Below are 538,402 nucleotides of genomic sequence, written 5' to 3' on the forward strand. Positions count from 1 at the left end.
GTCTTAAGAGCGCCATCTGCGAACTCGAGCAATGTCTTGAAACTGTGTTGGCTTTTTCAGCGGACTTCACGGCAACGCTCGTGTACTGCTGTAAAGCGCGACTAAGTTGTAGTGGCGTCGCACACTGTGTCTCAATTTCGCGCATTCAGGCGCGTGCTTTTGTGCGAAGCAGCAACGCATGCTTTCACTCACTCCAAGTCTTAAGAGCGCCGTCTGCGATCTCGTGCAATGTCTTGAAACTGTGTTGGCTCCTCCAGTGGACTTTACGGCAACGCTCGTGTACTGCTGTAAAACGCAACTAAGTTGTAGTGGCGTCGCACAGCGTGTCCCAATTTCGCGCATTCAAGCGCGTGCTTTTGTGCGAAGCAGCAGCGCATGCTTTCACTCACGTTAAGTCTTAAGAGCGCCGTCTGAGCACTCGCGCAATGTATTGAAACCGTATTGGCTTCTCCAGCGGGCTTCAGGGCAACGCTTGTGTACTGCTGTAAAACCCGAATAAGTTGTAGTGGCGTCGCACTGTGTGTCTCAATTTCGCGCATTCAGGCGTGTTCTTCTGTGCGAATACGCAGCGCATGTTTCCACACGCGTTATGTCTTAAGAGCGCCGTCTGCGAACTCGTGCAATGTCTTGAAACCGTATTGGCTTCTCCAGCGGACTTCACGGCAACGCTTGTGTACTGCTGTAAAACGCGACTAAGTTGTAGTGGCGTCGCACAGCCTGTCCCAATTTCGCGCATTCAGGCGCGTGCTTTTGTGCGAAGCAGCAGCGCATGCTTTCACTCACGTTAAGTCAGAATTGCGTCGTCTGCGCACTCGCGCAATGTCTTGAAACCGCATTGGCTTCTCCAGCGGGCTTCACGGCAACGCTTGTGCACTGCTGGGAGACTCGACTAAGGTCGAACGGCGTCGCACATTGCTTTTGAATTTCGCGCATTTAGGCGCGTGCTTTTGTGCGAAGCAGCAGCGTATGCTTTCTCTCACGTTAAGTATGAAATGCGTCATCTGCCCACACGCGCAATGTCTTGAAACGGTATTGGCTTATCCAGCGGACTTCACGGAAACGCTTGTGCACTGCTGTGAAACTCCACTAAGGTTGAATGGCGTCACAAAGTGTGTCTCAATTTCGCGCATTCAGGCGCGTGCTTTTGTGCGAAGCAGCAACGCATGCTTTCGCTCACGTTAAGTCTTAAGAGCACCGTTTGCGAACTGATGCAAAGTCTTGAAACTGTGTTGGCTTCTCTAGCGGGCTTCACGGCAATGCTCGTTTACTGCTGTAAAGCGTGAATAAGGTGTAGTGGCTTCGCACAGCGTCTCCCAATTTCGCGCATTCAGGCGCGTGCTCTTGTGCGAAGCAGCAGCGCATGCTTTCACTCACGTTAAGTCTTAAGAACGCCGTCTGTGCACTGGCGCAATGTCTTGAAACCGTATTGGCTTCCCCAGCGTTCTTAACGGCGACACTCGTGTACTGCTGTGAAACTCGACTAAGGTCGCATGGCGTCGCACAGCGTCTCCCAATTTCGCGCATTCAGGCGCGCGCTTTTGTGCGAAGCAGCAACGCTTGCTTTCAGTCACGTTAAATCTTAAGAGCGCCGTCTGCGAACTCGTGCAATGTCTTGAAACCGTACTGGCTTCTCCAGGGGCTTCACGGCAGCACTCGTGCACTGTTGTGAAACTCGACAAAGATCGAATGGCGTCGCACAGCGTGTCCCAATTTCGCGCATTCAGGCGCGTGCTTTTGTGCGAAGCTGCAACGAATGCTTTCGTTCAAGTTAAGTCTTAAGAGCGCCGTCTGCGCACTCGTGCAATGGCTTGAAACCGTATTGGCTTCTCCAGCGGGCTTCACGGCAATGCACGTATACTGCTGTAAAGCGCGACTAAGTTGTAGTGGCGTCGCACACCGTGTCCCGATTTCGCGCATTCAGGCGCGTGCTTTTGTGCGAAACAGCAGCGCAAGCTTTCACTCACGTAAAGTCTCAAGAGCGCCGTCTGCGAACTCGTGCAATGTCTTGAAACCGTATTGGCTTCCCCAGCGTTCTTAACGGCAACACTCGTGTACTGCTGTGAAACTCGACTAAAGTCGCATGGCGTCGCACAGCGTCTCCCAATTTCGCGCATTCAGGCGCGCGCTTTCGTGCGAAGCAGCAACGCTTGCTTTCAGTCACGTTAAATCTTAAGAGCGCCATCTGCGAATTCGTGCAATGTTTTGAAACCGTATTGGCTTCTCCAGCGGGCTTCACGGCAGCACTCGTGCACTGTTGTGAAACTCGACAAAGATCGAATGGCGTCGCACAGCGTCTCCCAATTTCGCGCATTCAGGCGCGTGCTTTTGTGCGAAGCTGCAACGAATGTTTCGTTCAAGTTAAGTCTTAAGAGCGCCGTCTGCGCACTCGTGCAATGGCTTGAAACCGCATTGGCTTCTCCAGCGTGCTTCACGGCAACACTCGTGTACTCCTGTGAAACTCGACTAAGGTCGAATGGCGTCGCACAGTGTTTCTCAATTTCGCATATTCAGGCGCGTGCTTTCTTGCGAAGCAGCAACGCATGCTTTCGCTCACGTTAAGTCTTAAATGCGTCGTCTGTGCACCCGTGCAATGTCTTGAAACCGTATTGGCTTCCCCAGTGGGCTTCACGGCAACGCATGTGTACTGCTGTAAAGCGCGACTAAGTTGTAGTGGCGATGCACACCGTGTCCCGATTTCGCGCATTCAGGCGCGTGCTTTCGTGCGAAGCTGCAGCGCATGCTTTCATTCACGTTAAATCTTAAGAGCGCCGTCTGCGAACTCGTGCAATGTCTTGAAACCGTATTGGCTACCCCAGCCGGCTTCACGGCAACGCTCGTCTACTGCTGTAAAGCGCGACTAAGTTGTAGTGGCGTCGCAAAGCGAGTCCCGATTTCGAGCATTCAGGTGCGTGTTTTTGTGCAAAACAGCAGCGCATACTTTCACTCACGTTAATTATTAAGAGCGCCGTCTGCGCACTCGTGCAATGTCTTGAAACCGTATTGGCTTCTGCAGCGGGCTTCACGCCAACACTCGTGTACTGCTGTGAAACTCGACTAAGATCGAATGGCGTCGCACAGCGTGTCCCAATTTCGCGCATTCAGACGCGTGCTTTTGTGCGAAGCAGCAACGCTTGCTTTCAGTCACGTTAAGTCTTAAGAGCGCCGTCGTCGCACTCGTGCAATATCTTGAAACCGTATTGGCTCCTCCAGCGGGCTTCACGGCAACACTCGTGTACTGCTGTGAAACTCGACTAAGGTCGAATGGCGTCGCACAGTGTGAATCAATTTTCCGTATTCAGGCGCGTGCTTTTGTGCGAAGCAGCAGCGCAAGCTTTCACTCACGTTAAGTCTTAAGAGCGCCGTCTGCGAACTCGTGCAATGTCTTGAAACCGTATTGGCTTCTCCAGCGGGCTTCGCGGCAACGCTCTTGTACTGCTGTGTAACTCGTCTAAGGTCGAATGGCGTCGCACGGCTTGCCCTAATTTTGCAGATTCAGATTCGTGCTTTTATGCGAAGGAGGAACGAATGCTTTCGTTCAAGTTAAGTCTTAAGAGCGCCGTTTCCGCACTTCTGCAATGTCTTGAAACCGTATTGGCTTCCCCAGTGGGCTTCACGGCAACGCACGTATACTGCTGTAAAGTGCGACTAAGTTGTAGTGCGGTCGCACACCGAGTCCCGATTTCGCGCATTCAGGCGCGTGCGTTCGTGCGAAGCTGCAGCGCATGCTTTCACTCACGTTAAGTCATAAGAGCGCCGTCTGCGCACTCGTGCAATGTCTTGAAACCGTATTGGCTTCTCCAGCGAGCTTCACGGCAACACTCGTGTACTTCTGTGAAACTCGATTAAGGTCGAATGGCTTCGCACAGCGTGTCCCAATTTCGTGTATTCAGGCGCGTGCGTTTGTGCGAAGCAGCAGCACAAGCTTTCACTCACATTAAGTCTTAATAGCGCCGTCTGCGATCTCGTGCAATGTCTGGAAACCGTATTGGCTTCCCCAGCGGGCTTAACGGCAACGCTCGTGTACTGCTGTGAAACTCGACTAAGGTCGAATGGCGTCGCACAGCGTGTCCCAATTTCGAGCATTCAGGTGCGTGCTTTTGTACGAAGCTGCAATGCATGCTTTCACTCACGTTAATTCTTAAGAGCGCCGTCTGCAAACTCGTGTAATGTCTTGAAACCGTATTGGCTTCTCCAGCGGGCTTCACGGCAACGCTCGTGTACTGCAGTGAAACTCGACTAAGGTCAAATGGCGTCGCACCGCTTGCCCTAATTTTGCAGATTCAGATGCGTGCTTTTGTACGAAGCAGGAACGAATGTTTTCACTCACGTTAAGTCTTAAGAGCGCCGTCGTCGCACTCGTGCAATGTCTTGAAACCGTATTGGCTTCTCCAGTGGGCTTCACGGCAACACTCGTGTACTGCTGTGAAACTCGACTAAGGTCGAATGGCGTAGCACAGTGTGAATCAATTTTGCGTATTCAGGCGCGTGCTTTTGTACGAAGCAGCAGCGCATGCTTTCGCTCACGTTAAGTGTTAAATGCGTCGTCTGTGCACCCGTGCAATGTCTTGAAACCGTATTAGCTTCTCCAGTGGGCTTCACGGCAGCACTCGTGCACTGTTGTGAAACTCGACAAAGATCGAATGGCGTCGCACAGCGTGTCCCAATTTCGCGCATTCAGGCGTGTGCTTTTGTGCGAAGCTGAAACGCATGCTTTCACTCACGTTAAGTCTTAAATGCGTCGTCCGCGCACCCGTGCAATGTTTTGAAACCGTATTCGCTTCTCCAGCGGGCTTCACGGCAACGGTCATGTACTGCTGTAAAGCGTGAATAAGCTTTAGTGGCGTCGCACAGGGTGACCCAATTTCGCGCATTCAGGCGCGTGCTTTTGTGCGAAGCAGTAGCGCATGCTTTCACTCACGTTAAGTCAAGAGCGCCGTCTGCGCACTCGTGCAATGTCTTGAAACTGTGTTGGCTTCTCCAGCGGGCTTCACGGCAACGCTCGTGTACTGCTGTGAAACTCGACTAAGGTCGAATGGCGTCGCACGGCTGCCCTAATTTCGCGCATTCAGACGAGTGCTTTTTTGCGAAGAACAGCGCATGCTTTCACTCACGTTAAGTCATAAGAGCGCCGTCTGCGCACTAGCGCAATGTCTTGAATTCGTATTGGCTTCTTCAGCGGGCTTCACGGGAACCCTTGTGTGCTGGTGTAAAACGCGACTACGTTGTAGTGGCGTCGCACAGCGTGTCCCAATTTCGCGCATTCAGGCGCGTGCTTTTGTGCGAAGCAGCAGCGCATGCTTTCACTCACGATAAGTCAAGAGCGCCGTCTGCGCACTCGTGCAATGCCTTGAAGCCGTATTGGCTTCTCCAGCGGGCTTCACGGAAACACTCATGTACTGCTCTAAAGCGTGAGTAAGGTGTAGTAGCGTCGCACAGCGTGTCCAAATTTCGCGCCTTCAAACGCGTGCTTTTGTGGGAAGCAGCAACGCATACTTTCACTCCCGTTAAATCTTAAGAGCGCCGTCAGCGGACTCGTGCAATGTCTTGAAACCGTATTGGCTGCTATAGCGGACTTCACGGCAACGCTTATGTACTGCAGTAAAACACGACTAAGTTGCAGTGGCGTCGCACAGCGTGTCCCAATTTCGCGCATTCAGGCGCGTTCTTTTCTGCGAAGCAGCAGCGAATGCTTTCACTCACGTGAAGTCTTAAGAGCCCTGTCTGCGCACTCGCGCAATGTCTTAATACCGTATTGGCTTCTCCAGCGGGCTTCACGGCAACGCTTGTGTACTGCTGTAAAACCCAACTAAGTTGTAGTGGCGTCGCACTGTGTGTCTCAATTTCGCGCATTCAGGCGTGTGCTTCTGTGCGAATACACAGCGCATGCTTTCACTCGCGTTACGTCTTAAGAGCGCTGTCTGCGAACTCGTGCAATGTCTTGAAACCGTATTGGCTTCTCCAGCGGGCTTCACGGAGACGCTTGTGCACTGCTGTGAAACTCGACTAAGGTCGAATGGCGTCGCACAGTGTGTCTCACTTTCGCGCATTTAGGCGCGTGCTTTTGTACTAAGCAGCAACGCATGCTTTCACTCACGTTAAATCTTAAGCGCGCCGTCTGTGAACTCGTGCGATGTCTTGAAACTGTGTTGGCTTCTCCAGCGGGCTTCACGGCAACACTCGTGTACTGCTGTAAAGCGTGAATAAGGCGTACTGGCGAAGCACAGCGTGTCCCAATTTCGTGCATTCAGGCGCGTGCTTTTGTACGAAGCAGCAACGCATGCTTTCACTCACGTCAAGTCTTAAGAGAGCCGTCTGCGAACTCGTGCAATGTCTTGAAACCGTATTGGCTTCTCCAGCGGGCTTCACGGCAACGCTTGTGCACTCCTGTAAAACGCGACTAAGTTGTAATGGCGTCGCACTGTGTGTCTCAATTTCGCGCATTTAGGCGCGTACTTTTGTGCGAAGCAGCAGCGCATGCTTTCACTGATGTTAAGTCGCAAGAGTGCCGTCTGCGTACTCGCGCAGTGTCTTGAAACCGTATTGGCTTCTCCAGCGTGCTTCACGGCAACGCTCGTGTACTGCTGTGAAACTCGACTAAGGTCGAATGGCGTCGCACGGCTTGCCCTAATTTCGCGCATTCAGACGCGTGCTTTTGTGCGAATAAGCAGCGCATGTTTTCACTCACGTTATGTCTTAAGAGCGCCGTCTGCGAACTCGTGCAATGTCTTGAAACCGTATTGGCTTCTCCAGCTGACTTCACGGCAACGCTTGTGTACTGCTGTAAAACGCGACTAAGTTGTAGTGGCTTCGCACAGCCTGTCCCAATTTCGCGCATTCAGGCGCGTGCTTTTGTGCGAAGCAGCAGCGCATGCTTTCACTCACGTTAAGTCAGAATTGCGTCGTCTGCGCACTCGCGCAATGTCTTGAAACCGCATTGGCTTCTCCAGCGGGCTTCACGGCAACGCTTGTGCACTGCTGGGAAACTCGACTAAGGTCGAACGGCGTCGCACATTGCTTTTGAATTTCGCGCATTTAGGCGCGTGCTTTTGTGCGAAGCAGCAGCGCATGCTTTCTCTCACGTTAAGTATGAAATGCGTCATCTGCCCACACGCGCAATGTCTTGAAACGGTATTGGCTTATCCAGCGGACTTCACGGAAACGCTTGTGCACTGCTGTGAAACTCCACTAAGGTTGAATGGCGTCACAAAGTGTGTCTCAATTTCGCGCATTCAGGCGCGTGCTTTTGTGCGAAGCAGCAACGCATGCTTTCGCTCACGTTAAGTCTTAAGAGCACCGTTTGCGAACTGATGCAAAGTCTTGAAACTGTGTTGGCTTCTCTAGCGGGCTTCACGGCAATGCTCGTTTACTGCTGTAAAGCGTGAATAAGGTGTAGTGGCTTCGCACAGCGTGTCCCAATTTCGCGCATTCAGGCGCGTGCTTTTGTGCGAAGCAGCAGCGCATGCTTTCACTCACGTTAAGTCTTAAGAACGCCGTCTGTGCACTGGCGCAATGTCTTGAAACCGTATTGGCTTCCCCAGCGTTCTTAACGGCGACACTCGTGTACTGCTGTGAAACTCGACTAAGGTCGCATGGCGTCGCACAGCGTCTCCCAATTTCGCGCATTCAGGCGCGCGCTTTTGTGCGAAGCAGCAACGCTTGCTTTCAGTCACGTTAAATCTTAAGAGCGCCGTCTGCGAACTCGTGCAATGTCTTGAAACCGTACTGGCTTCTCCAGGGGCTTCACGGCAGCACTCGTGCACTGTTGTGAAACTCGACAAAGATCGAATGGCGTCGCACAGCGTGTCCCAATTTCGCGCATTCAGGCGCGTGCTTTTGTGCGAAGCTGCAACGAATGCTTTCGTTCAAGTTAAGTCTTAAGAGCGCCGTCTGCGCACTCGTGCAATGGCTTGAAACCGTATTGGCTTCTCCAGCGGGCTTCACGGCAACGCACGTATACTGTGTAAAGCGCGACTAAGTTGTAGTGGCGTCGCACACCGTGTCCCGATTTCACGCATTCAGGCGCGTGCTTTTGTGCGAAACAGCAGCGCAAGCTTTCACTCACGTAAAGTCTCAAGAGCGCCGTCTGCGAACTCGTGCAATGTCTTGAAACCGTATTGGCTTCCCCAGCGTTCTTAACGGCAACACTCGTGTACTGCTGTGAAACTCGACTAAAGTCGCATGGCGTCGCACAGCGTCTCCCAATTTCGCGCATTCAGGCGCGCGCTTTCGTGCGAAGCAGCAACGCTTGCTTTCAGTCACGTTAAATCTTAAGAGCGCCATCTGCGAATTCGTGCAATGTTTTGAAACCGTATTGGCTTCTCCAGCGGGCTTCACGGCAGCACTCGTGCACTGTTGTGAAACTCGACAAAGATCGAATGGCGTCGCACAGCGTCTCCCAATTTCGCGCATTCAGGCGCGTGCTTTTGTGCGAAGCTGCAACGAATGCTTTCGTTCAAGTTAAGTCTTAAGAGCGCCGTCTGCGCACTCGTGCAATGGCTTGAAACCGCATTGGCTTCTCCAGCGGGCTTCACGGCAACACTCGTGTACTCCTGTGAAACTCGACTAAGGTCGAATGGCGTCGCACAGTGTTTCTCAATTTCGCATATTCAGGCGCGTGCTTTCTTGCGAAGCAGCAACGCATGCTTTCGCTCACGTTAAGTCTTAAATGCGTCGTCTGTGCACCCGTGCAATGTCTTGAAACCGTATTGGCTTCCCCAGTGGGCTTCACGGCAACGCATGTGTACTGCTGTAAAGCGCGACTAAGTTGTAGTGGCGTCGCACGGCTTGCCCTAATTTTGCAGATTCAGATTCGTGCTTTTATGCGAAGGAGGAACGAATGCTTTCGTTCAAGTTAAGTCTTAAGAGCGCCGTCTGCGCACTCGTGCAATGTCTTGAAACCGTATTGGCTTCTCCAGCGGGCTTCACGGCAACGCTCGTGTAGTGCTGCGAAACTCGACTAAGGTCTAATGGCGTCGCACGGCTTGCCCTAATTTTGCAGATTCAGATGGGTGCCTTTGTGCGAAGCAGGAACGAATGCTTTCACTCACGTTGTCCTAAGAGCGCCGTCTGTGCACTCGTGCAATGTCTTGAAACCGTATTGGCTTCTCGAGCGGCTTCACGGCAACACTCGTGTACTGCTGTGAAACTCGACTAAGGTCGAATGGCGTCCCACAGTGTGAATCAATTTTCCGTATTCAGTCGCGTGCTTTTGAACGAAGCAGCAGCGCATGCTTTCGCTCACGTTAAGTCTTAAATGCGTCGTCTGTGCACCCGTGCAATGTCTTGAAACCGTATTGGCTTCTCCAGTGGGCTTCACGGCAGCACTCGTGCACTGTTGTGAAACTCGACTAAGATCGAATGGCGTCGCAGATCGTGTCCCAATTTCGCGCATTCAGGCGCGTGCTTTTGTGCAAAGCAGGAACGAATGCTTTCACTCACATTAGGTCTTAAGAGCGCCGTCTGCGCACTCGTGCAATGTCTTGAAACCGTATTGGCTTCTCCAGCGAGCTACACGGCAACACTCGTGTACTTCTGTGAAACTCGATTAAGGTCGAATGGCTTCGCACAGCGTGTCCCAATTTCGCGTATTCAGGCGCGTGCGTTTGTGCGAAGCAGCAGCGCAAGCTTTCACTTACGTTAAGTCTTAAGAGCGCCGTCTGCGATCTCGTGCAATGTCTTGAAACCGTATTGGCTTCCCCAGCGGGCTTAACGGCAACACTCGTGTACTGCTGCGAAACTCAACTAAGGTCGAATGGCGTCGCACAGCGTGTCCCAATTTCGCGCATTCAGGCGTGTGCTTTTGTGCGAAGCTGCAACGCATGCTTTCACTCACGTTAATTCTTAAGAGCGCCGTCTGCGAACTCGTGCAATGTCTTGAAACCGTATTGGCTTCTCCAGCGGGCTTCACGGCAACGCTCGTGTACTGCTGTGAAACTCGACTAAGGTCAAATGGCGTCGCACCGCTTGCCCTAATTTTGCAGATTCAGATGGGTGCCTTTGTGCGAAGCAGGAACGAATACTTTCACTCACGTTATGTCTTAAGAGCGCCGTCTGTGCACTCGTGCAATGTCTTGAAACCGTATTGGCTTCTCGAGCGGCTTCACGGCAACACTCGCGTACTGCTGTGAAACTCGACTAAGGTCGAATGGCGTCGCACAGTGTCTCAATTTCGCGTATTCAGGCGCGTGCTTTTGTACGGAGCAGCAGCGCATCCTTTCGCTCACGTTAAGTCTTAAATGCGTCGTCCGCGCACCCGTGCAATGTTTTGAAACCGTATTCGCTTCTCCAGCGGGCTTCACGGCAACGGTCGTGTACTGCTGTAAAGCGTGAATAAGGTGTAGTGGCGTCGCACAGCGTGTCCCAATTTCGCGCATTCAGGCGCGTGCTTTTGTACGAAGCAGCAGCGCATGCTTTCTCTCACGTTAAGTATGAAATGCGTCATCTGCCCACACGCGCAATGTCTTGAAACCGTATTGGCTTATCCAGCGGACTTCACGGAAACGCTTGTGCACTGCTGTGAAACTCCACTAAGGTTGAATAGCGTCACAAAGTGTGTCTCAATTTCGCGCATTCAGGCGCGTGCTTTTGTGCGAAGCAGCAACGCCTGCTTTCGCTCACGTTAAGTCTTAAGAGCACCGTTTGCGAACTAATGCAAAGTCTTGAAACTGTGTTGGCTTCTCTAGCGGGCTTCACGGCAACGCTCGTTTACTGCTGTAAAGCGTTAATAAGGTGTAGTGGCTACGCACAGCGTGTCCCAATTTCGCGCATTCAGGCGCGTGCTTTTGTCCGAAGCAGCAGCGCATGCTTTCACTCACGTTAAGTCTTAAGAACGCCGTCTGCGCACTGGCGCAATGTCTTGAAACCGTATTGGCTTCCCCAGCGTTCTCAACGGCAACACTCGTGTACTGCTGTGAAACTCGACTAAGGTCGCATGGCGTCGCACAGCGTGTCCCAATTTTGCGTATTCAGTCGCGTGCTTTTGAACGAAGCAGCAGCGCATGCTTTCGCTCACGTTAAGTCTTAAATGCGTCGTCTGTGCACCCGTGCAATGTCTTGAAACCGTATTGGCTTCTCCAGTGGGCTTCACAGCAGCACTCGTGCACTGTTGTGAAACTCGACTAAGATCGAATGGCGTTGCACAGCGTGTCCCAATTTCGCGCATTCAGGCGCGTGCTTTTGTGCGAAGCTCCAACTCATGCTTTCATTCACGTTAAGTCTTAAGAGCGCCGTCTGCGAACTCGTGCAATGTCTTGAAACCGTATTGGCTTCTCCAGCGGGCTTCACGCCAACGCTCTTGTACTGCTGTGTAACTCGACTAAGGTCGAATGGCGTCGCACGGCTTGCCCTAATTTTGCAGATTCAAATTCGTGCTTTTATGCGAAGGAGGAACGAATGCTTTCGTTCTAGTAAGGTCTAAAGTGCGCCGTTTGCGCACTTCTGCAATGTCTTGAAACCGTATTGGCTTCTACAGCGGGCTTCACGGTAACACTCGTGTACTCCTGTGAAACTCGACTAAGGTCGAATGGCGTCCCACAGTGTGAATCAATTTTGCGTATTCAGTCGCGTGCTTTTGAACGAAGCAGCAGCGCATGCTTTCGCTCACGTTAAGTCTTAAATGCGTCGTCTGTGCACCCGTGCAATGTTTTGAAACCGTATTGGCTTCTCCAGTGGGCTTCACGGCAGCACTCGTGCACTGTTGTGAAACTCGACAAAGATCGAATGGCGTCGCACAGCGTGTCCCAATTTCGCGCATTCAGGCGCGTGCTTTTGTGCGAAGCTCTAACTCATGCTTTCATTCACGTTAAGTCTTAAGAGCGCCGTCTGCGAACTCGTGCAATGTCTTGAAACCGTATTGGCTTTTCCAGTGGGCTTCACGTCAACGCTCTTGTACTGCTGTGTAACTCGACTAAGGTCGATGGCGTCGCACGGCTTGCCCTAATTTTGCAGATTGAGATTCGTGCTTTTATGCGAAGGAGGAACGAAGGCTTTCGTTCAAGTTAAGTCTAAAGAGCGCCGTTTGCGCACTTCTGCAATGTCTTGAAACCGTATTGGCTTCTACAGCGGGCTTCACGGTAACACTCGTGTACTCCTGTGAAACTTGACTAAGGTCGAATGGCGTCGCACAGTGTGAATCAATTTTGCGTATTCAGGCGCGTGCTTTTGTACGAAGCAGCAGCGCATGCTTTCGCTCACGTTAAGTCTTAAATGCGTCGTCTGTGCACCCGTGCAATGTCTTGAAACCGTATTAGCTTCTCCAGTGGGCTTCACGGCAGCACTCGTGCACTGTTGTGAAACTCGACAAAGATCGAATGGCGTCGCACAGCGTGTCCCAATTTCGCGCATTCAGGCGTGTGCTTTTGTGCGAAGCTGCAACGCATGCTTTCACTCACATTAAGTCTTAAGAGCGCCGTCTGCGAACTCGTGCAATGTCTTGAAACCGTATTGGCTTCTCCAGCGGGCTTCACGGCAACGCTCGTGTACTGCTGTATAACTCGACTAAGGTCGAATGGCGTCGCACGGCTTGCCCTAATTTTGCAGATTCAGATTCGTGCTTTTATGCGAAGGAGGAACGAATGCTTTCGTTCAAGTTGTCTTAAGAGCGCCGTTTGCGCACTTCTCCAATGTCTTGAAACCGTATTGGCTTCTACAGCGGGCTTCACCGTAACACTCGTGTACTCCTGTGAAACTCGACTAAGGTCGAATGGCGTCGCACAGTGTGTCTCAATTTCGCGTATTCAGGCGCGTGCTTTCGTGCGAAGCAGCAGCGCATGCTTTCGCTCACATTAAATGTTATGAGCGCCGTCTGCGAACTCATGTAATGTCTTGAAACCTTATTGGCTTCTCCAGCGGGCTTCACGGCAACACTCGTGTACTGCTGTGAAACTCGACTAAGGTCGAATGGCGTCCCACAGTGTGAATCAATTTTGCGTATTCAGTCGCGTGCTTTTGAACGAAGCAGCAGCGCATGCTTTCGCTCATGTTAAGTCTTGAATGCGTCGTCTGTGCACCCGTGCAATGTCTTGAAAACGTATTGGCTTCTCCAGTGGGCTTCACGGCAGCACTCGTGCACTGTTGTGAAACTCGACTAAGATCGAATGGCGTCGCACACGGTGTCCCAATTTCGCGCATTCAGGCGCGTGCTTTTGTGCGAAGCTCCAACTCATGCTTTCATTCACGTTAAGTCTTAAGAGCGCCGTCTGCAAACTCGTGCAATGTCTTGAAACCGTATTGGCTTCTCCAGCGGGCTTCACGGCATCGTACTTGTACTGCTGTGTAACTCGACTAAGGTCGAATGGCGTCGTACGGCTTGCCCTAATTTTACAGATTCAGATTCGTGCTTTTATGCGAAGGAGGAACGAATGCTTTCGTTCTAGTTAAGTCTAAAGTGCGCCGTTTGTGCACTTCTGCAATGTCTTGAAACCGTATTGGCTTCTACAGCGGGCTTCACGGTAACACTCGTGTACTCCTGTGAAACTCGACTAAGGTCGAATGGCGTCGCACAGTGTGGATCAATTTTGCGTATTCAGGCGCGTGCTTTTGTACGAAGCAGCAGCGCATGCTTTCGCTCACGTTAAGTCTTAAATGCGTCGTCTGTGCACCCGTGCAATGTCTTGAAACCGTATTAGCTTCTCCAGTGGGCTTCACAGCAGCACTCGTGCACTGTTGTGAAACTCGACTAAGATCGAATGGCGTTGCACAGCGTGTCCCAATTTCGCGCATTCAGGCGCGTGCTTTTGTGCGAAGCTCCAACTCATGCTTTCATTCACGTTAAGTCTTAAGAGCGCCGTCTGCGAACTCGTGCAATGTCTTGAAACCGTATTGGCTTCTCCAGCGGGCTTCACGCCAACGCTCTTGTACTGCTGTGTAACTCGACTAAGGTCGAATGGCGTCGCACGGCTTGCCCTAATTTTGCAGATTCAAATTCGTGCTTTTATGCGAAGGAGGAACGAATGCTTTCGTTCTAGTAAGGTCTAAAGTGCGCCGTTTGCGCACTTCTGCAATGTCTTGAAACCGTATTGGCTTCTACAGCGGGCTTCACGGTAACACTCGTGTACTCCTGTGAAACTCGACTAAGGTCGAATGGCGTCGCACAGTGAATCAATTTTGCGTATTCAGGCGCGTGCTTTTGTACAAAGCAGCAGCGCATGCTTTCGCTCACGTTAAGTCTTAAATGCGTCGTCTGTGCACTCGTGTAATGTCTTGAAACCGTATTGGCTTCTCCAGCGGGCTTCACGGCAGCACTCGTGTACTGCTGTGAAACTCGACTAAGGTCGAATGGCGTCCCACAGTGTGAATCAATTTTGCGTATTCAGTCGCGTGCTTTTGAACGAAGCAGCAGCGCATGCTTTCGCTCACGTTAAGTCTTAAATGCGTCGTCTGTGCACCCGTGCAATGTTTTGAAACCGTATTGGCTTCTCCAGTGGACTTCACGGCAGCACTCGTGCACTGTTGTGAAACTCGACAAAGATCGAATGGCGTCGCACAGCGTGTCCCAATTTCGCGCATTCAGGCGCGTGCTTTTGTGCGAAGCTCTAACTCATGCTTTCATTCACGTTAAGTCTTAAGAGCGCCGTCTGCGAACTCGTGCAATGTCTTGAAACCGTATTGGCTTTTCCAGTGGGCTTCACGTCAACGCTCTTGTACTGCTGTGTAACTCGACTAAGGTCGAATGGCGTCGCACGGCTTGCCCTAATTTTGCAGATTGAGATTCGTGCTTTTATGCGAAGGAGGAACGAAGGCTTTCGTTCAAGTTAAGTCTAAAGAGCGCCGTTTGCGCACTTCTGCAATGTCTTGAAACCGTATTAGCTTCTACAGCGGGCTTCACGGTAACACTCGTGTACTCCTGTGAAACTTGACTAAGGTCGAATGGCGTCGCACAGTGTGAATCAATTTTGCGTATTCAGGCGCGTGCTTTTGTACGAAGCAGCAGCGCATGCTTTCGCTCACGTTAAGTCTTAAATGCGTCGTCTGTGCACCCGTGCAATGTCTTGAAACCGTATTAGCTTCTCCAGTGGGCTTCACGGCAGCACTCGTGCACTGTTGTGAAACTCGACTAAGATCGAATGGCGTCGCACAGCGTGTCCCAATTTCGCGCATTCAGGCGTGTGCTTTTGTGCGAAGCTGCAACGCATGCTTTCACTCACCTTAAGTCTTAAGAGCGCCGTCTGCGAACTCGTGCAATGTCTTGAAACCGTATTGGCTTCTCCAGCGGGCTTCACGGCAACGCTCGTGTACTGCTGTATAACTCGACTAAGGTCGAATGGCGTCGCACGGCTTGCCCTAATTTTGCAGATTCAGATTCGTGCTTTTATGCGAAGGAGGAACGAATGCTTTCGTTCAAGTTGTCTTAAGAGCGCCGTTTGCGCACTTCTCCAATGTCTTGAAACCGTATTGGCTTCTACAGCGGGCTTCACCGTAACACTCGTGTACTCCTGTGAAACTCGACTAAGGTCGAATGGCGTCGCACAGTGTGTCTCAATTTCGCGTATTCAGGCGCGTGCTTTCGTGCGAAGCAGCAGCGCATGCTTTCGCTCACATTAAATGTTATGAGCGCCGTCTGCGAACTCATGTAATGTCTTGAAACCTTATTGGCTTCTCCAGCGGGCTTCACGGCAACACTCGTGTACTGCTGTGAAACTCGACTAAGGTCGAATGGCGTCCCACAGTGTGAATCAATTTTGCGTATTCAGTCGCGTGCTTTTGAACGAAGCAGCAGCGCATGCTTTCGCTCACGTTAAGTCTTGAATGCGTCGTCTGTGCACCCGTGCAATGTCTTGAAAACGTATTGGCTTCTCCAGTGGGCTTCACGGCAGCACTCGTGCACTGTTGTGAAACTCGACTAAGATCGAATGGCGTCGCACAGCGTGTCCCAATTTCGCGCATTCAGGCGCGTGCTTTTCTGCGAAGCTCCAACTCATGCTTTCATTCACGTTAAGTCTTAAGAGCGCCGTCTGCAAACTCGTGCAATGTCTTGAAACCGTATTGGCTTCTCCAGCGGGCTTCACGGCATCGTACTTGTACTGCTGTGTAACTCGACTAAGGTCGAATGGCGTCGCACGGCTTGCCCTAATTTTACAGATTCAGATTCGTGCTTTTATGCGAAGGAGGAACGAATGCTTTCGTTCTAGTTAAGTCTAAAGTGCGCCGTTTGTGCACTTCTGCAATGTCTTGAAACCGTATTGGCTTCTACAGCGGGCTTCACGGTAACACTCGTGTACTCCTGTGAAACTCGACTAAGGTCGAAAGGCGTCGCACAGTGTGGATCAATTTTGCGTATTCAGGCGCGTGCTTTTGTACGAAGCAGCAGCGCATGCTTTCGCTCACGTTAAGTCTTAAATGCGTCGTCTGTGCACCCGTGCAATGTCTTGAAACCGTATTAGCTTCTCCAGTGGGCTTCACGGCAGCTCTCGTTCACTGTTGTGAAACTCGACAAAGATCGAATGGCGTAGCACAGCGTGTCCCAATTTCGCGCATTCAGGCGTGTGCTTTTGTGCGAAGCTGCAACGCATGCTTTCACTCCCATTAAGTCTTAAGAGCGCCGTCTGTGCACTCGTGCAATGTCTTGAAACCGTATTGGCTTCTCGAGCGGCTTCACGGCAACACTCGCGTACTGCTGTAAACTCGACTAAGGTCGAATGGCGTGTCACAGTGTCTCAATTTCGCGTATTCAGGCGCGTGCTTTTGTACGAAGCAGCAGCGCATGCTTTCGCTCACGTTAAGTCTTAAAAACCGTTAAGTCTTAAGAGCGCCGTCTGCGCACTGGCGCAATGTCTTGAAACCGTATTGGCTTATCCAGCGGACTTCACGGAAACGCTCGTGTACTGCTGTGAAACGCGACTAAGTTGTAGCGGCGTTGCACAGCGTGTCCCAATTTCGCGCATTCAGGCGCGTGCTTTTGTGCGAAGCAGCAGCGCATGCTTTCACTCACGTTAAGTCTTAAATGCGTCGTCTGCGCACTCCTGCAATGTCTTGAAACTGTGTTGCCTTCTCCAGTGGGCTTCACGGCAACGCTCGTGTACTGCTATAAAGCGTGAATGTGTAGTGGCGTCGCACAGCTTGTTCCATTTTCGCGCATTCAGGCGCTTCTTTTGTGCGAAGCAGCAACGCATGTTTTCACTCACGTTAAGTCTTAAGTGCGCCGTCTGCGAACTCGTGCAATGTCTTGAAACGCTATTGTCTTCTCCAGCGGACTTCACGGCAAAGCGTGTGCACTGCTGTAAGACGCGACTAAGTTGTGGTGGCGTCGCACAGCGTGTCACAATATCGCGCATTCAGGCACGTGCTTTTGTGCGAAGCAGCAGCGCATGCTTTCACTCACGTTAAGTCTGAAATGCGTCGTCTGCGCACTCGCGCAATGTCTTGAAACCGTATTGGCTTCTCCAGCGGGCTTCACGGCAACGCTTGTGCACTGCTGTGAAACTCGACTAAGGTCGAACGGCGTCGTGCATTGCTTCTGAATTTCGCGCATTCAGGTGCGTGCTTTTGTACGAAGCCGTAACGCATGCTTTCACTCACGTCAAGTCTTAAGAGCGCCGTCTGCGAACTCGTGCAATGTCTTGAAACTGTGTTCGCTTCTCTAGTGGACTTCAGGGCAACGCTCGTGTACTGCTGTGAAACGCGACTGAGTTGTAGCGGCGTCGCACAGCGTGTCCCATTTTCGCACATTCAGGCGCGTGCTTTGGTGCGAAGGAGCAACGCATGCTTTCACTCACGTTATGTCTTAAGAGCGCCGTCTCCGAACTAGTGTAATGTCTTGAAACACTATTGTCTTCTCCAGCGCACCTCACGGCAAAGCGTGTGCACTGCTGTAAGACGCGACTAAGTTGTGGTGGCGTCGCACAGTGTGTCCCAATTTCGCGCATTCAGGCGCGTGCTTTTGTGCGAAGCAGCAATGCATGCTTTCATTCACGTCTAGTCTTAAGAGCACCGTTTGCGAACACGTACAATGTCTTGAAACTGTGTTGGCTTCTCCAGCGGACTTCACCGCAACGTTCATATACTGCTGTAAAACGCGCCTAAGTAGTAGTGGCGTCGCACAGTGTGTCCCAATTTCGCGCATTCAGGCGCGTGCTTTTGTGCGAAGCAGCAGCGCATGCTTTCACTCACGTTAAGTCTTAAGAGCGCCGTCTGCGCACTGGCGCAATGTCTTGAAACCGTATTGGCTTATCCAGCGGACTTCACGGAAACGCTCGTGTACTGCTGTGAAACGCGACTAAGTTGTAGCGGCGTTGCACAGCGTGTCCCAATTTCGCGTATTCAGCGCGTGCTTTTGTGCGAAGCAGCAGCGCATGCTTTCTCTCACGTTAAGTCTGAAATGCGTCGTCTGCGCACACGCGCAATGTCTTGAAACCGTATTGGCTTCTCCAGCGAGCTTTACAGCAATGCTTGTGCACTGCTGTGAAACTCCACTACGGTCGAATGGCGTCACAAAGTGTGTCTCAATTTCGCGCATTCAGGTGTGTGCTTTTGATCGAAGCACCAACGCATGCTTTCGCTCATGTTAAGTCTTAAGAGCGCCGTCTGCGCACTCCTGCAATGTCTTGAAACTGTGTTGCCTTCTTCAGTGGGCTTCACGGCAACGCTCGTGTACTGCTATAAAGCGCGACTAAGTTGTAGTGGCGTCGCAAAGCGAGTCCCGATTTCGCGCATTCAGGCGCGTGTTTTTGTGCGAAACAGCAGCGCATGCTTTCACGCACGTTGATTCTTAAGAGCGCCGTCTGCGCACTCGTGCAATGTCTTGAAACCGTATTGGCTTCTCCAGCGGGCTTCACGGCAACACTCGTGTACTGCTGTGAAACTCGACTAAGATCGAATGGCGTCGCACAGTGTGTCCCAATTTCGCGCATTCAGGCGCGTGCATTTGTGCAAAACAGCAGCGCATGCTTTCACTCACGTTAAATCTTAAGGGCGCCGTCTGGGAACTCGTGCAATGTCTTGAAACCGTTTTGGCTTCTCCAGCGGGCTTCATGGCAACGCTCGTGTACTGCTGTGAAACTCGGCTAAGGTCGAATGGCGTTGCACGGCTTGCCCTAATTTTGCAGATTCAGATGCGTGCTTTTGTGCGAAGCAGGAACGAATGCTTTCACTCACGTTAAGTCTTAAGAGCGCCGTCTGTGCACTCGTGCAATGTCTTGAAACCGTATTCGATTCTCCAGCGAGCTTCACGGCAACACTCGTGCACCTCTGCGAAACTCGACTAAAGTCGAATAGCGTCGCACAGCGTGTCCCAATTTCGCGCATTCAGGCGCGTGCTTTTGTGCGAAGCAGCAGCGCATGCTTCGCTCACGTTGTCTTAAAGGCGTCGTCTGCGCACACGTGCCATGTCTTGAAACCGTATTGGCTTTTCCAGCGGGCTTCACGGCAACGCTCGTGTACTGCTGTGAAACTCGACTAAGGTCGAATGGCGTCGCACGGCTTGCCCTAATTTTGCAAATTCAGATGGGTGCCTTTGTGCGAAGCAGGAACGAATGCTTTCACTCACGTTATATCTTAAGAGCGCCGTCTGTGCACTCGTGCAATGTCTTGAAACCGTACTGGCTTCTCGAGCGGCTTCACGGCAACACTCGCGTACTGCTGTGAAACTCGACTAAGGTCGAATGGCGTCGCACAGTGTTTCTCAATTTCGCGTATTCAGGCGCGTGCTTTCGAGCGAAGCAGCAGCGCATGCTTTCGCTCACGTTAAGTCTTAAATGCGTCGTCTGTGCACCCGTGCCATGTCTTGAAACCGTTTTGGCTTCTGCAGCGGGCTTCATGGCCACACTCGTGTACTGCTGTGAAACTCGACTAAGGTCGCATGGCGTCGCACAGCGTCTCCCAATTTCGCGCATTCAGGAGCGCGATTTTGTGCGAAGCAGCAACGCTTGCTTTCAGTCACGTTAAATCTTAAGAGCGCCGTCTGCGAACTCGTGCGATGTCTTGAAACCGTATCGGCTTCTCCAGCGGGCTTCACGGCAACGCTCGCGTACTGCTGTGAAACTCGACTAAGGTCGAATGGCGTCGCACGGCTTGCCCTAATTTTGCCGATTCAAATGCGTGCTTTTGTGCGAAGCAGGAACGACTGCTTTCACTCACGTTAAGTCTTAAGAGCGCCGTCTGCGATCTCGTGCAATGTCTTGAAACCGTATTGGCTTCCCCAGCGGACTTAACGGCAACACTCGTGTACTGCTGTGAAACTCGACTAAGGTCGATTGGCGTCGCACAGCGTGTCCCAATTTCGCGTATTCAGGCGCGTGCTTTTGTGCGAAGCTGCAACGCATGCTTTCACTCACGGTTATGCTTAAGAGCGCTGTCTGCGAACTCCTGCAATGTCTTGAAACCGTGTTGGCTTCTCCAGCGGGCTTCACGGCAACGTTCGTGTACTGCTGTGTAACTCGACTAAGGTCGAATGGCGTCGCACGGCTTGCCCTAATTGTGCAGATTCAGATTCGTGCTTTTATGCGAAGGAGGAACGAATGCTTTCCTTCAAGTTAAGTCTTAAGAGCGCCGTCTGCGCACTCGTGCAATGTCTTGAAACCGTCTTGGCTTCTCCAGCGGGCTTCACGGATACACTCGTGTACTCCTGTGAAACTCGACCAAGGTCAAATGGCGTCGCACAGTGTTTCTCAATTTCGCGTATTCAGGCGCGTGCTTTCGTGCGAAGCAGCAACGCATGCTTTCGCTCACGTTAAGTCTTAAATGCGTCGTCTGTGCACCCGTGCAATGTCTTGAAACCGTATTGGCTTCCCCAGTGGGCTTCACGGCAACGCTCGTGTACTGCTGTAAAGCGCGACTAAGTTGTAGTGGCGTCGCAAAGCGAGTCCCGATTTCGCGCATTCAGGCGCGTGTTTTTGTGCGAAACAGCAGCGCATGCTTTCACTCACGTCAAATCTTAAGAGCACCGTCTGCGAACTCGTGCAATGTCTTGAAACCGTTTTGGCTTCTCCAGCGGGCTTCATGGCTACGCTCGTGTACTTCTGTGAAACTCGGCTAAGGTCGAATGGCGTTGCACGGCTTGCCCTAATTTTGCAGATTCAGATGCGTGCTTTTGTGCGAAGCAGGAACGAATGCTTTCACTCACGTTAAGTCTTAAGAGCGCCGTCTGCGCACTCGTGCAATGTCTTGAAACCGTATTGGCTTCTCCAGCGAGCTTCACGGCAACACTCGTGTACTTCTATGAAACTCGACTAAAGTCGAATAGCGTCGCACAGCGTGTCCCAATTTCGCGCATTCAGGCGCGTGCTTTTGTGCGAAGCAGCAGCGCCTACTTCACTCACGTTAAGTCTTAAACGCGTCGTCTGTGCACCCGTGCCATGTCTTGAAACCGTATTGGCTTCTCCAGCGGGCTTCACGGCAATGCTCGTGTAGTGCTGTGAAACTCGACTAAGGTCGAATGGCGTCGCGCAGTGTTTCTCAATTTCCGTATTCAGGCGCGTGCTTTCGTGCGAAGCAGCAACACATGCTTTCGCTCACGTTAAGTCTTAAATGCGTCGTCTGTGCACCCGTGCAATGTCTTGAAACCGTATTGGCTTCCCCAGTGGGCTTCACGGCAACGCATGTGTACTGGTGTAAAGCGCGACTAAGTTGTAGTGGCGACGCACACCGTGTCCCGATTTCGCGCATTCAGGCGCGTGCTTTTGTGAGAAGCAGCAGCGCATGCTTTCGCTCACGTTAATTCATAAGAGCGCCGTCTGCGCACTCGTTCAATGTCTTGAAACTGTATTGGCTTCTACAGCGAGCTTCACGGTAACACTCGTGCACTGCTGTGAAACTCGACTAAGATCGAATGGCGTTGCACAGCGTGTCCCAATTTCGCGCATTCAGGCGCGTGCTTTTGTGCGAAGCTGCAGCGCAAGCTTTCACTCACGTTAAGTCTCAAGAGCGCCGTCTGCAAACTCGTGCAATGTCTTGAAACCGTATTGGCTTTCCCAGCGTTCTTAACGGCAGCACTCGTGTACTGCTGTGAAACTCGACTAAGGTCGCATGGCGTCGCACAGCGTCTCCCAATTTCGCGCATTCAGGCGCGCGCTTTTGTACGAAGCAGCAACGCTTGCTTTCGGTCACGTTAAATCCTAAGAGCGCCGTCTGCGAACTCGTGCAATGTCTTGAAACCGTGTTGGCTTCTCCAGTGGGCTTCACGACAGCACTCGTGCACTGTTGTGAAACTCGACAAAGATCGAATGGCGTCGCACAGTGTGTCCCAATTTCGCGCATTCAGGCGTGTGCTTTTGTGCAAAGCTGCAACGAATGCTTTCGTTCAAGTTAAGTCTTAAGAGCGCCGTCTGCGCACTCGTGCAATGTCTTGAAACCGTATTGGCTTCTCCAGCGGGTTTCACGGCAACACGCGTGTACTCCTGTGAAACTCGACTAAGGTCGAATGGCGTCGCACAGTGTTTCTCAATTTCGCGTATTCAGGCGCGTGCTTTCGTGCGAAGCAGCAACGCATGCTTTCGCTCACGTTAAGTCTTAAATGCGTCGTCTGTGCACCCGTGCAATGTCTTGACACCGTATTAGCTTCCCCAGTGGGCTTCACGGCAACGCACGTTTACTGCTGTAAAGCGCGAATAAGTTGTAGTGGCGACGCACACCGTGTCCCGATTTCGGGCATTCGGGCGCGTGCTTTCGTGCGAAGCTGCAGCGCATGCTTTCACTCACGTTAAGTCTTAAGAGCGCCATCTGCGAACTCGTGCAATGTCTTGAAACCGTATTGGCTTCCCCAGTGGGCTCAACGGCAACGCATGTTTACTGCTGTAAAGCGCGACTAAGTTGTAGTGGCGACGCACACCGTGTCCCGATTTCGCGCATTCAGGCGCGTGCTTTCGTGCGAAGCTGCAGCGCATGCTTTCACTCACGTTTACTCTTAAGAGCGCCGTCTGCGAACTCCTGCAATGTCTTGAAACCGTATTGGCTACCCGAGCGGGCTTCACGGCAACGCTCGTGTACTGCTGTAAAGCGCGACTAAGTTGTAGTGGCGTCGCAAAGCGAGTCCCGATTTAGCGCATTCAGGCGCGTGCTTTTGTACGAAGCAGCAGCACATGCTTTCGCTCACGTTAAGTCTTAAGAGTGCCGTCTGCGAACCCGTGCAATGTCTTGAAACCGTATTGGCTTCTCCAGTGGGCTTCACGGTAACACTCGTGTACTCCTGTGAAACTCGACTAAGGTCGAATGGCGTCGCACTGTGTGTCTCGATTTTGCGTATTCAGGCGCGTGCTTTCGTGCGAAGCAGCAACGTATGCTTTCGCTCACGTTAAATCTTAAGAGCGCCGTCTGCGAACTCGTGCAATGTCTTGAAACCGTATTGGCTTCCCCAGTGGGCTTCACGGAAACGCACGTATACTGCTGTAAAGCGCGACTTAGTTGTAGTGGCGTCGCACACCGTGTCCCGATTTCGCGCTTTCAGGCGCGTGCGTTCGTGCGAATCTGCAGCGCATGCTTTCACTCACGTTAATTCTTAAGAGCGCCGTCTGCGCACTCGTGCAATGTCTGGAAACCGTATTGCCTTCTCCAGCGCGCTTCACGACAACACTCGTGCACTGCTGTGAAACTTGAATAAGATCGAATGGCGTCGCACAGCGTGTCCCAATTTCGCGCATTCAGGCGCGTGCTTTTGTGCGAAGTAGCAGCGCATGCTTTCACTCACGTTAAGTCTTAAGAGCGCCGTCTGCGAACTCGTGCAATGTCTTGAAACCGTACTGGCTACCCCAGCGGACTTCACGGCAACGCTCGTGTGCTGCTGTAAAGCGCGACTAAGTTGTAGTGGCTTTGCAAAGCGAGTCCCGATTTCGCGCATTCGGGCGCGTGTTTTTGTGCGAAACAGCAGCGCATGCTTTCACGCACGTTGATTCTTAAGAGCGCCGTCTGCGCACTTGTGCAATGTCTTGAAACCGTATTCGCTTCTCCAGCGGGCTTCACGGCAACACTCGTGTACTGCTGTGAAACTCGACTAAGATCGAATGGCGTCGCACAGTGTGTCCCAATTTCGCGCATTCAGGCGCGTGCATTTGTGCAAAACAGCAGCGCATGCTTTCACTCACGTTAAATCTTAAGGGCACCGTCTGGGAACTCGTGCAATGTCTTGAAACCGTTTTGGCTTCTCCAGCGGGCTTCATGGCAACGCTCGTGTACTGCTGTGAAACTCGGCTAAGGTCGAATGGCGTGGCACGGCTTGCCCTAATTTTGCAGATTCAGATGCGTGCTTTTGTGCGAAGCAGGAACGAATGCTTTCACTCACGTTAAGTCTTAAGAGCGCCGTCTGCGCACTCGTGCAATGTCTTGAAACCGTATTGGATTCTCCAGCGAGCTTCACGGCAACACTCGTGTACCTCTGCGAAACTCGACTAAAGTCGAATAGCGTCGCACAGCGTGTCCCAATTTCGCGCATTCAGGCGCGTGCTTTTGTGCGAAGCAGCAGCGCATGCTTCGCTCACGTTGTCTTAAATGCGTCGTCTGCGCACACGTGCCATGTGTTGAAACCGTATTGGCTTTTCCAGCGGGCTTCACGGAAACGCTCGTGTACTGCTGTGAAACTCGACTAAGGTCGAATGGCGTCGCACGGCTTGCCCTAATTTTGCAAATTCAGATGGGTGCCTTTGTGCGAAGCAGGAACGAATGCTTTCACTCACGTTATGTCTTAAGAGCGCCGTCTGTGCACTCGTGCAATGTCTTGAAACCGTACTGACTTCTCGAGCGGCTTCACGGCAACACTCGCGTACTGCTGTGAAACTCGACTAAGGTCGAATGGCGTCGCACAGTGTTTCTCAATTTCGCGTATTCAGGCGCGTGCTTTCGAGCGAAGCAGCAGCGCATGCTTTCGCTCACGTTAAGTCTTAAATGCGTCGTCTGTGCACCCGTGCCATGTCTTGAAACCGTATTGGCTTCTCCAGCGGGCTTCACGGCAACGCATGTGTACTGCTGTAAAGCGCGACTAAGTTGTAGTGGCGACGCACACCGTGTCCCGATTTCGCGCATTCAGGCGCGTGCTTTCGTGCGAAGCTGCAGCGCATGCTTTCACTCACGTTAAGTCTTAAGAGCGCCGTCTGCGAACTCATGCAATGTCTTGAAACCGTATTGGCTACCTCAGCGGGCTTCACGGCAACGCTCGTGTACTGCTGTGAAACTCGACTAAGGTCGAATGGCGTCGCACGCCTTGCCCTAATTTTGCCGATTCAAATGCGTGCTTTTGTGCGAAGCAGGAACGAATGCTTTCACTCACGTTAAGTCTTAAGAGCGCCGTCTACGAACTCGTGCAATGTCTTGAAACCATATTGGCTACCCCAGCGGGCTTCACGGCAACGCTCGTGTACTGCTGTAAAGCGCAACTAAGTTCTAGTGGCGTCACAAAGCCTGTCCCGATTTCGCGCATTCAGGTGCGTGTTTTTGTGCGAAACAGCAGCGCATGCTTTCACTCACGTTAATTCATAAGCTCGCCGTCTGCGTACTCGTGCAATGTCTTGAAACCGTATTGGCTTCTGCAGCGGGCTTCACGGCCACACTCGTGTACTGCTGTGAAACTCGACTAAGGTCGCATGGCGTCGCACAGCGTCTCCCAATTTCGCGCATTCAGGAGCGCGATTTTGTGCGAAGCAGCAACGCTTCCTTTCAGTTACGTTAAATCTTAAGAGCGCCGTCTGCGAACTCGTGCGATGTCTTGAAACCGTATTTGCTTCTCCAGCGGGCTTCACGGCAACGCTCGCGTACTGCTGTGAAACTCGACTAAGGTCGAATGGCGTCGCACGGCTTGCCCTAATTTTGCCGATTCAAATGCGTGCTTTTGTGCGAAGCAGGAACGAATGCTTTCACTCACGTTGTCTTAAGAGCGCCGTCTGCGCACTCGTGCAATGTCTTGAAACCGTATTGGCTTCTCCAGCGGGCTTCACGGCCACACTCGTGTACTTCTGCGAAACTCGATTAAGGTCGAATGGCTTCGCACAGCGTGTCCCAATTTCGTGTATTCAGGCGCGTGCGTTTGTGCGAAGCAGCAGCGCAAGCTTTCACTCACGTTAAGTCTTAAGAGCGCTTTCTGCGATCTCGTGCAATGTCTTGAAACCGTATTGGCTTCCCCAGCGGACTTAACGGCAACACTCGTGTACTGCTGTGAAACTCGACTAAGGTCGAATGGCGTCGCACAGCGTGTCCCAATTTCGCGTATTCAGGCGCGTGCTTTTGTGCGAAGCTGCAACGCATGCTTTCACTCACGGTTATGCTTAAGAGCGCCGTCTGCGAACTCGTGCAATGTCTTGAAACCGTGTTGGCTTCTCCAGCGGGCTTCACGGCAACGCTCGTGTACTGCTGTGTAACTCGACTAAGGTCGAATGGCGTCGCATGGCTTGCCCTAATTTTGCAGATTCAGATTCGTGCTTTTATGCGAAGGAGGAACGAATGCTTTCGTTCAAGTTAAGTCTTAAGAGCGCCGTCTGCGCACTCGTGCAATGTCTTGAAACCGTATTGGCTTCTCCAGCGGGCTTCACGGATACACTCGTGTACTCCTGTGAAACTCGACCAAGGTCGAATGGCGTCGCACAGTGTTTCTCAATTTCGCACATTCAGGCGCGTGCTTTCGTGCGAAGCAGCAACGCATGCTTTCGCTCACGTTAAGTCTTAAATGCGTCGTCTGTGCACCCGTGCAATGTCTTGAAACCGTATTGGCTTCCCCAGTGGGCTTCACGGCAACGCTCGTATACTGCTGTAAAGCGCGACTAAGTTGTAGTGGCGTCGCAAAGCGAGTCCCGATTTCGCGCATTCAGATGCGTGCTTTTGTGCGAAGCAGGAACGAATGCTTTCACTCACGTTAAGTCTTAAGAGCGCCGTCTGCGCACTCGTGCAATGTCTTGAAACCGTATTGGCTTCTCCAGCGAGCTTCACGGCAACACTCGTGTACTTCTATGAAACTCGACTAAAGTCGAATAGCGTCGCACAGCGTGTCCCAATTTCGCGCATTCAGGCGCGTGCTTTTGTGCGAAGCAGCAGCGCATGCTTCACTCACGTTAAGTCTTAAATGCGTCGTCTGCGCACCCGTGCCATGTCTTGAAACCGTATTGGCTTCTCCAGCGGGCTTCACGGCAATGCTCGTGTAGTGCTGTGAAACTCGACTAAGGTCGAATGGCGTCGTACGGCTTGCCCTAATTTTGCAGATTCAGATGGGTGCCTTTGTGCGAAGCAGGAACGAATGCTTTCACTCACGTTAAGTCTTAAGAGCGCCGTCTGCGCACTCGTGCAATGTCTTGAAACCGTATAGGCTTCTCCAGCAGGCTTCACGGATACACTCGTGTACTCCTGTGAAACTCGACTAAGGTCGAATGGCGTCGCACAGTGTTTCTCAATTTCGCGTATTCAGGCGCGTGCTTTCGTGCGGAGCAGCAACGCATGCTTTCGCTCACGTTAAGTCTTAAATGCGTCGTCTGTGCACCTGTGCAATGTCTTGAAACCGTATTGGCTTCCCCAGTGGGCTTCACGGAAACGCACGTATACTGCTGTAAAGCGCGACTTAGTTGTAGTGGCGTCGCACACCGTGTCCCGATTTCGCGCATTCAGGCGCGTGCGTTCGTGCGAATCTGCAGCGCATGCTTTCACTCACGTTAATTCTTAAGAGCGCCGTCTGCGCACTCGTGCTATGTCTGGAAACCGTACTGCCTTCTCCAGCGCGCTTCACGGCAACACTCGTGCACTGCTGTGAAACTCGACTAAGATCGAATGGCGTCGCACAGCATGTCCCAATTTCGCGCATTCTGGCGCGTGCTTTTGTGCGAAGCAGCAGCGCATGCTTTCACTCACGTTAAGTCTTAAGAGCGCCGTCTGCGAACTCGTGCAATGTCTTGAAACCGTATTGGCTTCCCCAGCGGGCTTAACGGCAACACTCGTGTACTGCTGTGAAACTCGACTAAGGTCGAATGGCGTCGCACAGCATGTCCCAATTTCGCGCATTCAGGCGCGTGCTTTTGTGCAAAACAGCAGCGCATGCTTTCACTCACGTTAAATCTTAAGGGCACCGTCTGGGAACTCGTGCAATGTCTTGAAACCGTTTTGGCGTCTCCAGCGGGCTACATGGCAACGCTCGTGTACTGCTGTGAAACTCGGCTAAGGTCGAATGGCGTTGCACGGCTTGCCCTAATTTTGCAGATTTAGATGCGTGCTTTTGTGCGAAGCAGGAACGAATGCTTTCACTCACGTTAAGTCTTAAGAGCGCCGTCTGCGCACTCGTGCAATGTCTTGAAACCGTATTGGATTCTCCAGCGAGCTTCACGGCAACACTCGTGTACCTCTGCGAAACTCGACTAAAGTCGAATAGCGTCGCACAGCGTGTCCCAATTTCGCGCATTCAGGCGCGTGCTTTTGTGCGAAGCAGCAGCGCATGCTTCGCTCACGTTGTCTTAAATGCGTCGTCTGCGCACACGTGCCATGTCTTGAAACCGTATTGGCTTTTCCAGCGGGCTTCACGGCAACGCTCGTGTACTGCTGTGAAACTCGACTAAGGTCGAATGGCGTCGCACGGCTTGCCCTAATTTTGCAAATTGAGATGGGTGCCTTTGTGCGAAGCAGGAACGAATGCTTTCACTCACGTTATGTCTTGAGAGCGCCGTCTGTGCACTCGTGCAATGTCTTGAAACCGTACTGGCTTCTCGAGCGGCTTCACGGCAACACTCGCGTACTGCTGTGAAACTCGACTAAGGTCGAATGGCGTCGCACAGTGTTTCTCAATTTCGCGTATTCAGGCGCGTGCTTTCGAGCGAAGCAGCAGCGCATGCTTTCGCTCACGTTAAGTCTTAAATGCGTCGTCTGTGCACCCGTGCCATGTCTTGAAACCGTATTGGCTTCTCCAGCGGGCTTCACGGCAACGCATGTGTACTGCTGTAAAGAGCGACTAAGTTGTAGTGGCGACGCACACCGTGTCCCGATTTCGCGTATTCAGGCGCGTGCTTTCGTGCGGAGCAGCAACGCATGCTTTCGCTCACGTTAAGTCTTAAATGCGTCGTCTGTGCACCTGTGCAATGTCTTGAAACCGTATTGGCTTCCCCAGTGGGCTTCACGGAAACGCACGTATACTGCTGTAAAGCGCGACTTAGTTGTAGTGGCGTCGCACACCGTGTCCCGATTTCGCGCATTCAGGCGCGTGCGTTCGTGCGAATCTGCAGCGCATGCTTTCACTCACGTTAATTCTTAAGAGCGCCGTCTGCGCACTGGTGCAATGTCTTGAAACCGTATTGGCTTCTCCAGCGAGCTTCATGGCAACACTCGTGTACTTCTGTGAAACTCGACTAAAGTCGAATAGCGTCGCACGGCGTGTCCCAATTTCGCGCATTCAGGCGCGTGCTTTTGTGCGAAGCAGTAGCGCATGCTTTCGCTCACGTTAAGTCTTAAATGCATCGTCTGCGCACCCGTGCCATGTCTTGAAACCGTATTGGCTTCTCCAGCGGGCTTCACGGCAACACTCGTGTACTGCTGTGAAACTCGACTAAGGTCGAATGGCGTCGCACAGCATGTCCCAATTTCGCGCATTCAGGCGCGTGCTTTTGTACAAAGCAGCAACGCTTGCTTTCAGTCACATTAAATCTTAAGAGCGCCGTCTGCAAACTCGTGCAATTTCTTGAAACCGTATTGGCTACCCCAGCGGGCTTCACGGCAACACTCGTGTACTGCTGTAAAGCGCGACTAAGTTGTAGTGGCGTCGCGAAGCGAGTCCCCATTTCTCGAATTCAGGCGCGTGTTTTTGTGCGAAACAGCAGCGCATGCTTTCACTCACGTTAATTCTTAAGAGCGCCGTCTGCGAACTCGTGCAATGTCTTGAAACCGTGTTGGCTTCCCCAGCGGGCTTAACGGCAACAGTCGTGTACTGCTGTGAAACTCGACTAAGGTCGCATGGCGTCGCACAGCGTGTCCCAATTTCGCGCATTCAGGCGCGTCCTTTTCTGCGAAGGAGGAACGAATGCTTTCGCTCACGTGAAGTCTTAAGAGCGCCGTCTGTGCTCTCGTGCAATGTCTTGAAACCGTATTGGCTTCTCCAGCGGGCTTCACGGCAACGCTCGTGTACTGCTGAGAAACTCGACTAAGGTCGAATGGCGTCACACGGCTTGCCCTAATTTTGCAGATTCAGATGCGTGCTTTTGTGTGAAGCAGGAACGAATGCTTTCACTCACGTTATGTCTTAAGAGCGCCATAAGCGCACTCGCGCAATGTCTTGAAACCGTATTGGCTTCTCGAGCGGCTTCATGGCAACACTTGCGTACTGCTGTGAAACACGACTAAGGTCGAATGGCGTCGCACAGCGTGTCCCAATTTCGCGCATTCAGGCGCGTGCTTTTGTTCGAAGCAGCAATGCATGCTTTCGCTCACGTTAAGTCTTAAATGTGTCGTCTGTGCACCCGTGCAATGTCTTGAAACCGTATCGGCTTCCCCAGTGGGCTTCACGGCAACGCTCGTGTACTGCTGTAAAGTGCGACTAAGTTGTAGTGGCGTCGCAAAGCGAGTCCCGATTTCGCGCATTCACGCGCGTGCTTTTGTACGAAGCAGCAGCGCATGCTTTCGCTCACGTTAAGTCTTAAAAGCCTCGTCTGTGCACCCGTGCAATGTCTTGAAACCGTATTGGCTTCTCCAGTGGGCTTCACAGCAACACTCCTGCACGGCTGTGAAACTCGACTAAGATCGAATGGCGTCGCACAGCGTGTCCCAATTTCGCGCATTCAGGCGCGTCCTTTTGTGCGAAGCAGGAACGAATGCTTTCGCTCACGTTAAGCCTTAAATGCGTCGTCTGCGCACCGGTGCAATGTCTTGAAACCGTATTGGCTTCTCCAGCGGGCTTCACGGCAACGCTCGTTTACTGCTGTGAAACTCGACTAAGGTCGAATGGCGTCGCACGGCTTGCCCTAATTTTACAGATTCAGATGCGTGCTTTTTTACGAAGGTGGAACGAATGCTTTCATTCACGTTAAGTCTTAAGAGCGCCGCCTGCGCACTCGTGCAATATCTTGAAACCGTATTGGCTTCTCCAGCGGGCTTCACGGCAACACTCGTGTGCTCCTGTGAAACTCGACTAAGGTCGAATGGCGCCGCATAGTGTGTCTCAATTTCGCGTATTCAGGCGCGTGCTTTCGTGCGAAGCAGCACCGCATGCTTTCACTCACGTTAAGCTTCTAAATGCGTCGTCTGCGCACCCGTGCAAAGTCTTGAAACCGTATCGGCTTCCCCAGTGGGCTTCACGGCAACGCACGTGCACTGCAATAAAGTGCGACTAAGTTGTAGTGGCGTCGCAAAGCGAGTCCCGATTTCGCGCATTCAGCCGCGTGCTTTTGTACGAAGCAGCAGCGCATGCTTTCGCTCACGTTAAGTCTTAAAAGCGTCGTCTGTGCACCCGTGCTATGTCTTGAAACCGTATTGGCTTCTCCAGTGGGCTTCACGGCAACACTCCTGCACTGCTGTGAAACTCGACTAAGATCGAATGGCGTCGCACAGCGTGTCCCAATTTCGCGCATTCAGGCGCGTGCTTTTGTGCGAGGCAGCAATGTATGCTTTCGCTCACGTAAAGTCTTAAATGTGTCGTCTGTGCACCCGTGCAATGTCTTGAAACCGTATCGGTTTCCCCAATGGGCTTCACGCCAACGCTCGTGTACTGCTGTAAAGCGCGACTAAGTTGTTGTGGCGTCGCACTCCGTGTCCCGATTTCCCGCATTCGGGCGCGTGCTTTCGTGCGAAGCAGCACCGCATGTTTTCACTCACGTTAAGTCTTAACAGCGTCGTCTGCGAACTCGTGCAATGTCTTGAAACCGTATTGGCTACCCCAGCGGGCTTCACGGCAACGCTCGTGTACTGCTTTACAGCGCGACTAAGAGTTAGTGGCGTCGCAAAACGAGTCCCGTATTCGCACTTTCAGGCGCGTGCTTTTGTACGAAGCAGCAGCGCATGCTTTCGCTCACGTTAAGTCTTAAAAGCGTCGTCTCTGCACCCGTGCAATGTCTTGAAACCGTATTGGCTTCTCCAGCGGGCTTCACGGCAACACTCGTGTACTCCTGTGAAACTCGACTAAGGTCGAATGACGCGCACAGTGTGTCTCAATTTCGCGTATTCAGGCGCGTGCTTTCGTGCGAAGCAGCAGCGCATGCTTTCGCTAACGTTAAGTTTCTAAATGCGTCGTCTGCGCACCCGTGCAAAGTCTTGAAACCGTATCGGCTTCCCCAGTGGGCTTCACGGCAACGCTCGTGTACTGCTTTACAGCGCGACTAAGAGTTAGTGGCGTCGCAAAGCGAGTCTCGTATTCGCGCTTTCAGGCGCGTGCTTTTGTACGAAGCAGCAGCGCATGCTTTCGCTCACGTTAAGTCTTAAAAGCGTCGTCTCTGCACCCGTGCAATGTCTTGAAACCGTATTGCCTTCTCCAGCGGGCTTCACGGCAACGCTCGTGTACTGCTGTGAAACTCGTCTAACGTAAATGGCGTCGCACGGCTTGCCCTAATTTTGCAGATTCAGATGCGTGCTTTTATGCGAAGCAGGAACGAATGCTTTCGCTCACGCTAAGTCTTAAATGCGTCGTCTCCGCACCCGTGCAATGTCTTAAAACCGTATTGGCTACCCCAGCGGCCTTCACGGCAACGCTCGTGTACTTCTTTACAGCGCGACTAAAAGTTAGTGGCGTCGCAAAACGAGTCCCGTATTCGCGCTTTCAGGCGCGTGCTTTTGTACGAAGCAGCAGCGCATGCTTTCGCTCACGTTAAGTCTTAAGGCTGTTTCACATGCTGCGATTGCAACGACGAAAATCGGTGCTGTCGCACGCGTCGCAATGCGATTTTTAGAGGGCTCATTTCACATGATTGCGATTTCAACAATGCGACTGGTGCGACGCCCAGGGTTGCTTACTGCCAGGTTTCGTGGCACACGCTGCATAATTATTTTATTGTAGTGAATAAAACATTTACGCTATAATACTATTGACTTATCTTGATTATAAGCAAATAATATGTACGCTCACTAATTTAAAAACGTTAGATAAGATTTGTCTTGGAATTCGCGACGGCGGTTTCTGTAGTTCAGTGCTACATCGCGCACGTAAACAGCTGTTCGCAGGTGGTTCAGCGATTCTTTATTCTATAGTCAGCGCTGTGTGTTGTCTTATCTACCTTCTATGACCGTTTCGTTCTGCCTGCGCTACAACAATCTACAAGATGACCTATCGACAAGTTCATATAGCTACCCTCACCGCATATGCAGTATTCGGAATTCAGCTGCCACGAAGTTGTCGTGTCAGGCCAACAAGATCCTCGCGCTACCCGTGCTCGGCGTTAGCTTCTGGAGAAATGATGCGTGTATATTGCCCGTCATTGCGCATATGTGGTGCCTGCTCCTAGCCATATTCTTACGCCAAACGCAACAAGAAGAACCAACCCGAACGACCGCGTGTGCCCCTGAACGAAGCCTCAAACGATCTGTGTGATTACGACGTGGAATGAAAATTGTGTTGTGAAATTCAACCTTAGCGCTAGCCTGGTTCGTCCATCGCCGTGCTTGCGCTACGAATATATATATCGGAGCCCTCTCTAAATATTTCTAAAGGCGCAAAAGCCGACGCATCAAATGTTTCGAGCAGTTACCGTCACTTTTGTAGAAACCTGTACGTTCTAACATAGCATTCTAAAAGACACGCTTCTCGTCCACTTTGTTGTCCCGTGTCTCGCGCCGGTAGTATACTCGGAACTTTTAACAAGAAGACCATATTAATACGCGCTATTCATAATGCAGAATCGTAGAATTTTGCAGCTTTCTGCTCAGCCTCGCACGCCTCTCACGGTTAGCCTGTTTTGTGGAAATAAATATTATTATATTATTAATGTTATTAGATATTATAGTTTCTTCACTGTAATTTATAGCAATCATCCAGATTTCTTAAGCTAGTCATGCATTTAACCTGTATTAGATCAACATTGTTACGACATGCTTATGGGAGTCATTTCAAACTAGATTGCTCAGCCAGAGAAAGTACAAATGCAAGCCTCAATGTTTATTCCAATTTGGTATTCCTAAACAGGTTATGTCGGCAGAATTTTATGCCTGCTTGCATTTCCTGCAATTCAATGTTCAGAGCTGGAAAAACTGATTCCTTTTCTTGCTGTCGAATGGCTGCTTGAATGTCGATAGCAAGCTATAATTATTCATTTCGAAAGTGCTAAGCAATGACTATATGTCTAAGCTTATCAGTGCGTTTTCGTTCCACGAACACAATTAAGTTTTCTCTCTCCCTCTCATTGACAGCCATGGAATGAAACCGTTCACTTTCATAAGTATCAGGATACAAACATTCTGGAGTTTGTCCTGAGCATTTGTCTGCATCCTATAGTGGGCATGTTTGTATCAAGTTCTGGTGTTACAATCGCAGTGATCTACACATATTGTTATATTGCAACAAACAAATTTATTTCACTTTATTTCACTTTGTTTTCAAATCTACAATGTGGCCATGCAGTAACGAATGCATTAATAAGCAAAAAAGCAAACTGCAGATTCAGTGTACGTGTTGGAATCTATGCAAAGTGAAGTTTTTGTCAAGAGGTCAAGTAAATGCTGTTAAACTAACTGCAACATATACAATTTGTCTTATTTTCAACAATCCAACATCTCATCTTTTCCAAGGTTTGCTTATGCACCGCATAGGTCACAACCTTAATGTCATGTAATCTTTATGCATTACACTGTTCACAAGCCATACCGAAACGCAAACATCAGTTAATGTAGATGCACGCTGCGAGATGTCAACGCAGTGACGTTTGTTGAGCAAGGAATGGTGCAAGGTGTATGCAGATGAATGAATGACGTGCTTATGTACTTATTTATTTATATACCTCGCAGGCTGCAAGGTTGAAGTATTATGCAAGGGGGAATAAAAAAGTTGTTACAAAAGGAAGAAGGGCACAACATTAAGAAAAAAACCAGCAAGAAAAGCAATACCAATACATTGCACCAACTAGCCCAATGTGTTTTACTGGCACAACATTATACAATACCTAACAAACAATAACAGAAAAAGTTACTGCCCATGCACCCTGTACAGATGGTAAACCAGCGAAGCTGAAATGTGCAGCCCCGGTGTTTATCACTGGGTTAATTCCAATGGTTTATTCAAGTCTTTCTATATTAGTGGTTATGTCTCTGTTTCTTAATGAGGTTATGCACATGTTTGGCTTGGGTTTATCACATTGTTTATTTGGAATGCCACGCATTGCACTTTGCAAGATCACCATCATGGAAAGTGCAATGAGTGGTTCATCGTGTTAATCCAGCGAGTCCATTAAAGCCTTTCTGAATTATGTTACGCGCTTGTGTTTTGTAATGCGTTAATCATAACGTTTATGACTCAGTTATGCACTGTAGTTACGAAGTGGCACACTGGGGCTGCACATTTCATTTAATTAAATACAGGGACACATTTTGAACCTATTGGGAAGTCGGAGAGAGACTGCTGCACGCACGCTCTGCTGCTAGAGAGAAACGACGTCACTATCGGTCTAGCCAATGGCCTACCACACCTTTGCTGTGAGATAATAATGACATCATGATCTTGTCTTAACCCCATCCCCCTCTGTGTCCCTTCCCTGCAATAATACGCAAATAAATGTATGTTTGAAATGCATAAGCATTTCTATATCTACCCAACAAGAAATGTCTCCGACCATCATGCAAGACGAATGCAATGGCTCACACCCCCTTAAACAATGGCTCATACCCCTACACTAGGGTTTTTGGGATCGGACCATGAGTGTTTCGCCTAGGCATATACAGCTTCACTGTAAAAAGAATGAACACCTTTCTGCTAGAGACCAAGACAATCATGAGGTGTATTAACAAATGAAAGTTTATTGAACATGCCGAGTAAATGCTGGTCGACAAGCAATAAATCGAATTTACACAAGAAGCAGAAGCAAGATCTGATGCGTGTCCATACAGATCCCAACAGGAAACGCATCCATCTCTGAAAGTGTAACAGTGGCCATGCTGACACAAGATTCTCCCAGTGTATTTGCATCTACAGCATCCATAATTTCTCTAGGCAGCCGATCTCCACAGAATGCTAGCTTCTTCCTCTACAATGCACTCTCCACATCTGAGCGTGCATTGTAGAGGAAGAAGCTGGCATTCTGTGCAGATCGGCTGCCTAGAGAAATTACGGAAGCTGTATATCTAAAAAATGCTGGGTTAATCTTGTCAGCACGGCCTCCATTAGAAAGGGAGACAATACATATATATATATATATTATAATACCGAGACAGATCGAGTTGTCCAGCGCTGTTTATTCCACCAAAGGCAACGCCCCCAGCTCACGCGCGAAGAAGTCGAAGAACTAAGAAGATGATGATGGCTATGTACAAATGAAAACGACGAAGTACGTTAATAGTGCTTACACTAACTTCCCCCCGTCATGGAAGCGGCCAGCCTGGCCGCAGATTAGAGATTATCTAAACGGGGAGTGAAGGGCTTCATCCGCGAGACGTGAACAATTTCGGCATTCCGGCGGCGCCGGTCAGTGACGGAGTGTACTGGGCGGACGAGATAGTTCACTGCAGATGTTTGCTGCACAACGGTGTATGGGCCAATGTAGCGTGGAAGGAACTTCTCACAGAGGCCTGGGGTGCGGACTGGAGTCCAAAGCAGGACTTGGTCTCCAGGGTGAAAACGTAGGTCACGGCGTTTGTTGTCGCAGTAACGCTTGCGCTCAGCTTGGATAGCTTCTGTGCTTTGCCGGGCGATTTGACGGCAATGTGCAACTCGGGCAGCAAAATCTTCTGGAAGCGACGCGTTGGGCGAAGAAGGTGCGAAAAATAGTTCTCTGTCGAATATGGTGGAAGGAGATCGTCCATACACAAGGAAGAAAGGGCTGTAGCCGGTAGTCCGTTGAATAGAAGTATTATATGCGAATGTCACAAAAGGAAGAATTTTATCCCAGTCAGTGTGGTCAGGACGGATGTACATGGAAATCATGTCAGACAGCGTACGGTGGAAGCGCTCAGTAAGGCCATTGGTTTGCGGATGATAAGTAGAAGTAGATTTGTGGACGGTATTAGTGGCTCGAAGAACTTCCTCGAGAACTTGTGAAATGAACGCCTTGCCACGGTCACTGAGAAGAACGCGAGGAGCCCCATGGCGCAAGACGATGGCGCGCAAGAAAAAGTCGGCGACCTCAGAAGCGGTGCCGGATCGCAGAGGGGCAGTCTCGGCATATCTTGTTAAATGGTCGACCGAAGTGACAATCCAACGGTGACCGGAGGGTGTCAACGGCAAGGGACCATATAAATCAATGCCAACAAATTCAAAAGGTGCCTCCGGGCAAGGGAGAGGTTGTAGTAAACCGGCAGGAGGGGATGTCGAGCGTTTGCGGTGCTGACATGACGCACAAGAGGCAATGTATTTGGCCACCGTTGAGGATAGGCCAGGCCAGAAGCAGCGGGTCTTTATGCGGTCGTAAGTCTTGTGGAAGCCTAAGTGGCCAGCCGATACATCGTCGTGAAGTGCCTCTAATACCCGCAAACGAAGGCAGCGAGGTAGAACTGGGACCCACCGGTGACCTGTTGGGTGGTACACGTAGCGGTGTAGCACGCCACCTTGAAGGCGGAATTGTCGAAGTTGGCGTCGCAAGCGGCTGTTGGGTGGTTCGGCGAACCCACTAAGGCGATCCATGAGAGCTCGACAGTAGGAGTCGGCCCGCTGAAGCGAGACGAAATCAGAGCGTGATGAAAGCGTTACTTGGTCCAGGGGCGTTATCGAGAGTTGGTGAGAGGCAGGCGTAGCATCGGAACGACGTGGTTGGGAAGGCGACTGCGCGTTACCTGGAGAGAGTGAGAGTGGGCAGCGAGACAATGCGTCTGCATCATGATGGTGTTTTCCAGACTTGTATGTTATAGTGAAGTCATATTCCTGCAAGCGGAGTATCCAGCGTCCTAAGCGTCCTGACATGTTTTTCATTGATGACAGCCAACACAGAGCATGATGGTCGGTGACGATGGTGAAGTGGCGGCCGTAAAGGTATGGGCGAAATTTCTGAATCGACCAAACGATAGCCAGGCATTCTTGCTCTGTTATGGTGTAGTTCCGCTCAGCTGGAGAAAGTGTTCGGCTGGCATATGCTATGACTTGCTCTTTAGATGCTGTATTACGTTGCAGAAGTACTGCGCCAATACCTTGTGCGCTTGCGTCAGTATGGAGTATGGTGGGGGCACGATTATCGAAGTGGCGAAGCACTGGTCCGGAAGTAAGATGCCGCTTAAGAGCTTGAAAAGCCGACTCGCAGTCGCTAGTCCACGTGAAAGAGGCACCGGTAACCAGTAGCTTGTGTAGAGGTGCTGCTATTGCTGCGAAGTTGCGTATAAACCTACGGAAATATGACGCCAAGCCGAGGAAACTACGTAGATCTTTCTGTTGCTGGGGGCGAGGAAACTGAAGAACGGCACTAATCTTTTCGGGGTCAGGCTGGATGCCATCTTTTGAGACGACGTGACCCAATACTTTTATTGTTTTGCTTGCAAATTTACATTTTTTTGTATTGATCTGGAGACCAGCATTCGCAAGGCACTTGAGAACTTCGTCTAATCGATGAAGATGTTGGCTGAAGTCAGACGAAAAGATGACAATATCGTCCAGATAACAGAAGCATGTCTTCCATTTTAGACCACGAAGTACGTTGTCTATCATGCGCTCAAATGTGGCAGGAGCATTACAAAGCCCAAAAGGCATCACGTTAAATTCATAAAGGCCATCCGGTGTAGCGAATGCGGTCTTTTCTTTGTCAGTCTCGTTCATCGGAATTTGCCAGTACCCTGATCGAAGATCAAGGCTGGAGAAATACTCCGCCCCTTGTAGCGTGTCCAAAGCGTCGTCAATTCGAGGTATTGGATATACGTCCTTGCGTGTGATCTTATTGAGCGCTCGATAATCCACGCAAAAGCGAACTGAGCCATCTTTTTTCTTTACCAGGACCACGGGAGACGCCCATGGGCTAGATGAAGGTCGTATTATCTTCCGCGCAAGCATGTCAGCCACCTGTTGTTCAATGACCTTTCGTTCGGACGGCGATACACGATAGGGGCGTCGTCGTATGATAGCGGAACCATCGGTTTCGATGCGGTGTGTAGCCGCAGGAGTTTGGCTCAACACAGGGGAACAGCTATCGAAACAGGCTTTGTGTTTTGCCAAGACCACCATTAAGGCTTCGGATTGCGCGGCTGTTAGGTCAGAACCAAGAACGGCTGGAGGAGGGAAAGAATCATCCAAACCTGAGGTTGGTGCTGGCGATGAAGAAGGGCAAAGCGTGACTAGAGAGATAGGTTGAGTGTCGGCGAGGGTTGCCACAGTCATCCCTTTGGGCAGCATCACAGGATCTGGGGTCGTGTTGCAAGCAGACAGAAGGGCGCGGCCGCGTGAAAACCGGACGAGACAGGTGGCAATGAGAATTCCGCGAGAAGTACAGCGGGAAGAAGGGGCGACTAGGGCGTCTCCGTCGGCGATCTGACTGGATGTCACGGCTACAACGTCTTCGTGACCAGGACGCAGGACGTAGTCTGCAGCGATGGCCAAGTTCGCGCATGAAAGTGAAGAGTCCGCAACAGGAGCAAGCTCTGTATCCGTGATGTGGACAACTTCCTCTCTACATGAAATGACGGCTGAAGCAGAATGTAGGAAGTCCCAACCAAGTATAAGTTCATGGATGCACGTTGGAAGGATGATAAACTCGATGTGGTGGCGTATGCCGTCGATGAGAACACGAGCAGTACACTGTCCGTCAGGGTGAATGAATGCATTATTAGCACCACGCAAAATAGGTCCAAGATAAGGCGTTTTTACTTTACGGAGCCGGGAACACAGATCACTCCGAAGAACAGAAACGGCGGCACCGGTATCGATGAGAGCTGACGCGGGAACACCTTCGACAGTCACAGAAAGCATGTTGGCCGGGCGAACAGGAGGAATTTTTGAAGACCGATAAGAAGCAGTTTCCCCTCCAAAAACTGCAACAGTTAGTTTTCCGAGTGCTGGTCGACAAAATGGGAAGTGGGACGAAGCGGTGATGTAGAGCGCCGGTAAGGGGATGGAGAACGACGTCTGGCCGAACGGGAACTATGAGGCAGATTGGGAGCAGCTGGTGGAGACGGAGAACGATGTTGAGGGAACGAGTGCGGTCCGGGATAGTAGTCGTCTGATCGGCGACTGCGGTCTCTTTCGTGCTCAGCATAGCCTCGCCTTTCATCCTGCTGGCGCCGGCGGCAGAAGCGAGATATATGGCCGCGTATGCCACAGTAAAAACAAACCGGACGAGGTGGACGCCACTGAGGGTACGATGGCGCAGCAAGTGCTCTGGTGCCCATCGAAGCTAAATGGTCATAGGAAACGCCAGTAGGCACGGAAGTCACGGTAGGGGTGGGTATCGAAACAACATCCGCGTAGGTAGGTGTGGAGCGCGCTACCGGAGCAAGATGCGTCGTGGGTGTAGTCATCGCTGTCAACTCCTGCTTTACGACCTCGCGCAAGTCGAAGGTGGGGGTTGTTGCGCAGGCAGCAGGGGGACGCTTTAGGTCTTGTAGTTGAAGCTCCTCGCGGATGATGGTGCGGATAAGAGCACGTAAATCTGGAGAATGAGGAACCTGAGGATCGCTGCTCTCATGTGGAAGACGAATAGACTGCAGCTCGTCGAGGCGTTGACACGTTGAAGTGATGTCTTGGACAGAAGCCGGATTTTGAACGATTAAGGCGTTGAACGCGACAGGCCCAATGCCTTTTAAGATGTGGCGAACGCGTTCGGCTTCCGTCATGCTAGGATTCGCACGGCGGCACAGAGCCAAGACATCCTCTATGTATGAGGTGTAAGACTCTTCGGGAAGTTGGCGGCGCGTTCCCAGCTTCTGTTTGGCGACTTCTGCACGGCCAGACGAGGAAGCAAAGATTTGCCGCAGCTTCGAGGTAAACGTGGACCAATCCGCGATGTCGGATTCGTGGTTGAAATACCACGTCTTAGCAACACCGGTCAAGTAGAAGGCGACGTGCCTCAATTTCTGGGTGTCGTTCCACTTGTTGCAAGAACTCACGCGGTCGTAGTGGTCGATCCAATCGTCTACGTCATCACCGCGGAGTCCCGCAAAGACAGGGGGATCGCGCTGAGGGCTCGTCACAGTCCAAGAGGGCGCCGCAGGTGGGGCCGTCTGTGTGGTAGGGTTTGAGGCGCCGGAAGGGCCGGGGTTGGAAGTGTCCATTGTTGTAGGGGTAGCTGGGTGCAGGCGGCGACCGGAACGGAGCTCCAGGGAGGACGGGAACGCGAGAGGACGTCGGGATCTTGACGTACCTCCACCACTTTATAATACCGAGACAGATCGAGTTGTCCAGCGCTGTTTATTCCACCAAAGGCAACGCCCCCAGCTCACGCGCGAAGAAGTCGAAGAACTAAGAAGATGATGATGGCTATGTACAAATGAAAACGACGAAGTACGTTAATAGTGCTTACAATATGTACAAGTCCAGGAAAAAAAAACATCGCAATCACCAAGTGTGCATGTGGCTACCTTCCAGGAAACTCATTTTTTTCCCAATGGCATGGAACTGGAAGAATGTGCTTGTATAAGCAAGCTGTCAGTCTGTCTACTGGAATAACAACAGTGTTTCTTGAAAGGTGCTGGCATGCAGGATTGGCAATTGTAATGATTTTTTCCTGCACTTGGAATTTTTCTGTATTTTCTTTCTGTAGCATATTTATTTATGTTTGGCTGCATCAAGTACCAATTTTTACCTATCCTTCAAAAATGTCTTTCTTTTTCTGGGGAAAACTCGGGGAAGGCAGGAGATCGAAATTCAAGACGATGAGCAACATGAGAACAAGGTGAAAGTAGGAGCCAACGTTTCCACACGTGGACCTTGAAGACAAGTCCACTTGTAGAAACGTTGGCTCCTGCTTTCACCTTGTTCTCGTTTTGCTCATCGTCCTTTTTTTTTCTGGTAACTTATATAACTCGCCACATTTTTACAAATGAACCTGAGTTGAAAGTTAGTCCTCATCCATATCTAGTGTCATCCTGTTGACACTGCTTCATGCTATGCACTCTTGCAACATGTGTGTGTGTGTGTTTGTGTGTGTGTGTGTGTGTGTGTGTGTGTTTGTGTGTGTGTGTGTGCACACATGGATTTGGATGTGAGATCGGGCCCTTGGGCAGAGGTATCATTCTTCTCCTGTGCAGCCTTATGAATTCATTAACTATAGTGCAACAGAAATGCGATGGAAGTGAACACACAGAGTGCTTCGTTCTTGTCTGTTGTCTATCTGTTGCACTTTAGTTAATAATGAATACACACAAACTCATCTAGTTTTCAGTTATTATGTCAGGCTTATAATAAGCCTGACAGTGTTTCTTGAAAGGTGCTGGCATGCAGGATTGGCAATTGTAATGATTTTTTCCTGCACTTGGAATTTTTCTGTATTTTCTTTCTGTAGCATATTTATTTATGTTTGGCTGCATCAAGTACCAATTTTTACCTATCCTTCAAAAATGTCTTTCTTTTTCTGGGGAAAACTCGGGGAAGGCAGGAGATCGAAATTCAAGACGATGAGCAACATGAGAACAAGGTGAAAGTAGGAGCCAACGTTTCCACACGTGGACCTTGAAGACAAGTCCACTTGTAGAAACGTTGGCTCCTGCTTTCACCTTGTTCTCGTTTTGCTCATCGTCCTTTTTTTTCTGGTAACTTATATAACTCGCCACATTTGTACAAATGAACCTGAGTTGAAAGTTAGTCCTCATCCATATCTAGTGTCATCCTGTTGACACTGCTTCATGCTATGCACTCTTGCAACATGTGTGTGTGTGTGTGTGTGTGTGTGTGTGTGTGTGTGTGTGTGTGTGTGTTGTGTGTGTGTGTGTGTGTGTTTGTGTGTGTGTGTGCACACATGGATTTGGATGTGAGATCGGGCCCTTGGGCAGAGGTATCATTCTTCTCCTGTGCAGCCTTATGAATTCATTAACTATAGTGCAACAGAAATGCGATGGAAGTGAACACACAGAGTGCTTCGTTCTTGTCTGCTGTCTATCTGTTGCACTTTAGTTAATAATGAATACACACAAACTCATCTAGTTTTCAGTTATTATGTCAGGCTTATAATAAGCCCGCTTGTGTCCTGGAATATCTGCATGGCTATGCATCCTGTAATTTAATTTCTGGCCATGTGCTTGCAAGTCGCGTGTCAATCTCCTGATTTTCCTGACAATCTTGTGTGATGTGCAGGCCCAGACAGTTTCTGGTGAATCCATGCAGGGTGTTGTGCAGGGTGTAATCTGCACTACAAGTGCTGCTTTGATTGCTTTCAGTTCAGCTTTTCTAGGTGTAGGATGACCTGGAATGGTACTCACTTATATGGGGTTTAGTTTTATGTAGTTTCATACTACTGTTACACTGCTATTGCCAGATCAGTGTACTATATATGCCTTATGTTTGCTTGCATCTTCATGATTAGCAACCTCCTCTGTGCGTTTGGCAGTTGCATATAGTCTCCTGGCCTAATTGTTTGCCCCCGTATTCCATGGTATGGGCCTGTTGTGTTTCAAGTTCAGGTACTCCCGAGGTTGTGTTTTGAAGGGAGGGGTAGTCGTCTTTGCATCTCACATGCTAGCTGGCATAGTATCTTGGGACGAGGTTCTGAGCTCTTGAGACAAAGAATTTGTGCTGCAGGCTGCAACTCTACTCTGTCTAGGTGCTTGTTTGTTAGCTTTTTCTCATAGAGGCCTTCAAGCATGGTACAGTTGGAAAGACCTGTTATTACTACCCGATGCCTGTATTCGATGAGTTGTCTTTTTTGTGTGCTGCTGGTACGGTATGTAACATACCTTGGACACAAGCACAGCATCTGCAATTTTCTATAGTATCCACTCGTCCACCCCCATTATTTCGAGATTATTCTTTTCACCAGGTATGGAAGTTGTGTCCAGGCATTGCATAATTGTTTCACCCAAGTGCTGGCTCTGCCGCCATGGGCTTACACTAGCTGAGGATTTGTGGATGTTGACTTGCGGGCATATTTGCCCAGCTATGTGGATCACAATGTGCAATCTGGGGTAGTCCTTGATTCTAGTCTTTCTTTTTTTTTCCGACGTCGATATGAGCTGACTTATCAGAAAGCGAGAGGCCAGACTGGCCAAGAAAGTCTGCAGTGTTGTCGAGGGCTTGTTGCATCATTCTTGATTTCTGTATAAGATAGCTTTCCCATCGACTGTAATACACCATAGACTGTAGTGTTTCTTGTAGTACGCTCGTGTTGTTGGTGTGTGTGGGCCAAATGTACCTCCAACTCTCACCTGGAATTTCCTGTCTTTCAGAAAGTTACTGTTTAAGTGCTCTACCAGAAATGTTTTTGCTCATCGCTCCTCTTATTAGAGCAGCATTAGGTACTGCTGTTAAAAGCCTCTTCACTCTCTTCATTCTTTCATAAGCGGTATTACACAATGTCCTGCAATAAAGTTTCTGCTGCTTATGGCCCACTCATATCTGCCAGAAGGGACAACTCTTGAAAAAGGTTTTCTTTGTGCCATGTGTGCGACGTGTGAGCATTCATGCCTTGACATTTATACATCTGTAGAACCAGCTTCCTGACAGAGTACTTGCTATACCTGATCATGCTTATTTGTGCAGTGCTGTTGAACAATACATATTGATGCAATGAATATTTACACACTCGAATTATCCCGAAAGATGGTTGTTTTACAATTCTGCCCTTTGCTTTCTATTGGTGTTAGATTTCGCATAAGCATGCCCACCCTATGCAATAGTATTTTGAAGTGTAAGGATTCAATAAAAGGTGATGAACTAAATCTAAGTGCAAGAGCTTTTTTTCTCACCTATGACTCCCATCGAAATGAGACTTCCATGGCTGGCAAATCAATCCCTCGCCTTGTGTTAGCAGCAGAATGCTATAGCCACAGTGGGGCAGGTGAACAAATTGAACAATATTTCTGTCTATAATATTTTTTATTGCCTGTATGTAAGTGAAGTTTGGAATAAGTTTGTCATTGCAAGAAAGCCCAGTTTGTGGTCTTTTATTGAATAAACCAAATATTGTGTATAGTTGAAATGTAGAAATTTGATCTAAAATCCTCAGGTGATATATGTTCTTGCAAGTAGCATGGTATTTCATTACTTATAAAGATAGTAATCGCAGTGGATATTGTTATATGGGTTTACACACTAACATATGTGATCACAAACTTATTAGAAACTTACTAGAAACATGTAGGGCATGAATGTTTCTGCACACTTGATCAGCTGTGAACGTGCAAGAACTGCTTGTACTGGCTGACTTCACTGCACAATTTTGATTTACTTTTCTTCAGCGTGTCGTTTTATACTGTTTTATCCCCACAAGAACAGGCCGTTTGCCTGCTTTTCGCATTGTTGCACGAGTTCTACATTATTGTGCAGGAGGGTACGTTGTCACTGTGCCACTATAGCAAGCAATTTACTTAATCTACTAGCTGTACAGTTAATTACCTTGCAGAGCAAGTGTTCATACAGATGCAGTAAGGATGCAAAGTCCGCAACATAGTCAATGTTTATTGGTTTCCGTGCAAGAAAAAAAATTCTCCAGAGAAGAGGTGCAACTTAACGTGCATGTAATATTTTATTCAAGCCACGGATTTAATGCTATCGTAGGAAATTCATTACGATAGCCTACACTTTTGCTCTATCAAATTTCATAAGAGGCAAGATAAGCTTTCAAGATGCATCGGGAAATTCGTGCTTGAAAACCGACAAGAAAATGCAACTGAACGGTACCGCGTTCAGCGCAACGTTGAAACTTCGGGTACTTTGCTGTCTTGTCATTTGCCCTTGCCGAGGTTAAAATAATTCAAGCTGCTCCGTAAGCGCGATTTTTGCATGCTACTCAACAAAAGAAAATTGTAACGACCTCGTCGTCTGCTGGGGATCAAACACCTCCTAGCACTGACAACTCGCAAAGGCGTACGAAGCAAACGTGAAAATGCGCTACATTTGCTGTGTAGCGTGTCAACAAACGCATAGCAATCGGAGAATGCAATCTGCGGTACAAGTTTTTATTCTCCCTTCGCGTACGTACCGAATTCGACGATCCACGTCTCCGCGCATTGCACTTGTCGTGCGAGACGCCATTTTCCAAAACAAACTGGCGAAATAGCTCCGTTGACAGCTCTCCGCGCAATTTCGACGGAAAATCGCAGCGATCGGTGCGACGGTGCGACTGTGCGACCAACCGGTTGGTCGCAGCCGAAAATCGGGGGGTTGGCACTGCGACTGCGATTTTCATCGCAAACGACGGAAATCGCACTTCCGGTGCGACGAAAATCGCATCATGTGAAACAGGCTTTAAAAGCGTCGTCTCTGCACCCGTGCAATGTCTTCAAACCGTATTGGCTTCTCCAGCGGGCTTCACGGCAACACTCGTGTACTCCTGTGAAACTCGACTAAGGTCGAATGGCGCCGCACAGTGTGTCTCAATTTCGCGTATTCAGGCGCGTGCTTTCGTGCAAAGCAGCAGCGCACGCTTTCACTCACGTTAAGTCTTAAATGCGTCGTCTGCGCACCCGTGCAATGTCTTGAAACCGTATTGCTTTCTCCAGCGGGCTTCACTGCAACACTCGTGTACTGCTGTGAAACACGACTAAGGACGAATGGCGTCGCACAGTGTGTCTGAATTTTGCGTATTCAGGCGCGTGCTTTTGTACGAAGCAGCAGCGCATGCTTTCACTCACGTTAAGTCTTAAATGCGTCGTCTGCGCACCCGTGCAATGTCTTGAAACCATATTGGCGTCTCAGGCGGGCTTCACGGCAACGTTCATGTACTGCTGTGAAACTCGACTAAGGTCGAATGGCGTCGCACGGCTTGCCCTAGTTTTGCAGATTCAGATGCGTGCTTTTGTGCGAAGCAGGTACGAATGCTTTCACTTAGGTTAAGTCTTAAGAGCGCCGTCTGCGAACTCGTGCAATGTCTTGAAACCGCATTGCCTTCTTCAGCGGGCTTCACGGCAACGCTCGTGTACTGCTGTGAAACTCGACTAAGGTCGAATGGCGTCGCACGGCTTGCCCTAATTTTGCAGATTCAGATGCGTGCTTTTGTGCGAAGCAGGAACGAATGCTTTCACTCACGTTTAGTCTTAAGAGCGCCGTCTGCGAACTCGTGCAATGTCTTGAAAGCGTATTGGCTTCCCCAGCGGGCTTAACAGCAACACTCGTGTACTGCTGTGAAACTCGACTAAGGTCGCATGGCGTCGCAAAGCGTGTCCCAATTTCGCGCATTCAGGCGCGTGCTTTTGTGCGAAGCACCAACGCTTGCATTCAGTCACGTTAAATCTTAAGAGCGCCGTCTGCGAACTCGTATAACGTCTTGAATTCGTATTGGCTCCTCCAGCAAGCTTCACGGCAACGCTCGTGTACTGCTGTGAAACTCGACTAAGGTCGAATGGCGTCGCACGGCTTGCCCTAATTTTGCAGATTCAGATCCGTGCTTTTGTTCGAAGCAGGAACGAATGCTTTCACTCACGTTAAGTCTTAAGAGCGCCGTCTGCACACTCGTGCAATGTCTTGAAACCGTATTAGCTTCTCCAGCGGGCTTCATGGCAACACTCGTGTACTGCTGTAAAACTCCACTAAGGTCGAATGGCTTCGCACAGCGTGTCCCAATTTCGTGCATTCAGACGCGTGCTTTTGTGCGAAGCAGCAGGGCAAGCTTTCACTCACGTTAAGTCTTAATAGCGCCGTCTGCGAACTCGTTCAATGTCTTGAAACTGTATTGGCTTCCCCAGCGGGCTTAACGGCAACACTCGTGTACTGCTGTGAAACTCGACTAAGGTCGAATGGCGTCGCACAGCGTGTCCCAATTTCGCGCATTTATGCGCGTGCTTTTGTGCGAAGCAGCAATGCATGCTTTCGCTCACGTTAAGTCTTAAATGCGTCGTCTGTGCACCCGTGCAATGTCTTGAAACCGTATTGGTTTCCCCAGTGGGCTTCACGGCAACGCTCGTGTACTGCTGTAGAGCGCGACTAAGTTGTTGTGGCGTCGCACTCCGTGTTCCGATTTCCCGCATTCAGGCGCGTGCTTTCGTGCGAAGCAGCAGCGCAAGCTTTCACCCACGTTAAGTCTTAAGAGCATCGTCTGCGAACTCGTGCAATGTCTTGAAACCGTATTGGCTACCCCAGCGGGCTTCACGGCAACGCTCGTGTACTGCTGTAAAGCGCGACTAAGTTGTAGTGGCGTCGCAAAGCGAGTCCCGATTTCGCGCATTCAGGCGCGTGCTTTTGTACTAAGCAGCAGCGCATGCTTTCGCTCACGTTAAGTCTTAAAAGTGTCGTCTGTGCACCCGTGCAATGTCTTGAAAAAGTATTGGCTTCTCCAGTGGGCTTCACGGCTACACTCGTGCACTGATGTGAAACTCGACTAAGATCGAATGGCGTCGCACAGCGCGTCCCAATTTCGCGCATTCAGGCGCGTGCTTTTGTGCGAAGCTGCAACGCATGCTTTCACTCACGTTAAGTCTCAATAGCGCCGTCTGCGAACTTGTGCAATGTCTTGAAACCGTATTGGCTTCTCCAGCGGAATTCACGGCAACGCTCGTGTACTGCTGTGAAACTCGACTAACGTCGAATGGCGTCGCACGGCTTGCCCTAATTTTGCAGATTCAGGCGCGTGCTTTTGTACGAAGCAGGAGCGGAAGCTTTCACTCACGTTAAGTCTTAAGAGCGCCGTCTGCGAACTCGTGCAATGTCTTGAAAGCGTATTGGCTTCCCCAGCGGGCTTAACGGTAACACTCGTGTACTGCTGTGAAACTCGACTAAGGTCGCATGGCGTCGCAAAGCGTGTCCCAATTTCGCGCATTCAGGCGCGTGCTTTCGTGCGAAGCAGCAACGCTTGCATTCAGTCACGTTAAATCTTAGGAGCGCCGTCTGCGAACTCGCGTAACGTCTTGAATCCGTATTGGCTCCTCCAGCGGGCTTCACGGCAACGCTCGTGTACTGCTGTGAAACTCGACTAAGGTCGAATGGCGTCGCACGGCTTGCCCTAATTTTGCAGATTCAGATGCGTGCTTTTGTTCGAAGCAGGAACGAATGCTTTCACTCACGTTAAGTCTTAAGAGCGCCGTCTGCACACTCGTGCAATGTCTTGAAACCGTATTAGCTTCTCCAGCGGGCTTCATGGCAACACTCGTGTACTGCTGTGAAACTCGACTAAGGTCGAATGGCTTCGCACAGCGTGTCCCAATTTCGTGCATTCAGGCGCGTGCTTTTGTGCGAAGCAGCAGGGCAAGCTTTCGCTCACTTTAAGTCTCAAGAGCGTCGCCTGCGAACTCGTGCAATGTCTTGAAACCGTATTGGCTACCCCAGCGGGCTTCACGGAAACACTCGTGTACTGCTGTGAAACTCGACTAAGTTGTAGTGGCGTCGCAAAGCGAGTCCCGATTTCGCGCATTCAGGCGCGTGCTTTTGTACGAAGCAGCAGCGCATGCTTTCGCTCACGTTAAGTCTTAAAAGCGTCGTCTGTGCACCCGTGCAATGTCTTGAAACCGTATTGGCTTCTCCAGTGGGCTTCACGGCAACACTCGTGCACTGCTGTAACACTCGACTAAGATCGAATGGCGTCGCACAGCGCGTCCCAATTTCGCGTATTCAGGCGCGTGCTTTTGTACGAAGCTGCAACGCATGCTTTCACTCACGTTAAGTCTTAAGAGCGCCGTCTGCGAACTTGTGCAATGTCTTGAAACCGTATTGGCTTCTCCAGCGGACTTCACGGCAACGCTCGTGTACTGCTGTGAAACTCGACTAACGTCGAATGGCGTCTCACGGCTTGCCCTAATTTTGCAGATTCAGGCGCGTGCTTTTGTACGAAGCAGGAGCGCAAGCTTTCACTCACGTTAAGTCTTAAGAGCGCCGTCTGCGAACTCGTGCAATGTCTTGAAAGCGTATTGGCTTCCCCAGCGGGCTTAACGGAAACACTCGTGTACTGCTGTGAAACTCGACTAAGGTCGCATGGCGTCGCAAAGCGACCCAATTTCGCGCATTCAGGCGCGTGCTTTTGTGCAAAGCAGCAACGCTTGCTTTCACTCACGTTAAGTCTTAATAGCGCCGTCTGCGAACTCGTGCAATGTCTTGAAACTGTATTGGCTTAACCAGCGGGTTTAACGGCAACACTTGTGTACTGCTGTGAAACTCGACTAAGGTCGAATGGCGTCGCACAGCGTGTCCCAATTTCGCGCATTCAGGCGCGTGTTTTCGTTCGAAGCAGCAGCGCATGCTTTCACTCACGTTAAGACTTAAGAGCGTCGTCTGCGAACTCGTGCAATGTCTTGAAACCGTATTGGCTACCCCAGCAGGCTTCACGGCAACGCTCGTGTACTGCTGAAAAGCGCGACTAAGTTGTAGTGGCGTCGCCAAGCGAGTCCCGATTTCGCGCATTCAGGCGCGTGCTATTATACGAAGCAGCAGCGCATGTTTTCGCTCACGTTAAGCCTTAAAAGCGTCGTCTGCGCACCCGTGCAATGTCTTGAAACCGTATTGGCTTCTCCAGTGGGCTTCACGGCAACACTCGTGCACTGCTGTGAAACTCGACTAAGATCGAATGGCGTCGCACAGCGTGTCCCAATTTCGCGCATTCAGGCGCGTGCTTTTGTGCGAAGCTGCAACGCATGCTTTCACTCACGTTAAGTCTTAAGAGCACCGTCTGCCAACTTGTGCAATGTCTTGAAACCGTATTGGCTTCTCCAGCGGACTTCACGGCAACGCTCGTGTACTGCTGTGAAACTCGACTAACGTCGAATGGCGTCGCACGGCTTGCCCTAATTTTGCAGATTCAGATGCGTGCTTTTATGCGAAGCAGGAACGAATGCTTTCGCTCACACTAAGTCTTAAGAGCGCCTTCTGCGCACTCGTGCAATGTCTTGAAACCGTATTGGCTTCTCCAGCGGGCTTCACGGCAACACTCGTGTACTCCTTTGAAACTCGACTAAGGTCGAATGGCGCCGCACAGTGTGTCTCAATTTCGCGTATTCAGGCGCGTGCTTTCGTGCGAAGCAGCAGCGCATGCTTTCACTCACATTAAGTCCTAAATGCGTCGTCTGCGCACCCGTGCAATGTCTTGAAACCGTATTGGCGTCTCATGCGGGATTCACGGCAACGCTCCTGTACTGCTGTGAAACTCGACTAACGTCGAATGGCGTCGCACGGCTTGCCCTAATTTTGCAGATTCAGATGCGTGCTTTTATGCGAAGCAGCAGCGCATGCTTTCGCTCACGTTAAGTCTTAATAGCGCCGTCTGCGAACTCGTGCAATGTCTTGAAACTGTATTGGCTTCCCCAGCAGGCTTAACGGCAACACTCGTGTACTGCTGTGAAACTCGACTAAGGTCGAATGGCGTCGCACAGCGTGTCCCAATTTCGCGCATTTAGGCGCGTGCTTTTGTGCGAAGCAGCAATGCATGCTTTCGCTCACGTTAAGTCTTAAATGCGTCGTCTGCGAACTCGTGCAATGTCTTGAAACCGTATTGGCTACCCCAGCGGGCTTCACAGCAACGCTCGAATACTGCTTTAAAGCGCGACTAAGCGTGGCGTCGCAAAGCGTGTCCCAATTTCGCGCATTCAGGCGCGTGCTTTTGTGCGAAGCACCAACGCTTGCATTCAGTCACGTTAAATCTTAAGAGCGCCGTCTGCGAACTCGTATAACGTCTTGAATTCGTATTGGCTCCTCCAGCAAGCTTCACGGCAACGCTCGTGTGCTGCTGTGAAACTCGACTAAGGTCGAATGGCGTCGCACGGCTTGCCCTAATTTTGCACATTCAGATCCGTGCTTTTGTTCGAATCAGGAACGAACGCTTTCACTCACGTTAAGTCTTAAGAGCGCCGTCTGCACACTCGTGCAATGTCTTGAAACCGTATTAGCTTCTCCAGCGGGCTTCATGGCAACACTCGTGTACTGCTGTAAAACTCCACTAAGCTCGAATGGCTTCGCACAGCGTGTCCCAATTTCGTGCATTCAGGCGCGTGCTTTTGTGCGAAGCAGCAGGGCAAGCTTTCACTCACGTTAAGTCTTAATAGCGCCGTCTGCGAACTCGTGCAATGTCTTGAAACTGTATTGGCTTCCCCAGCAGGCTTAACGGCAACACTCGTGTACTGCTGTGAAACTCGACTAAGGTCGAATGGCGTCGCACAGCGTGTCCCAATTTCGCGCATTTAGGCGCGTGCTTTTGTACGAAGCAGCAGCGCATGCTTTCGCTCACGTTAAGTCTTAAAAGTGTCGTCTGTGCACCCGTGCAATGTCTTGAAACCGTATTGGCTTCTCCAGTGGGCTTCACGGCTACACTCGTGCACTGATGTGAAACTCGACTAAGATCGAATGGCGTCGCACAGCGCGTCCCAATTTCGCGCATTCAGGCGCGTGCTTTTGTGCGAAGCTGCAACGCATGCTTTCACTCACGTTAAGTCTCAATAGCGCCGTCTGCGAACTTGTGCAATGTCTTGAAACCGTATTGGCTTCTCCAGCGGAATTCACGGCAACGCTCATGTACTGCTGTGAAACTCGACTAACGTCGAATGGCGTCGCACGGCTTGCCCTAATTTTGCAGATTCAGGCGCGTGCTTTTGTACGAAGCAGGAGCGGAAGCTTTCACTCACGTTAAGTCTTAAGAGCGCCGTCTGCGAACTCGTGCAATGTCTTGAAAGCGTATTGGCTTCCCCAGCGGGCTTAACAGCAACACTCGTGTACTGCTGTGAAACTCGACTAAGGTCGCATGGCGTCGCAAAGCGTGTCCCAATTTCGCGCATTCAGGCGCGTGCTTTCGTGCGAAGCAGCAACGCTTGCATTCAGTCACGTTAAATCTTAGGAGCGCCGTCTGCGAACTCGTGTAACGTCTTGAATCCGTATTGGCTCCTCCAGCGGGCTTCACGGCAACGCTCGTGTACTGCTGTGAAACTCGACTAAGGTCGAATGGCATCGCACGGCTTGCCCTAATTTTGCAGATTCAGATGCGTGCTTTTGTTCGAAGCAGGAACGAATGCTTTCACTCACGTTAAGTCTTAAGAGCGCCGTCTGCACACTCGTGCAATGTCTTGAAACCGTATTAGCTTCTCCAGCGGGCTTCATGGCAACACTCGTGTACTGCTGTGAAACTCGACTAAGGTCGAATGGCTTCGCACAGCGTGTCCCAATTTCGTGCATTCAGGCGCGTGCTTTTGTGCGAAGCAGCAGGGCAAGCTTTTCTTCACGTTAAGTCTTAAGAGCGTCGCCTGCGAACTCGTGCAATGTCTTGAAACCGTATTGGCTACCCCAGCGGGCTTAACGGAAACACTCGTGTACTGCTGTGAAACTCGACTAAGGTCGCATGGCGTCGCAAAGCGTCCCAATTTCGCGCATTCAGGCGCGTGCTTTTGTGCAAAGCAGCAACGCTTGCTTTCACTCACGTTAAGTCTTAATAGCGCCCTCTGCGGACTCGTGCAATGTCTTGAAACTGTATTGGCTTCCCCAGCGGGTTTAACGGCAACACTCGTGTACTGCTGTGAAACTCGACTAAGGTCGAATGGCGTCGCACAGCGTGTCCCAATTTCGCGCATTCAGGCGCTTGTTTTCGTTCGAAGCAGCAGCGCATGCTTTCACTCACGTTAAGACTTAAGAGCGTCGTCTGCGAACTCGTGCAATGTCTTGAAACCGTATTGGCTACCCCAGCAGGCTTCACGGCAACGCTCGTGTACTGCTGTAAAGCGCGACTAAGTTGTAGTGGCGTCGCCAAGCGAGTCCCGATTTCGCGCATTCAGGCGCGTGCTATTATACGAAGCAGCTGCGCATGCTTTCGCTCACGTTAAGCCTTAAAAGCGTCGTCTGCGCACCCGTGCAATGTCTTGAAACCGTATTGGCTTCCCCAGTGGGCTTCACGGCAACACTCGTGCACTGCTGTGAAACTCGACTAAGATCGAATGGCGTCGCACAGCGTGTCCCAATTTCGCGCATTCAGGCGCGTGCTTTTGTGCGAAGCTGCAACGCATGCTTTCACTCACGTTAAGTCTTAAGAGCACCGTCTGCCAACTTGTGCAATGTCTTGAAACCGTATTGGCTTCTCCAGCGGACTTCACGGCAACGCTCGTGTACTGCTGTGAAACTCGACTAACGTCGAATGGCGTCGCAAGGCTTGCCCTAATTTTGCAGATTCAGATGCGTGCTTTTATGCGAAGCAGGAACGAATGCTTTCGCTCACACTAAGTCTTAAGAGCGCCTTCTGCGCACTCGTGCAATGTCTTGAAACGGTATTGGCTTCTCCAGCGGGCTTCACGGCAACACTCGTGTACTCCTTTGAAACTCGACTAAGGTCGAATGGCGCCGCACAGTGTGTCTCAATTTCGCGTATTCAGGCGCGTGCTTTCGTGCGAAGCAGCAGCGCATGCTTTCACTCACATTAAGTCCTAAATGCGTCGTCTGCGCACCCGTGCAATGTCTTGAAACCGTATTGGCGTCTCATGCGGGATTCACGGCAACACTCCTGTACTGCTGTGAAACTCGACTAACGTCGAATGGCGTCGCACGGCTTCCCCTAATTTTGCAGATTCAGATGCGTGCTTTTATGCGAAGCAGCAGCGCATGCTTTCGCTCACGTTAAGTCTTAAAAGCGTCGTCTGTGCACCCGTGCAATGTCTTGAAACCGTATTGGCTTCTCCAGTGGCCTTCACGGCAACACTCGTGTACTCCTGTGAAACTCGACTAAGGTCGAATGGCGCCGCACAGTGTGTCTCAATTTCGCGTATTCAGGCGCGTGCTTTCGTGCGAAGCAGCAGCGCATGCTTTCACTCACGTTAAGTCTTAAATGCGTCGTCTGCGCAACCTTGCAATGTCTTGAAACCGTATTGCCTTCTCCAGCGAGCTTCACAGCAACACTCGTGTACTGCTGTGAAACACAGCTAAGGACGAATGGCGTCGCACAGTGTGTCTGAATTTTGTGTATTCAGGCGCGTGCTTTTGTACGAAGCACCAGCGCATGCTTTCACTCATGTTAAGTCCTAAATGCGTCGTCTGCGCACCCGTGCAATGTCTTGAAACCGTATTGGCGTCTCAGGCGGGCTTCACGGCAACGCTCGTGTACTGCTGTGAAACTCGACTAAGGTCTAATGGCGTCGCACGGCTTGCCCTAATTTTGCAGATTCAGATGCGTGCTTTTGTGCGAAGCAGCAATACATGCTTTCGCTCACGTTAAGTCTTAAATGCGTCGTCTGTGCACCCGTGCAATGTCTTGAAACCGTATCGGTTTCCCCAGTGGGCTTCACGGCAACGCTCGTGTACTGCTGTAAAGCGCGACTAAGTTGTTGTGGCGTCGCACTCCGTGTCCCGATTTCCCGCATTCAGGCGCGTCCTTTCGTGCGAAGCAGCAGCGCATGCTTTCACTCACGTTAAGTCTGAAGAGCGTCGTCTGCGAACTCGTGCAATGTCTTGAAACCGTATTGGCTACCCCAGCGGGCTTCACAGCAACGCTCGTATACTGCTTTAAAGCGCGACTAAGAGTGGCGTCGCAAAGCGAGTCCCGATTTCGCGCATTCAGGCGCGTGCTTTTGAACGAAGCAGCAGCGCATGCTTTCGCTCACGTTAAGTCTTAAAAGCGTCGTCTGTGCACCCGTGCAATGTCTCTAAACCGTATTGGCTTCTCCAGTGGGCTTCACGGCAACACTCGTGCACTGCTGTGAAACTCGACTAAAATCGAATGGCGTCGCACAGCTTGTCCCAATTTCGCGCATTCAGGCGCGTGCTTTTGTGCGAAGCAGGAACGAATGCTTTCGCTCACGCTAAGTCTTAAAGCGCCGTCTGCGCACTCGTGCAATGTCTTGAAGCCGTATTGGCTTCTCCAGCGGGCTTCACGGCAACACTCGTGTACTCCTGTGAAACTCGACTACGGTCCAATGGCGCCGCACTGTGTGTCTCAATTTCGCGTATTCAGGCGCGTGCTTTCGTGCGAAGCAGCAGCGCATGTTTTCACTCACGTTAAGTCTTAAATGCGTCGTCTCCGCACCCGTGCAATGTCTTGAAACCGTATTGCTTTCTCCATCGGGCTTCACCGCAACACTCGTGTACTGCTGTGAAACACGACTAAAGACGAATGGCGTCGCACAGTGTGTCTGAATTTTGTGTATTCAGGCGCGTGCTTTTGTACGAAGCACCAGCGCATGCTTTCACTCACGTTAAGTCCTAAATGCGTCGTCTGCGCACCCGTGCAATGTCTTGAAACCGTATTGGCTTCTCAGGCGGGCTTCACGGCTACGCTCGTGTACTGCTGTGAAACTCGACTAAGGTCTAATGGCGTCGCACGGCTTGCCCTAATTTTGCAGATTCAGATGCGTGCTTTTGTGCGAAGCAGCAATACATGCTTTCGCTCACGTTAAGTCTTAAATGCGTCGTCTGTACACCCGTGCAATGTCTTGAAACCGTATCGGTTTACCCAGTGGGCTTCACGGCAACGCTCGTGTACTGCTGTAAAGCGCGACTAAGTTGTTGTGGCGTCGCACTCCGTGTCCCGATTTCCCGCATTCAGGCGCGTGCTTTCGTGCGAAGCAGCAGCGCATGCTTTCACTCACGTTAAGTCTGAAGAGCGTCGTCTGCGAACTCGTGCAATGTCTTGAAACCGTATTGGCTACCCCAGCGGGCTTCACAGCAACGCTCGTATACTGCTTTAAAGCGCGACTAAGAGTGGCGTCGCAAAGCGAGTCCCGATTTCGCGCATTCAGGCGCGTGCTTTTGAACGAAGCAGCAGCGCATGCTTTCGCTCACGTTAAGTCTTAAAAGCGTCGTCTGTGCACCCGTGCAATGTCTTGAAACCGTATTGGCTGCTCCAGTGGGCTTCACGGCAACACTCGTGCACTGCTGTGAAACTCGACTAAAATCGAATGGCGTCGCACAGCTTGTCCCAATTTCGCGCATTCAGGCGCGTGCTTTTGTGCGAAGCAGGAACGAATGCTTTCGCTTACGCTAAGTCTTAAAGCGCCGTCTTCGCACTCGTGCAATGTCTTGAAGCCGTATTGGCTTCTCCAGCGGGCTTCACGGCAACACTCGTGTACTCCTGTGAAACTCGACTACGGTCCAATGGCGCCGCACTGTGTGTCTCAATTTCGCGTATTCAGGCGCGTGCTTTCGTGCGAAGCAGCAGCGCATGTTTTCACTCAGGTTAAGTCTTAAATGCGTCGTCTCCGCACCCGTGCAATGTCTTGAAACCGTATTGCTTTCTCCAGCGGGCTTCACCGCAACACTCGTGTACTGCTGTGAAACACGACTAAAGACGAATGGCGTCGCACAGTGTGTCTGAATTTTGTGTATTCAGGCGCGTGCTTTTGTACGAAGCACCAGCGCATGCTTTCACTCACGTTAAGTCCTAAATGCGTCGTCTGCGCACCCGTGCAATGTCTTGAAACCATATTGGCGTCTCAGGCGGGCTTCACGGCAACGTTCATGTACTGCTGTGAAACTCGACTAAGTTCGAATGGCGTCGCACGGCTTGCCCTAGTTTTGCAGATTCAGATGCGTGCTTTTGTGTGAAACAGGTACGAATGCTTTCACTTAGGTTAAGTCTTAAGAGCGCCATCTGCGAACTCGTGCAATGTCTTGAAACCGCATTGCCTTCTTCAGCTGGCTTCACAGCAACGCTCGTGTACTGCTGTGAAACTCGACTAAGGTCGAATGGCGTCGCACAGTGTGTCTGAATTTTGCGTATTCAGGCGCGTGCTTTTGTACGAAGCAGGAACGAATGCTTTCGCTCACGTTAAGTCTTAAATGCGTCGTCTGTGCACCCGTGCAATGTCTTGAAACCGTATTGGCTACCCCAGCGGGCTTCACGGCAACGCTCGTGTACTGCTGTAAAGCGCGACTAAGTTGTAATGGCGTCGCAAAGTGAGTCCCGATTTCGCGCATTCAGGCGCGTGCTTTTGTACGAAGCAGCAGCGCATGCTTTCGCTCACGTTAAGTCTTAAAAGTGTCGTCTGTGCACCCATGCAATGTCTTGAAACCGTATTGGCTTCTCCAGCGGACTTCACGGCAACGCTCGTGTACTGCTATGAAACTCGACTAACGTCGAATGGCGTCGCACGGCTTGCCCTAATTTTGCAGATTCAGGCGCGTGCTTTTGTACGAAGCAGGAGCGCAAGCTTTCACTCACGTTAAGTCTTAAGAGCGCCGTCTGCGAACTCGTGCAATGTCTTGAAAGCATATTGGCTTCCCCAGCGGGCTTAACAGCAACACTCGTGTACTGCTGTGAAACTCGACTAAGGTCGAATGGCTTCGCACAGCGTGTCCCAATTTCGTGCATTCAGGCGCGTGCTTTTGTGCGAAGCAGCAGGGCAAGCTTTCACTCACGTTAAGTCTTAGTAGCGCCGTCTGCGAACTCGTGCAATCTCTTGAAACTGTATTGGCTTCCCCAGCGGGCTTAGCGGCAACACTCGTGTACTGCTGTGAAACTCGACTAAGGTCGAATGGCGTCGCACAGCGTGTCCCAATTTCGCACATTCAGGCGCGTGCTTTTGTGCGAAGCAGCAATGCATGCTTTCGCTCACGTTAAGTCTTAAATGCGTCGTCTGTGCACCCGTGCAATGTCTTGAAACCGTATCGGTTTCCCCAGTGGGCTTCACGGCAACGCTCGTGTACTGCTGTAGAGCGCGACTAAGTTGTTGTGGCGTCGCACTCCGTGTTCCGATTTCCCGCATTCAGGCGCGTGCTTTCGTGCGAAGCAGCAGCGCAACACTCACGTTAAGTCTTAAGAGCATCGTCTGCGAACTCGTGCAATGTCTTGAAACCGTATTGGCTACCCCAGCGGGCTCCACGGCAACGCTCGTGTACTGCTGTAAAGCGCGACTAAGTTGTAGTGGCGTCGCAAAGCGAGTCCCGATTTCGCGCATTCAGGCGCGTGCTTTTGTACGAAGCAGCAGCGCATGCTTTCGCTCACATTAAGTCTTAAAAGTGTCGTCTGTGCACCCGTGCAATGTCTTGAAACCGTATTGGCTTCTCCAGTGGGCTTCACGGCTACACTCGTGCACTGATGTGAAACTCGTCTAAGATCGAATGGCTTCGCACAGCGCGTCCAAATTTCGCGCATTCAGGCGCGTGCTTTTGTGCGAAGCTGCAACGCATGCTTTCACTCACGTTAAGTCTCAATAGCGCCGTCTACGAACTTGTGCAATGTCTTGAAACGGTATTGGCTTCTCCAGCGGAATTCACGGCAACGCTCGTGTACTGCTGTGAAACTCGACTAACGTCGAATGGCGTCGCACGGCTTGCCCTAATTTTGCAGATTCAGGCGCGTGCTTTTGTACGAAGCAGGAGCGCAAGCTTTCACTCACGTTAAGTCTTAAGAGCGCCGTCTGCGAACTCGTGCAATGTCTTGAAAGCGTATTGGCTTCCCCAGCGGGCTTAACAGCAACACTCGTGTACTGCTGTGAAACTCGACTAAGGTCGCATGGCGTCGCAAAGCGTGTCCCAATTTCGCGCATTAAGGCGCGTGCTTTTGTGCGAAGCAGGAACGCTTGCATTCAGTCACGTTAAATCTTAGGAGCGCCGTCTGCGAACTCGTGTAACGTCTTGAATCCGTATTGGCTCCTCCAGCGGGCTTCACGGCAACGCTCGTGTACTGCTGTGAAACTCGACTAAGGTCGAATGGCTTCGCACAGCGTGTCCCAATTTCGTGCATTCAGGCGCGTGCTTTTGTGCGAAGCAGCAGGGCAAGCTTTCACTCACGTTAAGTATTAATAGTGCCGTCTGCGAACTCGTGCAATGTCTTGAAACTGTATTGGCTTCCCCAGCGGGCTTAACGGCAACACTCGTGTACTGCTGTGAAACTCGACTAAGGTCGAATGGCGTCGCACAGCGTGTCCCAATTTCGCGCATTCAGGCGCGTGCTTTTGTGCGAAGCAGCAATGCATGCTTTCGCTCACGTTAAGTCTTAAATGCGTCGTCTGTGCACCCGTGCAATGTCTTGAAACCGTATCGGTTTCCCCAGTGGGCTTCACGGAAACACTCGTGTACTGCTGTAGAGCGCGACTAAGTTGTTGTGGCGTCGCACTCCGTGTCCCGATTTCTAGCATTCAGGCGCGTGCTTTCGTGCGAAGCAGCAGCGCATGCTTTCACTCACGTTAAGTCTTAAGAGCGTCGTCTGCGAACTCGTGCAATGTCTTGAAACCGTATTGGCTACCCCAGCGGGCTTCACGGCAACGCTCGTGTACTGCTGTAAAGCGCGACTAAGTTGTAGTGGCGTCGCAAAGCGAGTCCCGATTTCGCGCATTCAGGCGCGTGCTTTTGTACGAAGCAGCAGCGCATGCTTTCGCTCACGGTAAGTCTTAAAAGCGTCGTCTGTGCACCCGTGCAATGTCTTGAAACCGTATTGGCTTCTCCAGTGGGCTTCACGGCAAAACCCGTGCACTGCTGTAACACTCGACTAAGATCGAATGGCGTCGCACAGCGCGTCCCAATTTCGCGCATTCAGGCGCGTGCTTTTGTGCAAAGCAGCAACGCATGCTTTCACTCACGTTAAGTCTTAAGAGCGCCGTCTGCGAACTTGTGCAATGTCTTGAAACCGTATTGGCTTCTCCAGCGGACTTCACGGCAACGCTCGTGTACTGCTGTGAAACTCGACTAACGTCGAATGGCGTCTCACGGCTTGCCCTAATTTGGCAGATTCAGGCGCGTGCTTTTGTACGAAGCAGGAGCGCAAGCTTTCACTCACGTTAAGTCTTAAGAGCGCCGTCTGCGAACTCGTGCAATGTCTTGAAAGCGTATTGGCTTCCCCAGCGGGCTTAACGGCAACACTCGTGTACTGCTGTGAAACTCGACTAAGGTCGAATGGCGTCGCACAGCGTGTCCCAATTTCGCGCATTCAGGCGCGTGTTTTCGTTCGAAGCAGCAGCGCATGCTTTCACTCACGTTAAGACTTAAGAGCGTCGTCTGCGAACTCGTGCAATGTCTTGAAACCGTATTGGCTACCCAAGCAGGCTTCACGGCAACGCTCGTGTACTGCTGTAAAGCGCGACTAAGTTGTAGTGGCGTCGCCAAGCGAGTCCCGATTTCGCGCATTCAGGCGCGTGCTATTATACGAAGCAGCAGCGCATGCTTTCGCTCACGTTAAGCCTTAAAAGCATCGTCTGCGCACCCGTGCAATGTCTTGAAACCGTATTGGCTTCCCCAGTGGGCTTCACGGCAACACTCGTGCACTGCTGTGAAACTCGACTAAGATCGAATGGCGTCGCACAGCGTGTCCCAATTTCGCGCATTCAGGCGCGTGCTTTTGTGCGAAGCTGCAACGCATGCTTTCAGTCACGTTAAGTCTTAAGAGCACCGTCTGCCAACTTGTGCAATGTCTTGAAACCGTATTGGCTTCTCCAGCGGACTTCACGGCAACGCTCGTGTACTGCTGTGAAACTCGACTAACGTCGAATGGCGTCGCACGGCTTGCCCTAATTTTGCAGATTCAGATGCGTGCTTTTATGCGAAGCAGGAACGAATGCTTACGCTCACACTAAGTCTTAAGAGCGCCTTCTGCGCACTCGTGCAATGTCTTGAAACCGTATTGGCTTCTCCAGCGGGCTTCACGGCAACACTCGTGTACTCCTTTGAAACTCGACTAAGGTCGAATGGCGCCGCACAGTGTGTCTCAATTTCGCGTATTCAGGCGCGTGCTTTCGTGCGAAGCAGCAGCGCATGCTTTCACTCACATTAAGTCCTAAATGCGTCGTCTGCGCACCCGTGCAATGTCTTGAAACCGTATTGGCGTCTCATGCGGGATTCACGGCAACGCTCCTGTACTGCTGTGAAACTCGACTAACGTCGAATGGCGTCGCACGGCTTGCCCTAATTTTGCAGATTCAGATGCGTGCTTTTATGCGAAGCAGCAGCGCATGCTTTCGCTCACGTTAAGTCTTAAAAGCGTCGTCTGTGCACCCGTGCAATGTCTTGAAACCGTATTGGCTACTCCAGTGGCCTTCACGGCAACACTCGTGAACTCCTGTGAAACTCGACTAAGGTCGAATGGCGCCGCACAGTGTGTCTCAATTTCGCGTATTCAGGCGCGTGCTTTCGTGCGAAGCAGCAGCGCATGCTTTCACTCACGTTAAGTCTTGTATGCGTCGTCTGCGCAACCTTGCAATGTCTTGAAACCGTATTGCCTTCTCCAGCGAGCTTCACAGCAACACTCGTGTACTGCTGTGAAACACAGCTAAGGACGAATGGCGTCGCACAGTGTGTCTGAATTTTGTGTATTCAGGCGCGTGCTTTTGTACGAAGCACCAGCGCATGCTTTCACTCACGTTAAGTCCTAAATGCGTCGTCTGCGCACCCGTGCATTGTCTTGAAACCGTATTGGCGTCTCAGGCGGGCTTCACGGCAACGCTCGTGTACTGCTGTGAAACTCGACTAAGGTCTAATGGCGTCGCACGGTTTGCCCTAATTTTGCAGATTCAGATGCGTGCTTTTGTGCGAAGCAGCAATACATGCTTTCGCTCACGTTAAGTCTTAAATGCGTCGTCTGTGCACCCGTGCAATGTCTTGAAACCGTATCGGTTTCCCCAGTGGGCTTCACGGCAACGTTCGTGTACGGCTGTAAAGCGCGACTAAGTTGTTGTGGCGTCGCACTCCGTGTCCCGATTTCCCGCATTCAGGCGCTTGCTTTCGTGCGAAGCAGCAGCGCATGCTTCCACTCACGTTAAGTCTGAAGAGCGTTGTCTGTGCACTCATGCAATGTCTTGAAACCGTATTGGCTACCCCAGCGGGCTTCACAGCAACGCTCGTATACTGCTTTAAAGCGCGACTAAGAGTGGCGTCGCAAAGCGAGTCCCGATTTCGTGCATTCAGGCGCGTGCATTTGTACGAAGCAGCAGCGCATGCTTTCGCTCACGTTAAGTCTTAAAAGCGTCGTCTGTGCACCCGTGCAATGTCTTGAAACCGTATTGGCTTCTCCAGTGGGCTTCACGGCAACACTCGTGCACTGCTGTGAAACTCGACTAAAATCGAATGGCGTCGCACAGCTTGTCCCAATTTCGCGCATTCAGGCGCGTGCTTTTGTGCGGAGCAGGAACGAATGCTTTCGCTCACGCTAAGTCTTAAAGCGCCGTCTGCGCACTCGTGCAATGTCTTGAAGCCGTATTGGCTTCTCCAGAGGGCTTCACGGCAACACTCGTGTACTCCTGTGAAACTCGACTACGGTCCAATGGCGCCGCACTGTGTGTCTCAATTTCGTGTATTCAGGCGCGTGCTTTCGTGCGAAGCAGCAGCGCATGCTTTCACTCACGTTAAGTCTTGTATGCGTCGTCTGCGCAACCTTGCACTGTCTTGAAACCGTATTGCCTTCTCCAGCGAGCTTCACAGCAACACTCGTGTACTGCTGTGAAACACAGCTAAGGACGAATGGCGTCGCACAGTGTGTCTGAATTTTGTGTATTCAGGCGCGTGCTTTTGTACGAAGCACCAGCGCATGCTTTCACTCACGTTAAGTCCTAAATGCGTCGTCTGCGCACCCGTGCATTGTCTTGAAACCGTATTGGCGTCTCAGGCGGGCTTCACGGCAACGCTCGTGTACTGCTGTGAAACTCGACTAAGGTCTAATGGCGTCGCACGGTTTGCCCTAATTTTGCAGATTCAGATGCGTGCTTTTGTGCGAAGCAGCAATACATGCTTTCGCTCACGTTAAGTCTTAAATGCGTCGTCTGTGCACCCGTGCAATGTCTTGAAACCGTATCGGTTTCCCCAGTGGGCTTCACGGCAACGTTCGTGTACGGCTGTAAAGCGCGACTAAGTTGTTGTGGCGTCGCACTCCGTGTCCCGATTTCCCGCATTCAGGCGCTTGCTTTCGTGCGAAGCAGCAGCGCATGCTTTCACTCACGTTAAGTCTGAAGAGCGTTGTCTGTGAACTCATGCAATGTCTTGAAACCGTATTGGCTACCCCAGCGGGCTTCACAGCAACGCTCGTATACTGCTTTAAAGCGCGACTAAGAGTGGCGTCGCAAAGCGAGTCCCGATTTCGTGCATTCAGGCGCGTGCATTTGTACGAAGCAGCAGCGCATGCTTTCGCTCACGTTAAGTCTTAAAAGCGTCGTCTGTGCACCCGTGCAATGTCTTGAAACCGTATTGGCTTCTCCAGTGGGCTTCACGGCAACACTCGTGCACTGCTGTGAAACTCGACTAAAATCGAATGGCGTCGCACAGCTTGTCCCAATTTCGCGCATTCAGGCGCGTGCTTTTGTGCGAAGCAGGAACGAATGCTTTCGCTCACGCTAAGTCTTAAAGCGCCGTCTGCGCACTCGTGCAATGTCTTGAAGCCGTATTGGCTTCTCCAGAGGGCTTCACGGCAACACTCGTGTACTCCTGTGAAACTCGACTACGGTCCAATGGCGCCGCACTGTGTGTCTCAATTTCGCGTATTCAGGCGCGTGCTTTCGTGCGAAGCAGCAGCGCATGTTTTCACTAACGTTAAGTCTTAAATGCGTCGTCTCCGCACCCGTGCAATGTCTTGAAACCGTATTGCTTTCTCCAGCGGGCTTCACCGCAACACTCGTGTACTGCTGTGAAACACGACTAAAGACGAATGGCGTCGCACAGTGTGTCTGAATTTTGTGTATTCAGGCGCGTGCTTTTGTACGAAGCACCAGCGCATGCTTTCACTCACGTTAAGTCCTAAATGCCTCGTCTGTGCACCCGTGCAATGTCTTGAAACCGTATTGGCGTCTCAGGCGGGCTTCACGGCAACGCTCGTGTACTGCTGTGAAACTCGACTAAGGTCTAATGGCGTCGCACGGCTTGCCCTAATTTTGCAGATTCAGATGCGTGCTTTTGTGCGAAGCAGCAATACATGCTTTCGCTCACGTTAAGTCTTAAATGCGTCGTTTGTGCACCCGTGCAATGTCTTGAAACCGTATCGGTTTCCCCAGTGGGCTTCACGGCAACGCTCGTGTACTGCTGTAAAGCGCGACTAGGTTGTGGCGTCGCACTCCGTGTCCCGATTTCCCGCATTCAGGCGCGTGCTTTCGTGCGAAGCAGCAGCGCATGCTTTCACTCACGTTAAGTCTGAAGAGCGTCGTCTGCGAACTCATGCAATGTCTTGAAACCGTATTGGCTACCCCAGCGGGCTTCACAGCAACGCTCGTATACTGCTTTAAAGCTCGACAAGAGTGGCGTCGCAAAGCGAGTCCCGATTTCGCGCATTCAGGCGCGTGCTTTTGAACGAAGCAGCAGCGCATGCTTTCGCTCACGTTAAGTCTTAAAAGCGTCGTCTGTGCACCCGTGCAATGTCTTGAAACCGTATTGGCTTCTCCAGTGGTCTTCACGGAAACACTCGTGCACTGCTGTGAAACTCGACTAAAATCGAATGGCGTCGCACAGCTTGTCCCAATTTCGCGCATTCAGGCGCGTGCTTTTGTGCGAAGCAGGAACGAATGCTTTCGCTCACGCTAAGTCTTAAAGCGCCGTCTGCGCACTCGTGCAATGTCTTGAAGCCGTATTGGCTTCTCCAGCGGGCTTCACGGCAACACTCGTGTACTCCTGTGAAACTCGACTACGGTCCAATGGCGCCGCACTGTGTGTCTCAATTTCGCGTATTCAGGCGCGTGCTTTCGTGCGAAGCAGCAGCGCATGTTTTCACTCACGTTAAGTCTTATATGCGTCGTGTCCGCACCCGTGCAATGTCTTGAAACCGTATTGCTTTCTCCAGCGGGCTTCACCGCAACACTCGTGTACTGCTGTGAAACACGACTAAAGACGAATGGCGTCGCACAGTGTGTCTGCATTTTGCGTATTCAGGCGCGTGCTTTTATGCGAAGGTGGAACGAATGCTTTTATTCACGTTAAGTCTTAAGAGCGCCGCCTGCGCACTCGTGCAATATCTTGAAACCGTATTGGCTTCTCCAGCGAGCTTCACGGCAACACTCGTGTACTTCTCTGAAACTCGACTAAAGTCGAATAGCGTCGCACAGCGTGTCCCAATTTCGCGCATTCAGGCGCGTGCTTTTGTGCGAAGCAGCAGCGCATGCTTTCGCTCACGTTAAGTCTTAAATGCGTCGTCTGCGCACCCGTGCCATGTCTTGAAACCGTATTGGCTTCTCCAGCGGGCTTCACGGCAACGCTCGTGTACTGCTGTGAAACTCGACTAAGGTCGAATGGCGTCGCACTGCTTGCCCTAATTTTGCAGATTCAGGTGGGTGCCTTTGTGCGAAGCAGGAACGAATGCTTTCACTCACGTTATGTCTTAAGAGCGCCGTCAGCGCACTCGTGCAATGTCTTGAAACCGTATTGGCTTTTGAGCGGCTTCCTGGCAACACTCGTGTACTGCTGTGAAACTCGACTAAGGTCGCATGGCGTCGCACAGCGTGTCCCAATTGCGCGCATTCAGGCGCGTGATTTTCTGCGAAGGAGGAACGAATGCTTTCACTCACGTTAAGTCTTAAGAGCGCCGCCTGCGCACTCGTGCAATGTCTTGAAACCGTATTGGCTTCTCCAGCGAGCTTCACGGCAACACTCGTGTACTTCTGTGAAACTCGACTAAAGTCGAATAACGTCGCACAGCATGTCCCAATTTCGCGCATTCAGGCGCGTGCTTTTGTGCGAAGCACCAACGCATGCTTTTGCTCACGTTAAGTCTTAAATGTGTCGTCTGTGCACCCGTGCAATGTCTTGAAACCGTATCGGCTTCCCCAGTGGGCTTCACGGCAACGCTCGTGTACTGCTGTAAAGTGCGACTAAGTTGTAGTGGCGTCGCAAAGCGAGCGCCGATTTCGTGCATTCAGGCGCGTGCTTTTGTACGAAGCAGCAGCACATGCTTTCGCTCACGTTAAGTCTTAAAAGCGTCGTCTGTGCTCCCGTGCAATGTCTTGAAACCGTATTGGCTTCTCCAGTGGACTTCACGGCAACACTCCTGCACTGCTGTAAAACTCGACTAAGATCGAATGGCGTCGCACAGCGTGTCCCAATTTCGCGCATTCAGGCGCGTGCTTTTGTTCGTAGCTGCAACGCATGCTTTCACTCACGTTAAGTCTTAAGAGTGCCGTCTGGGAACTTGTGCAATGTCTTGAAACCGTATTGGCTTCTCCAGCGGGCTTCACGGCAACGCTCGTGTACTGGTGTGAAACTCGACAAAGGTCGAATGGCGCCCCACAGTGTGTCTCAATTTCGCGTATTAAGGCGGGTGCTTTCGTGCGAAGCAGCAGCGCATGCTTTCACTCACGTTAAGTCTTAAATACGTCGTCTGCGCACCCGTGCAATGTCTTGAAACCGTATTGCCTTCTCCAGCGAGCTTCACAGCAACACTCGTGTACTGCTGTGAAATACAGCTAAGGACGAATGGTGTCGCACAGTGTGTCTGAATTTTGTGTATTCAGGCGCGTGCTTTTGTACGAAGCACCAGCGCATACTTTCACTCACGTTAAGTCTTAAATGCGTCGTCTGCGCACCCGTGCAATGTCTTGAAACCGTATTGGCGTCTCAGGCGGGCTTCACGGCAACGCTCGTGTACTGCTATGAAACTCGACTAAAGTCGAATGGCGTCGCACGGCTTGCCCTAATTTTGCAGATTCAGATGCGTGCTTTTGTGCGAAGCTGGAACGGATGCTTGCACTCAGGTTAAGTCTTAAATGCGTCGTCTGCGCACCCGTGCCATGTCTTCAAACCGTATTGGCTTCTCCAGCAGGCTTCACGGCAACGCTCGTGTACTGCTGTGAAACTAGACTAAGGTCGAATGGCGTCGCACGGCTTGCCCTAATTTTGCAGATTCAGGTTGGTGCCTTTGTGCCAAGCAGGAACGAATGCTTTCACTCACGTTATGTTTAAAGAGCGCCGTCAGCACACTCGTGCAATGTCTTGAAACCGTATTGGCTTCTCGAGCGGCTTCATGGCAACACTCGCGTACTGCTGTGAAACTCGACTAAGGTCGAATGGCGTCGCACAGCGTGTCCCAATTTCGCGCATTCAGGCGCGTGCTTTTGTGCGAAGTAGCAATGCATGCTTTCGCTCACGTTAAGTCTTAAATGCGTCGTCTGTGCACCCGTGCAATGTCTTGAAACCGTATCAGGTTTCCCCAGTGGGCTTCACGCCAACGCTCGTGTACTGCTGTAAAGCGCGACTAAGTTGTTGTGGCGTCGCACTCCGTGTCCCGATTTCCCGCATTCAGGCGCGTGCTTTCGTGCGAAGCAGCAGCGCATGCTTTCACTCACGTTAAGTCTTAAGAGCATCGTCTGCGAACTCGTGCAATGTCTTGAAACCGTATTGGCTTCTCCAGTGGGCTTCTCAGCAACACTCGTGCACTGCTGTGAAGCTCGACTAATATCGAATGGCGTCGCACAGCGTGTCCCAATTTCGCGTATTCAGGCGCGTGCTTTTGTGCGAAGCTGCAACGCATGCTTTCACTCACGTTAAATCCTAAGAGTGCCGTCTGCGAACTTGTGCAATGTCTTGAAACCGTATTGGCTTCTCCAGCGGGCTTCATGGCAACGCTCGTGTACTGCTGTGAAACTCGACTAACGTCGAATGGCGTCGCACGGCTTGCCCTAATTTTGTAGATTCAGATGCGTACTTTTATGCGAAGCAGGAACGAATGCTTTCGCTCAGGCTATGTCTTAAGAGCGCCGTCTGCGCACTCGTGCAATGTCTTGAAACCGTATTGGCTTCTCCAGTGGGCTTCACGGCAACACTCGTGTACTCCTGTGAAACTCGACTAAGGTCGAATAGCGCCGCACAGTGTGTCTCAATTTCGCGTATTCAGGCGCGTGCTTTCGTGCGAAGCAGCAGCGCATGCTTTCACTCACGTTAAGTCCTAAATGCGTCGTCTGCGCACCCGTGCAATGTCTTGAAACCGTATTGCCTTCTCCAGCGAGCTTCACAGCAACACTCGTGTACTGCTGTAAAGCGCGACTAAGTTGTAGTGGCGTCGCAAAGCGAGTCCCGATTTCGCGCATTCAGGCGCGTGCTTTTGTACGAATCAGCAGCGCATGCTTTCGCTCACGTTAAGTCTTAAAAGCGTCGTCTGTGCACCCGTGCAATGTCTTGAAACCGTATTGGCTTCCCCAACGGGATTAACGGCAACACTCGTGTACTGCTGTGAAACTCGACTAAGGTCGCATGGCGTCGCACAGCGTGTCCCAATTTCGCGCATTCAGGCGCGTGCTTTTGTGCGAAGCATCAACGCTTGCTTTCAGTGACGTTAAATCTTAAGAGCGCTGTCTGCGAACTCGTGTAACGTCTTGAATCCGTATTGGCTTCTCCAGCGGGCTTCACGGCAACGCTCGTGTACTGCTGTGAAACTCGACTAAGGTCGAATGGCGTCGCACGGCTTGCCCTAATTTTGCAGATTCAGATGCGTGCTTTTGTGCGAAGCAGGAACGAATGCTTTCACTCACCATTAAGTCTTAAGAGCGCCGTCTGCGCTCTCGTGCAATGTTTTGAAACCGTATTGGCTTCTCCAGCGGGCTTCACGGCAACACTCGTGTACTGCTGTGAAACACGACTAAAGACGAATGGCCTCGCACAGCGTGTCTGAATTTTGCGTATTCAGGCGCGTGCTTTTGTACGAAGCAGCAGCGCATGCTTTCACTCACGGTAAGTCTTAAATGCGTCGTCTGCGCACCCGTGTAATGTCTTGAAACCGTAGTGGCGTCTCAGGCGGGCTTCACGGCAACGCTCGTGCACTGCTGTCAAACTCGACTAAGGTCGAATCTCGTCGCACAGCGTGTCCCAATTTCGCGCATTCAGGCGCGTGCTTTTGTGTGAAGCTGCAACGCATGCTTTCACTCACGTTAATTCTTAAGAGCGCCGTCTGCGAGCTCGTGCAATGTCTTGAAACCGTATTGGCTGTGGAGTGATCTGCGGAGGCGCCTGCATCTGAGATATAGATTGCGCTGCAACATATGTGCCTGTAGAACAGGCTTGATGCTGAGGGTTCCAGTGCTTTGCAGAGGTGCTTTTAAAATTTTGTCCTAACTGCCATTTTACCTGTGCTGTTTTTATCACCTATTTCAATAATATCATTGGAGGTGTTATCAGAATTTATCAATCTATTTGCCCTGGCCCATTAGCCTGCCACATTTGCGTTTTCACAAGGTGGGCAATTATTCTGCATGGACCATTACTTGAATACACCTTTTTCTGTGCAGTGGCTTCTCAGTTGTAAGTCAGCATAGATGCTCAGAATTACCTGAGGCTATAGATGCACTGATGAATTTGCCACCTATACGAATCACTTTGCACTTTCTCACGGAAACAGCATGTTAACACTTCCAAGTCAGTGGGCAATGTTATCGTTTGATCACATCATGAGATACTTTCAACTTTGTATGACGCATCATCCAAGTTGTTGCGTCATTTCTGTGAGGTATTGCCCTAAGTCAATCAGGGTCACATGAAAATATATCTACAAAACTGATTGATCCAGCTGGGAGTGTTGCTTTGGAACACTACTTTATCACCAGTCCTCCTTTGCATGCTACCTGCTTACTCTGTACTGTGTCATGTTTAAGTTTAAAAGAAAGGCAGCAGCTAGGCAGCGCGAAATGCCAAACTTGCTTTTAGTTCAACAATATAAAACGCTATTTAACTTTTTAATTAAGTTAGTACACCATTTACCTGCAGAGTGAATTACTGCTTTAAACTGATTTTATTTTGCAGGAAGCTTTTCAGATTTGTTTGACAAGTTGATAAGTGGCTTTTTAGCCACAAAACACCATACAATAATTTAAAGGCTGACTTTGACTCTGCTGTGCAACTTAATGACTATATGCCAGGAACAAGGTCTCTCAGTTGTGGCGCTGGCTAACACTCCCAGGGTTCTACTAGGACACATATATACCCAAGAAAGTGGATGGCAAAACGACGCCGCTGTAGCTCAATTGGTAGAGCATAGCACGCGAAATGCGAAGGTTGTGGGTTCGGTTCCCACCTGCGGCAAGGTGTGTTTTCATCCACTTTATTTTCCATTAGTTTATCGTTTCTTTATTTTATTTATTAAGCACAAGTAATTTCCCCTATGTTGTCCTTGGTGTCAGTGCTTTTGGCTTCTTATGATAGGAAATGTACTAGTCATTTTAAACATCATCGCATACATACCTTAAGATACCCGTAAATTAAGAGAAAGGAGTGCTTAGTTTTATTTTTAATGTGAGCCAAACTTCTTAGCACATATTGCTAATTGAAGTTCCAATTTCAACATTCCCATTTCCTCCCTTGCCCTTTTTTTCCTGTTCTGTGCAGGTATTGCTTTCCTATGTCTACAAGAACCGTCACGCGTGGCCTGTGACAGCAAGCTTTTGTGGGCAGCCAGTGCTCGCCTACGAAGGCTGGCCTGCTCTGGCAGCGGCGGCAATCATCTTCAAGATTTATCCATGATCACCTTTGCTGCTATTTGTCACTCTTCTTAATTACACTTTCTGCATCTTTTCTAATTTATTAGTTAATAAAGTATGAGTATGTGACATGGTGTGATGTTGATGTCTTGTTGAATTTCCGCTTGCAATCACCTTTTATGCATGAAAAGCTCATCATACAGTTTATGAAAAAATAACAGCTTATTATGATTTATCTTTCAGTTCATTTAACATGCAACTTACAAGGAGTTCACTAATGGATGGTATGCCGAAGAACTGACCATTATTTCTGCGTGATGCTGTGCAAGCAAGTGGCGTTACCTTACAAGAGGCACCCAGAAAGTAAGTTACAATTTACTTTTAAATGAAGCATGGACATCAGAAAAAAATATATTTATATTGCTAGTTAGAGTGGTTCGCAGAGTGTTTTCCAGATGTGTACTATCCTTTATTTCTTAACTCATTGCAGCACAGTGTTCTGTTTCGTATACTGGTGTAAGGCTATTGTGCCCTCTGTAGCTGAAACCAGGATATAATTTTGCCTGAACTGCAGCATCACTAACAAAATTTTTCTTTGCTAGAAACTATTTCAATTTGGTGGAGGCCCAGCAGGGCGAAGTTTTGTCAATAATGACGTGTTTCACGCAGTGGTGTTCTTGTTTAGGTCAATGAGTGAACATTGGAATTATATCAGCATACAATACATATCTTGTTTTATTTGCAAAATAATTCTGACAGGTGACATTAAATTGATTGGTCTAATTAAAAAGCACAAATTGACCAATGAGGCTGTACACACTATTCCCATGGTTCACATTTGGAAAAACTACCTCTGCATAACTCTATCCGACCATATAAACTTTTTTTCTGATGTCCATGCCTCGTTTAAACTAAATTGTAACTGTGGGCAAACGTCGTGTTACTGTAACAGCTGCCGCAAAAATTTGAGGGAATGTCTAATAAAAGTCTTCACTTGTTCTTGTCAAGCTGTCCATTAGCCAACTTTTAGCATAACGTTAGCAGGGCTTACTGAAGTACTTCTAGACGTCCATGGCTACAAAATGTCTTGATCAAGACAGCTACTAGGCTTTTGAATTAGCCGTTCAAGACATCTTTTAGACATTAAATGGCTGCTTGCGTGTTTCGTGGGTATGGGGGTTGAACACGATGAATCAAACGGATACGATTAAAGGAATGTTTTAGGTTAAGACAATGAGCTGGAAGTGATTTTTCTCGACAATCATTCACTACATCAGACAGATCCTGCCCGATGGCGGGGAATTGAACACGTCACGCTCGGAACTTCAGTTAGTATCTCCTCATGTCCCCAGCGGCAGCAATGACAGCACTCATCCTGGAAGGCAGGGAAGTGTAGAATGACTTGATCAGGGATGTGTTCATTCGCAGCACGTCTCAGTCGCTGACGATGGTGGATCGAAGCCTATCCCCGGATGACTGATAGAGGGTATGGTGCGGCAGTGATACTTTCAACGAGCCCCAGACATCTTAAATGATGTTGGCGCCCAGGGATTAAGGCGGCCACTACAAGAGTGTGACTGCGCGCTCTTCCAGCAGTTCTTGCACAACACGAGCAGTGTGGATCGGCGACCTATCGCGTTAGAATATATAGTCGCCTTCAAGAAACGGGCCGTCAAGAATGTATGGAATAAGTACGTCGTCTATGACTGCCCTGCAGCGATTACCTTACCTTCGAGGCGTACCAGTGGGCGTCGCACATCGCTTAGTAAAGAATACCTGCTCATTTCACGCAGTAACGATTAGATCGGCGCCCTGCAACTGACAGTAGAACGTTTCCCCGAACGTTTCCCCGACGCCGTTCAAGATCCCGCCCCTCGAGCTCCTGCGCGAGCTGCTGCCGCCGCCTGACTCAAGCGCTCGCCGCATCGCGATGCAATGCGCTCCGAGTTTTCCCTTAAATCTAAGACAGACTGTACATCGCCCTTCGAATGAAATGTCCACGCGCACACACGTAGGCACGCACCGCGCGCGGCACGAAACGTGCCCAAATACGCGCAGTGCAGGAGGAAATCAAGGCGGTGCGAACGAGAGGTTGGAGAGGGGTACCCCCCGCTAATAGAATTTTGCTTCGCATGCGACGCTCTCAACACCGGCGCAGCAGCGCCGCTCTCAGTGCCGTTCTTGTCCATTGGCGAATGCTTAGAAGCTTTAAGTTGTGGACACTGCGGTGGGCCAGGGCTTGATGACATTTGTTGCCCAGCTGTCGGTGCTACCGCGACGCACTTCGAGCAACGGTAAGTGTTGTGCGATTACCCGTTCTCTTGCTCACACGTAAAAAACCGGTTGCGAATTCGAGTTGTGGTCGATGTGATCTCGAAATTCGAAGGAACACGAAACGGTTGTCGCAAGTCCCGCAGTGATCGCAGGATAATTGATTCGTTCGTGCCTTCAACAATTACTACTGCAGTTCCTACGCGTTGCACCGACAAAAATAATAATAAAAAACGCCGACAGCTTTCACGCGCCAGCAAATCATGCAAACTAGTGTGGATGTCGTCCTGTGATATTTATCGCGTTCTTAAGTATATTTGTCTCCATCTCTATAGGATGACTACGCTATGCGTCTCTTATTTACCCATGCAGCGCATGGCTGCATTTGATTACCTTCCTCACTGCTTGCACTGACCGCGGTAGGGGCGTCAGAGGCTTTCATTCGTTGCAGTGAGATAACGAAAGCGTATTTCCTTTCTTTCTTTCTTTCTTTCTTTATTTATTGTTTCCTCAGACACAGTCTAAGAGGGGGCCGAGGCTAAAGGCGACAGAGCGCCTGACAAGGGCCCCGGCCCCCTTGCACAATATACACAGACAAAATACATCAACAAAGTTCAGTCAGACAGACATCATAGGTTCAGACAGTGGGCAATATTAAAAAGGGAGACTAGTCACTGCTCGAATATGAAGTCAGCAAATAAGTGGTAGAAAATATTTACATACGCAACGTAATGTCTGCAACATAAACACAGAACACAGCAATTCAGTTATCCGTCAGCACGTTCAAGAACATCATTCATAGCCATGGCACTCAGCACAAAAACCAAGACACAGAAACCAAGCACAATTTCAACCGTGTATAAAAATTGCAGTAGCTGAGAGGAGCATGGCAAGGGAGAACAAAGCGCACTTTTGAGGTAATTTACAATAATGAAAACATGTCACTGTTCACAAGAAACTTCCTATAGTATTTCTTAAATGTATGTACACCTTTATTAAAGTCGACTTGCATATCTCTTCTGTTTAGAGCATTGGTTATTTGAAAAGATAATGCTTGCCTTCCATAGTTGGTTCTAACTTGCGGCATTTTTCGTTTTGGGTTTCGGGCACTGTATGAACTTGAGCTGGGCACTGCGGAAGTATGTAACTTGTATTTATTGATCCATTGCAATAGCTTAAAGTAGTACACCTGGTCAGCCTTCAACATGTTATTATTGGTAAATAACGGCTGTGTTCTCAATAACTGCTTGTTGCCTTTAAAATTTTCCAGTATGCGCAAAATTTTCTTTTGTAATACATTAAGTTTGTAGTAGTTAGTAGCTGTTGTTGTTCCCCAAGTCAAGATTCCATAACTCATTCTAGAGTAAACCAGTGAATTGTATAGTGCCTGCTTTAAACGTTTGGGTATTAGGTGTTGTACTTCGTAAATGCACCCAATGGTGCGAGAAAGGCTTGATTTTAGTTGAATAACGTGAGTATTCCATGAGAGGTTGTGGTTAAATCAGACACCTAAAAACTTTTGTTCAGTAACCTGTTCCAGCAAGCGTCTTTGAAATCTAATGTTAACCGGGTGGCAGTCATGTTTATTAATTGGCTTAAAAATGACGTACTTTGTTTTATTTATATTTAGACTCAAGCGATTTTTTGAAGCCATGCAGATAGCTGTAATAAGTAGTCATTAACAGACGTCTCTAAACATTGCATGGTTTCTCCGGTGAAAAAAGCATTAGTATCGTCTGCATACATTATTAATTGCGGGGATCCATGTATTGCTATACTATCATTTATATCGATAAGAAAAAGTAGGGGTCCCAGAATAGAGCCCTGGGGAACGCCCTGCTGTACTTCGAGTTTGCTGGAGGACCAATTGTTAACACATACATATTGATAACGTTTCTCTAGATAACTCCGGATTAGTTTTATTGCTACTCCTCTAATACCATATTTTTCTAATTTTCTTAACAATATATTATGTTGAACAGTGTCGAAGGCTTTGCTGAAATTTTCATATAAGCCAAGAGTAAGCAATTTTTTCTCTATATTTTCAATTATCTTATCCTTTATGTCAACGAGAGCAATTTCTGCTGATTTGTTTGCTTGAAAGCCGTACTGAGCTTCTGTTATTACTCGGTGTTTATTAAAGAAACCGCTTAGCCTGTGATTGATGACGTATTGAAATACCTTTGAAAACACTGTCAGAACTGAAATGGGCCTATAATTATTAATGTTGGTCTCACCACCGCCTTTGTAGACAGGTGTAACTTTTGCGATCTTTAAATCGTCTGGAAAATCTCCGCTAAGAAGCATCTGATTTATTATATGCAATAATATGGGGCTTATCAAGCATACCACATGCTTAATAGGCAAAAATTTTATCCCGTCGTCTCCACAAGCGACTTGGTTTTTTAGATTTCCTATTATTGTTTCAATTTCATGAGACGTTGTAGGGGCAAGCATGGTTGACTCCATCAAGCTGGAGTCAACCACGCAGTCACTGGAAGTGTCATGCCGTCCTGAATAAACACCTACTTTGACGAAATGCCGATTCATTGCTTCTGCTAAATTGTGCCCAGTTAGAAGCACATTGTCAATGCAGATTTCCTTCACACCACAGTCAGCTTGATTTCTTGCTAATATGTTGTTTAGTAGCTCCCATGTCTTTTTGCTGTCATTTTGAACGTCCTCGAATTTAGTTTGGAAATAATTGGACTTTGCGTATTTTAGATCCGAGTTCAATTTGTTTCTCAGTTGTTTGAATTCATTCAGTACGCATGAATCTCGGGTTTTAAGAAACTGTTGAAATTTTCGGTTTTTCTCTTTTATTCTTCTGTACAGCTCCCTAGTAACCCATGGTTTTCTAATCCGTTTACTTTTCTGGGCACTTTCTCGAAGTGGAAAGGCCAAATCGTAGCAATGCTGAAATTTCATCAAAAATACCTGGTAAGCCAGTGTGGCGTTGCGTTGCTTGAACACATCATCCCAGTTCTCTTCTGCTATATAGTTATGAAACGTCATCAAGGTTTCATTAGTTATTGCTCGATACAAAACTTTTTCTTGAGGAAAAACATAATTTTTCTAGGAAGGAAAGCCCAAGCAGAACACTGGCAAATGATCGCTGATGTCATATCTGAGAACACCAGCCGTAACATTTGCATCATCTATGTTGGTAACACACACATCAAGAGACGTGGCAATATCTACTGTGACCCTAGTTGGCAGTGATATCAGATTAGAACAGGCATAGGAATTTAGTTTGTCATGAAAGTCTCTTGCGCATGGACTATCTGATATGGTGTCTATATTGACGTCACCAAGAAGCCTAAATGATTTTGTTATAGTCTGTAAAGTGCGAAGAGAATTGTCGATGAAGTCGATAAATTCCATCGATTTGCCTGCTGGCGGTCTGTAGATCGCGCCAACAGTGACGTTCGACAATTTGACAAACAAGCTTTCAATAACTTCATCGCATCTAGTCAGGTCGCTCAGCACTTCATACTGTACACTCTCCTTTATAAAAATTGCTATACCACCGCCCCTTTTTCTATCCCTACTAAGGCTTACGCACTTGTAACCAGGAAGGTGCGGTGCCGTGTCTGTGTGTGTTAGCCAAGTTTCTGTTAATACTATTGAAGAAAACTTAATGGTGTAGGGACTGAAGAAGTATTTCAAGACTATCCACTTTGTTTCTTATGCATCGCATGTTTATATGTATAACTGAAAATTGTCTTTTGTTTGACCTGTGCTTTTGATTAAAAGTTTGGCAATCGTAGTACTGGCAATCATTTTGTCCTGCCATCATTTTTCTGAAGTGTGTCGAACAGGTGGGTGCACATTATCCTTAGTTTATGTTCTCCAGATCAGACTGTTTAGTAATTCTGATAGCAACCGAGCCCTCGTCTTTTCGAGCAAGAATTTTCCCTCCAGAGCACCACACGAACTTCCATCCTGCAGACTTTTTCTTCGCGATCGCAGCCCCCAGAAGCCTTTTGTTTAAGACGGTCAAATGTTCATTCACATATACCGGAGAAGCTTCTCCTCCGTAGTCAAGGTCTTTCGTAGTTGTCCTTTGTTTTTTGCTTTTTTGCAGGATTACATTTCGCTTGGTACGCTGTACAAAACGAACCACTATGTTTTTCTCCTCCGAGTTGTGTACAGGGACGCGATGACAAACGTCAATACCTGTGTCAACGATTGACTCCCAAAGAAAACGCCAATTTTCTTAACGACCTCTGTAGCATCTCCTTCTGTTGGCACACCCTTGATTTTCAGATTGTTAGATCTCTGATGCTGTTCCAGCTCTTCGACGCTGTTGTTCAATTTGCGGTTCTCAGCTGCAAGTTCTTCATTTCTTTTCACTAACCTTTGAAATTCTTTTCGCAATTCCTTCAACTCTTGCTTGATATCATTTACACCATCACATGTGTCACTGCAGAATTTCACACTTTCTTTCAAAGCCCTTAGGTCAGCCCGAAGTTCGCACTTCAAGTCATTAAGGGCCTTAAAAAAATATTTGGCGTCCTTAGTCATAACTAGGTCGAAAGCGGGCAGCTAAGAGAAGTAGGGTAAGGATACAAGGACAGTGCACAGTAGGCTCTCGATCAACGAGAAACAATACGACACTCGTGGCGCACGTTGTGTTCGGCAACAGTGCAAGGATAGTAAGGATTTGTTTGAGGATAGCAAGTAGCCTCACCTGCAGTATAACAGGAAAAAATTAAGTCCGTGTTCCCTGTGCACTGTCGCCGAACTGTAGTCGCAGCTGGCTGTCGTCTTCCTTAAGTACGCTGGTGGGGCGCCGCCGTCGTAGCCAACTTTTCTATGGAGCACGCATGCGCCAGGTAGCCACCCGAACGACAACGAAAGATGATGAGATAGCAGCCGTCTTTGCTGGACGAATCGGCCCTTCACAGCAGTTGATCCGTGGCAGGGACTGCAGTATAACAGGAAAAAATTAAGTCCGTGTTCCCTGTGTACTGTCGCCGAACTCGTTCACTTAAAGCTTCACTTAAAGCTTCTTAGTAGCTCCTTTGTGAGTCTTCCAGTTAAATCATACAATGCCTACGTTGTGAGCGATCTGGTAAACGAACCCACTTTACTGCTACCATACCTGGCCCTTGCGCCATTAAACAACACACATCCATCCATCCACTTTACTGCTGCTGCTGCTCTCGCTTATACGGCAACTTTCAAAATTAAACATATATGAGCAGGAATCGGCTCACCAAGCTTTACATGCACGTCCGTTGCTTTCGTTCATAGATCAGGTGCGTAGCTTTGCAACCGTGACCGATATTGTAAAAACACCAAGAAGACAGATGACACAAGTAGTGTGCCTGCTTTAATTGTTGTCTGTGCTGTTTTTAGAATATCAACCAACTCCGCGCAGTGCTGTTTACAGCTAAAACGTGTTTTTTTCTTGTTGCATGAGGAGCATTCGCTTCCAATTGTGACAGTAACGTTGTGAATTGTGCAAATTTGTCTAATTTGTTTCACTTTGCTGCTGTCTTTACAGCTACTGCTTATTTCCTCTGCCTGCCCCTCATATTTGTTGTTTTTATCGAGACCTGGCCTGTTGCTGCCTCGTTGAAGACAAATGGACACAAGTACTGGTCGCTGTTGGTTTGTTTGGTTTGCTCAGTCTGAGCATGGTATGTACATTCGTTTGCTAAAAGGGTATGCTGCTGCGTCTAATGCAGGTACTGCTCCTCTAAAGGTAGATTTAATAGTAGTGGTCTGAGTGATGTATGACACCACAGAGGTATTCTAGAAAGGTGACAAAGCTGGTCCACAAATTTAAGGTATGGAGATGCTTAACCATTTAAGTGTTCTATGTTGCCATGAAGTATTACACACATTTAAAATTTCAGTTCCAAAAGACATAGTAGAAGAAAAATCCAGAAGATTTGTTGCCAGATGTCTTGAGACAATAAATTGTAGAGCTGTCAATGATTGTCGCCAGCTCTAACCCATTTTTCTATATAGTCACCGTCGCTTCATTGTCTGTTGCCATCACATGCTTCTTATAAACAAAAAATTTAGCCGAGTGATTCCCCTGATTTTTCTCATTCATAAGATACAAATCTCTTGATTTTAGCTGCCTTAGTGCCTCATGGTAGAAAACAAGTGTTTATTAGCCAGTTGCCAGCTTCTAAAATCATATGCTTTGTAATGTGGGTGTTTTAACGGATACTTCACATCTGCCATCATGACTGTGAGTGCTGCTGCCTAGCACTCCCAGGGCTATATTTAGTACACATGCGAAACTATCCAAAAAAATGGACATTGGGACAACTGCCGTTGAAGCTCACTTGGTAGAGCATTGCAAGCACAAGGCAGAAAACGTGTGTTCAGCTTCGTTGTCTCTTGTGCAAAGCATTATCATGACCTGTCTCCGGGCTTCTTCATACATCCGGTCAGATAGGCTCAATAATAGTTAGTAACATGCCTGATGGTGGGTCATTAATCTGGGTCCTTAGTGCAGTAACCCAGTTCTTTACCCATTAGGCTACAGATGCATGCATAGCGCGCCAGATTAATCTCACTGGTTCTCTCATAGCAGCTAATTCTTTCAGGTGTTACGTGACACAGAGTTTGGGATTCACCCGTTTCAGCTCAGATGCAATATAAAGAAGGTGTGTCTATTTCGGTGAGACGTCGAGCATGCAGCGTGCAGTTGTTTTGGTTTTTGTGTGTTGACGTATTGTGCTTTGTATTTCATGTGGTGTAGGCATTACCTCAATCGCAGCTTCAATGTTGCGCCCATAAAAACAGTTGTAGGTAGGTGCTCAGGAGTAACGGGAAGCTCATTCTCCCTCATTCTCTCTTGCATACAGCAGGTAGTGCGTCCAGTTTAGTGACACGCACCTGTGTGGGACATTTCCTTGTTCTTATTCTGCTGATATGTTGTACATAGGGGGAAAGTCAATCCTCTACGTCATGGTTGTCAGTGCCACTGAATACAGTGCAGTCTCAGTCTCGCTGCCTTGAAATGTCATAAGAGGCGACATCTCGGTGTAAAGTAGCATCTTGCGGTCGTTTGTCATCGGGCATAGCCAAGGTTGTGCTACCCAAGGATCCTGGAACTTTGTGCGGGACCGATGTTGAAAAGATGGTGGCTATGTACGAACGCGTGAGCGGAATCAACAGATGGGACCTTACGCTTATGCTAGTTAACCTGTTGTTCTACCTAAGAGGCACGGCAAAGGTGTAGTACGAAAACCACGAAGAGGAGCTAACCAGCTGGGACCAATGCAAAGAGAAGTTGACAGAGCTGTTGGGCAAACCATCCGGTCGTAAAATTGACGCAAAACAGGAACTGGCATCCTGTGTCCAATTCCCCACGGAGTCCTATGTCTTGTACATCCAGGACGTGCTAGCACTTTGTCGTAAAGCGAAGCTGATCACGACATGACAGAAGCTGAGAAGGTCGGGCATGTGCTCAAGGGCATTGCAGACGACGCCTTTAATCTGCTCATGTGCAAAAGCTGCTCTACAGTTGATGCTATCCTTAAATAGTGCCGACAATTCGAGCAGGCCAAAAGCCGATGCGTCTTGCAACCATTCACCAGACTTCCCAATACTGCTGCAAAGTCGCCGTCGGAGGACGTGGTGCGAATAATTCGACGTGAACTGGATGCGATGGCGCCTGCATTTCTGTTCGCGTATCCCTGATGCTACAACATTTTCAGTCCCCCTCTTACAAGCCATCGTTCACCAGTAACTTGAAAACATTGGTTTATGTTCTGTCTGTGCTGTTGCCAATCCCAGAGCTAACAAACGCCCTTCTACTATTTTTGCTCCACCCCGACGCTTCTCTCTGCGTTATCGCAACCCGACTGAGTGGAGAACTGCGGACGACCAGCCGATATGTTTCACCTGCCGCAGCATTGGTCATGTCGCCTGATACTGTCACAACTTGTGGCCCTTAACACTTCGCACGCCGACCAACCTGAGTCGTTTTGATGAAAATGCCCGCAATTTTTCGCCCACCGCCGAATCTAACAGCGCCAACTCTGCTAGGACCATGTGGTACAGTTGCTCACCATCGCCGCACAGACACCAGTCTCGCTCACCGCAAACACGTCGCCCATCTTCCCGTTTGCCGCAGCCACGTCGCCTTTCGTCCCTTGTGGCGTTAGGCCGCACCCGTTCGTAATACTAAGAAATGCAGCCCTCGGAGGTGGTGCTGCATTGCCTAATGCTGCAGCAAATCCTCTGTCTATGCCCACAAGGAGAAGTGTAATTGACGTTAATATAGACAGCATACTTGTCCAAGCACTCGTCGACACTGGAGCTTACACACCTGTGGTGAGTGCTAGCCTGCGTAGACGTTTAAAGAAGGTCCTCACCCCAGCAGCTGCCCAAGTGCTTCATATGGCTGACTGTGACATGCTGGTTGTTCTTGGAATGTGTACTGCAAGTATAGCTGGCCGCCCTACTTCTGTTCTCTTTGCTGTGATCAACATCTGCCCTCATGACGTAATCCTTAGATTGGACATTTTATCCACTCATTCTGCTCTCATCGACTGCACGACCGGTGTTCTTCAGTTAGAACTGCCTCAACTCGCCGATGCTCCGAGCACTGCCCCACCGCACTTGAGCTCATTTCGCGATGTGCGTCTGTCACCCGAGGAAGTTACTTACGTCACTTTGACCGCCCAGCTACAGGTTCCTGATGGTGAATATGTGCTTCGCCCCATCATCGACATGCTTTTGAACTGGTCACGGTTACTAATAGCGACGTCGTTTAACCGCTTCTGAATTTCAGCCTGCGCCCTCAAGTGATTCCGGCCAGAATGCTTTTGGACAGCGTTTCCAGTGGTTCCGAATTTGATATTGAGAGCGAATTGTTAGACTGGTTTATTAGTGCCAATTGCAGCTCCCAGCTCTGGTTCCTTAACGGATGACTTTGCGAAAATGATTGCACTTGACCTCACCTCTGCACAGGCCAGGGCCATACGTCTCCTGCTTGAATTGTACAGTGGCATCTTTGATTTCGGCGACAGGCCTTTAGGCCGAACATCTGTTGTTCTCTACCGTATAAACACTAGAGACACAAATCATATTTGTCGGCGTCCCTATTGTGTATCGCATGCTGAACATCGAGTCATCCAGTCAGAAGGGGACAAAATGCTCTGCAAAGGGTCATTGAGCCATCAGCCAGCCCTTGGGCTTCGCCTGTGGTGCATGTGAAAAAGAAAGATGGTGCCTGGCATTTTTGCGTCGATTACCGCCACCTAAATGAGATCGCGCGAGAAGACGTCTACCCACTACCATGTATTGATGACGCCTTGGACTGCTTGCACATAGCTAAATACTTATCGTCCATCGATCTTCGATCCAGCTACCGGCAGATTTCAGTTGATCAAATGGACTGCGAGAAAACGGCCTTCACCACGCCAGATGGCTTATATCAGTTCAAAGTCATGCCCTTTGACCTGTCCAATGCTCCTGCGACATTTGAACGTGTGATGAACTCTCTTCTTCGAGGCTACAAATGGACTACCTGTCTTCGTTACCTTGATGAAGCTGTTGTTTTCTCTATGTTCGGCAGCCGCCTTACCCGACTCGATGCCGTTATTGCGGTCTTCTGAAAAGCCGGCCTGCAACTGAACTCCACGAAGTGTCAAGTCGGGCGCCGTCAGATTACCGTGTTGGGACACCTCATTGACGCATCCGGTGTCAATCAGATTCGGAAAAGGTTTGTGCCGTGCGCAGGTTACCTGTGCCACATTCTGCTTCTGACTAGCGCTGCTTCATCGGCCTGTGTTCTTAGTTTCGCCGTTTCGTCAAAAACTTTGCCAATATTGCTCGGCCTTTGACAGATCTTCTAAAGAAAAACACGCCATTCTCATGGGACCTGGAGCAGGCTCACGTGTTTGCCGCTCTCATCGGGTTTCTGATCACCCCTCCCATACTTGCCCACTTTGATCCATCTGCACCAACCGAAGTCCACACTGGCGCAAGCAGCCATCGCCTCGGCGCTGTTCTCGATCAACAACAGAATGGTACCGAGTCCGTGATAGCTTACATCAGCCGCCTGGTGGCACCTGCCGAGAGAAATTACTCCATCACTGAGTGGGAGTGCTTCGCTTTAGTTTGGGCTGTCGCCAAGTTCCGGCCATTGCTGTACAGCCGCACGTTTTCGGTCGTTGCAGACCACCACGTACTCTGCCGACTGTCTTCCCTCCGGGACCCGACAGGACGGCTTGGTCACTGGGCTTTGTGGCTCCAGGAATTTTCATTTATTGTCAATTACAACACTGGATTCCTCCACATGGACACTGACTGCCTCTCTCTTCACCCCGCGGATCCACCTGATCCTTCTGCGCATGATCCGGTGACCTGTGTGATGGCTTTCACTTACATAACTAACATGCGCGCTGAACAACAACGTGACGGGTCCTTACAGTCCATCATTGCCTGAGTGCAATCACTCCGGCAGCACTGACGGCACATCTCGCATGTTCGTGCTGCACAACGGCATGCTCTACCACTGCAATATCAACGCTGATGGCCCTGAGTTGCTCCTTGTCCTTCCTCGTCTTCTGCAATCCGTTGCTCTCGAACAACTTCAGGATGCACCGACGGCGGGACACCTTGGAGTTTTGTGTATGTGCGATCACATATGACGACGGTTCTCTGTTGCTTTGTGCGCTGTTATGTCGCAACTTGCTAATTGTGTCAGCGCCGGAAGAAACCTCCCCTACCACCTATCAGACGACTCCATCCAATTGAAGTTCCCTCTGAAACGTTCTTTCGCTTAGGCCTTGACCTGCCTGGCACTTTTCCGACGACGACTAGAGTTAACGAGTCGATTGCCGTCACTATGATTACACGACATGCTACGCGATAACAAAGGCGTTGCTGACTAGTTGTGCAACAGACGTCGCCGATTTTCTCCTCCACGACGTCCTTCTCCACCACGGTGAACCTCGACAGTTATTAGAAACCGCGGCTGCTCATTCTTGTCTCGAGTTGTCGACGACCTCCTCTGCTCTTGTGTCACTGAGCACAAGCTGTCCATCGCCTAACATCCACAAACAGATGTTATTATGGAATGTCTCAACCGAACAATCACAGAGATGCTGTCGATGTAGGTCTCCAACGATCACCGTGACTGGGATGTCATGCTGGTCTACGTGACGTTCGCGTATAACTCGTCCCGACATGACACCGCAGGATATTCACCCTTTTATCTTTTGTATAGTCACGACCTCACTTTGCCCTTTGACACCTTCTGTGCCACGTGTTGCAACTGAGTATTCTCGTGAAGTCATCGATCGCGCTAACATGGCACTTCAAGTCGCCCGATCTCGTTTATTAACCTCGCAGCATATACAAAAAGAGTTATGACCGGTGCCGTCACGATGTTAAGTTCGCGCCAGGTGCTTGGGTGCTCCTTTGGTCACCATGTAATCGGGTTGGCCTCTCCAAGAAGCTTCTCTCTCGCGACACAGGGCCTTATGAAGTCCTAAGTCAAGTTAACAACGTAAATTACAAGATTTCGCCGCTTCAATTTGATGCATCCTCAAGTCCGACGCCTGTTGACGTCGTGCATGTTTCGTGGCTGAAGCCATAAAAAGCTACTTATTTGCCCTAGTATAATGTAGAAATGGGCATTCTGCAGTCTGAAAAGTGAAAACAAAAACATTACCGTTGCGACATTCACAAGCACTTCAGCTGCTCATAAAATCATTGAAGTGTATGTAAGTAGCCTCTTTGTTGTGTCTGTTCAAAACATGCTCCATCATGCTGCAGCATTATGCAAATTAGCTTTGTGTGGAAGCCACAGCTGTTGCAATGTGCTGCACCGCAATGCACATTGTTTATGTGGAAAAGCTACCATTGTTGCTGCGGACTTTACTGTTATACACGCCAACCTTGTGGCAAAGCCACTGCAGTTGCAATGTGCTGCACTTCAAAACATTTCAGGTATGTGGGAATGCACACTTGCATGTGCTAGATTTGGGAATTTTTAATGCAGAGAATTCTTTCTTCATGCCAAGCACTTTGCAGTAGGCAATTTTACGTCCTGGCTCGTTTCGGTCTTCTGCATTAAAAACAAAAATGTTACAGTGAGCCCGAACCTGTCTCCCAGCATAGCAACTTGACGCTCTAACCATTTGACCACGGTTGTGCAGATACTTCTTGCTCGCCAATGCATAGCTGTGTGTATGGGACAGTGGCATGTGTATTACAGTGCATAGTACGTGTCAGAGCATGTGTGCATATACAAGTTGCTTATCAAACTCAGAGCATGTCAGTCTCTCCCATTCTTCCATTGTGGCTGGACTTCGAGGTGCTTTGCTAGAATGCACCACCTTTGGGATTCGCTCACATTTCTAAGTCCCCCTCACTGTAGCAGCTAGCACAACATGGACACTGTGCAACATAGTACTAACTTTATGCTGTAATGTTTCTTCACTGAAGTACAAAAAGGAATCACGTAGATCCAACGTACATGTTAAAAAATATGTAAAGTGGTTAATCAGAATCTATGAAACATTCATATTTAATGCATTGTTGCAATCCAAATGATGGAAAGCGTATTTGCCTTGGCAAGCAAGCAGTAGCAGATGTCACAAGCATGTTATGCAGCGAAGCCACCTTATCACCTGTAGCTGTTCCCTGTGCAGTGAGGATGAAGGTGACATGTGCTTGTTTAGTGAAGAATGTTGACAAGAGGTGTATGCACAGAGACATATGACACTTATCTTAATACTATATTCATTCATTCATTCATTCATTCATTCTTTATTTACATCATATTTTACAAAATACAAAAGCCTTATTGGACCCATAGCCATTGGCTAGTCCCGGGTCCGTAGTGAACTTAGGCTATAAAACGCAACAGGCGAGCACACAAAAGCAGGCTTTTGTGTGCTCTGTAAGGCTTGTATACTTGTGTCGCAGCGACACATACCCGTTCTACGAGATGGGCCTAGAATAGGCACGTGCCAATTTGCGCATACTGCAAAGCCAAGTTTTCCACTCGTCAAAACAGCAGCCACCACAAAGGTTTAATGCAGAGGCAAAGAAACCATGCCTTTGCATTCGTACTATCCTCGCAAAGCTTGTGTCATATATACAATCACTCGTCATACACAAACACATTGGTCAACACTGCAATGTTTGGAAAAACCCGAACCAATGCTACGTAGCCATTTACCTGCAATATGCTTCCTGTAACATAAATCCCCACTGTGTTTGGAATCTGCATATTTTTTTAATTTCTCAGGCATTTGGTGGTAGAGGCCAGTGCATTAGACAGAAATCCTGCTAGACTGCAGAAATTTTCAGAATGTAGTATGAGGTACTCTTGTCTGGCTGGAAGTTGAACATAGAAATTACATTAGTAGTTAAAATATAGTATTCAGTATTGAAGCTACACATGCACTCAAGGCTGAGCCACATCATAAGAATACAGAAGAGCAGACACACACATGGTGGTCACATGAGAGGCATTGTGTAGCTTTACCAACAAGCCCAGCTGTACACTGAAGTAATTAAGGCATGTTGTTCAGCTATTCAGCTCATAGCTTTAGCAAAATTTTAAACTGTGTGAGGAAGACGGGACATGAACAGAAACATAGATGCATGCACAAAGTGTATACTTCCGACTGGTTTTATTTGGTGAAGGCAGAGAGTTTATAAGGTTCTTCAAATGGCAAAACAAAGAACATTCGCAAAGAAATCGTGCACGAGGCAGCGCCGAAAACTAGGAAGGCCACCTGTGCATTAGGAGCACAGTAGAGTCCCAATGTGCTCATCCATTCTATTTCCACTCCATTCCTTCAGAGTTGTGGTTTATGTGATTCCAGTCCTTTTAACTCGTCGGAATTCTGACAGTTGGACCATTCCCTTTCTTTGAGTGGTCGAACTAATCTACTCCAATCCTCCAAAACAGTAAATAAAACGCTTCCTGTATAATTACTTACTACTTGCGCCCCGATGCAGCGATAGCGCAGAAGTAGGGCATCCGCCTCAGGAGCAAAAGGACAGTGGTTCTAATCCCGCTGACATGAAATTTTCCACCGGATAAAAAAAATCCGCATGTTGACACAGTTGTATAAACAGGCCTGGTGACAAGAACTGGTGACGCACTTCCTTACCAGAGCAGGATTGGCCACCTTGGTGCAGAACTTGGCCACAACCTCCTATATAAATACAACAATCAAACTCCGGCCCTCAGTCCCCAGTAGCTGCGAAGCAACTGACCACGGTGGTGGTCAGACCTGTGATGCCACAGAGGGTGCTAAGAATCTCTGGATCCGGACAGGCCGCCATTGGAATCTGAACCTCGCAACGTTTAATGCTAGAACGTTAACTAGTGAGGCGAGTCTAGCAGTGCTATTCGTGGAATTAGCGGGCATTAAATCGGATATAATAGGGCTCAGTGAGGTTCGCAGGAGAAACGAATGCTTATACAGTGCTAAAAAGCGGGAACATCCTGTGCCACAAGGGCTTAGCGGAGAGACGAGAACTAGGAGCCAGATTCCTGATTAATAAGGATAGAGCTGGTAACACAGGAATTGTATAGCATTAACGAGAGGGTGCAGGTCTTGTTGTAAAACTTAAGAGGTACAAATTGAAGGCCGTATAGGTCTAGGCGCCTACATCCGGTTATGATGACCAGCAAGTCGAAGTTCAGCGCTAAATCTGCCTTTTCGTACTCTTCCTTCCCAAGTCTTTATTTTCCTTTTTTGGCGCAACAATGTAGTCTTTATTTCTACTCAAGTCGAAAGCTTCTATGAAGACGTGGAATCGGCAATGGGTAAAGTCAAAACAAAGTACACTATACTGATGGGCGACTGCAATGCCAGGGTAGGCAAGAAGCAGGCTGGAGTAAAGTCAGTGGGGGATTATGGCATAGGTTCTAGGAATAGTAGGGGGAGAGTTATTAGTAGAGTTTGCAGAAAGGAATAGTTTGCGGATAATGAATACCTTCTTCCGCAAGCGGGATAACCAAAAGTGGACATGGAGGAGCCCGAATGGTTAGACTAGAAATGAAATAGACCTCATAACCTGCGCTAACCCTGGCATCATACAAGATGTGGACGTACTCGGCAAAGTGTGCTGCAGTGACCATAGGATTGTAAGCTCTCGAATTAGCCTAGACTTGAGGAGAGAACGGAAAAAGCTGGTGCATAAGAAGCTGATGAATGAGTTAGCTGTAAGAGGTAAAATAGAGGAATTTCGGATCAAGCTGCGGAAGAGGTATTCGGCTTTAACTCAGGAAGAGAACCTTAGTGTTGAAGCAGTGAACAAAAATCTTAAGGGCATCATTAAGGAGTGTGCCATAGAAGCCGGTGGTAACTTCGTTAGACAGGATACCGCTAAGCTACCGCAGGAGACGAAAGATCTGAATAAGAAACCAACCCTTATACAGAGCTTTCTTTGATTACGAGAAAGCGTTTGATTCAGTCAAAACCTCAGCAATCATGCAGATATTACCTAATCAGGATGTGGACGACCCGTACGTAAAAATACTGAAAGATATCTATAGCGGCTCCACAGTCACCGTAGTTCTCCATAAAGAAAGCAACAAAATCCCAATACAGAAAGGCGGAAGGCAGAGAGATACGATCTCTCCCATGCTATTCACAGCGTGTTTACAGGAGATATTCAGAGACCTGGATTGGGAAGAATTGGGGATAAAAGTTAATGGAGAATACCTTAGTAACTTGCGATTCGCTGATGATATTGCCTTACTTAGTAACTCAGGGGACCAATTGCAATGCATGCTCACTGACTTGGACAGGCAAAGCAGAAGGGTGGGTCTAAAATTTAATCTGCAGAAAACTAAAATAATGTTTAACAGTCTCGGAAGAGAACAGCAGTTTACGATAGGTAGCGAGGCACTGGAAGTGGCAAGGGAATACATCTACTTGGGGCAGATAGTGACCGCGGATCCGGATCATGAGTCTGAAATAATCGGAAGTATAAGAATGGGAGGGGGTGCGTATGGCAGGAATTCTCAGGTCATGAACAGCACGTTGCCATTATCCCTCAAGAGAAAAGTGCATAACGGCGGTGTCTTACCAGTACTCGGCTACGGGGCAGAAACCTGGAGGCTTACGAAAAGGGTTCTGCTTAAATTGAGGACGACACAACGAGCAATGGAAAGAAGAATGATGGGTGTAATGTTAAGGGGACGAGATGAGGGCAGATTGGGTGAGGGAACAAACGCGAATTAATGATATCTTAGTTGAAATCAAGAAAAATAAATGGGCATGGGCAGGGCGTGTAATGAGTAGGGAAGATAACCGATGGTCATTAAGGGTTATGGACTGGATTCCAAGACAAGGGAAGCGTAGCAGGGGGCGGCAGGAAGTTAGGTGGGCGAATGAGATTAAGAAGTTTGCAGGGACAACATGGCCACAATTAGCACATGACCGAGGTAATTGTTGTTTATGCAAGCATTCTGCAAACGCAGCTCGCTTTTAAGAACCCCTTCTTATGTCTAAAAAACAGATATAAACATCCAGTATTCTTTTTTTAAATTTCAGTAAGCTTATCATATAGCTCAGTGTTAATACAGTATTTACAGGTGAGGTTACAGAAAGCAGTAATAATTCACAGTAAACACTGCTTGGTTGGTGAAAAATGTGGGGTTTTGACAACCTTTTTTGGCATAGGAGGCTAAGCAAATGGTGATGTAACAACACTGTAAAGACTGAATAAGATGGATGTGGAATGCCTTGATGACTTCTCTTTTCCAGATAAGAAAGGCAGCTTTTGCATCTGCAACAGAACATTGGTGGATGTTGTGTGAAGCACGTTTTTCATGCTTATTCACTACCTGAGCAAGGTAACTTTCCTGGTGCTTCATCATGCGATTTCTACAGTCAACTTCCATTAGTTCTACCCTCACGAGACCGACGGGTCGAATTAAAAGGCAAAAACCTGCTGAAACACCATTGGTTCATTTGGCAGTATGTGGTTGAGTAACACGCCTCTGAAACAAACGCGCATCAACTTTGTATTTGTACAATGTATAAAACTAAAGTAGAAATTACTTAAAACTGCAAACCAATGTAGAAACCTACGCGTACCCGATTTTTTAGAATGGCAGCCGATTTTTTAAAGTCAGCTTCGCCGTATTACAGCCCTGATATGCGGTACAGCATATGAATGCTAGAACCATGGTTTTAGTATCGCAATCGTTGCACAGCTAGGCAATTTTCTTCTCAATGTCCTTTGAAAACAAAAAGTGTTCGTTAGAATCAGATACGTACCACAATCGGACATTGTCAGCTACCGTTACTGCTTGAAAATCTTTCTCGGGTGGGTCAAAAATAAGCATTTCAGACAGGAGATGGCGTTTGTTTAACGCATTCACTGTCCCCTAAGCTCTGCTGAGACAGACGCTGCCACTAAAAGGGGTCGTTATTGGGGGTCTGGTCAAGTTCGCATTATCCGGCTAATGCCAGTTTTAGGATCGAAATAATTAATGTTTAGGCCCATAGAAATGCATGGGCGCCGACCAGGACCTTCGGCCACGATCGAATTAGCTGAAAATTTAAATTAAACGGAGTCAGATTATTGGAAGTTTACTGTACACCTTTTTCTGTTCTACAAGGACTTGTCATTTTGATATGTAGTTTTCTTCTATAAGTGTGGCAGTGGTGCTAAATTTACCTTTTTTTTCGAATCATCCATTGTTCCAAGGACAAGTTACAAAGTAGGGGCACACTTTGAGACTTGAAACATTTGTACATATAAAGGCAGGACACGTTAACAGCTGTCCAATTAACGTAAGTTGGCTGTATTGTCTCCATAGCATGTGGTTGCTTTTTTGAAATGTGGTCATTCTGTAAAACAGTTTCATTTGTTGCAAACATACTGATTAACTATTGCTTGTGTGTTTTCCTATGCTCTCTGTGCTGATTACGCTTTTGAAAGTGCAGTGAGCGACTGCAGGTTGAAATGCACAAGGCTTCACTTTATCATGCCAGGAAGCGTTTTGGCTTTACAAAGGAGCCTTAACCCCTTCCATGCATACACACTTTTTTGTATAAACACATCAGATGAAACAGAGTGACCTCACGTATTTTAAAGCCTGGCAGTGTTAGACAGAGTGAAGTACAAGTACAATTTGCTGTTAAGTATTGCTGCTAAAATGTCATGTTTGTGTATAGTATGCACATACAGTGCTGGCTATGCCGTGGTAGAGCCCTGAAACAGCTTTCACCACGCTGCTTGCTATAGCATTGCTGTGTTCTGCAACCTGAGGGCAAAATTACAGATATCTAGAAGTTCAGCAGCGCAATTGACAGCTATTTCCGTATGTTTGATGCACTCCTGGCCAGGGACTCTTCGTCCTGTAGGCAAAATAGATGGCCGCCTAGGACGCTGTTTTGGAAAGAGTGCAGCATACCTCGAAAGCTTCCTCACAATGCTTCACCAGCAGGTTTTGCCAGCGATAGTGGAGGGGGGCACAATAATTTGACTTTACGTGGTGCGGCACAATACCTTAAAATGCTGCTGCTTCTGGCTTCTATATACTATGACATGCTGGTGCACCTCAACATTGAGCAACCCCATTTTACTAAAATTCTTAATTATTCTACCGACATGGTGTGGTGTGGCTATCTATGATCACTGTATAAAACCGGGGCAAACAGCATATCTAAAAAGTACAAAAGCTAGTATAACTGCAATGAATGACCTGCAGTCTTCCGAAATGTGCAAAATCGCAAGAATTCGTCAAGTTCAAACGCTGCAGAGTTTAAGTAGTTCTAGCAGAATTTTTTTCTTATGCGTGTGTAGCTGTCATTCAGTATTTACACTACGAAACTTCAAATTCCTTCTATGCGCAACAAATATATCCTTAACGCAAACAGTTAAACATGTGCCAAAGGCAGTGTGGTCCTATAATCTGGTGACGACATTGCATGGTAGGTCACAAAGAAATGATGCATACTGCAGTTGTTCATGAGTAAGCCATGCCATTATTAGGTCATTGAAAACAGAGCATGTTAGGACCACTATGCAGCACAACATTGGTCTTTCCTTTCTGTCTTGGTGCGCACTGTGGAGTGGGTGCATGTTGATAACATCAGGCGATTAAAGTTAGGCTGGAGTCCGCAACTATGGCATGCTTCGTAATCGTATCGTGGTTGTGACTTATAGAATACTAGAATTAAATAAGTTAAATTTAGATGTTTGAGAAGAGTCATAAGAAAATTTATTTAGTGAAGCAAGTCTTAGCACACATTAAGAATCGCTCAAAGCACACCTAGCTTTCAGTGGCATAGTGTGGTCATAAAAGCTGCCATGTGGAACCAGATTAATATAAAAATTTCAGTTCAAAAGTTTGGTTTCAGTGCTCCTTTACATGTAAGCATGAGGGACACATATTTAAAGGCATCATCTAAATCCTGTGTAAGTATTTATTGGTGAATATCAAATGGCCCTACATCTAAGGAAGTTATAGGGTGTTATGACAACAGGAAGCCACAAGATTTTTGTTGTGCGCTCTTCCTATAGAAACAATATAGGGCAGCAACAAAATAGTTGGGATTAGTGAAGAATTCATTCAAGACTCTTGCGAATTTGGCAGGTTCACTATTACTAGAGATAATGAAGGCCAAGCACCTTGAAATGCATGCCCTAACCTCATCAGCATTGCATCAGTTATTTCAAGTAACCTTTATTTTGTCATTTTGCCAGAAAAGTTCTCGAAAACCTGCTTGGCTGGTTTCAAGAACATTTTGAGAACGGTTTGGTTCCATTGGAATGCAGCATTGTCTGTCTTTAGTGAACCAGACACATCTTTACTGATATGCAATTAAGTAGATCAAAGCAGATGCTGTCAAAGTGCATGTGACAGAGTGTTCGGAGTGGGCATTCCTGGGTGATGTTGCCAAGAAGGGAGTTGTGAGCTGAATGCACACAGCCGCTATAGCATGTGAAAACCAGCACTTTATTAATTTTTAGATACCGCAGGGCTTGGGCTAATGCTAGTCATAATCTGCTTTAATTTCCACCATATATGGCCCTCGTCATCCCAAGTTTTTTTTATTGTCCTACAATATATTCCCTCTGTGTACAATCAACATCTCTGCCAAGGACAGCAGAAACAGTACGATTGGAAACTGCAAAATTCCCCATCTGCGGAGGTGGCTGGGTGATTGCCGTACAAGATGCTTTGTGAGCTGGCATTGATGTCTGCATCTCAACTGATCTGCAAGCGTGCAAAATAGGCTTTGGGATACTTTTACCACAAGAAGAAAGACTAGAATGACTGTTGCCTGTGACATATGGCACATACTCATGGCGAGGGATTGCCTAGGATTCCCCATGAATACAACATCAAATAGCTGTATATTCCTGCTAACTTGATAGTACATAATACTGATATGTAACAAAAATAAACAAGGTAACTGAAAAACGAATAGGTCTACTACGATTGAGCCACAAGGGGAAAGATGGAAACATTTGTGTTAATTGTATGAAAAAAATTTGCCTAAGATGTCATCTTCCCAGCAGCAACAATATGATCATGTACAAACTAGCATTACTCTTCAGACACACCCCCGGCTGCCCACACCATATTCTACGAGATTTGAAGAAGGCATCAGCAATGTGATGAAGACAATTGAAGAAGCACTCATGTTCTTATTTCCGTTGCAATAAAAACCTACACTTGGTCATATGAAGGTGCATGTACCAAATTCAACATTATAGAATACTAAATGGCACCATGTACTGTTATGAGGCACATGGAACAGACATTCCAAGGAAGTGAAATATTTGTAATGCAGTAAGGCAAGGAGGGATTCACTGTTGGTGTCGAAAGAATTTGGCCAGTCAGATGGGCAATAAGCTAAATACAAAAAGAAACCACTACAGGCCCACTGTGCAATGTTTTTGCCAAACTATCCAAAACTTCAATGTGTGCAAGTCCACAATGACCAGGAAAAGAAGTAAACAAATTTCCTGAAGATGGAATGAAAAAGAAATGTTGCGACAATTGAGAAATGAATTATTTGTACTTTCTAATGGCACACGGATAGAGACAGTCGGTGGGCACAATTTGAACTTGAACTCATGGCAGTGCTGCTGGAGCAAATACCACACTAATACTCCAGAGAAACGTCGCTTACAATGTTGAGTTGGAAGGGAAACTTTGCAAATACTTCTTCAGAAGTTCAAGCATCTGACCAGTAAGTATAGTTGAGTATGACTAGGGGAAATATAATTAAATTCACAAACAGCACCATTCCAAAAGAACTGGCACACTGTATTGTTTTCTCAGGTGACAACTATTTTTCTAAAAGCCTCTGTGAGCGTTAATACAACCTGAGGCAGCTTAAATCTAGGTCACATGGAATCCAATAATGCAGCGGGGAGCGTAACACTCAACAATTTGCTATCTCGCGAACATGAGCGAAAACTTCAATTTGAAAAGGTTTGCTCGAAAGGAAAACTCACGGCCGTAACCCTACTGCCCATCGTAAGTTGTATGAATAGAAAAAACTGCACGATGAATAAACACTTCGTCCATATTTGAAGCAGATCGGTAGTGGATATTAAGAAATGTGCACTGGATAATAGCGAAGCATGTAACCGTCTGACTGACGGAAGTAAGGCTGACAGGATAAGTTTTCTCTATCTACACCGATAATGCAGCACGTATTGTGCTATTAAATCGCCCTGAATTAGCAGCAATTACCGCACTCTATTGAAGTCGCCATCGCAGTGACGCGCCATTTATTTCAAGACCACGAAAAACAAGGTATTCACCTAAGTATAGCGGCGGTTTACCTGTCGGCAACCCCTAACTCGCATATTACGAAAGCAAATGTCACGGAGTCCAAGCCCACGATTGCTCAAGTCAAACTGCACTCGCACGAATATCGCGCACGTTTGAGCCCTTTCGACACGCACAAAAGTGCGCGCAGAATGTCTTGCAGCCGACACGACGGCAATGACTAATCCACGTTCGAGAGTACCTCTTTCAAGAAAGTAAAAACAAGCAACAATGTGACGTCACATCCTGCGTAAAAGGGTTGACCTCCTTTCTCACCTTCTCTCAGCTCACGCATGCGCAGTGGCCACAGAGCCCTCGGGGGCGATGTTCAGGCAACGCTTAGGGCCCGAAAGCGTTACGTTCACCCAAATAGACGCTAAAAATGGTTTGGCTTGGCTCCGTATATTATTTTTAAATAGGTGGCGCTAAAGCGATGAACGCGACGAGAGCCCTGAATCGGTGCGTCCGTTCTGCCCATGCGGTCTTCGCCTGTGCCCGTGACTGTGGAGAAGTGATTGTGGCTGTTTGATGTCGTTAAATGTGAGAGCTTATTGCGAAGTGATTGAGTGTGGCCGTAGTAGTTCTGCCCATGTAGTGTTTTGCGGACTTCACCTGTGCCTGTGACTGATCGTGCTGTCCAATAGCTTTGTGGAAAGCGACGTGGTTGGTGTGGATGTCATCGCAGCGTTTGCCAGCTCCTGGGTGGCCCCTGTGCCAGTTATTGATGGCGTTGCCCAGTAGCTTTGTGGAAGTTGATGTACATTGTGTGGATTTCGTTGCCGCTTATGACTGCCTTAATTATAGGTGGTCACGCTGCCTTTTGAAGCGCGTACGAGCGCGCGAAATTTCAGCGATTTTTGTGTAAACAACGTGGATGTCTCGAAATGTTAGCTAGAAAATCAACCAACAACAAGCCAAGTCTGTGTTTTGTGGTTTTGCGAGCTTATACTCATGCGAGCAGCAGAATGACAAAAAGTCCGTTACATAATGTCAGTTCCATAAAATCAGCTTTGCCGCAATACAGTCATGTTATGCGGTGAAGCATACGTAATGTATTGCAGTAAAGTATATGAAAAAGTAGGCAGGGACCACTGCGTTACTGTGGTGATTTTCTTGTATTATGTTCATGGCCGTGCGCAAACAAGGAAGAGTCACGGTCGAAGCGCATGGCAGAAACCTTGCCAATGCTTCAATTGAAAAAAAGAAAACGAATTGGAGTGGGTGATGCCAAAAACAAAGCCTTGACTTTTATTATCAAAGCAGTTCCGAGAATATTCAATCATATTCCAAGCTCCTGCCTTATTTATGATTGCTTTAAGTATGCATATATTGTGCACCAGCCTTAGCACCAATTCTAATGTACTTTAATGATGTAAGTTTAATAACACGTGGCAAATATATAGTTTGTGATGTATCGTGTTGTGCTGTTTATAAGCTGCTGCTTTCATGTGGTAATGTGTACATTGGCTGGAAGAGTTGATGCATCCTCCTTATAGAACTCTATGAAAGGTGAACCACCTGTAAAGCCATCATTGTTCTTGTGGTTATACACCAGAGTTCACAAACATGGGGAAAGTTATGATGCACAAGGAGTAGCTGAGGCTTAACATATCCAGATGCATGCACAAGAGTGCGGGAGTCTACAATCTATCTCTCTAACTCAGGTTGAATGTGCATACTTGAGTAACATGTAACACTTGTTGGGTGTCTGGTTTCTTTTATTGTTAGCTTAGTTTGTGTTTTTTCTCCAATTTGTAGGTTTTAGTGTGTGTTGCTGTGTATGTATATAATTGCTTCCAGAGTGGCTTTCTTGTTGCTAATAAATTTAGAGAAGGCAGCGTTCTTCATTTTGTGCATCATACAGCAAGTGAGCATGTTTCAAAGGATGTTGGATTTTGTTGCCATAAGCAACAAAAAGGCATAAGAATATAGACCGCTTGCTGGAGGTACTCTTTATAGCATTAAGGATATTATCATGCTGATAACTCCGTGCACAATAATTAAAAAAGATCACATCATGTCTGACATGTCTTCTTGCCACCATGAAATCTTCTCAGATGCATAACACGGGACATACACCACAGATCTTTGCCAGCCATTCTCATTTGTGGTCTCGACCTCCTACCACTGAGCAGACTGGTCCAAGAGACAAAACATGCACCTTTACCTGATTAAATGTAGTGTATGTTGCACAAAATTAGATGTCAGGTATAATTGTTGACAATGATACATATCTGTGAGCCTCATAAACTAATGTCAAAAGAAAGAGAATAATACCCATGCAATGCTTGGTATGATGGCAGGGCCATTCTCTTGCAGAGTTAAATAACAACCATGCAGCTGTATCATGATCTCAAGCTCAACAATAATTTACTCCAAGAATAGTTTTCTTCGTGCAACATTGCACTGATAGTTTTGAAATACAAAGCCCAATGCTAACAGAATGCCTTCCAAATTACCATGACAGAAGGGCATATTTTAGGAAGCAAGAATGAAAACGGAACCGGTTAACTGTGAAATTTGTGAATGCAACACTGCAGAAATCAGAAAAATGATCCGAATGGAATAGTTTAAAAGGAAGTTGTTTAGAGACAAAATGCTGTTTTATCCCATGCCAGAAAAGCAAGCAGAGGTTAAAATGCTTTCCACATACATACCTTCAAGGTACATGTACAGGGTCTGTCCTGAAACTAATGTAAGTAAGGCGATTAAAAATCATTTATTGAATTTTTTGTTACAAAAAGTTTAAAAATCTTCAAAATACTCCCCTTTTGCGTCAATACATCGGCTCCAGCGAGACTTCCAGCTCTCGAATGCGTCGCGGTAGTCCTCCTCCGGAATGGCCTATAATGCTGGGGTGCTAGCTGCTTTGATCACGTCCACTGTCCCAAAATGATTGCCTTTCAGGGGTGTTTTGAGGCGTGGAAACAGAAAAAAGTCGGGGGGAGCTAAGCCCGGGCTGTACGGGGGCTGGGGGATTGTTGGCACTCCTGCTTTAACTAGTCGGTGACGAAGGCACTGTGGGCCAGCACATTATCGCGGTGCAACTTCCAGTTGTTTGCAATGTCCGGCCGGATGTGTTGAACCTGCGTTTCCGTCTTTCGAGGACATCCACATAAAATTTGGAGTTCACAGTGGTTCCAGGTGCTTCAAACTCATGCTGAACCAGTCCGTGGATGTAAAAAAAACCATGAGCATGATCTTGATCTTTGATTTGCTCATCCTGGCTTTCTTCTGGGGAGGGGACGAGTTCGTGTGCCACTCAAATGATTGCCTTTTGGTCTCCGGGTCATATTCAAATTCAAATATTCAAATATTCATTGATATATATGTGTGTGCGTGCGTGCGTGTGTGTTCTGAGGCTGCCTTTTACAGGAATAGTAAAGATTGGTTTGGCAAGTTGGCACCTGTACCTCGAGGTTGTGGTTCATTCCCAATGAGATACAAGGAGGTAATAACATATTGACACAACTATATTTGGCAGAACCATAATTCAGCGGGTATGCGCCAGTGGGGACGACGCTGAAGTAGCGCGGGTTTTTAGGTGAAGCAGGGAAAACGAAGAAGACGTTGTTGTTGTTCCCTTGGACGACTGATAAAGTGCGTTTCTTGGCGGTGCTGCTACGCATACTCGGCGATCCCACGTCGTTACACTGGTAGAGGTGCTGGGTATTCTTCATGCTTGGCACCCCTTCGCGGAGCCGACGATCGAGCCCGGAATCACCATCGCGCATCGAAACACCGGTCCACCGGTTCAGTCGTCGCCTGCTAGGCTTAGCACCCGAGTCCAGTCCCCTGCAAGAAACTTCGAGAAATCATTTGCCTCCTACAAATAACATGGCCACCACAGCTCCATCGCAAGTAACACTACAGAATCCTATGGTCCCGGAGAGCTTTCATGGTGATGCCTTTGAAGACGTCCAAGATTGGCTATACCAGTTCGAGCGCGTCGCCCAGTATAACCATAAGACCAGCTCGGCGGACAAACTCTCGAGTGTCTTTATTTGAAGGACAATGCTCGTACGTGGTACGTAAACCGGGAGAGGAGCTTTGCCACGTGGTACGACTTCCGCGCACAGCTGCTGGATACTTTTTCAAGCATCGACAGGAGGGAAAACGCGCAGCGTCTCCTTGAAATCCGCGTTCAAAAGCCCAATGAGAGCGTTACTATGTTCTCGGAAGACATGGCCCGTCTTTTCTGTAGGGCAGACCCAGACATGCCAGAGGAAAGAAAGCTGCGATATCTCTTGCGAGGAGTGAAGGAGCAACTGTTTGCCGGCCTTGTGAGAAATCCACCGACAACAGTGGCACAGTTCACAAAAGAGGCTACAGCCATTGAACGGGCCCTGCATCAACGATACCGCCAGCATGACATGAGCAACTCGGCGGCGAACACTTCCGTACTGGCTGCGAGTAACGACATGTCTCTGCGTGAAGTTGTCCGAGAAGTGGTGCGAGAAGAGCTTCGGCAGCTCGGCTTTGTGGATGCGCCTACGGAACCGAAGCCAGCGTTATGTTTTGTTGCTGATGTAGTCCGGGAGGAAGTCCGGCAAGCTTTTTCAGCGCCAGACTGTGGGAACGTACCGCGGCGCCTCACTTATGCGGAGGCTGTTCGCCGTCCACTAAACGCAACTTCAACGCCGTTGACACCCATAACTACAACACCACCTACGCCACAAACAGAGCCGACATCGTCACCCTCGTCCACTCTACCGACCCCGCCGATCATGCCAGCACAAACAACGCCGTATTTTCGACATGCGCACGCCACTCCTTGGCTCCATGGAGAGTTACCGCCGAACTATCAGCGTCGGAAAACCGATTTGTGGCGCACCGTCGACCGTCGACCAGTGTGCTACCATTGTGGTGAAGCTGGACACGTCTATAGAGTTTGCCACAAATGGAACAACTATCGCGCCGCTCAACACCCATGCTTTCCTGCCAACTATGCTTATTCTCCGTACGACGGTCGACGCGCTTACAACGACGCTCCTGTGAACAGTCAGCCACCAAATACGATGACGCCCCGACCGCGTTCTCCTTCTCCATCTCCGGCGCGCTACAATTCGCCGACTCGTCGCAGTTTTGCCGACGTCACTAGGGGCAGATCGCCTAGCCCCCGACGGGGAAACTAGCCGCAGCGACTTCCGGGGGTGAGGTTGCCAATACTCTAACTGCTCCACATCCCCCGTTATCGACGAACGACGACGTGAAGACTACATTGACGAAAAAGACGCCCAGCACAACGACGAATACGACGGATAGAAGTACGAAAGACGTAACTGACATCGTCAGCGCCGAGCTCATCGTTTGCATTGACGGCCACGAAATAGCCGCTCGGGTTGACACTGGCTCCCATTTTTCAATCCTAAGCTTACAGGTCGCTGACAAATTGAGGAAGGTGAAGACACCATGGCACGGGCCCAACATAAGAACCGCCGGAGGTCAGTTGATGACACCTGTCGGGAAATGCACGGCCCGATTCTTAATCGCCGGTTCAACCTTCGTCGTCACCCTCGTCATCCTTACCGAGTGTTGTAATGAACTTATATTTGGCATGGATTTCCTACGGGAGTACGGCGCCGTGATCAACATCCGTGACAGAAGCGTCACGTTTGCCACGAGTTCGGATAATGTCACTCATGAGAAGCCACAACAACCTCGCTTACGTATTGCCGCGGACGACGTCATACTTTTGCCGCGGAGTTGCTCTCTCGTACAGGTGCGCTGTGACAGCCTGCAAAATGGGACTGGCGTAGCTGAACACATCAGTGCGCTAGCACTGAATTGCGGTGTCTCTATTGCCAGAGCACTTATCAATGTAATCGACGGAAGCGCCGAACTCTTGCTGACGAATTTTAGTAAGGAGCGCCGACATATCGTTAGAGGCACTGCTATCGCCTATTTCGACGACGTGACAGAAATACAAGACTGCCACTTAGCGCAGGAGTCGGCCTCTACAATCCACACAGCTGCGCCTATTGTAGACGTTAAACCGACGTTAACGGCCGTTGAGCGGAACCGTCTTCTTGAGCTCATCAATCAGTACCAGGGCTGTTTCTCCTCTGCATCAAGAGTTGGTCAAACGCCACTTACCAAACACCGCATCATTACTGATGTCGACGCCAGACCCATCCGACAAAACCCTTATCGTGTGGCCCCAAAGGAACGCGAAGCAATACAAAAACAAGTGAAGACGATGCTAGAAGATGGCGTTATTCGACCATCTAATAGTCCTTGGGCATCACCTGTAGTTTTAGTGAAGAAGAAGGACGGTAGCCTGCGCTTCTGCGTCGACTATCGGAAGCTCAATCAGGTCACAAAGAAGGACGTTTATCCACTGCCACGTAATGAGGATTCCTTGGATAGGTTGCGAAACTCGTGCTACTTTTCCTCAATGGACTTGAAAAGCGGTTATTGGCAGATCGAAGTGGATGACAGAGACCGTGAGAAAACAGCCTTTGTGACGCCTGACGGACTTTATGAATTTCAGGTACTTCCTTTCGGTTTGTGTTCGGCGCCAGCAACATTCCAGCGTCTAATGGACACTGTGCTCTCCGGACTCAAATGGCAAACATGCCTGGTGTACTTGGATGACGTGATTGTCTTTTCCGCAACGTTCGACGAACACTTACGAAGGCTGAAAACTGTTTTTGAAGCGATACGCTCTGCCGGTCTCACTTTGAAGCCTGAGAAGTGCCATTTTGGTTTTCATGAGCTCCAGTTCCTCGGTCACGTCGTCAATAGCCAAGGAGTCCGACCTGATCCGGATAATGTTGCCGTCGTCGCTGATTTCCCGATTCCATCAGACAAAACGGCCGTGCGACGTTTTCTGGGACTCTGTGCATATTACCGGCGATTTATTGCGAATTTCTCACGTATCGCATGGCCGTTAATACAGCTCACCCGAGAAGATATGCCTTTTACTTGGGGCGAAGACCAGCAGCGGGCATTCCACGAGCTCCGGCAACGCATGCAATCGCCTCCCGTATTAGCACACTTCGATGATGAAGCCCCGACGATATTGCATACAGACGCTAGTAATGTCGGTCTAGGGGCGGTGCTAGTACAATTGCAGGGCGACAGCGAAAAAGTGATTGCTTACGCCAGTAGGACACTATCCCGAGCCGAAGCTAACTACTCCACCACTGAAAAAGAATGCCTCGCAATGGTATGGGCAGTTCTGAAATTGCGTCCGTATTTGTATGGTCGGTCTTTCACCGTCGTTAGTGATCACCATTCCCTCTGCTGGCTCATTAATTTGAAAGATCATTCCGTCCGGCTCGCACGCTGGAGTCTTCGACTCCAAGAGTTCGACTTTGTTGTTACATACAAGTCGGGAAAACGGCACGCAGACGCCGACTGCCTTTCTCGGTCTCCTGTTGAGCCGGCAGCACAAGACGATGACGACACGGTTTTTCTGGGACTCGTGGATACTGCCAATCTTTCACGCCAGCAACGGGATGACATTGAATTGCTGCCGCTTATTGATTATCTCGAAGGACGAACCAACAGCGTGCCGAGGCTCTTTGCAAGAGGGTTGGCATCATACTGCTTGCGTCGCAACGTCCTCTACAAGAAGAACTTCTCGCCTAGCGGCAGCAACTACTTACTTGTTGTTCCATCACCGCTTCGACGTGAAATCTTACACGCCGGCCACAACGAGCCGACTGCTGGGCACTTGGGCTACACTCGTACATTGGCACGCATTCGGCAGAATTACTACTGGCCGAGACTTACTGCGGTCGTTAAACGTTACGTTCAGACATGTCTGGATTGCCAACGTCGTAAACCACCATCCGTCAAACCAGCCGGCTTACTGCACCCTGTTGACGTACCGGCCACACCATTTGCACAAGTAGGCATGGACTTTCTGGGCCCCTTCCCAACGTCTACTACTGGTAATAGGTGAATAATCGTTGCCACGGATTATCTCACTAGATATGCCGAGACAAGTGCCCTGCAACGGGCAACAGCAGATGAAGCGGCACGACTTTTTCTGGAATCCATCGTTTTAAGGCATGGCGCTCCCGCAGTCACGGACAGAGATACTACGTTCATGGCCCAGTTTTTAGATATCGTTCTACGTCTAAGTGGTACCGCCCACCGGAAGACAACAGCGTATCACCCTCAAACGAACGGACTGACAGAACGACTCAATAGGACATTGGCTGACATGATAAGCATGTATGTAGATGTAGAGCATAGGAACTGGGACGAGGTTTTACCTTATGTCACCTTCGCGTACAATACGGCTCGTCAAGAGACCACTCGCAAGACGCCCTTCAGTCTCGTATACGGCTGTGAGGTTACAACAACATTAGATGCAATGCTCCCTCTTGAATTTGACGACAATGAGACGGGTGCTGAAGAGATAACACACCGAGCAGAGGCAGCTAGGCAGCTTGCGCGTCTGCGAATCCACGAACAACAGGACTGTGACGCCAGACGCTACAATCTTCGGCACAAAGCCGTAACATACAACATCGGCGAGAAAGTGTGGCTCTGGACACCTATTCGACAGCGTGGGCTCTCTGAAAAGCTCCTACGCAAATACTTTGGGCCTTACATAGTTCTCCGACGCATCAGTGACGTCAACTACGAAGTCGTTCCAGACAGCTCGCACTGTTCAAAGCGCCGACGGCATTTACCCGAGGTCGTTCACGTGCTTCGTATGAAGCCGTACTATGAGGACTGCCAAGAATGCGCAGTTCTTTACCGCTGCTTTCCAAGCCTCTATCATCGGGACGATGATCTTTTCTAAAGGGGGAGCAAATGACACAACTATATTTGGCAGAACCATAATTCAGCGGGTATGCGCCAGTGGGGACGACGCTGAAGTAGCGCGGGTTTTGAGGTGAAGCGGGGAAAACGAAGAAGACGTTGTTGTTGTTCCCTTGGACGACTGATAAAAGTGCGTTTCTTGGCGGTGCTGCTATGCATATTCGTCGATCCCACGTCGTTACAATATGTTTCAATTGAGAATTTGTGAAATAAATGGGTAAGTTTTTTTTTGTTGACAAGCCTGGCCAATCAAGGCAAGTTTTAATTGTTGATATGCTTGCGGTATGAGAATAAGCAGCTACAATGCAATTTACAGGTTGGTTTTGTATGGCTTCAACTAAATATGAGAGTTGTGTTTTTGTAGGTGTATCCCGGATTGATGAAGCATACTCCAGTTTTGATCTTGCAAGCATATTATACAGTATAAGTTTAAGGGAAGCAGGAGTCCAAGAAAACTTGCAGCACAAAAAGCCATGTGTTCAGTTATTAGCATTAGTCATAAGGTTGATATGCATTTGCACTGAAAGATCCCTAGCAAAAAATCTGATAGGGCAACCTAATAAAAATTCTATCAGTTTTTTTTCTATTGCATTATGAAACGATAGAACTGATACACTGATAAAATTTCGTTTAGTTATATTCTGGACGTATCTGTGCTATTCTGCTTGTACAAGTCTACTAGTGTATTCTTTTTATTAGTGTAATAGTCTATTCGTATTAGTTTGCCAGATGTATAGTCTATCAGTATCTATGTGTGTTGTATAGGTGTAATGTGCTTCAAGGAGAAGCAAGCTTCCTCATTCGCTCAAAAAATGAGTCGGAAATCATGCATTTACATTATCACAAAATACAATACATATAAATCAAATATGAAGCCCAGGATTGGGAAAGAAAAGATTGTTGGAACAAATATACACCATACAACAGCTTAAAAAGAATAAAAATGTGATCACATTTAAAAGAGAAAAGATGTTTACATTGGTTCACAACAAAGCTTAGCCTCTTTAAACAGGAGGTTATTGGCAATCAAGGCACCGAATTGGTTCACACGTACACCACGAAGATTATCAAACTTCACAATCTGGAAAGCTAGTGAATGGAAGTGGTGGGTTCTTCATTATTCATTACCATGCCTTCATGGCTTTTTGCCGGATACATATGTCAGACATTCTAGTTTGCTTGTGGAGGGTGTCTTTATACTTCTACGGTCTCTTTAGATGACATAATGAGATCATCTAATCTTCCCTAAGAGTTTGTTGTGAGTACACAGTCTTTGTACGGATTGGGTGCCATGACATACAATGTACGTCAAATTCTGCGTCTTCCTAAAAGTGCATGTGGCTGAACTAGGACATCTTTGATCGCATTCTTCATTTGTATTTAAAGGTGAAAATGGACTTCTTGTGAAACTGGTCATTGGAGCTAATGGTATTTCTTTACAAATATTACAACATGCTTTACAAGCAACATGCTCAATTCTAACTAAGGGCTTCTAAAAAGGACATTTCACTTTTATACAGAATTTTCGATGGTTCGGTGACGCATTCCAGGCCCTTCCTTTTAATGTGGAAGGCTTCCTTCAGCTCACGGACAATGCTGTTCCGGCTTCTGTCCAGAACAAGTGATGTACCCTAGAGCTATATTGGGCCCGAGCTAGCAAGCAGCAGCAGCCTGCGGTGCCAACACCGCATGCCACTGACGTGCTGCACGACCAGAGACCAGCAGTGGCCGCCAAGGCCGGCAGACATTTCATTATGTCATCTGAAGAGACCGTAGAAGTATAAAGACACCCTCCACAAGCAAACTAGAATGTCTGACATATGTATCCGGCAAAAAGCCATGAAGGCATGGTAATGAATAATGAAGAACCCACCACTTCCATTCACTAGCTTTCCAGATTGTGAAGTTTGATAATCTTCGTGGTGTACGTGTGAACCAATTCGGTGCCTTGATTGCCAATAACCTCCTGTTTAAAGAGGCTAAGCTTTGTTGTGAACCAATGTAAACATCTTTTCTCTTCTAAATGTGATCACATTTTTATTCTTTTTAAGCTGTTGTATGGTGTATATTTGTTCCAACAATCTTTTCTTTCTGAATCCTGGGCTTCATATTTGATTTATATGTATTGCCTTTTGTGATAATATAAATGCATTATTTCTGACTCCTTTTTGGGCGAATGAGGAAGCTTGCTTCTCCTTGAAGCCCATTACACCTATACAACACGCATAGATACTGATAGACTATACATCTGGCAAACTAATACGAATAGACTATTACACTAATAGAAAGAATACACTAGTAGACTTGTTCAAGCATAATAGCACAGATACGTCCAGAATAGAACTAAACGAAATTTTATCAGTGTATCAGTTGTATCGTTTCATAATGCAATAGAAAAAAAACTGATAGAATTTTTATTAGGTTGCCCTATCAGATTTTTTGCTAGGGATCTTTCAGTGCAAATGCATATCAACCTTATGACTAATGCTAATAACTGAACACATGGCTTTTTGTGCTCCATGTTTTCTTGGACTCCTGCTTCCCTTAAACTTATACTGTATAATATGCTTGCAAGATCAAAACTGGAGTATGCTTCATCAATCCGGGATACACCTACAAAAAACACAACTCTCATATTTAGTTGAAGCTAAGCCCAGTGGAAAGGGGAGATACGGACCGGGCGGCGGCTTGCGAGAGCAAGGATGACGTGGCGTCGCGGCGACGCCCTCTCCCCTCACGCAACACCTGGAGCGGTACAGCGACAGCAGATGTGCCTTTTCACCCGCTCTGCTCCGTCGAGGCGCGCTCGGGACGTGGTCGCAGCCAATGGGATTTGAGGTGCCGTTTCGCTGAGACGACAGACGCCGGATTTTTCGCTCAAATGGGCCATTTGACGCTTTCACATAAGTAATCGCTACAGAAGAATGACAACGTGGTTATGTTGAGCTCACGTTCACGCTTCGTCTGGACGGACCGCCCTACCTGTGTATTTGTGGTACTGGGGCAACTTCTGTATCATGCAATACACTCAGCCATGGAGCACCCGCAACGATCAGGCGATAGGCAAGAAACGCTGTGCTTTAAATGCACCCATAGAGTGCCCCAATATTGCAACCAGCCGATCTGCGCATAGTGAAGCGTCCGCACGGCCGCGTTTGCCACGTGGCCGTGCTATGCGAGCGTGTGACTGATATATTAATTGAGTAATCGAAAGACGGTTCCGAATGCATTGAATAACAAATTTGAGTCCGCGGCACTTTTATGTGCTGCTTTGAATAACTGCGTATGGTACCGCGGTTCCCGCAGATTTTTTCTTGCTCAATGCATGTGGCGCGTACTTTAGCAGCAGCGCTCGGCGTGTTTCGACTAAAGCAATGTCATTTCGATTCTGCTCGCCACTCGTGGCGGCTGTAGCTGCCTATAGTTATACAGTACTTTGGTTCTAGAGTACAGTAAGTCTAGTTAATAAATTTTATTGGGATGTGAGGTTTTATTTTGCTAAATCGAGAACTTCGTCAAATTGAAACCACTTGATTAGATCATGCAACATGCGATAACATTGATGCAAGAGCCAAAAATGTCGTTTTTGCCTACGTTCACACTTACTGTAGCAGTTGAGCATGTACTCTGCCTTAACGGAAGAAACGATTAAACATTCTTAAAAGCTATATGTCAGTGATACTAAAATCACGAGAACTCAATTAGACCTACTATACCCACATTTTTCTTTTTAATTATGGCAAATCAGGCAAGATATTAGCTGATTCTAGGTTCTCGGTGCTCATGAATGTAACAGTGGAAGTATTGAATGTCATGTAGTGTAATGCAACGAAAACAAGGACACAAGAAAAAGCAAAACACAGACATAATTAGGCGCTTGTGTCTGTGTTTCATTTCTTCTTATGTTCTTGTTTTTGCTGCGCTACACTACATGCTGTTCCATGATGATCAACGAACAAGCCCACACTGCCACCCCCGTGTAGAGAACAGAAAATTTCGTTACACACTTAAACCTTGATATAACAAAGTAGGTAAAATCGGCAATCCGCTTCGTTATATAGAAATTTTGTTGTATTGAAATTCGATCTGTTACGCAAATGAGTACAGACGCCGATCGATTTTTGTTGCACGGAAAAGGGCCATGCAATTTTCCGAATTATTGGGCAATAAAAGAAGCAAGTTTGAATGAGAAACAATTTATTTAGACGAATATAGGAGTCAGCGATGAATGATACGGTTTCATGCCACGTTAATATCTTCACGTCAGCGGTACGGATTAAGTGACGCCATGCTTTCGCGTGCACTCCGCCCTCAAAGCGTCGCCCGGTCGCACTGCGATGACGCTATCATGAAAAGCGCCGGCAGCTGGGAGCGAATGATTCGTCTGCTTCTCGTTCCAACGGGTCATCAAAACTCGAGATTGCGCAACCTTCAATACTAAACGTGCGGGAAAACAGCTTACATGATGCCACGCCATCTTGGCATGCCCGCTCTTTCCACACGCAGCAGATTACCTCTAGAGCAGGGTTCGCGGCTCCGTATGCGCTCAGCCACACATACAGCCATGCGCAGTCATGGCCGAGACGCGCGCCAACTTACCCCCCGCCCCACTCCGCCCCCTCGCGCGCTTGATCGCGTTACCGCGAGCTCGTTTTCCTCCCCCACTTTGCCATTGCTCGCGTGGGAAGGCGGCACTTATAAGCCACCATCTTTCTTGTCTCACCCTCGCACACTTTCACTCACACCTAAAGCACTTAAGTGCGCGGAGCGCGATAGGATCTGATCGCACTTGGACTTAATTTATACGGAACATGATGCGGCTCCAAGCTGTTGTTCTTGTCGCGCTGCACGCAATTTGAGAGGTACGTTTGCAAGCACCCGCTTGTATTCAATCATTTGACTATCTGCGTCCACGGAAGTTACCATTGATTGTCTTGGCACTCCTCTGCGGCAGAAGCGTAATTTTGCTATATTGAAATTGCAAACAAACACACTTCGTTATAATGGGGCTCTAAATGCATGGTGTTATAAAAAGTTAAATACTTAGGTATATCGAGAATTTCGTTATACTGAGGTTAACTGTATAGAGATTTGAATGTACCTTGTTGTGCAGCTCCTTGACTATGACTCATATTACTATGACTCATATGACTCTGTATCTGTTGCGTAGAAAATCTCTCTTGCCCCGTTTCCCTCCCGTTCTCCTTTTGGAGGAGGCCCCCTCTTGATGCTATCTTTGTTCCACTCTTGGCCCACATCATTTCATAATCGAGACATGTAAGGCCACAGTTCCTTATGCGATGCAGCTCTGACATCATGCGTACCATACAGAATTGCACATGAGCCTGAGCCCATGCATAACCATTCTTCTGATCAAATGTTAATTTTTAGACTAACGTCCTTTCCTCTTGCATGACAGTTATCTCTGCTGTATTGTTGCTGCTCTCTCATGTATGTATACCAATAAATTATCTTAGTCAATTTCTTCTTCAACATTGAGTCCCATCTTTGCCAACTTAAGTGTGTGTTGAATGTTAATTTTTTAAGACCTGTCTTCACAGTCTGCCTCCACCTCATCCATTTTAGCATCCTCAATTCAGTCACTTCTCCATCCTGACTTCCAGGTGACATTATCAAAATTGTTTAGGTTCCATACAGTATTGCTGGTCATGTATTCTCTTATAAGTTTATTAGACAGTGAAAATCTTCAACTTGACTGGAACCTGTGTAACATAAATATCATAATGCATCTTTTCAGTTTTCCCAAACTATGTCAATTCTGCTGCTTCTGTGGGCTGCCCAATTTTGCCATGTTGGTTTTTTCAGTTATCATTGAACCAAGGTATCTGTCTTCTCTATGGTTTACCCTCAAGGCTTCCCTTTCATCTACTCTGAGAAATTTGCATGTGGCTACCAGATGTGGGCAGCTTGCCTCACAACACATACACATGCTCAGCTACTTTTGCCTAACCTTTGTGCTAGATGTCAATCAGCATGAGCAAAGCAGCGAGAATGGGGAATTATGAAATTAAGGCAGAGGTTTGAGCATTAAGGGAAGTCATACTTATGAGGTGAGTACATGTGAAGAAAAGTATTCAGAAATGTTGGGAATTTGCAGTTTCCTGTTTATTGGTCTATTAAACTCTCCCTAGCTATTTCAGTTATTTCATCATGTGTTGCAATCTTTAGTTGCAATATGTTTTTCTTAAGTGCTGCCACACTTACTACTAGAAGTTTGAGATCCTATATCTCTTATTCACTTGGTTCATTCATACCTACAAGCAGCGGTATTCTCACTCTACATCAGCTATTGAATGCAATGCCTAGATATGTTCTCAGTCTACTTCAGTGGGAGTCACTAACACAGTGAATGATCATGAAGCATGTGTGTTCTTAGAAAGTGCCTTCATGTGATGCAGTTGTAAGTTGAGGTAGGGGATGCTTTGGAAAGCATGGTACGTGGCTTACATGAGAATTATTTTATGCCAGAAAGCACACAAATATTTGTGTTTATTTCTGGTGTTCTTCTTCCTTAATTACTTTCTTGATTCAGTGCATATGTATGAAGTAAGATATCCTGGTTTGTTCTTTCTTTACTTTAGCAAATTACATTAATCATATAATAGCACACTTTACATAATTGAGCACACTAAAAGTCACTTGGCGAGCAAAACATGTACTTGTCTTTTTGAATATCCCAGCTTAATGTTTTAGTGTGTGCAATTTGGACGTGATTCTTGAGAACCACTACATCTGCTGCAAGTATGTGAGGTATAATTACTTTTGTTTAAAAAAAAACCCAATCTTCCTTGATAGCTGTCTTTTTTTTTACTAGACAATACAAGCATGGTGCTTAATTCCAAGATAAATATCCCTGCTGTAACTGTATGCATCAGTGTTTGACTGTTCGATACCATGTATTTGCCAACCTCCAATTATTTGCATTGAAGTAGTGAAGAATTTGACGGTAGCCTGTCTAGCTTGGTGAAAAGAGGCACGGTAAGTAGTTTAAAATTAGATGCCCAACCATAAAAATGAAAAATAAGAGCTAGTTCAACTGAAGCTTTGTTCACAATCTTTATGAACAAGGCTTTCATGTGGGTGCCGAAACATCTTTTATGCCCGATCTTCATTTGCTTAGTATTATTATTTGAATACACTAAGCCCTAAAGAGGTGGCAATATATTTTGATTACTACTCTTTGCATTTTGTTTCCATTGCTGCGTTTTTCTTTAAAGTAACTTCATGCACCACACAAGTACAGCTCAAACATTCTCATTCTTTCAAGGACGTCACAACTAGTGGAAGGTATTCTGCACTAACATAATTATTTTGAGATTTCCAGTAAATACGTAGTCCTCATAAAAAGTATCTAAATAATTTTGGCCTAAGCGGTTATACATTAACCATGTAGGCCTCATCAAATTCTTACATCACTTGGTCTTGGCAAACTTGTGAGCTGACAAGTTTGAGCATGCAGTCACTTCCCTCCATATTTGTTTCGATGAAGGCTTGCCCTTTGGTGCTACTCTGGATCCACCCCCGTTTCCTGTGATTACCACTACGGGTTTCAAGGCACACACCCTCAGGAAAACTTTTCATGCACAAACCTGGTTCTTTCACACTTTTACTAAGACAGACATTGAAAGCAAGGATGGCATAGCAGGCATGTTGGTTACAGAAGTACTTTATTAAATAGCTTTGTAAGTATTCATCTAGTGGACATGTCCATATCCTCTTCTGCTGAAGTGCAAATTAGCTGGGGGAGCATGTCTCCTTTTCATGCATACCCCAGCCCAGCCAATCAGAACTTCAGCAGCGGATGAAATGGACATTTCCTCTAGGTGGACACGGAATACATCCCTTGTGCTCTGTCCTATCTTTCCACCCTTCTCTATGTATTTTACTCAGTAAACTACTGGTTCAGCATGTTGGTCACCTTAATCAATCTTCCAATAGCTCAGCACTTAAAAGGTATACAATACAAATAAGGCATTCTAAACCCAAGCAGTTAGGCTGGCGATTGCTGCTGTTATGCACCATACGCTGAAGCAATCGCTTCACCGTAGCTTTCTAAGTTAACTTTACTGAACTTTGAATTTAGAGAACACAGAATATAAAAACAGACTAGCATTTTTCTTATGTGCTTCACCCCTCTGCTTTTTTGTGTTACTAAAATCAGTATATTGAACCTAAATGAAGTAAAAAGGAAAGGAAATTGTGACACTACTTTCATTTCACTGTCTTTTTAAAGGTATAGCAAGATTTTTTAATTGCATTACTAGTTGTTAGGTTTCAATCTTAATGTTCATTTGTCATGCTCCAAATATGGCTACAACTTTTCCCTCATCCACAGCTATCAAGGCCTTATGGCAACTTTGGAAGCTCTCTGAACTGAGTAAATGCTATGCATTGCATAATTTCTTAATACATTTTCATGGCTGCCTTTAACCTCTATAGTTCCTCATTAAAGCCTGCATCTCTCTTGTGACCGCCTTTAAAGAGCTTGCAGTAATGTATGCCTAACAAGAGAGATGGGTGCTTTGTAGTGCTAGTATGCTCTAAGTAAATCGTTTTATGAAAAAATTGCTGACATAATTGTCTGACAAATACCGCATCATGTTTGCAATTTTGTCTTCTGTTTCAATTTCACTGCATCTATACATTTTAACAGTGCACGAGTAGGGTTCAAGGCTATTCTTTAAAATGCTCATGAGCACTTATCATGATCATTGCCCCATATAAGTGGTTTTGCCGAAGAGAATACAGGAATACAAGCAAAATTGACATGGAACCAACATATAGATAACGTCTGCATGACTGCCTATCAAAAGTTCTATTTTCTGAGAAAAAAACTGGAACGTCCATCGCGTAATGTAAAGCTTATTGCATACACCGTCTTCATTAGGACGATACTAGAATATTCAGCCGTTGTTTGGAGTCCCCATCAAGTCACGCTTAAGAAGTTGGAAAGGATACAGAGTCTGGCTGCGCATTGGATCTTCTTGGATCTTCTTGAGGTACGTAGGAAAAAATATAGGCTGAAGGTGCTTTTTCAAATAATGCAGGATCAACTTAAGATTGGTAAGCTGAAATATCTACACGCTCCAGGTAAAAGAAACCCGCGAACTAACCACGACTCCGTCATAAAGCCGTACCGTACCAACAGTGATACATATCGATACTCATTTTTCCTGGATGCGATAGAAATGTGGAACCATTGCCAAACGCTATTGTTAGCCTAAATGATTTCACCGACCTTGAAAATGCTGCTGAGGCATATTCATGGGAGTTTTCAATTTAGTTTTGATGTGCCAAGTGATATGTTTGACTTGATATTCATTATACGTATTTTGATAAATGTCAGAAGTGTGCTGAACTGCATTCAAGTGAACATCTTATTCACTGTGAATTGACAAGTGTTAAGCAACTTTATGTACACTGACATTGTCCATATTTGATTTATGTAATTGTATTGTCCTCTCTGTTATGACCCTCTATGAGGGTTCACAGTGTAAATAAATAAATAAATAGACAACGAGGAATGTGGGTAGGAACACTTTATTTTCAGCACACTTTTAATTAACTGCTGTTATACTGCTAAAACCTGCACATTTAATAAAAGTACACTGCTCTGGTTCATCACTCCATGCTAATTGCAAGTATCCTGTGCTAGGAAGTCAAACGAAGACGTGGGATGTTCAGTCTGTCAAAATAAAAACGAGTTTGAAACATTAACGTTCAAAAACTAAAGCGCACTCAAGAAAATAAACACAGCACAGAAACATATCCAATGAATCAGAATTACCTTTGAGAGCAAACATATAGTTTCTATGGCACAGTGAAGAAACCTTATTCCTCCGGATTTTTTTGTGCGCGAGAAAATATGAAAGTGCATGTGTTCTCCCCATTTTGTGTATCTGTAACCTTTTCACACACAACAAAGATGTTGTCTCAATGCGCCCAACTGTCTTTGCATATCCATTTCTCTGCTCTCATAACATGATACCTACAGTTAAAGGCTGCAGTAATGCTTAGCTTGAATGAACCAACACCAGCTACATGCAGTGTGCTGTTGAACATGGCATTGTAAGTTAGGTTTATGCAAAGCACATTCATATGCTATAAACATTTTATCTTGATTGTAGGCGAGATAAATAAAAAGATGGTATGTAGATAAGAATCTTCCCTAATAAGCTATGCAGAAGTGGTCTCCCGTTTGGACAGAAGCCGAGCAAAACTGCAGTGAACAAGAAGCCAACTTATACAGCATTTAAAATCTAGGTTCTAAATGTGCTACATATTTTCTGAATTCATGGTCAAAAATCTAGGTGTTAAAGGTGACAAACATTTAAAACAGGTCTCTGTTCGGGCTGGTAATGCTATGTGTCGCCTAGTTTGATAAAATATGCCATATCACTGGTCTCCCAAGCTAAGGCTGCTGTCTAGTTGCAAGTGCAAATCACTCAATTATGTATAGGCACTGAGGTCTATTTCCTGACATCTGATTTCTTCTCAGAAAGCTACCTCTCTAAAAAAACCTTCACAACAGAATAATCCAAACCTTTCTTGAGAAAAGCCATCACCCTGGTCCTTGAACACTAATTACACAGTGGCTCCTTGTGATGTAATGTTATGTACGTCAGCACCTTACAAAGTACAGGAAAATTTAATAATGGCAGCATGACAGGTACGCAATAAAGTAAAGGGATAGAACATCACACAGGCTGCCATCAGTGTTCATATGTCCATTTCAATGTGGAAGTTTTTATCAGTGAATGCATGTTGTCATTAAACTGAGTCATAATATCACAATAGCGAAGGGCAAGGGTCTTTACCGTCTAAACTGAAAAATGTGCTTTATTACGATTCACCACAATACAGGATGTGTTTTGCAGTGAACGGTCACGTAAGGTTTTGGCTAACTACGGCGGGCGTATCCTGCAGCGAGGCCTCTTGCGTATTGCGGTAAAGCATATTATTGTGACAAGAGCTAACCTGGCATGTATGGCTTTAGACAACAAAAGTTCTCAAGACATCATGCATCCTGCCACGAAAATCTGCTTTGTTGAAAGTAGAACATTCGGTTCGTCGCTGACTGAAACCACACATTCCAGATCACGTAAATCTTTCCCAATGTTGGCATGCTTCACCACAACACACAAATATGTTGCAGTGATAACGGTGGTCGAGCAGGCTGGTGCAAATGTTTCGACAGGGGAGCGTGCCTGCATCAGGGCAACTGCTTTCCTTGGCAGTTTTCATATACGTGAGTCTCCCCCTACTCCCAAAGGGGAGATTTAGCTGGACCATTGTGAAGAGGTGTACCGACAATCGTTCGGTAGTGGCTGGTAGAGATGCAGGAGTCTAAAAAGCGTTGCGAAATTCAGTTTCCTAAGGTTAGCTTCACCGCAATACAAATATGTTAAGTGGTTAGACATACAAAATGTTTTGCGGTGAAGCATAGCAAGGGTACCTGGCCTTTGATGCAAAGCAGCTTCCCAAGAGGCTCGCTAATCCCATGGCTAGTTATGCAGTTCCCCGCGTTCGCTTGAGCTCCCTGCGTTCGGCGGTTTCCCAGTGACATACAAAATGACATTGATTGACTGTGTTGTAAATGGCCGACGGCATTATATGCTGATGCAAAAGCGTCGTTTCGCTTTCGAAAACAGCGCTTGGCTACAGAGAACACCTTGACTCGCATATGAACAAAGCAGTTGGACAGGGACTACGAAATTGCGTAGCTATTATGCAAGAAATCAACAGTTCAGAAAAAAATGGCCGTGTATACATTAACTGGCTTACGAGGTCGACAAACCAACGGTTCAAAGCATCACAGCCACGTCCGAAAGAGCGCTGAAGGCCGGCCAGTACACTTATTAGGCGCCTCGGCGCGCGTAATGTAACAGGAGACAGCAGGTGCACGCGTACATCATTAAGGAACACATATTATATATGTCGGTGAAAACGGTCACTCTTCACTTCTGACATGCTTCACCGCGTAACACTAGTCTACTGCGGCAAAGCTGATTTGAGGACGCCGATTTATTCAACTCATCTAGCGAGGCAGGTCCGTTTATCACGCTTGGCAACGTTTGACATTTTCTGCATTCATTTCGTTTGTTTTTAATTTTCTTATCATAGTGACACTGTATCACGCAGTAGCAGAGCTGGTGCCGCATCTTAACTGCGTTATGAAAGGTAAGCATGTATGCAGCAGACATGGCGGCTATGGCTCTTCCTTGGAAACCTCAAGAGACGCTCTTCTGCGCAGTGATGCCATTTGTATTATTAAAAGAATGCCGGTGATGAATAAATGAGCCGCAGCAAAGCTGTAAAAAAGCAGTAGTAATGCTGTTCTAAGATACTCTCGCTCGAGCGAGATGCATGGTCTTAGAAAAAAAGCGCGATGTGATGACACGATCTCATGGAACAGCTAGTCATGCCAGCGTTTTCTTACGCCCTCGTTCTATCGCGCATCCTCCCCTGAACCAGACTACTGAATGGTTCTGTGCACGAACTGACGATCCTGACGGAGGCAATACCACTCACATGAGGAGCTCTATATAAGATTCCACGGCCCATTCCACATGCCGGCTGCAATTTGACGCGGCCAGGAGGCAAAACATGCGCACAAGGTACCCAATGGTAACGCATGAAACAGCTCACAGCCCCAAGCTTTTATTACAGCTTGGAAAGATGAATTACTCACGCTCTAAGTGGGCACGGAATACGGACCGCTTCGCAGCGCAACCGGCTCCGTCATGGGCTCTATAGACAGATGCCATGGAAATGAACCGGTGTGACATCATGGGTTATAGTGGACGTGACGTCATGGGTGAATGTAGACATTTTGGGCACCTTTCGTCTGCTGTGCCCCGGTCACACCAGACACAGTCTTTTTTGTTTGTTTCTTCCTATTAGTTCATTATGTTTAAAAAACGAATTGGAAATCCCAATGGTTTTGTTTTTCTTTACTGGGGGAACACAGAGTTGAGCCACTGGTTTGAAACAAACTTTTATTTAAAGGTGGTTACATAGTAACACCGACACCCTAGAGCTCGCTCGTGACAATACAACTTTCACTCACTATGTCCAGACACTTGGTTCAGGTTGCGTGCAATGCTTCATCTCCAAGCTTTGCACGGTTTCTTAAAAGCATTGTGAACTCTACTGTTTTTGTTTTACACCTCCTCATCCCATAGCACAAGATCTGAAACGCGTGAACAAGAAGAATCAGGCCAGCACATATTCACAGAAGCGAACTCTTCACAGTGCAGTTGACAATTGCAACAATTACAGCAGAAACTGTCAGTCACATGATATGAGCAAAACATAACTGTTCTTTTCGCGGGGACGCCTCAGTGCCATGCCAACGTTAACCCATATGGTGGTCGTCAAGGCAGTGGTCATCGCTGGCAATGTTTGAAAGATTTTCATAAAATAGAAACTGACTGGAGTATTTATCATAAGGGAAGTAGAAACACGCAGATCTTCTAAATGGCACATTGCAGTGCTAAATGTGTGCTGGCTATTGATAGTAATAAATAATATGACTGTTATAACTCTTAAACAAGACAAAAGCTATCAGGAATATGAAGGCTTGAAGTGATAAACAGTGTTTGGAGGAGGAATGTAGCTGGAGTAAATCTTGCGACAACGATTTGTCTTCGTCAGTGCGGCAACTAAGTTCTCCACAGCAATCTTTATGCACGCTTAGCTGACTTTCCCACACCATCAATGTAGGATGAAGAGAATAAGATAATGTATATAATGAAGTTGAAGCGTAGAAAAGAAATGGGGAGACAGTGAAAGAGAAGGTAGGAGCACTGTTGTAGGTTATTCTTCCAAGGTTACTCTTCCAAAATAAAAAAATAAAAATATTAAATGTGTAAGGAAGCATTGCCAATTGTTATTACGCTTACTCAAGTAAGAAATACACCATAAGGGATGATATATAAAACTGATCTGACATGTAGAGTGGCCTAAAGCTTTCTGAATACTCTTTACAATCATTATGACACTGTCTGCTGCAGCCAAATATGCAGAAGCTTTAAGTGTGTGCTCATGGCCAGAGCAACTTATCCACAGACTGCACACAACACCACTGCATATGCCCTCTATTTTGGTAATCTGAAAAGTAAAAGTTTATTCAAATGGGCAATAAAGAACATCACATTGAACACAAAATCTAGATCGAATTATGAGGCATGTCACAGTGCGGAACTCAGTATTATTTTTGACTACCTTGGGTTCTGTGATGTGCACTTAAATTCAACTACACGCTTATTTTTTCATTTCACCACCACTGAACTACAGCCCCCTTTGCTGGGATTGAACCCGCAAGCTCGAGCTCAGCAGTGCAACATTATAAGTACTGGGCTACTGAGTGTTTACACAAATTTATAAGTAGCAAAACACATTGGAGGCTTTTGCACACTGAAACACTACACACCATCCGATGCACTTTCTTACATCTATGTACAGACATACTTACCAGCGGCTCATATGACAAGCATGGAGGCACATCTCGTGTTCTAACACACATACCATCCGGCAGCTGCCACATAGCCACATACCAGAGATGACCTCTGAGTCTGTACCTATTTTCACAGACACTTACCAGCAGCTCATACAAGCATGGAGGCATCTCTCGTACTCTAACACATATACCATCCAGCTGTGACATATGGCTGCACACCACAGACAAAAACAGATGGGCTAATCATCAGAGACCACACGTCACAATTTGTTAACATGTGAGCCCTCAACCTGCTTCAATAAGGCATGACAGCACAACCCTACTGCACCACTTCTCTCTTCCTAACTGCACTGGAGGCTTGTTACCAGTAATCTTGCCTTGCTGGCGTGGTTATCTCTTCAGTTTCTATGTTGCTGTAAATAAGCTGTTGTTTAAGGACTACCTTTTAAGCTTAATTGGGCCTTGAAAGGCTAGATGATGGCTGCGACAATCTAGGGTTTTTCGTAGAGTGAAATCTTAACAGGTGCAGAACTTTTTTTGTTGTTGGCGACGTAGCGTCGCGAAGGCATCATCGCAAGTCGGGGACCACGCGGAAAGATTGGGGTCTCCCCGAAGAAGCTCTGTCAGAGGTGCCATAATCGAAGCGAAATTGCGAATAAAGCGGCGGAAGTACGAGCAGAGGCCAATGAAACTGCGCAAGTCTTTTAGAGACGTTGGCTTCGGGAATTCTTTAACAGCACGGAGCTTAGCGGCATCAGGGAGAACGCCGTCCTTCGACACGACATGTCCGAGAATTGTCAGCTTGCGTGCCCCAAAGTGACATTTTTTCAGATTTAGTTGGAGGCCAGCGTCACTGAGGCAGCGTAAAACCTGTTCCAAGCGATGAAGGTGAGTAGAAAAATCTGGCGCGAACACTACTACATCATCCAAATAACACAAGCACGTGTTCCATTTGAGACCTCGAAGAATAGTGTCCATCATGCGCTCAAAAGTCGCGGGCGCGTTGCAAAGTCCGAATGGCATCACACGAAATTCGTATAAGCCATCTGGTGTGATGAAAGCAGTTTTAGGCTTATCTTCTGCAGCCATAGGCACCTGCCAATAACCAGAGCGGAGATCGAGGGAGGAAAAGAACTCTGCACCTTGTAAGCTGTCGAGGGCGTCGTCGATCCGCGGCAATGGATAAACATCCTTTCTGGTTATTTTGTTTAGGCGACGGTAATCCACGCAAAAGCGGATCGAGCCATCCTTCTTTTTAACTAAAACAACTGGCGATGCCCATGGGCTGTCGGACGGTTCAATGACACCACGCTTTAGCATGTCACCTACTTGCTCATCAATGACGCGTCGTTCTGTCGACGAGACGCGGTAGGGTCGCTGCCGTAGCGGTGGGTGAGAACCGGTGTCAATACGGTGACATACAGTCGTCGTTCGGCCCAGAGAAGTGCTATGGCTGTCAAAAGCAGGGCGAAATTTCTCGAGGAGACGGAGAAGGTGATGGCGTTGCGTGGGGCTTAAGGCGTTGTCGATGACGTGGCTGAAAACGTCGTCAGGCGATGTGGCAGGAACGGGACTACAGTAGAGGGTGTTGACCTCTGACGATCCAACAGAAAGGTCCGACGTGGTAATGGTGTCGTAAGGCTCCACAGAGGCGAGAGATTCGCCGCGAAGCAACGCAATCGGGAATGGGAAGTGGTTGTGTATAGGAACGTGAGTAGCACCAGCTTGAAGGCTAAGCAACGCAGTTGGGAGTGGTGAGAGGTGGCGGTGAACAAAAGCAGTGGAAGGCGTGAAGAGTACGGTAGAGTTGGAGGCAACGGAACAGGATACAGGTGCCAGAACGGATGCATGCGGAGGTATATGGATGTCGTCAGTGAGGGACAACTTGGTGCCGGAAAGCGAAACGTCATCAGATATGGCATTGCCAAGCGAAGAGAAGGCGACTTCTGCACGGGAGCAATCAATAATAGCTTGGTGACGGGAGAGAAAGTCCCAACCTAAAATAATATCGTGGGAACAGTGGGGAAAAACGACGAACTCGACTGTGTAGAGCACTCCTTGAATTTGAAGTCTGGCGGTGCACGCAGCCACCGGCTGGACGTGCTGTGCTGTGGCCGTGCGGAGTAAAGGACCGAAGAAAGGCGTCATGACTTTTCGTAATGAGCGGCATAGTTTTTCGGCAATTACAGATATGGCGGCACCTGTGTCAATGAGGGCAAGCACAGAGACTCCTTCAAAAGCGACATCAATAACGTTCGGCGGCGAAAGAAGAGGGCTTGAGCGTTGTGACGATGACGCAGTTCTTGCCTCGGGAACTGCGCTACTTAGTTTTCCGTGTCAGCGGTAGAGGGACGTCGACGCATCGGGGAGAGCGAGCGACGACGAGGAGAAGGAGAACGGCGGTCGGAAACTGGGCGAAGGCTTGGGCGGGGAAGGGGTAAATCGGGGTCTGGAGCGTAAGGCAACGGATGGTCGTACGCGGCTGTGCGTGGGTCGGCACGTGGATGAAGTGGACGGCGGCGGCACAGGCGTGCGACGTGTCCGGGAATACCGCACGAATAGCAGATGGGCCGATTGTCCGGTGTGCGCCAGGGATTAATTACTCGATGGGCTGGAGGTCGTGGTGGCGTGGGGGTAAAAACAGGGCTAGGCATCGGAGGCGAAGCCCGGAAGGTCGGTGGTCGTGGTCGTGCGACGGCGTCGGCGTAAGTCAATGGGGCGGTGAGTTGAGGCGCCCGTTCCAGAGGAAGGACCTCGGACACTTGTTCTTCTATAACGTGTCGTAGGGTCGGACTAAGAGACGAACTGGACTCCGGTGGGTTGGAGATCAGGGAGAGCTGGCGAGCAACTTCTTCCCGGACGAAAGCCTTGATTTGCGAGAGGAGGGTGGCATCTGGAAAAGGAGAGGTCAAGCCGGACAACGATTCCTGATGGGGAACAGGACGGCGAGTGAGGAGGCGTTGACGGCGGAGCTCGTCATAGCTTTGGCACAGTTCAATAACGTGGGCAACAGTAGAGGGGCTCTTGGAAATGAGCATCTGAAACGCGTCCTCGTCGATACCCTTCATGATATGCTTGATTTTATTGCCCTCAGTCATGGATGCATCGACGCGTTTACAGAGATCGATGACATCTTCGATGTAGCTGGTAAAGTTCTCACCAGGCTGCTGAGAGCGCGACTGCAGACGCTGCTCGGCACGAAGCTTTTGAACAGCAGGGCGGCCGAAGACCTCGCTGAACTTTGTCTTGAACACCGTCCAGCTTGGGACTTCGCTTTCGTGGTTCCGAAACCACAAGTGGGCAATTCCGGTGAGGTAGAAAGGGACGGTGGTCAATTTCGTGATGTCATCCCACTTGTTGTTCCGACTGACGCGTTCGTATGAGGAGAGCCAGTCATCAACGTCGTGGTCGTCAGTGCCGCTAAAGATAGGAGGGTCCCGCTGGCGGAATGTGCCGGGGCAGACGGTAGACTGGGGAGCAGGTGGTGGGAAGCTCGTGGCGCTTTCGGTGGTCATGATGGCAGGGAGAGTCCGGCTGCGCAATTCCAGGATTGCAGGAGACCCAGCAAACCTCCACCAATTATGGTAAAGAAGTCCGACACGGTTGTGGACGACACGAAGGACGCGGACACGGACACGGAAGACGCAACAGCGTAGGCTTAGCCAGTCAAAACCAGGAACAGCGTCTAGCCCGAGCCCCACTTCAGTAGCGCTGGCGATCCGGCTGCGGAGCTCGGCACGGCGCACTTCTTCCTTACAGCTGGTTCATTTGAATGGTCTGGCATTTTTCTTTATGGGTCACTTTCAACAAGCATGAAAACTGGCTCAAACAAATTGTTTGCCTTCTCAGCCACACCCTCAGAGACTTCACCATCTGATATTGCCTATCTGACTGAGTCCATTTTTGCTCTTAAGAGTGCTGAGCTTGAAACTGCTTTGGCTGCTTCCAGCTTTGTTATACTCTGCACAATGTGCAATGCCCGAATTGCCTGACATGCTTCTTCGGGTGAGCTCTCGTGGTCCTTGTCGCTGCTAGTTGGATTAGCGATGACCACACAGTGAATGTGCTTGCACACTGCAAAGTGTGTAAAATGGTTATAGCAAGTGCACATGTAAGTATGCACACAGACTGTGCATTCCTTGCACCTCAAAGGACAGCAAGCACCATTTCCCACTTCTGACACTTTGTATAAGAGCCCTTCAATAGACTGAGAAGGCAGTCCATGTGCCATCTTCAGTTAATTTGTCACAAGTTGCCATTTCACTGCCAGACCTGTGGTTCTTCTGAATTGTGCTCAGCTTCTTACCATTTGCCCCTTTCATCATCTGGATAACCCTGATTAAAAAATGATATGTCAAGTCCGTGAGGGCAGAAATTAGTTTGTCACCACGCTTATTCTGTTTTCCCTCCAGCATAGTATGCTTTAACGTCCTGTGCTTGCTCTCAAGGTGCATGTTAGTGTTGACAGCTGCTCTAGTCCTAAAGCAATAGGCCCACTCTTGTGGTCTAACTGCACAGTGGTCTTTGAAGTACTCAGGAAGTCCCTCAGTTTTTCTTCCTCACTAGAAAGGAATTGCTTAAGATAATCTTCAAATGTCTTTTCCTCAAGGAACTCTAAGAGTAGCCGCACACTATGGTAGACATGTGGCCTTAGCTGTCTCTCTAAACACTCGAGTATCTTCTTACACCAATTCTTATCCACATGCCAGGCACAGAGAAGTTTCTGTTTTGGGACATCCATGACCGTGGATCATGCTTTGTAGAATTACAAGGCATCATCAGATATAAATGTCTTAGCGGCCACTTTTTTGGCCATGGCCGACTCCAAATATTTGAAGAAGGCTGTCAAAGTTTGCTCGTTCATCCAGTTGCAGATGACATAAGCTATAGCTACAACTGATCCTACTTTATCTAGCACCAGAGGAGTGAGTCGTCAGGTGAAACTGATACTCTGTAGTTCCATGTGTGGAGTCAAGACCTACAGTCCCTGCAGGGCCCAATTTTTCTAGTAGCTCCTTCTGAGGCTCTGTCATCAGAACAAGAGCAAAGTCTGCTGAAGAAAATGTACCACTTGGGTCCACTGCACCTCGTGCCTTGTACAGGCGGACAGGTGTTTCACCTTTTTTTCATCACAAGCACCCACGTGTCTACAATGATAGCGTCATTAGTGTGAAAACGTTCAGAAGCAGCCATGCTGCAGGGTTGAGCACTCTGCCAAGTGCACTGGCCTCAGCTTGGATGCCACAGATGGTCTTATTCGTTTTAGGATGGTTTTCATGGGCACACCCCTTTCAACGTTCTCTGCTATGCTGGCCTTTTCCTTGTCACTCATTCTCAAGTGCTGAATTACTGGTTTATGACCATAATGGTTTCTTTGATACCTGACTTTTATGGTGGTGCCTTCAGGTGTCGGACTCTGAGTGTTGTCCTTTGTGACAGTAATAAATGAAAGACATATCTTGCCAGACCTACAGCTCTCTTGACTTTTCTCCCGATGGTCACTATGACCTTCCTTTTTCCTTGCCTCGCCTGATCTATTACAGTAATAGTGGATCCTGCTCTCTCCACTGGCCAGTTTTTTGGGATCCGTGGGCAAAATGAACCAGCAGTTTTGGCTACCCTCTTCTTCAGCTTTAATTTCATTAAATTCTGTAATAAAAGCACACAATAGCATTAGATAGTGACAAGTACATTTGGGAGAGAGATGCAAACAAAAATAATCACTTTGAAGGCCTTGGACACGGTGTTAATGTAGCATTTTACTCCCTCACTTTCAACTCGACCGTGTCATGAGGTCACCCTTGATATTGCTCAAATTTCTGTTAAAATTGAATTTCAAATGCGATGCACCCTAACTTCAAAAAATTACCACGTTAGTTTTTTTTTAATAAGAAACAAATCTGAAACTTAAGCATGATCTATCCTCACTCCTTCAATATTGAATCGGACTGTACGTTCACCGCAATGCTGTTACGATAAGACAAAGACGAACTGACAGCACGTGGTGCAAGCTACGCACCAGAACAGTGCGAATCCCTTCTCTCAGTTTCTTCTTGAAAAGCTTTTCTTTTCAAGAGCTTGATTTTTTCACTGTAGATAGGGTCTTGGCGAGGGAGTGTTCCATGGTCACGCGGTTATGATCTGGCTTGCGCATGCGCGTGTTTCGAAGAGGCTGCATTGTGTGTGATTTCAATAAACCAGTTGCTAGTCTGTGTTCGTCCTGTCTTCTTCTACCTTGGTGTCTCGTCCCAAACGCAGTTTAAGTTCACAAAAAGATGTCTTACCAAGTAGCCTCCTAACACTCTCCTTAAACAAAAAAGGGTTGCGCGTGCGTCAAATTTCGCTCCATTTTATGAAATCTACAACCAGAGTCCTTCAATTGAAGAACTGTGGTACTACCAAAGAATTTTCCCAAGGTACGCCGGGAGACCAAGCCGCTGACAGCTGTAATTTCAAGTGTGGTCCTGGACCTACGTCGGCCTTCATTCGGACCTATTGCGGCCTGCACTGAAGCGAAGACTACGCCATGCACGCAAGTAGCGCAGAGCAACGTCAGAACCCTGAGCAAATCCCTCCCCTCGTTTAAGAAAAAAAGGGGGGTTGCGCGAGCGTCAAATTTCGCTCTATTCTATGAAATGTACTACTAAAGAGTTTTCCCACGACACGCTGGGAGACCATCCCGGCGACTTCCGCAAATTCAAGTATGGTCCTGGATCTGCGTCTCTGCCGCATTGCAACGTGCAATGAGGCGAAGACTAGGCCACGCACGCACGTGGCACAGATCAACATCAGAACGCAGAACAGCTTACTCCTGCCGCTTAAAAAAAGATGTACAAACGTCAAATTTTACTCCACTTGCTGTGCAGGAAAGCAGACTATGCCAAACGCATGTCATGTAGCGTATCGCCGAGAGCGCGCACACATTACTATACTATAGATGGATAAACAAATTATATTTAACGAGGATACAAACTTCAAAATACCCCAAGGAAATAAATTGGGCACCTGCTCAAAAGCTGCTCTTCGCGAAACAGATGGAGAAAAAGAAAACAATCTCATTGTACCACATATCTCCAGTGAATGTACAAAGGACGTCCTACAAAAGATATTTTGATGTCCGTCGGACATCCCTAGAAGTCCCGATGATGTACTACAGATGTCCATGGGATGGTCCGACGCAAGAGAATTGCACATCCAACGAACGTTCATCGTACATCAAAATCAAGCATTCGTACGTCCACAGGACCTTTGAAGACAACCCATTGGAGCAGCAACGTCCTACAGATGTCCAACAGAGATCCAAAACGGGACATTCAAACCTCCCTGGGATATTCGGACGTCCAAGAGATGTTTAAATACGGATTATTCTTATTGCACAATCCCAAGTACATCCTGTCTTTTTTGTCAGGATATAGGACACTTCTAGGACATTTTACCAATCGTCCAAAGGACGTTTGTGGGACATTTGGTTGTGGATTTAGTATTTCCACAGGGCGTCCATATTCATTATAATTTACCATAAATGGGACGTTCCTCAGAATGGGCCCTAGCAGTGCAGCAAGCCTGCTGCAATTTACATACCATTAACAAAGTAAGCTTGGCCTGGTTTTGTGATAGCTTGTGGGCAATGATGACAAGGAACTGCATGGCTCTTGAAGATCCATCCCAGCAGTCCAACAAGGCAACCAAATACTTTTTGTCATGCAAAAGGTGAAGTAGGAGGCAGGCCAGGAATATAGCCCACCGCATCTCTAAGGACGTTAAATGAAGGCTGTAGTGCAGCTAAGTATTGCGCACATGGTTCCCTGCTACGCTAAGCAAATACATTACATACAACTCGATAAAAATGCATTAATTCAAAACATATAGACATGCAAGTTATACTTTTCTGTGCTAACTGGAACGAAGCTACAGAACTAAGTTCTGCAGGCTGCTGAATCATTTGACAATCTCATTAAAAACACGGCATTTATTTCAATAAAACAATTGCAGGACGATCAGTGGTTCAACTCTGAAATGCACTCAGCAGTTTTCAGTAAAGCCCATCAATGCAAATAAAACTCAATAATTTCATCATACAAGCGCAGCCATTAGGAGTTATTTATACCGTACCATGGGTTGTAAAAGTGCACATGAATGAAACTGTTTACAAATGCACTTTGGGTAGCAAGAAAATTTAAGAATTCACAGTGGGGCCACCACGGAACTTATCACGAGGCTTGCTGTGGGCTCACTCCGTGGTCGCGGGCACATCAATGCAAAATTTGCTGGACAGTTCAGATATGCTAGCCACTTCAGGTTGTCACAGCCTTTCCCTAAGCCATGTGCAGTAGTTACAAACACCAACACGAGTTATGCTAAAGATGTCACAACTACATTAGGCGTTATTACAATTACTTTAGACTAGTGGTCATATATAGACACAGACAGTTGCATGACCACCCATTTATAGAGCAAATGCGCTATGCATCTATAAAAGGTTCTGGTAAAGGTCACCAGAAACATTGACACTTTCATGCAGTGACGAGACCATTTCAGTTGGGCTAATTTGCAGATGCACGTCGGCCAGTGAAAGAACTTTAAAAGCCCTCTGCAAAGGGGGGGGAGGTACAAATAACCTAGTAGGAGGGCTACTGGGGCTGGCTCACTTCAACGGTCGCAGGCACATAAATTCAATATTTGCTGGAAAGTTCACAGGTGTCTTAGCCATGAAGGAAGCTACTCCTTTCTGCAGACCTGCTTCAGTGGCTGCACACAGTAAAAGTACTGAATATTTTAGACACACGGAGCATTAAAAAAATTACTGAAGGATCACGTAGCAGTTGCAAACACGAACATTACTGAAGAGTTAAGAGATACAAAAGGAGTTACAAGACAGTTGCTTCAACACAATACCAAACTGATTTCACAGGTACTAGAAGTTACAAGACGCTTGCTGTACTTGAGTGGTCACAAGTACAAATTCACCATGAGTGATCATAGGCTTGAAGGCCTCTAAGCAAGTAAACAGAAGCTGAATGCGACCTTTGCGTGGTCACAGCCAAATATTACTGAACCGTCACAGGTACCTTGGCCACTACACAATTAACTAAAAGCTTGCAGCATGCTCGCTTAAGCAGTCATAGACAGAAAAATGCACTATATGAGTTCACCCATAAGAAAAGCTAATAGAGGATTCGTGTGAGCTTGTTTCAGCGGCCACACATAAACACAATTTCATCCTAAAAATTCACGGATATCAGACAGCCTCGATGGAAGTTACCAGAGGCAGAGCATGACTGTTTTTCAATGGCAGCAGTTACAAATACTTCTGAAAAGATGGAAGGTATCTTGGCGACTAAACATTTTACTAAGGCTCACTGCAGGCTGGCTCCGCGGTCGAAGACAACTACATTGCAGTTCACGTGTACTAAAAAATTTAGTGGGGCATTTCTGTGGGCTTGCTTGAACAGTCCCAGAGACAGAAATTAACCGAGTTCACAGGTACATCGGCCCACAAGGAAGTCGCCACACGCTGGGTGGTCGTTTGTCCATAGTTTCAGATGCAGAACAGAAGAGATCCGGGATACGGTACACAATTTACTAGTAATCCTGAAGGATCGGTTCCAGTGGTTGCAGACACGAAAATACACTGTTGAGATCAGAGGTACTAAGAAGGTTAGCAGAATTCCGTGGGCTTGTTTCTGTGTTGATCATCAACGAAGAATGATATCGACCCAAAATGACACCAGGCTCATGGCAGGAACACAGCATGGCTGTAAAGTATGCAATAAAAACGTGTAAGAAGTGTGTACAAAAATTGCTATCCACCATGTGCATGTTAACAACCTGCACGTTTAACAGCAATCTGCAGGTTCATACAGCAACTTTGCTTCCTTGTGGCCTAATACAAACTCGTTGAGCTAACAGTTATCAGAAAACAAGTAATGATTTCAACTCTGTACTAAGATAAAAGGAATTCTCCTGGTCTCTACGTCAGCATAGCTATGTCAAGCGACCTGATAACAGTAAATAATGTCGCAATATCGTCCGAAAAGCGAAGCAGCGATTGGGACACCAAATTAATAGACGCCTATAATTAAGTAGCTGTACGTGTTATCGCCAGAGTAACTTACAGTAAACCTTTGCGTCCTTGTTAAATTAACAAACGGTGTCGTGCGCAAAGCTAAACATGAACACATCTCCCTGACGGTAAACACGCTGTATGAACGCTGGCGTGATGAAGCGGGGCAGCAGCGACAAGCGATCGCGTCTTGCTGCTTTCAGCCACAATGCGTTTCCAGAGCCAAGTTTACGCCACCTTCGACACTAAGCTGCGTGGGAACAGCGCCCACGAAGCCACTACCCACCGCGGCGCACGTCCGCGTCAGCGGAATTTCGTCAGGAGTGTCCCTACAATTTCTATCGCAATAATAAACAAAAATTAGGTGAATGTCAACTATATAACTCCAGTAAATATACAATGACACTATGGGGATGCAAGTCTCGTAATCTTATCCAGCGCGTCGCGCACACATGTAAGCACATACGCTGGCCCAAATGATAGCAAATGCGAGAAGAAAGCTAAAGCAGCACGGTTGGTCAACAGCCCTGTGGGCGAGGTGCTGCCATTGAAATACAAATGCCTACAATGTAGTTCCGTTATTCGGAACTTCCGCGATTGCAAACGCGATTAAGCAAAGAAGACTCAAACGGTAGACGAAACCTAAGCGACACGGCAAATCACCTGACAGAAATTTAATGAACAGTCGAAGAGACAAACGTTCAGCATTACTAAAAAATAAATTACTGGGTTTTACGTGCCAAATCCACGATCTGATTATGAAGCGTGCCATAGTGAGGGACTCCGGAATAATTTGGACTACCTAGGGTTCTTAACGTGCACTCAAACCCAAATCTAAGTACACGGGTGTTTTCGCATTTAGCAGTTCACAATATGTCGCCCAAGATTTCGTTATTCTCAGAAACAAACATGTACGGCATTGTATGACAGAAACGCATGGGAAAATTCAGCAACGCGGCCTGCCAACAATCACGTGCAACAAGTGTTGCTATCGTGATACAAATGCCCACAAATTTTGTTAGTTCAACCGCACAGCCGTTTTACGATCACTCTCGCAGTCGCAGTTAGGAAAAAAAAACTCGAACGGCAGACGAAGCTCAAGCGACACGGCTAATCAGTGAGGGCGGGCGCGTGACGCAAATTTGGCCGTCATCGAAGATCTAGAAACGTTCCCCATTACTGATACGAAACAATACGACCACGTGCGAACGAGTTATAGTATAAGTAGCGTAAATGTGTCGATCGTTACAGGAAGCTGAGACCTAAGCTTGATCTTATTACCCTCATAATAGCATGCATCCGACCTCACACGCAAATAGGCAGCAGCCTAACAAGTCGCCCAAAAGTTTCGTTATTTCGAAAAATGTGCATGATATATATATATATATATATATATGTGTGTGTGTGTGTGTGTGTGTGTGTGTGTGTGCTGTACGTAATGGTTAATTGGCCGGCCGCACTGAACTTTACCACCCTTGTCTTTACGACTGGTATACCAGCCGTAAAGACAAGCGTGGTAAAGTTCAGCAGTGCGGTCGGCCAATTAGCCATCACGTACATGCAGCAAGTGCTCCAATCATGGTACAGATGCTTACATCTGTATTTCACGTACCAAGTTCACGTACGTGATCCACGGTTATTCCTTCATTCTAAGGTCAGCGACAAGCTGTCCCATCATCCTTCAGTACCGCGATTTCCAATTATTGTATAGAATCCCACCCCTCTTTGTAATGCCCTGCGAGACATTCAGACTATTGAAATAAGAAAATTCAGTTAATCTATCCTTACGCAGTTTTTACGATTGCTATCGCGATCTCTAAGCAAACAAAACAGCAATGGCAGATGAAGCTTAAGCGACACGGTTACTCACTATGAGCGTGTGATGGAGTCAACTCTCACAAACTTTTATAATAAATCAATTGCGACCACGTGCGAACGTGCTCATCAGCGCGCACATTTTGTCCTTACAGAGCTGAGATGTGAAGTTGACCTTAACACCATACTAGCATGCATCCGTTCACGTGTAAATAAGCAGAAACTTAACAAGTCGCCCAGATGTTTCGTTATTACGATAACGTGCACGACACTATTAGCCAAAAACAATATCAGCTGTAAATACACGCGTTGTTAAAGTCAGCAGCGTGACCGGCCGTCATGGGCAGCAAATTCTCATATCGCGATACAAACGCCAACAAAGTTCTATTATTCCGAACGTACGCAGTTTTACGACTACTTTAGCAATCGCTGTTACGCAAAGAAAACGCCAACAGCACACGCACCTAAGTTTACGTGACACGGTTATCACTACTAGCACGCAAAATAACCAGTCAAGCGAGGAAAAAGTTTCACTGATAAGTATTAAAGAATACGACCACGTTCGAACGAGCCATTAAGTAGGCGCAAACGTTTCGTTCGTCACAGACAGCCGAGGAGTAAGCTTGTCTTGATGTCGCCACCATCCGATCACGTGTAAGTGAGCAGAAATCTAACAAGTCGCCCTAAAGTTTCGTTATTCCAGGAAAAGTGCATGCTCTGTTAGTAGGTACAATATAGCAGCCCTAAAGACAGGCGTATTAAAATTCAGCAGCGTTGCCGGCCATAACGTGCAGCAAGTGCACCGACCGTGGTACAAATGCTTACAAAATTTCAGCTATTTCAACCGTACGCAGTTGTACGATTGATTGCTCTCGAAATCACGGTTACGCAAAGAAAACGCAAACAAAGCTCAAGCAACGCTATTCTGGACAGTGTGTGTCGGGAAGTTATTATAATTAATATTCATTTTCTTATTATTCGCCACTGTTCAGAAAAGACACAACGCTAAATCTCGCGGACCCATCCTGTGGGCTCCATGGCAGGAGTTAGCGGTTCTAAAGTTCAGAATTCAAAATTTCTTTTTTGGCGGACCTCAGCGCTGCGCTGAGATCCGCCAAAAGATCCGCAGAATAAGCTCGGAAGTTTGCAGTAAAGTAATACGATGCGTCCAAACGCAGCACAACGAATGGTCAATCGCCGATTGATGTTACCGTCGCTGCAAATGATGGGGATGTACTACAATGCCCGCCATTCGATTACGCGCGGATACATTAGTCGAAAAATTGCAGGACTGCTAATAGAAAAAACGTTGACTTCATGAACTGTCACTTACCTCTTGATAGGCGTAAGACATGCAGGCGCCGCAGAAATGGAGCTCCAATGGGCATGACAAAAACGTTCACCTGGAACTGATACACGCTCATGCTGGAACTCATGAGCACATGACAAAACGACACAACCACCACGTTCAGAGAAAGCGCGCGAACTGAGTGTGCGAGTGCGGCGCACCAACCCAGCAACCTTCAGGCATTCCGAGCTTACACAGAAGGGCAAAGAGATCCAATAAGACGGCGGCGTTAAGTCATGTGACCGACTACGCGCAAATCAGTGCAAAGTGTGCGTGTGCATGCAACAGACAGTGGTGACTCGACTGGGTAAAGGCAGTCACTGCTCTGTACAACGGCAGGGGTTGCAGGCGTTGCAGAAGTTGCCGTGCTCATCTTTCTTTGCATGTTAGGAGAGCGTAGGAGTACAGTGTAGTAGGGGCATACGTTGGTTCTTTATTTATGAGCATACATAGGTGTTCTGTGAGCATACGACCGCAGAACGCCTGGTTAGGACACGATTGATTCGGTTACGCCTTGCGGTAGGTGGTAATGCGTAGCTGTTCCGGCGTTCTGCCAGTCGCTTTGTGACGTTTCCTCCCGATATGCTTGTGCAGTTTCGGTCGTTAATTTCAACTTCTCCATTTATCGTCTGCATTGGAAGTTTGATTCTGAGTGCAGCAACTTCACATTGCTGGCTGACATGTCTTTTCGGAAGAGCGTGCACTGAAGGCAGCCGTGGACTTAATATTCCGCGATATAATCACGTGGCACGTGTTGGACAGTGTGTGTTGGTCCCACATATGGCCGGTATGGGGCATCCCATTGAAAACATCCTTCGGACATCCATAGGATTAAAGTTTTGGGATTTTGTTTAGATCCCAGAAGTTCAATCGTGTGGATGTCTGAAGGATGTCTTAAATATGACATCCCGAAATGAATGTCCTCATGTTTTCCACTGGACATCCCGACCGGGGCTTGGACGTTCGGATCTAATCGGGATGACCAGAGGATATTCGTGGTCCAATGAGAAAGGCCCGCAAGGCATAAACAACTGCCTTTTTGGAGGCGTACTGCGCAACAAGAAATTTTAAAAAGTCCGAGATATAATATTGTGTTTAAACGTCATTTGCTCACGATCAATGAGAATGAACTTAATAAAACTGTTCATCACTCTTATTGTTTCGGAACACCACGTGCACGTACTCAGCCTCGAAGCTGTGCGCAGCAATCTGGTTCCCCGAATACTTCTCCATTGTAGGGAGGGAAGTGCCACATATGCCGCATTTCATCAATTTCTTGACATCCACGGCCATTTTGTGAACGTTCCTGATGTGTTGCAGCATGTTCTTCCTCTGGATGAATAGTTTGCTGCAAAATTCGCAGCGACGATCGTCATCGCCGATGGCAGCTCGATCACAGACGTGCGCCATTCCGAAGCGGAGTAGGCGGCGTTTGGAAGCAGGTGGTTTCCGTGTCATGGCACGCACGTGGGTAGTTGTATAATCCGGCGGCAATGCATGGAAGAAACTTCCCTAATCACATGATACACTAGGTATTCAGTGGCACCATAGCGACATTTGGAAACCAACTTAGGGAGGCAACATCCGGGAACGTAGGGCCACGTGATGCTGCCTTCTATTGTTTACCGGCCTCAGCAAGCCTGCGGGGACACGCTAGTAACGGGAGAGGTTCTCCGCAGTACGTGCCATAGAGTTTTCTACAATTTTTGTAGGAAACTCTATGGTACTTGCCACATGGCTCTACACTGCGCATGCCCGGCCGTCGCCTAGCAACGGAGACACGTGCTTCGCGATCACGGCCGGAAGCAGCCGTAGAGACGTGAGCGACTACACATTCGTGTTTAATGCGGCGCGCTAGCATACGCCTAGCGCAGACGACTCAGAGGACCCAATAAAATATGTCGCTTTACAGTAGCCGAAATCAAGCTTCGAAGAACTTGAAAGATACGAAGACTCTCAGGCGGGCATATCTGAAAGAAATGTTGCACCTACAGCTGCTGCAACAGGCATTTATGTGCTGCATGCAGGCAGCCGCAGCCACCCACGGCTGTGTCTTTGATGAAGATATGATGAAGATATTAAAGGTTAGCGCGAGTGTTGCTCTACTCTATCCGAACGTTTCTGCTGTACAGATCATTCGTTTGAGTGTTTTAGCACCGCCCTATGGTAAACGCGGCAAATGCTGCAATTGCTACCATAGGCAAACTTGGCGTGGCAAACAATTCGCGACGGTAGCAACGGCGGCGCGCTTGGTTATTTACCGTACGGCTGTTCCGGCTGCGCTAAAGCTCTCCATTAATTGGGTCTCAGGAGGGTGCTCTGCTGTGGCGGCTGCGGGTATCTCCAAATAAGGCACGTATTGCATGGAATATGGGGCATATGGCTTTGGGGGCCAGTATACTGGCCCCCAAAGCCATGCAAACCAGACATCCATGCATGTACAAGCAAAATATCTTGAACAACAACAACAAAAACCAACACTGGCAGCCACACTGATCACTTCATAAATGGCTGTTGCGCGCGCGCGCATTATGTTTACCGCACTAATGGGCACGCAAGAAGAGAAAATGCGAACTGCTGGCCACGATGCATGAAGAATCAGAATATAGTTAATATGTGCTAACACTTAGTTACTATAAACACAAAGCACAGAATTCGGAAGGTCTCGTATGCGAGGACTTGCCGTGGCAAGTAAGACGACTGTTGCTGCAAGAAAGCTACATCACAGGCATACATTTATTATACACTGTTACAAAGGAATACAACGAATTATTAAATCAGCATAAAACTTAAATTTGAAAGTAATGAGTAATATATATGAGGTACGTACACATTGGCAGCACAGAAATAAATATGTCATAATAATACTACAAAAACATTGCAGCAACCCACAAGGACACATAAATGACTGGTACATCTGTATAATTTCTTGGAATTGCTAAATCAGCTTAAAAATTACATTTGAAAGTTATGAGTAATATATATATGAGGTAAGTACACATTTGCGGCACAGAAATAAATATGTCATAAAAAGTACTACAAAAGCATTGCAGCAGCCCACAAGGACACATAAAAGACTGGTATATATTTAGCATTTCTTCATCTAGCACACAAGACACACTAGGGTGGGGTGAAAACACAGACACGTGCTAACTTCCAACAGATTGATTTTCAGAAGCGTCCCACACATATATGTGGCGATGAACAAGAGCATGCGCAACTGCGTTTGTAACGTTTGACGTGTACACGCACGAAGAATACGCCAATACAACAATCAAGCAAAAGTTTACTTTCCAAACACATGATGGATAGTTCAGATGTAAATTGCAATAAATAAATTAAATTTTGTCGGGTAGTTTTTTGTTGCGCTTCTCGCCAAGTCTTTCACTCCTTATGGTTGAGATAAATTTTTGTATTAGATGAATCAATGGTGCGCACTCACACACAAGTCCCCAAAAATTTTTCAACCAAGATTCTCAAAAGCCATAGCAGGCTACCGTGACTAATATTTCCAGCTAAGTATAAGATAAATGAAATACCAACATATTTCATGTGTAGCAGATTCCAGTGCAGAAGAGCAAAATCCCGGAAAGTCATTAATGGAGTGTGAAGGAAAGAAACAAATGAAGGTGTCACGCAAAATGTCTCTGTCATCATGCCAAAGATTACAGTCTACCTCTCACTAACTCTAGCAGTACGAACCAACAAAGAATATAACACGACATAATTGGAGCATCGAATACGAGACAGTCACAGCTAAAAAAACTTTGGCATACAAGCTACGAAGGATACAAATGAAAAAAATGGCTTTATTTATTTTAGTATTTTTACTTCCAAGCACCCAACATATATGTAGGCTTACAATTATCACAATGGTGATTTGTAACATTCACGATTTCAGCCTTTCTGCCCACCCTTCCCCGTGAATCCCAGGGCTCCTCTGGCGCAGATGGTCCTTGTGCAACTGCAATTTCTTCATTGCAACTCCAGTTGCTGGTGATGTCAATGCTATTTTTTTGCTTTCACACCTGAGCACCCTTTTGTCGGTGAACCTCTAACAGCAATTCCATTTCTCGTGGTCACATTTTTTTCAGTAAGCATTCTTAGCTCATGTAACGAGCCAAACAACTGCTGCCATTTTGGCAGCACTGGCTGCCAACTGCTGCCAGTGCTGCCAAACACTGTCACCATTTTAGTGTTCGCGTAGACCTGGATGCAGTCTGATTGATTTAGATTGGAGTGACACGGTGATACGCACTCATTGCTCAAGCTCCCATGCTTTATTCCAGTTTGCCGACCGAGTACTCACATTTGGCTAAATGCTGTTAATAGACACTACATTACCCTCCTTGGGGAAAATGAAATGAATGCAGACACAATGTGATTAGGGAAACCATAAACGGAAAACAGTTCACTGTTGAAAAGTCGTGAATGTCTCCTACGAATAAACAGGCACAATGTCAGGTTGCGAAATCAGAAAGATGGTGTGGAGGCTTTCTGTTTCTCTTTGGGTAGCGCTCTCTTGGAGAACTCTGGTGCAATGCAGGTGGTGCAGGATCTGGCACTGAGGTGGGTAGAGGATATATGATGTCATCACAGTCAAATGATGTTTTGGCTGGTGCTTGTTTAAGGCCAGAGGCATCTTTGAAAAAACTTGAGTTGCGAGTTATTACTCTATTTCCTCTCGATGCCTTGATTTGTGATCCATGAACGCTGACAATGGTATAAGGGTCTGGATCATAGTACGAAGTAAACTTGTCGTGTCTGTCTTGCTTGCACAAGACTTGTTGACCGACACACAAGCGATGTGGTTGAGCGTGCCTTCGTGCATCAGCATGTTGTTTGTTGTATGCACTTTTCTCGAGCACTGTTGTTTTCAACTTTGTTACGTCTTCTGTTTCCGAAGCAGCTTCAACATAGCAAGGCAGAAGATTTCTCATCGGTCTGCTAAACAGCAGTTCATACAGTGATCTTCCTATACTCAAGAGTTTTGAAGACCTGTATGACATCAGGAAAGTGTCGAGCTCTACTTTCCAATTTGTGTTCTCAAGCCGACTAGTGTGAACATGCTTTTTCAATGTTCTCATAAACCGCTCAGCTTCGTCATTAGCTTGAGGCCACAAAGGTGTGATCCGATGATGCCGAAATCCTAATTCTTTTGCGAATGCAGCAAACTCTTTGCCTTGGAATGGTGGCCCATTGTCACTTTTTACCTGTGCAGGGATTCCAAACTGGCAAAACACTTGTCGTAGGGAGGGAAGCACATTGTTTGCACTTGTGGAGTGTATGACTTGTACCACTGGGTATCGTGAGAAGTCATCTAACACCACCATAGCGTACTTTCCATCTGGGAAGGGACCACAAAAGTCGACTGATACTTCTTCCCAGGGACCAGTGGGTAGTTCCGTCATGGCAAGTGGTTCTTGCTTTGCTTGGGGAACAGCTGCTTGACATGGTAGACAGCTTTTAGTCAAAGTGTGCACGAGCTTATCCATGCCTGGGAACCACACTTTTTCTCTTAACACTTGTTTTGTTTTCACAATCCCTTGATGGCCCTTGTGGGCAAGCAGCACTGCTTGTTTCTGCAGGGTAGTAGGAAGAACTAGGCGCGTTCCTCGAAGGACGATGCCCTCGGGCGTTGTTGTTAGTTCTGTTTTTATAGATGCAAATGGCTTCAGTTCAGCTGAGACCCAGCTGGTGAGTGCGGGGTGATGGATAGCACTGATAAGTGACTGTAGCTGCTGGTCTGCTTTCGTTGCATCAGCGACTTCTTGAACCGAGAAGGCCTTTGGGATGTTGTGGCGCTGGATAAAGTTGACATACTCATTAGGTACTTTGTCGATGCGGGCACACATTTTCGGTTCAGGAGCTGGATGCCTGGAAAGGTAATCGGAAGGGTTATTACTTCCTGCAGTAGTAACTGCAGGAACTATCTGCTTGTACAACAAGCTTGTACTGTTGAATGCGTAGACCAAGGCGCTCAATGCGGGCAGATGGTGATGATCTTGGGTTTCCCAGTATGCTCACTAAAGGCTTGTGATCAGTCAGCAAAAGGAAGTTGACTCCACAAAGGTAAAGACGGAAGTGCTCCATGGCCCATACAGCTGCGAGCATCTCACGTTCAATTTGGGAGTAGCGACTTTCAACTGGTGTAAGCGCTCTACTTGCATAAGCTATCACTACAATGTCTTCACTGTCACGCTGTGTGAGGACAGCACCCAGTACATGTGGAATTTGCATCTACCACCAATTCTGTCGGTTTGGGTGGGTTAAAGTAAGCAAGGTTGGAGGCATCGGACATGGCTTGCTTTAGGCAATCAAGAGCATTTTGATGGCGTTCTGTCCACTCCCAGACAACATCCTTCAGTGTCAGTTCACGTAAAGGCTGTGTGAGGTCAGCAAGATTTCTCAGAAATCTGCCTGAATAGTTTATCATTCCTAGCAGGCTCTTCACTTCTTGTGGTGATTCCGGTGTTTTAATCTGTAGGAAGGCTGCTATCTTCTTAGGATCAGGACGAACGCCATCAGCTGCAAAATTAAGTTCAAAGAAGTTCAGTTCACATTGATGAAAGTGACACTTCTTTCCATTCAGTGTCAATCCAGCTTCTTGGAGTCGCTGCAGAACGGCTTCCAAGGATAGATAGATAGATAGATAGATAGATAGATAGATAGATAGATAGATAGATAGATAGATAGATAGATAGATAGATAGATAGATAGATAGATAGATAGATAGATAGATAGATAGATAGATAGATAGATAGATAGATAGATAGATAGATAGATAGATAGATAGATAGATAGATAGATAGATAGATAAACTTTATTAAAAGAATAATCAGAAAAACCGCTAATGGTCGGGGCCCTTAGTCCAGGGCTCCGCTGGCTCTTGCCATCTTCTCAGCTCTCTTAATCAGCTTGAGCTGGTCGTCGAGGGCCGAGCTGGACAGCAGTGCCTCCCATTGCTCACTCGTTGTGTTCGTGTTTGGGTGTTCTATGTTGTGTAGTGTGCACTCCCACGTAATGTGGTATAGGGTTGGTGTGGCCCCACACCATGGGCATTCGTCCCTGTAGGCTGTGGGGTGTATCCGATGTAAAGTGTAGGTTCGTGTAAGTGCCTGTCTGGAGCCTACGCCAGGCAGCGGCATCTTCTGTCTTTAGGTTTCGATCGGGTGGTGGATATCGCAAGCGACGCCCTCTGTGGTAGTTCACGATGGCTGAATACTCGAGGTCGACAGGGTCCAGGTCTTCTGCAACCGGCGTGATGAGTGCTCGGTTATGTACGAATCCTCGAGCTGCTCTGTCGGCTTGCAGGTTGCCCGTGATGCCAGTGTGGCCCGGTATCCAGATGATAGTTTGGGTGGCGAAGTCCTCAGCGTCCTCCTTGAGTATTCCGGCTAGGACTTGTGCAGCAGGTCTTCCAATTCTACCCTGTAGGAAGTTGCGGCAGGCTTGCTGGGAATCCGTGAGGATCGTCAATGGTTGATTTGCGTGTAGGCCCTCGCGGATGGCTAACGCGATGGCCAGCTCTTCGGCTTCCGTAATCGTGCAGGGGCGGGTCGATGCCGCGGAGGTAACGTGGCCTCGGTGGTCGCATGCCACTGCAACTGCGCCCTTGTTGTCCGTCCCATACATGGCGGCGTCCGTAAACCGGGCCGTTGTACTGAACCTGAACGCTTTCTCCATGTACTGGGCCCTTGCTCTCCTCATGCCGGAGTGTAGGTTAGGGTCCATGTTGCGTGGTATCGGGGCAATGTGAAACCTGTCCTGGACGTGACGAGGTATCAAGCAGGTTTCTTGGGTTCGTGTTGTTATTGCTGGGAACCCCAAGGTTCGTAGGACCTGCCGGCCCGTGCGAGTCCGCGCAAGTCTCTGTTGTGGCGAGACGTAATGGGCTTCTGTCAGTTCGCTGAGGGTGTTGTGCAACCCTAGCGCCAATAATTGCTCAGTCGATGTACTCATCGGCAGGACAAGTCGTGCTCCTGTTTTGTTTGCCCAAAAACAAGAATAACGTCACTAACATTCAGGACATTGGGGATGCCGTTGAGCACTTGGCGTATGGTGCTCTGAAAGATTTCCGCTGCGCTGCTGATGCCGAAGTTCAGTCGTTTGTAGCGAAACAACCCAACATGTTTTGAGAACGTGGTGAATTGCCTTGAGGAAGGGTCAAGTTCCAACTGATGATATCCATTCCTTAAGTTAAGATTGGAGAACATTGTTGCTTCATTTAAGGCAACAATGATGTCATCCACTGTTGGGCACAAATGTCGTTTACGTTGAATGGCAGTGTTCACAACACGCATGTCAATGCAGATTCGAATTTCATCAGGCTGATGCGGTTTAGGCACAATAACCACAGGGGACACCCACGGTGTAGGTGCTATGGCTGGCTCAATGATGTCTTTTGACAGGAGGCGTTCAAGTTCTTTCTCTGTGGCGTCACGTAAGGCAAACGGAATACGCCTGTGCGGTTGTGCAACAGGTGGGACAGTGTCGTCCACAAAAAGATGAATGTGGTAATTTTTGAGTTTTCCAACTCCACTAAACAACTTGGGGGAATGCTTCCACTATTGACTTGTCCCCTTGATGCTCATTAACTTGGTATGTGATCTGGACAAGCCCCAGGTTGGATGCTGCTGTGAAGCTTAAGAGTGGTGCACAGTTTCCTCGCATGAAAGAGATGTCTTCTTCAATGCAGTTATTGTAACAGAGACTTTGCCTAGAAGTTCAAGCGGAGATGTTGCTTTGTATGAGAACACTCTGACCGATGTTTCCTGGAGTTTCACCTTTAGGCGATAGCTCTCAAAGTCATTTTCGCCAACAGTTGACAACGTTGCACCTGTGTCGATTATGCAAGTGACCGGCACATTGCTGACAGTGACAATAACTTTTGGAGATGGGCCTGTCTGAGGTGAGGTCATGGCAACGAAAACATACTCGTCACTGCTTGAACTGGTGTCACGGGTGGCAGCACATTCTTTGGTGCAAACTGTCTGTAAATTCCTGCTTGGACCATTGTCACAGTCCACTGCTTGTACCATTTGTCTCGTTGAACGACAGAATCGTGAAAAGTGACCAACCTTGTTACATCCCTTGCATGTCTTGCCCCATGCAGCACAACTTGATCGTCCGCCTTGGTGAGGCCACTTGTCACCGCAGTTGCGACAATCTGCTGATGAGACACGATGTCGTTGCGATGCATAGGTCTGTCGTGGCATCTGTCGGCTGTTTCTTTGGTGTTGGCCATGGTGCTGTCCTTCCTTGTGCACTACGAGCACCGCCGCATTGCTATCGACGTTCTTTTCGATTTTGGATACATACCTTTCGACATTCTCGAGCATTTTTCCCTGTATTGTTGGCGTCTGTGGCGCGAAGGTCGGAACTTGGGAAGGGAGGGAGCGAGTGTGCCATGGCTGCGATTGCCGGTTGCCGCTGAGGGATGATACGACGGAATGACTGTTGGTCTGGCACTCACATGAGACCAAGTAACACTTCTGACACCATTTCCAAGCATGTACAGCTTGGAGTGCTGAAGTTAACTTTATGAAAGCCCCTACCCTCATTGACAGAACGAATACGGAATGTTCCTTTTTCACTGCCACATTCCACGTGCTCGGACCTGTAATCACACACTCGTGCAAGCCGCTCCATAATGTGTGTGTCTGCTAAAGTGAGGGAATGAAGCACTGCGTATTTGCGAAGGCGAGACGACGTTGTGGCGAGGATTATTTGGTTCTGGACTTCAGCGTCGACGTTCTCGAAGTTACAGTGGCGAGAGAGCTGCCGGAGGCGCGCGTAGAAGGCGTCCAGTGGCTCACCAACGTTTTGCTGGGCTTGGCGAAATTTGTAGATCGCAAATGTCGAGTTCACTCGCGGGGCGAAGTATGCACTCAATTTCGCTCGTGCGGCATCGTATTCTGGCGTCGATGGGCTCTGCGTGGTCTGGGTCGCGCTTGTAGCTGTTGCAGCTTGTGTAGGACTGTCGGGGAGGGAGCGAAATATATCGTAGACTTACTCGCCGACGTAGTGCAGGAGGAGCGCTTTCTTGCGTGCATCTGCCGTGATATCACACGCTAAAAGAAAGTTCTCGAACATTTCTATCCACTTGGTCCATTCGTGACCAGTATTGTTGGCGTCTGTGGCGCGAAGGTCGGAACTTGGGAAGGGAGGGAGCGAGTGTGCCATGGCTGCGATTGCCAGTTGCCGCTGAGGGATGATACGACGGAATGACTGCTGGTCTGGCACTCACATGAGACCAAGTAACACTTCTGACACCATTTTAGTGTTCGCGTAGACCGGTATGCGGTGTGATCGATTTAGATTGGAGTTGCACGGTGATACGCACTCATTGCTCAAGCTCCCATGCTTTATTCCAGGTTGCCAACCGAGTACTCACATTTGGCTAAATGCTGTTAATAGACTCTACAACCATGAATGTAGTGCAGGTACAGTGTACTAGATAGTAGTGCAGAGAAGACAGTATGCGCTCGGTTTAGGTACTTGTCTTCGATTTGAGATGGTGCCTGCTCTGTCCAGATGTTTTCTGCAAATCACACTCAAGATGTTCAGTGACTACATCACCTAGGTCTTCAGTGTATCGTGCATCAGAAGATGTGCAGCCTGTAACAGAATGGGCAGTCATATTCGGCCCTTCCCTGTATTCTGCAGGCAGACGTGAAAAGCCCCACCCATCAACAAGCAAAAAAACTGCAGCAAAGTGCCTGCATGGCAATTTTGGCCTGTTAAAGTCGAAGCATGTGCAGCTTGGAGTGCTGAAGTTAACTTTATGAAAGCCCCTACCCTCATTGACCGAACAAATACGGAATGTTCCTTTTTCGCTGCCACCTTCCACGTGCTCGGACCTGTAATCACACACTCGTGCAAGCCGCTCCATAATATGTGTTGCTACAACAGGAGGCCTCCCATGGAGGAACTCAGGCGCAGCATGGTGCTAAAGACGGTATGAAGGTGAAAAACTCAGATTCGCCAGCAAGAATTACACCTCTTTCTCTGGAAAAAAAATTTCAACCAAGACTTCTAAAAGCCCCTGCAGACTACGGCGACCGCTATTTCCAGCTAAGTATGTCTTGAGCTCCTTGTTTTTTTATTCAATTTCATTATTGGTGCCAAAAGGGAGGTGCAACCTATACATCTTCACCCACATTTCCTTTACTGAGAGCCATTTACTGCTTACATAGGCTTGCAACTACTCATTTTCCCTCCACTGGGGTGACTGCTTCACAGCTTCAGTAGTGTTTGTTAGATCATCCTCATTCGCACTGGATGCTACTTGCCTGAGCATTTTCTTCACAATGTCGACATCTTCTACTTCATTTTCCTTTTTCGAAATCCACCTGTGCCAAGGCTGTTCTCTGTGAAAATCACACAGGACTGGCGGACTGTTCGGGAAGGCAGCAGAAAGTGCGCTGATTTCCGCCTGGCTGTAGTCCACCATCCAAAACTTAGGACTCAGAGTTGGCTTCCAGGCCTTAAAGTTGCTTAGCGCCTCTTCGACGCAATCAGCCGTTTCAAATTGCACCATGAAGGCACCATCAATAGTATAGGTACTTGCGGTCTTCACTATAATAAGGGATAGCGGTAGGGCATAATCTGTTGTTTTACATGTGGCGTCAAAACATACCACATCATCACTATACTTGAGAATCAGTTCCTTCATAAACTCAGTCTGAATACAAAGCAGCAGTGTCTGCTCGCATTCCTGTGCCACAGTTTCTAAAGCATCACAGTAAGGTAACTCATCCTGTGACTCCTCTTGCCCTTCTGAATGATTTTTCATTGACTTCACATGATAGGGTCGAAAAAAACATCTTGTTCCAGATGCTTTATCATTTGTTCAACATACATTGCTACATTTTCTTGATCAACTGAACTAAATCTATCCTTACGGAGTGCCTTCTGGATATGATTTCTTATGTCTGTCTTTGTAGAGTAGAAATCTCTGCATGTGGTCGGGGGGCACTGCTTGTTTGAGAACAGTACATCTCGGACAAAAACGTCAGACAGCTCTCAACTGGTTTTATAGATGTCACACCTTGTTGTACAAGCTCGCAAATTTTTTGACACTTCTGAATTTATTGGCTGCGCGTAGCCTGCACACCGGGCATCAATGTCGTGGTTGCAGTGACTTTCCCGGTCGGACATGCAGACATAGATGCGACGCTGGCGCAGAACAGGTTTACCACTAGCTTCTTGCAATGCCAACCTCAGCCGGGACATCACTTCCTTCGAAGCTGTCTCGTGCTGCAATTTGGTACATTGTTCTGAGATGTGAATCTAAAGAGAAAAGAGCAGATGGTAGACAGAGTAAACAAAATTAAGTGGTTCTGAATTTTGTCGGAATGAAATGATAACCTCTTTCAGTCATAGAGAATAGAGATAAATTTAACATACGAAAGCAAAGGCATGACAGCTCAAATGCATAGGCATAAGAAGCTGATGTCATTATATTGGTGACATTACAGAACAATAACATCAATACAATACCACCACAATAATTCTAAACAACATTTTTACGCCTTTATCAGCATACGCCAGGGAGTCTATGCATGGCCAAGCATCCTTTATCGACATATACTGCAATTCGGTGCTGTAAAGCACTTTTTTAATGCTTCTCGACCGACAGTTTCACCTGTGGCATCAAATGCTTAGACCTTGCATCAAGAATTGCAGTATGAATAAGTGAAAAGATCCAAACAAAAGGCAAGAAATAATAATGACAACAAACAAGAAAAATCTTGTACATTTATGCAACAGTCAAATGTATTACAAAATTGAGACTGCCCATGTTTGTCAAGAAGCATTTCAAGATGTCTGTACAACACTCTTGGTTTCTTGGGCATTGTAACATGCGCTAGCTATTTTATTGCGAAATCAAACTGATGCGCTGACCCAGCGTTCCAAAAGAACTGTAGAGAGGGTTATCTAATCTCAACAAGCATACTCGAATTATAAGGTTATTGTCATGACATAGAAAGAAATTAATAAAACAAGTAGTCACCTTCACAAGCTGAATAACATTTCATTCATTGATTCCAAAAACAGTCATAAATAAAGCTGCAAATCTTGTAGGTTGAATAATTGTCCATACTTCTCCAAAAAAAACTGATTATTAAAACAAGGGTTCAAAGGTGGAGGCGGGTACTTAAAATTTAAAATTGCTCATACTCATAGACATTACCCCGTCAGTACAGCCACTTTCAACCAAAGACACATTTCTGCATTCGAAGAGGAGCAAAGAATGTCATTCAGTACTGATTGCACAATCCACATGCCTTCACAAAAACATGTCTTTCATAGCGCATATTTCAAAGCACAAGTTTCTTTCACAAAATAAGTGCCAACTAGTTTCGCTTAGTGGATGCCCCCAATATTAACACTCCAAAATGTCCTAAAATAATTATTTAGATCAATGCGTGGAGAGAGTAAGCGCCTTTTATTGGGAAAAAATGAGAATTTAGGCACCATTTGAAATTCGCTCCATGTCAGCTCATTACTTATTCGACTGCAAAAATCTACATTTTATTCATAACCGCTAAGCTGATGAAGTGAATGTCTAAGCTGAAATGGTCTAATTTCAAGTCCCCTAATGTGAAAATAAACATGCAGCTGAAAAAGGCTCTCTACCTTATCATCAATATTGATCTTCCTGGGCTTCCAGCGAGTAAATCAATCCCAAAGTCAGAAAGTTAATATAGGTTATATGTGTTTTTGCTTACCCTGAATTCCGGGAACAACTCCACTTGTTTTACGTGCATCATTGCAGTGCAGCCCTTCTTCTTCGTTCCTAGTAAATTCACCTTTTTTCGTTGGAAGGTAGCTGCTGACTATTCTGCGTCTTTCTCCTATTGAATGAAGTGAGATATCGAACATCAGTACGCTATAAATAATGACAATTACATTTGGATGAGTGCATGCAGTTAGTGCATTCATTATGAGTGCAGTATTGGTTCGTCCTTTATGGAACAATAAGTTCCATGGCCGCTTTGGCTCCTGCCATTTGTCAATATTATAATTTAGCTTCGGAGAAGCACTCCGCATCTTCCCTTGGGCACAGGCACAACAGCATTTGGCTCACATTTAAACTAGCATTATAGATCAACCCTCCCTCCCGAACTCCTCCCCTCTTCACTCCCCCCCCCACTGATTTTCCGTGGATTTTAGAACAAATTTTATAATGTATAGTGATAGAAATGCTAATAGGGCTGGGTGCTTAAACACTTTAATCTGATTATTACCTAATGTTTGAATAACTAATAATCTTTTAAATATCACTTTACTGATTTACAAGCATATACTACCTAAATAGGAAGAAAACTGCATTTTAAGGAGACAGCTAGGTCATTTTTAATGATGTCCACTTTCACATAATTTGGTTGTCCCTGTGCTACTCATTTATGGATTTGCCTGACCTCTGCTGTGTTAATTTTGCAGCATGCCATTGGTAACAGATAAACCCTGCAACCAACAAGCTGGTTCCAATGTGTCTTACAAAATACTGGGGAGTTCATGTCATAAGAAGCCAACAAACACTGACACCAAGGACAACATGGGGGAAATTACTTGTGCTTAATAAATGAAATCAAGAAACGATAAATTAATGGAAATTAAATTTGATGAACGAACAACTTGCCGCAGGTGGGAACCGAACCCACAGCCTTCGCATTTCGAGTTCATGGTCACTCCTGCTTTTTAAGCATTTTATAAGGCACCAAAATAATGACGTGTGGAGCGTGTTTTGCAATATCTTCAGCAGTTTTCTTCTGGTTAATGTCGACTGTTAAGTCACCTTCGTATTTCTCCGTGCTACTAATAGCAGGCTTACAAATTTCGCTTATTATATTTTTCCGTGAATTCTCCCATGACACACAGCACTGGAAGTCCTGCTACTAGAGTACGGTTTACTTCAGTCTAACCTCCCACAAGTGCGTGTCACATTTTTAGATGGTATTTTTGACTAGTATCAAGGTTAAGACCTCCATCGTCATTACGGCTATATTAAATTGATCAACAGGTGAATCGGTAAATTTCCACACCCTAAATATTAACTAATTACAGAAATATGAAAGCATAATGAATAAATTGTAAACGTTAACGATGTCGACAAGCATAGACTTGAATGGATGCACTGTCCACTTCTGTTTCTTCACAAGCATCGCCATTGCTCAGTTCTAACGGTATTTTATCATTACAGAAATTATATAAATTCTCACTTGAAATACATGTCCATAAATCTGTTAACGGTAAGCTCCTGTTCTCGATAATTAATTACTCACGACCAGTTTCCTCACTCCACATGCACCCGCTTCACTCCTACCACATTCATTATTCATTACCACAACCTAGAACTAATCACGGTAAATTCACTACTAATTTTTCCGCCACACAACTCAGGAACTCATTAACTTGTCGCATTAAGATACACTCGCATTTATACACATTTAAATCGACCCTCCGTGAATTTTTTTTCACTCAGTATGTTCATTTCATCATCACCATTTTATTATAAATTATTTTGTGTTATTAAAATACTGTCACGTGGTGGTGACGTTGAAGAACACAGTAGCAAATACTGTGAAAGACAAAACTAACTTTTATTGGGCGAACCTGTGCCCACAAAAACAGGCTACACTTATAGCACAACGATAGCGGCGAACACGGTCGGCGATCATCGAAAATCTGGTCAACTTGTCAAGCGCGTCGGCTTTTATACATCTGTCGTCGAATGCTCCAGACTAATCGCTGGGACCCGCGTGTCTTCCACAATGTTCTACACCATTCGCGTCACGCGATGAAATCAGATAACACAAGGTTCGGCGACAACAGACAGCAGATAGAAACATCGATAACTTTCCAGAAACTTCGGATACATGCAGACGCGTCCCGCGCTGTGCGATAACATTTGTTAGGCGGCGAAACGTAGTCGCCCGATAAATATAAGTACACGTGTCAATACCTTACAGTGTTAGCTATAGTATCTCATTTTGAAAAGTGTCTTGTGTGGCGTATAGGTGCCTTCGATTTACTTATTCTACTCATCTCTAGCGGAAGGTTCCTTGTAAAGTCTGTTGACTATGGGATATCCCTATATGCATGTATTATTCCCCATTTAAAACCTAAAAAAATTATAACCTTTCACTGCAGTGATGCGGATAGCAGATATGCTATCGTGAACGCGCATAAGCAGAATTTCGTGTGACGTACCGATGCTTGCACGCTTCAGTGCGTAAGATATATGAGCGCGTTCTACCCATATCGGATCCACGTAGTCTCCGCGCAATTGTCACGTACCTGTCGAGCACTTCTTGAATCTTGCACCTTGTGAAGGTCTCGCTCAAAGAAGCAGCCCCTGTCCACGGTTTCTACAACCACATGTCCGCGCTGAGTGCTGAACATCAGCCTGCCTGATATAAAATAAATATTTATATCATCGTACCATCGATCCTGACGCGGTACGTAAGTACTACACGCTTCCGATGAACACACCTTTTGGCTTCACAGAGTGCTCAGTATGGAAGCACACACTGACAGCGGCGAGGTCCCTCAGAAGCTCTTCGTATACTTCTTTCAAGTCTGCATAACCGGTTCAGGTGTTTCCACACTTTTTCAAGTCCCGCAGGTGCCTCTTTAAAACTTCTTCTTCAGCTGCTGTCGGCACGGCAGGATCCATCGTTACTCCCGCCATAGAAAAAGTGGTGCGAAAATCTGGGCACGCCTGGTGGTGTAGTCGTATATTATAGTTTGTGATTCTCCAATCACTTTCGCGCGCTCATTCGATTCTCGTCTGCTGCACGCGCCGGCGCAAGCGGTGGTACCATTGCTAGGCGACGGCCGGGCATGCGCAGTGTAGAGCCATGTGGTACGTACTGCGGAGAACGTCTCCCCCAATAAACACCGACGAGCACAGCTTCTCGGGGTCAGTTCATATGGTCAGTCATCGTTCATCACCACCATGCTGCGGAGCGTCCGTCTAACGGAGGGTGCCTCGAGCCCTCCCTTGTTCACGAACCCGGGCAGATCGGCGACGAATACCCACGGATCGTCCCACGCCGCCGTGAGCGGCGAAACACCGCCCCACGTTGCTGCCGCCATGCCGCTGCACGGAAGGCTCGAGCCCTTCGAGGGAGATAGGTCCGCCTGGCCAGTTTACGAGGAACAAATCCACGTGTACTTCCGGGCAAACTACACACCCGAGGCCGAACAGCGGGAAATTTTCCTGGCCAGCTGCAGGACCCGCGTCTTCAGTCTCCTGCTCGACCTTCTTAAGCCAGCCACGCCTGCGAGCTACTCGCCATACTGCGCTTCAACCCGGCACCGTCCACACTAATGGAGCGTTTCCGATTCTACAACCGGAGCCGCCGCGAAGGAGAGATCCTCGGGCAGTTCGTTGCTGCGCTACGAGGGTTAGCGAGTGCCTGCGTTTTCGGGAACCAGCTGGACTCGCTGCTCCGGGACCGTTTCATCTGCGTCATCAACAATCCCGCCATGCAGACGCGAATCCTGGAGTTTCCCGACCCCTATCTGCACAACGTCGTGAAGGCAGCGCTGGCAATGGAAGCTGCAGGCGAGGAAGCCGGCGAGATTGCCCGTGCGACTGGCTCACCATCGGCGGAAGCGGCGGTCAACAAGTTGGCGACAAAGGGCAGCACCTGCGGCCGCTGTGGTGGTGCCCACTCCCCCTCACAGTGCCAGTTCTCTCAATGACAATGCTTCACGTGCGAGAAAGCTGGACACCTGGCACGTATATGCCGAATCGGGAGGACGAACAGCAGCAGCACCAGCCTGGTTCAGGCCCAGGTACCACACAAGCCCGCGGCCAGGGTACGCGGCGGGGGCGTGCGGCAGCAGGCCCGAGTTCTTCCGCGACCAGGCTCCACGCCGTGGCCGAGGACCCGCCGATTTTCGACATGTGGCACACAGGCCTTGCACCGTCGTCTGTGCCGCTGTACATGCTGACCGTCGAAATCTGCGAGCACCCCATTTCCATAGAGCTGGACACAGGGTCCAGCGTGTCAATTGGTCATAGCCGGGAAACTCTTCAGGCGTACTTTCCCCGGTGTGTCCGTCGAGGCTTTGGGCGTGATGCTGCGCAACTACTCCGGGCATCTCTCCCGGATCCATGGTCAGGCACAGGTCAGCGTTCGCTTTGGCGACAGGGGGGCAACCCTTCCCCTTTACTTAACCAAAGGGTCGTCGCCGACGCTGCTGGGCCAAAACTGGATTCATGCACTGGGCGTTAGTCTGGCAGAGTACCAGGAAGCCAGCTTGCATGTGATGAAAGACGTCCCCAGCCTCCTGACCGAGTTCAAGTCCCTGTTCCAGCCAGCGGTGGGCACATTTGCCGGCACAACGGCTGGCAACTATGTACCCGAGGGAGTCCAGCCTCGTTTTTCCAAACCTCGCCCACTGCCGTTCGCCCTGAAGGACGGAGTCACCCAGGAGCTGAAACGGTTACAGCGAGAGGGCATCCTGGTGCCCGTCAAGACGTCTGAATGGGCCGCTCCCATCGTACCAGTCCTCAAACGAGACGGCAGTGTCAGAATCTGCGGGGATTACAAGGTTACAATCAACCCCGTCGCTACCATCGAGAAGTACCCGTTGCCCCGGATTGAAGATCTCTGGTCAGCGTTGTCCGGTGGACAGAAGTTTACCAAGCTCGACCTCAGAGATTCTTACCAACAGTTGGTGCTCCAGGATGCCTCCCGGAAGTATGTCACAATATCGTCAACTTTGGCGCTCTTCCAGTGCCATATTCCTCAGCCATATTTCAGAGGGAGATGGACAACCTCTTCAGGGGCATGAGGCACGTGGCGGTGTACTTGGATGACATCCTGGTTACTGGCAGCAACGACGGGGACCACCTGCCGAACCTGCACAACGTCCTGGCACGACTGCAGAACGGCGGTCTCAAGCTTAAGCTGGAAAAGTGCATTTTCCTCGCCCCCAGTGTTGAGTATTTGTGACATAAATCTGAGGCTGGCCTAGCCCCTGCTCCCCGCAAAGTTGATGCTGTGCTCAAGGCGCCTAAGCCCCAGAACAAGAAGGCGGTGAAGAGCTACCTCGGCCTCATCAACTTCTACAGGAGTTTTGTGCCGAACCTGTCGGAGCATCTACAGCTGCTCCATCTTCTGCTTCGAGATGGTCAGCAATGGGTCTAGAAGAAGGGGTAGGACCAGGTGTTCGAGTGCAGCAAGGAGCTAATCAATGCTCCAGTGCTGACGCACTTCGATCCTGCCAAGCCTGTCGTCCTGACCGTAGATGCGTCGCCATACGGCGTGGGAGCCGTCCTGGCGCACCGGGACAAGCATAGCCAGGAACGCCCTGTGTCGTTTGCTTCTCGTTGGCTTCACACTACAAAGCAACAAGGAAGGCCTGGTCCTCATGTTCGGTGTCGAACGCTTCCACCAGTATCTGTGGGGCCGGAAGTTCGAGGCGGTCATGGACCACAAGCCGCTGTTCGGGCTGCTGGGGCCTGACAAGGCAGTTCCTGTGCAGACATCACCTCGAGTGGTACGCTGGGCCTTGAGGCTGGCAGCTTACAGTCAACAGCTGGTTTACCGTCCGGGAAAGGACCTGGGACGTGCTGATACCCTGAGCCGCCTGCCCCTGCCTGAGGTGCCTGATGCTGTTCCCGAACCTACTGAAGTGTTCATGCTGGAGCCAGTGGCGTAGCAACAGGGGGGCCGGGGGGCCGTGGGCCCCGGGTGCAAGAGGCCAATGGGGGGGGGGGTGTCATATACGTCTGAACATACCCCTCTTTCCGCCGGATACACCCGGGGCGGGGGAGGGGGTTGACAGAAGACCTATGGGCCCCGGGTACCAGACGACCTAGCTACGCCACTGGCTGGAGCCCACGTACCCGGAGGTGCTCTCCAGATCTGAGGTATCGCAAGCGACATGCCAGGACCCAGTCCTGTCTCAGGTGGTCAAGGCGGTGTCCCGTGGGGAGGAATTTGTTTTGCAGGCCTATAGCCATAAGGCCACTGAGCTGAGCCTGCAGCAGGGCTGCCCACTGTGGGGTTCCAGGGTGGTGATCCCACAGTTTCCGGTCCAGGGTCCTGCAGTTGCAGCTCGCGGGCCATCCTGGCGTTGAAAAGACCAAGATGGTGGCCTGGACCAGGACATCACTCACATGGTGCAGAGCTGCCAAATCGGCCAGGAGCGAGCCTCACGTCATGTGGAAATCACCCCCTGGCCGTTCGAACGGAGAACCTGGTCCCGCCTACATGTGGATTTTGGGCGACCTTTCAAGGGCCACTACTTCCTGGTGGTGGTGGACGCCTTTCCGAATTGGGTGAAGGTTCTACCTGTCACCACTCCATCAGCAGGCGCAACTATTGCAGCGCTACGACAGGTCTTCACCGCCCAGGGGTTGCCGGACGTCATCGTATCCGACAATGGTCCTGCTTTCGCCAGCACTAAGTACCTGGCCTGGCTGACGAAGAACGGAATCCGCCGGATGATGGTTCCACCGTACCACCCTGCTTCAAATAGCGCAGCCGAGCGGGTGGTGCAAGCCATCAAGGACAAGCTCAAGAAGAGCCAGACTTGGGATTTCCGGACGCAGATTGCCCGGTTACTGTTTCAGTACCGGACCACGCCCCACAATGTCACTTGCTGTGCCCCCTGTGAGCTCCTGCTATGTTGTATGGTCAAGACACCCTTGGGCGTCTTGCATCCGGACCTCCGATCCACAGTTATCCTGAAGCAGCTGAAGCAGGAGCTGGCTGCTGACCAAGGGTGCCGTCCTGCCCTTTGCCGGAGTCGGCAGCTCCAGTTTTCGCCAGGAACTTCCGTCCTGGCCCACCGGACAGGTGGTGTCCTGCCAGCGCCTCGTCGCTGCTCGTCCGCATGCCAGACGAGGCTACGTGGCACAGACACGCCGACCACGTTAGGCCTCGCCTTGGGACCTGGCCAGCACCCTCGACTGCCACTTCCGAGTTACAGCCCGCAGGAGGACTAGCGGCAGCACCAGTCTCTTCCAGCGGAGCACCGCCAACCTCGGAGGCGAGAAGCGTTGCCAGTGGTGTGGCGCCCGTTGGGGCCGGTGTCGAGCCCGGCACCACTCACAAGGCCGACCACTGCGGACCCTCCGGATGGAACGAGGCTGTCTCAGGCAGCACCCGGCGTCGCCACACCCGGCCCGTCAACACCGGTGCCCAGGCGGAGTACTCGACGGCGGAGGCCACCGGACCGTTACTCGCCTGGGTGGCAGGCGCCATCGACCCGGCTAGAACGGAGGCAGAGCCTCGCACATTGAACTTGGGAGTTTTTTTGTTGTCGACAAACAAACTGGGGGTAAGGGGGTGTGACAAGCATGTGACGCCCCCTCGGGCATCATCTTCGTTGGCCCGCCAGGCTCGGTAGGCAACATTGGCCACCGCACCCAATAAACACCGACGAGCTAGCACAGCTGCTCGATCGGCGTCAGTCATCGTTCATCACCACCACGCTGCGGAGCGTCCGCCTAACGGAGGGTGCCTCGAGGCCTCCCTTGTTCGCTAATTCGGGCGGATCGTGACAATGTTGTATGATGATCTCTATCTGGGTTTAAAAGACTGATACATCATGGTATTTGGTCTTGTAGGCAGCACAGTGCGAGATCTATATCATGCTGTCTACCAGTCTGGTAAAGAGTTCTATGGGTCAGGTAGGAATATATATCGGACTCATACAAGGACCCGTACAAACCATACATATTCCTAAGAGACTTGTAAGACGATGAGCAAAACGTGAACAAGGTGAATGCAGGAGCCAACGTTTCGACAAGTGGACTTGTCTTCTTCAAGGCCACGTTTCGACAAGTCCACTTGTCGAAACGTTGGCTCCTGCATTCACCTTGTTCACGCTTTGCTCATCGTCTTGAATTGCCATCTCCCGCATTCCCCGTCTTTTCTCAAGAGACTTGTAGAAATTTATATCAGCTTTTTTTCTTTTTTTGCTAGGGATGGCGTCTGACTTTAAAACTGTAGGATCACACGTATTTTTGTTGGCATAAAGTTACGACTGAAGCGCTTTCTATGGGATAACTTGCTCGTCTGTAAATTAATCAAAGGGCAGCTCTACGTGGCCTTCGCTCACGGAACCGTACGAATAAACATGGATCGTTTTCCTCATCACGACTGCGCATTGCTCACTCGTGGAGGCCAGAGGTCAACCGCTCAGTTCAAATATGCGCGGTGAAGCGCGCGCCGGGCAATTAGAGAGAGGATGAAAGCGTCCTCGGCAGTTTCGTTTTCTTATTCGTTTGGCGCTCAACCGCGTTTCCTCAAGGGGTGCTGAAGATAGCGCCAACCTTTCCTTTCTCGTTACGAACCACTTCTCTCTTTTATTCATCGCAACAGGTATAGTCTCGACTCGAAGAAACAGCCAAGTCGGCGACGCTTTGCGAGTGTACAGAATCTGCCTTCCACCTTCGCCACGGGGAGTAGGGTGCACTTCACAAGCCCCCACATACTCGATCAGAACTGCTTGCGGCTGGTTCACAAGTCGCCACTGCAGCTCCAAATATCTTCTTCGGCGCTTATCCGTCCCACTGTACACTACAATAGCGTGCGAACGTTCTTGTACAGGTTCATATTCCCAAAAGCTTCGCCGCAACCTGCACCACCAGCGGTTGCGACTAATTAGATCATCGCTGCGACCTTGCAAACCCCACCCTCTAACGACATAAGCCCTGAGGAATCGGACCGTTGCGGTTGAGAAAGTGGATGCGGCGAGCGTGACGTGCGAGCAGTACAAGCAAGGGACCAGCAGCTGCGCACCTGCGGAGAACGCGCTCCCGGGCGCCATCAGCCCCATCGTCATTTCACGCGCGGCGGCGGCGACGCTCCCTTCGGCACTGCGGCAAAGACGGCCCGAGCCAGCGGCAGCGACCTGCCAAGCAGGTGAGTGCGACGCCTTTGCAGTGTGTATTTCTCGCATTCTAACCAGCGCCCCTCGCTGCGCCCGTCCGGCCGCGATCGGAGTGGCCGAACGGGTTTTTTTGCATCCCTCGGAACAGCGCCGCTCAGGTCCTCCCCGCGGGAAGATGTGTTCCCTTCCCTTCGCTCCTTTCGGGCTGTGGGCCGACCATTCCCCCCACCCCTTGAGGTGCGCGCTGCCTCTCCGCTGTCGTAGTGCACAAGCAGCGCGGCCGAAAATCGGCGACGATGTCCGCGCGCAGCCTGCTTGCCATGCGCGGCAACCGCCGTTTGTTTACGTCCCTTGCCGGATGATTGATTCACGGGCGCACCCAGCTGCGTCCGAGCCAAGTGATGTGCGTTCTTGTTTTGCAGTCCGCCCGGACGAAATTTTCCGCCGCCGAAGGACGTAATGCGCGCATTCTCTGATACGGATCCCAGTAAAGAGTCTCCCACGGTCCCTGACCGTGAGTCGGGACACGCTGTCCTGCGGTTTTGAACATGTCGTTGCACCTCTAATCCGCGCTCGTTGTCGGATGCCCGCGGCGCAGTTGCCCCGCGCGCATTCTTGGCGGCCACAAATATTTTTGTTTGAGAAGGCGGCAGTTAGAGGCTTTGCTCAGAACATACCACGTACGGCTTCGTTTCGTTTGATTCCTCTCGTCCTTGTCGCGCTGGAAGGGAGCCGTGCTATCTAGCGATATGCCGCTGCTCTGTAATTAGCGACGATGACGCCGAAGGATTCTCGAGAAGGAACTAGCGCACGCGGCTTGCAGCGGTTTCGGTCCATGCGGAACCGTCGTGTGTGTTCCGGTAACATATCGACGGGGCGCGCGGCTTGTAATGTTGGAAACATCGCGTGCCGCGAGGGAGTGCCAGGTACACCGTCGTACTGTCACGTCATGTGTGGCGCCGCGCGTCCGTCTCACCTCTTGACCGTTTGGCATCATATCGCGCCGCGTGCTGAGCGTCATCCGCCGCGTTCCGTCTGTCGTCGCCCGTATCGATCACGACTAGCGCGTGTTTGCGGCCCGTGTAGGACGTACCACGTACGCTTTGAACAACTTTCCAGAAATGAGCGAGAAGGAAGGGGGTTAACCGAGGGGCCCGATTTTTATTAGTCATATCATAAGAAGCCAACAAACACTGACACCAAGGATAACATAGGAGAAATTACTTGTGCCTAATAAATGAAATAAAGACACTATAAATTAATGGAAATTGAAGTGGATGGAAATTTAAACAACTTGCCGCAGGTGGGAACCAAACCCACAACCTTCGCATGTGTTTGTTGGCTTCTTATGATATTTCTATAAATGAGGGGTTTAGTATTTGTAGAGCAGACGAGGCATTTTCGCCGCCCAGACACAATTCCGTTGAACCGTTAGGGCAGCTGCCTTCTTGCCTGATATTTATTTTCCAGGGGATCTAGCTACGCCTGTTTAAGCGTGTACGCAGACGTCTCAGACAGTGTCGGGTATACTTTTGTATTGGGTCCAGTATTCCTTAGATATTGAGAACGTGCATTTGGTGCTGGATCGAAGCTCATTCACCACTATGCTGTAGAATATAAAGTAACCTCCTGTGCTGTGCTGGCACAGCTTTTAACAGAAATTTTATTCATAAAAGGCTCAAGCTGGAGTGCTAGAGGGTAGGCTAGGTGGACACCAGCTTCTAAAATTTTCAGTGCCGCTAAAGTCCCTGTGAGTCGAATGTTACTCCTAATAATGTTAACCCTTCATATATAAATTATGAAAATAGATTCGTTCTCCTTAAAGTGCTGTGTGGTGAAGTGTTGTGCTGGACATTGCAAGATACAAACTGGGCCATTAAAAAGCTGTTGGCCCAAGTGCGAGTACGCTGTCGCAGAGACTGGTCTTATGAATTTGTAGATGGCATGTAAAATGATGAGCTCTTTGGTGGCAAAAATATAATGTTCAAATTGTTTGCAACACCAAAAAAATTTGTTGATTCCACACAGCTCTCCATTATTGCTGGAATATAGTGCAGCAGCTAATGTCACTTGTGTTTTCATGATGACTGTGTCACTAATGCTTGAACACTATGCCTGCCTGAAAATTTCTAGTGCCTATTTATTGTTTCACCATACAGAAATGTAGGCATCATCCGCATTATAAGTTCCCCTCAAAGAACAAGGTGTTAGTCCATGTGTCATATTGATGTGTAAAGATTAAGTGCCATGAATTGTCTTTGCCACACTGCAGGGGAGGGTATTCTGTAAAGGCTCACTCACACTAGGCCGATTCGACACCGATTTCGGTCTGCTGACTCTCCGCAACGTTTTTTTCCTTTGGGTCGGTGCCGACAATGTGCCAACGGTTGGCGGAGAGCTCCGAGTCGGTACAGTGTGACAGAGGCGCTGAGACGAAGGTAAAAAACACTGTCACCGGCAGTCGGCAGGCGTGTTGGATCAGCCTAGTGTGAGTGAGCCTTAAGTCTCAGACTAGTGAATGTGCCCATTTCGCCTGCTGTTGAAGTGTTGATTGGTTGGGCTGGGGTACCAGCAAGAAAGAAACAGGCACTCCTAGCCAGTTTCCTTCTCGCTGGTTCAGCTCCAGCCAGTCAGCGGCAGTTGAAAGGGACAGTTCAATAGGTGGCTAATTACACAACACCCCTCTGTAGTCTAACCCTCATGGCGTGCATGTGCTAGCACATTATGCTGTAATACACAATATAAACAACTGATAATTAGGTTAATTCGTAATGGTTGGCAGTGCAACAGAAGCAAGGACAAGCAGGGACATCTCATGGTCAGCTGTGCAGCTCTACAAACAATGTCTCTGTTAAATGACATTGCATGTATGTACTGGACAGAATGAAAAAAAGGCAACAAAAAAAACCTGGGGTAATCACAACCGAAAGCTTTTACTTGCTACATGCCGATCCAGCAGAGCCTAATCTCTCACACTGCAGCAAATACATTTGAATATTCAATTTGGGAAGGGTATCACCTCTGCCACACAGATGAAAGGTACTTGTTGTGAAAGCACATAAACCCACAAATGTAACACGCAACAAACAAAAATTAAGTGATTTTTCTTTCTTTCTTTGTATTTCCTTTTTTTCTCTCTCAGTCTTTTTCACTTGCCAGAACGACTGCTGTACTTCCGGCTGTCTCTTATGCCCAGTTCCATAACCAGAAAGAATTCCTGATCACTTAGGTTCACAGGTGGTTGACTGAAGCTGAACAGTGTGCCCTCATTTGGGTTTGTCTTCCTTATGTCTACCAGCACAGTAGCATTGCTGCTAAGCAGGATTGTGCCCGTCCTGCTTCATTACTTGCCCTTGCTTATATTACACTTCCATTGTTATCACAAACATACAGTAAATGCAAAATAAAACATGCTGATCAAATTTGTGTCAAGTGAAAACTAGGCTTCACGTTGATGCATCATCGGCATAAGTGGTCATCACGATATCAGCACTACTTTTCTAATTTTAGCAGGCACAGAGCTTTCTGTAGGCATCAGAGTACTCTTGCATTGTACAACATATGTTATGATTTCAAGTATTGTTATATATAGTGAGCTCTTTCTTTTTCAGATTTTTTTCTTTCAGTGGTTTCCAATTTTATATGTCATAGACCTTCTTACTCATATATAGGTTGTGGACCCTTGTGAAATTTTTTCTTTTACATTTCACCCAGAAACATGCAAAGAAGAAATGAACAGTTGGGCATGGTTCTACTGTCAGGAGTAAGGCAGTATATGTAATTTTCAGTCTGCAGCCAGTTAGGTGGCTGCAAAAATTTATTTTATTTTATTCTCATTTTAAACCACCTGCACACTGCTCCGACTTCTGTCATAAACAGCTCATTAGAATGGGGAAGTGGGCAGTAGGGGTTGTTGGGTTACAAGTGCCCCATGACTTGATCACTTAGCAGAAACAAAGTTACAAGTCTATTCCATGTGTAGTAATAAAAAGCCACTGATGTGGTTGACACACAGGTCAAGCTATAAGTCTTCTTGAATGCCAATCCTGTTTCTATTTTTTTTTGTTTTTCACATGAGAGAATGCTGCTTCACTACCTCATCATCATCAGCCTGTTTTGCAATGTCCACCTCCATACTCTGCTTCTGATTTCTTATAGACTCATCAGTGTGAGCACGTAGTCATCAGCATACAAGCATGCTTTGTAAGTCAATCCTTCAACTATATGATTTATAAAAATTAGCAAGAACATCAGAATCACAAGATCTATATTTTGGCAAGCTGCTGCTGTTGGTCATTAAAGAAAAACAGGTGTAATAAGGATAAAATTCCTACTGCAGGCTGGAAAACAAACAAACGAATGAGTCACTGCTGTTTTTTCTGGTCTACACAGCAACAAGTGCTGATGGTAACTGGCACTGTGTGCACTTAAGGAGACTAATTTTATCAGCTGAAAGATGCATTGTATTTAACTACAAAGCAGGTCAAGGAAAACGCACTTGTGGGCTGACAGGATTTTCTATATTATTTTATTTTATTCTTCAAAAATTGGTACCTGAATCACTGTGACCTAGCTACAGGAGCTGCATTTTGGTGGAGGTAGCAGTGCAAATGTGCTTGTGTGTAGATTTAAGGGTACATTGATGAACACCAGATGGGCAGGACTAATTTGTAATCTTCCACTACGACCTCTCTCTTTTCAGATGTTTAGCTTTTGAATGTTGGACAGACACTAAAGGGAAAAATTATTTGAGTGGTATCTGTAAATGACCCTTCTACAATTAAAAAAAAAAAACCACTCTTGCTATCGGAAGTTCAGTGAGGCAGAAATTATGCAAAAAGGAAAGACAGCAGATGGTGCAACGGCCTTGAAGTTCTCATACGAGCTTGCCCTAATGTCGTGGATATCAATGTCATCTGCTCAAACCTCATTAATTTTTTATCAGTATAGTAGGACTACATTTTATTTCAGCAGATCTCATGATTGAACTGAGCAAGCTTGGAATAATTCTTGCTGAGTCACAATGGTCAAAATAGAAAAAAAAATATTTCAAAATATGTGATGCCCTAGCATGTTGGCACTGAGGTTTTAATATCAAATTAAAAAAAAATGGAAGTTGGACTTTCATTGTCTCTTCTGATAATCAACCAATCACTGCAGAACCATGTGTCTTTAGTGTCCGTTCAGAGCCTCGTCAATCATTTTATAAATGTATTTGGCTTCAGTTACAGTTCAACTTCAGTTGGTCTTTCTGCTGTGAATACACAAATGGAGCAAAGAAAAGTTGTAGTTTCAGATAGATCAGGTACTAGAAGCCAATTCAATTTGATGTAGTTGCATTGTGTTTTAAGTGTATGCAATGCTGACAATGCCAAGGACTGCATTGGGGTTTCTTTACTAGGCAATGCTGCTGCTCTAATATCTTGACATGTACAAGGTTGAAGCACTGCATAAACATTCACAAGAAGGAAACTAGGGCAAACTCAGCATCTGCGAAGCAGTCCACTGTAGCTGTTGGGGCTGAAGGCAGTTGGGCAGGTGAGGAGACCTCGTACTAGGAAGATGCCCTCTCGTAATATTGTTACAGTAATATTCCTCTAGAGGAGCATCGACGAAGAAGACACTTTTGATCTGGCGTGTAGATTCGCCCATATGGTTCAGTGCTTGCTCTCCTTGTAAATATATTGTAAATGCATTTCCCTGTTGTGTCTGGGTCTACGTAATATCTTGGCGAAGATGCAGGGGGTCTGACGCAAGATGGAGCTCTGCAGCAGTTGCCACTATAGGCATGTCTTCCGGCAGTGAAACTGCATCAGCAGCCATGCCAGCCATCATCCTGGCTCTATGTCGTGATCCTGGGACATTTTCTGGCGCTGGTGGTGATGATGTTGACAACTGGATTCGACTTGTGAGTGCGTAAGCGCACTTTAGAGGTAGGACCCGACCTTGATGCTGGTGAACATATTTTATCTAAAGGGAACTGCGAAGGCCTGGTTCGATAACAACGAAGAGGAGTTCACAAGCCGGAGCGTATTTAAGACAAAACTTCGGGAGTTGTTTGGCCAACCTGCAGGCTGCCAGCGTTCCACCAAGAAAGAGCTTGCCATGCATGTGCATCTACCGAGTCTACTGGTTGTACTGGGACACTGACTGTTTGTCTCGCAATCCTGTGGTTCCATCTGAAGCCTCCGATGGTGCGCTTGCATGTCTACTCGTGCTCTCCACTTTTGAGCCACGTCCGTGATCAACAGCGCCATGATCCCATCTTAGGCGAGCTTATTCAGAAGCTGGATTCTCCAGCATCCAATCCGTTCCTTCGCCTCTTCGTGCTTAAAGATGGCGCATTATATAGCCACAATGTCCACCCGGATGGACACGAACTGCTGCTTGTCCTTCCTACACATCTGCGCTTGAGCGTTCTCGGCCAGCTCCATGACACCTCACCCGCTGGTCATCTTGGAGTTTCCCGGACCTACGATCGCATTCGGTATCGCTTCTTTTGGCCCTGTCTTTACCGCTTCGTTCGTCGCTGCGTTGCTGCATGTGACCCGTGCCAATGTCAAAAGAAACCACTTATGCCTCCTGCTGGCCTCCTTCAGCCCCGCGACATCCCATCTGAACCCTTCTTCTGAGTTGGTCTTGATCTCTTCGGTTCTCTCCCTGCCTCTACTGCTGGCAACAAATGGATTGCCATTGCTACAGAGACCACACCACCCGATACGCAATTACACACGCTCTCCCTACCAGTTGTGCAGTGGACGTCACTGATTTCCTGCTACGTGATGTCATCTTGCATCATGGAGCCCCTTGTGAGCTCCTCACTGACTGTGGCGCTGATTTTTCTCGTGCATGACAAAACACAAATTTACTATGGCTTACCACCCACAAACGAACGGCTTGACTGAACGATTCAGCGGGATGCTAACTGACATGCTTTCTATGCATGTTTCTTCTGACCATCAAGACTGGGACACTGCATTGCCCTTCGTTACATTTGCCTACAATTCCTCCCGTCATGATACCGCTGGTTTTTCACCCTTTTATCTTCTGTTTGGCCACCACCCAACACTACCTTTTGACACTATCATTCCCGCTGCTGACTATTTGTGCCCTGATTACACCCGAAATGCAATTTCCAAAGCTTACAAGGCACACCATATTGCTCGCCATTGCCTTACAGCATTGCAAGACCACCAGAGGCACCACTATGACTCCCGTCATCGCAATGTTATCTATACCCCGGGCGCCTTTGTGCTTCTGTGGACTCTGACTCGGCATATCAGACTCTCTGAAAAATTGCTTTCTTGGTACTCCAAACCCTACCGTGTCTTAAGATGTGTAACAGATGTCACTTATGCGATTGGCCCACCTCAAGTCTACCTCTTCCTTCATTTTGCCGCCTACAGACGTTTTTCACATATCCCGCCTTTAACTTTACCGCTCTCATACACCATAGCAAGCACCGTGACGGCGATTCAACAACTGGAGGTCATGTTACGGTGATATTCCTCTAGAAGTGCATGGACAAAGATGATGCTTTTGAGCTGGCACGCGCATAAGGCTCAGTGCTTGCTCTCCTTGTAAATATATTGCAAATACGTTTCCCTGTTGTGTCAGCCTCCATGTAACAATATTGTAAAAGTTATTTGCAATACTTCAAGTCTCAATGTTGCCGATGCAGGCAACATTGAAAACAACTGTAGAACAACACTGAGAACTACTCTACGTACAGTGGTGCCTAAAGATAATAAACAGCACATACTCATGGCATAGATGGAAATCCTACATTAAGTGCAGCAAGAATTACAGTGGCAATTTATAGTTCAACATTTCGGCTTGGTAGATAACAAGAATCATGGTACTGTAAATTGTCATTGCAATTCTTGCCATATTGATATTAACAAATCTGAACCCCTCTGCTTTGTGTGCAGGAAGTGCAGGCACATTGATAGGCCAGTGCTACCAACAGAGACCATTTATCTAGAGTTCGAATATTAATGAATTACTTGGAAAGCTAGAAGCCTTTGTGCATCTTAGCAGTGTCCTAGGCACATAAGGAACATGACATAAAGGCAGAAGAACGGCACCAGGCTTCACTGCGAAATCTAGGTCAGGTGCAGGGTGAAGACATAACAGCAGAAGAATAGACAGTGGGTCGAGTGTGGGGCTTCCCTGCTTGGGGATTCGGGAAAGGAAACCCTTCTGCTGACTCACTCAGTGGAACGACTAAAACTGGATCGCATCCAAAGGTTGCACCAAACAGGATGACACAGCACCTACAAGGATTTACTAGACATGTTGTTGGTGTGAAGTATGGTGTATGAAGCAAGCCAACCGGAAAGACATACAGAAGCTGTCAGGCAAGAGCAGTGACCAAAGTGTGAGGGAGTTATTGGAAACTTTTCACATAAGAAAGAAAGGGTCTGCTTGTATTATGGACACATATATACGTTGCTTTCTTCAAAAGGCAGCTTGTGGCAATGTGTTTCTTTGTTACACATTCTCTGTACTGTGTGCTATGTGTGCATGAGCGTCTTAGTTTTGTATCTGGGTCCGCTGCTAAAAAGTTGGTAGTTGGCACTTCTTTGGGTCTTTCCGGTTATCTGGCTTCATGTCCTGTACTTTGTGCTAAGAACAACACTTATAGTAAACCTAAACACCAATTTGCCCTAGAACAAGTTCACATGGAAGGGTGGCGGGTGATATTCTTACAGGGCAGTATCTTAGGATATTACCTAGAGGGAGATCTGGTGGTAATGTCAATGTGAATTTTGTAGTCTTCCATCATGGGAATATGGGTTTGGCTTGTATTAAACATCGTTTGGCCTTAGACAGGGTCACAGCTGTGCTGATAAAATTTTCTAGGTATAAACTCTTCATAAAAGACCTTGGTTCTCCTGCCTTACACTGTACAGTATTGGTTCCTCACATCTGAGACAAGAATTAGCATTTTCCATTTTGCAGCCCTCACTGCCTAACTGCACTTAATAAATCAATCTAAAACAAAGCATCTCACATTATCCCCTCTCAATACTTAAGTCAGTAGTATTTCATTAAAACAGTCACTTGGCTTGCCTTCAATTGCATTGTGCCATGTCATCTTGCACCTTTGCCAGCTTCATTCTTTTTTCTATTGCCTGAAGTCGCACGATATGCTGTTAAAGCCACAGTTCAGAATATTGCCCAACCTTAATGCTTAGCCAGACAATAATAACATGTGTAAATTGTCACTCATTGCTTCTCGGCCAATCAGCTAAAATCAATTTGTCACACGTCAGCTGTAAACACATACTCTTTGCCCTTTGCAGTAGTGTGGAATGCTCTTCCTGATCACAGTCACGTGCATAGACCACAAAATATTCAGAGGAAAACTATCTACCTGGTGTGCATAGCTTCATACACACACTGCTCCTGAACTGATGCACTGCACAAACTCTAGGAAACATATCACGTAATAGTTCTGCGGGAAACTGCAAGGTGAAGAGAAGTAATTAATTAAGGGAAAATGAAACATCTACTCAATCGTCCCGGACCAGGATGAATTTTTCTTCAACTGCGAATATTTTCTTTTGGGCAACCTGTATGGGTTTCCTTTGTAGCAATTGCTACGATTGGGTAGATTAGTCATTTTCCCTTAATTAATTAATTCTCTCCACCTTGTGGGTTTCCACAGAACTATAACGTGAAACTCTTGCCTTTGCTTCGAGTTGTTGACAAATTCGACTTCGCCCTGCCATCTGCTAGCTGCCTGGTTAGCTCAGACGGTAGAGCGGCTGCCCCAGTAAGGTGGTGGTCCCGGGTTTGAGTCCTGGACCAGGACGAATTTTTTTTCAACTGCAAGGCTTTTCTGTTGAGGAACCTGTATGGGTTTCTTTTGTAGCAATTTCTACGATTGGGTGGATGTCTCATTTTTCCCTTAATTAGCTAGGAAACATACCTACTTGCTAAATTTTTTGTTTTCCAAGTTTGTCTTTACCCTCTGTACTTGTTTTCAGCGTATGGACATTTAGCTTTGACAGTTGTTTGCTTTTACGTTTCTCATAACTATTGCAACTGCATTTCCGTTATATGTTCTCTAAATGCTTGAGAGTATCCTGATGTTACGGGCTTTTTCACATCCCCCTCCTCCCCACCCTTTGATAATGGATTTGGCGCCTAAAGGGAGAAATACGTGAAACAGTATGTCAGGTATAATGCAAAGGACAGAAAGACAGGGCAGACCTAGTTTTGAGCTCGTAACTATTGTCTAGAGCATGTAAGCAGTTGTGTATTATAGTAATGGAATAGGTGCCACATGAAGAGAAACAAGTCAAGTATGGCAGAAAACTAGGTGTCCAGACAAGTGATAAGTTCACAGGAAGACCAGCAGATGTCTCCGAAGTCAACGTTGCCTCCATTGAGGCCTGACAAAGACAAGTCCTCTTTTCAAAACTTTGACTCTAGAGACATTTCTTGTTCAACCACTGTCGATCACAGAGAATTAAACGTTGTGATGAGATTAGGAAAGTTGTGAGCAAAATCTGAATCATTTTATTACACATAGGTAAAGTGATCCACATACACATGTTATATGCAGGAGGAGGAGGGCGATAGTCAGACTGAAGTCCTACAACATCCAATTTAAAGAGAATGGAGTCTACTGTTTGGTTGCTGTAGATAGCTAAGAGAGGCATTTGACCTGCAGTGGACATGAAAAGGGCTGATGATGCGAGGGATGATCTTGTCTGTATCTTTGTTAGCCCATGGGATGGATGGGGGGTTTTGTGTGAGAAGCATGAAAGATGAGTGGAGGCACTGACTGATTAGCTTGGCTTTCACTGGTGCTCTTTCTTGGCAGCAGTGTGCAACCTTGCTATGCTTAGGGGGCAAAGCTTCTTTGGAAACTGTCATTAGAATAATTCTTCTCATGCTTATCAGAAACAAGTCCTCTGTCAGTGCGTTGAATGGGAGCATAACCGCAGCATGTTCAAAACCTACCACTGACTTTCGTGGTTCAGTATGTGGGAGAGTGGAAGTGCAGGCAGAACACATTTGTTAGAAGGACCTCATGAATACATAGGTTGTAAGTGACTGTGAACATACGTAACTACAGTGCCATACACACTATAGTGATGGAAACATAGTTGCACTGAGCAAGCGAAACTGCAGATCACTCAGGATTTAAAATCTAGAGGCAGCCCAGAATTTAACTGCACTTTATAGGCAGCTGTAGGCAAACCTGGGGGAAAATTTGATTGCAGTACAAGGTAAAGACTTGTACTTAGAGGTCCCCATCGTATCCCCAGTGGCCTGGCACCTCTGAATACCATTTGGCCTGCTCTCAAGTCTTGCATTAAAAAAAGAAAGAGAGTCTGTGTGACAAATTCTGACACCAGTATTCCTGCCTCTTCTTGGATGTCTCTGCTTTTTACATATCGATCTCCTTGTGACTGTATTCCTGCCTCTTCTTGGATGTCTCTGCTTTTTACATATCGATCTCCTTGTGACTGCTTTTAAATCCAAATGCTTCATAATTCTTTGGGCTTGTCTCATCTATTGAGAGTGGAAGGAAATTATACTTTTTAAAATATGCTCAGTCCTTTCCCTGGCTTACATGCAACAGTGACAAAGGTAATCTACGTTATCAAACTTGTTACTATACAGCATTTCATTTGCAAGCATCCAGCCCAACCACTGGAAAGCAAGGCACTCTTGTTGGAGTTGTCAAAAATGATTGTTTTTTAACACCTTCAAATTGAATGTCCCCAACTGCAGTAAATTATGGGACCAATATACATTTGTGGATAGCTCCAGATTAATTTTTACCTCCTGGAGTTCTTTAATGTGTACTTACTGAGTGCATGACCATGTTTGCATTTTGCTCCCATCAAAATGCAACAAACCCACAGCTTCCATAACGGTGCGGCAGAGCTATAACCTTCACTTACTTCTGCATCTTGGTTGCTCCCTTGTAAACACTCTCGTAATTTCTTACTTTTTTTAAAATTTTACTTAGCTATCTTAGGCTTGTCATGCTCCACTGTAGCAGCTGTACTCGCCATGCTATTCTTCACACTGCAGTGGTACAGGCACTGAATGCCCACAGCACTCATTGTTCCTCCACTTGTAGGGGTGTTGGAATATTAGAAAATTTTGATTGACAGGTCATATAAGGCCCTATTGGATTCAGTCTTCAAATTGAATAATTGGTGTTTGTAAACGTGAATATTTTTCAAACAATTTTTAAGTAGTTTAAATGCTCTAGTGTGTGCACTCAAATAAAAAATGTGAGCAGAAGTGCCATAAATTTTCATCTTGGCAGCCATAGCAGGCAAAAGAATGCAGGCCCTCCGGTAATCAAGAGTATATAGTTGTAAGCATGAAATGGCTACCAGCAAAGCAGATTGGTTGGAGTAATTAGGACGGTTGCTCACATCCATCTCACGGTCATCCACGGCACACGACGCTGCTGGCCTGGTCACACAGCGTGGCGCCATCTCTCGAGAGAAAGAGGCAGTGCAAAAACCGCACTGCGAGATCTAGGACCGCTGGCATTGAAAAGAGCACAAACAACCCTGTCCCAGTGCCGAAAGATGACAATCAAGTGTGTGGTGCACTGTATCTGCCTTTTGAACATCACTATTGGAAATGACAGATAAAGCTTCAACGTACTAGAAGTTACAGCTTGAGTGATATTGTGAACAAACATTAAAAGGAAGTTGGAAGCAATACTTTTGGTAACTTGTTTGGGCAGTAACTAGTGCATGTAATGCGGGTCTGTGCAAAGGGTTCGAGGCCAGAGACCGCATTTTCTAAAGTTTTGGCTGGTTGCCCAGATGTTCTCGTCAGAGTGCCAAGATAATGGCTCCGGCTTTTGGCTCAAGGTCACTTGAAGGTCACTGACAATGGGAGCTAACAGCATATCATGCTTAAAAAAAGAAACATTAGAAGTTACGTATATAGCAGAGCCACTGTACATTACTCGGGGAGCCAGACCTTTTCTTCTGAATCAGGATTCTCTGAAGAATTCCGGGTATGCAAGCTAAGTGCCTTTTTGTTTTGTATGCTCTATTTCAACCTTTAAGAAACACTGTTTCATAACGTGCAACAGTACAACAGAAATTTGCTAACATTGTGAATACTACGATATGAATATCATTCTATGTTCATGATGAAAATGACTGCTTTTTATTCAAAAAGTAGTCGATGCTTGATTTGGTCTCAAAAATTACTATTCCCACACCCCTGTTTGTCTATACTTTTCTACTATGGCTAAGCTTCGTGCTGAAGCTTAGTCCCAAATGTTGGGTACTTCATGTCTCCTCGGATTGTTTTATTTGTTGTACTGCCAGAAACCCTGTTCTTGACTTCAAGGCTAGAGTTGCTGCCTGATCCCAGCCATACTTCTGCATTCAGCAACCTACCATTGCAGCCTTGCACATTACGCTAATTACTTCGTATTTGTATCACATGCTTTCTGACAGCAACATTGTTGCTTTCTTTACTTCCTTTCTCTACTCTTTTTTGCAGTCTTCCCGTATTCATCCATGCACTGAAAGATTTGCACGCTTTGACTATAGGTAATTGTGAGCGCTACAACATAATTGTGTTGCCATATCATCTTTATACCATTAGCATTTTTTTCTTTGAACAAATGTTTTAAGATAGCGCGGGTGGCAGATTACATGATGTCACCTCCCCAGGTAGCTTGCTTGAAGACTTAGAGTTCACTTGCATGACATATATTGGAATTGTAAATTAGCTAATTAACAATATTGTTACAGTAACTCTGGTGTTATACTAACTAATCAGGTAATTAGTCATTCACTTTGGGGCACGTGTAATTGCAGAATTGAAGCTGGGTGGTGACTAGGTCTATTTAATGGAAGTCATAATACTAACACCAGTTTCAAGATATTTGTTCCTGACATGTTCTACAAAATCTTATTGCCATTACAGTTATTTTCCTCCCAGAGTTCATGGAGGGAGCCCTTTGAGAAACTAGTAACTTATGTATTTCGTAACACGTGTTTAAGATGGATTCTGAACTCCCAAGATTGCTTTTGAAGTCTCGAGACTCGTGCCACTTTCGAGTGATGCGAGGGCCTTGATTTTTGTAAAATTGACATGAATTTATTGGTACTAGGCTTCAATTTGGCTAATTGCAACATGTGCTCTAAAGGTTAATCATTAAAAAGCTTCATAGCTTTTTAACCTTTTTAAAATTTTCTTAAACTTTTTTTGGCTTTAGGTAGTGCAACAAAGACAAAAAAAGAGCGAATTTACAGGACATGCACTTTGCTTTTTTATCTCATGTTTATTTTGATGGTATTGCTTTTAGCGGTTTCTGTTGTACTTAAGCATTTGACTTTCATTAACGAAATTCAGTTGTGAGAAACAACAGTGGCTTTCCAGCTAGTTCACTCTATTGTCTTATCATGCTACCTCAATAAATTATGAATCCACTGCAATATTACCACCTTGCTGTATTGCAAGTAAAAAGTTTATTGATGAAGTTTGTGAACATTGCACATTGTTGGCCTATATTTTCAGTTTTCAACTTAGCCACCTGCAGAGGCAGGGTTGTACTTTCTTGTGCAAATGAGTTTTAAACAATTCCAATTGAGGTTAGAAACAACAAGCCAGTGGCATAGCCAGAAATGTTTTCACCTTCTTCACCATGGAGAGTGGGGGGGGGTGCATGGCCAGTGTAACCCTCCCCCTGGCTACGCCACTACAACAAACACTATCCCATAATGCCCATCTTTTCTTGTGTGTATATGTGTGTAGTAAATTCCAAGCCTCTTGCCTTCGCTGCACAAGTAGTCACCAACTTTTGAAGGCAACTTCAACTATCCATTAGAACAGTCCCATTGGTGAACACAAGGCTTGGTTGGCAATGTGTCAATTTTCCCTATTTGTTGACTTGGCAAATTAATTCATAGTTTGAAGAGTTATACACCTGTGACATAGGTGCATTCAATTGCGATCAAGCTGTTGGGGTTGAGCTGAGTCCACATCGAGTGTTCCTTCACTCATGACTTTGCTCCATCTGGAATCACAAGTTGTGCATTGGCCACTAAAGATTGATTGTAGGCTGACATCTGCACTGTGATTTTTACTGCATATTAGAAAAATTTCTAAGTGCTTTGGATCACATATCAAAAGTTGGTGCACTACAGCTCACCCAACTTGATCCAAGTTTTTGTACTGGGTAGCAGCAATCAATGTTGATTGAAGTTAGAATATTTCATCTCTATTGGGCTCCATAGCAAGCAGAAGTGTCTGTGCAACATTGATATTAGACCTAGAAATTTAAATCGGTCAACAGATAAACCCTATTTAACATCCTATATAATTACCTACCGTCCCTGGCAAAATCATGGAACATATCATATACTTGCATATCACAAAATTCTCGAACTCAATCTGCTCTTTTCGCCCTTGTCGACATGGGTTTTACAAAGGGAATTCTTGCGAAAGGCAGTTGGCCATCTTCCCTCATGACCTGCATTTTAACCTTGACAGTGACCGTCAGACTGATGCTGCATTCCTCGTTTTCGCAAAAGCATTTGACACGATTCCTCATAAGCGTTTGCTTTTAAAGTTGTCTCAATTCAACTTGCACAAACAGGTAGCAAACTGGAGCATTCTTCACTAACTGTTATTAGTTTGTCTTCGTTAATAACCATTATTCTAATAGGCTCCCCATAAAGTCAGGCATCCTGCAGAGGGCCCTCCTAGGACTGCTACCTTAAAAAAAACTATATCGGTGATCAACCAGTGCAGATGATTGTGTAATCTACTGCACAGTTGCCAACAGATTTGACCACACACACATCCAGAACAACCTTAACAATGTACAAGAAAGATGTAATTGCCATCTAATTAACTTGAATCCTAATCAATGTAAACTTGTTTCCTTCTCTTTCTGCCATAACCCCCTCAGTTTTACCTATTCAATTGCTAACTTTCCAATACAATCAGTCCAATCATTCAAATATCTCATTGTCGCTCTGTCTTCTAATCCGTCCTGGTGCTCGCACACTACTAAGGTTATTTTAGCTGCTAATAAATCACCGAGATTTCTTAGGCACCATCTACGTCATACTCCGCAACATGTAAAACCGTTGCCGTACAAATCATATCATCATCATCATGATGATCATCACCATCAGCCTGGTTACACCCACTGCAGGGCAAAGGCCTCTCCCATACTTCTCCAACTCCAAACTAGGAATAGGCGAGAATCAGATGTACGCGTTAAGAGACAAAGCCGGCAATATCACTCCTAATAAGGATAAGATAGGTCAAGTGGCTGAGGTGTTCTATAAAGATTTATACAGTATCGGTAGCACCCACGAAGATAATGGTAGAGGGAATAGGCTAGAGGAATTTGACATCGCACAAGTAACGCCGGAAGAAGTAAAGAAAGCCTAGGGGAGCTATGCAAAGAGGGAAGGCAGCGGGGGAGGATCAGGTTACAGCAGATTTGTTGAAGGATGGTGGGCAGATTGTTCTAGAAAAACTGGCCACCCTTTATACGCAATGCCTCATGACCTCGAGCGTACCGGAATCTTGAAAGAACGCCAACATAATCTTAATCCATAAGAAAGGGGACGCCAAAGTCTTGAAAAATTATAGACCGATCAGCTTACTGTCCGTTGTCTACAAAGTATTTACTAACGTAATTGCAAATACAATCAGGAACACCTTATACTTCTGTCAAGAAAGGACCAGGCAGGATTTTGTAAAGGCTACTCAACAATAGACTATATCCACATTATAAATCAGGTGATAGAGAAATGTAACCAACCCTTATATATAGCTTTCATTGGTTACGAGAAAGCGTTTGATTCAGTCAAAACCTCAGCAGTCATGGAGGCATTACGGAATCAGGGTGTAGACGAGCCATATGTAAAAATACTGAAAGATATCTATTGCGGCTCCACAGCCACTGTAGTCCTCCATAAAGGAAGCAACAAAATCCCAATAAAGATAGGCGTCAGACAGGAAGATACAATCTCTCCAATGCTATTCACAGCCTGTTGACAGGAGGTATTCAGAGACCTGGATTGGTAAGAATTGGGGATAAGAGTTAATGGAGAATACCTTAGTAACTTGCGATTTGCTGATGATATTGCCTTGCTTAGTAACTCAGGGGACCAATTGCAATGCATGCTCACTGACCTGGAGAGGCAAAGCAGAAGAGTGGGTCTAAACATTAATCTGCAGAAAACTAAAGTAATGTTTAACAGTCTCGAATACAGCAAGCTCTCCCATTAATTCAACAAACATGTCAATTCACCAAGCACCAGGAGTCTTGATGTCGATGTTTATGTCCCCTACAACCGAAAATGAAATAATTTCTGTATTCAGAAATCTTAAAAACAGTAGGGCTTTAGATATTAACGGTTTTCAAATAAAACCTCTAAAGTATGTAATTGATTTGTTAGCCGCAATATTACCATACATATTCAACCTTTGTCTCAGTAGTGGAGTATTTCCTAAGCAGATGCAGATAGCAAAAGTTATCGTGATACACAAAAGAGGCGATACCTCTGAATTGTCAAATTATAGGCCAATTTCTATTCTACCGGTAATTTCTAAAGGCATAGAAAAAATTATTCACACGAGAATAACTAATTTTTTATATAAGAATTCCGTTTTGTCGAATGATCAGTTCGGATTCAGACCAAGAAGATCCACTGAGTTGGCACTGCTTAAGCAAAAGGAACTCATCATAAATGCATTTGAAGACAACCTCCTTGTCCTCGGGATTTATATGGACTTTTCCAAAGCCTTTGATTTAATCAATCGTGACTTGTTAGTAAATAAACTAAACCACTATGGTATAAGAGGGATTCCTAATTCCTTTATACGGTCATACCTTCAACATCGTAAACAAATTGTAGCACACAATGATGCTCTGTCTGATAGCCAATACATAAAATCGGGCGTGCCGCAAGGCAGCATCTTAGGCCCTTTGTTGTTTTTAGTTTACTTAAATGATATATTTTACACTAAACTACTGGTGAACCTTACTGCCTACGCTGATGATCTTACGGTTCTCATTACGGGTAGTAGAGAAAATGACATCCTCTAGAGGTAATGAGTTTTTGCAATACATGTGTCAGTGGTCGCAGGAAAATTACCTAAAGGTGAACACAAGCAAAACTAAATTTGCCATAGTATTTCGAGCAAAAAACAAAGTTTTAAAAGATATTATGCTTAGGTTTGGGAACAACTGTATTGAAATCGTGCATACTATCAAATGTCTGGGAGTAACCTTCTCGGAATCGCTTAATTGGGACGCCCAAATTAATAACATACGATCAAAAATGAACAAAATGAATGGGGTGCTATGTCGTCAACGGTATGTGCTATCAACAAGAATTAAACTATTAATCTACAACGCTTTCTTAGTTCCAGTACTTAACTATTGCCGCACTGTCTGGGACACAAGTACGAAGCATAATTTATCCAAGATTATTGTTACTCAGAAACGTGCGATAAGATTAATTGCTAACATACCATGGTATGCCCACACAGAAAGCTATTATTCCGAGCATAACATCATTCAAGTGCCTAATCTTTATGCCTTCAGATTAATTCTTATGTACAAGAATGCTATTAGAACAAACAACGCAGATATGTTGACAGTATTCAACCTTCAAAGCCATGTGCCTATGTACAATGTACGCCGTTGCACCGCTTGGTCTACACCGTTTTGTCGGACTGTGTGCTGATTTCAATCAAGCGCCTATAAACTTCCCTGTTACCTTAACACACTTGAACGTAATAACATCTCACTGGAAGAAATATCGAAAAATAAGTTAGTGTTTTGCCGCTCCTGCACTAATGTATGGTGTTTCATTCTGTTTTTGTATGTTGTGCTATTGTTTCTTACATCACACAATGTTAACAAATGCACTAAGGCTGTTGTCAATTTTGTACGTAAATTTTCTTACTGATCCCTACTGTATTCTTGCCCTTGTACGTTCACAAATTTCGCAATGTATTCCAATGTTTCTAGTATTTCTCTGCGTTTGTCATGACTAAGCTGTTTCCTCGTCATACTGTCATGTGGGGCGTAATGGGGCTTTTTCAAGCCGCTGCATGCGGCTTTTGCCCTTACGTCCACTCTCATTCTGTATTCTGTGGAAAGAGAGAAATAAAGATTATTATTATATTATTATCTATATTATATATAATATATAAACATAGAAAGAGAACAGCAGTTTACGATAGGTAGCGAGGCACTGGAAGTTGTAAGGGAATACGTCTACTTAGGGCAGGTAGTGACCGCGGATCCGGATCATGGGACTGAAATAATCAGAAGAGTAAGAATGGGCGGGGGTGCGTTTGGCAGGCATTCTCAGATCATGAACAGCAGATTGCCACTATCCCTCAAGAGAAAGGTGTATAATAGCTGTGTCTTACTAGTACTCACCTACGGGGCAGCAACCTGGAGGCTTACGAAATGGGTTCTACTTAAATTGAGGACGACACAACGAGCTATGGAAAGACGAATGGTGGGTGCAACGTTAAAGGGATAAGAAGAGAGCAGATTGGGTGAGGGAACAAACGCGAGTTAACAACATCTTAGTTAAAATCAAGAAAAAGAAATGGGTATGGCCAGGGCATGTAATGAGGCGGGAAGATAACCGGTGGTCATTAAGGGTTGCGGACTGGATTCCAAGGGAAGGGAAGCGTAGCAGGGGGCGGGCGGCAGAAAGTTAGGTGGACGGATGAGCTTAAGAAGTTTTCAGGCCACAATTAGCACATGACCGGGACAAATCATTTTCGAGATCAAAACTTGAGTATGCATCTCCAATCTGGAACCAGCATCAAACTTATATCATAGATACACTCATGCTACTAGGTTTATTCCTTCTTCATATTCATGTGATATCAGCATTTCATCATTGAAAGCAAAATCTGGTTTGTCAACACTTGCTTTCCATTGACAGGTTGCCACCCTCTCTCTCTTCCATTAATTTTTTTGCACAGTTCCCTTAATTGCCCACTGTACATCACACGCCCCCTTCATGCACATCTCGCCGCACCAGTCATCATCCCCTTCAGGTTGCATGCGCACGTGCCCAGACCACTACATTTCAAGCATAAATTTTTCATTCAAGCAGCAGGAGACTGGAACAGCTTTCCACACACCATCACAGCCATCGCAAGCCCATCTGCCTTTGCCGAAGCTGTTGTCATCCTCACCCATACTTCAAAATGAACTCCCGTTTCTAGTATTTATTTTGTGATCCACCACTTATGTAATGCCACTTCCAATAGGGTTTTTAAGGAAATAAAGTAAAGTGAAGGAAACATGGATGTAATACGATTGAAGAGGACAATACAAATGCCTTGTTCTTGTCGTGTCAGGGTCTTGTGACTATCTTTTCAAACCATGAATTCTTACCAGTTTGCTTTTCTTTCTGTTGTCCAAACAAATTAGTGCCTGGCTGGCTGATTTGATCTTTGGGTTTATCATAAATAGCAATGGTCATTGTGGCCACCCTTGTGAAGTCCCATTTTTATTTTTACATTAGTTACAATCTTCACTCCTATTCATGAAACTTCCACAGTGTTGTCCCCTTAGACTTCTTGTAAGCACAGTTGGACTACTACTATTCCAAAATGTGCCACAGCAGGCCAAACACTGATATATTCTTTGAGGCTTCCTTTACATGCTGTTGATCATCAAAGGACTGCTGCCTATGTATCCATATATTGCATCTTGATTCTTTAGGCTATTGTGACAGACATTCAGTATTCTCTGTAGGTGCAATAGTTATGGTTAAAATATGATGGTGTACCTAGTATTATTTAGCTTTGTTTATTTTTGTTATATTTCTAACCCTTCACGGAAAGCCTTTCTTTTTAAACATTTGCCTATACTAGAGCGGCAAGTATCGGATTCTTGTGTGATAGCTTGTATTTTACTTCTTCATTTATTATTATACGATTGTTTTTGCATATGTTCAACATCATCTTTTCTATAACACCTTCGTATCCATCTGATTTCTCATTGTTCACGTTCATGTCACCTAAAATGAGTTTCTACTTAGCCTCTTATTGGTTTAGGGCCTTCATTTTGTCAAGTACGTTCTTTATTTCGAGAAATCCTCGGTGCAGGTACACAAACGCAGTCTGCGATCCGTCCCTCCCCGACGCATGCGGCTTCGTTGTCACGCGCTCCCCGCATGCCGACCGCGCACACACCGTTGCCTACTGTCCCGTGCCTGCTCATCATCATCATCATCAGCCTATGTCATGGCCACTGCAAGACGAAAGCCTCTCCCCGCAATCTCCAGTTACCACGGTCCTGTGCCAGCCGATTCCAACTAGCACCCGCAAATTTCCTGATTTCGTCGCACCACCTAGTCCTCTGTTGTCCTCTACAGTGCTTCCCTTCTTTTGGTACCCATTGTGTCAGCCTAACGGTCCAACGGTTATCTAATGTGCGCATTACATGACCTGCCCAGCGCCATTTTTTTCTCTTAATGTCTATTAGAATATCGTCTGCACTTATTAGCTCTCTGATTCAAACCGCTCTCTTTCTGTCTCTTAAAGTTATGCCTAGTATTCTTCATTCCATCGCTCTTTGCACAGTCCTCAATTTGTTCTCAAGTTTCTTTGTCAGTCTCCAAGTCTCTGCCTCATATGTCAGCACCGGTAAAATGCACTGATTGTATACCTTCCTTTTCAATGATAACGGTAAGCTTCCAGTCAGGAGCTCACAATATCTGCCTTATGCGATCCAACCCATTTTTATTCTTCTGTGAATTTCCTTCTCATGGTCAGGGTTCCTTGTGATTAGTTGACCTAGGTGAACATACTTCTTCGCAGACTCTAGAGGCTGACTGGTGATCCTGAATTCTTGTTCCCTTGCCTGGTCGTTCATAACTATCTTTGTCTTCTGCATATTAATCTTCAGCCCCACTCTTACACTCTTTCTGTTAAGGTCCTCAATCATTTGTTGTAACTCGTCTGCAGTGTTGCTGAACAGAACGACGTCATCGGCAAACCGCAGGTTGCTGAGATATTCGCCATCGATCCTTACTCCCAAACCTTCCCAGTTTAATAGCTTGAATATTTCTTCCAAGCACGCAGTGAATAGCATTGGAGAGACTGTGTCTCCTTGTCTGACTCCTTTCTTTATGGGTATCTTCCTACTTTTCTTGTGTAGAATTAAGGTGGCTGTGGAATCTCTGTAGATATTTTCCAAGGTATTTACGTAAACGGTCTGTACTCCTTGATTACGCAATGCCTCTATGATTGCTGGTGCCTCTACTGAATCAACTGCTTTTTCACTATCTATGAAAGCCATATAAAGAGGCTTATTGTACTCTGCTGATTTCTCGATAACCTGATTAATGACATGGATGTGATCCATTGTAGAGAATCCTTTCCTGAAGCCCGCCTGTTCCCTTGATTGACTAAAGTCCAACGTTGCCCTTATCCTGTTGGAGATTATTTTGGTAAATATTTTATATAATACTGGGAATAAGCTAATAGGCCTATAATTTTTCAGTTCTTTAATGTCTCCCTTTTTGTGTATTAGTATAATGTTTGCATTCTTCCAGTTTTCCGGGACCCTTGCAGTTGATAGACATTTCATATAAAGAGCCGCCAGTTTTTCAAGCATTATGTCTCCTCCATGTTTGATTAAATAGACTGTTATTCCACCTTCTCCAGCTGCTTTTCCCCGTTTCATATCTTGCAACGCCCTTCTGACCTCATCTCTAGTTATAGGAGGAGTTTCTGTAACCTGTTCATTGTCGTTTCGAGTGGAGTTCTCCCTAGTCCTTTGGGTACTGTACAGGTCAGTATAGAATTCTTCTGCTTCATTTATTATACCTTCGAGATTGCTGATGTTATTACCCTGCTTATCTTTCATTGCATACATCTTGGTTTGTCCTATGCCAAGTATCCTTCTTACCGATTTCAGGCTACGACCATTTTTTACAGCTTCCTCAGTCTTTCTCACATTATAATTTCAAATATCACTCATTTTCGCCTTGTTGATCAGTTTTGACAGTTACGCAAATTCTATCTGATCTCTTAAATGGGACACTTTCATTCTTTCTCGTTTCTTTATTAGGTCCTTTGTTATTTGGGAGAGCTTGCCTACTGGTTGCCTTGGTGCCTTGCCTCCCACTTCATTTGCTGCCTCTGAAGCCAGCCTCATTACGGTTTCATTCATTAGCTCTATGTCATCATCATCTTTCTGTTCTAAGGCTGCAAATTTATTTGCAAGTACCAGCCTAAATTTGTCTGCTTTTACCCTTACTGCCTCTAAGTTGACCTCTTTCTTCTTGACCAATTTACTCTTTCTCTCTTCAAATTGAGGTGAATCTTAGCCTTCACTAACCTATGATCACTGCACTTTACCCTACCTATCACTTCTACATCCTGCACTAAGCTGGGATCGGCACAAAGTATGAAATCAATTTCATTCCTTGTTTCACCATTAGGGCTTTTCCATTAGGACTTTCTGTGGCTACGCTTCCTGAAAAAGGTGTTCATTATACTCAGCTTACTCCTTTCTGCGAATTCTACCAGCACCTCTTCTCTAGCATTTCTAGAATCGACGCCGTAGTTGCCAATTGCCTGTTCACCGGCCTGCTTTTTCCCCACTTATGCATTGAAGTCACCCATTACTACTGTATATCGAGTTTGCACTTTTCTCATTGCTAATTCAACATCTTCATAAAACTGCTCTACTTCCTCATCATCGTAGCTGGATGTTGGAGCATAGGCTTGTGCTACCTTTAATCTAAACTTCTTATTAAGTTTGATTACGACGATGGCTACTGTCTCATTAATGCTGTAGAATTCGTCAATGTTGCCCGCCATGTCCTTATGGATTAAAAATCCTACTCCGCATTGCTTCTTATCTGGCAGACCTCTATAGCAGAGGACATGGCTGTTATTCAGCAGCGTATAAGCCTCACCAGCTATTCTAACCTCACTAAGGCCGATGATATCCCAAACAATGTCTGATAGTTCCACGAACAGTACTGCTAAGCTAGCCTCACTCAACAGAGTTCGGCAAGTAAAGGTTGACAGGGTCAGTTTCCAATGGCGGCCTGTCCGGACCCAGAGATTCTAGCACCCTCTGCTGCGTTACAGGTCTGACCGCCGCCTTGGACAGGTGCTCCGCAGCCGCTGGGGACTGAGGGCCGTGAGTTAATTGTAGATATCATTGGGTAGGTTGTGGCCAAATGCTGCACCAGGGAGGCCAATTCCTGTTCTGGTGAAGGAGTGTCTTTGTTCAAGCTTAGTGGGCCTTCCTAATTTGGTTGTACCTTGATTAGTATAGCCCCACTCGCTCTCGGCATCTTTCGGTGGTGTCATAGCCTTTCCTTGGGTAGTTTTCACTCATCTTGTCTACACCTCACTTTCTAACCGTGTGATGCTATGCAAAAGCTTTGCCAGTTCCTGTAGTTTCACTTCCACCACACTACCTGCAGCTAAACTCCTCCACACTATCATCCCCTGTTCTCTACTCTCTTTTACTCCAAAATCTGTGCCAAACTGTCTACAGCTTAGTCACCAACCTTAAGCAGCATTTGGCTGTACTTTGAAGGAAAGCGTTCATCATCTCTTTCATGCCTTACTATTAGTGCCTTTTAGACCCAGTTACTTTTATCTGAAATCCTTAATTACAAACAAAATGTCAAAAAGAAAACCTGTGGTAGTATGTGTAGACAAAAGAAGGAAGCTGAGCATTTTCGGCTGAGCATCTTCATTGTGATTGCATTTTTTTTTTCAGTGAAAGGTTGACAGGAAAGTAATAATGCAGCAAAGGGCAGTGAAATGAAAAGGCTGCACCCACAGGCAAAATCTGAATAACTAGAAGCTTTAGGCAATTACAGTTTGCAATGGACTAAAGCGCTGAATGGCTGCTTGACTTTTGGTTCTTTCTGGTAATTGTGATTTCTAGGTTTAATGTGACCTTTAAGTTTTTGCCACACTGCACTACATTTAGTCTAGGGTAAAGCAATATTCTTTGAAAGCAAGCTACGCTAGCCACGTTGCTGTGGGATGCACACAGCTGTCTCTGTCAAATTGACGAGATAACTGGCTCTGCCATAGCCCGGCTTCAAATTTCACATGTGTGCAGCTGCTGCACTGGATAGTTTCTCCATTTGCCAAAAATAACACTCCATCCAGAGATTTTACTTACATCTACTGTCATCTGCACATGTGCAAAGCCCAGACTGTCAGATTGCACTCACACCTGTATAAATATCCCAAGCAGCTGCTGTCAGTATCGTGGATGCACTACAGATACCATTGCATACATAGCAGTACATTTTGGCTGGGACCTGCCACAATGGGCTAGTTGCTATGTCGTTCTGGCGAGCACAAGGTCATGGGTTCGATTCCCGACCGTCCAATGAGGGAGGAATGCAAAAATGTTTGTGTGCCGTTCTTTGCGGGCACATTAAAAAAAACTCCAAGCGGTCATAATTGAGTTTTGGGGTATTAACCCCTTCCCCCTTTTTTATGGACTCTTATTATTTAGCAAATTTGAGGTGGCATAATGCAGTGAACTGAGTTGTGGCCCAGGAATCTCTATCAGGTGATAAAATTTCCATTGTATAATTGTTGTTATGGCATATTGGCTTCATGGAAGTGTGTAGCCAAGAACTTAAAACGCTAGAAATTGTGCTGCCATAATGGGTAGGATATGTAAACTTAGCGCATCTTTGAGGGCAGGTGTAAAGGCATCTTCACTTAGAGCATTCTATCATCTGTCCATGCTTTGCTGCTAGATTGTCGTAGTACTTGAGATATCTGTTACTACAAAGCACTTGCAGCAGTCTCCCTTTAACCATATGTATATGTAGTCTGTAAAAAATGTTGCATTGAATAATGGGAAGGTGACTAAGCATAAACATTTTCCAACAAGAGTTCCTATGTAGTGCCTAGTTCTTTTGCACTAACTTTGCTGTTGTGTTTGCATTCCAGCTTATACACTGGAAAGAATGGCAAGCTCAAAGATGTGCATTAGTCGCTCATCGGCAAGTATTAGCTCATTAAGTTCGAGAGTGTTGGAGAGCTGTCCAGAGCATTTGATCGATGTTGCTGCATTCGCAAAATACTTGTAAGTCTTCAAACATCATGTTAAGGTCACTACTGAAGGAATTCAAATCTATTGGGCAACTTTTTTTTTATCTAGATGCAGAAAATAATTGCAAATTTGGCCCTGAAAAGTGACTAAGAAATAAGAAAGGCTTTACCATACTCAGCTAATTATTTAGTGTTATAATATCTCAGAAAGGAGATTTCGTTCATGCTGAACTCTCACTTGGCAGCATTGATGACATGTCAAAATCAGTCAATTTTACTGCGAGCAGACTCTTGGTAAGCTGAAGAAAAGACACAAAGGAAAGATGGGTCTGAAGTTTCTACTCTGGCTTCTCATGATGTTGCAAGATTAGGGCAGCACCTGCTCAGTAGTACTTGTTAAAAAGCTGCCAATATACTAGAGCAACACTGCATTCTTAAAGAAACAAAGGCTCAACCAAGTGAGCTTGGAAAACTTTTTTCACACAAAAAGACAGCTCGAACATGTCAAAATACTTTCAAATCGGTGATGTCATATCAATGCTCTAGGGTTGCCGTTTGGGTGTTAAAGAAAGGGAAACATAGCTCTTCGTGTTCTGACACATATTTTCATAGTCGTAAGAACTCTACTACATGCTTCTACATAAAAGTGTCACATTTAGCAAGTAAGGTTGGAAAGCATTTATGAATATTTTAATTTGATAGTATTAAAGCTTGTCTCGAAATGCCGAACCTGGAGTCATTGACATTATCACTAAATTGTGACACAGAACAAGATTTGCTGATGTGTAGCTATAAGGCTGGATATGATGACGTTGCTCATGGAGAAAGATGAGCTAAAGTGCTGCACATGTTTTTCCTGGCTGCACTCATGTTTGGCACTCTAGCAATCGTAGGAATAAAATGAGCCATTGGATGTATGGACGGACGGACGGACGGACGGATGGGTAGATGGATGAGTGGGTGGGTGTCAACCGTTTGACAAGTACGTAATGATGTACACAATATTTGCAGTGAAATACAATGGCAGACTGCAGCTGTCTCATGAAAATAAAGTGAACAGTAAAAATACAACATAATGCCATCTTTTGGTTTCTGAAAGGCACAATGAGCACTTAACGCACGAACCAATACAAAAATACCACATATGCGTAACAGCTAAGCATAAACATACTAAAAGATAAATAAAATGAGACATTAAAAGCAACGCTTGCAAAGGAACACTTCTCACAGTGCAGTGTTAGTTGCATTCTCTCCAGTAAAATAAAACACAAATGGCACATTATCAGACTTGATTCTCATTAACAAAAACAAAATTCACATATGGAAACATCTGAGCACTATTTGACTAGCCTTGTATTCAGCAAAAGAAAAATATAAACAACTTCATCATCATCATCATCAGCCTGGTTACGCCCACTGCAGGGCAAAGGCCTCTCCCATACTTCAACAACCCCGGTCATGTACTAATTGTGGCCATGTTTTCCCTGCAAACTTCTTAATCTCATCCGCCCGCCTAACTTTCTGCCGCCCCCTGCTACGGTTCTCTTCCCTTGGAATCCAGTCCATAACCCTTAATGACCATCGGTTATCTTCCCTCCTCATTACATGTCCTGCCCAGGCCCATTTCTTTTTCTTGATTTCAACTTAACGTCATTAACTTGCGTTTGTTCCCTCACCCAATCTGCTCTTTTGTTATCCCTTAACGTTACACACCATTCTTCTTTCCATAGCTCGTTGCGTCATCCTCAATTTAAGTAGAACCCTTTTCGTAAGCTTCCAGGTTTCTTCCCCGTAGGTGAGTACTGGTAAGACACAGCTATTATACACTTTTCTCTTCAGGGATAATGGCAACCTGCTGTTCAGGATCTGAGAATGCCTGCCAAACGCACCCCAGCCCATTCTTATTCTTCTGACTATTTTCGTCTCATTATCCGGATCCGCCGTCACTACCTGCCCTAAGTAGATGTATTCCCTTACCACTTCCAGTGCCCCGCTGCCTATTGTAAATTGCTGTTCTCATCCGAGACTGTTAAACATTACTTTAGTTTCCTGCAGATTAATTTTTAGACCCACTCTTCTGCTTTGCCTCTTCAGGTCATTGAGCATGCATTGCAATTGTTCCCCTGAGTTACTAAGCAAGGCAATATCATCAGCGAATCGCAAGTTACTAAGGTATTCTCCATTAACTTTTATCCCCAATTCTTTCCAGTCCAGGTCTCTGAATACCTCCTGTAAACACGCTGAGAAACAACTTAGCCGAAAAAAAAAAAAAACACTCTTAAAACCACCAAAACGCTAGCGCAATGATAAATTTTGTAAGAGAAGCAGGCAACGCCCTGTAGCAAAAGGGTGCCAAATTAGCTTCTCCATCAAGGAGGAAAATTCGGAACACAGCGGCTGCATAAAAAAATTGTTTTAACATATTGTTCTCACTCGAAGAGGAAGTCATTTTCTTCGAATAAGTAAACATGCAGTATAAGTACAAAAATGGTATGCTCTATAAATAATTCGAGTAGAATAACTATACCATATTTCCATGTGAGTGAGACGACAGCCAATTCGTATGTATATTCATGGATCATAAGGAACGTCAATGTAGTTGCAGTTAGTGGTTACCTAGTACCACAGCACAGTTGGCATGCACTAGTCAACCAAATGCAGTGGTACCAGGCCACACCATGCTGCTGAGAGTGCTGAGCCACTTGTAGCAGTATCAAATCAGCCCTTGCCTTTTAAACTGTCTCACTGCTTTCCGTACACTCGGCCTGACATCACGTAACAGGATTCTATATTTGTCACATTTTTGAAAACATGCAGCAGTACTAAAAATGCAATCAGGTGCCACAACAGGCCAAACCATTGATTCAGCTGATGCTGGAGACTAGCTGCTACATCTACATCTTTGTAGCGTTATCTGGTTGGTGTTCATACAGTGGGCTCAACAGAGCACCAGTGGTTAATTGCATTGGCCCCCCACAGCAGTACTACCAAGGAAACATGTTGCAGTGAGTGCTCATCTTAAGGTTGCCACTTCAAAGGGAACATTATTTTTGGGTTCTGAAGATAGTGAGGTTTAGCCTTGTAGTCATTACCGTGACTACAAGTTAGACCACTACCAGTTTCAAAAGAGGAAGAAAATTTGTCAGCACTCCTAAAGGCACATAGTACAATGCCATGTGGGGCTGGAGTGCGAACCATGCTTGGAAGATCACTCTCTTGCTGGCTGGCTTGAGCATCCTAAACCTGAAAAAGAGGAAAGAATCTTTACAACTAAGCAAACACATCACTTATTACTTACTTCCGCATTCAGATGTTCACCCTTGCTTGAAGCCCATGCTTGACTGTCACTATAACAACAGGTGCGAACGTGCCCAAGACGCTCACTGTCTCTCCTTGGGCGCGTTCGCACCGAGCTTTATCTCGACCAAATCAAGCATGGGCTTCAAGTTAAGGCACGTTTCTGAATGCGTGGGTAAGATGTACAAGGTCGCTTAAGACGCCGAAAGTAACCGGTTTTCAGCTTCTCTAAATACAGTGATTTGGTTAAAATCCCAGAGTATAAATCCACACCTATAGCATCTATATCATAGGGGCAGATCTAAGGCATCTGCTTAGGTAGTGCCACTGACAGTAAGATTTGTCTTTGCAAGCAGTAGAGCACAGCAAAGCTTTATATAATATGCAAAAAGATCGACTGTTCAAGAACATGTGAAAGTACATGGCTTGTGCCTACAAATGGTACAAACACGTAATACTGCACGCTGTACACAGGAGCTATGTAAACGTACAGAGGACAGAGGAGCAACAAAGCATGCAATATATCACGTAGCTCTACAGACAGCCCTTACAAAAGACCTCCATCGGCAGACAGAACAAAAGAAATGCATGAACGGTGACTACCTCACAACATCGAGCACCACTATCGAAAATGTGTGCCAGAACCACTGAAACCATTGTGCCGTTGTGCACAAAACCTGTGGACCATGGGAAGCACGTACAGTATAAGAAACACCAGGACGATTATGAGAAGATGAACTGAAACATGGGACAAAGGGAGACAAACAAGAACGTCACTTCTCTATTGCCATTTCTTTCCGGTTGCAGTTCAGCTGTTCAAACGAGTCTTAGCTATGTACCAATTGGCTGTTTAAAACTATTCTGAGAAGAAACACCACCGACATGCCTTGAAGGGTACTGCTAAAACCGTTGGGCGTTTGCGTTGTGCATCAGCTCTTCCGGCCCATGCTAAGCAATCATTACCAGCATAAAAGGGAAAAAAGTGCAAAACAAACCGACATACCTTGAAAACCTGCTGCGACCGTACACCACTGCAGACATGGCTGGGAATAAGAAATGAAGTGTCACAGCATCTGCACCGCAACCTAAAAGTGGTTCGTTGTGAGAACAGAAAGGTTGGCGCTATCAGAGTCCTTCCATGTTTTTCTGGTCACAAAACTCCGCTGTCATGCCATGGGAGAAATTCATATGCTGCCCAAAGCTGCCGCGACGCAGCGCCACTGTACCACAGAGGGTGTCGTTTGCGTACCGAAATGCTTGCGCAGTGCGAGGCGAGTTGAGTGATTGGGTGCGTTCTGTGCATGTGCTGCGCTATTTTTCGAGTGCTGGGCTGTTTAGTTGAAGTGGCGGGGCGGGACAACGATGCCGAACACGTGTTGCGTGCCGGGGTGCCGTTCCGGCTACAAGGGCACGACTGAAAAATTGTTGTTGTTCTGTTTACCTATTGACAAGGAGCAGTGCGAGAAATGGAAGCGGACCATACCGCGGCAGGAAAGTTGCGGTTTTAACTTCGAATCGATGTGTACGCACATTGTTAAGAACGGCCAGCTGCAGTGCAAGTTTGCCAGCCAGTTACGCCAGCGGTGGTAACCTCATCTTGGAATGCCGCTGCCAACCTCTAGCCTCGTCGCCGTTGCGAGTGAAGGAGTTCGACGAAGCAGGCTTTGTGCTGAAACCGCCAACCTCTAGCCTCATAGCCGTTGCGAATGAAGGAGTTCTACGAAGCCCCTCTGACGTCGGCTCCGGACCTTTACACCTGTGTGTCTGTGCGGCACGTGTATGACAGCCCTCATCCTCCAAAAGGGCGGGTCATCTTGAATGACGTCGAACTATGACATAAAGCAGAGAGCTTATAAGCAGCGTTTAGCGGGCACGCCACCGCATCGCAACTCGTCATGCAGACACCCTTTGTTCATCTGCTGCAGGCAATTTTGATATGGGGCCCCACCACTTCACACTCCAACGCCGAAAACTCGGGCCTTTTTGGGCCGCATGATGTCAACGAAATCGCTTGGCTGCCAGCTGGCGACGACTACATCGACAACGACCACATCGACCTGCATCCGCTGCTTCCAGCGGTGGACCAGTCTGTCATCTGGCAACCTGGCACAAGCGCGGGAATCCGGCACCTACATAAGTTGCTGTACCACTGGAGTCATTTGGGGCACGCCACCGCATCGCAACTCGTCATGCAGACGCCCTTTTTTCATCTGCTGCAGGTTAGTTATCTTCCCTATGCCACGTACTGTCGCTCTAGCAACCCATTTTTGCTAGCGGTGTCGTGCCCCGAAGACGCCATCGAGTGTTGCCAAAGGATGCTGTGTATCGCTTGCTTCTACTGGCTCAACGCCCACCTTATTTCTCTTCTCCTTGTTTTATCTGGTGATGTTGAACTAAACCCAGGCCCGAACGGAAACGATGCTCCGCCCTCTTTGGAAACAATTTACCAAGCCATATCTCGTATTGAATCCGCTCAGAGCACCGTACTTGCCGAGCTTGCCTTGATCCGGTCTGCACAAACGAACATTGAAGACTCGGTGCATCGTCTTTCAGCGCGCGTCGAAATACTCGAAAAAACTATCGAAACATACCCAGAAAAAGCAGCTGTGTTCGTAACAAACACCGACTTGGCCCAGCTTGCTTCAGACGTTAAAGCACTGACAAACAAGTGCGACGACGCTGAAAACCGCTTGCGACGCACAAACATATTGTTCCTCGGACTTCAGGACGAGCTCGGCGAAAGCTGGGACCAGTCTGAGGCCCATATTACTTCCTTCTGTTCCGAACACCTAGGTATTTCAATTGGTAGCCAAGATATTGAACGTGCACACCGCCTAGGTCGTTTCCAATTAGGTAAAAACCGCCCAATAATAGTTCAGCTTGCACACTTCAAAGATAAATCAAGAATTCTTGTTGCAGGACAGAAACTTAGAGAAACCCCATTCTCAGTTCGTGAGGATTACTCGGCTTAAGTTCGGCTAGCCCGGAAAAAGCTTTTTTCTTATGGCCAACAAACTAACGCTTCATTTAAGATCCGCTTTGATAAGTTGGTTATTGACAGAAAACTTTTCACTTACAACGCCGAAACAGATGCCGTTGTAGAACTTCAATCATAGTGATTAACGCGGGTGCCATGCGACACTTCCCTGCCGCAGGTCCTGCTGTCAGAATGCCTGCGCACAGCTAAAGCTAACAAAATTTCTGTCCTACTGACAAATATAAGAAGCTACCTGCCGAAAAAAGAAACAGTTGAGGCCGTCCTCGAAGACCATAGAACTGACATCGCTTTATTTACTGAATCTTGGCTAACACCTGATATTAACTATTCAGAATTGCTCCACAGCAACCGGTCCTTTCATATCTACAGGCGAGATCGAGTAGATCGCCAGGGAGGCGGCATTCTTGCTCTTGTGAATTCAACTTATTCATCCACATTACTCGAGATAAGCAGCCATAGCGAAATAATGTGTCTGAAAATTTGCCTTCCCTGTTGTACCAATATACTAATTGTATGTTATCGAGCACCTGACACGGATCATTCTTTTATTACGGACCTTCACTCTGTAGTTCACGACTTGCAATCCCGATTTCCTCACGCCAATCTAATACTTTGTGGTGATTTTAACTACCCGGACATCGACTGGGAGGCTCTTACTGCGTCATCTCGCCAATCTAAAGATTTCCTTGAAATGGTCCTCACTTCAAACCTTTCCCAAGCAGTAAACAAGCCAACATGAGGCTCGAATATTCTCGACTTCATTCTTGTTTCCAGTCCTGAGCTAATCCAATCCTTTTCATGTTGCAGTGGGCTGAGTGACCGCAATCTCTTGTTCTTTAACCTGATGATTGAAGTCTCCCCCCGTCAACGGTCCATCAAATACATTCGTGATTACTGTAAGGCTGACTTCGTGAGCATAAACTCCGACCTCGAACACTTTTTCACCACCTTTCAAGCGTCCGTGGCTACCAGATCCGTGAACGAAAATTGGTGTCTTTTTAAGCACAAAATCTTATCGCTCATAGACGCCTACGTCCCACTCATCTGCATTGGCGGGGATTCCACAAAGCCATGGTATTCTAACTCGCTGCGTAAGCTATCACGAAAAAAGAAGCGCCTCTTCCGTAATGCCAATAACTCCGGATCACCTGTAAAATGGGTAAAATACTTCGGCATCCTTCGCGAATACACTAGACTATTGCGGTCATCCAAAAGAAAATTCTACAGTCACAATCTTCTAGAAATATTGTGTGTTAACCCCAAGAAATTTTGGAATTTGCTACAGCCCAACAAAAACAGCTCCTATAACATATCTTTAAAAAGACAAGACGGCACAGACGTTCCGCTTTGCGAGCGATCAGACGCGATGAATTCCTACTTCACCTCAGTTTTCACCCACGAGCCAGCGGATAAGAGCATTATTTTACCGAGCCTAAATTTTATTCCAATGCCACCCGTAACCATCACATCTGAGGGAATTTCAAAGCTCATTGATTACCTCAAGCCGTCCACTTCACCTGGACCTGATAACATTCCTGCTAAAATACTTATAGGCACGAAACATCTCACAAGCCAAATCCTGCAACTTATCTTCACCCAGTCCCTCAATACCAATCAAATTCTGGATGACTGGAAATCAAGCAAGGTTGTGCCAATTTTTAAGAGCGGCGACCTTGCTGACCCCTCTAATTATCGTCCCATTTCACTAACATGCATCTCATGTAAACTCTTCGAACATATACTCTACTCCCATATTGCTAATCACCTCGATCACAATTCTTTCTTCTTTCCCAAGCAGCATGGTTTCAGGGCAGGCTTCTCGTGCGAAACCCAACTTTTCGAATTTACAACCGATCTTCACCTCAATTTAGATTCTTCATTTCAAACAGACGTCATCTACTTCGATTTTTCAAAAGCATTTGACCGCATTCCTCACCAACGTCTATTGTGTAAACTTGCATGCTTATCACTCGACCCTCTTATCTTATCCTGGATTCGCTGCTTTTTAACCGCTCACAGTTCACAGTCATCGCCAGCCATGCGTCTAAAACTACTGACGTTATCTCTGGAGTTCCCCAGGGTTCCGTCCTTGCTCCGCTTCTCTTCCTAATTTTCATCCAACGACCTGCCATCTGGGATTTCATCATCCGTCCGTCTTTTTGCGGACGATTGCGTCATTTATCGCCGCATCTCCAATAATACCGATCAGGAATCATTACAAGACGACCTAAACAAAATCTAGAAATGGTGTTCTGACTGGCTTATGCAGCTTAATATTTCAAAACGTAAATGCATGCACATTTCACGTAAACTTTCCACTACCCTTTTCTCGTACTCGCTGAACTCCACGGCGCTATCAGTAACAAACTCATACAGGTACCTAGGAGTCGAAATAACTAACAAGCTAACTTGGGTGGACCATATCACGAAACTCTGTGCTAACACTTCGAGAACACTTGGTTTCATCCGAAGATCTCTGGCTATGTCCCCTCCATCCATCAGGCAACTAGCATACGAAACATATGTCCGCTCTAAAATGGAGTATGCCTCAGCCATATGGAACCCTCACCAGGTTTACTTGATTCAGTCGCTCGAAGCCATTCAGAACCGGGCAGCCCGCTTCATAACTTCCCAGTACTCACCTTGGCACAGCGTTACTGACATGAAATTGACTCTCGGACTCGAACCCCTAGCACTCTGCCGGAAACTGGCAATACTCTATCTTTTTCATAAATTATACTTTAACTTTCCTGCACTGCGCGAGAACTTATTACATGTTCCGATACGCTCATCTCACCGTTTGTTTAACTCCCTTAGTATACAGCGTTTGCATGGTTCTTCCAACGCCTTCAACAAATCCTTCCTCCCCATTGCCATAAAAGAATAGAACAATCTTCCCGAAGCCGTGGTTTTAGAGTCAAATCCCCCCAAATTTAGACAGTTACTATCAGACCATTTCAACCCAAAATAGCCACTTTTCCTCACGTTTCCTCTCCCAGCAATCCGTCTTGCTTGTGTCGTCGCCTATTTTTCCTTTTCTTCTTTTTTGCCACTTATGTTTAGCATGTTTCACATTTACGTGTACACTTTTCTTTTCATTTATTGCTACTCAATTTGAGATATTTTCATTGTTCTGTTTATACCTGATGTTTTCTACAGTTTATTATTTATTTTTCTGTTGCCTTTGTGTTTTTTTCTTTTGAGCTGATGTATGGCACTTTCACATCGCTGTTTCCCCCCCCCCCCTTATGTAATGACCCCGAAGGGACCCTTAAGGGTATAATAAATGATGATGATGATGATGTTTGTCGGCTGCTAGTGTGTGCTCGTCGTCGGGAGCTGAGTGCTCGTTGTCAGGCTCCAAATGTACTCATGAGCTGTGCTCGTAAGCTGTTTGCTGTATCTTAGTCTTGCGGGCTCCATATGGGAGTCACGCTAGACTATCGTTATATGTCTTGTCTAAAATGTAAATAATGTAAATAAATCCTGTTCACCTAGCTCCTGCCAAGGTCCTCCCTACAGCTACTACTGCCAAATCTTACAACTGAATGGTAGCGGTGAGATCGGCCTACGGCTCCTACATCAACCTACGGCTCCTAGATCGGCCTACGACTCGGAGACAGCAACGGCAGCTGACGGATGTTGGCACATGGTGACCGACCGGTATCCTGATCAAGTTGGAGGCGACGTGAGATTGACCACCTCTTGCAACTGACTGGGTACGGCGGAGAAGGACTGGTGGTATGGTGCTGCTTCAGTGGGTGAGCGTTTGGTTTTGGCTGTAAGATTTACCAGGCTTCAATTTCTTTGTGTTTTTGATTTGATTCGCTGGGATCTCTTACTTGTATTTTGATTTGCATAGGTATCCCAACAAGTATTGTGTGACAGCAGAGCCAAAGCTTAAAGTAGCGACCATGGTCCTAATGTGTTTGACGAGAGCTGACCTGTTGTGGTTGTGTGAGGAGATAGAGGTAAACGTAGAGGAGGACTTGACGGAATCAGAAATTCGTAAGACAATTCTAGAAAGTAACAATGATCCGAAATTCATAGAACAAATGAGTAAACGAATTCTAAACAAAAAACGGGAACAGGAAACAATTAGGCAAGAACAGGATGTACTTAGGCAAAAACAGGAAAAAGCTAGGCAGAAACTGAAAGGGGTTTCGCTGGAAGAAGGCCTAACAGAAGTAACGAGGCAGTACGTTGCTGCATTGAACTATGAGATTCAAGGTTTTGAGCAGTTAATCGAGCAAAGTCAACAGCGGCTTGAGAAATCTGTAGGCTGGACGCAGCTAAAGTGGGAGGAAGTAGATAGCAGATTTTGCTCAAAAGCCGAGAGAAGTAGCAGCACCTGCGAGATTAGCAGCACGTTCATATGTGAACTCGAAATGCTAGCAGCTATAACAGTGCCTTAGTGGCAGCAGAGGCCGTTAAAGGCCAGAGTGAGAGCGACGAGGTGCTGTGCCGACAGAGGACTGTAGAGACAGCTAGGCCAGCTGCGAACAAATTGGCACAGTTGCCGCGCGTGTGCGTCGCATCTCATGGTAGCGAGGTCATTAGCGAGGTACAGAATGCTGCGGACTTGACAGACGCGAGCACCCATGTCGAGTCAGATCTGCGTGCCGAAGTGAAATGCAAGCTGGACGATGCAGTTGAGGCTTATTCTCAGGATTGCGAGCTCCGTAGCTCAAGGGAAGACAACTGCATTGTTCAGGGATCGGTGCGGCTCTCCGCCAGTCTAGTTAGCCAAGAGAGGGGTGATCTAGTTAATCACTCAGACTGTGCGGGTAAGAGACCGATCCGGGCCGGTGAGATGTGTAACGGCCAGCACGAGGCGCGAGATGACGGCATAAAAGAGAGTTCGAGGAGAAAGCGCCGCAGAAAGAAGCGCCGAAAAGATCAGAATGCGGTGGCTAATGTAGCGAAGCCAAAGACGGCGACAGGCGCGAAAAGGCAGGGTGCGGAGAAAAGAAAGGTGCGGTCGTCACTGACGATGTGTGCGCATCAAGCACGTTCGAGCCACCGGTCAAAAGGAGACCGAGAAGCATGTTCTGCACGGACGTGGAAAAAGGGCACGGGGCAGTTAAATTCCTCGTCGTTCCGTCGTTCTTTTCGAAGCTCAGCGTGTAGTACAAAGAAGCGCAAGGCGGCAAGACGAGACCAGGTGGGGAGTAGCGACGCGGTCAATCGAGGTCGTGATGAAAACGGGGCGCCAGGACGGAAATTGGCAGGGGACTGTAACGTCTTGGGGGAGCTGATAGTGAGTCAGCCCTTTTGTTGTTCCTCGGTAGCCAAATAGCTTTCAAACCGCGACCACCTCGAGTACGGCTCAAAAGTATGAGTCAAATGGCCTCCCGTTTCAAATGCTTGAAACGGGAGGCCAAGGGAGCTTCCGTAGAAGTGAAAGGTGTCTTTATTTTTTGAGCATTGGATAATTTTCGCGATTTGAGACTAAGAATTTCTTTCAATATGTAAGGTATGAGCTTTGCCTTTTCGTTTGAGAAGCTCCGAGATTGGAAAGATGAGTTTTATGTAAACATGTAGTATCACGAGGTGTTCATTAATAAGTAGGCAGGCTTTTTTTGTGTGTGTGTGTGAGTAACCTGAATGTCAAGGTTATCGGTGAGAGGCCTATTGTAGCGCGCATGTGTTTTAGTTAACCTTATTTTTTTATGTTTTTTTTATTTTCTAAGGTTAAGCGCGTAGATCTTCAGTTAGTGCATCATTTGCAATGAGAAGAGTTTGTAGTTCCATTAGCGTGAGTCCTGTGTGGACGGAAGGAAGCAGATTGATGACTGGGTTGCTCGTATGTGTTAAGGGCAGCCATATTCTGACTACTTTAGTAAGCGTGCGTAGAACGAGTTATTGGCAGACGCATTTTTTAAGGGTTCTGTGGTGTGCGTGAGTTACGCAAGGTAGTTGTTCGCTTAAGGAACGTGTCCTGTGTGGACTAAAGGAACAAATGTGAGTAAGCATAATGAAACGTTTGCGTAAGACGCAAGTACGCATTCGGAATAGGGACCACAAAGTTAGCGCGTTTGGGATGACATACCTGTGGAGTTGGCCAGACGGTTCGGTGGCAACAGTACACGAGATAAGTACGCCACTGTGATAGGGTAAGAACAGGCTGTTCGTGAAGTTAGGCTGCTTACGTTATGTTCGGGTATTGGTGGTTAAGAGCCTTCAGTTTGATTCTGCGTAAACCTTTACTCTTGTGCAGCACGACAGTCAGATCTGGTTAAACTTGGGGGGAACGTGAATGCTCGCTTTGGCGGCACAAAATTTTGGGGCAAAATTTGGGGTTCCCAGTTGAGTGACTTGCATTGAAATTTTGATAGGAAGCCTGGCAGGTTGACAGCTAATTCCGGGCGTTTGAACGCTGAGCGGTATTGTGTTGCCAGGTCGACTCTTCTGTGCCAGTTGTTGTGAGATGGTTGAAGGCATTCCAAGTACGCAGGGGTTGCAGAGAGCAAAACCAACGTCTTGCTCGCCAGCCATTCTCTTCCTGCCCAGCGGTTGCCAGCACTGGACAGTCCAGATTTTCCGGGCCATGGAGGCGCTGTTAAGAACGGCCAGCTGCAGTGCAAGTTTGCCAGCCAGTTACGCCAGCGGTGGTAACCTCATCTTGGAATGCCGCCGCCAACCTCTAGCCTCGTCGCCGTTGTGAGTGAAGGAGTTCGACGAAGCGGGCTTTGTGCTGAAACCGCCAACCTCTAGCCTCGTCGCCATTGCGAATGAAGGAGTTCTACGAAGCCCCTCTGACATCGGCTCCGGACCTTTACACCTGTGTGTGCATGTGGCACGTGTGTGACAGCCCTCATCCTCCAAAAGGGCGGGTCATCTTGAATGACGTCGAACTATTGACGTCGAGCAGAGAGCTTATAAGCAGCGTTTGTCGGCTGCTAGTGTGTTGCGTGCTAGTGTGTTGCGTGCTCGTTGCGTGCTCGTTGCGTGCTCGATGTCATGCTCGTCGTCGGGAGCTGAGTGCTCGTTGTCAGGCTCAAAATGTACTCGTGAGCTGTGTGCTCGTAAGCTGTTTGCTGTATGTTAGTCTTGCGGGCTCCATATGGGAGTCACGCTAGATTGTCGTTATATGTCTTGTCTAAGATGTAAATAATGTAAGTAAATCCTGTCCGCCTAAGTCCCGACGAAGAGTCAAGATGCTCCCTACAGCTACGACCGCCAACTCTGACAGTGTGTGCATTCTGTATTTATTGCCATTTGTTTGCTGGTGTTTGTTTCCTGCCCCCCCCCCCTCCCCCGATGCATATGTCTCGTTTGATATTCTTTCTTTATGCTTGTTATATCAGTGTCATGCTTTTAACAAACTTCTTGCATTGTGAATGGTGGACCATTCGTGACTGGACGCCTCTTTGTGCTGTGTGTATTTCGCTGCGCTTATTTTACATGATAAATAAATGATCGTGCTTGTATGTTGTTTTTGCACCAACACGTTTTATTTCTTAATCGAGGTATAAAGTTTTTTTTTTTTCATTTTTCTACCATGATAAGAATATCAGGACCGGTGATTACAACATTTTAACATCTTATAAGTAGTTGCGCAGTAAGAACCAAAATACCTAGACTCGTCGTTTCTGCGTCGAAACCACGAGCAGCGTGAATAAGTGCTTGGCTTACTGATGCTTCTAAACGGCTGCTTGCTAAGGCAATTGCCTAATTACAATACAGCTAGTTACAACTGTGCAGGTCCTAACACTTCACGTTCGCCTTAATCCGTTGCTAAAATCCGCATCGAAGACACTTAGTTGCGAAGTTTGTTTTGCATTAATCCTACCTAAATCTCATTCAGAAATGGCATCACTTTGCAGAGAAATCTTAAGCGCACGGAGCAGCTCAATTTCCTTTTCTTTGTCATTAAGTATTCTACGGTAGCAGCCCTTTGCAATAAAAATTTCATTCTTTTGATTTCCTGATAAGATACTGCCCGCAGTTTAGCAGAAAGTGAACAGCTGTGCTGGGCGAGCAATTTGGCACTATGCGCAACGGAGAGTTGGCACTTAATTACAACAGAGTCCTTCTTACGGGTAAGCAGGGGTGCCATAGCTCATATGTTTGCATCTGGTGATAAGTGGGACCACTGGTGCTTTGTTGCGAATGCGCGGTGTTTAATTTCAGGCAAATATTAAAAAGCGGAGCCCACCGAAGAGTTGAGGCGAGCGGCGATGATGAAAAAATCTGGACCGAGACCGCCCGGTCGTGTACAGCGGACGCATTTCGATGGGGGCCGAATGCAAAACACTCGTCTATTTAAATTTAGGTGCATTCTAAAGGCTCCCAGGTGGGCAGAATTAATCCTGAGTCCCCCACTAAGGCGTGCCTCATAATCGTATTGCGGTTTTGGCTCTTAAAATCCCAGAATTTTTTTTTTTTTTGGACTGAGACCACCGAAAGCTCCATGTTATGAGCGGCTTTCTTTTTTTCGTCCTGGGCGCTCGTATCATGGCAGAAGACACGCTCAGGCAGTTATTTATGCATGTTGAATGTTACAAATAGTTACGCGAAAGCAAAGCGACAGTTGTGGAAGTTGAGGAAGCTAGAATACCGAGGCTGCTGCATACACAACCACAGCGGTAGCGGCGTTCGCATGCCCTCTCATGCATGGTTGTGCCTCTAGCGGTGGGCGCTGGCTCTATATGAAACTGAGGCAGCAGTTTCGTGACCAGAAAAAAAATGGAAGGACTTTGGCGCTATCTTGTTATCTTCTGCATCCCTTCAGGGAGCACAGCAGAGAGCAACACGGCTCAGCGATAGAGAAAGCTCAGCGCCAGCACATGGCCAGCACTAGAACACAAGCTCACACATGCCCGCATATCCTTGCTTGCTGCGCCATTGCAATGGCTGCACTTATGGGGAGGTGTGACAGGCACGCGACTGTGAGAATAATTGATAATTGGACAATAATGCTGCGAAAATCTCTTTAAATCATTTGACTTTTCTGACGTCCTTAAACACCATTTTTAATTTAGTTCAAAATTTGTGTGTGTTTCCGGCTCCTTGCTTTCGAGCATGCTTTCGACGCACGTGGCCTCCGAGATGCAGTGTCAAGTGTCGGAGGCCACACAATCACTTCCACACAGGAAGTTTGCCACAGTTTAAGAAAGTTTGGTGGTGCTCAACAAAAGTGGAGTGCTTCGATATAATTTTCATGCAGTTTTTTTCTACTATATATATCAGTTCATTCCCAAACATACTCTACCTTGATTTTTCAATTACTTTTCCAAAGTCGGAAATAAAGAAGTTATTAATTGCAAAAAAAAAAAATGAGACATCTATGGACATCCATTACATGATCACTGATGATACTGGGCGATTGTCGCACCAAACTACGGGCTCCAAACTGTGCAGCATCTTCGACGCCAAAATCACAGAAGCGCGCGTAGACAATGCGAAAGCTTTGGGGAGCCTACAATGCACGTCTAAAGTACAAGCTTTATGGATGTTCCATGGACATCCAAAATTTTGTCTGCTGTACGTCTGATGAACGAACTAAATGGATGTTCATTGGACATCCAAAACTTTGATGCCATTGTACGTCCCTTAGATGTATGTGCATGCAAAAGATGTCCATAGGACATCCCATTTTTTGCTGGACGTTTGGAGCAATCCGGTACATCTGTTGGATGTTTATGGCTATCTGGGTACTACTTTTTTTAATCACATCCGTTCCCCTTGAAATAGACTTCTTTAGGCGTTCAGTCACAATGGCCACTGCCACGCTAGGATAACCTTCTTCTAATAGGCGCCGGACCTGTTCATTAAAACTCATTATATGCATGCACGATCTGGTGAGAGAAGACTTAAGGCACGACATGGCAATTCCATTTTTTACTATTTGGAATGCTTGGATTGAAAGTTTAACAATGGCTTCAAAGATCTAGGGGAGTACTGCCAATACATGTGATTTTGTTCGAAGACCAAGAAAATGTCTAGAAACAGTATCACGGGTCTCCGAGGAAATTCCTTGGTAAACTTTAATCCTCCTCCATTAAGTTTAAATTGCTCACTTATTGAGATAGCAGTGGCATCAAATTCGTCCCTATTGCTGAAAATCAGGTAATCATCAGCGTAACGAAAAATCTTAATAACACAATCACCTAAGGCCTTCTCTTAGCAGCTGTCAATCTTGCTCAGGTAAAGGTATTGCTCAGGTAAAGTTAGTGTTGCTCTTTAGTCGCCTTTAAGGCAATGAAGTGATGATGTGATAAAGTGAGGTGGCACATGAGCTCCTGCATGTGATCAAGCAATGGTATAGGACAATCTGTGGGATTGCGATGGCACCTATTGATAGAGTGGGTAGGTTGAGAGATATCCTTTTTTTTTCGTCTCTCTTTGTCTGTCTTCCAGAGGAGGAGCATCCAAACGGGACTCACCTGAGGGTGCGCCCTGGTGACGCCAGCATGCCTTTGCCACGATGAATTAGCCCCCTGCTGCAGTGAGTAACCCACGGCAGACTAGCCCAGCTCTTCCTCAGCATGTGCATCAAAGCATGAAATCACCAGGGGGCAGTGACCAAAACAGCACTTGAACGAGGGATGCCTCAGGGGCTGATGCTTCAAAAGCGTATGCAGTTGGGCTGCCTGGTTCGTGACTGGACCATAAATGGTGCAAAAGAACAGGACATTGCCTTGTCCCTTTCTTATGTCCAGTCTATATATTTATTTATTTAAAAAATACCATACAGGCCCCTAGAGGTCTTTTTGCGCTGTTTCTGGTGAAGCCGATGTCTTGGCAAGGTGGCTGGTTTTTTCTCCATTTCCTTTTCTGTACCTCATTTCCTGCTTAGCTAGCAATGCTGCAGAAGCTACAGAAGTAGTGCAGTGATACAAGTCTCCCTTCACACGTTTTGCAGTGGGGTTGTTCTTGATCTTCGACACTCTTTAAGGAAGAAATCCTTCATATATTGCAACTACATCTTAATTACATTAGGCTACATCAAGTGACATATTATGTGTGCACATCTGTGCTTCCAGTATGTTACATACTACGCATTGGCAACAAGTGCAGTTGTCATGGTGTAGCCACTGGCCACAAAACGTGCCACTCCTCTCATTCAGACATAAATAGGTTCAGATCTGTAATAGCTTCTGTGCAATAAATATATCATATTTTGTAGCATACAAGTATGAGACTTAATATTGCATTGAATTACATGGTGCATATGTAATATTTTTATCTGGTCATGAATGCAAGCAGTGAGAGAAGTCTCCCTAGCATTTGCCAGTTGTCTGTAAAATGGAGTACGGGCTTGATGAACCCCTTCTTGAAGCATTGGCTCCAGTGATGTTTTTCGTTTCACTGCTGTTGATCACATCGAGTCTGTGAACTCTTCTGTCTGGTGCACATACCAATGGGCAGGTAGCAGTGCACAAAAGGCACCCAGTATGCAAATATTGTTATTGGCACTTTAACATTGACCCCCTGCAGAGCATGATTTCATGAAAGTGCGATGGTGCTCATATATTCCTTAAAAAAAAAAAATTCATGAACTCCATTGATGTGAACTTCTTCAGAAGACGAGATTCTTAGATGTTGCCAAGTTTGTAAGAGATACAAATTATAGATTGAGAGTTATAGATTTTAGATTTACAGGCCCAAAGAGCAAATAATTTTATCAGTTACCTTGAAAAGATCATTGTTATTCTTCAAAGTGACAAATATCAACAAAGAAAATGTGTCATTGTAGTCATCTGGTCCTTTTGCCTGCACAGTGCATCCTTGTTTATGAATGTACGGGTTGTCTATAGAGGCATGGAGAATGTAATTGGGCATAATCAAAACTGTAGGAACAGCATGGTTAGATAAGATGCCACCACTGTTACAATCGGCCAGAAGTGATAGTGACCTTCTAGCCTCTCCTAGCTCGCTGCGACATATCTCTTCATGAAGCCAACAATGCATCTCCCTCGAACAGGCTATCGGTGCCACAAGGCGAGGCACGTTTGGTGAACTGAGTATTGTTAGCTGGTTCGCAGTCGCCTTCACAGACCAATTGGAGCAAGAAAACTGGAAAAGGGTGTTCTATGGTGTTCCCCCACAGACTCCGGTAATCATCACAGTCGTTTGACGGACGCGGCAGCTAACTGTGGAGTCAGCCCAGGAACCAAGACGTGCCAGCTTGAATCAAGCATTACAACCCCTGTCTACAAGGCCCCACTCCTTTCGGTGTGTTCAGTGAAACAAAAGTGCAAGAGTGAGTGTATGAACCCTCGCTCTCAAAGGCGGGTCCTTTGGCAACTTTGGACTCCAATTGGATGAAGGTTCAACAGTTCCTAGGTCAGTTTCCTTGGCCCAGGAATCTTGGGAAAACAGAAGTGGTTTTCAGCAGCCGTTTTCGGCTCCTTGGTGTACTTCGTTGCAGTCATGCTAGGCTGATGAAATGTAACATTCACTGCCCTTCATGTAGATACTGTAAATAAATCCTGTACTCCTCGTTTTCGATGAGAACAAGTTCCTCCTTTCATCAACGTCCTGGCATGGATGATCGGACGACGGCATAGGCCAGCTACCCCTTTTGACATACCAGACCCCAACTCTTACAACTGGCTGGTAGCGTTGAGATGGACTTTGCGACGTGTTGCTATGTCTGCGGTGAGTGCTTGGTTTTTACTTTAACTACCTGGGCTTCATTTTGTGGTTGTTTAGAACAGTAGGGAAGCTGTTTTGTTGATTCTTAGCTAAGTTGTGTTTACCTAGTTATGTTTATCGAGCAGGATCAAGGCAGTAAAGCAGTAATCATGGATTTGAGGACACTGCTGAGAGACAAATTGTTGGTTGTCGGGGAGGAACCAGGCCTAGAGGTACACAAGGAAATGATGAAATCGGAACTATTAAAGCTGATTTCCGATCAGGCCAGTGAGGAGGACATTAGAATTGGGTTAGAGCTCTTTAGGAAAAGAAAGAAACGGGACAGAGAGAGAGAACGGGACAGAGAGGAACATGAGTTAAGAAATATGCAACTTGACCTTGAAAGTAAACGTTTGGTGTTGTCTCGAGTGAGTGAAGGGGTTCTGAAACAACCAAGTGAGGCAGAATGATACCACATGGACAGGTTGTTAAAGCCATTTGAGGTTGGGAACAGCCATAAGGTTGTTCCTAAGAAATTTTGAAAGGACTTTTGAAAAGATGTACTTTGCTCCAAGTACATGGCCACAGCTGTTGCTGTTTATGTTGCCGTGCAAGGCTGCTGAAGTAATCGCCAGACTCGGTGCACAAGATGCATATGATTGTGTGAAGGTTAACGCTAGCCTTTTAAAGAAGTACCACCTTTCAGCCGAAGCTTTTCGGCAAAGGTTTTGAAACACTGGCGAGAAGGATAGTGAGGGATATCCGGAGTTTGCATATGGCTCAAAGGCAAACCTAGTCGAGTGGTTGAAAAGTGCATTAGTGTAACGAGAGTAGAGACATGATTATTGAATGCATGTCTCTAGAGCAGTTTTACAAAAGCATCCCACATTCTGTGAAGCTTTGGGTGCAAGACAGAGGAAATGTAATAACTGTGGAAAGGGTAGCCGAACTAGCCAAAGAGTATGCAACATGTAGAAAGCTGAATGCCGAGGACGGAAATTGGGACAGTCAAAACGGGCTGCGGAAACAGTTTCCATTCAAAAAGGGTTTGCAGATGAAACGACCAGAGCATGTAGACGCGGAGGAAAGGACGTCAGGAAAGAGCAAGAAGTCAAATGGCAAAACCATACAAAAAGAGCAGAAAAAGGGAATCTTTTAGGACAATTCGCTGCTATAAGTGCCACAAACTCGGACATATCACTGCGAACTGCGGAAGCCTAGCGTAGTTTTGTCCTACATAGACGAAAGAGATGAGAACATGGAACTTTTAATTAAAAGCCCATATCTTCTCAACATGCATAATAATGGAAAACCATGCTGGGTGCTGCGAGACAGTGCCACCACCATCGTCATTGTCCATCTGTCTTACATGACGGTAGAGGACTTCGCCAGAGAAGTAGCATGGATCAAACAGGTTGTAGAAGAACACAGTGTGTGTCTGCCCATGGGTAAAGTCAAAATCAGTTGACTCTTCGGGGAGCCTGTGACCGAGGCTGCAATTTCCAAATTTTTGTCGCTGCAGTACCCTTACATTTTTTCGAATCTGTCAGATCAGTTACTGTGTGACAAAGGGCTTAAACAAAGAAAGGGCATAGTAAAGGCGTTGGCGCGAGGCCAAGCTCGGAAAATCGCATCGCATTTGGCTGAAAATGCAAAAGCTGCTCCAGTGGAAGTAGCGAAAGTGGTAACTTCAGTAACCGAATCCAAGCTAGGCTCGAGGGACGAAAAAACAGTTGAGGAAAGCCTGCCAGCTGACCAGCTCAGTGGGAGCTTCTCACTGGGGTGTCAAAGTACACACCTGCAGGAAGGGCCAGCTGACACACTCACAAGTGAGACAAGGTCGTTACTATACCCGCCTCAAAGAACTTTGATCAGCTCTTACATGTGGACAGAGAGTCACTGGCAGCCGAGCAAAATAATAATGTCAGCCTAGCTAAATTACATGAAACAGCTAAAGAAGGCATTGCTAGGTGCAATGTGATGATGCACGAGAAAGGTGGCTCATTATATCAGCACTACAGAGACCGAAAGGGCAAGACTCTGGATCAGTTAGTCATACCTACTAAGTACAGGGAGGACCTTTTGGATCCCTGTCATGGAAATGGATGGTCAGGCCATCTAGGCGTAAACAAATTGAAGTAAAGATTGCGATTGCTCATGGAATACTACTGGCCTGGCTGTTTCAAAGACATAGAAAACTGAGATCATGCGACGCCTGCCAATGCTCAGCTGAACCAGGAGAAACATGAAAAGCTCCACTAAAGGTAGTGCCCTTAATATCAGAACCTTTCAGATGACTTGTGATAAACACGGTAAGGCCTCTATCAAAGACAAAGTCGGGTTACCTGTTTATCATGCTGTGTCCGGCTACAAAGTTTCCAGAGGCAATCCCTCTGAAAGAACTCAGCTCCACCGAAGTAGTCGATGCGCTTTTGACAGTATTCGCACGACTCGGGTTTCCAGACGAAATTCAGGCAGATCCCAGGCCAGTATTCGCCAGCTCACTAATTTCCACATTCTTACAAAAGTGCGGGGTAAAGTTGATGCACAGTTCTGTCTATCACCCTCAGTCAAATAGTGTAGAGAGGTGGCATTCAGTGCTTAAGTGAGTTTTGCAGGCGCTCTGTTACAAGTACAAACAGGACTGGGAGAATTGTCTTCCGGCTACTTTCTTTGCTTTGCGAACAGTTCCTCATAAGGCTACATGGTTCTCACCAGCAGAACTAGTGTATGGGAGGACACTCCGTTCCCCACTGAGAATGTTAAGAGAGATGTGGGTGGAAAGAGGAGAGATTCAAAGAGTGGTAGAGTATGTGCTAAATCTGCTGGAATGGCTAAATGCAACACAAGAACTAGTTGAAAAGAACAAAAGCATGGCGCAAAGGAATGCCAAGCTATATTACGACAGGATGTGAGGCTTCGAACGTTTAACAGTGGGGACCAGGTAATTATTCTCAAGTCTTCAAGAAAAGAACAAGCTTAAGTTCACTGGTATAGACCTGTTAAAGTGTTGCAGAAACTTTCAGATACTAACTATGCTCGGAAAATGACCGGTCGCAGGAAGGAGCTGAGGATATATCACTGCAATTTGATGAAGCCGTATATAGAGCGGAGTGGAGTCGTTAACTATACCATCAAAGAACCGGATGACATTAGCACCGAGTTTAATGAGTGCAAGGCTACCTACAACTCTTGAATTCAGCCTGGAAGAAGTTGTAGAACACTCGGTAAGCACAGATGCTCCTAAACTCGAGCAGTTAGATGAGCTAAAGTGGCTGCTAAGGGAATATCACGATAGATTCAGCAAACAGCCAGGTGAAACCAAACTAATAACACATGAAATAGAGCTCGCATCAACCGAACCTGTAAGATCAAAGCCTTACAGGGTGTCTCCAAGACAGAGAGAAATTATGGAGGCAGAGATGCAGTGTATGCTAGAGTTGGGAGTTATTGAGCCCGCTGAGAGTGACTAAACGTCACCACTAATGTTTGTGGAAACCCCTAATAAGGACCCTCATTCGTGCGTCGGCTACAGAATGTTAAATGCCATCACCAGGGATCATTTGTACCCGGCACACAACATTGAGGAACGAATCAAAAGATTCAGCGCTACTGAATACATTTAGACTCTAGATCTTGTGCGGGGATACTGGCAAGTTCCCCTTTTAGAAAGTGCCAGCCCGCTATGCTACATCTATCTCACCTATAGGCACTTTTCGCCCTCTTGTTCTCAGCTTCGGGCTGAAGAACATGCCGTCTAGCTTCTCTAAGTTGATGGATATTGCCCTAAAAGGCTTGCAGGAGTTCGCCTTGCCATATCATGATGATGTCGCAATTTTTTCCAACAGCTGGAAACAGCACGTATCGTACCTGAAGCAGGTCTGGTTGAGGGAAGCGGGCTTAATGATGAAGGCGGAAAAATGTACGTTTGGCTGCTCACAGGTTACTTATTTGGGCCATGTTGCCGGCCAGTGCACGAGATGGCCGGCTGAGCTGAAAACAGCTACGATTGAAGATTTTTCACAGTCGCGCATGAAAGCAGACATTTATTCATTTTTGGGACTTGTTGGGTACTAGCAACGGTACATTCCGAATTACTCGCAAATAGCAAGTGTTTTAACGGATGCACTCCTAAAGGGAGCACCGAGTAGTGTGCACTGGGATAAGGACAAAGAGAACGCATTCCAAGGTTTGAAAATGTTATTAGTTTCTCATCCTGTGCTTCCTGCACCAGACTATACAAAGGAATTCATAGTTCAGTGTGACCCAAGCGACAGGGGAATGAGCGTGGTACTTAGTCAGGTCGGCAATGATAATGAGGAACACCCTATTCTCTATGCCAGCTGTAAACTAGCTGGAAAAGAGGAAGCCTATAGCACTTTAGAGAAGGAATGTGCCTGTTTGGTTTGGGCAGCCCAAACGTTGTCGTGTTACCTGTACGGGGCGAAATTCATCTTCGACACCGACCACTGCTTTCTGACGTTGCTTAATCAGATGTCTCAAAAAATGGCTGCTTGCTCCGATAGAGCCTTACTCTCCAACAATACAACTTCTCTGTTAGATTTAAGAAGGGAAAGTTGCATAGCAATGCAGATTGCTTGAGCAGGCTAATTTGAAACTCGTTCTGCGTTTAGGGATCCCTACTAAATTTTGTTGTTCTATTTTATTAAGACAATCCCCTTTTGTGTAGCAGAACTCCATCCATGATTGCTATGTCGGCACGGAATTCCTTCAAAATTTGGGTAGCGAAAGGCAGTATTTGTTGTTTCTGTACTCATCTTTTCTTTGAAGTCTGGTGGGTTTAAAGCAAGATCCAAGATGCTTCATATCTGCACAGAGCCGTGTTGTGGGGTTTGCTTTGCTGTTGCCTATCATTGTGAGATGTTTTGAGGTGGTATGACAGAATTTTGCAGCTGGTTGCTGCAAGCCAAGTCTTCCCCCTTGCCACCAGCCATTCTCTTCCTGCCCAGCGTTTATCAGCACTGGCCAGTCTAGGTTTTCCGGGCCATGGAGAAGCTGTTGCAATCGGCCAGGGGGTGATAGTGACCTTCTAGCCTTTCCTAGCCCGCTGTGACAAATCGCTTCATGAAGCCAACAATGCATCTCCCTCAGACAGACTACCAGCGTCGCAAGGCGAGGCAAGTTTGGTGGACTGAGTATTGTTAGCTGGTTCGCTGTCACCTTCACAGACCAATTGGAGCAAGAAAACTCCTGGAAAAGGGTGTTCTACAGCATTCCCCCATGGACTTCAGTAATCGTCACAGCCGTTTGACAGACGCGGCAGCTAACTGCGGAGTCAGCTCAGGAGCCAAGGCGTGCTAGCTTGACCTGTCTACGAGGCCCCATTCCTTTCAGTGTGTACAGTGAGACAAAAGTGCGGGAGTGAGTGTATGAACCCTCACCTTCAAAGGCTGGTCCTTCGGCGACACATCGCTCTCAGTCTGTCTTCATTAATAACCAACCCTCGAACCCGCTTCCAGTGACTCCCGGCATTCCGCAGGGTTCTGTCATCGGTCTCTTGTTAATATTCCTAATTTACATTAATGACTTACCCCGGCAAATATCTTTTTGCATCTGCTTCTTCGCCAATGATTGCATTATTTATTGCCAGTGACTAACCCATCTTACCAAGAATCCCTTCAGGCAGACCTAAACCACTTGCTAAATTGGTGTTGGCAGTGGGTGATGACACTCAACCCTAACAAATGTAAGTAGTATGTGTCTTTTCACCACAGTCGCAAATCCTTTGTTTTCGAATATACCATTTCTAGCTCCCCTGTTGACTTTGTCCAGTCTTACAAATACTTAGGTATCACCATTTATGAAGATTTATCCTGGCTAACATGTGACTAACCTGATATCATCAGCTAATAAAACACTAGGTTTCTTAAAACGTCACCTGTGGGAAGCTCCACAACACGTCAGACTACACGCTTACATTTCACTCATCAGCACTAAACTAGAATACGCATTGGCCATCTGGAACCCTCATCAAGCATATTTAACAAATGGCATTGAAGCTGTACAAAACCAGGCTACCAGGTTCATTCACTCTTCATATTCATATGACATTAGCATATCATCTCTTAAATTGCAGTCAGGCTTGTGTAATCTTTCTGCTCGCTGCCACATTGCTAGTCATGTCTTGTATCACAAGTTCTTTTATTCATCACTAAGACAAGAACCACGCACCTGCGTTCCCCCACCACGCAGATCCCATCGCATCGGTCACCCTCTTCAATTTTGTGTCCACGAGCTCGTACCTACCACCTTCATGAATTCATTTTTTTCACGAGCAGCAACTGACTGGAACGGCCTTCCCCATCATGTCGCTGCCATAACGTGCCCATCAACATTTTAGACTGCTGTAAACGCCTGCATTTTGTAAACCCCATCCCTTATGTAACACCCCAGAAGGGGTCTTTAAGGAAAATAAAGTTATGTGATGTAATGTGACTTTAGACGCTCCGATTGGACGAAGGTTGGACAGCAGTTTCCCTGGCCTAGAGATCTAGGGAGGACAGAGGGCGGTTTTAAGCAGCCGTTTCCGTCTCCTCGTTGTGCTTCATTTCAGTCATGCTAGACTGATGAAATGTAACATTCTCCACCCATCATGTAGATATTGTAAATAAATCCCGTACTCCTTGTTCTCGATGAGAACGCGTTCCTCCCTTCAACAACATCCTTAGTGTGGATGAGTTGTATGATGGCATGGGCCAGCTACCCCTTTTTGACATGCGCGGCCCCAAATCTCGCACCGACATCAAGGGAAGTACATCCAGAAAGATTGTGTCATGTTGAGACACTACAATCTGAGAAGTATGCTGAGAAAGCTTTAAAAAAATCGGGGATATTGTCAAATATTGTCCTTTAATGCAAGTAGAATTCACTCTGATGTTGGATGTGCATTCATTATCGGTAAAGTTGTTTGAAAGTGTGTGTTAAAATATATTAGCTTAAACTTCAAAATTTTTTTAATGCACCTTCATTTTACTCATGTTAATTGGAAACATTGAAAGAGCAGATGTTGAGAATCTATGTGTATTGAATGGCTGCAATGCACTGTGGCTACATCTAAAGATGTACAATTTTAAAAAATGATTTGGCTACATGGTGTTTGTGGGTCATGAATATGAATTATTCAGCTTTTATTTCATTAGGAAAAACAAATTTTCAGCGTTCATAAGTTCATGATGTTCAACAAATGAATAAATTTCTCACAAACAATGATTTATGTACACTTGCTGTCACTCCAGGCTGATTATTTAAATTGAATGTTTGGTTTTGTCTGCAATGAGGGGCTCAGTTTCAGATTGTTATTCTTTCAGCGAACATTCAGTACCTTACAAAGAATATACAGACAACTGTCCCAAAGTCAAGGACTGCAACATGACCCTCGGTTAGTAGTAAAAGAGAGATAAGAAGTAAAAAAGCAACAAGAAGAATGCTATGTAGCTCAGTGCTAAAATACATAGGTAACAAATTTATATGTTGAAAAATCAAAGGTTTAGGTCTAAAAGCATTGGCCTGCTGAGCACAAGACCACAAGTACAGTTCACAGATGTTGCATTCTATTCTAGTATGGGTGAAATGAAAATATTCTGGTGCTTTTATATATGCGGATCATAGAACTGAGGTGGTGAAAGTATAATCTGACGTCCACTGTCACATTGTCCTTATCAGTTTATTGTGTAGTTTTGGGATGTCAAGTCAATCAGTCAATCAATATTTTGCTTAGCCTTACACATTCTCGATGTGAAGTTCTTAGCCTAACTACATGTGCCAGCCAAGGTTTCCTTGCGCTTGCATTAACTAGCTTTTTATGATATGTACCATTGGGCCACGATGCAATAAAGCCTGTCAAGTTGAAAGGTAAAGGGTTGGCAATAGGAGGGCAAGACTGGCCCATTACAGAGCATTGCCTGAAAGGCAGCGAGGCACGTCCGTGCAAGTCAGTGATCCAGCCACGTTTTTAAATGCATCTGTTGGGTGCCAGCCTCAGTTGGGGACACCCCCACTGCGAGCATTTTTTGTTCTTGCCTATTGCTGGCTCTTCGTTAATTGAAACAAGGGGCGACCACGTGCTGACATGGCTGTGGCAGCTCTGACAGGTCACGGTTGTGGCCTAGGCCATGAACGGCTCTAATGAGCTTTTGGGCTGCATACGGAAGTGGCTTTTTCAAGGTCTCACTAATGACAGACTGATGAATATTCATGGCTCCTGAGCAAGTTCACTTCTGCTTGTCTCGTGAGAAACAATCTGCTGCTGCCCGGGTTGGGCTGCTCATCGAACTTGTGAGTCTTCTTAGTTTCAGCTTATAAATCCTGCATTGTTGTTCTCTCGGTTCAAAATGGTATTGAGGAATGTGGGTGAGGTAACTGGAATCTTATCTTATTAGCATGAGCCATAGAGCAGAACAAGTCAACATTAAGGTAAGGATGCATTGTGCAATACCTAAGGGCCGGGACACAGTTTCTACTACTATTACCACTGATCCTCTGCAGTAAATCTTCTGCAATAAATGTTGGAAGAATGGCCTGCTGTGTTTGCTGGCAGATGAATGGGCGTTCACGTGATGCCGTTCTTTACCATGATTTTGTGACTCAGTTTGTAGGCACATATATACCCTTTCATTAGAGAAAGACAAGTGCAGTATGGAAGCAAGTGTTGGGGGCTCTACACTGGCATAAACATGTGGAAAGACTTGCCTCCAACTTGCTATGGCTGGAGTTGTTCAGCTGAGCCTTTGTGCATCTCGCAGCCTCTGGCACTGTCATGACGAAAGCGTATGACTTCAACTGGCAACGTCCTGTACCTGAAGCCCTGCTCAAGGGATGCATCTTTGACCGTTGGGAAGAGGTGTGTTTCCTTGCTTTTTCTCTGCTATGCTGCATGTGACACACATGCTGTGTCCAACAAGGACTACTTACAATGAACAGTGTGTGGCATGCTTGCATATTATTGCCATGCATGCATCGTTTTACTTCTGGCTAATGATCACTTTTACTCAGACATCACTGTCATGCTATCCCTTTCACAGAAGACATGTTTACTGTATTAAAAACTGTGAGAATGTTGTTGTCACCTTGATAGAAAGACAGGACCCGTCATGCTACAGTATGTTCTCCAAGAATATTTGACACACTTCAGAGGGCGGATGGGATTGCACAATGCTTGACCATGCTTGCCCTGTTTCTGTCCTCACACAACTGTTCCAGGGTGCCCAATAAACACTCCTGTTCTCCTCATTCACCTTTTGGTTGGTGGCTTTGCACTGTCAGTGCCCTGTGATATTATCACTAACCGAGGAGTAGCTTAGCAGCTTATGCTCTGTTTAACTTGAACTTTGAAACAAGAAGTTGAGATCTGTGTTTTTAGAGGTCTAGCTATCCATTCGTACTTGCAGGATCCCATGATTACCTTGGCCGTTCTTTTGTTTGACATGGTACTCTTTTTAGACGTACTTGAAATGAGCTTGTTGATGTGCTGTCATGTACAAGTGTTGGCTGCAGCACTTGTAGTCGCTATTAGGATGCAGCTGACAGCAGGTGCACATTAAGACAACCAAGAATTGCAGTTCTTATAGTTGAAGTGAGTTAAATTTGAGGGCTCACCAGTTAAAGGAGTACTGTCTTAACATTTTAAACTTTTCATTTATTGCATTAGATGAAGCCCTTTATTTAAAGTGAAGAAAATTATAGTCGAAAACGTTATGTCAGTACTCCTTTAAGAACAGGCCATTTTTATTAGTGTTTACTTATGTGCATGCCTTTCTTGCCCACAGGAAAAAGAACAAGTAGTCTACGAACCTAATGCTTTGTTCCGAGTTGACGAGTATGGATTTTTCATCTATTGGAACAGCGACGGAAGGGTGTGTACATTTATTTACGTTTATTTTTTCTTTCTTTCCTTTTTTTTTACATCCATCAAGTGTGCAGCTTGTAAAATGTGCAGCCTGTAAAGTATTTGCCCTTGTTTAACACATACGCATTGCAGGACTGGGACCTTGATCTTCGAATCTTCCTCTCAGATGTATTTTAACTGTTTTGTTCTCATAGGGTCATCATTGTTGAGGGTTCCTGCATGCACCAGCTTTTGAACAGTCTTTGTCTCTTATCATAGAGTGATTTTGGAGCAGTAAGTAAAAGTTTTGAATGTAGAGCAAGTATCTCAGATAAGCATGGTTTTAAAGGGACACTAAAGTGAAACAACAAATCAGTTTAGGCCAATAAAGCATTGTTTGAGAACACTGCAGGCAGTCATTTCAAAATAATAGTTCGATTATTAGGTGAGGAAATGGAGGTTGAAGTATCTGTATTTGAATTTCACGTCGAAACCCCGGCGCCGGTACGTCAGTGTGACGTCAGGGATTCCAAAGTATGTTTTCGTATTTGGGCCACGCTGGCTAAGTAAAGGTTCCTGAAACTTGCCATGTTTAATATTTGGTTCCTTTAGAACACAATGTAGTCAATCTGTACAGCTATATAATTAAGTAGGCCGTAGAAGATGCCATCAGAATCCATGATGTCACAGAGACCAGGTGCGGCAACTTCAAGGAGGCGTCGCCGCCCGTCTTTCGTTCTTGCGCCTTTTCTGGCTTACCAAGCATGTTATCGTAGTAAGAGTGGTGCTTTTGGTGTCCTAGAGAGGTAATTTACTGATGCAGAAAAAATCATTTTTCTCTTTAGTGTCCCTTTAAGGACACCTGTACAAGACATACAAGTTGCAGCATGAAAGAACAAAGTTAACAAGATTCACTGTTATTAGGGAGTTCTATGTTTTGCACACCCAAAGTTAGGGGATGCGCACCGCCGGGTGTACAAAATAATAAAAAGGTGCGCACAGAAGAAAGCAATGGTGGTACAAAATAGTGTAAGCGGGGCATGGGGCTATGGGTACACAGGGACGCTTGGGTGTGCTATTTATAAAACTTCCTGCAGTCATCAAAAGTCCAGGAATGGATGCATTTTTCACATGGTGGCAGCCTGCATGCATAAATAAGACCCCCTAGATGTTTTGTTGCACACATATCTCACAGCAAATGTTGGAAGATGCCAGTTATAAATTTCTCAGTGGCGGAAGCTGTTGTCAATCAATCAATCAGTTGATTGATTGATTGGGTTTGATGAAATGAAAGGTGGGTTTGAAGATTGAGATGCTGATGGTGAAGCCATGATGACGGAACACTGGCAGCTAGCACGCAGTAAGAACAGGCTGTGCATTATCACGGTTGCTTGGGACCTGATGGAAAGAGCGACTGCGGTGATGCTCAGCCTGTTATTACCGCATGCTTGCCACCAGTCGCAAAGGCACCTCACAGACTATGGAGAGAAAAAAAAACACAGCTCGCTCTCTGCAACAGTTACTTTTCGCAGTTTACGGACTTTACTCTGACATATTAGGAAGGCGCGCATTGCACGGCAACATGGCACAGTGAGCCACGTCGCATGGGAGAGTCCAAGCGAAGAAGGGGTTGCCAACAATCGGTCAGCACAGTGTAAAATTTGCGTGTCTGTTGCTCGCTTTCCTGCCTGTCTTTGGCTTTGCTGTGTGTGGTGTGCCCAAAGTTGAGTTATGCGCCTGCTGTGGGACAGATCAGACATCAATAAACTTTGACATGCCAATGAGCAGGACGGTCAAGGAAAGAGACGCACACAGCATGGTTGTCAAAACAACAGGTGCCAAAAATCAGCACTTCAATGTGATGCTTGCAATAATGGCAGACGGCCAGAAGTGGCTGCGAGGACGAGCTGTTGTGGATCCACAATGTGGATGAAGAGGCCTGGTGGCCTGGTGATGACAAGTCTGGTGGTTTCAATGTGGAGTGAAGTGCAATAAAAATGTTGTTACGGTTTGCAAATACAGTCGAAACCCGCAACAACGAATCCCCGTGTAAATGAAATTCTCGAGACAACGAATTATTTTGTATCCCCGCCGAACGCCCACAGGATTCAATGCATTTTGCACCTCTTGAGAATGTAATGTCACTTTACTGCAATTCCGCATCAATAAAATTTGCCAGAACATAACCCCACATATTATCCACTCGCACAAGGCTAGCAGGCTCCAAAATGTGCTCAAATGCATTTGTTTTACGACGAAATTTCGTAAAATATGACCACATTGCACTTGTGCCGGCGCCGCCATTATTTTTACCAAAACAACTAAGCGCCACAAGCAATCGCGTGTGCTGAAACACATCATGGCCGCCATCTTGTTTATTGATTGCTTGTTTGAAATTCCACACATGTTGCTACAGGCATGTGGCGACTGTTTTTGCATACCTAAGGTCCGCTCGATTCTCCTGCACCATTGTGAACCCGTTCACAATGGTTCACGAGAACTTCAGAAATTCTAGTAGTATATTTCTTCAGTGCAGGCGCAGCACGATGCTCAAAATGAATGCCAAAGTACAAACATGGTGCAGGCATTTAGTTTTTTCCGACTAATGTTCACAGAATGAGTAAGCTTGAAAAGTCAAGAACTGCTGGTATAATTGGGTCCTGAGGCATAAGTACACCTGCGCTTATGTAGACACAGCAGACGCACGTAAGCAGTGTTTCAACAGTGCTTGTGCTTGACATAAAAATTGTAACAGCGCAAACACATGCAACCACAATGTAACAAGGACGTCCTTGATACTTTGTGGTTGCAGGTGTTTGCGCTGTTACAATTTTTATGTAAAGTATGCACCAACTCGCCCAGAAAGAAGCCTTAATGTTGTGCTTGTGCGCTGTGTCGTCTGCACCTCGTGAACTGGTTCAGGTGGTGCAGGCAAATCAAATGTACCCCTAGTACAGTGCGTAATGTGCGCCTCGGTGAGGAAAGGCACCAAAAAGAAGGAAATCCACGACCCACCAATGTGGAATTGTTTATGACGCTTGAGATGGCGGTTGCAGCATGGAGTGCCATGCATCGAGCCGTGGTTGAGCGATCATCCGGGAATACGCATCCCTTGCTTCAAGAACGCTGGTTTCGGTGCCACCCGAGAGGCATCACGTGTGGATTCGGCACCGGATGTAGATTTGTGCAAAGGGGCCGTAATATCAATCAATTACCTTGGGGTATACGAGATACGATCACTTTCGTGCTCGGCACCAGATGCGTCAGCACCTCCGGGCGACAGCGTGCACCGGAGAAATGGTGCTGCATGCGTGGAGCACTGTTTCTCTGCGTCCAATGCTGAGTTATGCAAAGTTTCACAAAAGTGATCGCATCTCTGAATGCAGTTGACCGAGAGTACAGCTCCACGGTAGTGCAGCCACTGTCGGCAGTGCAGTTCTGTGTCCTCGAGCGAGCTTGCCAAAGTAGGCTAACGGAATTTTGACAGTAAAGTTTTTTTCTGTAGCACATTACCTATCTGTGCTGTCTGATTTTGAAACAGTGAAATTCTTGCGAAAGCGAATTTTTTCGCATTCCCAGCCGATTTTGTTATTGCGAGGTTCAACTGTAGTATATGTGTATTTCTACACAAAGATAAGTTACCTAGCACATTTTTGAACTCATTGCTGTCTTACTTTTCAATTTTTGCTGTTTCGAAAAAGTTCCCATGAAATTGATCCTGCATAATAATCGCACCTCCCAACTTTGCTTCGTTTTTCTTTTTGAAGAAAGTATGTTCATTGCTCGAATATATATGGTAATTCGCGGTTGTTCTAAAAGATGCGACAGAACTAAATGAAACAGAGTAATTTAGCTAGAGATTATGGTTTTCAGGAAGAAACAGTTTGCGACCTTGCTTGAAATGTTGTGCTGTTTTAAAACCAAGGGATGACATATTCCAAATTTTTCAGCTGTACAATTTAATTACTCTTTAACCATGTACATTATCACAATTTAGCTAATTAATGTTGCCATTCGAAGCATGTCTAGTATTGTGGGCCGGTGTATAGAACAGGTATTCGAGGTAGTAGAAAACTTGTGCATGCTATGGATTGGAATGGATGTGGCTGCGTAATGTTTTAATCGATTGCACCTGTTGCATTTGAAAAATATAAAGTCGTCACTTGCTTAGTGGGAGCTCAGCACTTGAATCAGAGCTCTTTCAGAATAAGTAGTTGTTACTGTGCAAATGATGACTTTAACAATATTTTTCAAAAGCAATATATGTGCTGTCGGTCATTGCGACTGAAAACAGGGTGGTCATTGTGAATGTGCCGGGAAGTGGACCCGAACGGTCAGCCTGCCCCTTTTGGTCAGTTTGGTTGGAGACCAGGATTTAAATACAGCTGTCTTAAAGTCGTATGCCTTGCACTGAAGCATCCCTTACATCAGTGGTGCCAGGTATTGTCGCACATTTTCCAAGTATGACATTCACATGGCAGATGTCCCTTCCAACAAGCTGTTGATGTAACTCAGCTGCTTTAAAGACCCATTACAGAGAATTCCCTGGCATTATTTAGAATGTACCTTGTGCTGACTGTGACCTATGTGCTTAGAAAGCATCATATTTTTTGTCATTAAGGGGAACCAGACATCTAGTTCACTTGATGGGGACATCACTATTATTGCAAAAAAACACACAATAATTTGGCAACTCATCTTCTTCTTGAGTGATGTTTTGTCATGCCACAAAAATAGGACAGAACAGAATTGTTTGCTGGCAATTCATGCACCACGCCATCTCTTGCACATTTAACCCTTTCGGGGTCAATTGTTTTTCGCCATATGCGACCGCCCAGCGTCGATTTTTTTTATTGCAAATTCCAATTCTTCTTAGGGACTTATTTCGAAAAAAATTTACTGCAATTTTTCTCTGGTGACCGTAAAGTGAGAAAAAGATATCTTGCGTTGAATATCAGTACTCTTCATTCATGAATAACAATAAAAAAGGAAATAAACTTATAAGAATTAAAAATTTGATGCATTGTTATACACATAGTTCATGGCTTTGAATATGTACACACGAGAACATTTTGCGAGTCTCAAGTGTTCCTCCTCTTACACTAATATGTACATCCATAACGTAATCGACTACATATGTGCCGCGCTCAAAAAAACTGTGGTTGTGTACCCGTCAAAAAAGCAATATGTGTGACAAACTGCTGCTAATCTTCATCTTATTTCCAACAAGAGGCAATTAGTTTTCGCGAGTCTCCAAAAAAAAAAAAAAAGAAACGGAAACGCATGCACGTCAGCATCCTTCCTATTCGCAACCCTGTGAGCACTAAACGAGCAAAAAACAAGCAGTTGCCCTTTGAGCAATTAGTAATGAGATAGCCATCAGTAATGCGAGTGCAAGAAGCCAAAACCACCCGCGGAACAAAACCCAAACAGTACCCAAACCGCCACCTGCCCGTGCGCGCGCCAATGCGCGAGCGGTAGTATATAGACGCGCCGGAGCAGACTAACTCTAAAACAAACCATGCAACGAAAACCGAGAGAGGGAGGCGCGCGAAAAAAATTCCCTGTATTCCTACATAGTGGCAGCACGTGACAGAAAAGAAAAAGTTAGGAAATTGGGGCACTTTTTAAATGCACAGACGGCGCTGTAAATATACTGCCTCGACCATTTTGGACTTGTTCGCGGCATTATATATTTACGTCATTGACCCTGAAAGGGCTAGAAGGAGAACTTATGCTTAATCTTTTCACTGTGAACGAGGAACCTGTAATGGTTTTGAAACATCACTCTCCAACATCTTGACCCTCGTGCTTGACTTGGTCTTGCATCATGACACCTGACCAGATGTCAAAATACGTTACTTTCGCTTATATCCTCCCACAGCAACAGAATTTCACAACAGGTCTGCACCCTGTGGATTATTCATTTTGCCGCATTGTGTCTTGATAAGTAGAGCAGTTTATTTTGCATCTCTTACTGCTTCATTTTTCAAGAATGCTACAGTAGGTTTACATAAGTGGTTGCTGTTATGGTGTCACACAGAATGAATGCTGTTATCATAAATGTATCATGAACGAATTTAGGACAACTGGGCTGAGCTTGTTTGACATAGTGTGGGATGGTTTATCTTTGTTCTTGATTTTGCCAGGAAATTGAGCTGATAAGCTTCCTGGCCAGATGCATTGCCAAAGGCATAGCAAAGGACAGGTTAGGAGTGACAAGAAGACAGACAAGGTGACAGACAAACAACTAGCCCCTGTCAAAGCGTTACTTTCTAATTAGCTGATCATTCCTAATCCATTGGCACAGGGGCCCACTGCCATGGTGTTGCTCAAGTACTCAATAGATGCACTGAAGGGGGACAATAAAAAATGATTTATTTTCATAGTGCTCCATAAAGTGCACTGCGAGGAGAGAGTGGCGGCATAAGTGGACAGATAGCTAAAGGTGAGGCTAGGCAAGGTGCGGCTGGCCACACTTGTCGAAGGGGGGGGTGAGGACCAGGTGACGCGGGTGCAGCAGAGAGATAGAGGAAGGAAGTCACGGGTGGCACGTAGCATGCTGTGCCCAGATGGACGGCGTGGCGGGAGAGTTGCGGAGTACGGTAATGAACTGAACGTTTGCAACGGACATGGTGGCCTGTCGTCGTTCGTAACAGCACAACATTTGGGATTGCTTTCTACAGCCCAAAAAGTACGAAAAGTAAGATATTGAAAAGGTGTTCCTTATTTCACGACACTGCCTGAAGCAAATGTCCAAATAACACAGCGCAGTCCTGGCAAATCCACTTCTCTGCTTTCTTCATGCTGTAGTGGCAGCACATATTCGCAAACAAGCAGGCTTGCCGAATATTTCGAATATATAATGCTTCTTTTGTTACTAAGAAAATTCTTCTGAAGCCAAAATAAAAATAAATAAAAATAAATTTGACCAGACTAAGAATAGCCACAAAAAGCAGTAGCAGCTACTGAATCGTCACCTGTTGAACCTACTGAACAAGTCATCTGTTGATACCTCTATAACCAAAATAAATTACAATAGTCTCACTCTTTCTGAGCCCAACGAAATTGCTAATGCTTTCTCGCACTACTTCCGTTTATACTAATAACAACCCACATGCACATTTGCCTAATACTTTAAGCCATACGACACAATCATTCTTCCTGTTTCCAGCTACACCAAATGAAGGGTTTCCCATGATTGCTAGTCTTAAAAATACAAGGCCTGGCATAGATAAAGTTTGTGTAAGGCATTTAAAACTGGTTGCACATTTAGTTTCTGACATGCTCAGTAATATTATTAACCTTACTTTTAACCCGGCTCATTCCTTTCATTTTTAAAATACGCTAAGATTATTCCTGTTTTTAAAAAAGGGTGACAAACAAACAGTTGTCTACTTATTACTGACCAATTGCAATTCTTTCCTGCCTTAGTAAACTCATTTAAAAAATTGATTAATGTCTTAATAACTACATAACAAAGCTTAAGTTGCTAAGAAACAACAAACTTGGTTTCCACCCTTGAAGTTCCACTAATATAGCTGTGCTCTCTAAATAACTACATAAAAAACTGTATCGATTCAGGAAACTTAGCCGGATCTGTTTTTTTAGGCTTCACTAAAGCTTTTGACGCAGTTAAACATCAAGTCCTGTTCAATAAACTTGACTCTTATGGTATAACTGGTCCTGCGCTATCATTCTTAAAAAATTACTTACTTGACCGACAATACACAGCACACGTAGCAAGTACTTTCTTTGTAACAAAATGTATTAACTAGGGTCTACCACAGAGCTCAGTTCAAGTTCCTCTGCTTTTCTTTCCATATATTGGCATATGTACTTGTTTTTATCGGGCAACTACGTTTGACTGCCTAACAAATGTTATCGCACAGCGCAGGACGCGCCTGCATGTATCGGAAGTTTCTGGAGTGTTATCGTTGGTTCCATCCACTGTCTGTCACCGAACCTTGTGTAACCTGATTGCATGTATGCGCAACAATAGTGTTTTACTTTGTGGAAGGCGCGTGGTTCCCAGCGATTACTCTGGAACATTTGATGACTGATGAATAAAAGCCGACGCACTTGACCTGCTGATCAGATTTCTGACGATCGCTGACTGTGTTTGCCACTATCATTGTGCTTTAAGTGTAACTTGCTTTTGAGGGCACAAGTTCGCCCAATAAATATTTAGTTTTGCCATTTACAGTTTTGCAACTGTGTTCATCATAGTCACCACCACATGACAATATTAATGACCTTCCAGATTCTCTTACCTCCTCCTACTACAATCATTGTATTTTGTATTCAGATGACACAACAATATCTTCATCAGATAAATCTATACTGCTCTTACATCAAAGTTAAATATTGCATTGAGTAACACTATGAAATGGTGTTGCAACAATTACTTAGTTCTTAATCCTCTAAAATCTAAATTTAGGTTGTTTAAAAGTGTTTGAGGCCCTTAGCTTTTATTCCTGAACTAAAGCTTTCAAGCTTTAGTTCCATTCAGTTCCCACTTGCAACAATGTTACTTTTCTTGGCATACATCTCCACGCTAACCTTACATTTCGCTGTCACTTCCAACATCTCAAGCAGAAGACTGTTTGGTATCTGCACGTTAATAAAGCTCACCCCTCTTTTTTCTCGTGAGGCTCTGCTAGCCTTGTATGTTGCTTTCATTACTAGTCGCATTAATCACGGGGTCGTTTCATGGGGCAACATGTACGCTTGGCATTTATCATCAGTTCAACATATCCAAAATCAGTTAATACGCATTACATTCGAACCCACTTATAACGATACCGGTTTTAACAATATATCGGTTATAACAATGAGAAGCTGCTGCATCGTCAACTTTTGTATGTTTTCTATAGTGAAATAGCCCCCTTACTACAATGCCCCGATGCCGCATTATCGGTTATAACAATGAACTCTGACTGCTAGATGTCTGAGCCGAAAGGCAGTGAAATGCAAGATCCTTGAAAAGAAAAAAAGAAAACGAAAAATTCGAGCCGCTGCACTTTAGGCCGGCTGCTCCAACAGCCGCCGCGTGCTCATTTTTCAGCCAGCTCTGCGCAGCTCTCTCCCATCGCCCTTCCACCCCTCCAAACACGAATGGGCTGCACCTATAGCTCTACACTGCCCCAAGCTCCGAAGCACGGATGGGCCGCACCAACTACGCCGCTCGCAGATCGCTCGTATGTTGCTCTGTTGTTCGCTGGTCAGCGCAGTTCTGCAAACAGCTTAATAGCTCGCGTTCGTCTTTGTTGGTTGCATCGAAATCGTTCCTGGCCATGCAGTTTCTCAGCCTCGCTTGACTCGCTGCCTAAACGGAAGATGGCTGATCCGCCCACTGATCATCGGCAATGCACGACGTTGCCAGTGAAAAGAAAGCGCATGGCTTTAAACTTGGAAACTAAGTGCTTTTAACCAATGATGCGATCGTTGCAAAGTTGCTTGCATCAGATAGTGACGGCGGTGACGGCAGCGATGACGCAGTAAGGCAGGCTAGACTGCCTCAACGTTGTCCTCACAGGAGGATCGGTAGATAATTCAATCCCTCCAGGGCTTCGTTTTCACGAGGAACCTTCTGCTGCACAACATAGAGCACGTGGATGTGTTGGAGAAGGATGTTGGCAAGCTTCGCCTAAAGCATGCAAGGCTAATGGACATAGGCTTCTCTTGTGCAAGCCAGTGAGAAGTACATGGCGAGATGCTTGTGGCGATCTCTCCTCAGCGTTTCTTCTGGATTTCTCAAGGCTGCCGCAGCAGCCTTCTCGCAGTGTGTAAAAGTTTCCTTTCAGGGCCACCAAAGTGATGCCTTGGCGGTGCTCGCATATCACTTGCCACCCTTGACACCCCTTTGCAGTTGTTACAGCAATGCCATGCTTTAATGCCGACAGCTGTGGCTTGTTTTACGCTCTCAGAGCGCCCAGGAAGCAGTTAAATGAGTGAACACAATCAGAAGCCAGATGGAGGAAGGTGGTCGGGAGGGCCAGTGGCCTCCCCGTCATTATAGTTTTCTCACATCAGCTCTGCTGTCCCCCTATTTTGATTTTTTCATGCAACCTGGCTATAACAATTATTGGTTATAACAATGGAATTTTCGTGGCACTTGAATATTGTTATAAGTGAGTTCGACTGTATTACTTCTAGCTGCATGCAATCCAATGCCTCTGTGTAACTTTGCTTGTACATTATCTTGCCTGTTAATAATTTGTTGCAGTTTAACATAGTCGTCTTATTCCATAAGTTGCTTCATAATAACCTTACATTTCTATTCATTGCAGTTGGCCTTTTGCAGAAGAAAAATGCAAGCAGATTTGCAGCTAATAACGATTCCTTGTTACCCATGGTTCATACCAATTACATGTGCATTTGCTGCAATTTCTCTTAGGAATGAATTACCATTAACAATAAATTTAAGTAGTTCTCCTGAAATCTTTAAAAGTTACCTTAAGTATAATTTCCTGTGATGAGTGTACTATGATCCTGGCGGGGCATCTAGAACTTCTCTCTCACATGCCACTTTTTGTGTTTCGTCCTTGTTGTTTTCATCCATGCCTTTTCCTGGCTTTCTTTTATGCCATGCTGATCATGTTTACTTGATTTGAAATGAAATGTCTAATAATGTATTGAATCTGTCAATTTATTTTGTAATAATGTTCATTTGCTGTATGTAGATATCACCATCAATGTTGTACTATTAACTGAGGGTCCCACTACAGTTCTTGCACTTTGGTACCCTCAGCTGTGTATTTGTGATGTTGTGTAATTACATTTTTGGAACAAATAAACCTGAATATCTGAATCTGAAGCCACAACTCACGTGAAATGATAAAGCAGACAGCATCGCTGAGATCGTCTTAAAGTGTGGAAAACACTGTAGATCGAATTTGCAGCAACAGAGGACACCACTGCATTTAATTTTGCAAAGTTTTAGTAAGATGCCAACACATTCATGGCAGTTAAAATGATGCTTTCCTCGGCCTGCTTACATACATATAACAACTGGAAAGTGTACCTCCACCTGCTAATAGGGCAGAAAGAGGTTTTGCTAGACTGACACTAGCTGCCTTTAATTTTCCAAAGCAGGCAAAGTGCACTTATGTGGCACTTTAAGTTCGCTTTCCTCTATTGTTCTCAAAAATGGCATGTACACATCTCTTTTTCACTTCTAGGATGGTCAGGTGCTCGAATTGTCACAAGTGAATGACATAAGGGCTGGCGGAATACCAAAGGTATGTTTCTACATTTTCATTCAACACCTTTCTTTCGTACATGCGTATTATTTTTTGATCCACCTCCATGTTAAATGTATTAGCACAGCAGACCCCGTCATGTCAAGCCTACTTGCTATGTCTATGTTCAAAAGCGTACTGCATGAAGCAAAGCATGCTGTCATAAATTGTTCCACGTGCTTTGTTTTCCTATCTCTCTTGATTAACCAAGCAAAGGGGGCCTTTGCGGTGATTTCATATGTGTGCAGTGTTTCACACAAACCAAGGAGGCCAGTGTGCAAGTGCTTGCTTTAGTTTTCACCAAGCCATGCAATTTTTGTGCAAGGAGCTTGGGTTGATTGCCGAAAGAGGTGGGTCTCCCACTCTGTAACACACCGTGAACACATCGTGACACACCATATGCGAAACTCCTTTCTTCCAACCATTTTTACATGGGGTGCACAGGTTACTGCATTAATGATTGTTAAGATAGCATGCATGTTTGCCAGAGTCATTTTCATGCAGTAATGTTTCACACATTGCAAATGTTAGGGTTGCTGATCTGACCTAGATGCACAAGCAAAGAACTGAAAGGGCAACTGCAACAAAATTTTTGTCCACATAAAATGGCTAGATTTAGATAGTGTATATATAGATCAGCCTCTGCGCAAAATTTTACATTTGAAGTAGTATGAGTGAATGCATCATGAAAGAATCAGAAAAGTAGATGTTTTTAATACCGAAACGTAAAAAGCACCATCATTACCGCTCACCAGAAGTGATTCATACTCGGAGTTGGCTCATAGTTGGTACGAAACTCTGAATAATACTTGTAGGCAAGCAGCAAGATTACAAACACTTGCGTAAAGAGTAATGTCTGCTAAATGTTTTTGTAGTGTACAATTTTCTTAAGGCTGCGAAAGTCACTGGGCATGGTGTGTTAGAAGGCGCTGCTGACCCTTGGCTGTTTGCTCTTGCCTTGAGCACGTGCTGTGTGGTTGCTTGCATGTCTAACGTGAGGCATTTCTTGGTTCATCCCTCTGTGCATACGGGAGTGTGGGTATACTGGGGCCACAGCTTACCCTATACGTGTGTGCAGGATGTGAGACTACTGGCAGAGCTGAGCAGCAAAAACCGGTACGGCCTAGACGAGGTTTCACTGACCATCTGCTCAGGCACGGACATGGTCAACATCAACTACACACATGTCGTCTGCCCAGATCCTGAAACAGCCAAGGTAGTATGCATGGTGCCCTTGTTTTATAACTATTTAACACTTTACATACACTGCTCATTTATGCAGGTCTTAGACTTTGTACAGTTATGCCACGTCATATCATTGTGATATAAAGCAGTGTCACAGTATTTATTCAGATGACTTGCTACATAATTTATCCCAGGCACACATTAGTCATAACATCAAAGACTTAGGTGCTCACTGTCTGGCATACAATGCATTTTCTCTGCTAAAACATCTTAATCACCATAGTCACTGGATGATTATCTGTGCCTGCAGACAGTGGTGACGACTTCTGCATGAATCCGCTTGATGCATTGCGCATGTTGAGTCACTTCTAGGCTGAAGACGTTAAGGAGTAGATCTTGCTGTGATGTCTCCACCATGCAGACTTGGCTAAATAATGGCTAATGCAGATACACTTTGCAGTCAGATTGTCAGGACTGCTTCCTTTGTGTCACTGGACTACGAGGGGTTACATGTCTCCCTTACCAAGTCGTTTGAGAATTATTGTTCTCCATAGGCAGTATTGTACAGTAGAATGTTGGTGTTATGATTATGGCTCATACAAATTTCGGGGTGATACAAATTTTTTGTTGGCCTCACCCAAGTTCCATTAGAGTACAACATGCTAGAATTCTAATTTAGTGAACTGCTTTTCATTCCTTGCCGTTTGATACTAAAAGACGAGGCCACCGAAAACACTCCACGGTGAGGTGGCACGGCACGGACAGCACGCTGCTGTTGTCAGTCCAGCTAAACGGCCGCACAGCGTTGTGTGGGTTGCCAACCTCGCCTGCTAGCTGCGCCTTCGCTTTGCGAGCACAGATAGCGCAGGCAGCGCAAACATAGATCGCAGGACAGGCTGGGATGGGCTGCACCAGCCATGCCATTTTTTTTTCTTCTCTTTGTGTTCGCATTTGTACACCGTGCCTTGTGATAGCTATGCTGTTTCAGCAAGTGCCTTCAAGCAAAGAAATTTGTCTTGCAAGTGGAAAGACCTCCCCTCTGAAGAGAAGTTGGACATTTTACACAACGTGGATGAGGATCCAAAAAGAAAAGGCATGGAATTTGCAAAAAGGCTAAACCACCATCGACATTGTGCATAATCGTTGGACAACATGATCAAATAATGAAGAATGTGCTCCGCTTCAGCGTAGACACGAAGGAGGCAAGTAACGCCCCCCGCATTAAGAAAAGCCAATGAGATAGCACTTTCTTTGGGCATTGATGGGTTTCAGGCTTCTGGTGGCTGACTCCATCGCTTCAAAGCAAGGCATGGTCTTGCCTGCAAAATCGTCGCCAACGAAGCAAAAAGAGAAGAAAAAAAAGACGACCAGTCAGTCGTGAGCGGTTGGACTACCAAGTTTATTTGATTAATGCTATCGAAGCAGTGCATAATCGTGCTGCTTGCTTCATTCATTCTTATTCATGCGATATCAGCTTGTCATCCCTTAAAAATGAATCTGGTCTGCCCACTCTTTCGTCTCGCCGCAGGATCGCCACACTATCACTTTACCACAAGTTTTATCACAGTTCTTTCAGCCATCCACCTTACGTTGCTCCCGCCGCGCGCACCTCCCCCCCCCCCCCCCCCCCCCCCGCACGGGCCATCCACTTTAAGTCGCCCGACCCCGTTCTGGCGCCACAACTTTTTCTGCATCATTTTTTGGCCGCGCAGCTTCAGAATGCAATGGCCTTCCCCACGACATTGTTTCAATCACCTGTCCATATTCAAAGTGCATCCATACCCATATACCTGTCTTGTTAAAAACATGTGGCATTAGTAACATCTGTGTACCACCCACCCCTTATGTAACACCCCCTTGTGGGGTCTTTAAGGAAATAAAGTGAAATGAAGTGAAGTGAATTGAGACTATGTTGCTGTTGCTCATCTTGATATGAGCCCCAAGACGTGTTTAACGCAGATGAGGCAGACCTGTTTTTTAACCTTCAGCCTGAGAAGAGCCTCTGCTTTAAAAGCCAAGTATGTCGGGATGGGCATAAAAGCAAGGAGAGGATCACCATTCTATTCTGCTGCAATTCTGATGGATCAGAGAATTTTCAGCTCACTATAGTGGGCAAGCGTTAAGCGGGAGAATCGCCTGCCCTGCATTTACTGGGCAAGCAAGAATGCTTGGATGACGGTAGCCCTGTTTGAAGAGTTCTTTTCGCTCCTCGACCGAAGGATGTCAAGTAAGAACAGAAAGATTTTCCCGAATGTTGATCAGTGTGCCGCCCGCCTTAAGAAGACAACGCTTCAAAATGCAAAGGTAGCTTTTTTTACCCCGAATACAACATCTTCTTAAAAAACTTCTTGTGTGGTGCCTACTCGCTAAAATTAGTCGTAGCAGCAAAAACTTGAGAATAAGCCTTCTGGATGCGCTGCACCTCATTGCCATGGCTTGGGACTGGCTCACATCGGTTACCGTAGCCAACTGTTTTGGGAAGTGCGGCTCCTTTAGAAATTCCGATGTAATGAATGCCCCAAGGGCCAAAGGAACCAGCAATCAAGGAGTGGAGTGGTCTTCACGCCGTGTGCTCCGTGCAAGATTTTCTCGCAGCAGATGTGAAGACGATTTCTCACGACTTGCGGTGTGCACACGGTCAAGGATGAAGGTGACGTCCAGCGAGAACAAAGGTGACATTGACAGGAACAATGATGAGGAGCCACCACAAGCAGCTGAAATGCTGTATGTTTTGAGGCATGCCAGGGGCACAAAAGAAGGCAGCGATGGTACTTGCGAGTGTTATTATGCATTTGGGAAAAGTCTGCTGGCTTACTTGATGAAAAAGCAAAAAGACATGAGTGATTTATTTACCTGCAAGTAAACTGTTTGTTTTTTGCTCCACTCAGTGAAAAGCTTGTCAGTTTCTCTAACTTTAACTCCCGTTTTTATTTTTTTTAACTGATACGAATTTCGGGTGGTACGAATATTTTTCACGACTCCTGAAGATTCACACCATTGAGATTCTACTCTATTAGCAGTTCTGTTTTAAACCGGATAGCAAGAAATGCAGTAGAAATTCTTGAGTGTTACTTTGAACAGCGAGGTTGAGCAGAGTTCTTGAGCAGTTGTTGGGCAGACTTACCAGACACTCGTGTGTGTAAGAAGCTGCAAAGCTCAAGCAGAATGCAATTAGGTCCATTTTCTCATTGGAGTAAAACCACAACACTTGGGGCTTTTCAACTGAGATAATATTTCATGATTTTCACATCCTTTACTCTATACAAAACTAGATAACATCGATACCTTTTTCTATATGCTTTTAATTTATGTTTAAATGAATTCTACTTACAAAAGTAGGATAGACAGTTGGCATTGCTGGCACCTTAATGAGGTGGGCGAAAAGTTTGGCTTATATATGAAAAGAAGATTGCAGCAGAATCAAAGAACTAAGCAAAACTGCAATAAATTAAATATGCATTTCAAGCTTTGCAAACACCTGTAGGGACTTTCAGGTGACATGAACAAATTTCTCTTTTTATCAGTTTATAGAGGAACAATATGAAATGAGTTGTTGCTCCATCAAATAGCAGGCAAATTTCTCTAGCTATCTGAAAGAGTTTTGGTGTCAAGATGCAAGGGCACAGGCATTTTGCTCTTTTGTAGTTCAAGGCAGTGTGCAAGCATAATTTTGCAATTAAAAACTTGTAATAAAATGAGACACTAAACATTATACCAGCAAAGAGAGGGTTAGCATGTGTCCTGTCATCCTCACTTTTCTGGTCCTTTTCACTAACGTTTGGTCTATGGCAGAACCAACTTGCCCCACTTCTCACTCTTGCAAAATAAAAATTCATATCTTTCCATCAAGTTGTAAGGGATTTGTTGCATGTAGTAAACCTCCCATGCAGGGTTGAAAAATTTTGGAGGGCTTTTCACGTGCCAATATTTCCAAATATGTATGTGTGCAGTGTACAGCAGCTGCTGTGGCACGGGTGTTCGTTGATGCCATTCGTGCTGAGGCACCAGACTTTGTGGGCATGCTGTGCTCTCTCATGTTCCCTGACATTCAGTCTTTTCCACATGACTATCATGCCTCCTGACATCTGGCTTCCCTGCATCACACATGCTATGGTGAGAGTCGATGTTGTAGTTATGCAGCTTTGATGAGAAATGGCTTCAATATTCCAATGCTAGTGCCACTTGAAAGCGTGAATAGCTCGAGCGGTACAGGAAGTTGCTTTCACTTTTTGAGCTGCAGAATGTTGGCACTTGGAGACTGACCATGTTTTGTTATTGCACCCCACGGGACTGCTCTGAAAAATGCTGCTCATATGGCTTCAGAGCACAGCACTAAAATTGCAGAACACAATCACTCTGACATGGTTCCATTCACGGTACTGAACCTGTAAACAAAGCCTCAGGGTTTGGTATGGATAAACATTTGCTTGGTATCTCTGCATGGCGAGTCTAACTTCCTCGATCCCTCAGGATGTTTCGCCGAAAAACTGTTCGTTCTGCTGTCAGTGTAAGTTGAAACCCTGAAAAGTTGTAAACGACTTGCTTTTCTTTCCAATTTCAGCTGCATCTGTAGCAGGGTCCGAAATGACAATACATACATGTACGATTTTCCCTACTGAGAAACTGGCTACTGAGCAATTGCACAGCGCACTTATACATAATTATGCAGAACAGAGGTTCCGATCACCTATTCTCAGTTTGCATTTCAATTTATGCCAACTCTTCATTTATCGAATAGCTGGCATTTTATAGAAGGAGCAATGAATGCCCCTTTTGTATGTTGGTGCTGCTGTGTTTGTTACTGAGAGACCCCACACATAGTATACAAAGTCTCCAAAGTAGTAGTAGTACTTTTGTTGTAAAAAAGAGGAACAAAGGAGGTAAGAAATAATCCGGTGGCCATGAAGAAGATCCAAGTGAACAGAAAAGATAGGAGAGAGGAAAGTCGTAATAGGTGTAGAGAAAATAAAAGAAAGCTAAATGGAAAAAAACGCACTGGTCAACTTGTTGTACTCTTTTTAGACTCCTGAATTTTTCTCACAATGCCTTCTCTACAGGTGTGGCAAGCTGGCCTGCGCAGCATCACCAACAACATCAAAGCCAACAATGTGTGCCCCGCCACCTGCCTTGAAAAACAGTTGAGTCAGATTTTTTTCATACCATGGGCTCCATACCACTGACTTAACGCACCCACAGGACTAGTAGCACAGTTGGCATCGAAAATTTATGTGAATAGGAGTTTGACAAAGAGAATATTTTCCGAGTGTGCACACTGCCTGTATTTAACATTTGCTACCTGTACATGTGTACGCAAATAACATAGTGTTGTACTGTTGTACAGGTTGCAAGATATACCTGGCCTGACATTGGATTTTTTGTTGAACTTGAAAAATTACAAAGTTTTGAAATTCACTATACATTCTAGTTCAGCAGGTAATTGATTGTTCTGTGCCAAGGAAGCTGGCAGAATGCAAAGCAGCTCAGTATTTTCTGTAATGTCACAGTATGTTTACACAAATGTTGTAAATTACTTCATAATAGTACTAGCTCAATAATGCCAAGTAAATCAGATTTACCGGGATATCATAATTTAACAGATAATAATATGCTGCTAGTACAAAATGAAATATGAACTTTTTTAAATATCCAATAACATTCTGTCATTGTAACAAATGGGGGATTATTGTTTCTGGAACCATAAAGTTATTAAGAAGCTCAAATGACTTTATGCATGAAAGTGACTTTATCCAATGTGAAGTGCATACGCGGAGTCTACATACATCTGTTGCTTTGATAAATGCACTTCTATATGTCCATCATTTGTTTTGCATGGTGCCATGCACGAGTGTGGCTGACATAAGACTGATTCATGAACAAAAGACTCGACGTCTCCCATGTGATGTCCAATGCCATTGTATCATTTGATATGTTGTGGCACACCATGGAATGGATTGACATACCACTATTGATTACACTACAAATTTCATACACACATACATTACTCATGTACTGTATACAGTCGAACCCACTTATAACAATATTGAAGTGCCACGAAAATTTTATTGTTATAACAGATAAGCGTTGTAACCAGGTTGCATGAAAAAAAAATAGGGAAATGGCAGAGCTGTTGTGAGGAAACTATAATGGTGGAGAGGCCAGTACCCCTCCCCACCACCTTCACCATCTGGCTGCTGATTGCGTTACCCGTTTAACTGTTTAACTCTGCTTCCTGCGTGCTTCAATTGCGTGTAACAAGCTGCGGCTGTCGGCGTTCAAGAACGGCACTGCTATAACAACTGCAAAGAGGAGTCACGGGCATCAAGTGACATGCGAGCTCCACCAAGGCATCGCAGCCCCAAAAGGAGCCTTTTAAAAAATGTGAGAAGGTTGCCGCGGCAGCCTGTCAGCTTCAGAAATCCAGAAGAAACGGTGTGGCAAGATCATCATAAGCATCTCACCACATATTTTTCACTGGCTTGCGCAAGAAAACTCTGTCCGTCAGCCTTGCTTGCTTTACACAAAGTGTGCTGACATCCTTCTCCAAGGCATCCAGGTGCTCCATGTATTGCAGCGGAAGGTCCCTCGTGAAAATGAAGCCCCAGAGTGACAGAATCATCTGCAGGGTCTCCTGTGAGGACAATGTTGAGGCAGCCTGCCCTACCGCGTCACCACTGTCATCGCTCTTCGATGCAAGCACGTTCACGATGATTGCCTCATCAGTTAGAAGTTTTGATGTTTCTAATGCATTGTCCACATCTAAAAACGCTTCGAGTCCTGAAACATCCTCATCAACTGCGGACCAAAAGTTCAAGCATCACTTCATCAGTAGGATATTCACAGGCTTTGTATAAGTCACTGCTGCTTGGGACAAGGCATGCTTTCCTAAAGCAGTTCCACACTGTAGAAGCACTTACTTCGGACCATGCACGGAAGATAAACTGCACAGCCATCAATAGATTGATCTTCAATTCTGATTGCTCCCTGCTTGTCCATGTGGCCATGTCCATCAACATGACTAACTTGTTCAAGATGCGGCGACGATGCATGGCCTTAAAATTGGTGATCATGCAGGCGTCCATGGGCTGCAAGCTTGCCGTCATGTTCGGGGGCAGGAAAAAACTTCCACGCTTTATAGCTTGGGCATGGAGTCGGTAGGCACTACAATTACAGTAATCCCTCATTATAACGAAGTCAGTGGGAGGGTAAGAAAATTCGTTATAAGTGGTAATTCGATATAAGTGACCACTCGAGAAAAGCTAAAGCAGTCGAGCTATAATTGCTCCACAACTGCGAGGAAGTCAAAATTTATTGTATTCAGTGAAGCAAAACTTTATTTAGGTGAAAAAAAAAAAGGCAGTGAGCTTTAGCTGTTTCAAGTTCAGGGTGTGAGCAACCCCTGCTCTAACTTTACGAAGCATTGCATGAGGACGTGGTCGCCGCCCATGCATTCAACCTTATTTCGCAGCAGGCATAGGTACTGCCGCATCTGCACCATAGTTGGCACTTCACGTGGCTCTTTGTCCGCTGGCTCTTCGTACTCGTTGGGGCCACCAACAGCGTCATTTACGATCTCAGCATCCGTCACTGGGGCGACCATGGGAGCAGCAGCGTCAGCCAACACGAATGTCTCGAAGTCGCCTTCTACCTCTTGGCCAGCAATTTTATGAACAGTCTCGTACAGATAGCTACAAGTCTGGTCATCTTCAGTCTGGTCATCGTCAGGGTCGCTTACGATGGCGCGAGAGAAGCCGGTGTGGCCAGAGCAGTTGGCGACCTTCGAAGGTGCGAGTTCTTTCCTTGAAAAGTTCAGTAAATGGATCGCACCAAGCAAATCAATGTTGTACCTCTTCACTGGCGTCGTACGCTAAGAGCATGCGCTGCAAAAGAGCCTTGCGGTACAGCTTCCGGGTTGTCTCAATGATGCCTTGATCCATCGGTTGCTGTACCGTGGGGGTGTTTGCAGGATAAAATTTCACAGCAATCGCCTTGAGGTTGTCGATCTTCCCATGGCTCAGACAATCGTCAATTATGAAAAACACTTGCCGATTCTTTGCGTCAAACGGTCTGTCCAGAAGGTGCACATAGCCATCAAATATAGCAGCAGTCATCCATGCTTGCTTGTTACTTATGTACCGTATTTACACGATTGTAAGTCGACTCGAATGTAAGTCGACCCCCCCATATCGCTTGACCGGAAAAAAAAAAAAAAAGAACCCGAGGGCGCATTCGATAACGAAAATTTATTAGTAGCTGACATGGTCACTGGACTACTCGTCTTCACTAGTGCTGTCATCGTCATCGTTGCTGCGGTCCCACAGCGCGTCGTGGTCCAGCGAAATTTCAAATTTGGCAAACGACCGCACCAGGACATCTTGCAGAACAGCAGCCCACGCCAAATGCACCCAACCACACGCAGCCGTCAGGGAGGCTCTCTTGACAGGTCCGGTTGGCGTAATTTCGCAGTCTTCTGCCGCCAGCCACTCGTTGTACTCACGGCGGAGCAGAACCTTAAAATTAAGGCGAAGGTCCGGGCTCGTTTCATGACCACGTCGCACTTCAATGGCAGGGACCGATCACGCATTTCAGCGACGTACGCCGCAAGCTTAGCCTACAGCTCCGGAAAGCGTCCAGACTTCGGCACATGGGAAATTTCTCACTTGCCGCCACAGGGTGAAAATTTCGCTTCGCTGCAGTCGCCACTCTCGCACCACCCGTTTAGAAACATCGAAATTGCGGCCCGCTGCGCAGTGATTTGTTTCTTCGGCGTAAAGGATGGCAGCCCTCTTGAACGCTGCTGTGAACGAGTGCCGAAAGATTAGTGGGCCTGCAGCACTCATGACGACTGGGGAAGCGTAGAAGTAGCACGTAGCCGAAGTGGAGCGCGTCAAGAAGTTAGTCAAACCAATACCAATGCCTTTAAACAGAGAAAGAGAAACCCGCGAGCGGTGTCTGCTCTTCCATGAACTACCGATACTCCCCGCAAGCGCCGCCGTTCTGAGGGTGCCGCCGCAAATGGGAATAGCGGCGCTTTTATCAACTATCGACACCCCCATGAGTGTTGCATACACTGTAAGACTCTCGAAAATGTTGAAAAACCCTTCCGAAAAGCAAACAAACACGCGGGATAGCGAAAAGATACGGGTAGGGCCATAGAGCAAACATAAAATTGTAACTACGTTGTAGCTCTCGTTGGTATGGCTTTTTTTGGCGGGGCCATGTTTTGGTTTCGATTGTAAGTCGACCCTCCAACTTCAGACTTTCAAATTTTAAAAAAGGGGTCGACTTACAATCGTGTAAATACGGTAGATGCATTCCTTGGGAATAGCTGCATTTTGGAAGCACTGCTGCTTCTTCTCCTTCCCCAGTATCGACAACGGAAGCTTGTCCTCGCTTGTTGCATTGGCACCAAACAGCACCGTGACACGCTTCTTGCTGTGTTTTTCTCTGGGTGAGGATCCGCCAGCGGTAGTGAATGTGTGATTCTGTAGCATCTTGTAGAAAAATGCAGCCTCATCTAAGTTATAGGTGTTTTTGTCTTCATACTTTTCCAGTCCAGCTTGGAGCCGATGTTGGCGCCACACGTCTAGAGTGTCACGGTTCATGGCTGCGCTTTTGCCGATTGACTTCAAGGTCACGCCATGTATTTTCTTGAACCACTCAAGCCAGCCATTCCTGCACTTGAAATCTTTATGGCCCATTTGGAGGGCAAGAGCTTTGGCTTTTGCAAGAAGTGCCGGTCCATGTACAGGGAGATTTGCACTCCTGGCATTTTTCAGCCACTGTAGAAGTGCACATTCAACTTTGGGTTATTTCGAATCGCGATTCCTCTTTCTCTTCACCGAGAAGCTCTTTTCAAAGCCATCCAGCACAGCTTCCTTGTTTTTTTAATACAGTTGATAAAGTAGGCGGCGGTATACCGAATTCCTTCGCAATGTCAGTTTTCTGCCAGCCACCTTTTTCCACTTTGTGGGATGTCGTGTCTGCTGAAGGACGAATCACAACATAAAAACGTAACACTTCTTTATTCGACTAACGATGGCAGCGGACGGGCATACCAACGCTACGTTCATCCCAGTAGTGGAAGGTAGAAGGCGGTCTTTCTCAGCCAGGCAGCCTGTTCTTATAGCCACCGTCAGTGACGCATACCTCGGGTGACGTGGCGGTGGTGCTATGTTTTATCGACCATGCTGTCCAGCGTGCAGCTGTGTTATGCTGGGCCAGATGATAAGAAGACGGAAGGTGCGCAGAAATGTGCGCGAGTGTGTCGCCACAACTTCTCTTATCAGCAGAACTTTCTGTTCCAAAGTCAGACACTTTCACCCAGAGACTGACGGAGCCATTCATCACTGTAGACCACAAAAGCACACGCGAGGCATGCCTAACGAAGCACTCCGAATGACACACAATCACATGGCCGTCAGCGCCAAAGTTACTGAATGCGGTGGGCGATGCAGAAAGCAGAATCTTCTAAATTTCGTCAGGGCAGGCACGCACCCGGAAGGGGGGGGGGGGGGGGCAGGCCTCCTTGCCCAAGCCACCACTCCTCACACATTTTTAAAGTGCCGCCAAATCAATGTTGAGACTTGAGAGCTATTCAGTGGTCAACATTTTCCTGCCGTTTTCAGTCCTTTTGGATGGTGGTAGTTATCGGCATCTCTTGGGGTCTAAGGCCAGTTTTCTCATAGATTCGGTGCCTGCGCGATTAACTCAAGATATGTTCAGTTGTCACCATGTATTCAATGGTCACGCGCATTGCTGTTGCTTCGTTAGTTCAACCTTCTTTGTTTAGGCTGATCCAGGAACCAGGAAAGGGATTCGGTTCTTAGTCAGCTGGTCGGCATGCTCGTGGAACGAGTTTCAGCCGGAGAAAATGCCAATTGCGTTGGAACTTTTCCTTTTGCTTCATTATTTCCTTGAGTGATGACTCGCTGCGATGCTGGCAGATCCCTGGAACCACATACCTGCGATATGAGTTAGGTAAGGTGGAAAATAAAATAATGCGAAAAAACATCCATCATCAAACCCTGCAATAACCCTTAAACTCATAAGCAATATAACTGTCACCTGTTACCTCGTCTGGTTTTTTCTTAATTGTACAGCACTTTTCGTGCAAAATTGGTAACAGGAAACAAGAGTCACAAGGAGTTGAGAAATTAAGCGATCTACTAAGGGAGAGAGCCAAGGCAACAGCCAAACAGGAAGGAAAAGCAAAAATTAACAAATTTAACCAATGTTTATGAAAATATTGTTACGGTGAAGGGAAGGAAGAAGTTGGATTGGACTAGACGAAGAAGAAGTCTGGCAGTTGCCTGAACGTCATTAACATCAGTTGTAAATATACATTATTTTACACTCGTGGGCCTGCTTTCTTCCTGCAACATTTTGGTGGAGGTGCGGGGTACAATCACGGAACTTCGCAGCGGACGTCATCTACCTGCCGCCACAATGGCAAATCAACCGACACAAGCGACAACGCCTCAGCAACCCGTGCCAGCGGTCATCCTCACTCATTCGCGGGACCCAGGGACATTTTGGGGCACGGACAACGCCGACGTCGAGGACTGGCTAACGATGTACGAGCGAGTGTGCGACAACAGGTGGGATCCAACAATGATGCTAGCAAACGTGATATTTTATCTAAGAGGAACTGCGAAGCGATGGTACAACACACACGAAGCTGACCTAACGAGCTGGGATGTCTGCAAAGAAAAAATGCGAGACCTGTTTGGCAGACCTGTCGGTCGTCAGCTGGCAGCAAAAAAAGAACTTGTGTGCCGCGCTCAGACGTCCACAGAATCCTATGTCATGTACATACAGGATGTGCTGGCCCTCTGTCACAAGGCTGATGACAAAATGACCGAGGCAGACAAGATTGGTCACATACTGAAAGGTATTGCAGACGATGGCTTCAGTCTCCTGATGTGTAAGGATTGTGCCACTGTGGATGCAATTGTAAAGGAGTGCCGGCGCTTCGAACAAGCGAAGGGCCGCCGCGTCGCACAAACTTTCGACCGATTGCTCAATACCACCGTGACATCTTCTTGCGAAGACCCGCCGCGGTTCGTTCAGCCCGCAGGACCGGAAGATATCACGCGCATCGTTCGCCGTGAGCTTGAGGCCATGGCTCCGGCTCTAGTTCGTCTCGACTGTCGGGAAAGTGTGCCCACTATCTCCCTCATACAAGTGGTCGTTCGGGAGGAAATAATAAGTTTGGGCATTCCATCTCTCTGCTCGGTCCGCCAAACAAACACCTACCAGATTTCTCCGGCCGCTCGCTCCCAGATGCAAAGCTTTCCGCCACCTCATCGCAACCCAGCTGACTGGCGCACAGCGGATGATAAACCCATCTGTTTTAATTGTTCTGGTATTGGACACATCGCCCGTCATTGCCGCAACCACTCGTCATAGCGTCCTCGGTGGTCGTCTCTGAGTCACTACCGCCAAGTACCAGACAATCGTACTTTCTCGCCCTATACACTGACTAGGAACATCAACGCCGACAGTGCTGCACCAAGATCTAGCCGCTCCCCGTCTCTGCAATGTCGTAGGTCCCATTCGCCTCTCGTTCACCGCTCTTCGTCCCCTTCTGCAACCGTTTGCTTCGCTTCGGGAAGCTAGGCGGTACAGCTCCTGGAGGTGAAGCTGCAACTACGACCCGGCCCACAAATCCTCTGTTGACCCTGCCTACATGTAGAAACCTACCGGACATCGAAGTTGATGGCGTTCCTGTTAGATCTCTCGTTGATACAGGAGCGCAGCTTTCAGTTATGAGCGCTGCTCTCTGCCGAAGGCTCTAGAAGGTTCTGACACCTGCCGTAATGGGCACTGTGCGAGTTGCCGATGGGAGTACTTCACCTGTCCTTGGAATGTGCACAGCACGTGTGACCATTGGGGTCCATTATACCGTTGTTCTATTTATCGTCCTTGAACACTGTCTGCACGACCTAATTCTCGGCCTCGACTTCCTTTCGAAACACTCTGCCCAAATGGACTGCTCCACAGGTGTTGTACAGTTGGATCTGCCGCTTCCTGCCAACACAACAACTTGTGCTTCACACCGCTTATGTTCTGCTGAGTTCGCAAGGCTGTCTCCACAAGCGGTTACTAATGTCCTCCTGACGCCCTGTCCTCCCGTACCAGAGGGCGAGTACGCCGTGTCGCCGCTTACTGACGTGGTTTTGTCGCGCAATATTGCCCTGCCGAGCACCTTAGTCCGGATCCGCGAAAACTGCACTCGCATGCCCATCCTCAATTTTGGATTTTCGTCTCATGTGCTGCCACACGGTATCGCCATAGCGCATATCACTCCTTTGGAAGAATTTGAGATTTCTTCTTTGACCTCTGAATCCTTCGTCAGTACCAGCGGACCTTTGTCACCCACTCCTCCGTACTCGACGCCTGCGGACGATGTTTCTAAGATGATCGCCCCTGACCTTCCTTCCGAGCAAACAGCAGCTCTTCGTCACCTCCTGTCATCTTATCGGGACATCTTTGATTTAGACGACTGTCCGCTTGGCCAGACATCTGTTGTCATGCATTGCATCAACACTGGTGACGCCAGCCCCATTCATAGGTGGCCGTATCGTGTCTCCGCAACAGAAAGGGCGATCATACAAAAAGAGGTAGACAGGATGATGGACAAGGACATCATTGAACCTTCAAGTAGCCCGTGGGCATCACCAGTTGTCTTAGTAAAGAAGAAAGACAACTCGTGGCGCTTCTGCGTTGACTACCGTCACCTCAACAGGATAACAAAGAAGGATGTTTATCCCCTGCCTCGCATTGATGACGCTCTTGACTGCCTTCACGGATCCCAATACTTTTCATCAATTGACCTCTGCTCCGGCTATTGGCAGATTAGCGTCAATGAGATGGACCGCGAGAAAACCACCTTCGTCACACCGGACGGTCTGTACCAATTTAAAGTCATGCCCTTTGGTTTATGCAATGCTCCAGCTACATTCGAGCGCATGATGGACTCTCTCTTGCGCGGCTTGAAGTGGTCTACATGCCTCTGTTACCTCTACGATGTGATTGTGTTTTCGCCGAACTTTGAGAGCCATCTGTGGCGCCTCACAACCATACTCTCCGTGTTTCGTAGGGTTGGCCTTCAGCTAAACTCCTCCAAGTGCCATTTCGGTCACCATGAAATTAACATGCTCGGCCATCTCGTAAACGCTGCCGGAATCCAACCTGATCCACAGAAAGTTCACGCCGTGCGAAATTTTCCTGTACCTTGTTCAACAAACAATGTCCGTAGTTTTCTGGGCTTAAGCTCTTATTTCTGGCGATTTGCGAAAAATTTTGCCGACATAGCTCACCCTCTCACTGACCTTCTTAAGAAATACATCTCTTTCTCTTGGGGACCACTGCAGGAGAAAGCGTTCTCTACCCTGATTGAGCGGCTTACAACTTCCCCAGTTCTGTCACACTTTGACCCTTCTGCGCCAACTGAAGTACGAACTGACTCGAGTGGTCATGGCATCGGTACTGTCCTCGCTCAGCGTCAACAGGTCCAAGACCGTGTCATCGCTTAGGCTAGCCGGCTTCTTTCCACGCCCGAGCGAAATTACTCCATTACTGAGAGAGAATGTCTCACGCTCGTATCGGCGGTCGCGAAATTTTGGCCGTACCTTTCCGGTCGGAGCTTCTGCGTCGTAACCGATCATCACACCCTCTGCTGGCTCTCCTCTTTGAAGGACCCAACTGGACGACTTGCACGTTGGGCCTTGCGTCTACAAGAATATACATTTTCTATTATGTATAAATCAGGGCGCCTGCATAAAGACTCTGACTGCCTGTCCCGCAATCCCGTGGATCAACCGGACGATACCGATGCAGACTCGGACATCAGTGTTCTATCCCTCTCCGGCTTCCTCCATATTGGCGACGAGCAGCGCAAAGATCCTGTTCTTCGAACACTTATGGAACGCCTAAGCTCCTCGCCCAATGACCCGTCCCTCCGGATGTTCACCTTGCGCGATAGAACTTTATACCGTCGTAGCGTTCGTCCTGACAGCCCGGAGCTCCTCCTAGTCGTTCCCAAGCACCTTCGACTAGCCGTGCTCCAGCAACTTCACGACGCTCCTACTGCTGGACATCTGGGCATCACTCGTACATACGACCGCCTGCGGCGACGCTCCTTCTGGTTCGGCATTTTTCGCTCTGTGCGCCGTTATGTCGCTTCTTGCGACCTGTGTCAGCGCCGGAAGACGCCTGCTATGCTGCAACCAATTGATATCCCTACAGAGCCCTTCTACCGGGTGGGCCTAGACCTCCTTGGCCCCTTTCCCATTTCCATCAAAGGAAATAAATGGATTGCTGTAGCAACCGATTATGCCACGAGATATGCCATTGCACGAGCGCTACCAACCAGCTGTGCTACAGATGTCGCCGACTTCTTACTATACAACGTCATCCTGCACCACGGCGCCCCTCACCAGTTGCTGACGGATCGCGGCCGCTACTTTCTTTCGAAAGTCGTCGACGATCTGTTCCGCTCCTGTTCTACAGAACACCAGATTGCTACCGCGTACCACCCTCAAACGAACGGCCTCACCGAACGACTCAACCGCACGCTAACTGAAATGCTGGCCATGTACGTTTCCGACGATCACCACGACTGGGACGTCGCTTTACCATACATCACTTTCGCATACAACTCTTCCCGTCACGACATGCCGGATTTTCACCATTTTACCTGTTGTATGGCCGCGACCCCACCTTGCCCTTTGACACGTTGCTATCTTCTGCAGTACAATCACCCAGCACTGGTTACGCTCGCGATGCTATTGACTTTGCCGCCCAGGCCCGAGAAGTCGCCCATCATCGCCTCACAGTCTCGCAAGCTTCTCAAAAGCGACGCTACGACCTTCGGCACCGAGACTCCCATTTTTCACCTGGTTCCCTTGTCCTTCTCTAGACGCCTTCACGTCGCGTCGGCTTGTCGCAAAAACTACTTTGCCGTTATTCTGGTCCGTACCAGATCTTACGCCAACTGTCCGACGTGACATACGAGATTGCCCCAGTCGGTCAGCCTTCAGTGCCTTCCAACATCATCAGCGATGTTGTTCACGTCGCCAGGCTGAAGCCCTATGTCCCCCCATTAAGTGATGCTCTATAACTTGCACCGGGACGGAGCTACCCCGCCGGGAGGGTGATGTTACGGTGCAGGGAAGGAAGAAGTTGGATTGGACTAGACGAAGACGAAGTCTGGCAGTTGCCTGAACGCCATTAACATCAGTTGTAAATATACATTATCTTACACTTGTGGGCCTGCTTTCTTCCTGCAACTATATTTATGGATCAACATCTTATTTAAAGAGGAAGTCGAGAAAACGCCGCCGGAAGTGGAGAACAATTCCGTGTGTATTGAATGGCGCTTCTACAGTTATCAGTCAAACCGTCTGACGTAGCCACTTCTCTGCTGTGCTTATATGGGTGTTTTTCTATGCTTTTGCGGTGGGTGCAGTACATCTAGAACCGCAGTGTCCTGTGCTCTATGTGGTTGTACGGGACTGGTGGCCATGCATCATTATGGAACTTTCCAAATAACATTATGAGTCGGTTTTGCCACTTGGTAGAGCAGTAAACGAAGGATCTGAAAGAAGTGTGATTGTTATGCAAATATGTATTTCTCTATAACTCCTCCAGAGCTAATTCAAAAAACACTACTATAGTCGGATACAACTTAAGTCTGCATGAAGCCCTGCCCACCGCAAGGCTGCAAATAATTTATACTTCAAGCTTTTCCTGTTACCCAAATAAGGCGGTAACCACAAAAATAAAATTATTAACACGTAATTTTATACGTTATACCACGCCTATAATAGTGAAATGGTGAAAGCCTAATTCTTTATTGAATTGAAATAAAATGCTTGTTTCGCTCAACTATTTATTGTCAAGTTTCACTTCAGTTGGCAGTGAAGTTTCACGAGTAAAACGGGCTCAGCAGTGAAATGGATTGTACCGCAGACTTCTGAAGAGTGAAATGCGCAGACTCCATATACCTTGTCCATTTCTGTTGCACACCTAATCGCTTCCGCCGATAAAAAAAAATCTTTAAAAACAGTGGACGCTCTGGAACTATTAAGTAGAACGCCACTTTGAAAAGACCCCATGACGATGATTTTGTTTGCTTCTCTGATTGGCTGGCAGAGTAACACAACCTCATGCAGTTGGTGTGCCTTGGTTGATAACTGCTGGTTTTTTTTTTTTTAAATTGTATTCTACTATAGAAATTTCTATTTTAAACATTTGCTTGTTTACTTATTCTTGGGTCATTCCACGCCAAATCAACCAACGTTTTTCGACCATCACAGATATAGCTGCGAAAATTTCCACGTTTGTTGGAGTTCAAAACTCATCCTCCACATTTATTTTTCCTTGCCAAAAATTTCGTAGAATTTTGACGACAATTTGTTTTTCCTGCCAAGCTGAGCTAGACGGCATCAATCAACATTTTTTCTCAAAGACATACTGTATGATCCATTCCTTCAAATTACGTTTATGGCAACCCAAAGATGCGATGTGACTGGAAAAATTGTCAATTTTATAAATATTTGAATACTTCGATTGGTTCTGGCCCTAGCAAAAGTGTGTAAAATTGCAAAGTTTGAGTCTTTTTCTCGGAACGTAGAAAAACCTGGAAGTCACATATAACATATGTACTGGTAGCCCAGGCCTAAAAATATATGCATTATATCATTAGATAGCCCTATGTGTCTACTGTGCATGTGAGAAGTTATAAAAAGGTATTATTTTTTAAACGCAAGAAATGATTTTTTGAATTTCCGTGTCAGCACCGGCTTTTTTCCGACACGAGTCAAGCTAGGTAGAGCACTGATTCGGGTGCTCCGCGGCCCAGGCTTGCTTGTCTGGGATCCAGACGACAAAGCAAGCATCGTCTGCAACGCAGACGAAAGGGAGACGGTGTGATCATCTGCATTTCATTGCGAACAGACGCACGCTTCAGTGCAATGCAGCTTGTGCTTGGTGTGTGCCAGGTAAACCATCCTCCAATTGCTCATGGAACTTAAAAGCTTGCTAAATACACGTAAAAGGAGAATTCGTCTTTTTCGTGACGAGGTTTGTTGCAGTTAAAAGAAAAACTTGAAATCTAGTGACTGTTGGCTTCGAATTTTCGAGTTAGGTCGTCAATTTTTTATTAAAAATTGTCAAAAATCGTAAATTTTCAAAAAACGAAACTATCAAGTTTACAACTCTGTAACTCAACAACGAAAAACGATAATGCAATTCTGTTAATTGGAACTAATAGTACATCTAAAGCGGACAAAACTGATATGTTACACATCAGTATAAAAAAAATTTAGTAATATGGAAATACAGCTTTTGCAGAACCCTTGTAACCAACGAAACAAATTCACGTAAGATGTAAATTGACATATCAAATTTGTCCGCTTTGAATGATCTAATGGATGCCGTTCACAGAACCGCGATACCTGTTTTTGATGCAGAGCTATGAATTTGTAAACTACGGGCTTCTATTTTTTTCGGAAGATTGAATATTTTAAAATCTTTTTAACAAAATTCAAGCCCTAAATCGAAAATCCCCTTCCAACAGCCATAGAATTTAATTTTTTTCTCTCAAATGCAACAAATTTCATTAAAATCGGTCCAGGGCTTATCTCAGAAAAATATTTTTGCGTTTTACATGTATTTGAATGGGCCGCGTCGAAGTTGAGCCCGACCTAAAGCTTCCTTTTAATTTCCCCAGAGGGTCCTGCACATTTGAAAGGTATGTTTCATACATTCATAAATTGAAATATTTACACATAAGTATAAACTGTACACAGAAAGAGCGCTCGCATCGTTCACGCAAAGCATTATAAATCAAATCTGGCCCTGAAATCGCTGAATTAATTTTCTGTTTTCAGACGAACACCTTTTTCCCTGCTCACTGGGACCCAGAGACTGTCCTAAGACGACACAAGTGAAAAACACCTTCCCGATTAGAACTAACAGCCTAGATGAACGTGAACTTAGTCTTCTGGTATTGCGTGCGAAAAGCAACTAGGACAGTTTAGAAACTGTATGCGCACACCATTATTGCGTCTATATTAAGAAGTTCACGACACTATGTGCGTGAAAGATGTGCTCGGACCCTTTCTCCGTCCATGGGTCAAACCGTCGGGGTACGTGGGTCATATCTCTGAGCCTCGCTACAGCAGTGTCTCTCTTGGGGCTGGTTCCTGTTGAGAGACTCTATCCACAATGTATAGTCAGGTGTTTCCAAATGCGGGTGCAGTTAGACGCAGCCAATAAGAGCTTGGCAGATTGTGAAACGATATGCGAGTCTACATTTGAAGGGTATGCATCCACCTCAACAAACTGTGCTGCACCATGAGATGGGACTGGAAGGACCTCGAGCAGAAAACGGAAGCGCCATGAGGAAGAAGTGGCTGTCGCAGGTGGCACCTTGCCCAATGATAATAGTAAGGATGCTTAAGTGCAAGGCGTAGCCTATAAATAGCACCAACCACCGTACTTGCGGAAGACTATAAAAAGCTTCTTGAAGACGTGAGAGATAGATTCATACGAGAAAGAAAACTGTCGAAAGAAATTTCTCTTCTGGCATTGGCGCCTCGTTCATGGCCCCGAAAAGAAGTTGCTAAGTGCTTTGGTGCATCGGAAAGTCAAGTTAGCATTGCTATAAAAATTACGCAACAGGGAGGAATTTTGGGCTCTCCTACATCAAAGTTAAGTAGACCACTAGACAAGAGAACAACAAGAAGCATAATAAAGTTCTATGAGGATGAACATACATCTGTCTGTCTTCCAGGCAAGAAAGACGTCGTCCGATGTGAAGCAAGAAAGATTGCTGCAAAGGAATCTAAGGAAGCGCACGAGGAATGGAAGAAAAGTAACACAGAGCTGAAGTGCGGCTTTTCTAAGTTCGCCTACCTGAGGCCATGCCACTGTTTACTTGCTGGTGCTCCGGGAACGCACTCCGTTTGCGTTTGCATTTACCACCAAAATGTAAAATTGATGCTGCAGTCCTTGGCCATTTTACAAACAATCGACTCGCTCCTTCAGATGACTGTGTGTGAGATTACGAATGAGTGCTGTATGACTGCTATATGCAGCAATTGCCCAGGAGATTCGTCGCTCAAATCGCTGATATTGAGCTCTCCTCCACTGAACCGAGATTTGGCAGCAAGTATTTCTGTCCGTCAGTGGGCTAGTGGAGTGTGCTGCCAATTGGAAACAATGTTGTTTACCCATAATGACTTCGTAGACCGTCTCCTTGAGATGGTGTAACTTAATATCGCATCACTTTGTCAGCAAGCTCCAAGCTCGGCACCTACACAATTTGAAGACCGCTCTCACGCCTGCAGAAGCCATAGTTGTAATGGATTTCTCTGAAAACTACAGCTTTCTCATTCAGCGCCCTACAGTCAATATACTGCAGGGTGCTCACAGGTCCTTGAAAACCTTGAAAACCTTTGAATTTGAATATTTCGTTTTCAAGGCCCTTGAAAGTCTTGGACTTCTTGCTGCTCCTTAAAAATCCTTGAATTCCTCGTGTAGTACATGCAAATGACTATTAACAAAAGAAACGCAGTTAAAATATTCGTATTTTCAGTACCGTGCTTCAATATATGCGTTTCAGGCGTAAAAAATCAGTTTGTGCTAATATAGCCAATGTTGCGCGATGGTTAGTCACATTGGAGCCACTCGGCTCTGAAGCCAACTTGAGCCGATTCAATCCAATCCAATCTTGGCGCTTTGTTATGGTGATTGACGGCATTGCATTGTGCTGTCGCTTCTGCACCTGACTTGTTGCGGCTGAAACATCTGAATACAAAGGAAATGCCTAGGAAAAGCAAATTTGAAGGCGCGTGGCTTCACAACAAGGCTTACAAATACTGGATTGCACTAGATACGACGAGTGAGCACCATGCAAGATGCAGGCCTTGCGGAAAGACCTTCGATATCGCCAACATGGGCGAGTCAGCATTAAAGAGCCATATGAAGAGTGCTAAGCATGCTGGCGTCATGGAGATTGCAGCCAACAGCTCGGTGCGAAGATACTTAGTTCCAAGCACGGGGCAACAGTCAGCCGTCCCATCTCCTTCGCAATCGGGAAACCTAGACGATGCTTGCAGGGCACACGAGCAGGTGACGAATGCGGAGATTCTGTGGACTTTGAAGGTTGTCACATCGCATTTCTCCTATTTGTCGTCGTCGGAAGCAGGCCAGCTATTCCAGCGTATGTTCCCGGACAGTGTGGCCAAAGCATTTTCTTGCGGAGAGAAAAAATGTGCCGATGTGACGTGCCATGGTCTGAGGCCCTTCTTTTTATCTGCTCTGCAACGGGAAATAAAAGATTGCGATTACTATGTGGTACTCTTCGACGAGTCCACGAACGACTATCTCCAGCGGAAACAATTGGATGTTCACATCCGGTTTCGGAATTCATCTCACAAGGTGGCAATGAGGTACTATACCTTCGTGTTTAAGGGGCACTCGACATCCGAGGACATCCAAGGAACGCTGCTGACTGTGCTCGAGCCTTTCCCTCTTGAGAAAATTCTTCAGATTTCAATGGATGGTCCCACTGCTAACCTGAAGTTACTCAAGAATTTCCAAGAGCACCTGCGTCAAGCATACCAAGTTCAATGTCTGGACATTGGGACTTGTGGCCTCCACACCATGCACAACGCCTACAGGGCAGGTGTTACAGCAAGTAAGTAGGGACTTGACTGTCTGCTCTCCAGTTGAGCGCGCTTTTCCATGGTTCTCCTGCAAGAAGGGAGGACTTCTCAGCAGTTACCGGTCAGGAGACTTTTCCCCTGAACTTTGTTGCCCACCGGTGGTTGGAGAATGTGCATGTGATAGAGCATTGCTGTTGTGGTGTGACATTAAGAAGTTTATTGCAGCTGCAAGGAAGAAGGAAGTAAGCCCCCCAAAGTGTGGATCATTTCACAACTTGTGTGAGTTTGCCAGTGATGGCTTACTGCTAGCAAAGCTTCAATTTGCACTGGGTGTGGCCATGACCCTCAAGCGATTCCTCACTGAGTACCAAACGGATCAGCCCATGGTGTTCTTTCTTGCAAGGGACTTGGAAACTGTGGTCAGGAAGCTACTGACGAAGTTTCTGAAGTGCTCGGTCTTGTCTTCAGCAAAAGAAACCACTGGTCTGCTGATGGTGGACATTGAAAGCACCGAGAACCACACTCCACTTTAAAAGGTGGATGTAGGCCATGCCGCTAAACAGACTGTCTGGAAAACTAAAACAAAGCCAAAAGGACGTGTTCCAGTTCCGCATGGAATGCAAATGCTTCTTGATCAGTGTGACAAAGAAGGTGCTTGAGAGAAGTCCACTGAGATTCCCAATCATTAGGAGTTTGTCCTCTCTGGACCCACAACAAATGTGTGCTAAACTAGATGAGTGCCTGGCTGGCTTCAGAAGAGCGTTGTATGCCCTCATTACAGCGGGCAGAATGTCTGAGCACCAGAGAGACACTGTACTGGGGGAGTACACCGAGTTCCTGCAGGAAGAGATGCATAACCTGCGAATGTTTGAGAAGAATGTAAACAGGTTGGACGAGTTCTTGACTGAGCTGATGAAGTTTAATTCATCATATGGGGAATTGTGGAAGATTGTCAAACTTTTGCTTGTGCTCAGCCACGGACAGGCCACTGTGGAGCGAGGGTTTAGCGTGAACCGCCAGGTTGCTGTAGAAAACCTGAAAGACCTGTCGCACATTTCGCAACCTATTGTGTGCGACGCTGTGGACAAGGCAGAGGGCGTCCTTAATGTCCCTATTACAAAACAGCTGAGGACTGCTGTATCAGCTGCCCGGCAGCAGTATGCTGCATATCTGGAAGCAGAAAAAAAGAAGCAAAGTGATGATGTAAGGGAATCAAAGAGGCGCTGCATCGACGAAGAGATCGACGCAATGGAAAAAAAAAGAAAAAGAAACTCGAGGCAACAATAGCTGACCTCCAGGCTTCAGCGGGTACGTATGCCGAAAAGGCAGAAGCAGCTTATGATCTGAAGTATGTGGTCAGATCAAATAGTCTGAGGAAGCCTGCACGAAGCAAGACTGGGGAACTGTATAGCCTCAACCAGAAGATTCAGGAAAAGCGGCAGGAGCTCCCCTGAAGTTGCCATTAGCACTTTTGCAGAATGGATTGCTGTTCGACATTGGTGCAATGCACTGCAGGGTGTTTTTCAAGATGGAACATATATTACGTTGGTTTAGTGCCATACAATCTGTTGCTTGAAATGTTTTCCTTCGATTTTGTTCAGTAATATTATGCTGGTTTAGTGCAGTACAAGCAGTTCCTTGAAATGTTTTTTTTTTTCCGACTTTATTCAGTAATGTTATGTTGGTTTAGTGCAATACAAGCTGTTCCTTGAAATGTTTTTTTTTTTTCGAATTTGTTCAGTAATATTATGTTGGTTTAGTGCAATATAAGCTGTTTCTTGAAATGCTTTTTTTTTTTCGACTTTGCTCAGTAAAATTTGTACCTGATATTGAAAACTGCTGCATGTAGCATTGTGTTGAGTCCTTGAAAATACTCCAACTGGGCCTTGAAATTCCTTAAATATCCTTGAATTTTCCCTTTTTGAGTCTGTATGAACCCTGATACTGGGACAACTCTCAAGCAACAGTACACCCGATTGTAGTCTACTCTCGCTCGACGGACTCATCTGACGAACGAAATGTTCAGTCGTACGCAGTGATATCCGACTACCTCGACCATATGACTGCCGCTGCTTCAACATTTCAGCAGGTGCTGATGGATCAACTTAAAGTAGACATGCCGCAGGTAGAACATGTGCACTACTTTTTGGATGGGGCTGCTTCCCAGTATAAGAACAGAAAGAATTTTGCAAACCTGTGCTACCACAAGGAAGATTTTACTTTGGATGCTACGTGGCATTTTTTTGCTACATCACACGGAAAAAGTGCCTGTGATGGGGTGGGTGGCACCCTGAAATGGTTGACTACCAAGGCAAGCCTACAAAGGCCTTTCTCAAGGAAGATTTTGACACCGTTTGAGCTGTACGACTGGGCACGTGAAAGCCTTTTACATATAAAACCAATTTGGGTGCCGGAGAGCTGCAATATCTAAATGGGAGGTAGAACTGTCGTCCAGGTTCTCGAATGCTATGCGCATTAGCGGAACCAGGTCATTACATTATTTTCAGCCGACGTCACTTTTTCAACTAAAAGTTGCATTTACATCTTCGTCGAAGACAAGAAGTGTTAAAGCTGTTCGACAGCCGGCACCTGCTCAGCTATAAAAGTGATAGGGGGCTATGTTCAGGCTTGTGTATTCAAACGCGGTTGACATTAAATTTTCGTAGCCATGGGAAAAAAAAAGTCAGGGATACGGCATTGGAAATCGCTTGTCTTGGTGTGCATACAATAAAAAAGCCAAAGCCCCTTGCTGAATAGTTTCTTGGGCTCACTTTGTTGCCAATATGTCTTTGCAGGATGGCTACACTTCATATATGTCTGCTTTTACGTGATCCACGTACTGAAAATAAAAAAAAATCATTTCTTGCGGTTAAAAAAATACCTTTTTATAACTTCTCACATGCATAGTAGACCCATAGGGCTATCTAATGATATAATGCATATATTTTTAGGCCGACCACCAAGGCACCTTTTTTTACCTTGAATATGGAGTTTTTTGCAAAAAAAAAATGGACCTTTACAATTTTTTTCCATGCGAACTGCTAAACCTTCGATACTTTAAATATTTTTCAGCTGTACTATGTTAACTGGGCTACCAGTATATATGCTATATGTGACTTCCAGGTTTTTCTACGATCCGAGAAAAACACTCAAACTTTGCAATTTTACATGCTTTTGCTAGGACCAGAACCAATCGAAGTATTCAAATATTTATAAAATTGGCAATTTTCGCAGTCACATCGCGTCTTTGGGTTGCCATAAACGCAATTTGAAGGAGTGGATCATACAGTGTGTCTTTGACAAAAAATGTTGATTGATGCCGTCTAGCTCAGCTTGGCAGGAAAAACAAATTGTCGTCAAAATTCTACGAAATTTTTGGCAAGGAAAAATAAATGTGGAGGATGAGTTTTGAACTCCAACAAACATGTGGAAATTTTTGCAGCTATATCTGTGATGGTCGAAAAAACGTTGGTTGATTTGGCGTGAGGAACTCTTGGCAGTGTTCCTCCTGCGCTTCTTTCCTGCTCGAGTCCATTTGATGTGGTTCCTTGTTTGCCAAGTAAAGGAGAGGTGTATTTCACAGGCCTACCTGCGAGATACACCTTATTTCATTTTTCTTTTGTGGGTTTACATGTCTTTATGGTGAATGGTGGGCTTTATTCATATTTGTACTAGTAAAGGTACCCCCCTCATTTGCATAGGAAAGTTACCTTGGGTTGGGCCCTCTTCCGAAAAAAAGAATACTGGGTTCATGCCTGCGTCAGGGCATCTCACTTTCCTCGTCAGTGCGCACTGGTGATGGCTACAGTTGCAATGGCGAGTTTGGCATTGGCTTCATGTGTAGAGGAAGAAAAGCGATCAGAGTGGTGGAGACGAAGAAGCAGGAACCGTGGAAGGGCACCTGTTGGTGGAAGATTGTGCTGGGAGGGCAGGCTGGAAGAGGGCAGCTTTGGAGGAGCAGCGGCGTCAAAACTGGCAGCGAGGAGATGAGGAGTTGACATGAAGGAGAGTGAGAGGAGTGACTGGCATCTAAACGGCTTGCAGACTGGAGAGCGAATGAGAAGGGGAAGGCTGTGGGCCGCTTTTATAGGGGGGCAGTGCAGAGTTCATGGAAGGCTACGAGAGCATCATGCTGGAAAGCGCCGCAAATGCCGTGGCTCAAGTCTGAGGTTGTGTTTGTTGTGTTCAAAAATCTATCAGCCGCTCATTGTGGGTACGCAGCGTGATCGTGAAAACTGAACAGTTTTGCAGTAGGGACTTCCCATGATCACTGGGCAATTTTTTCTCGAATTGTGCCGCCGTGAAGTTTGCAAAACAAAAGTTTTTCTTCGCACCATCGTCAACAGCACTGTGCTAATTCTACGGTTGGAGGGTCGGTGTTCGTGTACCGTAGCGTCCGTGCCATTGACACATGTCTGCAAACCAAATTCAATGATCCTACCACACATTTAGACCGTTTGTCTAAAGTCTGATGGCTGGAATCGAGCATAACCTGCTCGAAAAAATCGGCGGAAAACACCAGCTTGCGTTGGGACCCGCCATGTTGACAGCCTTACTGGCGATGCTCAGGTTTTTGATGTTTTCGACAAGTTATCGGTGGATTTGTACCATCGAAAGTGCAATGAAACTAGGGGCAATGTTTTATTGTGATGCAGGCCAATTATAGTGAGCGGCAAGAATATTTCTAGACTTCCCCAACATTGTCCTCCCAATTTGTTAACGTAGCTCCTCGCATCAAACATGGCACTTATAATCCGAGGGACACTTCTTTTGTGCTTTTTGGCACATTTCAGCGTCATAAGTGCTCTTTAAGAGTGGTAAAACTTTGCTCATACAGCGCACTTCATGGAATGCTATGGCACAAGTCTACCTGCAGTCTTTTGTTCACTTTTCGGCATTGAAAAGACCGTGGTTTTCCACCATCGCGAAGTGCCAGGAAAACATTATTTTCGTGCGGATTCCATCACGGGGAACACCAGCGATGCGATTGCAACTGAGATTAACGGTTCAGGCGTGTTGCACCACGGAGTTTGACAGCTTCCGTTTGCTCTGCAGTAAACAGCTAGGAGCACTCAGCACTTGCTTGGTGCCCGTTACCAGGCGGTTATCAGTTGTGGGCTTGGTACTTTTGTGACCTGTTCTGGGCCTGCATGAGTCTAATTTGAGACTAATAATTTGACACTGCATATGCAAAAGAGTCGCCGCCGCTCGGCAGCGGTGATGCCTCCGTTTGCCACTTTGCTGTAAGCCGGTCAAGTTCTTGATGCGCTTGAAGTAATGCAGCTTAAAATGCATGCGTTTGGGCCGGGACCAGAAGAAATTTTGAATAAAGCGATATTTCGAGGGAAACGATTTCGTTATAATGAGGGATTACTGTATCTAGGATGAACACTACCTTTTTCTTTGATCACTCGATACGTTGGTCAAACTCCAAGAGCCACTCACAAAAAGGTTCTCGCAGTTGTGAAAATAGCATGCCGGTATCCTGGGAACACCATGGACGCAGTGGGTATCTTTATTGCGAAAGCAATTATATGGACACTCCAGGACTATATGTACACGTCGTATGCTGTATGTGCGAGTGAAAGCATGCAACGATGAGCTGGTGATCGCGGCTTAATCTAGCGCACGCAATGGATGAAATTGGGCAGAATGCTTGCCGCCTTCCGTCACCCGTGAGGCTTGGGGTGCGAGGGTAGGGAGGAGGGGCACGTTATACTCCGGGCGGTCCGGGCCGCTGTATCTTGAAAGCCATCTGCGACGGGTACAGAGTCCGCACTGCGCTATGTTTTCGCGACTTAGTTTGCGTTGATGTGAGCGGCTGCAGGAATGTATATTCACTTGCTTCTATTACTGTGTTTCCTCACTGCAGTGTTTTGACAGCAAGTTTCCGCGGTCATCGAGTGAGACGTGTTCATGTTTGCCTGTGCATGCTTGGTAATTCAACTCGTTAATACGAAATTTCGGATAATTTGAAGTAGCCACCGTGGTCTGTCTAGCAATGTACTGAAAGCAATATGTAACACATCCCGCTAATTCACAATGAAATCTGCACCACCACCTCTTATTCGAACTCCACGCTATCGTCGATGGGCAGTGTGCTAGTGTGAGGGAGCTCGCTCGCATTGCCACGTGGGTCGCGCAGCTTTGCTTGTTCCATCCGCGGTCTTTTGTTTAGGCCTGTCTGGAGGGAGATGTGTTTGCACCTGGCCAGGCATGGCCAGAGCTTCTGTTGCATGTAACTTCTCTCCACTGAGGTTCCGTATAACGCTCAAGGGCGATAAAATCGTTGCTGTGCACCATATGCTCAATGTGCGAGCGAAAGCATGCGAGGGTGAGCTGGCCAACGCAGCTCAATGTCACGTGCGCGAACGAGGAAGGCGGTGCAGATGCGTTGCCTTTCTTTTCGCGCAAGAGGCACAAGGGTGGAGGTGGGGGAAGGAGGACGTTCTTCTCAGGCAACTGCTGCTTACAGCACGGCCATGCAGGCGCTGTATCTTGAAATCAGTCTGCGACGTGACCAAAGTGCGCGCCCGTGTGGGCCTCATCTTCAAAGCAATCTGCGATGTTTGCAGCATGCGTGTAGTGCTGGTAGCTTCGTATGCAATGTGCTTTCTAGATTACGCTCGTGTTGAAGCGAGAGCTGTACGAAGGTCACTTCGCTCGCTGCTACTGCCACGATTCCTTACTCCAGCATTTTTCAACGAGCTTCAGCTGTCATCAAGCGAGAGGTGTTCATGTTTACCTGTGCGCACATGACACCGTACTTGGTAAATAAATTAGTAAGCGAATGTATACAAATTTATACGGCCGATAAAACTACTATCCTTACTTCGTATCATCATCATTAGCCTGGTTACGCCCACTGCAGGGCAAAGGCCTCTCCCATACTTCTCCAACAAACCCGGTCATGTACTAATTGTGGCCATGCCTTGCCTGCAAACTTCTTAATCTCATCCGCCCACCTAACTTTCTGCCACCCACCTAACTTTCTGCTGCCCCCTGCTGTGCTTCCCTTCCCTTGGAATCCAGTCCGTAACCCTTAATGACCATCGGTTATCTTCCCTCCTGATTACATGTCCTGCCCAGGCCAATTTATTTTTCTTGATTTCAACTTAACGTCATTAACTTGCGTTTGTTCCCTCACCCAATCTTCTCTTTTCTTATCCCTTAACGTTACACACCATTCTTCTTTCCATAGCTCGTTGCGTCGTCCTCAATTTAAGTAGAACCCTTTTCGTAAGCCTCCAGGTTTCTTCCTCGTAGGTGAGTACTGGTAAAACACAGCTATTATATACTTTTCTCTTCAGGGATAATGGCAACCTGCTGTTCAGGATCTGAGAATGCCTGCCAAACGCACCCCAGCCCATTCTTATTCTGCTGATTATTTCCGTCTCATGATCCGGATCCGCCGTCACTACCTGCCCTAAGTAGATGTATTCCCTTACGACTTCCCGTGCCTCGCTGCCTATTGTAAATTGCTGTTCTCTTCCGAGACTGTTAAGCATTACTTTAGTTTTCTGCAGATTAATTTTTAGACCCACTCTTCTGCTTTGCGTCTCCAGGTCAGTGAGCATGCATTGCAATTGGTCCCCTGAGTTACTAAGCAAGGCAATATCATCAGCGAATCGCAAGTTACTAAGGTATTCTCCATTAACTTTTATCCCCAATTTTCTCAATCCAGGTCTCGGAATACCTCCTGCAAACACGCTGTGAATAGCATTAGAGAGATCGTATCTCCCTGCCTGACGCCTTTCTTTATTGGGATTTTGTTGCTTCCTTTATGGAGGACTATACTTTGTATAGCTATCTACTAATTTGCTATCGCAATCGATGCTTCACTTTTCAGGTGAAACAGCGACATTTTTTTTTTCTGCGCACCGGTCAGCGGGACAAACGCGTGGATGGAGCAAGAGCCATCTCGACGTCAGGCACGTCAGATCGCGTTGCCCGCATCCGGTTATGTTGGCTGCGCCAATGCTTGAAAGTATAGACGTTGTTCATGCCAACGTGACGTAGCATGTGTGCACACGTGCTCATGCCATGTCGGACTATATACACGCCTTAACCGTACAATTTTTTTTCTCTGACTTTCATTAGTTAGAATTTTGTATAATTCGAATTTTTGTACCATACCTGTGGAATTCGAATTAACAAGCTTTTACTGTAATTTATTTAGTACGCCTATGTTTACAAGTTCATATTGCTGATAAAACTACTATCTTTACTTCATATAGCTGTCCACTAGTTTGCTATTGCAGTCAATGCTTTGCCTTTTGGGTGAAACTGCAACTTTTTTATTTCCAAATGACAAATGTGGGGCACTTGTCGCTCCCGTCCATATTGGTGGGCAAAAACACAGAGGCACAGCTTTCTGTTTTTGCCGCCTTTACATGTGTCTCCTTTGAGTGCATGCATCTTGGATGACGACATCTGAAAGAACAGTGCTGTTTCATCACAGTTATATATGTCGGTGTAAACATAGTTGCCAAGGAGTCGGGGCAGCATTTCCTCCACCCACTTCTGCTTCGTCTCCATGTCAAGTGAAGCTCCCTCGCCTTTGTAAACAATGCCGTTCCTCTCCTTGAAGAGGTGTACTTAGCTGCCACCTGGCTGGAAGTTCACATTGTTGATGAGTAAGGCAAACTGCTTCACTTTTGTGGCCAGAATTGGCCCGATGATTGGCAAGTTCATGGCATGGGCATCAAGAAATCACTTGTAGAGAGCCTTTCCACCTCCTTATAGAAACTTCGTAGAATGGGTTTGCATCCATTGTCTACCGACCAGCTTTATTTGTTGAACTTCTCTGCAGAGCGAACTACACTGTCAGTTGCGATAATCTGTACTTCTTCACCAAGTCATATTTGTTTACCGTCCTTCACGATACTGCACTTCATTGCCAACCTATATCAGTACACTTTCTTTTCACCGGCAACGGCATTGCTGATGATCAGTGGGCAAATCGGACATCTTCCATTTTGGCGGCAAGTCAAACAAGGCGGAGAAACCATGTGGCCAGGAACGACTTCGATGCAACCAACAAAGATGTACACGAGGGACTTTCAGAGAGTGGCATGGCATAGAGCTATGGCAGCAGCCCATTTGTGTTCGGAGGAGTGGAAAGGCAACGGGAGAGAGGCATACAAGGCGAGTGATGCGGAGAAGGCTGGAAAACAGGTACTATTGTATGAGCGCATGGCTATTGGGGCGGTGGGCAAGAGTGCGGTGGCTCAAATTCCTCTTTTTCTTTTCAAAGATTTCTCATTCCATTACCTTACAGCACAGGCACCCACTAGCCAGACTTATTGTTATAGCTGATAATGCGACATAGGGGCCTTGTAATTTCACCATAAAAAACATGCAAAAGTCTATGGTGCAGCAGCTTCTCATTGTTAGAAGCGATATATTTTTATAAACGGTACCGTTATAAGTTTGTTTGACTGTACTCAGACTGGTTGGTTATTAGCAACTAGAAGTGACACCACTAAAACAGGACAGCAGCTAGAACAACTGGACGATAAACACCATGTTACTCTTGTCATCGTGTCGGCAGCATCCTGTTGGAAGCATGATGTTCCATCAGATTTGCTATTGCCTTGTTCCAGGTTAATTTTCTATTTGCTACTTGTATTATTTACATACGATTTCATTCTTCAGTATAGGTGATAACATCCACTTTCCGTGAAATGAAGTTATACTGTACTGCTGTTTGCCGTGTTTTATAATTCTCCATGAACAAGGTGTCTTTGCTCAAGTGTACTGACTGTTAATTTTGCTGATGATTTATTAATACACATATTTGCATCTCACCTTCAGGGCAGAAAATATAGCCTGATGCTACTTTCTGTTAATGATTTATTTGTTAACTGTGGGGTGGCACACAGCCTCCCTTTTATTCTCTGTTGGGAACTTTACTCAACTGTTCTGTCCATTGGAAAAAGCGCACCAGCAGAGGAAGGAAGGCCAGAAGAAGCTAGTGTGCCACCCTCTGCCTGCTGATGCACTATTTTTACCATGGATTACAAACTAGCCCAGTCACATGCCTTCTTCTATGCAGTTGGATCAAGCTAGGATTCCTGGTGGATCCAGATGGAAAATTACCAGTCCGAAGGTGGGTCCCACTTGTTGAGCTCTCCCATGTCTCGTGTGCATGCTTCTTTGCAAGACCGGCCACGCTTGCAAATGCACCTGTATTATGACAGGTACGTCAGCTAGTGCAAGGTCTTAGTGATCGAAGTAAAGGTCATAGACATTTATTAAACCATGTAGTCGAGGCTGTCTTATGCACCAGAAAGGACGTAAACTGGTATCGAATTGGGACAAGGATATATGAAAACGGGGGGACCAACTGGCCCAGCAAACTACTCTCCTAAATAACAAGTTCACCGCAATTCAGGCGTGTTGTGCGGTGAAGCATACTAAGATTGGAAAGGGGCTAATGTTGCGGAACAGCGTATGCGTTCCTTAACCCCATGAGGGTCAATTTTTTTCAATACATGCAACACTCCAGGGTTCATATCTTTATTTCAGATCTATAGTCCTCAGAGTGGCCTATCTTGAAGAAAATTTACTGTAATTTTTTTAAATGACCGTAAAGGGATAAAAATATATTTTCCGTAGCTAAACAATTCAAGGGGTCTACCAACAGGGAAAACAGGAAAAACCGGGAATTCTCAGGAATTTTGCATAGTCCAGAAATACTTAGAGAAAACTCAGTGAATTTTTGCTTATATCAGGGAGAATTAGCTGTAATTTTATTGAAAGGGAATCAAAGTCGCAATAATGCTGGCTCGAATAACAGAGAGGAATCGCAACCAATCGTCTTTGATGCCATGTCATTGGCTGGAAGAGTTGCCAGTGTAGTCAATGACCAATTTTCCGGAGACCACACTTTTGTTACATGCCCGATAATTCGGACGGCTTCGCGGCACTACCATGTACCCCATGGTATTGAGTCAATGTTTAAAAACCAGGGTGTCTACCAACTGGGAATACTCTGAGATTTTGAATAATCTGGAAATACTCGGGGAAAACTCAGGGAATTTATGCTTCTATCAGGGAAAATTAGCTGTAATTTTATTGAAAGGGAACGAAAGTCGAGGTAATGCTGGCTCGAGTGACAAAAAGGAATCGTAATGAATCTACTTTGATGCCGTGTCGTCGGCTGGAGGAAGTGCCAGTGTACAGTGAACGACCGACTTTCCGGACGCCCGATAATTCTGACAGTTTCGCGGCACCACCCCATAGAGTCAACGTCGGAAATTTAGACACCAGAACTCCACCACCACCATTTTGATTACTTCGCCGCCTTGAACGGCGCTCTCGCACGCAGATCCGCTTGCAGCCGTAGCCACCATCGCGGCAGCGCTAGGCCCAGCTACTTCGACGTTCGCTGTTAAGCTTCTTGCCATTCGGTTCCGTGTTTTTCATTGAAAGAATTTGCCACTGTCAGCAATGCGACTCCGCCTTTGTGGTCCTCGCTATTAGCTTCGAAGCTTGGAAAGCACGACGCGTTGCATAAGACAGGTTCCTGAAAGTTTTCTTCGCCTTAGTAAAGTAGTGTCATGTAGTGAAGCATACGCAAAAGTATTACAGTGAAGCATAACAAGTGTCGGAAGGGGCAATTGTCACGGGGCACAGTATACATTCCTTAATTATACACGCGTACACTCGCCATATCCTTCTCAGTACGAGCATTCATATGCTTAATAAGTGTACTGGCACGCATTCAGAGCTTTTTGGCATGTGCTGGTGATTTGAGCCCTTAAAAGGACCCTGAAACAATATAGTAGGGCCTTCTGATCATTAATTGACTCATCTAAGTGCTCCACATAAAGCATGTAACTTATTATAAGGTTTTAAAAATCTACATTGCTGCCAATCGCAGCACACTGCTCGATGGAATTTTCAGTTGCCCCTACCCATACGACGTAAATCACCTAATTGATGTCAGTAGGGCAAGCTATCCGATTGGCTGCCCAGGGTGCATTGTTGATAATTTATCCATCTTTATTGGGAACAAATGATGTCCATAATAGTTGCAAAGCTAATTTGTTTCTATAAAAAGAAAGTAACAGAGAATGCACAAGAACAATTTCTCACTACACCTAAGTACTTTTGGCACACAGCAAGTGTCGTCTGCTTGTGTTACAACATGCTCCATTTTGTTGAGAGCTCCGCGGTCAGTCAGTCTCAGTCTTTTCGCAATCACTATGATTCGACTTTGTTGCACTGTGGACTGCAAACATAGCAACTGGCAATATGTCAAGTTGGGACATTGTGTCCCTCTGCAAAGCAGCAGACGAGCAGACTGGCTGCAGCGCATCGCACTGCCGCTATCCGATCGGCGCCAGGATTTGCGTGTTTGCGGCCATCACTTAACACCAGAAGATTACCAAGACAATGGTGTTTTGTGAGTTTGGTATTAGGGTAAATGCAAGCACAAGGGGACAGGGCCTGGCCATTTGACCGTGTCGTTTCACGGGATGAACGGAAGCACAAATGTGAATGGTCTGCACAGTGCAGCCACCTGGTGGCAGAGAGCTCAACCACACACAGTAGCAGCAATGAAATGTATTTTTCTTTGCAGCTGGTTCAAATATTTTGCAGGAGCATAATCGAAAAGACGTTTTGTAAATGTTTAAAATGTTTTTCACTTGGTCAGAGCAATATTAGTGCTTTGTTTGGCTGGTTAAGCTCTGCAACAGGTGGCTGGACTGTGCAGACCGATCAGGCCGCTCATGCGCTGTGACATACGCATGCTGCTTCGATAGCTCTCGCTTGGGGTCGACTGCTGAGAGTTTGAAGAGGCTTCGCACGCTTGCTCCTAGAGAACTACAAGTCGACGACACGACGTGACATCATGACGCAGAGCCAGTGAAGGTGGAGCTTAGCCTCGATCACTCAGCAAACGAGTTGAGGAGAAAATGCATGACTATGGAGAAGGGTAACTTGTAATCGTCTGTAGCTCTCTTAATATGAGATGTTTCACACAAATTGTGGTGCTGTACCCCACGCGTCTACAAAATTTGTCCAAACCGTTTCAGGGGCCCTTTAAGGGCAAAAAGACATGCATTTAATTTGTCAAACTGACCGTCTTTTTTTTATGTTTTCGCAGCCCCTAGGGAGTACTAAAAATTGTATGTTCACTGTACAACTGACCATGAGGATGGTTCAAATGGTTCGTGAAGCAAACATGCGTCGGAAGGAGGATGAGAACAGAAAGGACTGGTGCATTGAGAAATGAACGGGAAAGGAGGCATGCCATCGCTTCTTTGAAGAAGCTTGAGATAAAAAAAAAACGAAGTGTGTTGGCTGATGCCAAGATGCAGGTGTCCCTCATTCAAACCAATATAAGCTCTTTCAAGCAACGAAACGCAACGTTGAGGCGTGGTGCGTAGGCTGAGAGTATGTCTGGACAGCTTTTGAGAGAGAATCTCACTTGTGACAAAGTTTGGACATCATACCAGTGAGCTTGTAATCAATTGATAGAAATAGCTCTCATTCGAAAATATTTGCTTCTGTATGAATCTCCTTTTTATTTGTATTTGAGAATGGTTGAATCGATTTGCACTTGGTTTTACCATTGTTTTCGAAGGTATTTTATTGCCTGAGCATTCCACTAGCCACCCCCCGCCTTTCTGTTTTCTTATTAAATAAAATAAGCACTACTCCTCATTACAAAAACTGGGTCGCTTTTTTATTTTTTAACATGCTTATAGAGAGTGACAGCATTGGGCGACATGGTGTCCAGCCCGCCTTGACATAAAACAAAGTTCTGTGTCACTCAGGGAATATTGCAAAGCCACTCAGGGAAAACCTGGAAAACTCATGGAATTTGGAAATGTCAACTTGGTAAACACCCTGAAAAACACTAGGCCAGGTCAGCCTCGACGTTTGCTAACAGGCTTGCCATTCTGTGCCGTGTTTTTCATTGAAAGAGAATTCGCCGCTGTCAGCAAACCGATTCCGCCTTTGTAACCCTCGCAATTGACTTTGAAGCTCGGAAAACAGACCGCGTTGCATAATGCCTCGTCCCGAAAGTCAGCTTCACCTCATGCAAAGTATTGCAGGGAAAGTTAATGAGTGTGGGAAGAACAATTGTCAAGGGACACAGTATGTATTCCTTAAAGATACATGTGTGCACCCACCGTCTCCTGTCACAGTATGAGCACCGATATGCCTAATAAGTGTACTGGCATGCCTTCAAAGCTTTTTCTGATGTGCGTGTGGTGATTTGAGCCCTTATGAGCAGTAAAATACATGTATTCAGTTTTAGGACTGCCCAATTTTTTGGACGTTTTCGCGGCCCCTAGGAAGTCCAAAAAATTGGATGTTGAGTGTACCACTGACCAAGAGGATGCTTCAAATGGTCCATGGGACGAACGCGCAGCGGAGGGGAACGAGAACAGAAAAGGCCTACACATTGAGGAATGAACGGGAAAGAAAGTATGCTACTGCTTCTTTGAAGGAGTTTGAGCTAAAAAAAAAAACAATGTGTTGGCTGATGCCGAGATGCAGGTGTCTCTCATTAAAAGCAAAATAAACTTCTTAAAGCAGTGAAACGCAACACTGAGGCATTATATGTAGGGTGAGAGATGTCAGGGCAGTTGAGATTGACTTTCCAGCTGCTCAGAGAAAATCTCACTAGTGACAAAGTCCAGGCCTCATACCAATGAGCTTGCTATCAGTTGATAGAAATAGCTCATAATCGAAAATACAGTCGATCCCGGATATATCGAACTCGAAGGGGATCACGAAATAGTTTGATATATCGATGATTCGAAATATAAAATATGCATGTCAAAAGCTTCTCTACAACCCCACACATCTCAAGGCAGTTTCCCTAAGTCGTGACTAACGGGAACTTACCGATCTGTACCTCCAAGGCGCGTGAAAAAACAAAAACACAGCGCGACGACCAGAGCACTTTATTTCAGAAGAAAAAAAATCTGTGACCTTTGCTTGCTTTTTCTTCTGCACCATCAAGTTCATTAAGCTGTCCTCAAGCTTGTTGACAGTGTCCAAACGAGAAAGGCCAGCTCCTTCGATTGTGTCACAACAGCGGCGAATAATGCTGAAAGCTGATGCAAGTTCAGCTGCAGTGCATGGTGGTTGGTCCTCTTCGCCAGAACCTTCGCCGTTGCTCGAGTCTGCATCCTCGTCACTCCTGATGTCAGCCACAATCTCCCCATCAGCGCAATCCACTACAGCTTGCACGCCGTCGTCGGCGCTGACAAAATCGCGTGCTGTAACGCCGCCTGGGATGGTGCCTGGGAATGCAGAGAGCTCACAAAATTTGCTTTCCAGGCATCCAGCATCATCGTCTTCACTGTCAAGACATCCATCATCTGCTGCTACCACAAAGCCTGCTTTGCGGAAGCAGTTCACAATTCACAAAGGTTGGGACGCATACATGATACGCTCCAGGGCGACTCGACTGCACTGCCTTCAGCTTAACATCGGCTTTGTTCTTGAGGATTGTACTCAGGGTGTTGCGTGGAATTCCAAACGCCGCCGTGGCCGATGACTTTTTCTCGCCAGCATCCACCGATCGAATGATGTCTGCCTTTGTTGAAAAATCCAAATTCTTGCGTTTTTTTCGCAGCCATGGCTCAGGAACACGTGCCAAAAGCGGAAAGAAAAATGCACTGCACCACATGAGGCTCAAGCCTTCGTGATGGCCTCGTGAATAAAAGGAACAAAGCGAATCGAAAGACGCACCGCTCCGCGTCTCCACACTACCACAAGCCCAAGCTGCACTGACCTCGTTCGTCTCGCTGTGCCAGCGGTGTCAGCCAAGCAAAACACAGGAAACTGGTGCCTGCGGTCAGCATGGTTTCTCCCTCCCGCTTCCCTTTCATACCCAATCGCACTCCAAGTGCTCCATGTTACGTGCCTTTTACCCACACGCCCCTTTCTCAGAGTTCGGGGCGGCGCGCGTGAGATCGCTGGAACATCGCGAGAGCTTCGCGAGGAAAAGCGCGCTTGTGGGAGTGGGATGCAATGGGAGAAGCACACTTGCAGGGGTGCAGTATAGTGGGAGAAGCGCACTTGCCGGGTCGTAGCTCAGCATGGAGTTCGATACATCGATATGCCACGGGAGTTCTATATATGCAAACAATATCGCTATACTTTTGCATGGAATTCCCAAGGGGATTTTTCAACTGTTCGATATAGGCAATAATTCGATATATCCGGGATCACCTGTATTTGTTCAGTATGTATCTCTTTTTTATTCATATTTGAATATGTTTGACTCAGTTTGCAATGAGCTTTACCATTTCTTTTGAAGATATTTTATTCACTGTGCATTTTACTAACGCCCCCCTTCTGTTTTCTTTTTGAATAAAATTAACACTACTCATCACTATTAAACTGGATCAAGTCGTTTTTCTTATTTTTTAATATGCTTACTAGAGAGTGACAGCATCGGGCGACATGGTTTCAGTCCATCTTGACATAAAACAGAGTTCTGTGTCACTCGGGAAATTTTGCAACGGCATTCAGGGACAACCTGGAAAACACAAGGGAATTTGGAAATGTCACCTTGGTAGACACCCTGGAACATGCATTGTTTATTCATGAATACAGATGGGCTTGCGTAAATACTTCATCACCAGCCTGTTTTATGTCCACTGCAGGACGAAAGCCTCACCCTTCAATCTGTCTTGCACCAACCGATTCTAACTTGCACCTGCGAATTTTCTAATTTCGTCATCCTACCTAGCGTTATAATAAGTATAAGAAAGTCGATACACATACTGGAATAGATCTACAGTAGAACCTCGTCCATACATTTTGTAAAAGACCGCAAGAAAAGACAACATACTAACCAAGAAAACATACAATCCGAAGTAAGTAAAAAAATTGACAGACCCAGCTATTGTTGACATCCACATAATGTGAAGCATTGCGCAGATCGTTGCGGCACGAGCTGCCGACATGCATCAAGCTGGTGGTGCTCCAGCGGCCAGAGACGCATTTTGTTGTTTTCTGCTTGCGTGGTGTTTTAAAATGGCCACAGGAAACCAAGACGAAATCGAGCTGGTGGGTGATCCAGATGCCACCGAAGTGAAATGTGATGTCCACATCTCACCGCCTGCAACGAAAAATGGCAGCGTGTTTGGATTATCGCCTACTAAAAGCGTGCAGCGCACTACAAATCGCATTACGCACCACACACTGTAAACCATAGGTGAAGATGCTTATCTTAATAGATCTGGCGGGATAGCTGTGAATGCAGCGTGCGGCAACCCCGCCGTAGATTTGTTGGTATCGAAATAAGAAATTGTCCACGCCGTCATTTTCACGAGACGAGCAGCTATATGCTGTTCTCGATTACGCAGGCCTCGCACCTTTTCCTGTTCGCATGGGATCTATCAGCCGGAAAATGTATGCGATCGTAGTGTGCAGCAGGGAACGGCATCGTGTTTCGGTTATCGTCTATTAAAAAGGTGCGCTACACTTCTGACGGCACTATGTAAGCACTGTGAAACAGATAGGCGAAGATGCTTATCACAATAGGATTGGTGGTGATAGCTGTGAATTCCACGTGTGACAACCCCAGCGATGATTTGCTGGTACCAAAATTAGAAACTGTGGGCACGCCGGCATTTTCATGTGAGACGGGTGGGCAAGTATTGTGATGAAGCTGCTGCACCGGGCAGCTATATACCGTTCTCGATCGTACACGCCTTGCGTCTCTTCTTCACATGGGATCTAGAGGCCGGAAAATATATACGATCACAGTTTCACGATCTACTGAAGGTTGGGGCTGAAAAATCGTCTTCTCTGGCAACGTATAAACTGGCATAAAATGAGTGTAACATTTATTGGGTCACTTTTTATGTTCTCGATTATTGAGTGGTCATTCAACAGGCGAGGCATCTGGTAGAAGCCAATTATCCAGTACACTTGCTTTCTTCGGTGGCTGAAAAGTTGCTCAAGGCCGTGCAATGAGGACATAGGCCAGAGAAATGTGACGTCGCTGAAAAGAGCTGGCCTTTCGTTCTGCCGTATGTGCACAACATTTTGCACAGGTTAAAGGAGATTGGCCAGGGCACTAGAGTGAGTGTAGTTTTCTCGGCTCCAAAGAAACTACAGAAGCTATGCTAGTGAGTTAACGCACCACGTGCTAACTTTGCTTTGTGCTCCATCAAGCACAAGTCAGGTTTCGTCCAGTGGGGTCGTTAACTCAATCCCACTGAAGTGCGGAAGACCTATGTTGGCCAAACTGGCAGACGCCTCAACGACTGCTTGCACAAGCACCGAAAACAAAGTGTGCAACACGGTGCAGGGTCAGCTTGGCATTCATTGCCGGGATTGCAAGTGCACTCCCCTCTTTCAACAGTGCATGGTATTGGCAAGGCATAGGTAGCACTTAACCTGAGAAATAATAGAAGCGAAGTACTTTCACAATCTAGGTGACCGCTGTGTAAGCACCTCTTCCATTGCTCTGTCACGACCTGAGCAAGATAACAAGGCCGAGCGCCGGGCAATCGTGGGCACGTGAAGTGATTTGTGTTGTCAATGATGAGCTGGTTCTCTGTATTCCCCTTTTCTGCTTGCCGCACATATATATTATGCTCATCCGCAAATAAAGATTGGCTTTAAGTTAGCACTCCTTACTTGTCTCTGTCCTTTCCTACTTTTGTGCGCTGTGCAAATGCTGCCGGAAGAAAGTGAGGAGGAAGCAGTGAGGAGGAAGCCGTCTTCCATCATGCGCTAAGCACCGGGGAGAATGGGAGGAAGGGGGCAGAAACTGCTTATGTGCAGCTGCGTGTGGTTGGGCTGGCCATATTGTGAAAGCGATCTGTGTTGGCGCCAGAGTCTAGGTGCGTCAATAACTCATACCTTTGTGTGTGGTGTGTACTCGCCACTCAGTTTGCGTTGAAGTTATAGAGAGCACAAAACTTACTTCGCTTGCTGCTGCTGCCAAGTTTCCTCACGCCAGCGTTTTGACCGTGTGTACATGGTCATAGAGTGGGATGCGTTTATGTTTGCCAGTGCGGTGCTCACAGCATGCTTGTTAATTAAGTTAATAAACAAATGTTTACTAGTTTATATGGACAATAAATCTACTATCCATACTTTGTATAGCTGTCTACTAATTTGCTATTGCAATCGATGTTTCGCCTTTCAGACAAAGCTGCGACTTTTTTCACTGGGACCACAGGTCCTAAATGGCATTGAGGCCACTATGCCCTGCCTCTATTTATCTCGCAACTTCGAAGCAATGCTCTTGCACACCAGTATGCTGGCAGCTGTAGTTGTTTTGTGCTGTCGTTATCCCTAGCTGCTTTGTTTTGCTGCAAGACAGCGGGTTACATGGTCAAGGATTCGCAATGTATTGCGGCGAAGCATATCAAGAGGGCGAAGGGGCAACTGTCACGGGAACGGGACATAAAATGTGTTCATTAATTATACACATGTACATTCGTTATGTCCTCTCAAAGTACTAACGCCAAGGCGCGTGAAGTGTTGCATAATCGTAGTTTCCAAAAGTAAGCTTCGGCGCCATACAATTGTGTTACGCGGTCAAGCAAACACAATGTATCGCGGTGAAGTATACCAAGTGCAATAAGAGGCTACTTTCACGGAAAATTAAATATATTTCTTAATTTCAAACGCGCGCCACCGCCGTCTCCTGTCCCAGTACGGACATCGAGATTCCTAAAGCGTTGCTTAATGCCGGTTCCCGAAAGTTTGCTTTGCCGCAATGCAAAGATGTTATGCGGTCAAGCAAATGCAATATATTGAGGTGAAGCATACCAGGAATGCAAAGGCGTAACTGTGTTCGGACGAGACATGTTCCTTATTTACGCACGCATGGGCCCGTCATCCCCTGCCACAGTACGAGCACCGAGACGCTTAATAATTGTACTGGTAGGTCTTCAAAGCAATTTCGGACATGGCTGTAGCAGTTTGAGTCCTTTTGGGCAGTTAAAAGCCATGCATTCTTTTCTTCAGACAGTTCTGTGGCCCCTTGGGAGTTGGAAAAATCAAACCTTGACTGTAAACCGAGATCGAACTATCGAGGTTTTACTGTTTGCACCTTGAATGATAGTTGTTCTTGAAGTGTACTAGAGACTACAGTACTGGCGTCCTCTGTGACAGAGGTGGTGTGGCAAGTCACATCATGAAATTATTCAGTTGTTGATAATAATATACATGTTGATCCTGCTTTCCAGCCGTTGCTTTTGCTTCACTGTGACTGAGCTGCCAACAGGTTGTTTGTGGACAGTGCTATGACCCATGTTACAGCGGAGTTGGGAGATGTTTCACTTTCTTTGTTTATTGCAAGTCACTAATTAGAGTGCGCAACCTTTTATAGCCATCACTTCTGTGGGAGATGACAAGGTTCTTCAAAAGTTGCAAAGCATCCATAAGGAGGGATTTATGGCTCACTGTGAAATTTTTCCCACTCCCTGCTTGTGGGGCTGCAGGATAGCACAGACATTTGCATCAGGCAAGACTGAGAAGCTGGTGTACCAATGCATTGGCGATGTTGGACTCCCAAGTGGCAAGGTAGGCCTGCCATGTTGTGTTTTGTCAGAAAACTCTAGCCATTTGATCTCAGACTCGGTGCTGCACATGGTTAGGGGTGGTTCTGGGTGGCCACTTCAGGGATACCTTCACAAGGTTTTGCATCACTATATTATATTTCGTGTTTAACCCTTTCAGGGTTGATTTTCTTTTGCCATATGCCACTGCCCAGGGTCGATTTTTTTTATTGCAGATTCCAATTCTTCTGGGAGACCTATTTCGAAAAAAATTTACCGGAATTTTTTTAAGGTGACCGTAAAGTGAGAAAAAAATATTTTGTGTTGGTATATATGTACTACAACCTGGCTACAATTGGTACATGACCGGGGTAGTTGGAGGAGTATGGGAGAGGCCTTTGCCTTGCAGTAGGCGTAATTAGGCTGATGATGATGATATGTACTGTTTATTCATGAATAACAACAATAAAAAATGAAATAAACTTATGAGAATTAAAAATGTGCACATGACAATATTTTGCAAGTCTCAAATGTTCCTGCTCTTAAACTAATATTTATGTCCATAGCATAATTGAACTGCATAGGTGAGCATGTTCAAGAAAACTGTGTGGTTGTGTGCCCATCAAAAAAGCAAAACATGTCATAAACTTCTGCTAATCTTCATCTTATCGCCAACCAGAGGCAATTAGTTATCGCGAGTCTCCAAAAAAAAGAAAAGAAGGAAACGCATGCACAGTGGCATACTTCCTATGTACACCCCTGTGAGCACTAAACGAGTGAGCAATTAGTAGCAAGATTATATTAGAAAGGTTGGAGGTAGCTGTGTAAGCGTGCCTTCTCTAGCGTTATAGCCATTGCATGATGGACTATGATTGTGTTGTGTAGATATCTTTGTGTACGCATGCCTATTCTCAGGTGGATATTAAAGGCTGGTGTTATTCAAATAAAAATAAAGTTCTTCCGTAATTTTTTTATAGCTTCATACAATGGAAGCAATAAAATAAGATATATGTGCTTCTCTCGACTTTTTATTTTATCAATGCAAGGTGGTCTCGCGTCACAGAGATGTCTCCCAGATGGTACCTGGGCTTGAAGCGGTCTACTTAAAAAAGCTTCAACCTCATTAAAACTTTGTTTTGGGCGAGTTTATTCATTTCAAAAGTATAGGCTGAGCAGCACACAAAGAAGCACCAGCAAGGAAGGGACATTTCGCTTGTCCTGTCCTTGTTTGAGTATTTTTGGGGGTTACATCTGGAAGCTGCAACTCTGCATTGGTTTATTATATTCAACCAACATTTTGTACATCTCTTGTGAGGGCTAGTCTAAGTGTCGCCTTCCCAATTGCTATGCAATTTATGACGGCAGACTTTTGGTGACCTATTTGTACCCAACGGTTGCAGAATGATGTCATCGAACCGAAGGAGTTCACCCTCGAGAAGTTTCAAGAGTTGTACCAAAGGGTCTGTCCCCGCAATGACATCGAGGAGCTTTTCAATTCCATGTGAGTTTGAAATTTTGCTGAGACAAGAAATCTTGCAGGAATAGTGAAATCTGCATCATCTAAGAAATGGGCACTGAAAAATTTGCCTTCATTGAGTTGCTCGATTGGTGAGGTCAAGATTATTACACAGTAAAAGTTACTGCACAGGTTCCCAGAACACTCCTGATATGTAGCATCTTGTAAGTAAACATTTACTTACACAATACCCCAAGAAACTGGACAGATTATTACAGTATCAATTGCATGCATCGTTTTCATCATGGCCCGCCAACAGTAGGCTGGCTTTTTAGTAGCAAAGCGAAGATTACCATAATGTAGTTTATGATAGTATTCACAATAATGATGACACAATGTTGTGACACCACCACAACACACATTCCTTTTCTCATTGCTGCGTGCTCGTAGGCTCTGGTTGGTTCTACGGAAACCCACAATGTGGATTACAAGTTTATTTCTGTCACGGCTCTTTCTCCTCCTCCTCCGCCCTGTGGGCTTCCTCTGAACTGATTCAGTGTCTGTGTGCTTCGAGTTTTCAATTGATTCACCCTCACTCTGCTGGCATCCTGGTTAGCTCAGCTGGTAGAGTCACTGGCCCAGAAAGGCGTTGGTACAAGCTTCAATCCTTGGGCCAAGATGAACTCTTATTCCACTGCAAAGCCTTAATTTCTGTGCAACCTGTGTGGGTTTTGGGTTTTCTTTGTTGCTTTGGCTAATGTGGAGTGAATGACAAATTTTACGATTAGCCGCTGGCATGTTTGTCAGCATTGTCACGTGACTGCGAGCACAAATAGGGCTTGTCCAATGTGACTTCCATGACAGATGGTAAAGTGATGCATTCTGTCCCCTGCTTGTTAGTCACTGTTTATCAATACTCAATTGCGGCTCCAGCTGCATGCACGTGATGTTTGTAAACTTCATTCAGTCCTGACTATTGAACAAAATTACTTCACGAAGTTGAAGTAAATGCATGGTGTTGAATGAGACGGAAGACTGGAAAATTGAGAAAAGATTTTTATATAGTAAATTTCAGTAAATTGAGATGTCATTTTGAAAGTTCAGCAGTACTGTAATATCCCGACAAATGCCCCACCCCGAAAGAAAATCCACCCCTCTTTATGGCACAGTGATGCTACCACTGCGCCAATGGCGCCGAACTGTGCTGAGAGGCAAACCCTGCTACATCCTGCTAGATTTCAGCACAATATGAGAAAACTGCCTCCGCCCTGTGCCTAAGGTGTTGCTCAGGCTTTCAAAAGCTGAAGTAAGTCTGCAAGAGCTGTTCCTCCAAACGATCGAAAGCGGCATGGCAGGAATCAGCAACTGCGGTAACTCCTCAGCGAACCGAGTCAATCCTATCCAGTTAAGCCTGGATCGTACCGCTGTTTCTTCCATGGCTATTATCTATGTTCGATACACCCCTCCACCCCGCATGCAGGTTGCTTAGGCAATGCTACAGCGTCTGTTGTTTTCAGGCAGCAGCGAGTGATTGCTATGGTGCCAAGCCGGGCTGCCTCGGTGACCGATGTAAATCAGTGACCGAGGTTTTGGATGCTGCACATATTTTACTCTGAATTTTTTGGACATGTCCCGCACGATGTCATAAACATGGCACCCACAAAGTTGCCGCCATTCAATTTGTTGCCTATTCCCCACTTTTGTTGGCAAGGTCATTTCACTGCCATCCCGCCATTATGATTTTGGTGAACTCAGCACTAAACAGCAACTTTCGCCGCTGGATACTGATGAAACGATGCTCATTAGGCCTAGCTGCATGGTACGGCCATGGCGAAAATTCGCTGTCAATCAGCAGGTCGTTGTATCAGAGCCGCGAAGGACGTGACAACAGCAAGATAGCCAGAACAAGAAGAACGCAGGTTTATTGGGAAGTGTTGCTTTTATAGCCGACCAAGTGATAACAGGCCGACCGCAGCGCGCATGTCAGGAACAGGTGCACGGTCATGCACACGCCTGATACATCCTTTCATGTGAACAAATAAAACAGACTCTTGACAGATTCGTTAAGCAATTTGATTACATACCTTGTCATAGTGAAGGTGTTGCGGGGGTCTAGTGTTCCGGGACGATCTTCTCGGAGCTGGGGTCTGTACAGAAACCGGTGTTGGCCTTCCTTCTGTGTTGTGCACTGTTGTGCCCTATCAGTCATTCGTGGCGATTCCAAGGCCTGCGATGTTGACCCGGCCGAAGAATGCATTGCAGGTACCTGAGGGTTGTCGACAGGCGTGCTTGCTTCGGTTGTGTGGTCCCCATCTTCGCTGCTCGTCTTAGCATACGGCTCATCCGTTTGTATGAGGTGTTTGCGGTTGCGCCGCAGAACTTGCCCATCTTCAGTTACCAGCTGGTAGGACCTTGGAGCTTGCGTGCCTCTTACCCTTGCTTTCCGGGACCACGTTCTTGTTCCTTGCAGCCGTACTCCGTCCCCTCGAGAAAGCCTCGGCAAAAGGTTTGCCTTGTGCATGCTGGCAGTGCCTCTTCACCTCGGTGCAGGATACTTCATGGAAGTCTGGAAGATTGGCTCGCAGGCAAATCTTGCAACAGTTCACCATGGGATCGCCCGTCCTCTAGTGGAGCTGAGTGATAAGCCAGTAGTCCTTGCCAGAAGTCATCCCCGGACTCCTGTTTTTTTTTTTTTTTTTTTTTTTTTTTTTCAAGATGCGTTTGACAATCTGTACACCTTTCTTCGCCAACCCATTTGACTGCGGGTAATGAGGACTAGAAGTTACATGTGAAAAATCATAGTTTCGTGCAAACATGGCGAAGTCATAACTTGAAAACTGAGGTCCATTGTCCATGCAAACTTCTAACGGGATGCCATATCTTGCGAAGGTAGCGCTTAGTGCAGCTATCGCAGTCCTCGAGGTAGTGTCCTGGAGTTGTTGGACCTCTGGTAAGTTCGAGAAAACATCATAAGCGACAAGGTAGGAGTCTCCAGCAAAGAAAAATATGTCCACTCCAACCCTGTACCACGGGCATCTGGGAACTGACCACATCAGTAGAGGTTCTTTTGCTTGTGCATAAGCACATTTCTTACAGGTTGAACAGCTTGCACGTACCGCTACAATTTCACTGTTAAGGCCTGGCCAAAAAACAAGGCGGCATGCCCTCTCTTTGAACTTTTGAACACCAAGATGTCCCGCATGAATTCTGGACAAAATCTTCTTTCGCATGCTCTGGGGTACGATTACTTTGGATCCTTTAAAAAGTATCCCATTCACAACAGATAGTTCTTGTGCAAAAGGCTTGAGTTCACCCTCAACGGGTTGGCTCCTTGACAAACGTTCCACCACTACCTGCAGGTAGCTGTCATGCGCAGTTTCTGTCCGCAATTCGCGCTCTGTCGTTGGCGTCACCATGTAACCTAGGGACTGCACTGTGTGAATTTCCACGTCGTCCATGTTTGTATCTTGTCTGCTGCAGTCATCAGCCGTGGATCGTGATAACATATCAGCCAGAACTAGGTTCTTCCCAAGAATGTAGCATAAAACAAAGTCATACTTAAACAGACGAAGAAAAAAACCTTTGCAGTCGGTGTGGCATGTCATCAATTGCTTTTTCCGCTATCGACACGAGTGGCCTGTGGTCAGTTTCTATGAGTAGCTTTCGCCTGTAGGCAAATTGATGAAATTTTTCGCATCCAAAGCAAATGCCAAGGGCCTCCTTTTCAATCTGAGCGTATCTCTGCTCTGCCGGTGTGAGAACGCGTGATGCGTATGCTACAGGTCGCCATTCATTGCTGTGACGTTGCAGCAGAGCTGCTCCTACACCGTCCCGTGAAGCGTCGCACGAAATCTTGGTTTCTTTTTGAGCATCAACGATAGTGGCCAAATTTTGTGTTATGCTCTTCCACTCCCTAGCGTGGTTTTCAGTCCACTGAAAATCTGAGCGACACTTGATAAGATCTCTCAACAACACTGTTTGTTCAGACAGCCGCGGCGCAAATTTTCCGAAGTAGTTTAGCACTCCCAGCATGCGTTGAACATCGGGCTTGCTTGTTGGTTCTGGCATTTCAATCATGCTTTTAACGAGCTGTGAGTTCGGTAATATACCATTTAAGGTTATTATGTCACCAAGAAACTTGATTTCTGTGACGCCGAACTTGCATTTTTGTGCATTAAAAGTTAAGCCAGCTTTTTCGGCTGCTTTCAGGACAGCTACTAGGCGCTCATCGTGCTCTCGCCGCGTTGGACCCCACACCAAAATGTCATCTATGTATACTAGTACGCCCGGTAGCCTGTCTAGAACTTGAGTCATTGTTTGTTGAAACACTTCTGGTGCAGATGATATTCCAAACGGTAGATGCAAAAATCGGTTTCTCCCAAAAGGCGACGAGAAGGTACATATCTTCGATGTTTACTCATCCAAAGTTATCTGGTGGTAGCCAGAGTTAGCATCCAAACGGCTGAAGTATGTGGTGCCCGCTAACTTAGCTTCCAAGTTTTTGCACATAGGGAGGGGAAAATGCTGCCTTTTCACCTGCTGTTTGGTATTCCTAGGATCCAAATACACTCATAGACTGCCATCTTTTTTCTTCACAAGTACCAGGGGGCTTACCCAGTCAGTAGGCTCCTGTTCTTTCACGATGATTCCAGCCCGCACCATTCTTTCGAGTTCATTTGTTAGAGGCCCCTCCAGTGCCAAAGGAACACGACGAGCTGGCTGGACAACCGGTACTGCTCCAGGTTTCAGGACCATGTGATAGTGCTGCTTCAGGCAACCAAGTCCCTCGAAGACATGTCTGAAATCCTTCAGAGGATCATGTACAGAAGCTGTGTTCACAGCATCCACAGTACGGTGAACCAGTTCCAAGGACTCACTGGCTTCTTGTCCCAGTATGGGCTGGCAACCATTTTTTACAATGAAGAATTTCACTTGGGTGTGGGCATTTCCATCATGCACAATTTTCGACACTGTCCCAAAGCACGTTATGACACCCTTACTAGTAAGTCAAGATGCTTCAAAGTTGCACTGCGAGGCTTGTTTCTTTAAGTCACGTAGAAATTTTTCGATCGGTTCTCCTTCCGCTTGGGTCCTCGTGCAAAACAGGTATCCTTCATGCACCTCGTTGGTCACCTCTGTGCAAAAGGCGTCGAACTTTTGTATTAAGGTCTTGTAGTCATCCTTGCTCTCCTTTGGCTCGAACTTGAAATTGTTGAATACATTGAGCGCCTCGTCACCCACGATGCTCAGCAGGAGTGCAGCTTTCGAAGCCTCACTTTTTAGCTGGTCCTTCACTTCCGTTTCTTGCAGGAAGAGCTCAAACTTTTGCTTGAAACGCTTCCACGATGCCGAGATGTTCCCTGCCAGATGCAGGGGCTCCGGTGCCTGCAGCCGTTCCATGCTTCGTACTCTGCCGCTGCCGAAGCTAGAGCATCATAGCCACTTCTGACACCATGTATCCGAGCCGCGAAGGACGGGACAACAGCAAGATAGCCAGAACAAGAAGAATGCAGGTTTATTGGGAAGTGTTGCTTTTATAGCCGACCAAATGATAACGGGCCGACCGCAGCGCGCATGTCGGGAACAGGTGCATGGTCATGCACGCGCCTGATACAGCCATAACGGCTACGTGGGCAGTCAGTATGTTCGAACTCATAAACCCCCTTGGCGATTGGGAGTGGGATCATGGGCTAGCCTCACAGCCAAAAGCCAAGATTGGGTCCGCGGGCGATATGCTAACAACTATCGGGGACCCTTTTTGTTTGTTTTTTGCACTTAATGGACAGAACAGCAAAATCTCGCGTGTAGGCAGAAAGCTGCGAACTGAATACATACATCAGAGCTTAATCTGAGAGCATTGCACAGCGAAAAGTTGCGCATATATCTGCACTTCGCAGCTGCGCGGTACACACATCGAGCTGCAGCATAGTGAATGAATGAGAAACGCCTTTGTGGTCTCGACCATTGCGATATTTTAAGTAGATCATATATCAGTAAGCACAGCACTAGGGCGGTAAGTAGGTAAATTTTCGTACCGCTGGTGTTAAAAAAAGCAACGAAATTACTTTACTGCTAAAGTTGATGTTTTTGGACTGCCTGATTATTTGGACGTTGCTTGCGAAAATCTTTTAAAATGAGTCAGTGACTTATTTGACACTCGGAACGCTAATTTCACATTCGGAGGCTAAAGTCTCGACACAGCGACTAACCCATCATGCGACATAAGTGATTATCTAGCATGCTAGCCTATAATAAGCCTGGCAGTCTACAGCAGCTGTGCCCTCTCTGGGTGACATTTACCTGCAATAAGGTATATGTGAATTTGGAGGGAGGAGGCCTGTATATAGACACCCACCTATGAATGCAAAATGATCTTATGCTCGTTTAAAATTTGATGATGAATCTTTTGGAATGGAAGCATTCTTGGAGAATCAAACAAAATGAAGTTGTCTTGCAATTAATCACTCGTTTTCAATATAACCATGTTATACCATAAATAGTCAAGTCAAAAGGGACATTTTTGTTTGCCAGCTCTACTTGTTCACAAATACTGTGTCTGTTGCATAAGTCTGAATGACTTATGCAAGCAGCTATTTGTGCAGCTCGCATTCGTCTTATCAGAATTACTGGTACTTGAACTTTAAAGGACTTTATAATATTGAGAGTTTGCAATCGCTTTCATAAACTTGCTCCGAAATTACATTTTACTGCTCCAAAACGCATCTTTGGCTGCTCCAAAAGCTTTTCCGAAGTTGTATGGGCCAATAGCATCACTGATGGCAATATTTGCTTTCGTTTTTTTTTTTTTTCAAAAACACCGAAAGGTAGCCCACAGGATCAGTTAGCTACTGCTGGAAAAAGGAACAATGCTTGCTGGGAAGGGCAGTCTTCTTTAGTTCCAAGCAGTCTTCTTTAGTTCCAAGTCCTAAAGGTGGTCCTAAAAATTCATTGCAAAACTACAGGCCCTTATCTCTGATGTGCGTAAGCTATAAAACAATTGAGCATATTATTCAGACTGCCGTAATGGAACATCTTCATAACAACAATTTCTTTTCGAATTCCCAACATGGGTTTAGGCTGGATTGTCATGTACAATGCAACTAGTAGTAGAATTCTGCCACGGTATGTTTTTCTCTTATGATTCAGGATTTCAAGTTTACTGCATATTTTTGGATTCTAAAAAAGTTTTCGATACCGTTCCTCATGCTTTACTAACAGTAGAACCCCGCTGTTACGTTCCTCACTGCTGCGTTTTCCCGGCTGCTACGTCGTTTTCATCCAGTCCCGGCATAACTTCCGTAGGATCCAATGTATATATAACCCCGCTGTTACGTAGTAGCTGTGAAAACGTTCCCGCATGATGCGTCGCCACCCGAACCCGCCTGGGCCACGGAGCAAGAAACATTTAGGAAAGGAAACTCTGCTGTTTGTGGCGACCAGAAGTCACAAGCCCGCGGAGCCGTTATCGTGCTGGCGGCGCCCAGCGGCGTGGAAAGAAATTACCGCCGTTGAGAGCGCGCCGGAGCAGCCTGCCCGGGCGCTGCATTTTTTTTTTTTTTTTCGCTGCGGCTTCTACGACGCGCCGCATGGCGCCGCACTGTATACGGTCCCGTCGGCGCATACAACAATTGTGACCTTATCTGGTCGCCCGCGCTCGCTCGCGCTGACGGGAGTTTCATCTCCTAAATGTCTTACTCCGTGGCCTGGGCTAAAGTAGGCAACGCGCTCCAACCGCCATTTTGGCTTTTGACAAGTTTTGACCGGGCTTGGCCGGGCTATGAAACTGGCTGCAAGAAGCTGCATGCCAGTTCAAGAGGCCGCTACTAGGTGGCCATTCGTGAAAAATGCTCTCACTATCATCACTGTGATTACGGTCACCGCATGGTTTGTTGGACGGGTCAACTCGCGGAGGAAGGAAACTCAGGAGAGGCCCTGACGTCACTCTTTGTGAAGCTATTGGCCTCGGGCTCCACCACTGGAAAAGCTGGCGCCACCATCGGCGTGACGTGCTAGGAGGGATCACGTGGACATAGTGGCCGCGTCGGCTGCTTCGGGAGCGCCGAAGCGAGCTGAAAACGAGTTTGAATTCCCTCGTATGCTGCGGTCTTCATTTAGTGGCGAAATTTTCCCGCTTCGAGTGTCTCCTTTACAACGCTTGGACGCACTACAATAGGTAACGGCTGCATTTGAAGGCGCACAACATGGTAGGCTACTGCTCAGTGCCGCAGGGCCGGACGCACGTAACGGAGGCCGGTGTCAGCCTTATTCACACGTAGCCGCAGGACAAGAAGCTGCGTGAAGCTTGGCTCGCGAAACGTAAAACCGGCAAACAGTCATCGGCTACAACTCGGGTATGCAGCAAGCACAGACGCGAGGAAGATTTCTGCTACGGCGCCTGGTCTGCGATGTTCTGAAGACGCGCACTGAGACGCTCGCCCGAGTCTGCTGCACGACTATAATGTCATGACGGTTTGGTCTATCAACTTGTCGATATTACAGATGCTGGCAAGTTCAGTGGAGTGGAAAGGCAGCGGTAAGAAGCACATTTAAAAAAATCATGGCATATGGTCATGTTCGTGTTATGAATTAATGCACTGGATTACAAAAAAAGGAGCAGCGGGAAATTGCACGCTGAGAACACTGATAAACATACAGTGCGACACAACTCGAGAAATAATATTGAAAGTTCAAAGAATTTAGAAGAAAAAAAAAGATTGAATCGTCGCGACGGCACATCATAGTCCCTGTAGGCGTCGAAGTCTCTACAATGAAATTATTTTTTTACAGCTCTGATAGCTCCCACGCAACAATGGTTGCTTGTATACTGTCAAATGCTCATATTCTGCGGCATAAAGCTCATGGCACGGTGCGAGAACACGTGCGCGGAGAAAGCAAAACAGTGCGCGGACAAGCATGCAGACGCGCAGTCAGTCGCTGCGAATCTGTGCGATCGCTGCATTGAGGCTTCTTTCTATTACGCTCCATTTAGTTATGCAAACACTATAAGAACATATTTCACATAGTTTGCTCTCAGCGTTTACCTACCTTTCACGCAAGAAGCCGGTTCGGGAGACTCCCTCGCCGCGACCGCGCGCAGTGGCGTTCACTGTACGTATTCGGTAAAGAGATAGCGTCTGTAAACGATTGTGTGCTTTCAGTTTGCCCAATATTATTATTTAGACAGTAAACAACTTCTCTCGTTTCGAAAGTACTTACAGAAATGTCCGGGAGAGCTCGCGTGTGGTGTTTTCAGTGAGCGCTGACAGCAAAACCTATGAAGAGCGCGCCGCGTGATCCCTCATACTACGCCAGCGAAGCGCTTCCGATAGATGGCGACTCCGTAACTCCTTGCCGCCAATAGCTAAAGGGAAGCCGGAAGTTGGCATTGCTCCACCTACCGGGCCAGCTCTCCTCTCTTGTTTACATTTCTCGCGAAACCACGCCGTGCTGCGCGCAACCGGGCTGCTCGGACGCGCGCGCTCCGCAGCAAGACTAAACAATCGTTAGCACGTTAGCATGATTACGCCAAAGAGGGCAAAATTTCCCGTGGATATTCCTTCGTCCGTTGCCATTGCTTGGGCGCGGTGACGACGAGGAGCACGAGCCGCATGATGCCGGGGAGTTGCCAAATCCTAGCTCTGGAGAAGCGGTCGCGGCTCTGGACCCCCTCCGCAGGTACGTCGCACCTCACAGCGACGCTGACAGTAATGCGGCCTTCCAGGCTATTGAGACACGTGTGGTAATTTCTAGCGAGCGAAAGAAACTGCAAGCCACCATTCTACACTTTTTTAAGTCCTAAGCGCACTCTGCGGAAATAAATTGTCTACAGTTGAAGCTGCACTTTTTTTTCATTCATTTTCGGAGCTTTCCTCACTGTTGCGTTTTCCCGGCTGTTACGTTTTTTTTCCTCGGTCCGGTGAAAAACGTATGAACGGGGTTTCACTATACTGCCTCTCGATACACCCTACTATAATTAATCGGATTAGTAGTTACTTAACTGGGTGCACTTAACATGTTCTGGTCAATGGCGTTTCATCAACTCAAGTCACCATGACCTCAGGTGTACCGCAAGGTTTAGTTCTTGGGCTGTTGTTATTCTTAATTTACATAACTGATATTGAGAGGGCCTTGAATGCAAAGTGCGTTTATATGCAGATGATTGTGTTGTTTATAGAAATGTGCAAAACATACAAGATGTCTCCAGCTTATAGAATGACCTCAACAGAACACATGCATGGTGCTGAAAATGATACATGCCTTCAAACAGTTCAAAATGTCAGTTCATGTAATTTACCCGAAAACGTGTGCCAGTGAGATCACTGTATAACTTGGATGGCCTTCCTCTTGAAATAATTAAGCATTATAAACATCTTGGTGTCTTTTTTTTCAGGAAACTTAAAGGGCCCCTGAAACGGTTCGGACAAATTTTGTAGACGCGTAGGGTACAGCTTAAGTAGAACATTCGCACCACAATTTAAGTGAAGCGTTACGTATTAATGGAGCTACAAGCGATTAGAAGTTACCCTCCTCCCCATCCACGCTTTTCCTCCTCAACTCGTTCGCCGAGCGAGTGGGGCTACGCTCCGCCTTCACTGGTCCTGCGTCACGATGCAACGTCACATCGTCCACTTCCGGTTGTTTTGGAGCCCGCCCCCACCTGCGCGAGACCTCTCCGCTAGCCGCTTGGCTGTTGACCCCAAGCGAGAGCTATCGAAGCAGCGTGCGTTGCGAGCATTCTGTCGTAGCGCCGAACGTGTCTGGTATTCCGTTAACCACAGGCAAGCTGGTCATTTCGGTAAATCAATGGAGGCATAAACTCAAGCTTATGAAGGAACTTTGGCATAGACGTACGTGAGCGGCCTGATCGGTCTACACGGTCCAGACACTTGTTGGCGCAGCGCTTAACCAGCCAAAGAAAGCGCTAATATTGCTCTAACCAAGTGTAAAACATTTTAAACATTTATAAAAACAACGTGTCAATGATTACACTCCTGCGAAAAATACGCACCAGCAGCAAAGAAGAATACGCTTCGTTACTGCTACTGTGTATGGTTGCACTCTATGCCACCAGGTGGCTGCACTGTGCAGACCATTCACATTTGCCCTTCTGCTCATCTCGGCTCATCCCGTTACGGCACAGTCAAGCGGCCAGACCCTGTCCACTTGCGCATACGTTTGCCCTAATACGGGACTCGCGAAACGCTGTTGCGTTAGTAATCTTCCGGTGTAAAGTGATGGCCACAAACGCGCAAATCCTGGTGCCGATCGGATAGCGGTAGTCCGATGCGCAGCAGCTAGTTCGCTCGTACGCTGCCTTGCAGAGGGACACGATGTCGCAGCTTGACATATTGCCAGTCGCTACGTTTGCAGTCCACAAGGCAACAAAGTCGCATCATAGTGCTCGCGAAAAGATTGAGACCAACTGTGACCGTGGCGCTCTCGTCAAAATGGAGTACGTTGTAACACAAGCAGACGACACTTGCTGTGTGCCGGAAGTGCTTAAGTGTACTGAAAAATTGTTCTTGTGCATTCTCTTTATGCTACTTTCTTTTCATAAAAACAAATTAACTAACATTCCAACTTTACGAAGATCATTTGTTTACCATAAAGTTGGAAAAATTATCGATCACGCGCCCTGGTCAGCCAATCAGATAGCTCGCCCCACTGACGTCATATGGGTGATTTTGGTCATATGGGTAGGGGCAGCTTAAAATTCCGCCGAGCTGTGCGCTGCGATCGGCAGCGATGTGCATTTTTAAAACCTTATAATAAATTACACGCTTTACGCAGAGCACTTATATGTGTCAATTAATGATCAGAAGGACCTACTCTAACGACTCAGTACGTTTGTAGAAAATCGTCAAAAGCGTTTCAGGGTCCCTTTAAAGTTAAACTTAAATATCTCGCTTTAAAGTCAATTCAGCATTATAAACATCTTGGTGTCTTTTTTTCAGAAAACTTAAAGTTAAACTTAAGTATCTCGCTTTAAAGTCATCCAGAATACTTAATCTGACCAGACGTAATTTTTATCAGGTCCCTGTAATTGTAAAAGAAGAAGTTTATGTTACGAATGTGCGTTCAATTCTTGAATATGCTTGTGCAGCGTGGGACCCTCAAACCTTGTTGAAAACCTCAGAACGAATTCAAAACCGTGCTGCCAGGTTTGTTTCTGGCAGTTATGACTTCCACAGCATTGTCTCAGTAATTAAAAAATATCTTGGCTGGAAATCATTAGTGCATTGTCAAATGACCACAAAACTGCAACTGTTTTTCCAGATATACTTTGGTGTCACCGGAATAGACAAAGATCAGCACATTCTTCCTCCCCACTATGTCCCTCAGCGATATGATCAGGATTATAAAGTTCTCGAAATGCGCTGTCACACTGAAGTTTTCCTTCATTCCTTTTTCCCGTACACTTCAGCTCTGTGGAATAGGCCCCTTATGAGCATTAATCAATGTAAAACCTGTTCCAAGTTTACATCTTTCTCATCGTTAAATTTCTCATAGCTGCAAATTAACCTATTATTATTTCTTCACTTGTATCTTGGTTTATGGTTTGCCTATTGTAACAATTTACCTTTTGCTTTATTGTTTTCTTGGTTTCCCTTGTCTGTGTTCTCCTGCTGGTGTTAGTCTTGCTCTTTCTTCTAAGCTTTCTGTATATGTGTATTTTCTTTCCGGGGCCAGTCCTTTCTGTACTAGTGTATCTCTGAAATATTCCCCCCGCCCTGCTACAATGCCCTTGTGGCGCTGCAGATATCACATAAATAATAAAAAAAAATCTTTGGTTCATTCCCTTTTGCTGCAATGGTGGCCTTCGCAGAAGCTAGGTACCATGGGGGATCAGCAAATAATGCAGGACAATTCCGGAATTTGGCATTTTGTTTGGCAGTGACAGTGACTGTTCTTTTGAAGGTTTCGAGGAAGACTGAACGAGGACATAAACAAACCTTCACTACCTTTGGGTACAACGATCTTTATATTTCAATTTTTTTTTCTCTTTTTGAACTTTCCTTGATTGTATACCGAAAGTTAGCCCACTCCCTCTTTTCACTTTATTTGCTCTAGATTTTAGGTGGGCTATCTCTCGGGATATTGCAGTATGTGTTTTGTTGTGTGTGTGGATTTTATGCTGCAGTGTTTACCTGTTAGTTTTTCCAGCACATGCAGATAGTGGCTTTTTTCCCATCATTATCATGCTGAAATCCACTCTTGTTCCCTGCTCAAGCAAGTTACTCACAACTTGAATTTGTTCTGCGAGTGGATGCTTTGACCCACAGATTGTGCATAGAACGCTATGTGCACGCACCCACAGGCACATAAATAAGACAGAGGAAACAAGCACCTTGCTGTTTATTCCCACACTTGTTTCCATTTGTACTTTGTGTCTGCGTGTAGAGTTTCTTGTCCGGTTTACTATGGTATTTAGTTTTGTTTGCAAAATTTTATTATACTGTTTTGTGATATCCAATGTCTGGAAGGCTGCGAAGTGTCTTTTGCATAATGAATATAAACCTGGCTTGCTTCTTGTTTCAGCATTTCTTTCTGGTGCTTTGTAATAGCAGTTTGCGTCAGCTCACCGGTGTTCAAATCTGTGCTCCTTTCATCTGGAACGCAGGCACCTGCAGTGCACATTAGCTCTGACTTTAAGGAAGAAGTCTCTGAGGCTCTTTATGCCATCAGCAGTGGTGCAGAGGCTCTTTAAAGAGGCACTGAAGAGAAGAATGGTTTCACTGGTACCAGTAAATTACCCTTGCCAAAAAGAAATGCCACTCTTGGCAAGCCAGAAAAGACTGGCACTGATGCCGCCTTGAAGTTCCCGCACCAGCTTACTGTGACATCATGGATTTCGGCCGTGTTAATTGTTTGTTTATAAAAATAAGAACTGTGTTCTAAAAGAGCCAGGAACATTTAGTGTGCCAACATGGCCCAAATATGAAAAAATACTTTGAAATCTGTGATGTCACACTGACATCAGGCTAGCGAGCCTGTCTTCACTCGACATCCTCCCTGTCTCTCTCTCTCTTTCTCCCTCCCTCAAAAAATTAAATTTTGACCTTATTTTATTTTGTATTAATCAACCTATTACCACAAAGTTAACAACAATAGAGTTTGCAAAGAATACTTTATCACTTGTAAACTGACTTAGTGTTTCTCTTTCAAGTCCCGTTAATGACATTGTGGCTATTCCTAGTGAAATTGCTATGTCATGTTTGGGGTCTCCAAGACAACTAATTGTTGTAGAGAAAGAAGTAAGGCATACACCCACCCAAGCAACTTTCCTGTTGCTGTATATGTATTGACATCTTTTTTACATTTGCAGAACTGAAGGCAAGACAGATTACATCAGCCTGAAGCAGTTGATCACATTTCTCAATGAAGTAAGTCATGTTGCTCTGTACATTACTGGATAGTGCCTTATCTATGTCTTTTCTGCATTTGCATAACTGTGAAAATATTCAAAGAGGGTTTGATACTAGTTGGCTAAGTTACCTGTAATTTTGGAGTTTTCAGCATAAAGTTTTCAATTTGCAATCTAGGATTTGTAAACTAAACCTGCCTTATTGTATGTGCATTCAGCAGTTCCTGGATTTCATGCTTCGAATGTGGCAGATACCACCGTGATGGCTACTGTGATCATTTCACTCTTCATGTAATGCCCTACTGGGGCCCTTGAGTTATGGGTATACCAAATAGTAGATATTGAATAGCATATCGAATTGAACCAATAAAAAAAAGCCATATATTGGATCAAATACAGTGCACACTTGTTACAACGGACTCTGATAATCATGCAAAAAGGTCCGTTCCATCCTGTTCTATTCGAAATTACGGTCGTGGTATGTTGTGAAAAGGGGAAACTTTCACATAAACCACAGTTTAACCCGTAAGCGCGTGCAAAAAGGATAAATACATCAAAAATAAAATACCTAACCATAGATAAATTGGTTTGCACGGTAATCACACAACCATGTGGCATGGTGTCTTCCTGTCCGCTGTTTTATGGATGCCGGTTGCTGACAAATGGAGGCACCCTCATACTAGAGCATAGGTGCATCCATGCAACGGCAAGATTAATGGCTGGCACAACAGCAGAGAGTGTGCTGGCCTCTGCTACTGTGCCAGCCAACCAGCTCAAGCGCACCACTGCCACCATCGACAAAAACGATGGCTACAGTTTGTTCTTCACCAAAAACAGTTGCCGGAAGTATAAAGCAATGTCTTAATTTTATCTGTCACGACAAGCAGTGACCACTGTCAAATGTGTAGCATGAACGAGAACCACAGTGTGAGGCAAGTTCAACTTGGAGCCTGGCTGCCACTGCACTGCATGCGAGACAGCTTGACCGCATCATGCGCCTCGCAGTCTGGGCAGCACGAACAGCAGCATATCTTCGTTTCTGTGTAAATTGATGTGATGAGAAATAGAGCATTCTCAAAACGCTGCAGTTTGCGGTGGGTGGCGGTGGTCTTCTTGCATGGTCAGCATGAAAACTCTCCGCCGGCAGGGCGCTGCGCGACACACCGTTGCAGTAAGCTTGCTGCTAGTGTGTTCGTTGCTTAAGAAAAAATGCATTTTCACAACATCCACAAACGACCAGAAATGGTTGCTTCCAGCGCACTGCCACATGCATGTACCGTGGCGGCAAAGTATGTTGCGTTTACACTGTATAGACAAAATTTCCCTTAAATGTAGTATGTTGTAGCCAATAGTCCATTATAGTCAGGCCCGTGTTAAAAGCGAAATTGTTTACATTGATAGTACAGGAGACCAAACTGATTGAGAAAGATAGTCTGTTATATCCGAAAGTATGTTGTATGCAGATCCATTGTAACAGGCGTGAACACTATTGAATGTTAGAAAGCTGTCTGCAAAATCTAATGCTTACAAATTTTGGGCAAGAAAATAAAGCGCTGCACATGTTCGGGAGTCTCGTAGCATTAAATAACGAGAATGTAGCATGCTGTCTGTAACTTAGGTACATAGAAATCGAGATATACAGCACGGTCCACTCTCGTTAAAGGGGACGCCAAATTTATTTATTTGAATACCTGCAGCACCACAAGGGCATTGTAGCAGGGACGGCATTTCAGAGATACACTGGTACAGAAAGGACTGACTCCAAAAGGAAAATATGCACATACGGAAAGCTAAGAAAAAAAGAGCAAGACCAACATTAGCAGAACCACATATGCAAGGGCAACCGAGAAAACAAAGTGAACAATGACACAAGAAAGGTTTACGCACTTTCATTAAGGATTAGAAGTTTCTGGAATTCATTTATGTCGGTGACGGTTGCGATGTGTGATGCCAAGCTATTCCACTCGGTTATAGTGCGCGGTATGAACGATCTGGCATAAGTTAGTGTGCGACACGTGAAGTGTTCGATTTTAAAAGGGTGATCACAGCGGGGAAAGATGGCAGAGGGCGGCTTAAAGAAGTTCTCGCGAAGTGATGCATGATGGTAGAGCTTATGAAGAAGTTGTAAGCGAGCGATTTTGCGGCGACATGATAACACCTGCAGTTCAGCACGATTCTTCAATGAAGTGACGCTGGTGTGACGTGAGTAATCCGAAAAAATAAAACGCACAGCACCGTTCTGCAGGGCTTCAATGTTTTTAATAGTGTAGTCTTGATCGGGATCCCAAATGGCTGAGGCATATTCTATTTTAGGACGGATGAAAGTGATATAAGCCAGTTTACGTAAGTGCGATGGGGTGTGTTCCAAGTTACGTTTAAGAAACCCAAGTGAGCGGTTTGCTGAAGCAAAGGTGACGTTAATATGGTAATGCCAGGTCAGGTCAGACTGAAAGTTAACTCCAAGATATTTGTACGTGGTTGTAAGTTCCACTGAAGTATTATTTAGCAAGTAAGACGTTGCAATGCGAGAAGCTTTTTTAGTGAAAGACATCAACTTAGTTTTTGAAGGATTTAGTGCCATTAGCCAAGTTGTGCACCACGATGTTAAGGATTCAAGGTCAGATTGCAGAGATTGGCGGTCAGCTTCAGAAGAGATGTTGCGGTAAATAACACAATCGTCAGCGAATAGCCTAACTCTAGATTTGAGGGAGGAGGGTAAGTCATTTATATAAATTAGGAAAAGCAATGGACCGAGCACACTTCTTTGAGGAACACCGGATGAGACTGGGACGAAAGGAGAGTCAAAGTTATTGACCGACGTGAACGGTTGTCTGTTAGAGAGGAAGGCTTGGACCCATGCCAGAACAAGTGGGTGAATATTAAGTTATCTAAGTTTAGTAAGAGCCGGTGGTGAGGAACTCGATCGAACACTTTTGAGAAGTCAAGGAATATGGCGTCAATTTGGATGCCGGCGTCCAATGATGAGTGTAAATCCTGAGTAAATCCTGCAAGTTGTGTTTCACATGAGAAGCCCTTGTGAAAACCGTGCTGGTATTTGAAGATGATATTGTGCTCCTCTAAATATGTAATTACTTGTGAGTGTATAATGTGTTCCAAGAGTTTACAGATGGTACTAGTTAAAGATATAGGTCTGTAGTTAAGTGGGGCGAGCGATCCCCTGATTTAAATATGGGCACTACTTTTGCTATTAGCCAGTCCTGAGGAATGGTGCCTGACGATTGTGATAGAGAGAAGATGGCTGCCAAGCAACGATAGATACCAGAAGAAATATGTTTAAGTATTTTGTTGTTGAAGCCATTATGATCAGATGCAGATGAAGTTTTTAATTTTCCAAGTAGAGATAAAATACCTGCTTTGTCAATTATTATTTCAGTCATATTAATACCGGAAACAACATCAATGTTAGGGCATGTAGTAATAACCTCAAGAGTAAAAACTGATGAGAATGAATCCTTTAATAACTTAGCACATTCGAATTCAGTAACAGGAAAACCATTGGTATTAGCAAGAGTTACATCGGGGTGGTTGCTGGGATTTCATCATCATCATCATCAGCCTGGTTACGCCCACTGCAGGGCAAAGGCCTCTCCCATACTTCTCCAACTACCCCGGTTGTGCGCCAAAAGCGCCGAGGGTTATTTATTAGCAAAGATGACAAATCATGACTGAAAAAGCGACGACGAGTAGTTTTTAAAAGCTGTTGATATTCCTTGTCATACTTTTTATAGTGACACCACGAAGCCGATAATCTGTTTTTGTCTGCCATTCTGAAAAGTCGTTTCTTTTTATTATTAAGTCGACGTAATTGCTGATTGAACCATGGAGAAATGTTGCTTGTTTTGATGGTCATAACTGAAATGTATTTCTCAATTAAGTTTGAAAGAGTATTTTTAAAAAGGTTCCAGTTATCTTCAATGGAACGTGACAAGTGGGCATCTAAAAAATGTTTCGTGAAATGGGATAATACGATACATATTGCATCAAAATTGGCTCGCTTATAACACCTTATACACTTTCCAGCAACTCTCTTTTTGTTGAGTGAACAAGTTAAGCTTCCAGTAATTATGTCATGGTCAGAAAGACCATCGAGATGAGCTATGTCAGTAAACAGGTCAGGTCGAGAAGTTAAAATTAGGTCAGTAATGTTTGCGCATGTGCTCGAGCAACGTGTAGGTTTTTCGATAAGCTGGCACAACGAAAAATCAAGGCAAGAATGAAGAAATTCCTGTGCCTGAGTATCGTTGGCTGAAACAGATAGTGTAGACCATTGAATATTGGGATAGTTGAAGTCTCCAAAGATTATAAGAATCGCATTTGGAAACCTCCCGCATATTTCAACAACAATGCAATGAAATTCACTTTCGAAGGTCGCATTCATGTCCGGGGGGCGATAAAAAACACCAACAATGAGATCAGTGGAACCAAGCTTCAGGGACACAAATACGCTTTCAAGAAATGAGTTAACAAAGATAGGTATAGCAATGAAATCTTTAGAAATTCCAATAAGCACACCCCCGCCTCTTCAATCCTTTCTATCGCAGCGAAAAAAGTTAAAATCTACTTGACTGACAAGAATATTATTATCGGAAACAGTATCGTTCAGCCACGTTTCTGTCAGTGCGATGATGGAAGGCGAACTTGAGTCGATAATTGAAGATAGTTCAACACTTTTAGAAAGAACACTTCTGATATTAGTGTAGAATAAAGAGACCTTTCCGTCTGAACGAGATGGGGTGGTTACATGTGCTTGACGCTTAGAAGGGGCACGTCACGTAGGTGGGGTGATTGCTGAGCGTGCGTCGGTGCGTGGTACACACACTGCACAATTAGAAGTTGTGTCCCAAATGCAAGTGTCGTTATTTAGGCACAGCCTGTCAAAAATAAGATGCACACGATCACCTTCCTTCCTTAGTGTTTTCGAAAACTGCAATAACTTCCTGCGTTTGTCCCGCACAGCCTCAGAATAGTCCCGTGCGACACTGAAGGGCGTATTTTGTTGTTTGAAGCCTTTGGTCAGAATGGTTTCGACTTCTATGTCATTAAAAAGTTTAGCAACGATGGGGTGCTTTTTAACTGAGAAGCGACCTATGCAGTGAGCCCTGGCTAGTGACGAAATCGAAAAGTCAAGTCGGTTCATGCAGAAGTCACGCACAAGGTGTTCAGATGATTCCCATGTTTCAAATTGTTCCCCATCATCAATTCTATAGAATATTACTTTTGACTTTCGGGAACGATTTTCCAAGTCGTCAATTTTGGCTTGGAGGTCTGAGAGGTCTGATGAAGGTCTGATATTGTCCCGGCGTGACAGGTTTTCCACCTCAACAGATTTTGAAGTCAGTTTAGTGATAGATTCCCTAAGTGAGACAATTTCGGAGTTAAGCTTGTCATACATTGCACTACAGTCAACAGCTCCTGTAGAAGATTTGAGCGAAGATACACGTGTTTCAAGAGCTTCGAAGCGGGAATTAAAAGATTCCTTGATATCGGCAATGTCACGTGCAATTTGTTTCTGACCAGCCAACAATTGCGCGAGAAGATTAGCCGTCTCTGGAGGGCAACTAGTGGAGCACTGACTGCTACTTGTAGTAGTGTTATTAGCCTCGCTTGACTTTGATGTACTTTCTGAAGGCACACCTCTAGGTCCAGGGTTAAATTCAACATCCCCACTCAAGAGAAGGCTATCAGTAACAGTGCAAAATGTGAAAGCAGCAAGTAACAACACTGTTCGGGCAGAACAGCAGCAGCAAAAAGCAGTCATCAGAACGGTAGCTATAGGCACCTTGAATATAACATACCTGCATGAAAAACAGGCAGTGTTTAAGAAACATTCCGGCGTCGCAGCTGTACTGCCCACTGAAGGAAGGTGCCGTTGCGAAGACTTTTATATCATCCGGTGTAGACGTCGCTGACCGCAGCTTAGTGGTGATTGGTAGAACAACGATGACATCAGCCAGAAGCGAAGCACGTGGGAGGCCGTCAGCAAAGCCAAGGGGCATGCCAAGGCTATCACCAGCAAGAGTGACAGGGCTGTCCATGGGCATACTATCGACTGCATCCATGTGCCAGTGAAAAGGAAGCACAGAATATAAGGCAGCGTTGCCGCAGAAGAATCCATGGAGGCATCCCAAGAACTGCGTGAAAAACAGGCAGTGTTTAAGCAACATTCCGGCGTCGCTGTTGTACTGCCCACTCTATATATACAGTATCTTTCATCAATAGAATTTCTGTTGAATAGAATCAAGTCCTTTTTTTCTGCTGAAACTAAAGAATTAGTTACATTCTGTTGTACTGAATGCCAATGAGGTTCTTAATTTAATAGTGGTCCTGTGTTTTGCTGCAATCTTTTATTTATTGCATAGAAAGTTGGGCTTTCCAGTTTTTCTTTGCACTAAAAAAAGGGCTATCCCAATTTTGCGACAGGTGGATTATCGTAATGCCAATGTGCATACAAACGAAAGGACCCTGCATCACATGACCTATTCACTTCTCCAAGCATATCCAGCCCCAACAGTTACGAGCAGGTGCCATACATCACGTCTCATTGTGAGGTTTGACGGGATTTGGCACCTGTCAAAGATTGTAAAATTTGGAAAGTCACGTCAAGTTCACTTGATGCTCCCCACCTCTTTGTTCATCCGCAGTCCGTGCAAATGCATGCAACCAGCCATGCTGCTCTTGAGCCTGCCATGCACATCGAATGTGAGTATTGTAATGGGTTGCTTGAAGCGACAACAAGAGGCAGATGGGCATCTCTGAACAGTGTAGGGAACGAGAGATCACTGCACGGTGTGCCCCAAAGATGGTGGCCGTGAACAACTCTGTTGCCATCCTGTGCACTCAGCTTCATTTGCAACGCAGTTTGTCGGCTTTCCGAGCATTGCACAGCTGCTGCAAATAGATCTGGATCGATTTGGGACCAAACTGTAAATTATGCCCGATGAGGCATGCGCCAATTAGGCCTAATGGCCTAGGCAGTGTGGCCGTGATGAAAATTCGCCACTGGCTGGTGGTGTAATGGGCCACAAGCCGTAACAGAGTGCTTGCCATTATGTTGTACGGGTGCCTCATCAGGGATCAGTTTTGAGATCACCTGTGCGGGCAAGATTGATGGCTGTTGAAGTGGCATGAAGTTCGGCGCTGCATATCCAACAGAATCTGTGAGCCTATCGGAGACTAATCAGCCTGATCTTTACACATGCTTTTGCACTTAACGAAATATGCGCTGCTTTTGTTGTCGTTCGCTCTGTCCATATCGCATTATCGTTTCGACCAGTCCTGTGCACCCAGACGAACCTTGTACCGGCGGAGGTGGACCTGGCCGATGCGGCAAAGTAGAGTAAAGTGGAAGCAAAAACAAGTATTGTTCTTTGTTCCATTTGGGCAAAAGTTAAGGCCACCCTCAGTAACAGCACGCCTGTCACAAACGAATTAATTTCTTGCCAATGTGTTTAGAGCAGATGTGAAACTGACTGCAGTCCCTCCACGACCATAGAGTAACGCTGGGCCTAGCCATGGGGGTATTGTTCCATCTTTCACACGGTCTCCATGTTCTGACTGTGCTGCCTGTGCCGATTCATAGAGCCCAGCACCTTCGTCCTCAACTTGTCTGTGCAGCCATGCGCCTGAATTTGACAGGCAAATTCTGCATAATTTGTTGACACTCCGTCACTCGCTGTTATGGAAGTGCAAATGGTGCATTGTAAGCCGTTTGTCTACAGACAGCATGGTAACGCACATGTGGATTGGCGATTGAAGATAATGTTTATTTTGTTCTTGTTTTTTAATTTAAAGAAGTATAGGTGGCACAAATAGGAGCTACAAATTTAGATGATCCCTGCACACACATGCCTTTCGCAGAAGAACAGTAACACTCAGTTGAAAGCTGCCCATATCTTGCGCCTCTTGGTTATATCTTCACTGTAGAGTCAGCAGCTGTGTACAGATCAAATGAAAGGATGAAATTTATTTATTTATCGCAGACGTTCTCAATGTCTGAAATGCAAAAAAGTGCAGGAAGTGCAGCCTGCAATGCTCTGGTATGCTTTTTTCTATGCAGAAGCAACGCGACCCACGGCTAAACGAGATCCTGCACCCGTTCTACGATGAGCGGAGGGCACGGGAGATTGTCACTGCCCACGAGGCCAACCCCGACAATGTGCGGGAGGGTCGGCTCAGCCAGGGGGGCCTGGTGCGCTACCTCATGTCGGATCAGAATGCGCCCGTGTTTCTCGATCGGCTCGACATGTACATGGAGATGGACCAGCCGCTGTCCCACTACTACATCAACTCCTCCCACAACACCTACCTCACGGGGAGGCAGTTTGGGGGCAAGTCCTCCGTGGAGATGTACCGGCAGGTGCTCCTAGCAGGATGCAGGTTCGTGCCTCTGAATTCTGCTCATTTTGGGTGAGGAAGGAGGTACGGAAAAGATGTTGCAAAAAAAATAAAACAAATGAATGAGTCCTGTGACTTCCGTGCACAGATAGTATGCCTCATTACAAATGTTGATGGTATATTGAAGCAGCGCGATGGTACGAGCGCAAGAAAACAACTACGATGGGACTAGCACTGACTGCCAACTTTACTCTATTGGAAGAAGCACCAGCCATTTATAGTCAGACGTAAAAACAACAAGGAAAACCATTTAAATTGACAAGCATGCACACAAGTAGCACTACAGGTACAGTTGTTTGTCCAGAATAAATGTATCTTGATTTGATAGGCCAAATGATGCTCCACTGACAAGCTTACCTTTTGCTTTTGCAATGCAGCAAGTGCCTACAAATTCTTTTTTTCTTTCTTTAGTTTTTGCATGTTTCTGGAACCTGGTGCTGCTAAACAGTGGAATGCGTGCACATCTGTTACAATGAACAGCTGCCATACCGTTTTTTTTTTTTTTTGCACTGTTTTTGTACTGTCTTGCTCTGTCGTGAAAAAGTTGCCCGGTTTGTGCAATATGTATCTTTTGAACAGCTTAAAGGTGTATGTGCATTTATGATTTTTTTTACATTGCATAGTTTTAAAAGTTTCCAAGGAGCGGAGAACACTAAGGTGACTTGATGTCGACTGGTGACTTTCTTTAGATTGTGAGAAAGCCTGTGAACACACTGTATAGCATGTACTAGTCTTTTTTTTCCTTGTCGTGCTTTTGCAAAAAGTAAAGAAGTGCACAAGCAAAGAAATAAGCCAGCTGGCAGTTAGGTGACTGCCATAGCAAAAGATGGAGGCTCGATGAGTAGTGGCAGGTTTTTCTAGGCTGGCCTTTGTGGCAAAGGACGGGGCCCAAACTGGCAGGAACCTGCCCAGGTACCACAATGCACCTTCGCAGTACTTTGAGGAAGGAGAGTCAGCGCATTGCCGGTGGGTCCCCTTTTCGGGCCAGGTCTTCCGAGCCACCCGCCACTGTCTCCAGAGCAGCAGTTGGAGATGCATCCGCACTTCTCGAACACCACGTCCATCCCTGACCTGCATCTTGACCACATTCTCTTTCTCTCCTTTTTGTCTCCTGTTGTCTTTTCGTTCTCTTCTTTTTTCTTTCTGCATACAGCAAGACCTCGTTGATTTGAATTCCATGAGACCGAAAAAAATGTAAGAATTAACGGGATGTCGAGTTATAAAGAGTATCAAGAAAACAATAAACAAATGCTTACTAGGTGAGCACGCTTTTATTTACTGAATAAACGAGCAAATCGTGTTTGTTTTTATTTTGAACGAAAGCAGTGTGGAAGCTGCAATTCTTGTCATCTCATGACTGACTGCCTTTAGCAGCAGCGAAGGCCTCGTGACTTCCTTCACAGCACAGCCACGGCGCACGCCTTCATCTGAGGCATGTTTTTTATTACCGCACGCACATCCTGATTATCTTTTCGCCAGGGAGCTAGTTGCCAACAGATCGTCCATCCATTGTGACGTAGCCATTGCTCCTCATTGCTCTTTAACACTGCGCTTTGCACAGAGTTAAAATGAAACAACCGTTTGCCGCAACCACTGGGACAAAACTACAGCTGCTATCGATATGATCATGGACAGCAGTCTTGCAGTTATGAAGGCATGCTGCTGACTCGTGCACCCATTCAAAACGAAACTACTGTTTGCCACAACCGCTGTGGATGAAAGAATGGTGCCTATCGACACGATCCTGGATGGCGACTGCATGTGTTATGTGCAACGGTAAACACAAAAATAAGGGCCTTAAAGGCACGAAGCTGGGCACGAGGCGTTCCGGCATTGTTGTCATTCACATACGACTCGGCTGTTTCGTGTCAATTGGATGCTATTGCCATTGCTGCTCTTTTGTGTCACACATTTGCGGTGCTTCGCGCTCGCCGAGCTCCGAGAGTTGTCCAAATTAACCAGTGTGCCACCAAGTACGTCTGAATTAATTAGGGTTTTATTGCATTAAATAATGTGTACACTTGCCAGGATCAGAGGACGAGCCCGAATTATCCGATTTTCTGAATTAATGTTGTCTAATTAATAAGGTTTTAGTGCATATCCTAGAATATTTTAATCGTTTTTCTTTATATTTTCTTGTTATAATTTCCCAAATCACCTGAATACATGACACTCGCCTTACTCCGAAAGGCCACTGGGGCTGTCCTTTCTTGCAGCACCAAACACTGAATTCCCCCACTGGCACCATAGCAACAATAACCAACTAATTTTCACAAACACATCACCTCTTTCTTTTGTCCTTCCTAAAGCATCCTATTTAATTTTCTTCTTGCTTTTTTCTATAAATGCATGAATTCAAACCATTTCTCTCTGAATTCTTGCCCATGAAGGGGCAAAAAGTAGGTTGCAGTTTTTCTTGCAAACAATTCCGTATTCAAATGTCATTCATCACTTAACTTTTCTCACCATTATTTGACATCTGGTTTGAATTCAACTCAAGCCTAAACAGGGACTGCTGTAAAGACACATGCCTATTTGCATGTATATAAAAAGAACAGTGTGATTTGTGCGCAGTGATGACAACTGTACATTGGTTACCTGAACATTGAGTTCTGCTACTTTCCGCTAACTTTATGCTGAAAGAGCCTTGCCTCGGAGGATTGTGTTCCGTGTTCAGTAACCACAACTTGCTGTGGTGCAGGTGCGTGGAGCTTGACTGCTGGGATGGCAAAGGCGAGGACGAGGAGCCCATCATCACACATGGCAAGGCCATGTGCACTGACATCCTCTTCAAGGTGTGTGCTTAGCTCGAAATTATAAACTGAACGCTGCTTACTCTGGCACAGATTTAACGCACCTGAAAGCAGTTCTGTCCAAATGCTTGACAATGCTGAAGTGGTCTTGTGTTGTATTCAACATGTGAAAACAACTTGCAGTTCCCTGCACTCTTGACACTTCTAAGCGATAATTTTTGCTAACACTAGGAGCATGGTTATAGAATTAACTTTGTTGACAAAGTGGCTACAGAAATATTGAAGTTCGGAATATTGAACACTTGCGGTGTGATATATTTGCAAACAGGGAACTGTACACCAACGCCTTTGGACACTTTCGACAGGCAAAGTTGTCATGTTGCCTTCATCCTTAAGGCTGATACCCTGTTTGCATATGAATATGACTGAAAGCAAATTAACTTGTCATTAACGGAAACATTTATCAATATCACACTAGCTGCTTGACAGGGCTAGTGCTCTGATTTGTTTATTCTTATACTGATGAAACCTGCAATAACAAAATCACCAAGGAACGTGAAAGAATTCACTTTCCTCTTGTGCGCCACATGCTGTAAGTGCAAGGGAAAGCGTGCAAGGGTGAGCCAAGAAGCCTTGTGGCTTGATGCACGATGTCATTCCATGCATTGTGTGCTTGGCTTGGAAGGGGAGGGGATTGGAGAGCTTTGCAGGCTTTGCTTTGTTCCGATAGATATGTACCAAAAATATTGTCAATGTGGCATAAAACAGGAGCTTTGGTCACTGACTCTCAAATTCAACAAAATGAATCTTTCTTGTCATTGAAATTTGTTTAAGAAATATTTATGGCCCGTTTTGGGTAAGAAAAGTTAATTGCAACAATACTTATTTGTTATTATAATGAAATGTTGATGCAGTGGAGTAAAGTGCCGATTTTACCAACTGTTTATTCAGGTCTAGCTGTACAATATTTGATTGTACAGTGGAATGTCGTTAATTTAAACTCATTTAATATGAACTTCCAATTTATTCGAACTGACACTGTGATCCTGTCAAAATTACATATATTTAAATGTGCAAGAACACTTGGTAATTAGAATGCATAAGCATTTGCGACAGTTAGTTCGACGATACTATGCCGCCGATCATGCTCTCAGCAGCGCACCAACTTGCACAGCGGCATTTCTGACCGAGCGACATACCGGCTGCTGCTTCTATCTCCCATTGTAAGTACCATATTTTGGCATGTATAACGCGCCCCGATTTGTTTTTTTAAGTCGGGGTGCAGTTTAAATGTAAATTTTGCCTTACAGTGTGGCTTCACAACAGCTAAAATTTTGCATAGAGGTTGGTTTCACGGCAGCCCGTGCCGCGCTGCAGTGAAGCCACAGTTCTGGAACTTATCACTCATGTGTGAGCTCTTAAGCACTTGTGCCATCTAACACAGCACTGCGCGTAAGTCCTTCATTCTGTAACAAGCATGTGACGCCCCCTCGGGCATAATCTTCGTTGGCCTGCCGGGCTCGGTGGTTTGCCAGGCTCGGTAGGCAACATTGGTCACCGCATCAATAAACACAGACGAGCACAGCTGCTCGGCGGTAAGTCATTGTTCATCACCACCGTGCTGCGGAGCGTCTGTCTAATGGAGAGGGCCTTGAGCCCTCCCTCGTGCACGAACCCGGGTGGATCATGACACTGCCGACGAGGATCCACGGATCATCCCACACCACTGCGAGCGGTGAAACACCGTTGCTGCCGCCTGGCGCTGTACGAAAGGCTCGAGCCGTTCAAGGGGAATGGGTCCACCTGGGCAGTTTACGACGAACAAGTCCACATGTTCTCCTGGGCAAACGACACACCCGAGGCCAAACAGCAAGACATTTTCCTGGCTTGCTGCTGGACCTGCGTCTTCAGTCTCCTGCTCGACCTTCTCAAGCCAGCCACGCTGCACGTTAAGGCGCTGGGTGAGCTGCTCGCCATACTGCGCTCGCATTTCAACCCAGCACCGTCCACACTAATGGAGCGTTTCCAAATCAACAACCGGAGCCGCCGGGAAGGAGGCCCTCGGGCAGTTCGTTGCTGCGTTACAAGGGTTAGCGAATGCCTGCGTTTTCGGGGACCAGCTGGACTCGCTGCTCCAGGACCGTTTCGTCTGTGGCATCAACAACATGGCCACGCGACTCCTGGAGCTTCCCGGCCCTTCGCTGGACGCCGCCGTGAAGGTAGCGCTGGCAATGGAAGCTGCCGCCAAGGACGCCAATAAGATTGCCCGTGCGACTGGCTCACCGTCGGCGGAAGCGGCGGTCAACAAGTTGGCGACAAAGGACAGTACCTGCGGTTGCTGTGGTGGTGCCCACTCCCCCTCACAGTGCCAGTTCTCTCAAGCACAATGCTTCACGTGCGGGAAAACTGGGCACCTGGCACGTGTATGCCGAAGGGGGAGGACGAACAGCAGCAGCAGCCTGGTTCAAGCCCAGGTACCACACAAGCCCGCGGCCAAGGTAGCCTTCGCAAGGGTACGTGGCGGGGGTGTGCAGCAGCAGGCTCAAGTTCTTCCACGGCCAGGCTCCACGTTGTGGCCCAGGACCCGCTGATTTTCGACATGTGGCACACAGGCTTTGTTCCATCGTCTGTGTCGCAGTACATGCTGACCGTCGAAGTCTGCAGGCACCCCATTTCCACGGAACTGGACACAGGGGCCAGCGTGTCAGTAATGGCTGGGAAACTCTTCAAGCGTACCTTCCTCAGCGTGTCCGTTGAGGCTTCAGGCATGTTGCTGCGCAGCTACACCAAGCAGCTCTCCCGGGTCCAGAGTCAGGCACAGGTCAGCATTCACTTTGGCGACAGGGAGGCAACCCTTCCCCTTTACTTAACTAAGGGGTTGTCGCTGACACTGCTGAGCCGAAACTGGATTCATGCACTGGGCGTTCGTCTGGCAGAGTACCAGGAAGCCATCTTGCATGTGGTGAAAGATGTCCCCAGCCTCCTGACTGAGTCCAAGTGCCTGTTCCAGCCAGGGGTAGGCATATTCACTGGCACGACGGCTGGCATCTATGTACCTGAGGGAGCCCAGCCATGTTTTTTCAAGCCTTGCCCTCTGCCGTTCGCCCGGAAAGACGGGGTCACCCAGGAGCTGCAGCGGTTACAGCGAGAGGGCATCCTGGTACCTGTCGAGACATCTGAATGGGCCGCTTCCATTGTACCAGTCCTCAAACGAGACGGCGGTGTCAGGATCTGTGGGGATTTCAAGGTTACCGGAAGCCCCGTCACTACCGTCAAGAATTACCCGCTGCCCCGGATTGAAGATCTCTGGTCAGCATTGTCCGGTAGACAGAAGTTTACCAAGCTCGACCTCAGAGATGCTTACCAGCAGCCAGCAGCTGGTGCTCCAGGATGCCTCCCTGAAGTATGTCACAATATCGACAACTTTGGTGCTCTTCCAGTACACCCACTTGCCATTTGGCGTGGCCTCAGCCTCAGCCATACTTCAGAGGGAGATGGACAACCTCTTCAGGGGCATGAGGTATGTAGCGGTGTACTTGGACGACATCCTGGTTACTGGCAGCAATGACGGGAACCACCTGCAGAACATGCACAATGTCCTGGCACGACTGCAGGACGCCGGTCTCAAGCTCAAGCTGGAAAAGTGCATGCTTCTGTCCCCCAGTGTTGAGTACTTGGAACGTGTCATTTTCCAGGCTGGCCTAGCCCTGGCTCCCCGCAAAGCTGATGCTGTGCTCAAGGCACCTAAGCCCCAGAACAAGAAGGAGCTTCAGAGCTACCTCGGCCTCGTCAGCTTCTACAGGAGTTTCGTGCCGAACCTGTCTGAGCATGTACAGTCGCTTCATCTTCTGCTTCAAGATGGTCAGCAATGACTCTGGAAGAAGGAGCAGCACCAGGCTTTTCAGATCAGCAAGGAGCTAATCAGCAAGGCTCCAGTGCTGGTACACTTCGATCCTGCCAAGCCTGTTGTCCTGATCGTAGATGCGTCGCCGTACGGTGTGGGAGCTGTCCTGGCGCACCGAGACAAGGATGGCCAGGAATGCCTGTGTCATTTGCTGCTTGTTGGCTTCATGCTGCAGAGTAACGCTACAGCCAGCTGGACAAGGAAGGCCTGGCCCTCATGTTCGGTGTCGAACGCTTCCACCAGTATCTGTGGGGCCGAAAGTTCGAGGCAGTCACGGACCACAAGCCGCTGTTTGGGCTGCTAGGGCCTGACAAGGCAGTTCCTGTGCAGACATCACCTCGAGTGGTACACTGGGCCTTGAGGCTGGCAGCTTACAGTTCACAGCTGGTTTACCGTCCGGGAAAGAACCTGGGACCTGCTGATGCCCTGAGCTGCCTGCCCCTGCGAGAGGTGCCTGATGCTGTTCCGGAGCCTGCTGAAGTGTTCATGCTGGAGCACGCATACCCGGAGGTACTCTCCAGATGTGCGGTATCGCGAGCGACCAGCCGGGACCCAGTCCTGTCTCATCATCATCATCATCATCATCATCAGCCTGGTTACGCACACTGCAGAGCAATGGCCTCTCCCATACTTCTCCAACTACCCCGGTCATGTACTAATTGTGGCTATGTTATCCCTGCAAACTTCTTAATCTCATCCGCCCACCTAACTTTTTGTCGCCCCCTGGTACACTTCCCTTACCTTGGAATCCAGTCCGTAACCCTTAATGACCATCGGTTATCTTCCTTCCTCATTACATGTCCTGCCCATGCCCATTTCTTTTTCTTGATTTCAACTAAGATGTCATTAACTCGTGTTTGTTCCCTCACCCAATCTACTCTTTTCTTATTCCTTAACGTTACACCCATCATTCTTCTTTCCATAGCTCGTTACGTCGTCCTCAATTTATGTAGGACCCTTTTCGTAAGTCGTGGGCATCCTTCATTCTTCAGGCGAATGATGGCTTTTTCAGCTGCAGCCGCTATTTTGAGCGTGTCGTCGCCATCATCATGAGCGCCAAAGAAATGGCGTAGCAGGTCTGCCGCATCCAACGCTTGTGCGGGCGTTGGTACGTCGGGTTCGCCAATATTAGGCTCCGGGCTGTCGTCGACACATTCGTCACTGTTGTCATTAGGCACCCCCATCACCGCGCGCACAATTCCCACCTCCGCCACCACGTCAGCATGAGGCAGGCTGGAAACAATTGGCGATCGTGCTTGCCAGTACAGCCGTTCAAGCAGCCTTTAGCATCTCGATCGCTCGGTACAAGTTGATCGTAGACTCGCGCTTCATGTTCCCTATTGAGCGGAATCCGGTCGATCACACGCTTGCGGTAGCCCTACTTAAAGGGACACTAAAGTGAAAAATGATTTCTTCTGCATCAGTAAATTACCGTTCTACAACACCAAAAACAACGATAAGACGTTTGGTAAGCCAGAAAAAGTGCAAGAACGAAATATGGGTGGCGACGCCTACTTAAGTTCCCGCACCTGGGGGCTGTGACGTCTTGGATTTTGATGGCATTTTCTAGGGCCTACTAATTATATATAGCGGTACAGATTGACTACATTGTGTTCTAAAGGCACCAAGTATTAAACATGGCAATTTTCGGGAACCTTTATTCAGCCAACGCGGCCCAAATGCGAAAACATACTTTGGAATCCCAGACGTCACGCTGACATACGGGCGCTGGGGTTTCGGCGCGAAATTCAAATACTGATACTTGGACCTTCATTTTCTCATCTAATAATCAAACTATATTTTTTAAATGACTGCCTGCCGAGTTTTCAAACTATGCTTCATTAGTCTAAACTGATTTATTGTTTCGCTTTAGTGTCCCTTTAAAGTTCATGATAACTCCTTGGTCAAGGGGTTGCACAACTGCAGTGCAGTTTGGTGGCAAGAAGCATAGCTCGATGTTTTTGAGTACAGCAGCACTATGGTAGGCCACGCAGTTGTCCAGTACGAGGCATATCTTCCGGTCCAGCTTGCCCAGCCGCTCGTCCCTCTCTCGCAGCCATTGTGCAAAAATTTCTCTCATCATGCAAGCCTTACAGTTGCACACATAACTCACTTGGAGCTTTCGTTTGCCTTTGAAGCATCGTGGGAACGCACTTTTGCCGACCACGAGTGCCGGCACCTTTTCCGACTCATCCATGTTGGCACAAAGCAACACTGTTACGCGGACCTTACTCTGTTTACCGCCCTCGCAGCGTTCACCTTTGAGGGCCAAGGTTTTTTGCGGTAACATCTGGTAGAACAGGGCTGTCTCATCCACGTTGAATAAATCCTTGGCACTGTATTTTTCTAGCAGCTGTCCGATGTTTGTCTCCACCCACGCCACTGCAGCTTCGCGGTGACAAACTGCGCTTCCTTGCTGACAACCCTGCCAACGATGTGGTGCTCCTTGAAACGCTGCAGCCAGCGGACACTCGCCACAAAATCGTCGTGCCCCATGATGCACGCGAAACCCCTCGCTTTCCACTGCAACAGTGCCCCACTCACAGGAGTGTCGCTTGCTCTTGCGTCCAAAAACCACTTGAAGACCACCTTCTCTACAGCTTCAAAAGGGGGGCTCGCAGCTTCTTTCCGTCGCCTTTTACGCCACGTGTGGCAGCACTGGTGACAGCTTCTTTGCTGCTCAAAATCATTGATAGCAGCTCAACGCTATGCCGAAATAGTTGGCCACTTTTTTCTTCTTCACACCAAACTTGACTTTCAGCATAACCACCTTTTGCTCGATTGATATCGTTTTGCGCTTCCGTTTGCTGTCGTCCATCTCCTTTTTGGCGGCGGGGAACTCGCACGATCGAATAGATAGAAATACTGATATTGTTGATGCGCACGGAGGTAAAGACAAGCAACAACAAAACTGCAGTCAGTGCTGCCCCACACACGCAGTGGAAGAGCGGGCGGGTCCACCAGTAAATGCTCATTGTGGAAAAAAATTGCCGACGATTACGTTACATCCTAATGCGAAATTTTAGCCCAACTCTTCAGCTGTTTCAGCTTTTCTATATACTGAGGCAAATAATTCGAGCAAGACATGTATTGACAGTTATAACTTTTTATTCTTCACTTCAAGAAACACTCCACTCCGAGTTCTTGATTGTCATGAAGGTAGCTTTGTGGTCGGAGAAATAGATGGATATATGCTAGACTTGCTGCACCAATGCTTGGTTCGGCGTAGCGCACCTCTGAATTTTGGCTGCAACAGCGCTGGGCCTCTGCTCGGGCAGCTCGTTTAACTGCAGCGGCAGACGAAGGAATTCCACCGGTTGCCTTGCCCATGGCTCAGAAAGAACTGGCTGAGAATGAACTACTTATATAGGCAGACGCATTATATTCTAGTATAAACTGTTAGTGAGCCTCGGACAATTCATATGGTGCGGAACATTTCGCACTAGCCGCCGCAAACGAAGCGTAGCTTGGCGCAGCTGCCTCGCTTATCGGGAGGTTGCGGGAGGCAGCGCATAGGCGCATTGCGCGATGAAGAGATGGCAGCGACTGACTGACGCTGCTAGCGAGTTAACTGACAGTGGCTTTGCGTTTGGGCTTGGGAAGCACACACCGTGATCCGCTGATACCGAGCTGGTGCTTCGGCAAACGGAGAACACCACGCGCTCTCGCGCAGTCGCCGCCACAGAGGAGAGGAGGGGTGAAGGGGTACACGCAGTGGCGAACGGCGGCGGCTATGCATTTCGGCTTGGGCAGCAGCACATCATCGAGATCAGCCGCCCCCGAGCTGGCGCTCTGATTGCCGCCACACATTGGTGGCATTGGAGGAGGAGCGAACAGAGCAAGGCATGACGGCGCAACGAAACACAGGAATGGGTGCCACAGAGCTGTGCTCTAAAGAATGGTTCGTTAGACCCATTGTGAGGAAACTTTAGCTTCGTTAAAACGAGGTTTTAAATACATGGGCATCTATTAGAACTTCAAGGGGAATCACAATTGCTTCGTTACATCCCGTTTTGTTATAACAATGTTTTACCATATATAAAAATAATAATCTTTATTACATCCAGTCGTGTCGTGGTTACAATATCCAGCCCGCATAAGCAACATTGCTTGTATGCAAGGCTGGGCAGTCAGCTGGTAGTACTGATATGTGTACAAATAAATAAATAATGAAAAAGAAAGAAAAATATAAAGAAAAAAAAATATAGGAATAGAAGTAGTATTGCAAAAGAATGATATTGAAAAAAAAAGATAATAATGCATCAACAGCAAAAAAAAAGAACATTGACATTAAAGATAACTTCACAATCAGGTTCGCATGCTTCAAATCCTGAATAAAAAGTTTAAAAGATATGGGCATTACGTATCGCCCATGACCTTAAATGTGATTTAATTTGTTTGAATGTTCCTGTAATATCATCATCATTCAATTTATTGAAATTAGCCGGCACGTAGAAAGCACGAGTCCTCTTGCTGTAGTTTGTGTGCACACAAGGTACCACATATCTTTCTGTCTGACGTAAGCTGCACGATTTCACATTAAAATTTTTGAAATTAGTAGAAAAACAACTCTTACACATGGCGTCGAACAAAACTTGTTTCTCGACAAACAACATATCTGACTGGTACATGCTTAGCAAGACATCTTCCCTGTGACCAAGTGTGCCATACGAGAGGCTATAGGCAATTTTATTTAAAATGCTGTTAATTATCTTAAATCTACTAGAAGAAGCAAAGCAATAAATTGTTATTCCGTACCTTATGATCGATTCACCAAGTGCTTTGTAAACCATTTTACGAACATTTACATCACAGAAAAATTTTAGGGCATACAAATTAGCGCACACAGCACGTAAACGCCTTGCGAGCTCTTCAATCTGGACATTCCGTGACAATTAACGTGTCGTCGAAGTGTAGCCCCAGGTATGTTGTGTTATTTACCAGAGTTACCGGAGGACATGAGCATGCAAGGCAGTCACTGGTGGAGATAAACAGGGGAAATATCCACGACTACTTTATATGGGCTGTGAAAACATGTCATGTTAGTCTTCGATTTATCAATAAACATTTTGTTATTGATGAACCAGTCAAGTAGTTTACAGACATCATACTGTAATACTCTAGCGGCTTCGTTCGAAAGTTTGTTCGATACAACCAAAGCCGCATCATCAGCGTATAAATAACTTTTTTCTTTTAGTGGTAAGCAAGCAAGATCATTCACGTAAATGTTAAACAAAAGCGGCCCCAATACGGACCCTTACAGTACCCCTGATTTAACACGCAACAAAGAACTATAGGACTCCGCCTAAGGACACACTGCTGTCTGCCTGTTGTTAAATAATTTTTTTTAAATGAGTAATAAGGGCCTCTGAAACCACATCTGTTTAGATTTGATAGTAACCGTTCATGATCTAATGTGTCAAATGCTCGTTGTAAGTCAAAGAAAAGAGTCAAAACAACTTTGTTTTTATCTAGTTCGTTAAAGATACTGTATAGTCATTAAAATCTTCCAACAGGCCCACAGCACTCTGTCCTGAGCGAAAGCCAAACTGCGCTGGGTTAATAAGGCTAAACTTTCCACAGAATGAGGCCATATTAACATAGACTATTTTTTCCAATATGCTTGCCAAAGATGAAAGAATTGAAATTGGTCGGTAATTCTCTTAATGTTTTCAAGGTCCTTTCTTATAAAGAGGTCTCACAATGCTAACTTTCATGTTTTCATGTATCTGACCGCTTTTTAATGTTTCATTTAAGATGTAAAGTAGTGTTGATTTGAGCACATCGAAATTCGCAGCTATATCACTTATCCTAATTTTATCAAAACCTGGAGATTTTGTTAAGCGCATGGATTGTATTATATCCCACAATTCTGCTTCATCAACAGTAGGCAGTAAAGCAGAATGAATGTTAGAGAATGTAACATTGTTTGGAAGATTTGCCGGTATCCACCAACTTGGGATGTTGTTTACTGACTCAATAAAGTGTTTGTTAAAATCATTCGCTATCTAGACAGCAGGTGACTGGACGAAGGCGTCTGCAAGAGTATTATCAATACTCTTTTTCGCCGGTCTCCCTATTAGAGTGTTAACCAAGTTCCACGTTTTACCAGTATTACAACTGCAAGCTGAAAAGTTATCTGTGTGGTAGCGCTTCCTAGCTAGTCTTATTTTAGCATGTGCTTTGTTTTTCATTTGCCTAAATTCTTCTCTTGAAAGAGCATCCTCGAGTTCATCTTGGCATTTTCTAAGGAGTTTACTTTTAACGCTGCAAAGCTCCGTTATTTCGTTATCAATCCACGGGCTCTTTTTATTTCTTCTTTTAAGCTTTATTTTCTTTTCGGAGCAAAGGTAGATCTCTCTAAAGGCCTCTACAAGCAGTTCGTAAGCCTTTAGGCGGCTGTGCCGCATTAAAGAATTCCAGTTAAAGGTTCTCACACGTTTATCTACTTCATTAGAATTCAAAACATATTTTTCTACAGTCTTTGTTTCAGTTAAAGCAACAGCATCTTCTGAAACTGCTATAGCAATAAACTAGTGGTCCGATACTTTTAACGCGATAGCGTTAAGGAGCTCGTGTCGCAGAAAAGCCGGTGTCGTCGGCGTCGGCGTCGGCGTCCGCGGCGTTGGCCGTGAGCGATAAATCACGGCAGGCACTTCATAAATAAAAAGCAACTTCCAAGATGGGCTGGGTGGGAATCGAACCAGGGTCTCCGGAGTGTGAGACGGAGACGTTACCACTGAGCAACGAGTTCGATGCTTCATAGCAGTACAAAATCGCCTCTAGTGAACGCGGTGTTGCCTTAGAAACTAGCTGTTTCAAGGCTCAGGCGTGCGTCGCTTGCTCAGGCGCACATTTCGTTGTCGCGCCGAACGCTGCGTTGCTCGACGCTCACCGCGTCCGATGCGGGGCGCGTAATCGCTGCGCCGTAGCCCATTGTCTTACACCCCTTGGCGGGTCGACGGGAATGCTGTCGCGTTCCACTCTTGAAGGCGAAGCTTAAGCGTCCTCCAATTTTTTTCCTTAATAACACAGCCGAATGAATTATATTTGCACATTTTTGTGCTGATATGATTTATACACGACCTTGTTAAACAATGACCGAGAATTTTCTCTTGTGTATAACTCTGAATTTTGTTTTCGAGTCCGTAGCTTGCCAAAAGTGTTAAGTAAGCAGATGTTGCAGGCTTATTTGTTGCTAAAATTTCTATACTAAAATCACCGGCCCAAATAATGCTGCTTCTGTCTGCGTATTTTAGAGGAAGCTTGCCAAATCGTCTACAAATATATTTATGTTAGTGCTCGGTGGCCTATAAGCTGCACATACTGTAAATTCCAAATCTGCTTTAGTCATTAGCACAGCAACTACTTCAGCATCTTGAAAATCAAAGGACACTCTTTCACAATGCCAATCACTTTTCACATAGACCACTACGCCACCACCTCTTTTGTTATCCCTGCACAAAAAAGAAAGACTGAAAACCATGCAGTGCAAAATGAGCGCATTTGTCTTTTGAAATATCGATTTCTGTTAAAATTAAAACATGTAATGATGGCAATGCTTTTGCTAGGTGAACCTTTAACATGCCCCAGTGTTTGCGCAGGCTTCTTACATTCACATGGATTAGCTCAAGCAATAAGCTACTGGAAAGATCTGACGCCCACTTATCTTTCCTTGATAGCCATTGTTCAGTTGAGTGTACTTGGTCAACCATTTCAAATTATTTTATTTAAGCCTTGTTCATTGTCAATGCGTAACACTGATGTTCCTTCAAGTTTCCTTACAAGTATTCTGCCATTGCGCACTCAGACGAAGTGATATTGCTTATATTTCGCCAGATTTTTTGTCATCCATAGCAGTTTCTTTCCTCGGGAAGTTAGATTATCGTTCAAGTATATCTTTTCACCCTTCAGTCTGTTCCGCTTATCAATCCATCGCTCTTTTATTTCACTCCTTGAAAATCGCACCAGAATAGGTGGGACGGAGTTTGCTTTGCCTTTGATTCTGTGCACAGCTTCAATGTCGTCGTGACTGGGCCTAGAAAGTTCGAGTTTGGTTGCAATAGGTTCCACTACCTTTTGTAGGTCCTCGTTATCAGTCACTTTGACACCATGGATTTCTAAATTGCTTCTTCATGAGTACTGTTCAAGATCATCTGCTGCTTGCTCCATATTCGACAGCCTGTCAGATTTGGCCAAAAGCTCGGCTTCCAGTTCAGTTACTTTTTTGTTTGTTCCCTTAAGTTCCTTTCTATGTTCCTCCAACTTTTGCAGAATTGTGTCATACTTAGATGAAAGCAATCCCAATGCTGTCTCAATACCCTGAATTGCCGTCCTTTGCACCAGCATTTCCTGGTTGGAAGCCTTGAGGTTGGCCAACTGCACGTCTTGCCGCCTTTTTAACACACCTAGTCGACTTAGTACGACATCAAGTTTGGCCAGTACATGTGTCAGTGACAGCTCGACCGGTACATCTGTTGCTCTAGCCTTCTGGGTTACACCATCACCGTCTCCAGTTAGCAATCACGATGCACGATTTACGCAAGTTAGACACACCCACTGTTGTCTTTCCTTAGTATAATAATGATGAAGGACGTGTTTTTGCCACAAATTAAGACACACACAATGGAGGAAACATAGATGACAACATGGGTGGCACTTCCAACTAATTTACTTTGGGTGCTTACCCAGGAACATGCACCATAAGATTCCAATCAAGTGCCCCCCGTGATGAAAAATAATCCAAGAAAGTTTGTGGCGGGGAAGGGGGGCTTCCTCAGTCGCGGGCTGAAATTCCAGGGCTGTTATCCCCGAATCCGGTAGCCAGCGAGCTAGGCCTATACCGCCTCCCAGCGATCGTAGGCTCGCCTGGCTTGCTTGTTCGTTTCCATTGACATGGATCAAATCAAATGTATTGCATTTAAGCCTGACATAATTGTCTACACATTGTGATGACCAGCATAGGCGCTTCATTACGAGCTACATGTGGTCCTGTCAAAAGCGCCACCAGTCTCCGATTCGACAGCCCTGCAAGCTAGGCCTGCCGGCTCGTAGTCATTGACGGCTGTCAAAGGAGCTGACGGTGCAGATGGGGCTTGCGGAAACACATCTATGCTGCTCGCATAGTTGTGTTTGTATTGGCACCTGGTTTACAATGAGAGAGCTGGGCAAACACGTCTGTTTTCACTTTATTCGCTCAGTCATTCTGAGGGTCCATGCACTAGTGCTGGTTCTGGGTGAAGCTACGTGCTGCTCGCTCATTTGTACTATGCATGGAGGAAGGAACACCCATGATACCATGTGTCCCCAATTGTCATATGCGGCAAGTCGGACTCTGATGCGTCGTATGATGGATCGCACGCAAAATTGCACCATGTGTCTCGCACTTAATTCACATGTGACACTTCGCACATTTGACCAAAACAGCGACTGACGAAGGCTTTGCAGATACCTGGCCTTGGGAGAAGTTCGGCTAAACAATAAATTTCTTTCTCACTAAATTGCTTCGTGTTATTTAATTTAATATGCTATTTCTTAAAGAAATGCCAAAAAGACTGTAGCCAAGTGTTCCGGTGAAAATGCATGCAGCAGTGAACAGCGTGAAGAAAGGGAGGGGGGCGCTTGCTAAGTAGTTGGCGCCAATTTCAAATCACTCGAAAATGGAGGGGTGGGGAGGGTTGCTTGCATGGGTAGGGGCACTTGCTCAGAATTTTACAGTACACATACACACATGTGCAGGCTATTCACAAGCTTATGATATTCAGCAGTCGCAGTCGAACAATCCCTCCTCCGATTGGTAAAGGATAACAGATGCAGTGCTAACACGGCTTCAGCTTTTCTTTTTTATATAGTAAACTTGCAGTAGCTCACATGCTGCCTGATTTCTGCTTCTACCGAAAATCTTAGCCTCCTGAAAATGTGGTTGATACGTGCAGGCCTTGCAGTGCACTGCCAAATGTGCCATGCCATCTTTCCTTAGATTTAGGTCATGTTCCCTGACTCGTTCACTTATGCAGCACCCGGTCTGTCCAGTGTAGCACTGTAAGGGGTATCTTCTATTTTGTATTTCATGCACGCACATTTCCCTTGAGTTGTGCCATGTTTCTTGCCAAAGCCTTGCCGACCGGTCTCCTCACGAGCGGTTCTCGAGCAGAGTCGAACCAGTTTTACAGGGGCAGAAAAGGCAATGAGTACCCCATACCATCCTGCCACCTTCTTGAGGTTATGGGAGACCTTATGAACATAACGATTCACTGCATGTTTTACGGTCCTGGCACTTTCTTTCTCCCTTGTGGCACTTGTACCTTTTACCTTTCATAAAAGGGTTTTGGTGACTAATGTCACTAATGAGACGAGGAACCATGCTTTCTTAAGTCGCTGGATCTGACTATCAAAAGGTGCCTGCATCGTGTGCGTACATGATTTCCTGAAAGCAGAGTTCAGGCAGGGCATAGCCATTCCACGCTTGACGATTTTGGAATGGCAAGAATTGCTTGACAGCAACCCTTTCCTGGCACATGGGAAATATTACCGACAAGCTTGCCTGTCATGAAAGCTTAATCTTAAATCTAAAAATTGCAGGATGTTACATCGTGGCGATTCATGTGTAAACGAAAGCCTTTTGCCGTAGTTCTTAAAAATGTTTAAAATATCATCGCAGTGCTTCAAGGACCCTTGTCTGTTAACAAGAATAAAAAAGTTGACCATATATTTGAAAGCCTTAAAGATATTCAAAGTGCTGTCTCATTTAAAAGCTTCAACGAGCAGGCGATCAACACTTGGTAGGTGTGATGTGTGGTGCGCGACACGGTGCGGTGTTCGGGACGGTCAGGAGCAGACAACACTGAGTGCACGCGCGCCGAGGTGGAAGGTGGAAAACAACGACGCCGAAGAGCGTCCGGCATGAGAACGCGCGGCGCATGAAACAACAAAAAGAAGAAAAGCAACCAATCGGAAAAGACCACGGGGAGTCAGGCAGCCAATCCGAGAATGCCGAATCGGCCAGACCAGAAGAAAAAGCGTGGTGCGCTGGCAGAAAGAGCGGACACTCGAGGACACGCAGGGAGACGCCGGGGAGACGCCAGGAGAGTCCCAGGAAGCGACGGCAGGAGGAGGTCAACCACCGGATCGGGCGTTGAAGACGGGCCGTCGGGTTCCGGACCCGAGCCCACCAGAACTTCACCCGACCGGGGCCTCCTGCCAGCCTGTTCCTGTGCGTCGCCCGTCTACCTGAGCGTGCCGCCAGCTCCTCGAGGCCGGCGTTCGAGCTTCTGCGCCAGTGGGCAGGACGAGAACAGTCGGGCTTCGGGCCCGAGTACTAAGCCAGCTGCCCGGCCAGAACGCCGCCCCGTCTGTCGCGCCGCCTGCTGCCCGAGGCCGGCGTTCGAGCTTCTGTGCCCGTGGGCAGGGCAAGAACAGTCGGGCTATGGGCCCGAGCTCTACAACCAGCTGCCCGGCCAGAACGCCGCCGCCGTCTACTCATGCCACCAAGCCGCCCGCTTTACCTCGCCTAGCCAGAGCTGGCACGCTCATGTCGCTCGCCCGGTCGATCAGCTTATACCGCGACCTATGGTGAGACCGGCGCCACTCCTTTCGCTAGCCTGTCGCCGCGTCGCCGCGTCGAGACTGTTACGCGTCCCTGCTCTCGTGGCAAGCCCGGACTCGCGTACTCGTTAACTGCATGCAAGCCCCATGTGTGTTTCTATCTGCGATTATGCCTATTTGAGTGTTTATTTTAGGCTTGCTTTCTATTTTCTTCTATTTGCTTTATGCCTCTTTTTAGTTTGATTAAAAGTCTTTGTGTATGTGTTCAAACCAACGGCTTTGTCCTCAATTGGGTTCTCCCAACCGAACCATTGAGTACACGAACCTTTGCCCCATATTAGGGTCATCACAGTAGGAATATATTGCACAGCAGCTGCACAATACACCAACCAATGCAAATGTCGTGTTCTTGCAAGAAAAGCTGTTTGTCCAAACAAATAAAAGTACTATTAAGATAGGCTTCCAGTAGCGGAAAAAAGTTCTCAAGCATAAGAGCAGCTACGTTTAGTAAAGATATTATGCCACTTCTATGCCCATGTTTACCACAGCAAAAAACACCTCGTGTGGAATAAAACAGATCCTCAACATCTACGGAAAACCATTACGTAGAGATTGATTGCTCCGTTAAACTGCACTATCTCTTGTGAATTACCTGTCAAGAAAGAGTCATTTACTTTTACAGATTTTAGCACCTTCTATAGACGCATACCTGCAGGTCTCAGCTATGCAACAGGCTGCGTTAACCAATAACGCGTATTATTTAGGCTTGTGTGCATATAAATTTTTTGGTTCGAAGTGAAGTCAAAGCAGATAGTAATTATTGTTGAATAATTTCAATGCAAATGGTTCGCAAATAGTTGCTGAATTTGCATAAAACCTTGGCATGGAAGCGAGATGTTGACAATCTAGAAAAGTTGGTTCCTTACTTGCAAAAAAAGAAACAGGTTAAAGTTTGTAATCAGTCCTTTTTTTTTCGAAGTGCTGTTATTCAGGTATTTTCATGCAAAAGTGCAAATGCAGCACTTCTTACAACTCCAGCAGCACAGATTTGTTTGCGAGCCCTTGTTCACTGTTCTGCTTCAGTCTACTCTAATCTTGTGGTGGTCGAGGCCGCAGCAGCGTTTCCTGCTCACCCGTCATATGTCATCACAGTGCTGCGAAGTGCAACCTTGACTGGTCGACGCGAGCACCTTATGCTGGATTGCACAAGTTCAGCTTGATGGTTGCAGTCTACACACAAGCTCAAGCCGTTTTGTTCTACAAGTGCTCGGAGGAATAAATAAGAAAAAATTCGCAGTACCATCGGGGTGCAGCCGTGCATGCCAATTTTTCACAGCAGCGCAGACCACATTGCCCTCCTTTAGGGCAAAGTTCTCCATTGTCAGTTTCACTGAAGAGATGGGAAACAGAGCAGCTGGTCACAGATACGACGTGGATGATGCGTGCATCCATGACTAAAGACTGTTTTTACAAAGATTCGGGTATTGTATGCAGTTATTTTTGTGGGTGATGCTCCTAAATGTTTTTTTCTTTGCAAGGTATTATAATTGGAGGATGCACATGGAAAAATACATGTATTTGTTCATTTCAAATTTTTCGAAAACCTTGAATACTGGAATTCGAGCTGAAGCAAATATTCAATAGTAACATAATATTTGATCAAATATTCAAAATTCTTAAATATTTGCACCAGCCTAGTGTTATTGACTCATGGCTTGCAGCAGTCAACATCAATGCCTGTGGAGTCGCCAGCTGTCTTCTCTCTTTCTGCATTTTATAAATAAATTATAGACTCCAGCAGAATGGTGCATTAGTGGCCTACACATTGGGGTCTGCAGAAGTGTACATTGGAAATTGAAATTCACTTTAGTTCTTCTTTAATTAGAACTAAATCCTCCGACACAGTGTTCTTTGTATGAGGAAATGAATTTCATACTTGTATGGAATCCACTGATGAAATCTTCGCATTTCTTGTGTTTCTCTGTGAATCGTTTCGTTCAATGTTTCATTCTTCCATAATAGTGGGTGGATGTATACCTGGGTGTTTTGGTCTCTTTTCATGCTTCTATGGTCATGCACACTTCTGTGTAGAGCAGGGGTGGGACCAAACTTTCTGTCTTGGGGAACCCCACCTGTCTTTCTAAGGCTTGCAACACAGTCAGTCCTCTCTATTGCAGGATGTCATCTATGCCATCAGGGACTGTGCATTTGTGACTTCCGATTATCCTGTGATTCTTTCATTTGAAAATCACTGCTGGTAAGTGTGCATGCTTGCATAGCGCATTGCATTCCTGCACATTGCGGGTGAACTGCTGGGAACTCAGTTCATGTTCTTTAAAAAGCCTCCCCCCCCCCCCCTCTGGATATGTTAGGGGAAAAAAAGGCAACGCTAAAGAACTAAGAAAAAATATATATATCAATCAGTTGTGCCACAGTGATGTCAATGATTACTATTTAGAGTTTATGTTCCTAAGCTTGTTTGCATATTTGGTTGCACATCACGATGGCAACAAGAAAAGAGAGGCTGCACAAAATGCCAAATAGAGTTATGGGCATTGTAAGGTAAATCGTGTCAAAACAAAGTGTGGCATTACACGGTCATTTCCCATTCTGTCATTGTTTGTTTGTGCTTAGTTGACATATGCCATGCCAAGTGACAAAAAATTTGCTCAGAAATCTGTAGCATTGCTTTAAACAAGCTGTGTCAAGTGACAAAAAATTTGCTCAGAAATCTGTAGCATTGCTTTAAACATGACTTCTGCATGAAACTTTTATGGTGAACTTCTACACATATGCTTATATCTTCTGTAAACCAAATTGAACCAATTGTATCAGAGAATAACTATGTCTCTTTCTCACTTTATTCTTATAAACATCCCTCAGTGCTGTTTAGGCAAAGTGATAATTTGATATGTTTATATCCTCCACTTAAATAAATCTTTGTATCAACAAAGCACTTTTTTCTTTCCATTGTGTAGTTGTGATCTGTTGTAAGTAATATGCTAATTATCAGTGCAAATGTTTAATGATTTAATGTTGGCATTGTGACTTCTATGGGCTAGGGTTATCAACTGTGTATTTCATTATTTACATTTGCTGCACCAATGTCCAGGCTGAATAATGCTTCTTTGTTTCTCTGTAGCAAAAAGCAGCAGTATAAACTTGCCAAGTATTGCCTGGATATTTTTGGTGACCTGCTGATTACTGAACCACTGCCAAGTTATCCGGTATGTTCACCACTTGTTCCTAAATATGCACTCAGCTTTTTCAGTTTAGGCATTCTCCTAGCTCTCTGATGGCAGCCAGCAAGGTAGAGTAAGGGTGCACATTTTCAACTTGTATAGGCTCTACTGCACGCTTCTCGCAAATTGAAGTATATGACATGTTGAACAAATATGAAGGCTCGACACACTTATATACATTAATCCGATACTGAAGTTCGTTTGTAAATGTGCACCATGGTGCCACCAGTGTTGCAGTGATATCACAACACAGCACAAAATTTGCTGACATCACGTAGCAATAAGGCTAGCTAGCTAGCTGCTTATATACAGCAATTTTCCTTGTAAATAATTACGATTATTTGATAAAGATTTCATATTATTCTTTTATTTATTTATTAGTAAACCCTCAAGGCCCAGAGGGCATTACAGAGTGGATGGGTACAATATAAGTACAAAACAAAACAACAACAGGGATTCAAAGGAAAGAAATTAGTTTGCAACTAACACCAGAAAGTGTTCAGTAAGTGCACACTTGAACAATGCTTGGCCCTCAGTGGCAACGATGTAGGAGGGACTCCACTCTCTATTTATCTTCGGGAGAAAAGAATGTAAAAAGGGATTAGTGCGGCACAAAAGGATGGCTACTTTATTTTGAGTGGTCGACGCATGAGCAAAAGTAAGCAAGTTCCGAGATAAATTTCTGTTCAAGTACTTGTTTATGGTTTGACCAGGAACGTGTTGATAATAAAAAAAAAAAAAATGAGCAGGAGTAGTTGTGCTCATGTTCTGCAGACGTGGCAATTGCAGGAATAGACGGAGCCAGTGTATCATGCCATTATGCATGGGTGCAGAAATCGAAAGTAGTTTGTTGACTAGGGTTACGAGTGACGTGTTTGCAACTTTGCAGGGACATATCCGAGTTAAACAAGAACTGGGGCATGTGCCTGGCCTGCTATGTGCCAACATGGAAAATGGTGCAGACAACAGGACAAGAGATGTACAAACTGTAAAGATGCACTGTTCTGGTTGCGTATCTTAAGCCTTTTCATCTGCGCCATTTGCCATGCCAAATGAACGTCAGCTGAGTCAGCTTCAAACTGCTGCTCTGTATCAAATTTCTGACAAACCTTTTTATATGCCCAGAGTTTCACACCAGAATTTTCAGACTGCTGAAGTTTAATTTTTACATTATATGTATGAGGTCAAGATGTGTCACAATATTTGAATGCTAAAAGCTAAAGGAGCAAGAGTCTGCAACGACATGCAACAGGTACAACGAGAGAACCTATGGGACCCACAGCACACCTGTTCCAGCACAAACACAAGGTGTGAATGCGAGAGAGTGCAAAACAGCTGCGTTCTAACAATTGAAACATCTGTAACAGATACCCCGAATGGAGCCAATAGTTACAATGCACACACTTCTGCATTGCGATGTATGGCTGGCTGCATTTGCAAGCAGCTAAACATATGTCTGCAGAGAGACACAGCGGGAAAATTCTGAACACAGTGCACAGATCCTAGTGAAAAGAACTAGGTGATGGGGTAAGTGAGCTGGAATTGTCTTCGTGCTCAACAAAACCATTGAAAGACTACGACAGGGTGTGAATATATTTAACGTGGTGAAAACAAGGTTGAGTAAGAGAGAAAAGAAAGAATAGAACCTAGTTGCCTTTCAGGAGACAACCTTAAACTGTCATTTGTGTGTTGATATGCCAAGGCCTTGGAAGTTGACGAGTAATGGCAAACTGACAGTTGCAGGAAAATTTTCTCCTTTGCCATTTGGTGAATTTTGATGGGGCTGTTTATGGTTGCTTGCGCAAATATTATTAGTGATGGGTAAATTTACCCACTGGTAAAACGCTTCACACAAGCAGCCCTTGGAAACATTTATGTTTTGGAGAGAATGGGGGTCCTCTTGTTCAGAGAATGTTCGAGGTCTGATGAAAACTAGGTGCGAATGCCGAGGGGAATTTCAAGGTGACCTTCTAGTAGTGAGCTTTAATACTTGCAGTTGGAACCAGCAGTACCGCTTCCAAGTCCCAACGACCTCAAGAGGAAGATTCTCATAAAGAACAAGCGACTCAAGCCAGAGGACGAAAAGCGTGAGTATGTTTTTTCCGCAGTTGGAACTTTCAGATAGGATGGCTGCTAAACACCTGGTGATGTGGCCTAGATAAAGCAAAAAATTTCCTTCTTTAAAAGAAGGAGTGATCTACAAAGTGGGAACTTAGTCCACTTAATTTATGTCTGTGCAAGACTTGGCCTTGGTTTAATTTTTGGCAGGCTTTGTTCAGTTGGCAGTGAGCTCAGGCCTTCATTTATTTCTGCAGAACATTTCATTCTTCTTTTTATAAAGCATGGTTCGTTTAGAAGTGCCGTAATAGAGTAGCTAATGCGTGTGTGAGGCTATGGGTCACAAAGGTCACCTGCTGCAATACTACCATCTGCACTCTTGCAAACATTTTTATGAAACAAAATAAGTGAAATGAGGTGGCGAGTAGGACATATTTGTTTCATGAATGGTCTTATATGTCTCACACACTGTCTTAACTCAATATACTTAAGAGTAGTAATTGCTTCAAATTTCTCTCTTGTGCATGCACGAAGTTTCTGCACCTACAGGCATAGTCAAATGTTTATGGGATGTGGGATCTGACATAAAGCAGAATAGTTGCTGAGACAGGCCACTCAGCATGGTACATTTACTAGTGTGTGTGATGACTGGAATAATTTCAATAATTGCGAGCCAAAAACTGGGCTGACGTTCGACTTTCTCATGGCACTCGCTTCCCGGGAACTTTGGACCTTGCCTGTGCAGGTGTTTGGTATGGTGCTTTGTTTGGGGACTGTCAGCGTATTGCATACCTGTGAGCCTTGTTATTATACATGTACCAGTATTCTTGATAACATGTTGAAACTCATTATTAGTGAAAGTATCTAATATTCATGGCTGGGCAATGTGGCTGGGTCTAGGCATTGCCTGTTTATTAGGGATACCTAACTTGTTAAAATTTTGTGACAGGTGCCACTTCAACATCACAGGGCTACAGAAGTAAAGTAAGCATCATATGCAAAGATAAAGACATGCACATTAATGTTTACATGCCTTTACTTTATGCCGAGTGATATTGGATAGCCATGCTAAACCAAGCAGCTGACAGTAAGTCCTTTAGATGCCATAAATCATTTTAAAATGATATGAAAGGCCAAGTTTTATGGGTAAGTTCTGGGGTGGTCAGGATGTTGGGCAGCTCTGGGGGCCAAAAGAAGTTGACGCCTTCAAGAATGTTCGTGATAGCAATACCACATAGATGGGTCTTTCGTTTGAATACCAGTCGTGTGAAGGATGGAACAAATCATGAACCTGTTCTTCAAGTGCATGTGGAGGTTGGCTGAGGTGCACCGTACAGGACAGTCTGTGGTTGTCATTTTAATGACATTATGTGGCGGTGGTGTCGCAGGTGAACTGGAGCTCTGGCGGAAAGGACAGCTTCAGAATGACGACGAGGAGGAAGAGAAGGAAGATGCCTCGGTTACCATCATCGCACCAACCGAGGAAGGGGAGGGAGGTGAGTGCGAGAATGACCTGAAGCTGTTGCATGCTCCACTTGAGGAATGCCGTTAATTAGTTTAGTATGCCGAACTGTTTGCGTGTATCCAGGTTTCTGCACACTCCATGAGATTAACTGTAAAGGTATTGGGTAAATGAGAGTTTTATTGCAATTTACAAGAGCCTGGGATAGGCGCATGTTGTGTAGAAGATAGCTCCAGCAAATGAGTCTGTGAGAACTAGTCTTCATTAACATTGGCCAGGGAACAAATCTGTAGTAATAATAATAATAATAATAATAATAATAAATAATGATAATAATAATATCTATTTCACTCGTGAAGTGAGAGAGTGCGGGAAAAAAAGCTGACAAGTCAGCTTGACTAGTTCCCAGCTCCCTGGATTACAAAATAGAAGAAACAAACACTTTTGGCATTGGCAACGTAAAAACCACAAACAAATAGTAATAGTAATACAGCAATAACTTGTCCACAACAGTGAGAATAACCAACTATAGAAATAAAAAGTTTGTTAACTGCATGATAGACCAATTTAAAGGAAACGTACAAACATGAAAAAACTGCGAGTAAAAAGCGTTACATAATGAAGGAAAAGATGAAAAATAAAATGGCACACATTTGTGTAGTATGAAACAGTACACTCTGTGGGGGTTCCACTCTGCATGCGGCTAGGGCTGAAGGCGAGCTCCAGATCTAGCCCCACGCAGTCGCTTTGTGTTACTCCCCAACCCGTAGCGCGGGAATCGCGGCTATGTCGGGCTCGAACGAATAAGGCAACCAGCGGCATCAACTGTAAGAACGTTTATTGCTACCGGCAATAAAGGATGCTGGCAGAGGGACGTCCACTCTGTAATAGTAATAAATAGGCTGGCCTCGTTGCCCGGGATAGTCAGGCAACGTGGTCACTCTGGTCACTCACGGTTTGCGGCAGGTTAGGGGTCCGGCCTCAGAGAGAGAGGGTCTCCCCCGGTCGTGCTGTTTTGTACCTTTTTACCTGGGCGAGGGGAATGTCCTCCTCGCCCGTCAGCTACCTGCCCGCGAGCCGGGAGGAAGGGCACGCGCGCATCACGAGAGCGAGGGAGAATTGGGAGAGGGCATGATGCGCCTCTTCCTTGTCTATGCTGGCTCTCGACGCGACGGCGCCGGGGAAGATGGGCGCGTGTGCTCCCCACAATTCGTACTTTGCAATGCGTATAGCGTACATGCACAGAGATGAAAAACCATGTGAAACTTGGTCATGAGAAAGGAGTTTTGCCACAGAAGAACAATTTCAGTTTCTGGTTCAATGCTGTTTCAGGAGTGAATCCATTGTTATGACAGAAATTTCGCAAATGCAGTAGCGTTCTGTTTACCATTTGTTGTCTGTATCCGGTTCTGCACATTTTGATCAGTCATGGCTGTGTGTTTCGATTCTCATAAAGTGCGGTCCTTTTAGAAAGCGATGCCAACCGTAGCGGGGAATAGCTGTTATTTTTTACGTCAAGCTTATAACATGAACACAGGCAGCGTAGATATAGCTCGTGTATTTTCATTATGCAGTACTTCAAAAACGGAGGATGAGAACGGTGACTGATGGGGGCGTTTTCAATATTTCGTACCATTTTTTTCTGCAATATCATCATTCTCTGCAAATTACCTTTTGTTGTGTTCCCCCAAACTAATTGACAATATTTCGTATGTGAGTAGAATAGGAACATTGTACAATAGAACCTTTGACAGTAAAATGTATCTGTTGGCGTAGGTCAATCCAACGATGTGAGACAGTTTTGACACAACGTGGTCGACATTGCCAGTTGGAGTGACGTATGAAGAACACAGTAACAAAACTTTGAAAGACAAAACAAATTTTCATTGGGCGAACCTTTGCCCACAAAAACAGGCTACACTTAAAGACTGGCGACAATGGCGAACACAGTCGGCGATCGTCAAAATCTGATCAGCGGGTCAAGCGCGTTGGCTTTTATACATCAGTCGTCGAATGTTCCAGAGTAGTCGCTGAGACCCGCGTGCCTTCCACAAAGTTCTACATTAATCGCGTCGCGCCCACATGCAATCAGATTACACAACGTTCGGTCACAGACAGCGGATGAAACCATTGATAACATTCCACCCAGGTCATATTTTCACTGAAATACACTCCAAGTATTGTAAATGTGCTTACTATTTCTACCTTTGAGTTTTGCAGCTTAATGTCTGAGGTAATGTTAATCTTCTTGTTTTCCGCACGGTATATGACAGCCTTCGTTTTACTAACGTTTATTTTCAATTTGTTAAGTTGCACCCATGTATCTAATTCCACAAGCGTTCTGTTTGCTCTCAGAATCAGCTCATCCGTACTTCCTGCAGAGAATAACAGTGTCACATCATCAGCATAAATGACAAATTTCACCATAGGATCAACGCTAACAATGTCCTTCAAATATAAGTTAAGCTGTGACCATTCCTCACATGTGGGCACATACAAAAAAGGAAACTTGTTTTATATACATCTGGCTGTTGTTAACCCTGTAACAATATCATCAGTGGGAAGGTCATTCCAGTTCCAGACAGTTTGCAAGAAAAATGGAGAGGAAACGTGTAATACTCTTTTCAGGTGGTGGGTAGACGACTTTTTCATGGTTTACAGGGAAGGTTTACAGGAAATGACTGGTGACTCCCACTTCAATTGCTGCTTCTGAAGCCAGCCTAGTTATGGTTTCATTCATTGCCTCTATGTCATCTTCATCTCTCTGTTCTAAGGCTGCAAATTTGTTTGAAAGTGCCAACCTGAATTGGTCTGCTTTTACCCCTACTGCATCTAGGTTAGCCTGTCCCTTCTTGACCAATTTTACCCTTTCTCTCTTCAAATTAAGGTGAATCCTAGCCTGCACTAACCTATGATCACTGCACTTTACCCTACCTAACACTTCTACATCCTGCATTATGCTGGGATCGACAGAAAGTATGAAATCAATTTCATTTCTTGTTTCATCATTAGGGCTTTTCCAGGTCCACTTTTTGTTCCAACGCTTCCTGAAGAAGGTGTTCATTATTCGCAGCTTATTCCTTTCTGTGAATTCTACCAACATATCTCCTCAAGTGTTCCTAGAATCCACACCGTAGTTGCCAATTGCTTGTTCGCCAGCCTGCTTTTTCCCCACTTTTGCATTGAAGTCCCCCATGATTACAGTATACTATATGGCTTTATTTATGTTGTTATACAGTTTAACCTTGATATAACAAAGTAGGTAAAATCGGCAATTTGCTTCGTTGTACCGACATTCGGCCTTTTAAACAAAGAAGTGCAGTCACCTACCGAGTTTTCTTACATGGAAAGGGGCCGCAGAATTTTATTAATTATAGGGCAATCGAAAAAAGTGAATTTGAGTAAGAAAACACTTCATTTTGATGAATTTTGGAGTCGGCGATGAATGATACAGTTTCATGCCACGTTGACGGTATCTTCACATTGGCGGTACAAATTAAGTGAAGCCAGCCACTCGCGTGCACTCCGCCCCCGTGGCTGATAGCATCGCCTGCACTGGGATGACGCACAGTCGAACCCGACTATATCGAACCCATTTACATCGAATTATTCTATATATCGAACAATTTCTGGTCACGGTATAGTTACAATGAGTATATATAGCAAAAATTATGCTTACATCGAACAAATATTGCAGTGATTCCCGATATATCGAACGTCAAGCAGCGGAAAAGTGCCCCAAGAAGTTGGCTTTCCCTCGCGGTAGCGGGGAAACCCGGCGGCGCGGCTCCATCCAACCGCTCTCCCTACCGTGACCGCGCTGCCTCGGGCTGTTCGGGCGAGCCGTCGACACTCCCCCTGTTGCACATAGTGAAGTCTATTATCCTCCCTCTTTCTCTATCATCTTTCACTTCCCACTCCCTCTCCCCTGACGACGCTTCGCCGTGCTCCCTCACGGGTTGCAGAATCAAGCGTCCTTCCTTTCTTTAGATCACTATCTATCGACACTCCCCAGCAAAACATGATCCTGACCCGCCTACAGCGCTTGCTCAGACAGCCAATCAGAGGCTCTTCTGCGCTCTTCGTGCAAGATGGCGAAAGTGCGAGTTGTCTGGCTGCTTCTCTGGTTTATCGTGTTTGCGCCTTGTGGGCCTTCTCCCGCAGTGTTGCCGTGATGAAGCGGCAGAATTCGCCTTTCGTCGTGAAGATCGAAATCATAAATTGCGTCGAACGCGATATCCCCGCAGTGTGCAAGATTCCGAGTAGCACTCTCAGCACGATTAGGGCTAAAGTGGCCAGACTCGCAACCCAGTACCCATGGTGCCCTTCGCGTACGAACGGCCGTGTACGAGGCATTCTTCATACATGCCGGTTTCCACGTGCTCGGTGATGACTGTAAATTCTGATGAATGCGATGAAGCCGTTGCCGGTGTTGCCGAAGTTTGGAGCAAGCTGTCAAAATTTCCGGGACATTCGAATCAACGGTGGATGAGTTTGTGAGTGCAGATGATGGTGTCGCGACGACGGTAGATCCCGAAACGAAGACTACATCGCCGACATCGTACCAAGCACAAATGAAAGTAGGCACGTTGAGGAAAGCAACTACGGTCCTTTGCCCACATCCTCCGAAGTGATTGGTGCACTCGCATTAGTCCGGTGCTTCTGCGCGAATGCGGAAGGTTGCGGCCTCAGCTGCTCGGACTCCTTATAGACAACGTGGGGAAGTGCGTGCGTCGCAGGCAGCGAAATTGCCCAAGCAGAAGAAAATGCAGGACTAATTTATGCGAAACTAAGCTAGTTTCGTCAATAAAGTGATTTTATAAATGGTATGTGCTTTTATGACATCCAATTATTTAGCAGGCTTATATCGAATTATGCTCTATATCGAACTGATAGGCGTTTTTTTGTGAGTTCGATATAGCCGGGTTTGACTGTATCAGGAAAAGTGCCAGCAGTGGGGAGCGAATGCTTCATATGCCTCTCGCTCCAACGAGTCACCAACACTCGAGATTACGCAACCTTCAACACTAAACACGCGTAAAGAGAGCTTACATGATCATGATGCCCCACCGTCTCGGCACACCCACTCTTTTCACACGTCATACGTGGCAGATTACCTCTAAAGCAGGGTGCGTGGCTGCCACGCGCAGCCACGACTGAGACGCACGTCAGAAATTGCAGTGTTAGAATCTAAATGTTGCGAAGCTTGTTTGAGTTAATGAGTTAATGTGATGGATGACACGTGCATCAACCTTGTTGCCTGTAGCTGTTAGCTCTCCGTGTTACGAGGACAAAGGGGATGCTTGTCAAGGGAAGAGGCATACGGGGCATAGACAAATATGATGCTTATGTAAACACATTTAAGGCTTCTATAACCTCTTGTACCTACCAATTTTGAGGGATCGGCCAAGAATTCCAGTGGTGCATACGCAGCTTTACATACGCAGAAGCCTAAGTAGTCTATTCAAGCACACACTGGGTGGCCAATATACTAGGCCAGCCAGCAGCGAGCTAGTGGGCACAGTGGTTGTCTATTCTGCAGACACAGCACTCGTAGAATTGTGCCACACAGGTGCTGTCTGCATCAGGCAGACTATACAAGCTGCAGTAATATAGCAAATACAATTTCTATATGTGTAGTGATTTTGACTTTGGCACACATAGACTTTCGTGATAATGTATGATACTATCTTAGTGTTAATCTAGGGAAAACACGGAGAAGGCGGAAGATGGAAATTCAAGATGATGAGTAAAACGAGAACATGGTGAAAGCAGGAGCCAACATTTTGACAAGTCCACTTGTCTTCTTCAAGGCGACATATGCTTTTCTTGCTGCAGTATATATAGGTGGAGTTCTTCCAAAGGGGAGAGGGCGTAAGGCCGGTGGGCGCGGCAACGAGCGGAGGTGTTTTAGTGACGAGAGTGTTGAATTGAGAATAAAGGAGTGCTGTGCACAAGGCCAGGGACACGGCTGTCTGTCAGTCACGTGTCAATGCCCGTGTGTCAGCCGGCGTGTCAACGGTGTGCACAGCAGCCCTCTATTACTTGTTTCGCTGGTGGTCGTGGCCTACCGTGCCTCTGAAAGCGATAATAGAAGGAGCGGCAGAAACCAGTGCTCATGAAAAAAAGGGGGAAGAAAACAAAGAACAAGAAAAGAAAGTACTGAAGTGAAGTGGTATAAATAAATAAAAAGAAAGAAAAATACGGAAAGAAGAAGAAAAAGAAAGGAAAAAGAAAAAGACGCTAAACAACCAAACCAAGTGTTGTTGCGTATAGCTTGAAATTTAGCATAGCAAATAGATTCTAAAGCTCCCTTTGAAACCTTTATGCCTATTGGTTGTAATGTCTTGAACTCGTGGATAAGGCAAGATTCTCTGTATTTTCTTTCTCGTTCAGAACGGAAGTGTGACTGTAAGATGTAGAGTTTAAGTTCATCAAAGTTACGACCTTGTTGGTTGAAATGCTTGGCAGTGGCTTTGGGAAGCTTTTTAGCTGTGCCCGCACGATGTCCATTTAATTCGACGTTCATTGATTGTCCCGTTTTACCTATACTATATTGTTTCTTACAGAAGGAACATTCAAGCATATAAATCACATCTGAACTTGTGCAAGTGAAGCTAGATTTGACTTAAAGGGTATAACTATTTGCGGTGCTTTTAATTTTAATGTCACTTTGAAGGTGCCTGCAGGTTTTGCACCTGGGGCGACAACATGCTTTTATTATGGGAGAATGCTGTTGGCTGACTTCTGCATGCACTAACATGTCTTTAAAGTTCCTGTCAGCGATAGGTACCCTTGGTACATCTGGGAATGCTTTGCGTATAGAGATGCCCACCATATAAAACAACAGCCTTACTAACATTCAGTAGAAAAATGGAACATGATTCATGCGCAAGTGAAAGAGACAATACGTTTTAAGATTGATGAACACTGTTCTTACTGGTTTTAAGTGGCACATGTCTAGTTTATCTTAATGACATCGTCACCTTTCTTCCAAGCTTTGAAGAAGGTACTTCACTTCGCTAGCATCAAGCTAAAACCAGGACACTGCCACTGGAGTTACAAAAAGCTGAAGTTTCTTGTCCATGTTGCGAGTGTGGATGGCATTAGGTCTCTGCAAGGGGACAAGCCTTTTTGTCCAAACATTGACTTGAGCCTGAGGCATCCCTTGTTTAAGAGCCAATGTTTCAATGAAGGGATCTGCCATTATCAGGGTGCCTCGAACCACTGTTTGGACAAGGTGTCAAATACATCTCAAAAAGACTTGTCGCTGGACAAGTTAGTGCGGTTTTCTATACATCCCTTTTGATGGCACGAGAAGCAGACACCACAATGTCAGGTCAGTGTTTGTCATGTTCTGTGTGTCCTGTTCTGTGGGTCCATGCCCACTTTTCACACCATAAAAAAGAATGTATATTGTCGAACACGACCATCTTCGACAGCCATTTCGACACAGCAATGCCTGAGGTATCCCTCATTCAGTTGCAACCAATGTTTCGCCAAGGGAGCCTGTTTTTATTGGCGCGCCTTGAGCCAGTATTTTGACAAGGAGGCTTCTCGAGGACAAAAGTACCCTTGTCTAAGCATTTTCTTTGGACACATCGATGAAAATATTTCCCCTTAGCAAAACATTGGCTCCGACTTGAAGTGTTCCTTTTTTGACCACTGTTTACTTCTGCTCTGTGACGATTACACAAACACTACATGCATATGCATTTACCTTGCATCTTCCCATGATCAAACTCTTTCATATCGAGAATTTGAAACAAGACCACAAATGTTTGAGCTATGAAGACTGCAGCTGCTGCTGCAGATCCTCTGTAACACAAATGAAATCATGGAAAAGCATGCGTTTTCCTAGCACCCTGCACATTTGTCAATAACGGAAAATAGCAGCTTGCTGCTACTTAATTAAGTGTAATAGTGGCTGTGGGGTACAGCCAGAGAACAAGGTCTCTATCTTCTGATGATTTCATATCTTGCTTGATTTACTTACTCGATTTGAATTCAACATGAGCTGGAGCTTCACATCTTGTGCACCTTTAGAATCCTATATTTATTTATTGTACAATATTAAGTCAGAAGCTACAGAGTATAACGTCACAAAAATACAGCAACATTGCCAAACTTCTCATGCAGGCATGAAAACTCCATTGGCACACACTTTCTCAGGAGATAATTGGAATTCACATGGCCAAGTTTTCAGAAGTCATTTGGCTGACATTATAGTTTGAAGTGGCAAACAATGAAGAAGAACAAAACTTTTCTTTTTTACAAACAGGGAGTGTGTCTGCAGTAGATATTGAGGTTGTTGATACCCTTTTTTTAGTGTGAGTTGTTTAAAGTGTTAGTCCTTGGCAAATTTGTCAGTTAACAGACTCTCAGTGAGTGAATACACACTTGTGATGAGTGCATGCTTTTAGCGGCTACCGCCACCGCGGGCTGACCAGCCTGCCAGTGCCGTTGTTATTGCTGACTAACGTCCCTTTGTGGCCCAACTTTCAGAGGTCGAGCCAAGTTCACCCACACAGAAAAACAACCCTGGATCCAAAAGTGAGATTTCGGCCATCCACGCTTCTCGCCCTGTGCGCTTCTCTCCTTCTCTGCTGTGTGCTGCCTTGCCAGTCCACGGTTCATCGGGTTCACGCACTGCTTGTGCTGACCGCTTCTCTCTGCACTGCGCCGCTTTCCGTGTTGTCATCTCCATGGCTGGACCTGAGCGCCACCTGCTGGCCTGGCCAGGGTGTGGTTTCTGCTTCTGCTGTCCTCCTCTCACGCTTCTTGTCCTCCTCTGCACACAAACTGTCCCCTGATCCCTTCTCGGTGCCACTCCTTGGCTTCACGTGGCACCTGCTGCACTCTCTCGCTCTGCACTTCGTCTCTTCTCTTCCAGAGTCTAGTCGCAGTTGCGGCCGACTGGTGTTCCTTTGAAGCACTTTGCTTTCCTTCTATCTCATCTTCCTTGGCCACCGTAGCAGTAGTACTTTGCTTGCAGTTACAAGGTTTCTCATTTTCCTGTTGATAACAGCTTAGCATTCTGTTGGCAGCACATTTATTGTTTTCTCAAATGTGCAGCTGCCGTAGCTGGGTGGCTGTATTGTCAGGGGGGCTGTACAGGCTTTTGAAATTTTTGGTGCTAGTTTTATAGCCTGCCAGGTAACACCATAGTAGAAAATGTTGCCTGGAGAGTTCTTTTTTTTTTTTTTTTCACTCAGTGTATTTGCTGGAAACTCCTTTATTGGCACCTGCTTTATATTTTCTGATTAAAGTTAAGTTCATATAAAGCAGGCGATCGGTGTTGGACCATAACTTACCGCTAACTTCTTGCCATCCACAGAGCACAATGCTGTCTTCACTTCTGTAGAATGCAGCGAGACACCACCTTTTTTAGAATGATTGGATAGAAGCATGTTTAGTTTTGATCAGATGTATAACCAAAATAACTTTCTAAAGTTTTTACTGCGTTAAAGTTTGGATTGGTCATGTTAGAGCTCTGTAAAAACACTGCAACAATGGACACACAAAAGGCAGATGCAGTTTACCCTGCTGTTGTGACCATGCACACCTTTTAGATAAGCTAAAGCTTTTGTACTAAAAGCACTTGATATTCTTTGCTACACAATATACACCAGTAAAAAAGACAGTTTGCTCTATGGCAGGGTGTGAGACTCATGCTGGTCTACCACTGTTTCAATTATTACAAATAGTGTGCACATCTGTACCATGAACGTTAACTCTCATTTCTACATAGCCTTTCAACAAACCAAGACTGCAGCATCATAAAGAAAATTGAGTTTACTTTTGGTTTAGGGCATTGAAACTGGGAGAGCCATGTCACTCGAAGCAACTTTCACAAAATTTATCCGCATTATCTGTTCTGATGTGTCCTGTAGCAGAGCTTCAGCGCACCTGATTAATGTCCTTCCTGTTGAAAGCACACACTTCTGCTTCCCTGCTTGACACTGCACCACTTGTGCACAAGTGAAAATTGATGTTGACACAGATGTGCTACGTTAGCTTCGTAAAGCATGGCCTGATCCATGTTCTTCACAGCTTTTATACTTTGGTTGCTAGGTATGTTGGAATTTCCAAAAAGAGTGTTGGTTACGATTTGACAACTTTCCTGAGAGCATAAGCTTGCTTCCGAGTCAGGCTGGCACTGCTGTCTGCGTCAAATGGCTTTCATACTTTTCTTTTCAATATGTAGTACTAAAGCAGTTACTGTGAAGTAACAGCACTGAAAGCAGGGCGTGTTGATAAGGATCTGTACTTTAGAACAAAATAGAGCAAAAGACGTTGGCACAAAAGAAAAGTAGACAACTCAACTGCTGGTGTGCTTATGTGTGCTTACACAACACAAGTGCTGATGTACTTGTGTGTGATAACACAAATGCTGTGTTATCAGCACTTGTGTTCTCTACTTTTCTTTATCCCTGCATTTTTCATGCTGTTGGGGTCTTACACATGGATCATTATTAAGTTTCGTTAGCACTAGCTATTTTCATTATCCATTTCGTATATTAACCGTTTTCGTATAACTGTTTTCATTTGTTCTTTTGAGTAAGTCTCTGAAGCGTTAATAGGATTGGTCCAGAGAGGCCACTAAGAAGTTCAAGTGCTGTTGGGAACTCTCGAAACCAGCTTTGCATTCTCTATGCAAAATTGAGAGTAGTCTCTGATGTCGTACGAAAATATGTGTAAAACTGGAATGTTCTCCATGCAAGTACTTATGTCAGTTACTTGATGTACGGAAATGTATGCATGCATGTACACATATGTGCACATTTGTGTTGACCAGTTGTGCAGCCAGGATCAAACAGCAGCCCTCTACATTGTGAACCCGCCTCCTTCGTTTTATTTGTTCTATAGCTGAGCACACATTTTATAGGCAGCCTTGTGCTTTTCATCAACTGCTCATCTCTGTCATCTATGCAGTCAAAAGAAAAAGAACTGATAGACATGCAGCAATTAGCTAAAGGCAGAAGCATTTCAGGTGGTTGCTTGGCAGTATGATTGCAACTTTCACTCGGACCTGAACTCTCAAATGCATCTGCATCTGTTCCTTTCCTTTTTTTTTTATCAGAAAAGTATTTTATTGAAAACATTTCTTTTAGCTTATCACAATGCTCAGGTTGTGGTGTCAAGTGCAATTGCAACAAGCAATTACATTTGCAGTTGTCAAGTGCAACAAATCTGTTGCACCTTGCTATTTGTTGTGCTGCAAATGCCCACTTCTCACCGGCCACTTCTGACAGCGTTAGGCTTCGAGGAACATTGGGTTAATCTCTGCACTAAAGTCATAGAAAAAAATGAGTAAAACATCATATCAGTCAAACATGAGTATTCACGCATGGAAAACAAGCATTTAACCATGGGATAATTATTTGATCGTCGATTATTTCAATGGAGCCCCCACGACATGCCTCATAATCAGAAAGTGGTTTTCACACATTAAACCCCATAATTTAATTTTGTTTTCTTATACAGGATAGCTTAACAAGGCTTGCTGCTAGGCTAGTTGGTTCATGGCATAAAATAAAATTAAAAGAGTGCAAAAAAGGACATGGACAAAGTGGAACAGCACGGAAATTTGACACTGGCAGTGAAGTTGCACGGGGGGGGGGGGGGGGGGGGGCTCTTGCGCAGGTGGGGGCGCTTGCTCGGAGTTTTACGGTAGTTCAAATGGCTGATCTGCCTCAACTGCTCTAAAATTTTGCACAGAGGGGATGTTTCACAGTTAATTTTTATTAGTAAAATGCTTGGATGCAGTGCATTTGCCTGTTTCATTCAAGCTAACCAAGGTATGTCAGGATAAATTGAAATGCAAACAGGAAATAACTGGCCAGAACACTTCTTACACGTAGTTACATCAAAGTTCACTATCCACATCAGTACTCGACAGCCAGTTTCTAAGCATGGAGTAGTCGGAAGTGTTCATTTCTTAGTCTTAATTAAGCCACTGTTACGAATGCAGGGGAACCCGAAAACAAAACAATGCATTGAGTAGTTTTGAAATTGTTTGCATTTGAATTTATGATGACAATACATGTATATAGCAGTGCTGGAAGGAAAATGTGGATTTTCTCAGTGGGAAAGGTGCTGGTGCTACCTGCTGCTTGGAGAAATAAACGGCTTGACATTGTGCCATCTGCACTGTTGGTGTTAATTCCCTTTAGGGCACGGCAGACGATTGCACCATTTCTCTCATTAATAAAATTACTTTTTCAATCTGGCATTGCAGCAGACTTGTATTTATCTCATGTTTTGGTGAAAGAGTCAAGTACAGCATCCAGGCATGGTATTCAATGAGATGCACTGTAAAAAAATTCTCCCTCTAGAAATTTTGAGTGCAAGCAGTGCAGTGATTTAGCCAGACGTATGCTGTGCTCCCTTATTGATGCAGTATACAGTATCCTGCTTTGATCCAGGGCACTGGCACGGTTGTTTGCATCGTAGGAATTTTCTGGTCTGTTGAATTTCTGTGGTGTTATAGTTGCAGTGGTACAACGTCACCACGTTGCCCCTCCCTCTTCTCCTCGTGTGCAGAAAAGAAGGTAAGGTGGGCGCTGCGGCCGGAGCCGCTGGCGTCGTGACCCGCGTTTCGGTCGGTGCTTGCCAGGTGGAGGCCCAGCTGGAGGAGCAGCTGGCCATGGCCCACTACCAGTACACGGGGGCCACGGTGCACGTGCACCCGGTGCTCTCGTCGCTGGTCAACTACGCGCAGCCCGTCAAGTTCCAGGGCTTCGATGTGGCCGAGGAACGGTCCATCCACTTCAACATGTCCTCGTTTGCCGAGACGGCTGCCCTCGGTTGCCTCAAATCACAGGCTATCGAGTTTGTCAAGTATCCTTTCTTGTCGAGATGTGGCTCCGATGGCAAATCGATTGCACCATCCCTGTGACGGAAACCAATGGGACTTAGTTTTTAAAAGCAGGTCAAGTTTTGATATGAATATCCATGGCATGCTTGCGGTAGTAAAATAGGTTAGGAAGTTATATCCCAGCATTATATTTTTGTTAAAATCTGTCAAAGCTTGTAACACTGTGACAAAGTTCAGAGTGTGCACCAACTTTTCCATGGTCTTGCAGATAGTGGTATGATACTGTTTTAACAATGTATTGCATCATAATATTTATAATGAAGCTTTTGACTTAACCCTTTCAGGGTCATTGACGTAAATGTACGGCGCCGCGAACAAGTACGAAAATGGTCGATGCCATATATTTACGCCGCCGTCTGTACGTTTAAAAAGCGCGCCAATTTCCTAACTTTTTCTTTTCTGTCATGTGCTGCCACTATGTGGGAATACAGGAAAATTTTGTCGCGCGCTCCCTCTCTCAGTTTTTGTTGCATGGTTTGTTTTAGCGCTAGTTCGCTTCCGCATGTCTATATAGTACCGCTCGCGCATTGGCACGCGCGCGGGCGGGTGGCGGTTCTGGTTTTCTTTTTGCGGGCGGTTTTGGCGTCTTGCACTTGCAAAACTTATGGCTATCTCGTTACTAATCGCTCAAAAGGTGACCACCTCTTTCTCGCTCGTTCAGTGCTCACAGGGGTGTGCATAGCAAGGATGCCGCCGTGCATGCGCTTCCATTGCTTCTTTTTTTTGACTCTCGCGAAAACTAATTGCCTCTGGTTGGCGATAAGATGAAGATTAGCGGAAATTGTCACACGTTGTGCTTTTTTGACGGGCACACAACCACACAGCTTTCTTGAGTGCAGTTCGATTACGCTATGGATTTACATATTAGTGTAAGAGCAGCAACATTTGAATCTTGCAAAACAATCTTGTGTCCGCATTTTCAAGGCCTTGAACTGTGTGTATAAAAATGCATCAAATTTTTAGTTCTTATAAGTTCATTTCCTTTTTTATTTTTGTTATTCATGAATGAAGAGTACATATATACCAACGCAAAATATTTTTTTCTCACTTTACGGTCACCCTAGAAAAATTGCTGTAAATTTTTTTCGAAATAAGTCCCTAAGAAGAATTGAAATCTGAAATAAAAAAATCGACCCTGGGTGGTCGCATATGGCGAAAAAAATCGACCCTCATAGGGTTAATGTCAAACCACTGTTCACCTAAAAACAAGCAGAATGAACTGCATATAAGCATAGATACACAAAAATTCAGTTTGTTCTACTGAACTGAATTCAAAATATCAAAAGCCTGGATAGTCAGCCACCACCTCCAAGGAGACCTGCTGGTATCAGGATATCAAGGCATTGATGCAAGAGTGTGGTTGCCAGAAACAATGCTTAATGAAATGTCACACCTGTTTTGAAGACCTTCTATTGCTGGTCATAAGACATGGCTTCAACTTGAGTGCTGCCACCTACAAATTGTACAGAGGGTCATGAGAAGGTGACTAACATTCTAAAGGTAGCATGAGGGTGCAGTCAGTTCTCTGAAAAGAAAACTTTGAAGCTGGTTCACCTTCATCTAGGATTTTTACCGAAGACACCATCAGATAACATCACTCATTTTACTGATTTATCTGTGGGCTAGCGTATGATAACGCTAGTCCAATGTGATCAATATTTTGAGGCAGGTAATAAAAGCATGAGTGTATTGACCTAACAGTTTCTGTGGAAGTTTAGACGTTGCAAAGAGTTTTGTGAAAGAACATTGTGTTGCCAGATTCTCTCAATATTTAAGTGTTCTAACTTGTTACTTAGATTAGCCTGGCCCTTCTGTATACCACACTCCTTTCTAGCTCAGTTGATAAGCTGCACAGTTGTTCGATAGCCATCTCAGCTACATACAGTTCCCGCACCAGATCGGTTTTGAAATGTGAAGTGTGGGCAGGTGGCATCAGGCACACTTCAGCCTCAATCAGTCTATCTGTCACGCCATTTCAGAACTCCAACCTATCGCAGTTTCATTTCTCTCACAAATCTTGCATAGTCTCACAGAAAATAATTTGCCACTGCTTTTAAGGTAACAAAACAAACCAAAGAACATTCTATGTGCGCCATCGGTCAAGTGTGGAAACGAACCTTGGTTATTTGGCTTTGGAATCGGGCATTCTGTACATTGAGCCGAGAGTTCATCAGCACACTGGCATCCACCCTGCGGAGGGACAAGAGGCCATAGCACGTTGTGACGATAGAGGGCTCACCCCCCCCCCTCAAACGCTGGAGGGAATCAGTTGCATTGTGAGGTTACACTCAAAGTTAGATCTTGAGGACAGTAGAGAACAAACAAAGCGAAATTATTCCTGACGTGCAGTAAAAGATATACAGAGTGTCCCACATAATTTGAGCCAAGAATTTAAAAATAAAAGGAGTGTCGGAAGCGAATTTAACCGAGCACATACTATTCGCAATAGCCTATAGTAACTCAGACAATTTTTTGTTTTCCGCATAACTCAATAATTAATTAAGCTTAATTATTCAACTTTTTAATTATTGGCTGAGTACCCCAAGTATGATACGCAGATTTGTAGAGCACCTTCAGAAACCACCAATCGAGTTGTTTCCTTTACGATACGTCTCGCGTAGTCCTTTCTTTCTGGGTTGCACAGAAAGCCTGCAAAATAAGAAAAAAGCCACGTGACGGAGTGTTTGTGCAGTGGTATCATGCTGCTCCCAAGCGTGTGCTCGTTGAACAAGGTCGGCTCCTGTCGGATGACAGCGAAAATGCATGCTGCTGGCCAAACGCTGCCGATGAGATAAAGAACGCCCTGCCTCTACGTCGCCAGTCACGATGCAGCCGACCTTGTTCACCAAACGCACGTTTGAAAGCAGCACGATACCACTGCGTTAACACTCCGTCACATGGCTTTTCTCTTATTTTGCAGGCTTTCTTTGCAACCCGGAAAAAAAGGACTACGCGAGACGGATCTCAAAGGAAACAACTTGATTGGTGGTTTCTGAAGGTGCTCTAGAAACCTGCATATCATACTTGGAGTCCTCAGCCAATAATTAAAAAGTTGGGTAATTAAACTTAATTATTTAGTAAGTTATAGCGAAAACAAGCAGTTGTCTGAGTTACTATAGACTATTGCGAATAGTATACATTCGGTTCAATTCGCTTCGGACGCTTCTTTCATTTTAAATTCTTGGCTCAAGCTATGTGAGACACCGTGTATATATTGCTACGAGGTGCTGCAGTAGCAAACGATGATGAGAGGACTGACGAAGACGGCGATTGCCGATAGTTGCGGGCATGGGCTCTGTCTTGTATGCATGTCTTCTGCCCGTTGTATATATATCTTGTAAATATACCGTATTTACTCACATAATGATCACACTTTTTTGTCAAGAAAATTGACGCAAATTCAGGGGTGTGATCATTAAGCGGATTAAATTTCCCGAAAAAAAAAGTATATATATATTTTTTCATTTCGCGTTTGCTGCGGGATGACAGCGGGTCAACAAATAGGCGGCTGCCGCTGTATGTAGTGCGGGACACCAAAGCAAAAATGGCGGCCGGCGGAGCAAGCCGAATGCGCAGAACGCGATATTTTTTTCTTCTCGTGAGTACATTACGTGCATTGAAACAGTTTCTTCCGCATCGGTAATGAATAATATCGTTAATATCAGCAAGTTTGCGGCAATAACATAGCCATGTCCACTTTGAGGGAACATAAACAGATGGGTGCACTTAGCTGCCAGTGACATAGAAACACATGGCAGGCATGCTGCGAAAACTGCGGTATTTGTCTTCACTACTATCCTAATACGGCACGTTTCTGCTAAGGGTGGGCGAATATCTTAGCTGTGTTACTAGCATCGGCGTATGAATAGGGTACACATTTAACGTATCAGTATAAACGTGGCTGCTATAATTGCCGTTCGCGGTTTGTTGCGTGCCCACGAGTGCAGGCGAGAATCAAAAGGCGCTTTTTTTTGTTGTTGTTGTTCACCACAACCATTATAAAGCCTACACATAATAAAGGCAAGTGTGATTGTAGCTTTTTTTTTTTTTTGTCATGGAAGTGCGGAAAGTGATGAAAGGAATCAAATGGGGCATCTGCTTAAGAATGTTTGGTACGTGCAGACCACTTGGTTTGTCTTGAAGAGTCCTTCGCATAGCATTCGACAGATGGTAAGAGCGATAATTATTGGCTAAACTTGGCACACGACATATCGCTGCAGCAAGTTCGGGGTGCGATCATTACACGAAGAATAAAAAAAATAGAATTTTGACGACAAAATTCAGGGGTGCGATCATTACACTAGTAAATATGGTATTGTCAAGCGTCTTTTCTCTCCATAAAATTTTGGTAGAGAGTGCGGGTTTTTCAAGTCTCAAGACAGATTTACGCAGCGGACGCTCCTTGGTGGCATCTACAATGTCAGCGCAAGCGGAGACGAGGATGCTTCAAGCAGCTCGCCAACCGTGCCTCAACCATCAGCCACCAACCACCCCGTCGTCTTCACACAACCGCATGATCCAGGTACCTTTTCCAGCTCTGACAGCACCGACGTCAAAGATTGGCTTCAGCTGTACGAATGGGTGAACACGAGCAACAACTGGGACCCGACTCTGATGCTAGCGAACATCATATTTTACCTGGCGGGCACGGCACAAGTGTGGTTTCTGAACCAGAAACAGGAACGTACCAGCTGGGAGGCATGTAAACAAAAGCTCATCGATCTTTTCGGCAAGCCCATCAGACGCCGTGGTGCTGCGCAGAAAGAACTTGCATGCCTAGCTCAGACTTGCACCAAGTCCTGTGTGGCATACATCCAGGATGTGCTCGCACTTTGTCACAAAGTCAATGAGAAGATGCTGGAAATGGAAAAGGTTGCGCATATCCTCAAAGGTATCGCGGATGACGCGTTTACACTCCTGGTTTTTAAGAACTCATCCACAGTGTAAGACGTCATCAATAAATGCAAATGCTTTGAAGACACAAAAAGTCGCTGCATTGCTCTGAACTTCACACGTCTTCCGAACACGGCTGCGACGTCCACCTGCGAGGACCTCCTTCTCCCACCCGTTCCACCCATTCCTGCTACATCCAACAATATTGTGCGCATCATTCGCCGCAAGATTGAAGCTGCCTCCCCAGTTACCCTTCAGGTGCGTAACCCCGACGAGTCCCATGCAACCATTTCCGTTATCCAAATCGTTGTGCGTCAAGAACTAGCAAACACAGGATTACAGACACTTTGCCCAGGCAACTGACCTGACCACCGTCCACCTGCCACACCTGAGTTATACAGAAGCCCATCTGTTCACCCCCATTATCAGAATTCTGCAGAATGGCGCACATTCAATGACAGGCTTATCTGCTTCTGTTGTGGACACGTTGGACACATTTCCTGCCATTGTCGTAGTGCTTGGAACTCGCAGCCTTGGCCGAACTATTGAAACATCCAACATCCAGGTGGTAGTTCCCGAGTGCCGATACGCAACGACGACAACAACACTCCACCATCATGGCCAGCATGAGCAAACCACTCCCCTTCGCCATCCCGACACCTGCCCCGCTCACCTCTGCATCATCATTCTCCTTCTCCCTCATATTCCCGCCGCTCATCAGAAAACTGATGGGCACAGCTTCGAGAGGTCAGCCTCCCACAACGACCTGACCGGAAATTCCTCTGCTTGCACTACCTGGACATAACAACCTCATCAATGTAGACGTGGACGGTACAACTGTCATCGCACTCATTGACACTGGCGCCCACATATTGGTCATCAACTCAAACCTTTTGTACTCGTTTGAAGAAAGTTGTTACCCCTGCTCTGATTGCTGTAGTCTGCGTAGCCGATGGTACGACAACGGCTGGTTCCGGGTTGTGTACCGCCTGTGTCACTGTTGCCAGACGCCACGTACACTTCAGCTTTGTTTTATGTCCTGGATCAGTGCCCACATGCAATCATATTAGGACTTGACTTTCTCTTGGCGAATTCATCTTTTATTGACTGCTCTGCAGGACTTATCCAGCTTGCCTTACCTCATGCCATTGAGCCTTCTAATCCCGTGCTGCGTCGGCTGTGTTCCGCCGATTACATTCGTCTGCCACATCTAGCCGTGACATACATCTACGTCTCTGCTGGTCCTCCAGTAGGTGACGGTGATTACATCGTGTCGCCCAACGCTACCGTCCTCTGTTCGCGGAATGTCATGTTCCTGCACTTGATCATCAGTATAAAGGGCGATGCCGCATGTCTCCCTATTGTGAATTTTGGACTATGTCCTCAAGTGATACCTTAGGGTATCGCTCTTGCAACTCTAGCTCCAGCCTCCAACTATCATGTTTCTGTCTTCACTGATCCTACTGCACCGCCTCCTGCTGCTATTGATTCGAACCCCACAATGTTAGATAACATAATGAAGATGATCGCAACTGACCTTCTGGCCGAACGCGTACACATGCTTCGGGGCCTGCTCATGTCGTACCAGGACATTTTTTATCTCAGTGACTGACCACTGAGCCAAATAACAGTTTTCAAGCATTGGATTCGCACAGGAGATACCAAACCCATACACCGACGTCCTTATTGTGTCCCTCCATTGAGCGCCAAGTTATACAAAAGGAAGTTGAGAAAATCCTTGCCCGTGATATCACCGAACCTTCTTCAAGCCCATGGGCATCACCTGTCATGCTCGTTACAAAGAAGGACAACTGCTGGCACTTATGTATCGACTACCGGAACCTTACCAAGTACCCAAAAGGATGTGTACCCCCTACCTCGGATAGGTGATGCCCTTGACTGTCTCAGGGGTTTCAACTATTTTTCTTCGATAGACCTTCATTCCAGGTATTGGCAGATTGCAGTTGACAACATGGATCATGAAAAGACGGCATTTATTACACCTGGTAGGCTCTATCAGTTTAAGGTGATGCCGTTCGGGCTATGCAATGCTCCCGCCTCATTCGAACGAATGATGGACACCCTCCTTCACGGCTTAAAGTGGTCATTCTGCTTGTGCTACCTCGATGATGTCATTGTCTTCTTGCCTACTTTCGACACACACCTCAAGCATCTCTTGACAGTTCTTTCAGTGTTCCACATGGTGAGACTGCAGCTCAATTCCACGAAATGTCACTTCTGCCGCTGGCAGCTTACTGTGCTCAGACATCTCGTCGACTATATTCCAGTGTTCGTTCCGATCTGGAGAAAGTTTGTCTGGTCAAGGATTTCCTTGTGCCAACCTGCGTAACTGATGTTCGAAGCTTTGTATGCCTCTCTGCTCCTACTTCCGCAGATTTGTGCGAAATTTTGCTGGCATCGCGCGCCCTCTAACGGAACTTCTTAAGAAAGACGTGACTTTTGTCTGGGGTCCCGACCAAGCTAGTGCATTCGCTGAGCTGAAGACGCGACTCACGTCGCCACTGATTCTCGGCCACTTTGACATCTCCGTCCCAAAAGAGGTTCACACCGACACTAGTGGCCACAGTATCAGCGCTGTTTTGGCACAACGACAGCACATTTGCGACCATGTCATTGCAGACGCCAGCCGTCTTCTGTCACCAGCCGAATGCAATTACTCAACTTCAAGTTCACGTTTTATTCATCAGCGATGTCAGTTTTATAAGGAATTGTATAGAAAATTAGCACTACACAGGGAGCCCCAAAGTTATAAACTGTCAGGGGGACTCCCATACATTAACAAAATGAAAAAAAAAAGCGAGTACAGATCAAGCATTGGTTACAGTGACTTTACAGACAATGTGATAAAATAAGGAAGAGTGCAAAAAAACAAGAAAATATAAAGCTATTTAGTAAGACAAAAATTGCAAAGAATACTTCTGTGGTGAACAAGCAATGCAAATTTACAATACAACAAGAATAGGAGTAATATACCATGTAGTATAATAGCTAAGTCAATTATGATTACAATCACAAAAGTCAGTTGTTAGGATGAAGAGAGTTGCTGCATAAAATATTTCTTAACTTGGTTCTTGAATATATGCTCTGTGGGGGATGATTTAATGGTATGTGAAATAGAATTCCACAGTTTTATTCCCGCAAATGTGGTAGTGAACTTACCATACTTTGTGCGCACTTTACCTGAAAGACGATTATCGAGTTCAGAGAACCTATTAGTGTTAGTATTTACAAAAGTTTCAATAACAAAGCTATCTATATGTGCAATATTACGAAATAACTTATAGCTCATGATTGTTAACTTGAACTGAAAGAGCTTATATAAAGAGGATGTAGGTTTAAGTTGCAATAAAGTGGCATTGCATTGGATAGGAAATGGCTGAAAGTCATGAGACGAAACGCCTGATTCTGCAGGCATTGAGGTTGGCTGAGGTGAGCGAGGGATGTGTTTCCCTAGGCTGGTACGCAGTAAAATAAATGACTGTGAATATGTGCATGATAAAGGGAATGGATAATGTGCGGCTGAAAATATGAGTGGGTTTTGATTATGGTGCTTATTCCCAAAAAGAAAATCTTACGGACAAGTGACTGTGCATGAAGATTGAATTTCGGATGCCTGTGTAAAACTACGCCAAGATACTTTACGCTATCGATATTGGTATTAAGTTGTTTTCAAGACATACAGATATAGATTTTGAAATTAGTGTCGGGAAGGAATGAAAAACAAAAAGAAAGCTGTTTTTAGTGGATTGATGCACAACATATTCTTTCAACGCCAGGAAGTTCTCTTATGCAGATCAACGTTAACATTTCGCTGTAGCTCATCTACATTATTAACGCAAGTAAAAATAGTCGTGCCGTCTGCATATAATATACAGTTCGTAGTGGTCAGAGTATTAGGTAGGTCGTTAATAAATAGTAGAAACAGCAGTGGGCCAAGGATCGAGCCCTGAGAAACACCTTGATATATATTTGTAGCAGGTGAGAGTTTGCCGTCAATCTGAGCAACTTGAGTACGATTAGTTAGGTAGCTAGAAATAAGCTGAAGTGGCAGGCCAGTTATGCCGTAAGATTCAAGTTTATATAATAGAATTTTGTGAATAATAATGTCAAAAGCTTTTGTTAACTCTATAAATACACTTCCAACCAGAAAGCCTTGGTCGATTACCTTCTTGACTTTATCCGTGAAGGTTAGAAGCACAAGCTCAGTTGAGCAACCCCGCCAAAAGCCATACTGTTTAGGTGATAGGAGATTAAATTTTACTAGGTAGGAGGATAAACATGTAATAACTAGTCGTTCAGTTATTTTGAAAAATGAAAGAATACAAATAGGCCTGTAGTTATTCAGAAGTTCACGATTGCCTTTTTGGTAAACAAGTGTTATTTTACCAACTTTCAGAGAATTGGGAAATACGCCTGCTTTGAACATTTTGTTAACAGTATCTGCTATGATAGGAGACAGTTCATTAGAAACTAACTTGATATGAGATGGGGGAACAGAGTCTAGGCCAGGTCCAGTAGACCTAAGTGAAGATATAACATGAAGAACTTCCTTTGCATTTGTAGGTCGCAAGTAGAAAGAGTGAAGATGACGAGGCAATGTCGGTAATGGGGGATCTGTTTGAGAATTGCAAGTACTACTAAAATACTCACTGAAGGCATTCACGGTATCAGCTTGGTAGCAGTATGTTTGTGTCTCAGTTTTTATTTTTGTTAAATGCTCACAACATTTATTATTTAAGAATTCGTTGATGACCTGCCAGTTGCGCTTCGTATTATTGCCATTATTCAAAATCATGTTCTGAAAGTAATCTCGTTTGGCACATTTAAGTGTGGCTGCAAGTGTGTTAGAATATTTTTTGAAACGAGATTTAAGTTCACAGTTAAATGGCTCACAAATTACCCTTTTGTGGAGCCGATTTTTCTTCAAGATACATCGAAGTAGCGCTCTCGTGACCCAAGTTTTTCGAGGGGAACTGAAAAATCGAGTTATGATAGATGTAGTACAGTCGAACCCAGTTATATCGAACTCACAAAAATACGCCTATCAGTTCAATATAGAGCATAATTCGATATAAGCCTGCTAAATAATTGATGTCATAAAAGCACATACCAATTGTAATGTCACTTTATTGATAAAACTAGCTTAGTTTCATATAAGTTAGTCCTGCATTTTCTTCTGCTTGTGCAATTTCACTGCCTGTGACGCGTGCACTTCCCCACATTTTCAAAAGGAGTCTGAGCAGCTGATGCCGCAACCTTCAGCATTCGCTCAGAAGCACCGGACTAGTGTGAGTGTACCAGTCACTTCGGAGGATGTGGGCAAAGGACCGTTGTTGCTTTCCTCATTGTGCCCACTTTTATTTGTGCTCGGTATGATGTTGGCGATGTAGTCTTCATTTTGGGGCTCTCCCGTGGTCGCGACACCATCATCTGCACTCAAACTCGTCCACCATTGATGCGGCAACAGCTTCCGGAAATTCTGACAGCTCGCTCCAAACTTCGACAACACCGGCAACGGCTTCGTTGCATTCATCAGAATTTACAGTCATCACCAAACACATGGAAGCCGGCACATATGAAGAACCACTTCTACATGGCCGTGCCTACGCGTCGGGCGCCACGGGCACCGGGTCCCGAGTTTTGCCGCTTTAGCCCTAATCGTGCCGAGAGTGCTCCTCGGAATCTCGCACGCTGCGGGGACGTCCGACTTCTCATCGTGTGCAACCCGATTTATGATTTCGAGCTTCACGACGAAAGGTGAATTCTGCCGCTTCGTCATGGCAACACTGCGGGAGAAGGCCCACAAGGCACAAACACAATGAACCAGAAAAGCTGCGACACAACTCACACTTTCGCCATCTTTCACGACGAGAGCACAAGGCTGTCTGAGCAAGCGCTGCAGGTGGGCCAGGATAATTTTTTGCAGGGGGGTGTCGACAGCGCGCCCGAGCAGCCCGAGGCAGCGCAGTCACGGTAGGGAGAGTGGTTGCATGAAGCCGCGCCACCGGGTTTCTCCGCTACCGCGAGGGAAAGCCAACTTCTGGGGGCACTTTTCCGCCGCTTGACGTTCGATATATAGGGAGTCGCAGCTATTTTTGTTCGATGTAAGCGTAATTTTTGCTGTATATACTCATTGTAACTATACCGTGACCAGAAATTGTTCTATATATAGAATAATTCTATGTGAACGGGTTCGATATAGTCGGATTCGACTGTAGTGCATTGATAAATTCAGCTTGTAACTTCACCCAAGATCAACTGATAAGCCTCTTCAGCGCAAGATTCACAGAGTACTGCGGTCCAGTCATTTGACTGTATCATAGAGATAAATTTTTGAGAGTCAAAATGTACTTTCTTTTTCTTTTCAGTCGATTTAGAATTTTCTGTACCTAAAGTCAAAAATATAAGGTAGTGGTCGGTTATGCTGTGCTCGATAAATCCTGCTGTATAATCTGTAGTAAAGTTGGTTAATATGTGCTCAATTAACGTATTAGATCCTGCCATGTCACATCTGGTTGGAGAAGTAATTAAAGAAGCAATAGACTGAACAAGACTGTTCATAAACTGGACAACCGCAAGACAGCTTTCACCTTTGGTTGCAGGGACACCTTTTATTTCTACATTATTTAGTCGGGAGTACTGTTCCACTTCAGAAACCCTGCGTGCCAAGTGGCCATTCTTTTTATTTTTTATTTATTCATACTGTCATCACAAGCCAAGACAGGAGTTGCAGTTACATTGCTGTCATCAAACTGGACAAAGTAGATGTTTAAACAATTCAATAGAAAGCAGTCCCAAGGTACATAGTACATGTTTAAACAATTCAATAGAAAGCAATCAGGATAGGAAGGCACAGCAAATAAACAAATATGAAGCAATAAACAACATGAGTTACAATTAACACGTTATAGCACTTTATAGGTCTAACGAAAAAGTAATGTGCTGAAACAACTGCAACTGACAAAGAGCTAACAGTACAACGTATTCTCAACCGTTCACAAATAATTGGTAACAGCCTTTACAAAAGATTGTAAATCAATACATTCTACTATATCATGTGGCAAGTTGTTTTAATCGTCTATGCTTCGAACCAGGAACAAATTTTTGAATGATTCTGTTCTATAATTAAGTGGTTTAATATGTTTTAAATGCTTTGTTCTGGGGTTAGCAGGTCTCTCTAATGTGATGGGTTTTTCTAAGTCTACTTTATAGTCTCCACTTAATACGTGAAAAAAGAATGTCAGCCTGTTAAGCTGCATTTTCTGCTTGACAGTCATGAGGCCAGCTCTTATTTCTAAGTTCGGTGACGGATTGGGTTCTAGCTTATGTGTTAAAAATAAACCTCAAGGCCCTGTCTTGTACGCGCTCACATGTTAGTATGTTTTGTTGAGTGTACGGCGCCCAAACATGACTTGCATAAGTCAGTACAGGAAGTATAGTCATTTTGTAGGCCATTGTTTTTACCTCTGGGGTGGCGTCATGAAGTTTTCACCGTAATGACCAAAGTTTACACGCGGCCTTATTACAGATGTTGTCGACATGTACTGACCTGTTCAAATCATGTGCGAGATGAATTCCTAGGTATTTAAATTCCTTAACCTCAGCTAATTCGGTTCCATTAATGCTGCAGGCAAAAATTAAAGGATCTTTTTTACGCGTCATACGCATACAAACAGTCTTTGATGCATTCAATCCCATTTGCCACTCGTCACACAAGAGAGTGACTTTTTGTAGATGGTTACTAAGCTCCTGTTGATCATTAGGAGTGCATATTTTAGCGTATTTAATGTTATCATCTGCATAATGCTTGATGGCTATTTGTGGTGAAAAACTTGCTCCCGCATCACTAATATAAATGGAAAAAAGTAAAGGGCCTATAGCATATCCTTGTGGCACACCCGATCGAACTGATTTATTGGTACTGCAAACAGAATTTAATGAAACAAATTGTTTCCTTTCTGACAAATATGCCTCAATCCATTTTAATAGCTCAGTATTACCTAAGAAATGAGACAGCTTCATAAGCAGCTTTCTATCGTATATTCTGTCAAATGCTTTGCGGAAATCTATAAAGATAATATCTATTTGACCCCTTCCATCAATACATTGACAGATTTCATGTGTAACTTCAGTGAGAATAGTGACTGTGGAGTACCCTCGGCGAAAGCCATGCTGGTTTTTACCCAAAATGTTGTTTTCTTCCACAAGTTTAGTTAGATGGGTAGTTAAGATGTGCTCTAGCGTTTTGAAACATGTACTTGTCAAAGAAATTGGTCGGTAATTAGTGACATCATGTTTGGAACCTTTTTTGTGAATCGGTACTACCTTAGCCCGCCTGCAGTCTCTCGGAACGTCGCCAGATTCAAGAGATTTAGTGTAGATATCTGAAAGGAAACATGAGCACCACTCGGCATATCTCTGTAAAAAAGCATTGGGAATTTGATCAGGGCCAGGACATTTTTTCTCATCTAGTTTAAGGAGCAGGTTCAAGATGCCGTATTGTCTAATAGTTGTTTCAGATATACAGTGCCTAATGGAATGCAGTCTTTCTGGTGTAGAAGCATCATCCCATGTGAAGACCGATTCAAAATATTCATTGAAGAGGCAAGCCATTTCAGAGCTGTTCGTGATAAACTTATTTTCACTTGTCAGAAATTGAATGCCGGATTTGGGCCCTGAAATGTACCTCCAAAATTTTCCCGGAGAGGATATAATGAAATTGGTAAGTGTTTCATTCATGAAACGATGTTTCGCTTTAATAATTTCCATGTTAAGTTCCTGTGAAATGGAATGAGAACAATGACATGATCTTGTAGACAAAAATTTTCTAGACCTCATTCGTTTCACGAGACGCTTTTTATGAATTATTTTTCGTGTAATCTATGGGTTCTTTCTGTTAACTTTCTTGGGGCGCTTAGGAACAAATAGTTCTATTGATTCCAATGCCACACTTTTAAACTTCTCCCAAGCATTATTTACTGATGTAGTATTTAGCGAAATAAAATGGCTGAAATCATCATAACCTTCCTCTAAATGGTCCAATACTGCAACATCATCTGCTTTGGAGAAATCGGAGATTAGCAAAGTCTTATTCTTTTCTGCTCGGTTATGTTTGGTAGAGACATACGTGATCACCATTTTGTGGTCAGAAATCCCTTCTAAGACTTCAGACCAGTACTTGAACTGTGTGACAGATCTGCTTAAAAACACCAAATCAAGTAGTGATTCTTCTTAATCGCGGGTTCGTGTGGGCATAGTTACTATTTGTGTTAAGTCAAGAGAAAAGTCAGATTCAGAAGAACACGAGACACGGCCTGATCATTTTGATGTTCCTGATTATATACCCAGTCAATATTCGGTAAATTAAAATCTCCGGCCATTATAATCTTACAGTTGCTGTTGCCAAACTTTTCAAGTAAGAAGTCATTGAGCAATAGCATGTATTCTTCGATGGTGCCAGGGGAGCGATATACTGCAACAATTACAAAATGCAGACCACCGATCTCTGTGATACCCACAATACACTCCAGTTCTGGAGGGGATGAAATTTCAACGAAGACCATTGAAGTTTTATAAACAATAGCAACACCTCCTCCTCTGGATCCTCGGTCTTTGCGACAAGCCATATAGTTCGGAGGAAGGAAATCAGCACTGTCGATTGATTTATTTAACCAGGTTTCAGTTACAATTACGACATCCGGTTCATGTTCCAAGAGGACAGCTTCCAAAAGAGAAGATTTGTTGCATATGTCCGTGCATTGGCGTTTAAAACTACTAGTCTGTCAGGGACACTCTTCACTGCTGTCAGAGCTGTTTCCCCTATCGTAGGGCTTTTCTCTGCCGCCTATGTTACTATTTTTGTCATGATGACGCGGCTCCCGACAGGGCCTACATGTGGAAGTGTCATCATCTCAGTAATACGCCTTGCCGTCCACATAAAGCCTGTCATAAGTTACGCGCACTCGCTTTCCACTCGACTTCTCATTTTTAGCGCTTTCCCATAGGCACTTTCTGCTGTTCGCCACGCTCTTTGAGAAGTCATCGCTTATCGAAACGTTCATGCCTTTCAATTTGGGACAATTGTGCATAATTTCCTGTTTTTCCTTGAAGTCATACAGCCGGAAAATAACTGCTCATGCTTTTGGCTGCGTTTTTTCCAAGATGGTGCGTGCGCTCAATACTGCGGGGAGAAGTACCAATCACAGAAAATATTTTGTCCTGCATCAGCTTTGATAAATCTGCCTGTGTTTCATCGTCTTGTTCAGCCAAACCGAAGATGATAAGGTTATTGTGGCGCTGGCGATTTTCCAAATCGTCAACTTTTCTAGTTAGCACTGTGACTGTTTCATTCAGACGAGACATCGTCTGCTGTTTTTCATCAAGTTTAGAAGACTCAAGTTTAGCTAAGTGGTCTTCAATAAGTTTTATGGCGGCACCATTTACTTTCACTTCTTTTTGAACTGCTCTTTGATCATATTTATTGTCACTTAACGTCTTGGTCTGGTCTTTCAATGTTTATAAAATCTGTTCAAGTTTTTCATCTGTGGTCAAACCGGGGCCCGGATTCAACTCGGCATCACCATTTGTGATAAGCTTGAGACAATCACACAAGCAGTGCTACAGTGCAGGGGCACGGCACGATGATCAGTGACAAATGATTACTTCTACGTGAGGAAGTGTCGTGTCTCACCTGCAGACAAGCAAATACAAACACATTGGAAACCATGCTTGCATGCGTGCCTTGCCCGCAACTGAGTCCGTGGGGGTCCGGGAGGCAGTTTATGTAGGGATCGGTCCATGACTTGGTCGTCGATGATTGGTCGATGCTTCCGATATACGTATCGCCGTCACTAGTGCCTAGTAGCTGCATCTGCTGTAGATCCAGATGATTTGGTTACAGCAATTGATGCGCCGGCTTGCAGTGTGTGGTGATTGCACTTGAATTTGTGGCGGTGACAAGAAAAGGGACCTGCAGACAAGCAAATACAAACACATTAGAAACCATGCTTGCATGCGTGCCGTGCCCGCAACTGTTCCTCATCTTACAGAGCCCTGTTTTCAACAGCAAGATCAGTATTCTGCTTCTTAACCATCTCAAAAAGTTAATTAAACATGTTAAAGCTGGCATGCATCACACCAACCTCATCGCGCAAAGCGTCCATATCTTTTGCCAACTCAGCATTGGTCAGCATTGTGTAAACAGCACCCAATTTGGCAGCAGCGGCAGCGATATACACACAGAAAAATATGGTTGGAAAGCAAAGGAAAAAAGAAAAGGCCAACCTGTGACAAAAGTAGGAGTAGATTACCGACTTGCTCGCAACCGCAATCGTTGCTGCCAAATGTGGGAGACAACGCCAACAATGCCTGCTTATATGTTGGAACTTGGCCGGTAGAGGGCAGACACAGCAGACCAGTCACTGTTGTGACGAGGTGGTCAGCTGGGCACCACACGTGCAGAGGTGATAGCCTTTCCTTTCTTCGGCTCATAGATTGTTCCACATATGCTGTCCTGTGGCAAAAGAAGGAGTAGATTAGCGACTTGCTCGCAACCGCAACTGCTGCTGCCGAAAGTCAACCACTTTCGGTCACTGAACGGGAATGCCTCGCCCTCATTTGGGCAGTCAGTAAATTTCACTTCCACCTCTATGGATGACCTTTCACGGTTATCACAGATCACCACGCCCCATGGTGACTTTCATCTTTAATAGATCCAGCTGGACATCTTGGTCGGTGGGCTCTATGGCTCGAAGAGTACTCTTACACAGTGGTGTATAAGAAAGGCCGATTCCATAAGGATGTTAATTGCTTGTGATGTCATCCAGTAGACCCACCAGACCAGTGTGAGACCGGCGAGTCAGCCTGCATCCTCCCGCTTACCGCATTTGGTGACGCTACCCTTGACGCTAACAATGATACCCTTACCTGAGAGACATCATTCTCAGCCTGACGGACCTACCACCTTCACCCAGTTTGCATATGCTCGTGCTGCAAGATGGCATATTGTACCGTTACAACATGCACCCTGATGGCCCTGAAGTGCTACTGGTCGTTCCCAAGCATATGCGTGATACTGTGTTCACACAGTTACATGATGTCCCAACCGCTGGTCATCCGGGAGTCTCAAAGACATATGGCCGTGTTCGACATCGTTTCTTCTAGCCCGATATTTACTGTTCTGTTTCCCATTATGTCACCTCCTATAAATCTTGTCAGCTCCGCAAAAAACCAGCAGCCCTACCAGCTGGTCGTCTTCAGCCCATTGAAATACCATCTTCACCATTCTTTCGAGTTGGTCTTGATCTTCTTGGCCCTTTTCCTCTATCTCTTAGTGGGAACAAGTGGCTAGCAGTTGCTACGGACTGCACCACCAGGTACGCGATCACGCAGGCTCTTCCAACCAGTTTTGCAACTGACGTCGCTGACTTCCTTCTCGACACTGTGATACTTCACCACAGCGCTCCCCGACAACTCCGTACCGATCTCGGCTGCTACTTTCTCTCACAGGTTGTCCAGGACATCTTGCACACCTGCATTACGAAGCACAAGTTTACAACAGCATATTGCCCTCATACCAATGGCTCCACAGAGCAGCTCAATAGAACTATCACAGAAATGCTTGCTATGTACGTCTCTATCGACCACCGTGACTGGGATGCCTCTCTGCCGTTCGTCACATTCGCCTACAGTACGTCCTGCCATGATTCTGCTGGTTTCTCTCCACTTTTTCTCTTGTATGGGCGAGACCCTGTTCTATCATTTGACATGATTTTCCCAGCCGTTCTCGATACAACGTCAGAATATGCCCGAGATGTTATATCTAGAGCAACCGAGGCACATGAGTTTGCACGCCTGAGCCTGCCCACTTCTCAAGAAAAGTAACAACGTATATATATGACGCTCGTCACCACGATACCCACTTTAACCCTGGTGACATTGTGCTTCTTTGGAAACCAGCAAGGCGAGTTGGTCTTTGTGACGAGCTGATTTCGCCCTACTTAGGCCCATACCGTGTCTTGCGTCTAGTGACAGATGGGACCTACGAGTTACAACCTCTCAATACTTCCACACCGCAATCCTCCTCTGATATCGTTCACTTTGCTTGACTCAAGCGATATCACTCAAACCTGCCAAGTGCTGGGACAGCGCCTTCGTCGCTGGGGGTCATGCTACGAGGCACTGCAGTAGCCAACGAGAATGCGAGGACTGACGGAAGATGACGATAACCGATAGTCATGTGTATGGGCTCCATCTTGTATGCCTGTCTTTTGCCCGTTGTATAGGTATCTTGTAAATATATTGTCAAGTGTCTTTTCTCCCCGTAACAATATGTACTTCATTCAAAATACTTAAATCTTGAAATTTTTTCTAATCTCCTTAAGGTCAAAGGTTGAACTAGTTGGAATGGATGCATACTTAAAATCAGCGTGGAAAATGATAGCAACACGAAATGAAGAACACAGGATCATACGTCCGAACTCTCCGAATTTTCATAAAGGTTACGCTGGTGGCTATGGCATTCTGCTTTTGAGTAAAGTCGTGGGTTCAATTCCCAACTGTGCTGGTGGTTGCACTTCGTTAGGGATGATGTGCAAAAAGCGCCTCTGTACTGAGATTTTGGTGCACATTAAAGAACCTCAGGTATTTGGAGTCACCCCGCTACAGCATCACTGTGCAGCTTCAGGGCACTGAACCTTACAATTAAATTTTTGAAGCGTGCATTTTTGACAGCCAATGCAGCAGATATGCACACCCCACTGAAGCCTAATCATAGTTTTCATTCAAGTTACTATGTGTTTGAAGCATATGTTTTGACACGTCAGCAACCTATATCAAAAATGCTTGATGCTATAGGAGAAACGTGCTTGATGCTTGGAGCATCAACTGTCAGAAATGCATGATATAGGCTAAGTATGTGCTTGATATGCAACTTCCTAATTAGGCCTATGCCAGTTGCATGTCTCTGCTGCACTGTTTGTTTGTTTCTTTGTTCGTTCGTTCGTTTTTTATTCTCTTAACCACAACATCATTTAGGCATTACAGTAAAGGGAAGAGGGTGTTGCACACAGTAAGCAAATTATAGCAGTGCATATTCTAAACACTGTTTAGATAAGATAAACAATAAAAAAATTTAATACATAAGAATTCTAATGCATATTTCTTATGTTAAAAGCTGAGGAAGCGCATAGAAGATTTGGTTGTGCTTTCTCTAATTCCAACTGTAGATTAGGTTGCTTGCAGCTAGAGCTTGTCCTGCTGGCTCTTTTTTTCTTCTTTTTTGTGTGTGTTTGTGTGTGTGAGTGCATTTGCTTGGCGCTTAGGGTGAGGATAATGAGAATAAAGATGTTTCTTGGACATTAGTGTTAAAAAATTGAATTTTGTTGCTTTACAGAGAATTCACATGTGCAGACTGTATGTGATTTCATGTTTGAACACAACTTACTAAAGCCGAACAGTTATTATGCCAATGTCAAGAGTGCTCTGTTTTATTATTTGCATGCGTTTAAAATTTACCGCTGTGGCTGATCACATTGGAGTAACTACTGGAGTAACTACCGGAGTAACTGCCACAGTGAACTTGAAGACTGTGAGAATCGAATTACTGTTCATCTCAATGCAGGGGAACATTGTTCACAGTAATGCTAGGAGCTGCTTTTACAGCATCACGCGCAGATCCTTGCTCGTCAGGGGGAGCTGTCTTGTTGGTGCAGCAACGAGCGAGCACCAGCCCCGGCCGAGTGGGCACCGGCCCATTCCCCACTTGTCACCAGTGCTCGGGCGGAGGCTGTGACAGGTCGACAAGTGAAAAGCTGTTGCTTCGGCGCGTTCAGGGCAAACCCCAAAATTCGGCCTAGTCTCTCAACAAGAAGATTCAGTTGCTGTGTCCTGAAACAAAATTTGCTTTGCTCACTGTTGCAGAGATGGCCACATCTATAGCAGTACTGTGGTTCAACAGAAGGCTAGAGGAGGTTCTACGCTAGTGGGACGTCCTTCTGACTCGGGAGTTCATCGCAAGAGCTCTGTAGGTACCACACACACAGCAGGAGGGCTTTCAAGTTTTACACTTCTGGAAAGACTGGACTGCATTCTTGCCAAATTTCATACGAATATGTCATTTGCAATAGTAATAAGGATGTTAAGAAACTTTGAACTTCATTTTCAACTGCTACCTTTGCCTAATGCTTTGGCTCTACATAAGTTTTCAAACTTTTTGTTTTGACAATTGACAACACAGTCTTGAGCATTGTCAGAGCAAAGCTCACAACATTGAAGGCACACTGCATGCAAACTCTCAATTTCTGTTTGCATAACTGTTACACTCCTTACAGATTATTATTCTGTGTTAAGGGGGGACGTGGCAGTGAAAACTTTCTTTTTATATGTGGAAATAAATTAGCGAAATTTGGCATGCAGGTGTGATTTGTTATGCTGATATCGTAACTGAAATTAGTTTTGTGCTATATATTATAGTTTTCAAGTCGCAACAATTGACAGCCTGTAATGATCATCCCTTAATTAATTAATTACACATAAGTTCGCCAAGATTTTCTCATCCCCGTGTTCACAAAGGCCCATTCTGTGCAATAAAGCTATTGGTTTATTTTTTATATGCCAAAACGAGCTTAAAAATATTTTTAGCTCTCCTATGCATATTGTCTTACTAACGACTTTTGCAAAAAACCCATTATAAATTTTTTATGAGGTGCAGTTAAAAATGGACAGCTTTATGGACTCGTCAATGTTTCAGGATCGAAGTGCAAAAGGCAGAATGATTTTGTCTTCATTCGTTGTGAAATGGCACTGGGATAACCGAAAGCAACTGCACGAAAAATGAGAGCTGAGAAAACAGATCTCAAAGTTTCATTTGTTGTAAACCTTTAAATCTTTATTTTGAGCTCCTAAAACCCGCCTGGAATGTAGTCCTTTGCCTGTAAGGACACATTTTCTTTACAATTTGATGTAGTTTTTTTTTTCGTTCTTGCAGCAGTTTCGTGCACCTTAGTTGCCTTTTTGGTCACTGTGCATCCATACGTTGTGCAGAGGCAGGTGACAGTGCATTCAAAACGTCCGCTCTTGTCTCTCGTTGCGCAACTTCTTTATTAGTGGAGATGTAGCTGAAATTCGCAGTTAAATATTTGGCACGAAAACTTCTGCTCCGCCGATGTCACGTTGCCATCACGACTGCATACGGACATAACGCCACTATCGCTCGCAGACGCGCCTTCACCATCGCTCGCAGACGCGCCTTTATCATCGCTCGTGGTCGCGTAGGTGTTCTGTGGTCACGTCGTCAGCAATGCACGCGAGCGCGCTTTCCCAGTCACCCACGTGCACTGGTCGTGCCTCGTCAACAAGCTCGACGGCATCCGCTTCTACGAATAGTTCTCTCCCTCTTTTCCACGCCTTTCGTGGTCTACCATGCACGTGGGCCATTCAGAACGTCATGCATGGATGGATGGAAAGTAGGAGCGTCCCCTTTGAAACGGAGTGATGGCAGTTTCCACCATGCTCAGCTTTTTTTTTTTTTTTTTTTGTTTAACTGTGTTGTAAGTTATTAAAACTCGCCATTTTCTTTAAATACGTCTTCGTAAACTTTTAACCTTATGTCACCTCTCTGCTTTTAAGCTACCAATCCTCCAATCGCTTTTTGCTAATTTCCACTGCATATTTATTTACATGACTATTGTTATCTCTGAACCCTAGGGCCTCAGGAAGCCTGATTGTGCCCGCGTCAACATCGGGATGGCTACCATCACATTTTAGTACGAGGTGTTCTATTGTTTCTACAGATTTACCATACGCACTACATGTGTCTTCTTCTTTGTTAAATTTCTTTTTGTAGCTCCGTGTTCTAAGATATCCTGACCTAGGTTCAAAGAGTAGGGCACTGCCTCTTGAGTTATCATAAAACGCTTCCTTCCTGATCTGCTGTTTCCAGTATTGATGATGTTACGGTGAAGGGAACGAAGAAGTTGGATTGGACTAGACGACGAAGTCTGGCAGTTGCCTGAACGCCATATACGCCAGTTGTAAATATACGTTATTTTACACTCGTGGACCTGCTTTCTTCCTGCAACATTTTGGTGGAAGGTGCGGGGTACAATCACGGAACTTCGCAGCGGACGTCATCTACCTGCCGCCACAATGGCAAATCAACCGACACAAGCAACAACGCCTCAGCAGCCCGTGCCAATGGTCATCCTCACTCATCCGCGGGACCCAGGGACAGTTTGTGGCACGGACAACGCCGACGTCGAGGACTGGCTTACGATGTACGAACGAGTGTGCGACAACAACAGGTGGGATCCAACAATGATGCTAGCAAACGTGATATTTTACCTAAGAGGAAGTGCGAGGCAATGGTACGACACACACGAAGCTGACCTAACGAGCTGGGATGTCTGCAAAGAAAAAATGCGAGACCTGTTTGGCAGACCTGTCGGTTGTCAGCTGGTGGCAAAAAAAGAACTTGCGTGTCGCGCTCAAACGTTCACAGAATCCTATGTCTACATACAGGATGTGCTGGCCCTCTGTCGCAAGGCTGATAACAACATGACCGAGGCAGACAAGATTGGTCACATATTGAAAGGTATTGCAGACGATGCCTTCAATCTCCTGATGTGCAAGGATTGTGCCACTGTGGATGCAATTATAAAGGAGTGCCGCCGCTTCGAACAAGCGAAGGGCCATCGCGTCGCTCAGACTTTCGACCGATTGCCCAATACCGCCGCGACATCTTCTTGCGAAGACCCGCCGCGCTTCGTTCTGCCCACAGGACCGAAAGAAATCACGCGCATCTTTCGCCGTGAGCTTGAGGCCATGGCTTTGGCTCCAGTCCGTTCTGACTGTCGGGAAAGCGTGCCCGCTATCTCCCTTATACAAGCGGTCGTTCGGGAGGAAATAGCAAGTTTGGGCGGAATGTCTCTCTGCTCAATCCGCCATACAAACACCTACCAGATTTCTCCGGCCGCTTGCTCCCAGACGCAAAGCTTTCTGCCACTCCGTCGCAACCCAGCTGACTGGCGCACAGCGGATGATAAACCCATCTGTTTTAATTGTTCTGGTATTGGACACATCGCCCGTCATTGCCGCAACCACTCGTCATAGCGTCCTCGGTGGTCGTCTCTGAGTCACTACCGCCAAGTACCAGACAATCGTACTTTCTCACCCTATATGCCGACTAGGAACATCAACGCTGACAGTGCTCCACCAAGATCCAGCCGCTCCCCGTCTCCGCAAGGTCGTAGGTCCCGTTCGCCTCTCGTTCACCGCTCTTCGTCCCCTTCTGCAACCGGTCGCTTCGCTTCGGGAAACTAGGCGATGCAGCTCCCGGAGGTGAAGCTGCAACTCCGACCCGGCCCACAAATCCTCTGTTGACCCTGCCTATATGTGGAAACCTACTGGACATTGAAGTTGATGGCGTTCCTGTTAGATCTCTTGTTGACACAGGAGCGCAGCTTTCAGTTATGAGCGCTGCTCTCCGCCGAAGGCTCTAGAAGGTTCTGACACCTGCCGTACCATGCACTGTGCGAGTTGCCGATGGGAGTGCTTCACCTGTCCTTGGAATGTGCACAGCACGTGTGACCATTGGGGGCCATTGTGCCATTGTTCTATTTATCGTCCTTGAACACTGTCCACACGACCTAATTCTCGGCCTCGACTTCCTTTCGGAACACTCTGCCCAAATTGACTGCTCTACTTTTCATCAATTGACCTCAGCTCTGGCTATGATGATGAGATGGACCGCGAGAAAATAGCCTTCGTCACACCGGATGGTCTGTACCAATTTAAAGTCATGCCCTTTGGATTATGCAATGCGCCAGCTACATTCGAGCGCATGATGGACTCTCTCTTGCGTGGCTTGAAGGGGTCTACATGCCTCTGTTACCTCAACGATGTGATTGTGTTTTCGCCGAACTTTGAGAGCCACCTGCGGCGCCTCACAACCATACTCTCCGTGTTTCGCAGGGCTGGCCTTCAGCTAAACTCCTCCAAGTGCCATTTTGGTCACCGTGAAATTAACATGCTCGGCCATCTCGTAAACGCCACCGGAATCCAACCTGATCCACAAAAAGTTCACGCCGTGCGAAATTTTCCTGTACCTTGTTCAACAAACGATATCCGTAGTTTTCTGTGCTTATGCTCTTATTTCCGGCGATTTGTGAAAAATTTTGCCGACATCGCTCACTCTCTCACTGACCTTCTTAAGAAAGACGTCTCTTTCTCTTGGGGACCTCTGCAGGAGAAAGCCTTTTCTACCCTGATTGAGCGGCTTACAACTTCCCCAATTCTGTCACACTTTGACCCTTCTGCGCCCACTGAAGTACGAACAGACGCGAGTGGTCATGGCATCGGCGCTGTCCTCGCTCAGTGTCAACAGGGCCAAGACCGTGTCATCGCTTACGCTAGCCGCCTTCTTTCCACGCCCGAGCAAAATTACTCCATTACCGAAAGAGAATGTCTTGCGCTCGTGTGGGCGGTCACGAAATTCCGGCCGTACCTTTTCGGTCGGAGCTTCTGCGTCGTAACCTATCATCATGCCCTCTGCTGGCTCTCCTCTTTGAAGGACCCAACTGGACGACTTGCACGTTGGGCATTGCGTCTACAGGAATATACATTTTCTATTATGTATAAGTCAGGGCGCCTGCATAAAGATGCTGACTGCCTGTCCCGCAATCCCGTGGATCAACCAGACGATACCGATGCAGACTCGAACATCAGTGTTCTATCCATCTCCGACTTCCTCCATATTGGCGACGAGCAGCGCAAAGATCCTGTTGTTCGAACACTTATGGAACGCCTAAGCTCCTTGCCCAATGACCCGTCCCTCCGCATGTTCACCTTGCGCGATGGAACTTTATACCGTCGTAGCGTTCGTCCTGACGGCCCGGAGCTCCTCCTAGTCGTTCCCAAGCACCTTCGACTAGCCGTGCTCCAGCAACTTCACGACGCTCCTACTGCTGGACATCTGGGCGTCACTCGTACATACGACCGCCTGCGGCGCCGCTTCTTCTGACCCGGCATTTATAGCTCTGTGCGCCGTTATGCCACTTCTTGCGACCTGTGTCAGTGCCGGAAGACGCCTGCTATGCCTCTCGCTGGGTTGCTTCAGCCAATCGATATCCCCACAGAGCCTTTCTTTCGTGTGGGCCTAGACCTCCTGGGCCCCTTTCCAATTTCTATCAAAGGCAACAAATGGATTGCTGCAGCAACCGATTATGCCACGAGATATGCCATCACGCGAGCTCTACCAACCAGCTGTGCTACATATGTCGCAGACTTCTTACTATACGACGTCATCCTGCACCACGGCGCCCCTCGCCAGTTGCTGACGGATCGTGGCCGCTACCTTTTATCGAAGGTCGTCAATGACCTGCTCCGCTCCTGTGCAACAGAACACCAGATTGCTACCGCGTAGCACCCTCAAACGAACGGCCTCACTGAGCGACTCAACCGCATGCTAACTGAAATGCTGGCCATGTACGTTTCCGACGATCACCGTGACTGGGACGTCGCTTTACCAACATCACTTTCGCATACAACTCGTCCCGTCACGACACTGCCGGATTTTCACCATTTTACCTTTTGTATGGCCGCGACCCCACCTTGCCCTTTGACACGTTGCTACCTTCCGCAGTACAATCACCCAGCACTGGTTACGCTCGCAATGTTATTGACTTAGCTGCCCAGGCTCGAGATGTCGCCCGTCATCGCCTCACAGTCTCGCAAGCTTCTCAAAAGCGACGCTACGACCTTCGGCACCGGGACTACCATTTTTCACCTGGTTCCCTTGTCCTTCTCTGGACGCCTTCACGTCGCGTCGGCTTGTCGGAAAAACTACTTTCCGGGTATTCTGGTCCGTACCAGATCTTACGCCAACTGTCCGACATGACATACGAGATCGACCCAGTCGGTCAGCCTTCAGTGCATCACCCTATGTCCTATGTCCTATGTCCCCTATGTCCTATGGACAAAGGCCTATGGCCCCCCATTAAGTGAGGCTCTATAATTTGCACGGGGATGGAGCTACTCGACCGGGAGGGTCATGTTACGGTGAAGGGAACGAAGAAGTTGGATTGGACTAGACGAAGACGAAGTCTGGTAGTTGCCTGAACGCCATATACGCCAGTTGTAAATATACATTATTTTACGCTTGTGGGCCTGCTTTCTTCATGCAACAATATAGTCCCATACCATGCTTCTTTTCCATTGAATTTATCCAATTTTTACCTTCCGTGTTTCGAACCTGTTGTTTAATGCTCTTTCTCCATCCTTGTGTCTGGCGTACTTGCTGGTTAGCTTCCTAGTTCTTTTTAGCCATTGTGACTCAACGCTCTTTCTGTATAGGTATTTAAATACCTTAGATGCCCACCTGTTATCGTCCAATTTCCTCAGGCATCTTTCATATAGGATTTTACTCTGAGCTTCCCGTGATTTGAACAATGCCCAGCCCATGTCCCCCTGTTCTGCTTTGTTTGTGGTTACCCTGTGGGCACCTAGTGCAAATGTTCCAACAGCTCTCTGATTTGCTTCTAGTCTCGACTGAACTTCTGCCCTTAAGCACAGGACTGCATTCCCGAAAGTAAGCCCCGGCAACATTACTCCCCTCCAAATACCTCTCAGTGCCTCATACCTGTTGTACCCTATGAAACATAGGGCACAATGCCCTATGTTTCATTATCCCGGTATCTCTTCGCCCTTTTGCTATGAGAGACTGTTCGTGCTTTTCCGTGTACATTTGCCCTTTGTTTATTCATACCCTGAGATATTTGTATTTGGCCACTCTAGGTATTTCATGGCCTTGTATTGTAAGCTCCTGATCAGTTGTATCATTGAAAAACATCCCACCGGACTTAGCTGCACTAAAACTGAAACCTAAACTGTCTCCTTCTCCACAGTAATTAACCGGAGTTTGCAAATCTTCCTGGCTATCTGCTAACAGTACAATATTGTCCGCATACATTAAACCCGGTAGCCATTGCTCAACAACCTTTCCACCTAATCTGTACAACACAGTATACCCTAGATTGCTTCCTTGTAGACTTCTTTCCATACTTATCATATAAAGCATGAACAGCAACGGTGATAGAGGACAACCTTGCCTTATTCCTTTGTGTACCTCGACAGTTGTACTCTTAATTTCGTCCCATGTTATTTCAACAGTATTTTCTCTATATATTTCCTGTAGAATATAAATTACCTCATGACCAATACCTTCATCTTTTAATATGTTCCGCAGGAGTTCCCTGTTCACAATGTCGTATGCAATGCTTATGTCCAGGAAGGCTAAATACAGAGGTCTATTTTCCGCCTTAGCTATTTCTATGCACTGGGTAAGCACGAACATGCTATCATCTAAGCGCCTACCACTTCTGAACTCGTTCTGAAGTTCTCCGAGTATTCTATTACTTTCTACCCATGACTGCATTTTTAATTTGACTGCCTGCATTGCCAGCCTATATATAACTGATGTTATCGTAATTGGTCGGAAGGATATTGTGTTTGTCTTATTGCCTTTCCCTTTATACATCGAATTCATTTTACTCTGTTTCCATCTGTGCAAAATTTGCTTATTTGTTATGACTGCCTCCAATGCTTTTATCAGCGTTTCCTTGCTTCTTGGGCCAAGTTCATTAATTAACTTGATTGGAATTTCGTCTATCCCTGTGGACGTGCATTTTGGAATATTTGCTTCCGCCTTTTTCCAGTTAAGACAGGTCAGTTCTAAGCTGTTTTCTATTGTGCTATTCTGTGTTGCTCCCTCATTTGGGGCGATTACCCTATCGTCTTTCCTAAATGACCTTGCTATAACCGAACCAATGTAGTTCACAGTGTCATCTCCCTCTAAACAATTTGCCTCAGCATCGTGAATCTGTTTTTCTTTCTGTGATTCGCTTTACCCAGCCAGCTTATATGGTTCCAGAATTTTCTTGATCCCCTTTAGTTGCATCACGAACTTCAGCCAGGCATCGATCAGAGGACTGCTTTATTTTAGCCTGGATGAGGACCTGCACTTGTTGTTTCTTTTATTAATACGATTCCCATTTTTGGCCTATTTCCTCTTTAGATAACTGCGCCCTCTTTGCTTCTCTGTGTTCCCGTGATGCCAACCGTCGTTGTTCGATGGCCTTCCTAATTTCCTTATTCCACCAACTTCGTGGCTTCCTCTTTCCTCTCCAGCAGTTTACTCCTTTTACTTCTTTTATTTTTATACTAATGAGTAGTTCTAACTGATTATAATCCCACTTTTCCATGGGATGTTTCTATATTGCTCCCTCTATGCTGGCTGCTATTTGTGCTATTTGTTCATCATTTATTTCGCGTACTGTTTTTTACTTCCCTGCATTTCTCTTTTGAGGAGAGCTCCCAACTGTAGACTAATATGCTTATGATCACTTCCGAGGCTGTACTTCCCCTCTTTGTCTATTTCCATTATTGCGAGCTTGCTATACATCCCCTGCGACATTAAGCAGTAGAGAATGGTCATTTGCCTGTTACAGCATTCTCACGTGATTTGTCCCTCACACTTAATTTCTCTATTTCCTATAACTAGGTTGTCACTGACAGAAGTCTAGCATCAACTTCCCGTTACAATCTGTGTATCCATGCATATCCTCGATGTGGCCATTCATGTCACCCAGCAGACAAATATCGGCACCTTCTCCAAATTGCTTTATATCACACTGCACTTGCTCCCCGTCCCCCGCGGCCTTCCCCTTCTTCGGTTTCATAGCTAGGCCTACGTCCCTAGGCTCAACGAGTAAGTCCGCCAGATCACTTGAACAAAGCCGACCTCGACCGCTATCCCAAACAAAAATAAAAATTTAGCACTCCCTACCCCATGTAAGAATCACTTCGAAGAGCTAGCTGAGATAATTAAATAAGCCTATCAAATAGGTCCCGCCTACCACATAGGCCTAACGGAGGACCTGCCAGACCTAGACAAAGCCGGTATGTTTACTACTCTTACCAAGTATTCAAAATTTGCGCCCCTACTCCATGCAAAAGAGAACACTTCGAAAACACTAGCTAATAAAAAGAAAAGAATACTTAGCTACGAACGACTTCGCTGAAGCCTCGGCACAGGAGCGTCCGCCACATCCACCTAGCAAGCACCCAAAAAAGCCTCCTAGTCATTCCTTTGGTGGGGCTCATCACAGAAAAGGTGTGTAAGCTGCCACGATGGTCAATCACGTTGATTGGTACGCACAGCTCTCTGCTGCGCAAATGCACGCCAGAGAGGTTCGTCAGCAATTCAAATCTACAACAGCCAGTAGGAGCGCGCCCGGTGCCCCACGTGACTGCTACGCCCAATCGCAATGCCGGGTTTGCCGTTTTTTTGCTTGCGTTTGCTGGTTTATTTTTTGGTGGAGAAATGCATCGCTCCGGCTATCTTTAGCTCCGATCTCTTCCATGGATCTCTCCTTTTTACGATGCCAAGATGGCGGCGCTGCATCAATGGATAGCCGGGCGATCCACAGTGCGACGGGGCCTTCCAAAACCCAATTTTTCCGCAATTTTTGATAATAGCACTCTAGGAAAGTGCTGTTTTCTGAATTTCTACTGCATATTTTGTTGTAATATTTCACCACGAGGTAAATAAAGGTCCGTGGACCGCGAAATAAATAAATCAGAAAATCGAAAACTTTGACCACTTCAATTGCCGTGTCATGAGAATAATCATTTTTGGGTGAAATCAATTGAATATACACTATTTTCTCGTGAATCACTGAGCTTGAAATTGTTCAAAAGAGTGACTGGTTTCTGCTGCTGCTGAGTTGTGAGTACAGCAGTGCAACTCAGTTTGGACTAGATGCACAAAGCGCACCACTGAGATGTCATTGCCCAAAGTTTATGGCCAACTGGTGGCACTCATGCTGCAAGTCTTCACTTGAATGGGTGTTTCGCACGAGGCAGTGGTTGCCAAGGCCTGCAGGCCTAGTCTTAGATTGTATAAGTTATTATTGTTTGTGCGTATTGATACTTAGTATAACACACCCCTCACAAGTTCACGAGTTCTTTATTGCAGAAAAGGTCGTGCATTGGGTATTGTATGAAGGTGGGGCTCTTGTAGGAGTTGTGAAAGGGGCCCCCTAGTCTGCAGGCATTACAGGCTAAATGCAATGAATGTGTGAATGAAGAAAAGCAGAAGAAAAATGAAACAGTGTTTGCGACAGTGCAAATCTACTGTATTGTCATTGATTCAGTGATACAAGCACGAAAGGGTCTAGCTTAGTTTTGTAATAGATTTATTTCACGACTGTGCTTATACAAAAAGGAAAATGAGCCATAATTAAAATGAGCATTTGGTGCAACTAGGATGATTAGGTTCGTTGATCATAGTGGGTATGCAACATTCTGATAAGTAATTTCTACTGAATGGCAAAATAATTTGGCCTATGATTTTGTAAAGCAAAACGAGAACATGGTAATTAATGCACTCAGCTTTTTTAATTGTGATAGCAATCATGGGGACTCTCAAGGTGCGATTGCGTTGTTGACGCCAACATTAGTTTTGTTGTGCTGTCACAGTATCGATGCACACGTGCGGCCCTCACATGGAGGGTCAGGTCTCCAGAGACATACAGTACGCTTGACAGCAAAGTGACAAAGCCAAGTGGACACACCATCGTACTCCGCTCAATCGACTCTGCAGGAGCCAGGGTAGCACTCTATAGCTTTCTCTGCTGTCATGAGCATTGTTCACACACACATTAGCATTCAGCAGCTGTGGCGTACCACCACATAGTGGTGCATAAGCTGGTCTGAGCAAAACGGGCATCAAGACAAATCTGCCTAATCTTTTCTTTAGGCGCTGGCAAACATTTTTCACCTTCTCTCTCATGTCATACACCATTGAGGCTCCTCATCACGCCAGCTTTCTTGCACGCCTTCAGTGCAATGCCAAACCTTGCTATAGCTTTCAGTGCTTTTCGTTTGGCCGAAACTGCCAGCTGTTTTAGTGGTATGCGATATTGACAGAAATTTGTATAGCTGAGAGAGTGCAGTTGGTGACTTTCGTGTTGCTGCACACGTCTTTTAAGTGGAGTGCAGTATTTTGAAACAGTCATGCTAATTTCCTTGACTTGTGTGACAGTTACAACAAACGACAGCTGAGTCGCATTTATCCTAAAGGAACAAGGGCTGATTCAAGCAACTTTCTTCCACAGGTAAGACATTCCTCACTGGCAGTTTTATAGTCCTGTGAGTGTCTGTTTGGAGTTGTTGAATTCAGAATTATAGGCCACATTTATAATGCAGCTGCATTGGATGAGCGAGTAGAGACAGAATAGTTTCTTCACATGTTTAAGAAGTGACAAAGGTAAACATTAAGTTTAGCTAAAGTGACTAATTGCATTCCTGGAGATCTCTCAGCATTCCATCTGTTCTAAGGAATGACTTGATCATGAAGAAAGTTGTAGTGGCAGAAAGCATGTCTCTTCCTGACCTAAGTTGTCCACAAGCGGAAAGCAATCTAATAACACATCATTCTCTGGCCTCCCGGCTTCCAAGGGCTCTCTGGCGCTCTGACCATCGCACATTTTGTTGCTCTGTTACTCTCAGCGTGTCAAAGCAGAACACAAAGATGATGCTGTGCACTTGTAAAAAATACAAGGGGAACGAAAAGGCTAACGCGTTAGCTCGAGGGTTCACTAACCGAGCGACGGCGTTCTCTTCTAACCCCAACCACCCGCACTTTCCCTCACAAAATTCCGCCAATTTGAATGCCAAAGACATCCTTGCTCATCAGCATGGAGTCCGCAGAAAATACCCGCCGCCTCAACCACAACTTAACGGGAAAGAGGCCGCCGATTGGCGTAAAATACAGACTGGGGTGTTCCCCCATTTGAAATTGCTAAACGCCATGTATCCCACTCGTTATAGGGCCAACTGTCCTTGGTATGGTGGCATACCTACCCTAATGCACATAACCTGGGAGTGCACTAAGCACCCTCATAGGCCAAATACCAGTAGGACAATGGAGCAGTGGGAGGCACAGCTCGCCCGCTCTGACCTGGCAGAACAAAAGTCCTTAATTAGCCAGGTCAGGCAGGCGGCAGAGGCCAGTGGGGCCCTGGACTGAGAGGCTCCGACCACCCCTCCTTCAAATCTTTACAATTGCAATAAAGTTTCTCTCTCTCTCTCTCTCTCTCTCTCTAGTAAGGCTCATGTCACGGAGTGACATCACCATGTTCCTTGTTCACCATCACCATGTTCCAACAAACGTGTCATTCTGAGGAAAATTTTATTAATTACAGGGTATATTCATGACAAACTACACACAGACATCGCTGCCAACAAAACTGCCAATGGGGCTGTGCTAAAGAAGCACAGACGGGAGTAGTGTTAACATATAAAGACAGCAAAATTGCAAAATTGCTACATTGATACAATTGTGCATATCAAAGCTTTCCCCCAGAATTAGCATTAACAAGCATGGAGAAGAAAGTAAAGTCAATCAAGGTCTTACAAAACATTGCTTAGCAAGTTAAACTTGAGCTTTGTGTGTATTTCATAGATGGAACAAGTAGAGGAAACACATTTTTACACATTGGATGGCTTAATCATGCAGAGAGGCAGATTTATGAGTTGCTTTTTAAAATGTTTCACTTTCTTTCTTAAAACACTTTCAAGCCACGTTCATGGCTTTTAGTTCCAGTTTGTTTACAAGTATTGTCATGCGAATAAATACATTTATTGATTGATTGATTCTTGCTGCTTTGTTACTGGTGTCAAGCACCATGAAAAATTCACTTGTCTCTAACAAATATCACATTAGTACCTGTATTGCCTTTTTTGCTATAAACTTTTTACATTTACAGTCTGGTCCTTTCATTGTTCTTTCAGAAGAGCTCTAGCATTTTTACAGCACTTGATTTGAGGAGCATAAAGCAGGTGGCACAACTGGCTCACCGCCTCCTGTCCCTCCTTATTAACTGGCCTGATTGAATAAATCTCCACAAGAAGTAGGCATAGAAGACAGAAAGCTGAGCATGTTTGTAGGATTCATGGTACAAAGAAATGCTTATGACAGATAACAGTTTAGGCAAGGCACTAATGAGGAACTTCCATGTTTATACTGTTCTTCGCGAACACCCATGTGTAACTGCGAGTCGGCCTAGTTGGAACAGATTCATTATTTAAAAAAACGTTTTGTGCGCAAACAGACAGGGACAAAGAAAAGGGTAACACAAGGACAAGCGCTTTCCTTGTGCTCGTCCTTGTGTTACCCTTTTCTTTGTCCCTGTCTGTTTGCGCACAAAACATTGTGTTTTTTTTAAAATAATGCACCCATGTGTGTCCATGATTAAGCATCCACAAACAGGTAGTGTGTCTTCTTTCTTGTCCACCACTGCACAACCATTTACTTGTCTGAAATGTGGTTTATTATTAGTACTAGTAGGCACATAAGTCCCTGTCATTTTTTTGTTCAGAGCTTCGCATTGCTCTATCTCAGTAACTTCCCCACATTGTTCATCTTTTTCTGTTTTTTTTTTTTTTTTTTTTTGCGAACTTGATTGATTGATCTTGAGGCAGGAATGTGCCAGATTTCTTAGTTATGTGTGTTGTGTGTGATATGAGGTTGCCCAAGACAAGCTATTCTCTCAAGATAGCCAGAGTTTGCCTTTCGCCTTTTTAGGAGCAAATAGTCGCAAAAATCATGCACCTTTTTTATTCCGAGACAGGCAAAGAGAGGCTCAGTGTGAGCATTGAATCTCAAATTAGTTTTTTTTTTTTTGCAACAGAAAAGTTTCATTATATTGGGGGGTCTTAGTTATAGTAGCCCAAACCAGGTGACAGTATGTGATATGTGAAAGAAAAAGGGAGTTGTATATGAGCAATGTTAAATTTTTAGGAAGAAAGAAGCATAATCTGCTATGGATGCCAGCAACACGAGTAAGTTTAGTAGCATTCCTATCTATACGATTATTCCACATTAAATGTTCAGTCGTCTGGTTTTTTATTTCTTCATTTACTTGTTGTTAAATGTGAGTAATCGATAATGAAAGATGTATTATGGATAAACAAAAATCTGTTGTGATGATTTCATTGTAAGGGTAGAAGATTTGTTAATGATTGCACCAAGCCAGCAAACTCAGTTCATAAATGGTAGCACAGCCATTCCACGTCTCAAGTACCAACAGTGACAACACAGTGCTGCTGACAAGTTGCTCATTACTTAGGCTGCATTCAAACGCTCGCCGTAGACAGCAAGGTAGACAAGGAAGCAGACAGCAACTATCTTAAGTCTTGTTCCAGTTCTCTCAAAGACATCAGAGTAGACAGATTTGCAAAGACAGCATCGAAGTCAAAAATGATGCAGGCTAGTTTCCTGTCCAAACAAGATGGCGGCTGAGCAGGGTCATTGGAAACTTGATGGGAAGATCGTCTGCGCACAAGAAAACGTAGACATGCTTTCCTATGCCCTTAACGTAAATCGCATCGGGTTTTTCATGGGTTTGCAGGCAGAAATACTTAAAATAAAGAAATAATGTGTGCTTTTCTCAACTTTTCTTTTTGTCACCACGAGGTGGCGTCACATCGCAGAAGCATCTTCCAGACAGCGCTAAACGTGTTCCATTACTTAGCCTCGAAGCTGTCTCGGCTGTCTCCTTAGCTGTCTACGTAGACTGTCTTAATACGCTTAATAAAGTTTTGATTATAGACAAGTGACTATGTTTTAAGTCGAACCATGTTCAAGATGAGCCTCACACACCCACATCTCAGCATCCCTATGTGGTGGCACAGGTCTGTCGGGAAACTTGCGTGGACAGTGGCCATCTTAAGCCTCGTTTTAATTCTGACAAAGCCAGTAAAGACATTATCAAAGCGAAAAGCAATGCTGGCTACACTGCTGTCCAAACAAGATGGCGGCTGACCAGCCTTCCTGGAAGGTCAAATGAAAGTTCACCTGCGTGCAAGAAAGCATAGTCAGAGATTTGTTTAGAACTTAAAATAAGCCACATTCTGTTTTCCTTAGGTCCGCATCTATTAAGTCTGTGTGCAAAATAGAGTCGTATTTGCTTTTCCTAGCTTTTTTTGAGTGTGTGTGTGTGTAAACGTGAAGTACTGTCAAGTTGTAGAGGCGCATTCCAAATGTGCTCTAAAACTTGGGCTGTCCTCTTAACCATCAAAGCAGACTGACTTCAATGCTGGCTAGAATTATAGCACAGTCCAGGTAATATCTTTTAAAGGTTCCCTGATGGCTGCACCTGCATGTACTACTGATGTGTGCGATGCTGTGTGCAGATCTTCTGGAATGCGGGCTGCCAGATGGTGGCCCTCAACTTCCAGACACCTGACCTTCCCATGCAGCTCAACCAGGGCAAGTTTGAGTACAACGGCGGCTGCGGGTCAGTGTTCATTCTAACATGCCTGTGCACTGTGTCTTGGTGTGACAATGCCCAATGACTGTAAATGTTGGTGCATGATTGATGTGTTATACAAATGTTCCTTTCTCTTAAATTGTATTCTTAGACCAGTTATGGCTGATGCACATCTATTTGATGCACTCTCTTCAACATAATACATTTTTTTATTTTATGTCCTAATTGTCAGTTGTGTAAAGGCCAGTCACGAGATGGCGCCATGTGTCCGTTGGAGCGCCGTCACCGTTTCACCTTTTTCAAAGCCACTCTTGTTTTCTCCCTCTCATTTATTTTTTTTGCCATGTGCTATTAAACAATATGGCAGCTTGACAGTTGTGTTTCGTTTCGTTGGCTTCGTGCCAAATCCACTCAATCCGCGACCCCAAAAGATCTGGTCACCCTGCGTACTCAACAAAACCAAGAGATTATGGGCCCAGGACGACGCACCGACCACTTTTTGGAAGAAATGAGACGGATTGCCTTGGTTGAGTGATAAAAAAGTGCAACCACGTTGAAGCAGAAAACATCAAGCTACACCACCTTCACTATGTTGTGCCGATTGTCTTCAGAAGATTAGACAGGCGTGAGCATCAAGAAACTGTTGGGAAGAAGTGACTGACAAGCGATGTGTGCCCGTGAAGAAAAGTGAGAAGTGTGTATTTTTTTTCGTAAGAAAGACGGATCGTCACGCAACACCGGCGTTGCTGCAGGCTCCATGTTGGATGTGTATGGAAGACGCTTAGACACGTCCGGCGCGAGTACGGCAAAACTGTCAGGAAGAAGTGACTGACAAAATCTTTTGAGTGGATGTTAGTGGCGAAATTTTTCGGGAAGGAGTGACCGACAAATCGTTTTAGCGTACACTAATTGGGAAACAGCTCCGAAAAAGAAGTGCGCTGTCCCTCTTGCGTTCGAGGATCAGTGAACATGTCGGCATTAGACGAGTTTGTACTGCCGAAGTTGTCATCAGATAACTATCACACATGGTCGATAAGGACAAGAGCAGCTCTTGTACAGAAGGGACGCTGGGAAGCAATCAACCCTGGATTCTCAAATAGAGAAATGAACGAGCGAGAAAAGCAGACTGACAACAAGACCCTGACCTCTCTGTTCCTTATCATCGAGGACAACTACCTGGATGACTTTGGGACTTGCAGAACTCCAAAAGAAGCCTGGAATATGCTGCAGGAAATGCACTCAAAGTTTGGACTTTTGCATATACTCCAGCTGGATGCGCGACTTCAACATAAAAATGAAGAGAGACGAGTCAATGCAAGATTACCTAGGAAGATTGATGGTGCTGCATAGAAAGTTGTCAAATGCAGGCTATGCATTTACAGACAGAGACGTTGCATTAGTGATGCTAATTGGGCTTCCTAACACATACAAACCGCTCATTCTGAATTTGGAGCAAGACGAACAAACCCTCACGACCAAAGCAGTGAAGGCAAGTCTGCTGATCAAAGAAAACAGAAAGTTGCGTCGTGACGAAGATCGGTTGAGCGACGAAGAGAGTCAGACAAGGGCCCTGATAACTAACGCTCGATTAAGGACTGAAAGCAAGCAACCCAATGAGAAGGTGCATCATCAACTCACTGTCAAGAAGGATGAGAAGTTTTGTCAATGCACCTCAAGTATGCAAAAGAAGGTGTGATGCTTTGCTTGTAGCAAAATTGGTCATATAGCCAGAGATTGTGACCAGTTTCAAGACGAAGGGGATGACCAGGAGAAGAGAAACTCATCACAGACAAAGATTGCAACACAGATGGCTTTATGTGCCAAAAATGTGATAGCAGCACCTCCTCGTGTGGCATCTTGATAGCAGTGCTACAGATCACATGACATCAATCCATGCGAGTCAGGAGTAGAAACTGCAAACAAAGAATCCATGAGTGTCATGGGGAACGGAAGAGTTCAGATTAAACTATCTGAAAAGTGCAGTGGGTCATTCATCATGCTAGGAGATGTCCTTTATGTGCCTGACTTGAACGGCAACCTACTATCAGTCGGAAGAATTGAAGAACGAGGTTTGCACGTGACGTTCGCCAGGGGCAAAGCCGAAGTTACAAAGGACACCGATGAGCTGATCCTTACTGCAACTCGAGAAGGAAGACTACTTTGTCAAAGAAGAAATAATGTCGACGAAGGTGACAAAGACAAAAGACACAGCTTTGTGTCACAGACGACTAGGCCACCTTCACCAGGATGCTGTTCGACGCCTCTGTGGAGCTAGTGAAGACCCTGTGAAGGACAAGTGTAACACATGTTGTCTGGGAAAGCTAAGGCGAAGCAGTTTCCCAAAGGGTGAGGCAACATGGGCTAAGATACCACTGGAGCTGGTGCATTCAGATGTGGTTGGAAATATCGCACCAACGACCAAAGGAGGCTCCAGTTACTTTGTAACATTCACAAACGACTACTCAAGATATACTGTGGTGTACCCCATGAAGGCCAAAAGCGAAGTGCTTCAGAAGTTTGAAAAGTATAGACACATTGCGGAAAATCTGCTCAACACGAAGCTGAAAACCTTGCGTAGTGACAATGGAGGAGAGTACACAAGCAAAGAGTTCAACGAGTACCTGTACCTGGCCAAGCATGGCATAAGGCACCAGCTGACCATTTCTGGTAAGCCTGAGCAGAATGGAGTCACAGAGAGAATGGACCAAACATTGCTTGACGTGATGAGGTGCCTTCTCATCGAATCAGGTGTCACCAAAAGGCTCTGGGCTGACGCCGTTGTCACTGCAAAACACATCAGAAACAAGTGCCCGTCGAAGGCGGTTGGAGGGGAGTCACCAGAAGCTCTGTGGACAGAGGGAGAAGTGGAACTGGACCACCTAAGAGTGTTTGGGTGCAGAGCATGGAGTGTGCGAAACAGACGGTGCAAGCGGAGCAAGTTGGACCCGAAAGCAGAAGAGTGCATACTGGTCGGCTACCCAGAAGAAGTGAAGGGGTACAAGCTGCGGAACCAGAAGAAAGATCGCTTCTTTGTAAGTCGGGACGTTACCTTTGAAGAAGATTCCTTCTCATGCAAGCTTACCCAAGTTGCAAGTAGAAAGACTGAAGCACATAGCGACACTTATTGCACAATCACGTTACGAGTTGAAGACAGCTTGAGCGAGCCATATGATGTTGGTAGTTCAGATTGCAATGATACTGATTACAACTATGCTGAAGAAGTTGGCTAATCAGCCGATGAAGACAAGGCAACTACACAGGACAAAGGAGCTATGCAGCGACTGTCCAGCATGACATATTGTGGTACACAAGCACCAAGACAGTCGGAAAGACTAGCAAACAAGAAACCACGTCAAAGTGAATGTCACGGCTGCTGCATAGCCAGGCAAAACAGCCAAAGAGCTTCAGAAACTCTACACGAAGCCTTATTGCACCAGACAAGGAGGAATGGAAAGCAGCTATACGGAGTGAACTGAACAGACTCGAAGCTTCCAATACATGGGAGCTAGTGCCACGACTGAAAGACAGACAAGTCGTAAAATGCAAGTTGGTGTTCCGCAAGAAGTACGACGAAAATGGTGACTTAGAGCAATACAAGGCACAGTTGGTTGCATGCAGATACTCACAAGTGAAAGGTACTGATTACAAGGAAACCTCCCCGGTAGTGAAGCTGAAGTCCGTCAGGACACTGCTGGCCATAGCAGTGGTGAGGAATTGGAAGATCCACCAGATGGACATCACGGCAGCATACTTAAATGGTATTCTGAAGGAGACCATCTACACGCAACAACCGCAGCCTTTGCATGACTGTAAGAAGGATGAAGTCTGCCTTCTGAAGAAGAGCCTTTACGGGCTACGACATTCTGGAAGGTAGTGTAACCTTGCCTTGGACAAAATGCTCAAGTGAGAAGGGATGACAAGATCAAAGGCTGTGTTTATGTCAGCAAGAAGAACCTCATCGTAGGAGTCTACGTTGATGACTTGCTCATCATCGCAGAAGATGGGAAACAGACTGCCGACTTCAAGAGCCGCTTGGGTCAACGATTTGATGCAAGACTTGGGTGAAGCTATCCACATTCTTTCCATATGACTAAAGAAATAAAAAGATGGAGAACTAACTTTGGACCAGACGGCCTATGCTAACGACATACTGGAGACATTTGGCATGTCAGATTCCAAGGCAGCATCATCTTCTTTGGATCGTGGAAGCACGTACCAAAGAGGAAACAACAATAACCCATCAAGTGAGAACCTGCCCCACAAGTACAGACAAGCAATTGGTGCGTTGCTTTACCTCGTCGGAGGCACAAGGCCGGACTTGACTTTTGCGACTACTTACATGAGCCAGTTCAATGAACATCCCACAGAAGAACATTGGAATGGCATAAGACACATTCTTCGCGATGTGAAACAGACAAAGAATAATGCGCTAGTCTGCCAGAAAAGTAGGAAGTGCATACAAGCCTTTTGCGACGCAGACTGGGCTAGTGACAAGGCTGACAGGAAGTCATTCAGTGGGTATGTGTTTACACTAGCTGGGGCTGCAATTTCCTGTAGTAAGAAGCAGAAAAGCACTGCATTGTCAACAGTCGAAGTGGGATATGTAGCAATGTGCCACGCTACAAAGGAAGTAATGTGACTCCAAAATTTCATGAAGGAACTTAATGCGCACGAATTCATGCACGAACCACAGATTTTAGAGGCTGACAACCAGGGTGCAATTGCGCTTGCAAAAAGCCAAGTTACTTCAGATAGAAGCAAACACATTGACTTCAAGTATTATTTCATGAGAGAAAAGGTCAAAGTGGGAAAGCTACAACTCCAGTATGCCGAATCGTTGAGCAACTGTGCCGACCTCTTCACTAAGGCCTTAAATGGAAGAATGACTCTTAAGCTCTGTGAATGTTTGGGCATCAAAAGTGTGGGCGCAATGACAGTTCATTAAGGGCGAGTGTCAGTAGTGTAATGGCCAGTCACGAGGTGGCGCCATGTATCCATTGGTGTGCCGTTACTGTTTCACCTTTTTCAAAGCCACTCTTGTTTTCTCCCTCTCGTTTTTTTTTGCCCTGTGCTATTAAACAAAATGGCAGCTTGACAGTTGTGTGTCGTTTCGTTGGCTTCGTGCCAAATCCACTTAATCCGTGACCCCAAAAGATCTGGTCACCCTGCGTACAAACAAAACAACAAAACCAACTCAACAAAACCAACACTAATCCCACTTTTAGCCAAGTTTTGCTGCATGTCTTTATCTGTGTAGTTGTACATTCCATATTTTTGCTTGTATTCACTTTCTAGTTACAAAGTACATGATAAGTTTTTGCACTTTGCCCACCTGCTAGGCTGTCATCTTGAGAGCTGCAGTATTGTAAACAAATATAAGTAAATGAATACTATGGAGGATGTGGCCATGAGCATGTATGCTGAGTGGCTGTTGTGTTACAGCCAAAACACACATGGCAGACTATCAACTAGGATATATTGCATATGATTACATGTTGCTAAGAAGGCAGTGTAAACCAGAATGTTCATTTCAGTAGGCACACATATAACAAACTCATGTACAATAAAGTGGTCGTTATAATAAAGACATTTTTATTTGTCATTTCCTTTTATATATTTGCTGTGCAGCTTTGGTCCAGTTTTAACAAGTCACATAATACAAACTGAGCAGATGAAGTGAAATAGAAAATATTGCCAGAGTCTATAGAGATAAATTTGTCGAATAATGAGCTTTCAAGCTTTTGGCAAATATTCAGCAAAAGAGAGACAGCATCGTCGCAGCAGGCAGTCCTCGCACTGCACCTGCACCACTGTCTCCAGTCGGTTGTCTCTCAGTAGGGCATTCCTTAGGTGCTTCCCAAGAGACAGCCGCCCTGGCGCCGACTGCGGATGGGTGAGCAAAGAAGCTCCCTTCAAGTTGACGACAACCACTGGATTCTGTAGACGCAGTAACCACCGTGAAGGCCAGGCTTCCCAAGTTGCTGCTAGCTGACCATCATGCAGAGCCCACTAATTGATGCAAGGGGCCAACATTACGATCGGATAGCAGGGGCAGTGAGCTTCGAGCCTCCCTTGCTTTCCAGCAATGAATCAGCTTCGTGGAGCTCATAATACGTCCCACCAGCATCACCCAGACAGTGACGAGGTCCGACATAGACTGTGACGGGTCAACAAAGAAGCTCCCTTCAAGCTGACCGTCATGCAGAGTCCACTAATTGATGCAAGGGGCCAACGTCTTCCGCGGGAACAGCGTTGACACCAGGTTCCCAGGTTGCCACTTGGTTGCGCCATCTGCAGAGGCGATTGTGCAACAATGGATGCGGAGTCCAGCAGAACGGCATGATGTCATGGGAGGGATATTGCGAACGATTCAACGATTACGATTGGCAGAGATACAGTAATCAGATTTCCTAGTCTAGTCACCTAGGCAAGACAACTGCTTTAAAAGTGGACACCCTTGATACAGTAAGTGTGTGCCAACGAGTCCCAACGTGCTCTCCCCAAAAGATGTCTGGTCTGACCTGTAGCTCGTGCTATGAGAACGATGTACTGCGCTCCATGCTTCGGCCAGTACGAGTATCTCTTGTTCTGAAAATAACTTTGCCTTTCCAATGTAAATAAACCGCCTGTTCCATTTCTCTAACCTCGCACTCATCACAAAAGAAGCAACCCTCCTCAAGAAAGCTCGGATGACGACGTTGGCCTTAGCCTCCGTGTGATGCCCTGATTGCACAGGCCAGCTACCCGTTACCAAGACACACCGGGCGCATAGGCTAGAGAGCAACCCTCAGTTGACGCCAGACTCTGAGGCCACGACCCCGAGTGCTACGTCTTCCATGGGAATGACTTCGACTTGAGGTTCCCAAATTGTTACGTGGTTGCCTCGTATGCAGGGCAATCCCCAACATTGGGGGTGGAGTCCAGCGGAAAGGTGTAACGTCATGGGTGGGATATTGCAAACAATTCGACGATGATGATTGGCCGTGATGCAGTCATCAAATTCCCTAGTCTAGTCGCCTAGGGACACCTTTGGTGCAGTGGCGTGTCCAGTGATTACTCCTACATAGAGTGCACTTCCACAGCTGCAGCTAGCGTAAATAATGTAAAATAAACCCTTTTCTTTCACTCCTGGTCCCAGACATACTCATCCCTGTGCCTGGAGTATTCCTGGCCTAAACGCTACGCCGAGTCACAACAAGCATAACTCATGAGCTCTACAAGGCATTTGCCATAAGTTCTGTTGAGTCAGTATGCTTTCGAATGCCTCAACTACCGAGAGCATTGAGCACCTCTGCGGAGGAGTCAGAGAACGATCTTGCCATTGGTTCCCAAAGATTTATTCTTACTCAGCCACAACAGGTTTTGAGCCTGTTGTTCTGTGTTATTCTTTGTTTTCTTTCCTTTTTTCTGTTTTCTTGAATTTATATATTGCAGTCACACAGTGGCAGTCACTCCTAACCTACCATATGTGCTGTCTGCTGTTTCATATCCTGTTTTATTGCGCCGTTTTTCTTGCATAAATTTTGCTGGACTTTGTCTCAAACTCGTGTGTCATGCTAGCAACACCTGCTAAGCTTCATTGCAATCAGCTTGCTTCACTTGCTTGGTTACAGGTTGTAGCGTGGAAACTACCTGCATAATTCTTCTGAAATGAAAAGTGTTGCTCGCATCCACTAAATATTGTTGCTTTCAGCCAAAATAAATTTCAGGTTTATTTTCAGCCATGACGGGAGCCACTTGATGTTACTTTTGTTTTGACTGCTGAAAACAATGTCTTGTCTCTTAGTACAATGTAGCAATATTTTTCTCTCCAGCTTTATCAAGTGGCTTGACTTAACTAGAGTGATGTCCTGCTTGCATTTACAACATCCCTGACTAGATCCCAAATTATGTTGCATTTCTTACATAGCAGAAGCGTTTTCATGTACATGGCCTGTATTGTTTCTGGAGGCAGGTACATAACACGTTTTTGGTAGAACTGTCCAGCTGCATGAACCACGTAGTGATGGCAAGATATCAACGCAGGTACCTTCTGAAGCCTGACTTTATGCGACGGGCAGACAAGTCCTTCGACCCATTTGCGGAGTCACCCGTGGACGGTGTGATTGCGGCCCAGTGTTCGGTGCGGGTGCTGTCGGGCCAGTTCCTGTCGGACAAGAAGGTGGGCACATACGTCGAGGTAGACATGTATGGACTTCCCACGGACACCATCCGCAAGGAGTTTCGCACCCGCATGGTTCCTGCCAACGGACTCAACCCTGTCTACAACGAGGAACCCTTCGTCTTCCGAAAGGCACGTGCAGAGCCTCGCAACATGCAACCTCAGGGTGAAGCGTGCAAAACGAGTGGTTTGAGATGTTCTTAAGAATGCCTCACCTTGGCTAGAAGAGTACAGCAAGCAGAAAATAAATCCATTACCATAGTTTCATTTCCAACCTGCTTTATTTTGTGCCCTCAATTCAGAAACCACTTGAAGTTTACAGGGAAAGCATGTACTAAAGCTGTGTTGGTTTTCCAAGATCAACCCATGTGCCTGAATGCGTTGCAGCACATTTTCTTTATCAGGGATTTTAGATAGACTGTGAGATGTGAGACATTCAAGAGTTTGCTGGACAATGCCACATGGATCTAGACTTAGAAATGCATGCAGAACCGCTTCGACACTATCCTCACAAGAACAGTGCGGAACATGCCAAGGCTCTGATTGGTCACCACAAACACTGTTCAGTACAGGATTGAGGGGTTTTATTGCTGAATTATTGTGCCATTGAGGTGTGAAGCAAGAGAACAGACCACCGTTACATGCTACAGCAATTTGCCTATTCGATTGCTGTAGTCTAAAACAGTACAAATTGATCTTGACGTAACATGCAAAAATGTTTTTGTTTCTTAGACCGCTAGATACTCATTGTGCTTCCTGTGCATATTGGGCCACAGGTTACTTGCTGTTGTATATTTTGAAATTTTGTTCCTTTATTGTTGTCATGTGAAATTCACACGCACAGGAAATCGAGTAACACTGAGGCTAAGAGATATAATTTGACACAACTTATGCCAGCTAAAGTAAAGTACAACTTGGTGGCAGCAGTATGTATGACATTTGTAGTTTGAATGGCGAAGCTTACAACTGGCCCCTGTTTATAGGTGTCAATCATGCATTCTGCAGCGTGCAATGGTAGTAATGCACACAGGAAAAGAATAACAAACATGTTGCAAAGTGCCTCATATTGGGCATTTTGATAAAGCGACATTTGTTGTTAAGGCTTGTCTTAAAATTGTGTAGAAAGCATTCTGTGATTTATAAATGCTCCAGTTAGCCATCTACTAGAGAGAAAACTGAGATATAGCTTAAAGAAGAAAAGTTGTGTTCCCACAAATGTTCTAGAAGGAAGCTGCAGTTGAGAGCTCCAGATGAATTTTTTACCACCAAAGCTCCATGTTGGACCCTGTAATCATGACACAAGGGTCCTTCGTAGCATTTACGATTGATTATGATTGTTGTGGGAAGAAATAAATTTACAATTCCTTGCTTGGCAGCAGAATAACCTATTTAACAGTTAAGTAGTGTCAAGTACGTTCTTTATTTCGGGAAATCCTTGGCACATGCACACACACACTGTCTGCGTTCCGTCCCCCCGCATCACACGCGCCTTGCTCCGCCGATTACTTCACTCACTCAGTTGTTGTTGCACGCTCCCCGCATGCCGACCACGCACACGCGCCTTGCATGTTCTCCCTGATCGCCACACACCGTTGCATACCGTCCCATGGCTGCAACTCTACACCACCTGGCGTCGGCCCAGTACCATCACAGATTCCCCCCCCCCCCCTTTATCCTGTGAAGAGGGCTTCCAAAGCACATGATAAGGGTTCAGCTGGTCTGCATTAGCGTGGCCTGTCTGTTTCCCTGCAGCAGGGTCTCTGAGTCTGTAGATATTGCGTCCAATGTGTGCAGTCACTCTAAATGGTCCTGTGTGTCGTGGGGCAAACTTTGCTGTGAATCCAATGGCTGCCTTACTTAGTGGGTGCGTATCCCAGAAAACCAAGTCTCCAACCTGGAAGGTAGCTGGAGTGCTCTTATCTAGCTCTGCTTTTAGTTTAAACTTGTAGTCAACTGTGGTTGACTCCACCGTAAATTCAGACGCAATGGACTGCCAGTTGGGGTGCGCACCTGAGAAGTGCCACCATTGTTTAGCTGAATCTCCAACGCTGCTGGAAGCAACTGAAAACGGCGGTCAGGGAGGATCACTGCAATATCACAGTACTCTGAGTGCTTCTCCAGAAAGTCTTGCAGCGAGTGTTGGTCCTGGTAGCCACTGAATTTCGGCAGTGGGACGGGCGCGCTTTTGATGTTGAGCGCTGGCCCCGCGCCGGTTGTCTCGTCGGGCGTAGCTGTGCCGGTTGTCTCGTCAGGCCTAACCATGTCATTGAGCCGCGTGGTACGCAGAATTTGAGCTATATCAGCCGCGAGTCTCTCCCTTTCCATTGTGGTCCAGGAGCTCGAAGACAACAGTCCTTGGATGATCGAAGAAGGCAGGAGAGGCTGCACAACTGGCTGGGTGGCACTAGACTATTCTTGGTCCTCCATGTTAGGTCTGGTCGGACGAGCCCCCACTTGTCAAGTACATTCTTTATTTCAGGAAATCCTCGGCGCATGCACACACACAGTCTGTGTTTCGTCCCACCGCACCGCACGCGGCTTTCTCCGCCGATTACTTCACTCACTCAGTTCGTTGTAGTGCGCTCCCCGCATGCCGACCGCGCACACGCGCCTTGCATGTTCTCCCTTATCGCCACACACCGTTGCCGACTGTCTTGTGCCTGCGACTCTATGGCACCTGGCGTCGCCCGGTACCCTCACAGTAGCATAACAGCTAAACCATTAGAGTTGTATGAAGCAGTGTGCTGGTATTTTTGCTATAGATAACCTCTTGCATGTTTCTTGCCAGGATTGGCTAAGGAATTGCGCAAGACTTTTTAAGTAAGACAGTAGGCAGTGTACAACTTATTTCTCGGAATTTAGGAATAGGTTGTAGGTACTATTGTGATTTGTCATTGCTGACAATGGAGCTGTCTGCTCATTATCTTGCGATGCCAAAACATCAAGTTAGTGCATTGCACGTTATCATTGCTTGCAGCCTAAAGATATCCATAAGAGTCATTTCAAAATACATCAAAACATTGTCCGTGATGGTAGATGTGCATTTGCGGCTGCTGTGCATGCAGGTAGTTCTTCCCGATCTGGCTGTGATCCGGATAGCTGTCTATGATGAGAATGGCAAAATGCTGGGCCAGCGCATCCTTCCCATGGATGGCCTGCAAGCAGGTGAGCTACCTCCTGCACTTCATTCGGGACCGTTTGTTGTACAAACTTTCGCAGTTGCAAGTCGGCGCTTGTTGAGAAACTACCTGGGTCCTTTGTGCACACTGCGGTTTTTAACATGAATAACTGATCGTTTGCCCAGCTTTCTCATTTCTTTTTCAGTAGAACCTCGTCGATTTGGATTTAGATGGCGCCCAAGCAGTTCTAAACCAGCACGCTGAATTAAAATGAAACCGCAACTGCTGAGGACAAAAGCATAGTCGCTATCAGCGCGAAAATGGATGGCGACTATGCAATCCTGAAGGCACGCAGCCCATGTGGTGTCATGCACAATGATAAACACAAGAACAAAGGCTGAAAAGGGGCAACAGAAGAATGCATGAAACTCTCTGACGTTCCCATACAGTTTCTATGGTTTATGCTGGTGACTAGGCCATTCAGTGCGATTTTATGTTGTTTCATTTTCTTGAAAAGCACGCTTATACTGTATCTGTATCTATGAGGTTCCTAAAGAGAATGCAGGAATAGACAAGTTGACATCCTAGCACTCTAATCAGCAGCCTCATGCAAAGCTTGGCCTCAGCTCGTATAACTGTTGTATTCTTTGGCTGTAGACCCTGAGTGGGGCCTCAGCAGAAACACCACAAAGTGAATGCAGAAACCATCTGACGAGTGCAGGCCAGTGCACATGGGGAGCGTCAATCATTTGCACTTGCATGAGCTTTGTGATGATACTGGCGTGCTGGGAGAACAACTGCTGTCTCCAGTCCTGTGCCCACTTGGGAGACACTTTGTTCACGGAAGGAGTCATGTACTTCGTGTGAAGGTGCACTCGCAGTGGTGGTAGTTGGCAATGCCAGCGTAATGAAACTGAGCCAAGTCAAAGGCACCCCGCTTCCCTAGTAGTGCCTACTTTAAAAGATACTGCAAGCCCCTCGCTCACAATTAGCTTTTATCATTTTATCAATGGGAGCATGGAAAGTTTAGGCGGGAATTTTTCAACCTGCGTTTTTTGAGAATCTCACTTGTTAATTGGACTTCAAGCCCTAAATATATGGTGTAGCGTATGTGGATTCAGTTGTTTAGAAGCAAATAAACAAACTATAAAATATCATTTAGTGACCCTTTTAGCATCAGTTTACTTGGCTTCCTTTTCCTCTCTTTCTTCTTTATGTGTAGTGCATTTTCATCAGCTTCTTAAGAACTGTTTTCTGTAAATGTATTTGGGTGGTATCTACTTCCAAGTATTTTTTAGTGCTGGCACTATTGTTCTTGCTTGCTTTACCTCTTTCCTGGAACATTTGTTGCCGCAGGTAGCACTTGCATTCTGTTTCTTTTCTCTTTTTTTTTCTGCCTGCAAACTTTCAAGGAAGCTGAGGAATCTCTCTTCAGGAAAAAAAATAATAAACGGCATTAGCAGAACACCTTGTAAATAGCTCTTGGCTTTAACTCTTCAATCTGTGCAGGTTTTGAATGTTGATTCATTGTAATCTGCATTTGGTCTGTCATATTGAATCACATTTAATGTGATTACAGGCACCTTATAATTAGTACTCCTTTTTGCTGCTTTTCTTTTTCGTTGTTGATGTGGTGATTGTGCATTGAAAACTTCTCTTTCCTCAGGCTATCGGCATGTCTCTCTACGGACAGAGGGCAACTTCCCCATGTCACTGGCCATGTTGTTTATCTGCATTGAGCTCAAGATCTACGTTCCAGATGGCTTGGGAGGTCAGATAATCATACTGCTGTCATCATAAATGATATAGTTTGCCAAGATCTTAGATCCTGTTGTGTCTTGTTTATAGCCAACATCCAATGCTCTCCTTGGTAGCATTGAAGTTATGCAAATTTAATGCTATCACTCGCATTGTAATGTTACCAAATATGTTAAGAGGTTGAAAAATGCTTTCTTGGCACTGTAGAAACCTGCCATTAAACACTGATGCAGTTCACAGTGTTTCAGTAATACCTTCGATTATTTTTACACTTTTTGTGGCTCAGACACAGAGTCTGTTTTTAGTGTACAGGTCGCCTCTGTGAAGTTCTTGCACAGCAGTTATGGTGCACAGTGCATTCATGGTACACAGTGCAAGTATGGTGGACAGTGAAATCATTGTGCTATTATGATGAAACAGTTAAAGTTTATGAAAATACCAGACAAGAATGGTACTGCCTATGATGACAACACAGTAATGATACTTGTTCTGTGCCTTTCGTCTTGCCATTGTCAAATATTGCGCTGCTGTTTTTTCTGCTGACATGAAAGTGTTACTGATGGATAAAAAGAAGCATCCATATTCTACTTGCATTGGAGGAAACATAATGCGAGATTGGGACATTTTTTAGTTCAATCTTACGTTGTGTGTCATAGCCTATTATCAGTTATTTGTGGTAAATTTCTTGGCAATAGGCATACTCAACATATGCATGCTAGGGGGAACCCGGAAGTAACACGAGCTTTTTTTAATTTGTGTATTTTTTACCATTCCAAAACATTAATCACCTTCAAAGGACTCTCTCTGGGATGTAATAAACTTGTTCCACTGCCTTATTTATTGTTCACAAATGTGCAGCAACTCTTGCAAACTGATGGCCCTCTGTGCCTTTCTTTTTTGTCTCTTCCACATTGTGGACATGCTTGACCTCAAGCTCCCGTTTCAGTTGAAGTGTAGCATTTTCAGGAAGGGCCACATGCTCTGTGCTGTGTGGGTAGGAGTGATGCACAAGCCTAAGTTCCACAGGTTTGCAGCATTTTCTTCAAACTGCATTGTGCAACCGGTTGAGCCATGAAAATGCTGACTGTTTGACCTTGCAGGGAAAATTTGAAAGGAACAAGCTCTTGAACATCAAAAAATTTTCTGAGGGAAGAGAATTTCAGTGTTGGGAGAATTTGATGAACACACATTGTTCTTTGACATCTGCCTTCGCAATACCAACACACATGGCAACAGAGGCTCAAAAGAAAGCAATGCAGTGAGCAGACAAAACTCCACATGCAGACGTTACTTGGTCAACAGATAGGGACGGTAGTATTGACTACCCTTCCTCCTCTAAAAAAAATTCACCGACTATTATAATACTCTGTAATGCAAAATTTGAGCGCAGCTCTATACATGTTTTCATTTCGCGATGCATCGAGTCAAAGAATTTGAGAGAGACATGTAGCAGAGTCGGCAATCGTCTAAAATCTGATCTGCGGGACGGCTTTTATACATGACTAATCAAAGGTTCCAGTGTAATTGCTGGTGCAACTTGCCTTCCAGAAAGTACTACACAATTTGCATCGCGCATACAATCAGATTACGAAACAATCACAAACCATGATAATCAAAACAAGCGCGAGCGAGAGCTGGTGCAAGCAGACGATAGTCCAAAACTAGCGCTCCGGCTGTGACCAGATAAGAGTAAGCATCGAGCAGTCGGGCGGGTCCGCATGAAACCAGCTTCTCGCACGCACGTCGCTGAAGGGCCGCTTTCATTGGTGTCCGCCCTTTGCAGCTTGCATCTTTTTTCATCTGCCGCTCCGCGGTTGCTCTTTCATCCTTCGCTGTTGTGCTCATTCGCTCGGTTATGCCGACGCTGACACTCGCTGCAGGAAGGGGCGCCTAACAGCTGAGCTCTGAAAACTCTTGCTACTTGTAGGTCCTTCCTCGTATAAGTAGTTATTAATTGTTGTATTTTCAGGCACGTACCCGGGGAGAGGGGGGGCTGCCCCCCCCAATTAAGTGGCATACCCCCCCCTCCTCCTCCACGCCGACGCCAACACTCCTCACAGACATCCCTAAGGCGTCGACAAATCAATCTAGTCGGCGGTGAACATTTTGATGCCTTTTACAGCCAAAGCTGTATATGGCTAACCTTCCGTTGTTTTTTCGGCGTCCGTCAACAGAAAAAATAATCATGTGGGCCGATCCTGGTGATAGTGCAGAAAGGGTGCAAGCTCAATGGCACATACCCCTGTGGGCTCGGGAACCTGTAACGTGCCCTGTAACATATGGGGAGTGCTTAACGCCTGCTTCACCAGCGCTGCGGGTCAGCGCGGCATTGCACTACCTTCAGGCCGACCCGCAGCAAAGGTGAAGCACTTTGTTTTCGTTTGAGAGCTTTGACTGTCGTCAGCTCTCACTGCCATTCCATCTTCACAGAGTGGAATGGTTGTCAATTTTTTCGCTCTTTTTGGATGGCGGTAGTTATGGGCATCTCCAGGGGTGTGAAGGCCAGTTTTCTCATCGATTTGGTGCCCGCACGATTATCTCGAGATGAGTTCAGTTGTCAGCATCTATTCAACGATCATGCGCATCACTGTGGCTTTGTTAGTTCAACCGTTAAGCAACAAGGTTGGCATTCAAAAATGCAAAACTAAAGCTTGTTTTCAGTCATACCTTCCCCAGACATCTGTCGAATGGAACCGCCTCCCTCCCGATATTGCAGCCATCGAGGATAACCAACGATTTCGTGATGCACTAACAACCTTTGTTTGTTTTGGAGAATGTTGAAATTATGTCCTAACAAAATTCACTGTATTGTATTTATTGTCTTTGTAACCTATATTACCCACTCCCCTCTGTAATGCCTTTGGCCCTGAGGGTATAATAAATAAAAAATAAATAAAACCGTATTTGTTTAGGCTGATCCAGGAGCCAGGGAAGAGGTTCGGTTCATAGTCAGGTGGTCTGTAAGCTCATGGAACGAGTTGATACCAGAGAAAACGCCAATTGTGTTTAACTTTTCCTTTTGCTTCATTATTTTCTCAAGTGGCGGCTCGTGGCGATGCTGGCAGATCCTCGGAACCACATACCCGCAATATGGGTTAGATAACGTGGAAAATAAATTAATGCGAAACAGCGTCCATAACCAGATTCTGAAATAACCATTAAAGCCACAAGCAATATGACTGTCACCCATTAGCTCGTCTGGCTTTTCCCTAATTTTACAGCAATTTTCGTGCAAAATTGGCAACTGAAAATAAGAATCGCAAGTTGAGAAATTAAGCGATCTACTTAGGGAAAGAGCCAAGGCAACAGCCTAACAGCAAGCAAAAGCGAAGATTAGCAAATTGAACCATTGTTTGATAAAATATTTATGGATCAACATTTCTTTATTTAAAAAGGAAGTATAGAAAAGGGCGCCGGAAGTGCAGAATAATTCTGTGTGTTTTGAATCACGCTTCCACAGTTATCAGTGGAGCCACCTGACGTAGCCAGTTCTCTGCTGTGCTAATGTGAATGTTTTTATAACCTTCCGTAGTGGGCACGGTATGTCTAGAACTGCAGCGTCCTGCGCTCTACGCGGTTGTACGGGGCTGGTGACCACGCATCGTTAAGCAACTTTCTGAAAAGCAACACGAGTCGCTTTTGCCACTTAAATTGGTAGAGCAGTAAACGGGGGACCCAAAAGAACTGTGATTGTTCTGCATGTATATGTATAAGAACGAGAAATAAGAGGGTGGACCGAGGGGCCCGATTTTTATTAATCATATCATGAGAAGCCAACAAAGACCCCAAGGAAAACATAGGGGAAATTACTTGTACTTACTAAATGAATTAAACAAATGATAAATTAATGACAATGAAAGTGAATGGGGAAACGGCACCGCGGTAGCTCAATTGGTTAGAGCATCGCATGCATAATGCCAAGACGTGGGATTGTTCCCCACCTGCGGTAAGTTATTTTTTCATCCACTTTCATTGCCATTAATTTATCATTTCTTTAATTCATTTAGTAAGTACAAGTAATTTCCTCTATGTTTTCCTTGGTGTCATTGTTGGCTTCTCCATGATATGATTATATATATATATATAATGCTTCCATTGCTAATTTAGAAAACGCTACTAAAAATCTTCATTTGACATTTTCACTTGTTTACTTGTTCTTGGCAGTGTTCTTCCTATGCTTCTGTCATGCGCGAGTCCATTTGATGTGGTTCCTTGTTCGCCAAGTGAAGGAGAGTTGTATCTTACAGGCATGCGTACCTGTGAGGTGCACCTTATTTCAATTCTCTTTTGCAGGCTTACGTGTCTTTATGGCGAATGACGGGCATTATTCACATTTGTAATATTAAAGGTATCTCCCCCATCATTTGCATAGAAAAGTTACCTTGGGTTGCCTCCCCCCCCCGCCCCCCCCCCCCGAGAAAGTATCCTTGGTACATGCCTGTGTACCTTACTGAATCATGTTTTGTGACAGCAATTGTACTAGGTGGCTGCAGCCAATAATGATATTGGCAAAAGAATATTTTAACGCTGTCTGATGGTCTGGTCACCTGTGCTCTTCGGTGCAGACCTGATGGACGCCCTGTCGGATCCGCGGGCGTTCTTGTCGGCCCAGGAGAAGCGACTTGTCCAGATGCGTGCCATGGGCATCGAGGAAGCCGACATCCTCGTCAACCGGCCCGAGCTTGGCTCCCAGCAAAAGAAAGACGACGAAAAGCGGGGTGCGCTGCCTATCCTGTTGTGCATTACTCACGTAATGCATGGCAGCATTATGGACGTCTGACATTTCACTCTGTGCGACGCGTGAGGTCTCAGACGTGCTCTTGAGACAAAGAAACGACAATGTAGTAGTGTAAGGAATTACAAGGGCATTTATTGTGCCTTTTGTACAATAAGGCCGCCTAGCAGAAATGCAACCCATGGAATGTGCTGATGGGTGCAGACGAATTGAGGAAGTCGGACTCACAGTGACAGAATATGAGCGAATATGTTCACCCCCATGCTGGACACCAACGCCTAATCGTTCACGCGTACAGTCACGCGAATGGTGGCGCGTTCAAACGATAGGGTTCATTCATCCCAGTGCCCCACTCCGAAGCCTTTCTTGGGACAGTCTTGTGAAGCGCATCGGCACATGTGCGAAACGTCTGATCAGTTAGTCTGACGCCAAGCCAAAGAGGGGGATGCTACACCCTCTTGCACCCGAGTAACTCTGCCGTTAGGTGGCGTTGGCAGTGTAACACTCTCTCTCGCACTATTCTGCAACTACACTGCAACTACACTGACTGGCAGCGGCACTTAGACAAGCAGGATAACAGGAGATGCGAGAGCCATGGAGGGAAAACAACATGAGGGGGAGCAAGAGAGTCGAGCGACTCGCAGACGTCCTCCAATTACCTTGTGCTGTTCGCTCAACCACATGGCCGCAATTTTCTAGCGCCGGCAACAAGCACCAGCTGTTGCCATCGCAGAAAGCAATCTATTCAGCTTGTTGCGTCACCATTTTTTGGCCAGCCAGAAAATTTTGCTATTCACCTAGAAGTCCTCGCGGCCGTTTCTCCCCATTATCGTGTGATTGCACAAAAAACGCAACAGCAACCACTCTGCCCACTTCGATCTGAATTCTCTGTTGCTACTTGCTTTCTGCTGTGATAGCAAAAATGAAATAGTAAAATTAGCCTCTGCTTAGTCTCACTTTATGCCAACAACAAAGCACAGGGGATGTTTTGCCATTATTATTGAGATCAGTTGTTTGTTTTGACTCTGTGATGTGACACTTGGTGATGCCACCAAGAGCTGCAAAGAAAATGTTTTGATTTTTACCTACCAGCTGGTGCCACAGCATTGCGCACTGGCAACATGGAAGTATTCCTTAAGACGTTGGCCTTGCAGCGTGTTTGAAATTTTCTCACAGGCATACAACGGTATTTATTCAGACAACAGTGGAAATTTATGGCTGTTTTTTTTTTTTTTGTATGTCACATCTAAAATGGTTGCTTCATTCCATAGCACGAAGGGGTCCACCTGTCGTGTTGCTTGAAGTCACATGCATGTCGGTGCCTCCTAACTTGAAAAAATACCTCATTATTCCTGGTTATCCGGGACACTTAGCTGCTTTTAATGCTTTTGTGGATTTTCTCAAGACATTTACTGGAATGGAAATTGCAAATTTATGCTTCACACCAAACTGATGCAATGAAATCATAGGCTGTTCACTTTGGCCGTTTGGAGCTGCAGGGATTCCTTTTCCGTCTTTCAAACTCACTGCTGTAATACGAAATTTTAGCACTTGAAGACTTGAGCTGTTAATAAGGTACTTACTTTATCAGGAAAATTTCAAGGAAGTTGTCAGTTCTAAAAAATTCAAGGGGAAAAGCTGGGAATTTTCACTCTCGTTGCTTTGAATAGGGGAAATTCATACTCACATTGGCTATGGCGAGTTTAGTGGGATGCCAGAAGACAGCCAAGTTTCCTACATAATCCATCAATAGTGGTGTCTTCTGCTAGTTTTTACTGTGCAACATAGAATGTTGCTTAGTTATGAGTTCAACACAGGCTTGTCTGGTCAGGTAGCGTGTTATAAAAGTGATAAAAATTAAGGTGGTTGATGAAGTAAAGTCAACGTTCAAGTTTCTCAACACTCAAAAACATCAAATGATAGCTTTTTATTTGGTTGGCTACCCTGATTTTCCACTTTTTGTGATAGAGTGTTGCTTTTCGCACAACTGCAGAGGAGTGGCGTGTGGAGGCCATCACGGTGGACGCACTGCGGGCAGAGAAGGAGTACATCAAGCTGCGGCGCAAGCAGATGAAAGAGCTCGAGGGATTGCGCAAGAGACACCATAAGGATAAGCAGCACGTGAGCATGGCATCTCCTTAGCAGCTTGTCCCCTCTTGCCACCTGTTTGTTTCCTCCTCGACATTTTTTGGCTCTCCTTCCTTCTCGTTACAAGACCACTCGGGTGCTGCTTCCCATTAAGCTTCGCCAGTGGTGTCGACAATTGAGTGCTTAATGCACACAACTGGGGCACCAGAGTCTCAGTTCACATCGCTCGCTCGAGTGGCTCCTTGGCGCACGTGGCGTGTAGCACTGCACAGGTCTCCTCGTCCAATATATCGAATAGCAAATATTCAATTCGCAAATCGCATTATTTGAATGTTCACTATTCGATTCGATTTGATTCAGTTATATTCGCATTTTTGCACGCCACTAAATTTTGCGTCACACTCCTCAAAGTACACACTAGTATCTACAGGGGTGCTAGTCGCTATTTGTTTACACATTTCATTACCCGTTGCACCAACCAGCATTAAAATGGGAGGGACAAGTCATATTCACACTTTGGGTTGTGCACGAAACACACACGGACAAAGGAAAAAACTAGCGCTCGTGTCGTCTAGTCCTTTCCTTTGTGTTTCACGCGCAACTCAAAGTGTGAATATTAATTATTGCTAACCCGCCCCGCTTTCTGTTCCTCTGGTGGGTAACAATACAGGTTCAGTAATATACCATGAGAAGCTAGCATGGAAACTTTAAGCTTCTCTCACTTTTTACATCCTTTTTGGTTTAACAAAAATATGTTCATAGTGACACTTTTACATTCTTTTTTCCTTACCAAGAACCAATTTGTCGGAAGACTTTTACGTCTTTTTCGGCTTACCAAGAATGTAACTATAAAAGCAGCACCTTCCAGTGGTTCAAGTGGTGAGACAGTTGGGTGCCAGAGATTGTGTCCACCGGAAGCAGATAGGTGATCACCATGGTCGCTGGGGGATGTAGCTGCACAATGACTTGCAGTTCAGCTGAGAATTGAATTATTACGACGTTCAGTACTCGATTCGATTCGCTGATAATTGAGTATTCGCACGCCCCTAGTTAAATATAGCTCAAGTGATTGGCTGCTGTAATAGAGGCACAGCGTAAAAGAGACACGGCCCCCGCAGGTGCAGAAGCAGCAGTGCCTGGCTGTGGAGAAGCTTTTGCCGCGGGATGCTGGCGACGACTCGGGCACGGCTGCCAGCGAGGACTGCGCCGTGCGGTCACTCGTGGTCAACCAGATGCACCAGTGGTCGTCCCTGCTGGCCTCGCAGCGCAGCCAGGAGTGGGAGCTGCTGCGCCAGCAGCTCACCCAGCAGGGGGCCCTGCTGCGCACGCTCATGCTCAAGGCACAGGCTGCTCAGATGAAGCAGCTGGACGCAAAGTTCGAGAGGCAAGGCGCATCTCTTTCGCCACTGGGCATCAATCGGTCGGTTTGTTTCGGTTTTTCCAAAAGCTGGGGGTGGCAAGAAAGAAAAGGCAATGTCACAGCGCTGTTTCACTGGCCTCGTCACCCCAGTAAGTCAACAGTATGAGGAATGCATTCATCAAAGCACATGCCTACAGATGCCTCCAGTTTGGCACATAACTTACCATAAAAAGAAAACAAGTGTGCTATACATTATAACAATACTTAACGGTTAAAAATGAGAAAGTGTTAAAATAATTTTTGAATGCAAGGTACTTCTTTGGAAGACAATTGCACGTTAAGGAGATTGGGTCACATGCATTTTAGCGTTGCAGAACCATTGCTACCTACACTGGCTCAATAGGAAATTTTCAACAATTCTAGTTGAATGCAGACTTTTTTCGAGATGCAGGGGTTGTAACAGGATCAGATAGAAAAGGATTGTGGTTTGCAGTAATGTCTGCACAACATGATAAACACAACACAATAAATCCCAGTTTTAGTTGGAAACTTTGTTCACTTCAAAGTTGTGAATAAACAAGCGGATTGATTGATTGCATCAGTGTCGACGAAGCAACAGACAGATTGCGCATTGTAGTGGAGAGCAGAATAATTTTGGTCACCTGGGCTTTAATGTGCACCTAAATACAAGCAAACGAGTGTTCTTGCATTTTGCCATCATTGGAATGCAGTTGTTGTAGTTGGGGTACCAAACATGGGATCACAGAGATTCTTTTCAATTCTGTACCTAAACAACACCTCATGGTTTACAAATATCCGGTTTATCTGTAGGCCTAAGGGAATGCCACAGGTAATGGCATTCCTTGGGCTGATAACAATGCAGTTAATAAGATGCAGTGCAATGAATTGCACTTCTGTACAGCAAAAAAGCTGTAAGGTACAATAATCACAGTTGCCCAGACATTCTGTCAGCGAAAATTGCGCTAACATAATTTAGAACAAATGAACTAAAGAAAGCATAACAATGTTCTGTTAAAAAAGGCAGTAAAAGTATTTTGTGTAAACCTTCAGTTTAGACCACACGGCGTAAGACACTATCATTAGGTGAGGACAGTGGAGCCCTGCCAGTGAGGAGACACAATCGACCAGATGAAGCACTATCACACGCATCCAACTGTGTTCCGCCAACAACGGTAATCTGTCGACAGAGCAGTAGAATTCATGACTGAAAATTTTGTTGCTGCAGCAACCACTGCTGCACAGGCCGTTTGAAATCACATGTGCGAGACGTGTCCCCAAGTCTCTGATTTTGCTGACAGGCGCACTTCGGGGGCATTTTCGGAGCTGTTCTGCACTTGCCTTTGTCCACTTTGATTGATAATTGCAGAATTGGTAAAAACTTGAGTATCAAGTTTACAACTTCGCATTGCACCAGACAAGTCAGTACATCTAAATCGAATATATTTGGCATATGATACACTGCTCTAAAATGTACCAGTAATTTGTGGGTAGGACTTTTGCAAAACCCTCATAAACATTGTACCACTTTCCTAAGCTCTAAATTCATATATCAATATTCTCCACTTTAGGTACTCTAACTGATGCAGTTTACAGGACTGAGATATGTTTTCGCTTTATAGTTTCTGTAATCGGGCTTTCATATTTTTACTTATTAATTTTTTAAATATTTACTGTAGCTTTCAAGCACTAAATCAAAATTTTGCTTCCTACAGTTACTAGAATTTAACTTCCTCCCTAAAATGCAAAAAATTTGAATCAAATCTGTTCAGGTATTGTTCCATAAAAGCATTTCTGCAGTTGACATGTATTTTAATGGGTGGCATCAAAGTTGGTCCCCAGCTATGGCTTTCTCTTAAGCCATAGAGCCACGTTATTAGAATTGTTGAAATAGCTATGCCTAGGGAACATGCCTGCTGCATATACAGACCTCTTAGGTAACTAACTCGGAACCCCCAGCAAACACCTTCAAAAGCCAGGATGTTTTCCATAAAGAAGCCTTTCATCAGAGAGTCGTCTGGCGGCACACCTTGGTGGCAGGGACTTTATTTGGCAGCCATGAAACACATGCTGTTCTCACTTAAAATTGGTCTCTTGCACTGTGCTTTAGAGTTGGAGATTTATTTGAAACAACTAAATCATTGATATTGAACACTTTCCTGCCTGTGGGGAAAACATAAAATTTTTTTAAAAATTTGAGGATATATGTTTTGAATGCAAAGGCCCTGTGCAATGTTCTAGCAAATATGATCTTTCTATGTAAAAAATCTCTTGAGATATAAAAGAAAATGTGAACCCTAGTGATGAGCCCTAGCGGGTTGCCAAGGTCAATTCCCAAACGTCTTTTTGTGCAAAACTTGACTCGCTGCATGGCCACCGGGACGTGACCCCGACCGCAGGTTGTGAACAAACACCCTGCTGCAGGTGAGAGCCGCAACCTGTGGAGCATGCATCATTATATATCGGCGCACGGCAGCTTTGAAGTGGTTCTATGAAAAGAACCGGAACTTCATTTGGAAACCTGACTAACCGAAGTTTTCTTCCATGCCAGTGCTGCTTCAAAAGTATAAAAACTCACATGCAGGTGCATTGGAATCGATAGAAATGCAATGTTTCTGTGAATGAGCGGCGCACAACGCTGACACCATCTTGGAAACAATGAGCACTCATAGGCCGACCACAGGTCTTATGCGAAAGCACTTTAAAAATCTGAGTGTGGCAGATAAAGGAAACCGGAAACTAAAACTCATTTAATAGTTTCTAGATAGCCCAATAACTGCCACTAGCTCTCTGAGAGCGCTCGGAAAGCAGGAAAATACGTATTTGCAACTGTCGATAACGGACTATCGATGGGAATAGGTGCAAACCGAAAAGTGTTAATGTGTGAAATTTAACTGAAAGAATGATCAGCTCAATATGCTCCTATAATTTTGTCACATTTCACCATAGTGAATAAAGTATACAGAACATTGCACTTGAAATAACATAAGAAATGCAAAAGGCACAATTGATAGCATGGATGCTACTAACAACCCTGAAGTTGGTTAGAAAGGTACATGTCACACTGATCTCGGGGCCGTGTGGATGTTGGGAGAGATGGAGTCGGGAGACGCAGGCGAGCACAGCAAACAGATTTTACTAATAACACACTCAAAGATAAACTCCACACTTGAGTAGCCTACGTATGTCTTATTCTTCCCTACGTTCGTCCTTAGAGTGTTCCGCGCGAAAGTCCGGCAACCCTGGCCTATGGCCGCACGCTTACAAAAGGGATGCTTTTGTAAAGTTCAGTCATGGTGCGTGTCTCCAAGTCTGATGTGCGTCGGCTCTTGATCCCAGTCAGTGCTCTCGCTGATTCCGCAAGTTTTGCTTCCTTAGTATCGGCCGGCCAGCTCCTCAGTCTCGGATGCCGGCGCCCCGAACTATGTTGGTGACATGGCACCCAGGCCTGCCTGGCTAGGCCAGCACTGGCCAGCCCCGGCGACTATCGTCCGTGCTGGTCTGCCGAAGAAGGGGGCTCCAATTCCTGGAGTGCCCGGCACTGCCATGGGAGGACTACACCCTGGGTCGCCAGCGTCACGAGCCTGTCCGAACCTCCATGGGTCCCGTCGCCAGTACGAAGCTGGTGCTCCAACCTTCTTGGCCCAGAGCCACGTCGATAATGCCACCTTGGCGCCGCTTCTCCTTCGATCACACCTCGGGTCAGGCGCCTCGAGGGCTCGTGCCGTTCAGAACGGTCGGCGCACATCGCCCTCTTCTTTTCTTTTTGTGTCCCATGCCTCTTACATATGACAGTACACCACCACAAAATAAAGCAGGCCTGAGTGAGAACTTGCTGGTAAACAAAAAATGAAATGTTTCTCCAATATTTTGGTGTCATGTAAACATTGAGCAGGCTGCGTCTCGACTCGTACGTGTTTTCATTTCATGTCAGGAGACTTACAATTATGCATCAAACACAGTCTTTGTAAAATATGAGTGAAAAACTGGAAGTGCAAAATATAAAGCACGTCTTGATAAAGCACAGTGCATGAGTCACGTACTAAATATGCCCAGGGTGTTGGAATAACCCAGTCTCGGTGATACCCTTTTGACGTACCGATGCCTTCCATAAAGAAAGCCTTTTCTAATGGTGCCCTGGAAGCAACACTGGTGCACAATTATTGCCCACTATTCATTGTTACAAACAACACTTGTAAAAATTGCCCCTCAAGTATTGTCATTCCATGCTACTTGAGCATTGTAACTTGAACATCTATAATTGAGACACTGGCCTGTTTAGTTTATGTTAGTGTGGCCTCCAGTCATATTGTATATTTTTATTCTGCTGAATTGTGGTTTGGGATACACCCCAGTGAGCACCAAACTTTGTTGGCCGGTAAAAGCACATGGAGGCCTCATTGCTCCACTTGCCAACAACAATGGCGGTGAAGCTGCTGCTTGTCTGCCACAGGGAGAACAAGGAGATGAAGACCAAGCAGGCCAAGGTGTCGGTGGAGACGGCGCGGGAAGTGTCCAGTGACAAGACATTGCGCAACAAGGCAGAGCGAGAACGGTGATTTCCAGTTGCTTTTTTTTTTGTTGTTGTTGTTCGTTTTTATCACTGCTACCAAGTTGTGTCACTCTGCACATGCACCTATATAGCATCCAAAATTTCTTGAACATTAGTTTCCCATTCCATAGCAAGAAAGGTTGTCTGATAAAATTTTGTCTGTTTTGCGAATGCTGTTGTATATTTTTGAACATGCGCGAGCACCAGCGATTACTCTTGGATATTCGATGATCCCACGAAGTGGATTCGACGACCAGCGACTGAGCTTGTCTTTCTGTGCACAAGTTCGCTCGATGAAGAGTAAAATTGTTAACCCCTACTTTGGCAGTGTTTAATTCTTTGCCGTTGCTACACAACAATATCTGACCTGGGCAAATGATAATTCAGGTTGATTATTGTTGTGTTGAAATCTACGAGATGCTGAGCTGTAGTTGCACCCTTGGCATGCTGCAAGAGTGCATGCATCTTTCGAGCAAGCTAGTTAGCATCAAAAGCACTGCTGGCTCTCATTTCATTGTGCAAACGAATTTTCAATACTTGCACATTTTTGCATTGCATTTTTGTGCTTTTTGTAAATGTAATCGCCAACTTACCCAAATCTCTGCTCTTTCACTTTTTGTGACAGTGTCTGTACTTGTCTTGCCAGTCATGTCAACTAAACCCTATTGATATGTTGCTGCAAAGCTACTCTAAAATTGAACTCGTTGCTCTTTATTTTGTCTTTTGGCACATAGAGCGGTGTGAGAAGTTTACAGGGTGTGTTATAGTTTTCTGTAATGTTGATTTTGGCATGTACAGTTTGCACAATATTGCAACAACTTAGTGCTCTCTGCCCTAGCTCGCTTGTTTCCTTGAGACTTTCCTTGACCAGCTATTTATTTTGTTTCCAGTACCTCAAAGGTCCCCATTTTGGAATTTTACATAAGGGGTCGACAACAGTTTAACATAGCAAAAGACGTACAGTATCTTCTTTGATGTTGATGGAGCTGGAATGGGGCAGGGCATCGGCAGGAAGACCATTCCAGTCTTTCGAGATTCGCATGGAAAGAGAAGATAAATGAGTTGCAGTCCGGGCTTCGGCGAGAGTGTACGGCTCTATCATGGTTGAGTTGGCTAGGATTGCGATCAGCTGCAATGACTGCAAATGGATGAAGAGATAAAATTTATTAAAGGGACAAAGTCTAGTGACTTTGCGTTGAAGACTAATAGGGGCCTTTAGTTCTGTGATGCTTCTGTTGTATGAGTAACCCAAGAGGATAAATGTAGTAGCACGGTTTTGAACAGATTCTAGTGTTTTTATCATGTTAAATTGATTAGGGTCCCATGTGGCGCATGCATATTCTAGTTTTGGTCTGAGTAGAGTATCATAAGCTAATAATTTTACAGACGATGGTGCTAGGCTAAGTTGCACCAAAAGTAACCGAGAACACGGTTAGCTTCGTTGGTTATCCCAGCCGCATGGTATGACCAAGAGAGATTTCCTCGTGTGTCGCCCGCATCGGCCATGCCAGGATTGAACCACACCAACGAGAGCAGGTGACATCCCACAAGTGACACTTTGCCCCACAGTGTGATCACATTCCTTTTTGACTCACTAAGCGCACAAGCCTCGGCGGGTCGTAAGTGCACAACATATCGCAGCTTCCCGTGTAGGGAATGGGGAAGCATGAGGCCTTGACATGTGCCAAAACGTTGGTGATAGTGCAGAAAGCGTATTCTCTGTAAAACATGCACCATGCAGCTGTGTTGTTCGGCAATCGGCAGACTTAATCCGAACAGTGAAGACACATCCGTAATGGCTTAACTTTTAACAAATGCAGGCTATAAAGAGCAAACATCGAATGTGCTGGAAGGAAGGTGCATTAAGGCAGCACATTTAAGGCACCCGAACCAGAAGTCTCCAGCACCACCACAGGAGAAGCAAAAAGACACTTAAGGCTTGTTTGGGTTAAGTATGATGGGGACTGTAAATTGGCAGGGTATGCTGCTATCATCTTGGTGCTTAGGGGCACGTGTTCACGGCGCGCGGCTGGGCCTGCCCATGAAGCTACACTGGCAGCTGGGGCAGTTGATGCCTGGACATTATTCCCTAAACCTTTGAGGGTCGAATTTTTGTCACAAGAACCATGGCCCTGTGGTCAGCCTTTTTTTTTTATTATTGCAGTTTCCAGTAGTAGCAAGTAATTGAAAACTCTTAAATACGGCAAAAATTTATTTCAAGCAATATTTTGTCTCAAGAATGTTTAGTCGCACCAACAGTATATACACAATTAAGCTATATAGTAAGAGGTTAAGAAAAAGATATAGCAAAACTTATGGCTATCAATTTGTTGCCCCAAAAATATATTTCATCAGAAGAAGAAACACATCAGAAACAAGTCTGAAGAAGAAACACTTGAGCAGTTATCCCAAGAAGAGGCAACGTGCACGGCCATGCCGAAATCAGGACTGCACGTGCCCACAGTATACAGGCATACACAGTCGAGAGGAAAATGGAACTGTAGGCAAAGAAAAAAAAAACTGATCTCTGAATTTTGGTCGCACCAGCTACCGGATAGAGGCAGCCGCAAGAGTAGCACCTCCTCTATGCGCGGCTGGGGGATGTAGTTGGACGATGTGCGCACAGCCATGTGATCGAATAGTCGAGTATAGTGTGCACCAGTAAGTGGAAACACAATTTCAGATGACTTTGGGCGACTCCATAGAGATGGCAGCACCTCTCAACAAGCAGTAACATCGAATACACATGAACGTAAGAACACATGAACAAACATAAGAAGGGTACCGTACATGTACGTCAAATACCTTCAAAGGGTTAATGTGTTGCATTCCCTCGTGCAAAATCAAAATTGCCAGCCTCTTGTTGGGACACTCATTTATTTTCCGCTCTAGCAAAACATATTCTAAAAGTAATAAGGAGCAGTGGCAGAAGAAGGCACACTCCCATTCGAGGCTCTCTCTTCCATTCAGAGGCAGTGCGCATTCTCACACGCCCTCTCTTGCCTGTACCCCCGCAGGCGATTGCGTGAGAAGAACAGCAACAACACCAAGAAGTTCATCGAGGAGCGCAAGTCAGCGGCACTGAAGCAGAGCAAGGAACGCGAGCGCCTCAAGAAGGTCCACGAGAAGCAGCTGCACGACCTGCAGCGCGAGATCGACAATGTGAGTGCACTGTACTATTATCCTGGTACCTACATACTTGTACACTTGGTGAATGAATTAAGCAATCAGGCTTATATTGTACATTACAATTAATGTACATTGTAATTTTGGCAGAGGAGATTGGTCTTGGAAATCAAATTTTATTCTTTGTGATATGGTGCTGAGAACTTGTACATATATGTAATGTTTATGTGCATATTTTGAATATGCAATCCATTTTTTTTATCTCCTCAGGTTCTAATTTTATATGAGCATCCTTTAAGTAACTTTTGCAAAAATATTTGCAAAACAGCAGTTCCTAAAGTTTCATTAAACAGGGTACCAATGGCTTCTGTATGATTCAAGGAATGCAATAATACCAGCGTTATTGCTCTGCTTTTACTTAGAACAAGAGTTGCGAGACTTCAAAGTTAGTCACCGGAAAAACGCTTTTTTGAGTTTTAAATTCAATACCTCACAACTCATGTTCTATGTAAAGCAGAGCAGTAAAGTTCACCTTATTTCATTCCTTGAATCATACAGAAGCCATTGGTACCCTGTTTAATGAGACTTCAGGAACTGATATTGTCATATATTAGTGATGGCAAAGAACACAGTAGCAATACAGTAGCCGACTGATTTTTCGGACTCCAAAAATTTGGACATGCTCGATTATTCGGTCTCCTTCGTGGCACCGCCATTCTCCCCATAGACCATAAAGTATAACAACTGCCAAAAGTTCAGACACCTTGCTACCTCTCGTCGGATTTTTCGGACACTCCTTGAGCCAACTCGATCGAGAGCACCATGCACCGACTCTGACCGGTGCATCGTTCGACTTGCTGAATGCCATTTCTGTTTTGAATGGAGCCTCCTTGCTGCCCCACGAAGTCGCGCTACTGCAAATCCCCGCTCATCATCATTGTTTCTGCCTGGTTTGTGGTTACAGCAGTTCCGGTCTCAGCTTAGTAGGCCATGTGAACACAATCCAGCAGCTGATTTAGGTTTTTCTTCATGCATGACGCTGCAAGTAGGCCATGTTTTTCGTTTGTGCGACAGGTGTTGGTGTGACGGCGTGGTGATGTTTGCTTTGTGTGCTGTGTTGAGGTTGCAGTGATCCAACGCGGCATACGGAAACATCGCGTGAAGTGTCTAATGGCGCCGACAGTGCCCGCGCAGACTGCGCTGGGAAATGGCGGCAAGGGGGTGCCAGGAAGCCTAGGATTTGTCGCCTTCTGATGCGCTCCCTACTGCCGCCGAAAATGTTCTGCCGAGACCTGCGCATTGCATTGCGATTCCAGACACCGTCTCATTTGACAGTTTCACAGGTGATGACACTGCTGTACTTAAAGCCCCTGCATTTACGCACCACCGCCGCTTTCTTAAGTAACGACAACCTTTGTTGTGCACCGCCTTTTCCCCTCACACCAAATCCGGTTCCGGCATTTCCTGTTTAAAAATTTCCGGTTCCGGCATTTCCGCGTCCTGGAGTTGCGCTGCGGGAATTTCCGCTTTGACTGCTGTTAGACTATGGTGAGACGCCCGCGCATGCTTAGCAGAGCTGTGGCAGTCGCCATAAGAAGAATGCAAAGGGGACAAGCTGTTGTATTCTGCTGAAGTAGTAGTTCGCGGTCACTGTTGTCCAAATGCACGAAAAACGGCAGTGGTCTCCAAGCACCCAGGCACTACATTCCACTGTACGTTGTCGCTCGTGCCACAAACCGTCGCAGGTTGACGCGAAGCAGCGAACACGAGCAGATCGCTGGTTACAGTAGGCGGTGGTTCTTGGATGGAATCGCATTGACAGTTTCAACCGCAGCTCGTGCAATTAAAGCCTCTCCAGCGGCGCAAAAGTAAACAACGCTAAAAAACAAAGTGTCACTTCCACTCGGAACAGGAAGCTGCAGCTGCGTAAGTTCCACTTGGTGCCGGAAGCTAAGGCGGAAACGTGTATGGAGGGGCTTTAGCTGTACTGACATGCGCAGAACTCGACGACGGTGAGATCATTCGTCAGGTTTCTGCTGGACCGCCGGACGATGACTCCGAGTCGGAAGATGACGCACCATGTGTTACGCTACCATCGCATGCGGAGCATGTACAAGCAGTGACTGCGCTTTCAGCCGCCTATAGTGACCGTACGACCCTCTCCGAGATGCACCTTATCTGATTGCGTGTAAACGGAACAGCGTGCAACGGCGCATTCACGATTTCTGCAAGCCTACTGCAGAGCCCGAATAAGTGCATGGAAATAAAGGAGTTCTTTTTTTTTTTTTTCTTTATCTGCTTTTTCGGACACCTGTTTATTCGGATATTTCTGCAGTCCCTGTGAGGTCTGAATAAACGGTCGGCGACTGTACTGTGAATGACGAAACTTACTTTTATTGGGCAAACCTGTGCCCTTAAAAGCAGGCTACACTTAAAGCACAATGATAGCGGCAAACGCAGTTGGTGATCATCAAAATCTCATCTGTCGGTCAAGCGCGTCGGCTTTTATACACGAGCTATGGAACATTCCAGAGTGATAGCTGGTGCCCGCATGTCCTCCAGAAAGTTCTACAACATTTGCATCATGCATACATGCTATCAGATTACACAAGGTTCGGTGAAACAGACAGCAGATAGAACCATCGATAACATTCCAGAAACTTCCGATACATGCAAGCACGTCCTGCACTGAGCAATAACATTTGTAAGACGGTGAAAAGCACTCACCCGAAAAAGATAAACAAGTCCATGTGTAAGTATTTTACAAATATTTGCAAAAGTTACTTAAAGGATGCTCATATAAAATTAGAACCTGAGAAGACAAACAAAAATGGACTGCATATTCAAAATACGCACATAAACTTAGCATATATGTACTAGTTCTCAGCACTACACCTCGATGAATAAAGATTTTTAAAATTTTTGGTCTAGGACCCACGTCCCCACTTAAGTGCAAATGATTCCCAGACTACTACGCTGCATTGTCCAGTTCACAGATGCACTTGCATTTGTAAAAGTGCCTTAATTCAGACTGAAATACTTACACTTCATACTACTCGAAACTTCATGAATGCTTTGTTTTGCGCTAAACAAAGTATTCATGGATATGCACCAACTAGCCTGCCAACGCATTGTGCTGTACTCCAAACTTAGAAGCCAGCTACAGAGCGATTGCACCTCGCATTTCTATGTAACTACATAAAACAGGCATCCTAATCAGTTGTGTCTTGTCTTTGCTTTGATGGTAGTACATTTCTGACAGTCCCTCTGTTTGGGATTTTTACTGGGCCTTTTTAAAGTGCAGCATATTGAAAGCAAAACTCAACACTAAGGTTAGAAAGTTAGTGCAAAGGCCTTCGAGCAAATCTTATTTCAGAGTGGAAAGTCCTCAACAATGATTCTAGGATTATATACACACATAAACATTTCGTTCGTTCAATTCTGGCACTGTCCCACAGGGGACACCTTTGAATATGGATGATATATATGTACATATTTACATATATTTTTTTCATCCACTTTCATTTCCATTAATTTATCATTTCTTTAATTCAATTAGTAAGCACAAATAATTCCCCTTATGTCGTTCTTGGTGTCATTGTTTGTTGGCTTCCTATGATGTCATTAATAAAAATCGGGCCCTTCGGTTAACCCCTTTTATATATATATATATATATATATATATATATATATATATATATATATATATATATATATGCACACACGTGCACACGTGCACACACAAACACACGTAGTTAACCCTTTAAGGGTCAATGACGTAAATATAAGGTGCCGCGAACAAGTCTAAAATGGTCGATGCCGTATATTTAAGGTGCCGTCTGTACGTTTAAAAAGCGCATCAATTTGCTAACTTTTTCTTTTCTGTCATATGCTGCCACTATGTGGGAATACAGGGAATTTGTTTTAGCGCTAGTTCGTTTCCGCGCGTCTATATAGTACCGCTCACGCATTGGCACGCGCGCGGGCGGGTGGCAGTTCTGGTTCTGTTTTCGCAGGCGGTTTTGGCATCTTGCGCTTGCAAAACTGATGGCTGTCTCGTTACTAATCGCTCAAAAGGCGACCACCTCTTTCTCGCTCGTTCAGTGCTCACAGAGGTGCGCATAACAAGGATGCTGCCGTGCATGTGCTTCTGTTGCTTCTTTTTTTGACACTCGCGAAAACTAATTGCTTCTGGTTGGCGATAAGATGAAGATTAGCGGAAGTTTGTCACACTTTGTGCTTTTTTGACGGGCACACAAGCACACAGTTTTCTTGAGTGCGTGCACCTACGCAGTTCGATTACGCTATGGATGTACATATTAGTGTAAGAGCAGCAACATTTGAGTCTTGCAAAATAATCTCGTGTCCGCATTTTCAAGGCCTTGAACTGTGTGTATAAAAATGCATGAAATTTTTAGTTCTTTTAAGTTTATTTCCTTTTTTATTGTTGTTATTCATGAATGAAGAGTACATATATAACAACGCAAAATATTTTTTTCTCACTTTACGGTCACCCTATAAAAATTGCAGTAAATATTGTTCGAAATAAGTCCCTAAGAAGAATTGAAATCTGCAATAAAAAAATTGACCCTGGGTGGTCAAATATGGCGAAAAAAATCAACCCTCAAAGGGTTAAACCTCAATAAACTTTTCATAACTTCTTGTCCATAGAGTACCATGTATTTAGAACCTCATTATAAAGAAGTGTGTTAATACACGATTTCAATATAACAAAATTTCACTGTTTCCACAGTGGAATATGGAGACAATAAATCAAAACTTCCACTGACACAGATGGTCAGGTGATTGAATTACAAGCTCGCAGCAACACAAGCGGGCGCAAGGGAGCGGGGGGAGTGGGGTGTAAGTTGGCACGCGTCTCGGTCGTGGCTGCACATGGCTGTGAGCGCACCCTGCTTTAGATGTAATCTGCCATGTGTGCAAAAAGTGGGCATGTTGAGACGGCGTTGCGTAATGTAAGCTGTCTTCCCGCACGTTTAGTATTTGAGGTTGCGTAATCTCAAGTTTCAGTGACCCATTGGAGCGAGAGGCCAATGAAGCATTCGCTCCCCGCTGCCAGCACTTTTCACGATAGCATCGTCCCAGTGCAGGCAACACAATCAGCCGCGGCAGCAGAGTGCAGGCGACAGCACAGTTGGCTTCGATTAATTTGTACTGCCGATATGAAGATATCGTCGACATGGCATGAAACCGTATCATTTGTTGCGGACTCCAAAATTCAACATAATGAATTGTTTTCTCATTCAAATGAGCTTTTCTCGATTGCCTGATAATTGTGAAAATTTTGCGAACCATTTCTCTGTGAGAAAAATTGATCGACGATTTTTCAATGTTGGCCTCAAGCTCCACCACTGGAAAAGCTGGCGCCACCGTCGACGTGACGTGCTATGAGGGATCAGGTGGACATAGCGGCCGCGTCGGCTGCTTCGGGAGCGCTAAAGCGAGCTGAACACGAGAGTTTAAATTCCCTTGTACGCTGCGGTCCTCATTTAGTGGCGAGATTTTGCCGCTTCGAGTGTCTCCTTTACAACGCTTGAAAGCACTACAATAGGTAGTGGCTGCCTTTGAAGGCGCGCAACATGGTAGGCTACTGCTCGGTGCGGCAGTGCCGGACATACGCAACGGAGCCCAGTGTCAGCCTTATTCACACGTAGCCGCAGGACAAGAAGCTGCGTGAAGCTTGGCTCGCGAAACATAAAACCGACAAACAGTCATTGGCTACAACTCGGGTATGCAGCAAGCACAGACACGAGGAAGATTTCTGCTACGGCGCCGGGTCTGCGATGTTTGGAAAACGCACACTGAGGCGCTCGCCCGAGTCTGCTGCCCGACGAATGTCATGACAGTTTGGTCTATGAACTTGTCGATGCTATTGATAATGGCAAGCTCACTGGAGTGGAAAGGGAGCGGTAAGAAGTACATTAAAAGAAAGCATGGCATATGGTCGTGTTTGTGTTATGAATTAATACACTGGATTACAAAAAAGAAGCAGCGGGAAATCGCACGCTGAAAACACCAATAAACATACAGTGCGACGCAACTCGAGAAATAATATTGAAAGGTCCAAGCATTTAGATGAAAAAAAAAAAGATTGAATCGTCGCAACGGCACATCACAGTCCCCGTAGGCGTCGAAGTCTCTACAATTAAATTATTTTTGAACAGCTCTGATAGTGCCCACGCAACAATGGTTGCTTGTATACTGTCAAATGCTCATATTCTGCGGCCTAGAGCTCATGGCACAGTGCGAAAACGTGCACGCAGCAAAAGCAAAACAATGCGCAGACAAGCATGCAGACGCGCAGTCGGTCACTGCGAATCTGTGCGATCGCTGCATTGAGGCTTCCTTATATTACGCTCCATTTAATTATGCAAACATTATAAGAACATATTTCATATAGTTTGCTTTCAACGTTTACTGACCTTTCACGCAAGAAGCCCATCCGGGAGACTCCATCGCGGCGACTGCGCGAAGTGGTGTTCACTGTACGTGTTCGGTAAAGAGATAGCATCTGTAAACGATTCTTTGCTTTCAGTTTGCCCAAGATTATTATTTAGACAGTATAAAACTTCTCTCGTTTCGAAAGTACTTACAGAAGTGTCCGGGAGAGCTCGCGCGTGGTGTTTTCAGTGAGCGCTGACAGCAAAACTTAAGAGGAGCGCGCTGCGTGATGCCTCATACTACGCCAGCGAGGCGCTTCTGATAGATGGCGACTCCGTAACTCCTCGCCGCCAATAACAAAGCAAATTGCCGATTGTACCGACTTCATTCAACTAGAAGCTTGCTCCGCTACCCCTCTTTCCCTTTACTCGCATGGAGAGGCGGCACTCATGCCTGAAGCCACATTTCTTTTTCACCCTCGCACACTTTCACTTGCACCTGAAGCCCCAAGTGCGGTGCGATAGCATCTTATCACACTTGGACTCATACGGAACATGATGCGGCTTCACTTAGACTGTCACTCTAGTCGTGCCGCGCTCGATTTGAGAGTCGCGTTTGCAAGCAGCCGCTAGTAATTAAATAATTTAACCATCTGTGTCCGTGGCATTCCTTTGCTGTGAAAGCGAAATTTGGTTTTATTGAAATCGCATACAAACACACTTTGTTATATTGAGCTTCTAATTACATGGTGTTCTGTGGACAAGAGGTGATGAAATGTTAAATGCTTCATTATATCGAGAATTTTGTTATATTAAACTTCGTTATATCGAGGTTTAACTCTGTATGTATATATGTGTGTGTGTGTTCTGTGGCGATGCGCAACTCTCACGCATCCCCTGATATGTTGTTTTTCTGCATAGCTCGCATCTTCTGTAATCCGGCTTTGCCACGTGGCTTGCTGCCTGTGGCAGTTGGTGTGGTTGAAACGCATTGCGAGAGATGGCGCGAGTGTGGCTCTGCTAACACCACCTAACAGCGGGGTTGCTTGGGCCCGGAAAGGAGAAGGCTCTTCCTCTTGGGCTCAGGGTCGGCAAGCAGCGCAGACGTTCTGCGCGTGCACCGAGCCACACTTCTGCGAGACTGTCTCGCGAAGCATACCTCGGAATGGACTGACGAACACGATTGTTTGAACGCGCCACCGTTCGCGTGACTGTAAGCACAAACGACCAGGCGTTGGTGTTCTGCATGGGGCAAACATATTCGTTCGTTATCCAGTCGCGGTGAGTCGGACTTCCGTGATTTGTTGTGCGCCCATCGGCATGTTTTGTGGATAGCAACTCGGCTAGCAGTCAATAGTTGATGAAAGGTGCAATAAATGCCCTTGTGATTGTTTGCACAACTGTGTTGTCGTTCCTTTGTCCCAAGAGCACGGGTGAGAACCCCACATATGGCGCCCAACGTGGGGCTCTTGGGGCATCAGACGATAGTTTTAAGTTTTGCTTCGTTCAAGACCTTTGAACCGAAGCGTAGGGCTAGCGTGAATTTTGATTGATAGCGTCAGCGGCATGCTTTCTTGAGCGAGGCAACGGTGCCTGTAGTGTGTTTTAACTTGTCAACATATGCTAAGCCTTTTCGCAAGTGTATTTCTTTATATAAATGACATTTGTCGGTACGATAGCCACGTCGTGTACATCCTGGGAGATAGGCTTAGCGCCCGCGAATCGTTGGCAAGCCTGAAGCGAGTGAGTATGGAAGCCTTGTGGGTGGTCCAAATTTCTTATGTAAACAGCTTCTTTTACCTCTTTGATTCTGATGAAGTCGCAGCTCTGGGAGCCGGGTGGCCGCGGGCCACAGGGGCCGCTCCTGGCTGACTGGTATTGCGGCCTGGCACCGGGCGCTCCGACACCGTCTGGCACGGTGGGCACCGTCAACTCGGATGCTGTGTGCACCGAGCGGGGTAGGACCACCTAACAGAGCTGACATCTCCTCATGGCTGCCTGTGTTGCGCCCGTTTTGGGTGTTGTTTTTTGGATGCCGGTTGTTGCCAGGGTAGCGACGCTTTAGGCCTAAGGCTTTACGAAGCTGCCTGTCACACGTGGAGGGACACAACCTGGTGGACCGTGGTTTTGGTGTTGCACTTTGCTTCTTTCACTCTAGTTAGCCTCGCGTGAATTGAAATTACTCGTTCGACTCAAGGAAGCGAGCTTCGTTCACGTGAACTTAGCATCTCAGTAGCCACCCAATCTTTTGCTAGCCGAGTTGAACATCATACCACGTGGGCAATGCTCATGCAGAATTCCTCTCCCTTGCACTACTTTAGTGTGTGCCGAGTGCATTGAGTGTATGCGGCGTGAGTGGAGTCACCCCTGGTTAGCTGTCACCTGCACATCGCCTGCGCTGCTGCCCCAGACTACGATCGAGCCACCCCGGGCAATGGTGATGCTGTGGCCATTTCAGTGCAGCGACTTCGGCAGCCACCTGTATCCGGCGGTCACGAACAGCTACTGCGGCTCTCGCCAGCAGGGCACGTCGGCGCGAGCGACACTTGCTCGTGCCGACTACTGCATTGCTGTTTCTGGAGTCCTGGCCTGGAATCGTGCCGTCGAGTCTGCAGAGCTGCTGCTGTGATTAGCGAACACTAGTGGTGTACCCCAAGGACAATGTCGGCTCGCATGTTATGGACAGCGTGTGGACATTTCCTCAGCGCGGCCACTGTTGCATGTACTACCTTGTTCGTAAAGCATGTGTTGATGTTAGACTGTGTGACATGTTTCACCGGAATATGTAGTGATTTAAGGTTGGGGGGATGTGGGGATGCGCAACTCTCACGCGTCCCCTGATATGTTGTTTCCCCGCATAGCTCCCTTCTCCTGTAATCCGGCTTCGCCGCGTGGTTTGCTGCCCGCGGCAGTCGGTGTGGTTGAAGCACATTGCTAGAGGTGGCGTTTATGTGGCTCTGCTAACGCCACCTAACAGCGGGGTTACTTCGTCGCGGAAATGAGAAGGCTCTTCCTCTTGGGCTTGGGGCCGGCAAGCGGCGAGACCGTCTTGTGAAGCCTACCCCGGAATGGATGATACGATTGTTCGAACGCACCACCGTTCGTGTGACTGTACGCGCGATTGACCAGGCGTTGGTGTCCTGCATGGGGCAAACATATTTGCTCATTATCCGGTCGCGGTAAGTCGGACTGCCACGATTTGTCGCGCGCCAATCGGCGTGTTTTGTGGATATTAACTCTGCAAGCAGGCATTAGTCAATGAAAGGTGCAATAAATGCCCTTGTAATTGTTTGGACTACTGTATTGTCATTCCTTTGTCCCAAGAGCATGGGTGAGAACCCCACAGTTCTGAGGAACTACTTTATTCTCAAAGATTCTGCGCCACGACGACAAAGAAGTTGTGGCTCTGATGATGATATGTGCAGATATGATGATGATGTGAGTCGATGATAATATATACAGATGAGGAAGATGAGATGCGAATATTGTGCTCACACTAATTCCCCCTAAAGCGGCCAGCCTGGCCGCAGAAGTGTGCTACAAAAGGCGTTATACATAAGGTTCCAAATGAGACACGTGCAAAATTTCTGTCCTGTGACAATGACAGTCAGAGGAAGTATAAAGAGGCAAAATGCGATAATTAACAGGTTAATTTCGTTCAACAATCTAGCAGGATCCAAGAAAATGACTGTGAAGTTTGTCACATAAGCCACAGTACAGACGTCCAGAGTAATGCTTCGTTGCCAGGGCAGAAAGCCACACTGCGGTGGGTGGTGTCGTAGCAGTGTTTGCAAGCATCCTAGGAGATGTCAGTATTAATGCAGGCAAGGCAGTGGCAGTGGGCGAGGCAGGAAACAAATTGTTCAGAAAAAGGCACTGCCAACGAGACAGGAGCCAAGAAGAAAGATGCATCAAGGCCGAAAGTTGGATAGTGGCTGTAGACAAGGAAGAAGGAGGTAAAGCTGGTGGTATGTTGAGGTGCAGTGTTGTAGGCAAAAGTCACAAATGATAGGATTGCATTCCAGTTTGTGTGATCCGAGCTGATGTACATGGAGATCGTGTCTGAGAGTGTATAATGGAAACGCTCGGTTAAGCCATTGGGTCACTTTATTAGTTGGGAAAAAATAAAGAAAATCGATCAGTGACTGTTTTTACCGTCGAGTTTAACACTCAGTATGCTAGTTTCACATTCAGAGGCAAAAATCTCAACATAAGGGCTAATCCATCATGTGGCATAGGTGGTTATGTAGCATGCTAGCCTAGATGCCTGGCAGAGTTTATAGCAGCTGTGCGACTGCCCTCCCTGGGTGTCATTCCTCTGCAATAGGCGGCATAAATTTGGGGGAGGGGGTGTGTGTATTGACTACCACCTACGAATGCAAAATGATCTTACCGAGTGTCAAATTTGATTATGAATATTTGAGAGTGGAAGCGCTTTTCAAAAACCTAACAAAAGGAAGTTCTCTTAGAATTGATCACTCAAGTTTTCAATATAAACATATATACCATAAATCGTCAAATCAAAAGAAGCAGTTTGTTTGCGAGCTCTACCTGTTCGCAAGAAATGTGTCTGCCAAAGCGTAAAAATGACGTATGCAAGCAGCTGTTTGCATAGCTGGCATTAGTTTCATCAAAATTACTGCTACTTCAACTTCAGAGGACTTTATAATATGAAGAGTTTGCAATCACTTTCATAAACCTGCTCTGAAATTCCATTTTACTGTTTCGGTATGCATTTTTGGTTGCCCTAAAAGCTGCTATGAAATGGCATGGGTCAATGTCATCACTGCGTTCTGTTGCATCCTTCCTGTACAATGTTATCAATAACAAGTGGCTGCTCTGAATCTCGCAGGTGCGTTTTGGTCAAGGCGTACACGCTTATCGCTTCGTCATTCAGACGCGTTTGAATTTCCAGCCATTTTTCCTGCTTGCGACCACCTTGCATGTTTATGTAACACATTTTACCTTCTCTATTCTTATCCTTTGTGCATCTTTTCTTAACTCCTTGTGGTCTAATTCTGTCCTTTACTAGTATGTCGTTACATTCAATACTTAAAGGGTCCCTGAAACGATTCGGACAAATTTTGTAGATGCGCAGGATACAGCTACATTAAGACATTCGCGCCTCTATTTGTGTGAAACATCTCATATTAAGAGAGCTACAGATAATTACAAGTTACCCTCTTCCATAGCCATGCTTTTTCTCCTCAACTCGTTCGCTCAGTGATCAGGGCTAACCTCCGCCTTCACTGGCTCACCATCATGATGGGACGTTGTGCCATCTACTTCCGTTTCCGGTTGTCTTGCAGCGAGCACACAAAGCCTCTCTAACCTCTCCACCAGCCACCTGGCAGTTGATCCCAAGCGAGAGCTATCAAAGCAGCGTGCATTGCGAGCATTCTGTCGCAGCGCCGAGCGTGTCTGGTATCCTGGTAACCACAGGTGAGGTGGGTGTTTTGACGGATGGGTGTAGGCTTTAACTAAAACCCCTCCATTTAACTATTACTAGTTTTCATAAAAAATCGCTATCACAAATCTCGCAACTAATGCTGTGATGAAGGAGCTTTAGTGTAGACACACTAGATGTATGGGTGTAGCCTGATTAATCTGCACGGTCCAGCCACCTGGTTGTGCAGAGCGTAACCAGCTAACTAAAGAGCTAATGTTGCTGTAACCAACTGTAAACATTTTAAGCATTTAGAAAAACAATGTGCTCACGATTACGCTCCTGCCAAAAATTTACACCAGCAGCAAAGTAGAATACACTTGGTTACTGCTGTATTAGTTTTGTGTTTGGTTGAGCTCTGTGCCACTAGGTGGCTGCACCATACAGGCCATTCACGTTTGGGCCTTCGCTCATCCCGTAAAACACCCAGGTCCAGTTCGCTTGCACTTGCATTTACCCGAATACCAGACACACAAAACACTATTGTTGTAGTAATCCTTTGGCGTGAAGTGATGGCCACGAACACGTAGATGCTGGTGCAGATTAAATACCGACAACCAGCACTGCAGCCACTCTGCTGTCATGTTTGCCTCACAAAAGGACACAGTGTCACAGTTTGACATGTCGCTGATCACTATGTTTGCAGCCCACAACGCAAGAGCAAACCATGGTGCTCGCGAAAAGACAGATTGAGACCAACACAGACAGCACAGCTCACGTCAAGGCGGAGCACGTTGTAACACAAGCAGACGACACTTGCTGTGTGCGGGAAGTGCTTGTGTATAGTAGTGATAAGTTGTCCTTGTGCACTCTTTCTGTCACTTTCTTTTTTATAGAAACAAATTAACAAATACACACTTTGTCCGGTGTTCTTCCCAAGTCTCTGTTTTAGCAGCACTTTTCCATCATGAAATTAACAAACATTCCAACTATTGCGAAAAGCATTTGTTCACCATAAACTTGACAAAGTTATCGATAATGTGCCTTAGGCAGCCAATCGGATAGTTCACCTACTGGCGTCATATGGTCACCTCGTGTCACCTGGTCAGGGGTGGCTGAAAACTCAGGCCAATGGCATGCTGCGATTGGTAGCGATGTACATTTTTAAAACCTCATAATAAATTACACACTTCATGCAGAGCATTTAGATGCATCACTTAATGATCTGAAGGGCCAAGCCTAACGACTCAATATGTTTGTACAAAATCGTCAAAAATCGTTTCAGGGTCCCTTTAATCTTCCTTCCTGATTGCCTGGGGCCCGCCTAAAAAAGTTACTGTCCATGCCACAAATCAACGTCCAACTGGTGTTGCTACACTGTCGTTAAAATGTATCCTGTCCATACACAGAAGCGCCTTTGCTGCCTGCCCGGTGCACTTCTTGGTTGATGCCAATGATTGTAAAATTCATTGCCTAAGCTAGGGTCCAAATTTCTCTGTTTACTGCAAGCACTACCCTTTCATTTGCATGCCCCTGCCTTTCAACTTCTGGCACTGTGCACACTACAAGTTGTGCTTCCTTTGAAACGTTCCACAGATCAGTAGCCCCTTTGGCTATTTGTTTCATGACCCTGTCCCCCATCCTTGCAGTATGTCAGCAACTCCACCCATTATCACCACTAGGCCTCTCTCCTCCATTGTTTCCCACATGTGTTGTTTCGCTTTCATTATCACTTACTTAATCAGTTTCCCGGTAATCGCACTAATCTGTACTCGCTCGCCAGCACCTACCCTCTCTATTATCACCGGTTCTACTTTTTGCATGTTTGAATTGCCAAGAAAGACATGTTGATGTTTTGCAGCGAAGCTGTTGAGGGCTACTACCTCCAGGATCGTGTCCATGTGTTAACACAAAACTATCATCATCAGTATTGGCTTCAGCGTCGTCGTCTTCCACAGCAGGCTCGTTGGTGCCCCTCGGCGCTACCGTGCAAATGCACTCCTGCCCCTGCTCCCACGTCCGTCATTGCCATTAATTAATTATATAATTAATTAATTAAGAAACACAGATACATTACTAATTTTACAGCACAGCTGTTAAGGGCTAGTTCCCCCAGGATCGTGTCCATGTGTCGACACAAAACTCCCCGTACGTGGGCCGAATGCGAAGATAGTGCAATGCCGGGCCGACCCGCAGTGGAGGTGCAGTTTGCCATTAAGGGGCCCACATATACTGGTCCTTCCTCACAGAGTGGAAGGACACTGAGCTTTTTTTTCCCTCACTGCCGAAAGGTGCACCTGGGGCCGTGATGCCCTCCCTCCCTGTCTCATCCTCACCCTTCGCTTTGTTGTATTCTGTGGCCGGCACGTCAGTGGTCGCCCCTTTGTGACCATCACTGGCATGTGCGCCACTGCTTTCCATCGTGGTGGTTTTGGCTTCCTTACCTGCTCTTGCTTCATTTCCAGCCCCATTCGTCGTGCTCGCATCAAAGCGTTCACCATTGCTTTGCGGAATGGCACCCCTCAGCTTCATTTTTACATTAGCTAGCCTTTCTTCTACTTCCTTCCTCTGCTTCTGTTCGCTCTTCAGTTTTTTTTTTTTCTAGTTTTCCAACCCACTTAGCTAGCTTACCCTTCAGCTCTCGACAGTCTAGTCCTGACCCTAGTACACACATGCTAAACATAAAGACTGCCCCGTTTGCTTCACGTACCAACTCAAACCATGTTTCTCCCAACACTAGGAACGCTCACACTCAGAACAACGCACATGAGGGTTTCTCCCAGTACTGGCTGTCATCTTGTACTAAGAAGGCGTAGTAAAAGATTTGAGTGCAGCTATATACATGTTTTCATTTCGCATGTCAATATGCTGTACTATGATTATATAAGTACACGTTTTACATTAGGAAGAGAATGGTGTGAGTAGCTTGACTGGCGCAGGCAATCTGTCTCATGCGGCACATTGCCAACAGAGCGAAGTGTTGCACGACTGCATTGCTAATCGAGAGATAGCGAAAGGCAGGGTGTGGGTGACGCGTGGGCGCGATTCACAGCAGCCGCCGCACACAGAATTCCGCTCATGTAGCGCTTTGGTTTCATATATGGTATCGGTGGACAAGCTGCCCGCATGCCTTATCGATGGCGTCATCTGTGAACCGACAACGATGGGTTTCTTGTAGCGGTCATCGCCGCAGAGTCCATCTTGCACAGCACTAGGCTTCTCTTCTCACGGTTTCACCATACCCTCCTCCTCTGCTTTCCTCCTCCCGCTCTCTTCATTATCGCAGCCTTTCATCCCTTGCTGCACTTCTCATTCGCTCTTTCATCGTTCGCTCAGTTGCGCCGAGGAACGCTGATGCTCAATGCAGGAATTGGCATCTAAGAGCTGCACTTTAAAAAGTTCTATTTTTTAGAAGAACTTAATTTTAGTAGAACTTTTTTCTGCAAGTCGACTCTACTTGCAGAAAAAAATAAAATTATTCATTAAATACTTATATCTAACCAACCAGTGCAGAAACCTGGAGGCTTACGAAAAGGGTTCTACTTAAGTTGAGGATGACGCAACAAGCTATGGTAAGAATGATGGGTGTAATGCTAAGGGATAAGAAAAGAGCAGATTGGGTGAGGGAACAAACGCGAGTTAATGACATCTTAGCTGAAATGAAGAAGAAGAAATGGGCATGGGCAGGACATGTAATGGGGAGGGAAGATAACCGATGGTCATTAAGGGTTACGGACTGGATTCTAAGGGAAGGGAAACATAGCAGGGGGCGGCAGAAAGTTAGGTCGGCGGATGAGATTAAGAAGTTTGCAGGGACAACATGGCCACAATTAGTACATGACCAGGGTTGTTGGAGAAGTATGGGAGAGGCCTTTGCCCTGCAGTGGGCGTAACCAGGCTGATGATAAATTAATGATAAATCTAACCAAAAAGATCAAGAAACTTAAAAGCATGAAAACTACCGTATTTACTCGAATCTAGGCTGGCCCTGATTCTGAGCTAACCCATGAAAGTCCGAAGCCAGAAAAAAAAAAAGGAAAAGCTTACCTCGAATGTAGGCTGAACAAAAAAACGAGGATAGCATTCACAAAATGAAAACAGCATTTATTGAATATGAAGATGATGAGCTTATTCTATGTTGCTGTCTTCCTTATTGCTGTCATCTTGTCGCGGCCGGCGCATGCAAAAATCTTCTCCCGTTGCCCTCTCCAATGACGGACGTTTTTCTCACCGATGCTGAAGTCCTGCCTGGCTGGAACGTTTGACGATGCCTCTGCAGCTAGCACAACCTTTTGTTTGAAAGCAGCAGCACAGTGGCATCGCCTGTTTCGTGCCATTACGATAACGCCACGCCGCAAGCTGATATGACACCGGTCAAAATGGCGACATCGCTCGTGTACTTCACTTGGCTACTGGTGTGGCTAGTAGCGGTCACAATACTAACTTTTCTAGATGGCGCTAGCTATGCACATTATTTATCAATTTCAATTAAAAACTGCCATGTTTTTTAAAATCCTTGAATCTAAGCCAGCCCTAGAGTTTGGTATATGAATATTTGAAAAAAAAATCTATTGGCCTAGATACATATAAATATAGTAATATATATAGATTGCTTGGCTAACTTATCATTTTGGTGCACTGCTCCTGCTACGCTGAGTAGGCACTTGCAGTCAGCACATCTGTTCCCTTCGGTATCACTCGAGAGAGTGATGCCCTGTTCTCTTGAATATGTCGGATCCTGCTGACAGTGAATGGCGCCACAGGTAACGGTAACTGCCAAAGGCACTGGCTGTACAGGAGCCTAGTAGGCCATACTGGTAATTTGTGCGGGAACAGAAGGCAACGTCCAGAAGTGGAGTTTCAGGTTTTGTCGTGAATCCCCACACCTCCACCAAATATGTGATGCGGTTGTTATGAACGATGACAGGTCCTTGTGGCTGGAGCAGTATGGCAGTAGGCACTGCTTAATGGTGCCATTGTGGTGCTCAACCATTTGTCCTGCCTTTCGGTATGGGACAGTGTGATGGTCCTTGATGCCCCAGTGTTTTAGGAGACTGCACCATAAAGTGTTCACGAAGGGCTTCCTATTGTCACTTGTAATGGCCACAGGTGCATCATGGCAACACAAAACTGCAACAGTACATAAGATTTTCGCATCTGTTGCTGCTCATAGAGAAAAGAGCTCTGGAAAATTAGTGAATTTGTCGGTAACCACCAGCTAGTATTTGTGACCACGAGGTGTGATGGTGCAAGGGCCTGATAACATTGGCACTAAGCTCTCCCATGGGAGCTGGGCTGACTGTTGATGAGGCCCTCAGGCTTCTGGCATTGAGCTTTTGTGCACTCACGGAGAGCACAGCATTGCACATACTTTGATATTTCAGCTCACGTGCCTAGCTAGGCTAACCGTGCTGAGACAATGTCTCATCATTTTGAAAAATCCAGGACGGGCTGCAGTGTGGTGATCGTGTGCCATCTTCAGTGTCGGGGTTGAACAAGTAGCCATGACACCTTCTTGTTGCCTCTTTGCTGGACCAGCAGCTCGCTTGGCTCCAGTTCTGTCGTCTCTGCCAGATTATGAAGAAGGTGGCGATCAGGTTTCAAGCTTGGGAGCCTAATCTCTTGGACCACAGTCCTCAGTCCTGAGAGACGGCCATCAAGAGCCTGTTCTTGGATGAGCCGTCCTGTGTCACCTAAGAGTGTAGCATCCTCCTCTAAGGCTACTACTACTTGCTCAAATGTAATTTTCACTTCAGGTTCTCGAGCAGCAAGGGGGAACAGTGTCTCATGTAGACTGTCACTAGACTGTCACTTGGGTGGTTTTAACATTAAAGAGGGGTGCTGCTCAAGGCATCTGTGGGTATATTTGCCAGTCCCCACCTGTGCTTTATTCGGCAGTTGAAGCCGGTACAGCTGTGAAGAAAGTGTCAGTGCGATTAAATCATCTCTATAACTCGAACCATTTGTGTTGCTTCGGAAAATTGCAAAACTGTGCCTTTTCCAGTGACTTTATTATAACTTCCCCGAACTGCATGGAAGGCTTCTAATCCCACCAACCCGTACATCTCGTCGCCTTTTTAACTCTTGCGTCATCCAGCGCTTGCATGGTTCAACATTTTCCTGTAATCAATCGTTTTTGCCTAGCCCCATTATAGAGTGGAACAATTTACCAGATAGAGTTGTCAATGAGCGCAACCCCATTATCTTCAAGCAGCTGCTTACTGATCACCTTAAACCCTAACCTTATAGTGACCGTACTGTGCCTTCATTCTTTTGCGATTGCAGTCTCGCATTGTGACTGTTCTGCTGATTTGCTTTTGCATTCTATTCAGTGTGCCTCTTGGCTTTTTTTTTTTGTTTTGTTTTAATACGAATCCACAGGCTGAGTTTTGTAAGCAATTGTAACCATATCTTTGTTTCTATCCTTATCTTCTGTAACCTCCCCCTCCCCCACTTATGTAATCCCCCGACAACGGTCCTTAAGGAAAAATAAATGATGATAAATGATGATGAAACCCTGTAGTCATAGAATACAACACTTGACCCTGGGCAAAGCTTGGTCGGTGCTAAACATCCATGACAAGAACGAGTGGTCACAGTGGATCCCAAATTCAGTAAGTTCGACATAGGCTCTGAACTTTTCCACTGCCCACACTACTGCAAGGCACTCCCACTCCTGGACAGTATTATGGCTTTCGGCCTCTGTATGAACCCGACTAATGAAGTAAACAGGCTGCAGTCGTCCAGCCTGCATTAGCACTGCTTCAATGCCAACACCACTTGCATCAGCTTCAACCACAAAAGGTCGGTTTAGATCTCAAAGGCCCACAACTGCATCCTGAGATAAGGATTACTTGAGTGCAGCGAAAGTCTACACTTGACTCTGTGCCCACTGCCACGGCTCATTCTACTTCGGAAGGACCTTGAGTGGATGTGCTGTCAGTGAGAAGTGAGAGATGAAGAAGTTCCTATAATGACTAGCAAGTCCAGGAAGGTTTGCAGTTGCTTAATTATGCTGGGTCTTGGGTAAACTAGCTTTGTATGCAACTTTTCTTCATCTGAGTCACCTAAGTGCCCACTGGGGTGGCACCTACTGCCTTGCACGTCCCAGACACTGTGATCGGAAATGCCCAATTCCATTGCATTCATAGCAGCGTGGCATACCAGTACACTGACATGTAGGACAATTCGCAATCTAGGTGACCCACACCTCTGCAGTGATGGCAGATAAATCCTCCGAAGTCTCACTGTTGGTATCCCTGTGACGGCACTAAGAGAGTTAGCCTTATAGCACAAGCGGTCAGTCCATGCAGCTGGTTTCAATGGTAGGATGGCTGTATCACTGCGGGATGCAATGACCAGCAAGATGGCACCGGCGGAGACTGAAACAGCGTGGACAGCCGGAGCCATCAGCACTCTGGGCTGCATTCCAGGCAGGCCAGTCACATCCACAGCTGACTGAAATGCAAAGCCCCTTGCCACTTGGTCAGTCGAAGGCAGTCACAGCTTGTACTGCAACCGCCTCCAAGCACGCTCCATTGGGCCTTATTTTAAAAACTTAGCGCTAAAAACACACAGGACATAGAAAAAGAAACACACACTGCACGCATGTAGTGTGTGTTTCTTTTTCTAAGCCCTGTTTGTTTTTAGCGCTCTATGTTTTTATAATACAGTGAAACCTCGTTAAACCATAGTTGGCCGGAGCTAAAAAAAAAAATACGTACTAAATCGTAGTACTGCTTAACCGAAATAGTATGATATCGCCCACTTACCTGTCAAAAACGGAACTCGGAGAGAGTGCGATGAAAGGGAAAAAAACATGCAGTATTTATTTACTTCGCACGACAAACGTGTTATTTTCGTTTGATGCCGCGGCGACCTAGCAGCGACGACAGCGGCCTCAAACTTGAAGCTGTGAGCCAGCTGCTCAGCCAGTCCTCTCTTTTCGGCAAACACTTGCATGGTGGATTCCTCGTTGGCGTTGCATATTCTCCGTGCACAGGTGCAGTAGTGTTGCAGAAGTCGCGGGGCACTTTTTCATTGCGGGGTGCTGTTCTCGTCGCAACGATTGCATTCATGAGGCTGACGTAACGCGCAGCTTCTGCTGCCACTATCGGGCCTAAATCGTGCATGCTGTCGCTTTCCGTGTCGTCCTTATCACTGTCGCTAGGCGACACTTCAGCAACAGAGGCAACGATGGCGAAAAGTCAGACATCGTAGCCGACATTTGTTCGCGGTTTAGGGAGCTGACCTCCAGCGGAGCACAGAGCGGCATCACCTGACGGTTGAGCCCCCACCGCTGCTGCCGCAGAACCTGCCAGCACAGCCTTGGCTGCCAGGAGCCTTTGATGAACTGCTGCCACAATTAGCTCATGTTGCACGGCGGAGCAATTGGTCTGCCCTAGAAGATGCTGCAGCAACTCTTCTGAAATGTTCACCGCCTCCATGTCGATGCCCATGTTGATCTCGGATGAGCTTCCACTTGTTACGAATGAAGACAGGCTGACACGTCCACCGCAAACATTCACTTTATTACCACACTCGGCAACTCTCCCACCACTCCATCCATCCGTGCACACCACACCACACTTTGCACCACCCGCACCTTCCTTCCTCTTTTGCCACTGCACTCGCGCCGCCTGGTCCTTCGCCTGCCAACTACAGTGAACAACGCCTTGCCTTGCTCGAGCTCTCAATCTGCTTACACCGCCACTCTCTCCTCACACGGTTTACTCACACTAAGGCAAATCAGTCTACAGCAAGCGCAAGGCAGTCCGAACCGATGTGAGCATGAGCTTCAGACTCATGGCCAGAGTCTTTTGAGTCTTCTTTCGGTTTTGCCACTAGCACCAGGAGAGTGGCTCATGTCTTCCTGGCTACAATACTAATGGTCAATGACCCACATTTTTACATAATGTTCGTGCTTACCGCTGCTTTGTTTTCACTCCAATTTTGCAACACTATTTCAGTTCTTTGTTCGCATCAATCCATAAAGCAGTTGCCTGGGTCATCCATTATAGTAAACCCCTTTTAACTTGACATTGTAAAAACCAGAAAAAATTTCCAGATAAACAGAGTTTCGAGATGAGCAGAATCACAAAAATAGAGGCCTGCTGGCTGAACAGACAACATGGAAGCTTTCCAAAATGCCGTCAGCAATATTCTCGATCACTTTCGCGTGCATTGCACTGGACATTTCGGCATCTATGGGCAAAGGCACTACTGACGCCGCGCCAAAACGATTGATTCTAATGCAGTATTTGAAGCTGGTCATCGGAGCATAACCTGTTTCAGACAACCAAACAGTTGGCGCTGCTACTTTCTGCATTGTAATGAATTCTGGACAATTTCAGTTTGAAAGGAAAAACTGAACTGCAGAATGGCAGATTTGTCACATCTTTAGCAGATGCCCGCAAATGATGCAACATTTATGCCTCACCATCGTATGAGCATGAAGCAAGCGTCCTTACAAAGCCACAATTTCACTGAAAATTTGTGGGCTCGCGAGATGCTTTTGGGTGCAGCGCATAGGCTGATTACACCTGCTGAAAAGTGCCAGTCGTCTTGCTCAAGGTAATGATTAATACTGTCACCACGTTGATATACCCTTAACAGCGTCCTTAATTAGGAAAAAAGTGCACCGACGATTACGATACTCCCTAATGCAAAATTTTAGCGTAGCTGTATACATATTTTCATTTCACAAAATGTTGGCTGGTGCAGACAATCTGTCTCGTGTGGCACATTGCAAATCAAGCGAAATGTGGCATGTCTGCCTCGCTAATCGGGAGATCGTGAGATACAGCACGTGGGTGATGCGTGGGCATGATTCACAGCAACCTCCATAGATAGCCCTCCACTCATGCTGTGCTTTGTTTCCATACAGACCTTGTTTCCACGCACTGCTCTGGTGTCATCTCGTAGCCATCGTCACCGCAAAGCCCGTCTTGCGCAGCACTACACTTTTCTGCTCATGTTTTCGCCATACCCTCCTCCTTTGCTTTCCTCATTGCGCTCTCTTCTCTATCGCCGTCCTTCATCTCCCACTGCGCTCTGCACTCACTCGGTTACGACAGACAATGCCGACACGCGCCACAGGAGCCTAAGAGCAGCACTCCAAAATGACCTGCCGCTTACTGCTGCTGTGTGTGGCCACAACAAGGTGGCAGTCGAGCAAGTGCGCACGAGCAGGGAAAGGAGGGGGCAGAAGATCTGAGCGAGTAACGCAGTCCGGCGCAACATCTGACTTGGCTAGCGAGCTGCCAGCAGGTGAAAAGCGAGTGCCCCATTGCCTTCTGCCTGGTATTTTTAAAGTCGAGCTTCAGAGATATCCCGAGTCCGATGCGAAAGCTTTTCGAGATAAAAGGTGAAAAGCACATGGGTTTGTACCATGGGTGAAAAAAGAGATTTGACTTAACCAATATTTCGACATATCAGAGTTTGAGTTAACGAGGGTTTACTGTAATTTTTGCTGATCAATGGCTGTGGAACCAACTTGTATCTATCTAGAAGCTCACATCTGCGATGGTGAGGTATGCATGCAATGATGGTTCTTTGTTTTGTTTTTCTGGACACACAGGCAAGCAAAGCTGCCAAGCACCTTATTGAACAATGTGTACCAAAAATGGAATCGTTAATTAACTACTGCATATATCCTCATGATTTTTCAGTATTATAGACATTATTAGGTCTAATTTAAGATCGTAGCATTATTTTGCTGAATTCTTAAGCGGAACACTTATTTTTTAAGGTGAACGGAAAAATTGAAAATGACATTGGGTGACGTTGCTGAGGGCTTCCTATACAATGCGTCGCAACAATAAACAAACCTGGCCGCAAGTTGAGCGTGGTTGTGCCATGGCACAGGGCCTGGAGCTGTACAACACGGCCGAGCTGGAGTACAAGCTGTGTGCCAAGCTGGAGTGCTTCGTGTGACGCCTGCCCAATAAGTGGGGCGCTTCCCTGGCTGCTAACTGCTGCCGCTGCCACGACACGAGGAGGGAGGCCTGCGATTCCGGCGTCGCCCAAGGTCGGCGCTCGGCAACCGGGGCATGGCCCGACCGCACACGTGCAAGCTTCCCTTCACGTTTTCTGTGCCACAAGTGAGCTGTGCACACTGTGGCAGCTTGTCACAATGACACAGCCTGTCGTGGATTCAAATTCAGGGAGCAGGTGACGTTATGCTCTCATTGGTAACCAAGGTTGCCATTACCGAAAGGCATTGATTGGCCTTTTGAGTGCATTTTCATGTTCAATATACTTGCGCATGATTGCATGACTTTCTTGTAACTAAAAGGAATCCCCTGCACAGTGAGCTGAAAAGAAAGTTTAGGCGACATTGTTGTAGCGGTCTCCTTATTTTTTTCTCTCATTATATGATATAAGTTAGGGCTGCTGTGTGGATTTCAGCAGCACATTCGGCTTCCTGCAAAGTCAGTCGGTGGAAAATATGTGCTCTAATCTGAAAATCATGGCTTCAGAATCTTGCGATAACCAAGTGATGTTGTTTTTCCATGGTGAAACAGACCACAATCGTGGGGAAATTTTTCAGTGCAACATTGTCTTTTGCAGGGGGCTGTCTGATCACTCTAGGTCTGAGTGGAAGTGAGACCTTTTACTTTGTTAAATTTCTGGACAGACTGAGGGCTTGTTTCAGTCTGCACGAACTCTGCATTTCACACAAAGGGCAGCACAGGAATGGTTGTTGATTTGATATTGTTGTTACTGAGCACGCTCTTCCTGTAGACAAGCAGTCTAGTTGTTGAAGCATTGCTGAAGTTCAATGTTGATGCGACGACACATGTCAAGACAGAGAAGGTGACACATTTTGGACGCGCATATTGTTTGCCGTCAATGGATGGTTATATAAACCAGAAATTATTTATTTTGAGGCCTGCCCAATTGCTCCATGAAATCTTTGTATGTTTCTAGTGACAGCACAAGACGTGAGGCCATCTTAACGCTATCTTGTTTTCATAATTGTGAGGTTTATAATTTTTTACCTGCTCCCCACCATTGTGTTCCTGCAGTATTTTTGTTTTTGAGGGCACTGTAAGGTGGTCTTGTTTTTCTCCTTTAGTTAATTTTTCTTGACGTAAACCATATTAAACGTACAGCAACCAGTCAGTGACTGCTCATACACATTTAAGCAATTCCATCTCATGGTGTACTGGCACAAAATGTAGTTCAGGGCATCCCTGTTGGAAGACTCGGAACTGCCCGCACTTAAATGCTAAAGCACTAAATTTTAGTCCGAGTTGGCCAGTGTGCTGGAAAAGCATGGTAACTGAGAAAAGTGAGAATACCTAAGACTAGCTCTTTATTCGTCATCTGAATTCAGATAAGTTTTTGTGTACAAGACAGATTGCACTTGCTGCAACAAGCATTGACAGCAGCGTACAAGGAAACATGCACTTGAAAGTGTCCACCAATAATCTAGCCTTGAAGCTCTTTAATGGCACATTTGATTGGTTTCTTTCAAGCACTCTAGAGAGCTTTGGCCATGCACTTTGCGTTCGGCAAGTCGAAATCGAGTGCGTGAAACACGTTTACCTGGTTCATTCAGAGCACTCGTCACCTCTGCACTGGGAGTGCTGCAGAGATCCGACAGGACTCTAGTCACGTGACTTTTCCAATTGCTCTAGGAGTGGCTGCATGGTTAGCTCGGGCATGCCTTTTCTCCACTGTCGAGAGGCCTCCACATTGCTGCAAGTCGAGTCGAAGCGTGGTGGGAACTCCTTTGAGTGTAGAGCAGGGCCTGTCCCAATTCGTGCAACTGCTTGCCACCTCTCCGTCTGCACGGTGCTTTGGTGCCAATTAATGCTGCACTACGTTCTTTTGTCTCTAGCTGAGTTGCAGTGTGTAATGATGCATTATTCCAAGAGGAAAGTGCACAATTATTAACTGTGGACACTCCTTTGTGCCCTTGGTGCCTGTCACCAGTTAGAAACATGATGAAGTTGCTTGACCATGCGCAATTGATCGCTGGTGAGAGCGAGTGATACAACTTTCAGCACACGAGGCGGGCGTGGGACGGGGAATGTGTATCTCACCATCTTGTGTACAGTCCAACACGAAATATCTTTCACTTGTGCAGCGCCTATGACAGAACCCAAGAGAGACCACATCAGGGACGAACCGTGAAATGAGTAAGCCATGCTGTCGCGCATTGGCCTTCGGTGACCTTTTGCTCCTTTTGTATCTGATGTTCGTACCTAACCTGTGTGGAACAGATGGCCAAAGGTGACCGATGTCGTTATGTTTCATTGTGCACTTCTGTGTTGTTTTTGCTCCCCACAAGAAGAAGCCAAAAGGTGTACGAGTTGTTGTTGGATGTGCACCCTGTTGAACGTTGATGTGATGGAAAAAATAGGAGTGCCTCTGTAATACATGAGTATTCAGAAGCTATTTTCTGATGATTTTTAAAGTTGCAGGCCTGATTGTTTACGAGCATGTATTCTAGTCACTGAGTTGTTTCCTTTCCATGTACTTAGTTTGTAAGCAGATGCTGTTTTTGCTGACACGGGTTCACGTGCGCGTGACTTCTATATGGCTGAATGTATTAGTGTCAAATGCACCTCACGTCCACCTCAAGTTTTTCAGTTCAGTTCCTGTATTTCTTTCTTAAATAATGTGCATTTATTTTGAAGCTATGACTTTGTGCACTGTAGTAATGCAGTGTGAATACAGTGGCATTTGCAGAAGCCTATGGAGTGCCTGCACTTAGCTATACCTGTTTTCACTTCCTTCACTTGTTATTGACTGCATTGTTCTAGAAATGCATGTGGCACCGCGGTTGTGCAAAGTGAGCTTGTGTTGAAACCTGCATCTCAAACTGTGCGCAGTGTACCTGTGCGCCCATAGCTCGTTTCCGAGCTCGAGCCTGCACAGATGTCGTTGGTGCCGCCTCGTACCCTAACAAAACAGCGCAACATAAAGCCAGCACAAGCAAGACCAGTGCTCGTCCTCTGTCGTCTTTCTTGTCCTTTGTTTATTTCATACTGTTTTTTAGCTACGCTCTTATTGCAGTAACCTCCATCGAGGTGCAGATCTTTCTATCTTAAGTCTTCAGACTTATCTTCATCAGGTCTAAAGGTTGAGTTAAAATTTGCTAGAGAAATGTATAGGTAACTACAACACTAGGTGCCACGTACCAGTTACCTAAAAATTAAGCATTGCTCTTGTAAATGTCGCTCTGCTTGATGCCATGACCTTCAGACTTGATAAAAAGTTACTAAAACTTTGAATTCTGCACAGATGTCATCATTATTTAAGGTGACGGTATAGCTGTTACCTTTATAAAGGTTACTGTGATATGAGTGTAGCTTTTGCAAAGTATCCGCTTGGATCTGATAGTTGTTCAGTATTGAAAAGCTGGTGTGCTTTGTTTATTGCAGTGTGTGAAAACAGTGTAAAATTGCACAAACATAGGATGCTCGGGATTTGAAAAATCATTTGCATCTGCAGGTTGTTAGCATGCTGCCCATATAATTTCTCTTCTGCTGTACTTGTTTCCGAACTAGTCGGCTTTAGAAGACTGATCAAATGAAGCCAAGAGACAGCCACAAACGTAAATGAAAAAAGTACATGGTCTCAGCAAATATGTGCAAGTTCAACAATGAATAATCTGTGAAGTCCTTGCACAACTTGTGTCAAGAACTCTCTGGTTTAGGATAATTCATTGTGGTAAAATAATGTAACTACCATATTTTCTGGTGTACAATTTGCACTGTTGAATAACTTGCACCATTCCCACGAGTAAGTTTTTAAGGAATAGGTTGGTACATAAAATGCGTGTCTTGTACGACACTACTACTCACTGCACAGTCAGTGCGATCAAACGCGACACACGTGCTTGCATTTAATGAAACAGCATAATTGGAATGCTTTAGTTCAGTGCAATCTGCCGCGGCAGTGCAAAACACACACATGAATTGCACTATGCTAGAAATAACCTTTCTTTGTTTTGGAGCACCCAGTTTCACTTAGTGCATGTGAAAACGAGAAAAATTTGTTTTTTGTTATGGTTGTCAAATTTCTTCTTCTCGAACGCATCATCAAACAGTCATTTAAAAAACAGCATTGCAAATGTGCATATTTGCTCGGTTCCCATTTTCAAGTGCAAATACAGCAGCATGTGATGCAGGCATATTGTGCACCAAAAAAACGGAGGCACCAGAAATTCAGTTGGCATGGCATCCAGGCTAATGAACGTTGCCACCTTATCCTGCCATGTGCCGTCTTGAAAGCTTGTTGTTGCACTCATGCTATCTAAGAAACCACACAGGCAGTTGTTGTCACTGCCATGGCATTGCAAGTTGCCTGCACATCAAATCCTATAGGCTGACATGCACTACCATGACCGTTACGCTGCTAACGGGAGGGTCTGACGCATGTGGCTGTCGTAAGGCTATTTGAAGAAAAAGATATTAAAACATATACAAGTTCAAATTCAAATTCGGATTGTTTATTAATCCTTGAAAAAACAATAGGAATGTGTCCAACACAACAAGTTGCGTCATCACAGCACAGACACAAATTAACCAAAAATGAGAACTTATACACCAGGAAACATGGTATGGTCTTATGAAACCAAATAGTATTAACCAGATTTTTGTATGAACTTCATGCATGGGCCAAGTGTGACACCAGCGAATAATTGATGCTCTTATGTTCATTAAATTGGTTGTTAATACTTGCTGCGTGTCTTGCATAGCAAGAAGTCATCTTTAGCATCATTAAATTATGCAGGTTATAGAGTATTTCAACTAAGGAAGGTGCTGTAAGGGCTGCAGACAAATTCTTGGTGCAGTTGCATGGATGCATGAACGCACTGTCGCACTTAATTTTTGTTCCCTTTAATGTGAACCGGAAGCGCAGTTTAACTGGAAGAAAAAAAAAAAAAAGACGCACTTTAGCCCATTGACGTCCTCTAAGAACTTGGCACTGCGGTAACCTAATACCACATTTCCAGAGTGACATTCTTTTGATCACACTGATCGCATTCCAGTTGACTTGCTGCAACCTGTGTCACATCTGCCATTGTCCCCCTTCGAGGATTTTGCAAAAATGGTGCTTTGAGTGAGCTTAGCTGTTTTTTGCAGTGTGCCGTTTTATGCTTTTCTTGCTTGAACCTGTCGTCCAAACTGCGTCTCAAAGTAGATGGCTTGATTTTCCCAAGTCTAGTCCATGTTTCCGTTGTTGGCGGTGCCAGTGCATTCTCAGGGCAGCTTTTTCCCTATGCACCGGTGCTTTCAAAGGGTGCACTGCGCAGTAGCCTTGGTGGGATGACAATCTCGCACTCGTTGACACTAACTCAGGCATACTTGAATTAAGGTGCATGCCAATAAAAAGAGAAGGAAGCACATTGTGCAAGGTATATTTTTTTTTTAGTAATGACTGCAGGGATGAATGAATTTTTTTAATGCTATTTACTAGATAGGATGACATTGGTGAAGCAGAACAAGCCTGCCTGCAAACATTTGTGAGCAGTGTGCTGAAAAGGCTTCCACATAAATTATTTATTTCTGTCTAATAAAGAAATATGCTGAACCTAACCCGCACCCTCCCTTTTCTGCTGCTTTAGTTTGGGTGTGGGATCAGGTTTTAAGGCTGCGATAAATCAGTAGTATAAGAAATGTCTGTGGGACACTTTTTTGTTTGCTGTTTGCACAGTTGGTAATTGTCCAAACAGCAAACAAAAAAGTTGGCTACCCTAATCAACAATGTGTGGCTGCACCAACCTCGTTGAATATAGCAATGATGGCATTGAGCAAGGAGGGGTTATTTGATGCTTATCTAATTTGTAACTTCGATTAGGCTGCAATTAGCAGCATATGTGTTTCACCTCTCACACCCAATAGCACTCATCTCACTTTGGGATAGTTATCAAAGTATGCATACCAATATTAGATGCTACAGTGGATTATATTGTGACATGCATTGTATTGTACACAGGCAAATGGAACTTTGAGCTTGAGAAAACTAATTTCGCTTGAGTCTGCCTAGTGCTGTTGTTGCGTTTTCTGGCAAGTGAAACTTTTCAACAATAGATATCACTACTAAAGCCTGACGCTTTGAGAAAAGCTGCATTTGTTGCTGAATGAGCGAGCCTCTGTTCAAAGTGAACTCTCGGAACAATGTAGAGCAGCAAGCCTTGATGAGCATGTTCTTGTTAGACTTCTGCTCATGCACTGTTCTGCGTTTTTTTAGACATAGGTGAATGCACGCACTGGTCACTTCCAAGACTACTGATCTGACTATAGCCTGATCTAGTCTCCTGCAATGCTATCAGATGTGGCTATAAAAGTCTGGTCATTCAGAAAACTGCCGTGTGCATTGACGTTAAGGGTGGTGAACAATAATTGCGTACCTGCTATTCCCTCGTTTCTGATGAAATATTCTGGAATGGCTGCACTTAGGATGCTCGGCAGCTTTCCATCTAGCTAGTGTGGCACGGGGTAAAGTTGTCGGGCATGCACTGCCAGGTTGGTCCTTGCGCAAACCTGTCCTTGTAGATGATATTAATGAACTGTGCAAACACAAACTTGAGCTACTGCCTAAGGCAGCATAGTGTAAAAGTAGAAAATAACAAGCTGTTACAATTTTTTAGCAACCATATGTGAAGTGGAATACAGCGGTCACGTTTGCCAAAGCAACATTAGGCTGCAGTGGCTGACAATGTAAAGCTCTCATGTGAGAAGTGAAGGCATGCAAACAAGTGAAACTAACACAAACCCAATCGAGGCATGATGTCTTTGTATTGCTGCCATTAACAAAAATATAGCCATAGCATCAACTATAGCCGGATGTGAAGCTTTGGGTTGCAAAACCCCATAAATTACCAATTAATTTTAACTGAAAAGTTAACTTATTCCAGTATAATTGAGAGTTGGGCATGTTTATCATCTGTTTAATTGTTTATGTAGGCTTTTAAAGTGAAATGCAATGTCACTGCAAGGCTTTCATTACTTCTTCTTTAAGTGCTAGTTTTGTGAAGCTATTCTGTTATGCAGAAATTTATTTTACAGCTACTATAGGATCAAGTGATAAGAAACAAACGTAACAGCAGTTGCTCATAAGCCAAGCTAGAAAGGCCTAACCCATACACGCAAATGAGGAAGAGGTTAGCCTACCTCATTATTTTTTTCCAGCATTTCTTGTAGTGTAGCGTAGCGCATGAATGAAGCTATGTAGTTTCATCACCAGAGACTGTTTTGCAGTTAAATTACTTTGCTTCTTGCATCCTCTTGCTGTGTATTCAAAGATTTTGTTTACGTAGTCTTCATGCTGTAATCATCTGGAATGTAACATAAACTTTTGGAATGTTACATTTATTAGATTTCTAAGGTTTATGACATAAAAATAAGCATTCAGCTATAGAGCATTCAGAATTGTATCCAAATTTGTAATTGAGAAATTTGTGACGGCCACACTCTAATGCCTTGGTTCCGTGCACAGTGTAGGTTCCTTTCATTAATCTTTAGCAAGCTACCTAGTTCATGAGTAGATGACACACTACTTTTACACATCACTCACAAAGTATAGCATCAAATTTCATTAATTTAATTGCTGTTCTATATTTAGCTTTAAGTGTTCTGTAAAAAGAGGCTGTGTAGGGTTGTTGCATGCTGCCAGTCACCAAATTATTCCTGTAGCAAAAAATAAAGGTGTCATTTCAGAAAGAATGTGTGAGGGGCACTAAAAGCAAATCTTGTGTCAATCTATTACATAATAGATAACACTTCTAAAACCTGACAACGTGGTGTTTATTTTTGTGTTGTTCTTTTAACATGTGGTTTTATTTTCAGAGAAAATTGTGATGAAGGGGTGAAACAGTAAATTGGGCGAGTTGGTTAGAGGTTGACCTCGTTCAACCAGTGCAGCAAGACGGAACACAAGCAGAAGAGCAGAGCCCTCTGTTCTCAGCTTGTGCTTCATTTTTTGGCTCTACACTTAAACATGGTCTGAATCTTGCACATTCATGTTAACATACGTAGTGAATACAGTCCTAGAATGCACGATTTCTTTTGCATGTTAGGTGTTTGCCTAGTATTTATAAACTTTACATTTAAGGTTAGGGGGATTCAAGCTAGGAAACATCATTTTCTGATGTAACACGTGCCAATGTTTCTGAGCATCGTCTCCATTTTGCAGATAAACAAGATTTTAGAGACAATCACATTCTCATACCTCTTTCACATAACAGTCAAGAACCAAAGAAATGCTGGAGAAAACTTGTCAAAATGCTTTCAGGCAAGAGAAGGGACGTTGTGCCAGACTTGCTTTGTACTAAACTATGCAGTGCATTGTTGGTGAATGGTAGAATCAGTTTTTTGTTTCTTTGGAATATCTGCTTTTTCTCATGGAAATCTTTGCTGACCATATTCCATGGCTAAATTCTGGAACTACGTTATAACTCAAAATTAGCATGTACTCTGCCATGTGGCATATTATATGGTCAATGTGTCAGAGCTGGTATTAGTAGTATATTTCCTATTTTATGAAAGTACTGTGCCAGCTATGGCCTGCCAACATAGTGCACCATCGGAGTTTAAACATTTCATCTGCAGTTAACTACGCCAGAGCCATTAACAGGTACCGCTGCATTTGTTGAAACACCTAGATTCATTAAATTATTACTCATGTAAAGGCTATTAAAGGATCATGCGCATTGATTTGCCTGCACTTTAACTCTGTAAAACTCACTTGATAGTAAAAATATATCCATAAGTTTTGAGACATTTCATATGAAGGTTACTAGGCTGGTTGTAGGTAAACTGCATTACAGTTACAGACACGGTTAAAATATAGGTATTGCACCTGCAACTTCTGTTAAGCTGTCATGCTGTCATGCGAACTCCTTGCATACTTTCTTTTTTTACGCTCCTGGCATTGATTTCTTGCAGTGGCTTGTCTTCTGTTTCATTTGTGGATGGTTTGTCAATGCTACTCATGGCAAACTGACATGTACAACGTTCTGTTAAGCCTCATATGAGTTATTCAGTCATTGATTTGGGTTTATTTTCACTGCTTCTCATGTGTACCAGTGAGCAACTACCTGTGTTGATTCAGTATTAACGGTACCATGTAACTTGATGGACAGTGTACAGTAATCAATGCTGCCTGAAGAAATTGTGTGCTGCGTAAAACGCTTTGCTTTCCGAACAAAAGCAGCTCAGCCTAGAATGCATGGTACATCCTGGAGGGAAAGGTGCCATCCATGCAGCCCTCTTCAGTGGTAATTTAGTCGGTGAGAGAACGATCGAAAATATGCAGCTCAGTTATGCTGATTACTTGGTGTGCAGTGTACGCAGCTTAAATGTCAATTATTGCAACAATAACACTTTGATTAACAATTTACTAAAGGTTTCTACACGGTTCTCAGTGTACTAGATTTATCCTTGGAAATGTTGTATTGGCTATGAGGTTCTGCTCATAATATCTATAGTTTGCTCAGGCACTAACTGTTGCTGTTAGTGATAGCACCACAAAATGAGTAGGACAATGATGCATGCATAGCCACATGAAATCAAAACACATCTGAAGTTGTGTGCAACCTCATGGTGGTTGGGTAGGCTGCAACGCAGCAACTAAAATAAAATGATGAATGCCAGCTCAAAGCCTCTACTTCTTGCCATTCATGTGGTAGTTAAATGACAGCACTAATTTTACCCCTGCTAAGCCTGCGCAATGTTCTTATGACAGAAACTATGAATGTGATGAGCATTTTCAGGGCGCCTTAAGGTAATTAGACCGTGCCAAGTTAAAACAGATCAGAGTCTGAAATGTGTGGCAGAAACGACAAATTTTTCTTGTATATATACTGGCAGTAAGTTGAGGGGAGACCTAGCCATAAATTACTTGCAGGTCAAAAAGACGAAGGAATAGCGTATAGGCAGACACATGCTCTCGATGTCTTGAAGAGGCAAGAAAGGAAAAGCAACTCAAAATCGCAAGAACTTCCAAACTGAAACGAAGGATGAAGAAGATAACACAAGAACATGAAAGGAAAAATTGTCAACCACGTGACCGTAGCACAAAGCTACAAAAAAAAAGCCATGCAGATTTCTCGGAGATCGTATGAGCAATCCGTATGGGTTTTCTTTGTAGCTTCATGCTGCAGTCAGGTGGTTAACTTTCCCTTTGATAAACCTTCCTCCACTTCGTGTGCTTTCGCAGAACTGATCTGCCAACACAGGAACATGTGACACTATTTCCTTCATCCCAACTGGCAGTATTATTACAATCACATTAACTGGCTTATACTCATATTCAAAGAAACTTCTAATTTGTTTTAAGCATGTTTTGAGTTTACATAACCAAACATACTATAATCACTAGTTTTCACAATAAAGCATAAACAGAATGTAATAAATTAGTGGTTACAGTAACTGAAGAGCAAATTTAAGAAATCATAGCCAGCTGTTTAGAATAGACACAGGCAGAAAAGCACATGTACTCACCTACTGGCTGCAGTTAGTGATCTACTTCATGCTAGCTGCCACAACAGATCACCTGGTTGACCAAACATTTATTTTATCAAAGAAATCTCATTCCTCATATCTCACAGTTGTGAATGTCACAATTCTTTCTTATTACGATCTTTAATGTAGCTTACGCTTGTGCAGTTTTCATACAAGCAATGTTATGTCAGTCAAAAGGAAGTGTATGCAAAGTAACTTTAGAAAATCAATAACGTTATAGTAGCCTCAAAACTAACTATTGCTGTTTTTGGTAATAGTCGATAAATTATTATTTTACAAAGGCCACTCTCTTTTACATAACGAATGAATATGTGTCATATTGATCAGCTAAATTGATGCTGTACAGTGTGACAATATGTGCAGCTATTGTCCCTGGGATACCTTATGGTTCAATATCATACATTGTGCAAGATCTGACATTATTACTATTTTGCTAGTCAAGCAGTTTTGTTCCGTTCTGCTAACCTGAGGGAAACTTGAATCTTCATAACATGTCATGAAACATGAACATGACAGCTTGAACTAGCACACTGATAGCTGCTGGTACTTGGTATGCACTTCTGTTGTCTACTTATGTGCAGACACGCATTACATGCCGCATCACGTGGCTTTTGCATTTGCTGGACACAAGTTCATTTGAACAGTATCAGGTTTTGCGAGGCTGACAATCATGGCAGTTTGGGAAAAAACCTCATTTCAGTTACTTTCTTTACAAAGTTGACATTATCTTTTCTAGCTGCGTGGTCTTTGCTTACTATACAATGCTTTTCAATTACCTTTTTTGCTGCAAGTAATGCAACCTTTCCATTTATGATTAGGTCAGCCTGTTTTTAATTGTCTATAACAGTTTCTTGCTTGTCGCAGGTTGATATCTAAAAAAATGCACAATTGTTTTGGTACAATTTCTAACTGAAAGAGCAGAGGTTTGAGGCCTCAGGGTATCGAACTTATAAACTTCTTAAACAAGAATACCGTCACCTGCATATCCGTGATTGCTTCAGGCAATTGGGGATGGTCGTATGTGCTCACCTTAACCGTCGTGTATTGTGCACTCTTGCAAGTTGTTTAGGCACAGCTGTGCTTATTTCTTGTGTTTTGTTATTGAACTATCCCCTTGCTGTGCACTTGATGCTGTGAGTGCAGATCATGCTTTTCTGACCATAGAAAAAACATTTGCAGTAAGGTGTCTTGGAGCTTTTTCTCTTTAGACATTTTTTGACTGAGCTATGCAAATTGTGAAAGGCTTGACAGTAAATATTGTTAGACAGTAAGTGAACACCAGTGAAATGTCTGGTCCCAACTCGCACCTTTTTCTAGCACCCTGCACGCAGAAGTATCAGCAGACAAAATAGGGCTAGAGCTAGCATAAAGCATGATGAAACTGCCGATTTTTTTTTACTCTGTACCTTAGCAGCATTTTGTCCCACACAGTATAAACTGGCATGCTTAACTGAACACCTCGATAGGTTCCTTGACATTGTACAACCTGTAACTGTGTCCTTGCCATTTGTGTGACCCATACCTGGCATCCACAGCATGCTGTTGCGTAGCCGTCACTGTGGACGAGCACAGTAAAAAAAACTTAGGTTGGAACAAGTGTGCTACCATGACAGACCACATCAGCTAAGGTGCGACCCAAACAGCAACTTGCATGCTCCACTTGCACTTCTGTTGGTGAAAATTGCACAATGGCCAAACTGCACAAGCACCTAGAAGCATGCATATGGCATAGCAATCCGTATTGGTCTTCACATGCCTCGTGAAACATTACAAACCACCTTAGTGTCTTCTCACATTAAGCTTTGCTATCTTGGTGACTTCCAGGTAAAGGTAACTGTCAGAAATGTGCCATTTACTTCAGAATTGCCACCACCACCTGAAAGCTAATGATGACAAGATCTGAAGCCAGAGCTTGAAGACCACATGCCTGCCAGGCCAAAACGTTCTTGTGCTGGGGCTGCTGTCTGCTATCACAGGCACAAAGGAGGGCCCTTCCCGCTCGGCTTGCGGCACAGGTTTGCCGTTGTTGATGTCATCCAACAGCGGTGGACCTAACTTGCGGACCAGGCTAGTCATAGCAGAACAACACAGGCAGTGATGTAGATACTAACTAGTCAGATTCAACAGAGCACAATGTAGGAGCAGATGATACGTCTGCAGGGTGGCCAGCGCTCACCTTTTGCTTAGCTGTAAGCTCTCCAGTCAACTTGTCTTGCTAACATTGCAAAATCTGGTCTTCCAGCCACTGAACCCACCTCACTGATGCTGTATTATTAGCCACACAACAGTTAATATTCAGGTTTTTGGTGCAGTAAAACCTGGTGCACAAAGTATGAAGTGATTCTCTGTTGGGGTCACCATAGCTCAACCAGCAGTGGAAAATCAGTTTTGACCCCATCTTGTAGAAAGTGGACAACATCTGCACTTGGGAGCAGTACGTTAAAAAGCAAAGGCAGAGCGCGGCCACAGGGCAGCAACGTGAAAGAATCAATCTTTTCTACAAGCATTTAGCAAAGGTATTTTTCGAGTATGTCTGTTATCTATTCCATGTTCCCATTTGTATTCAGGGAACGGGGTGGAGCATTTTTGGCAGTGTGTCGGTGTGTTTAATCCCCGATGCATTTAAGGTATGCCTCCCCCTCAAGACCTTGACAAGAAAATGTGACAGGATCGGTCACGTGTGTAATCTGCTTGGCACTTCTGTTTAAACCAGTCTTGACTTCTTGATCACTGTGCCTACAGGAATACACACAGAAACAGGCAGTGGGTTCCTGCACTTTCAAGAACTTCAGATTTTGGAACAAGCAAAAAAGTGTGCAGTCATTAATGGGTTTTGGAATTGCTGCACCCATATTTTTCACCAATGTCCGCAATAGGACCTCACAGAGTGCTTTATGCAGTGAAACTCAGTAAAATGTCATGCGTCTTTTTCAGTCTTTGCCTCCTCACCTAATCTATTGCAAAAATGCATTTGACAGCCATGTCAGAGAAATTTTCAGTGGAAATTGCTTTGTCCACTTATGTTTCTGTGCAGTCTCTTGAAGGCAACAGTTCACGAGCTAGCTCAGCAGGCACCAGATCAGTCCACTTGTTTTCATAGTTCCTATAGTAGATGGTACAATGCTGCCAATGTGTTACTTGGCTAGTCTTTCAGAAAAATCGCTTTGCAGTCCATTCAGAAAAAGTAAGAATACAGTTGGTGCTTTTGTGCGTTTGCTTCTGAGGTTCTGTGGTGCCCGCTGTTATGCCCTGTATTTTGCTCGATTGTTTTGTGTACATAGACTCTCGCTCTCTTGTGGACTTCAAGACAAGTATATTAACAATGTTTTCAAACACCACCTGCTGTCTTGTCTTTCTTGTCAGGCCATCTTGGTGCCACTGTCTTAATTAAGCTGTGGCACTGGAACAGCTGCTTGATGCTCATTGGTTGCGTGTCTGAGCGCTAGATGCACATCGAGCTCATCCATGAGCTCTGATCTGCGACACTTCATTCCATTCTTGTGGCCTTCGTAATTCGATGGGATGCTACGGTTATCGCCGGGACTGCAGCCACTTGGTGCAACAAATGAATTGTTACAAAATATTGCCACATTATAGTTGACAGTGATCACCAGCAAAACTGTGTCAGGAATTTAACTCTTTATTGGGCAAACTTGTGCCCCAAGGACAGGCAAAACTCAAGCAACAACGATGACAGGGAACACAGTTGTTAGTCATCGAATCTCAAGTGACAGGTCAAATCCATTTATACATGCATCATTGCACATTCCAGAGTAATTGCTGGCCTTTAGTTACGTTCGAGACTATACAACACTATTAGTGTTGTGTGCTATCTGATCAAGCAAGACTTTTGATTTAAAGAACCAGCAGCAACAATAAAGAAATTTCGTATACTGTAGGCACTACTTGCGCTAAGCGATAACCTGATAATGGTGACAATCTCATGAAACACAGTCAGCGACAAAAAGTAAATGTGTACACACGACAACATGGCAACTGATTATGTATTGCATGCATTTACAGGATTTGGCATAGATTGCAACTGAAATTGTTCAGCTCTAGCTGACCTATCGAAGGAGTTCATGAAAAAGTACCTGTTATGGAAATACCGGTTAATATATGCATATCTATATCTCCTGCTAAGCAGCATATGGGCGGCAGAGCCATTGTTTAGTAAAGATTGACCGTCTTTTGTCCTTGTGCAAACTAAATTTATCCATCTGCTAGAAGTAGAATATTATGTGTACTGTTGTGTCTGCACGAGTTGCAAGTTGTGGCCAAAGTCCTTGGCTCTGGGCCAAGTTCATGCCATCGTAGATTGCAGTCGTCATACCTTGATGGTGAAGGAACGCACTGACAAGGACAACACGAAGACACATAAGAAAAACACGACACTCGCTGCACTTGTAACTACTTTATTTCAGAACAAACGCCTCATATTTATATACCTGCGCAAGATTCGTGTGGCCAACGGCGGTGTACTGGTTGTTCTTGGAATGTCTACTGCGCATTTAAGTATAGCCGGCCGCCCTACTTCTGTTCTCTTTGCTGTGATCGACAACTGCCCTTATGACATTATCCTTGGATTGGACTTTTTATCCACTCATTCTGCTCTCATCGACTGCGTGACTGGCGCTCTTCAGTTAGAACTGCCTCAACTCGCTGATGCTCCAAGCGCCGCACTTGTGCTCGCTTCATGATGTGCGTCTGTCACCCGAGGCAGTTACGTCACTTTGACCGCCCAACCACAGGTTCCTGACGGTGAATATGTGCTTCGCCCCATCATCGACGTGCTTGTGAACCGGATCATTGCTGTTCCGCATTCGCTCGTCACGGTTACTAATAACAACGTCGTTCTACAACTTCTGAATTTCAGCCTCTGCCCTCAAGTGATTCCAGCACTCATGATGACCAGGAAGTCGAAAGCTTCTATGAAGACGTGGAATCGGCGATGGGTAGAGTGAAAACAAAACACACTATAATGATAGGCGATTTCAATGCCAAGGTAGGCAAGAAGCAGGCTGGAGACAAGGCAGTGGGGGAATACGTATGGCATAGGCACTAGGAATAGCAGGGGAGAGTTAGTAGAGTTTGCAGAACAGAATAATATGCGGATAATGAATACCTTCTTCCGCAAGCGGGATAGCCGAAAGTGGACGTGGAGGAGCCCGAACGGCGAGACTAGAAATGAAATAAACTTGATACTCTGCGCTAACCCTGGCATCATACAAGATATGGACGTGCTCAGCAAGGTGCGCTGCAGTGACCATAGGATGTTAAAGGGCCCCTGAAACGGTTCGGACAAATTTTGTAGACGCGTAGGATACAGCTTAAGTGGAACATTCGCACCACAATTTAAGTGAAGCGTTACGTATTAATGGAGCTACAAGCGATTAGAAGCTACCCTCCTCCCTAGCCATGCTTTTCCTCCTCAACTCGCTCGCCGAGCGAGTGGGGCTAAGCTCCGCCTTCACTGGTTCAGCGTCACGATGCGACGTCACATCGTCCACTTCCGGTTGTTTTGGAGCCCGCCCCCGCCCGCGCGAGACCGCTCCGCTAGCCGCTTGGCCGTCGACCCCAAGCGAGAGCTATCGAAGCAGCGTGCGTTGCGAGCATTCTGTCGTAGCGCCGAACGTGTCTTGTATTCTGGTAACCACAGGCAAGCTGGTCATTTCGGCAAATGACTGCAGGCATAAACTCAAGCTGATGAAGGAAGTTTAGCGTAGACGTACGTGAGCGGCCTGATCGGTCTGCGCGGTCGATACACTTGTTGGTGCAGCGCTTAACCAGCCAAACAAAGCGCTAATATTGCTCTAACCAAGTGTAAAACATTTTAAACATTTATAAAAACAACGTGTTACACTCCTGCGAAAAATACACACCAGCAGCAAAGAAGAATACACTTCGTTGCTGCTACTGTGTATGGTTGAGCTCTGTGCCACCAGGTGGCTGCACCGTGCAGACCATTCGCATTTGCCCTTCCGCTCATCTCATGGCTCATCCCGTTACGGCAAAGTCAAGCGGCCAGACTCTGTCTCCTTGCGCTTGCGTTTTCCCTAATACCGGACTCGGGAAACGCTATTGCGTTAGTAATCTTCCGGTGTAAAGTGACGGCCACAAACGCGCAAATCCTGGCGCCGATCGGATAGCGGCAGTCCGATGCGCAGCAGCCAGTTCGCTCGTACGCTGCCTTGCAGAGGGACACGATGTCGCAGCTTGACATATTGCCAGTCGCTACGTTTGCAGTCCACAAGGCAACAAAGTCGAATCATAGTGCTCGCGAAAAGACTGAGACCGACTCTGACCGCGGCGCTCTCTTTAAAATGGAGTACGTTGTAACACAAGCAGACGACACATGCTGTGTGCCGGAAGTGCTTAAGTGTACTGAAAAATTATTCTTGTGCATTCTCTTTATGTTACTTTCTTTTGATAAAAACAAATTAACTAACATTCAAACTATTACGAAGATCATTTGTTTACCATAAAGTTGGAAAAATTATCGATCACGCGCCCTTGTCAGCCAATCGGATAGCTCGCCCCACTGACGTCGTGTGGGTGATTTCGGTCATATGGGTAGGGGCGGCTTAAAATTCCGCCGAGCAGTGCGCTGCGATCGGCAGCGATGTGCATATTTAAAACCTTATAATAAATTACACGCTTTACGCGGAGCACTTATATGTGTCAATTAATGATCAGAAGGACCTACTCTAACGACTCAATACGTTTGTAGAAAATCGTCAAAAGCGTTTCAGGGTCCCTCACTTATATGTGTCAATTAATGATCAGAAGGACCTACTCTAACGACTCAATACGTTTGTAGAAAATCGTCAAAAGCGTTTCAGGGTCCCTTTAAAGGGACCCTGAAACGCTTTCTACAACGATTTCTACAAAACGATTTTCTACAAACGTATTGAGTCGTTAGAGTAGGTCCTTCTGATCATTAATTGACACATATAAGTGCTCCGCGTAAAGCGTGTAATTTATTATAAGGTTTTAAATATGCACATCGCTGCCGATCGCAGCGCACTGCTCGGCGGAATTTTAAACCGCCCCTACCCATATGACCGAAATCACCCACACGACGTCAGTGGGGCGAGCTATCCGATTGGCTGACAAGGGCGCGTGATCGATAATTTTTCCAACTTTATGGTAAACAAATGATCTTCGTAATAGTTTGAATGTTAGTTAATTTGTTTTTATCAAAAGAAAGTAACATAAAGAGAATGCACAAGAATAATTTTTCAGTACACTTAAGCACTTCCGGCACACAGCATGTGTCGTCTGCTTGTGTTACAACGTACTCCATTTTAAAGAGAGCGCCGCGGTCAGAGTCGGTCTCAGTCTTTTCGCGAGCACTATGATTCGACTTTGTTGCCTTGTGGACTGCAAACGTAGCGACTGGCAATATGTCAAGCAGCGACATCGTGTCCCTCTGCAAGGCAGCGTACGAGCGAACTGGCTGCTGCGCATCGGACTGCCGCTATCCGATCGGCGCCAGGATTTGCGCGTTTGTGGCCGTCACTTTACACCGGAAGATTACTAACGCAATAGCGTTTCCCGAGTCCGGTATTAGGGAAAACGCAAGCGCAAGGGGACAGAGTCTGGCCGCTTGACTTTGCCGTAACGGGATGAGCCATGAGATGAGCGGAAGGGCAAATGCGAATGGTCTGCACGGTGCAGCCACCTGGTGGCACAGAGCTCAACCATACACAGTAGCAGCAACGAAGTGTATTCTTCTTTGCTGCTGGTGTGTATTTTTCGCAGGAGTGTAACACGTTGTTTTTATAAATGTTTAAAATGTTTTACACTTGGTTAGAGCAATATTAGCGCTTTGTTTGGCTGGTTAAGCGCTGCACCAACAAGTGTATCGACCGCGCAGACCGATCAGGCCGCTCACGTACGTCTACGCTAAACTTCCTTCATCAGCTTGAGTTTATGCCTGCAGTCATTTGCCGAAATGACCAGCTTGCCTGTGGTTACCGGAATACAAGACACGTTCGGCGCTACGACAGAATGCTCGCAACGCACGCTGCTTCGATAGCTCTCGCTTGGGGTCGACGGCCAAGCGGCTAGCGGAGCGGTCTCGCGCGGGCGGGGGCGGGCTCCAAAACAACCGGAAGTGGACGATGTGACGTCGCATCGTGACGCTGAACCAGTGAAGGCGGAGCTTAGCCCCACTCGCTCGGCGAGCGAGTTGAGGAGGAAAAGCATGGCTAGGGAGGAGGGTAGCTTCTAATCGCTTGTAGCTCCATTAATACGTAACGCTTCACTTAAATTGTGGTGCGAATGTTCCACTTAAGCTGTATCCTACGCGTCTACAAAATTTGTCCGAACTGTTTCAGGGGCCCTTTAAGAACTCGAATTAGCCTAGACCTGAGGAGGGAATGGAAGAAACTGGTACATAAGAAGCCGATAAATGAGCTAGCGGCAAGAGGGAAAATAGAGGAATTCCAGATTAAGCTACAGAACCGGTATTCGGCTTTAACTCAGGAAGAGGACCTTAGTGTTGAAGCAATGAACGACAATCTTGAGGGCATCATTAAGGAGTGAGTGTGCAATAGAAGTCGGTGGTAGCTCCGTTAGACAGGATACCAGCAAGCTATCGCAGGAGACGAAAGATCTGATCAAGAAACGCCAATGTATGAAAGCCTCTAACCCTACAGCAAGAATAGAACTGGCAGAACTTTCGAAGTTAATCAACAAGCGTAAGACAGCTGACATAAGGAAGTATAATATGGATAGAATTGAACATGCTCTCAGGAACGGAGGAAGCCTGAAAGCAGTGAAGAAGAAACTAGGAATTGGCAAGAATCAGATGTATGCGTTAAGAGACAAAGCCGGCAATATCATTACTAGTATGGATGAGATAGTTCAAGTGGCTGAGGAGTTCTATAGAGATTTATACAGTACCAGTGGCACCCGCGACGATAATGGAAGAGAGAATAGTCTAGAGGAATTTGAAATCCCACAGGTAAGGCCGGAAGAAGTAAAGAAAGCCTTGGGAGATATGCAAAGGGGGAAGGCAGCTGGGGAGGATCAGGTAACAGCAGATTTGTTGAAGGATGGTGGGCAGATTGTTCTAGAGAAACTGGCCACCCTGTATACGCAATGCCTCATGACCTCGAGCATACCGGAATCTTGGACGAACGCTAACATAATCCTAATCCGTAAGAAAGGGGAAGTCAAAGATTTGAAAAATTATAGACTGATCAGCTTACTGTCAGTTGCCTACAAGCTATTTACTAAGGTAATCACAAATACAATCAGGAACACCTTAGACTTCTGTCAAGCAAAGGACCAGGCAGGATTCTGTAATGGCTACTCAACAATAGACCATATTCACACAATCAATCAGGTTATAGAGAAATGTACGGAATATAACCAACCCTTTTATATAGCTTTCATTGATTACAAGAAAGTGTTTGATTCTGTCGAAACCTCAGCAGTCATGGGGGCATTACGGAATCAGGGTGTAGACGAGCTGTATGTAAAAATACTGAAAGATATCTATAGCGGTTCCACAGCCACTGTAGTCCTCCATAAAGCAAGCAACAAAATCCCAATAAAGAAAGGCGTCAGGCAGAGAGATACGATCTCTCCAATGCTATTCGCAGCGTGTTTACAGGGGGTATTCAGAGAACTGGATTGGGAAGAATTGGGAATAAATGTTAATGGAGAATACCTTAGTAAATTGCGATTTGCTGATGATGTTGCCTTGCTTAGTAAGTCAGGGGCCCAATTGCAATGCATGCTCACTGACCTGGAGAGGCAAAGCAGAAGAGTGGGTCTAAAAATTAATCTGCAGAAAACTAAAGTAATGTTTAACAGTCTCGGAAGAGAACAGCAATTTACAATAGGTAGCGAGGCACTGGAAGTGGTAAGGGAATACATCTACTTGGGGCAGGTGGTGACGGCGGATCCGGATCATGAGGCGGAAATAATCAGAAGAACAAGAATGGGCTGGGGTGCGTTTGGCAGACATTCTCAGATCATGAACAGCAGGTTGCCATTATTCCTCAGGAGAAAAGTGTATAATAGCTGTGTCTTACCATTACTCGCCTGCGGTGCAGAAACCTGGAGGCTTACGAAAAGGGTTCTACTTAAATTGAGGACGACGCAACGAGCTATGGAAAGAAGAATGATAAGTGTAACGTTAAGGGATAAGAAAAGAGCAGATTGGGTGAGGGAACAAACGCGAGTTAATGACATCTTAGTTGAAATCAAGAAAAAGAAATGGGCATGGGCAGGACGTAACGAGAAGGGAAGATAACCGATGGTCATTAAGGGTTACGGACTGGATTCCAAGGGAAGGGAAGCGTAGCAGGAGGCGGCAGGAAGTTAGGTGGGCGGATGAGATTAAGAAGTTTGCAGGGACGACATGGCCACAATTAGTACATGACCGGGGTTGTTGGAGAAGTATGGGAGAGGCCTTTGCCCTGCAGTGGGCGTAACCTGGCTGATGATGATGACGTTCTTAGCCAGCATTTCTAGTGGTTCCGAATTTGACATTGAGAGTCTGAATGCCAAGAGTAGTTTATTAGCTTCAATTTCAGCTCACAGCTCTGGTTCCTTAACGGATAACTTTTTGCAAAAATGATTGCACCTGACCTCACCTTTGCACAGGCACGGCCATATGTCTCCGGCTTGAATCGTTCAGTGACATCTTTGATTTCGGCGACAGGCCTTTAGGCCAAACATCTGTTGTTCACCACCGTATAAACACTGGAGACACAAATCCTATTCGTCGGCGCCCCTATCAGGTATCGCATGCTCAACGTCGAGTCATCCAATCAAAAGTGGACAAAATGCTCCGCAAAAGGGTCATCGAGCAATCAGCCAGCCCTTGGGCTTCACCTGTCGTCCTTGTGAAAAAGATAGTACCTGGTGTTTTTGCGTCGATTATCACCACTTAAACAAGATCATGCGAAAAGACGTCTACCCACTACCAAGCATCGATGACCCCTAGGACTGCTTGCACGGAGCTAAATACTGCTCATCCATCGATCTTCGATCCGGCTAGTGGCAGATTTCAATTGATGAAACTGGAAACTGACGCCACTACATTGAGTAGTGTCGTCAGAGGTTGTAGTGTCGGCTGTCGGTACGCTGCTGGTTCTTGATCCGAAGGCTGGCCAGCTGTCGGTCTTCTTCGACACGCTGGAGGTGGGAGGCAAGGTCAAGATTCTCTTCGTCGGTGACATGCGGCAGCATGGCGTTGAGAGTCGTCGTCGGGTTCCTGCCGTAAACCAGCTTGAACGGCGTGATCTGTGGTTTCTTGCACCACCATGTTGTAAGCGAAGGTTCCGTATGGCAGGACGACATCCCAGGTCTTGTGCTCAACGTCGACGTACATTGCTAGCATGTCGGCGAGGGTCTTATTCAGGCATTCTGTAAGACCATTCGTCTGTGGGTGGTAGGCAGTTGTCATCCTGTGGCTTGTCTGACTGTACTGCAGAATGGCTTGGGTGAGCTCCACTGTAAAGGCCGTTCCTCTGCTGGTGATGAGGACTTTTGGGGCGCCATGTCGCAGCAGAATATTCTCGACGAGGAATTTCGACACTTCGGCTGTGCTACCTTTCGGCAGAGCTTTCCTTTCAGCAAAGTGGGTGAGGTAGTCCGTCACCACGACGATCCACTTATTTTCGATTGTTGATGTCGGAAAGGGTCCCAACAAGTCCATCCCGATCTGCTGAAATGGTCGGCAAGGAAGCTCTATCAGCTGTAGTAATCTCGCTGGCCTTGTCGGTGGTGTCTTGCGTTGCTGACAGTATCGGCATGTCTTGACGCAACGGGCAACGTCGGCAGTCAGGTGCGGCCAGTAATACTTTTCCTGCATGCTCGATAGTGTCTGGGAGAATCTGAGATGTCAGCAGTCAGATTGTCATGTAAGGTGTGCAGTACTTCTGGACACTGCGCCGAGGGAACAACAAGAAGGTAGTTGGCACGAACTGGTGAGAAGTTCTTCTTTATGAGTACATTGTTTTCGAGCGAGAACTGAGACAATCCTCACTTAAATTTATTTATTTTGTAATGAAAAAGAAGAGCACAAGAACAAGGCCAGCCAGATTGCCTCTTCCATGCCTGCTGTGCAACCAGTGGGCCAGCCGGATCGCCAGTGCTTGGCACGAGTGTGAGCCGTTCGGGCAGCCAGCTGTTCCTGCTCTGCGTCACCTGCCTCCTCGGTTACGAAGAGAGATTACCCTCGGAACTGTTCAGTGCACCCATTACAATTGGTGGAGGTGCGGGGTACTCAAAAACATCTACACCCTGGAACTCCGGTCTTGGACTCTGCCTCCCGTCATGCCCGACTCTCCCCAGCCGCCGCCGCCACCCCCCGTTGCCTGCTCTGGCGCTGTCCCGCAACACCATCCAGCGGTTTTCAGCGGTATGGATGAACAGGACGTCAATGACTGGTTGGCTACGTACGAATGGGTGAGCTTGCATAATCGATGGGATGATACCGCCAAGTTAAATGCCGTCATATTCTACCTTGCGGGAGTGGCTCACCTGTGGTTTAAAAATCACGAAGCCAACTTTCAGTCCTGGTCCACGTTCAAGACCAGTTTTGCTGCAGTTTTCGGTCGCCCTGCCGTCCACAAGTTGCGCGCCGAGCAGCAGTTACGAGAGTGAGCGCAACAACCCGGTGAAACATTCAACTGTTATATTGAAGAGGTTCTCGACCTATGCAAACGTGTGGATGCGTCTATGCCGGAAAATGACAAATTGAAGCACATTTTGAAGGGCATCGCCGATGACATTTTCCAAATGTTGATCGCCAAGAGCCCGCGCACTGTAGCAGAGCTCATAAACTTGTGCCAAAGCTACGACGAGTTGAGCAGGCAGCGCGAGTTGACTAGGCGCCCCTCAGTGGCTGACGAGGCCCTCTCTTCCATGACAGCCTTCTCTGATCGTTCCTCCTTGCTCACACAAATCCAAGCTTTCGTGCGGGAGGAAGTTGCACATCAGCTTTCTCTGCTACCCTTCGTTGAGCTACAGCAGCCGCTGCCGCAACAGCCTCCTACACAGCTCGCTCCTACGCTCCGGCAGGTTATTGAAGACCAAGTTGCTGAGGCTCTACCAATGCAGCATCAGCAGTACCCTGCCGCCACCACCCGTTCATAGTCCCGTTCATAGACCTGCTCCTGCCTTTACTAATCCTTGGCGCACGGAAGACAACAGGCCCATATGTTATGCCTGCGGTATTCCCGGCCACGTTGCAAGACTCTGCCGCCACCACATGCTGCACTCTGATGAGTTTGTGCAGTCGCCTCCCTATGCCAATGTGCAGCCTTTCCACGACACTTATTTTACTCGGCAGTCGAACAGGCCACCAGCCGAGCGCCCGGTCCTTACACGTCGTTCACCTTCCCTGCGTCACCGCTTGTTGTCCCCCATGCGTCGGCGCCCTTCACCCACACAAGAGGAAAACTAAGCGCCGCAGTTCAGGAGGCAGGAACTGCGTCGCCATCGATGTGTACAAGTCCTCCATTGTCCCCTTCGAACGTTGTCGATCTTACTGTTGACGGCGTCCCTACCGTTGCGCTAATTGATACTGGAGCAGCCATGTCTGTCCTAAACGAACGCCTCTCTCGCGCTTTACGAAAAGTTACGATGCAACTTTCTGGGTTTTCTCTTCACACAGCAAACGCCCAGCCAGTTCAGCCTTCAGCAGCATGCACAGCTAGAGTTGTTATTCAGGGCGTTCTCCATATTGTGGAGCTTGTGGTTCTCCAGTCCTGTTCTCACAACATGATACTTGGGGGGGACTTTTTTTCGCAAAATAACGCCGTCATCAATTGTGCACGTGCTGAAGTCGAATTATCGCCTTTGTGTGACGTGCCCCTCGTCGGCGCCACTTCTTTTCCTGCTAAGCTAGTTCTTCGAGAAGACATAGCCATACCGCCGTACTCGTCTGCCGTTCCTGTCTTCTGTGGCGCTGTCTCTGAAGGCACTGTCCTCTTCACTCCTTAAGAACTCTTCATGACCCGCAAAGACGTTCCCCTGCCTTTCGCCGCGCTTGACATTTCAGCCGGTTTCAGCGCCATCGTTGTCTGCAATCCGCTTCCTACAGCCCTGATGGCTCTTTGCGGCGAAGCACTTGGCCATGTTCAGCCTATTGATGACATGTTTATAACCGACGTGCCGGATGCTTCGTATGCAGAGCTCACCGACTTCTGTGCACTTTCCACTTCTGCTCCGCCATCACCTGACTTATTCACACCTTTCATTGCCGATGACCTTACTTCCGAGCAGTGCTCCCAGCTTCTTCACCTGCTTGCCCAGTTCCGCTCTTCTTTTGATGTCGCTCAGCCTACTCTGGGTCGCTCGTCAACCATCAGCCACCACATCGACACTGGCTCCAACGCGCCATTGCAGAAGTGCCCGTACCGCGTATCCGCCAAGGAGCGTCAGGTGATCAGTGAGCACGTGGACGACATGCTTCAGCGTGGCGTCATTCGACCTTCCAATAGCCCGTGGGCATCACCGGTGGTTCTCGTCACAAAAAAAGATGGTTCCATTCGGTTCTGCGTCGATTATCGCCGTCTCAATAAGATAACGCACAAAGACGTCTACCCTCTACCGCGCATAGACGATGCTCTGGACAGCTTGCAAGGCGCTAAATTCTTCTCTTCGTTGGATTTACGCTCGGGCTACTGGCAGGTCCCGATGTCAGCAGCTGATCTCCCTAAAACTGCATTCATTACGCCAGATGGTTTATATGAATTTAATGTGATGCCATTTGGCCTATGCAATGCGCCTGCTACCTTTGAATGAACGATGGACAATATCTTGCGCGGCCTAAAATGGAGCACGTGTTTGTGCTATCTCGACGACATCGTTGTGTTCGCCCCTGATTTCAGCACGCATCTTCTTCGCCTTAGGCAAGTGTTGACGTCCTTGACCAACGCAAGCCTGCAACCGAACCTGAAAAAGTGCCAGTTTGCCGCGCGCAAGCTCATGATTCTAGGTCACGTCGTATCACAAGACAGCATTTGCCCCAACCCATCAAAACTTCACGCCGTGGCAGAATTTCCGAAACCTAAGACACTCAAAGAACTCCGCGCCTTCATCGGCCTCTGTTCTTACTTCCAACGCTTTGTTCACAATTTTGCCTCGATAATATCGCCTCTGACACAACTCTTAAGTGGCGCCAACGACCTATCCTCCTGGTCTCCTACATGCGACACCGCATTCGTGACCTTACGCCGTCTCCCGACGTCTCCGCCTATACTGCGACACTACGACCCCACTGCCCTAACTGAAGTGCATACCGATGCCAATGGTATTGGCCTTGGCGCTGTCCTTGCGCAGCACAAGTCTGGCTACTCCGAGTACGTCGTTGCTTATGCCAGTCGTGCGCTGACCAAAGCGGAACGCAATTACAGCGTCACAGAAAAAGAACGCCTGGCCATCGTTTGGGCACTCAGGAAGTTTCGCCCCTATTTATACGGCAGGCCTTTCAATGTGGTTACTGACCATCACGCCCTTTGTTGGTTATCCTCTTTAAAAGACCTGTCTGGACGCCTTGCCCGCTGGGCTCTGCGCATTCAAGAATACGACATACACGTCATATACCGCTCAGATCGCAAGCACATTGACGCTGACGCTCTGTCCCGCTCTCCGCTGCCAGCCGACACGGCCTCCCTCTCCACCATTAAGGCGGTATCCTCGGTCGACATCGACACCTTCACATCAGAACAGCGCAAGGATCCTTGGGTGGCCTCTCTTTTGGATCTCCTTTCTGGCTCGCCTGCATCTCCCATCTCCCGCTCCCTGCGTCGCCAGGCTGTCCATTTTGCTGTCCGGGATAAACTCTTGTATCGACGGAACTATCAGCCCGATGGTCGCAAGTGGCTCCTGGTTATCCCTAGGACTTTGCGTTCCGACATGTGCGCATCTTTCCATACTGACCCACAATTTGTACACGCAGGCGTTTTGAAGACGTATGAGCGCCTGCGGCAACATTACTACTGGCGAGGAATGTTTACTTTTGTTCAAAAGTTTGTCCGCTTGTGCCCGCAATGCCGACGCCGCAAATCTCCGCCTCGTCCCACCCACGGATTATTACAGCCGCTTCCGTGCCCTGCTCGTGCCTTCGACCGTGTGGGAATTGACCTGTACGGGCCACTACCGCTAACACCCGCTGGAAAACGATGGATTATTGTCGCAGTTGATCACATTACACGCTATGCCGAAACCGCTGCTCTACCTGCAGCGACTGCCAGTGACGTTGCATCCTTTCTGCTCCATTGTTTCATTCTTCGTCATGGCCCACCTCGGGAGCTGCTGAGTGATAGAGGCCGTGTGTTTGTCGCAGGTGGTCGAAGCTGTGCTTGCTCAATGCCGCATAGTTCACCGGACCACCACGGCGTACCATCCTCAAACTAACGGACTTACAGAGCGTTTCAATCGCACCCTTGGTGATATGCTTGCCATGTACGTTTCATCGGAGCATACAAACTGAGATATCATCCTCCCATTTGTCACATACGCATATAATACGGCTACACAAAGTACCACAGGATTTTCTCCATACTTTCTTCTCTACGGTCGCGATCCTTCCCATACCATCGATACGGTTTTGCCTTATACACCAGACGCGTCAGAATGTGCTCCCGTTTCAGCCGTCGCCCGATACGCCGAGGAATGCCGTCAATTAGCCCGAAAGTTCACCTCCGTTGACCAACAATGACAAAAAGCCAATCGTGATGGCGACGCTACGAATCCGAACTTCGCTCCCGGCACCCTTGTCTTGTTGTCCGTGCCTTCTATCACGCCTGGACTTTCGACAAAACTTCTCTCGCAGTATGATGGACCATACCGCATCATCGAACGGATCTCTCCGGTCAACGATGTCATAGAGCTGCTTACATCGACATCCGACAAGCGCCGCCGTGGACGGGATGTTGTTCACGTGCGCCGCCTGAAACAATTCTATGACCCACTCGTCTCCACGTCGCAAGTCGCCAGGATGGCTCCACTTTTGCACTGGGGGTAATTGTAATGAAGAAGAAGAGCACAAGAACAAGGCCAGCCAGATCATCTCTTCCATGCCTGCTGTGCAACCAGTGGGCCAGCCGGATCGCCAGTGCTTGGCACGAGTGTGAGCCGTTCGGGCAACCAGCTGTTCCTGCTCTGCGTCACCTGCCTCCTCGGTTACAAAGAGACGTTAGCCTCGGAACTGTTCAGTGCATTCATTACAATTTATTTATTATACCTCAAAGGTTCCTGAACAGGACATTATATGAGGGGTGGGCACATAGTAAAAGAAGCAACGGCGTGTCAGGTTAAGTAATGTGACTTGAAAGATGGTCTTCGATGGCAGCTTTGAAACGAGAAATGTCAGTGATGAGGGCGATGTCAGACGGAAGGGTATTCCATTCACAGGCTGTGTATAGAAAAAAAGAACATTGATACATAGTAAGATGGGCGCATGGTAGATACATAGCATTAGGATGCGTGTGGCGGGAAAAACGATGGGCTAGAATGATGATTTGGTTACCTGTGGGTTGTAAATGAGAGAACCTAAAAAATAAAAGAAGATGAGCAGTTTTGCGACAGGAGGTGAGCGAGGGAAGACACAACCTGGATTTTAACCCTTTCAGACACCACTTTATCCCGTTGATTGAAAAGTTGCTTTCACCACATCTCTTGCATCTTCAGAATCTTAGAAAGCGTACAGCTGCGGAAAATATTAAGAATTTTCAATTGTTTAGCGAGTTTTGCCAAGTTTACAAAATTTAGACTCCACGCGAAAACTCACTACAAGAACACAAAATATGAGAACATGTACTATTTCGTGTTTTGAAAAGCTTGAAAAGCACTTATCTAGCCACTTGAAAATTATGCCTGGTGCACGACATTGTAAAAAACAATGAAAGAAGCGAACCCGCTACATACAACATACTGACACAGAGTAAAAACACCCAGCCGTCTACCTTCCCACTCATTTTGCTAAAACATTCTGCACGTTATACGAAATTGCAGCACAGTTCCAATAATAAGTGTTTCAAGATGTATGAAACACATTTTAAATAACATTACTTTCATCAGTGCTTTTGCTATTGATGCACTCTCCTGCTGGGCACAATTGTAATTGTAATTGTACTACATAATTACAACGTCGATGAAAGCACACGTGAGAACACTTACTGACATTGAGGGACATGTACCATTTGCTGCACCATGCCTGGATTTGGAGAAGGTCTTCCTGAAGAGCGGAGCAGTCTAAAGCATTTGTTATTTGTCGGTATAAAACGCAATCGTCCGTAACAAGACATATGTTGGATGATAAGTAAAGTGGAAAGTCATTATTATATCCAACGACAGAGCCTTGGGGCACACCACATACTACATGAGATAGGACTGAGATCGAGTTAGCGGAAACAAACTGGAGGCGCTCAGTTAGAAATTCATGGATCCAATTAAAGATGTCTGGGTGAAGATTAGGGTGCGAGAGTTTATGCGGGAGAAGAATATGTGACACTTTATTGAAGGCTTTTTCGAAGTCCAGAAAGAGAGCGTCAGTGGGGATGTTGCGATCAAGATGAGAATGCAAATTGTGTAGGAACAGAGCAAGTTGTGTGTCACAATAATGCCCTAGGGACAACGTCAGTGTTCCCTTCCAAATACTCGAGGAGGCTTTTCAGCTCCAGGTCTGCTCATCATTGTTCAGCGAAGTCTTCTGCGCTTATCATTCCCAGGAAGGTGTCGTCGTCTTGCGGTGGAGGATCAATGGGGGCGCGTGACAGGCAGACAGCATCAGAGTGTTTTCGTCCGGACTTGTAGACTACAGTGATATATTCTTGAAGTCTGAGGCTCCACCACATTAAGTGTCCTGAAAGGTCGTTTAAATTCGCTAGCCAACACAGCGCGTGATGGTCGCTGACGACTTTGAACGGCTTGCCATATAGGTAAGGGAGGAATTTCGCTGTAGCCCAAACGATGGCGAGGCATTCTTTTTCAGTTGTAGAATAATTGCCTTCCACTCTTGACAGTGACCGGCTAGCATAAGCTATCACCCGTTCAAGTCTGTCTTTCCTCTGGGCAAGGACGGCACTGAGGCCTAGGCTACTGGTGTCAGGGTGAATTTCTGTATCTGCGTCCTTGCTGCAGTGCGCAAGTACCGGTGGCCAGTGCGTCATTTGAGTTCTTGAAATGCGTCGGCCTGCGGCGTTTCCCACTTGATCTCGACATCAGATTTAGTTAGATGCGTCAGCGGCTCAGCGATGCATGAAAAGTCCTTTACAAAGCGCCTGTAGTAGGCACACATCCCAAGCAATCTACGCACTGCCTTCTTGTCGATCGGCTACTAGAACTTTGCGACAGCAGCTGTCTTCTGTGGGTTGGGGTGGACTCCAGACTTGCTGATGATGTTGCCCAGGAACAGAAGCTCATTGTAAGCGAATCGGCACTTTTCTGGCTTCAGTGTGAGTCCTGATGACTTGATGACCTCTACTACTGTCACAAGTCACCTAAGGTGATCATGGAAATTCCCGGCGAAAACGACGTCATACAATTAGACAAGACAGGTCTGCCACTTCAACCCTGCTAACACAGGGTCCATCCCGGGCTGGAACATCGCAGGCGCCGAGGACAGACCGAATGGCATGACCTTGAACTCGTAGAGGCCGTCTGGTGTGATGAAGGTGGTTTTTTCTCGATCCCTCTCGTCGACTTCCATCTGCCAGTAGCCAGCCCTGAGATCCATCAATAGGAAGTATTTCGCATTGCAGAGCCAATCCAATGCGTAGTCTATCCGTGGGAGGGGGTATACGTCCTTCTTTGTGATCTTGTTAAGTCGACGGTAATCGACTCAGAAACGCAGGGTTCCATCCTTTTTCTTCACCAAGACCACAGGAGATGCCCACGGGCTTTTCGATGGATGGATGATGTCGTCGTTCAGCATTTCATAGACTTTTTGCCTTATAGCTTCACGTTCTCGTGTTGAATCTCGGTAAGGGCTGTGGCGGAGTGGTCGAGCGCACTCTTCGGTTATTATGCGATGCTTTGCAACTGATGTTTGTCGAATCCTCAATGACGTTAAAAAGCAGTCATTGTATCGTCAAAGATTTCTGAGCTCTTGCTGCTTACTCAGGGGGAGACTTGGATTTATGTCGAAGTCTTGTTCGGAAACTATGGTCATGGGGGTCGATGCGGCAGAATCCAAGGGGACAAATGCATTGCTGGCTTCTACAAGTTCATCGGTGTATGCGATCGTCGTGCCCTTGTTGATGTGCTTGAACCCCTGGCTGAAGTTTGTCAGCATCACTTTCGCTTTCTCTCCGTGAAGTCGAGCGACCCCTCTTGCGACGCAAATTTCATGGTCGAGCAGCAGACATTGGTCACCCTCAATGATGCCTTCTACGTCAGCAGGTGTTTTGGTGCCGACGGAAATGACAATGCTGGAGTGGGGCGGGTCACCGACTTTATTTTCAAGCACGCTCAAGGCATGGGGACTACAAGAGCTCTGGCGGTATCGCTTGGTCTTCAGATAGCGTTATCAACTTCAAATTCAGGTCGATGATTGCGCCATGTTGGTTCAGAAAGTCCATGCCGAGAATTATGTACGTCTCGTGAGCACTGTTGAAGGATAACGAAGGTGGCAAGGTAGGTGCGGTCATTAATGGTAATTCTGGCCGTGCAGATTCCAGTTGGTGTTAGTAGGTGACCTCCAGCAGTCTGAATTTGAGGTCCTTCCCATGCAGTTGTAACCTTCTTAATTGAGCAGCGATGGGTCCACTTATGACGAAGTAGTCGGCTCGTGTGTCCACTAAGGAGGTGACTGCGTGGCCGTTAAAAGCATGTCGATATCGGTGGTTCTTTGTCTTGCGTTGCAGTTAGGTGTTGGCATTGGATTATGGCTGTGTCGTGTTGAACTGAAGCTGGAACATCACGTCATCAAGTCGCCTTCCATCGGTGTATTGTTGACTTCATGGCTTCACTGGGATGGCGGCGTCTTGTTGATACATTGTCGAGATCATCTTTTCGTCTTCTTCGGCAGCGGCAGAGGATCTTTGTCAGTACGACGAACAGCAACCGCACCTCAATCGATTGCTGCTTTTAGTTTTCCGGATACGGGCTCGCAGACAGGCTCCGGGCTGGGCCAGTGTATGGTCAGCACTGCGGCGACCGGTAGCGGCCTGGTCACGGTGAATGGAATGGTCGTCGAGGGCTCCACTGAGTGGCGGCGTGGTCAGCGATATCGCAAGGTCGTTTGCCAAGCTGTGGTTGCAGTGCATTAACGGAGAACCCTCGCAGACCCATCTCCCGGTATGGGCATCGGCAGTAGATGTGACGCACTTCTCCGCAGTGATAACAGAGTAGGCGGTGGTCAGGAGTGTGCCAGACGTCTGTCTTCCTTGGAATGCTGCGCGGAGCGATGGGTTGGTGTGCTGGCGGCGACGGTGGTGGACGACGGAACTGTGGCGTCACTGGGCCCTGCTACGGGCGTGGAGGGGGAACATGACGGCGGGCTGCAGCGCCATACGTCATCGCTTGCAGCTGACTCTGCGGCGATTCAGGGGCTACTCCGAGTGATTGTTGGGGCTCCTCACGTACGACGTCGGCAATCAAAGCCACTTGAGTCTGCAATGAAGGGAACAGCTTCTGAAGCTCCTCCTGCAAGACCACTCTGATAGTCTTGCGCAGGTCGTCTTCCGTGGCCAGTGATTGAACTTCGGTGTAGTTGAGTTCAAGCAGCGGTTGAATTGCCAGTTCCGCATTTCCAGTGTCTTCTCGATGCTGGTAGCCTCCCGAAAAACTCGTCGATGGTCTTCGGTGGGCTTCGTATCATTCCGCCAAAAAGTTCTTCCCTCACACCACGCATGAGCAGGCGGACTTCTCCTCGGGTATTTCTGGGTCAGTGTGGTGGAACAGATGGCTCATTTCTTCCGTAAAGACAGCAACATTCTCATTAGGTAGCTGCAGTCGGGTGTCTAGTAGAGCTTGGGCTCGTTCTCTGCGCATGACGCTTGTGAATGTCTGCAGGAAGCCGCTTCCTAACATGTTCCACGTCGTTAAGGTGGTTTCTCTATTCTCGAACCACATCCTGGTGGCGTCTTCCAATGCGAAAAACCCATGTCGCAGCTTGTCGTCAGAGTCCCAGTTGTTAAAACTCGCAGTTCATTCATACGTCTCCAGCCAGGTTTCTGGGTCATCAGACAATGATTCATGGAAGATTGGTGGGTCCCGAGGTTGTTGCAGCAGAATGGGGGATGCTGGGGCAGCCATTCGGGTTGCTGACTTGTGCTTGATCCCTCTGGTCTTCTCAGGAAGAGGTCTGTATTCAGGAAGCAGTCCTTGCTGCCTACGGCTAGCTCGCTGGTCTTTGGCGACGTTGGTGTTGTCCTCGTGCTTCGGGCTGGGATCGTGGCTTTTCGGGGGCGTCCGGTACATGAACGCACTAGCACCTCCACCAGATGTCACATGGTAGTGACTGTGACGAGCACAGTAGCAAAACTGTAAATGGCAAAACTAAATCATTACTGGGCGAACTTGTGCCCTCAAAAGCAAGTTACACGTAAAGCACAACGAAAGCGGCGAACGCAGTCGGCGATTGTCGGAAATTCGATCAGTGGGTCAAGCGCATTGGCTTTTATACATGAGTCATTGAATGTTCCAGAGTAATCACTGGGACCCGCGTGTCTTCCGCAATGTTCTACACTATTCGCGTTGCACATACATGCAATCAGATTACACAAGGTTTGGTGACAGACATCCTAACCTAACCATCGATAACATTCCTAAACTTCCTATACATGTGGGTGCGTCCTGCACTGTGCGATAACATTTGCTAGGTGGTGAAACATGGTTGCCCGATAAACAAGTACACGTGTCAATATCATGATTTACCTATATTGTCGAAAGGCATTGCATAGGTTGGGTGGCAGCCTAAAACAATGTACGACTGGTCACTGCATGATAAAGTTAGAAAAGCATACAGCGTACAATGGGAAAAGACCACTCTTGCCACAATCTGCACATCAGGTGTTCCTTGTTGCTGAAGCAAGAGGAATTTTTGCACTTTGCACTCATGTAAGTGCAATTTTTTGCACTTACATGATGAAGGCGCCACTTGCCAGTTGCCGATGGCCACTGCTAAGCATGAGGTCATGGGATGAAATTCCAGCCATGGCAGCCGTATTTCTATGGGGGTGAAATGCAAGAACACCCATGTAGATTTAGGTGTACTACGTTAAAGGACCCCAGGTGGTCAAAATTAAAACGAAGCCCCCACTATATGGCATGCCTCATAATCCGATTGTGGTTTTGGCGCGTAGAACCCCATCATTTCTTTTAATAATAGATGGCAATGTTTCCACAATGACATGTGGAAATAGTGAAAGTTTCAACAAAACTTGCTGCTGGGCTAGTTGGTTCATAATGCTTAGGAAAAAGGTACTGTTTACCAATAACGTCACTACATAACTGCCCGCTTTTGTTTTGCTGTGCTTGGGAATTGCACCAGCTGTATCTTCCAGTTAATCTCATTCCAACATTTGCACACATATATACCCATGAGAGGCTGAAGCAGCGAGGTTTAAGTGTGATAAATTAGCAAAAAAGTAAATGGATAGCTACCTCAAAACAATCCCCCAAAAGTGCCATGGCTTTATTTCCTTATTTATTCATTTACTTACTCTTAGAACCCAAGGTCATAACAGAGAGGAGCTGTTAACAAAATACATCATTTAGACCCTTTTTAAAGGTGGCAGAATGACAGGAGACAGGGGCAAGAAGGTGGTGTTGATTCACTGCTCCTCTGTGGTGAAAAAATGCATGGCAGAAATTAGTGTGCCATGATGGAACTTTCACCTCGAATTAATGTTCGTTCCAAGAAGACGCACAGACTTGGGGATAAAAATTTCATTTTTAAAAACTGGTTTAGTGTAATAGATCTTATGGAAGAGGTTTAAGGTTGGAGAATTCATGGCATGATTAAAATGTCATCAGGCCTAAGTTAACTTTCATTGATGCCTGTGTAATGACAATGAGAGACTAACGAGTGGCACAGTTTTGAACAGATTCAAGGGGTTTTATTAGCGTGATACATGTAGTACTAGAGGGACCCCAGATGAAGAAATATTATTCTAATTTCTATCTAACTAAAGGTTTCAACAAAATGAACATTGCACAAATTAGTAGTCATATTCAGTCTCCCTGCCATTGTTTGCCATATTCACTCTTCCTTTCATTACCCATATTGTCTCCCTGGTATTATGAGGTTGTCTGCAAATATTTGGCATATTCAGCCTCCTGTCATTATATGCCATATTCAGGCTCCTTGGTATTTGCCATATTTAGTCTTGTCAATATTTGCCATGTGAAATATCTAGGCCACTTTTTGCCATAGTGAGCCTTCCTGCCAATGGCTATTCCTGACCATGGCTTAAAGTCTGCCTTCAGCAGAGAGCCTCATAGGGGGGTGACATGCACATGCGCGCTCACGTGTGTGTGTGTGTCGGGGGGGGGGGGGGGAATAGATGGAACAAGTGACTGGAGCTTTCCACAAGGAAACTGCTGAAAAAGGGGCAATCAGTGAGAAGTATTCTTCAGACTCTGAAGAATACTAAACTTGGAGTCAAAAACAATAGTGATAATATGGACAAAGAAAAGCATAAAATGAAGTTGCAGTTTTGCCTGAAAGGCGAAGCATCAATTACGATAGTAAATTATTAGACAGCTATATATGAAATGAGGATATTTTTACCGGCCATTTGAACTCATAAATGTTCACTTAATAATTAAATTAACAAGCATGGTGTCTTGCGCACACAGACAAACACATTTCACTTGACATTTGCTGGTGTGAAGAAGAGCGGCTTGCTTCAATGTGAATTAAGCAGGGTGATTCCACGAGAGATCAAACATGCACGTCCGCTTGATATCTTTGTTTTGTATATGTTTTTTTTATGTTGTAGGAATATTAAAACCGCACTGGACCGAAAATTTTATTCCCTAAAGGCGTTCCCAGCAATCCCAAAAAAATTTAAAGGTGGCAGCACAAGCGTCACCCTATTGCTTATTACAATATTTTCCAATTTCACAGCCGAATTAAATTCAAACGAAAAACTTTTCTGGTAATTTTAATACACTTCACAGTAAATTAGTTCCATGCATTTTTTTTATGCTGTGCTCAAATGAAAAAAAATGTCAAAAAATTCCAAACACGACCCAAATCAGAAAACTTTTAACTTTGGTGCATCTTGACGCATTTTCCATTTCACACAGACACTTGAAAAAAGTGTCAAACATAGAACATTCTCTTTGCAACATTTATGAAAAATATTATCTTCCTACATATAACACAAAAGAAGAATAAAACAAACAAGTTTTTTCAAGAAAACTCGTTTTCAAGAAATAGAGGAAACTCTAGTTCCAATGTTGGAAGAAATTTTGGATGAAAGCCTGCTTATGTCATGCAAAACGTTGGTGCGATAATATGTTTCCTCATTTGCGTTATTTACAAAATATAACAGGCCAAGATGGCCCACGTTAAGTGTGCTCGCTTTAGTGCCGCAATGACTTGTTATGATTTAACATCTACTCTCTTTTAAAAAAGAAAAGGAAACGATTGCCCCAAATTAAGGAAGGTTTACCGGGTTTTTTATTGTGGCAAGAACAGAACGTGCTTTCTGCTCTCTCTTCTGGGACACAAGAGAGAACACACTCAACACTACTTGTGGTGCAGGAACAAATTTATTTTGTGTCCCTTGCAGTTAGTATTTGACAAGGTTCAATCACCATCAGCTGGCTAGCGGCAGCTCTCGGAATGGACAGCGCATGTCCCCTTGGCTGATTGCGAGCACACATCCACAAATGCCATTATTGAACTCCCAGCAGAAGCGGCACTGACTTCCACTCCACTGATGATGCTCCTCGATATTGGCTGCAGCAGGCACATGAAGCAGGACCACATTCTTGAGGTTGCTGCTAAGCTGGGAGACCATTTCATGTGCCGACGAAATGGCGGCGGCGTTCCAGACCTCAGGTTGTGCTGGGAAGCTTGGTGCTTAAGGAGTCCACCCACACCGTCACAGGTGTTCTTCCCATGCCCGGTAGTGGAACATATCCACCTCGCGGATGTACACTTGGAGCAGCACCACTCATACAGTTGGTACCCTATTTTTAAAACGGCTCACTGCACCACCGCTGACGTACGTTACGTGAAAGTACTTTTTCATCTAACACTTCGTGAACTCTACCTAGGGCACATAGCAGGCGTGCACTGCTTCGTGATGCATGTCATCGCTTATGACAGCAAAGATGTGTGTTGCTTTCCTTGTTGTGGTGACACAGGTGAAAATGTAGATTTATTTCTTGTGCCAATGATATGATTGTGTTTCATTTGAGAGGAGGACAGTCCAGTTTTCCGCAAAATCAAAATGCAGAACAATGCTTCCATGCTGGTTGCACTTTTTTGTCTCGCGAATAGCCACGGCTTGAGTGTGCCGTATGTATTGTGAGGAAACCGTTTTTTCACCCATTTGCCGTGCTCTTTCACAAAAAGGGTTGGAGACAACGTCTTCTCGATCGAATCACCACTTTCCCAAACGAAATGTGGCCTCGTCCTCGTCGACCATTCCCAGACTGGCCAAAGTGAGGCTTTCACTCCAGGGGCAGTGCTCGCATTCACGTAACATACCGTATTTACACGATTGTAAGTTGACTCAAATGTAAGTCGACTTCCCCATATCACGTGTGACAGGAAAAAAAAAAGCATACCCGAGGGTGCATTCTGTGGTTGGGGAGCCGCAAAGGCACAATGCTTTTATGCCTTCCAATGAGATTTCCATGCCGGTTATGTTGTCAAGCGCGGAGACACAAAGGTTGGCATTAGCGCCATAAATGCTAGTGCAAATGTCTTGTGGTGCGAGCAACACCCGTTTTGGACGCAGGCTGTAAATCTTTGACAGGGCGACGACACTTTCGGGATGAGCTGCTTTGAACATCTGCAATGTCATGCGGATAGAATGTATCATAAACCGCTTTGAAAAGTACTTTCTCTGGCCGTTTGTGATGACTAACACAACTTCATTCTTGTTTGGGCTCCGCCGAGAGCACCCAAGTTTGTCCAAGGTTAAGTATCCGAGCGCAGCTTGTACATCCGATGGGCTCAACCTTGACCTCGTGTACAAATCAAAATCTGAATAAATACCATGTTTCTCATGCCAATTTCGGGCCTTTCTGAGCATGCGTGTTGTGACAGCTGGGATTGCCTCTTGAACGCATTTGTTTTCCACTTCTCGTGACACGATGGTTATGAGACAGAAGCACTCTCAATAGGACCTTGAAGAGCTCAATCATATGCTTGCTTCAAGCTATTTAACTAGCCAGTGCGTGCACGACATTCTGTCACAGACGGGCCAGCTGTACTGATGCTTTCATATGCAGCACTTAAAGTTGAGCGAATCTTCGTCACCACGACCCTTTCAATCACGGCCCATTTTCTGTTTCCACAAGATCATCTGCTGCGTTTGTGAACGGAAAATGGTAACTTTAATGGTGGAACATCAGAAGATAGGTGAACATACTTGTTCAAGTCGTCAATCACGTCTTCTTCTTGAAGGAATGCCTCGTCTGCTTCATCGCGCGTCACTAGAAGAAGACAGGATTTCGTTGAGGCGCATAAAGCAGTTGGCAGACGTCGTCAGTGTCACAAATATTCTCAGCCTCTGATGGTAGCTTCAGCAGGGAGGCAACATCCACAACGCTTACGCAATAAAATTTTTTCCATAGCAATCTTCTTATTGTCAGCGCCCAAATAATTGGCACAGAATACTTGGACTGGGCTATGAGCTAGGCCATGTCGAAATGTTTATACTGAACAGCACTGCACTCTTTCTGTCACTTTTTCTGCTCCACTGTCGTGACTGAGCCCCCAGAATGTCTCACGGTTTCATGAAAAGGCCGTCTGGCGCCACCTCAGCTGTTCTAGGCGTAAGAAAGCATGTCAGCAAGGTGCCGACAAAACCTCACAAATTAGGCAACTTCGGCAGCCTTTGGCTCAGTCATGCCGCATTGCACTTTTTTCAGACAGCTGAAATGCATAGGTGAAGGTCAAGGTAAGACATGAAGACATCTGTGAGCGACGTGGAAAGCTTGTGATAATGGGAAACGAAATAAACAGCTCGGGGAATGATCAGATAAGTTTTTTTAGAAAGGCACAATGCGAGTCGCAGGTGGTGGTGCCAAAGAAGGTTCCATTGCATGTGAGGGATGGGGAGCAGGCAGTGAAGTAGCACCTCCATAATGATGCGCCTGTTGATTATGGAAGCACTCGTCGCTTACGGATTAGCCTGCCTTGTTGCCGCTTACAGGTGATTTACTGTGTGCACCAGGTGGGTTTTGGTAAAGTCAGCCACAGCATGCACTTGTGGTGTCTCGCATGCTATTGACAAGCGAATAATGGAGACGTAAGTGCGATGCCCATGTAGGTTGTAGGCTGTGAACTCAGTACGCATTGGCACTTTAGAGGGCGGCAGCCCCTACCTTCACGCATATAGACACAAATAAAAGCTAACAATACATTTTTGTTGAAAACAAGCTGCCAGAGTGAAGTTCTGAAGCAGCAAAGTAATTAGAACTAGATTTGCGTACAATGCAAACTGATAGACAACCAGCAAAGGTACTGAAGTCAGCATGCTCAACATGGGCCACTTTGGCCCGTTATATTTTGTGAAGAAGCAAACGAGGAAATGTTCTCGCACCCACGTTTTGCCTGACATAAGCGGACGTCCATCCAAAATTTTTCGAAAATTGGAACTGGAATTTTTTTTTACATTCTGAATTTGAGCTTTTTTAATGAAAAGCTTGTTTGTTTGAAGTTTATTATAATTTTGACAATACAAGATTGTCATGGCGCCGGAGCAAAAGGCGAGACTATACACGCCGGACTAGGCCCCTGGCGCCACGAACACAGCAGACAACAGTGCAAAAAAAATGTATACATATATACACATAATACACACATATACATACTTATATATACGAGTGATACAATTATACATACAATAAATCAATGCAACACAATAAGTATAAATAATGAAAATGAAGAAATAAAGTACGTACAGAAAGATACAGGAAGGCTAAAAGCCAAATGGGAACAAAAAGTCTTGCAACGCATGAAATTGCATATCAGTTGAAAAACAGAAAATAAATTACAAAAAAACAGGTGTCAATTGTTGGAAAAATAGTTTTGATTTCTTGCTGAATATTGAAATGGTTGAGGAATCTTGCATGATATCAAATAAAGCATGCTCATCATTAAGTAAATTATGAATCTGCCACTGTAAAAGCTGATTGCCGTAGTTTGTTCTAGTTCTTACCTTAATAAAGTTCCTAGCTCTTAAGGTGTAGTTAGTTGTGGTATTAGTATATATAGAAAAAAAAGTTCTCACGATTACTTATGAATTCTAATAAAACTTTTTCAGATAACTTTTGTTTATACAGACTAGCGACACTCAAAATACTGTCCTGGTGAAAGTACTCAGAGGTATGTTCGTACATCGATAGGTTATGAATAATACGAACACACTTTTTCTGCATTCGGAATAGAGTTTCCAAGTTAGTCTAGTTCCAAGTTAGTTAACCGCTCTTTTTCTTCTCGTTTCATGTAGGTAGATAATATTTCACATTAATGTTGCTAAGAGAACGTTCTATGTTTGACAGATTTTTTTTTTTCAAGTTTCTTTATGAAATAGAAAATGCACCAAGACATGTCAAAGTTGCAAAAGCTTTCTGATTTTGGCCACGGTTGACATTTTTTTTCATTTGTGTAAAAAAACATATGAAACTAATTTGGTGTGAAGTGTATTAAAATGAGCACTATTTTTTTTCGACATGTTTTTAGTTTGTATTTAATTCGGCCGTGAAATCTGAAAATATTGCGGTAAGCAATAAGAGGCGCACTTGCGTCGCTACCTTAAAATATTTTTTTGGCTTGCTGGGAACGCTTTCTGGGAACAAAATGTTTGGTTTCGTGCAGTTTGAATATTCCTACATAACATATAAAAAACCAGACAAAACAAAAATGTCAAGTGGACATGCATGTTTGATCTCTCGTGGAATCACCCAGCGGTGAGAACACGGCACACACGAAGCTACAAGCTCTTGGTGCACCTAGGCTCTGTACCCGTTGCACATTGCTTTCAATATTAAACTTGCACGGCCGCGCTCAGCCACGCGATACACAGTGGCCGCTGGAGTTGAACGCCCCCCACCTCACCCCAGTTCCTTGCGCATGGTAGAAGACGGTGCGCTTCCTCCCCACCTTACTCCCTTGTGCGCACGAGATCAAGCCACCATCCTTGGCTCACCCTGGCACGCTTTCACTGCCACCTACAGCATACGGCGCACGACCACAGTGTTATCACACTTGGACTTTATACAGAACATCACGATGACACCGACTACAGAAATGTCCATGGAGTGTCCATGTAATTGCTATCACAATAAAAGAAGGAAACGCATGCGCACTGCGAGGACTGTGGAATGACACTCCTTGTCACATTGGGTTTGATGTGTGCCATACTAGCGCATTAATTCCTACACGACTAAATGCAATTCCGCATGACAGTTGGTTTCATGTTGCAGGCCACAGAAGTTGCGTTTGGGGCATTCACTTTTCATTTATTGGCATTGAAAAGCCAGCTTCAAGCAGTGCAGTGAAGCCAACTTTCTCTATAATTAACCAAATTTTTATGGGTGTTCTGCAAATAGCTATCTTATTCTGAGTGTATTTCGGGCATTTATTTAATGTGCTAATTTGCTCAAGCACTTAAAAAAAATTTTGAAACATTTTTTTAAAGAATAACTCTAGACGTAAAGATATAAGAACTTAAAGCAAATAAGTGTAGCTACAACACAGAACATTCATTGCCTTGCTTCATTAACAATATCAGGTACTACAAGAATATATTTTATGGTTTCACACCTACTTGCCTGCAAAAGGGTACAACATGCATGCGTGCTTGGTATAACACAACTCGTAATGAACAACTAAACAAACTAAAATTAACTGGTAACCTAAGGAAACCAAGGTGAATCCTCACTAATTCACGAGCAAGTAGCTTCATGCTGAGGTGGCTCATGAAACAGTATGCTGAGCCAAGGACCCGAACAAGGATGGTGACCGTCATATGCAGTGCCTCTGGGAAATGCATGCAGCAGTACGACAATACCTGCTTTCATGTTATTGTGATAGGAAATACATGGACACTCCAGGCGTATTTCTGCTGTCGATGTCACCGTGAGGTTCCACATAATGTTCACGGATAATAAAAACTTTGGCACGTGCCATATGCTGTATGTGTGAGTGAAAGCATGCAAGGGTAAGCTAGCAATCGCGGCTTAATCTCGTGCATGCAACAGAGGGAAGCACAGAGGAAGCGCGCCGCCTTCCGTCGCATGCATGGCTTTAATTCTACTCCGGGCGGCCCAGGCAGCCACACGCGTCTTGCTGGGTCGCTGTATCTTGAAAGCCATCTTCCACGGGGGCAGAGTCTGCCGTGCGCTGTGTTTTCGCGGCTTAGTTCAAGTTGATGCGAGCAGCAGGCCGAAGGTCAATTTGCTCTCTGCTGCTGCCGCGCTTCCTCACTGCAGTGTTTTGACAGCGAGTTTTCGTGGTCATTGAGTGAGATGTGTTATGTTTGCTTGTGCACGCTCGACACCATGCTTGTTAATTTAGTTGGTATGACTATGGTTACAAGTTTCTACAACCGATAAAACTACTATCCTTACTTCGTATAGCTGCCCTCTAATTTGCTATCGTAACCAATGCTTCGCCTTAGGGCGAAACTGCGTTCTTTTTGCTCATGCCACATCAACTGACTGATGTGGTATCATCAATCGTATCACAGCCACTCCACAAAAAAATTGAGGGGGGGCTGCCCCCCCCCTCTGACTTTAAGCACTGTTTCTGACACTTACTGCCACTAAGCTGCTCCAAGAGGCCTAAGATGCTGCTCTGGCACATTCATCAAAATGCATTAAAATTTACAGGACTGTTTAAGCACAACATTGCTACCAGAGTTTGCGTGCAGGGCTGTCTTCTATCACCTATAATGAAAAGGAGTTGGTTTGCCTGCATGTACAGTCGGCCAATACCAAAGCAATATCACACGAGCACCTCACACTTGTGGAGGGACAAGCAGATGTGCACAAGTGAGTGATCGTCATCTGCTAGCCTGTTCTGCTAGTGTGTGACATGTCTGCCTCATTGCAAGGCACTCACACACTTTTTGATCCAACGCTCGCGTGATGTTAAACGTTGGGCGGCTGCACAAATTACAACCCGCACATTCACAACAATGTGTCTCTTTATTGTGCCATGTGTTCCTATACCCCTATAAAGTGTCAGCCAGTGACATCCAAGACAGCTTCCAGTTGGGTGACGGCTGACTGGCTGCAAGCCAGTTGAAGTCGTCCACCCTTTTTGCAGTTGTTGACAGTCTTGTCTAAGCACGATGCACACCAGTCTCGCTCATCTCCGTCATAAGCAAAGTTGTACTTGGCAAACAGGAGCTCTTTTGAGTCTTCGATAATGGAAAGTGCCTGAATGTGCACTCAGAATTTGCACTTGTGGATGTCGTGTACTCGCAGCTGCTGACAGGTGATGTGAAACGTACAACCCTTGCACTCCTCCATGAACACTGAAGTGGCCATAGGTCCGCACCGGATGTGGCAGTTCTTGAGCCAGCATGCAAACAGTGTCGCTGGACAGCCATGGACGGTCACTTTGCAGGTGTCGAAAGAATCGAGTTCCATGTCCTTGCCATTGACGTGAGACAGCATCAACGTTTCCCTTGATTTACCTTGGAAGCCCAAGGTGGAGGCAGGAAAGCCCAAGGTCGAGACAACAATTTACGACGAATGTCAATGTGGAACTGCAGTTTAATCAAACTGGCAACTACAGTGACGAAAGTGGTAAGAAAGATCCCCAAACTGCTGCGAATTTTTTATGACCGCAAACAGCAATTATGAGCCACCAACTCCTCGATGCATTTAGGCACTCCTACATGACCTTGGATTAAAAAGAAAGAAAAGAAAATCCAAGCACTTGTGGAAAACATTGCGAAAACTACAGCCCCACTTGAAGCACTCCTGGAAGCTGCTGGACTACTTACAAGAAGCTCCTTTGCAATCAAAATTAACATGCAGCTTGTATGTAACAGCATATGCACATTGTCACTGAATTTTCTTGCACATGCGCTTCACAAATTCGCAAATATCCCCGATGGCACATGTGCTCCATAATGTGAACATTCTTGGAACAAAGGGAGAGTGTGCTGCTGTGCATGTGTGCCAACGTTACAGGCAAAGCATCTTGATAACCATCTGATGGAATCTGATCGTCTGCACAGCTACGGGTATACTTTTGGTAGGGCATGCGTATTCAACTCGTCTGGTTTGCCATGAATCTGTGGAATGATCTTCCTGACATGATTGCTGACGTGTCCAACCGCAATGCGTTCTGCGAGCAACTACTGTCTCATTCACTTCATTATGCACTTCCATAAAATCTGTGCTCACATTCTGTGAGTGATAGTGCCATTTCTGCAATTATAGTCATTAATGTTGTTTTGGTTGTTGCTGCATGCATCTCATTTGCACAGATGCACAGTTTGCAATTTTTTATACTTCCCTTACCCTATGCTCCAACCAGAGCCTGCAAGGTATGGTAAATAAATAAATAACGCAGTGGTAGGGTGAACTAAATGAGTTTGACAGAAAATGTTTCACTTTAATTGTGTCCATTGCGATGGCATTCACGGTGCACTAATAGGTAGTTTACGACGACCAGGGACAGGCACACCTGTCAGCACTCGTTTACCCAGTATTACCACTCACGTGCTGTACTTCGTCATTAAGGATGGAAACTTCAAAGGAACAACACAACAGACAAACACAGTGGCATGAATCAGCTACACTGGCACCGTGTCTACTGGCTACACATGTGCACTTACGACGGAAAAAAAAAGGTGGGATCACAAGATGTAAAGCGTTTACGCAAGTTGATTGAAAAGTGCGACCTTCCTCAGCTAACAATGTTAAATGTCATTCATTTCTTCAGCAGTAGCAACAGTAATTTATTTTATTTCATTAGAGAAAAAGAGATAGCAAAGGCCACAGGCATTGTAATTGACAGCTGCACCGCCCTGCAGCCACGGAAAAGATAGAAGGTAACAGAATAGTTATTACATGCCAAAACTACCATCTGATTATTAGGCACATCATAGCGGGCGACACCGGATTAATTATGACCACCTGGAATTCTCTAACGTGCACCTAAGTACACTAATGTTATTTTTTTTGCCTCCATTGAAATGCAGTTGTCATGACTGGGGTTTGTCTCACGACCTTAAGCACAGCAGTGAAATGCGATAGCCACTAAGCTACCAGAACAGGTAGGTACCTGAATAGGAAAAGGGAGAATGGTTGTAAAGAAAAGACAATAGAAGGACATAAGTAAAAACAAAGGTACATGACTATACCTACAAACACTGCAAACATGACAATGACAAAACTTCTAGTTCACAATCATCTAACATATAGCAGATGAAAAAGAAGATTTCACAAAAGGTTCCACAAGGTCATTTAGTCCAGTGGTTCCACCCCTGGTCAGACAACTGGCTTCAGAAACAAGTCGTCACGCAGCAAAGCGGTGAAAGCCCACACACGAAAGATACCAAGAAGCTCAGCGATTGCAAACACGAACAGCCACGCCTGCGACCGCTGTCATCTGTGACCGGTGGAGTACGTGTGTGTGCGCATTTGTGCATTCTCCCCCTTTAACCGACTCTACGAGTGCCGGCCATAAACATGGCGAAAGTCTGCTCCCTCACTCTCCGGGGCAAGGCGCGTTCCTGGGGAGCCACAGAAAAGGGCTCCTTGTTTAGCTCTTTGTCAAGCAGCTAGTCAAGTTGTCCACTCCTCGTGTAGTAATGTAATTAAGTGTTTTATTTGTTACGCTGCTTTGTCTCTGCCTGCCTAGGCCCCTCTCCGTGGCTGGTCAAGCTCCAGAGTACTGGGCCGATGCTGTAACAATAGAGTCAGCGGTGCGAGCACTAATAGTATGGAAGCAACACGTGCCTTATTCCTGTGATTAAGGAACTGTCACAGAGGTACCAGTGCCACAACAAAAAAGCTTGGATGATGAGTGAGCTTTGCCATTGGTGGCTCATGGAATTCCTCGAACAGATGGAATGTGAAGAATAGAGGGAAGCTCACTAGGAAAATTGCAGTGTGGACCACTCTGGATACGTGGAGAGGTGCTCCTCCTTCTGGACAAAACAGTGAGTTGGAACCTCATGGATGCTGATATATATCATCATGTCATATCAGTCATTCTATCATCACTGCATCCCGAGCAGGCTTGTGCTCAACATAAACATGGCTGCAAAGAAACTTCCGCTGTAGCCAGACTTGATGCTTCAAGGAGCATTGTTTAGAGTGCGGTCAGAATACCCTGGAGCTCACCAAGCAAGGAGCGACTGCAACATGCCATTACCGTGACTCAAAAATCCCAAGCGTGCAATATATATATATATATATATATATATATATATATATATATATATATATATATATATATATATATATATATAGTAGGCAAGGAGGGATTCTTCAGGCTACCTTTCAAACGTAAAGAACTTGAGTGGTGCTACAAGGTAAACAGAACAAGTATTTAATTTCGACAGTTTCGATCGGTGGACCGATCTTCATCAGGGTTTACAAAAAAATGGCAGTTCGGCCCTGGTAGTGAAGACACCAGACCGGGTGCCCGGTCGTTCTTACATACATCAAACTGAGAGGAACAGTTGTGACAGTGATTGATTTTCGGCGCCTTGGCAGATTTACAGCGGCCTTTGGCAGCTATGCAGGGCAAGAGGAAGGCGGAGTCACATGTATGTAGAGCAAGGAGGTCAGTGAGAAAAAAAAAAAGGAAAAAGAAAGAAAAAGGAAAGAAAAAGAAAAAAGCACACAGGAGGAGGGAGACGTAAGTCGGAGAGTGAGGGGGGCGGGAAGTAGCGGCAGCTAGGTTCCCGTGCACCCGAGGCAAGGAGGGAGAAAGCGGTCGCTCCGCAGCACCAGTGCGTGGGCTGCCGTTGTAGCGGGAGAGAGGGCAAGTTGAATCGGGTGGCGGGGGGCACAATAGAGGAGGGGCCCAGAAGGAAGACAGAAGAGCGGCAACTTGTGGAAAGAAACACAGTGTCACAGTACACATATACAAGGCACGGCCCGTTCCGGCAACTCTGTGGTCCAGCTACGGTGCGAAAAAAAGAAAAAAAAATATAGTTCCAAAAAAGAATATATGCGTGGGATTCGCAAAGCAAGTGCGCCCATGGGCTTAGATTTAGGGAGCTGAGTTAAATAGCCTCCTTGTGGTGCAGTTTTTGAACGTTTAACAGACAACTGACATCAAATCAGCACGTGCGTATTTCAAGAAGGGCAATAGGCCACTCAGAATGACCACTTCAGTGGCAGGGTCCAGGAAACTGAATTTATTGGTTTTCCGCTCGCCCCATTGAGGCGCATGCGGAGGGGTGAGCAAGCAGTGAATAGCCAGCGTATCAATTTTAGAGTACAGCGCATGTATTCGCGTTTCCCATGCACTTTCACGGCATATTCCGGAGGCACGTCAGCCGCCCCGGACTCTCATTAATTCCTTTAGTGTACGTTCCAAATTTATGGATGAAAAAAGATTCTCTCTGCTCGCATGCACGGGTGTGTTGGAAACCAGATTGCAAGAGCACTACGCTCACGCGTTCAAAGGAGTGATCTGGCAGCTGAACGTGCCTGGAGAAGGGTAAATTGGGGAGACTTTTCACATGCGCGCGGTGATTGTTGAACCGCAGGCGGAAAGGGGTCTCTGTTTGGCCGATATATTCCTTACACACCTCGCATCGAATTTCGTACATGACGTTACTGGAATCACAGTCAAGATTTTCGGTAATTTTATATACGAAGGGCGTGTTCGATGCTTCAGCCGTGTCGGATGTTGTCATGTGCTGGCATACCTTGCAACGAGGTTTCCCACACGGTCGACAGCCCTTGGGCGTGTTTGGCTTCTGTGTCCTCGCCCTGACTAACAAATCCCTTAAATTTTTGTTTCTTCTATACACAACCCGAGGCGGCTGCTTGAAGATAGTAGCGAGTTGGATGCTCTGTTTCATGATATTAAAATGGCGGGTGAGAATGGCATTGACCCGCGGAGCACCGCTGGTGTATGTGAGGACCAAGTTTGGATCTGATTGTGTATTGGTATTGCTAACCTTTTCTCCCATTATCTGTGCTTGATCTAAGCTGCGGGCGCGTTCAATGGCATCGTCTCCTATTTTTGGAGGATATTTTTGGTGTATGAGAGCAGATTTCAGTTCCTCCGCGTGTCGCTCAAATTGCGCAGATTCGGAACAAACTCTTCTGTATCTGTGGGCCTGGGAATAGGGAATGCCTGTTTTGCAGTGATGGGGGTGGCTACTATAAAAATGCAGATATTGCTGATGATCTGTAGGCTTTTTGTATAGGGACGTGGAAATGCGACCGCCACTCAGTGACAGAGTGACGTCGAGAAAGTGAATACTATTTTGGGAGAAGTTGTGCGTAAAGCAGATTGACGGGTGCAGAAAATTATATACCTGCAGAGAATATATATATATATATATATATATATATATATATATAATTTTTCAGGCGCAATATATATACATTTGGAAGGCACCACCGTCCAGTCAATTGGGGCATGTCCTTGTGCCTTCTAAAATGCTGACACTGCACATGACAGTGCAGCTTATTTTTGGAGTACAGTCAGAAGTTTGCCCTTCAACTGTGAAGAGCTACCTAAAAAAAGTGGGCTTTGTTTGGGATGATATAAATAACACAGGCTAGGAAAGCTTCCACTGATAAAGCAATAGCAAATCTTTTCACATTGTATAAGTTTCTGCATGCTGATGATGCTGTAGAGGCTTTAGATATGACGAATGAGGCAACTGTTGCCAGAGTGACTGATGGGTCAAATAACAGTGATGAGAGAGACTTACAAGAGCAGCCTGTACACATAATCCAGAGAAAACAGGGGGAAGTCGGGAGATGGAAATTCAAAAGGATGAGCAAAACGAGAACAAGGTGAAAGCTGGAGCCAACGTTTCAACAAGTGGACTTGTGGCTTTGAAGAAGACAAGTCCACTTGTCGAAACGTTGGCTCCAGCTTTCACCTTGTTCTAGTTTTGCTCACCTGTACACGTAATGTCACCCAAAGATGGCCTTGCTTGCAAATGAGCCCATCTGGGACTTGGTTTTTGCTAACAGCCTTCTGCCTCACTACATATCTCCTGAACTGGCAAGCTGAACAGAACTCTAATGGGGTAAAGAACATGCATCTAAATAATGTCTGCATTAAAGAATATTGCTTGGTAATCTTGCAACAAGAAATAGCCAAGCTGCAAGGCAGGGCTTCAGACTGAAATTTAGCAGGCACCTCTCTCTTTGCTTGCTGCCGTAGTCACTGCCTTTCAAGGTACACTAAAGAGAGAAATAAGTTCAGCTGCATTAATAAATTATCCTTTTACAAAATCAAGAAAGCCTTTCTTATCATCACACAAGCGAGAAGAGATGCGAGAAGAAAAATATATACAGGTGGTGATGCCACCTTGAAGTTTTCACAGAAGCTCACCGTGATGTCATAAACTTTGATGGCACCTGCTTTGGCCTAGTTCATTTTTTATCGGTAAATATGGACCATATTGCTACGGAACAGTATTTGTGATATTATATTCTGAAGGGGCCAATGACTGGACTTTGCTAGCTTCCGTAACCTTTCCTGCACTACAACAGCCCAAATAAGAAAATAGTATGACAGCCATGATGTCACCTGACATACTGGCACTGCAATTCTTATGCGAAATCCAAGATATGAAAGTTTGGTCTTCGTTTTATCTTTCAGTAATAAACCTCTTACAGTGTAATTAATGAAAACGGGCTTTTTAAATACTTTATTCGTTTGAATCTATCAGTGTTTCTCGTGTCCGATGTACAACAGCACCTTTTACCATATTTACTCGCATAATGATCGCATTATTTTGTAAAAAAAAATTGCCACAGATTCAGGGGTGCGATCATTATGCGGGTTAAATTTACCACGAAAAGAAAACATTTTCTTTTCATCCCACACTTGCTGCGGGATGACAAAAGGTCAACAAATAGACGGCTGCTGCTGTAACAGTGCGGGAAACCAAAACAAAAATGGCAGCCAGTGGAGCAAGCGAAACAGGCCGAACGCGATGTTTTTCTTCTCATGAGTACATTACGTGCATTGAACCAGTTTCTTCCGTATCAGTAATGCATAATAATGTTACTATCGGCAAGTTTGTGGCAATAGCATTGCCATGACCACTTTGAGGGGACATAAACAGAGATGGGCACGCTTAGCTGCCAGTGACAGAAACCCATGGTGGGGACGCTATGGAAACTGAGGCATTTGTTGTCACTACTATCCTAATACAGCAAGTTTCCGCTAAGTGTGGGTGAATATCTTAGCTGTGTTACAAGCGTCGGCGTATGAATAGGGTACACTTCTAACATATCAGTGTAAACATGGCTACTATTGTTGCCGCTCGCGATTTGTTGTGTGCCCACGAGTGCAGACGAGAAGAATCGAAAAGGACCTTTTTTTTGTTGTTGGCCACAACCATTATAATGTCTACAAATAATAAAGCCAAAGCAAGTTTGGGTGTAGCTTTTTTTTTTCATGGAAGTGCGGAAAGTGATGAAAGGAATGAAATGGGGCATCTGCTTAAGAATGTTCGGGCGTGCAGACCGCTTGGTATGTCTTGAGTCGTTCGTGGAGCATTCGACAGCATTCGACAGATGGTAAGTGCAATCATTAGCTAAACTTGACACACAACATATCACTGTGGCAAGCTCGGGGTGTGATCATTACACGGGAAAGGGAAAAAAATCAAAGTTTGATGTCAAAATTCAGGGGTGCGATCATTACACAAGTGCGATCATTATGCAAGTAAATACGGTATCAGGCCTAAAAGTGAGGGCTAATGAAGCTTAATCAGTAGAGGTGATAGTGCCGGCTATCACTGTACCCTATGTGGCTCGCCCGCCAGGGGGCGCTGCTGCCTTTGAGCTGGGGCCCCGTGCCGACTTGAAGGCAAATCGCTTGCGTGGGTTGAGCCGCTCCCCGACATCATCCACCTCAGCTCTTGTTGTCCCAAGCTACTCCTAGACCCAGCGCAAACTAGCTGCGGGCAGGTGACTGGCCACTTCCGCAGTTATCATCTGCAAGCATGGCAACACAGGCACAAGCAACTTAGAGAGATACTTCACTCTTATGGTAGAATTAGGAATGAATTCGTACCTGCAAATGTGCAGCACAAGAGACAAACAGAAAAAGCCTGGAAATGCTAATAAAGACATGCACAAGGCAGCAATGAAGAAACTGAGGAAATGACTGGTGACGAATTTCCATCTGTGCATTATTCAAAGTTCTATTTTTTTTATCTCATGCCAAAACCCCAGCATCAGTGCATCAGCATGACATTACGAATTTTAAAGTATATTTTTGTAATTTGGCCACATTGGCTCAGTAAAAGTTTCCATAACTTGCCATGTTCAGTTCTTGGCTCTTTTAGAACAGAATGTAGTCGTCTCTTAACCAATAAGCAATTACCTAGGCCCCAGCAGACACCACCAAAGTCCTCAAGATCACGGTGACCAGGTGGGGAAACTTCTTCTTCTGCTGCCCATCTCTCCCCTTTTCTGGCTTCTCACTTAGCGTCGTCTCTCTAAAGTACCTAAGCTATGGTACTGTAGAAGAGCGATTTACTAATACAGATGAAATCATTTTTCTCTTTGTTGTCCCTTTAAATGACGGCTGGAGGTTGACATGACACTGAGACTTGCCTGCAACTCCTGCAGTTTTCCATCCAGCTGTGCCAAGTCACCATCTGCGTCCAGGAGCTGCTCAAGCTGCCACTTGGCCTGGCTGAAGTTGTCCAGGAGGCTGAGGTGTTGCTCGTGTTGAGGTCGGCCACTGTCACCTTCTACCTCTAAGGACCCTATGTTGGCAGGGCAGCCACTACTGGGCTCACTTCTCAATTCCCCAGGTCTTGTAGTCGTACATGCGCACTGCATTGTCGCCAAACATAGCTCCAGTCTTGTAGTATGCTGGAAGGATAGGGCACACAAACAGCATGGATGCATTCACTCTTCTTTCCGCCAGCTTCATTTCAATATCCTATGGCATCACATAAAGGGTTGGGTTGGGGAAAGGAGGGAGGGGGGGGTAGGATTTCAAAAAGGAGACAACCATAACTACAATGTGCACAATATAAATAAGGTAGTAAGTAAGAAGTGAACGAACAAAGTAATGGCATAGGAAACAATATTTGAAACAGTATGACAGGCAGTATGACAAGAATGCAGCTCATACCACTCAATCCAACAGTTTGCATCAGAACACTTGAGATCAAAGTACAATTGGAGAAAAAATGCCCAGCAAAATTCACATATGCACAGGAGCTCTGTATTTTCCTTTCAATGCCAGAGAAGGTTTTCTTTCTGTAATGCAAGGTACTGCACTATGACACAGATAACTTGACTCTACCATTGGCAAATTGGCAAATTCATCGCCCTATCAGCTGATGCTGACTGGCTCCTTGAAAGTAAACGAAATTCCAGTGCTGGATGCCCAGAAGACCATCTGAACTTGTATCAATGAGGCCGCTTTTGAACCTATTGCAATACAGGGCCCCTCAACCAGCATACATTATTACCAATTGTTACATTGTAGACCAATCCACAGGCTGAGTGTCCTCATTGCCTACGACTTTCCTTATAGTAGTAGCAGTAGTAGTGGCTCCTGAGGGCATTTAAGCTTCGGTTTATGCTTCGCTGTGTCTATTGCTGCTTACTGCCACCTCTGCTACAACTATGAAAAGAAATACAACTGCAATCACTGCCACGGTGGCCTCCATACAAGAATAATTGTGTGTCTGTGATATGGGTGTTTGCCACTCTTGTCATTGCATGTTCACTAAGCAGTTAGTGAGCTTCAATTCAGCTGAACTTCTTTCCTTAACCCCTCGACACATAAGAACATTTATGCAGAAAAAAAAAAAGATAAGATTCAGCTATTCCAGCCTTTTCAGTGTTCACTGAAATCCAATGAGTCATGATCAGAATGCTTTGTCCACAATGCGCACAAAGTGCCAACACAGGCTCGTGGTGTAAATGCGGGCTTGCAAGAAATATATTTTCCTGTGCCTTTTCAGCTGGTGAAACTATGCTTATGTTTCTTAATTTCGACAGCAAGTAGAAATACTTAAATTACAGCTTTTCTATTTCGCTGCTCTAAAGAAAACTTGCGCAATTTCTTTTGTGTAAGTCTTTGTGTAAAAATATGATATAAGCTGAGCCTGTCAGTGTGCATTTTCTCAATAGCCAGTCAGAAAACATAACAAAATATCATGATTTACTCTGATCTTTCATTGTTCCACTATTATCTAAATGATGCTGGTACGTTAACTGTGCTACGAGGGTAGGATGGCTCCGAGTGATCAATAACACAGGGTTTGAACCCCTAATGGACTATCGTGCACATGTCTGCAATGGATGCACAATAGGGTTTGCATGCTGCTTGAGAACAATAAAAGGGTGCTTCACAGATAGACAAATGAAGGACAGAAGGTGAACTGAGCTGGTTTCAGGACTGTGTAATGACATTAGGAGTAATGCAATGTGTTAAAATTTAAATTAAGTTCTGTGGTTTTACATGCCAAAACTACAATATGATTATGAGGCATGCTGTAGTGGAGGACTCCAGATTAATTTTGACCGCTTGGGGTTCGTGCACCCAATGAGCAGTAAACAAGCGTTCTTGCATTTTACGCCCATGGAAGTGCGGCTGCAGTGGCTGGAATTTGATCCCACACCCTCGGGCTCAGCAGTTTTCCGCAAAGTCACTATGCCACCCTGGCAAGTAATGCCATGGCATTACTTGCGTCTGGCACTGTTTCGTGTCTGGCATTAGTTTTTCTTTTGTTGTGAGGTCAGAGTATCACTGTGAGCATACAGGGTCGAAACATGAAGCGACACTGCAAACTTATCTCAAGCAATGAAGACACACCTCTATAGCGGCTTAACTTTAACAAACACAGGCTGTGAGGAGTAAATGCTGAATGCTTTAGAGGAAGATGTATTAAGCTAGCACCAATTCAAGGCACGACAACCAGAAATTCCCAGCACCGTGTGCAGGAGAAGCAAGAAGATGCTTGAGGTGTGTTGACGCAAAGCGTGATTACTGTATTTAAATTTTCTACCCAACAATGCCATTCTTCAATAGGTTAAGTGATTTGGTGCGGTCTTGTAAAACAGTGCTCAATGTAGGAACGACATGTTACAGCGTCCTTGCATGACTGTGTTGAATACGTATGGGAGCACCATTTCCTAATAAACCTTACAATCTGTGCGTTCAGCATTTGTCTTGTTGCCTCTTTCTTTCTAGTCATTGTCAGTCTTTGTACTGTTTCACAAGACATTTTCCAAGCATGTCAAAGCTCTGCCAAGTGCTCATTCTTGCAACAGACTGTCCATCATGAACAGAGAACTCTGGTACAGCAGCGTGTGTTTGCAGTGAGTTGGGAAAGCACACCTTCAAGACCAGGCCTGAAGTTCTGGTGCATCCAGTATCGGTACTCTGAAAAGCAGAAAGAAGCGGAACAAGGTTTGACCACCAGCACAGGATAAAAACTAACATTAGTCGTACTTTGCACTAATGATGGAGGTTCAAGAACAAAGTGTCGAGTTTGCTGCACAAAAACCACAGCAAGATCCCTGTCAAAATTTTTTCATGGCTTAGTGTATTAGACATACTTGTAACAGGAGGTAGCGCAAGAAAAACACAATCACATGGGAGAGCATGAAGAACAAGTGCTAAACTTGCACTGTTTATTCACTGGCACCAGCTGCTAAATATAAGCTTTGTATGAAACAAAAAGCACACACGTACACTACCACTACGGCGACTGCACGTGCATATCCCTCTCTGTTGTTGATAGATGCCCTGCTGGCACCATTGCTTTGACATTAAACCTGCTTCTAATATCAATTGTGCATATGGACATGGTGAGTTTTGTGCCCCAACCATTGCAATGTCACAAGTGCCTAAAGCTAGGCCATGTCAGCGCTGTCTGCACAGGCCAGACGGCATGCCTCCGCTGTGCTGTGCCGGCAGCCATGACGTATCCTCATGCACAGTAAGACAAACGAAGTGCTCGAATTGCGACGGACCCCATGAGGCCAATTCCAAGGATTGTCCTAAACAGAAAAAGGAGAAAAAAATACTGAACCAAATGAGCAAGACAAGTATGTCCCACAAGGAGGCGGCAGCGTCAGTGCACCACCGAAGGAGACGAACGCGTCGTCGGCGTGGACAAGCTGTAGGTCCAGACAAAGCTTCCTGGCTCCAATTCCACAGGTCCAGCAGAACGTAATTGAATCGGCATCGATAGATAAATTATTGCTTCAAGCGAGTTGTGCAAGTCCGGAACCGAATGTATGGCCACGCTTACCACCACGCTCACGGGCCTCAGACTGTCAGCGCGAGCAAGGACAGTGCACTCGAATATTGCCATCGGACTCTGTCATCAAAGCCACGCTGCAACAAATAATCGCCGCCCTGCAGCTGCTACTGTCCGGTTTAAATACGCCAGTGGCGCTAACAGCGGCAAAAATTATGAACGCTATATACACAGTCTCTTCGCTACGCTGCAGTAACTTATACCTCTGCCCGCGAAGATTACTGCGCTGTGCTGTGAAGTGTACACATACGCATTACACAGAACCATTGTGCTGTGAAGCCCTCATCATATTCACCATGCATCCTTCCTCTTCACATCCTATCTCTGTTATTCCCCAAACCCCTTCCCCAGCGTGGAGTAGCAGGCTAGAGGCATTTAACTCAGGCCGACCTCTCCACCTTTCTGCCATTAAATATTATCTCTCTCTCGTGTTTGTTCTTCGTAACCACCCATGCAATTGTGTCTGTTTTGCGCTACCTCCCGTTACAAGTACATATCTCTGTGTGTGCAAATGTGCACCCCTGATAAATCACCCACACTTGCATTCCTCTGAAAAACGTTTTACCTTTCCGACTCAATAAAAGCACTAAAGGATAAATAAAAGCACTCAGACTGGTCTAAAATGAGACCTGCTCCATTTCAAGGCAATCTGCAGGGGAAGACAAGGAAAAGTTTAGAATGCTGCCGTAGCAGGTTCAGGCAGTTATATGGTCTGCTTAAGTCTATCCCACCAAATGCGGTCTGGCAAAGGCTACTGTCAGCCAATCAGAAATTAAAGCCAATTGCAAATTTTGGGAAAATAGGAAGGCTCGCTCATTGTGCGCTGCTAATCTTTCCACGAACTTCAGTCAGTACCACACGCATCGAGCGTCATCAGAGACGGACTGTGGAGCAGCCTTTATTCGAGTTCTCGCTGCTGTACTGCATAGACCGGGTGAGGCTTAGTACAGGGGATAAAGTCCTGTGCTGGGTGTCATCGGTTGTCCCTACGGGAGTAACCAAGGAGAGACTTTTGTACACACTTACATAGGGAAGAAAATAAAAATTAAATTATGGGTTTTTATGTGCCAAAACCACGATCTGATTATGAGGCACGCTGTAGTGGGGGACTCCAGAAATTTGTACCGCTTGGGGTTCTTTAACATGCACCTTAATCTAAGTACACGGGTGCTTTCGCATTTTGCTCCCATCAAAATGCGGCTACCATGGCCGGGATTCGATCCTGCAACCTCGTGCTTAGCAGCCCAACACCATAGCCACTAAGCAACCACAGCGGATCATAAGGATGAAATGAACACGTTGATAGGCGGAGGCTACACAACCATATTAAATAAAGCACAAAACCCCTTTTATGGATACATTGTTGCACTAACAGGAAATAAAGACTTAGGAAGAAAAGTAGTAAACGATAGGTCGAGCGCTGTGCTTCAACTATTTTATTCTCACAGCAGAGCATGGACAATCAACAAATGTGCGTGCGTACATCAGTGTCGTCTAGAATGATTACAGTGATGTTTTTAACAGCTGCATCTTGGTGTCAAACAGAAAAACAGACCTATCACTAATGCAACTCAATGCCTCTCTTTTTTTTATGTAATATGCCTCCAGATGTTCTCTTGCTAATGTATCACCACTCCTGCCAATTGTCTTAATCTCACGCTGTAGTGGCTGACATCTGCTGGCCAAGCGAACCATGCAATGTGCAGGTAAATTCACATAAACTTTGTTAATTATAGACAATCCATGCTCCCGTGCTCGGTCACTGACACATCTCCCCATTTGGCCCACGTAGGTCTTCTCACATTTCAGTGGTATCTCAAATATAACGCCTGTCACACATTTTATGTACAGTCTGGTGTGGTTTGCTAAGCTGTAATAAAGCAGTTGAAGTTCAGCGCTCAAGCTATCGTTTCCTACTTTTCTTCCCAAGTCTTTATTTCCAGTCAGCACAATAATGTATTCATCAGATCTCAACCAATTCACCAAGCAACAACTTCTACTCTCCCTTTTATAGCTTTGCTGACCACTGTTGCACAGGACTTTAATTGCACATTTATAAACCAACACCCTTCAAATGATTGAAAATAGTGCTTCCAACCAGATAGTTCTTTACGGACATGCATTGTTAATTGCCCTTGATTCAATATTAGCCTCATTACACATTCTTATGTCACCACTTGTGTTTCTATGCTTCCTTTGCCTAATTTTATGCTTCTTTAAAGGGGCCCTGAACCACCCCTCGGGCTTGGCGAAATAACATAGTCTGCAGGTAGCATATGCTGTTGTGAACATCTCAGCCAAGTTCTGCTGTCGTATGCAGTCCCTGGAGCTCGCAAGCGGAGCGCGAAGTCACCTTTTTCTCAAACGCTCTCGTTTCAACAACCCCATGCTCCTCACTCTTTTCCGTGTGCTTTATTTCATCATAAAGCACACTCCAATACGCAGCTGCTATTGGTTGCTGCGCTCGGCTACACCGCGGCCGCCGTGAGGTGCCGCCACAAGTCCAGTGGCTAAGCGCGGCATAGGCACCAAATTGGAAATTTGAACTGCGCGCCACAGTGACGTCTCCGCCGTAGCATTCGCAGTGCAAGGCATTGGCGGAGGAAGGGGAGCACAGCTGAGGCCGTGTTTGATTGCCGATAACTCCGCTTCTGCTGAACGCACTGAACTACTTTTTGCAGCAAAGTGGTTCTGAAATAGCCTATCTTCACTTCAAATGTCTTACTCCACTTCGATAAAAAGTGGTTCAGGGCACCTTTAACTTGCAATGACAATGTAAGTGTTATTTCCATAATTTGTTTGTCCATTCTGGTTTTGAATTCTTTTATATAGTGTGCAAGGTATACATTTCCTTGTGCTTTTATATACACCTTTAGTTACTCTGTACAGAGTGCCGAGTTGGGGGAAAAGGGGCATAGCGTCGGTTTCCTAGCTAGGTAACATCAGTAATGTACATTTTTTTTGTCAAAACAAAGTATACAGGACATTATGCTGGCATTAGCTTCATAATAAAGAATCAAATAAGGAATGTTTTATTCTATATTATTCTATAGCTCCTTATATATACTACACACATGTAATAGTTCTGTATTTTTACCAATAAATAAATTCTGAAATTGGTCTGTATCTTGCCGCCAAACAATGATCATTTATCTTGCTTGCATTTTTAATTTTCATGAAAACTCTGCGCTCACCACTTTCTACTCAAGGATGTCATGTAACGTGCATGCTGTTCCTGACCTGGAAGTGGTGGGCATGCAACGTTAAAGTATGGAAACGGACGCAATACAGACGACCACAATGTTGTTCGAGGTCAAGTTAAGCCCCAAAGTGTGTGAGTGCAGTGTTCAACGCTAGTTTCCAACCCAAGATTGGTGTCAACAACAGAGTGTACTTATTTAGAGTGCGATTTTATACAAGAAATTTGCAGAGTGATATAAATATGGATAAGCATAACCAACTTCAGTGCATGAAGCCTAAAATCAATCGAGCTAAATAGACTCGGACAAGTCTACCTTGTGAGCTATTGAGGCGCCGGTAGTAGTAGTAGCAACCACAAAAGGCAACAACTTCCACAACTGTTGCAACGGCCAATGCGGTGCCCAGGAAGCCCCCTCTGGCTCGGCTTTTCTGAAGCATTTGACTACAAAAGGAAGACAGGACAGTGCATAATTAATGTGCTCGGTGCACAAGCGTGCACACCTAGTAGCCTGTACAAGGGATAAAAATCGGATGGGGCAAGGTTCTGACTGGTGCTGTATAAGTCACGGGGCGCTTTTTTTTGGTGCGACGCTGGATTGGATTTTTTACAAGTACTGATCCAGGAGACACATATAAACGGCTGATGGAGGCCTGGGGTGAGCACCCGAAATTATAAAAACAATGTGTCTAAAGGTGCATCGGACGTACCTACTTTGCTTTTGCTTCGCAGCTCCCGCCTACCGATATTTTTACGTTTTTGCAGAAGGACGTTTATTTAACTTAAATGGAACAATTACGATATGCTTTTGAAAAGTAACGGACAGCAGCTGCAGACGAGAAGTCTGGAACGAGCAAAGATACTGCTGCAGGAGAGCAGGCCCGGTATCTACTACGGTCCCTACTGCAAGCCCCCGGGAAAATCGGATATGTTATGTTGAAGGTACGCTCTTAAAAATGTTTCCACCCTTTGGGGCTTGTCCCACAACAATAATCGTCATCCGTCTTGCCCGCACTTCCTTTCTGAGAGCCCGGTACCAAGTAACGAACGGCTTGCGCGTCATCAGCGTGACTCGACAGTAAAGTAGCGAGCGCCGAGTTTTCAAGAAAGGAAACGCAAGCAATGCAGATAATTATTGTTGTGGGACAAGATAAGCCCCAAACGGTGAAACGTTTTTAAGAGTGCAGAGCGCCGTGCGCGTGAAAGATATAATCCGGCATGACTGACTCAGCACGAGCGAGAAAGTCTGTCCGACGTAAAGCCCCTGCATCTACGCGCCACAGCGGCGGTAGCGCGTAGATGCAGGGGCTTTACTTAACCTGGTCGGCGGAAACGTGTATGGAGGGGCTTTAGTCCGACGTACACCCGGCAACGAAAAAAGCGTCCCGCCACTTCTGCAACACCAGAAGAACCTTGCCAGATATGAAACTCTATGCTTGCCACCATAGGCAGTGCTACGGTCGTTTGATAGAAAACGCACTTGTAGTTGATGGACTTGATGCAAAGCTCGTAGTGGTTTCCGCTTCACAAACTTCCCACTGCCGGTCACATTTACTAATTGTCAACGCACAGAACAAGGAACATGTGGTTTGAAAGGTCAACCGGTTCTTTAAACGCAGCAGCGGCGGCAGCAGATGAAACCACAGAACAACTGAGAACACCTCATACTAAAATGTGATGGTATCAATCCCGTTGTCGATGCGGTCTCAGTCACGCTTCCTGAGGCCCTAGGCAATGCCTCCCTAGGGTTCAGAGAAATAATAAAAGGGAAAAGACTGGTGCAAAGCGCGGCTCCCTTGACCATAGAGTTTCCTACAAAAATTACTAGAGGGAACTCTGGCGCTGCAGTCGTTGTCCTACCATGGGAATGATGGGAAGTACATGGATTTGTCTACAGTGGCTAAAACAGGGAAGTGTGTTGAACGCGCCAGCTCGCGCGTGGCGCTTTGGAAGGAAACTTCCAGGGGGCGCTGCCACACGCATACACGTCGGCAGCGACGGCGGCTAGCAGCCGCAGTGCAGGGGCCCTGCGCGGAATGCGATCATCCGCGTGCGGTCAGGAATGCAATAACAAATAAGAGAGCTTCACACTACGTATATGCTCGCTCGTTCATGGCTACAAATTGCTATATAGTAGCATAGCTCCTTACGAATCACAGGGCGTCAACGTAACAATCCGATTGAGCGCACATCGATGGTAGAATGTACCTTGTTTTGTCTGGTTATCGAACGCAAAGCAAGAAAATTCCCAGTGGTAACTCGGAAGCAAACATTTTATTTTCAACACATTGCTTGCACAAACAACTCATATTTTGAAGAATTGCTTAGAATCTGTAGAAAGCAAACCATTCTCAGTCATTGACGATATATTTTGATACGCGACATGCCAGAGCTGGTGCTCTTTTTTCACGAGAACAACAACAACAAAAAAACATTTTGTTTAAATAGTTTACAAGCAGTTCAAACAGAACGTTGTCAGCCTCTGCTAAGTGACGCGCCTGAGCTTCAGGTGCTTCTTTTCACAGGAAAACGCGCTCTCTTTGTTGAGTGCCTTCGTGTAGAAATGTGCAAACGGGTGACCAAAATAAATTTTGTAACCTGGTTGGTGAATTTGGGGCCATGCTGTGCACAGCCTAGCATGGCGTCTTTTTTTTTTTTTTTTTTTGCAGGCAGAAGACAAGCTTTTCCAAGAAGTCACTGTGCAGCTCGTTGTAGCTGAACCACACCGAAAAAAGTAGTTTCAATTAAAAGGGCGTCTACGTATGAGAAGAGCTTCTCAGAAGGGTATTTGAGGCCCCGCAGAACTTGATGAACATCACCAGCTATTCTTTGGCTTCGTCGGCGAAAACAAGGAGCTCGTCAAAGCATTCCTTGCACGCAGTCCTCAGGATTGTTTCGTGTACAACATGCCCTGCCATGTAGAAGACTAGCCGCGGATCACTCATCTTTTCAAGGTACACATGGTATGGAAGCATTGCGGACTTCTTTATCACGTGAGAAGCTTCTTCTACCTTCCCGCTATGGCTTGCATCCTAACCACTGAGGAGAAAGGTCAGATCGCCCTCTTCACAGTTGCCACTCCTGGGCGCTTTGACCAATTCGTAAAAACTCAAACAGTTCACAACGAGCAAGAATTGGGCACAAGAGGGGGATGGTCGTTGCCACCAGAAAATCGTCTAATGATACCAAACAATTTCTCTAGGCAGTCTTGCCTCAGCCGGCACGTCAGCAGCTACTTAAAGCCAAGTTTCTCACGAAGGTACTTCATTAGATCAAGCGTGGCCTGAAGGGTGACCCTTAGTCCCTTGGGCAGTGCTTGCTGAAAGAAATCCTGGTGACGTTCCCGCGTGAGCCTCCCATCGGTTTAAGCAGTCTCATACATCCTTGACGTGTCTTTCATGTTCAGAGTCAGGTTTCAATCCCTCAGGTGGAATCCGTGCTGTCATTGCCTTTACTAGCTTCCACATTAGCAGAACAAAGGCATGACTTGGTGCGGGGTCACCCCAGTGCTCCTTTAAGTGCTTCTTGTAGAAAAACAGGCCCCGAAGCACCTGGGGAATGAAAAGGTGCAATGCCAGGTTTACCTTCATCTTTTCAAAGTTGTTAGGTCTCACGTGAGCAAGAGTGATCTGCGGCATCACTTTAAGGGTAAGTGGACACTTATCCTCTATGTGTGCTGCTCTGATGTGCTCAGTATAAACAGACCCTTCAGGCCTTTTGCACCTTGCTTTAAGAAGGCCATTTCGAACGCATGTTATCCGGCTCGGAAAATCCGAAATGAAGAGGCGTCTTCCAGTGTCAACAGGATATGGTGCAGATCGTTTTATGGACGTCAGAAATCACAAAAAGCCGCCACATTGAACGGTTCCATGAAGCTCCGTCCGCCGTGATATAATCTACCTTCAGCCCAGCCTTTTCTGCGAGCTACACGGTTTCTGTTAAGATCTTGCACAAAAGCAGCCTTCACATCTCCCCTGGAAGCGAAAACGCCGAATATCTGGTGCCAGCTAGGAACCAGTGAAAGGTTGAAACATGATCACAAGACCGTGATTGCAGGGAAGATGTTTGTCATTTTCCAATGTGAATTTTCCCCAAGTCCACCACTCCTATCTACTTTCCCTCCTGCGCCAACATTCAAGAACTCTGACAGCTTCATTTCGTCCACAATCAGGCCACCATGGCACTTGAATTCCTCCATAGATTTGGTTTTTCTTTCAATGCCTGTGATAATAGCAGGGTTGAGGCCAAACCCATCCTTGTATTTCCGCATGTGCACCTTCAAACAGCTTCCGCTTGGAAGGATGAGTATGCCTTCCCGCCCGACATGCTCGTCGAGCCTCGAGTTTTTCATTATCATTATCACGCAATCCAGCAACCAGTCCGGATTGTACTACATACCTTTCGTTGATTTTTGATGAGCAGCTTGAAAGCATTGCATAACAGCAAGTCTTTGCTTCGGTGGAAGGGCGTGTAACCGGTCTGCGAGGACGCCCTTTTCAAGTTCTGCATTTTTGTCTCTTCAATTTCTCAATAGTTTGAGTGTAAAGTGACAGCTAGGCTTTGAGCCGGCAAGTGGCCTGTGCGTGCGCTCTTCTACGTTTTTAAATTGCTGCAGCAGAAAAAGAAACGGGCACTACTTCCCAGAGGTCAGGGCGCGTGGCGTTGCTGAAGCAGCAGAGCCGGCGCAACTCGCACCGGGCGACGTATGGATGGATGGATGGATGATTGTGGCTCAACCCTTTGAATCGGGCGGCGGCGGCGCGCGCCACCTAGCCTTTAATGGTTCTATATGCATGCATACCTATGTATTTACTCCTTTACTTTTGCGTTGATATTGTCCACCAATCAGATAGCCTCCGTTTAGTTATTTCTACCTGTTCAAAGTCTATTCTACTTTCACTGTCTTTAAAACCCAAGGCTTTGAATAGTTCCCCGTTAGATTCAACTGCAGGGTGAAGTTGTTTACAAGCAAGTATCAGGTGTTCCGCCGTTTCCTCCTCCTCTCTACACGCCTCGCACACCAAATCTATCTCCTGGTATCTGGCTCGGTACGTTTTAGTCCTCAGTACACCTGTCCTGGCTTCGAACAACAATGAGCTTCCCTTAGAGTTATCGTAAATATTTTCTTTGGCTATTTCTTGCTTAAACGTCCTGTATGTTTCCAATGCCGATTTGGTTTGCATCTCTGTACTCCACATACCCCTCTCTACCTCCTTAACCTTTTTCTTGACAGATGATTCCTTACTTGTTCCCCCGCCACTGCCCAAGTATTTGCTTGTCAATTTTCTTTCGCTTCCTCCACCTCGTGTCAACATTCCTCGTGTATAAGTAACTGAAAACCTTCCTGGCCCACCGAATTTCCCCCATTTTTCTCAATCGCTCCTCAAATGCTATCTTGCTACTAGCCTCTCTGCCCTCGACAGAAGACCATCCCAGATCCCCCTGCACTCCAAGATTTGGTGTCTTGCCATGTGCTCGCAGAGGGAGCCTACCCACACCACGTTGCCTAATTTCCAACTGTTGCCGGGTCTCTGTTCTAATACATAGAACTGCATTGGCAAAAGTCAGGCCTGGTACCATTACCCCCTTCCATATCCCTCGTACTACCTCGTACCTATTGTAGTTCCACAGTGCCCTACTCTTCATAATCGCTGCACTTCTGTTACCTTTAGTCGTTAGATATTTTTCGTACTCTGTCAGATACTCAGTGCCATTATTTATCCACACGTACCCCAAGGTACTTGTATTTATCGACTATCTCCAGCGTGGCCTCCTGTATCTTATGCTCGCCGCAAGTGTTATCATTAAAAATCATGACTGCTGATTTTTCTTTGCTAAACTTCAAGCCTAACCTGTCTCCTTCTGTACCACATATGTCCATTAATTCCTGCAGATCTTCTGCATTGTCAGCCATTAATACAATATCATCCGCGTACATCAGTCCTGGTAATGACTGTTCAATCAATTTTCCTTGCTTGAGAAATGATAGGTTGAAGCCGAGTCCGCTTTGCTGTATTTTGGCCTCTAGACCTTGTAGGTACAGCATAAACATCAGAGGTGACAATGGGCACCCCTGCCTAAGTCCCCGCCGAATCATCACAGGCTCCGAAACCTGCTTTTCCCATTGTATAATCACCCGGTTACCTTTATAGATATCTTTTAAGAAATTGGTTACTCCATCTTGCACTCCTAAAGTTTCCAGAATGCCCCACAAGCCCTCTTGAAGTACGCTGTCATAGGCTCCCTTGATGTCCAAAAAAGCCAGCCAAAGGGGTCTGTGTTCCTTTTCAGCTATTTCAATGCACTGTGTTAGCGAGAACAGATTGTCTTCTAGCCTCCTATGCTTCCGGCGGAACCCATTTTGTAGCTCTCCAAGTACCCCCTCGTTCTCTACCCATGCCTGCAGTCTGTCCCTTATAATCTGCATAACCACCCTGTAAACCACTGACGTCACTGTTATAGGCCGGTAGTTATTTATGTCAGCTTTGTCTCCCTTTCCCTTATATATCATTCTCATCCTACTTAGCCTCCATTCGTCAGGTACTTTACCATCCACTAGCATTTTGCTCACCACCTCCCTCAATGCTTTCTTAGATTTCGGGCCCAATTTCTTTATTAACATAATTGGAATACCATCGGGGCCTGCCGATGTGCTACTTGGTACCCTCTTCTCCGCCCTTTCCCACTCTATTTGTCCAAGCGAAAGCAGTGGGTTGACCGGGCTATCCCTCTCCGACGTACTGCATGTACCATTTGTCTGTTTTGTAAATTTTTCCCTCATCATGGTTCCTATGTGCTCCATTGCCGCCTCTCCTTCTAACCGAGTACCTTGAGCTGTTACTATATACCTCTGCTCTAGGCTTGTCCTATTACCCAAGGAGTTCAGATGTTGCCAGAATTTTCTAGCTGCCTGTTTATCTTTTTATTGCTTATTTTTGACAGCCATTGGGACCCTTTTGTCTTGATTTTCTCGTTGATCAAATAATATGGTTCCCTTTTGCATTTTATGTAGTTTACCCATTTCCTCTCTACTTCTGCTTCAGGTTCTCCCTTACTTTTGGAATACCTGTGTTCCCTGGAGGCTTCCTGACGTTTCTTTATGGCCTTCTTAACCTCTTCATCCCACCAGCTCTTGAGTTTTCGTATCCCTTGCCTTGTTTTCCTGACTCGCGCCTTACCTAGCTCACGCTCAAATAGTCTCATTAACTTTGGGTAAGTCCAATCAGTTTCAGTACTCTCTGATATTTCCTCTTCAATTTGTTTGGCCGCTATTTCCACTTCGTCTTCTGAGTAAAAAATCACATCTGGCGTTTCCTCGCGCGTCGTTGGTGCTTTAGTTTCCCTCTTAAAACTCAACTTGATACGTTTGTGGTCGCTACCTATACTTCTGGAGCCCTGTTCATCTATAATCATGGCTCCTAATCTATCGTACACCCTATGTGACATCAACGCATAATCTATTGTCGAGTGTCGACCCCCTACCTCCCATGTTTTGATCCCGTCACACTTTTCAGTAGAGTTACAGACAACTAAGTTAAGCCTCTCACACATATCCAGCAGCATGTTACCTGTGGAGTAAACAGCATGTTACCTGAGGACGTGTAAACGTCAGCGCGCGCCCCCTCGCGGCTCCCCTGTGGGCGGCTTCACTGCGTCTCGTAGGCGCTCCGTGCTAGTCGCCACACTTCCCTATTCTAGCCCACGATGTCAGTACTCCTCGATCGGAGGGCGGGCGATTTGAACTGCGCTAGAGGTACGCGGACGGACGGACGGAAGAAACTTTAATGGAAAAAGGACCTGCGAGGTTGCCAGCCCGGGCTCAGGCCACCCGGGCATTGTGTGCGGTGAGGCATAGCCTTTCCACCGCTGCCCGGGCCCGCTGGATAGCCCATAATTGGTCGTGTAGTTCTGAGCTAGTCAGAGCGCTTAGCCATCGCTCCTCGAGAAGGTCCGGTTCTATCTTGTCTTCTACGTATACTGAACTGATCTGTGTGCACTGCCACAAGATGTGTGCCATGTCTGCGTGTTCATGTTTGCAGAGCTTGCAGCTTGCGTCTGGATATTGTGTTGAATTTATTCTGTTTAAGTGGACTGGGTTTTGGAACGTTCTGGTTTGCAATCTTCTCCAATCTGTTTCTTGCGACCTGTCGAGTTGTTTGTGGGGTTGTGGGTATGCTTCTCTTTGTTTCGTGTAGTGTGTCAGTATGTCGTGGTACGTGACCAGTCTGTCCCTGTCGTCTTTTATCGCTTCTTCGTCGTCGTCGCCTCCTCCGTCTTCTCCATCGCCTCCGCCGCAATCCTTCTCCCTTCCCCGGGGGTTGCGGGGTGTTGGGCCGTCACTGTCCGTGCCGCGGTGGGTTAGTTTTCGCGCGACTCGGTGGGCCTTCTCGTTGAGGTTGGGAGGGGCATTCATGGTAACTTCTCCCATATGTGCCGGGATCCATTTGAGGTATTTGGGTGTAATTGTGCCGTTCTTAAAGTCTTCTGCTCTGTGGTTCAGGATTTTGGCCGCCTCGGTGGAGACCCAGCCCTTTGTGAAATTCCTAATAGCCGTCTTGGAGTCGCTGATTATTGTTCTGTATTGTTGCCGACCGCTGATTATAGCCAATGCGATTGCCGTTTCTTCCGCTGCCTCCGACGATCTAGTCCTTACGGAGCCCGCAGTCACGGTCTTTCCTTTCGTGCATACGACCGCCATTGCGAAGAGGGAGTTACCTTTGTCAGCGCCGACACCACCATTGTCGTCCCTGTGTCGGGGGTACCGCGCGGCGTCTACGAAGAGCACCCCCTCCCGCGCGCCGTGGTTTTTGAGAATCGTTTTCGTGCGGCATTTTCTTCTCTCGACATTGTGCACGGGGTGCATGTTCTTCGGGATATTTTCCGTGTTGACTGCGGCTCGGACGTCTGGGTGAATCTGCATCTTGGGGCCGTTCATTCCGTGGTAGTTTATGCCGATCTTTTCCATGATTTCTCTGCCCGCCTTGGTTTCGGAGAGTCTTTCGAGTTGCGCTATTAGATAGTTTTAGTATAGCGTACGCTATTCCATTGCGTACGCTAAAAAACAGCGGGTCGTCACTGCGCATGCGCTGAACGCTAAACGAAATAGCGGGTATAGCGGGCGTACGCAACGCAAACGAGTTAGCGTTAGCGTTCTTGCGGGGTTTGCGGAGCTTGCGGGAAACATGGCGGCGGTCCCGGCTGCCCACTTCGAATTGAATTTGGCGTTGCTTTTGTAAAATGCACTTCGTTCGTAGCAAATGACTGTGTAAACGGCTTTCGCTTAGTCTCAGGCCGCTTCGACGACAGAGTATTATGGATAACCTCGTGGTGTTTTCGAGATCGCTTCTCGTTTCGAACGAGTCGAAGCCTAACGAAAGAAACGTTCGAGATGTCAGCGCCACCTGTCGCTAAAGGCGCGAAATAGCCGCAACGACGGCATATGGCCTCTGAGATCCAAAGATATCGCCGGCCAACTAAAATTGTAGAAAACGTGCGCTGCTTAGCGTACGCTATATTATAGCGTATAGCGTACGCAATAGTTGCGGACGCTAAACTAAAACTGTTCTCTGTGCCTCTGCGATCTCCTCCAGCGTGTTATGCACTCCGAGTTGTAGTAACCTTTCGTTTCTTGTGTATCGGGGGAGACCCAGTGCTGTTCTGTACGCTTTTCTAATGAGCGCGTCGATCCTGTCTTTCTCGGCCTTGTTCCAGTGGACGAATGCCGCCACGTACGCGACGTGGCTGATCGCGAAGGCCTGAACGAGCCGCACAACGTTTCTTTCTTTAATGCCCCTCCTGTTGTTGGAGACTCTCTGTATTAGCCGAATGGCCGCCGTGACTTTCTTTTCCAGGCGTGTTATAATGTCCGTGTTTGTTCCCCTGGCTTCGATCCAGAGACCCAGAACTCTAATCTTTTGGACCATGGGTATCTCCGTGCCTTTCCTCGTGGTTAATCTGATTCCCCTTTTGTGTAGTTCCGCTACGTCCCTGGACGGTTTGCCGAACCTCCTGGGGCGGTAGAGCAGCAGTTCCGATTTTTCCAGCGAGCATTCAAGTCCGGTGCCCTCTAGGTGATTTTCGATTGCCTCCACCGCCCCTTGAAGTCTGTTCTCCATATCGCCCTCGCTTGCGTCTTTCGTGGTCCAAATCGTAATGTCGTCTGCATAAATGGTGTGATTAATGCCTTCTATTCGGTCCAGTTTTTCCGATAGTCCAATCATGACGAGGTTGAAGAGCATCGGTGACACGACGGACCCTTGCGGCGTGCCAGCGCTGCCCATGTCCACCTGGATACTCTCCTCCTCGTCCAGTCTGATTCTGGCTGTTCTTCCCGTAAGGAAATTTCGGATAAAATTATACGTTCGTTCGCCCAGGCCGAGTTGCACGATTCTGTCGAGTATGGCCGTGTGCTTGACCCTGTCGAAGGCCTTCTTTAGATCAAGTGCAAGTATTGCCCTCAAGCCCCGCCCCCGTGGTATCTACGCGGACGCTTCAGAACGCATTTTCTCTTAAAATAAGTCTCTCCTTGGCACGAAACAAGCGTTTCGAGGTTTCTGTGATGGTATTTCAACAGTCCACGTTGACTTAATAGTAACCTTTAGTGTCCCTTTAAAGATTTCCCCTAAAAAGTGAGTGAAAGAGCTCACAAAACAAACGCATATCGCCGCTCGCGTCGGAGCTCTGTTTAACGGCCACCTGTGTCTAAAACGGCGCTCCGTTGCAGCTGTCTATTTGTGAATGTATGACATAGTTCGCGTCGTAGTGTGCACCCGATAAGGCGACTGAGGGGAATTTTTGGTACCATTTCGCTCCACTGTTGCTCTGGGAAGGCCATGCGTGATCCGTACGCCTGAAGAGCAGCGTATCTGCGAGAAGCGACAGCGAGAGCAGCGGCGGGAGAGAGACCGTCGACGTTGCGCCAACCTGGCGGCCCGAACAGAAGAGCATGCCTGCGATGTGGTATGTAAGCGACGAGCAAGAGCCGACGACGCATATCGCGACGACACCACAAGGGCGCAGTGTCGGGATTCGACGGCGCCTATGCAATGTTCCAAAGAGACATTCTCGATTGCAACTTCGAACCAAGCTGCCGAGTATGTGATTGCCTATGGTTCGATCACAACCTCTCGGAAATCAACGGCATACGGTTGGAAGAGCGATGGTAGAAGGAAATGGATGTGCTGACACGATGCTTTCCGGGCAAGAACGTTGGGGAGTTTGGAGTCTGCGGCATGTGTAAGGAGGCGCTGGTAAAAGGTAAGGTGCCTCGATTCAGTGCAATGCATGTACAGAAGCTCTGCTAAAGGGTGCAGTTCCACGTTTCTCGACAACGAACGGTTATGTGTACCCGCGTGCGCCGGCACATCTTCCAAAGGTCAACGCCAATCGGATCAGCTTCGCTGCTCATTTACCTTCACAGAATGGAATGATTCATGAATTGTTGTATACTCGAGTCACAGCGGCACATTTCAAAGGCCCTTGAGTCAAGGGCATTAGAAACTGCCAAACTTTGTCGACCTCAAAGAAGGTCTGTTGCTGCCACTTGGCACTTGTCAATAACTCGCTTGTTTCAAATTATGAATGAGTGGTGTAATGCTCGCCATACCAAAGTTGCACAAAAAGCGAGTAAAATATAGTTGATAGCTCTTTTATAGCAATTAGTAGAACATGAAACGTGTTTTCACAGAAGCTGTTGCATGTTTGCTTTGTGAACTCACGGTCCAATGCGACGAAAGGGACAAGATTTGCAGCCTGGCGACCATGTTGCAGGTTTGCTTGACAAGCAGCGACCTGCTTCCAAGTTGGTTTGGTGAAGGTACAGCCGCCCTGATTTTTAATAATATAGCGCGAGCGTCGACTGAACTGCTGGTGAGCGCCTTATAACGGCGATAAGCGTGCAACAAGAGCGTGCAACAAGGCGAGTGCAACAAGGCAACAAGGCTCGTGCGCGAACTCTCGCCTTGTTGCACGCATATCGCCATTATAAGGCGCTCACCAGCAGTTCAGTCGACGCTCGCGCTATATTATTAAAAATCAGGGCGGCTGTACAAGCATTTTGGTCCGGCTCTGTAGTGTCTGGGGCAGCCAGGTGAGTTGGGCCGTGCTCAGCTTCAAGAATGCAAATGGCAAAGCTCGCAGCCTCTCCCCCCCCCCCCCCATGCGCCGTGAATGAGTTCTGCTTCATGCTGGCGGGCACATGTCTCTCACTGAACAAAAGCGAGATTTGCCCTTGGACGTCGTTGCCTTTCAGCGCCACTTAGCGCAGTTTTCTCAGTTGGTGCCATTGCAAGTGAAGTAGTAGGCAGTGTGTAAGCACCGCTGATGCATGTTGGAGCTACACTCTGTAGGCAAGGAGGCGCCACAGGCTAGTCAGATGCGAAAGAGAAACCATGTGTGGAAACTGCATCATCACCCCAGCAGAAGGCCCACACCAGGCTACACCGCATTGAAGCCTTTACTGGGCTGAGACTACCGAAGCGCTAACTGTCGGCACTCGTTAGTGTCATGATGCAGTACTTCACTTCACCGCTCCTAGATGGCTATTTTATGCATTCTCGCTGATGTCGCATCCATTACAGGAAGTTGATGGTGGACCCCAGCACAAAACACTTTCGTGCTAAAAAACGAAATGATAATTCATAGCAATATTGGAGCACGTAGTAAAACATTTTAAATTGATGCTGATAGCTTAAATTGATGCTGATAGATGCTGAGAGAATGGTTTAGCAGCAGACCTTTCTTTGAAAACGCTCTACGAGAGTGCGTGTGACTGCCACTAGAAGGCCTTCGAGATATCGAGGCAGTTCCATGAAACTTTGTAGACTCGATTGACTTTTGACTCGGTCTCCGTCGGATCTGCTCATGTAGCAGCGCCAAATATGCTGTTGAGTTAGAAGACTATCTGTTCGAAGGCCTTCAAAGTGCCTGTGTGACACCGGCATTAAATGAAAAATTGCAATGTGTTCATTCACAACAACAGGTGTCTTTATTGTGCCATGTGTTCCTATACCCCTATACAGTGTCGCCCAGTGACATCCGTGACAACTTCCAGTTGGGTGAAGGCTGATCTGCTGCAAGCCAGTTGAAATCGTCCACTTTGTTCCAGTTGTTGACAGTCTTGTCTAAGCATGATGCACACCAGTCTCGCTCATCTCCGTCATAAGTGAAGTCGTACTTGGCAAACAGGAGCTCTTTTGAGTCTTCGATAATGGAGCGTGCCTGAATGTGCACTCTGAATTCGCACTTGTGGCTGTTGTGTACTCGCAGCTGCTGACAGGCGATATGAAACGTGCAACGCTCGCACTCCTCCACGAATACTGAGGTGGCCACAGGTCCACACCGGATGTTGCAGTTCTTGAGCCGGCGTGCGAACAGTGTCGCTGGACAGCCATGGACGGTCACTTCGCAGGTGTTGAGAGAATCGAGTTCCATGTCCTTGCCATTGATGTCAGACAGCATTAACGTTTCCCCTGATCTGCCTTGGAAGCCCAAGGTGGAGGCATTCTTCAAGGCATCAGCAGGGAAGCCTGGCCTCGACTCGCATTGCCCCGTGGTTCTGGCATCACTGCACACAACAATTTATGACAAGTGTCAATGTGACACTGCAGTGTAATCAAACCAGCAGCTACAATGACAAAAGTGTTTGGTAAAAAAGATCCCCAACCTCCTGTGAATTTCATTTCATAAACTCGTATTCCCTAATACCTGTGCCACAAGGGCACAAAAAATAAACATGCTAATCACTTAATTCCATTCGCATGACACTATACAAACAAACCTAATGTCATTTGCTTTAATGTTATTTGTTAATGCTTCCGCCAGAACTTATTCGACTGAGAAATGCATACTTTCAATGCCATAGCTTGTGCAGGGCAGTATAATTAAAGCATCTGAATCAGTCTCCTAAACTACAACACTCCCGTAAGCAGTTGTAGTACTCAGTAAGCTTCCTAAGGTTGGCACTGCAATGGCTTCAACGTGGCAGGTGCTAATTTACATCTGGGCTTCAGATTTGGCATGCAATGGCCGAAGTTGTTATGGATGGTTGTAACGTTGTAAAAGACGGCAACAAACTGAAGCTAACACCATGGTATGCTTACTTTTACATTTCTCTATTCATTAAGGCACACTAAACTTGCAAATGCATGTTTATTTTTTAATTAGTGCGCTAATAACCTCACATTGGAAGATGCTGTCATCGACATTGTGTCAAATGCAATCAAATTTGGACATGTGGCAGCTCCACTGCAAAAAAATGTAATTAGGGAATTCGAAATATTATTGATTACTGTATTTACTTTTACTTGCATAATGTTCGCACCCCCCAAGTTGGCCATCAAAAATTAGATTTTTTTATTTCCTTAAGTAATCATCGCACTTTCAAAAATTGCTGCAACGACTGTTGTCTACTTGATCCGACATCAATGCTTACACGACTTGGGCTATGTTGGGCCAGGGTCACCTTATTTGTCCATTTTGTGACTCTAGGTGTAGCTATAGGCTGCAAATACTAAAGGGCCTTCGCAGCTGCTGCTTGTGCAGAACCTGTGTTCTTATTACAAAGGTAAGCGTGGTTGGGAAGTGCATAACATAGTGTTTAAATTTATATGAAATGATAACTGCTGGCAACGAAAACCCCAACTTTCAGCCAACTTATTTTTCATTTTACCATTTAGCACCTAGAACATTTCACTAGAAAAGTGTTCCCACATAACTATCGCTCCCCCCAACTTTGCATCAATTTTCCACAAAAGAAGGTGCGAGCATTATGCGAGTAAATATGGTAAATGTGATTTTTCGTGCCCATGTGCACAGGTACGGGCAGTCAATGACTACAAATAGCAGTTACCCCCCTGACTCCTTCATACATACACCACAACGTCCTGAAAACAAGCCAGTCCCCCTAACTCCCAATACATTTAAATACATGCTGCTGCACTTTCCTTGAGTAATGTGCTGAATGAATCTACAAGTTTCAATTTTCAATTTACAATTTTCAGGGTCCTGCTTGGACCCTGAAAAGGGTCTGCAGTATGTACTAAATAAAAAAATAAATAAAAAATCAACCCAACAACACAAACTGCCTATTGTGAACACTGGTGCATGAGATGAGCCTGACAAAAGATTGTTAGCTTTAAGTATGCCGTGACGACATTCACAGTGCGCTGGTGATTTCAAAGAACCGGGGACTGTCCTCTCTATTCAGTGTAAAGACTTTTACCGAGTGTAAACAGGCTTGTTACACTGAGAACATCCTCAGGGTATAAGTGGACAACAGAATTTGTTCAATTCAACAAAAAAAAAAATTAAAAATAAAATATTGTCCTAAGCATGCCCTACCTTCCACTTATCTTTTCAAGTAGGATGCCCACTGAATTAAAGGAGAACATTTATTAGTAAATAAGTTGAGAAAGAAATGAACAGAGGTGGAACTGAATGAAAACACTTCTTGTGGAAGCCAGACACTCTACCCGTTGTGCCACAAGGCAGTCATGTTGGAGCTGTTCAGATATTGGTATGAATGCATATAATTTGTCCAGAAACGCACGTGATCTTCTCTTGCTACTGCTGCACGGTCCAAGTCTAAACAATATTTTGATACAGTAGACTTCCTTAAATTCGACTCGAATTAATTCTATTTTTCGTTTAATTTGATCCCGACTGAAGGTCCAGGACAGCACTCATGCCCAAACTCACTATTTCTATGCTAAAATAGGCCTTCACCGGATAAAGTTGGCCAGTAAGCATGCACACGCCTGACCCCTATGGTGACCCCAATAGTGACATTTACTGGCAGCGTCTGTATTGGCAGAGCTGAAGGGACAGTGAATGCTTTGAACACCCTGTCATCTTTTATCAAAAAGGCTTATTTTCTGCCTGACCTAGAACGATTTTCATGCTATAATGGTAACTGACAATGTGTGGTCACAGTATTTACCTGATTCAATCGTGCAACCTTTTTTCCCGAGAAAATTGGGCCGGAAATGATGTTCGTCTGCTTTACCACATAATGCTCTATTGTGGCAAAGCTGACTTTAAAAGCTATGTGGCGAAGTTGTCTTTATGAAATCGGCTGCCACTGTACAACACACATTAGACCCTTGCCCATTTTTATTGGAAAAATTCAGCTGGGTGTTAGATTTCTACTTTGTTTGGTATTTTTAATGCGTTAGTTTTTTACTTTAGACAAACAGAAAGTGCACACGTCCAATTTGGGGGCGTGGTAGGATCAGGCAAATACTGCTGAATTATTTAGCAGCATGTTTTCAGATTCTTCTGCCCCTTGTACAATTCGACCCACTGTATAATTCAATCAATTTCCTTGGTACTGTCAGATTCAAGTTAACGGAAGTCGACTGTAATATACTACAGTTGGTCATAAGTAGCCTGAAACACATCTATCTGCCATGAGTGAAGGCAGTGGAATGACTGGATACCAACCAGAGACATATCATTGCGATTCACAAAATGTTATGTTGCAGTAGTAAATAAATGTGTAGCGGCGTTGAATTAAAATTAAAACAGTCCTTAAAAGTGATAGATGTACTGACAGGAAGAAAGTTTGGAAATATGATTGTTACATGTTATACAATCAAGTTATATCATTTTGGTTTTCTGTGGTCTGTATGCGAATTGTCTTGGTGAACACTGTGGGGATGCGTGACTCTCACGCCTCCCCTGAGATCTAGTTTTCCCGCATGGCTCGTCTCCTGCAGGGCGGCTTCGCCCGCCGCGTGGCCTGGCGCCCGCGGCGGTCGGGTGGTAGAAGCGCGGTGCGAGAGATGGCGCGAGCGTCGCGCCGCTGCTAGCCGCTGCGGGGTTACTCGGGCGTCGGGAGACAAGGCGCTCGGGCTGTTGGGTTCGAGACAGGAAGCGGGACGGCCGTGCCGCACGTGCAGCGACCCTCTTCCCCGGCGGGTCGGCTAACAGCGAGGACGTCCCGCGCGCCGACCCATGCTTCTGCGAGACCGCCTCGCGTGGCCGCCTTCGAACGCGCCACGATTCGCGTGACAGTACGCGCGAACGACCAGGCGTTGGGATCCAGCATGGGGCGAACATATTCGCTCGCTTCCGGTCGCGGTGAGTCGGACTTCTAGATTTGTCGCGCGCCCATCGGCATGTTTTGTGGCTAGCAACTCGGCTAGCAGGCATTGATCTATGAAGGGTGCAATAAATGCCCTTGTGATTGTTTGCACTACTGTGTTGTCGTTCCTTTGTCCCAAGAGTACGGGTGTGAGAGACCCCACAACACTAGTGAACACGCTTGCAATGACTTTGACCGCTACTGTTATACTCAACCTGCCTCTGAAAGCTGTTCATTGTGATCACAGCTTGAAGTGCCGGCTACTTGCAATGATTTACACAAATCTAGCTCTGCAAATCCAATGTGTGCGAAGGAATCCGTGTGAGGCAAAGTTTCCATGAAGAGGTTAATTAAATGCTAAAAAGTACAGTGAGATCTTTACATAATGAACTTCATGGGACTGCAGCAAACTGTTCATTACTCTGAAGGGTCATTATAGTTAAAGCCTCAAAGTGATCCATTCCGCCTATCAACCCATCAGTTTACCGGAAGTCACGGTATGAGCTATCCACAAAAACATTGCAGCTGGCTCTCGGCATGTACTGTTGCTATAGATTCTGCTGCCACACATCACCACAGCACCGCATATAGAGTTGCATGCACAAAAGATACGCTGATGCCGAGAAAACCACAAAGAGGAAGCTTCATGTCGCCTAATAAAGCTCAATGTTTCTTTTCGTTTGTTCATTTTTCACATTCCTTGCTGTGGACACTGCAACTGTCTTGCTCGAGGCGGACACTTGAACTATTTCAATGTCCAAGGGCGCATAAATGACACCATTCGGAAAGTGTGACCATGTGGCATCCCAAGAAACATGGAGGTTACATTTCTCCATGCACATAGCTGGTACGGCTGCAGAAAGTGCAATAGAACGAAGAGGCACGTGCAGAAGGAAGGGCAAAAGAATGAAGAGTTGCACCTCCATTGTCAGGCAACACTTGTGCCCTCGTAAAAGCTGATGTGTCGTTGCTTCCGCAATAGAAAGAAGTCACCCACCCCCGGCCCCCGTCTCGAGTTTTCTAAACCCATGCACTGCAGCATCAGCTTTCTGCGTCTTGATGTCTGCTAGCCTACTCTTCTGGCTGCCATGTAGGATACCCAGAAATCTAACAATCCCCAGACTTTGGAATATTAATTCGTAGTACTGAGGCATTAACAAGACACGAACAATGAATAACGATTGTTATTCTGAAAAGTTTGGTATTTTGAAGTTTGTAGTACTGAAATATTTTTTAATTGGAAACTATCAGCAGTCAGCAGGGCATTTCTGAAAAGTTCTATAATGTGGTGTTCATAGTATTGAGGTTTAGCTGTATATGAGACGCATACTATTGTCTTTATTGTCATCTATTAAATGTGTAATATTATGCAAACCTTATGTTTATTCATCAGGAAAATCAATTTCAATATAATGCAATGTTTATGATTATGCACCACACCATTAACAATCTAAGAGCTGAGATGTGAAGAGCAGTTCATGTGAATGCCAGCTGTAAGACATCAATGCAGTGATGTTGCCAGGACAAAGGTTTGTTGAGCGAAGAATAGCGAGGACAGATGTATGCTCAGAAAATTATGACGTCAAAGACAGGGGTAAGGATGGCTAGCATTATTTTTCTTGTTTCATTTATATGTCCACGAACTAAGGAAAGTGTGTGTGCATACATGCTCTCGCTCGAACATGGTCTTGTGTGTACATCACGACGCGAGGCACATGGCTATTTGGCAACACAGCAGCAGCCCCAGTCCAGGAGGGTTCACCAAGAGAGCTCTGCTTTATGAATCATACAGATTCCGCTAACTGTGGGAACTGCTGTAGCTTTAGAGAGTCGGCAAGACAAAACGGTACATAAAGATAAACTCTCAGTGAATTTCGCATTTCGGTGACAAGCGTGTCCTGTAGGATTTCTTAGGCGCACTGACGTACCTTGCAGAACAGCGGCAAGCTTTATTCAGGTGCGATATTCACGAGTGATTACCTTCATGAGATTACACATGACTACACAGAGAGAGAGAGATTATATATATAGACAGTAAAACCTCGTTAAACCGTACCTGCTTAAACAGTAGTTTCCTTTTGAAAGTAGTAAAGTCAAATTTCCGACTCAGCGGCCATTGAACATAATGTGTTCTGCATCCGCATAAACTGTACCAGCTTATTGCGTACGTATTCGTTAACACGTAGTGTTTCCACTTTTCGTCGCAACAAACACGGCAGTGCGTTGTATCTATCGGGCGGCCTGCCAGCACAAGATGCCTCAGAGATCAGAACGGCCTCCAAGCGCCCACATCAACTTTACCATCATTTCTGCGCCGTGCCAGAGAGCATTGTGGCATCGTGCCAACAAGGAATCCTGTCACGCCGAAGCTTGGATAAAAAAGACGCCGGGTGCTCAGCATAGAAGAAAAATTAGACATTGTTCATAATATCGAATGTGACACGAAGTCGGCATTGGCACGCGACAGGGACTTACTGTTGACTACGGTGTGTGGCGTTTGGAATGCGCAGACGTTGCTTGGCAGCGCTGCTGCGACCACATGGAGATGTCAGCTACGAGGTTCAAATCTTCACCATCGTTGCCTCTGTTGTTGCCGGAATGTCGACTAGCGACAGTCATGAGGACGACACGGAAAACGACAGAACGGGCGATTCAGGCCCGACAGTGGCAGAAGCTGCACATTACGTCAGCCTCATGAATGCAATCGTTGCAACGAGAACAGCACCCCGCAATGAAAAAGGCGCTCCGCGACTTTTGCAGCGCTACCCCCTGCGTGCATGGAGAACATGCAACGCGCCAACAAGGAATCTGCCACGTGAGTGTTTGCCAAGAAGAGGGAGCTGGCTGAAAAGCTGGCTTGCAGCTACAGTAAGTTTGAGGCTGCTGTCGTCGCTGCTAGGCCATGCGGCATTAAACGAAAATAACACTTGTCGTGCGAAGTGAATAAATACTACTGCACGTCTTTTTCACTTTTCATAGCACTCTCTCTGAGTTCCGTTTTTGACAGGTAAATGGGCAATCTCATGCCATTTCGATTAGGCAGTACAGTAGAATCTCGATGATACGATTACGGTTGATCCAAATTTCGCGATGATAAGAATTTCAAAAGTGTTTTGGATGGTCTATGTTATATAGAATACGCTATGATTCAGGATTACACGAACAGTTTCTCAAGCCTTCGCGGATGATACGAACGCGCCAATGACCGGCGCACACGTACGAGCGGGGCGACGCGGCTGGTCTCAGAGGGGGAGAGTAGCCACCGTGGCTAATGCGTGGCTGCTGGCCCTTTTCACGCCTGCTTCACCTCCCGTCTCTCTCCACACTCGCCGCCATTCACCTCCACGTCTTTTCACGCCCGCTTCCCTTCACCTCTGCCGTCCGAGAGGCAGCGGCCACCGGCTCTCCTCTCCACATCGGCCTCCGTTCACCTTCAGTCTCTGCCGTCCGAGCTGCAGCGGCCACCGGCCCTCCTCTCCACACCGGCCTCCCATCACCTCCACGTCTTTACTGCGCTGCACTTTACCCAATTTCTTCCTCCCACCAAGAATCTCTCTCTCATGCCCGCTTCCCTTCACCTTCAGTCTCTGTCGCCCGAGCGGCATCGGCCACCGGCTCTCCTCTCCACACCCGCCTCCATTCACCTCCACGTCTTTTCACGCCCGCTTCCTTTCACCTCTGCCATCCGAGCGGCAGCGGCCACCGGCCCTCCTCTCCACACCCGCCTCCCTTCACCTCTGCCGTCCGAGCGGCAGCGGCCACCGGCCCTCCTCACTACACCCGGCTCCCTTCACCTCCACGTCCTTTCACGCCCGCTTCCCTTCACCTCTGCCGTCCGAGAGGCAGCACCACCGGCCTCCGTTCACCTTCAGTCTCTGCCGTCCGAGCTGCAGCGGCCACCGGCCCTCCTCTCCACACCGGCCTCCCATCACCTCCATGTCTTTTCATGCCCGCTTCCGTTGACCTTCAGTCTCTGCCGCCCGAGCGGCAACGGCCACCGGCTATCCTCTCCCCACCCGCCTCCATTCACCTCCAAGTGTTTTCACGCCCGCTTCCCTTCACCTCTGCCATCCGAGCGGCCACCGGCCCTCCTCTCCACACCGGCCTCCCTTTACCTCCACGTCTTTTCAGACCCGCTTCCCTTTACCCTCCTCTATACTTCATTGCGCGGCAGACGAGCGCTGCAACAATAGACAGTTTTAGTTTAGCGTCCGCAACTATAGCGTACGCTATACGCTATAATAAAGCGTACGCTAAGCAGCGCACGTTTTCTACAAGTTTAGTTGGCCGGCGATATCTTCGGATCTCAGAGGCCATATGCCGTCGTTGCGGCTATTTCGCGCCTTTAGCGACAGGTGGCGCTGACATCTCGAACGTTTCTTTCGTTAGGCTTTGACTCGTTCGAAACGAGAAGCGATCTCGAAAACACCACGAGGTTATCCATAATACTCTGTCGTCGAAGCGGCCTGAGACTAAGCGAAAGCCGTTTACACAGTCATTTGCTACGAACGAAGTGCATTTTACAAAAGCAACGCCAAATTCAATTCGAAGTGGCAGCCGGGACCGCCGCCATGTTAGCCGCAAGCTCTGCAAACCCCGCAAAAACGCTAACGCTAACTCGTTTGCGTTGCGTACGCCCGCTATACCCGCTATTTCGTTTAGCGTTTAGCGCATGCGCAGTGACGACCCGCTATTTTTTAGCGTACGCAATGGAATAGCGTACGCTATACTAAAACTGTCTAATAGGCCGCAGCCGCCGCGAGTACAGCGTTCCGCCGCCACCTAAACAGGGCACTCCTCCCTCATCCATCGCTGGGCTCGACTGGTAAGTGCGCCCCTCAACCCGCATTTCTTTGCGTTGGCCGCACCGCCCGCATTTCTTTAATGTCTAATTTCGCAGCTAAGAGGTACACACACACATATGTGAGGTTTGTTCCTCACTGTACGAATTGCGAAGTGAAAACGGTAACTAATGCCGCTATGAGGCGCCGCCCAACAGTGCGCCTGCTCGCTTTCGGTTTAGAGGAAAGGCCAGCAGACACGTTTCTTGGGCTGCCCGCGCAGTTATATATAACATGGTGCGTACGAGAAATGACAGAAGTATTTATTATATTGGCTGTTGCCTCAAAGCTTGAGGCACTTCCTTGAAAGGGGCTTTGTGGCGAACTACCTAAGGCATCATGCTTGTCCGTCACAGAGAATGCATAGTTCGATAGAAGAGGTCGTAGGAACCGCGCAGAAATCAGTTCCACGAGTTTCAGCATGTGCGGCTTGTCACTGCCCTTGCATTTCAACAGTCTGGAGCCACTGAGAGCAGGAACTGCACGTTCTACAAGACTAGTGAGGGGTTTCTCAAAGGCACAATTTTCCTTCAGTGCCTGTTCAACAAACGTCTGCAGGGTGTCAAGGACAAATAGGAGCTGGTACAAAGAATAAAGCAATCCACCTCGATCTTGGCTGCGAGTGAACGTCAGGAGTGGCTGATTTGTTACTGGCTCTGTGCAAAGGGCTACACAGTTTTCGCAGTTCATTTGCTCTGTTATAACACGAGCAATGTAGCCTCCAATGTACACTGTCGCGGAAAACTGAACGGTGGGCAAGTGCAGAGGCAGGAGCGTAGTGTTCAGTTGCTCTATAACAGTCATTGCAGTTTTTGCAATTTCTAACCAAGGTTGCACTTGTTCTGCCGGTGTCTTTCGAAGCAATGCATGCGCAGTGGACATTCCTGCAGTCTCGCTGTGAGCCACGTTGGAAAGTGCATTTGAGGCAGAAATTCCTGTTTTAAGCACTTTCTCAAGTCCTGAAAGGGCTGCACGGACATCCAAGGTATCATTGCAACCCAAAGACATACGCAATGTCCCAAAGAGAGATTTTATGGGGTCACTGTTAAATTTGCGCGTAAGCACGAATGAAAACTTCTCAATACTCAGCAGGTACTTGATGCATGCCACAGTTGAATACGTAGTGATATGTTTAGTTGGTCAAAAACTCCTTCGGATGGCTACATCTCTTTTTCAAATCCTCCAAGTATATCGGCATGGTAGCTTCAAGCCACTCGAGCCGGTCATCATCAACATCATCATAATGCCCGGCATCTGCAAAGCTCTGATGAAGTTGTTGCGTTGTGTTGCTTGTACCATGAAGAACAGACCAACGGTAAATGTACTTTATGAATGTAATACCAAGGCATGCGCTTGCAAATGATACGCTACAAGTGTGACCCGCTTGTTCTTTCATGTGCTCCAAGGCAGCAGTTACAGCAGGAGACAGCACCTGCACGGCCCTTCCATCATTTATCTTTTCAATATTGTTTGGGTAGACATGCTTGCGACTGAGGTAGCGCACTGGTCTTACTGTCAAGTCTTTTTGAAGCTCCTACACAGCTTTGAGATGCGAAGATGATATTTCTACTTTTGGCCCGATGTCATGGGCCAAGAAATGGGAGCGCACATTTTTCAGAACATGGCATGGATCAAAGCTTAGGAAAAGGGGTCGCTCAGGGTCACAGGGACGTTCAATCTGATAACTGAGACAGCCATATCCCAGGAGCTTAAACGCATGCACATTTAGTTTGTGGTTGTCCATAACGAGCTTTGTGATGCGAAACCCGCAAGTTTCCACTTTCTTCATGATGAAGAGAACGAGCTTATGGAGTTGAGCGCCAGTCAGCCCTTTGGTAAAAAGTAGCCTACCGGGATTCTGTAGGACCTGGACAATCCCCTCATCACGAAACACAGGAGCGAGTTTGTTAACACAATATCTTTGTGGTCTGCCGAGCCAAGGTCTGCGCGGCCAAGAAAACAATCTTGCTGTTTGTGGTACTGCAGTTTCTCTTTCACTCGCATCTCATCAACGATGAGAGAGCACACCCTGGACTGGGGTGCCTGCAAATTCTGGCATTGTTTTTAGCCGTGCTTCAACAAGTTTTGTGAAGCCCTTCTCTCCATTCTGAATACTGACATATGCAGATAGAGTGTTTCTGTTAAGCAGTTTCAGAAGTTCCTTGCCCCGCATATGCTCATAGGCCCTTGCTGATAAGTGCCTGAAAACAACACAGTGACGAGCGGTCTCCTCAGACCAAGTTGGTCTTCTGGAAGTTTCTGATCTGGTCGAGCAGAAACAACGCAGCAGGTTGCTTCTCCGAGGCTGCCTTTCTTATATAACAAATTTCATCCGTAAGGCTGTCCTCTTTCAGGCGATTCAGCTCCAGGTTATACAGTATCTGTCAACTCTCTGTCAAAGTTGCTGGATTTTTATTTTGAGGTCTCCTTCCCGCTTCCATTTCGTCCTTTCCACAATAAACAAGCTTTGTGGTGCCCTGCTATCCACTTAGACGCTTCGATCACGCTTTGCTTTGCCTTCGCAATAGTGGGTGTCGCACTGGCCCGCCGGCTTATGCGAGTGAAATGACACCTCCATGGAAGCGTCTTCTTCCTCCTCAGCCATTGGTTTGTCAGAGATTAAAGATGGCAGCAGGAACGATGAGGATGCGACAGCTTGAGAAGCATCCGTCTGTAGCACAATGGTAACACATGCTCGCTTGATCACACTTGATAAATTTCTCTCCTGTACAGCTTTTGGCTGAAGATGACGGGGGTAATCGTCGAACACGGACAGCACAGTACCCTTCTTGAACCTTCTATAAAATCTTCTTGCTTGAAGTGCCTGCTACAAACCTTTGTGTAGCACGATGAGTCGTTTGGGGTCCATCCATCCCGCCGGACTGCAGCAAGCCACTTCTGCCTCAACTCCAAGTCTGACGGCACCTCATGAAACGATATCCCAGCGGTTTTCTTCTCGTCAGACTTGCACGGAGGCACACAACAGTATGCCATTTCAGATTAAATGCGTTTACACAGAAAAAAGGGCACAGTGAGGATGCACTCGAACAGAACCAGTGCCCTCCTCTGACACCGTATGAGAAAAAAAAAAAAAAAAACTCGAGAGGTTCGCGCCAGCGGTGAGAGCTACCCTGTTTGCGTGGCGCCCCCGCGCGGCTGCTGAGAGCAGTAGAGAGGAGGAAAAATTAAATTAAATCATGGGGTTTTACGTGCCAAAACCACTTTCTGATTATGAGGCGTGCCGTAGTGGAGGACTCCGGGAATTTTGACCACCTGGGGTTCTTTAACCTGCACCTAAATCTAAGTACACGGGTGTTTTCGCATTTCGCCTCCATCGAAATGCGGCCGCCATGACCGGGATTCAATCTTGCGACCTCATGCTCAGAGAGGAGGAAGTATGACGGCGTTGGGAGTGCATGTTGCTGGGCACTAAAGCATAGAGGAGGCACTGCCTTCACCTTCAGTCTCTGCTGGCCGAGCAGCCACCACATCGACCTCCACATCGGCCTCCCATCACCTCCCCATCGACGCCACCATAGCGTAAAGAGACCACATGTACGCCTGCAGATGCGCGCATGCTCGCGTCCGCGCCCTAAGTGTCTGCCGCGCCTCGCAAGTAATGGCGCTTTGCATCCACAAAGATAGAGAGGCTAGAACTACTTTTTAGTGTCGTGAGCGGCCGGTGCCCTCAGCAGGCGAAGTGAAATATGTTCGGATCCAACCACCAGAAGGTGCTGCAGCCCTCTGGCGCGCGAAAGTGCGCGGCAAGGTGCGGTAGCGAGGGAGCCGGGTCGGTGTGTTAGCCGTGTACTTCTGTTGTGATTGTGCGCTTTGAACCTTCTGTTGCTGTGTTATCAGATCAGGGAGCTTCAAACATGAGCTGTGGTCTGCGTTGAACATGAGTGACCATGCCTGCCCGTAAGGGTAGGACGTGCATTGTGCCTTTGTGCAAAGGTGGGTACAAATCGTTAGCAGAAAAGGTGTCATTATTCCGAGCCCCTGCCGATCCTGTTCGCTTCCAAGAATGGGCCAGAAACATCAAACGTGACAAGGTACTCGACAATACATGCGTAGTGTGTTCACGTCACTTTGATGAACACTACATACAGCATGTGATCAATGGAGATGTTGTCGAGCTAGAACGCGAACGGCCAGTGCTTACTGATGATGCTGTGCCGACTATATTCCCTGATGCACCTTCATATCTAACAAAGCCTGTTCCGAAAAAAAGAAAGGAGAGAGACCTCGCCAACTAATATGCACCACCAACAAAGCGCATGGCTTTACGTGAAAGCTTGCCTGACTGCGAACTCACTGAAGGCATCATGTATATCATGTACAGCCAGCGTCGGAGACATCCCCGCACCAGTTCAGCAATGTTTCACCACCTTCAGCTCTTTGTACAAGAATTGTGCTCTCAAATGATCCCGGGGTGCTTTGCTTCGGGTCGAATGGATGCGTGGAAACAGAAGTGCTTGTTATTAAGCACGTCACATTCACAGTGTGCTCTGAACTTACACAGGGACGAGAAACATTATTGTGCCGAATATACTGCCGCAACATCAAGGTTGATGAATTTTTTGTGGCCACCGAAAGTGACGCTCTTGCGGCGTTAAAGAAAGCTGACGCACTGCTGCTGTGTCCGGGGTGTGATATTCAACCCCTTAAGTCTGGCCAGTGCACTAAGTGTGGTGCAGTGTACTATTCGCACACGTGCTCTGGCACAACAGCTGTAGGAAAACAGTGTTTGCATTGTAAGTACACTAGGAAGCTTATAGCGAATCAGATGTGCCAGCGGAAGCAGAAGCCCAAACCAACATTCAGACAGCGAGCTGCCAGGAAGTCTGTTCAGCTGATCTGGACAAAGAGAAGGCTTGGAAAAGTCCAAGAAACTGTAGAAAAACTGCAAGTTTTGAATGAATCTGTGGCCAGCATGGCTTTCGAGCGGAAAATTAGTGGACTGCCGCCAAAACAGCGCTTCGCTGTAAGAACCTGCTTTGAAGCCGCGTGCAGAAAGTCAAGCCGTGGTATGGCTTACAGCAAGCTGTGGGTTTTGGAATGTATCCTGATGTGAATGAAGAGCCCACAGCTCTATGAGCATATTAGAAGGCATCAAATCATGGCACTACCAGGTAAGTCATGCTTAGAGAAGCACACGCAAGGATTGAAAAGCACATATGGTTTCAACACCAAGGTGTTTGCAGCCCTGGAGCAAAAAACAAAGGACATGGATGAGCTTAGTGTGCATGGAGGACTTGTTTTTGACGAACTGAAGCTCTCTGAGAATATCGCAGTGAGAGCGCCAGGAGAAATGAGTGGCTTCATAGACCTCGGCCCTTTCACAGAACCAGAAAACAAGACTTCTCTGAGCGACCACGGACTCATCATGTTTCAGCCTTTCTAAAGTCTGTGGTTTCTTCCAATCGCACAACATTGATGTGATATGTGGCTGAAGAGTAGTAAGGATTTGGTCTTCGTGCACTTTTTAATTCTGCACCTACAAAACAAAAAGCCTTCTTCTGTCCTTAACACTGCAATACTTCTGCTTGTTTCTTTCAGGAGAGTGGACCCAAATACTCGGCGTATTTTCTTCTAGATGCAACGTGAAGGCACCTTTCCTGTCCAAGCTACTACTTGCAGCTACGATAATGGCTGAAAAATTTGGTCTTCGTGTTGATAATTGGACGAGCGACTGTGCACCATGAAACAGAAATCTTTGGAACCTGCTTGGGATAAAGGGTAGGTTGCCTCATTCCATACATCTTCATAAAACTATTTATATTTTGCTTGCCTGCTTTCGTTTACATAATTTTATTGCTCGTTGCAGCATCATCAGTGGAAATCACATGCAAGTCTTCCCATCCTGTTGATGCAGCAAGACACCTTCACATGATTTCCGACTTTCCTAATCTCGTAAAATGTGTGCTGAATAGCTCTGTGTCAAAAGGATTACAGACACCACAAAGTCATGTCCATGTAGGTCCTATTCAGGAGGCTTGGAAGAATGATAGCAACACCGTTACACTGAAGGTCATGCCACATATTACTAGAGCACATGTACAGCCAAATGAGTTTGAAAAAATGCGGGTCAACCTAGCCTTCCAGCTTTTCAGCGAGGAAGTGCTCAAAGCACTTTTCTTCTATAAGAGTGACCTTGAGAAAGTTTCGTACATTTGAGCCAACAGAGCACTTCGTAAGGCTTATGGAAAAGTTAATTTTTGTCATGTCATCGCAAACACCAGTGAAAGGTCTTCGATCCAAGTCAAAAAGTGCAAACTTTCTTGAAGATTTTTTTTTTAAGTGAGTGGGAGGAGTATGCAGCAAAGCATGGTGGGGGTTTTTGAGTCCAGAGACTGCCCTTGGGCTCCGTTTAACACTGAAAAGTACACTATCTTCTGGATTATGTGACTTCCATGCATAAGCATAAGTACTTACTGCAAATCTCAGTCAAGACAAGTGGAGAACATTTTTGGGATTGTGCAGCAATCATTTGGATGCAATGATCATCCTACTCCAGAGCAGTTTTTGATCATTATTAGCAACCTCTGCTTCTACAGCTTAGAGAGACCACCCAGAGGTGGAAATTCACAGCCTGAACTTACCAATGCACTCTTGGAGCCATCTGATGCATGTCAAGAAAAAGCTGCTCAAATAACAGCACTGGTTGACAAGCTCTTAGATGAAGAGATCTTAGAAGATGCAGCAGTTGTGGTGAAAAAAACAGCTCCTTGCTTGACCACAAGGACTACGCAGAGAAAAAGAGTGACAGCCGATTAATTTATTATATAGCTGGATATGTCGTGCGGAAGTCACTGAAGAGAATTGAGTGTGCGTCTTCACTCTGCATTCTTCCTGGTCAAGCCATGTCGACCGATAATGTTTCCTTAACTAAAGAGTTTGACCACGGTGGCTTGATTTACCTATCCAAGCCACTTGAAATACTTGTGACAGAACTTGAAAATGCATTTACCGTTTTATTTAGCAGGAACAAGCTACATGCCAAGAGCACAACCCGTTTTCTAAGCTTTGTTCAAGGAAATAAAGTTAAAGTGGTTGGCTGCCCAGACCATGGGCGCGAAGTGACAGCCAACATTATTAAGTTTTATGCCCTTACAAGGCTGCATTTCCTCGCGAAAGCTTTAAACAAATGTAGAAACTCGCAGAGAGAAAAACAAAAGCTTCTAAAGATGAGGCAGTGCCAGCGAGAGTGAGGCATCGTCGAGTTCATTGTGGCTAGTCTTATGTTTTGTACATATACAGTAAAGATATTGTATATGCCGAGTTCTGGCCTACTGTTTAATGTTCCTGTTGCAATGTAGCTGTAGTAAACTCGACCAGCCCTGCTAGAAGCTTCGGTGCTGCCTTCGCCAAAAGAAGACTCCGTGGTACACGGTTTGCAAATGCAGTGCCATGGCACTTGGCCCAGTTTCAGTTGACCTGTCAGCTTACATTGTTTTCAGTGTAGGCTCTTGCATAAGTAGTACTCCGGCTGCGCCAAAGCAGCTTTCATTTCGGGAATCCTGGGCATGGAAACCGCATTACAACGGGGGCGAAAACACCTGTGCACTGAGATTTAGGTGCACATTAAAGAACCCCAGGTAGTCTAAAATTATTCCGGAATCTTCCACAACGCATCCCTCATAATCAGATCTTTGTTTTGGCACGTAAAACCCCATAATTTGATGTTTCTTTTTAAATTTTGGGGCACCCCAAGAATAGCTTTTCAGAATGCATGGTACCGATTCCTCGGTATGGAAGAGGAAGAATATTAATCGCTTGTAAGCTACTACGAACAAATATAAATCTCTGTGACTTCATTAGGAGAGCCACAACTGCGGATACGGCAAACAACGTTCGTGCGTCGGGTGCCTGTCTGCCGAAACCAGCGCTGGATCTTGCACCAAGCTCGCGTGGCTGACAGGGCCATGCTGCGAAAAAAAGAAGCGTGCCACAAGCAAAATAAAAGAAAGGTGAAAGCACACTTCCAGTAAGTTTCGGTACTGTAGGCTGTAGGATCGCGCATGCAAGCGCCAGAGTTGAGCGCGCTAGCCAGCGGCAGCGCCACCTACCCACAAGATCGGGAAATATTGCACTTCTCCACTGGTCCCGACACTAGAAAGACTTTTCCAGCCTCTATAACAAAGACGTGCGACAGTGCACGCTCACTGGGGTCACTCACAGACGCCGCTTCGTGCTTTATCGACAGTATTTCAAAATGCTTCATTATCTATAAAAGTAATTGCTATATTTTTATAGCTGTTAGATCAACGCAAAAAAAAAAAGAAGAAGCACTTTCTTGGATGATATAAATCTGCTTCAATGAGAGCTGAACATTCCGCGCCGTAGCTGCATAGCCAGGCGCGCCGACGCGAGGCAACCCAAGCGTGCGATAACAGAGAGGAGCTGTTTCCCGAGATCACACCGCGTACGAACCATGCCACGCCATCTGCGCATGCGTGGGCACACGTCCGCAAGCGTACGTGTGGTGTGGACTTAACGTGCATAGTGCGCTTGGAAGGTTCCATGCACTTAACGTGCATGAAACCTTCCAAGCCAGGGCGAGTCACGTGCCTGACAACTATGCGTCACCCACTTCCTGGCAGCTCATCGGCGTATGCTAGATTTTTTTTTTTGCTATACCGCGTTTTCGCACAGGGCGACCCGATCTTAAAGGAAAAGCCGAATCGCTATCGCCATCACATGCTGCTGCAGGCGTCTCTTCACTGTTCGCTGCTGCTGCTTCCCTGTGCGTTTCAGGTAACTGCAACAGCACTGCAACGTGGACTACCTGAATGTGACGGACGCAAGTTTAGTGCACGCGGAAAGACCAAAGCGTTCGCTGTTCGACATGTCACAAAGACGCAAGGCCCTTTCATTTAAGGAGAAAATTAAAATCTTCAAGAAGGCCAATGACAACGCGAAGAAGAAACGTGTTGAGTTGGCAAAGAAGCTAGGCATAGCACCGCCGGCAATGTGCACCATTCTTGGGCAGCGAGAAGTTGTGATGAAGAATGCCGAGCCAGTGGCGTAGCTAGGTCGTCTGGCACCCAGGGCCCACAGGTCTTCTGTCACCCCCCCCCCCACCCTTCGAGTGCAGCCAGCGGAAAGAGGGGTGTCTTAAGACGTATATGAACCCCCCCCCCGCCCCCACTTTGCACCTGGGGCCCACGGACCCCCGGCCCCCCTCGTTGCTACGCCATTGTGCCCAGCACTTTGGCGTGAACTTGAAACAGGCGAAGACAGCTATAAACATGAAGCTGAAAGAGGTCCTGCTAACATGGTTTGGCGAAGTTACAGTGGCTGGCGTCAACGTGGACGGCAAGGTACTACGCGAGAAGGCGGACAACATGGCGCTTTCCCTGGGAATTGAAAATTTCTGAGCTTCCCGGGGATGGCTGCATCGTTTTAAAGTGGGAAATAGACTTGTCCACAGAGTCGTTTGCAGTGAAGGGAAAAAAGCGGACCAGTCAGCTGTCAGCGACTGGCTGAACACGCTGCCGGCGCTGATTTCGGACTATGCACCATGCGACGTAACTAATGCTGACGAGGCGGGCCTCTTTTTCAATTTGCAACCAGAGAGGAGCTTTTGTTTGAAGGGCCAGGCTTGCCATGGCAGCCAAAAAAGTAAGGAGAGAATCACCGTGATTTTTTGCGTGAATGCCCACGGCTCAGAGAAAATGCAGCTTACCGTCATAGGCAAGTCTAAAGAGCCGAGGGGCTTTCGATCGGCAGGACGTTTACCTTGTTTGTACAAAGGGGAACAAACGCGAGTTGATGACATCTTAATTGAAATCAAGAAAAAGAAATGGGCATGGGCAGGACATGTAATGAGGGAAGATAACCGGTGGTCATTAAGGGTTACGGACTGGATTCTAAGGGAAGGGAAGCGTAGCAGGGGGCGGCAGAAAGTTAGGTGGGCGGATGAGACTAAGAAGTTTGCAGGGACAACATGGCCACAATTAGTACATGACCAAGGTAGTTGGAGAAGTACGGGAGAGGCCTTTGCCCTGCTGTGGGCGTAACCAGGCTGATGATGATGACGATGAAAGTCAAATCCCGGCTCAGCGGCCATTGAACATAATGTGTTTAGTTTCCACATAAACCGTACCAGCTTATTGCGTACGTATCGGTTAACATGCAGTGTTTCCACTTTTCGTTGCGCAAACATGGCAATGCGTCGTCTCTGTCTGGCGGCCCGGCAGAACAAGCCTGAGACCAAAACAATGGCCTCCAAGTGCCCTGTGCGTTTGCACGTGAAGCCACATCAACACCAACATTGTTTCGGCACCGTGCCAGAGAGCATTGCAGTAGGTCATGGTGGTGGCGGTTGTCACGGCTGTAGCGTTACACAAGCAAGGACTTGCATCATGCCGAAGGTCGGATAAAAACGATGCCGGGTGACATCGTTCGTGCTGTGAAATGTGCGGGGGTTCCACTCTGCGTGCGGCTAGGGCTGAAGGCGAGCTCCGGATCCAGCCCCACGCAGTCGCTTCGTGGTACTCCCAACCCATAGCGCGGGAATCGCGGCTACGCCGGGTTCGAACGCATAAGGCAACCAGTGGTGTCAACGGTAATAACGTTTATTGCTATTAGCAATAGCGAACACTCGCAGAGGGACGTCCTCTCAGTAATAGTAGTAAATAGGCTTGCCTCGTTGTCTGGGTGGGTCAGACAAATGAGATCACTCACGGGATGCGGCAGGTGCTGTCGTCCAGGCGGTCCAGGTGTCGGCGTCCCAAGCGAGAGAGTCTCCCCCGGTGGCGCGCTTTTATGCCTTTTTACCTTTTTGTGAGGGGAAGTCCTCCTCGCCCGCTGGATACATTTCCCTTTCCCGTGAACCGCGTGGGGGGGGGAGGGGTACGCGCGTCACAAGAGCGACGGAGAAAAGGAGGGCGAGTAGTGCCTCTCTCCCTTGTCTATGCCGGCCCGACCCGTCCGCCACGTGCGAACGGGACGCCGCGGGTACGCGGGAGGAAATGGAGGCGGGTGCTCCTCACAAATGTGACACAAAAACGTCGGCGCTGGCAGGCGACATGCGTCTACTGTTGACTACGGTGCATGGCATTTGGAATGCAAAGTTCCTCGGCAGCGCTGCTGCGACCACGAAGAGATGTCGGCTATGAGATTCGACTCTTCACCATCATTGCCTCTGTTGTTGCCGAAGTGCTGCCTAGCGACAGTGATAAGGATGACATGGAAAGTGACAGCATGGGCGATTCAGGCCCAACAGTAGCAGAAGCTGCACGTTGCATCAACCTCATGAATGCAAATCGTCGTGACGAGAACAACACCCCACAAAGAAAAGGTGCCCACGACTCCTGCAATGCTACAGTGCCTGTGCACGGAGACTATGCAGCGCGAACGAGGCATCTGCCACGTGAGTGCTTCCCGAGAAGAGAGGGCTGGCTGAAAAGCTGACTCACAGCTTCAGTAAGTTTGAGGCCGCTGTCGTCACTATTAGGCCGCTGCAGCATCAAACAAAGGTAACACTTTCGTAGCGCGAAGCGAATAATTACTGCATGCTTTTCCCCTTTCATCACGCTCTCTCTGAGTTCTGTTTTTGACAGGTACCTTGCATAATGATCACACAAGGGGCATAGCCTGGGGGGGGGCGGGCTTATGGGGCTTCAGCCCCCCCCCCCCCCCCCGAAATTTTTTCGTGCTGTCCATGCACTGCCGACCAAAGCAACCCCCGGCGCCGGAAATCATTCTGGATTTTGTCTAGAATGTCTTTTTCATGCTCTAAAATACATTTCACCACGAACATTGTGAACTCGGGCTCGATTTCGCGGCAACGCCCATGTACCGGGAGTCACATAACGCCAATTAGCCCCATACGAGCACAAAGTTTCAAGGGCGTTTTGATGACAAACGGGTTCGCCGCGGCATCTCGCGGAATTTACGGAGCGCATGGATATCAATTCCGAAATTTTATGGGTATAAATCTCATGAACTTTTGATGTGAAAGGTGCGTTGACATTTCCAAAGTTCTGCTTTAGATTTTCAATTTCGGAATTTTGTGGGTTTAATGTTATAAACATTTGACGCCAAAGGTGCATTGACTATTCTGAAGTCTTACATCGGAATATACAATGAAACCCAAATCAACACACTATTAGACAAGTTGACAAAACATGCAGCGAGGTCCAATGAGACGAAGCGTTGTGGTGGTTAATTTGTGCCGTCATGTCTCATAAAAAATATCAATTTTTTTTTCACCTACGCCAAAGCATCCATGTCAAGACACTACAGCCAGCCAAGGTAACTACATTCTTAATTATTTTTTCTACTTTGACATTTATTCGTGAGAACACATTGAGCGTCTTCAATTTTTTTGTTCTTGCTACCCTACCCGCGGGCTGCCCGAGCCAGCCAGAGCGCATACGTTTTTCTCGTGTTGCCTCGACAACTGCGTGGCGCACTTCGCTGCGCGTTCGGTTTGCTCTGGCCGAGTGGATTTTTGCCTGGTAGAGTTTTGAACACTTTCTGGCTAGCAGACGAGAAAAAAAACAATGGTCGCTCGCCCCCATCACTGTGGGTACTCAACGGATTGCACGCATTCGCTTGAGCACAACCTCTCCAGAAAGTCTTGTCTCGCCGGTGTAGGATACAGAGCAGTATGCGTATGGTTCTTGGTGAACCAAGCGTCTCACGTTCTTTTTTTTAGATATTTCTTCGGTAGCCACATTAGGTGCGCAATATAGGCATTCGATTATGGCCAACATATTCAGTGCTATGTAGCGCTATGTCCGCGTCTTGCCACTGTCTTTCGTCCCTTTTCGTGCGCTAAACAACCTCAGTTATGGAATACCAACACGCCCTAACCTACGCTCTTTCAACATATTCTCCTTTGCAGATTTTCTTTTCGGTGCCCCGCCCCACAAAAGGGAAAAAATACATTGTTGCGGTGCAGCGAATTGTCGCATGGTGAAAGCTTAATTTTGTTACTTCTTCCTTTGGGAAAAGTAATGGGTCATGGGACGCTTCAGTTGCCGGATACTCTTACTATATTATTGTGATAGCAATTATACGGATACTCCAGGCGCTTTCCTGCCGTCATCGTCGCTCTCATGTTTCGTATAAAGACCAAGAGCGATTAATGTTACCGAGCGCCGCATGCTGTATGTGCGAGTGAAAGCGTAAGGGGAGGGGAAGGGGGGGCTGGAATGGGCGAGCCGACAATGGTGACTATCTTGTACGCGCAAAGGAGAAAAGCGGAGAGCAAGCTAGCTGCCTTCCCTCGCGTGCGATACATTGGTGGGAGTGGATGGAATGGTGGCGGTTTCTAGGATTCTGTGAATCTGTGATTGCGCAATGTGTTTATTTGCCTTGTTTGACGCATTATATGCCGTGACTTTTTTCTTAGATACGTAGGTTTATTGGAGACTTATACGTACATTTAAATATCTTGTTGTGAGGTTTCGTGTATACGTGCAGTGAACTTTTTTTCCAGTGACACCTTTTTTGCCCTTTATCAAGCTCTATCTTGCATTTGTGTATCCCATTGTATCTTCACATTTCTAATGTACCAAGGCGAGTCAAACAAAAGTGAGCCTACCCGCCCCGCGCAATAATAGTTCGGTTCATTATTTGCGAGGCATGTGCGCAGAAGAGCGGGATGTCTCATTTACTAAAGTGACACGCAGGTGTGAGGATAAATGTTCTGTAGTGCTCTCATACACTGGGTTGAACATGGTTGCATGACGTAATGGACGCTCCAAAAGTTGAACAGCATGGTGCCGTGAAGTTTTTGACTGCGAAGGTATTTCCCCAAAAGAAATTAGATGCTGTATAACTGCCGTGTACGTTGAACATCACATTTCATTGGTCACTGTGAAGTGTTGGAGCAAATGGTTCAAAGAAGGACGTGAAAATTGCAAAGACGATCCAAAACGGGGCTAAATTCCATCGTGAAGTCACCTTTAAAAAAATTGCTAAGGTTGATGAGCTGATGAGACAAGAACGGAGGATAAGCATCGATGAACTGGCAGAGCGTGTGAACGTCAGTCATGGTTCGGTTCACGCCATAATTCATGAACATCTCTGTTATTGGCTTTTGTGTGCGCAATGGATGGCCGAGATTTTGAACCTCCGCCAGAAGACGGAGTAGTTCGGTGCTGCCTCAACTCATCTCATCCGGTATCACAATGATGGTGGCGACTTCTTGTCTGCAATTGTGATCGGGGATGAACCATGGTGCCACTATCACGAGCCTGAAACACGACGGCAAAGCTTACAGTGGAAACATTCGAATTCACCACGCCCAAAGAAAGCAAAGGCCGTCATTTCTGCCGGAAAGGTGTTGTTGTCTTTTTTTTTTCGATCGTCAGGGAGCATTGCGGATAGAATTTGCTAAATTTTGAGAGACTATCAACTGTTTCCGATACTGTGAAACGCCGGAACGGCTGCGTGTTGCAATCAAGAACAAACGACATGGAAAATTTACGAATGGGGTCATCTTGTTCCACAAGAATGCCCGTCCCCATATCGCTGATGTGTTTAATACAAAATTGGCAAAGTTCAAGTGGGAAACGCTGCAATATTCGCCATACAGCTCAGACCTGTCGTCTTGCGACTTTCACATTTTGGGGCAACCGAAAAAAAAAACAGCTCAAGGAAGCCAGATTCGTGTCGGACGATGACGTGAAAGAGTCAGTTGCAGACTTTTTAAAGCAGCAACTCAAGGAATTTTATGAGACCGGAATCACGCGATTCCTTAGTCAATGGGACAAATGTCTAAATTCTCATGGAGGCTACTTTTAAATAAAGTTCCCCGTTTGTCATATATTTGCATTGGCTCATTTTCATTTGACTCGCCCTCGTATATTCTGCAGATCTCCTGCTTTTTATACGTGCTCTCTGTTGCGACTATAATTTCGGTGGAATTACTCAGGATACACGCTCGGTGACAACTGCTCCTGCGTAATACATTGGAATGAATGCTAACGTTGAGATTTTTCACTGGCCGTTGCATACGTACATGAATGTAAATACGGTTCTTGAATGACAGTTTAATTAACAGATTTGTCCTCAACTTGTTCATTCCATGGCCTTTACATTTTTCATATAAGCGGCATGCACTGCTTTGCTGGTTTCGAACTGAAATAGTTTTAAAGTTCGTGTGATATGTTCGTTGCTTATTAAATAGACAAAACAGAATGGAAGCATTGATAGTTATTTTGGGCACAATTTTTGGCACACACGAGTATATTCTTTTATGAAAAATGACATTCTACTTGTTTTGACAGTGCGTAGCGTTTTAAAACTCATTTGCAGCACCATTGCCAATGGTAATGCAATTATTATTCATGTATTTGATCCCTCGACAAATTATTTAACAAGAATGTTTAGCTCGGGCCCAACTCCGCCGCAGCCTATTCAAATACGCGTAAAACACAGAAACGCTTTTCTGAGATAACCTCTAGATTGCTTTTAATGAAATTTGCTGCATTTGAGAGAAAGTTAAATTCTAGTGTCTGTTGGAAGCAGAATTTAGATATGGGGCCTGAATTTCGTTTAAAATATTTCGAAAAATTCGAAAGCTCGAAAAGAATAGAAGCACGACGTTTACAATCTGATAGCTCTGCATCAAGAACAGATATCATGGTTCTGTCAACGGCATCTATTATAACAGTCAAAGCGGATAAATTTGGTATGTCAATTTGTATCTTGCGGGAATTGGTTACGATATGTACAAGGGTTCCGCAAAAGCCGTATTTCCATAATACTATTTTTTTAGATTCATGTGTAACATATCAATTTTGTCCGCTGTAGATGTGCTAGTAGCTGAAATTCACAGAATTGTGATATCATTTCTTATTGTTGAGTTACAGAGCTATAAACTTGATTGCTTTGTTTTCAGAAAATTTGCAATTTTGGCTTATTTTTAATAAAAAATTGACAACCTAAATGAAAAATTCGAAACCAGCAGTCACTAGAACTTAAGTTTTTCTTAAACGTAACAAACATCGTCAAAGTTGGTGCAGTGGTTGCCGAGAAAAACGAATTCCCCTTCTACATGTATTTAGATAGGCGTACCCGAGCCAAAGCTTCCTCTAAGGCGGTCGCCGAGCTTCAACGTGAGCACCCCCCCCCCCCCCCCCGAACGAAATTTCTGGCTACGCCACTGGATCACACCCCTGAATTTTGTCATCAAAATTCGATTTTTTTCTTTCCCATGTAATGATCACACTCCGAACTTGCTGCAGCGATATGTAGTGTGCCAAGTCTAGCTAATGATGATGGCGCTTACCATTTGTTGAATGCTATCGAATGCTACGCAAACGACTCTCGAAGACATACCAAACGATCTGCACCAAACATTCTTAAGCAGATGTCCCATTCCATTCCTTTCATCACTTTCCGCAATTCCGTTAAAAAAAAAAAAAGCTACAACCAAGGTTACCTTGGCTTTATTATTTGTAGGCTTCATAATAGTTTTGGTCAACAACAACAAAAAGGCGCCTTTCGATTCTTCTCGTCTGCATGCTTGGGCACACAAATCATGAGCAGCAACGATAGTGGCCACATTTACACTGATACATTAGAAGTGTGCCCTATTCATACACCGACGCTTGTAACACAGCTAAGATATTCACCCACCCTTAGCGGAAACGTGCTGTACGAGGATAGTAGTGAAGACAAATGCCGCAGTTTCTGCAGCATGCACGCCATGTGTTTTTATGGCTACGTTATTGTCGTAAATTTGCCAATATTATTCTTTACTGATATGGGAGAAACTGTTTCAATGCATGTAATGTACTGACAAGAAAAAAAAAAACGCGTTCGGCTTGCTCTGCTAGCCGCCATATTTGTTTTATTGTCCTGCACTGTTACAGGAAGGCGCCTGTTTGTTGACCTGTTGTCATCCCGCAGCAAACATGGGATGAAAAAAAAAATTATTTCAGCGGAAATTTAACCCGCTAACGCGTCAATTTTTTTTCACAAAAGAGTGAGATCATTATGCGAGTAAATACGGTAAGTGGGCGATCTCAGGCTATTTCGATTAGGCAGTATTACCGTTTAGTACATACTTTTTCCAAGCTCCGGCCAACTACGGTTTAAAGGAGTACTGACACAAAAAAAATCCACGTGGTGTTTTCTGCTTTAATAAGTAGTTAATGACCCAGTAATAATGGCATGAAACCTCATTTACTTCAGAGCACGACAGGTAATTATTTGCAGTCTTTTTTGTAGCGACCAGTCGAAGTTTCGGTTCTAGAGAGCAACAAGATGGGGCAAACGGGAGTGTAAACAAAGTGGTCACGTGTTCGCAAAAAGCCATGACGTATTGTCGTGCGACTGCCGCATCGGTCGAACGACCGCAGCCAATGACAGCGCCGGTAGCGTGAACATCATGGTGACGTGGTAGACCCGGCGGGGCGGGGCCGGCGAGCGGGCGCCTCGCCGCTCCGATGATGTCTGTTTTTTTTTTTTTTTTTTTTCTGGTCGAAACGCGGGCCTCTTTCGCCGCTGACGACGGCGCATAAATGGGCTACAATTTGTTTCTGACACGAAATAACTCCTAGAATAAAGTGACCTCGAAAGATTGCGAGTTAAAAAACGTTGTGCGAAATAGTAAATCGTTGGCGTGATTTCTACTCGGATGCGGTAAGTGCAGACGCGCCAGCAATCGTGTGTATACGAAGCGGCTCGCCTGACTGGCCTGTTTACTCATCGCTACTAACGGATCCGGGAAAACTAACCATATTTTCACTTAAGAGAAACATAAATGTTCAGGCATTGATTGCGCTGACGAATTTAGGCGCTTTATTACGAGCTGTGGACGCATCGCAAGTACCCTCGGCCCCGGATAGATGGCCGGCGAGCTAGGCCTACATCGTCTCCCAGCGATCGCATGCTCGCTTGGCATGCTCGTTCGCTTCTGTTGGCGCCAAAGAAATCAAATGTGCTGCAATTTAAGCGTGACATAACTGTGTACACATTGTGCCGACTAACATAGGCGCTTCGTTATACGAGCTGCAAGCGATCGTGTCACAAGCGCAACCGGTGTCGGATTCGATGGCCCAGTAAGCTATGCCTGCCGGCTCTTGGCAATCGGTGGCTGTCAACGGATCCGATACTGCTAACGCGGCCTTGCGGAAACACGTCTAGAGTGCTCGGATAGACGTGTTTATATTGTCATCGTTTGTTTCAAACAAGATAGCTGTGCAAATACGGTTGCTTTGACTTTCTGTTCGAAGTTACGCAAGATTCCGAACTTCCACGCAGGAGCGCCGGTTCTGGGCCGCCGCTCGCTCAATTGTACCATGTGTCCCGAATCGCCGCATGCGGCAAGTCGCACACGACGCGCCGTACTACAGATCGCACGGAAAATCGCGCTATGTGTCTCGCGCTTTAGACGTGGCCAATCACTTAGCGACTCAGATATTGCGGCCGGCGATGGCGAGGACGAACCTCAACAAAACCCTCGCATCGGCCACGATCGATGGTAAGACACACCAAATCGGCGTTGAAACTTGTGGCAGCGCAGTCAAGCTGATAGTGTGGTAAATATCCCGATGGACACGACAAAAACTGCAGTTGCAGCGACACGGAGCGCGTCCCACTACGAGTACAACAGCTAAAACAAGCAACAACAGAGGAGAAGAGCACATGTAAGCCGCATGGCAGCCAACGAAAATTCGTGACGTAGCCACATGACGTAGCGTTTTCTTGGCTATTTACAATCCCGGTTGATGTCAATGTCGCGAGGTGCTCTGTTTTGCGGTTGGCTGGGCGCACATACTTTAAAATTGATTTTAAATATGTTCTAAGCGATATTCGCCACTGATATTTTATAGACGATGTGTGTGTGACCAACTAAATCGATCTCACAAGTTATCTCGACTTCAAATTTTTGTGTCAGTGCTCCTTTAACAAGGTTTCACTGTATGTGTGTGTCTATATTGTACAGTCGAACCCAGCTATATCGAACTCGCAAAAAAACGCCTATCAGTTCGATATAGAGCATAATTTGATATAAGCCTGCTAAATAATTGGATGTCATAAAAGCACATACCATTTATAAAATCACTTTATTGATTAAACTAGCTTAGTGTGGCACGAAATAGTCCTGCATTTTCTTCTGCTTTGGCAATTTCGCTGCCTGCGACGCACGCACTTTTCCACATTAAGGAGTCGGAGCAGCTGAGGCCGCAACTTTCCGCATTCGCGCAGAAGCACCGGACTATTGCGAGCGCACCAATCATTTTGGAGGATGTGGGACCGTCGTTGCTTTCCTCATTGTGCCCACTTTCACTTGCGCTCGGTACGATGTTGGCAATGTAGTCTTCGTTTTCGGGCTCTCCCGTGGTCGCGACACATCATTTGCGCTCACAAACTCATCCACCGTTGATTCGTCAACAGCTTCCGGAAATTCTGACAGTTCGCTCCAAACTTCGGCAACACTGGCAACCGCTTCGTCGCATTCATCAGAATTTACGGTCATCACCGAGCACGCGGAAGTCAGCACGGCTGAAGCAATTTCAGATTAACCACTCGTACACGGCCGTGCGGACGGGTTGCGAGTTTGGACGCTTTAGCCCTAATCTCCCCCTTATTCTTCAAGATCGTGCCGAGAGTGCTCCTCGGAATCTTGTGCTCTGTGGGGACATCCGACTTCTCACCGCATTCGACACGATTTATGATTGCGAGCCTCATGACGAAAGGCAAATTCTGCCGCTTCATCACGGCAACACTGTGGGAGAAGGCCTACAAGGCGCACACAAAAACAGCGAGACAACTCGCACTTTCGCCATCTTGCACGACGTGGGCACAAGAGCATCTGATTGGCTGTCTGAGCAAGCGCTGTGGGCGGGCCAGGATCATTTTTTGCAGGGGGGGTGCCGACGGCTCGTCTGAGGCAGCGCGGTCGGGCGCCGCCACGGTAGGGAGAGCGGTTGGATGGAGCCGCGCAGCCGGGTTTTCTCCGCCACCGCAAGGGAAAGCCAACTTCCGGGGGCACTTTCCGTCGCTTGACGTTCGATATATCGGGTGTCGCTGCTATTTTTGTTCGATGTAAGCGTAATTTTTGCGATATATACTCATTGTAACTATATCGTGTCCTGAAATTGTTCGATATATAGAATAATTCGATGTAAACGGGTTCGATATAGTCGGGTTCGACTGTACTAAAAACATACACGCTCCTGCGAATTCATTATTACTGGCGCAGGATGTACTGATTTGTCCGCCAATATGTCCGCTCCTGCCTCGCTTGACAACGCCGCAAGAATACCCCTCATGCCTTAGCTGCTCCACTTAAACAATTGCCTTGTCCAGCACGGGCCTTTGACCGGGTCGGAGTTGATTTTTATGGGCCCATTCCGAGTACTTGAGATGGCAACCACTGGGTGATAATGGCCATAGACCATCCTACGCGCTACATGGAAACTTCGCCTCTACCCAATGCATCTGCGCGGGATGTTGCCTGGTTCCTTCTGCCTAACATACTTCACCATGGAGCCCCCACAGAGGTCGCGTCTTTCTCCCTGATGTTATAGAAGCCTTACTCAAGGAATGCCACATAATTCACCATACCACTACCGCATACCACCCGCAAACTAATGGGATGACTGAGCGCTTTAACCGCACTTTTGGCGATGTAGGTCGCATATGACCAAACCAATTGGGACTGCATTCTACCTTTCGTGCTGTACACTTATAATACCGCCACGCAGACCACTATGGGATTTTCCCTTTTCTTTCTTCTTTACGGACGCGTGCCTTCCTGCACAATGGATACGATCCTTCCGTATCGCCCTGACACAACGGAGGCTACTACCCTGTCCGAAGCTGCTGCACACGTGGAAGAGTGCCGAAAACTCGCCCGCACATTTACTTCAGAAGATCAGCAGCGACAGAAGCACCTTTGGGATATTCCCTCCTCTCCTGCATCCTATGCCCCTGACTCACTAGTCTGGCTTTGGATTCCCGCTACCAGCCCTGGACTTTCACCCAAGCTTGTGCCCAAGTACAAGGGACCATCCGTGTCGTCAGTCAAACGTCTTCTCTGAACTATTTGGTAGAACCCCTTGAACTGCCTTTCGATAAGTGCCGCCAAGGGCGTGAAATCGTGCACGTTCAGCGGCTCAAGCCGTACTTTGATCCACCTGTGCTATCTTGGCCCTAAGTCGCTGAAACGGCTCCTCTTCTTCGAGGAGGCAATTGTACTGGAGGAGAACGAGCAGCAGGCACTGCTTCAAGAAAGACAACGACAACGAGTGGTTGGAAGCCTTGTGCTTGTGTTGCCTAAGCTGTGTGACTTTTCGCTGCGGTGCTCTACTACCTGAGGGTTCTACCAATTAAACTATAATGCCTCTTGACAATATATATATATATTAAATTCTGGGGTTTTACTTGCCAAAATCAGGATTTGATTATGAGGCATGATGTAGCAAGGGGCGCCTGATAAATTTTGACCACTGCTGGCGCTGCTGACGCTTGGTCACTGTCATCTGATGTCACATATACCCGTGAACAAAAGTATACAAGCAGGGATTGCACGAAAAAGCCGATGTTTTCCTCTTCGTGCGAATGCAACTTGAAATTGCAGACTGTAGTCCAAGCTTGGCATTGTGAACTTTCCAGTGTACTTGTGAATTTCAGGTTATGCAGGTTAATAAGAAATTCAGTTTTTTCGGTGGCTTTGTGGCCCGTATACTTTTGCTCACGAGTGTTCAACATGCTATGTCACACTAACAGCCCAAATACAAAAATAATGTGACGCCAATGTCACCTGGCATACCGACATTGGAGTTCTTTTGCGAAATTGAAGGAATGAAAGCTTGGTTTTTGTTTTATCTTTCAGTAATCAACCTCTTACAGCGCAATTTGCAAAAACATGCTTTTCAAAGAATACTTTATTCGTCTGAATCGATTCAGTGTTTTTCTTTAGTGTCCCATTCACAACAGCAACATTTTTCAGGCCTAAAACTGAGAAGTAATGAGGTTTAACAGGTAGCAGTGATAGTGCTGGCTATAACTATACCCTACGTGGCTCACCCGTGAGGGGCCGCTGCTGCCTTTGAGCTGGGGCACCGTGCCGACTTGAAGGCAAATCGCTTGCGTGGCTTGAGCCGCTCCCGGACCTCATCCACCTGTGCTCTCAGTGTCCCAAACTGTTCCCGGACCCAGCGCAAACTGGCTGCAGGCAGGTGGTTGGCTGCTTCTGTAGTTATCATCTGCAAGCATGGCAACACAGGCATGAGCAAGTTAGAGAGAACTGCTTCACTCTCATGTGGTACTTCTCTAAAAAAAATTGCCTAAAATGAACAGGGTTAAAATTAAGCAGCAATATGCAATTGCAAATGTACAGGAGACCATGTAGAGAAAGATTTTTTTGACTAACCCCTAAGAGCTAATGGTAGGTTTCACCAATCACAGAGGGCTAATAGCGGAGTTGACCAATCAAGGAGGGCTAATTTGGTATAATTATTTGGGCAGAACTCATGATTGCTATCCCAGAATGTGAATAGCCAAAATGCGTCATGTACGAGGTGTGCTGCGCTGCTCTCTCATGCTTTCCCCTGGACATGCTGCACCTTTTTGTGGTGCTGTTGTAGAGTCTGCACATATCCCGTGGCACACGCACAGTGACCCTCATTGGCGTCAAAGAGGTTCATTGAAGAGTGGCTCATACAAACTGGCACATACTCAGGTTTGCATCAAAGTGCTTCACTGAAGAGGGGAACAAACACAGTGGCACAAACGGCCCACATATTGAAGGCAGTGTCTTCCTTAGAGAAACCCTTTTCTGAATTGGGTATCTGGGAAACTTCTTGCCTTTTTCGTGGGCTGATCCTGGAGATAGTGCCGCATAAAAACGTGCCAATCACAAACATAGGTCTGGTATGGTGGTAGCACTGGGTGGCATTGTTGATACCAGTTACAGCCTTGTGGCACTGCTGGTATCAGCACCAGTGACAGTACCAGCAGTATTAGTGCAGGGTGTATACCAGTAGTATTGACACTACCCTGCGGTGCCAGTGGTATAAGCATCATTATTCCATGTGGTACCGGTGATACCCGTGGTGTTGGAAATATAGGCACCGGTAATACCACTGTGCATTACCACTGCACTGTCATGGTACTGCCTAGTAGTGTTAACAGCGATAAGGAGAGTATCCTCACATTCTTCCTTTGTGATAGCTATACCATTTTGAGATGCTGTCGTTGGGATGCTGCATTTGCGGTCGAAGAGCCACTGTCGCTTGAGGTGCTGCGGGCCTCTTGGAATAAATTACATGGTTCATAAACACATTCTCACTTCCAGCTTGCCGACAAAAACATTCTCCTTCATAGACGTCAACTAGAGGTTCAATCGCCTTCCAACTCTTTTTTAGACAGCACTATCCCTCTTGAACGGCCAACAGTTTTGATGGGATAGCTAGATGGCTCAAAAAATAACCAGTCCGACAATGCCAAGAATGCTATTCACATTAAAAATAAAATGGTATAGTTTTATGTCATCGTGACACTAGACATAAAAGATCTTGGCACTGTTCTGCCAGAGTCATGTTTCTACAAAATCCAGAGGTTTACACACGGAGAGAGTGTAAAGAGGCGAAATGTTTTTAAAACAACAGTTTTTAAACATGTTCTATGCGCGTAGTGCGCGCCGATGGACGCGCCACTGGTGGCGGCCTTGCGCAGAACACATGGGAGAGGAGCCAGCCGCGCGCCGTAGTTTGTTGCGTCGTTGATAGTGATTCTCTGTCTTATTCACGTTTTCAGAGCAAAATAGGTAACACCCTTTGCATGTGTGGGGTGGACAAAGCTTCAAGTAATGTCCAAGAAGAATTGTTGCAGCGTGGGGGGCTCAAATACCGGCAAAAACATGCCAGCGATACTGATCTAACCATTCCCCGCAAAGCCTCATCAGCGGCAGCAACGGTAGCAATGAATCGTCGCTTCGGCGGGAAATTTCTTGTTCTCATCCTTTCCTTTGTGGCGTCGGTGTTTTTTTCCAACCGGTCATAGTTAGACGCGTAAGCGACGAAGTTCGTCTGCAGTGCAGCATGCGGTTTAAATGCATTTCGCTAAAGTTCGGAATGCCGTTTGCCGCTTATATTGTTTTTCACTTCTTTACCGCGTTACGATAGCGAGGCAGCACGACTGCCCAAACACATTGTATTGTATGTGAAAGCTATTAAAGTTTGAAAGAACTGAAATTGTTGGTTTTATGTGGCCCGGTAAATCCCCGCACCAGCTGTCGCGCACTTCATGTTTTTGCATCATTTTATGTGTGGCTTCGCACATGTTTAACTGTTGCTAGTTGCTTCATGAATAAGTCTTGTTGATTCTTTTGAGCTGCGAGGTTTACACCCTGCCTTGTTTGTAAATGGTATAAATCATGCTGTGCCTTATCGGAATGATACCAAGAAAGTGCTTCTTTAACAGCTTTATTCTTTTCGCCCGAGGGCATCTTAGATATTGTGGTTCTTTGGGGGGAAATGTGTTTAGAAAATAGGTAGGTCAGGGCGAGAATTGCTAATAGTTGCTGCATATGGAGTTTTTCTTCCATTTTTCGCTGAAAAGCTCGCGTCACGTTTGGGAAGTCATCACACCTCGACGCTGCCTGAGCAGAATTAACACGCCCAGTGATTTGTTCGTTTCACAATGTAGTCCATTCTTGCATGCGAATTTTGTACTCAACTGAATTATTTATTATTATGCTTACACTGCAGAGGACTAAACCCGGCCTTGCCGCCAGTGCTCATATACTTTGACTGGCGCTGCTCTGCTTTTAAATATATCATGTGGCACCTCTCTATAGTAATATTAAAAAAAGTAATGAAAAGTTAGACTTTAGCTTGGTACGTTTCCAAGCTGCTACCTTGGGGAATTCAAAATTGCAAAAACTGCGTATCCATCTGCGTATGCAACAGAATTGCCTCAGTGGTACAGTACTAATACGCGCTTTTATTAACCTGTGCATTTGATGACTTCGTTGGCTAGTGTGCGCTTTACCATCAATAAATTCACAATTACTCTTCTTGAGGCGACTTTGACTGCACTTACTTGGTGATGCCACATGTATTCATCGGCAGAAAAATCACAACGGCATATGCAGACATCGCACCGTGCGGATTCGTTTGATATAAGTCTGCACTAACAGCGGGTGCTTATTATTGAGGTACAGAAGCAGCATTACGGTAAGGGTAGAATTTTAAAAAACTATCGAGACATCGCATTATTCAACAAAATTTATCGGCTCGTTAACATGAGCTCCACTTCATGTAAATGGGGCCCATGGCGTTTGTCTGCGGTACGCACCTGGCACATATGTGGACCATGCTGCCCCAAACACCGGTAACATCGCGTTCATACCCGCTCCCATAGATGTCAGCGTGTTCCCTACAGCTGTCACCGCAGAAGCAGCAGTCTGGCACCCGAACAAAGGAGAAATCACAGCCGCGAACTTCAGCCATCCTTGCTGCAAAGGGTTGTCGTCTGCTACTGATCCCGCGCATACTGTTGGAAGTGCCCGCTAGGAGGCTATCAGTGGCGCCTCTATAGGCGGTGCACTAGGCGTATAGTGATGCATGCATATTTTGATTTTCCCTATTCACTTATATGACAGGCATGCATTAAGTTGCCGCGCAAGATGTGCTCACGGTATCACACAGACCAGCTAAATGCTCACTGTGTCGGTCTGACAGACGCAGAAATGCATGAAAATTTTGAAGCCTTGGCCAAAGAACAATGAAAAATCATGCATAAGTCCAACATCAGAACCACAAAAAAAAAAAAAAGAGAGAATGGTTACTCATGCTACATCAGCCTACCAATTTAGGAGCCAAATTTTGTGACGTGAAAAGGAAAATACCACTTTGTTGTATTGCTGCTCATTTGCTACGGTACTTTTAGAATCAAACACCATAAGTGTTCGGCTTCTAATCTGTCCCTGTTCCATCTCCCCGTTTTCTGAAAGAAATCAATTTGCAATGTGTAACAATTGCAGGTGCAAAGAGTTCTGGGGTAATGCTTAACACATAGCATTATGTATGAAGCAAATATGACGGAACAAAAATACGCTAAGTTAGGGCTGAAGGGTTACACGACGCTGAGACTTGCCTGCAACTCCTGCAGCTTTCCATCCAGCTGTGCCAAGTCACCATCTGCGTCGAGGAGCTGCTCAAGCTGCCGCTTGGCCCGGCTGAAGTTGTCCAGGAGGCTGAGGTGTTGCTCATGTTGTGGTCGGCCACTGTCACCTTCTACCTCTAAGGACCCCATGTTGCCAGGGCAGCCACTACTGGCTCACTCCTCAATGTCCCATGTCTTGTAGTCGTATGTGCGCAAGGTGTCCTTACCAAATGTATCTTCAAGTTTGTAGAATGCTGGAAGGTTAGGGCACACAAACACCACAGATTAACACTGCATCCTGTCTACTTTATTTACTTGAATACCATAAGGGGCCATTAGTGCATTACATGAGAGGGGTGTACATAGAAATTACAAGCATAAGCACAATGTGCACAACAAAAATGAGATAGCAGAACAGATGCAACAAAGAAATGGCATAAAAAATGTAACCGATTTCCCAGCAGTTTAACAACAATGTGTGTGCAGTTCACGCTGCTCAAGCTGAAAGACAGTTTGTATCAGGACAAGTTGGGTTAAAGTAAAGTCAGAGAAAAAATACATAAAACAGCAGAAGGAATCGACTAGTAAGGCATGAACATGTGCTCACAGAACCACAGTATGGCAAGCTTGTCTACTACAACAAAATAGTGAACTTTGTGATTCAGCAAGTATGCATGCAAAAAACTGCACGGGTCCTTTTGAAATATGTTAGATTGAGAGCTTCTTTTAAATGCTTCATGCCTAGAAAAAATTCAGGGCTTTTTAATTTACAGTGCAGAGGAGTGCTTTCATTACATCATGCAGAGTGAGCAGAGAACTTTGGTGGAGCAGCATAGATATACTGGGATTTGGAAAACACACCTTCAAGACCAGGCCTGAAGTGCTGGTACAACCAGTATCGGGACTCTGAAAAGCAGGAAAATGTGGAGCAAGATTAACCCAACAGCAAAAAGTAACAGAATATTGAATAAATATTGCCGTGAGTACTGAACAGGGCAGCATACAATAGTGTAGCAGGAAGACAAAGATAGTCATACTACACATGCATGATATAACAATGTTTTTACAAAGTGGTTCTTGAGTGTCTAGAGGTAGTGCAGGCCTAGTTGCCTAGAGCTTGACTAGCATGATCAGCAGAGAGGGCAGGGACACACATGAGATGAAGTAATGAAGAGCAAAATGCTTATTTGCATTGCTATGCAAAAAAAAAAAAAAGTGCGGATCCAACACACTTTGGGAATAGGTTTAAGCAATGATTTCATTGGTGTTTGCAATGAACGCCGTTCTTGTTCAGGGACCATTTTCAAGTACAGTCACCAATTGGTTTTTCAGACTCCAAAAATTCGGACATGATCAATTATTCGGTCTGCTTTGCGTGCCGCCATTCTCCCCATATACCATAATGTATAACAACTGTCGAAAGTTCGGACACTTTGCAACCTCTCGTCTGATTTTTCGGACGCTCCTTGAGCCAACTCGATAGAGAGCACCATGCATCGACTCTGACCGGTGCGTGGTTCGACTTGCTGAACGCCGTTTTTGTTTTGAACGGAGCCTCCTTGCTGCCCCACGAAGTGGCGCTGCTGCAAATCCCCGCTCATCATCATCGTTTCTGCCTGGGTCGTAGCTACAGCAGTTCCGGTCTCAGCTTAGTAAGCCATGTGAAGACAATCTGGCAGCTGATTTAGGTGTTTCTTCATGCACGACGCTGCGAGTAGGCCACGTTTTTCGTTTGTGCGACAGGTGTCGGCGTGACGGCGTGGTGATGCTTGCTTTGTGTGCTGTGTCGAGGTTGCGGTAATGCAATGCAGCATATGGAAACATCGCGTCAAGTATCTAATGGTGCCAACAGTGCCCGCGCAGACTGTGCTGGGGAATGCCGGCAAGCGGCTGCCGGGAGGCCTAGGATTTGTCGCCTTCCGATGCGCTCCCTACTGACACTGAAAATGTTCTGCCGAGACCTGTGCAGTGGTTGCATTGAGATTCCGGACACAGTCTCATTTGATAGTTTCACAGGCGCTGATACTGCTCTACTGACATGCACAGAACTCGATGACGGTGAGATCATTTGTCAGGTTTCTGCTGCATCGCCGGACGATGACTCTGAGTTGGAAGATGACGCACCAAGTGCTACGCTGCCGTCGCATGCGGAGCATGTACAAGCAGTGACTGTGCTCCAAGATTCAGGTTTATTTGATTGCACGTAAAGGGAACAGCATGCAACGGCACATTCACAATTTCTTCAAGCCTACTGCCGAGCCCGAATAAGTGCGTGGAAATAAAGAACTTTTTTTTTTAATCTGCCTTTTCGGACACCTGTTTATTCGGACATTTCCGCAGTCCCCGTGAGGTCCGAATAAATGGTCAGCGACTGTATAGAGAACATGACCAAGTTTGACACATTTTCACCAGGATACGCCTTGCTCAACATAAACTTCAGGCATTCAATCATACGCATCCCATCCATGATGAAAAATGAATAATGACGGTGCAACCACAATGACATGATGACAACTGTATGACAACAACACGATGACGAAGATGGAATGACCACAAATGTATGAAGATGACACACTGATGACGATGGCATGATGACAATGGAATCGTGACAGATGCCAACGATGGAATGAGCACAAATGCATAATGACAATCGAATGAAAATGACATCATGATGATGACACAACAGCCACAACGGCATAACATTACTGGAATCACTATGACAGAACAACAATGGAACAGCGATGGCACGATGACAAAGGGATGACGATGCTGAAATGATAAAAATAGTATGATGGCAACGACATGACGACAATAGGTGACAAAGCTCGAACAACCATGAAGGCATAATGACTGTGTGACAATGATGTTATGACGATGGCGTGACGACACTAATACGACAATGTTGAAATGATGAAGCTGGAATGAAGACAATGCAATGACAGTGGCATCACAACGAAGGCGTGATAATAATGAGATGACAACACTGAAATCACTACGACAGCGTGAGGATGATGGAATGAGCATGATGAAATGAAGGCGACGGCACGACAATGGTGACAATGACAATGTTATGACAACACAGTAATGAAAACAGAGTGAAAATGGTGGTCATGTCCATGTTAGAGCTCCCACCTGTGCTTACACATACATGACCTGCTGCCCCAGAAAGCCTCAGCTTGTACTATATCCGGTGCTTGTTTGCAATATGTCCAGCTTTAATGGAAGCACTACACTTTTAACATATTTAACTACCCGAATCGCCGCCATTGTCCGAGCAACAGCTTGAACAATTCGGCATTTTGGCTGCATGACACGAATGTTAAACACACAGGTGAGACATAACACTGTCGAGTTTGCTGCATGAAACCCATGATGAGGAGGTGTTTTGTGGTACAAGGGCAAGATATGGCCAAAGAGCACAAAAAGAAAATTGAATTCTGGAGTGTTACATGCCAAAATAATAACCCAATTATGAGGCATACAGTAGGAGGAGGCTCTGGGTAAATTCTGACCACCCAGGGTTCTTTAATGTGCATCCAATACATAAGTGTTTTTGCATTCTGTCCACATTGCAATGTAGCTGCCCCAGCTGGGATCGCCCTCATGCTCACCAGTGCAACACCATAGCAACTGAGCTACAGCTACCTCTCCATCAAAGATGACACAACAGGTGCGCAATGTGCAAAATAGAGAAATTTTTACTGATGGCTTCAATTAGCAGTTGGAATCTTCCTGCTGAATAATTTTAAACATAATGTCCAGTCATCGCTTATTAGTGAAGCAAGTCGGCTGAAGGAAAGGAAGGGTGTGACTATGTTTTTATTTATTCAAAAGAACGTTACAGGTCCTATGACAGGGCATAAAGTAAGGGGGGCATTTTAAAAAGTAAAGATAGATAAAGTACAAATTTCCTACAGGAACAGTGGTATGAAAAGATTGCCGTGTTATACAATATTGAAGGCACAGGGAATAAAGCAATATCTGAAGTTTGAAAGTTTATTTAACATAATGAACGTATACAATTGCAAAGTACACACTTTTGGGACCCAACCAACTTGTTAGAGGGTCCCTACCGATTGTTATTAGGAAAAAAACACTTATATGGCAGCTGTTTTTTTTATACTGTAAAATCACATAAAACTGAAATAGCTGAATAAGTAAAACAAGCAAATACGGTAGTAGTAGGGAACATTTCACAAATGAGATACATTTTTCTAACAATTTTCTTGGCACACGAATACTTGTTACCATTAACAGAGCAAAAGGAATACTGTTTATGAAAATATACAACATTGGAAAAATGCACAATCAAATACACTAGGCTGGGCATTCGTGAACGGTATTAAATGGGTAAAGTGTGAGTAATTGACAGCGGAACGTGTCGTGGTTAGATATCGATGCTATGTTATCAGGGAGGTCATTCCAGAGACCAATGGCACGAGGTAGTGCAGATGAATTAAATGCATTTGTTTTACCGTATATGCGCATGAGACTGAACTGATTATGTAATCTGGGTGAGAAAGAGTGGGGTATTTGCAGTTGTATTCGGGTTCGTTTATTAGCGTAAATATATCTGTAGAATAAGTACAGAAGAGCGATGTTGTGGTGGATATCTAATGGCGGCAGTAGAAGGTCTAGTTTAATTTGTGTAATACTTGAGTTTATACCGTAGTTACGTGTAATGAACCGGGCTGCTTTATTTTGTATCCTTTCCGTCATATTAATGAGGTAATTTTGATGAGGAGACCAAATTGGGGAGGCGAATTCTAACTGTGGCAAAATCAATGTTTGGAAAGCGAGTTTTCGAATGTTTGTCGGGGCATTTCGCAAATCACGTCGTAGATAGCCAAGAGAATGTGATGCTTTAGCGCATGAAACCCGTGAAAGATCCTTTGTAAGAACACCAAGGTACTTGTATGATGAAGTCTGGGAAAGCATAGTGTTATTAAGATGAGAGAGAGAGAGAGAACTTTATTAAAGATGCCTGCAGAATCGGTTAGGCCCCCTCCAAAGGTAATACGAAAATTTAAATTTACACCTTTTCGGCTGAAGCACATCACCTCGCACTTTGTAAAGTTTAGTGTCATGAGCCATTTGTTACACCAGTTAGCGATACGGTTAAGATCTGCTTGAAGTGCCAAGTGATCGTCAGTCGTGTGAATAGGACGGTAGATAACGCAGTCTTTGGCAAAAAGGTGCATGCAGGAAGTGATCCGGGTGGGTAAGTCAATGTAGATAAAGAAGAGTAAGGGGCCGAGGACGCTGCCTTCTGGCACACCAGAGCTAACAAAAAGGTGGGGAAGAGAAATTGTTAACAGTAAACTGTTCCCGAAAAGAAAGAAAATTACGAATCCAGGATAATGTTAAAGAGTCAAGTCGTAGGGCAGATAATTTAGAAATTAGGTGGCAGTGGAGTACGCGGTCAAAAGCTTTAGGAAAGTCGAGAAACATACAGTCCGTTTGAAGGTTGCAGTCCATGTTAAAGTGCAGGTCCGTCCGTTTGTTCAAATAATTGTGTGTCACAGGAAAATCCCTACCTAAAACCATGCTGATTAGAAAAAAAGAAATTGTGAGCTTCAAGGTGGCTTACACGTGTGAAGTGATTATGTGCTCAAGCATTTTGCAACATATGCAGGTTAAAGATATGGGCCAATAGTTGTCAGGCGAGTGAACATCTCCAGATTTGTGAATTGGTATTATTTTCCCTATTAACCAATCGGTGGTTAACTTTGCAGATGCTGAGATTGTTGAAAAATATGACATAAGATCTTGCTTGAAGCAGCGACGGTGTTCTTTAATATCTTGGAATTAATGTTGTCAATACCGGTTGAAGTGGACATTTTGAGGTTGCTAATGAGTAATTTAACGCGTTTAACAGTGATAACAATTGGTTCCATGTATGCGCCGTCAAGTTCGGGAAAAGTTGGAACATTGGAACAGTCCCCTTGAGTGAAAGCAAGTGAAAAAAACGTGTTGAATACGGTGGGTCAATCGGCGCTAGAAATAGGTGTTTTCTGTTCCGTGTAAAGTTAGGGTGTTAGTATCTTAGTATCTATTGTCGGAGATACGGTTTGCCAAAATTTTTTGGAATTGGAAGTTAGCAGCGATGGTAGGTCTTCCGAGTATTTATCTTTAATGGAAGATATCGCTGAGCCATAATTGTTTAAACAGTCTTTGCATATCTGCCAAGCCTCAGCAGTGCGCATGCGTTTAGCCCTGTTATACGAATGCTTTTTTCTATTCCATAGTTTGCAAAGAGATTTGTTGAACCAAGGGCTGGATTTGTCGTTAGTTATGGAGACTATTGGGAGGTACCGGTCTACTAATGCAGTTAATTTTTCCCTGTAGAGTACCTAGTTTTCGTTTACGGATCGACAATTAAATGAAGGTAGTAGCACTGTAGTTATTCATATCATAATTTGCTCTGTTATAATCGCAAATTTGTTTTGCTGTTGTGCCAGACACGGGCTTTGTGATGCTAAGAGCTAGTTGAATGAGGTTATGATCACTAAAGCCACTCATTTGAAATGGAAGTTATTGTGTCAGAAGCATTTGTGAAAACAGAGTCCAAGATATGGGAAACGCATGTAGGTGCCTTCACTATTTGGAAGAGGTTAAAATCTAACGTTAAATTGATTAGTTCCAGAGACACATGACATGAAGATGACGTATGTTCCCCGTCCATAAGCGGAAAATTGAAATCAAGAAGATAAACGTGGTTGGACGGACCCAGCTGGAGCGGTTTAGTAACACTGTCCCGCAAGTCATTCAAAAAGGAATGGTTACAATCTGGTGCAATAACCCTAAGCCCTCTAGGGAGGCTATTACATATGGTAAAGGTTACATAGGGTTAGGCCGCAGAATATGAGCATTTGACAGTACACAAGCAACCATTGTTGCGTGGAGGCTATCAAAACTGTTCAAAAATAATTTCGTTATAGAGACTTCGACGCCTATAGCTACAGCAGCTGTGATGTGCCGTAGCGACGATTCAATCTTTCTTGTCTTCTAAATTCTTGAACATTTCAATATTATTTCTCAAGTTGCATCGCACTGTATGTTTATCAGTCTTCTCAGCGTGCAATTTCCCTCTGCTTCTTTTTCGTATCAAGTGCATTAATTCAAAACATAAGCATGACCATATATATAAATTATATATAAATTATTTATTTATTTCGAAAATGACATACAAATACGAGCCTGCCCAAGCCAAAAATGGGCTTGTGGGGCAGCGCTCGGCAGAATGGAGCAAGCCAGGGAGCGGCACAGTGAATCAATTATGTACAAGACTCAAAATAAAACTAAAGAAAGAAAGAAAGAAAGAAAGAAAGAAAGGAAAGAAACGAAATTACACATACAAATCAAAAATATAAGATTTAACTTCTTTCCGTGTGCTGGAAGATAAAACTATCTGGCAGGTCATTTAACACATCAGGTACATAGAAGGCACGGACACGTTTGCCATATCTTGTCCGTACTCTTGGTAAGGTAAAGCGGTCGCGTGTACGTAATGCTCCGGCGGGGACATACGGGAGGCAGAACTCATTGTTCCATATATACAAAAGGATTACCGTTTCTTTGAATAACAGCCTGAACGAGGGCATGTGCGAGCATGAAAAAAGACTGGAATTGTTAGTAATGTGCACACCATACATCACCGCCCGAATTATGGATTTTAGTAAAGAATCAACTTTATTGCACCAAAACACTGAACAGAAATAAAAAGAACAGATTCCATATCTCAGCACACTGTACGCTAATGCATGTGCTATTGTTTTCCTTAGGTAAATCGGGCATAGTGCTTTAATAGAATGCAGTAGGCAGGCTATTTTGCGCAGCCTTTCACAAACGTTAGCCAAGTGAGTGTTCCAGGACATGTTAGAATCGAAATGAACACCGAGATAATTGACACTTGAGAGGTATGGAATAGGAGAGCAAGAGCAATTGTTACACAGAGGAGAATGAAGAAACAGTGGAGTGATGACAGGAATAGATTTCAGTGGATCGTGAAAACATACTAATTTAGTTTTATTCTGGTATGTTTATCAGTCTTCTCAGCGTGCCTGCCTTTATTTAATGTGCGTCTTACCGCTCCCTTTCCATTCCAGTGAACTTGCCAGTATCTAGCAAACAAGTTCATAGACCAAACCGTCATGACATTAGCCAGACAGTGGGCAAGCGTCTCAGTGCGCGTTTTCTGCTACTCACCAAACATCGCAGTCCCGGCGCTGTAGCAGAAATCTTCCTTGTGTCTGTACTTGCTGCATACCCGAGTTGTAGCCAATGGGTATTTGCCGGTTTTAAGTTTTTCGAGCAAAGCTTCACGCAACGTCTTATCCTGCGGCTACGTGCGAATAAGGCTGACACCAGATTCTCTTGCACACATCCGGCACTAAGCAGTAGCCTACTATACTGAATGCCTCCAAAGGCAGCCACTACCTATTATAGTGTTTTCAAATGTTGTCAAGCGGACACCCACGGTGGGAAAGCCTCATCACTTAATCAGAATCACAGCGCAGGTGGAATTTAAAACTTTCGTTTCCAGCTAGCTTCGGCGCTTCCGAAGCAGCCAACGCGGCCGCTGTGTCCACATGACCCCTCATGCCACGCCACGCCAATGGCGGCGCCAGCTTTTTTAGTGGTGGAGCTCGCTCCCAATATGTGCGAGCGAAGCCGACGATCAGGGCTCAACCTGGCGAGCACGAACGAATATAGCGGAGGGCAAACACGCTGTTTTACACCTCGCGAGAAAGGCCATGGTGGGACAGCAGGGAGGCAGGGGGGAGGGGGGGCAAGCAACTGCGTATTTCAAGACCGGGTGCAAGGGGAACTGACGATCGCGGCTCAATCTTGCGCGCCATATATGGAGGAAAGCAGGGAAGCAGCGCTGAAGGGAAGGGGGGTGCGTACTTTGCACGGCCGCGCGCGGTGGCGCGCCGTATCTTGAAAGGGATCTGCAGATGGCCAGATGGCTCGCACCCTTGTGCGCACTGTGTTCTCGCTGCTCTAGCCTCGTGTTGAAGCGAGAGACCGCGCGAAGGTCACTTCGCTCGCTGCTGCTGCCGCGCTTGCTCACACAGAGTCTTGATGGCGAGTGTCCGCGCTGACATCATGCTTGCTAATTCACTTTGTAAGCGAACGTTTCTAAGTTTATACGACCGATAAAACTACTATTCTACTCGCATAGCTGTCGGCTAACTTTCTATCGCAATCGATGCTTCGCCTTTCGGGCAAAACTGCGAATTGTTTCAGTTTTGTGTTACCGGCACAATCTTCATCGTAGCTCAGTGCTCCACACTCAGCTGTTTAATTTTGATGCCTACTTTTTCACTTTTCTTTAGTTGCACTCTGTTGCCGACTTCACTCCATGCCTCTTGTATTTCCGGGCACACCTACCTAGCGGCGCATACTCATCCCGGAGGATCGGCCAAGAACGTTCACACGCCCAGTGGCACAATCCAGTGACCCACGTGGTCTATTCGGGCCACTGTCCGCCTACCCACGGGCCCCGAAGTTCACATAAAAGGGTTAATGCGGACGGGCATTCCAAAAAGTGCCCAAGTTCCCATTCCCAAAGACTGCTAAAATCTACTTTCCTACCTTGTGAGCGGTCGAGACGCCGGTAGTAGTAGTAGCAACCACCAATAGCAGCGACTTCCACTACTGCTGCAACGAGCCAGCCGGTGCCAACGTAATGCACGATGGTCCTCCTGGCCCCGTCTTTCCGAAGCATTTGTCTACATGAGACAGGACAGTGCAAAATGAATGCGGTGTGCGTGCACGCGTCGTAGCTAAAGGGATAACATCAAAGGTAATGCGAAGGCTGGAACTTCGTACAAGGGGACCGTTTTCTTTCAATGAGTGGCTGATACTAGCTCGGTCGCCTCGTAGTGAAGTAAGCAGCTGGTAGCGGTTCCTCTTCGGAAACGTCCCACTGCACTCTACAGACGCACACACATTCAGACATATGCCATAGAAAAACGTGAAAAAAGAAAGGTTGTGACTACAGCGACGGGGCCCGTCACTTTAACAACTGTAGCGACCAGTAGGTCGTCCCGTGTCGTTATGGTGTCTAGAAAGGGGAGGTGTGATGACCGGCAAAGAAAAACTGGCCCCCGTTCGCGTGAATGCCGCAGGGCGGCGCTGTCGTCAGGGGCGCCGTCCATAGAGTTTCTCACTATAACACTATGTAGTGAGAAACTCTATGGCGCCGTCAGCTCGCGCGGCCGTCCTCTGCGTGTGCAGTGAGAATGCTGTAGTGGAAACGCATTTTGCTGATTTTTATAAATTTTAGCTAATACTGCAGTCCTTTAAACATCGCAAAGATTGTATTGGGCTACGGTTATCATGCTGTTTTCGAATACGGGGTAACACAACCGAGTTTTCTGCTGGCAGTAAGCGAGCATGCATTTTTGAAATTACATATTAAAGCCACTAAATCAGCGGGGAGCTTATCGTATAATGCTCTTTGCACGAGTTATCTGCAATCGTATTTTTCCCCGAGGTCAACGCGATAACTCCTAGGATCACCCGGGATGTTTATTGTTGCCACAAGTTTGTTTTTTTTTTTTTGATTTTATGGAACTGACATTATGTAACGGTCCTTTTGTCCTTCTGCTGCTCGCATGAGCATAAGCTCGGAAAACCACAAAATAAGGACTTGGCTTGCTGCTGGTTGATTTCTAGCTAACATTTCGAGACGTCTACGTTGTTTACAAAAAATCGGTGAAGTTTCTCGCGCTCGGACGCGCTTCAAAAGGCAGCGTCACCACCTATAATTAAGGCAGTCATAAGCGGCAACGAAATCCACACAAGGTACATCAACTTCCACAAAGTTACTGGGCAACGCCATCAATAACTGGCACACGGGCCACCCAGGAGCTGGCAAACGCTGCGATGACATCCATACAAACCACGTCGCTTTCCACAAAGATATTGGGCAACACGATCAGTCACAGGTACAGGTGAAGTCCGCAAAACACTACATGGGCAGAACTACTACGGCCATTCTCAATCACTTCGCCACAAGCTCTCACATTTAACGACATCAAACAGCTACAATCACTTCTCCACAGCCACGGACACAGGCGAAGACCGCACGGGCAGAACGGAAGCACCGATTCAGGGCTCGATCGTCGCGTTCATCGCTTTAGCGCTACCTATTTAAAAATAATATACGGAGCCAAGCCAAACCATTATTCAGCGTCTATTTGGGTGAACCTAACGCTTTCGGGCCCTAAGCGTTCGAACGACCAGGGCACTATAACGCTTACCCCCCATTTCCACTCCTGCGACCGGGTCGCAGGAACGGCGGCCTTTTTTTTTTAGTTGTGGGCGTTATTACAGTGTACTAGAATAGGGGCAGTGTGTTCAGGAAGCGCCCGCCACTGAGGCGCTTCATGTAGATAGCACGAGATGGCGCTGTAGGAACATGGGGGTCTAGCTCCACGTGCAGGTCTTGCGAGGGCGTCAGGGAAGCCGTCCAAAAACTGGAAGGGAATTGGGCGGCTAAGTTCGACGAGCTTAAGGCAGAACTGAGGGAGGAACAGGAGACGCGGGTCGCACTGCAGGCGAAAGTTGACAATTTTGTCAAGGTGGAGGCGGCCCAGGCCGCGCAGTTAGTAAGGACCGTGGCCGAGCTTGAGGCAGAAAAAGAAAGGAGCGCCGAACTGGAAAGGCGGCTCGACGCGCTGGAGACGCGGGCAGCGGAGAAGGTCGGGTCAGGACAACAAAGTGTTGGCAAAAACTCGGAAAGTAGGGTAGACCCTACAGGCGATGTGGGAGGCAGGGAGCCAAAGCAAGCCGTCGTCAGCTCGCCGCCGGTGAAACGGCGTAGTTATAGTGAAGCTGCACAACGCGCCCCGAGTGAGGCGACGCTGCAGCCACAGGGGCGCCAGCGGGCGCAAAGGGAGGGGCAGCAGGCACAGGCTGCAGTCGAACGGTTTGCACGTAGAAGGGTCCTGGTGATAGGGGACTCCAATGTGGGGAGGGCCGAACAGGGCGTGATGGCGAGAGTGAAGGCGGACGGGCGAGTACAGGTGGAGGTGCAAGCGGGCAAGGGTATGGCGGAAGCAATGACCAAGGCGCGGGAAGTAATTGGGGTCAGCACGGAGAGCGACAGCTTGGTCATTATGCATTCTGGGCTCAATGACGTGCTTAAGGGGAGAAGCCAGGACCTTGAGAGGCACATTGAGACTGGGCTGAGTAAGCTTAGAGAGGCCTCCGGGAGGGTGCATGTGACCATATGCACTATCCCAGAGGTCCAGGGCCAGGCTTACCAGGTAGAAAGGAGGGTGGTTGAGGCCAATCGGGTCATTAGGAGTCTGAGCGGACGACTCGGGTACAGCGTGATGGAGGTCAACAGGGACGTGTACGGAACCGGCTTCCGACCTTTTGTGCAGGATGGTATTCACTACAGTGGTGCCACTGGCAAAAGGATAGGGGGCAGGATGGGTCGCCAGGCAACATCTTTTTTAGGGGGACCCAGAGCCCTGAAAGAAGCAGTGTAGGCGTGGACGATTCGAGGCAGGAGCCACAAACACGCAAACATCGGTACTGTAGGAGAGGTGACAGGAATAAGCGCAAGAGCCAAATTAAGTCAGACATAGGGTTCATTAACATGCAAGGTGGCAGAAATAGGCTAAAATGGGAGGAAATCGAAGAACAACTAAGGCAGGAGAACTTAATGGTTTATGGGTTTGTAGAGACACATCTTAGGGACATGGAACAACCGCCCTGTAACCCTGATTATGCATGGGAATACTGCAACAGAGTGCAGGGTAGCAGAAAGGGTGGGGGAATTGGAGCATTCATTCATAAAAATACAAATTGGCAAAGGGTCAAACAGGAATGCAAGGAGCATTTATGGCTAGAAGGAAAAGTAGCAGGGGCGAAAACACTTCTGGGCTTTGTATACCTTTGGACAGGATCAAATGCTAAAGAGGAAAACAAAAAAATGTTGGACTGTATAGCAGCGGACATCAATGAGCTAGGAAAAGGATGTGAAGTAATTGTATTGGGAGACATGAATGCGCATGTTGAAGATATGGATGGGTACACAGACTCCACAGGTAACATGCTGCTGGATATGTGTGAGAGGCTTAACTTAGTTGTCTGTAACTCTACTGAAAAGTGTGACGGGATCATAACATGGGAGGTAGGGGGTCGACACTCGACAATAGATTATGTGTTGATGTCACATAGGATGTACGATAGATTAGGAGCCATGATTATAGATGAACAGGGCTCCATAAGTATAGGTAGCGACCACAAACGTATCAAGTTGAGTTTTAAGAGGGAAACTAAAGCACCAACGACGCGCGAGGAAACGCCAGATGTGATTTTTTACTCAGAAGACGAAGTGGAAATAGCGGCCAAACAAATTGAAGAGGAAATATCAGAGAGTACTGAAACTGATTGGACTTACCCAAAGTTAATGAGACTATTTGAGCGTGAGCTAGGTAAGGCGCGAGTCAGGAAAACAAGGCAAGGGATACGAAAACTCAAGAGCTGGTGGGATGAAGAGGTTAAGAAGGCCATAAAGAAACGTCAGGAAGCCTCCAGGGAACACAGGTATTCCAAAAGTAAGGGAGAACCTGAAGCAGAAGTAGAGAGGAAATGGGTAAACTACATAAAATGCAAAAGGGAACCATATTATTTGATCAACGAGAAAATCAAGACAAAAGGGTCCCAATGGCTGTCAAAAATAAGCAATAAAAAAGATAAACAGGCAGCTAGAAAATTCTGGCAACATCTGAACTCCTTGGGTAATAGGACAAGCCTAGAGCAGAGGTATATAGTAACAGCTCAAGGTACTCGGTTAGAAGGAGAGGCGGCAATGAAGCATATATGAACCATGATGAGGGAAAAATTTACAGAACAGACAAATGGTACATGCAGTACGTCGGAGAGGGATAGCCCGGTCAACCCACTGCTTTCGCTTGGACAAAAAGAGTGGGAAAGGGCGGAGAAGAGGGTACCAAGTAGCACATCGGCAGGCCCCGATGGTATTCCAATTATGTTAATAAAGAAATTGGGCCCGAAATCTAAGAAAGCATTGAGGGAGGTGGTGAGCAAAATGCTAGTGGATGGTAAAGTACCTGACGAATGGAGGCTAAGTAGGATGAGAATGATATATAAGGGAAAGGGGGACAAAGCTGACATAAATAACTACCGGCCTATAACAGTGACGTCAGTGGTTTACAGGGTGGTTATGCAGGTTATAAAGGACAGACTGCAGGCATGGGTAGAGAACGAGGGGGTACTTGGAGAGCTACAAAATGGGTTCCGGAAGCATAGGAGGCTAGAAGACAATCTGTTCTCGCTAACACAGTGCATTGAAATAGCTGAAAAGGAACACAGACCCCTATGGCTGGCTTTTTAGGACATCAAGGGAGCCTATGACAGTGTACTTCAAGAGGGCTTGTGGGGCATTCTGGAAACTTTAGGAGTGCAAGATGGAGTAACCAATTTCTTAAAAGATATCTATAAAGGTAACCGGGTGATTATACAATGGGAAAAGCAGGTTTCGGAGCCTGTGATGATTTGGCGGGGGCATAGGCAGGGGTGCCCATTGTCACCTCTGATGTTTATGCTGTACCTACAAGGTCTAGAGGCCAAAATACAGCAAAGCGGACTCGGCTTCAACCTATCATTTCTCAAGCAAGGAAAATTGATTGAACAGTCATTACCAGGAGTGATGTACGCGGATGATATTGTATTAATGGCTGACAATGCAGAAGATCTGCAGGAATTAATGGACATATGTGGTACAGAAGGAGACAGGTTAGGCTTGAAGTTTAGCAAAGAAAAATCAGCAGTCATGATTTTTAATGATAACAGTTGCGGCGAGCATAAGATACAGGAGGCCACGCTGGAGATAGTCGATAAATACAAGTACCTTGGGGTACGTGTGGATAAATAATGGCACTGAGTATCTGACAGAGTACGAAAAATATCTAACGACTAAAGGTAACAGAAGTGCAGCGATTATGAAGAGTAGGGCACTGTGGAACTACAATAGGTACGAGGTAGTACGAGGGATATGGAAGGGGGTAATGGTACCAGGCCTGACTTTTGCCAATGCAGTTCTATGTATTAGAACAGAGACCCGGCAACAGTTGGAAATTAGGCAACGTGGTGTGGGTAGGCTCGCTCTGCGAGCACATGGCAAGACACCAAATCTTGGAGTGCAGGGGGATCTGGGATGGTCTTCTTTCGAGGGCAGAGAGGCTAGTAGCAAGATAGCATTTGAGGAGCGATTGAGAAAAATGGGGGAAATTCGGTGGGCTAGGAAGGTTTTCAGTTACTTATACACGAGGAATGTTGACACGAGGTGGAGGAAGCGAACTAGAAAATTGACAAGCAAATACTTGGGCACTAGCGGGGGAACAAGTAAGGAATCATCTGTCAAGAAAAAGGTTAAGGAGGCAGAGAGGGGTATGTGGAGTACAGAGATGCAAACCAAATCGGCATTGGAGACATACAGGACGTTTAAGCAAGAAATAGCCAAAGAAAATATTTACGATAACTCTAAGGGAAGCTCATTGTTGTTCGAAGCCAGGACAGGTGTACTGAGGACTAAAACGTACCGAGCCAAATACCAGGAGATAGATTTGGTGTGCGAGGCGTGTAGAGAGGAGGAGGAAACGGCGGAACACGTGATACTTGCTTGTAAACAACTTCACCCTGCAGTTGAATCTAACGGGGAACTATTCAAAGCCTTGGGTTTTAAAGACAGTGAAAGTAGAATAGACTTTGAACAGGTAAAAATAACTAAACGGAGGCTATCTGATTGGTGGACAATATCAACGCAAAAGTAAAGGAGTAAATACATAGGTATGCATGCGTATAGAACCATTAAAGGCTAGGTGGAGCGCGCCGCCGCCGCCCGATTCAAAGGGTTGAGCCAGAATCATCCATCCATCCATCCATCCTGTACGAAACGTACGGCGCAGTGCCAGCGCTGCACGTTGATATTTTGATAATCGTTTTCTGTTGCAATCAAATAGACGTGCAAATGCTCGGCGGATGTTAAGATGCATCCCCGAAACTCACTACATATAAGAGATGAATTGTATGTGCACTCCTAGCGCATCTCAACGCCCAAGACGCATTTATTAACCTGACAGCAAAGGTTTTGCAGACACAGAAGTAATGGCGTAAAGCCGTTAAATTTGTTTTGAGCCACGTTGCCACGTAAGCAGAAATTATTCGAACGGAAAAGTCGGCTGCAAATAACGCCGTAGTAAAGGACATCGAATTGATCTAAACCAACTCGGATTCCAGGTGCACACATTTTCTTTTGCGGTTCGCATTCATAAAAAAGCGGCCCCGGCATCCGCGACCCAACGTTAAGCGCTTAGTTCCTCAGCCGCTGTTGCAGAAGAGAAGGCAAAACAACATGCACGTACATAGCCCAAAGCCAAAGAGCTTCCCTGCTTGGCATTTACCTTCTTTCGCGATAAACATTTGTCCCTCGTTCTGTTTCGCGAGCCCCCCGCTACTAGATAAGTTTCTGAGCGTGTGTTGGTGGGCTAGTTGGTTAAGCATGATTACAAAGACGGCGCCGAATAAAACAACACACGAAGAAGGGGGACACGAGACAGTACGCAGGCGAACTAACAACTCATAGTTGTTAGTGCGCCTATATGTGCTGTCTCGTGTCCCCCTTCTTCGTGTGTTGTTTTACTCGGCGCCGTCTTTGTAATACATAAGTTTATTCGTGATCTTTTTTTATTTACATCATGACGTGTTCCTGAACGTCAGGCTCATGTGCGAGTATGAGACACACCGACATCCTACATTTCTATGGAAGGAATAAAACAGGTAGGAAAGACGCCAAGTAAAAGACATCTCTGCAAAACTACACACAGTATGCCAAAACACAGAAAAACAGTGCAAGTACATTCCTACCCAAACAATGGAGACCTACAGCGGAATTAATATGCGCAAATAAATTACTTCATTCATTTTTAATTATATTAACAAAATTAGCTTTTTGAAAGCACCAGAAAAAGTTGTGTATTCAGATGAAAAAGACAAAGAAGGGTCAGCATACATATGTTGCACCAGCCTGCTAAGAACAGTATAGCTAACTTTAAAGTGCAATTTCTTTTTTCGTCGTGCTTCTCTTCACTGATTCACACTTTTTACGTAAAAGTGCAGCCTTGTTAGGACATAAAAAAAACGCACAACTGCTGATGCGAAATCATCAGTATGTAATTTGCAGCATACATGACGTAGCCAAATTTAAAGCTTTCACTAGAATCATGACATCAACTATGCTGTCGCTGCAAAGCTCCTCTTTGCGGAAGAAGGTTCTAAATATATTCCCCCAAGTTTCTTTAGTGCTTCGAAAAGCAACTTGGACGGATACAGCAATCCTCCCCTGTCACAAATTTCGTGAATTTTGAGACTGCTACTGACACTATATATAGAGATCTGCAAAAGAAGAGAGCGGCAGTCCTCACATTTCTTGCGAGCAAAAAATTTCTGCGCGACATACCCTGCCATATGTAACGGATGAGGCGGTCACCGCTCCTTTCCTCCACATAAGTCCGGTGCTCTGCCGGAGTATTGTTTAGCCTTTGCTCTACCAGCGTAAGATTTCCAGCTTCAACTAACTCGTCAATTGTGACGCAACGTCCCCTTCCTTGTCAAAATTATCAGGTGAGTCAAGTAGCGATACCAAATGTTTACTGACCTCTGTGTTCCCTGTTTGCATTGCCTTCGCCAAGATATTGACACGTGTACTTATCTTAATCGGGCAACCACGTTTCGCCGCTTAACAAATGTAATCGCACAGCGTGGGACGCGCCTGCATGTATCCGAAGTTTCTGGAAAGTTATCGATGCTTCTATCCGCTGTTTGTTGTCGCCGAACCTTATGTTATCTGATTTCGTCACCTGACCCGAATGGTGTAGAACTTTGTGGAAGGCACGCGGGTCCGAACGATTAGTCTGGAACATTCGACGACTGTCAATATCTTGGCGAAGGCAATGCAAACAGGGAACACAGAGGTCAGTAAACATTTGGTATCGCTACTTGACTCACCTGATAATTTTGACAAGGAAGGGGACGTTGCGTCACAATTGACGAGTTAGTTGAAGCTGGAAATCTTACGCTGGTAGAGCAAAGGCTAAACAATACTCCGGCAGAGCACCGGACTTATGTGGAGGAAAGGAGCGGTGACCGCCTCATCCATTACATATGGCAGGGTATGTCGCGCAGAAATTTTTTGCTCGCAAGAAATGTGAGGACTGCCGCTCTCTTCTTTTGCAGATCTCTAGTGTCAGTAGCAGTCTCAAAAGCCGACGCGCTTGACCCGCTGATCAGATTTCCGACGATCGCCGACCGTGTTCGCCGCTATCGTTGTGCTAGAACTGTAGCCTGTTTTTGTGGGCACAGGTTCGCCCAATAAAAGCTAGTCTTGTATTCCACCGTATTGCTGCTTTCTTCACCGTCACTACCACGTGAAGAAATGCAATTCACAACAATCAAAAATTGAGGCGGCGTTGGGTGATCGTTGGATCCGCACGACTACCTCACAAGAAGTTCTCCAACATTTATTGGCTTAGTCTAGATGTCAACAGGTATTTAAAACACTCTCCTTCCAAGTATTCTAACAGAGCCAAAGTACTGCACAATGTCACACGGAGCCCATCTGCCGTCGACTGGCTCAAGCCGCAAAGTCCTTTTGCAATGGAAATCATATTTCGCGCCAGCGAACAGGGACAGAAGGGAGACGACACCACAATGCGCTAACTTCAACAACTTGATTTTCAGGAAACACCCACCTATTTAACCCATGCACAGTTAAATAGGCGGGTGTTTCCTGACAATCAAGTTAAAGTTAGCGCATTGTGGGGCCGTCTCCCTTCTGTCCTTGTTCGCTGGCGCTAAATATGCTTTCGAAGCCAGTCAACCAACACGCCCAACAAATGGAAATCCTTTTGCATGTGACTCCCAACGAGACAGAAACTCGAGGAATGCCTTCAGAGCCCTTCAGAGCAAGCACACGGCAAGCACGCTGCAACTGGCCGCAAC

At 46.0% G+C, this 538,402-nt stretch overlaps 3 protein-coding genes and 4 pseudogenes across 5 annotated transcripts; 3 read left to right on the forward strand and 4 right to left on the reverse strand.

Moving 5' to 3' along the window:
* Window positions 1-140,848: 140,848 nt before the first annotated feature.
* LOC142568100 (uncharacterized) lies at window positions 140,849-141,949 on the reverse strand (annotated as a pseudogene).
* Window positions 141,950-154,217: 12,268 nt separating this feature from the next.
* LOC142568039 (1-phosphatidylinositol 4,5-bisphosphate phosphodiesterase-like) lies at window positions 154,218-426,891 on the forward strand. Its single transcript, XM_075678120.1, has 30 exons — window positions 154,218-154,668; window positions 197,370-197,457; window positions 208,352-208,449; window positions 209,375-209,461; window positions 220,617-220,676; window positions 221,755-221,892; window positions 226,919-226,998; window positions 253,596-253,649; window positions 263,986-264,067; window positions 265,443-265,543; window positions 279,825-279,882; window positions 287,941-288,260; window positions 290,980-291,073; window positions 308,657-308,736; window positions 309,622-309,706; window positions 311,718-311,808; window positions 313,168-313,275; window positions 321,747-321,794; window positions 325,793-326,084; window positions 357,134-357,206; window positions 361,288-361,391; window positions 369,390-369,661; window positions 372,595-372,690; window positions 374,311-374,415; window positions 378,968-379,120; window positions 381,131-381,258; window positions 382,344-382,609; window positions 387,057-387,158; window positions 390,173-390,317; window positions 412,935-426,891. Exons 3-30 carry the CDS (start codon window positions 208,366-208,368, stop codon window positions 413,001-413,003), a joined length of 3,375 nt encoding a protein of 1,124 aa, XP_075534235.1. The 5' UTR covers window positions 154,218-154,668; window positions 197,370-197,457; window positions 208,352-208,365; the 3' UTR covers window positions 413,004-426,891.
* LOC142568044 (uncharacterized) lies at window positions 242,773-244,992 on the forward strand (annotated as a pseudogene).
* A 27,003-nt stretch (window positions 426,892-453,894) lies between the features above and the next one.
* LOC142568101 (tubulin-specific chaperone C-like) lies at window positions 453,895-457,109 on the reverse strand (annotated as a pseudogene).
* Window positions 457,110-462,528: 5,419 nt separating this feature from the next.
* Window positions 462,529-473,186, reverse strand: LOC142568037 (protein CEBPZOS). Of its 2 annotated transcripts, none has more exons than XM_075678118.1 (4): window positions 472,824-473,185; window positions 467,217-467,261; window positions 464,468-464,731; window positions 462,529-463,843 (listed from the first exon to the last, which is right to left on the reverse strand). In XM_075678118.1, the coding sequence occupies exons 3-4, from the start codon at window positions 464,696-464,698 to the stop codon at window positions 463,787-463,789; spliced, it is 288 nt and encodes a 95-aa protein (XP_075534233.1). In that variant the 5' UTR covers window positions 464,699-464,731; window positions 467,217-467,261; window positions 472,824-473,185; the 3' UTR covers window positions 462,529-463,786. The 2 variants fall into 2 exon arrangements, with proteins under 2 accessions (XP_075534233.1, XP_075534234.1); XM_075678119.1 differs by lacking the exon at window positions 462,529-463,843 and adding an exon at window positions 471,660-471,787 and having other exon boundaries at window positions 464,504-464,731; window positions 472,824-473,186.
* An 11,119-nt stretch (window positions 473,187-484,305) lies between these two features.
* LOC142568064 (tubulin-specific chaperone C-like) lies at window positions 484,306-529,442 on the reverse strand. Of its 2 annotated transcripts, none has more exons than XM_075678146.1 (6): window positions 529,193-529,442; window positions 528,956-529,092; window positions 520,217-520,261; window positions 519,347-519,609; window positions 515,273-515,451; window positions 484,306-484,907 (listed from the first exon to the last, which is right to left on the reverse strand). In XM_075678146.1, exons 4-6 carry the CDS (start codon window positions 519,503-519,505, stop codon window positions 484,355-484,357), a joined length of 891 nt encoding a protein of 296 aa, XP_075534261.1. In that variant the 5' UTR covers window positions 519,506-519,609; window positions 520,217-520,261; window positions 528,956-529,092; window positions 529,193-529,442; the 3' UTR covers window positions 484,306-484,354. The 2 variants fall into 2 exon arrangements, with proteins under 2 accessions (XP_075534261.1, XP_075534262.1); XM_075678147.1 differs by adding an exon at window positions 527,564-527,616 and having other exon boundaries at window positions 528,956-529,442.
* LOC142568116 (uncharacterized) lies at window positions 497,176-500,548 on the forward strand (annotated as a pseudogene).
* Window positions 529,443-538,402: the final 8,960 nt, after the last annotated feature.

This window comes from Dermacentor variabilis, unplaced genomic scaffold, assembly GCF_050947875.1.
Source record: "Dermacentor variabilis isolate Ectoservices unplaced genomic scaffold, ASM5094787v1 scaffold_16, whole genome shotgun sequence".
Lineage (NCBI taxonomy): Eukaryota > Metazoa > Arthropoda > Arachnida > Ixodida > Ixodidae > Dermacentor > Dermacentor variabilis.

Coding starts and splice junctions, on each gene's coding strand:
- LOC142568039 (XM_075678120.1), top strand. CDS start 208,366: ATGACGAAAGCGTATGACTTCAACTGGCAACGTCCTGTACCTGAAGCC. Junction 279,883..287,940: donor TGATCACATTTCTCAATGAA/GTAAGTCATGTT, acceptor TTTTCTATGCAG/AAGCAACGCGACCCACGGCT. Junction 361,392..369,389: donor GAGTACAACGGCGGCTGCGG/GTCAGTGTTCAT, acceptor ATATCAACGCAG/GTACCTTCTGAAGCCTGACT.
- LOC142568037 (XM_075678118.1), bottom strand. CDS start 464,698: ATGCAGTGCGCATGTACGACTACAAGACCTGGGGAATTGAGAAGTGAG. Junction 463,844..464,467: donor GAAAACTGCAGGAGTTGCAG/GCAAGTCTCAGT, acceptor CCATGCTTGCAG/ATGATAACTGCGGAAGTGGC.
- LOC142568064 (XM_075678146.1), bottom strand. CDS start 519,505: ATGGGGTCCTTAGAGGTAGAAGGTGACAGTGGCCGACCACAACATGAG. Junction 515,452..519,346: donor GAAAGCTGCAGGAGTTGCAG/GCAAGTCTCAGC, acceptor CCATGCTTGCAG/ATGATAACTACAGAAGCAGC. Junction 484,908..515,272: donor GCAGCAGCGGCCCCTCACGG/GTGAGCCACGTA, acceptor TGTTGTGTGCAG/TGATGCCAGAACCACGGGGC.